This window comes from Folsomia candida, unplaced genomic scaffold (assembly GCF_002217175.1).
Source record: "Folsomia candida strain VU population unplaced genomic scaffold, ASM221717v1 Fcan01_Sc004, whole genome shotgun sequence".
Taxonomy (NCBI): Eukaryota; Metazoa; Arthropoda; class Collembola; order Entomobryomorpha; family Isotomidae; genus Folsomia; species Folsomia candida.
In genome coordinates, this window is record NW_019091196.1 from 10,000,001 (window position 1) to 10,456,799 (window position 456,799).

Below are 456,799 nucleotides of genomic sequence, written 5' to 3' on the forward strand. Positions count from 1 at the left end.
TACGTTACATGCTGAATACTTGTCACTCAACTGGACAGAGTTCTTCTATACATTGGTGAGCTCAAAATGGCGAAATCTCTTCTTACAAAACGCCCTAAATTTCGCAAAATTTATTCCAAGTGGCGCTTCTTGTTAGTGCTGAAGAGTTGAATGTGGGATTAATAAAATCAGTTTCGTGTCGAAATATATCTTGACACTTTTGCTTCCAGTCAGAGCTGCTAATGATGTCCTTGCTACGAGTCCTTTCAACTTCTTAATTAGAGCTGGCCGACATCTAACAGAAATTCGTGTTGGGTAAGAGATCACAGTAAATTTCGGGTTGATGGCTTTCACACGAATTCAACACTACACTCACAAAGTCGGGGATGAAATGATCTTCAATCAAAATATGAAACACGTCTATTTGACAGATATAAGAAAATAGCGGTAAAACTATAATTACAACTTTTCAAAGAAATGCGGGCTGCTTAAATTCAATATTTGATCTTTGATCATCGGGGTCAGAGGAAGGTCACAGACCTCAAGTATTTACCGTCTTGTGGTCATTACCCTGATAATCCTGATTAAAATTTTAGTGACCTCTGTCGTTCAAGGTTATTTCATGTCTCACCCAAGCGTCCGGACGGACACACCGTTCACATAAAGTAGCTATACAGGTTCGTAATAAATAAGAGGATTCACAATCCACCCACTTCCTCATCCCCCCTGAATTTCTACCTGCCTACATATTTCCCTTTTGGCATCTCTATTTACACAGTTCATTTAATTTTAAACTTCTCAACCAAGTAATTGGCCCTCCTTTTCTCGGAGGCCGAGCCATTCAAACCAACAACTTGACATAACACAACCTCAAGTGAATAAACATCAAACAATCGGTTCACTTCCCTTCATCCATCCATCATCATCCTGCTCCTGCTTTCCCTGCATTATAGCCACCTCCTCTCCCTCTCGTACATAAGAAAATACATTCTATATCAACATCAAACAACAATCAACAAAGTAAATAATGTGAGTTAGGAACTGAACAAACAGTCCACACGAATGGATCATAAGTAATTCGAGCTTGAATCATATTACAGTTGAACGTTTCAAGAATTCTGTTCAGTTCTCCGTTCGGATCATTCATTCCTCGTAATAAGTAAGAAGCTACTCCCATTTCACTTTCTCCTCTAAATCAACCCCAGCCAGACTGAGGAGATGTGTTACGTATAAACGTGTGTGTATGTATGCGATACGTATGCCGCCTTGTGAAGCCAACCACTCCTCGTCTTCTTCCTCCGCCGCCGCCGCCGGAGAAATGAAATTTGACACGACCAACCTGAAATCCATTTACAAGAAGTTGCTGCTTGGTTGGTTAGCGGTGTGGGTCGGTATAGGTCTATCCATTTATGTGTGTAGTGCATGTCAAATTTGGTCCAATTTTGGTCCAATGATCAATTCAATTGTCAAATCAAAGCTGAACCGCTAAGATTGAGTGTAGTAAGGGTCAGACCAGAGACCATTTGCTTTCACCACCTGTCCATCCATCCATCCAGCCATCCCACCAGTACAATTTAAGTCAAACTACTTGCACACAAATACTCAGTGTGTATTACCTAAGAAAGTCTAGAACAGCTCTTTAGGGCTTGTTGAAAATCTCTCCAGACATACAACCACTCGGATTTCGAGTGTCTGAAATATATGCAGCTTGAAAATCCGCAAAGATTCCGTGAAAGAAAATGCATTCAGTTTGTTGTACTACGTATGAAAAGAAGAAGTTTTCCATTTCTTCTCTCTGACCTGATTCATCATCAATCTCTTCACTAGATCTTTGCTTGTTGGCAGTGGCGGGTCTTTCTCTATTTGGCTTCAATTTTTCAATCCATTCCCCTGAATTGAATCGCATCCCATCCCAATAACTAACTATTTATCAAGGATCAACATCAAATATAGGCATCCATCCAGCCAGAAAATACCTCCTACTCCCACTCCCCCCACAAATAAAACTACTTCAATCATACAACATACATGGTCAAGTATAAATCTTTTTGAACGGAAATCGATCCGATTTGCGGATGATGCCACCCAATCAATCACACCCCATCAATCGCACCCCGGCTAACGCACCCCACCATTGCCACGCCGAGGATAATACCACCCCCAAGCAATGGTACCCGAGTAATCGCACCCCTGTAGATGCCACCCCTTATCAATCGCACCCCTAGGAGTATCCCACCCCCGATTTTGTAAGATTTTGACTAATTTTCAGGCACAAATAAATGAGTCATGCGATATGTCGCTGAATTTATTGGGGTTGTAAAACAATGCTAGGATTATCTCATGAGTGAGATTTTGAGTTACCCTTATCGTTTTTTAATTATGGACACAATCCTAAGAATTCATGAAGGATTTACACATTAATCCTATTACTAGTAGAAATAAAGCTGATTAATTTGTAGACCTAATTATGTATATTTTGACGATATTTGAATTTTTACTGAGATTTATTTTCATTGATATTGACTTATGTGTTTCAATTTTTACGGAGATTTAATTTTTTTTATAGTTTTTTGTCGAAATATGAAATTAATTTATTAAGCCTGATGATATTTGAATAAATTACAAGCATTAGGGAAGCATTAAGAAAGTCATATGTGCATACATACGTACACGTTTGCTTTATTTTTACTAGTAACAGGATTAATATGTATGTAAGTCCTTCATGAATTCTTAGAATTGTGTCCATTATTTAAAAACGATGACGGTAACTCAAAATCTCACTCGTGAGATAAGCTTAGCATTGTTTTACAACCCCAATAAATTCAGCAACATATCGCATATTCACACTCATTTATTTGTGCCTGAAAATTTGTCAAAATCTCACACCATCGGGGGTGGGATACTCCTAGGGGTGCGATTGATAAGGGGTGGCATCTACAGGGGTGCGATTACTCGGGTGCGATTGCTTGGGGGTGGTATTATCCTCGGGGTGGCAATGGTGGGGTGCGTTAGCCGGGGTGCGATTGATCGGGTGGTATCATCCGCACACCAATCGATCCTTGTATGAATGCGGCACGATTTGAAATTCCAATTTTTTTCACATTTCTCCTTCAACGACGGGAGTTTCCACCAAACAACTTTCACTATTAATAAGAGAAGAGCGTACTGGATTTCTGGGTAGTTTGGCGGATAAGGTTAGATTTTGATATTTTCTGTACAGCCGATAAATAAATCAAATGTCTGTAAAATATTCAACACCGAAATTACTCACTTTATAAATAAACATGATTCAAACTTCAGTATGTATTGCATTTCACAACGATTTGATGAAATTTCGTTGCATAAATGGTTGCCTAAAAGGAACAATATTGTTCAATTCAATGCAGAATAACTCTTTTGTGTCGTGGAAAGTGTCGTAATGACTCCAAATTAATAATCTGGTTGACAATGCGAATCACAAAGTTGAGTACATAATTGCAAAATATGTGGTAATCTGATGAAATCGAATTGAAACTGACACATTTTATGTATGGGTTCACGAATATGTGGCAATTTGTCGATTTCACAACTTACACAACCGACAGAGAAAAGGGAAACTTTGTTATTTTCATTGTCCGTGTAATTAATATTCACCATAAACAAAACAATCAAACATGTTGTGTTATATCAAAGGCTTCTGGGTATTTATTCGTCCTATGAAACTTCCCCACATTAATTCCGTATCATACATAATTCCTCATTTTTAATCAGAGAGAATTCTAATTTTTAACTTTCTCCCCACAATTTTGACTTTCTCTCTTGTCCTCCCTCCCCAAAAATCTAGGTCTGATTTTATCTCTGCGGAACAAGGAAAGTTGGAGTTTGTCCAGATAATCACTTATCAATTTATGCTGGAAACGAGCCCATCTTGTTAGACTAGGAAATGGAGATCATTACCGACCGACCGGCCAGTTTAGATTTGTATTGCGAATCCCTATACTAAAAAAATGTGCACATACCCTCTCCAACTTTCCGTGCATGCATTCATATTACGACAGAAGCAGCAGCCAAGTTCCCATTTCATTTCATTGTTTCGTGCAAATGCATAATTTGTTGGTTTGAATGCTAAGCACGAACCACCAAGTTCATCACTTCGAGACAGCTACATACAAGGCATTCATCTGGTGCATCCCATACGTGAGTTATCATGCATGCATCCATCTCCTTCTATGCTTATCTAGCTTCATGTGTTGTTCCAGTCCAGACGAGATGATGAAGTTTGTAAACTTTGGCATTTCCCTTTTAACGATATCCTCCTCCTCCTCCTAAAAACAGAGGTTAACTAAACCACCAACCAACCAACTTTATACAATAAAATCCCCGGCTAGCCCTCGCACTTTATGTTACCAATTCACAAACCCCTTTTGTAATCTGTCGGGAGGGAGAAAATTGTCTGCTGAGCACTGTTTACCTTGTACTTTCTCTCTCTCTCAAGTGACACCTCAGAGTCCAATGAGAAAAATAATTGCACACCACATTGGTGAACTAAATAGGAAAACTTTTCCCCTCACTCCAATCGGAACGAGGAAAATAAAAGTAAACACGGAGCGAGAGGGAGAAAGCACTTGACCAAAAAATCCCAACTTGCTCCTTGTCCAACAACAACTTCATTTCTCTCTCTCTAAAACAATATCTCATTCATTCATACGACAAAAACCAGGACTGCTCATCTTCTCGTGGCACGTACATCATTGCACCACAGAGCACCTCCTTCCTGGGATATATTTCACCACCACGGACGACGAAGGGAAGGATACGTGCAAATTCAAGGAGAAAGTACAACTTGGGAAAGAAAGTACTCAAACTATCCTCCATATTGAGTTTGTAAACTAAAACCTCACATCGTGACTGAGAAGATGAGCTCGGGATGAAATGTACTGGTCGTGTTCTCTGTTTGTCTGGATTTGTTCTGTCCGTGTCGTTTCTGCAGGACAGCAGCAGCAGGAGAGAAATTTCTGCTATGGTTGGGATGGGATTGATTATTTTATCAGGCCAAGTCACCGCTACGAGCAGTACAGATATTTGTCCAGAATTTTTTGTTTCAAATTGAGACACCGCCGCAACAACAAATATTTTTTACCGGTTTGTATAACCCACAAAAAAGAAGGTAGCATAAAAAAGAATCTCGTTAGCACGAGCCTCCAGGTGTTAGCAAACAGTGGACAAGTAACAAACACGGAAGAAGGAGCAGGTATTTTGGGCATGTGGGAATCGTTCATCACTTGGGAACGAGCATGTCGGCATCTGCTACACCGCACGCGAAGAGTAAGAATTCTTACGTCGAACAAGCCAAAAAAGGTTCACGTCAAGGCAAAGATTCGAGAAGAATTTATTTATCTCGTGGAAAAGGGAGGAAGCGAATTCGATGTGAAAGCTCTGATCGGTTCCATTGTTAAAGGTCAAATACAAATCAGGAGGGCAAACCAGCGTGAATGCGGAAAGGGTAGTGGGACGACGAACCAATAAATAAATGCGTATCCCACGACCATGTTTTGGACAATAAAATAATATGATTTGTCAATTCCGCGAGTCAAATATAATATAATTTGAAAGAGCCAAGGTTGGTGAAAGCGTGGGAGAGGATGCTTTGAGAGTAAAATTTAGGGATCCTGTGAGGCTTCCAATTTGCCAATGGACAAATGTGATACATCATTTATCCATTAGACCAACCTGCCTGTTTCATATCCGCATTAGTCCCACGTGTCCCGCAATGTAGGTACCAGTATCAACATTGGCATAATGTCGCTCTACCTACAAGGTTACAATTTTTCCTGTAAAATCCGCCATGATCACCCCCCATCAAGAATTATTATCTCATTTAACCCGAAAAAAATCCTACCCCGTGGAAAATCAATTCTTCGATCCGTCTAATTTTCCATGCCGCAATGATCACGGCTTGGTCACAAATCCCAGTTTCAATCTGACCTCCTCCTCCTTCTCCTGGACCTTATGTAACTAACCCGTATTGACTTGCACCGCGACGACATAAGTCCAGACTGTGTAAATACTCAGCCCAGTCTAAACGAGCAGAACAACAAATAAATAACAAGATGCTCCCAAATAAGATTTCCTACGTAGTATGCACTACTTTATCCACAAATGTAATATACGGCTCCACACATATCTAAATACGCGTCGATTCCTCGCATGAATCCAATCCATGCTTACTTTATACCCTGCAAGAACTTTCTTCCTGGCCTAATGGCCAGGAGAGCTTTGCTTCATGCCTCAGCATCCTCTCAGTCATGTTATTCCGCTCCGGGCTTAGTTTATGCTTAAAGTCTTACCAAACAGCTATCCAATTGCGGCACAGGATGCTTGGGTGGAAACATCTTTACGTTTCTGGTGGCTACTACTTTCACTTGCAAAATTAATGGCACAGCTCCAATAATAAATATAAAATTGCCTCACTCACTCTTACCCTCTCGCCAACATTAACTTGTTATTAGTTGGTGATGATGATGAAGAAGTGTGATTTGTTATACACGTTTCTCTCCTCTCAGATTTTCTTTGGTCCGACTGCCATGGCCCCTCGGCTAAAGTAAAACGTGATAATTAACATGTACCAGGACCAAATTAAGCCCAGAGGAGAGTGAAAGCTGGAACTTTAGTGGGATGAGTTACCTCTTGATAGTGTGCGGAAGACCTTTCAAAAACAGAAATGGTACGGAGATTGGACAGACAATATATTGCATAACGAAGGAACAAGGAGCTTTATTATTGTTGCTTAGTCATGTGCTTTCTGGGTGGACGGAGGGGCCATTCATAAAGGAGGTGACCGATTTTCGGGGAATTTTTACTCCTACCCCCTGGGGTGACCTATCTACCCACGTTATAATTAACATGGAAAGCTAGGCCTTGACCCCCACTTTCTCCCCTCAAATTGATCACATTCTTTCTGCACATTCCTTTACAGACTGTACTTTTACATATGAACATACATACGTAAATGGAGGAGAAAGTCTCACACGAAAGTCTCTCTCGGAGAGAGAATCCGAAGCCAAAAGTGGATGGGCCACCTTTCAAGAAGAATTTAAAGAGTGTAATCTAGAAGAATGAATGTTTGCTGTGCTGTGCATATAAGGTGCTGAATTTATTAGCGGGTGAGGATTTCTCTGCAAAATGAACCGCCAATGACGACTACATACTTTTCCCACAATCTACTACTCGCTTTTACCTCCACATATTTATGTACACTGGGCGTAGGAGTAATACCGGAGCCCATTGGATAGCAGTAAAAAAAGAGACGAGAAAGAGTGAATGAACGCAATATGCCCGTTGCCAGACAGAGTTCAGAGTCAGCAGTATAGTGTAAAATGTTGCAGGGAAAGTAAAGAAAGACAAATGTGGTGTAACTAAAATGGATAATGGTTAGGCTGCTAGTAGACTTTTTCATACGCCTAAAAAATTGTGGGTTTTGTACTCTTCTTTTTAAATAAAATGCTTCCTTGGCGAATAGCTGGGAAAGAGAAAGTTGTGATGCTCGGTACATATTTGGGCCTGTATTTGTTCACCCTTTTAGTAAACTGGATGTGGGAAGAATTTCATGTATTTATCTACTTGCTGCACTTTTCTCTTATATATCCTCGTGCAATATGCAGTTTGATCTTGTTTCGTCAGCGTGAAGATTTTTTTACACTTTTGCAATCCGTACACTTTTTTCGGTACTTTCTCCTCCTTGGAAATATCAGCCACGATACATCTATTTTGTGCACAGCTCATAATAAACTTTCCTGGCAGGGAGGACCGCACTACGGCAAGCTTTCCAAAGAAATCACTATATTCCTTCTACTCATACGACGTACCTACAACCTTCTGTAGTAATTCTCTCGCCGGAATGGACCTTGCTTCTCCGTGGTAAACTATCGCTTATTGTGGAGCAGTCTCAACTTGAATTTACTTGACTTTTGGGCACCCGTCCAACAACAAGTTTTACATCGGGAGGATGGATGAATGAAAGTGACACGGATAACCAACGAGCAAATCCTCCCAAGAAGGCGATATTGGAGACTCCAGCAATTTTAAGAGACGTTAAGAACTATGGAACAATATTGGTCTATTGCCCAGGCTTGTTACGCAATCATTAATTATCCCTTTTCCCATCATATTTTCCATTCAAACTCATCTTGTTTATTTATCATTGATACTACAAATCCTGAACTCGATACAATAATAAAAAGAAACGAAACCATTAGTGTTTACTCGACTGATTAATTACAACTCTTTGTTATATATCTCATACTTATTATCCTTCTCCTCCTCCTCTTCAGCTTAATCCATTCTGTTCCTCCTGATTGAAGCCGTCGTTCGCAAAATGCCAGCAATTTTGTCAACATCAGGATTTCATTGTGTTCTCGGAACATCTCCACGGACCCAATTCTTCTCCCTCTTTCACGGTTGACTGCTTTATTATTTTATAAGAAAAAGAATAGGAAAAAAGCCTTGAATCACACACCATTCAAACCCCACAATACATTTATTCCTTGTCAACAAGGTTAGAAATTGAGCAGAAAAAGTTGATACAAGCTGGAACGATGAGGAGATTCGTTGCGAAGAAGCGATGATTTTTCTACGACCGACCCCGTTTAAAGAAATCAGAAGAGCAGAAAGAAGATATTTTATTAAGGACAAAGAGAGAAAGCCAGAGTGACAAATGCGTGTGGATGTTTCTTCACGGGGAACGTCTTCCTCTCTTTTTCTCCCATTTTTATTACGCAGCCAAGGAAAAAAGCTCTTTCTTTCCTGCATATCTGCATTGTTTACAGACCTGTCTTGCAATGAAGAATCAAGGCGACATTTGCAACCCATCATCATAAACATGAAAAGTGATGGGGCGGAGGGAACATTTAGTCGAGGCGAAGGAGGACCAAGACATGATTGATTATTACATAAGGGAAGAGAGAGTGATCAACTTTTTCCTTAAAAAAAAGCACCTAAAACCACCACCACCTAAAACCACGGGCAAAGTAGTCGTGACACTTGGCTGAGTGAAAGCAAGAAAGATGAGGAAACTTACTCTGCCTGGTAAAAATTATTATTGAAAAGTTACGGATGAACAAGGAAAGCTGGAAAAGGTCGTGATGGTGGAGCTGCGGTAGGAAACGATCTCATTAGAAATCTTGGGCCCGATAAGTTTTATGCAGGGAAAGAGTCAATCAGTGATGTATAATTCTCGGTATTGACGATATTATACAAGTGAAAGTATTTGTTCCGTTTAGTTAGTCAGTGGTAATTAATTGCCTGTCCTGACTGGTTGAATTTGTGCAATCAATTTCAAACCGAGATATAGTCGTACATATCTTCACCGGATGGTTTGTCTGACTCGGTCACTTATTTAAATATGGGGAGGGAATTCTTCTTTCTGTCGACTTTCTCCCGACATCGAGGTTTTTCCAGTAAAACTTTCACCTTTGATACTTTTTTCAGTTTACATAGTTTTGCACACCTCTTCCAGGCGAGAGAGAGAGAGCTTTGCATAATTTGGCCTCTGAAACTTAAGTTCTCACTTCTGCGGAATGATGAGAGATTGTGAGTCTTGATCTTTGGAAATTCCTCCGTTTGCATAAGTTGGAGGTTACGTACGTAGATAAAACAGGATGCGAGGCTCCTTCTTGGATGATGCAATTCCAGAATTTCTCTCACGGGACGAAGAGCACCGGCCAGACAGGTAGACAGACAGGCGAAGAATTGGTTTGGACGTATCATATCATCGAGCATAAGGCCGTCCTCGCATTTATGAATCTTGTCTTCATGCGGAGAAGAAGACGATGTTATTTCCCAACCTGGATAAAAAGTGCTTTCAAACAATTTCTCCAGCATAACATAAAAAAGAAGGTGGGTGAGTGGGTGAAAGATTTTTGAAAAAAAAGTTTCATACACGTTGAGTCCTTGTCGTGTAAATAATTGATTGCAAACACTTTCTCCGAGAAGATGACGATATCAAATCTCTGCCGTGTGTACCTGTACCTGAGATTACGTAAGGAAGAAGAAAAAGCACCCCCATGATGGTTCACTACCCTTGTAATTTGTGGAAATGACCATCAGCCTCTCTCTCTCTCTTTCTCTTCGTCTCTTTTGAGAGATGATGAGGCATGGAGGAAATTATTTTCAGAATCGCTCCGGATTAATTCACCACGTTACGAATGGATTTTACGGATTACTTTTAACTAACCACCGTTCTCTTTGGTGATGTAGCGAGATTGTGGAATCAGGCTGACTTTCCTTTCCAAAAAGTAATCAGAGTTACTCCTCCTAAACTTAATTAACACTCAAATTCATGAAATACCATCATTCCATTAACGGAATGAGAAATGTCTTTAGTAGAAAAAAGCGAGAGGACTAAGATGAAGATGTATCATCGACAAGATCTCGTCGCTCTCGATGATCTCGGAGTAAGTATGGGTTATAAAAGTGGGGATGACGTCTGCTTTTTCTCTGGTCAAATGATTGACGCCAACGCATTTATTTACCACGTTTGTGTGCCCACCATTCAATAAAGTAAACATGAAGCAGTCATTTTTTCCTCACTATTTACTTACTCGTACTAGGATTCAGCCGTAATAAGCTGTATAATAAAAAAAAATCTCAAAAAATATGCCCCCTTCCACTTTTCCTGGTGGTCAGTCGTTGAGTACTTTCTCGTCAAAAACTCATTACGATAAGTAAATGGGTCCCTTTTGCAGGAGACAAAAGGAGCTCCTATTCAACACTAATTATTTCGTCGCCACGGCCCTAATCTCACTCTCATTATGGCGTCGAGAAGTCATTAAGCATAGGTTTTAGAGTTGCGTAATGATAATGCTTTCACACCCACAACTAGCACCACCACCAGCAGCAAGCGTATTAATGCAGTCTTTTGGTATTTCTTCTGGCGAGAGAGTCAAGAAGGAGAGAAAAGAGCGACATGATTGATTGAGTCATTATAAATCAGCGTTATTTACTACGGTGTATGGCCACACAGCAGCAGCTACAGCTACGCATAAGCAGCCTCCAGCCTGCACCCGAGACCCGACATATTTTACTTTCACTCTGTCCAAGCAAGAGAAAGCAGCTGCTGTCAAAATGAATGAAGTGTATCCTGTATCTGAAGTGGAAAGCGGATCGGCGTCGTCGTCCTACCAAATTCCAAACACCTGGATGCTTACAGATTGGAGTAGGTGGTCGTGTTGGATGGGTGGGTGGGGTCACGGTCTAAATATTCCAGTATAGCCTATTACCCCATGTCCGTAATACGTGAAGACAGGTGGTGGGCAGGGTGTGGCTGTGTCTCTCCTTCTATAAATTTTAGTTACGTAATGGAAATGAATGAAGGTGAAAATAAGCACTCAAATAACAAATCAGCACCGAATTGGAATCCTACATTAGATAATATGCAATGTCTCAAATCCATTTCGAAAATGGGTTCTCCTTTAGCACAGACGAAGTTGCAGATTTCAATGAATATCTGAGCAGTAGCAGGAACAGTACAAATAAACAAATTGCCTCTCGTAGGAGTATTCAATCAAAGTGACAAATTCTTGGCAAGGAGCTGTCCGTCTGTCTGTCCCGTTCTGATAATAATGACATGTTGACTAATTCCCTCCCTCTTAATCCGTGGAGATTAGAAGGATGGAAATCTCTGTAGTTAATGAGCACTAAGTTAATAATGTCGCTAATAAAAAATTTATACCTACACGTCTCGAATTCCCCCGTTAATTAGTGACTCTACAAATCTGCACATTTTGTTTACTCAAGCAGAATGCAAATAGGGATCAAATTCGCTAAAGTATTTAAACAAATTGAAAATTCATGATTTATTCCTACCTCATTATAAAACAGTGTTGACTCCTCTGCTTGTTTAAACTCTGCTAAATAAATAAGTATTTCAAGCCTGGTGAAAGTGAGCATTTCGGGAAGTGAAAGTCACCATAACAGGGTTCGGAAAAACCCAGGGTTTTATTCAAAAAGTAACGACCCAGGGGTTTTAATGGGTTTTAATGGGTTTTTTGGGTTTTAATGGGTTTTATGGGTTTTATTGGGTTTTATTAGGTTTTACATAAGTAACACATTGAACAATAATTTTCACAACTTTTGCAATCTAATTTCAGTTAATATGCAAATCCACCTTGTCCATGTTAGAATATCAGTATGTATCCGTTTCGAAAGGGTCCTATTTAACTGATCATAGTTTAATACTTTATGAGACCATAATTACATATATTACCTTTTTCTCGCATACTTCCTCTCATCATAATGAAATCCAAGTTGTTTAAAGGTTTTTAAAATTTAATGTTTCAATGCGATCTTAACGTGTATTATCAATTCTGGAAAAAATCGAGTACATGAACAACGAAAGCACAAAGTACGCATGTATTACGATCGAGAATATAATAAGGGCTTTTTACAGATATACTATTTTGCTCATAATAAAGTACTTCGTTGTCCATAAGTACTCGATTTTTCAAGAGGTGATAATTAAGATCCCTTTGAAACATTTAAAAAAACTTTATATCTAAATTTAAAAAATACTATAGTATTTTGTTTAATTTATTCGCTGAGATGAGAGGAAGTTTTCTGGAAAAAAGTATTAATTATGATCGCAAAATGTATTAAATTATGTATGATCAGTTAAACATACCTCGTTCCGAAATTAATTTTTTGTATTTTTTGTCACTTGTAGCCTGTAATGGTAAGGGATGTCCCTGATTTATTCCTGGTTGTCAAAACTTACAGTATTAATCAAATAAACTACTTAGCTGCCATCAAACAACTTCGTCTAACGCATGACAGCTGTTTTCAGCTTTTAGAATATAGTTTTAAGCTAAAACACAGTTAAAACCCATTAAAACCCTAATAAAACCCATTAAAACCCAAATAAAACCCATTTAACATGGTAAAACCCGTTGGGTTTTATTCATTAACAACCCATTAAAACCCATTAAAACCCAAAAAACCCAACCCAATAAAACCCTGGGTCGGAATACCCTGCACCATAAAAAGGAAACTGTTTCCCGAAAGTGAAGCCTGTGAGGAGATGAATTCATTCCAAAAAACACGTGCTTTACCAGAACGAGTGATCCTCTTTGAACAAACCGAACTAAAAAATATATGTACTTACTTATGTATCTCATAAATTACAAATATTGAGAAATGGCTCGGGATGTACATCCTCCATCGATTTCTGCTTAAATAAACTGTATCCACTATTTATTGACGTTTCCTTTACACGATTCCAAAAGCGTACTAGACAACATTTGCCCACACCGTACGTACATTTCTCGGAATGAAAGCTGACTTGACTTTTACGTTTCGTTTAGTTTCGTCGAAATGGTTGCTGAGGTGAATGATGAGAGTGTTAAGAGTATTCGATTCGCTTTTCGAGAGGAGAAATAAATTGGGACCGTAATTTTATTCCAGTCATGTCTCACCAGTGGGGGTTCGAGTTACAAGCAGTATTGAATTGGTGTTCACCTATTGACTTCATCATCCATCCAGCGATGCATATGCGCTCGCACTAATTAAGATTAAGGGTGGGAAGGCCTTTTGTTGCTGGGGAATGATGATTTTCATCAGAATTCTAATTCAGTCTGCTTTTGTGAGGCCTTGTGCTGGTTAATGTGCACTCATGGAGAGATTTTTCATCTTTTGTGCCCTCCTCTTGATAAGTACAACACCCACGGTCTCAATAATATGCATGCACGACGCGTGGTGGTGCATGAAAAAAGTTGTATGACCGTGACATAAATATACCTCGATTCACTTATCTCGGAGGGAATTCCATTTATGATTTTAATTCAAAACTTCTCGACTTCAAATTGAAACGACTGAACGAGTTTAGTTCTTGGTCGAGGAGTTTTTTTTTGTGGGGGGATAAGATAGCGGAATAAATCCCATACTTTCACTCTCCATGGGATTTACTAACATACGTCTCTACGATTGAGGAATGGAGAATTGTTGATGTGCATAAAATATGGAAAAAGTTTTTCCTCGAGTGTAATCCAATCTTGTAATCCGTGTTCACCTGTCACCCGCTATTCTCACCTCGTGACCAAAGACTGATGTGGGCCGAGGATCAGAACAAATCGCTGACCATAAACTTTATTTGGGTAAAGTAAAAAAAGCTTTCCAACAAGATTTTCTTGTCTTGAAGTAAAATCACAATATTTAAAAAAAAATGAAAGATGGAAATGTTATGCCATTCAACCGATAATAAATCGCTTCAGAACTGTATAGCTTGTCTCTGGAGGAAGAAAATGTGTGTATTTACATTTGTGTAGGTATTAGAGGGCAAACTACCACCACGAAGAGCAGCAACTTTCTCCATCTAATCCCTCTTTCTCTCTCTTTAAGTCGATAATGGACAGATTTTAGGATTTCCTTTTCCACCGTGTGTGCACTCGTTCAGGGAAGGTTTCACTAACAAGCAGTGACGACGACTATGTAAGCAACCAACTCTTTGAATCTGTGTTTCCTTATTTTTCTCTCTGACCATTTTGGTTGCCCCCTTAAAAAAGAAAGTAAAACAAGGAAATCCAATAAATTCTGTCAGCATCACAACTTCAAATTATTTCTGAATCAGATTAACCCACTCCATTGACTATTTCCTATTCTGTTTGTGTGTGGAATCCTAATGTTTTTTATTGGACCATGCCACACAAGCTACGCTTCCTCTTTTTACTAATTCCGCTAATCTCGCCAACCTCGTTACCACATTTCGAGTGGGCTAATTCTAAACTGTGGCCATTAATTGACCATTGTTTTGTTTTACTTTCTTCTCCCGGTTTGTCCTTCAACTCTCAAACAGTGAAGAGGACAGAGATGTTTAGAGACATTAAATTATCATCACCATTCCAGGAGAGGCATCTCTTGCTACTATTTCCTGGTGGGTTCTTCTTCCACTTGCGGACTTGAAACATTTGACTGTTGAAACAGCATTAAAGTGAGTGAGTGTTGTCGTTCAGTTGAGATACTGAGAGAATTGAGAGCCATTAAGATTGGAATCTTGACTGGAATACTTGAAACTGAATTGTGTGGTGGTTGGTACTAGTCTTGTTAAAAGGGTTTTTGGTGACGACGTTTTTGGAGCTGCTTTATACATAGGTATGAATTGCGTAAAGATCTCTTTCCCATTGTTGGTTCAGGCATCTTAATCTCAAGTAAGTTGATTCAGACCCGACTGGTAGGCTCGACCGGGTTAGAATTTCTATTAGACCGTCCTCACCACCACACCACGAAAGTAGATATTATAATAATATTACGTGGTCTTATATTTTACGAGGAGAAGGTTAGTATACGATAGTAGATTGGGAAATGAGTGACGATTTTCTATCTGATACTTACAGGAGACGTCGGAAAAAACGATTTATCTCGAAAAACTGATAGAACAGAGAGAAAGAGATGTAATAAATCCTAAATAATATCTGAGAAACTCACCGGATGTCGGGCTTTCTTTTGCATGTAATCGTTTATAAGAGGTATAGAATTAAGATGGAAAAGATGCATTTCTTGGAATGGCTTAAATAAACCTAGAATTTTAATATTTTGGCTTTAAAAGTTCACAATAAAACTGTTCCGCTTTCTCTTTTTCAACAAATATTTTTTTTGCAATTAAATCGGAGGGATGGGTTTTTTCATCACTTGTCATAATTTCCGATTTGATATGACTTTATTTAAATTCAGGCCGAATATCAGCCGTTTCCTTTCTTATTTAAATAAATAAATATACTTTTCCGTTCCATGTTTATTGACAATCCGCTTATTTATTGGTTCCCATTTCAACCTGATCCAAGTTAGAAGAAAATACCAAATTGACGAGGTCGACCTCATAAAATTGTATATTTCAGACAAAATAATAGCATATGTGATCCTACGAGGTTTATATGTATTGAGATTGAAGAGAACAAGTCTTCGCGTAGATTTGTTATCACCTCGACGTCTGATCGTCTCACGATTTTTATTGTTTTTTCCTCTCCTTTTCATCCGCCTACTCTCTTTTTCTTCCGTTCCACTCAGGTGCACTCGAAGTCAGAGATAACCTCCATCAGGTAGGAATATTGGTCGTAGAAGAAGTCACAGAGTCTCCACTTTCACCATTATTATCATCTCCACCAGTTACACCAACACTTGGAGATTCACCTCCACCACTGTCCTCTGCGTCCTCCGATACTATTAAAAACTCTTGATACCGACTTCTCAAATCCGTTAAGTGCGCTTTTACGGATTCTAAAAATTTTATCGTCTCCGTTCTGCTCAACTGCAATTTCAGAAAGAAAAACAATATTAAAATCTTATTTACGAGTATTTTTTTTACCAGGAAATAGATAACATGTATTGAAACCAGAGTTGAGTCGGTTATCTGACTTTTGGATAAAGTATCCATCCGATCCGAATCCGAATCATTCAGTTCGGTTTGAAAATTTTTTTTTCAACCGAAAAATTCGAATTCGGTTAGGATGGATTTCGGATTTTCAACCGAAACCTTCGGGTTTGGTTCGGATGGAAAAAAAGTGTTCAACCGACTCAACTCTGATGAACCAAAAAAACACGGGTTACATAATCGACTAAACTGACTGAAAGGGGGTAAATATGAGATACATAATAGAAAATAATGGCCTAAGATGACCCGATACAGGGGACAAATGAAGACATAAACACATCAGTCAACCTCCACCAACTCACCATTAAGCCATCATTGATCAGATCGTTTATCGTTGACGCCACCCCGCGTTCATCTCCCGTAAGAAAAATGTACTCTGCAATTTCCTCGGGAGAGTAGTCTTTATCAAACATGATTCCAATGGAGAAAGTCTCGTCGTCCTCGTCCACGGCGGAATAAGCATCATCGTTAAATTCCATCATCATCATCTGGTCCTCCGAAAATAGATCTTCCATTCCTCCCCCACTACTACCACCAGTTTCAGTTTCTGTGGTTATGATTGCGTTTCCGGTGGAAAATGTTGCGGTTGATATAGTGTTGTCATCCTTTTGAGATCTCTTCGTCGAGAGGAAGTCTCCCATTTTTGTGGATGTTAGCATTTCCGGGGAAGAAAGAGAAGAAGTAGGAGATGTCGTGGTAGAAGTCGTCGTCGCCGCCGCCGCCGTCGTCGTCATCGTGGCGGACAGAATTTCTTTAAAAAAATAGTTTCGATCAAGGCTTAAGGATTTGACTTTACATTATGAAATCTCTTTTGCGTATAAAGTTATAAGCTAAATACCAATTATTTTAACCCAATCTCGTCTAGGGAGATTTCTGTTTAGAGATTTATGCATTCACCTTCAGATAGTCAGTGTCAGTCTAAATCGTGTAATGCAAATCTCTCGAGTATAAAATGCGATCCGACAAATGATATGTTTCTCATTTTATGCATATGTATAGGTATTAAGGCACAGATTTATATGTACACACATAGGCCACAAAATCTAATTTTGATTTTGCTCCAGGCTTTCAAATGGTTCCAACTTGTAAAATAAATTACTTTCTGTGGTAACATCATAAGTAGGTGGTTCCGAGTACGTGCACAAAATTCAGCTTGAAATGAACCTCTTCTCGGTAAACATGCTTCAACAAACTTGCTTAAATCTTAATTTACATATGTAAGACTATGCCTGCCCTCTCATCCCTCATCCTTCCCTTAATGAGATGAAGTAGCAAGAAGAAGAACTAAAATTGAGTTGGCGATTATTATAATCTCGCCCCAATGAAAAACAAATTAAACTAGTTTCAGAATTTAATTATGCAATCTTCTAAATTTTCTTTACAACTTTTCGTTATGTCATCATTTTAATCCATCCCATTAAAAGGGTCGAGACTTGCATTTGAACAATTTGAAGAGTAGGAGGTTATTCAAATAAAGAGGAATTAAGGATTAGACCAAATTAATTCATACCTTCTTCTCCTCCTTCGTGAGATTGTTCCCCATCTGCTGTCTCCAACTTTGATGAGCTTGTTGAATAAGTTACTCGAGGAGAAAGTTCACCCACATAATCGACGAGGACGGAATGAGAAGAAGATGAAGATGAAGATGTAACTCTATAATTCGTCGAAGCACGTTCACTTTCTCCATCACTTGAACGTCCTCGTGTAGCACCAATAATATCACTAACTTCAGAAATCTTAGAAGACTTTACAGCCTCCACAATAATGGGCTGGTCGCTCTTCTTGGAGGAGTGAGGAAGGCGAGAATGGGTGGGTGGTGGTGGTGATGTGGAAAATGGGAGCAAATCTTCAAACTTTTTTGAAAGACTACTAGAAGTTGTGCTCCCCCCGAGGTTTTCTGCAACTCGGCGACTCCTGCCTCCACCCGTGGACGACAGAGATGATGATAAAGTACTGAGCTGTGAACCAAACACATTTATGTACTTCATTAATGATTAAATCATGCATTCAAAACGAGGAGAGAAAGTTTTGTTAGCTACTTTCTCTCCTCTCTCTCTTTACTTAAGGTCTCTATTTATTTAGTTATTTATTAGCGAGGATGAGAGAGGAAGGGGGAAAATTGTTTTCACTTTTAGCTAGCTTTTAGCATGCCTTCTGCTTAACGAACCATATTTTTGAGATTTTCTCTATTTATGTGTGTAAATCAAGGGAAAACTTTTGTAAAGAAGGGAGGAAAAAATTATTAGTGATTATTTTTTACTTGGAGGTAGGTAATCGCTTATTGTCTCCTACTTTGACTTATAATCAGGTTATGGATAGAGTTTACGGGTGTGGGCGAGATTATTACGGGAGAAAGTTGCCCATTATTTCGTCCATGCACTCGGTCAAAGAGGAAAAAGAGAAAGTATAAACCTTGATTGTGGAGAAAGTCGTCGTCGTTGGCTTAATTTCGGAGCTAGGACGACGACCACCTGTCACATTCACATGTGAGGTTGGCGAAGAAACTGTTGTCGAGGATGGTACTCGTAGCGGTGGTGGGGATTCTGCTGCGTACATATAAATAAAAAATGTCAGATGAGGGAAAGACGTTATTCCCTTTAATACTTCATATTTAAGCAACTTTAGAAGAGAAACATGTGCGCAGGGAACGGGATGATACAACCGAAATACGAGTCACGAAGTATGGTAATTAAGCTTAATTAACAATTTCAAAGTTGAATAACTAACTAACCCATGCTTGTCACATCCTTATGTTTCCTTTATTAACATGGGTATAATTTAGAAGAATTACTATGTATCTCCACTCCACTACTTATTTGTTGCCCTTTAATTACTCTACAACTTAACACATATTTTGTCGTCCCTTTCCACTTGACTAGTCTTTACCAAAAGGCCCAACCCCTCATGCATGTCACAATTGTGTGAGAAAAGTGCAACTGACCAGTGCAGTTGAGACCACCAGTTTTTATTTATTTAGTTGCTAGTGTTGGAAAAAAGAGAAAAGATATCAAATGCCAAATAACAATTTTTTCTGTCCTGGGAAACTTTTCAAGTGAAAGTCATCTCAACTTTTCTTCATGAAATAAATGATAAAAAAGTCCATACAGCCGAGAGTGAAAGCAGGAAGGGGAAAGATAAAAACCATCAACAACTCTTCTGTCGCTTGGATGAAATTGTGGAATGCATGTGCTACTGTTTGTTTTTAGTACGGTTTTCTTCCATGCATTAAACTAAATAGAGCAATGGAGAAAGTGGACAACATTTATTTTCCCTGTGCACAAACTTTGACATTTTTACTCCTCTGAGAATTGCTGTGAGGTTGCTTTCGTATCGTTCTGTTTTTAAAGTTTAGGATCCTCCGTGGTGGCAACCACTTTAGATTTAAAGATCCATTTAACTGGATGAGAGGATGGTTGAGTTGAATAAAATAAAAGTAAATGACCATCGAATTAGCTAATAATACATACGCCCGCCCGGGTTGGTAGGATATTTTCAGCCTTGTTCATTCACATTACGGGGGAATGAAATGCCATGATTTTCGAATTAGAGAAAGCCAAACTTTATTTCGGTTGTAATGTCGCGTTATCTTTATCAAACAGGGAAAGCGATCGTCCCTGATTTTGAGAACCATCGCATTAAATGGGGACAAATTATTGCGAAACGACAAGTTTTCATCTATATGCAGGGTCTTGCACCCGACCCAGAATAATAATAATTCCATTGATCCATTTTATTAGCTGGATGAGGAGAAAGTCTCCTCAAATAATAATCCGCCCTCCGTCTGAATGTCATGCGATACAGCATGTTCTCGTTAAATTGACCACAAAAACCCCGGTTTAATTCGGCACAGGAGGAAATGAGTCCGTCAAACTTGGGTTGACTTACTTCTGCTGGCGTAACTGCCAATTGTGGTCGACCATTCTGTCGTTGAGCTGGTTTTGATCGCTGATTCGTCCCCTTGCGGACTTGTTGTTGGGCGCTTGTTGGACGACAATAATGGGGGCGCAGTTCCAGTCGTGAATAAAGAAATGTTCAACACAAACACGACACAGAGTTTAATTAGGGATGCACTTGAGCACGTAATCATCTTGGTCGGCTTGTATCCCTGAAGAAGAAGAAGAAAAATAAGCGGCGGTGTTCGTTTGTTCTCACTGGAAAAATATGTAAATCAGTTTTACTTAAACTCTTATGCATTTTTTATTTTATTTTCCCCAGCGTGGGTGACCAGCCAACCGAGTCTGCTCTTAGAGTCGCTCGGCCCGTATTAAAAAAAATGAGTGTAGTTAACCTTGCTAAAAATTTATGAGATTTAATAAACGTGTCTTATCTTTTTCTGTGCAGCGAATGCTTGACACGTGTTACTTGTCTTGTGACTTGAGAAACTAACAATCCCTCCTGCACGCTCCTCAGTTAAAACGCTTTGTTTAATTTATGATGTAACTTTCTCTATTACTTTCTCCGTTTGGCTGGACGACGCAGACCATCCGCGGAAAATACTTACTATTGTGGCAAATCAAAACTTTTTTTCCTCAATTAAATTACTTTTCTCTCAACTTTGCGGGTTATTTCTATCTACTTATTTCTTTTGTGGGTGTGTTCAACCAAAAAAGCTTCCGGGGTTACTTATCTATCTACCAAAGTCCATATGTATATAAGTTGGGGTTAACTTTTATTAGATATTTTACAACCCAGTGAACGATACTGGGTTGGTGTTGACATTGGTGAATTGACTTTCTCCACTTTATCTACTAACAGTTGGATTGAGTGAAGATGCGGCAAATCGACTCCCTGGCTGCCAGTTCCTTTATTTTATATGCCAAAATCCAGTCCCATTTTCAATTCTGTGTCTATGAACTTGGCTCATAAAATAGATTTAACTCCTCCTCCCGCAATAATTTGCGACATTCGTTCGTCAGTCACTTAGTCAGTTGGATGGAGGATGGGGGCATAAATCGTGATCAGAATGAAGTCGACGAAAGTAAGTGCGCATTCAAATGAATAAAGTCAAAGGGAGTAAATGAATAAATGTGCCGAAGGATATTTTCGTAGTATTATCGCTATTTGCTATAAGGCCGTGTAAATATGCATATGATTCACTTGGATGATTTTATTAGTGCTCTTCTAAGTATTACGTTGGGATGAAACTTAATGAAATTACTCTTCTATACATCTTTCTTTAGCCAATTTCGCGTATATATCCACCAAAACAGAAGACACATCTCATTCTGGTGAGAAATATTCATGTCACTCGTGTCTATATGTCTGCAAGTGAGACCTTGACACTTGTCACCGCCGTCGAGAAAGCAAGTCGACAAAGGAAAGTCTCATTGCGCTCCATATGTACATACAAACCATTGTTTAAACAAAACCTTAATATTGAAACTTTTCCTGCGTAAAACCACAGCAGTTATTTACAAATGAAGCCCTAACCAAATACGGATAAAATATGTACACAGTCGAAACAAAGTGAAAGTGTCGCCTGCAATACTTTCCAATCGTTCATTCACTTCGTCCTGCATAAAATAAATGGTATTGGATTTAGTGAGAATAGATAGGTCTGATTTTGATCCCAACCTTGGAGCAACTTGAAACTTGTACTTATTTAACCCTGCCTGCTCGAGATCTGGCCTGTTCAGTTGGTTGGCCTTTTGGAGGAGAGAGACTGGAAGGCTAGCTAAATCAGCATTAATGAATTGCTCCGCCTATACCACTAGACAGACAGACAATTCAAAGGTCTGGCTGGAGTATATATACTGCTCAATTTATTTATTCTCAACTGGAGCCGTCCGTCCAAAGACCGACTAGTCGACCAAAAACCACTACCACACACATATTTACACACACACACGGGATGAAGTGGAACAAATGAAACCAAATGAATGTGAACAAATTCCACTCAAATTATTCCGTTTGAATGATTGCAGCACACCATTCTAATCTATTCTTTCCACTGTATCGCATATCCAGCCAGGGAGCAAATTGATAGTCGACGAGCAAGGGTTGCGTTCATCACAATATTGTTTTCTTTGAATTTGAATGGTGAATAGAAATTGCTTTATCTTGTAACAACAACAAAACCGAGGATGGATGATGATGAGGATGCTGTAACAGAGTGCTAATTGAGTTTTGATTAATTTAATTACAGTAGCCAGCCGTCAAACCAAATGGATGAAATAGACAACAAATTAGGAATAATTGTGTATTCCTTAAATTACGTAACAAAATTAGACAAATTTCCGATACAGGAATTTAAGGAAACATAAATATATTTACTTACATTTTTCTACACCAATTTTTTTTACTTAAAAATGCGGCAACGTTTGATTTATTTCCGACTTTCTTTTTTTGCTATCTTAACGAATTCTATTGAAATTGTTTTTATATCCTCTCCCTCCACCCCCTCACATTTCACATTCCCGTGACTGACAGATATTCACTTATTTATGATCACTTATACACGCAAACTCTGATTTAATTACAGGTTCGCTTTCAAACTGCCACAATATATTTGCATAATAAAATATAAAATTCAATAAGCAGTAGAACAACGTCGAGAAGATGGGAAATAAAATCACCACGTGTCGTATTCAATGCGATCTCACCAAGGGTGAAATCCTGACTGAATCTTCCCCACTGGCTGCACCGGTAGTTGTAGCTCCAACTTTCTCATTTTCCTCCTCTCTACTTTCACTTTGGTGGAGAAAGCACTGGCGAAACTCCAGGGTTGTAGTGATGGTCGTGGTGGTGCATGATGTTGGTGTTGCTTACTTCTGGTCTGGTCTGGTCGGTGGTGAAAGTTGACTTTTTCTTACAACTTCCTTCCCCGACTTTCCTCGCACTTTCTCCATTTTCACCAGATTCTTCTGTTTCTTCTGCTCGTAAATTAGTAAGTTGAGCAGTCAGACTACATTAGCGTAAGCTCGCCTCAACCAGTCAGATTTGAACCTGCTAAGTGAAGATGACAATGAATTTTCCATCAGTAAAGTTCATTTCTTCCTTATTTTTTCCTTCTTCGCCGACTTCCATTTATTTAATGCACTTACTTCAAGGAGACGACCGGTGTACGAATTATTTTTTTTCTTATATAACAATGCGTGTTCCTCCAAAAGGAAGTAGGAAAATTTAGTGAAAAGAGAGACAAGGAGATTGCCTGTCAGGTTGAGTTCCTTTCCTAAATAAATATATCGTATATACGTCAGCATTTTAGCGTAGAGTGGATTTTTCCCCATTATTCGTGAGCCATGTTCCATTCAGACAAATCGGATTCTCATAATATAATTCCTTCCAAGTAGTAATCATTCCATCTTTTCATACATACGTACAGATTGAGCAAGTGGGTGCCAATCCGTGTATATAGCGCCTACATATTTGTACACCCTGATTGAAGTCGTGTTGGGCAATATCCTGCCAAGAAAAGAAAGAAAGCAATGCAAAATAATAACCTCCTTTTGGCACGACGGATTGCTTAAGTATGCACAATTCCATACATTTTCTTCCCGTAACGTTCAACTTTGTCGACGATGGCGACAACCACGACGACTTTACAGGGAAAAAATTACTTATTCATTTCCCGTTGATCCCCAGCTTCCTGTCCATCGCCTCAGCAGCAGCACATATTTTTTTCCGCAGAACTACACCCCGCTTGAGCTTATGCTTATCCAACGTGGTGAATGCTCGTCCTGAATTTTATGTCAAACTTGATTATTCTTTGATATTCCAGATGTGTGTGCATATTGTCTTCTTGTGACGACGGGAGAGGGAGAGGAAGAGAAAGTTGGATCGTTCCCTACTCAGGAGGAAAGACCCTCTACATGCCCCTCTCAGATCTCGATGCCCTTTGGATATTTTGTAGTGTCCCATGAATGTACAACAACCCTGAAGTGGTTTGATGCCATGGCCACATTTGCGCCCGCCACACCCACTCAAAGGTGCCCAAAAATCGCTTTCACTCTAGCTTTCAACCATTCAAAACCACGCCAAAAATCCAATTTTACTCCGATTTTGAAATTTCTTTCACCATTATGCTCCTAGATAGTTGCTCTCTTATGTCCAACATCAAACTCAACTTGTTCGATGATTATTTCGCAGAAATAATTTGCTTTGTTGATTACTACAACAATGCTCATTCAGAATTTTAAATTTTAAAAATACTAAAAATTTCATAAAGTTGAGTTTGATATTGGACATAAGAGAGAAACTATCTAGGAGCATAATGGTGAAAGAAATTTCAAAATCGGAGTAAAATTGGATTTTTGGCGTGGTTTTAAATGGTTGAAAGCTAGAGTGAAAGCGATTTTTGGGCACCTTTGAGTGGGTGTGGCGGGCGCAAATGTGGCCATGGCATCAAACCACTTCAGGGTTGTTGTACATTCATGGGACACTACAAAATATCCAAAGGGCATCGAGATCTGAGAGGGGCATGTAGAGGGTCTTTCCTCCTCAGAAATTGGACAAGTATCCATATCATTACATTTATGCGTTTCATGTTTAATTCATGACGATAATGTGATGGGATGAAGGCCAATAAAATGAGGAGCACGTATGTAGATACGTACCAGGAAATATATAAGTAAAGTTCCAAGTAAAAATAATAAATGATAAAAGTGGAATAAGTAAAATAAATACGTGCTTTAAAAGGTGAATTAAAATTTCTGGCCAAAAAACTACCAGAGCAGATATTCACGGGTGGAGAGGATGAATTATCATCTGCTTTTTGCAGAATGTAAATATGCTAAGGAAAGATGTAAATATGTAAATATTTATCCTAAGTGTTTCTGGCACTAAAATTAATGCAGTTTCATTTCAGGTTTGCCATTCATTTTATGTGTACCTTATTTTTCCAAATGTAAAATTAACCAGTATATTCATACATATGCATATAAAATTTTGCAATTATTGATCTTCTCCTGAGTTAAAATGAGCCTAGAAATGGTACACAGTGCTGAATAAATAATCCACGTGAAGCCTCGTCTGGTTGAAAGGAATGAAACTAATGTTTCCTGATTCCTCTCAATTTCACGAAAAATTCAATCTTCTCAATTTCTTCTGTTGTGTTCCGTATTGAACGGGTCATTAATTTGAAGGGCGTTGTAATCCATCCATTTTGAAATAAAGTTGAACTTAATTAAACTGTCTTAAACATATTGGGAGTAAAGGGAACTAATTAATTTTCAATAATTACGAGTTTTACGACATGTAATCGATTCTCGTGTACAAGTATACATTCTTTTAGTATAACTAAAACAAATTAAACGTTGAACGTCGTGTAGCACGAGTACTGTTAAATACTTATGTGAAAAAGCACATGAATGCCTATCTAAGGTACATATCTATGTAAAATTGGGAGTCAGAATGGAATCTGTGAATTTTAGATTTTTCTTCGTTGCGTTGCTTAAATAATAAGGATTCTTATATATAATTCGAGAATGATTTTATACTTAATTCGATGATGTGAAGTCATGACGCAAATGTGTATAGAACGTACTGTCTCATAAAGATAATGATTATTGAAGGAAATCATTTTGTAAAGGAATTTAGCCTGATTAAACCCAATCTGAAATTAATGATGAAAAATCCATATTCTTGAGGCGAATGGCAGAGTTTGTTCAGTGTGTACAGAATACATACATAGATATGTGCTGATAATATAACACAAATTTTGTTATATTGATCGTATATAGATCATTTCAATGATTATCCTTAGTTTGCCTTGTATTTGCATGATTGAATATGGTTGATGGTAGGGCGATGTTGTTTAGCTGGTTAAGCGTCGAAATAACAATCAAAATCACATGATCCTATTTAAATTGCATCGATACATTAAAATTACACAAATTGGTGAAAATTAAAATTATGTTTTTATAGAAGTCACTGATTACCAACAAAATATTTTTTATTAAAGTATTCAGGAAATTCAATTTGGATCACAAAAAAGTGGTTATGACTATAAAATGACAAAAATAAAATGGAGAATAAACTTTACAATTTTCAAAATGCAAATTATTTCAGATTTCGAATATCTTTTAAAAGGAAAATATCATTCAAAGCTCATACTGAAATAAGGTCAAAAAATGAGAATACTGCCTACCATAATACTCAATAGAATTTAAAACTATCTGAAATACAATTCTAAATACGTTAACTATGCAAATATATCACATTCACAGCCTTTTCATAACCATTGTAAGTTTATTTTGTGACTTTTCTAATAAGGGAAATCAATGAGAAATTCACTGATGATCCACATCATTCCACATAAATCTGAGTTCCTGTTTTTGTGCAATACTTGCAAAGTCTTGTTATATCAACCAATTTCAATACAGCTATTACAACAATGTAACAATTTAATGGAATGCTAAATCCGTAAATCCGTATTGTAATTTCTCCCAAAAAGTCTTCATATCAATACATATATAATTTTGTGAGGTAATTTTAAATCATTTAAAGATTCTTCATTGTGCTTTCACCTATACCAACATTGTACATACGTATGTAATTTAAACGAATTCATTCAGTTACAGAATTTGGTACATTTAAACTCCTTAACTCTTAAATTATTTTCAGTCAAGAAATTAATAACAACTTGGAGTATATAGAATCAACAACTAATTTACATAAATATGTAACTATATATTTAATAAAAAGAAAATTTATGAAAATTCCAAAATAGTACATATGTAAGATCTTGACACTTTAACAACCTATTGTTTAAGCAAAAATGTATGCACATGAATTAACATAAGAAAGTTCAAACTGGACTTTCCTTATACAAGCTCACAATAAAAATAAATTACCAAAACAATTTTTATTAAACGAACGAATAAAAATCTCAATCTTCACGTAATATTTTAAATGTTTCCATGAATCTTTCCCTGAATCCCACCAGTTGGCGTCACCGACGACGAAGCCAGTTTGTTTGTAACGTGTTTCGGTGGTGAATTTTGTCTGTGTTCTTGAAGCTGATGTTCCAATTCTCCCTGCTGCACCCCACGGTCATCCACCGCGTCCACGAAAGCACCAACCAGCACATCTGTATATAATTTATAGCCACTTATTACTATTAAACATGGCAATAAATAATAAATATGTATCTCCTCTCCTCTCTAGCTTTTCATACCCAAAACATCCTTCTCCAGATCCTTCGGAATCCTTCCACTCGCCGACTGTGTTTCAATGAATTCGGAAAACTTTTGTGTCGACTGTCCAGGTGAGTTCTTGAGACTTTCAGCAAATAGATTCTTGCCAATTTGATAGATAACGTCTTTCAGAGCATATTCTCGCAGCTTGGCATCCACCGTTCTGAGTTTGTCTGCAATCTCGTCATAATCCAATTCTTCCACTGACACGAGATTCGAATTGGGTCCCGACAGACCTCCTCCTCCTCGTCCTGGATATAATTGTAGTGCTTGTGCCTGTCTGTCGTTCATGATTTCCGGCAGAGGAAATTGCGGTGTGCTGTCTCTCTTCGGGTAAAATTGTGATTCCCCTGCTGCGTAACCTTTGTACCCATCCTGCAAATAAATAATATTACATGTGTAACATATGTACGACTTCAGAATAAGTGTCGTTAAGTGGTAAATAAGTAAATAGAAAGCAATTTAAATGGAAAGGTCAACTAATTTGTCATCCTTTGTCAGACGATAACCTTCAAGTTTCTCCAATTTCCTCGCATTTCTTTCTTACCAGATTAAAGTTTGGAAGCATTGGTGGTGAAGCTTGTTGCTCATGAAGTAGTGGTTGAACTTGAGCCAAGGACGTCGTATATCTGGCCCGTATGGCGTTTAATTCGTGTTTGACATCCTCCAAAAATCTGACTGCATCCTCTCGACTCACCTGAGATTTGGAGAAATAAAAGAAGAAAAGAAGGTTTAGAATGTATGTAGAAATAAATATGAGAAGGAATTTTACATGAATAATTTTCAGGAGAAAGCCGACCCGCTTGAGATTATGCAAGCAAACCATTGTACGTAAAAAGCTAACAGTATTTCATTACGAACCAGAAACCGAGATGCATACATAAACCCCACGAGTTTGTGCATGAGAAACTTAAGCAAAACCAGCGATTATACAAGCAAGCAAGCGATGCAATCTCGCCGTGAACTTGTTATTTATGTCGACCTATCCATTTTACATTTACGTCATTCATATCAAAACTGCTTCGCTGGGTTTTGACTGCATACATACATAAACTAACTTTCTAAATATACACTTGTTGTTGGGGAGCCTATAGTGGCCATTACATTACTGCCTGTGTATGTACATACATAGACATTACTCCACTTGCCACTGAAATATGTAGCAGAGCCAGTTTACTTTACTTTGTCCCACTTTATATCTCAAAAGAAAGCCAAAGCTAAGTAAGTACTAAAATGAAAGTACTTTTACTGCGTGGGGATAAAATGTCTTTTTTTTCTTTCTTTACTTTCCTCTCAATTGAGCACACACTCCAAATCGAATCTCCATTATTAAACTAAACTACGACCAAAGTCCGACCAGGCCGGGCATTACTGAGGTTCTGTTTTGCGAGATATGAAGAGAGAATTAGTAATTAGTGTTAAAGGTGACCCTAATCCCTCACTCGGCCTGTCTGGGGATGGCAATTCCATTCCAATCCCATTTCCAGTTGTCCTTCTCCTCTCTACCAAGTTTCGCATTATTTCGCAATTTCAAATATTAATAGTGTTTGTGGTCGTTATTATTCTTGCGAAATTTGGTATGTATGCATTTGTACATAGATAATAACAGAATGTGGACATTGCAATCATAAAAAACTTTTTAGTGGGGATTTTTGCAAATAGTATGCAACCCTTTTCATTCGATGGGTGTATGTACAATAGATAGAATACAAAGTACGACGCAGTTCGGTGCATTTTATTAGCAAAGGAGTATGTATTTTGTAGCGCAATTAGTGGCACGCGTAATGGGAGAAAGTTTATACATATGCATGCATCATATCCTGAGTTGAAGAATACTCTAACGATTTTCTACTTGATAGATCACATGATCAAAATTGCTTAGAGAAATGCTAAAACTACATGTTAACTTAACCAATGACGTAGTTCAACTTGAACGATCGAATTTAATTTCAAAATTAATTAACGAAATTCTGATAAGGTATTAATCTGAGAAGCAGCCTATTTATAAACTGATGGTTTTCGACACCTGCGAGGAAGCAATTCGTCTCAACGGATCGTATCAACTTACGAATCCTTCTTGGAGAAAGTCTCCGATCGCAGCTGCCACCCCGCGTTCATCTCCCGTCCAAAAGATGTACTCTGCAATATTAAATATTTCTATTATTATTAAGATGTTATTATTATTACATGATCTAAAAATATTTTAAGTAATTTAAGTATTTAAGTAATTTAAGTAATTTCTAATTTTAAGTAATTTAGAAATTACCGGCAATGTCCTGCGGTGTGTAATCCGTTTGTTGGAGATTGAAACGATCATGTTCACCACCGGACGTGTCTCCCAAAAGTCTCCCAAGTAGTCGATTTTGATCCGTGATGGGTGAACCTTGAGCCTGATTGTGTCCACTTTTCTTGGCAAAGAGCGACTCGTCAAATCCACCCGGGTTGTGGTGCGGAAACTTTAATGAGTTTGCGTTGTCACTGATGGCCGGTTTTTCCTCGTTTTCTGCAAATAGAAAGTTTGGTCAGGGACAATTTCTTATACGAAAAATGAATCTCTATTTTTATCCCCAATTAACTAATTGTTTGTGATGATGACATAACGCTAAAGACACAAAACCTACGCATTATGCCCGAGTCGGTTTTCAGTTATTTTCATCTGTTCATGATTTCACTTTATACTGTTAAATCCCCTGCTTGTCAAATTTCAGCTTTCTCATTCCGAATATTCTGAACCAACGAATCACACGATGAATATGATCCCGACTGGTCCCCAATATGCATATTCACCTTGGTTCCTAAATATGTGTGCTACAAACATGTCTAAAATTTCAAGTCAATCAGGTAGAGTTGACAGTCGTGAGACATGCGGACATGACAATTGCGTAAGTACATAAGTCTGTTTAATAACTCAATGAAAAGCCAAGAGTCATGCACTCAAAGGCAGAATAGTAAGAATAAAAAGCGACATTTTCCTAACAAAACTTGACACATCTACGCCCACCTGAGCGGCCACCTAGTCCTTTGATGTTTACTTTGTCCATGTCATATTTGCATTTTCTGCATTGCATTTGACATCCATTTGTAAATTGGATAACTCGATCTCTTTTCTATTTTTAGCCACATGTTGCCTCAATATTTCACTCTAAGGACATCCACATACATAACAAAATGTACAGTCAAGCAAGGTAGCATAAAATTTATGCACAAAGTGAATTTTAAAGTTTACCATAGGGTAAAAAATGCATACGTGTACGGATAAAATCTACGTCTCACTTTTCTCCTTGATGACGCAATTTGCAAGATTACGTTTATTCCTGGCAACTTTCTGCAGTACAAAATTGCCAACTTTTAGTCCACCCTATCAATCAATATCATCGTATGCGACATAATAGAAGGCTCGTTTTTCGTGAATGAAAATGTAATTTGGTTAATGGCACCAAAAGAAAGGATGGAATTGAAATGAGATTCTGATGACAGAGGTGAAATTTAGTAGGAGTGTTTTACCTGGCCTTTTCTGGTTCACCGATGCCTGCGTACTTGTCGTTGTCGCGTCTTTAGCAGCGGCCGACACTGCTTTATGACCCTTCAAATTCTCCAACTCCAATTCTTCCTCCTGTTAAATTAACACAAAATTTGACAACATATTTCACCTTATCGTCATACAAATATTTTCACTTTGCTTAATTAAAGGAGTGTGATGTTGGCTGGAATTTTGTCATGAAAGGAATTTGGGTAGGAATGTATGTAAAATACGTAAATTTATGAGTTATGTAATCGTATTGTCAACTGGTTCCATTGAATTGGATCACTGAATAACTGACTCGTTCTTTCTCAACTTTCTTGTGATTGATGATACTCTGCTTTATGTGGGTTCACATTATTACCTTCTCGCTTACATAACGTCAAAGTCTGACTCTTCCAGTATAATACCATTCATCCGTCACGTACTCACCTTTCGAATACGTGAATGCAACAAGTTTTTGTGAGTTTAGAAACATTTCTGAGAGGAAATTGGTCTCATAAATTGCAGAATTCTAAAAGTAATTGAAGAAAAAAAGTGGTGCAAACGGTGAGATTTATTCGCTCGACGTGATTCAGAAAGTCTTACATAGTTTTATGCAATTCCTTATGAATGAATTGCATTTGGGGGATTTGAGACTTGCGATTTAATTTGTTAGATGGATGCAGCAGATAATAGATTACGATTACATGATAGAAAATAAAGTATCATATGAAAAAAAAGCCGCAGTACCAACAAAGCCAACACATCTGGAGAGTTACATATGTGTACTAACTAATAAGTTACCAACTAAATAGCAACTTTCCCCGATAAACCAGCCGCAAGTGTCGTAACACATCAATCAATCATTATCTCGGATAGCAACCCAACGGGGCACTCACCTCTTCATCTGCGTCATTTTCTGCGCCACCATCAGCCGTGATCCTCACATTTTTATTACCTAGAAAAATAATTACAGCGATTACGTTCATATATGCAAACTGCGACATCTTGTGTTCTATTATTATTGCGAATTTGCATACAACTCGTTTTCCAGGAGTCTTATTTAATTACTTTCTCCATTAACGGAGACACTTTCGCGAATTGTTATTATTTTTCCTGTACATATGCGAAAAGTAATTAAAATGCTGGGATGACGTTCATGAATCCTAATTCATCTCTGACGACAAACTTTATTGTTGTTTACTCACTTTTTAGCCATCAGTCTGAAAACAATTCAATGTCGGATCTAATTTAGGTCAGGCGTGTCAGGAGAGCTTATGAGTGAGAGTGTTTTGTGCTATTTATATAAATACAGAAATGTTTGTTGTAAACAATTAGTAAAATAATTGACGCACGTAGCCAATGCCGGTATCAATTCACTTTTGGCTGTTCAGTCAGTCAGCAGACTGACGCAAAGTTGCAATCTGTTTTGGAAATGTGATCTCAATTATTTGTGATACAAATTCTGAGAATGGTGGTCATATTCTGGAGAAATGTTGTTGAATAAATATATTACGATATATTTACGTAAGATTCTTATACCTATATATCATCAAAATTAGCCAACCTTATATTCATAATAGCCATAAAATGCCCATGAGCAATTTCTCCATGGTGGAAATTGAACCATCAAAATTTAACGGTCATTACTACATGGACCACTGTGCAAAGTAAATTAAATCGAAAATGTCTGCACTTTCACCACGCCACTTTGAGACATCATTTTGCCTGAGTGCATTTCTATCTCAAGATTCGAAGTCTCTAAGCAAGCAGCTTCCATTCATAAGTTCAAATTCATCTTTCGGTGGATAAATACACAAATATTGCTATTTTCTGTTCTTATACACCTTTGCTACCTTGTAATAAATATTTAGTTCCTCCCCGTTTGCGTGATTTCGGCCGGAACAACTGGAACAACTGCCTTGCCATGCAACTTTGCCATTAGATGAATTATTATATAACTACATAATCCTACCTGACTCTCTCTAGGCCAATTTACCTACGTTAATTTGCAAAGCAGGGGAGTGCTGATGGTAAATGACCACCTGGTGCAAATGCTCGTTCATGCGAAATTTCGCGAAAATTGCGAAATCACTAACGACATGGGAATAATATAGATTCATTCCTTAATAACACGGAATTACATATTTAGTAAACATTTACTATCGAACGTTCATAGAATATTTTGACAGCAGCTAGGAAATTTCGAGCCTGATGAAAGTGCTGACTAGTTCCCGATAGTTAATGTCACAATTAATTCAATTACTTACTTCCCTCGGCCGACTACAAGTCCTGAGAGCTTAATTACTTAAATAATGAAGGGAGAAAGTGGTGATAAGAGTCTGCTTGAAGTCGATTCTAGTGTCAACTCTTCTCTTTAAAGATGCTCAATAAATAAGGCAGAGTACTTTTTATGTAGTATTTAGCAGAGAATAAAAGCGAATATTTTGTCAAGACACTTGCTCTCCTCGTTGGTTAATGTATTCTGGAAGCATTTTCCGCATCCTTGAACCATTATTCTTGAGAGCAAACATGAACTCCATTGTAAGCAGGGTGGCCTCGGAATACCAGAAGTGAAAGATTGAAAGAAAGTCATTTGAGAAAGTGGGGCTGACTCTCATTCCAAGTGACTCGTAGATAGAGCAGACTGCATAGTTTAGAGCTGATGATTTCTGGCCGGATGTTTTTATAATTTAATTTCTAGAGGTCATACAGGTCAATACTAAATCGATGTGGTAAACTTGATACAAATTTTACCCAAATTTTGCAGAAAAACAGGAAATTCCGACTTATCGTTTTTACGAAATATGGGACGTAAAGCGTAATTTCACGCCAAAAAATAATACTTACTTTCAATTTTTGTATTTCATGTTTTTTATTAACCTTTGAGCGTCAATTTAATGCACGTGGCCTACAAAATAAGTTTGTTTTATTTAGACTTTTATTTGCATGTGGGTTTGTTCACAGGCAAAAAATTTTATGCCTCCTGGGTTTTAGTGAATATATACATAAATAAATTTGAGATGGAAGTCTACCGATAAGAAAGTGGTGGGCAGTTAATAATAATTCACTCCATGACACGAAGGGTACCAAATACATATACGAATGATGTTTGATGTTGAAATTCTAACAGAGCAGGCCCGAATATAAAATATTGGTTTCTCAAATATGTAAATATACATACATATCAACGATTTGGAAGGAGATAAGATTGCCTGGTTTTCTGGAGATGAAACCCAACATATTTATTTATTAAATTTATACATCTTATCTTTTACGACTATATTGTGCATACATACATACACGAGCACTCGTACATGCTCGAAGTCATTTCAGCACACAACTATACACAAATTGCGTCTCATTTCCAAAATTAGAATTGGAACAATCTAAAACACGAAAATAAATATAATAACGTGCTGATTGATAAGCACATTTTTCTTTCTATAACTCTGGACAAAGACCTACCAAGAAATTCTATTTTGAGTGACATGAAGTCAACAAATCAGGTACATCATTCAACAAAAATTACACGTTCTGTTCATTTCTTTTGCTTCCCGTTGGATTGAATTACTCAGAAGTGACATTTTATCAAAAGCTTCTTTATTTCATGTAAGTACCTACATCTAGAAATGAGAGCTGGTCCTTGTACACACAAAAAACATCCCGAATTGATACAGCAATCTTACTATTAACCAATATCGTTGTAGTTCTATTCCAGTTCTTTGAATGTCAGACTTTTGCATGGAATAAGTTAGAGAAACAGAAACCCCTCGAGACCAATTGCATCGGATGAGAAAATGAAATGGAGAATAATCATCCACATCTCGCTTTCTCCGGTCCCCTGCTTTCCCAGCTAAACCAACCCATCCATCTGCATCTTCTCCCAGTGAGACCATTTCGTCTGCCCCTCTTTTTTCCCCGCTTTTCTTTCATGCAAAAAATGAAAGTAACACTTTCTGAATTACTATTAATTCTTTATTTGAATTGGCGTATTGTCAATAATTCAGTCCTAAACTGGACACTGATGGTAACAAATGGTCCAGTTTTTACCATTAATACCCCTTAAATTTTGTCATTTCGGTAAATGATCCAGAATTTGTTTGGTGGTGGTAGTTTCAGAATCATGCATCAAAGTATTAAACTAAACTCCGTAGGCAAGTCAAAACCAGAAAACATACGAGTTCCCAACAAATCAAATCAAATTCAATGTCAAATATTAAGCTTGACGTAATCATAATGATTTTCAAGCTCAACGGGGAATCTGGGGTTGTATTATCTCGGAGGGTTCAATGATTGACGTAATAATTTACATGCTGCTGGTGTCATGATTATTTATGTACAAAGTTTTTCTCTGCTTTTCATTGCAAAAAATCCCTTCAATTTGGTGAGACCATACTTTCACAACTTTTTCATTATCGCACGATTCCATCGGATTTATTACCTTGCGTTTTAAAACTTTATGAAGCAGGATGCTTACTTACACAATACCAAATCTTGACACGAATACGATCCAAGACTTACCAAAAATCCTGGTATGATGCGTTTCTACTGGATTTTCGGCCGGCTGCTGCTGCTGTTTTTGAATTGCCGGAGCTCCCAGCACCACCACGATTGAAAAAGTAAATGCCAAACCAAACGCTAAGAAACGTTGCATCATTAATCGTTATCTGTAACACGAGGAAAACATAAAATTTAATTGGTTGAGAGAAATGAAATTTGTATAGTAAAATATCCTCAGATTTATGAATATACTACTAAATATCTGAGTGAAAGCAATCAGCATCGCAACATGATAAAGTTTCACAACAAACTTTACATGCATATATCGCCCCGTTTGATCTCACTTTTTCCTTTGAGGTCCCTTTCCCTTTGTGTTTACAGTAGACAGAAAATTCGTATGCAGTGAAACAACCCCACCGAAAAAGGATATGTATTTATATACCCTTCAAAGTAAGTACCTACAAAAACCACGAAGGCAACCTTTCCCTTGTTGACTGATGCTTGAAAAAAAAATAATTGCTGAAACGTTTCTTTTTCCTTCTACCGGAATGTTCCTCTACTCGAACCAGAAACCATGCACATACAATTTCGTTCTTTGAAAAATAACCATTTCTTTCCGGGTTACAGGTCCAATATCAAAGATTTTTTGAGCAAAGTGAGACCAGTTATTGCGAAAAGTTAGCAATGCAGAAAGATTCCACTAACCTTGAGAATTGTGATGTCCAAGAAGTATGTAAGTGACCAAAGAGATAAAAGTGGAAATTGTAAAAAAAGTATTAACTTTCTTCCTCGTATCTACTTCTGCTATGTCGTAAAAGCAGCTTGTACTGGAAGCAATATGCAGTTTATCCTCCTCACACGACGACTATGTATTCTATACGTTTTCAGGAGCTTTCTCCTTTCTCTGGTGAAAGTCAAGAGAGAACTAAACCAGCAGCCGACAAGGCTGTGGTCGTAGAGGAATACATGCAATATTCACACCACGACCAGCTACTGGTCCCACTGGCTGCTGCTGTGCCACAATATGTTGCGATCTTTCTGCAGTATGTATTTTTGCACGTTAATAATGAAACAAGTATGTATCGGATTTTGAAAATGACGTAGAGCCCCTTTTAACAAATTCTTCGCACTATTGATCTTGCAAATAAATTTTTCAGCAGAGTTCGGTTTATGAGGGGGGACCATATTTTATTTATTGAATGGGCAGCAGGCACCCACAGTGTTATGTAAGAAGAGTAAGATAAATAGATAATCTCTTGGATAATGTCCTCATAGGGGAAAGCGCAAGATAAGTTTTACAACTATGACCATATTCTTTCTTATCTATGTCCTAATCAATAAAAGTCACCTTGCACAACCTTGTGGGTTGGGTGCTTTCACACGTGGCTGACTTTTCATAATAAGGCCTAAGATGATGAAAAGATTGTCACAATGTGAGAGTACAATTCCATGTATATTGCTATTCACTCACATTGTTCTCTTCCATACATAATGGGAGACCAGAGTTCCAGTCGAATTGGTTTCCTTTGTCCATAATCCTTTAGTTTGTTCTAAGCATAATTACCTACCACCACCACCACCACTATCGTCATCCATAACTACATGCATACATAAACAGGACAATAACAATTTTCAATCAATAGTGGTTTCATTATGCGGCGTATTGTTGGATTTCTACATTTCCGTGAATTTCCATTCAATGCGCATAAGATAATAATATGCATACACCTATTAGTTTTGCATGGTAATAATGAATATGAAGTAAATAACAGCAATAATACATGTGTCGTAAGTATATGCTAAACTTTGCCTTCCTCATGATCACATAATCCCTACTTCCTGAATACAGATACGATACTTTCCCTTAGAAATCCAGCCTAGCTTCATCTTCAACTTTCTCTCTCCTCAGCTTAACACAAATAAGTAGAGTCACTGGCTCTGCCGCAGTCTCTCCTTCTTCCCAAATCTTTAAAGAATGATACCATATTGCAGGAAATTCTCAACTTTGCTGTTTGTTGAATGGATGAAGCGTCTCATTCTCAACTCAAGTAGTAAGTAAGTGAGTTTGCATACTCCGCAATACTCGGGAAGGATAAAGTCAACTAACTCTTCTTGTGCGTCTTTCACCATACATTTCCAGTCTGAGATGGGTAATTCAATTTGTCTCTGCTCTAGAGTGCTTAACCACTTTTTCCACGTCGTATAGTCACCAATATGTACCATTACATGTTATGTATGTATCTCTCTCTAGTGACTTTTGGAATAGGTTATTTGCATTCGGATCATGTAAATGTTTTTTCTTCTGTATTGACTCCGGAATGATAGAGTTGCGAAATTTAGTATAATTTGGTAGGAATGAGTGACTAATTGTACTAGTTGATAAGAGATGAACAGTGAATATTACATGTTCAGTTCAGTCGTGATGATGAATAATTACATGATTTGATCAACAAAAACAACTTTGTGCAGATCGTGTTTAGATATTCACAGAATTTTCTGCCTAGCTTTCTCCATGTATATAATTTCTAACAATTTTCCCCCAACTTGCTTATCGCGTTACATCTTCTGTCAAAGTGTCACTCAATCTCTCCTCCTTTCGCCCACGACGTTTTTTCAACGGGGAGAAAGTATATATATGCAACTTGTTGTTTTTCTGTACGACTTTGACAGTATAGAGAGCTCTTAGATTCTCTCTCCATGTATGTGTCACGTTACAACAACAAAATTGACCCACCAGAGATAGCGTTTCTTTTCACAATTGCATATTGTCCCGAGTCTGCTATCTCTCTCGGGCCTTGTTTATTCTGCTTTGATGGGAAAAGTATTTACTTATTTCTTTCGTATAAGTTCTGTCTATGTGTGACTGACAGTGGCATGAAAAATACCGCCTTGAATAGAAATATATGTATGTACATTGTCACGAAGCCATTGTCCGTCTTGGTTTTCATTCTGAGAAATACATTAGAATTGTTAGTCCACCTACAATGGTTAAGCAAACATGGAAAGTAATGGGATTTTTGAAGTGGTGGGTTAAAGTTTTGAAGTTGAATTGTATTTTGAATGACAAAGAAGACGACCAACTAGATATGTACAGAATTGAGATGAATATCAAATCAATGTGCGTCAATGTATATGTTTGTTTTAACATATTGAATTCATGGGTAAACCTCAACCTTCAAGAAAAGTTGGACAAGATTATAAAATAAAATTTTACCTATAAATTATAAAATTGTCTTAGAATGAGGGGTACACAAAACAGTGCATCAAAAATTTGATATATTTTGTACACATAAGAGAAAGAAGGATCTATTTCCATCTTCACCGAAGCCGTATTAACCTGAATGACTGCCCACCAGCATCACGTTAGTTCATTTCCATTAGCGAAAAAGGCAGAACGCGTGGAGACAAAGGTAGTGAAACAACAGCAAATCTTTTAGTCCTCGAACAACAAATCCCCCTCATGCCCTTTGCCGAAACGAAACGAAACGAGACCAATTGCAACGAGCTTGTTGTGTCCACGATTTAATTTAACTTTCCAATTTTCTCTCTGCTTTCATTCCCGTCTTCTTGATTGACGTCAGTGCTACTGGGAGAAAGCAGGTTTCCGGTCCGGACTGAATGGATGAATGGTATTCATAGAGCGGAAAATGACTTCATTCTCTGCTCTCTATCTCTCTGAAGGGTATTCATTCATTGACGCCATGTGTGTTGTGTGTGTGCATTGTGTAACGTTGTTATAAAGATTCAGTGTCACCGCTAAAGACTAGTTTACTCTTAGTAATAGTGCTAGTTAGAGACGATGAGTTTGAATAGGACAAGGGGCAAGGGCATGAGAAGGTCAGAGCAAGGAAATAGTTCTTTTTCTTGTGTTATACAAAAAGAAAGTGTTTATCTCAAGGATAAATATAACTCTAATTTCTAGGTGCATAATAATGATGTGACTTAATTACTTTTACTACTAATAGTTAGATGAATATGGGAAGAATTTCAATTTTGTATGTATATGCAAAATCAGTATTTCTGAAAATTCTGAAAAATTTCATGGACTAATGCATTTGTAATTAATTCGTAATCATGAGCCCCATTATGAATTCAGTCCTCAAAATTATGTTGAAGGACTGTACATCAACACTTGTAATATTGTAAAATTCATTAACTTTTAACCAATAATCCACAATATAAAGGAAGATTTTCGCTAAAATAAACTGTGGGAGAATTTCACTTTCCCAATCTCAACACCTATACCTGCTTTTACCTGCCTGTTAAATAATTTCCCCAACATAAATTAGCACATATTACTCGCATCAATCAAACACAGCCTTATCTCATCACCCATGCTTATCTAAAAATATCGGTTATCGAAATTTCTACTAAATTCCATCGAATCGAATTTCTGAATCAAATAGCCCCTTTGGCTGCATCGTCATTTGTCACCACCGACTTCACTTGAACTTGAGCCGATAGCGAAGGTCGGTCTAAAAGAGCGAGAGTGATTTGCAAATTATTATTATTCGTTATTTATTTATGCATTTATAAAGTGGAATTTTGATACTCCTTTTCACTGAGCAGTTTTGAATAGTTTTGATAAGGCCAAGAAATACGTATAAGTATCAAGTTCTACTTGTGAATAATAGTTTTGATAATGTTAATGATCCACATTTTCAATCTTGGGAGCTTAACTTGAGCTGTCTTTGGGCAAAGTTACTTCAACCGTCTTCTTATCATTGTTTTTGGGAGTGGCGCATCAGTCAGAGGATAATATACACAGATTTTATAAATAAATATTTATTTTACGACAGGAGGTATAATAGTTAAAGATGATCTCATACCTGTTAATATTTATTGTTGGATTTGACTGCATGACGTCATGTGATGGTGGTAAATAATTGTCATTTTAACTGGAAATTTTAGAACAAATGAATGACTGAGAAATACATTTTGTAATTGCGTAGGAATTGTTGGATCAAAGTCAAAATCTCCACATTTTCGAGGGACGTTATCGACAAATGCAAGTTTATGTGATGCCATGACCTCTGCGACAGGGACAGTGTCGTCAACACTTGGGACAGCATTTGATATTGGAAATAATGTGATTTGTACTGTTCAAAATGAGTGCCGAAGATTAGAGTGTATATCATCAAATGTAAGGGTTTATAATTCAATAATTTAATAGGATATATTTTTAATCAATTATGATTATCGTGATTTTCTTTCAATAGAAAGAAGAGTCATCAGATGATCAATTAAGTCTCAGGTTTCGTATTGAAGTAAACATTTGTCAAATAGAACAACCGTCCGTACAGTTTAGAGCGGATGGGAAATCACTTCTGGGCGAAAATTTCTTTTTGACAATCCCTTTGGTCTCGAGAAAAACTGGTCGACATAAGATCAGTGAAGGTATGAATATGAAACCAATAGTTTGAGCTTAGTTGCTAACTAATTACTAATTCTCTGTTACATTTTGCAGTATCACACAGGAACATAGTTCTGAAAGTGGCCACCTTGTCAAAATCAAAAGATGATGAAAAACCACAATATATTTTTACATCAAGTCTCCAATCATGTGAAACCAAAGACGAAATCTCTTGCTTATTTCTCCCCTTATTAAACTTGCCTTATCATCATATCAACGCCTGTGATCACTCCAAGACCAAGCATCTCTTCTCAAGACATAGATCTAGTCGCAGTACATCTGCAGAAATGCATACTCGACGTTTAGTATATAATAATGACACTACTAATCGATTAGGTAGGGAATTGTAAATACTTATGTATAAAGTCACATTTTTCTAATATCCCCAAATTATGATATGTGTTACAGGCCAGCCTTGTGACTTTAGCATGCTATCTTGTGGGAGTGGTGGGGCCTGTGTCAACAAGGATGGGAAAGGTGTCTGTGAATGCAATGATTTCTATGTGCCTGCGCCCAATGGCACTTGCGTCCATCCAACAATCGCCCCTGTTACTCCTACTCCAGAAACTGGAGGTAATTAAGGAAATTGTTGTAAAAACTAGAAATTTCTATAATTTTGTTACTGATTTTACTGCTCTAACATTAAATTGTAGGCGCCTCCACAGCACTGGATGCCCTTTTGATAATCTGTGTCCTAATCGCCCTTGTAAGTGGAGCTGTGTATCTTGGTAGGAAATATCAAATATTTCAACGTATTCGAAGCCGGCTCCCTTTGTCATTGAGATGCTGGCCATTCCCAATGTTTCGACGCCAACAGACGCAGGATGACAATGTGAGTTTAGCTTATCCAATCGATGAGGATGGGGATGATGAACCTTTATTGCTTTAGCTTATCTTATTGGTGAAGGGCATTATTTGTGATTTAGCTTAATTGTACTAAATTGTTGTGATCTATTTAGCTGGTCATTATTTTTAAGTTTTTGTGTTTTGTAAATTTTTATCAGTTGGCGTTTGCTGTTCCGCTGGATTGAGATCCAAACTAAGGTCGTCGTGTCATTTATATAATTTAGATGTTTTTTTGTGATCTGATGTTTTATTTTTACGGTTTTTTTTATACAAACTTTAACCCTTAGAGTATCTAGCAATAATATCGTAATCACAGTTATTATGATTAGATACTCTAAGCTTTAACCGTAATTATTTTTAAAGAAAATATTATTACGGTATACATAAAGTCCATTTTTAGTCTGAATATTATGCTCATAATTTAAGAACGTTCAGCTCATCATGCCAGTTACCTTTTACACCTCGCATACATAATAAGTAAAATATGCAAGTTTTATGTCAGTTATTGTATTTTATGTGTTTAATCTCAACTTTATTCAAACTTGGTGTCTAATAAAAATTAATTTTGCATTGTATTTACTATCTCGGATTAAAATTTACTTTTACAAATTTTTAGATAACATCATTTCATCATCATCATGAGTTATCATAGTTTAACCAGCCAACTGAAATTCTGGATGATCTTCAATCCCTCCTAATGCATTCTTCCAATCGAATCCCCACGTACCTCCCTCCACTTTGAGATCCAATCCATCCAAATCAGCCATATCTTGACTGTCTAATTCCCACCCAGTGAGGGCGAAATTACTCTTGATTCTATCCGCATTCACACTCTTTGCCAGTGTAATAATGTCAAGTTGTCCAAGAAATCGGAGCAAAACTTGAGCTGGAGTTTTTCCATGTTTTCCAGCAATGCGGGTGACGACAGGATCAGTCAAAAGGGGTGGGATGGGAACGATCCTGAAAATTGGAACAATTTGGAAGTTAGAATTTCTTTGATTATAGTATGTATTTTTTGTAATTTGCACTCACGAATCCGCTCCAGTTGCCGTATATCCCTTGTAAATTTTTCTGCCAGGGGAGCCTAGCGGGGCGAAAGCAGTGACCGTGACGCCGTTAGCGGCACACACTTTTCGCAATTCCTTTCTTGGGTAACTTGCATTAAGTTCTACCTGATGATTAGCTGGCTTAATGGATTTTGCGCATTTGCAAATTCGGATGACCTGTTCTGGGGAGAAATTGCTCAACCCGATCGCTTTACAACGTCCAAGAGTCACTTGTTCCTCCAGTTTCCACCAACTTTGCCTGAATGAATTAACTCAATTTTAGAACTTCACCTTGGCTTAATTATTGAAGGTCCAACTTACTCCAAAGTAGCCGACGTGTCGACAACAATCCTGCCATTCGCATCTCTGACTGGAGTGAATCCATCTGGTTGTGTTTTAATGGTAGCCGGATTGTGGATAAGGTAGAGATCGACATAGTCAAGTTGCAGGGCCTTCAAGGAGTCGAGAAGATAGAGCTCAATGCGGTCAGGGTGGTTTCCAGTGGGTGGGAGCTAAAGGAAATTAAAGACGTTACAAAATTGTTAATACATCCGTACTTAATTAATCCAGGAATTTGTGTCACCTTTGTCACGATGAACAACTCCTCCCTTTTGACCTTGCCCTCAGCAAACCACTTCTTTAATACTCTCCCAAACACGTCTTCATTTCGATAACCCCACGCCGTGTCAAAGTGACGATAACCGACGGCAAGGGCCGTGTTCAGGGCAGATTCAAGTTCTTCAGGAGTGTCAGATTGCCACATTCCATAACCAACCTGCACAACAATCAGTAATTAATTATTAAGCTAATGACGCTAAAATAATGCATGCATTCTAGTTTGACGTGTGGAAAACTTACCATGGGCATTTCACTCCCATTGTTCAGCTTCAATGAGGTCTTCATATTAAAATTGTGCAAAAAGTTGCAATTTTTTGCTGCAAAAAATACGTAGGTTGTGTTGATCTCGGAGAGTGCCGTGTCAAAATCCAGCCAGAGAATCCAACTCGCCGGGTTTAAATACTTTATGTATCTGGATGGTGTGCAAGGTGCACACCATATCGCACATTTCATGCATATTTTATGCCACAATTCATGTTAATGTTAATGACGACATGCAAATAATGGAATTCTACAACCCACTTCAGTCACAAGGGCATGATTAGATGATGGCTTAATGATTAGTGACATATCTCAATGACCTATGACGCAGTTTGCTCTTGAAATCAACATGTAAACGTTTTTATTCCATCCTTTTTTGGTTAATTATTTGCACCTGGGCAGCCATAAATCGAGACACAGACATATGTCACCGATTGATACAATTGATACAAACTACTCAATCACATTAATTACGTAAATTATTTTCATAAATTAAGGAATAGGATTTGGATTGAGAACATGGTTGACATAATAATTTAACCTGACGACAGGTATGAAGAGGCTTCCGACGGCGTAGGACGTTAACGGGATGATGATTGATGGAATGATGACCGGCATGAAGAGAAGTATGAGGCCAATAAAGGTCAAGTCGTTGAGGATTGGGAGATAAAATTCGGGACGACTTATGTCTGATGCCAATTCGTCAAATGGACTCTTCGGTTCTTCTGGTTTCTTAGTTTCTGGTTCTTCTTTCATTTCTGGTTCTTCCTTCATTTTCGAGTCTTCTTTTTCATCCTCAGGTTTCTTGTCGTCTTGTTTGACATTTTCGGGTGGTTTTTCTGTAGTTATTGACACTTGGTGCGTGGGTGGTTTTGGGGGTTCAACTTCATTTTCTCTCCTCCATGATGGTAACAAGATTTCATTTTCTGACCTTGGTGGATTATTAATTATGGAATAATCTTGTGTTCTTGGAATTGTCCATGCTGGATCTAAATAGTTGAATCCTTGATGAGTGTACAAATTTTGACAGAAAGAACTTTTGAAAAGAAAAAATGCAAGAAAATAAGAAGGCATAATTGCTGATTGCAGTAGATTTGAAATTATACTACGTAAATTGCAAGTATGTAAGTATTCCTAAGATGATCTTCTTTAACGACAAATAATTAACTTGTATCATCTAATGAAAAAATAAATTCGGTCCGTTAAATAATTTGACCCGATTCCATGATGAGAAAAGGTGAGAACAAATAACGGGCATTGATTGCATACTGATTTGTATATGTATGGTAATTAGATTACATGTGAAAAATGTGCATTTAAATAATTTAAATTTATTTATCTTATTATTGGAGGTCAGGATTAAACTATGTTTATCAAATCACCAAATTAGTGTTTCACATATTGAACGATATTTGTAAAAATGATATCAAACTGCACGTTTTCTCTCTGCAAGAATTCTTTGGGATGCGAAGACCAGTTGATATTCGTCTCATTAGTGGATGATTAAACTGGTTCGTCATCCTATGAAATTGTCAAAATAAGTGTGAAATTTTGTAACTTTTAGTTATAACTTTTCAGTAATTAGCTTTCTTATGCAAATGCACCTTCCAATTATACTTCGGTAATCAATACTATTTGATGATAATGATGACACCTTGCCGTTTTTACCATCCATTCCGACATGATTTTCCAAGTATTTTTCTCCAACTTCACACACCAATCTTTCAAAACATTCCTCAAAATTTATAAAATTTCTTGCAACATTTGTCAACGTCGGGACAATACGGCTGGGAGAGGTCCAACTCCTCTTAACTGGACCATCACCCACGAAAAGACTTGGTTTCTATAATTAAGCAATTAAGTTCGCTTATTTGAATGAAAATTATACATGCATGCAGTGACTTATCATGAATTTTACGCACCTGGACAGGAATCATGAACATTCCCACGGTGAAGATAAGTATTGGGACGAAAACGAGGGGGATGATAAATGGGGTCACTGCCACGAGAAGTTTCACAAATTGGATAATGCTTAATGGAGGAAGGCCTTGCAATCCGGTGAGACCTGTCAAATTCAATGTCAATCAATGAAATTTAGATAAACTCATTTAGCCTAATGTACATAATAATATCAAGTAAGTAATTTATTAATGAAGTCATATTTATATGTATATACCTCCCAAAGATAGTTCGATTGGTGAGACAGAGGTGATATTTAACCCTGGTCCCTGTTGTCCAGCATCCTGACGTCTAAGGATCGGAGAGCGTGCTTGAGCTAAATTTTAACAAAAAGCTGAAATATTTTACCAATAAATTTAAATTCGTAAATTTTTACATGTTTTTCGCCTTTTCTTTCTTGCCGGTTGTCTCCCTGCTCTTGAAGTTCTATGAACAATTTTATTTTCCAAGTTTGTTTTAAGAAATGAGACTTTTGGCAAAGTTTCAACATCACGTTGTACCGATTCTGCTTGTGTATTTGAAATCATTAAGAATATTGTAAGAAATAAAAATAACAAAATTATGTTGGGGTGCATTTTGAAAGAAATTCTTTGAAACAAATTCAGATGATGTGTGGAATGAACTAAAAAGCGCAACGCAACGGAACAACAAAGTCAAAGAGATCAACGACTACTCAATCCGATTTTAGTACTACAACAGGAAAAATGTGCTAATTAAAATCATCACAAAGATTTAGTAAACCAGGGCAATTTTATTAAATAACCGTTGTTGTGCATATCTCAACTGTACAAAAGTATTTCATTTCCTTTATTCAAAATCGTGCTTAGATTTAGACCTGCTGGATTTTGGGAGTATGATGATGAACTCGTTATTTAAATACCTACAAAAAAACTTTTCAATTTGTGTTCATAATTTCATGACAATTTCTCACAATTTCTTAAACTTGCTGGCAGCAGGATTCCTTGACATTAAATTTTCTCTTAAAATATCTTGTTCCATATCTCTCGGTAATGTCGTAGTTGCAGGAGCTGCTTCTGAAAATCTGAGACGCCGTTTCCCCTCAACTTCAGGATCAGTTCCGGTTTTATACACCCCCGGTTTCAGTACAGAATGGACCTGAGGTTGCTTTTGTTGTGCCGCTGTTGTGGGCGACGGATTTCTTTGACCTGATTTCCCAGCATTCACCTTCAAATTCGAAGGAGTCTCAAAAACGGACGGATTCAGACTCAAATTACTCATCAAACTCCCCGACGGTGACACATTTCCTGATAAAATTGATCTGTACCGCTGTTCCGACCATTCCTCATCGTCACCACGGCGTGGCTCTAAATACCTCACCGATTCTCTGCTATTCCTCCGATAAGTGGCTAAAGTTTTGAGATAAAGCTCAGGACAAAATTCATGCAAATTCGCCTTATGTATGTCTTGAGCTTGTAATGCTTTCCCAAGTTTTAGTTGGACTCGAGTCCTTTGCTGTTTTGATTTTGCTGACATCTTAATAATCCTGATATCCATACGGAGCTGTTTTGTAAAGATGAATACGACGACGAAGAAGTAAGCGTGCAAAAGGAGGAAGAATACGACCTGGTTAATCATATGCGATATTATATTCATTCTTATTATCATGTCGTTAAGTTGCATCATCATATGAAATTCAATCCATATACCTCGATCCCATATATTTCATACAATTCATTCTCACTTCCAATCAGGACATAGCACAGCATGCTAAAGACGAGGGTGAGATAGAGGCGACAAACTAGCCAAATATAACATGCCCGCAACGCCTTTCCCGAAGCCTGTGTATGGTTTATGCAATTTATTTGTACATTTATTTTAATAACAATAACAATCCGTACTAACTTCATTGTTAGGGAAGAAATTGTTGTATTTTGTAAAATAAATAATAATATTCTTCTCACCAACCGCGTCCCGATAAAAAGAGCAATGCCTGAAAATATAGGATATCATCATCGTCAACCTGAAGAAATATTATTAACTCGCAAAATATAGCACCTGAAAATATAGTCAAGCCATAGTTTGCAAATTGGACTTCATCCCGACTTACGACCGTTGACATTAAAGTGGTGTTTAACATTTGAGGATAGAAATCCCTAAATCATGAATTTTATAAGAAAGGTAAACATTTTTGGAGTGATTTTACATACTTATGAAAATACATATTTGTACCGATAAGTCCCAACCATATCTCGTAAGAGGAAGACCTACATATATGATTTAGTTAAAAGTTTCTTATCCAAATCAGGTGAAAAATGCAAGAAATATTTTTTTGCATTGCAAATTTTCTTGACATATTGTTAAATACCCGACCGATATAGCCTGCTCCATAAATCTGCATAAAGTATTTATCTTCGTGTCTTATTACTGACGACCAAGTTGTAAATTTAGTTTGGTTTGGTTATCTTACTACATCAATTATGGAAATTAGAAACGATCCGGTCCGTACGGATCTATGGATAAGAGAAGTATAATACATATATTTACATATATCTAATTGTAAGATATATATATCTTACAAACAGAGACATGGGTTATACGTCGTATCCTCCATATTATTTCTGACAAATAAGTATGAAAGTAAGTAAGCAGCTAGATTCAGTGCTTAGTGTGAAACAAGGCTGAACCTGAACGCTGTCAAGTTTCGTTTGTACAGGTTGTGACTTGGTTTTATTTCCGGCTTCTCAGAAGTATCATGATGACAGAGTTGCAGATAAAGTTTATTTTATTTTACACTCAAAGTTTCTAGGGTGCGGGTGCGTGCTCTTGTAATCTCAACAAAGTTTCAATAATCTCAATAATTAATTTTAATCTCAACCAATTACTACGTTTGCTAGTAAAAGTTTCCGAGTATTTTAAAATAAATTGTTGAGGGGTCAAAGGTCAAAGAATAGGATTTGGTCGCTGATTGATTAGAGGTGTTCTCTCACTGCTGACCTTTCCCCAATGCCTCCGCGACTTTTGCTGGTAGGGTGGCGACGAATGGGGGTTGGCTGGCTGTTCTTTTGGCTTTTGCTGCGACAGGTAAGTAGGATGAAGGTTGTTAGTTATTGTTATTTGTTATGTTATAATTAATTGTCAAATTCATCGTTTATAAGTTTTTTTTTACTGTTTGATTAATTAATCGTGCATAAGTACTATAAACATACCACATTAAGTAGATACTTCCAATGACAAAGATCACAAATGCGCAGCCCATTCCAATCATGCAAAACATCCAAAAGTTTGCTTGGTCGGCTATAAATATGTTTAAACATGTTTAAAACTTTTCTAGTTATTTAACTTTAATTAAATTACTTAGTCGGATTAATAGACTTACGTGGTTGGTAATGCGCTTGGATATGATACTCGGCAGCAGGTCGCTCCAAGGTTTGTTCCAAAATATTATTTGCATTTGTTAGGTCATCCGACTCGTCAAATGTGTCGTCCATTTTCAAATTGGTATTTTAATTATTTTGTAAAAATATCGAATCTCAAGAGATGTACAAGCTGAACTGCGTAACAAAATAGTATCGACATTCCTATGTATATCTTATACGTTTTGTTTGATCTTCACCACCCCGGAAAAAGTCGTCGGGTTATCGATCCATCCAACTTCCGGAAATCGAAATCCCTACTTTCCCCAGAAATGGTGAAAACTGGAAAATGTAAATTCATGCATATTCTCCCTAATCATAATCATAATGCCAGAATAATAATAACCACTATCCAATTTTAAATGACTTTTTTTCTATAACAAATGAATAGTATTAAAATTTTCAATGAAAGTCTGTCTGAAAACGAGAGGAGTTTGAGAGGTGGGTCAAAAGTTAGAATTTTTCATGTTCCTGAATGACCATTATAAATAGTTTATTACTTGCGATTATTAACTAAATCCAAACTGGTTAATTGTAATTACATTATAACTGAAGAATTTTAGTTAAGTCATTAAAAATCATTCATACATGCCATGTCACCATTTTCATGCTTATGTTTGAACATTATAATAAAATTAAATATTTCCTTTTACTAAAAATAAGAAAACTAAAGTTGCAAAAATCGAGTGAAAAGTTTTGAGTTTCATTGACCTCCAGATTTTCTCTCATGGCGTTAAATTATCTAAATACATGTGAGCCATGACTACACTTTTGATACAAATTTATATCTCATCCCTGATTAATTTTTCAAAATTCTCAACAAGTGCATCTAATAATTCAATTTTAAAATTATAAATCTGAAATGTATTTTATCTAAATTCTTAGTTTCTTTCAAACATATTTGGGATTCGGCGTAAAAGAATGGAGAAGAAGCAGCATCAGGAACTACAGCAGCAGCATGAGTCATTTTCCAAGGTGGATGAAGATTCGCCGGAAGCTATGGAGGATTCTGTAATTTCTGATTTTGAAGACATGTCAGACGATGACCAAGAAGAAGAAATGTCGGACCATGACCAAGACCAAGAAATGTTAGACCATGACCAAGAAGAAGAACAATGTGCTGAACCCGTTACTGGGACAGAAGTTGCAGTGGCTGAAAAAACGGATGGAAAAATGCTCAAGGATATATTTGAAATTCTAATTCCAGGCGATGTAGGTTAATTTATTATTACTGGTAGTAGAAAAGTAAGCATAAGAAATATGTAAGACACACAGAAAACATTTTTTGCTTCTGGGTTACAGATTACACGATTGATCTTTAATCGATTGGATACTGAGGAACGCGAGGAGGCACGCCTGGTTTCAAAACGGTAACGTTTTGACCTTTATTATGATTAAAAGTGTGGCAAAATAGACTAGGAAATTAATTTCAATTACAACTTATGGATTTAGATGGGCAGAGCTGATTGATTCAACCTTGAAATGGAAACCTTACCTGTATGACCATGGAATTAAGGAGCTCAAAAGATTTATTCGAAAAGGCTACCCGATCGACGAGCTCAATGTATCCAAACTTCAAGGCTTTGTCTACCCCGAGAGTGGAATGGGATTTGTTAAAGTGAGAGCCATTCATTTTCTCCCGTTTAAAGATAGAGGCGAGAAAAAGTACAGGGGGATTTCGTCAGATAATCTGAGGTATGCAAGTTGGTAATATAAATTATTGTAATAAGAATTGCATCGAAATTTGAACTTTATGTCGGTGTGTGCAGAAATATGATGCTGGAACTGAAGAATGTGGAAGAAATACACTTACACAGCATGGCCTTGAATGAAGCGGACAAACTTTCGTTTCAATCGATGGATTTGCCCATGTTAAAGTCGTTGGAGGTACAGTTTTACCTTATTATTCCTCGCTTTATACTGTTTGCTTGAAATTGCTTTGATTATACAGATCTCGACGCTGGATACTGACGGACCTGGATTCGATGTTTGTCTTAAAGCGATCGACAATACGTATCCCAGCCTCGTGCAGTTGCGAGCGAGCATTTTCTTTGACGTGGACGGCGAACTGATTGAACTTCCTCCATATTACAAAAACATTTTCCAGTTCTGCGTCCGACATAAGGAGACACTGAGGGATTTTCATGTCGATTTTAGTAAGAATTTTACAATAAAGTATTTATTTGACTTCAGTAACACCATTTACGTCATTCGGGCAATGTGTTTGTAGATACTGGAGGATACGTAGAGCCTATGGCGGCTGACCTAACTGAGGACCTCGAAATGTCTGCTGAAGAATTTCTACAGTTGAAGACGGAATTGACATCTGTTCGGCTAGATAAATTTGTAATGGCACCAACCGTCTACGAAGGGCAAAATCGATTCACTTTGGGTATTAATACTTATATCAATCAGTTTAATTAAAATTTATTTCTTACTTTCTACAATATTTGGCTTTATAATCTTTTTTTGCAGCATGCACTCTGCTTGAAAGTCAGAAATATCTCACCGTTTTGAAAATACCGAATCTTCATCGATGTAATAAAACAATGTGGACGCATGTTAAAGCTGCAATTTCACAATGTTCATCCACACTGACAACAATTGTGATTCAAGGATGTTTCTGTCCATCCGACGGTATCATGGAACATTATTCTTGCACTGCTTTGCATTCCTGCCGCAACTTGAAAGATTTGCAATTATCGGTTGGTTTGTTATTTTTAATTCTCCCGAATCAAATCACAGTGTATTTACTCCTTTGTTTCGATATTTATTGGTATGTAGGTGTGTGGACTCATTGTTGGTGACATTCAACACATCCCACGACAATCTTTACAAATTTTGGATTTGAACCTGGATCGAGATCAGCTCGCCTTCGTTGCCGATGGTCATTTTAAAGAATTGCGAAAGCTGATTATCCGTCCCAAGAAGTCTGAAGCCGATTCTCCTATTCCAGCCATGACGTTTACCCAATTTTTGAAAATACTGAAAAATTTACCTGCACTTACGAATCTAGGTAAGTTTTATTCTCAAGTCTATAAGTCAATTACTCAAGTACAGTTAATCATACTTGTGTATTTTTCTGGCTTCTAGTCATGTACACAAAAGCAACAGAGTGGAAGAAAGTTAAGAAGTTTTCCGTACGAAATATTGGACTTGTCGTTACGAAATGTCCAGAGGAAATGGAAATTGGCCCAAAATATCAAATGATCACAATCAATCGAAGCATGTTCCAATATAATTTTGAGTCATAAATTTTCAACTACCGGTTTAACAAATTAATGAACTATTTTCTAATGTTTTACATACAACATTTTTTCGTGAATTTGACTGACTAGTGTGTATCAATTATTTTCCCGTGTGCCTTTTTGCAAGTGGCGTTGAATAAATAACTTGTATGCAAAAACTTCTGATTCACCAATTTGTGGGAGATTTTAACGACATGTTTAGAGACGTACATACATGAGGACCATGTTAGCATATCGGCATTTTCACACAAAAATGGATCACACAGTTGAAAATACGTAAAAAAAATTAATCCAACTGATGAGAAAATGAAATATAATTTACTTGATTAGTAATTGTAGTAGCCCTTAGATACTTAAAAGTCAAAGATATTTCGTTGCATAAAGGGTTTATCACACAAAAAATATATTTAAAATGCAACACTATAGACATGGACAATTCCACACCATCACCCCTACTCGTCATTAATGGAGACCAACATGACGACGACTCCCTTCACTCGGAGGCAGACAGTGAAGAGAACACGGAATCGGAGATGAATCTCAAGTGGTGGAATGGTCAGGATAGTGAAAGCGATCCCCATTTAGAGAATGCTGTCCAGGAACAAAAGTCGCAAGATCTCATCATGTCCGACGACGAGGAAGACGAAGACGATCAACTCTCCCAGATTTTCTACATGCTGATCCCCTCTGAGATAACCTCTCTCATCTTCAAACGACTTGACCTCTCCTCCAAACGGGCATCTCGACTCGTCTGTCGTCGTTGGCTCCAACTCGTCGACCCTCTCGTCGCCTGGTATCCCGAACTTTGTGACGAATCCGTCCAATCAGTTTTAAACTTTACAGAAAAAGGATACACAGCAAATACTTTAGTCGTGACCAAACTCATGGATTTCTGCTATCCGTTGAAAGGAATCGGGCTAATGGCACAAAGTTTGGAGTTCCACAGTCAAAACGTCCCAATCCACATGACAATGATGATGGAAGAAGATCCCACACTAAGAAAAACCTTAGGAATCTCAAACTCCAATTTGAACATGTTGCTCTTTGAATACAGAAACATTGAAGGTGGCCTAATATTAAATTCAGGAGCATTGATGTCTTCAGAATTACCCTCGCTCTTCAATACGACCAACTTCACAAATCTAACTTCTCTAGAGGTTTGTTTATATTGAAAATAATTCAGGAAACTTATTTGCTAATACCTGCATGCAAAAATTAGATCTTTGGCTGCAACGAAGACGGTCGAGGATATTGCATGTGTTTGGAAACGATGGGGAATATGTTTCCAAAATTGAAAAGGCTGAAATTGACTATCGAATACCATCGTGAAACTATCCTCCTCCACCATCCGCCATATTATAAGCAAGTGTTCCAATTTGTAGGAAGACACTGTAAAACTTTGACCAGTTTTGAGCTTGTGTACTCCAACCTGACGGATGAGAACATCATGCCTCCATTCATTTTCGATCTCGACCATTCCATCCCCGTCCACGTGTTTCAAGATACGATGAGTAAGCTGAAGAACGTACAATTGTCCGAATTTACGTTTAAGCCAACTTTTTACGAAGCAAGGTCACGATTTTTATATGGTAAATTATTATCAATTACTTATTAGCTGACTGGTGGATACATGTAAATAATTAAATAATTATTCTGCAGGAGTACAACTTATGAACCATCAAGAACGCCTGACTTGCCTCAAACTTGAAAATTTAAGCAGGTGGGTGTGCATAAAATTGGGATTAAGGACGTGTCTCAATTCAAATTTAAGAAGGAACGCATTAATTACAGATCAAATTTTGGCGTGTGGGAGGCAGGAGTTCAACTCATGCAGAAATGTTCAAAAACATTAAACTCGATTCATTGCGACGGGTGTATTTGTCCTGAAAATAGGCAACTATCAACCATTTGAACATTTATTATTTTACACATTCCTCAATCTTGCGTTTTTATTAGACCACTGGACGAGTTTTCGTGTCGTGTCCTTCAATTCGCTAAAAATTTGAAAGATATCCGAATTACAATTTGTGGGGTGAAAATAGTTGACGTAGAGTTGCTTCCGGTTGCAACGGTGAAAATTTTGCATTTGGGCCATGGTCTGAGTGCAAATCAAATTAAATTCATCGCTACAAATATGACACAATTGGTGGAATGGTACTTGCCCCAAGATAGGGCACAATTTGATCGGACCATTCCAAAGACATCGATCGGGATTTTTAAATCGGCTGTGAAATTGCCTAAACTACAAAAATTGGTTCTCACGAAAAGATGTTCCTCCTGGAAGAGGATTAGGTTAGCCTATTTGCAATAGGCTATTTAATTTTTTGTAATTATTACTGATTGAAATTTAAAATTATTATAGGAAAATCATCTCATACACGCAAGGACTTGATGTTGGCGATCGTGACCCGAGCGACCCCAAAGACGCGTGCTACGTGAAGATCATGATTGAAAGAAGGAGACTAGAATTGGATAGATTGTAGCGGTAAATTACCACTGGTAATTCTGGTGGGGGTGCGGTGTCTCTTGATGATGCAACTAGTTCAAAATTTCAGTTTCATGCAAACTTTTTGTACTAAATAAATTCAAACAAGCTTATTTATTTACGATTTATAAGAATTTTCATTGTAAACAATTATTACCATCGGATGGAAGTGATTATTTCATGAGTAGCGTAAATCTGCATAATTTGTAACTGCAAAATCCTAATCAATTTCGCCTACTGTGTGACAATTTTGGCGCAAGGAGGACCGAAATATTCCGAAAATGAAGGTTTTTGAAATGTCCTAGGAACTGTCGTTACGTTATAATTCGTAAATGTCAAACTTGGGTTTGGTGAAATAATTAATTTAATTTTAATTAACTAAAATTGGCTGTAATTAGTATTACGATTTGTAACTAAATTATTGGATTACATAAAATTCTTTATCTAAAATTAGTATCCAAATAATGAAAACTCAATTTAAAACTTTGATCCACAAATCGCCAGAGACGGTAACAGAATTATTAGTAATATGTGAAATTTGAAACCTTCTCCAGAACTTTATTATTATTATTACTTCAGGTGAGGGACAAAATCTTCACCTTGCTCGACCAATGCACACAATTAAAGCTTCGAACAGTTTGTAAAACTTGGAAACGGATCATTGACCAAGTTCTCCCCCTCAAAGTTATCCTCAACGAGCAAAGTTATCGTTACTTGCAGGCTAGTTAATTATAAGTATCGATTATATAAATCTATAATGCTGTACCTATCGCAAATTCGTTTTGTATTTAGAGATTTATAAGATCTCACAAAGTTGGAGAACTAGTCATCGGCTACTTTTCCCAACCATATCCCCCAAATGGATGGAAAATTGACCCCGAAGCGGTCACACTCCTCTCCGACCATCATCACTGCTCCCCTTCATTTAGCAATATCAAATCCTTCCAACCTCCCACAACCCCATCATTGTCATCTCTGGAAATCTTGCCCGCGGACAAACTGGAGAAATTATTTACTGAATTTTCTTCCATGAAACGACTCACAGTGGCATCGAGTGCACTGGTAGATATCAAGAGAGATAATTCATTTTTGAGAAAGTTGGAATTTTCAAGATTAAAATGTTTGGAGGTGAATGAATTTTTATTAAATTATGGTAATTAAGTAATTAGCATTTAATTAATATGCATAGCTAATTGTGGAAGAAACTCATGGTCTCCCCGCCATTCAAGATATTTTAAGCCAAACGTATCCAAACCTTGGCAAGATTTCCATCTCAATGAAGAATGATGACGATTTGACCTTGTACGCTGACGTGTACTCGTTCGTTGGACGACACCCAATGCTGACTGAGGTCAAGAGAACTATATCTTCCTCATTTTTCATCCCCTCCAATCACTTTGACAGAAAAATTAACAATAATAACAACGAAGAGGATGACGCTTCCCCGATGTTCATGCAAGTTGACCACAGGCTCGACCCTGTCCTCTACGCCGATGTCTTGGAGGGCTTGGGAAAAGTTGACAAGTTGACTCATCTCAATATCGATACTTTGCGTAGTGAAGGGCAAAAGAGGAAAAATTTGGGTATGTTCGGCTTATTTTAACAATTTTGTAAGTTATATGTTCATAATTTTCTAATTATTATTGCATCAGAATTGCAACTCTTTCGGGCACAAGTATCTCTCCACACTTTGGAATTACATAAAATTCGCAGAGAAAATATGCCAGTTTGGAGGACGTACGTATCCTTTGAATTTCCAGTTTAAGCCTCTATGGTATGACGCGTTCCCGCCTCGTCTCATGTTCCCCCTTAAAAAATGTACGTCATGCTTCCTTATGGAGACCTTAAAATCCCTACCTCTCCGTTAATCTCGAATGAAATTTAAATGTGACTACTTTAAAAAATACTATATTTTCAACTTTACAAATCTCAGGCAGCCGATTGTTGAAAAAAAATTTCCTTCCTTCAAAGTTTGCTGCATTTTACAGTTAAGGAATTTTTTTTCAACAATCGGCTGCCTGAGATTTGTAAAGTTGAAAATATAGAATTTTTTAAAGTAGTCACATTTAAATTTCATTCGAGATTAACGGAGAGGTAGGGATTTTAAGGTCTCCATAAGGAAGCATGATGTACATTTTTAAGGGGGAACATGAGACGAGGCGGGAACGCGTCATACCATAGAGGCTTAAGGGCCTGGGGGAAGTTGCTTAGAAATCACGTCAACTTTGACAATAAAATTCAGCAATGCACAAGAGGGCACATTTTTCAAATTATGTTTAATTTGTTAATCATATCTTTAGATTTTACGTACATTTTGTTTGACAATGTGCCCTCTTGTGCAGTGGAGATATTTGGTCATAAAGAGAGCACAAATTGGCTTAGAATTGCAAAATTGATGGCATGAATTGCATTTTGAGTATCCATGGAACAAAAGAAAACAACCTTTTTTCAAAAACTTGAGGGAAAAGTGATCAAACAGAAGCTTTTGGACGTGCCATAGAAACGGTGTCAATTAATCGTGGTCGTAACTTTATAGAGTGATAAATAATCTTAGATTCCTAGCAATTATTGTTGCTAACATAAAATCAATTTTCGAAAGTAAATCTTCCCCCGGGCCCTTAACCTAGTTTAATTATTTAGAAATAAATCTGATACTGATTAACTCCTCAGCGTCCCTGCAATTCTTCGCCAGTGTTCGGCCACTTTGAAATCCGTTCTGCTCGATGGATGTTTCTGCGATTGTAAACAACAAGATCGTCCTGGTCCATTTTGGTGCCACTGGGTGGAACAGTGCAACAATTTGGAGAGACTTGAAGTGTTAGTTTGCGGTATAAAAATCGTCGACGTGTCCGTAATTCCAAAAGATAATCTTAAAGTTTTATGCCTCGGACATGCACTAACGCAACGGCAAATGAAAACAATTTGTGAGACGTTCACCCATCTCGAAGAGCTCAGCTTACCTCAAATGAATTATGCAAAGAGTAGTCCAGACATTTTTGGGACAAATGTGGTTGATAAAATATTGAACAGTGAAGCCTCAAATCGGATGGTAACACTATTTCAATTCAAAAGAGCACTTACACTGCAAAATTTGAAGAAATTGTCACTGTCTACGAAATCATGTAGTCTAAAATCAATTCGAAAATTTGCTGGAGGGCTGATGGGGATATATGAAAGTCCGGTCGTCGATTCTACCTTCAGTTTGGGCAGTGATAATAAGAGGGGGGACTTGGAGTATACGATAGATCGGACACTGTTCTGTTATCCGTAACTGAAATTTTTGCAAAGTCTCATGAAGATTATCAAGTATAATAATTATACAAATTCATGTAATAAATAATTGAACTATTATAGCAAAATTACTGTTAATTGTTAATTTAAGTATTTATGGATTTGAACCGCGATATTGCAAATCTAGAGTTTTACATGCTTAAAATCAATAAGTAAACAAAATTATCATAAAATTGTAAAATTGTACAAATCCATTGTTCCTACCTGTGAAATTTAATTGTTTGCTCAATATTCTAAAAAATGAATTTGACGTTCTGAACTGCAAAATATTTCCACTGGACTCCATAATTTCATTGTTTTATTCATCACATTTAGCATTTTATATCTAAAAATGTTTCGTAAAGCTATTTCTTAAAATAATTTCTCACATTATTTTATAGTTTATTTATTGGTTAAATTCTGAATTAAATATGAGAATATCATTATTCAAAATTCGTAAAAACTTAAGTTAGTGCACAATTGATTAATTATGTTTGACAAGATGTTAACATCATCATCACTTTTCATTTGGTAGGAAAAATTATATAAATCGTGCTAAATGTGTGTGTTGGCATAATAACTCGTCTCTGCTGGAGGGACGTGGAAATGGGTGTGGTCGAGATCGTCGTCGTTAATGATCACGTTGTAATCGGGCGGGTCAGGGTCAGGGGTCATCAGTTCCACGGTGGTTGTACCTTCACCAAACTTGTCTCCTGGAACGGATACACTAATAATGTTCAGCCCAAAATATATGTTATCTCGTTAGTCTCGCTTTCTCAAAATTTGCTTTAAATAAATTGAAATCTGAACAATTTCTTAAATATTGTTTTGCTAATTTTGTAAATTTGAATTTTCTGATGTTCGAGGAAGAACTCAACAATTGAGTTAACAAAAATATGATATTTAATACTTGAAAAATTTTACTGATTCATATCAACTTTGAAAATTGGGTAAATTATGGAAAATTATTGTTTCTCTTTATACTTTGTTGGGTACAATTAAAAAATACGGAATGGTATTCGTAAAATTTGTGAAGTAGTTTTGCAAATAAATTTTATACAGAATTTGACAGAACAGAATTATTTGCACAGTTGACAGTTGCAAATCTTAATGTGAATTTGTGAATTGCCGTGAAATAATTGGCAATGAAAATTTGCGGTACATATTTCATGGTGTAAATAAAAAATCTGAAATATTTCTACAAGTTTCTGTAAAATTAATCCAAATTTTTTGTAATTTCTCACCTCCGCTAAAGCTATAAGGGGGACTCCGTTGCACGATGGAGGCACAGCTTCGCTCATTCCAAATCTCATCCCTTTAAATTCAAATATAAATAGTTATTGTCTGAAGTTAAAAATATACCCCTCCGTCCGTGGCTAATTTGCTACAAGAAGCTGCTTACCTTTGGGCTAACCTAGCTAATTGTCTCCTCCTGGCCGCCATCTTTCTGAGACAACAAATCACAAGGAATACGACAATGGGAAATATTATGATGGACGAGATTATCGGCACGACCACGATCTGGGGGTCGACTGCAAACACATAAACAGGATAATAATTAAATACGAGACAATTATTAATAATATTAATGCTCATCACCAAGCACATTCCTTCAACTTAATTAAAAATTTTGATTATGGGGAAAAATTTGCTGAAAAATATATTTTCAGCTTCCACAAATCTTAGGCGTCTTTTTATCTTGTGGAATTTCAGAGATACGTATAGTTTGGTCAAAACCGAAAATGTGTGTCTCCAATTTTACTCAAAGATGACAATTTTTTAATCAATGTTTGTTGCAAATTATATATTTCTGTATTATAGCGAGAGATTTTCAAAAACAGCCGAAATTCCAAAACTAGAAAGGAAACCTCTCTCTGGAGTCTCTTGTCCTTTGTTCCTGTTATGTGACAATTGAGGATTTCCACGCTATCTTTGAGATTGGAAGAGATTAGCCGTGGAGAAAGTACATGGAGACAGCAGGTTGCGAAACTAACTCCGATGGGAAATCAGGACCAAGATTGGCACCAAAAATATTGGAATTGTTTCAACTCTTTTGCAAGAAGAGTGTGAATTGGTCAGAATTAGGGCACGTAGCAGCGAAATGATAAGACACGGATAAATTGGCACGATAAAATAAACAAATCAGGGAAGAGATGTGACAAAAATGTATAAGCTTGAAACCTTAATCCTGCAAAGAGCAATGGTCAATCGTGTCCTTGTCTGGACGTGACAAAGGTGGGTGAAATTGTTCAATTGTCACGAAATCCAGCCTAGTCACGTATTTATTTAGACGCGAATCTCATCGATGGGATGACAACGACGATGATGATGAGCTTTGCTTTCTAGTTAGCTCAATTTGTGGCGTGAAGGTTGCTTTCCTTTTTTACAGAGACAACGAGATATCGAGGTGTTTGGTAAAATATACAGTAAAGATCAGTACCTAATAAATATCTTTGAATTAGATGACAATGTCCCTACTGATTGGAATTCGTGACCAGATTTAATTTTGGAAAACGAACAAATTTATCTAATTAACCCTTAACGAAACGGTTAATTTAAAAACTTTACTGTTACAGTGTGATTATTATTTTCTGCATAATAATTTATTACATCTAAAATTCTCAGGTTTTTGGCATTTTTGTTCAACTACACATTATGTAGTCATGAATGTTGATTATGTAATCCACTTCATGCCAGCTCCCCCGCTATCTAGCCTGTGTCTGAGATTGGCAGATTATGAAATTTGTACAAGTGGATGCCGACTAATTTGTTTATCAAATAAAACATCTCGTGCCAATTTGTTTCGTTTGATGATCCGAGTGAAATTGGTCCCCTGATTTTACGTAAAATAGATACGGATTCTCTCAATTGTACTTGAATCATGACGTGACGATTATTCAGCCGTCTACAGGAGACTTTTTGAAATACTTTTATCTGTAATTGAAATATATTCAATTTCGTGCCAAACTGCAGAAATATTTTTAAAGCACAAAATCATTTAATTAGCATGTGTTGCTATTTTGACTATCAAATGGCACCCACTATTGTATGCTATGAAAGAAATTAAGTTTACACGAGTTGACCAATGCTTTCTAAGATATTTTTTAACTTAAATTTCACCTCAAGATTTCTGTTTTGTGTGGTTGACGAGTGCAAAAAAATTGGTTTCGCCCACCAGGAGGAATTGAACCTCTAGCTATTTCTAGCTCGATAGATTTGAAGTCTATCCCCCAGACCACTGAGGCTCAGCTGGGCATCGTCTTTAATTTCTTACCTGTACTTATTCCACGGCTAACATTGCATTCAATTTGAAATAATTTGCATAAATGGACAAAATATAAGACAAGGCATTCATTTGCAATTGGCATGCTGCATGAGATTATTTGTGGGCCCACATGTCTCACGCTATATTATTGCATGAATAAATCAAGCCACATACAAAAGTGTTTGGAGTTGGTTACTCTGCAACTCTACTAATCTACACGAAACATGCTCTGCAACTTTACTACAAGCATGATGATCTGTCTGAGCAAATAGTTTAGAGTCAAAAATAACATTTTTAAAAATTCTAGAATCAAAAAATGAAAACTTATATTACTGAAAAATTGCAATATCAACTGTTTAACTAATTATATATGTATGTACTCCGCAGTGCGAGTTATTGATCCAAATTAATTGATTATTTCCAAAATATGTTCACAATTTAAAAAAATGAAAATACAGAAGAATTGAATGCACCTAATATCTCATTCGTTTCTTGTTACGTGACAATTGAGCATTTTAGGTTGGAGACTGGAAGAGATTAGCGCTGGAGAAAGTATGTATGACGAGAAAATAGGCGGTGAAAGTACCTCCGATGGGAAATCAGGACTAAAATTGGCACGGAAAATATTGCAATTGTTTCAACTCTTTTACACAAGAAGATTGTGAATTGGTCAGAATTAGGGCACGTAGCAATAGAATGATAAGACCCTGATAAGACAGAGGAGCACGATAAAATAAACAAATCAGGGAAAAGCTGTGACAAAAATATAGAAGAAACTACGCACAGTTGGAATCGTCCAATGGTCATCTGTACGTGACAAACGAAATCCAGCTTTGTCACGTTTTTATTTAGACCAGAAATCTCAAATCTCTGAAATTACAACGAGGCTGATCATGAGCTTACTTTCCTCTCTTTTTTACAGAGACAACGAGGTGTCAGGTGAAAGCAGAGCTTTCACAGATATTTTTATCCACAGTTAAGAATCAGCTAGTGCTTAATATCTTACACGAAGGAAGATTGGATTGCAATGTGCTTACGGATTGGAATTCGTGACCAGATTTAATTTTTGCGAATGACGAATCCTACGAAATTGGCATTGGCATTGGGTGAAGTTTAACATTGAAAATTTTGATCTGGTTTAGTTACGTAATCCTCTTCATGTTCAATCCCCCCTTCTGGATCTTTCTGAGATTATGAAACGCAGATCTGCACTTTATGCAAGAGGATGCTACCAAATCTACATAATTTGTTTGTCAAACAAACCTCTGTTCATGACACCCACGCCAATTTACTTATTTCGAGTTGATGATCCGAGTGAAAGTAGTCCCATGATTTTAAGTCGTAAATGTATGCACTCGTTTTCAACCTTGACTTTAGCTTCGCCCAATTTCCACCTCATTATTCAAATTAGGTTTCTTCACACAGTCGAAAATCCCATATCAAATCTGATCTAGTTAACGGAGCTGTATTGTATTTTTTCCCTTATTCATAAATATCATCATTAGTTGTGCAGCTGTAACAAAAATTCGTCCTGATAACAAATTGCAATTGTATCAAAACCCAGTGCTTATAAACATTATTGAATGTTTATCATGATACAAGAATAACTTACTTTTGATCAAGTATTTTGCTCGTTGTTGGTTTAATCGTTTAATCCCCCTCATTTTATGAATCCTTTGTAGAAAAACATGATACGTACGTATGTATTAACCAAACCTAGCTGTATTTACATGTCCTTATAATTAATTAGTGATGCCAGAATTAATTAGATCGGCTAATTGACTAACTAAGTCACGACTAATTGGACAATGTAAATACCAGCCCAGTTCTTGTAAAGAGTTATTTTTGTAATGAAAGTATTATATTTGATTTAATTATTCTGTCTCAACGGGGAGGCTTCTGCACAGATTTTGATCAGTGAAAGTGACAAATTGGATGAAAAGTTGGGTATATTTGATACACAATGGCATCCATGCCTTGTAGTATGCACTTCAGGATCGAGATTTCTTTTTCATTTACAACTGAGGAGAAAATGAGGGATCTATTTCGCCTTCTATTCAAATTCGGGCAACGTCTTTTTCCCCTCTTTCAAAACTCAGTTTCGCCTTCATTTTTTTGTGATGTCCATCATCAACCATATTTACGTCCAAGGTGAGGAAACGAGACGGATCCTTGATCGATCGGGATAAATTTGGACGTCTATTGTCGTGTATAGCTTATGCATATCTGGGAGAATAGTTTGGCTGGGAGAAAGTGAGGAGTCGTCAATTATTATGAGCTTTCCATTCAAATTCAGATCAAGTCATTATCTTTTACTCCGACTGATCTGCGTCTTGCTAAGATTTTCATATACAGGGTGGTTTAAATGTCAGGTTACAGTGTCGGACAGATGTCTACGTCCACATAGTCGCGTCAATTTCATTTTCAAATTGTCACTGAACTACTGAACCAATTTTCATCATTGATATATCAAATTCTCACAAATTTAACGTAATTTCATAAAACATATGAGTTATTTCTGAAAATTCTGGGAAAACTGAGAATCATAGTGCAGAGCGAGAGAGGATGAAATTTGCGCGGACAAAAGTCTACGTCCACTTCACTTTAATTGTCAACAACAAAAATCTCTCCAATTTATAAAATCAGGTAACTTAATAAATCTATCAATAACATATGCCGCATTAATTTTTAAATAATTTTCTTCCAGAAAAATATGATGGCGTCGACACGCAAGGAAATTCCTATCGCTATTCGAGATCTTGTCATTCAGGACTGGAAGGGTGGACAAAAAGGGGGCTGTCGCAGAGACAAATATGGACCAAGTATAAATTAGCAAGGACAACCATCCAGACAATCATTAAGAACTTTAAAGCTAATGGTTCAGTCCAAAACAAGGTCAGAAGTGGTCGAAAACCCATTTTGGCTCACCAAGAAGTACGCCACGTGCTCAACAAAGTCAACGTTACACCCTCACTTAGTGCTCCAAAGCTATCTACCGAGATCAAGGAGATGTTCGGCAAACAGGTTAGTCCTATGACCATCCAAAGAACACTGAATAAGGGAAATTTGAAATCCCACAGAGCAGTCCGGAAGCCTCTTATTGTACCGAGGAATGCAACCAAACGAGTGAAGTTTGCCAGAGACCACATTTCCAAGCCACAAACATTCTGGGACATATTTTATGGACTGACGAGTCAAAGTTCAATGTCTTTGGGTCAGATGGGCGTCGTAGAGTGTGGAGATATCCAAAAGAAGCTTTGAATCCAAAAAATCTCAACCTCACAGTTAAGCACGGCGGCGGGTCGGTAATGGTGTGGGGATGCATGGCTTCAAGTGGGGCAGGAAAAATGGAATTTATTGACGGAATTATGGACCAATACAAGTACCAGGGAATACTTGACCGTAATATCCAGGAATCTGTTCGAAAACTTGGACTTGGACGACGATTTGCCTTCCAACAAGACAACGATCCGAAACACTCTGCCAAGTCCACCATGGAATACTTCAAGAAAAAAAAATTCCGAAGCTAGAATGGCCTCCCCAATCTCCAGACTTGAATCCCATTGAGCATCTGTGCGACCACATTGAAAGAGAAATAAGAAAACAATCTTTTTCAGGAATTCCGGGCCTTAAATCCAGAATTCGTGAAGTTTGGGAAACCATTTCTGAAGATGTGACCAAGAATTTGGTAAACTCAATGACTCGACGCCTTGAAGCCGTCCTTAAAGCGAACGGAGGTACAACCAAATATTAAAAATTAATTGTTATAACATTCCTTATAAATTACAGTTTTTTTTGTATGTTTTCTCTGACTGGACGTTGACTTTTGTCCATCCAATTGTTTTCATTTTGAATTAAAATACATCTCTGGCCTAAAATAAATTTTTTAGCGGAAAACTAATAATGTGCTATGAAATTACGTTAAATTTGTGAGAATTTGATATATCAATGATGAAAATTGGTTCAGTAGTTCAGTGACAATTTGAAAATGAAATTGACGCGACTATGTGGACGTAGACATCTGTCCGACACTGTACAATGGAAAATTTTTCAATGGAAAAAATTCGCAAATCTCCATTAGTTACCGAAATTTTGCCTCTGAAATTCAATATTTTAAGAATTTGTCATCAGTGTTTTGATAAAAATTAATAAAAATGTCAATCCCAAATCCGTAACTAATGGAAATTTACGAATTTTTCCCATTGAAAAATTTTCCATTGTAACCTGACATTTAAACCACCCTGTATATTTTAGACTTTTGTATTTTTTGCATGATGTCCAATTTCTGGAAATAGGAATAGTAGATGTAGAAACGCAGGGAATTATATTTCGCAATAGAAAATATCAAAAGTATACATGCAAAAGGTGCTTATGAAAAAAGATATGATTTTTGCTTATGATTTTTTTTCATAGATGACTTCGACCATGAAAGAAAATGCAATTATTTGATCTTTGTGCGTTGTATTATATTCCTAAATAAGTATACGCAGTACAGATAATACGAACAATTGTAAATTTATGAATTGATTTGTGGTAAAAACAGGATTATGTTATACATAATCCTGTACAGAGACATCCAGATTATGAAGAATACCTCAGCACGGCGCAACACATTGTGGTCAACCTTACACACAATCAATCTGAAAGATACGAAAATCATTCACCTGGAAGTCAAATATTTTGCTAGGGAATTCAAGGAAGGACTTAGGATTAGTATTATGAGTCGTCAAATTTTACGTGTTCAGTGTAATTTCTGCAAGTTTATTACTTTATTACCCTCAAGGACGTAAACACAAAATTCCAGTTTTTCCTAAACTCTCCTTCAATGGACATATTGTCGTTGTTGAAAGTGCATTATGTGCTATATCTCACTTTTTGGCCGTTTTATCCCTCTCATGATATAGCGACAAACATACGAAATAGCAAATAAAGCACTTTCTACGACAATATGGGACCCCTATGTATGCATACAGCTTACATAAAATATAGGGACTAGTAAATATGTGCCCTGTCACAACTTAATTTTTCTCCTCTGGTCTGAAATTGACATTAAAATTCTAATTAACCTGCAAATGACATGCAATATGACGTCTGGAAGTGGAAACGAGATATAAAACCTTTTATGTCAATTCATCTAGAGTCAAATTACAGTTTTGATGACACAATAACAACCACAGTAAATCAGAATGACACAATGACACCGTGATTTCAATCAAGCTACATATAATTCGGGTATGCATTTGATTGGAATGATCTCTGCGAGGTCTAAATTACGCATGGAAAGCTCTAAATTAAATTAATAATTACAGCTTTGTTTGCATATCTAGGACGAATTTTACTACCCATTTCGCACATCTTTTATAGATACCTTGGGTTTATTCAAGCTTCATCTGGAAATATACTCATAGTTGTGATTCGTGTCTTTGATAAAAATCACTTTCATTGCATGATTACGTGGTCATTGTGAATTTTAACGAGTTTGACTATCTTGCTTACAATAAGCGGACCAAATAATGTACGCAAGTATTTCATTAACTATAACAAAACAATCGATTTAATTTCTCGAGAAAGTGGTGTAATAAAATTTGATTCGAGAAAGTTTCAGAGCAATATAGTAGTATATTGTACTATAAGGATGAATTATTTGGTCGGTTGCTTCGTAAATTTTGTACCAAAATAAACCCTTCAAAGTGTAGCTAATATTCTTTGAAATTAATAAAATTTTAAATTAAAAACTTTGTAATTGTACTGAAATGCTTAGAATTACTCTGAGCAATTGAAAACTTATTAATAGCGTGTACGAGATTTTGTATTTATGCAAAGTGTTTCAATTTAAGCTTGATCTGTTACCTCACACCAAACCCACATATAAAATATATCAAATTTCTTGATAAGCAATAATTAAAAGAATAAACAATAATAAGAAAGGAGCAACTAAATTTATATCCATATATCTTAATAATTTTCAAAATAAGTTTATACGTTTATAAGTTTCAAAATTTATTTTAATGGCATCTAAAGTTGACATTTATTTTGAAAAAAATACAGCTTGTTTTTTTTCGAAATATAAACACTTAATCTAACGATTGTCTGAGCCATAAATACTGGACAAAGGCTATCGAACCACAAAAGTACGGACGTCTTATATCCTGCATTACACTGGCATTTGTTCATAAATCCATTAGCTGCCAATTAACACGACACTAACGAACAAACAAAACGGCAATAAATTATCTCTGGCAGTTACACTGGACTGAAAGTACCAGAAACAGAGAGCGTAGGAGAAAAAGTTTGTGGGAGAAAGTCCCAAGCTTAAAAAATAATTATGATGTCGTAAATTATTTCGTCGTGTGACCCAGTGTAACTTTCACTTTCTGCTCTCACTCCACTTTCCCCTATCGCCTCGTCCTCTCTCAGAGTTTCGTGCAGAAGGAAACCAAAGTTCTCGAGACAATAAGTGTGGCCTTTATTTGTGGTAAACATTACTCTTAATTAAGTATTATTTGCATTCGCATATGGAAGCTAATTGTACTTTCCCTTGTTGCAAAATTTGGGACATTTCTTAAAAAAATTCTAGAAAATCATGCGATTTTTATCCGCTAATTTGTCACTTATTTCTCAACCACATGGTCATGCTTTTATTTAGAAAGATTATTTGCAGAACGAGTTGCGACGCGAAGTAAGACGTTGACTTAAACATCATCTTGAACCACTTTGAACATTACCATATTGTCCATTTTTTTGCGTAGTACTGCTTTTACGAAGAATAGTGATATACGCAGTTTGCATTGTCAGTTGAAAGTACAAATTAATTGCTGGATTGTTTGTATGGTTTACTTATCTATTTGGTGGTTAGTGACCCAAATTTTATTATCAGTGAATTCGAGGAATGGTTGGAATTGGGAATGTACTTACTAACAAATTGTAATTAATGCTGAGAAAATTAATGGAGCGTTGGAATTGCTGTAAGGAATCCTACTTGACTTTCATTTTGGATCATAATGGTTAAATTTCTCCACGAGAAAGTCTAGACATAATTATGTTGAAATGTTTTATAATACCCCAATTATAACAATCATTTCAAATTATGTCCGTACTTAATTAAGAGCACTCTGTATCTTACATGGACGTCGTTTAAGTCATTGAATGTAAAGATGGCGACATGACGCAAAAGTAGGCGAAACAAGCAAGACTTTTACGAGACAAGAATGATGTCATAAAATTACGAGACTACTTTCTCCTCAACCACGAGCTCTGAACAAGTGAAACTCGGAATGAGGAAAAATCATAAAATTACGCATCAGATATTTTTTACAGCAACAAAAAAAATCAGGAAAGTTGCAACTTTCTCTCTCAAACAGAAAGAAAAAGAGGTTCCTTATTTTCTGCCCGGAATTGAACTATGATGAGAACAAAGAAACAATACAAAATAAAAATGGGGTAAAAATGACGTAAATGTGACATCCCGATTGCGATGATTGATGTTAATGTGACCACGCGGACATGCTTAAGATTATTGATAACTACATTATTTGCGGGAAATAGAGAGAGAAGGGGGCTTACCCGTGGGGTAGATGATGATGACGCGTGTCCTGTTGGGAACTATGCCCACCACGCCGTCCGGCCACGTGTTCATCGCTCCAACTTACACCATCCCTACCACCACGAACAACTTGGCAAATTCTATTATTTTATTAATTACTACACCAGTTAAGTCTACTTTGTGGCATTGTCAATTGTCGTATCGGAGACAATTAAATTAACACGCGAAAACTTTGTTCTTTTAATGTTTGTTGTGCTCAACAAGGTTTTAAAAATTCACAGAAGCCTTGATTTCACCACGGCTGACTGTTTAAGAGTGGAGTGCCACATGTGTGACTAGGAAAATTTCTATTTCTACCGGCAAATTATCCACGGCATTCCTGAAATAAATAAAAAATAAGATTAACTAACATCCACATCAGCGTTAACATACATTTCTGATCACAATTCGAAATTTCCGAAAGACACTCGAGTCAAGTGATCAACAAAAAACGTCGAGTGATGTAATTGAATTGAGGGTCCAGGCATCAATCTCGTTGAAAAATGAAGAAATTGATTGAAAGGGAAAGTTTCAAATAAATACATAGCAATTAACCCGGTTTTGTAGGGATGGATGAAAATAGGAAATTTATGTTCAGTCGTTTAGCTGGTTTGTTTGGGAGGAAAGGCGATAAGTATGTACCGATGCGGGTGAAAGTGTTTTATCACAAATTAAATATTGACGACTTGTGCAGAAAATCCACCGCGATGAGACGTGGGGAGAAAGTGTGGACCGAATTCGGATATTTTCTCCTCCCGTGCTTGCATTATTGACTACACGCCGCCACTCTGGTAATATTTATTTATGGCATCAGTAGAGTGAACTTTATCCGAAATAAATATGTCTGCATGTGGTTGCTTCGTCTAAAATCCTCCCAAGGAAAGATCGGTCTGAATTTAGGTATCGTCATCTTAAATAATTTTGGTCCCATTTTGGCCTATATTTAAGTTTAAAGTTGTTCTAGTAGCAATTCTATGGTGTGAATAGTTCAGTAGAGATTTACATATATTTTTATGTTCGTAAATACTTAAATAAATGTCAATATATTAACTCGAAACATGAACGTGGCCATCTTCACGGCTAGTTTTTAGATAGCAAAATGTTTAAATAAACAAAAATATGGTTCAATTCAAAATAAAAATGAAATCGTACAAAATAAAAATTTGCGAAACATGAGAACTGTTATGAATACCCCTATTGACTTTAATTTGCGTAATTCATATGCATGCAGTCGTCAAACAAAAGTTCTTCATACAACTCCTCAGTAGTTGAAAGCAACCGCAACATATTTATGAATGTATGTATCTTCCTCAAAATGTTTAAAACATGTCGAACAAGAAAACTTTTGGTTTCTGAAATGAACCTTGAGACAGGCTTTTGTCCGTTCGTGTCAAAGAACAAAAGAAGAGTAAATTTACGAATAATCTAGCATTGCATACGTCGTCCCGTGTGCTTTGAAAGCTTATAAACAATACGTACGTACATATTCATGTCAGGAATTAGTTTACATTGTCACGACAAATTTTGCTGATAAGTTCCTTGTCAGTTAGAACTTTCTACTTGGGAAATTGAGCTTGGGGGGTTGGTCTTTAATGTCGAAGACAGAACGAATAACAAAATGTCGGTATACATAAATGTAATACTAAATATGCCACAAGTATTTCGAAATTTGTAAAATATTCGATATCTTGAATATGTCAAGGGAGGCAAACACTATATCATGGACGAAACGCAATTTTTATAACGTCTGTACATTTTCCAATATTATATTTCGATGACATGTTATCAATTTCCCACTGTCGTGTATTTTAAACAAACAAAATAATACTTGCATATCCCTAACGTCAAACTAAATTATTGCTGGATTTACGTAATATTTGTGCAACGCATTAGGTGAGGAAGAGTTCGAACATTAAATAAATCAGTTTCGTCAATGTTTCTGCCGTGATAGGTTGCAGATTGTAATTTTGCCTGATTTATAATTACTAGTCTGCAACATCACCAATTGCTACAATTACGTATTACCTCCAATCCACCGCCCATTTATTCACCAAGCATTGAAACTCCTCCCTGCTAAAAACTTTCTCTTTGCTGAATAACCGACCAGCTCGTCAAATTGTTAAAGTTTTTTTTTACTTTCTCTGATTCGAGTGCAAATCTAAAAAAAAGTGTTTAACCATGCACCGAATTCATTGACGAATGATTACTTGCCGACTTTCTCCTTTCTTTCTCTAAAAACCTCGAGTCGAATCGTAATCTTAAAAAAGTTTGTCTGCAGATTTGCTTAAGCAATCAGTCTGGGAATACATTTTGGGTGCCAGACGAGTTGATCTAATCAAAGTATAAAAATAATTTCGTGACAAAGATATGTAATTCTGACTTTATAATTCAAGTTTGTTATCATTACAAACCATATCAAAATATCGTAAATTTTAGCTAATATGATTCGACGAAGTGCTAATTGAATTTGTTTCCTACCTTGACACTACGTGTTTCGAATACTTCAAAATATTCATACAAATTTTGTCAGATTCCGCATATTTGCATGGCATTTCTCCTTACAATGCAGGTGTCGGGAGCAGAGAAAAAATAGAACGAACAAGAGAAAGTTAATCAATGCCAAACTTTCTCCAACTTAATCCACATGCAGAATCCAGGAGGATTATTTCCTTTACTTGATGTAAATGCGCCTCCTAAAAATCAAGCCTTATCATCTCTTGCATGAATTTCATGAACTTTCTCCTCCTCATTTTCTTCTAAGTGATCCAACTTTCTCAAGTCTATTCACCAATTCACTTGCAAAAGGACAAAAGAGACAAACCTCACGCCATAATTGTTATTACATTATTCATACAAAAGTAATCCAAACTTTTAGTGGTTAGCATATACTCAAGAATCTAAAGACCAAAAAAATATAACTGTATACTTATAAAAAATTAGTTACTTCTAAACAGAAACACGACCGACCCCCTTAAAACCTAGATACGTTGGAATCTAATAATGCATTACTAATTCACAATTCCTAAATTTGCATTAACGCCGTACAAGTATACAATTTTTAAAATGCGCAAGATCTTCGCAAGAAATGAAACAAAATACTATGGTAGTATTTTTTACCGATTACAAATAATGTATTTATACCGATTTTATACAATAACTACATACACAGATATTTATATATATTGTATATTGTATTCAATATACAGATATTTATCGGTGTTTAGCGGTACTGGTAATTCAGCATAACAGTAACACTTATTGGTCGTCGAATACATAATTAGTAAATTACAATTAAATACATACGTACATATATATTAACTAATAAATTTAGCCCATCCATGCATCTAACCCATCGGACGAAAGGCCCTTCACTCACTCGAGTCAATCAAGGATGACTTTCACCACGTCGACACATTTATTAACATTGAGTACTCATCCGACAAGTCGCATTACTTCCGCGTTAAGCAGTAGGCACTGAGATGGAGAAAGAGAGCAATCAAATCACTGAGATTGCTTTCTCTGCCCGACTAGAGAAGAGATAATCACGTTTAGGAACCTCATCAAAGACAACAAGAGGCTGCTAATTAGCGTCAGTCGATCACAAATTCAATTAATACGAAGTTTTCAAAAGACACAGCATCCAATGCCGGGTTTGGAGGAGATATTTGTATCCAAACTGGAGTAAACGTGCCACTAAAGTTGACAAATTTCACACTTTCTAAATTTTCTGAAACTGACTGAATACAGCTACGATCTACATAAATACATTGATTTGATGTAAGAATGAGAGTTGTATTTTTACAATCTTGACGATGAACACATTCAACCCATATATGTAAGTACATAAGCATATTTATAGTCAAATTCTATGATGCAACCTTATAACATCCAAGATTAAATAGATTCCTCCATATAAGTGAGGATATCTTGATAGCCAGCTAATTGCCACGAGTCATACTAATGACCCTTTTATTATCTACTGTATTAAATGTTCCTGGCATTTAGGACACTCATATTGTTCACCCAACGTAATTGTCACCATCATTACTTGCAGCCAGGAAATGTAACCTACTGAATCATGAGAGATACAAAGAAATCCAAGGGGAGAAGGCTATAACAAAATTTCCATTTCTTTCATTATACTTTCCTCTATACATGCATACATCTACAGATTATTTTTCAAACTTCTTCAGCCTACAAATTTTTATTCCGTTCGAAATCTGTTTACCAGTTCAATTCTAAATATTATTTTTCCATTTCGAATCTTTCAGAAATTGTAAAGTTATATAAAATTGCGAACCTTACGCAATTATAAAAGTTCACACTGAGGCAATTCACATCACTTACAAACACCGTTTTGTGACTTATAACTTTGTAAATTATAAATCGTTTGGCGTGACTTGCATTCGCAAATGAATATTTGATTTCAATTTTGGCAAGGTCAAAAGCTTGAAGATAAAATACAAAGTCTACAATGCAATACATTTCGAGTCAATCTGTATCGGAGGTTTTCATGTTTTTTTTTTTACTTTGCCTGGTTTTTTGCAACCTTTCTTGCATCCTGTCCAATTTATGTTACTAATGTGGGGCATAAACATATCGTAACTCTGAATGATGACCTTTGGTCAAGGCATTGGTGTTCGGAAGCTCATATTTACTTTGGCAGAGGAACCAAAGGAAGTCAGATGCCAAAATGAAATCGAAGGCCGGAGGTGAAAGTAATTGCAATTTGTGCATGGATTGGTTTCATCTGCTAAAGAATTGAAGTGAGTGCAAGTATGAATGTATTCCATCTTGTTGATGGGTTCTTTCTAATGAATTAACTGGGTGAAAGTGGAAAAATAGAAAGGCCCAAACTTTGAACTTTACTTTGCGTGAATGGAATACAAGAAAGGGGAAAAGGTGACAAAGGAAATTGCTAAAATTGAGTCAATTTCCCGCTTTGTCATGTTTTATGTATGCTTGACACTCCTTTGAGGAGTGAAATTGGATTAGGAAGCAAATATTTTGGCAAAAATCAGACTCTTCTTCAAACTTATGCAAATTGGATTAGGTTCAGTTTGCTGAAATTTTGATGAATGATAAACATTATTAACTATTGTCGCTAAGTTCTGCAATTGTGTAAAAAACATCTAAATTGATCCAATATGATATTAGGTTGACACATTGGAACGTGCATAGTGCTTAAATTTTGCTTCACATCGACCTGTATGTCGTTATTCACAACGTGATAAAAGGTTACTGAAGGATTTTCAAAAGTTTATGGGTAAGATTGCATATATATATACAATAATTTACACTAAAATTTGGACAACTGGCTTATCACTGATAAAATTAAAAATTTGCTGACGAATAAACAATTTTTTTAGATTGGTTCAAAATGATTTGTGAAAAATTTCATCCAAATCGGTTGAGAAATGGCTGAGATATCGTAAAATGCCACTTTTTTACGATATTAAATGCATACTTATTATTAGCATTTTTTTCGTTGTTAGGAATTTGACTCATTAAGGACAAAGAGAAAGCTAAGCATCGAGGAGTTGTATTCTTTTGTGAACTACTTATTGAAGAGCAATTACCAAATTTCCGGTGAATCAGAATAATCAAAGCAAAATTTCAGAGAAACCTTACAGCTTTCTATTTTTGTCTAAAAGTCGTGCAAAACTGTTCAGGGACTAAGCAATACGCTATAAGTAGAAAGTTGTGAATTGATTTTTAATTCCAAGAGAAAGTTCCTGGTTGTAAAGGTCAAAATTCAAATTATAAAGTCTAAATTTCTAATTCTGTCATGCAATTCCTAAATATTCCCTCAATTCCTCTTGTGCAAATGTCAACTCGACTGACACCCAGAATGCATCCCCAGACTAGATGCTTAATGAAATTTGCTATTGTTGGACACAAACTTTTTTAGACTAGGTTTGGAGTCTAGATTTTAAGAGCATTGTGTAAAAATGGGGAGAAAGTTATCAAGTAATCATTCCTCGGATGCATGCTAAACACTTGTTTTTACTGGATTTGCACTGGAATCAGAGAAAGTGAAAAAACTTTGACACTTTGGCTGACGAATTGGTCGGTCAATCAACCAAGTGAAAGTTTTCAGTGGGGAGGAATTTGTTTACTTAGGAAAGGGTGGGCGATGGATTGAAGGTAACAGTTATCAGAATGATATGAAAATATATTCGTGGTAAAATTCGGGTTCAAGGAAACTTTATAAGTTTATTTGTAGATGAGGATGATGAAGTAACGAAATCAAGTGACGTTATGATTTACTATCTAAGAACAAACGGATCAAAAAATGGTAGGATTCAAGCTATTTTACATCTATTGCTATCGCTTACAAATCTTCTATCGCCTCACATAAATCGGTCACCTGTCAATCAACACGACGAACAAACCCAACGATAATAATTCTTCTTGGGAAAGTACATTGGAGATTAAAGTACTCGAGAGAAAGTTTCTTTGCAAAAGTTACAGGCTTAAAAACTAATTATTTTTTCATAATTTACTTTCTACGTCGTGTGACCAAGGCCAACTTTCACTTTCTAGCAAAGTAAGCTCACTCCACTTTCACCCTTCGTCTGGTCCGTCCTCTGATTTATTTCCGGTTTAGTTTCCGTCCAGCACAAAACAAAAAATGGACAGAAAATAAGCGTGATATTTCTTTCTCATGTGGGTCATAATGATTTATTATTTTCTCTCATTACAAAAAATTATGCTTTCTCTGGTTCTGTTTCTGTAATTAAGAATGCAATCAACTATTATGGAAAAACTATTATAAGTGGTAAACAAGCAATCATCTACGTTTGACAAACTAATTAGTTTGTCACAGTAATAAATAATTGTCCTGATAGGTTGAGATGTTGCTTTTGTTTGCTTTGATTTTTATTACTCTTGCTTGCTTATACAGAAATTGTTGGTAAACAAAACAGAATTGTTTCTCGAAAATCAACATAAATCAAACAATAAATAAATCTGTTGGTTTTATTTTTATTTGATTTTTTCATTTATTTTTTTTGTCTCTAATGTGACAGTAGTTTTCATAAAAAATGGGTACCTAATGCCTTGCATCTTTTATGACGTTGGGTCATATATTTTCCTACAAAGTTATTCGTTCCCCATAAATCTTATAAGACGTTGACTCTAGGGTTTAATACCAAGTGTGGCATACAGCAAAATTGTTTTCTCCGAAAAGAGCGACCAATTTTGTTATGCGGGGTATACTTATATACCAACTTGTAATTGCCTCGAATTATGCCCGTAATTAAAACTTTGTCATGATCTTGACAACATGAAAGTCAGAAACATAACGATCGAGACATGCCACGAAAGTAGGAGAAATAACGTTGACTTTACGGGACAAGAATGGTCTAATAAAATAACGAGACCACTTTCTCCTCAACCACGAACTCTGAGTGAGCGAGTTTCAGAATAAGGAAAAATGTAAGATATACATATTAAGCTACGTATTTTTATTATAGCAAAAAAATACAGAAAACATGTGCAACTTTGTTACTTGAAGAGAAACAGAAAGTTCCGTTTAGTATTGTTCCTCGGATTGATTTATGACTAGTATATGACAATAAAAATGGGTAAATATGACGCAAATGTGGTTGTGATGTTTGACGTTAATGTGACCACGCGGAGATGTTTCAGATTATTGGTAACTGCATTATTTGGTGAAAATACGCTGGGGTGAGGGCTTACCCTTGGGGTTCACGCGTGTCCTGATGGTAGCCACGCCACATGTTCATCGCTTCAACTTATGCCGTCACGAACAATTAATTTTTGGCACAAATTTCTTTAGTCAGTAGTTTTTTTGGTGTAGTCAATTTGCAAATCGGATTGTATATTTGATATTTTTAAACTTGTAGGAGAGTTTATCTGTATAAGAAGTTTCTTGATATTCTCATCATCAATTTTTCAATCCGTCCTGAAATTAAAAGAAGTAAAATTAATGATGTTCCATAATCTCGTAATACATATTAACTCTGTTTTGCGTCTCACATTTTAATTAATCATTTCCATGCACTCATTTACCCCTAGCGTTTCGATATTAATCGGATGGGATACAAATTCGTAAATTTTTTAACCATGTGTGACTAGAATTTGTAAACAGCCCATCGTGTTATAAAAACACGATGATTTTTTCTCATAGTCGCTCCTCACAAATCTACCTGAAATAATTTTTTATATAAAATGCTATAAATTTATTTATTGTGTCGTTGCAAATAGACATGAACACGGATGGTTTTAGAAATATGTAATGTGAGCCGAATTTCGCTAGTTTCTCTTCCGTTATCGATACATTAAACACTATTGACTGTTATTGACACTACTTCCGGTGAAAGTGTCCATAATAAATAAATATGTTCTGTTGAGAGCAGAGAAAGCGAGAATCATAATTTTTTTAAGGGGACGCTTTATCATAAAACTTAGCAAATTGTTGATTGTGTGAATTTTAGAGTAGCTGGAATTCTAGATGGAAAAAAGTAATTTGTTTCAAATAACTGCACGCTCTATATGCATTTATGTAACGCATAGTACTAAAAATTGGAAAAGCCTACCCACCCGCTCATGCCACTAACTAAAGATAAGTGTGCGGTGGTGGATTAAACTGCGAAACACTGTGTAGGGCCACAAGGTTTAATTTGGTATTTCTGCCAACATGCAGCCTAAAAGAATTTAGTGTCTCATGGTGTAAGTAAGTGAAAAATTGGGGTAATCGAAATTGAGCTAAATAGACCCATGTACGTAACAAATGTGTAAACACACCACGAACTAAATAGCTCTGTCCACCAATGATAAACGCCATGATACATAATTGGTTTAGCTTCACTTACTGGATGGGCCGTTTGGGTTACGATTTAGTAGAAAAGTCTGACATGGGAAAAACGTACGATAAAAAAATACGAGAGTGGGAAGGTTTCTGGTGTGTTTTGCTTTCTATGAAAAAAATCAAGTGCAGAAAAGGGAACTACGAGGAAAGTCAATTTGGAAGATTGGCCATTTTGCGGCATGATTGACACCATTTAAGGAAAGAAATGAGCTGCGGTATGAGAGAAGCCGGATTTTGTGGAAAATATATTTCTCCGAGTATTTATTCAACAAGGGATTGAAGGGAATGCAATGCGGAATTCTTAGAAGTTTTGTCACATGTACAATTTTGTTATAACTTATTCAAGGAAGGTATTAAGTGTATTAATTCTAGCAGGTCGGTTTTGATTGGCTTTATTTACTACTTTTTTCGTATATAAGTACTTGTGTAGATAAAGCGACAAAAGTACACTGCAAAAAATATTTTCTAGCACGGGGTGGACACGTGACTTCACCCGTGGTGAAAAAACTTTCACCCAGCGGTGACAATTTAACACCATGCGGATCTGAGCATTTTATATCGAAACTTTTTGCACTGTTTCTTGCAGTAGATCGTTAAAGAAACCATGCAACTTGTTTTAAGTTCATTTAACATCGATCTTGCTATGTTTTTTCTTATATTTTAGTTACAAGTACACAGAGCAATCGTAGCCAAGGAAGGTAACCTAAACATGAAAACAACACCCCCTCTTTGGCTTTCTCCCATTATTGCATATCGTGTAGTTGCATGCACATTCATTCTCATCATATTTATTTTTCTCATCCCATATGAAACAGCGGCTCCAAACAAGAATGAAAATGAAGTAAAAGCAATTTGTCACAAATTTGCTTATTCGAAGGGAAAAAACGTAGTGCTGGTGTCGTGCGTGTGCTGGTGGTATGTCAAAGTCAAACTCGTTGTATGAATATTAGCTTATTTGCTTTTTATTGCTTTTTCGTGAAAATATCACATTTGGTTCTTTGTATATTTTTTATGTTATTGGATTTTTGGAGGCTCTCGCTCTCTTTTATCCTGGTTCTTTTTCAGGTGAATTAGTCGAGTGGGTGGTGGGTGTATTTATGGCGTCTCTACCAGTAGTGATTTAAATGCATTCACTGCATAATGGGTTGTACATGCATACATATATTTATTAAGATAGATATATACAATGAAACAGTGATTTTTTCGCGCTCTAACGATTTTCGAGTTTGATGGCTTAAAAGTTGCGTAATATTGAGTAGATCAGAAATCCGTAATAAAATTGGGGTGGTCGTCCAGCAGTTTTCGAGATCTGAGCTAAAATGTGCGAATTTTTTGCTAATTTTGAGAAATTCAAGTTTTGACCAAACCTTTGCTTTAATATGGCTCCAAATAATTTTAAAAATTATTTTGGACCAGAATTTGGCCGCTGCCTCGATTTCGGACCCCAATTTTCCTATGTATTAAAGTTTTCAAAATAATTGCATTTTCCGTATTATTAAGATAGATATATACAATGAAAGAGTGATTTTTTCGCGCTCTAACGATTTTCAAGTTAGATACCTTAAAAGTTGCGTAAAATTGAGTAGATCAAAAATCCGTAATAAAATTGGGGGGGCCCATTGGTGGATTTTGAGATCTAAGCCAAAATGTGCGAATTTTTTGCTAATTTTGGACTTTCATTCAAACTCGTCCAAATTTTTCTCAAATATCGCGGGAAATAATTTTAAAAATTATTTTACACTCGAATTTGGCCGCTGCCTCGATTTCGGACCCCAATTTTCCTATGTATTAAAGTTTGCAAAATAATTGCATTTTCCGTATTAGTATGCCACGATCGAATTATGGAATTTTGGTAAGCATTTGAAGTTAATCCATACGTCTATTGATCTAGCGGAATCGCTGGATGCAATCAGTTATTTATTCCGAACGTTTAAACCAACTGAGAATTTTGTGAATAGCTGGCTACAGCCGTAAATTTGGGACCGCAGTTGCAACACATTTTGCAACAAAATTTGAACGAAATCTAAATTAGAATATGAGTAAGGAGTTCATGTTAATGTTACGACGGATCTCTGATATGTCCTGTTCCAATTCAGAATTTTGAAATTAACACAAAGTTTTGTTAACCACACAGAATTTTGTTAATGCCGCGTTGACTTGTTTTATTCTACCATGAATGAATGAATCGATCGGTTCGAGTTTAAGTGAAAGTCAAGAACTTGGAACCTTATTTGAATCGAACAGAAGAAAGGAGGATGGGAAAGAAAGCAAATGGGCAAATTTGAGTGAATTGATTTATGTCAAGTTTAATATATTTGACTTCCTCCTGGGAAAGTGCGTGGGAGTAATTGTCATGTGGGACAAATTGGCTGAAATCACATGTGTATATGTAGTAAGATTATAACACGAGGAAAAACTAAATTAGAGCCCTTTATAATGCTGTAAACTTTAAAAATTCTAAAATTATCAAACGTTTGTCAGGTTATAATTCCTTATTGTACAATTAGAACAATTACGTCAAAATAAAATAATAGTTTGACTTAAATACTACACAAATTTTTAAAACAGGACGATATCTCTAAAAATGGGTGAAGTAGGATCTGAGCAATGAGCTGCAGATATATAAAATACGTAAAAGTATGCAAAAACTAGATAATAATTTTCTTTCTTCAGCTTTCTTTCTCTAGTTTTTCTCCATTGTTTCATTAAGCTACATTTTTCCACTGCAAGTAATGATAACGACACGATGATAATTACGCTGGGTGGACGATATGAGTATCCTAATTACCACCATTGCACCAGTACATTTAATCGCGTATATAATAAGGGAACATTAATGTGACTCGTGGAAATTAGCCGGCTATTAAGATATCCTCCCTTGCATGAAGGGAAACTTATCCTGGTCGTTTCTAGGGCTGAATATTTCCAGATCTTAGATCTTCAGTGCTGTAAAATAATTGCAAGTGCAATTCTCACGCAAATATGAAACTGCATGTAAGATTTGCTCAAACTAAATTGAAGTGAAACATATATTTACCTTCCCAAAAATTTGGTAAAAATTCGGTATAGAAATGCATGAAACGTACATTTTCTAGGACTGTACATGATATTTTACTTCAGAAGGTCTTCCAACCCAACCCAATCCCACTACGCTTGTTCTCAATTTTGCATAAAACCATACATAAATAATACAGAAAAACGCATGCCAGTTTGTGACACAAAACCACAGTGTTAAGTTTGCAATCGAATTTCTCCTTGAAAAATAATTGGTGCCAGATAGTTTTGAAGATATAATTCTTCCCGAACTAAAATTTGTACAGCATGCAATTGTCCCCAGAATTGTAGTAAGTTAGAATTTCGCAGAAACTTATTGTATGTAGCCAGATAACGAATCGTGTCAATCTCCCCTAATTATTTTTGTAGCAAGTTGTAGGTAAATTATGCAGCAACAAACAATTTACCCAAGGTTAACAAATTCGAACTGCGAAAGCCTACCATACAAAAACAAAACAACTAGTTTGTCTTTGTGCTTGCAATCCAATAATGTCCATGTCAGGGTCGCTTTCAACTTGATGTCAGTTACGTCTTGAACAACATGAGGAAATAAATTATCAATGATTCTTCAAATACTGAGGTACACTTCTAGAAAAAGGACTTCCTGCCAGTACGATCATTTTCTAAGAATTGTTTCTGCCCATGTCCAGCAAGGCATTTATGTCGTCCCCTAGTTTCCCCGAATTGCACAACTTTCTCATGCAAGAATTAAGAAATTACACTCTGTACATCGGTTGAAAATTTTGCAAATTTCGCCGTCGAAGAACCAGATACAGATAAGTGAAAATCTCAGAAAAGGACAATTCAATGTTACGAAAGGATATGATCGATTTCAAAGGTCTCAAGGGACTCCAAAATATATGAGTTATAGCTATGCTATAACTCATATTGGAATACGACCTATGCGCATAGGTCTTAGTCATGGAAAAGGGTGTGGTCAAACTTCTCCGAAACTGATCACATCATGTCCCTAATTAGCTTGTTTTTGTTTTGATTTCGTTTCTAAACGTGATTATCTCTTCTCCAGTCGGGCAGAGAAAGCAATCTCAGAGTTCTGATTGCACTCTCTCCACGTCAATGCTGACTGCTTAACGCAGAAGTAATGGACTTGTCGGGTGAGTGCTCAATGTCAAATATGTCTACGTAAAGAAAGTCAGTCTGGATTTTGGATTGACTCGGGTGAATGGAATGCTTCAATTGATAGATTTTAATTAGTTTAAAATGTAAGGTTTTCGTATGTTGTCACATATTCAAGCAGAATTTCTTGACAGCGTAAAATTTGTCGGGGGAAAATCAGATCAGCTTACAAACTTTTGTAATTTTGCGAAGATCAAGGGGTGGCCCCATTATTTGTAATTTTACAAAACTCAAAGATCTACAATGTTATTTCTGTAAACTGATTTTCAAACACCATTTTTATTTTTAGTCACATTCTTAACACCTTTGTGTTTAATTTAGTATTTAAAATATGCCAACTTTAGCTAAAATCGTCAAGCATATACAAATTTGTATTTGAAAAATATATATCACTTTTATCTTAAAATTTTGAAGTTTATTTTGATTATATCACTCTTAGGCAACTGGTATTGAATCATTACCGGACGGAGTACATATATGACTCTACCGGTATCGGTAATATCGATCTTTACTGCGTAGTAATGTGGTGGTAATGAAATGATTGCCACTCAGAATCAAACTATAACCAATCCCGTAGGGAATTATTACCAAATCAATACCAGTACGGAACATATATGACTCTACCGGATGCTTTACAGTATACATTTTGTAGCTTTATTTTGCCACCCAAACCGAACATTTCACTGTTCTCGTACACTTATGTCTTTTTATGCAATATATTTTCGTAATTTTCGTAAACTTGTAGAAAAATTTTCGTTTGAGGAGTTTACTAAATTAAAAATGACCACAAATTTCCTTCTTGTTGCAAAAAGAACTGCGTGAATTGTCTCATTGTGTATTTGGCAAGGTTGAAAAAGGATTCTTAAGACTCGATTTCAGTCTAGTAACAATTCTGCCTAGATTTTTATCTCCTCAATTCTTCCCCCATTGAATGTCTGAATTAGTCTTTACAGAGAAATATGACTTTTTATCTGGAGAAAATGAGGAGAGGAAAGTTAATGAAATTCAGACAAGAGAATAAAAGGCTTGATTTTTACAAGTCTCTTCTCATTGTCTATGCATGCACGTGAATAAAATTGGAGAAAGTTTGCTATGCAGTAACCTCAAGGTTATAATAATTCGCATAGATTTTTCTCCCTTTCTCCTCTGCAAGACAAGAATGGGCGAATTAGTCTTCATTGGAGAAAGCTACATTTATCCGGAAAAAAGTGGAGAGAGAAAGTTAATGAAATTCATACAAGAGAATAAAAGACTTGATTTTTAGGAAGCGCATTTGCACTGAATAAAAGGAAACAAGCCTCTCTGTCTCTGCCTGCATGTGGATTAAATTGGAGAAAGTTTGTCATTCAATAACTTTCTCTTGTTCTTACGACTTTCTCTCTCGCTCTGCCACCTGAATATTTTTTGGTGGGGAGAGGTTTCATGCAAATATGGGGAATAAAGTGAAGGTGCAAAGTTTTTAGGAATATTTTTTCTTAGTTTTCAGCAACCACGAGTATAACCAAAATTTAAGTCAGTGAATTTATTTCGGAAATTGAGACCATCCGGTGAGAAATTGGGTCCAGTCTAAAGTTGTACAATGCCCATGGCACGAAAATAAATATCCGAGATGTTTGGTATTCCATGGGTATTTATTAGACGTTAGCCTTATGCAAATTTAAACTCGAGGCAAATAGGTCATGAGATAAGCGTCACTCAAAACAAGTGTGGTACAAATTTTGAATTTTGCAGAAAGAGGTAAATCCGCCTAGCCCCTCTTTTGGGTGGGTCATAAAAACAATGAAGACCTCCAACGATTTTGCTAATTTTTTTATATGGTGTGATACAAGTATCGAAGTGTCATCCCCGTGAATTTCATGAAAGAGGCATGCCTTGAACTCCCGTATTAATTATTAAGTAGCTTCAGCTACTTTATGTGAAGACTTTGTCTGTCTGTCTGTCTGTCTGTCTGTCTGTCTGTCTGTCTGTCTGTCAGCAGGATATCAGGAGAACGGATCGAGATAATCGAAATCGGTTTTCGCCATCATACATAGGACCCCAGGGGGAGGATCCTATCAACTTTTTGGGGCAACCGGACCACACCCCCTTTGGCGACAGGGGGTGTGGTCGGGGCAAAATGAGATTTTTAGTGCAATTTAATCTATAGGTGAAATAGAGTAAAATTATGTGTTCCGGAGTTGTGCCACACCCCCTCGGCGCCAGGGGGTGTGGTTGGGGCAAAATGAGATTTTTAGTGCAATTTAATCTATGGGTAAAATTAGGTGAAATTGAGTGAAATTAAATGAAATTAAGTGAAATTAAGTGAAATTAAGTGCTTCCCCGATTGTGCCACACCCCCTCGGCCCCAGGGGGTGTGGTTGGGGCAAAATGAGATTTTTAGTGCAATTTATTCTATGGGTAAAATTAAGTGAAATTGAGTGAAATTAAATGAAATTAAGTGAAATTAAGTGAAATTGAGTGTTTCCCCGATTTTGCCGCACCCCTTCGGCGCCAGCGGGTGTGGTTGGGGCAAAATGAGATTTTTAGTGCAATTTAATCTATAGGTGAAATAGAGTAAAATTATGTGTTCCGGAGTTGTTCCACACCCCCTCGTCGCCAGGGGGTGTGGTCGGGGCAAAATGAGATTTTTACAAAAAATTAATCTATAGGTGAAATAGAGTGAAATTAAGTGTTCCCGAGTTGTGGTGGGACCGTTTGGGGTGAAGTACGTCTGAAGCTACTTCCGTATGCGCGTTTGCGACGGTTTATTTTAGTGGTGGGGGTTTTTTACATGCATTTAAATGGGAGAAATGCATGTACTAAAATCATGCTAGGATAAAATCGTTGAAGACCTCCAACGATTTTCTTCAAACTTTGCACACTTACTTATTATATAAGTAAGCATGTTTTAGCAAAGTTTGGTGAAAGAGGCATGCCTGGTTCGGGTGCAACATGCGTAAATGCACAAAAAATCATGAAAATCGTCGTCATTTTGATCAAAACTATTAAAGTAAGGTAACCATGTCACCATTTGATGACATGTAAAAAGACTATTCCAAGCAGGGGCTTTTTAAGCTGGCATCTCTTTATGAAAATGTCTTGTCTGTCCGTCTGTCCGTATCCACGATAATTTTAGAACGGATTCGAATTTCGACATGCGGGTTTCGCCAACGTGTTTCTAATTTTTCAAGTAAGGATGAGTTCGAAGATGAGAGTTGCAGGTCATAAGGTCATGGCGCCACGGTGGTGAGATAAATGGTCAAATATATCGATTTTTTTGTTTCGACCGTTCTAGACGTAGTTATTTTGGGGGATTTCAGAAATCGATATAGTTTTGACGTGCCATGACCGTGTGACCGTGTAAACGACGCCAGAACGGAAGTCGAAAATGTGGAATTTTTTGTCTTGATTGTTTTGTTTGACGTAGTTTTGGACGGGGATTTTCTGCATGGTTGTGATGTGCCATGACCGTGTGACCGTGTCGCTTCACCCCTTTCCGCAACGGTTTATTTACTAAAAGCCGGATTCTTAATAAATGATTTCGTGATATGCAAAGAGCATCTGGAGGATGAAATCTTTAAACTGGATGAAGTTTTTATTATTGGTGTCTCATCAACTCAGATTATGAGATGTAACTAGAAGTGCCCATGGCCAGTCTAAGTTTACTCAAACATTGTGAAAGGAATAGCCAGAGTTGAATCGGGTGCCCATTTTTCGGGTTATTCTTGGCCCGATCAGTATAAATCGGATCGGGCTTTTTTTTAGCGTCCAAAAAATAGTCACCATACGACACCTGGATTTGGTTGTGAATTCTTCATCCATAAAGACGTACCGGATTTGATAAGAATGAAGTTGTAAAATCGATTTACCAAACGTCGTTATTACATCGTGTGGATTAAATTCATCCCATGGGGACTCAGACAGGAAGCAATTGTAGGATGGTACTTTCTCTGCAAAAATGGGGCAGGAACCCTTGGTTATTGTGGACATATAGCTGCAGTAATTAATCAACCTTAATTACCATCAGACAATCATCCCAAATAACTACCATCAGACAACCACCCCCAGAAAACTGCCAACAGATATTGGGTGAAGTCTCTTTGGTTTGAACTGAACTTGCACTAGATACACTGATATGGCAGACAGAGACTTCGGTTAGGTTATTTTGGGTCGCAGAGACAGCATCGATGTTATCTGGGCCAAGGTCTCTGCACTTGGGGGGTTGCTTTGGAGATGAATTTGAAGCTACAACAGGTTGTGTCAGTTTATTCGATTTTTAAAAAAATTTTAAAAATCCGGAGTTGGAGAATTCGCAAAATTTACGCTGGATTTTTTTACGTTGTCAAGAGTTACAAATTAAAAATCGAGCGTCAATTTTGCGAATTCCCCAACTCCGGATTTTTAAATTTTTTTTTAAATCGAATAAACTGACACAACCTGTTGTAGCTTCGAATTCATCTCCAAAGCAACCCCCCAAGTGCAGAGACCTTGTATTTGGGCGCACATGCACGCCCCCGTGTGCGCACAAGTTATTAGAGCACCAGTGCTGACTTGACAAAACTCATCGACTCTGTACTGAGCGCACAGAGGGACAATGTCCCCAAGATTATTCGATGTCCCTATCACCTGTCCATGTTATACAAACCCCTCCCTCCCCTATCCTGCAATGTAAATGTCCCCACGGCTTCCGCAGCCACTGATGTAGTGCATGTTCGAACCAAAGCGACTTCACCCAATATCTAACTTCACTTTACTTAAAATTGAAGTGCAAGTCAGTCCCGGGTATGCAGGGTTGGCCACTTTAAAGTAAAGTTAAAGTGAAGTGGAAGCCACTTTCGCTTCCGTTGCGAAACATTTATCTTCATTTCTCATGCCAACAAACATTTCCCATTCCATATATAGCCTATAATATTGATTGATACAATTATAAATTGATTCGGTGGAATTATGCACAGTCCCACTCATTTTCATGAAAATCAAATAAGCTCTCGCCCGGCGGCCGGCGGTAGACGGGCTTATACGCCAGTATTAATATATTGCATCATCAATTTTTCTGCGTAACGACATGACACTGTAAAGTACTTGCATCACAACCAGCATATTTTGCTTGGAAACCCTTCAGAAATTGGTAATTATTCACCACCCAAAAAATGCCCTTAATTTCTGTGGTGAAGTAATTTGCAAGGGAGAAAAATCCACCCAAAACGATCACCATAACAGATACCGTCCTTTTTGTTACTAGTAAATAAAATTTGTGATAATTTAATGCTCTGTGACTTCAGTACTTTAGAAATTCTGATCGCTTTTTAGTGTCATAATAATTTTTTACCATTCGAAATAACTCAATTCGCTTAACACCAAGAAAGCATTCCCAGACAGGATACTTAAACCTTGAGATCTACTAACAATGCGATGACGCCAGCGGTCTCGCTCTGATTTTGACGAAACAACGATAATTATGTAGCTTTCCACAAATAATTGAACACGTGTTTCGGGATTTTTCATAATGCTCAGCTTAAACGAAATTATGACGTGATCCGTGAGCGAGAATTCCCATTTCCACCGTGACATTTTTCTCGTGAGGGAGAAAAATCCAGATTCAGGCTTAGCGATTTAATTTTAATTTTGTTTAAACTTAAAATGCGTGGGCATGAAGTGGTTTTCTACCGATTTCAAATTGCTCGCACAAATTTTGAAAAATTTTGAAAATTTTGAAAATTCAACAAAACAGAAATTTCGAAAATCAAAATTTTTGAAAACCAGATTTTTCTTAAGTTACTCAATGTAATTATGTGCAAAAATCTTTATGCATTTTTGAAACCGGATAAAGATTTGAAAATTTACCGCATTTCGATAAATCCTTAATTTGGCTTAAAATGTATTCCAAAATTCAGCCACAACCGAAATAACCCTACCCGTATTTTTACTTTTTCATGAAGACGCGTGATTTCGGTTGTAGCGGAAATTGAGTGACTTAAGAAAATTCGATTGAGTAACTTAAGAAAAATCTGGTTTTCAAAAAGTTTGATTTTTCGAAATTTCTGGTTTGTTGAATTTTCAAAATTTTCAAAATTTTTCAAAATTTGTGCGAGCAATTTGGAATCGGTAGAGAACCACTTCATGCCCACGCATTTTAGGTTTAAACAAAATTATAATCGCTAAGCGTGAATCTGGATTTTTCTCCCTCACGAGAAAAATGTCACGGTAGAAATTGAAATTCTCGCTCGCGGATCACGTCATAATTTCGTTTAAGCTGAGCATTATGAAAAATCCCGAAACACGTGTTCAATTATTTGTGTAAGGTTACATAATTATCGTTGTTTCGTCAAAATCGGAGCGAGACCGCTGGCGTCATCGCATTGTAAGATTTTTTATAGGGGAAGATTTTACGGTCAGGTTTTTAGCAGAATTGTCTAAAAATGGAACGAAGCGAAAGTTATCAAGTAATCATTCCTCGGCGCATCCGATGCATGCTAAACACTCATTTTTTTTATTGGATTTGCACTGAAATCAGAGAAAGTACAAAAAACTTTGACACTTTGACTGACGAATCGGTTGGCTGCTCAACAAAGTGAAAGTTTTTAGTGGGGAGGAGTTTGTTTATTTAGTGAATGAGTGGGCGATGGATTGGAGGTAACGGTTATCAAAATTGTAGCCCCATCAAAAAATATATTCGTGATAAAATTTATGTTCAGGAAACTTATTGAGTTTTTATTTTGGGATGAATCGTGTAAAGTTGCTTGTCAGTTGATACGTGTTTAAACTCAGAAAGCTCTGATGATTGGTGTACGGAATAAAAGATCCTTATAGTCGTGCTCTTTAAAATCCGATGTTTAGAAACGGTCTTAAAGTTGAACAGTTATTGTGGAAATCGTAAATTTTCATATTAAAATGAGGGTTTGCGCAATTGCGGTATTTATTTGGCGTCCGACATTTGCTCGTGTGGTTATAAAAGTGTTAGTTTTACAGTGTAAAAATTTGGATAAATGTTACAAGCTTTTAGTGATTTTTGAGGAACAACAAAAGTCCAAGTTATGTATATTTAAAGCGCATCTTCCTCCTTTTCACTTGGTGAACGTCAGTCAATGAGCATTATCAGGCTGAAAATGAGATCAAAGTGGGTGGATTGCGGAGGAGAAAGTTGTTGTGAAAGTTGTTTAAATGTCAAACCTTACACAAGTCTGGATCACAATGGAATATTCCCTAGTTTGAGATGAGATAGCAAAGTTTTGTGGAAATGTTATGCGAGCGAAGGATGAAAATATTGACGCAGCGAGGCCCACCTGAGAATACTATAAATAGTGAGTTCAATAGCTTGAGTTTGAGAAAAGAGGCACATTGAGACGATTGATGTGCAGGGCTTGACTGAAGTGGTGCAGAGTTGACCGAGGCAAATTGAGACAAAGATTAACTCAAGTTACTCAACTCATGATGCAAACGATGAGGATGAGTGAGGCAAGTTGAGAAATTGCCTTTACTCCACAAACAATATTTCAATTCTTGTACGGAATTATTTAATTGGCTATGAAAACGTCTGAAATATGTCCACATGAAACACAACAGCAAAACAACGTAACTAATTTCCAGTTCTCGACCCGAAAACCTATACACTATATCTGTATTTTATTGTGCTTAACTAACTAAAATTTTTCGTAATTATCAAACCGACTTTTAATCTTTCCTAATCAAATATAACGGCACAATTTATAAAATCCTATTTATGAATTTATCCTCTCTGGAACTTTTCTTACCCTAAATGACGAACGATTCTCTAAACAGTGGTGACTTTACTAAATTTTGAAGCTACCAAAATTGTATTTTTATAAAATCCTCCGCACCCATAAAAGAAGAAATAAATCTTATTTTCTTCTCCTCCATTGCACACGGAGCCCCCAGTCTAAAAATAAGTCGACACCTCCCCTTCTTCCTCGGCAAGAATTCATTACAATAACATCCCACCCGGGTGGAGGCATGATGAGATGATGGGCGGCTGACGGGTGAAAAATGTGGCCGATTTATCACCGTCGACCAGCCTTATTATTTTTATTGCCAAATTCACTCGGATATATGGACTCCAGTCACCGAAGGAGATAAACTATCGTATTGTCGTCACACTTTCTTCACGTGTCGTCATATTTGTGTGTCCATCGTCACACTTTTGGATACATAGCTGAACGGTTTGTTGGGCCGTGTCATGTCATATGTCACACGGAACCATTATTGGATTTCGGATTTCTTCCCAGTGTTTGGAATACGGAAGATAAATAATATTGTCGTCCGTCCGTCGCTTGGTTGTCGGCACGTTCTTGTCGTGAATCATGTAGAAAGTAGAAGCACGCGTCGTAATATTGGTGTGGCATGTGCTTGTTTCCTTGTCAATTTGGCATGTGGTTTATACATAAAGTGAACGAGTTATGTACTGTGCGGGTGGAGCTTAAACCTACGGCCTCCTGAAGTACCTTGTGCTGAGACTAGGGTTTCTCGTGAGTTTAGCTCCATTCGCACAGCACATAACTAACTCACTTCAAGTTTAGTAGATACAAATACATTGCTTTGTGGCAAAATTAAATTTGCCAATTAATCAATAAGCTTGTTTTTTGAGGCAAATTGAGACACATTACGATTTGTTGTGACGCATTTAGGGGGATAAATACGTAGATAAATTATCGGCTATTTAATAAAAGCACTGGCGTAATTATATATTTTCGGTCTAAATTGGTGCAAGTTTAGCTGTCACTTTTGTCCTTTAAACTCTGCTTTCGTATGCATATAGAAAGAATGTGATGGTCGAATTGACAAGGTATGCTACACATCCTTAATTATAACATGAAGTCAAAATTCCCCGAAAATCAATCACATTCTTTATGCGATCGTTATAAACAAAAATGTGTCAATATTCTTACCTTTCTTTGTCATTGTTAGTCTTCATTTTAATTAAAACCACCTCAACACTGATCTAACAAACTACTTTTCTTAAAATATTGTGTCGAAATGTTATCTTGAATTGCAACTTTAATTTGATACTACATATAAACACATGTACTTTTTGTAAATTTTAGTGTGTTTGTTTTGCAATGTTTTGCAATTTGCTATTTTTCACAAGAGAAAATTAGTATTTAAATGCACAAGTTTCATTTCATCTTAAATTCACAATTCGAATTTACTTAAAGACGCCGTGATGACAAATAAAATCTGGGATCTCGTGTAAAATTTTAACAGAATTACGGAAGGAAAATCGGTCACTGATTGATTACAAAGTGAGACGGAAACCAGGAGCGAGAGTGGGTTAAATACCCGCACACGGCCACGAGCAGACTGCCGGGTTTTCACCCGAATTCTTCATCATATATCCGTGCGGTTAGTTATCGTCATGTTGCGAAGGAGGAATGAATGGTGCACTTTCTTTGAAGAGCAATGTGAATTTCGTGCAAAGAAGTATTATACATTTGTAAACGTCCAAGTGATGATGGAGATGAAGTGCAAAATATTGTGAAAGTGGTTGAAATGTGAAATTTTATGGAAGTGGGGAAAGTTTTCTGGAAGTAATATTTTTATCGAGAGATTGAGAATAATGAGGCAAACTGAGAATGTCGTAAAGGTTTTTGGTCACCTTGTCTCACAACATTGTTGGCCCCTTGAGCATGAATTCACTCTGTGCATGACAGATTGATGAAATAATGTGTACGCTTCTTTGTGTGATGATTACCGACTATAGATTTTATGAACTGGTTAAACGACATTTGTGAACTTTGGAAAATGATTGAACGAAATTAAGTGAATCCTAATTTTATTTTCATGTTTTAAGGTGTATGAAATCAGAAAAAAAATTAGTGAACTTTCCACAAATCATTCAGACGTAATCATTTGAAAGTCTTAAAACCTATTTCCATACAAGATTTTCATTTTTAAACGATTTATTGAATAATTTATAGAATTGATACGATAAATTCCGAATACATAATAATATGATTAATTATACTTGACCAGAGGTTAATTACGACTCCGCATCGTTAATGTTAGTAATAGAACAAGGTTTGCAAGTTCTGTAAAAAAATCTTTATAACTCGCTGGAAAAAAGGTTTGCAAATTTGTGCATTTCTATCTCGTTAGGAACTGTGGCATATAAACAGAATCACGTCAGGGTAGGGGTCAAAATTCTCTGAAAATTGATCACATGCTTTCTGTACGGCCTCATAGTACTCATTGTCAGTTCGCTTGAAAAAAAATTTACAGTGCAGACTTGATATAGCCCGAGTCAGGCCAAGTTATAGATCCGCCAATCCGACTTTTGTGTATGAAATTTTATTGTAAATGCATATCAATAAATTTAATTTTTTTTCCGATTTAAATTCACATTCTTCCATTAGTAACAATTACCATCCTATGTAACAAATTTCAGCTTGATCTGACGATTACAAAAAGTCAGTATGGGTTACCCAATAGGATCCCTCTATATGAAAATCGCTCCTATTTTAATTAATCTTCTTCCATTAAGAGCCATTATCATCTTTACTACCAAATTTCAACTCGATTTGATGAATTTGAAAAATTGGTATGGGTCACCCCATAGGATCTGTCCAGGTGAAAATGTGTCGAATTTCAGTTCATATTCTTCCATTGGTAGTCATTAACAACCTATGCACCAAATTTCAGCTCAATTGGATAAGTTTTAAAAATCGGTATGGGTCACCCCCTAGGGTCCCTCCACATGAAAATTTTTGCAATTTTACTTTGTATTCTTTCATTAGAAACCATTATCAACCCCTGCGCCAAATTTCAGCAATCTCCGGTAATTTTGAAATTTTGATGCATAATACCCCACCCACCTATATGACCCCCACCGGTCAACCACTTGACCGATTTCGCCCATCTTCGAACTTAACTCCTCATTTGACCCATACTACATTTGTGCAAAATCTCAAGTCGATCGGATTAGTTTAACGGCAGTTATCGCAAACCAGACAGACAGACGGACAGACAGACAGACGGACATGACGGGTACATAAGCCCTGACTCGGGCTAAAAACTGATGAATATCCTCGCCTTGCATTAACCTGAATTTACATAATTCATGTGTATGCATTTTATTATGTAATCCACTTCCCACGCTGTACGTGTTTCTGAGATTATGAAACGCAGATCTGCACTTTGTGCAAGATGATGCTGAGAAATCTGCATAATTTGTTTGTCAAACAAACCACTTCACCCCACGTCAATTTGTTTCGTGTCGGCGATCCGAGTAAAAGTAGTCCCCTGATTATTTTAAACTTTCACTCTATTTTCGTCCAATTTTCTCCTCATTATTTAAATCGGATTTGTTCACGAAGTCGATAATCCCAGAATATGCTAATTTCTCTAACAAGTAAGTTTACAAGGGAGGCATTGTGAGATATGGAAAGAGACGAACTGCATAATGCAAATGTGTAGGGTTCCAAAACCAGCAATTTTATATTGACTGTTGAAAATATTTGGTATTGTCAATTACATACATCATTGTATACAATTTTGTCCTGTCCTGTACATGTAGGGGACAATGGCCAGTCTGCGAAGTAAGGGATTTCTGCTTTCACTCGAATTATTTAAAAATAGTTATTGTTTATTTATTGTTTTCATTAGATAAATATTTGTTTCACGCTTCTAAAAATAAATTGCTTAAAAACTCTTAAAAAGAGAAAAGAGTGAGCTTATTTATTTCACAGAAAAAGACAAATGAAGTTTTTTTTGGCTCACTTTTTATCTCGACTTTCAGCTCCTTCAGCTTTCTCCTTACACTTATCCACTTTACTTTCCGATCTAAAAATAAGTTCTCAAAGAAATCACTTGGCGTAGAAGATAGAATAAATTAATCAAATTCGGGGGATTAGATTAATATTTTGTAAAAATGATGAAAGTAAATTTTATATTTACTTTCTTGTGTAATGCGACAAGGAGTGAAGTTTAAGCACAGTTTAATATGAACAGTGTGTTTGTAAATAAAATTTGGGTTGATATCATTCAATGGCTTTCTCTCCTATCTTATTCTGACAAATTGACATGAAAATGACACATTTATGTGCTCCTATTATTGCAATATTATTGCCATTGCAATTATGTATTATTACAGACACATTCATTTTCACCATATTTTCCCATCCTACACAAAATAGAGGCTCAATGCTAGAACGGAAATGAAGTGAAAACAATTAGTCAACCATTGGCTTATGTACGTATTCCAGTGGAGAAAGTGTCGTTGTCGTGTCGTTGATGGCATGTCAAAGTCAAACTGGTGCATGATTTTAGTTCGTTTTTGTTTTATTGCATTTTCGTGAGAATATCACCTTTAGTTCTTTTTATACTCCTGACATAATTGGATCTTTGAAAGCTTCCTTTCATCTTGGCTCACTTCCAGGTCAGTTAGTTGGGTGAGTGGGTACTATCCATTAGTCATATGTAAAAGTGCATTGCATGATGTGTTGTACACGTATTTATTTTAGTTTGCTATGCATATGAGTTACTGGATCGATTCAAGAGAAGGTGAAAGCAACGGAGAAAGTCATGAAGGTGGAACTTCGTTTATTGAATATGACAAAATAAAGGAGGAACAAAGAATATGAGTAAATTTTAATGAATTTAGTTATTTATGAAATGCTTGGAAGTGCGTTGCAAAAATTAGTATGTGGGAGAAGTCAGGTGAAATCAAACAATTCAAGTTATCTCTCAAATAATAGTCATATAAAGATTAAAAGATATTTATAATTCCAACTAAACCTGTAACGACTAAAATTTAAAAAAATGTGTATGCCAATTTGAAACAGAATTCTACATTGAAACCATTCGTAAACTAAGGAGGAAATAAAATGAAGAAAAGTATAGAAAAAAGTAGAGAAAGCGGGCAATTTTTGTAATCGCTTTCTCCTTCATTGCTTTCTTTATCTGCTTTATCTCCTTCTGCCATAAAGCGTCCCATTCGGCTTGAAATAATGATAATGACGCCATAATAATTATGGAATGCGGACGATTCTTGACATGATAAGAAGTTCAAGGTTAATCACGTTAATAATAAGGGGAAATTAACTCCAGAGTGCATTTTTTTGTGCAATCGTAAGGAGTTCTCAGTCCTAAGATAAAGAATTAGGTACAGTAAAAGTTTACAAAAAAGTGCAAACAATAATTTGTTTTAACTTAAAGTTATCAAGGAACAATTATTTCATGAGAGGTAATTTAAAGTAATTATCATAGTGTTAATTAGTGTTAATGTTAATATATGCTTCGGTAACGTCTACTCTATATGAGTTAAAAATCAGCTTCAATTGGAGTCAAGCGAGTTGTATTCGTATATATATCATTTCATAATTTTGTGTTTTAGGTTAATGCTGACGTCGAATTTTATATTTTAGAGAATTTTTCTATATTGCATTACAAATAGATATGATTGACCCAAATTTATAATTTTTTAGTTCTTTCAATTTTACAGATAATTTTGCCTTAAATTAGTGGACAATTGATATCCAATACTGAGCGGCATGTAATTTATTTGAAATACAAAATTCTATAAGTTACTTTTTTTGCCAAATAAAAAAAACTGTTTCGACAAAAAATATGCGCATATGAATTAAAATTGCACAAACACCACGAATAAACATCACTTTGCTTTTATTGAGACAACAGAATATCGAATAACTAAGGAAGGAAGAAAGAAAATTATAACAACTTGTGACCAAATATAATTGAACTGTAGTGGGAAGATGTAGTTATAATGTATAGATTTATGATGCATGCAATAAACAGAATGAGGCAGACTATTGTAAGGGTCGCGAAAAGGGTAAAGCTTTCTTCTGACTAGATTTAACTTTCATTCATCAAACTTTCCATGTCATTTCCTGTCGACGTCAAGATAGCAGAGCGATGGATCCTCGCACCTACTGCTGGTTGGCACGCGCCACAGATTCGCCACGCGCCTTAGCTCGCATCTTTTGCAGCATTTGCTCAGCTGCAAGAGAATAATGTGGTGTTAAATTTATAGTAAATTAATAATTGATAACCATTTTTATATTACCGGTGTCCACGCGAGCTTCAGATTCCTCAAGTTCACTACAATGAATAAAATATGTTAGTTAAATAGGATCCCAAATTGATTGTCATGATTCACTTACCCCTGAGTCTTGCGGAACTTGGCGACTGTAACGATACAAATTAAAAGTTAATGGCTGAAAAACTATTAAAAAATAAATTATGGCAATAGTTTTAAAAAACTTGCGATTAATGGCTGCGATTTCTTCCTGTAATTTTTATGATACATGAGAAAAACCATCTTATCCGATTGTACTTATGTGACAAAATTTCTTACCGCTTCTTCAATCTGTCTCTGGTATGAACGGATCTTTTGCTGCAATTTGTCCACAAGGTCTTGCATTCTTTCGTGGTTTTTGCGGTCCTCTTCGGCAGTGAAGGTCAATTCCTTGATGCGTCTCTCACCCTTTCGCAAGTTCTTCTGAGCCTCCGAATGACGTCGTTGTTCAACGTCCAATTCTTGTTCCATGACTCGAATGCGTTCTGCATAGCCAAGATAAGCGGTTAGTAAATATTTTTGGTCAGCTGAATTATTTGTTTTTCTCGAGTATTACATACCTTCCAATTTGGCGATAGTTTTCTTTCCTCCTTTCAAAGCATTCGCCTGTATAAAAATAAATTAATTCGACAAATTAAGTTACGATTGTTTAACAAAAACATTTCTTTTTTATAAAATAAAAAGTATAACCTCAGCTTCGTTCAAACGAGCTTGCAAATCTTTCATGGCGATTTCCATCGTTTTCCTCTCTTTCTCTGCGGCTTGAGCGTGTTCTTGTTCAGCTCGAAGTTCGTCCGCGAGACGAGCTACCATTAAACGAAACAATGTTAATCTTAAAAACTTAAAAATGTTAAAAACCAAATTGTCGGGGCACAATGCATCTCGTCGCACCAGTTAATGATATGCAGGTGGGGAGATAAATAACAATCAATAACAATATTTAACATTCACCACCATTTATCTTTGTCAAAACAGTATTGTTTGCTTATTTCATGGTATATTCTTTGCTTACCTGCGTCCACCATGGCACGTTTTGCTTTCTCTTCAGAATTCTTGGCTTCGTTCAAGATTTCTTCCAAGTCAGACTACAAACAAGATTTTATTATTTTCTAAATTAGTAAATACTTGGAAAAATTGAACAGTTTTAAATCATCAATTTGATTTTATGTACATGCAAAGTCTGCAGCTCAGCTTCCAGTTTCCTCTTGTTTGAAGAGAGACTTTCAGCCTGGGCGCTGAGGTCATTGATTTGTTCGTGACCTTCAGAAAGTTCTTGTTCTGCTGCACGACGGGCTCGATCGGCTTGTTCTAGCAGAGTTCGAGACTCGTCCAACTCGTTTGCTAGAGCATTTGCGCGACGTTCGGCTTGTTGATGGGCTGTAGTTAAGAGTTAAATACAATGATAAGTGGAAGGGTAATTAGGAAAACTGTATGATTTTATATGTACCTTCTCTGGTTTCGTCTCGAGCACGTTGCTCTTCTTCCAAAGCTTGCTGGATCTCTTTCAATTGCTGTTGGAATTTTGAAGTTTATTGATTTTTGTTACACTTGGAAATTGTAAGATACAAAAATTTCACTTACATTGACGTATCGCTTGATAGTTTTTTGGGCCTCAGCGTTAGTTTTGTTCGAATTTTCGACGGCATGTTCCAATTCATTGATGTCAGCTTCGAGTTTCTTTTTCATTCGAAGTGCCTGCAAAAAGCAATAAGAAAAAAAATATAAGAAATACATATGAATGAAAATTGAAGAATTGGGACCTACTTCAGCCTTGGCTTTAGCCTCTTCTTCGAGACGTCCTTGCAAAGCATCCAATGTTCGGATATGATTTTTGCGTGTGTTTTCAAACTCATCTTCTTTCTCTTGAATACGGCGATCAATTTCTTGACGGACTGAGAAAGTGGCAAATAATTTGTGATTAGTTTTGATCTCTGATAAAAAATTCATGGACATTTTAATGTTTTTATTATTGTACAATTTACCTTGGGTAAGTTCCAATTGTCCACGAAGAACTAAAATTAAAGGAACAATGATCCCAATTCTTATGACACAAAATTTTACAATTCCAAAGAACTAACCTTTGCTTTCCTCTTGTTCCAATGCGGCTTCGGCTTCTTCAAGGGCGGCTAAAGTGTTGAAATAATTGTAAAAATCGAGCAATTATGGTATTTTATTATAATTTGTGTTACCCGTGAGTTCCTCTTTTTCAGCTTCAATTCGCCTCTTTGCCTTATCCATTTCATGAATGGCCCTACCACCTTTTCAGTAAAAACATGAGTTAAGACTGAGCAGTTAAGACTCACACCGTAAGATTTGTGTACCTTCGCCAATTTGATCCATGAGATCCTTAATGTCCTCTGAGAGAGATTTATTCTCACGCTTAACGACATCCAACGATTCCGTGCTCTCTTCAAAGACGGCTTTCAGCCTGGAATTTGAATTTATTTTGTGGTATTATTCATCTACCAAAGGTGTCACATGATGTAAAAGTGTTACCTGAAAAGCTCTGTCGAATAATTGCGACACTCTTTCTGTGAAGAATCCAACTCTGCTGATAATCCGTCAACTTTGACTTTCCATTCCTCCACCGTTTTGTCAAAGTATTTCTGCTTCTTCTCCAATGAATTGGCCATTGATTTCATGCGCTCAGCCTCCAATTGTAAATCTTCCAATTCAGTCGCCAACCTTTGTTTGCTCTTTTCCAACGCTACCACTTTTTGGTTGAGAGATTCAATCGTCTCCTCTGCCTCGGTTAGACGGGCTTGCAATTTTCGTCTGAGGAATTAATTACGTAAGTTAATGTGTAATTTTATGAACAAATTTTGAGATTTACTTTGATTCTTCCAACTCTTCTGCCCTAGCGACACCCTCTGACTCGTATTTTGCTCTCCACAACTGGGCTTCCGCACTTGCCTTGGAAAGAATTCGGAACAAGTTGGCTTTGCTCTCAGCCTCTTCGTCAATTTGCTGTCTTTGACCGTCCCTGAAGGTAAAGAATAGAATTGAAGGAGATTATTTCCACAAAATAATTATTAAAACTTACAATTCATGCTCCACATTTCTAAATTTGTTGAGAAGTAGTGCCCTTTCTCGAGATTCTTCATCCGCAACGCGTTTTGTTTCCTCCAGTTGGGTGGCAAGTGAAAGTTTCAATTTGTTGAGCTGATGATTTAGAAGAACATGCATTTAATTACTAAGAAGTTAAGTGACAGTTAGCGCAATTAATAATTTAATCACCTCTGCAATCTGCGTGGTTGCATCTTCCATTTGTTTGCTCAAATCGCTATTTTCAATTCCCAACTTTTTCTTGCTAACTTCCATCTCCTGCAAGGTCCTGACAGCGTCTTCATATTTATAGTTGAGTTCAGACAATTGTGTTGACCACTGTTTGTTAAGTTTCTCTTGGGCTGCATGTTCATTCGTGATTTGGTCCATGGCTGTTCGAATTTCGTTGATTTCATTCGCCATTCCTGACCGCTCCTTCTCCGCGCGGACCTTCATCTTGCCAAGGGCGTCGATCTGTTCAGCTAATTCTGTCACTGCGTCATTCTGCTTTTTGCGAATGGCTTGAAGAGATGCTTCATGTTGAATGTTGGATTCTTCAATGTCACGACGTAATTTTCCCAGCTCAGATTCGCGTTTCTTATTCAACTCGATTTGAGCAGCGGTTGCTCCCCCTGAAGAAAATGGTGTATTTTAAAATTGAATTTTTAATGTAAAATTTTTCATGAAATTTATTTTGAAATTGTTAAAGTATAATTTGGACTAGTTTAAAATACTAGTTTATTGTACCAGCTTCATCTAGGCGCTCGGTCAGTTCTTCCAATTCTCGTGAAAGATCAGCTCGTTGTTTCTCAGCCTTTTGCATAAGAATAAATTAGTTGAAAATAGCTACAATTAATTGAAATTACTATCATTGTTAATAATTTGTTAGCAAAGATACCTTGGCCCTGGCTTGTCTCTGAAAATAAGAATAATTTAAAATTATTAATTTCCTGTTTTTACTAAAAATTTTACTAAAATTTATTTATTTGAAAAAGTTACCTCCGATTCCAACTCTTCTTCTAACTCTTCAATCCTTGATTGCAGTTCCTTAATTTGTTTCTGTAATTTGGCCACGATAGATTGGAAATCTTCTAATTTCAGCGTTTGTGCTTGAATTTCTTTATCTTTTCGTTGGATGGTTTGTTCCAATTCTTTTTTGTTTCGTTCCAAATCATTGACAGCTTCTTGCGTAAGTTTGAGATCGCCTTCAATCTTTCGCTTCTGTTTATCAAGGTCAGCCCTGAGTCGTTTTTCCCTTTCGAGTGATTCTTCCAACTCGTCCAAAGTTTGTTCCAATTTGGCCTTGACTTTGTTCAAATGATTGACTTTATCTTCAGCTATTTGCAAATCTTCCCCAGTTTTTCCAGACATTTCTTGATGATGCTTCTTTTCCTTGTTTAGCTTGTTGATAAGATCGTCTTGACGAGCGATTTCATCGTTCAAAGTTCGGATTTGGTGATCTTTCGTGTTGCGGTCTTGCTCGGCTTTGTTCATTCCTGTAAAAAATAAGTCGTACTTTAGTTACTTTTATCAGATTTTAGAATTAGCAGAAATTATAAGGTTTCCTTACGAAGATCCAAATCCTCCATGTCTTTCTTAAATCCTTGCAGTTCTTGCTCCACCTTTTTTCGACAATAATTTATTATATGAAATATGTTAGTTATCCGTATGTGTTTCCTAAGTATGTACCTTCTTCTTGGCGACGGTGAGTGATTGTCGTGCTTCTTCTTCTTGAGCGAGTCGTTCTTGAACGTCCTACAAGAATAAAAATGTATGATAAATCTTAAAATACAGCATATCCGAATTCCATTTACCTCCAATTGAGATTGAAGATCCGCCGTGGCAGCGTTCACTTTTTGAAGTCGGGCAGATAAGTCACCACTTTTTGCTGATTCAGCTTCAAGCTCTTTTTCAATCTCTTCCTTTTCTGCTTTCATACGAATGTTCTTTTCATCCTGGGTCTTGCGAGCTGAAAGGGTTACAATTCATTAGTAAATATCATTAAGTTTTATTTGTGGTGGTATTATCATGTTATTTAATTTAGGTATGTACCCTCCTCCAATTTTTTGAATTGGTCCTCCATCTTGGCCGTTTTCTCTTCCAGTTTCTGAAATCATGGAAAGAAAGTTGATTCAATCGCATCGTTTTTTTGTGATGCAACGTTATATTATTTCAATGCACCTTAAGTTCCCTTGTTTCTTTGTTTCCGGCGCAGAGAGGGATAACTTTTTGCATAACGTTGAACCATGGCCTGTGAAAAAAAAAAAATTGTCCGTGTTATGCATATTTGCTTACGAATGCAATATTATTAAGATATGAAATTAATTTATGTTTACCATTTCTTGTTTCGCATGTCTAAAAAAATTTACATTTTAGTGAGTTTCAACCAAGTGCATGTTTCACTAAAAAAAATTGCAACTTACATGTTCGCAGGGTTCGTTGGATAACTTGGAGTCCAACTCTTTGTTCCTTGAGGGCGGCGTACTGCTTCTTGGTGATGAAGCTACGCACCACGGCTTGCATCCAGGTCAAGATTTTGCTTACCTTGTCATCTAATTATGGATAGAATTAAACCTTATCATTGCAAATTAACTTTGTGACGGGATATGCATGAAATATCCTACCTCTTAATTCTTCAAGGAAACCCAAAGTACCGGCACGGAAGAATACCTAGTTATACAGATCCTAGTATTATTTTACCGTCCTACATATTTTTTACTGTGGATTACTGATGATAAATATAAATTAATTAAAAGTGGAAGATGCAAAAAACATGTTAAACAACACGTCACACACACTCTAGTGGATTATTTAAGTGGAAAAGTCAATCATGTCGCTGAACGAATTTTAACCTTTGTGTGCCCTACACGCCATCGATCCTAGGATTTAATATGAATAATGATTATTATTCTACTGTTATTATGTACTGCTTACCATTTTCACTTTTTATCAATTAGAAAACAACCACTGAATATTCTCCAATTCAGTTTCTTGTTCTCCTTCTCCCTCCTCCTCCTCCAAATTGTCATCAACTTCCTCCTCCCCTTCTTTTGGCAACTCTAATCTTGTTATTTGGTTGTCGTAAATGTGGGCAAGTCCGCGGAACCAAAAGTCCTCGATACCCAAACTATTAAGCACCTCTTCAGAAAGAAAGTGTTCACTTTCACACCCCAAGGTTTTGCAAATAGGATGACGATTTTGAAATACGGTCAAATTGACCATCTGGCTTTCCTCGTTTGTTGATAACTCAGCCAAGGGGTCCTTTGATGAGTTGACCCACGCAGGAATGAATTTTAACCCCTCAGGTTGGTTATGTGCTCCTCTTCTCATCCATAAATAACACTGTAGGGAACTTTCTCTGCGTGCGGCTTGGCTTTCACTGTCACAGTCAATCGTGTACACAGTAAAACAGGCGTGAGTATTGTCAATTAACTTTTTCCCAATACATGAGAACTGGGCCAAAACTGCGTGTGAATGATAACGACTCGCTCTTGATCTATTACACTTTCCGATATACAATAATAACTCTTTCCACTTTCCCTGCGGGTCTTTCTCCTTGTCGAGTTTTGCTATATACTCAGTTATCGAAAAGTTCTCTGTGATGTCTTGTATGGGTATGCACAAGACGAAGTATACGAACCACTTTTTAGGTAACAATCTTGCAGTACGAATAAGGTCAATGTCACTTTTAACTTGCAATACAGCAGGATCTTGGGGAGACTGACTATCTTTCAATAAGAATGTCGCACCACATTTGAGGTGATCAGATAAGTGGTGTTCTAAAGCGTCTTTTCTTTTAAAACAGGCACCACACACTTGACATTCGAACGGTCTGGACTCACTATGAATTAATTTATGTCGCACTAAAGTTCGATTCTGATTAAAGGCTGCTTCACAATTTGGAAAATCGCACACAAAAAGTCTCTCATTATTGTGAACTAGTTTATGGTTGTCTAAATGATGTTTCAAATTAAATTTCGCACCACATTCTTCAAAATCGCACACAAAAAGTCTCTCATTATTGTGAATCAGTTTATGGTGATCTAAATGATGTTGGCGATTAAAGGCTGCTTCACAATTTGGAAAATCACACACAAAAAGTCTTTCATTAGCATGAATTAATTTATGTTTATCTAAACCTACTTTCTGATTAAATGCAGCTGTACAATTAATAAAATCGCACACAAAAAGTCTCTCATTTCTGTGGATAACTTTGTGTCCATTTAAATTGTGTTGCGTTCTAAATGACTGATCACAACCAGGAAAATCACAAATAAAGGTTTTTTCAGCGTGAACTTGCTTATTATGAGCATTTAGTTTCCATAGCTCATCAAAACTACTCTCACAACCAGAAGCTGGGCACTTCAAAACTTTATCCACTCTAGCTTTTTTACTTGAAGACGCCATCAATTAAGTAATTAATATAATAACGACGACACTTGACAAGACTACTACTGTTGACCGGCAGACCAAACGACTGAGCCGAGTTTGAGAGAGGAGAGAGAAGGAGAATTTGGCGGATATGAATCGTACGGCTCAGTGGGCATAATGAGAAAACTTACAGTTCATCCTATGACGACACATAAAACATCATTTATTGAATAAAATTGTTACCGTATCCAATTGAATGACTTCGAAACAGGCCGTCGCCATCTTCTTGTCCTCCTTCTCATTCGCTTTCATTTGCTCCGCAGCCAAAATTATGTACCTTACAATAACAAGGGGAGGATACAAATGGGTGCAAACAAAAGAATAGATTTGGTCTCAATAATTTTCCCGATTGAGAATCTCTGAAATGGAAGAGGGGTCGACAAAAAAGGGGTATTCACACCAAAAAAGTTTCAAAACGGGGTACAAAACAACGATGGATAATTTTTTCAAGGGTGTATAAATAAATAGGAATTTAAATACGTCCTTAGTAGCTCGTTGGAGAATAGGGTTGGTTCAAATCACAGAGATCACCGGGTATAAATAATGCGCAAAATGGATACTTTAAATGATCCCTTGTACAAGGTCGCTTTCCTGAACGCGCAGACATACCTGTGTTTGAAATCCTTGTACACCATTCGGTTGGGGAATCCCTTCCGACAAATACGGATTCCTTCTAGCACACCGTTACAGGTCAACTGGTGCATTACCAAGTGAGAATCGATAAGACCCGGAGTCTTAACTTCATTCGGAATAATGCAACGAATGAAGGACGGATAAGTTGCGCGAAGAGTGGTCATCAAATTGTTTAATTGTTCCTATTTTGGATAAGATTTATGTAATTAATGATCACTGATTAAAATCGGATTAAAATTGCGTCCTAACCCGATAAGATGACGATACGGTGGTGAAACCTCCTCCCTTTTTACGACCACCGCCTACACATTGACAATAAGTAAAATAAGAAGTGGGCCATAAATTATAAGATATCTGGAAATAATTTGTCTACCTTTTCCACCCTTAGCATCCGCAGTTTCCACAGGTGCCGACTGGCCAGGATGATCAGCATACAAGATTGTCACCAAGTGGTTTGCACCCTTCTTGTACTGGTCAACAACGGTGTCATTCAAGGGATCCTTGTTCTTTTCCAGCCATCCACAAATGTTGTACGGCACGGTTCCAGCGTAATGGGCGACTTTGTTTAAGTATTAATAGGATAAGTCTAATTTTTAAGGCATAATTATTAATTGCGTGTTTGAAATTGCACTAACCAGAGAAGTGAGCTTCTCGACATCCAGGTTTTGGGGGTTTGGGTTTCAAGAAACATGGCGATTTCCCCAACAAGTTGGTTTTCAACATGTCGATAAATGTGGCATCTGTGGCCTTAGGGAAGAGAGACTGTTCCTCCAGAATGGCAAATACGCCCATAGGCCTAGAGCATAATATTTAATTAGTAGTTTAATATTTTTTTTTTAGCTAAAATTGGGTTCACGTGATTTACATTTCCATGAGAGAGATGCAAGCTTGCAAGTCCATGCCAAAATCTTCAAAAATCCAATCCAAACCTTCCGTTTTGTATTCTTCTTGTTCCAGAACGAACATGTGATGATTGAAAAACTGTAAAAATTATGCATGATTATTTTGAGTTTACCTAAATTGAAGAATTTAAAAATATGCCCTAATGTTTCTACCTGTTGAAGTTTCTCATTAGTGAAATTGATACAAAGCTGATCGAAACCATTTTCATCGAAAATCTCGAAACCAGCAATGTCCAATACACCAGCGAATGAAGATTTTTTCGCGTTCGTGTCCAAAGTTTCGTTACACTTTCTGATCAAAAATTTGAACAATCTGTCGTAAATGGATTTGGTCATGGCACCCAATGTGTAACCGCACTAATTAAAGAAAGTAATTAATAAATTATACCAACTATTAATCAATCGCAATTAAATTATGTCAACTGACCTGGGCAACGTTCATCCCCTTTGTGACGAATTCCGCACCGACCTTAATTCTTGGCTTGCAAATATTTTTGTACAATTCTTCACCATCAACTCCAAGCAATTTGGCCGTAAAGATCCCAGCCTAACGTTTTAATTAGAAGGAATTTTATTTAAATTTATTCATAAACTATTTAAATGCAATTATTTTTTGTAATTTATGAAGTTACATCCATGCCATCAGGTTCGGCTTGTTCTTCTCGCTGTAATATAATAAGCACTCTTTTAGTAAATATTATCAGAATTTATGCGCATTTTTTGCATATGTACCCCTTTCTGCTTGAACTTCATGGCACCCATCTGCAATTATTATGTGTTGTTTAAAATTTATCCAACATTTGGGTGGCCATCCAAAATTAAAATATTTACTTACGTGCATGCAAGATGCCGTGACTCTGTAAATGTTTGACCTCTCTTCTTCTTCAAACTTTAGGATTTCAAAAGCCTCGTGAGTCATCTTCATTTCCTCAAAGTCATCGATTGAGGGGACAGTGATTTTTCTGCAAGGTGTAATTAATTTATAATTAACTCGAATTAATTATCTCAACTAATTACAATTCTACCCCTGAGAAACGAAAGGATAGACGTAAATGTCATCTCCAAGAAACAGCATGGCCTTCATGCCATCAATGGCACCGGTCATGAGCTGGTAGAAAATATGGTAACATCTTTCCAGCGGCATCTGAGAAATGCAACGAGCTTTCTCCAACAAGTCTAAACAGGAGAGATTATCATTTTAATTAATATGATAATTTAAATTTGGTATTTATTAATTAGTGGACATACAGCTCTCAATATCGCAACCAGCCAATTTTCCAGTTGGTCCGAAATGAATACGGATAAATTTACCAAATCGGGAACTAAGGTATAAATTCATTTAAATTAAATGGATGCTATTAATGAAAGAAATATTAATTTCGTGCTACTTACGAGTTATCATTACGCGTTGTCTTTGCGTTACCAAATGATTCTAAGACGGGATTGGTTTGTACGATTTGATCTTCAAGGGAGACCTAATCAAGAATTTTTTTTGCTATTTAAACAGAATTTGCATACATGCAGGTAACTGATTGCATACCTTTTTCTCTGCAGATTTTGAGGAGGCACCGACCTAAGTAATTAAATGACATTAGAAAAAATATTCTTAATAAGCATAATTGTGATTTTATAATCTCACTTGAGCAAAATAGGCAATAACTTTCTTGGTATTTTCCGTCTTTCCGGCACCAGATTCACCCCTTCATTCAGAAAAAATTATGAGAATCGCCCCGCATTTTTTTATGACTGATAGCTTATCAAGGCAGAAATCTTACGTGATGAGGATGGACTGGTTCTCCTTGGCTGTGAATAATGTTTTTTAGTCAAGTGAAATATTTGGCTGGCATGCATTATGATTTTCTCTGTATGATGGTGGCATTTAATTTTACATGGAACCACGACTCGCGTCTCATCCATCCATACCGACGCAAAATATAATTAGCCAGAGAGCTTAAAATCTTTTTCATTTTCAAAAACTTGGCTGCATTTCAAATTCTAAATGCAAATCCTACTGTTGAGTCAATCATTCTTCTCCCTGGCCCATTTGTTCCTCCTTTTCTGTCCTTAATAACTTGTGCATTTGTTCCTCCATCCACTAGACTGACTTCACCACATAATACTCAGCTAATATAAAACGACTCATAACTCTCCCATCTTCCACACCACCATAAATTCCATGCCTACGTTTTTAAAAGCTTACTTACTTACTACCCGTAGGCTACTTGGTTAAATCTATTTTCGTACAAAAAGAAAAACCTGCACAAAGAACAGAGCGACGAGGACGAGGAACAAGATGGGATGAGATTTCAAATGAGGGAATCATTACGAGAGAAAATGCCGGTATTGCTATATATGGAAGTGATCATGGTAAAATAATGATTACCTGTCACCATGTTTTGATAAGCACCCTCCGCAATGGCGAAAATGTGTGGGGGAACTTCATTCCTTCGCTTATTGTTGTAGATTTTCATGGCTCGGACCGTGTAGATTGGGTACCGTTTGTAGGGGTTGATGGCGATACAGAACAAGCCAGAGTAGGTCTAAAGCATAATTAAGACGAATTTGAGCTAATTAATTAGTAATAATTTTTAGTGTGACCATTGAATTTCTTTACATACGTAGATAAGCTTGGCGTAGTATCGTTGCTTCAAGTTGTGCAAGACGGACGCATCATTTAAGAAAGTGAGATTTGACATGTCCTCCGTTTTCTCGTATTTCGGTGGATTCACTTGACCAACCAAATCTTTCTTGTATGCTTTCTCCTGCGAGGTTTTCAGTATTTTAAAACTAGTTATTAAAAACTGTTTTAATTTTAATTAGGAAATGAAGCCCACCTCCGACTTGGCAAAGACGGTGACCAAATCTCCTTTCGTCCCTTTGATCTCTCCGATGATAAAACCCTCCTCGTCGTTTGGGACCCAGCAAGCCGTTTTGGCATCGTACGGTTTACTTTGATCCTTCATCCTCTGTTTTTTTCCAAGAAAAATTAAATATTTGATACTTGAATTAATTCAGAAATGGGTGTAACCTGCTCCATGCTGATGAAGAGATACTCGGTCGGATCCGGCTCCTCCCCGGCTTTGAATTTCTGCTCAATAACCATTTTAAGGCTTTCTTCTTTACAACACTGACAAATCCGGTGGTAAAGTTGAAATTTGGAAAATGTTTTAAAGAAGGTGTAATATTTTGAAAAGTGAAAATTTGGGAGTGGAAGTGAATCCGATGGAAACGAGAGATGGGTCCCGTCTGAAGCGGTTCAGAGGTTCCAAAAACTTCTTGGAGTCCAACAAGCCTCAAACCCACATACCGTACCGTATTGGAGTGAGTCGCTGGTTGGCTGGTCGGTGTTGCACAAATTTAGCTCATCTGCATAGTTGTAGTCATGTCATTCATTCTTCATTCATAATGGAGAAAATTAAATTAAGCATTTCAAAGGAGTGGGCCACTGCCAAAATGGGTGTTTGGAAAGCAATGGTGGGTAAGATATATGAGATGACTGAGATATCGAATTCCTCCACACTGCATACTTGAGGAGACGTGTGATGGCGACTAATAATAATTTGGAAGGCGTTGTTTCTCCTTTGTTTTCAGGGCTGGGTATGTAGATGTAGTTGCAAAATTATGATGATGGGGGAGGGGGTGTGATGACTACTAAATAACATGGATCAAATACTGCCAATACTAAATATGTTATGATGCTTTATTACATTTTTAACAACTTTTCTCACTGGTTTTCAAAATATTCATCTTCTTTACGACATTCTGATGATTTTCCTAATTAGTGCACAGCTTTTGGTCTCACAGCTACATATTTACATACCTGATGAAAATCCAAATCAGACAGAAATGCGAAAGCATGCATATGAGGTAACCTAATGTCTTACGCAATTAATACTTTTACTCAGGTAAAGTAAATACGTACTTAAGATTAGATAGATACGTACCTATGTACATACGTCTAAACCGCATGATGCGACATATATTCCGTTCGTACTGTCCACATACGTAAGTACGTAACAACTAAATCTTTAAAACTAATGACATGAAGTTTAAAATATTCGACAAGGTTCAAAAGATGTGTATTCACAAAATTGTAAGTCATTCTTCGTTCAGAAGACGATCAGTCAAGTCAAGTGTGAATCTGTCATTGTCTTCTTCTTCTTCTGGACGTATCTCACATTGTCTCACTTTCCCCAACTTTCTCAACATCCTACTGTCCTAAATATCTCAAAAAAGACCATCTCTCATCACTTTTTTTCTCATTGTCCACGTCAAATTGTTACTTATCGTCATCCAGTGGTTGGTGGTGTCAAGTCAAGTCGCGTCTTAATAATTTATCGTCTCTAATTGTCCCCAGTCTTGAGTCGAGTCTAAATTATCACGTAAGTCACATTTCCGTGTTTTTTCGTTTGTTACTTGTTATTTATTCATTCATCCATTTATGTTTCTCTTATCAAATAATTCTCATAAAAGATACACGTACTAAACCACACACAGCGACACAAAAACACACACACAGACTCGTACACATGCTCGAAAGCAGAGCAAATTTTCCCGACAGTGAGATGGATACCAGGAGAGGCCAGGACGACCACACGTCGTTGTTCATCCATCCACTAATGAGCATGTTCATCTATTCTTGGAGACGAGAACAAAAGCAATCAATCACAATTCTGACACTCTTTCCGACACTTTGTTTCCAGTCCCATTTTGTAGCAAAAAAATGACTATAGGAAAAATCACAGCAGAAAAATTTTCTTCTCTCTAAATTATAATACAGTGTAGACTACAAAAACAATGGATGCCAAGATTTTTATCAAAATATTTTAACAACTACTAATAACACGAAATTTCAAATAAATTTGAAAATTTGAAAATTAAAAACATGAGGAAAAGGAAGAAATATGATGACCGGAAATGGAGAATCGATGCCTGATTGTGACGCGATTAAAATGTTTGTGGGGCAAATACCCAAATCCTGGACGGAGAATGATGTTCGAATTCACTTTCAAGAATTTGGACAAATCTTTCTGGTCAACGTGTTGAGGGATAAAATTACCAAGCAGAGTCGGGGTGGGTACTAATTTGCATAATCGTCTAATTCATTTCTCTACTCAAAATTTAGTAAGGATTGAAAATTTTGTGTCCGATTAACTTTTTCAGGCTGCTGCTTCATCACATATTTTAAAAGAAAATCGGCACTGGACGCGCAAAATGCTTGTCATAATTTGAAAACTTTGCCGGGGGTGCGTCTTAAGAGGTCCAAATTTTATCCAATATTCGATCAATTTAATCCCCAATTTTTGCATGTCTCTAGATGAACCACCCACTGCAAATAAAACCAGCGGACAATGAGAATCGTGCCGAGAGGAAGATATTTGTTGGAATGATCTGCAAAAAAGTTACAGAGATGGACCTTCGCACAATGTTTTGCAGATTTGGGCTAATCGAAGAATGTTCAATCCTGAGGGATGGAAACGGCATGAGTCGTGGGTGCGGATTTGTTACTTTCTCTTCAAAAGCATGTGCTCTGAGTGCTATCAAAGGAATGCATCATTCCACCACGATGGATGTAATTTTAACGATTTTCTTTTAAATAATTTACCAAGCTTAAAAATTTATTAAGATTAAATTCCATAGGGTTGTTCCTCTCCGATTGTTGTAAAATTTGCTGATGTTCAACGAGACAAAGTTACAAAAGATGCGATCGCCTTGCTTACAACGTTGTCTGACCAATCCTCGTCGCAGAAATCGCAATATTTGCCAGTGAGATGATCTCTTCTTTAACAGAATTGCATATGCACAAACTATTTTCACTTTCTACTGATATGTAAATTGCATGTACAGGTCCTGCACCTTCTCCAGCAAGGAAGTTGTGCCAATATTTTAGCCCAAGCTAGTTCTCCTTACGGTACAATGTCGTCCTCCGTTGTTGGGTCGGTGGGTGGATCATTTCATCATCAAAGTCCCCCCACAGCGACGGACATGGCCACGTTGACGTATCTCGCCAATCTTGCTTCTGCTTCTTCCACGGCTAGTCAGCAAAATTGTGGAAATAATGGAAATACTAGCCCCACAGGGAGTAGGTCGGGTTCAGGATTCACCTATAATTTTCCGGTGTGCAAATAAATATCTACCTCTTTTTATGTGCCTGGGTGGTTTAATTGATGTAATTTTGTTGATTTAAAATTTCATATGACAGGCTCAATTAGAAGGACCAGTTGATTCGAATCTTTTCGTATATCACTTGCCTCAAGGTAATAATGGAGGAATTTATTAAACATTAAAATATTAAATTTTTCCAAAATTTTGTGTACGCAGAATTCTCCGACAGTGACATGATCCAAGCATTCCTTCCATTTGGGACAATACTTTCAGCAAAAGTTTTCATCGATAAAGCGACCAATTTATCAAAATGTTTTGGCTTCGTTTCATATGATAATCAAATTAGTGCACATTTAGCCATCTCGGCTATGAATGGATTTCAAATTGGACCAAAACGGTGAGATTTTGAGGAAACTATTTTTTGAGATTTCTCCAATTTTTACTCGCTCAATTGTTTATTACAGGTTGAAAGTTCAACTCAAAAGGGCGAAAGATAAACCATATTAAATTCAACGAAGTTAACTGTAGACGAAATATTGACTGATTTAATTATTTTAGTTATGCAAAAGAATTTGTAATGTAAAGATCATATATGAAAACTTTTTAGACTCATATTACTTTATTTATACGTTCGAAAGTCGTTATCATAGCCGGTAATTCATTAAAAGCAATTTATCTAAAGAAAAAAACCTGGTAAAATCTGTACTTCTTGTCAAACCGGAAATGGCACTGATCCAAAAAATCAGAGCGTCTAGAAGAAAAGGTGAAAGCACAGGGTAAAGAAACATTGACACCACCACCACCACCACCACCGGTATTCTTTAAACGGCACACTGATTTGCATAATATTTTGTTTTTATATTTATCATCTCACTCAACCAGTCAACAGCATCAGTCATCAGTCAAACTTTAATTATTTAGTGTTGTAAAATAACAAATTAATCATTGGAGTGTTTTTTTCAAATTGAAACAAAATTAAAGATGGCAAAAACAGGCGTACTTCCGTTTGTGAGAGGAATTGATTTTACGCAAAATGATTTTAACAAGGTAATTAAATTATAAGGTGGATTAGTGGTAACTCGTATTTTAGTTAATTTTTGTTTGGAAATTTTTCAGTCGAAAAAGTTTCCCATCTCTGTCAAAGATATGCACAGTTTGCGATGGTTAAAATTGGACAGGACACATCTTCAGGGTGAATAATTTATTATTTTACTTGTTTTTGTAGTGTTTTTAACTATTTTAAAAAGTAACTGTTTCTTGTTTTCAAAGAAATCCCTAATGAACTTGGAAATCTTCATAAATTGGAACACGTTTCACTACGAAGAAATGAGTATTCAAACAATTTTTAAATGAATATTTTTGGATTATCCATTAGTATAAACTTTCATTTATTCCAGGCTTGAAAACATATTTGGTGAATTGACCACACTTCCGTAAGTACGCAATTGACAAAATTAATTAACTTTATAAGATAATTAATTATAATTATATGGACAGGAGCCTCCGAACGATAAACCTCCGTCACAATAAGCTTAAGAGTTCTGGCGTACCCCCAGAAATATTTGAGTTGGAAGACTTGACGACACTGGATCTCAGTTACAATAATATGAAGGAATTACCGCAAGGAATGGACAAAGCAAAGTCACTCTTAGTTTTGAATTTGAGCAATAATAGGTAAAGGAAAAGTGACATTTTTATTGGAAATTATTAACTGATTGTGTAATTTGTTTTGCAGCATCGACACAATTCAAGGAAATGTACTTATGAATCTGACAGATTTACTCCATCTTGATTTGAGCAATAACAAGCTGGAAACTTTACCCCCACAAACGAGACGATTAATTCATTTGCAAACTATGAATTTAAATGACAATCCATTAGCTCTCTTTCAATTTAGGTATAGTTTAAATATGCATTTTTAATGAAGGTTAGCCAGTGGTTTAATTAAATAATAATTCAATTTAGGCAACTCCCCTCTTTGGTATCCTTGCAAACCCTCTATCTCCGAAATACGCAACGTTGTCTGACCAATATCCCCACAAATCTGGAAGGTCTCATGTGTTTGACTGATATCGATTTAAGTAAAAATGCACTTGTAAAAATACCCGACGGCCTGTTTACTGTACCTACTTTGAAAAGGTTAAATATGAGCGAAAATTTACTCAAAGAGGTCAGTAGTAAACTTATTTACTTGACAGTTAGATATTTTTTTTTGTAATTTATATGTTTCTGTTGAAATGCAGGTGCCAATGTCAATCGACATTTGGCAAAAACTGGAAGTATTAAACTTTAGTCGTAATGAGTTGGTTTCATTGCCATCATCACTTTGCAAACTAAACAATTTGCGGAGATTGAATGTGAACGGGAACAAATTAGATTTTGAAGGGATTCCATCTGGGATTGGAAAATTAGGATACTTGCAAATTTTCTCCGCTGCCAATAATCAATTAGAAATGATTCCAGAGGGATTGTGTCGGTAAAGATATATGATTTTATGATACTTTACATTTTCATGTTAAATTGTATGAAACCCAATATTTTTTGTAGGTGCGGATCCTTAAAGAAATTAATCCTGAGTGGAAATCGACTAATTACATTGCCTGACGCTATTCATTTATTGACCGATTTGGAAGTCCTGGACCTAAAAGATAATCCAGATTTAGTCATCCCTCCAAAGTTAAAACCAGAAACGATGGTGTCTGGAAGGGATGTTCGGTTTTATAATATTGATTTCTCCCTACAAAATCAACTGAGATTGGCTGGGGCCATTATGCCTCCTGCTCCACCTCCAGGTAATCTATATCTGTTTCAAACTACTAGCACTATTTTTATTACAATTGTTATTATTGTTCTCTTCTTATGTTCCTAGTCCCCGTGAAGGATCCTATCGCTCGAAAATTACGTCTTCGTCGCCGGCATGGTGAACAAGCCGAGGCGGACACGGCACAAGCCAAAATATTAAAAGGGATGAAAGACATTGCCAAAGACAAGGACAATAAAAACTATAATGATCTGAAACAAAGTGAGCCATTGAAGCCAAAACGTTGGGATGAAGCCTTAGAAAAACCCCCACTGGATTATTCTGAATTCTTTGATGAAGACATCGGTCAAATCCCTGGGATTGTTATTTGGGAAATTGAAAATTTTCTACCTAATCAAGTGGACGAAACTGTACATGGAAATTTTTACGAAGGAGATTGCTACATTATCCTACAAACATTTTTAGATCCCAATAATTCTTTGGATTATAAAATATACTTTTGGATCGGTTCAAAGGCCACCGTAAGCAATTTTGTTTTTTTAGATTGACAAGTGCTAATTAATATTAAGGTTGCATTCATTGGTTTATGTAATATATTTGCAGTTAGACAAACGAGCCTGTGCAGCGATCCATGCAGTAAATCTCCGAAATTACCTTGGTGCTCAATGTCGTACCGTCCGTGAAGAGCAAAGTGACGAATCTGAGGAATTTTTAGCACTTTTTGAACAAAATTTAACTTATATTGAAGGAGGAAGAACAGCAAGTGGATTTTTCACCGTCGATGAGGCAGAATATATGACGCGACTTTATCGAATTCATGGAAAAGGATCTTCTATACATTTAGAGCCAGTTTTTGTAGAATATGCATCTCTAGATCCTAGATTTGTATTTCTATTGGATGACGGACTTAAGATTTTTGTTTGGATTGGAAGTAAATCCAAGTCTACGCTTAGGCCAAAGGCGAGGTAATTCTACATAACTCTTCGTAATAGATTTGGTTGCCACAATTTTTACTCCAATTTTGTTTTTGTAGACTAATGGCAGAGAAAGTGAACAAGGATGAGCGTAAAAATCTTGGGGAAATATTTGTCTTCAATGAAGGACAAGAAACACCCGATTTCTGGCGTAGCTTAAATATTGAAAGTGGAATTCAACCAGAGGAGCCAATCCAGGTTGGCTCTTTATATTATTATTATTAATTGCAATGCTTCAAGAGTTTGTTGAGTTCATGCAATTTAGCTTCCGTTGATCTAATCGTGTCAGCACACACTGCTGGCGAACACCCTGCGCCACACGCTCGAGTGGATTTATTCCAAGGGGGGCGATGTTCTATTGAATGTTTCACATCAGGTTCAGGGTAAAATAAGCGTCCTGTACAACGTGGTGGTTTATATTCCGCACGATATGTAGATATTGGTCCCGTAGGGGGTGGAACTGGTTCAAATGGGGGACACTCTTTTTCTTGTTCTTGTCCAGTTGTTTCTGTGATGAAAAAATTGCACTGAATTACAATTACAATTTCAGCTTTCTAATTTTAGTATTTTTTTACCATTTTCATTGAAATCGGTAGTATAATTTTCTTCTTTGCAATTTTTAGTTTTGCATGGCTTTTGTCTCACATTATTCTGATTCTTCTGACCATGATCAGTACACTTTGTCCCCTTTGGTCGTTCACTCTGCCTCCAACAGCTCCTATTCTCTCTAGTTTCAGCCCATTGACACGTGCACTTACAACAGTGGGGAAGATTTCTCATGATTTTTATGTGTTGACACCTCCCACAATTTTTAGGAGGTTGGTGGTACCCTTGTTCAAACTCTCTTTTAAACTTGGCCTTCTCGCAATCCCGTTTGCTCGTGTAGCAGGAAGGTTTTTGATAATTGGAACTCATTCCTTGCATGGCGGACAAATAGGCAGAGTAATCCATGGGAGGAATAATGTAGTGGGTGGGGTAATTTTTGTGTGGAATTGTCTTTGTGTACCATTTGTGATAGAGCGGATGACCAAGGTTTTTCTAGATGGATTAGATTTGGTATTTTTGCATACATACATACGATATTTTGTTAAGTTTTATACCTTCTGGATGGACATGCAACAGTCAACATTAGTATTTTGGCACGGATTTGCGTAGGTGGTTTCGAAAGAAATCAAATCCACTGCGGCCAGGGCTGCTGGGTTTTGCATGGCGTGGGATCGGCAATTGGGCCGTTTTGCGACCGACTTGTTTCGATAATTTGAGACGCATGGTTCGCCAATATTAGAAGGCAGTGGGTGAGAAGGACGACAGCAATTTTGTAGGTTCGGCATTTTCCAGTATTTATTTAATGTACATTTAAAAAAATTTTTTGGGGCATTGGAGGGGAAGCTAGGAAATAATGACGACTAAGGAAACTTATGTTTTACTAAAAATTTTGTATTTTTATTCACGATAATTTTGCATACAAGTAACAAGCAGGATTTTGTCATTTGTGACATTTGCACTTACAAGGACGACCTACAATTCTGATGTTGACAGCATTTGGTGGATTCTTTGGAATTTCACATCCCTTTTGATTTGATGGATCAGATTTCTTGTTCACTTTGCATCCCTCGTCCGCATCACCGTTCCGAATGCATGAGGCTTTGTTCCATCCTGGTTTTATTTTAAAAATCAATTTTCAAATAATTTCTTACACAACCAAAAAAATACTCTTACATACCTCCACTATAAGTACCACAACATGTTCGATTCATATTACTGTATTTGTCCAACTTTTTCCCATGACCGTTACAAGCCTTTCCGCAAAAATTACATGCAACTCCGTCCTCCTCATCCTCTTGAAAGCAATGATGATATGGGATTCGAACTTTCTCCCCATTTTTACCAGGAACTGTGCAAAATTTGCAATCTCCATTCAATTCGGTATTCCCTTCGTCCTTATTTGGACAGATTTGTTTCCACCAACTTTTGTCATCTCTTTGGTCTTCATTTTCGCATTCACAATTTTCATCGTTTCCACATGTTCCGTCATCTTTAGCGCAGCTTTGTTTTGGTGTCGTCGCGGTGGCGAGATCTTCTTTGGAATTTGGACATGAACAGTCACAGTTCTCATTTGTGCACTGTTCCTTCTCATCTTTAGTTGCATTGTTGCAGTCAGTTTCTTCTTCATCATTTGTCGTAGCGAATCGAATGTAAATCACTTGCCGACCGTTCTCCATTTTACGTTCGGACTCCATGGGTATTGCTGGGTAGACTTGTTGGTTTCTTGAGGAGGAACAGCATCCGGAAGTGTCATTGTTTCGCTGGGCACCTGAAATTATTGCATTTTGTAATGGAAGAAGTTAGGAGCTTCATTTTTTTACCATTTCTCGGGGGTTTGTTGTAAAGAATTCGATCCTTTTCACCAGAAGAATAATACATTTTGTTTTGAATTTTAATAGTGGGTTGGATTTTTACTATAAATTATGCTAATTTTTTGAAAATGTTAATTGATGGACATATTGCATTTTATCGTCTGATAGTTCCCATGTTGATGATGTTTTTGTGTAACAATATTTTTTATGATCTAGGAACACGTCCCTGATGATTTTGTCGCAATAGTTGGTCGCCTGTATCAAGTTTACCTGGGGATGGGATATTTGGAACTTCCTCAAGTTGAAGTCCCCCACAACAAGCTCCTCCCCAACTTACTCAATACAAAAAATGTTTACATCCTCGACTGTCTGTCGGACGTTTTTGTCTGGATTGGGAAAAAATCTACCCGACTCGTTCGTGCCGCATCTTTAAAATTGTCACAAGAATTATTTCAAATGATTCAACGACCAGAAGGGTACTCTCTGGTGACCAGGGTGCAAGAAGGGTCGGAAAATCAAGGTAGCCAGCAATATACAATTTTTGCCATAATAAATTAATCTATATTTCTGAGTTTTACCTCTCTCCTTTCTGGATTTCTAGTGTTCAAATCGAAATTTTCGAGTTGGGACGACGTAATAGCCGTAGATTTCACCCGCACAGCGGAATCCGTTGCACGAACAGGAGCAGACTTAACAAAATGGGCAGAAAAACAAGAAACTAAAGCAGATTTGTCTGCATTATTTGCACCACGTCAGCCCTCAGTCAGTGAAGTTGAAGCCCAACAACTAATAGAAGAGTGGAATGAAGACTTAGAAGCAATGGTATAAAAACGAAACGGCAATTTTTTGAAACAAATTATTTATTTAATAATTATTCTATCAATAGGAAGCGTTTGTCTTGGAAGGAAAGAAATTCGTCCGTCTACCAGAAAATGAATTGGGATTATTCTATTCATCAGATTGCTACGTATTTCTGTGCCGCTATTGGATCCCTGTCCCGACGGATGGGAGTGACGGGAAGGATGACAATGATGAGAATGACGCTATTGAGGAAGACTTCTCTTGTGTGGTTTACTTTTGGCAGGGAAGAGATGCCGGAAATATGGGATGGCTTACGTTCACTTTTAGTCTGCAGAAAAAGTTTGAAAGTTTATTTGGGAACAAGTTGGAAGTTGTGAGGACACATCAGCAACAAGAGAGCTTTAAATTTTTGTCACATTTTAAACAAAAAATGTTTATCCGATCCGGAAAGCGGAATAATGTTGGTGGAGAGAAAAAAGAAGTGGAATTTTTCCAATTAAGATCAAATGGATTTTCGAGTTTATGCACGAGATGTATTCAAATTCCTGTGGATGCAGGATTGCTTAATTCTGCTTTTTGGTAAGTCTAAATTTTGATATTGAGGTTTCGAAATTTTAGAGTTTGAAAATTTCTAATTTATATTCATAATTTTCTTAATTGCAGCTACATCTTAAAAGTAGCATTTGACAAAGAAGACGAATCAGGATTGGTGTATGTCTGGATTGGAGATAAATCTCAAGATAATGAAGCTCATTTAGCAGAAGAAATAGCTACCACGTACTTTAAACCGGTTAGCAAATCCTAATTTATTTTGTTCATTGACATTTTTTTCTCAGCAATAACAATTAAATAATACTTAATTATTTTTCACAGGAAAAGTATAGCCATCTAATTCTAAATGAAGGCCAAGAACCTGATAATTTCTTTTGGGTTGGACTCGGTGGTAGAAAAGAATATGAAAAAGACGCAGATTTCATGAACTACACTCGACTATTTCGTTGTTCAAATGAAAAGGGTTACTTTGTCATATCAGAAAAATGTTCAGATTTTTGTCAAGATGATTTAGCCGATGACGACATTATGATACTGGACAATGGAGAACAAATATTTTTGTGGTTGGGATCAAGATCTTCAGAAGTGGAGGTTAAACTTGCCTATAAAAGTGCACAAGTCTATATTCAACATTTACGGGCTAAACAGCCTGAAAAACAACGAAAATTATTTGCTTCCATTAAAGGAAGAGAAAGTAAAAAGTTTACGAAATGTTTTCACTCTTGGGGAAGGCATAGGTTGCCCCCAGATTAGGTTATATACTGCAGTTTATTTATGACCAGTGCCATATTTTTGTTTTGTTTTGTTGTGTGTGATTGTGTGCGTGTTTTAAATAAATTAATAATTTACATACTGATACATATTAAGTATTTTTATTTGCATTGCCATTACAATTTCCACTGTACGTTTTCCAGCGTCCACAATTGACTTCTACTCCCACTTAAGCATTCTCTTACTACCAATCCGTCTCCTTTATCAGGCAAATCCAAGCATTTTCCGCTCAGTGAATGCACAACATTTCCATTACTGATTGTCCATTTTTGTCTTTTTAACGTATTGCAAGCCATAATTCTTACTTCGCTTCCATCTTTAAACTCAATCGCATCGAGACAAACGCTGTCGTCCGTTTTGATGTAACCTTCCGGTGTCACGACGAATAATTGGGGTGCATACAATTCCAAAATACAATCCGACATGGTGGCAGGTCCGTACGGTTGCCCAAACGTTTTTGTTCGTGGTGATTGTAAACATTTATTTGATTTCTTATTCCGTATTTTCCCAAAGAATCGATCCTCCATTGGGAAAAAATGGTGTGGCCAAATGTGAGTTAAAAACCAACGGAACGTTTTACAATTCAATTTCGAACGCAATTCTATGCGATCACCGACTGATTGGTTTTTCGAGTAGGCAGCCACTTCAGGGTGGAGTTTGAAATAAAAATTTTTCCATTCGTCCAACCAAACTAAAGCCACGCGAGCCAGGTTCGAGTTTAGCGTGGTCCCCACACCGGACGGAAATGTGTAGGGGGATGATTTTCGGAATAAATGACCCACGTGAGAACATGGAACAATTTCCAAAGTTGCACCGCACATCCAACCTCGAAAAGATAATTCTAGGTTTTCGCCACCCCAAACTTTAAACAAATGAAGAAGAATTAAATTATTTCCTACTCGAGAATTGTCGAAAAAACTCGAAAAATAAAGTTTTTCTATGTACCTTCCATTTTTTCGTCGTATGCCCCCAAATCATAAAAGAATTCTTTTTCAATAGAAAATAGACCTCCGGCCATCACCGGAGTTGTGAATGGTTTCGTACTGTCACCATCCTTTCGGCGTTCCTCGATTACGTCCTAAATGTTCAGAAAATACTATAATTTGTGACCTTAATTTAGTCAATAATAACGAGGGTAACGAACCGAGGGTAACGAAAACCACCGAAAATGCATCTCCCAATTGAACCCTCCTTGGTGGAGTTCGAAACTCCGTATGTATTGGAACGTATCATCATTTATGATGTCTATCACAGGGCTTGCAATTGATCTACTGTTGATTCTTATTCTTTCCAACAATGGTGGTAACCAGCCTTCCGTACATTCGCAATGAGCATCCAGAAAAGTAAGGACTTTCCCCTTTGCCACTTTCGCCCCCAGTAATCTCGCCTTGATCAAGCCCACGCGATCCTCCGAACGGACAACTTTCACCGGAATGGCAAGTTCCGCTACTGCCAACTCCAACTGAGTTTTTAGAAAGACTAGACACATAAAAGTATAAAAAATTATTTTAAGATTTCTGAAATATTTAGATAAATTTCATGCCAAAATTTGACCAACCCCTTTGACTAGCATCATCCACTAGCACGATATCCTCCACTAATTGTTTCGGAGATCTGTTAATAACTGAATGGACCGTTCTGAGAAATCCGTAATCAAGAAATCCGTTAGCTCACCGAGAGAGATAAATTGAACATGATAAATTTTTTACCTTAGCAAAGTCGACCATGCCTCATTATGAAATACGATGATGACTGAGGTCGTGGGGAGATCATGTAATGGATAACTTTTCATTTTGCAGTCTTTCTTTCGCACGTCGGGTAGTGATCTGTTGAGTGGAATTCGATCTGATGCCATGATATTGAAGCGATTAATTTGGAATAGTTTCGACATTTTGGGAGACTCGAAGGACGGAATTATGACGGCTTCCCCATCACGTCCGGCCAAGGGGTCCGTCGATGTAAATGTGGCGGAGTTGAGAATTGCTACAGGCAGGGACATATTTTTGTTTCAAAACATGGATTTAGATAATTTAGTACTGAGACTAACCATCAGTTAAGTTATCCCCTGCGACCCATGGCAAGTTATTTCCTTGGTAGAAACCGATCACGACTAAATTTTAAGAAATTTATTAATATTAACCACATTAGTTAATTAATTAATGCGGTATAAAAGTACCATGAATATCTCTTGGATTATACCGGGATTGCTTGCTACGTCTGAAAAAAATGGTTCATACACAAATTCATACATAAATACTTCACATACCTAACTTTTAAACATTTCAACTTACAAATTTTCATGCTCCAAACCTCCCGTCCCCACGAGAGAGGTAACTTTATAGAAACAAAGAGCACTGAAGGCTGCACAGGATAATAAGAGCAGATACGACTTTCTACGGAATCGGAGCCACATTCTCATCTTATTTTAAGATATCACTCAATCTGGTTTTCTCATTTTTATTAAAATATTTCCTACACATATTCCTTCACATTTTACTTTAAGAGATGCCTTAAAAGGACCTTCCTCCCTAAAAAGAGAGAGGTTTATTATATTGCACACACAAACTCTTAATTATCTCTTAATTCGCCATCAGATCCGTACATCGTTCTCCATCAAGGTAGGAAAAGGTACTGTCAACCGGAAATTATTGCCCGTGTCGTAATGAGAAATGTACACATATATAAAAATGGTTGCAAGTATCTACATGGGATAAAATTTAGGAGAATACACTTGCAGGCACATACGTACAGATTCACATCTGATAATAATCTGATGTGCCAGTTTTATCATCACTACCTTCGTCTTCTTCTACCTGTTTTTATTAACAGCGTATGTATAACAATTACACTGATTGTTTGGCATTGTGATCTCCGTGTGTGGATTGCGTAACATGCTTCGGGCGTTGAGAACTCAGCAGCAGCAGAAACACCACAACGAAATTGAGGATGAGTTCCTCCATCCATTGTTACAAACTCTCGATTCTTTAATAGTTGTATATCTTCCATGTCAATGCCATGCACAGCTAACCAAACCACACAGAGTTTCATTTCATTGTTTAAATGGCAAGTTAAGCCTTTTACTTAGTTGGCTTTTACGATTATGCAGATGGCAAGGTTTTACATACGAGTGGTTTTACCACATTTGAGGAAATTAACAAATCTTTATGTGTACTTTTTAGAAAAAAAAGAGTTTTGCATGTGAAACAATGGGGCAGTGAGGGGTGACTTTCGGATGATAATGGGTGAGCAGAAGGTGTATTATTTGTCGATTTTTAAAAGGGTAACGACTCCCTGAGAATGAATTGATTTTGTTCAAGTGTCATGCACTTTTGGTGGTGGGCTACATATATTTCGAGCAGTTTATTTATTCTGCTTTGTCGGTACAGTTAGTTTAGTTTAGTTTATTTTGTCTCTTCTTTTTTTTGTCACGGATAAAATAGATGTGACAAATTGCGATGTGATGCCATGAGAAATGCCAGACATGTGCATTTCGTTATTATTATTGGGTACAAAATAGATATTTGTGATATTTTAGAAAAACTAGTGGACTGTGAGGATTCTGAATAGGGCTCAATTATAACATCCTGTCCACATTTTGTAAAGACTCATTCTTTGTAAAATTTATAATGAACAGTTGTTTTGAAAAAAAAGTTTTTTGACCGTTTTCCTCGTGGGCAGGATGGCATTGCGTTTGTAATTGCAATTGCAAACGCAATGCCATCATGTTGTGCTCAATGAGGATTGTCACACGAGTGCAAACTTTGTATGTGACAATTCAAATGGAAAAATTGGAAATGTCAATGTCGAGAAAAAATTTAGTTTAATTTTAGATATGAAATTGCTTTACCACCAGTGACGACTTGTATGTAATCATAATTTGATTTTGTCGCTGTTTTTTTTATTTCTTTTTAAATTAGAGTTTTTACACTAAAGTACTTACTTTTTCATTGTTTAAAATTTGTGATTAAACTTTGTTGAATAAGCATAATGATTTTTATATGGATGCGAAATTTACATGCTTGCATTATACAAATAATGCACGTTATTCGTCTCATCTTACATACTAAAAATATATGTGCATAAATACATACATAAATAAACCGATGTAAACGAACGTAAAAAAGTAACATCAGACTGTTTTAAAATGAAATTAATTTATCGTTTGAGGCATTTTATCCTGCTAATGGACGGACAGACAGACAAAACAATCACATAAATAGCTACTAAAGCTATTCAATAATGTTATTTATACGTTGAAATATGAGACATATTTTTACGACCTTTAAACGACTACTATAAAGTTCATACATAACCTCAAGTATGTTTATTAATACGCTTTTATATATACAGCTCTATGATTAATGCACACATAAATCATGCCTGGAAGCAAAGCAGATTAATTTTAACGGCAAATATGCAATAATTGATGAGTCAGCACTTCAGCAGCAGTTATTTCATTCATATAATTTTTACGATAAGATAACAGCAACATCTTATCTACCCAATTAACCCAACAACATTTTACATAGGTTATGGTCACATAAAGGTTATCCCAAACATAACACTAAAACATAACAGATTTAATTGTCTGGTTAGTGGTTAATTAACGTTTAATAAATATTTAGTTTAGTTGAGATTTTTGTCTCACTTTGTATTTCATCTCATGCATTTCTCAAGTTTCAAGACGAAACCAAACTGAGATTTTAAGTTTGGTCGAGGGAAAGGATTCCGTCTGACTCGAATTGTTTTTCCTGCATTCATTCAAGCACACAACGATCGAGCAAGCTTTATTTTTCGTCTAATTATTCCTTTCAGTAGGCTGTCAACAACAGTATTATTTAGCTAATTGTTGGAAAAACGTTGCATTAAACTAAACTCTTTCAAGGTTTTCAATGTAAGATCAAGCATGAGCATGGTTTAGTCGCTATTCAAAAGAACGATTAGGTACAAGAGAAATTGTACATTAATTACCTATTTTTTTCTTGATAATAAGACTATTCGATAAGTGATAAGAGTTTTGCTTTTGTACGTTTATAGATGAAGCTCTCTAATTGATGAACTTCAATCCCTTCATCTCCTATCTTTCTCTAAAAATGAATTCGCCATGACGCCACATGTCACACCGGCAGCGGCACTGCCCGCACTACAGAATGGTAAATAATAACAAGAATCATGTTGTAAATTGCGGATTTAACTAATTAACCTTGATCCTCGTATCTAATAATAATTAATATATAATGTAGATCCGAGTGAGAGCGAAGACGTGTTATTTCATGTTTTCCTCCCCTCCACATTCACCCCCAATACAAAGCATCCGACCGAAATCAATCCTGTCCTCCTCCCATTAATGACCACAGTCTTGTCCAAAGTCTTGCCAAATGAGTCCAAAACATGGCAATCGTTCCAATTGTGGGAGGCACATCAACCAAACTTAGACCCCACACCGACCGCGGCTACGATTGATTCATTAGATGTAGGACAAACGCTTCCGATTTGTGGTCAGTAGTGGAAATTTTATTCAACTTTATAGCAATTTTTGACAAGTTAATATTTTTGCGTTGTATAGTTTTCGAACAAAATGCGGCCATACTGATTACTCAACAAGAGAATGATCGCCTTACTTTTTCTACGTTTCGTCTGTCACTCCCTTCCGAAAAAGTCATGTCCAATTGCTCAACTTTTGCCTCCAGTTATCCTACGAATACAGTAACGACGCCGAAAAGTAAGTTGCTCACATCTAAGGCCTTGGTGAGACAGTTGGCAGATTTAAATGAAGGTCAGTAGATCAATTATAAATTTTCGTTTTGTGTATAATTTCAATTTAAATCCAATTTGTTAACATGCACGTTTTTAAATAGTTGACATGCGTGAAAGTGTGGCAACCGTGAAAAAAGCGAACATGAACGTAATAGAGAAGAGGGACGTCTCTGATCCAATATATATTTCAAAATGGCTCTTGTCCGTCATTTCAAATAGAGATAGTCGAGCTAGTGAATACTCAGAATTTCCGCATGTCTTCAAAAAGGTAATCGACTAAAGTAATCACTTAATTACGTAATAAGTTAAACTGTTATCAAAATTGTATGCATTATATTCAGGTTCGTGATAGCGTTCGAATTAAGGAGGGTATAGTTCATCGACGATCTGGAATGTGGACCTGTGTAAAAGTGACCTTGCATTTACTCCTCCTCAAAGAATATGGGTTGGAAGTTGGAACCTTCCTCTACAAAATTATCCTAATCCAATTTATGGTCCACCTAATAAAAAATCGACTTGAAACTGAAAATATTACTCTTTTGGAATACCTGGCGAAAATAGCCCGGCGTGTCTTTAAATTGGACAAACTATATAAGCGTCAAGAATACCCACCCTGGATAATGGACCTTTACAATGAAACGTTACAATTAACCGCAAACTCTTGTCATGCTCACCACGACAGATTAAAGAAGGCGTCGGCTAAATTTATCGAGGAGAGCAAGAAAGAAGCAAAATTTGATTTATCAGACATAAAACTGTGGTTGAAGCAGACATTGAAATTTAATCATTTTTCAAGTTTATTCAATGCTGGGAGTACTTTTGAAAGGGTTACCAAAGTTTCAAAATTGCAAGGTGGGTCTCATTATTTTGTGGACTAATTGTTTCCAATTAACTTATTTTTAACCTTAAATCTTCCAGCTCCCATCCAAGTCCATGGGATACGTCATCGAGACAATAGAGAATTGTTTAACTACGCCTTTCTGGACGGAATCCTTGTCAATAAAACTCTGACAATGTATGATTTTGAACGAAACGTTGGCTATTGGCAGCACTCAATTGGTAGTGCGGATGGAAGATACGTTTGGGAAGGATTTTTAAAATATTACAAACTTGGGAAAGAATTTTACAAATACGATTGTGTCGGCTACTCACGATTTATCCTCACTCTCCTCAAAATTATCCGCTTATGGGAAGAAGTCGTTTGTGAAAGATATCCACTGTTACTGGAACATCGTGCCGGGGTGGATTTGACTGTTGGAAAAGATTTGTTACTTACGAATCGAATGGATTTAGTAGCACTTGCAAAAATCGAGACATATTTTTTGAGAAGGGATAAAAAAGCTACTTTTCCAAGTTTGATTGAGGAAGTGTCTCCAACAATGGAATCGTTTTCACATCGATTTGTGGATAATCTTGGTTCTGGGCAGAAGTTCCGAGATGTGAGAAATTATATTTTAAATTGGGGACAGAAACAAGTGGAGAAGAAATTGGTTGAAGTGGGAGAAGCGAGGAGAAAGTGTCAAATTTTAGAGGGTAAGTTGTGATTATTAAGTTCATTTGTATTTATTTTTATTACAAATAAAAATTATTTTTAATATAATATAATAATTTATTATTTTTATTGTATTATGCTGAGCTATTTTGATATTCCAGGTAAAGCGCGACAAATTGAGTGTGAGTATGTGGTTGATAACTGGAAAAGGAAACATGTTCCGAGCTGTCAAAAGTGCCAACTTAGTACGTAATTTGAACAATGTTTCCCATGCTATTGATTAAAGTCTGATTATCTGATCTGATTCTTATAGTTACACAAGAAAGGAATATGAGGGTTGGAATATTTGAAAGTCCTCTTCCGGTTGGAGTAAATGTACAAAACAGCGTGGTTTTTGAATTGATGATTCCCGAACAAATTGGCGTCCTTCGTGACTTATTACATATTTTCAATCAAGAAATAACGGGGAATATGAACACGACAGAGTTATATGGTGAGAAAGTGATTAAAATATTCATAGGAGAATTAGTTTTATCAAATAAAAACTTTGAATACATTTTAGGTCCATGGCACGACTATGCTCAAATAAGGACATGCTGTATAAGGGACAAAGCCTTTTATGTTAGCCTGTGGAGTGAAAAGAAAACCTTTCAAGAGACACATTACTCGAAATTACATCCGTCAAACCCTGACGCTGATTTTATTAAGGTACGTGGTGTATAGGTCGACCGCGTATACCACTTTATAAATGATTAATGTAATATTTAATTCCATAGGTGAATGGGTACAATTGTGTGTACGCTAGTCAATTTTTCGACCACCCAACTGACGCTCGAAGTGGACAACTCGTGACTATGAGAGGACCCGGTTTAAAGGCAAAAACTACACTGAGAGTTGAGAAAAGATCGAAATATTCCTTTATGCAGGGTGGGATCAATGGAGATCTGACACAGAATGAAGCAATTGCTAGACAAAATGAATGTCATCCCGATTTGTCATTGGTAATTGGAATATTATTCAAAGGTTTTCGACAAAAATTAATTAACGGATTTCTAGATTCTAATTTTTATTATTTTCTTGCTTATGTACCATCGAAGACCGAATTTGTTGAATTCCAATCGTTACGGAGTGTAAAGAATTTACAATTTCGTGCCTTATTTCGTTGCATAAACGCTGGAACATTGAGCTTAAAAGAAGAGTCAGTATTCAATCTAGTTTGTCAAGTCATGTGGAACGTTGGAGATCGGACGAATAATGAATATTTAAGAAGTAATCAGTTAGATTTCAGTTGCAATGAATTCTGTGAAGAATTTCTGGATTTATTGGATAAATTAAGGGCAAAACATGATCAAAATTGGAAAGATCACTACGTTGTCTTAACCGTGAGTACCTGCCTATTTGTTACTCACTATGAATTATTGAGGATTACTTTAAAAATTTCATTTGCATCGGTCGTATAGATAATATACCTAACCCAAACAATCTGTCAATTGAATCCAGCCGTCGAAAGGAAAGGATTCAAACTGTTAGGAAATTGTAGAAAAGACACGGTTCGCTGGTCCGCAGAGATTCAACGGATTTTATCATCTCTTACGTCCGCTCCTCGAAAAGAAGTCGATTCTCTCAGAATTAAGCTAATTGAAGTCAATTGTTGTATTGCGTTAACATTTCGGGTGGATGAAATATTTTTATATGAAATCATCGCCGATGGAACCTTTATTGAGTGGTTATTGGCAGGTTGGAAACCAAAGAACTTTATTATTATTTGCTAATTCATTTAAGTACTGACTATCAATTTTATTCAATTTCAGTCGCCCGAATCCACGATAACCTAGTTTTGCTTGGTGATTCAGAGTACAAATTGAAATTCAGTCTTAAAAATATGGTCAGTAGGATTGAGGAGCTGGGAGTTGATTTAGAGCCATTCCTACAAGAAGGAGTCAGATGTAGCGACTTGTTAACTTCCTTTGTTGAAAAACACCATAGTGGATCCTGTGTTTGGAAAATGCGAGAGAAACAAAACATGCGATGGAATATGCTGCAAGATGGTCAAGTTTATTATTGCGAGATTCATCCCGTTGACGGTTTTGGTGAAGTATCTCGAATTCAGATGGATTTAATAAAAGGTCAATTTCTCGTGGATGGATGTCCCGTTGGATATTTACCTGTCACAATTGAGAAACATCGCGATTTTCAAAGAGCGTTTGGGGAGGGTAAATCGTTTGAAGTTGAAGCGTTCGCTTTTCAACCTGGCAGAATGGTAATAGCTCTTTCGCTTCAGTTGCATGATATATTATTTCATACGAGAAGAATAATTTGCATGCGGTTTCTTCACAGATAACCAAAGACAAATTCCTCGGATCAAACTACTCATTTTATCTGACGGACAGTAAACTGACGATAATCGAACATCGAGAAAACGACATTCAACTAGAGTTAATCGATGACGGGCGATTCCAAAAAAATATTCCCGACCTACTAATTGAAAACTATACCCACTGGTTTAACTATAAGGCTGGACAGTTTGAGTTCTTCAAAAAAGATTTTAAACTAGCCACCCCACATCCCGAATATATATTAGAATACAAGCAAAAGGAACGTGGCGTGTATCTCTATTGTGTAAAGGATGAGAAAAAAGTCGTCATAGATGTAAACTGTCCTGATTACTCAACCATTTTGAATGTTGTTGAGAGGTTGGAGCAAAGGAGGTTTACGATCGTTTGGTGTCAAATGAACGAGTCGAGTTTCGTTTACACGGTAGACATGCCAAGGATGGGGTTGACTTTTAGTGTAAGAAATGTTGGTGTGGTTCTTGAGGAGACAACGAGGGGAAGAAGGGTGTTTACCAATAGTAACAGGAATAGTGGAGCACAGTCGACTTCTGGGGGAAAAAGAAGATTGGGGGATTTGGTTTCTAAAGAGTATCGAGGAATGAGAGTGAGTACAAATCAACAATCGTTGGAGACCTTGATTGGTCTGAGGAATGGATTATTTTTGGAAGGTTAGTTGGTTTGTTTAGTATTTTTCTATTATTTGTGGGAAAACCAACTATAAATAACTTTTGTAATGCTTCATTTAGATGCCGACGTAAACTCAAATGCAAAAATGAATTCGATCCTCCTAGTCCCCCATGCTCGTCCTTATGTGAGAAACAAACAAGTATTCATAGATACCACGGATATCCGTACCCCAGCATTTTTCGCCTATGAAGTGGACACAAGATTAAAACAATTAAAAGCTGGTGATAGTCGAGCTGGTTGGTTATACCTCGCTTATCTTCACGCCTTGACCAATTCCCATTACGGAATGCAGGATCCTTTTACTGGTGTTACTGGGTACGAAAGGGCCATGCAAATTCTACAATCTGGACTCTGCTTTAGTTCTGAACCATTAGACGAAGAAAGTTTAAAGACGATGAAAATGTTTATGAAGTTGTGTCCAGTTAGAGTCTTCTACCCACCAAATACCCGATGTCATGAACAGATTGATAACAAGCAAGAATTGCCGTTGAGATGTGTAGGGGATGCTTATTATCTCGTCATTGATCAATTAATCGACGATAGTCAACGGTTGGCGTTTCTTTATCCCGAATGGAAAGGATACGATGAAGATATTGAAGATCGAGGCTACTGGGAGGAAGACTTAAATTGGAAGGCTTATTGGAATAAACATTATTATAGCAACGAAGCTGTAAGAGTTTTTTTATTTGATCAACAAAGAAAAATAGTTATTTAGTATTATTTCGTTATATAAAAATTGGAAATTATTTCAGTCCCGGATAAAAGGCGTGTTTCTCCCCGAAGAACCCTCTACGGAACCCTTCACCGAATTTCTCTCCGTGGATGAAACAGTGCAAAGCACGAGCGAATTGGCACAAGCATTACACACTTGGACAGCTTCTAAAACATCCACGGATCCTAAGACTTTGTTGAAATGTCTATTAATGAGCGGTCGTGATCTCAAAGGGATTTTAAAAGAAGAGACATTTCCAATCAAGGAAGGGGTGTATATTTGGGCGAGAGTGGATTTCAGGGATTATTGGCTGGATTTGTATAATCTTGCGAGGAAAATTAAAAAGAGAGATCTCAAATCAGAATGGACATTTTTGCTGACGTATTTCAATTTTAGAAAGGATTTCACTACGGTTGATCAATTAAAATTGTTACAACTTATCGCAGTTAATTGGGAGGAGTGAGTTTTACATGAAATTTTACGTCTATTTTAGCTTGATTTTATTCTCTGTTAGTTAAAAATATTATTATTGTTTCTTTCAAGGTTCGAAAAATTGGACCCACCAGATTATGAAGGTTACACTAACACTTCAGAAGTCACTTTTGATAAGGAGGAAGTTAGAAAAACTTTGCTAAGATATAAAAAGGTACTTTGCATAAGAAGTGAAGTATATATTTCACATGCTACCTGTTAGTTAGACAAAACTTTATAATTGTATTACAACTTTGCAGTCTTGGGAGTCCTACTTGGATCGTAACATACAAGAGATGAAAGAATGGGAGAATGAACTCGACTTTGCTGAAAGGATGAAACCAACCCAATTAGACTTAGTGAACTTACAAATTGAATCAATTTCCAATTTAATAGAGAAACAATGGCCAATTGACAATCTGGAATGGCTACAAGTCGAATATGAAGATCGGACTGAGATTGATCTGGATAGTGCTCTTACTGAACTTGGATTAATGATCAAATCGTGGTTTAGAAACAAAGAATTGAACGAATTCTTGGAGATTGTAGCAGCTACGGTGGAATCATTGAAAGTACAGGCAAAAATTAAAATGCCTGATTTCAAAAAAATATTTAGACAACATCGGAGGGATCATCTTGAAACGTGAGTACTTTAAGATTTGCTACTGTTTTCTAATTAAATTTTTTTTTTTTTTTTTACTGAGAAACTTTTCTGTATGTATATAGATTCTGTTACCGTCCTCGTGTGACGATCGACTTCGCATCACTCTCCTCTATCAAAGAATTCAAACAAGGGGAACAAAGTAAAATTGAATTAGCAAGACAAATTTTCCACGTGACCAATCACTCACCAAAAATGGCAAAATTACTATCGACGGATAACGACGTCCCTGACTTCCCGTTAGAACTCGCAAATGATGATCCCATCTTGTGTGACTATATGCAGGATTTGAAAACCAGTTGGGGTTTACACCATCGGGAATTGAAGCGGTCAAAGTCCTTGGCAAAGAATAAATTGTCTTATAAAGACCAATGGGAATTTTTAGCGAGGGAGCAAAGGAAGCATAAAATGGTTTGGGAAGAATTTTGGGAATTATGTAAACAGAAATTTATTCCCTATGGGCCGATAGGTTCTAAACCCATGGTTGATCAGATATTACTAAGTGCAGAGCTGTGAGTGCTGTCAAATTTATATATGCAAACTAGAGTTGATTTTTTAATTGATTTATCTGTCCTCTGTAGATTCCCTCGAATTGTCCCCTTAACAATGTTAAAAATGTTGCTGGAGACTCCAACTACATCATTTGAAACGGATCTTCGTGACTTAATTGGAGCATATGCTGTGGAGATGACATTTGAGCAAAAATTTTCAAGATGCATTCGATATGCTAAATCTAATAAGGATTTGACTGATTTAGAGTTACAACAAGAATTGGCAAATAATGGGCATGAAAATTGGTAAATCGTTTGATTATATTTGTCGTTGTTATTTATTGTTACTAAAACAATAATAAATTTGATAGGAATCCCTCCGAGAGACCGGACTGGCTTTTATTTGAAATTGAATCGGATCTGCTTATCCGACCCGTCCAGGCCACAGTAGCCGATCGTATGATCAAACCACCAAAAGGAGAAAATTCTGTGATACAATTAAACATGGGAGAGGGAAAGACTTGGGTGATTGTTCCTTTACTTGCGTTGTCTCTAGCAAATGGAAATGACTTGTGCAGGATTACAGTTTTGAAGAGTCTGTTTCAAATTAGTGAGTTACGCTTATCTAAAGCAACTGTATCTACCAGAGAAATTGACAAACTATTTTTTTACAGACAAAACGTATCTAAGTTTCAAGATAGGATCTCAGTTATTAGACCGAAGGATTTATTGTTTTCCAAGTCGACGAGATTTTAAGATCGGCGTCCCCCAGTCAAAGGCTATGATGGATATTTATGAAGAATGTTTAGATCTCAAAGGAATCGTACTGACATTGCCAGAATATCGACTCTCTGCAGATTTAAAAGCTTTCGAAAGATGTGAGGATTTTACTATAGTTTAATGAAATTTAATTATGCTATTTTATATTTCAAATCGGTTTTTCTATTAGTCCATGCAGGAGCATTTGAGGATGGTATGGGTTTATTCCGTCTTCAAAAATGGATAAAAGAAAATGTGCGTGATGTGTTGGATGAGTCGGATGAAATTCTGCATTGCAAATATCAATTGATTTACACCCTTGGGAAACGTAAGTCAAGTTCTTATTTCTTTTGGGCAATTTTTATTTCACCAATTAGTGAGCTATGTATAATTGGTAGAACTCCCCGTTACTGGAGGGACGATCCGATGGACAGTAATTCAAGATATTTTAAGTGTTCTCCCTCAGGAGTTGAGTTTGCTGCATGAGAAAATGGGGCCAGGTTTTGTTGAATTTAAAGAACGCATGAAGGAAAATGCGTATCCATTTTGCAGGATTCTAAAGGTGGAATGTGCAGGAGAGTTGGTATGAATATTTTAAAAACAACAAAGTGAGACTTTTGTACATATTGATTTATTATTAGTAACACAATTAATAATCGTCATACAGATATCCTCCCTAGCGAAGAGGATAATCAGTGGGAAAACGCCCATCCAGATCCCACGCCTCCCACAAAAACTTTTTACGCCCTTATTTGATTTCTTTACGAAAGAGGAACTTTCTAGGGACGGCCTAAATCTTATTTTGGTAAGAAGGAACTGGAACATCTGCCTTCAACAGAATTTAATTAATCCATTTTCTAAATCATGATCTTACTTCCCGATTCTAGAAATCCTTTTCGGAATCCATACAAGAGTTGTTTTTAGTAATTCGTGGCTATTTAGCATGTGGCGTCTTAGTAAATTGCTTAACGAAACGATGGCGTGTGAATTATGGTGTAGCTAAGGTTCCAACTCATTACTATCGTCGTATGGCTGTTCCATTTCGTGCAAAGGATGTTGCCAGTGATAGGATTGAATTTGGCCACCCGGACGTTGCTATTTTGCTAAGCCAACTTTCTTATTATTATTCTGGATTGACCGATGAACAAATGGAACATTGTTTCGGGGGTTAGTACATATCCTGAATTCAAATAGACCATGTATCTTGATTAATTCGAAACTTTAATTTAAAAAATATATTTTTTTCCTGTAGCACTTCTTCATTTGGAACCAAATCCACCCTTGGAATATTCCAAATGGGTTTCATTAATCTCAGAGGAAAAATTTCCGAACAAGAGCAAAATTCGAACGCTTAGTTCAATTAATTTCAATGATTTCTTTCAAAAAACAGAGATTGTCTTTCCACTACTGAGATATAATCGAAACTTGATTAATTTCTACTTGAGCAAAGCCGTATTTCCTCAAGAATCTAAGCAATTTGGGTGGAAAGTAAGTCAATTGTGCAATTGTTTTCTTGCGTCTAAACCCCTATTTCTTATAAACATGTAGATCGGCTGCAGTCCATGGGACCTATGTAACACGTTCACCACGGGTTTCAGTGGAACAAATGATTCAAAAATTCTTCTCCCTTCAACAATCCGTCAACGTGATCTTAACGAACTTAAAGGGACCAATGGAGGAGTTTTAGCATCTCTTCTCTTGCAATCTGAAAATTATGAAGTGTTGGCAAAAGCAACTGCAATTTCCTTGTTGAAAAAACTAGTAGAAGCCAACATTCGAATTTTGCTGGACGTTGGTGCCCTCATGTTGGAATTGGACAATGAACAAGTCAGTCGAAAATGGTTGGAATTGCTACATGATGCAAATGTCAGCGTCGATGCGGCAGTATTCTTTGACACGAACGATAAGTTGATGGTGCTGGACAGAATGAACAATATTATTCCATTTGAACTGAGCACGTTTAGAAGTCGACTGGATAGATGCTGTATCTATTTGGATGATGCACACACGAGGGGCACTGATTTAAAAATACCAAAAGGAAACACTGCAGTGGTCACCTTGGGGAAGGGGGTCGGAAAAGATAAACTTGTTCAAGGTGAGTATTTACGAGTTCGTGAAATTCCCAATGGATCACAATGAGGATTAAACATATCTATATTATTTTATTAATTCCTTACATTAGGCTGTATGCGGATGAGAAAATTAGGAAAAGGGCACAATGTTGTATTTTGGGCATCAAGCGAAGTAGACGAATCTATTAAATCGTTTCATGGAAATGGTCAAATCACTGCAAAGGAGGTTTTGCTTTGGGCCATAAAAAATAATCAGTAAAAAATTTATTACACTAATTATTTTTAAAAAATTAGGCTAGTTTATTTTACATAATTAATTATGAAATTTTTAGACAACAAATTCGAGATGGGTTTGTCCATTGGTCGTCGGCCGGTGTCTACATGGCTCAAAAACTGAGTAGTCTTCAAATCTTTGAAAACACGCTCCAGCTCAACACAGATCTCGTCGTTCTGTCTGAAAGTTGCTCTCAAAAGGAACAAATTGACCTGAAGGCAATGTATGGCGACACTAGGCAAATTGTGGAATTTCCCGTCATTGTGGATCATTTGTTGAAGAGGGTCAAGAGGGAATTGGCCAAGGTTTTAACGAGGAAAAGCAGTTTAAAGCTGGATTGCAGTTCAATTGTCGAAGAATATGGACAGTGTGTTGTAGACCACGTGTAAGTTTTGTTTTAAATCCCATCGTAAGCAAATGCTTTTGTTCCTTCCAATTTGTTTTATTTATGTGTTAATCAAATTTTTTAGTCAAAAATACGTACCAAACATGATGCGAAGTAATCAATTATTAGAGGAAGAACAAGAGCGTGAGTTAGAATTGGAATTAGAAGCTCAATGTCAAAAACAGGTAAACTAAACTACAAGAATTCTTTAAAAATAAAATTCTCTATGATAAGAATAATTAAAAATGTCCTCATATGTGTAGCTCCCACTGCGCGCTCGAGCAATGGAACACAGCACGTGTGTAGAAGTTCAAAACTTTATTCTCTCTGGATCTCTCCATGAAATTGAGAAATGGACTCTAAAACTTCCTCTCGCATTGCAAAATACATCCGTGTGGAAATTTTGTAGTTCAGATCGTTGGGGGAAACATATTTACTGCTCGAAAGACTTCGTATCTGTTGTAAAAACGGACAAGAAGATCAGTGATGATTATCTCCGTCCAGTGGAATTTTTCGCTTCCGTCAAATTTGACGATAAAACGGTCCTTTTACTACTTTCAAACTATGAAGCTGGGAGTTATCTCGATTTGTTTAGATCTTGTAGTACGAAAGCGACGCTACACATGCATTCTGCACTGATTGGTGATGCACAACAGAGTTTACACGACAGGGTTAAACTTTCACTGCCAAAAAGGGTTGTTGGATTTGACAGAAGTTTGAATCCTGCATTGACTTTGTTTTCGGGTGGATTTCATTTTAATGGGGAGGACGAACAAAATGATTATGCTTATTATTTAGGTTATGTCACGGGAGATGTGCCAGATGAAATTTTGGAAGAAAATGGGGTCGTTTGTGGGTGGGTTAAAAAAGAATTCTGGGGGAAATTGGGTACTGGTGCTGGCGTTGAAGTTGCAATGATTTTTGATGAATGTCCAGAATTAATGGTTAAAGAGATATTAAGATTAAGATGGGGAGTTAGGAAAATTGGAAGAGATTGTGGAGTTGGTAAAGTTGTAGGGGGATAGGGTAGGTTTTATAACAGAACGGCGGTACCAAGATTAGCTATAATTAGTTGTATTCATTTTACAGATTAGTTAAGTTCGCTGTTCGCTCAACTAAAATTAGAGCTAAATTATGATTTAAAAAAAATATTGAAACTGAAACATTAGATAATTATTTTTGTCAATGAATTATTTACTTATTCCGTCCAAGAATGAATGATACATACATTCCAAATTTTCAATAATACGAATAAATGCTGAATTTAATTCAAAATAATAATTATTTCCTTCCTTTCTTTTTATTGGACGATTTAGCTGGACTTTCCGACACTGCTGCTTTCTTTCTTCCTCCTGATTTCTTCATTTTGATCATGGCGTCTTTCTCCACTTTATCAGCATCTTCATCCTCCTCAGAAACGATCCCCACTTCCTCTTCTTCTTCGCCGTAACCTTCAACATCCGTAGCAGCCTTTCTCCCTTTCTTGACACCCTTATCACTCGCATATGGCAACACTTCCTTATTCACCATCCGCGTGAAGGCAGCTTTTGTCTTGCTATCAACATGTTCTAAGGGGTTCTTCATTCCTGGCCAGTGACAGAGATCATTCAACGATTCCACGTCATCCCGGAGCAAACTGTATGTCTGAATGGAGAGATACAATTTTTAAAACATTTTAGACCAGAATTTCAAATAGCTGGAGACAAATTCAAAATACATACCTCCATGACTTCCGCAGCGGCAGTAACATCATCACCGCCTAATCTAGTACAAATCTTTCTCCTAAGATAAGGAAGATAATCCATGTTCAACGCTTCCAAACTAGCACTGACTTGAAGATGGACATGAGTGTGCAGTGATTGGAGTAACCGTTGACGCTTGTTTTTGTTGGAATTCTTTCCTAACCAGCTTGGAAATTCTATGTTACCGCCTAATCATAAAAGTATTCAATTTGTTAGTTAATTATTCGAACAGGAGTTAATTAGACATAGTTAACAAAGCGCATACTCAAATTCGATTCCATTAACTCTCCAGGTATATAGCTTGAAAAAATCCCTTGAACAGGTAATAATGACCAATTATTCGTTTTCCGAATCATTGTTTCCGCGACATCACCTAATGAGATGGCAGCAGCGCTGCGTGCAATTAATTCCAATCGACGATGTCGATCAATTGCTTCTGAATATTTTTGCCTAAAATAATTTATCAAATTATTATTTAGTCACTAAATTATGAAAAAAACAGGAAGTAAAAATAACTGACTTTGCTTTGACTGGAATCATTTTAAGATAATTTTCTTGAATGAATAATGATCCGATGGAATAATCTTGAAAGAACAATCCAGTTTTCTCATGAATGTTCATCATTTCATGTTCTGGTTTAAGGAAAACTTTTCTACAAACGTCCCACGGTCCGAATCTTAAATCTTTCTTCGGAGCAGAAACGTTTTCTGCATTGGTATCTTTGTACAATTCCAACGTGTGGATAATTTGTCGAATGTCCATGTCGGTTGAAATGCAGAGCTGGATAACTCGCTGAGGATCAATCTTTAACTTTTCTCGAAATGATATTGTAGCCACCAATGCTTTCAATTCTTGGACAGTTGGCTTGTTAAAACGGAGATCAAAACAGTAATTGGCAAGGGAGCGGATTTTTGGATGATTCCGATCATTACAAATGCATATCACTGGGACACGAGAAGTTTTTATCACTGCGGAAAAAAATTAATTAGTTCAAATTAGTTAATTTATTTAATAATGATTAATTAGTAATTTTGTACTAACAGCCAATTAATTCTTGGATTCCACCCCGATCTTCATTTCCACTCATCCCATCCACTTCATCCATGATAAGAACGTGCTGCTTGGTCAAGTCATTAATCCCTCCGTACATGGTTTTACAGGACAGGGCATCAGACACCGTTTGGTGAAGACCTTTCTTATTTCGCGTATCCGATGCATTCAGCTCGAAGAAATCATAGCCAACTTCTTTGCATGCTAAATGTGCTGTGGTGGTTTTCCCAATACCCGGCGGACCCGAGAGTAAGGCACACTTGTACGTTTTCCCTTCTGGATCACGAAATCCTGGAGGATTAGTTTTCGCTTTATCCTAAACGGTATTAGTTTTATCAGTTCCATTAAAATGTGTATATAATTTATATTACGTTAAATACTTACATTGGCCTTTCCATGATATTTAAACCAGTTATTTAACCATCTAACTAATTTGGTTGCATTTCCCGTTTCTTTTCCATGTGAAACGATTTGCTTCATCGTTTTTGGTTTATACTTATCAACCCACATCAAACTTGGTGGTGGTGGTGGAGGGAGTGCCGGTAGGGACAGCGGGGCGCTACGATCAGTTTTATCTGTATGTTTCTTGGGCCGGTCTTTTGAGGATTTTTCTTTTTCTTCTACTTTTACTTTAGGTGATTTGTTCTTCTCAGGAGTGTGAACAGGTGGTGATTCTTCAGCATCTCCCAAGTCCAACATTTCAATAACTTCTTCATCGTTGTTATTCCCATCAGGGTTAGAAATACGAATCATTTCTAATAATCCATCTTCGCTTATCATTGGAATTCCAAGTTGCTCTGCTTTCGCGATTTTACTTGCACCCGGATCATCACCAACAATCAAGTGGGTCGTTTTCTTACTAACACCTGTAGTTAGACGGGCTGAAAGTACGATAATATGGCATTATATCAAGTATATGACTTTTAGATTTAAGTAACCAAATTTACCTCCATATTTTTCTACCAAAGACTTGCAAGAATCTCGCTCCAAGGAATCCAATACCCCTGTAACTACTAATGTCAAACCGTCCAAACAATCCTTTGTCCCGATGGGAATTCGTTTTTCTCCAAGATGTCGTGGCTTCGCTGTCTGATGAGCTAAAAATTTTGCATAGTTAGATGATTTCTTTTTCTTCTCTTCCTCCGTGGGGGGCGGTTTCTCTTCCTTCTCTTTTTTGGACGTTTTCTTTGCAGGAGTTTTCTTTGATTCTGGAGGATCCTTCTCTTTCTCTTTATCAGATTTCTTAGTGATGGTTAAGTTTGATTTAGACGAAGATCGTGATGTACTTGGCTTTGATTTCTTTTTGGGATTAAAATCTGGTTCAGAATCAGAATCAGAGGAAACTTGAGGTCGAGTCGATGATTTTCGCGGAGAAGAACGGCGACTGCTTGATGATGAAGATTTTGCCGGAGGAGGAGAGCTCACTTTCAATTGTTTCTTGGGGGGTTCATCTTTTATGGGGGATTTTTGTGGAGAAGAGCGGCGACTGCTTGACGAAGGTTGTGCCGGTGGAGGAGTGCTCACTTTCAATTGTTTCTTGGGGGGTTCATCTTTTATGGGGGATTTTTGTGGGGAACTTGAACGTGATGATTTTTTCTGTGGAGATTTATCAACTTTTTTGTCAAGTTCGGAGTCATCCCTCTTTTCTTTCTTGGTAACTGGTGGGATCTCGGCGACGACCGGCTTTTTCTCAATTTTGTCTATAAAGACAAAGATTAATTAATCGACTAATTGTACAATTTAAATAATAAATCTTACCTTGTTTAACTTTTGCTTGACTAAAATAGTCTTTCGGATCCACATTTTTTCTTTCCACTTTCTTCTCAACCACTGGTTTTTTCTCTGGCACAACAATGGTTTTCTTGTCAACTTTTTTGTCTGGTTTCTTCTTTACGAAAGCTTCCTCATCGTCAGAATCGCTCAAAACTCTAGCTTTCCTTTTCTCAGATTTCTTTTTTTCTCTCTCTTTTCGTGGGAGTGGATCCTCATGATCGGACATTTCCTCATCTTCTGGGGGTGGTTCAGGTTTCTTTACCTTTTTCTTTACACGGCGAGAAGGAACTTGGATGGGGGACGTTGCTTGTGGGGAAGAGGTCGACGTGGATGGTTTACCAAAATAACTGCTGATCGGATTCACCTAGAATATTAAGTTCAATATTCATTGAATATGTCAAAACGTTTTAAATACGTCAGACTCATTTTTAGTTGGATTTTTGTAACCAATTTGCTGGGAGTGGTTAGGTTGATAACTTACCTTCATTTTCTAGGTGAGAGTGATCTTAATAATATACAAATTTAAAATGAAACGAGTTTGTCTGGATAAAAAGCCTCTTTCTTTTCGAGGAAAGAAAACAAAGGCGGAAGGGAGCTTTCTCTTCTCCGTCGTTAAATCGTGGCTGCTACCGGGCTCACCACTCCGCGCTCAATCTGGTGAGTATTCATCCCTTGGTCTCACTCCACTACTGTTTCCTAATTCTTATGCAAAAACATATTCATTACGAGTTCGCATCGTTAATTAACAAAACAAATTCATTTGCAAACTTGGGCATCTCCGATTACTTTGTTTCAAAATTGTGTTGCGATGCAAACATGTGTGAACTCGTAATGACTACCTCCAAAAATAATTCGCAAAAAACGCATAATGTTATGTTGATGTAAATATCAATTTTATTTATTAATCGCATAAATGGAAAAAGCAGCGTAAAATAATTATGTGGCTTTTGCTCTGATGGCTGCTCGTTTGCTCGTGACAGCTTGAAACCTGTCATAAACAAACATATATAAATACATACATATATACATATATAAACATATATAAACAAACTATAGCTATGTTTAAAATACCCATGTTTAATACTTGCGACGGAGCATCTGCTCCCACAAGCCTCACATTGCAGAAAAAATATCCGAGAATCCTTTTGGAGGATCGTGTTGGGGGAACGGCACGTGTGACATGTCACGTATTCTAAATATTCAGAATAAAGATAATTTATAGGATGCTTATTATAATATCCAAGAATTCTTTCGTGCATACCTTTAATGTATCGCCTGAGCACATTTTCGATTTGTTTTTGCTGGAACTTTCCTTTAATGATGAGTTGATTGTTACCATCGATGGATCCAGATGTTCCCAACTCGGATAAAAGAAAATCCAACAAATGCTTTTGATGACGATGGAGCCTAAGGTTGAGGAAATTAATTTAGCTCATTGAAATTAAAATATCAACAGTTAATATAAATAAATAGTCATACATTTTGCAAATTTCCATGAAATTGACGAAACTGGTTTTCTTCGTTCCAACTCTTAAAACTTGTGGTGGCCTCATGACGAATTTTTGTTTCGTTCCACTCGCCATTTCTGGATTCTTGGCATGCATGATTTCAAAAACACGCGTTAATAGTTCTTCATACGTGTAGTCACGGTCGGAAGTAAGCCAGGATTTCTCAGAGGTTACGGTACGAATGGTCGGTAAACCCTCCGACGACTGCTCATCATCTGAATTGATTACCATGTCCGGTGCTAAATATTTAGAAATTAATTTTAAAACATTGTATCTTTTGTGGGTTTATTTACACAATAAAAATTACTAACCATCCTCCACGATTTGTTGATCTTCATCGTCTCCAATCAGAACTTTATTTTTCTTCTTCTTCTTCACACCAAAATCCAATCCGATTTCCGAATCTTCATTTTCCTCAGGAATTACGACAATCAGTGGTTCGTCCACTTCAGCGGCCGACGTAGGTTTCTTGGTCTTTTTCTTCTTCTTCAAACCAAAGGATTCTAACGACTCCAGCAACTCAGATTGACCTACATTTCACAAGATTACATCATTAAACGTATGCTATATTATTGCTAATGAATCATCAATCACTACTGATAACGTAGTAAACTAACCCCCTTCTTGTTTTGATTGCGCTTCTTCCGGTTCCAAAAATGAGACACTTCTCTCCACACCTTCTCCACTCGCAGATTGGGAACCACCACCCCCACCGCCAGACAACATGGAATCGATATCAATCTTCTTCTTTTTCTTCTTCTTCAACGAGGGGTCAATCTGCAAATAATAGTTTAAATATAAATCTATATAAACACCACCCCCACAATGAACCGACTCACCCCCAATTCCGTGCTCGGATCCATTTTTTATTCTTCTTTTTCTAATTTCCAACAGATTTTTCTAAAATTTCGGAAATTTATTGCATCAGAAAAGCCGACTTGCCAACTTGCTGTTGCACTTCTGCTTCACTTTTATTTTCCTTTCCATTCACCACTTTTTTCCGATGGCGGATTTTTCAAAAGCAATTGCCACAAACACAAATAAAAAATCACACATACATCACAACACAGAAAATGTGTACAACTTTCACCCTTTGTCACACCCCCCTCACCACCCCCACCAAATGACAAAGATGCACAAAAAACTCACCTCCTCCTCCCCCTCGTCCCCTGCCACCTCCAACACCAACAACAATGACCACTTGCTCCTCTTTCCACCATTGACGTACTCCAGGTTAGTTCATTCGTACAGTTTTTTGGTGGAGACAGATAAGATAACGAGTCCTTTTTGGATTGGAGTGGTGGAATTGACAATTTCACTAACTGTCATTTTTTTATTCACAGGTGGACACAGTGGCTCCTGAAGGTTTGTGAATTGTTGAATTGTTATTCGTTTAAGAAATAACAGGTGTTTGTATTGATTTTTAATTATTATAGGACACCTCAGAAGACTGTATAATTCATCACTCACATCCAACAGCAGGGACGTCGCCCTTAAGAAGTTCGAGTGGTGGTGGGGGTGGGAGCAGTAGCAGTAGCAGATTGTCCCCACCCATTAATCACCAACAACAGCAGCAGCAAACTCATCATAAGAGGAATAACATGGAGCTCATTCAATTGTAAGACTTAATTTGTAATTAAGAAGGTTATGATGACATTGGTATCAACCGATTAAAGAAAAATATATCTAATTTGCAGATTGGCTATTAATGCGTTAGAGTTTACGGCTCCCGTCTACTCATTTCTCAACAAATCCCCCCCTGACTCATCCTCCCCTACAGAAAACCATCACATTGAAGAGAGTAAAAAACAATTGGTGTCCAAAACATCGACAGAATTGAAATTAGAACGTGAATTTATCCAATTGAGTGGTCACCAGGGGACATTTGCGCCCGCGGGGTAATTCATGATGATTAGTTTAATTGGTGGTTAAAATATTAATTGTTGGTTAATGATAATTATAGTCCAAATTCGTTGTGGAAAAAAATGCCCCCGGATTCTCATCAGGAGGCAGATATTTACACCCACCTTAAATCAACGCCTGCCGATCCATTCACTAAACACATTCCACATTTTATCTCACATACCAATTATAATCATACAGACTTCATTGAATTGGAAGGTATATGATTTGAATTGTTAGCATACACAGCCTACTTTCCCATAAACTATACTGAAATATTGGTTATTGTTTTCAGACTTGATAACCTTATTTTCATTGAAATCCTTGAGTATAATGGACATAAAATTGGGTACTCGGACATTTCTAGAGTCGGAAGTTTCCAACACTAAGGTAAGCCAAAAAGTTGTACTTATTTATCGGATACAGTAGTTTAAATATTAATTTAAAATAACTTTTCTTTATTACATATAAGCCAAGATCCGATCTATACGACAAAATGTACAAAATTGACCCTACGGCCTTTACTAGAGAAGAAGACGAGTCAAAGTCCGTCACAAAATTGAGATACATGCAATTTAGAGAGGAATTGTCATCTACGACGGATTTGGGATTTAGAATAGAAGGCGTCAAGCTTAGTGGCGATCAACAGATGAACGTCAACTTTCAGGTAAATGCTTCTACTCTTTGTAACTCTCCCTCTATTTCAACTCTATTATTACAATAGTAGGTTTCACTAATTTATTTATATTTGTAGCGACTAAAAGATGAAACAACGATCAGTTCAATTCTTGCTCGATTTACGGCTGGATTTCGAACAGAATTTAGGAAGAAATTACTAGAATTAAGATCGTGTTTGGAATCGAGTGAATTTTTTAAAACGCATGAGATGATTGGCAGCAGGTAGATATATATATATATATATATATTCACTTGATTGGATCTTTACTATTACATTAAAGCAACCAAGTAAATTAAATCTAATTTGGTATGTGCAGCCTGCTGTTAATCCACGACCAAAATCGGTGTGGGGTTTGGATAATAGATTTTGGTGAGTTATTCACTTTATCCTTTACACCGTTAATGATCTAACCACATATTTTATGTAATGTTGCGATAATCCAATTTGAATGTAATTTGTTCCAGCCAAGACTTTTAAATCTTCAACCCCATTGGACCATCGATCTACGTGGAAAATAGGGAATCGGGCAGACGGCGTACTCACAGGAATCGACAATTTGATAAGATTAACATAAATTTTATATTTATTTTTTCAGAGCAATAAAAAACGATTTTACAAAAAAACTCACAAAACAAAACAACAAAATAACGATAAAATACTGCTGAAATTCCACCATCAACCACAATAATTCATTAATGAGAGAGTGAGCTTAATTATTGCTCTCACAGGAATTGAAGTAATTTTCTTTAGATTCGAAGAAAACTCGGAGGTTGTGTCCTGCCTTCCCAACTGGAGAATCGTCTTCGTTGAATGTTTCACAATTATCAAATATTAGACGAACGTCGGTCAAAAAACAATCACGTGATTTGTAAGTCGTGTGGAGATTCTTCTTTATAGTAGAGAGGTCCATCGGTGTCTTTATTACCTGATAGAAAAATAATTGAGTGTTAACATTATTAGCACGAAATTATGGTTGGTGTGACCTTTAACAAAATTTAATTTAATTTACGTACCTTCCTGTAAGTAGGGAATTGTCTGGTATTTACGGGTTCTAAGAAAGGCCAAGCATCTTCATGACCCATTAGATCATCTAGAATTTTTTCACACCATTCCAATTCTTTCTTCTGTTTTTTAGTTTTCTTTAGTGGGGGTGGCGGGGGGAGGGGTGGAGTTAAAGGGCATTCCTTTTGTGGAGATTCTGGTTGTTGTTGTGGAGTTGTAGGCTCAATTTCCATTGGAATCGTCGCCATTGAAATAATTAGAGGTGGCACAATTTGACTCTGCTGTACGGGAGGTGTGACGGGTCGGTGTGACTCGCTCATTGCTTTTTTACTCTTTTTTGGAGAAGAGGAAGCTGAAGAAGAGTCTGGTTTTTTATTTGCAATCGCAGTAGATGAGAATGAGGTCTGGGATGGTTGATGATCTGGACAATACCAACGACCACGTGGAACTTTTACCACGTTTGGAACAATACAATCCGTATGAAATGCTTTTACACATTTATCGCATGCCAAAAGTTTCTTTCCCTGTGTGATAGAAATAAAAGTTGTTGTATTGGTGTGTAATAATAAGGAAGTTACGCAACTAAAGTAGCTGACCTGTAGATTCCCTTTTCCGCAAACGATGCACCCTCTATTTCCCGTCGCTTTATTGATACATTCCCAGCAGAACCAATCCCCATCAGGTATTTGTTCCAGTGGTGGTTTGAAACAGTACGTGTGATACCCACGGTCACACGCATCACAAAGCAGTAATTTGTCTTCATTATCGCCCCCTTTGCAAAGTTGACAACTTGCCTTCATTACAGATTTATCCCATGCAATTGATGAGTCCAATAAATAAATTGCCATCGATAAAACTGAGGGGGAGGATGTTTTACGCACTGAATCACGCCAATGTGTTAGAAAGCGACTGCAATAAATATCCATGACCCAAATTTAAGTAACATTATACATGGGAAATTAGCAATAAAAAATGTTATTGTTATTTACCTGCAAGAATTTTTGGATTCATTCGCAGCTTGTAATCTTTCTTCTTTTTCTTTCATTTCTTTCATTTTATTATTTTCTTGAATTTGCTGTCCTCTGGTTGAACTGGTAGACCCGCATGGACCGATTAATTGTTCCCCACCCGCTAAAGCGCTTGCATTATCTTCACCAACCAAGTTTGAGAGATTTAGTTCATTAGCTGATTTCCCAAGAGGTGGTTTCAAATAACGTCGTTCAACCGCAGTTTCCAAATCCAATAATCGTTCTTTTACTAAAGACACAATTTCAGATTGTTTTAAAGTCGTGGTAGAGAGATGAAGATTTCTTGGGAGGGGCAACGTCCAATTCTTTACTTGTAAAGATGCACCAGCAACACGCTCCTGCAATTCATTTTAAAATATAATTCCAATTGTTAAATTGTTATAATAGTAATGAAATTATTAAAAAACCAACCTCTAATCCTTCCAAAGTTTCAATTAATCCCAAATGAATCCTGTAAACAAGGTCTGGATCGACTCCGATATCATAAAATTCTTCTCCTTCCATATTTTCCGTATCTTCAAATTTTGGTACTTTTTTCTTAATTTCAACGGATTGTAGGGCAGATTTTAAATCTTTCTCTCTTAATCCATTTTCCACAAGGGTGGCCGAAAAATCGTCAACGTCATCCAAATAGAAGTACCCATTCCAAAGTTGCTTCTTAATTTTTTTAACTAATAATTCATCATCCGTTGGTCCAGGTTTTTTAATTCGATCCGACAGTGGACGTTTCCCACTACACAGGGAATCTTTACCAAAGGAAAATATTTTTATGCAAGGGGGTGGAACTTGTAGTACAAAGGGAGCAACACCAACTGGTGGCGGTGGTAGTAGTGGGTCTCCTTCTCCTTCTACTTTTGCAGTGGGGGGAGGGGGAGGAGCAGGAGGAGCGACATTTTCTTCGTTTTCGTCTTCATCTTCATTATTAAGAGTATTTTTCTCAAATTTTAATTTAACTAATTGTTTCAAGTCTTCAAATTCTGAACTAATTCCACCCTCAACGAAACAACCACCAGAATGAGGTAAATTCCAATATCTTCGTCGATATCGATCTTGTCCAATGCATGGGGTTCGAATATTTTTAAAATTTAACTGCATTTGTTTCTTTAATTTTTCATTCGTGTTTTGCAAATGAGACATTTTTGATTTCAATTCTTCCATTGATAATTTATCTTCTTCTTCTTCAATTAGTGGGGGTGGTGGTGGGGTTTCTTCCGCTGTTGCTGGCTTCTCTTCACCACCTTCACACGCAGAAGCTACGGCACGACGAGCTAAAACCATTCGTAGTTTTCGAATTTTGACATCATTTTGAATGCGTTCCTTTTTACAGTTGTGAATTAATTCGGATGAGTTCTCCAAATGTCGTAATACTGCCTTGTTTTGTAATAAGATGTCACACAGATAGGCCACAATCATCGTTTTTCTCTATAAAAACAATTATTTTTAGTTAATTAATTTTTCATAATTTGTTGTTATTAATTTTAAATAATAAGTTAATATTAACCTTGGGATTGTGACATGTAAACGGAGCCTCTGCAAGCCAGTTGGCATATGTTTCAGATTCTGGCTCTGAATCTGAAATTCCTTCAAGATAAATACGAAGAATTTCTGATAAACTACCAAAATTTACATCCGCTTGTTTCAACGTTTGGTTAAATGTGGTCATATGCTTCGTTGGGTTGGGCATCCCCGGATCTTCTACTGCACACACTAAAGTAGTAGTAGGAACAATATTAGAGATGTTGTAGGGAATCTTAAAGTTTTATAAAAATATGTATTTTTATTATAAATATTTTTTAACTTACCAATTAAATGAATGAGAATTGATTGCAATTCTTCTTCATTTTCTTGTTGATTAATGAACCCTTTAAGTAATGATTCTAAATCTGGTAAAGAATCCATATCGAATCCCAAAGTTTCGCCAAAGGTGTTGAGGAATTCATAAATTTGCAATAAATTACTGAATGCTCCTGGTTCCAAGCATGTTTCCAATTTGTTTAATAATTTCAAATCTATCGTTGAGTTATTAGCCAACTCATCCACAAAATCTAATTTTGCTACTGGTTCCTCTTCCAACTCTTTCAACTTTTTTAATTTTTTCTCTTGTTGTTGCTTAATGCGACGTTTGGATTTCTTTAATATTTCCAAATTTTTTATAACGATTCCATGTTGGCGTTTTCTCTCACGATCAATTTTTTCTTTTTCCTCGTGGAGAAGACGAAGTCGAGTTTGTTCTTTTTTCAAAGATTGCTCTTCCTTGAGACTTGTCAACTTTTTGAGAATATGGCCTTCTTTTAGATCTGAATCCGGCAGAGTTATCTTTTCACCGTCGATGTCAAAAGTATAAGATCCAATTAGGAGATTGGTATTGAATGTGAAATGGCGTGGGGTCAATTCGGCCGTTCGTTGGTTTAAGCACTTCTTTATCTCATTTATCGATTTGCACTGCAGATAATAATTATTATTTTAGTTCAACAATTAATTAATTAGAAATTAAGGATTACTTAGTTTTTAGAAATTAACTAAATATACTGACCTTAACTCCTTGCGGAGTAATGTAAAAGATGTTTCCTTCATAAACGACTTTAAAATCCGTATTTTTGACAATCGTTTCTCTTTTCCATCCCATTCTGAGGGGAAGCGTAAAATCGGGTGGATCTTTTTTACTGTTGTTGACCACACTTGGGATGATTAGTTTGTTGTCTTCTACTAACCATGGTCGGTAGCTAATCTCTTTGACATCCAATACTGGATTCGGTGATCTCGATTGAGCCAACAAACTCGCAACCGTTTTCTTTTTCTTTGTGGAATCTGGTTTTCGTCCAATCAAACCAATTTGAGGGAGCTTTGGGATCATGTGAGTATAATGGACTGGTTTTGCTACTTGATGAGCTGGAGGAGGTTCTTTGTTGGTCGAGGTTAATTTTTGAGTGGATAGATTTATCGGGGTAGAATGTGCTTGGGGGGGTTGGTTGGGTGTACCAGTAGTTGTTGTATTGGACGAACTACTTGACGGAGGATTATTCGTTGGTAATATTGGAGTTGGCATTGATCTGGGCAATTTTTTATTTGATAATATTTTTGACAAGTTGAGAGGATCAGCTATTGACGATGAGGACGATGAAGGGGCGTGATCTTGTGGGTGCGGTTGCTGAGATGTACGGCTCCTTTTACTAGCACTATTAGAACTAGTTGAGGCTCGTTTTGATTCTATTTTCTGTGGTGGAGGTGGCAGAGGGGGTAACGAAGAAGGGAGGTGATGGGATTGCTGTTGATTTTGGTGATGGGAAGAAGCTTGAGCTGCAGGGGGACGTTTCTTCTTTGAAGGTGGAGTTGGATTTGGGGTCGGTGTAGAATCTTCCAAATTTGGAATCATTTGAGCTGCTTGGATTCGACTTAGGTATTCCTAGAATAATAATTTTTAACTTGCATTTTCATACATCAACTTTTACACAGCTTACACACAACTCAACTCACCAAATACCACCAAGCAGCAGCTGGATTATTCGCAAATTGTTGCTGTTGTGGGGACTGCGCCCGTTGTCCACCAGCTCCTCCACCCCCACCTCCTCCCACTCCGGGTTGCTGCTGCATTATGGCATTCATTTGCTGCTGTAACAAAGACAATGGATTTCCACCCCCACTGCTGGATGACTGAGTTAATTGGTGATGCTGTTGTTGAGCGGCTTGGACTTGGGCTGCTTGTTGGTGTGCAGCTAATAACAATTCACAATTTCATTGTTTATCATATTTCAATAAACAATTACAATTACATATAAAAAATACCACAACTGTCAACACTCACCAAACAATTCCGCCAAAGCACCGGCAGCTGCATTATTATTATTATTCCCACCACCACCACCACCCCCACTCTGTTGTTGTTGTTGCTGTCTAGCCAATTCCATTAATCCCCCCAAATTAGCCAAGTTTTGTTGCTGTTGTTGTAATTGGTGGAGGTGATGCAGTTTATTTTTCCTCCCTCGGCTATTACCACCACCACCGCCAGCTTGTTTGTTATTATTGTGATTATCCATTTCCGGTTTAATTATTATTAGTGTTTTTTTTTACTATTTTATGTTCTCTCTCTCTGCTATAGAGATTCTCTGGATACTGTGTGTTTAATAGCCACCCAAAATAAAATGGCAGTACAGTCCATGGAATAAGATATATACAGTCATTCTCATCACACACAACTGCTCTCACCTCTCTACCAAACCAACTCACTGTCTCTCTAGGCTATGCCTAACCACTTTTGTTCCTTTTTTCCCTATAACAGAAGAAGAAGAGCTCACACTAAAATCCAATCCACCATGTCTCTCGTCGTAAATATAAAAAAAAACAAAGAAGATGCTGCTACTGGTTTGGACTGGTGTGCATATGTCATCGTCGTCGTCGGTCGGTCAGTTGGATGGATGGACAGCAGCAGCAGCATCTCAGAGTCCACTTCTTCACGAAGAAGATGACGGATAAGATAAAAGGATAGAAAAATGTCGAATAAAACATAATGAACTTGAAAACTGGATGTAATAATAATAAACCAAAGCCAAGGGCACACTCCACTTGAAAATGGGCAAAAAAAGTCGATCACATCCACACGACGATCCTTTTATTTACACGAAGAGAGAGACATTGCTATCCACTTCCGCTTGATGATAATACAGCGATGAGGAAGATGCGGCTGCTGATGCTGCTGCTGCACCTCTCTCTTATTCTTCTTCTTCTGGTCACAGTTCATAAAGGTCATCACGATCTCCTAATAATCGAGAATAATCGAGTAAAGTAGAAAAAAGTCATATTCAATCCTTGATGAGTAATTAGTAAAGATTCCTCTCCACAAGGTCACACACACACACACTGGCCTGGCACACACACTCATGCACTGCATACCAGGACGACGGCGACGACGACGACGACACAGAAGAGCCTACACAAACTACACAATAAATTAGCCACAGCTATATAAAAAGTTTATCATTTGTTGGACATGTTGTTAGTTTAGTTCTGCATCCAAGGCAAAGAAGATTGGTTGGTGGTCATCTCTTCTTCACACTCCTTCTTATTTCATACACACTCGTCGTCCGTCGAGGAGTTGGGCAATCACTTTCACTTTCTTATTAATATTCACACCACTCACCATTAGATTATTAGATAATAGCACAAAAAATTATGAAAATCCTACTAATCCTCGCCCTTCTCGTGGGAGTGGTGGCCGTGGTGGGGGGGCAGCAGCAGCAGAGAAATCAGCAACAAAGGACCACACCGTCCACCACGAGTAGCAGTAAAAAAGGACAAGATGAAGAACCAAGGTTTCTCGCGTTGCCTGATGCAGGTGAGATTTTTATTTCGAGGATTTTTCTTAGCAGTGATTTTTTCAGTGGCTACGACGATTTTCTTGTGTTTTTTCATCCACAGTGAAATGTTCTCGACGCCCGAAAGAGTTTTTCTACGATGGTCATTGGTATTTCTACTCTGGAAATGTGACCAAATATCGCAACGCTGAGGTTGACTGGCTGGAGGCGAGAAATGCATGCCGAGAATACTGCATGGACACCGTTTCCATAGAGACGGAAGAGGAGAATAATATCATTTTCGATCTGGTCAGGGACAATAGACTCAAATATATTTGGTCCAGCGGAAGATTGTGCGACTTTAAGGGTGAGCTTTTATAAAATCTCATTTTTGTTTGAGCGAGATTTCATCATGGATAAAAAATTTATAGGTTGCGGTGACCGTGAGGATTTGCAACCAATCTCAGTCAATGGATGGTTCTGGTCTGGATCAGGAACCAAAATGGCACCCACAAATGTCAAGCCTAAAAATTGGACTTATCAAGTGGGTCATATTTTTTTTAAAGTGTGTGAACATTTTTGAGTAGTTTGTCATCATTTGATTATTTTCCTCTCAGCCCTGGTCATTCACGGGAAACAATAAGCGTCCCCAACCTGACAATGCTGAACTGGACATCAATGGAACTCCAGAATCTTGCCTTGCCGTTTTGAACAATGTGTACAAGGACGGTCTCCACTGGCACGATGTTGCCTGCTACCATCCAAAAGCCTTCGTTTGTGAGGATTCCGAAGAATTGTTGAGATACGCGAGAGCTACCAATCCTAACCTACCCATCTAATTCATATGCGTGTATATATTACAAGATTGAGGGAGACAAGATGAGAAATATTTTTTGTAACTTATTTTTATTAAATAAATAAAAAAATGGAGACGTGTCAATGATGGAGATACAATTTTAGCACGGGATTACTGACCAAGTTGCATATTTCATTAGAGAGTCATGTCCATATACCAAGCAAAAAGCAGTGCATTTATTTCTCTGACGATGATGATTTAGGCTGTTTACTACCCGGGTGTTTGTCCACCCCATAAAATTCTTCTCCCTCATATGCACCCTCCTGTCTCCATCCTCAGCAAATACTACCCTACTTCTGCTACTACTACCCGATAATAACAATAATGCTGAACCCCTGTCTGCTGGTGAGTTTCATGTTTGGTTGCAGGATATCGATCCAGAATTCCACCCCTCTCCTCTGCTCTCCGGAAAAAGCTTATGCATTGTGGACCACTTGTTTCCAGTGAGTCATCATCATCATCCCCTATTTTATAAACTTTCCTCGCCAGTCTCGTCCAGATTGTTTGTACGTGCGGTGCAGTGTTTCGTCTGTCATTTATTGTTCGTCCATATAGAGAATATTTTTTTAAGCCTAGAACATGTACGACAAGGAGAAACCCATGGAACAGATCAAAGAAGAAGTGACCACACCCCCCGGACCCACCATGATCCCCCCAGCCACACCAAGAATCAAGCTATTCATCGGTCAAATCCCTCGCACCATGAGTGAAATGGATATCAAACCCATGTTTGACCAATTTGGACCCATTTTAGAATTTAGCATTTTAAAAGACAAATTCACTGGGATGCATAAAGGTAATAGAAGAAAAAAATCATTAGCGATCTATCGCAACAAACAATTTGTGCTAATGATGTCTTATTTAGGATGCGCCTTCCTTACCTACGTCCATTCTGGTAATGACTCTTTCATTCTTTTTTTCTCTCTTCTCTTTTTTGGTGACATAAATTACCTCCACAATAATAACACGTTAAAAAATTCTATAGAGTCTGCATTGTTGGCCCAAAAGACGCTCCATGACCAACAAGTCTTACAAGGGGTATGCTAATTCAACATTTATTGTCAACTGGTTATTCTGCATAAAATACGCACGACGATGAGCATATGTAGCTAATGCTATTCTGCTTATTATTATTTTTGTTGTGTAATAATAAACAGTAGCACACTAATTTTTTTTTCTCTAACTTCTCACTAACTCCAACTTCTTCTTGGGAATGTGAGACTCACTAATAATGTGATGACCAAAACAAAACAAAGCTATAGCTTGACCTTCTTTTGCGCATGCGATTTTCAACTGCTTGGTTACTCACTTTGGTGGTGGTGGTGATGGTGATGGTGTGTATCCGGGCGGGTCCCCCCCGGAATATTTCTGCTGGAGAATATCCCGGGGATTGATTTCTCCGAGACTACCCGTTTTTCTTTTCTACGCTGCTGGAAGTTGCTGCTGCTGGCTGGCTACTTGTTTTTGTGGCTCCGCACCACTTTCTCTCTCCCTGCTTTCACTCTCCGTATTCTCCTCTCCGTCGTTTGTGTCGCCTGTTGCACTTTTTACTTTTTTTCCTTATCGCACACACACATTCTCCTCGTCCATGTCATAGTTTAAATAAGTCTTTTTGTGTTGAAAATATTGAAAATTTTGTGTGTGTCGTTGTATTTAAAAAAAAATAAAAGATGAACCGTCCACTCCAAGTGAAACCTGCAGACACGGGATCCGATCCGTTAAACGGTGGGGGCAGCGGTGGCGCAGGGACGAGTCGAGGGGGTGAGAGATTTTTTTATTAGGAAAAAAAAATATGAAATTGTTTTGATATTTTCGTTGGCATGACTTTGGTTTTAATGAGAGGGGAAAATTTCCACATTTTTGCAGAGGATCGCAAATTATTTGTGGGAATGTTAAGCAAGGCGCAGAAGGAGGAAGATATTCGTGGGATTTTCGCACCTTTCGGAGCCATTGAAGAATGCACGATCCTCAGGGGCACGGATGGACAGTCCAAAGGTCAGACTTGCATTTTTTCCCTATATTTTCCCCCGGGCATCTTTCCTGTCAATAATATACAGGTGGTTGTGTATACATTCGTTCTCCTCTCGGGTTACCTTTTCGCATCATATTTCATTAGCCATAAGTTTCCCAAGAGTCTGAATTGATCCACACCCCTCGTTCCTGCTCCACCCCATCGCAGAAAATAATCCCTCCAACCACCTGTGTACACTCCCCTTCTTCTCTCTCCATCCCAAAAGCCCCACGAGCAGCAAGATCCACTCTTATCGATTTTTTCCACTAGTATATTTTGTCGTCTATACTAACTTTCTCTCTCTGTGTGTTTGGCTGGTGGGCAGGTTGTGCCTTTGTGAAATTTGCAAGCCACGCAGAAGCCCAGGGTGCAATCAATGGACTCCACGGATCAACCACAATGCCGGTGAGTATCTGTTGCTCTCACCATAAACTTTCACCACCAAAAACGAGTAAAACTCACTTTTATGCTCTCTCTCTTCGCTTTCTCTTTAGGGAGCCAGCAGCAGCTTGGTCGTCAAATTTGCAGACACCGAGAAAGAACGTCAGCTGAGACGGATGCAACAAATGGCTGCTACTTCGGGAAATATTATGATTCCGTATGGAGGCGTGGTCCCGGTTAATCCACTTTACGGATATTATAGTCAACAACCGCACCCACATCATCAACAAGTCGTTGGAGGCAATGGACAGCAGCAGGTTAGGAAAAGTCTTATGATTTTGTCATTTTTCTCAAATTCCCCCTCATGAAAAGGATCCGATTAACCTAATTGATTGACTAACTATGACCTCTTCTAACAGAACTTTGCCGCTGCATTGGCGGCAGCAGCTTTAGCGGCCTCGGCGACAACGTCACCCCCATCGTCCACCCCTTCCCCCCACCACCACGCCCACCATCATCTCAACCATCTCAACCATCACCACTTGTCTCAACAGCAACATTTGAGCAATGGACTTACAGGGTACATCCTCAACTCGTCCTCAACACAACAAACCCCTACGGGAACGTCCACCCCAAACTCGACAAACTCCCTTCTCAATGGCAACTCTACCTCTTCACTTAATTCGCCAACGGGTGGGGGCGTGGTCAATGGAAATCTCATACATCCAGAGTTGTATAATTATGATGGTAAAAATGGTTTTATTTATTTTATAAGTGTTTGTCTCGTGTGGTTTGTTCACTAATAATTTTGCATGTCAACTAACAAGACTAATTTTAACAAATTAGCGAATCTTCTCATGAATCCAACTGACATGCCATTTCTCTACATGGATGGCAGTGGGGGTGCGTCGTCTAATCCACATCTCGCCGCCGCTGCTGCTGCCGCTATTCAAGGTTAATTAACTTAATTGGGTATGAGGTATTCCCTTTCTTAAATGAGTTAGCTAATCGCCTCGAAACTACAGCCGCCGCAGCAACGAATGGGCTTGGATTGAATGGAAATTCTGCAGCTGCCGCCGCCGCAGCAGCCGCGGCGATGGGTCACCAGGGTGGATTATTATCAGTTGGTGGGGGTGGTGGGTCTAATGGGCATCATCCACACCATCTAAATGGACATCACCATCCACATCATCACCATCATCACGCTTATCTTCATCATCAAAATTCTGCAGCTTTGGCTGCCTTAGCCGCACATCACATTCCTCATCATCCGGTAATAGTATGAAAATGACGACATGGAGTTGTACCCATACCCTTGCAATTTATATGTCACAGGTCAATTTGTCGATGGCTCTTCATGGTTCAGCTGCTGCCACGTCCACGGGAAACACCACTAACGGCACCTCAACCAACCCACGCGAAGGTACCTTTTATTACTGACCTCGAAAGGTTTTCGATTTTACCCGCTTGTGTTCTTTAAAAAAATAAATTGTGTAAATAAGTCAAGTCACAGTCGAACGGGGGTGTGGTCATGTAAATAAGGTAACAAATTTTTTATCAGAAAGTTACCCTGCTGCAAAAATATATATTATTCCCGTATACACCATTCCATAATAATTAATCATAATTAAGGAGATAAAATATTAATAAAAGTGGATGTGGTTGTGGGGTGTGCGTGGGTGGTGAAGGGTGTTCCGTATCTGGGCCGGAGGGGTGTAATTTATTCATCTATCATTTGGTAATTTTTCAATCTGTTTTAAATTTTTGTCAACAAAAAATATTATCTAAAAAAATTATAAAGCTTTTTGTCTTTCTGTAGCCGCAAGAATTTGGTGATACCGAGTTGATGCAAATGTTCCTCTCGTTCGGAAATGTCATTTCGTCCAAAGTTTTCATCGACAGAGCAACAAATCAATCTAAATGTTTTGGTAAGATTTTTACTAATTTTATAGTGCAGTATTAATGCTATTAGTAATGAGGGTGATGACGCCGAAGGATGCATAGTAAAAAACATGAGTATCCAGTAATTAAAACAATATTAATACAGGTTTTGTCTCATTTGACAACCCCACATCCGCCCAAGCTGCGATTCAATCAATGAATGGATTTCAGGTAGTTATATTTAAATTTATAAATTGAAATTTATATCACTTATGTTAATTGCTGAAAATAATAATTGCAGATCGGCATGAAACGATTAAAAGTCCAATTAAAACGGCCAAAAGATGCGTCCAGACCGTACTGAATATCATCACCCCCATATTCTAAATAATTCCCCATAAATCATCACACAATCTCCATATATTAGTAACGTTAAAGTAAGCAGAAAAAAATTAAGTGTGGCCAAAAAGAATTTTTCTATACGAGTATTCATATCAAATGCCAAAAAACTTAAGAGAGAGTCGTCAAATGTGTTTTGTGGGGGTGGTCGTTTTTGTAGTCACCAAAATTATAGAGCTTAAAAGAAGGAAATTTAAAAGTATTTTGTAAATATTTGAAAAGTAAAATGAGCAATTGCCAAAATCAAAATTTTTCTTGAAAATTTTTTTATTTAGTTTAATTTTTCAAAGTAAAAATTCAACAACAAAATTTTACTTTTTCGGGGTGGAGTTTTTCTTTTTTCCGGCCTCGATAGCATTCTTTTTCCTAATTTCCTTCTTCTTTGCCGCACGCTTGTTAAATTTTTCTAGGCGAGCTTTCAATCGACCGTCAGCTTTTTTGGCCTTGTCCGCTAAGGTCTTCTTGGCCTTGTCAACCATCTGCTTACGGCGGGTCAAGGTCAACTAAAATAGATCAGGAGAATTGTTATCATCATGTGGGCTCAAGTTTCTTATTTAATTGTTATATTTTGTATGTAACTGTGCTACTTACCACCCTCTTTTTGTCAGCTTTTTGTTTAACTGCTTCCTCCTTCAACACGGCCGTTCGCTTCGTCACAATTGCGTATGGATTCAACTTGGACATCGCTTTGTGGTTCGTCAAGGGGTTCAGCTTGGTCTTGGACAGGGTGCGGGATTTACTGAAAGTATTTTATAAAGCATATTTTACATACAAATCGTTTACAAAAACATGTATTTTAAATGATTTTTAAAATTCAGAGATTTTGACAATTTTTAAAATCAGTTATAAATTCATAAACACGGAAATTTTGTCATCATTATAACCAAACTAATTTTACCAATTGTCAAAAAAGTCAACTTACATTGGCGCCCTGATAACTCCTTGAATTTCATCCGATCTTAAAAGTCTCGACAAGTCGGTGGAAGCCATTTTTGGCATGGGAAGATTGTATCCCTTCTTGGATTCCGAACCCTTGCGCCAAGTTCCGTACAATTTGTCCAACTCCTTGAACGCAGATTCCGTCCAGATAACAAAGCGACCAACGTGACCTCCAGGAGCAAGTTTCAACAAGTTCAACTTGTTAACGTCAAGAGTTTCAACGCCTGGGATGTTACGGAAAGCGCGGGACAGGCCCTGATGATTTATTAAAAATGAGGATTTAGTTAAATTATATTAAATTTGGTGTGGTCATTAGAATTGGTTGATATTTTTTTTGAAAGAAGTGGGTACATCAGTACTTCGATGGAAATCATAAAATTCATAAACACGGACCGAAGTTTTAACTCATCATGCTCAATTTTGTACAAAAAATCTTGAAAAAAATGAAATTGAAAATAATTGCTACCTGATCTTTCGAGTAGACGATGAGTGGTCCCTTCCTTTGGACACGACGACGATTCCTCATCTTACCAACACCAGCACGATTCCTTCGTGATTTGTAGACCTGTAAAATCACCACCATATTCATTAAACCTCCAAATATTTTTAAAAACTCATTAAAATCCTAAAAATATACCTTCGCGACATCATTCCAGATTTTCAAACGTCTCAAGAAAATGACGGCTTGTTTGGTTTTGTCATATTCTTGAACCTTGTCGCTGACGACCATTGGGAACTCGGCAGTTTCTCCAATCACGTGACCCTTGGACATGACCAGACTTGGGACCCCACTGGCAGCAATAGCTGAGCAGACGGCGTACCTCTTCTGGTTCACGTTGATCTTTCGATGCCATCGACGATAGGTTTTATTCGGAGCAAACATTCGACCACCACGACACATGTTTCCGAACGCTCCTTGACCCGAACGGTGAGTTCCACCACCGCGAACACGCGGAATACGAGCAACAGCACGACCAGTTCCCCATGATTCAGCAGATGTTTGGTGTCCTAAAAAATGAGTAGAACATTAGTTTGACAATTATAATTAATCGCGATTAATTTGTATAATCACCCTGCCCTTTAAATTCGTATTATAAACCAATCAAAGAACGATGAGGTGATTATTGAATTTTTATTTTGCACTTTGCAGAAACGTGGAGCAGGTAGGTTTTAGACCACACCCACGGGACATTAAGTGCCTCATGATAACCAACAACTTATCAACAATCTTATGCAATCTTACCAGCATCCACATTGACGGCGTACGGTTGTCTAGAATTCTTGCTCATATTTTGATGAACAAAATTGACAATGTCGGGTCGGATGGGTGCCTTGAAAACGGCCGGCATTGGAATTGACCCACTTGGAACGTTCTTCTCGTCCAAGATCGTCACAAGGGGACGGGCCAGGGCGGAGGCCTGTAGAAAACATGATAATAATTACTCCTACTCCCACAATTGATACAATTTACTTGGTTGAATAAGATAAATCAGTGAGGGCAAGTTGTCCTCAAAAATACCAAATTTTTGTCTTAAAAAAGAGGTTTATTAAGTATAGCGTATAAAGTCATCACTCTAAGGATTAATAGTTTAGATAACTGGGTAAAGTTCTCACCATTTTTCAAGATGTTTAATAAATTTCCAAAATTTCCAGGAAAGAAAATTCCTTTCGCGATGCGGATGGTAAAATAATCCGATGGGACTGCGGTGACTGTGAGCAGGCGAGGGGATATGAAAGCATGGCATGTGTCCGGTCCGTGTGGCTCGTCGCGTGGTAGGTGGCGTGCAAGTGGGCAAAAATTATGGGCAACCACCACACGCTTTTCTTTACACCGGGGAAATAAATATACAACAAATATAAAAAAAAGTTTCGTAAAATTTTATATTTTATTTTTTGAAAAAAATGGAGGTCGAAAGTGATCCCGAGCAGGCACTCCCAGTGGTCGAATTGGTGGAAGATGAACAACCCAAACCACGTCCAAGTATTATCATCGATGCTTTGCCGTATATAGATACACAATTTGAAGAACCTGGAATGAAGGAGATGGTAATAATAAAAAAGCTTTAAATTGTTTAATTGGTAATTATATTAACTTAATTGCAGGTTACGCATTTAATTGAGGAAGAAAAGCGAAGGTTTAGACCAACTAAAAATTATCTAGAACATTTACCCAAGTTGGAAGTGAAACGATTTGAGGTGAGTTTATAAGGTTTTAATTGATTGGATAATTTTTTAAATCAATGATTAATTTTGGTAGACACCTCTGTTGACATCTACCTACGCTTCACTAGCTGCTCGGAACCCACCAGAAGTTTTATCCATGAAAAGATACGAATTACCACCACCGCCTGCAGGGAAATTGACAGATTTAGCCGCGTGGAGTGAGGTATAATTATTAATTTATTACGTTTAACTGTGAACTCTGTACAACGATTAATGCTTTTTTCAGTGCGTTGATAACTCGTCAGCCCAATTGTTTCATCAACAAGTTCGTCTTTGGAATTTGGAACTCATGCTTGATTACAGCTGTGAAGGATGGAAAAATTATCTGGAAATATTGACAAGAATGGTTGGTGTGGCTGGAGGAGAACTCGCAGAGATTAAGTAAGTTGGACTTTATGATTAATGATTACAAATTAAAAACTATTTCATTCAAAATTTTCCTATGAAACCTGTAGAAAACGCATCCAGTCGACGAACTGGTCCAGAAAGTCAACCCAACTCACGACGGGTGAACAACTAGGTCAATTAGAATCCAGTTGGGTTAGTTTAGTATCAAAAAATTATGAAATTGAGCGTGCCTGCCTACAATTAGAATCAATGATTGAGGAAGGAAAAGTTGAAGTTGCTCGATCACAAGCTATGAATATGGACGAGTGATTTTTGTAAATTTTTTATATTTTTATTGTTTTTATCCTTTTCTTCGAGCACACTTATTTACTTGCAATTATAATATTTTTGTTGCAAAATTAATAAAAAAAGATTATGCAATATACACTTTTAGATCAAAGTTTTTATCAGTCGAAAGTCAGTCTCGAACTTTGACCCCCCAAATCGTACTCCTTCTACTCCCAACTGTAGGTCGAGCAATGGCACTGAGCGGAAATTGATTAATTTCAATCCCTTTGAGCAATTCTTTCGAAAGAGTGGCAATGGACTCGAGTTTAAAGAGGGAAAATACTTCCAAATATCGCAAGGTGGCAATCGTTCCCAGCACGGAGTACCTGTCGTTTGCGATTTTGTTAGTTTCTATATTATCAATGGCTTAAATGTGATTAATTAGCTAACTTACGCCTGTGCTTGAATAGAATAGCACCTGCTCAAGCTCAAATGCTGTAATTTTTTTAGTTTGGTTAAATGCTCGAGAGATGTTCCAGTCAGTTCTTGAGAATCAGAAATGTCTAAATCTATGACGTTCGGGAGACGAGATACCAACAGGGCAGTATCTACAATGGCATTTTAAATAATTAATTCAAATTCAGGGGATTCCTTGTTTTAAAAAATCCGCTTACGACTGTCGAACATAATATGACGAAATCCACTAAAATTAAATCTTTCCAATCCGATGGGAAGTGCATTGATAATTTTGATCAAATCTTCAGACGTCCACTTTTCAATATCTTGCTGCGGGATGCACGAGAGGTTGAACTCGGTCAGTCTTGTGAGATTTATTGTCCATTTAAAATAACCATTTAATAAGTTTCTTTACTGGTTATTATCTTTACCTCTGAAAACGTCCCTTTTCCAACATGTTCCCCACTTGAGGTCCTCCCATTCCATAGCACATGCTGAGATTGAGCACTTTGATCGCCTTCATTTCCCCCACGGCAGCCAAAACAGTGTCGTCCAACGTGCAGTGCTCGAGAGAGAGGTGAGTAATGGACGGTGAGGCGGCAAGGAGGATTTGCATTGTGACTGGGCTTATCAAGGCCATTGTTAAATCGAGATGAGTCAAGGGGAGCTGGGTGGATGGTGGCAAAGGGAGGGCTGAGAAGGGTACCTAAACACAGTTGTATTTAAATTATGTGCTAAAAATATATTCATTTAGATAGTCCGACTGACAAATTACCTCCGCCCTGGCCAATCTCAAATAATCAGGTCTCCTTTCACAAATGACGCCAAGCTGTCCATCCCCCAGAGACAACCCGATACAATCAATCCTTTCCCACAATGACTCGTCAGAAACTAAGCGTGAAAAGCGTTTTGAAACTAGTGCCATCCGACCAAGAGAAGATTTCGGTAGGTTTCGAAGCACCCGAAGGACCTACAATTTTCATTAGTTAATCATTTATTAAAAGTTAAATCCCATTATTAAACTAACAAACCAACCATCTCATCTGGCAGTGAAGAGAACCAATCACACCCCCCGGAAACAGTCTTTCCTTCTTTCTTACGTCTAATTTTTGTATAATTTTGAATGAATGGTAAATATTGAGCCAGATTTTTCCCTTGTCGCTTTTTACTTTTACGACGATTCAAATCTTGAAATGTGACCACTTGTGACGTTGAATAGGACGAAGATGAGGAGGATGAACGATAAACTTGATGCGGGGGTGGGGGATTTGCCGGGGATAAGGGACGGACGCCGAGAAGGTTAGAATTTGTAGAGAGGAGCGTCTGCAATCTCGTCGTGCTGTTGAATGACCAACTGCTACGGGGGAATAATTAACCCGGTTATTTACAAGTTTCAAAGTAATTTACCAAGATTAGTACCTCATTTTCTGCGTCGTTCCAAAAATCTGTGACTCGAGCGGCATCATCATCAGCGAATTATTATTAGACTTTGTCGCACTCTTCATGTCCAATGGAGGGGGGAGCACTTTGGCGGAGATGCGATGAAGGGTGCGACGATGGGAGGTGGTTCTAGTAGTGGAGGGATGCGGGGGGGCCATGCCGAAGTCAAAATAAATTTACTTATCAAGATAAAAATTGTGTAAATTTGGAAGAGAGTCAGTCAAATCAAGAGTCTAGCGAGGGAATGAGTGTGGAAGTGGAGGGGAAAATGTGCTTGGCTGGCAGATAGGAGGGAATTGTTGTGCCTCGTTTTCCCACTCGATTTGCGTTTGAATGACGTGTGCAATGTGAGATTTGGATGGATTTGCGTTGGCATGATAATTTTTATGCAAATTATTTTCGTAATTTCAATTTTATATCAGAAAAACAACTTTTTTATTTATTTAAATTTCCAAAAATTTAAAACTTTTTGAAACTTTTCTTGCTTCCGGGTCCTTTGCTAACTTTCAAAACATTGAATCGCACCGTCTTTGACAATGGGCGGCACTCTCCGATCGTCACAATGTCACCCGTTTGGACGTCCCTGAGGTGGGAATTGTTTATTAAATTTTTGATCAGAATTTTGGAAATGTTTAAAAATCATTACCTGAAAGCTGGGCTGAGGTGAACGGCCATGTTGCGATGTCTCTTTTCGAATCTGTTATATTTTCGAACGTAGTGCAAATAATCCCTGCGAATGATGATGGTTCGCTGCATTTTCATCTTGGTCACCACACCCGTCAGGATCCGACCCCGGATGGAGACGTTCCCTGTGAAGGGACACTTTTTGTCAATGTAGGTTCCATCCGTGGCCTGTGAGGAGGTTTGTAATTTATTTTTTTATACGAATAATTCAATTAAAGTCTAGTTAAAGAAGCGAAAAATAATCAGAATTTATCAAAACAATCCACACAATTATTTCAGAAGACCGTCGTTGTTATCATCATTTTTATAAAAAGATAAGTAGTTAAAATAAATGATAAGTATTTTGCAGTCGAACCTCCCTTGGCGTCTTGAATCCCAATCCGACAGATTTTACGTGACGAAGATAAATCGCTTTCTTGGGGGTTTTCCCGTTCAAAAATATCGTGGGTTGCTTTTGGAAGGCGCGCTCTGTTTGCTGATTTGGTCACGAACGGTCACATCAGGCAGGACGGGTTATCATCACATGTTAGTCACACATCATCAAACGAAAAAGATCGGCACACAAAACGGCAAATAAAAAAAACAAAGAAAATAACAGATTAGAAATTGACCTCTCTGGGTGCTTTGAATCCCAACCCGACGGATCGAGTGTACCGTGAAACGGTCGTAGTCGATTTTTTTAGCCCTAAATTCTTTTTAGAGTTGAGAAATATCGTCGGTTGACGTTGGTAGGAGCGCTCGGCCTAGTTTTTTGTATTTAGTGTAGTTTATAATTAAATTTCCAATTTTAATTCACGAGGGTTGTATAAAAATTAAATTTTAAAAAAATCAGGAAACAATAAGTTCGAGTTTTGTCAACAGTTTCACATCTGAAGACCGTCGTTGTTATCATCATTTTAAAAATAAGAATAGTTCTGGGGGAATATTTTACTACAATATTTTCTAGCTTACCTGATCCGCCATGATGATAACCCGGGGGTGTGGTTGTACAAAAAACTTTACAATTTATCCACTCCGACTGACTGATGGGAACAAGTTAAAAATGTGAAAGAGCATGCATGCCGGATTTTATGCAGTGGAGTTTTAGCGATGGAGTAGAAGCAGTCAAACCTCAGATGGCGTCACGATGCGGAATTTACAAATGCAATTTCTACCCAGAGATTCGGAGGTGAGATGAGAAAAGCGAAAATGAGACGCAATTAACTTTCCGATTAAAAAAAATAACGAGATAAAAACCTAAAGATAACTTCAATACTTCAAACTGCCTGACCTTCTTTTTAGTGATCTCACCAACCCATTGTGTTTGATCACACAATATGAAACCTAAAAAATGCACTATAAAACTACATGATAAAACCCAAACAATAACAAAAGATCACGGTGAAAGCACGTGGACTTTCACTCGACTCGGAGGTGTATGCATTCCGAGATAACATTTTTTTATCCAGCCGTCATCAAATCGTCAGTCTCATCCTCCATTATCTTTTTAATACATCACGAGACTATAATATGTGCCACACAACCAATCGTCACTGGCTACACATACATCGCACCAGCAGAGATTATATACACAGAGATGTTTCAGTGTATATAATGTACGAGTTCCAAAATAAACCTAACCAGAGTTGAAACTTTAGTTAGTAGGAGAGGATTTAATAAAAAAAGATTGCTCCTCTGCTGTTTATTCTCTGAGCAAAGGCTGGCTAACTGCCAGAACATATATAAAAATAAAATATGGATATCAAAACCACACCCATTTCTCCGCCGCAGCCGCCGCCACACCCTTCGTTGTTACAACAGCATTTCCCTACGGCGAAGGTGCACTATTTAATTCAAGACTTGCAGGAATGCATTGATTCGGTGTCGTTTGAAATGCCGAATTATTTCGCTGTCCCTTCACAATTGGACACGAGCGATCCGTTGGTTTCGACTTTTACGGATAGTAGTGCGCCCGGTGGTGGTGGGGGAGGAGGGGGGTTGAGGGTACTGGATAACTCGGTTCAGTTGGATACTTTGGAGGGGAGGGTGCTCGTTCATCAGGAAAATTCACTCGTCGGAGGGGGAGAAGGGTAATTTTTCTGGTTTTACTTTTTTTGTGGATAGATTTTTAATAATTTTGAAATTTTAGGTACCTGCTCCAGCAAGTGACGCCGGATGAGATTCGTATGTGGATAAATCCACCGTCTTCTTCCTCTTCTTCCTCATCATCGACTACACCCACATCTGGATCGATCAGTTGGCCTCCCACCTCGTCACAGATAACGCATGCCACCCTCACACTAACCCACACTGACCCATTAACTAATCAAACGTCAATCAAGCGATTCAACTGCGATTATTCTGGTTGCGAAAGGACGTATTCTACGGTTGGGAACCTTAAAACACACATGAAAACCCACAAGGTCGGTTTTTTCGGTTTATCTTTTTGTGATTATTGCTAATTATTCGTATTTAATCATAAATTACTGAATTTTTAGGGCGACTTCCGCTTCATCTGCACGTCGCCCACGTGTGGAAAGGCATTTTTGACCTCGTACTCTTTAAAAGTTCACGTTCGAATCCATACGAAGCAGAAACCATTTGGTTGTCATAATTGTGGAAGAGCTTTCACCACGTTGTACAGGTGCGTTAATTAATTAGTGGTATAAAATTAGGAAATTAATAATAAATAAATTCCTTAGACTGAAAGCCCATCGCCGCCTTCACGATGGGAATACCTTTAATTGCTCAACGTCTGGGTGCGTGAAGTTCTTTACCACGTTGTCCGACTTGAAGAAACATACCCGTGTTCACACCCATGAAAAACCATACAAATGTGTGGAACAGGAATGCGGAAAAGCCTTCACTGCGCCACACCATCTCAAAACGCACAAGGTAAATTTGCTTTAACTTAACTTTGTAATTACAATTTGCTAATTATTTTAAAATTATTAATTAATTACAGCGGGTCCACACGGGGGAGCGTCCCTTTTCCTGCCCCACCTGTAAAAAGTCCTTTGCGACGAACCATTCGCTAAAAAGTCATAGTAATAAGCGTCACCCACCCATCGTCGCTGCACCACCCGTGACCAACACCCCTTCTCCCCCCGCATCCAACAACCTCGACCTTGGTGGTTACGCCTTGATCCCATTAACTTCCCATCAAATGACATTAATAAATTCCAAAATTTTAACATTGGATGAATTAATTCGTGAAAACAATTCCACTTCAAAAGAAACGACTCTCTCGCAGAGCGAAATTTTAGAATTGGAACAATTTTTTGGGAATTCAGAATCTACTTCACAATTCCATACGCTGTTTAAAACTTTGGATGACACGTGTAAATGTAAACGATGCAATGTGGATGAAAATGATGAAAAATGCTGTGTCAAAGTTTGCTTAAAAACAATCACGAAATTAAAAGGATTGCTCAATAAATCGTGCTGCCATTAAAAGTTTTTTTTCGGTTTTTTCTTATTTATTTATTTAACTATTTTGTGGTTTTATATTAACAGAGAAATGCTATATTTTATTTAAGGAAATTATAATTTAGTTCCTGGGTTTCTACTCCTCACGAAATTAAGTAACTCGTCGGAATCCTCACAGACGAAGGGTTTCAGGTGGTGGCAGGCGACCTATAGGGGATTAAAAAAATATTAGTGGGTATTAAATAAGTAATTAGTTAATTTTATACTTACGTCATGCCATTTGATCCCGTCCTATTTTTTTAATTAAAAAAAGTTATTAATCCGACTAAATCAATTTAAAAAAATTAAAAACTCACATTATAAAAATTATTTAAGATGGATAAACAAGCTTCATCGTTCCCCTGAAATTCCACCCAGAAAAAAACAATTAACAAAAAAAATCACCCCATAAAAACCCATGAAAATCTCCCTACCTGAGCGATTTCCCGATTATCAGGTTGAGCCCTGCCGAACCCACCCGTATGACTCCAATCCCCATTGGCTCTATTATTGCTTGGCCCAATCCTACCCCCGGAACCACTCCAGAACCATCCATTGATAAGATTGGGTTGCAAATCGGGTCGGTTGCACCCGTTGAAATTGCACTTGCGCCCACTCGTCCAAATGTAACGGACGCGACCTCGAGCGATCCTCTGTTTTACAAAGTCATTCTCCGCTGGGGTTTCAACCGAGACGGCGTCCATGCAATGACGACGACAAATATTTCGGGCATCCAACCAATCTACTTCCAAGTTCCGGGTGGGACCGTGCTCCCAGGAAAAGAAATAATTATGGACTACACCACGTGGGTCGCGCCAGGAGGCGTGCTTTACTCCTAGGAATTTTTAGATTAATAATTGTATGCGGATAATAAAATTTAATAAAAAAAACTCACTGTTGGCACAAGATCTGGGGTCGGGAAGGGCGAGTTGTCTTTGTGCATTGGTCACTGCCACCACGAGGAGAAGAATGGCTAGGAAGTACCCCTTCATCGTGAAGAAGTAAGTGAAAAAAAACGGTGAGCGAAGTGGTGGTGCGTCTCTTGCGGAGGACAAGCAGCGTTTAGAGGCGATCACTCGATGGTCAACGTCGTTTTATAGACAAGAGAATGAAGTATCATTCGAGAAGCACAAGAGAGGGGATTTACAGGGGACGAGTGTTGACGATGAGAGGACGACGAAGTTGGGATGCCGCAATTGGGTGGTGATTACAAGAAAAGTAAAATTTAAACAAGAGATTGACCTACTCATGCGGATGACTTCCTACTAACCCAATATTTCGGAAGTCCACTCTTTTTTTGCCATTTTTATTCGCACCCAAGCGAAGTCGTGTAGTCTGTGTTTAAATGGGAAAAGTGGTTTGGATGACTTTTTATCTATTACTGAGAAAAAAATGCATAGAAAAAGAACGCAAGGTTGGATAAGTCGACCTTCACGCGTTAACAAGAGAGGAATTTTAAAAGAAGGGAAAGCCATATAACTTTTAAAAAGTTTCATCATTTAATTATCGATTATTTATTTACACTTTTAAATCTCACATCATCGGACATAAGCCTCATCATCTCATCTCACACATCACATCATTAAATATCGTGTGTATGGCATAAAGGAATCTATAAATATTTTAACAATTTGAATTACACAACATATTTCACTCTCTCTTTCTTTTTCTAGTTGGTCATCCTCTTTCGAGAGTTATTCAAATTGCACACACACTCACACACACTTTCTACGACGATGGACGTCTCAATCCGGTTTTAGCAAAACTGACTGAGATGCGAGAGTTATGAATATTATGATGAGTGTGGTAGTGGCGAGTAGCGTGTGTATAAACCGGTGTTGTGTGTGTGTATTACTGCAAAAAACAAGAGTGCCAAAAAATATGAGACGGCTTGAGTCAGAGTCAAAGCGTTGTAAAGCTGAGAGAGAAATTGAAACTGAGAGTTAAAACTTGTTTGCCTACTTTCTATTGTTGTCGAGATGTGATGAGTGTTGAGATGATGTTATGATCGTGGTGAGGTTTTTGGCAAATTGATTCGCGTTTTTTTTTCTTTCACAAGAGAAATAATTTAATAATAAAATTGTGTCTGGAATTTTTTTTTATTACAACAATTTTTGTATAACTATTCCCTTAATTGGCTCAAAACTTGAACCCATTCCTCCCAAATCTGACCACTTTCCGCTCTAAAGTAATAAACGTGGTTTTTAAATCCTAATTTAAATACATTCTTTTTTCCTCCAATTTCTTTTTCTTCGTTTAAATTTCCTCCTAGGTCTGTAACTTCCCCTTCAACTTTGTATCCCAGTAGTGGAAGTGACGCTAAGGGCAGTTCTCCTTCGTGAGAATCGTGAGATTTATAAAAATAGAGACAAATATTTGCATAAACGACCCACAAACGTTGCCAACCTGGGGCTGATTTGAATTTTCTTAATAAATATGAACAGAGGTGTTTACGGTTGGCAGAGATTAAGAATTGGGAGGAAATTGACAAGTTACGATGATAACAGACGTGTGAGGGGAGGTTTGGACGGGAAAAGAGGATTTGTGAGGGTGGAAGGGGGGCGGGGTGGTCCGCGGGGTCTGTGAAGGAGTCGGAAGAGTGGAACGTGGGGTGGATTTTGGGTGGAGTGGGTTGAGTCGTGTGGGATATGGCGTATTTTATGGCGGCGATCCAGGAGGTTTTTTCCTAGGGGAATTAGATTTTTTGATTAGTACAAATTAATTGTGGATTTGGTAAAATAATTACCTCTTCGCTGAAGGCGGATAAAACTAGAATTTTGCATCCTTGTCCATCTAAATCTTTAACGTTTATTACAAAACTCCATCCTCCGCTGGTGGTGCTGGTTGCTCCGGTGAAATTATTAGAATTCGCCGTGGATGATTCCTCGCCCATTTCCATTTGACTAGTATAAATTAAACCGTGGAGTCGAAATCCAGAGGAGGAGGAGATTCTCGTGCAGTAAATTAACTTGTCGAGGAACTGGAATTTTTAAATAGTTAGTAAATTTACACTATAAAAATATTGTTATTTCCGGCTCACCAAAAACACGGTCCTTCCTTGCAAACCCCTCTTCTTGTTCAACTTTAATAAAACGCCCTGCCTCAAAAACTTGCTGACTGGCCACACCCCTACATTTAGCACGTCCCTCTGCACCTGCTCAGTCATCCCAATGTCCAACAATTCCCCCAGAAATCCATTCCCATAATTGCAAAGTTCATTAACTTCAAGAATTTTGCTAAATTGCTTTGCCCATTTTTCCACCCGTTCAACCCACCACCAGACTTTTAATACTAAAAATTCTAACCCGACATAAAAATCAGTGGCGTCCTTGCAAATGGTGGAATAATTTTGAAACACGAATTCGTAGTAATCTTTATACAATTTATGATTATTATGAAAGTGGGATTTTAATTTGTAATGGATTTCTTTCCCGTGTTTTAATTCCCAGTTGTGCTTTTTCAAGGTGGAAATGTTGTGGGTGAATGCGGGGTCTAGTTTTTGGATGGAGATTAACAGAGGGTGGACCAGGGGGGTCAGGAGCGAGTGCTGGGTGAGGAGATAGAGGTCCGTGAGGTAGCTCCGGTAATGGTTTAACAAGAGTTTCGTGGAGTAGTAGGAGTCTGCAAAACGAAAAATTCGGATTAGTTTTTGGGAATTCATATATTTTTCGATAACCACTTGACCATTTTACCTTACGACTCCCAATAAAAATGCAGCAAGAATTCAAACATTTTTCTTTGTATTTGTATATTTTATTTAGTAAATTTAACAAGAGAGCCCTACCCACGCCAAATAATAATAAAAAGAGAGAGACAAAAATCGCACCCTTCCACCTCCTCCTCCCCCACAGGCCACAAGCCTCCACCCCCCGCGCGAGAGAGAGAAACAAAAGGACAACGGTGAAATAAAGCAGTCTAAAGAGAGTTTTTTTAATAATAGAATTTGCCATACGACGAGGAAGGTCCAGCACCATGATAATTGTTGTAGTATTGTTGATGAGCACTAGTAGGAGGTTGAGAATGGGAGGAGTGGTTGTTGTGGGGGTGGTGGTTGTTCTGATGGTGATGGTGATACTGAGGGGGTGGTGGTGGTGGTGCAATTAGTGGGTGGTGGTGGTGGTGGTGGTGCATCCGATGGTAGACCACTTTGCAAGTTATAATTAAGGAGAGAAAAAAGAAGCGATATATTGAAGAATAGAAGAGAAAAAATATAAAGCCACTAAATTTTTTTTTTACAACTAATTTCAGAGAGAGAATGAGTTTCTTTTTCTTTTGCGAGTAAATTTTTTGGCAACAATTAAGAGTATTTTTTACGTTTAATTTCCCGAAAAATTGTCTTTAAATCTGCACCATTTCCCCACCACCAGCGGAAGTGGGGCTTTTATCATCAACGGTAATCTCCCCTCCAAAAACTCTCAATTCGATACAAACTCTTTTATTAAGCACGGTATTACTTCCGCTGGAATAGCTCAATTCTTCAATTTCCCCAACTTGAGCCACCCCAACCTCATCTAAAACCACACCCTCCACATAAAAGTCACCTTCCTCTGTGGGAATATCCTCCAAATCGTTCAAGGTAGCGGAAGAATCGGCTAATTCACTAGTCAAAGTAACTAAAGGAGCGTCTAAAGTCGACTCATTTTCACCCCTTTGTTTCAACATTAGCAATGATTCCGTAACGGAATTGGAATGACATTCGGAAATGCGTGAAAGGGTTCGGAATCGTGTTTTGTAATGGATTTGTGGTGCAAGGGAAGAGGAGGAGGATTCCATGCTCTGGGAAATTACGGGTATGGAATCGTATAGTGGTTCAGATGCGTCGATGTATTCGAATTCTTCCTCTATCGTTTCTCCGATTAAGGAGGAGGATCGAATTGGGAGGGTTAGTGGGGGTTGGGGTGGTGCGGGTTGTTGTGCGTGGCCGTGAGCGGGTGGAATTGGAGGAGGAGTTGATGGTTCTTCTTCCGAAATGGAGAAACTTCTCATTAAAGCCTTCTTTAAAAGGGACGATGGCATTAAAGGGATTTCCACCGTGGAATCGTAAGAGGAGCGTCGTGATGAGGAGTCGGTGGTTATTGGAGGTGGATATCGTGGGGTTTCTATGTTGTAGTCTATATCTTGAGGTTGGGAAGGGAGTGGTGGTGGGGGTGGTGAAGGAGAGGATTCTCGAGGTGGTGGTGGTGGAGGAGGTTCGGTAATTGGTTCAAGTGGAGTTATTGCATTAGTTATCGGTTCATCAAGATCAGCGGGTGCTGGAGGTGGTGGTGGTTTCTTTGAAGTACTCGGCGTGGGTATGGTTGATGGTGAGTTAGTGTTATCAGGAGATTCTACAATTATTTCTTGGGCACGTTCCTCTAATTCCTCTTCAATTCCGCCCACTTCAACTAAATCCTCGTCATCATCATCGAATCTATTTTCATCATTTTCCTCATCGATGATTTCGTTCATAATTTCCAGCACGGCACCCACGCCGACCCCGACGCTCACCCCCGTCTCATCCAATGGCAATTCTTCAATTCCATCTAAACTTTGCATTTTCTGAAAGGAATCTCTCCTATCCAATTTCCTTTTTTGATTATTTGCATTACAGGCTAATTCTAAAACCTCTTCAACGACCCGCTCCGCCACTTGCGAGAGATAACACTCGCTTGAGGTGGATTCTTCTTTTATATCGGTGAGGTTTTTATCCACTTCAGCGTGGATTAGAGTAATTTCTGGAGGTTTTTCCTCTTTAACCTCTTGAATTTTATCAGAAATCTCTCCACTAATTTTAAACTTCCGATCCGAACTATCAAAATCCCCGACTAACTGCTCAACTGAGTCATCTCTCCAACCAAAACTCCATTTTGTAGGCAAATCACCCAAAGAGCAATACGTAACTAATCTCTTTTCAAACCATTTCCCAGTGGAACTACAGCTTTTACTTTTTCCAAGTAAAATTTTATTACCAGAATCTAAATCTATCCTTCTCCTTAATAAATATGGAATGTCTACTTCTTCAAATTTTAATAATTTCCTACCCGATTCTTCCGCAGTGGGAGCTTCGGGTGATTTATCCAATTCCAATAAATCATAACTCCCTTTTTCTGAATTATTTAAAGGGGAAGTGGTAAATTCCTTCTTTGAACGTTTCGTATTTGACTTTGGTAATGTTTGTGAATCGATTTTGGGTTTGTTTTTCGTTCGTTTACGTACTTTTCTCTTTGTTAAAACTTTCTCCATTTTATCCTTTTTCGTGGTTGTCTTATAACTCGTGACTGGAAACTCATTCTGACTCGAGGATAAAAACATTATTGGTAATTTTGATGAAGAATTATGCGATGAGTTATCATCCGAATTCATCAATTCTGCTAATAAACGTTCTTCCAAATCGGATAGGTTTATGTTATTACCTTCTGTGGACTCCATGGGTTGGGTGGAGTGGGGATGAGGGTGGTTGTTTTGCGGAATTGGCGAGGAGGTTATGGATGAGCCCGTCGGGGATTGTTGCTGCTGGGTTTTTTGTTGGTTTCGAAGGCTGAGGGATTGCTGGGTTGATGGGGGACAGGGTGGAAGTTGTTGGTTGGAGTCGATGTGGTAGTCCTGTTATTTTTTTAGGTATTTTAGTATGGTTTTTTTTATGGATAAAATGAGTTAGGCTTACGCTAAATTCCTCATCGTCATCATCTAATTCATCTCCATCATCATGGGTTAAATTTCTAGAGTCAAAGTCGATATTTCCGGTAGAGCGACGCGTTGGTTGGGCTGAGGTTAGGGGAGATTTTGGGTCGTATTTTTTGAAGGAGGACGATCTATAGGAAGTTATTTTGGCTTTAGTTTTTTGCCAATGTAAAAGAATTAAAAAATGACAAACCTCTGAAACAAATCTCCCTGGAAGTTCCTTCCTCCTTGATGTCCATGTTGTTGTTGATTCTCAAATGTGCTTAAATTTTGTTGACTTAAATATTGTCCCCCGGAAGCGGAAGTTGGGGGTCGTTTTATAAAATTTTCTCGTACAAATTGCACCATTTGTTTCTGAGTTCGACCAGAATAACGAAATGATGAACCTCGCGATGATAAAATTCCTTTCGATCGGTGAATCTGTGGATTTTGTTGATTAGTATTTTTTAACCATGAAAAAGTTATACTAAATTTACCGGATTGGGTGCCTTTTCACATCGAAAAAACGCATGGTGCTCAACGCATCGTTTCCAATATGCTTTGCATTCATTACGAGAATCGAATATAAATTCAACCAGCTCTTTGTAATAGCCCTGAAATTTTGGAATTTCACTTATTATCACGTGATCTTATACGAGGTGATGTTAAAACTAACCTCCTGGAACTAGTTAATTAGTATAGCAGCGTTAGTTAAATAATATTAATTACTATTTTTTTCAGTGCAAAAAGTTAAGCAGGAAAAAAGACTCACATAAGTTTCCGGATGTAATTTGAGTATGAATCTTTTTCTTTTGAAGCTAATTTTCCTAATTTTCGCCCAAGAAAAAGTATTAATTTTCGTATTATTTTGAAACACGAGGACACCCATGTGACACACGCTCAGACTCAAATGCACACCGTCCTCGTCCTGCGCAGGGTATTATTATTAGAAATATGTCAAAATCATTGTATTGCATTTTCCATACCCTCGCAGGATGCAATCGAATTCCATACATTTCCGTACGTCTCGCCGTTTCTAACAAATGGAGGTCGGCTTCCTAAACGGTTTTAAATCCAATTAACAAAAGTTAAATAAACATAAAATAAACACAAACTCACCGCCGGCGACTGTGAAATATGTTTTTTATGACATTCTCTAATTTTCCTCTCCAATTCGTAATTTTGATGCGGTACGAATTTATAGACGGATAAATACGACGCATCCGCGTAATCCTCCTCGGAAAAGTCGCCACATTCAGCTAAACCAACAAACAAACAAAATTAGCACCACAAAAATAATTTCCTTCTTAAATAAAAAAACCTCACCCTGCACGATGAACGACGCCATGAGTGCGGCCGTGTTATCATTACAAACTAAAACCCCCTTCGCTAAATCCCTTTTAATTTGTAACGAGAACAAATATCTTGTAAACTCCTCCTCCAACTGGGAAGGATCGGGTGTGTAAAATTTCACGGAAAATTTAAGAAACGGCTCCGCCAAGTTTAATCCAACTTGTCGACTTAATCTCTTTTCTAAATCCAACCAGTGCGTTATCCCGTCGTTCGAAATCGTGTCCAAATACTCCAAACCGAAATAGTCCGACTCGAGGATGTTCAATTGCTTGCAGATTTGCGTGAATACGAGGCGGCCCAAAGTTTTGGACTGCGGGACACAAAAATTAGTCAAAATTTTATTTTATTTTCAGAAACTTTCCCCTCACCTGCGCCTGAATAATGGTGACGGAGTCGTCAAGCAACAAAACTTTGATCGCGACCATTTTCCCATTCCCATTTTTATTCTGTGCTCCAGCGGAGGAGGAAATCCCAGTCGTGGGTGTGGGTGGAGTTTTGCTCCGGATTAGAAAATCGTCCGGAGACGTGGTGTGTTCATCGGGAGTGGAATAGCTCCGCGTCACCGGTGGGGGACGGGTCGTCGTCGTGGTTGTTGTCATTCTGTGGTGAGATTTCTATATTTATTTATCCAGTTAATTTATTTATTAGTGGTGTTGGTGTGGGTGGGCATGGGGCGTGTTGGGATGAATTGTTATTATAAATCAGTGGTGTTGTTGGTGTATAATATGGAGCCTGCGCTTCTTCTTGCCGTAAAATATGTGTGTAAAGGGATGGGTTTTTGGATGCTGGAGAGTGAGAGGAGAGATCGGATGCTTTCGGAGAAGAGAAGAAGAAGTTGAGACGACTCTGTGTCAAAATCTCAAGAAGATGCGCTTCCGTGATTTTTGGGAGATGAGATTTCTTTTTATAGTTTATTTAAAGTCGCTAAAAACAGTTTAAAAAAAACAAGGAGTTAAAATTTCTGTACAGTTAAGCTAACGATTTTGAGCTCTTGTTGATTGTCATTGTCACCGTTTTCTTCTAACCAACCAGATTTGATGTCCACTTTCGACCAAGAATGTTCACTGTTGAGCAAAACTTTGGCGTTATTTATATTGTTTAATTTTTTATTGTATTGCGGGATTCGGATTTCGATGGGTTTCAAGAAACGTAGGTTTTCAGGGCCGAATTTTATCAAGGGCGACATCAGGGAGACGTTTCCTGGAATTTTTAGGACAGGAATTTAGACAGAGGTTTTTAAAATTTAAAAAATATGGACTCACCATTAATTTCCCCATTGATCGCGGACCCTTGAGTTAAAAACTCTTCATCGACGACATGAAACCAAATGGTTTCACTTTTCCCGAAAGCAATTGCACCTTCAGGGATCCGAACTTGGATTGGGATTTGGCCTTGTTTTACATTTCTTTGAATTAAAACTCCTCCCACGGAAGTGAACGTGCCAAACGTCGTGTTTGGTTGGATTATTGGGAAACCGCTGCCTTTTTCGAGGAGTTTTGGCTCTTGTTGAGGTTGCGGATTGAATTGAACAAATGCGGAATTTTCATTGGATCGATTTTGAAATATTTTAGAATTCATGGGTAAATTTAAGTAGTATCCGTCGTCCCCTCCGTTTCTTTGATGAGTTGAAAAGTGGTGTTGCTGGAGGTGGTGGTTGTTTGAATGGGTGTGATTTTCCATAAGTTTCACCGGTTTTGGTGGTGGGATTGGTTTATTGGATTTATTTGAGATTGTTTTTTGTTTGGAATTTGATGTTGGTTTTTTTGATCGGTCAATATTTGGTGGTGGGGAAACTGGTGGGGAGAAATCTACGGGTGAATGGGCGAGGAGTTGACGAAGGGTTGGAGTGTAGTAATTTGAAGGAGGTGTGGATGTTATTTGAGAAGGGTGAGGTTTTTGGAGATGTTTGGGTTGAGGAGGTTGAGGAATTGTGGGGATTTGAGGCTGTTGGATTAATATTGTGGAATGGGGGGAGGCTGATGTGGGGGTGTGATGGATCGAGTATGGTGGAGGGACGTTGTAGTTTGGAATGTCGTGTTTTTGATGATGGTTTTGTTGGGGTGGTGGGAGCGGGGTCGGTGGTGGCTAAAATAGTTAAGTGTTTTTTAGTGGTAATTTTATGTGTGCAGGAAGTGAGAGAAGAGAGGCAGCAGAGAAAGTAGAGAACAGCTTTAAACCCAACCATCACCATCGGAATGCTATGAAAATTTTTAGGTATTAGTTGAAAGTTAAAAGGAAATAACCACATAAAAAAACTCACCTCTGCAAAATCACCCACCACTCCACTAGTGCCCCACGAATTATTGGAATTCTTAACCCAAGCGACATCCCCTTTCATAACAATTTCCTCCACAGCTCGACCTACAATTTCGCCCAAATTATCATTGCTTCCAACGGTTAAACACTTGTCGATCCATCCACCGCTGCCCAACGCGGACTCCAATTTCTCCAAATCCATTTGCAGTCGGCGACTCGTGCTCGATTTATTGAATGATCTCAGCAAACTTCCCCCGTAACTCCCACCCACTTTTTTACTACTAATTTCCTTATTGCTATATTTCTTGATCAACTTATCCTCACTTTTAACGATTAAAACCACGGGAGCAAATTCCCCTAATTTCTCCAAAGCTTTAACAACCCCATCAATTCCCAAATTAAGATCAACATTTAAACAAGGATGGATTCCGGAATGTCTAAAATTAACTAATTCCTCATCCCCTTTAACGATACAAAATTTCCTCCTTGCTCCGATTTTTTCTAAACATTGATAAATATAATTTGTAATTAAGCTAAAAATAATTACCGGCCGAGTCCAATTAATTTTCACTTTGTAAACTAAATTTTCTAAAGGCAGTGGATTAATTTTAATCTTTTTCCCTAATTCTTTACCATCGTATTTGTTTATTAAAACCCCTTCAAATCCTCCGTTATTGCAAAGTGTGTCGTAAATTAGGACAATTTCACCTCTTTTTACGTAGTCTAAATCTGTGGAGATTCTATAATAAAGGAAATCGTGATACTTTTCGGATGATAAAATTTCACGGTAGTTTTCAATGTTTTTTACAATAAATGAAACTAATTGGTCGGGTTTTAATTGAGATAAGGTTGAGACGGCTTCGGTTCTTGGGATGGAAGTGAAATCGATGTCGTTTACTCGAAGGATGCGATCTCCTGGGAGTAAACCCGATGTTGCTGCAGGGGTTTGGGGATGTAATGCGCCGATGTAGATGCCGATGTTGTTGCCTCCGATTAGTTTTAGGCCGAGAGGGGAAGAGGATTTTTTTAGGAAATTTATAAATCGAGGGGTGGATTTGTGGTGTTGAGAGTTTGGGTGGTTTGGTGGGGGTGGTGGTGGTGGAGGGGGTGTGGGACTCGTGGGGGATTCTAGATTTTTAGAGGAAAATTTAGAAAATTTTAAAATAAAATTGTTAATTAAGAAATACCAACCTTTCGGCAGGGGAGGTCTCACGGGAGGCACCTCCCCTACTCTCCTCGTTGGAGGTTGAACGTACAAATTCCCAGCATTGGAATCATAGCTTTGTTGTTGTTGATGATTGACCCCTCCAACGTGACCATTATCCTGCTGTTGATTTTGTTTGACGACGCCTAAATTTAATAAATTATCCCCACCCGTGGTGCAGACGCCTTTACGAAAATCAAACAATTTCGCCACGTCCAAACCGTTGATTGAAATTATTTCATCTCCTTCGACGAGGTTGGAATTTTTCGACTCTTTAATGTAAACCCGAAGGGTGAGATTTATACCAAAATCGGACGGTTGGATATGTTTAAGTTTCGTCGTTGTTAATTTGTTTAAGGTGATTTTTGTGTGGTGAGCAATTATTCGACGCTTAATTATTAACACGACGGAGGGACCAGAGTCGCGTAAGACTTGGACGGCAGTTCCGTAGTCCACGTTTTCCAGTTTTATCGAGTTGGCCGTGATTATTCGGTCGTTTATTCTGCGGGGAGTTATTTTTTTAGTGTTTTATGACCGAGGAATTTAAGGTGTGTTTAATAAAACTCACTGCAATTTCCCTTCGGCTGGGCCCCCTTTAAGTACGTCGCTGATTGCGATGGCAGGATCTCCATTGGCGAAATGTGGATTATCTGACCCTCCAGAAACGGCGATCCCAAATCCATAACCAGGAACGCGAGTTAAGCTTATCGTCCGGTACTCCCATGAGATGTTGCGGGACTGGAAATTAGGATTTGTTAGTTTGTCATGTAATTTTTACGTGTTTTTTTCTACCTTTTTCTTTGGTAAAACGGGTGTGATTCTTTTGTTATAAACCGTGTTTGCGTTATTCAGACCAATGTATGTGAGTCGTTTTTTTATCAAGTGACGAGGGGGACGGGAAATTGGGGGTGATTGGGGGGTCGTTTTTACTGCGAAATTTACTAGTTTTGACAGCATTTTTTAAGTGACTGACGGATACTGAGAGATAATCAGAGGGGGCGTTTATTTATATACTTTTTTTGGGTGTTGGTTAAAAGGTATCAAATGTCACCCCAGCGAGAAAAAAAGGAGCAACAGGTGCTTTGTATATAAATTTACCATGGCTTGGTTATAAATCCCGTAGTTGGTATCGTACAAATCCTCACTAACGTCCTCGTCTACCGGTTGTTCCAATAGAATCGTTCCTGGACATGGGTGCGGTTCTTCGGATAGTCCTCCAGGTGGTGGGGGATGGTTTTTGGAGTGACCATTATGATGGGTTGAGTAGATGGGGTTGGTAGATGATGTGGAGGGAGTGTGACCGTTCATTTGCGGGGTTTTTATTTTTTATTAGTTAAGGCATTTAGTTTTTAAGTTTTTAAAATTTTCAAGGAAAAACTTATTAAAACGGACAGTCAGAAGATTTTTTAAGGAGTTTGAGGTTTATTATAGGGATGCTGAGATGATGGTGATGGTGGTGCGGTGGTGGATGAGAGGGTGCATCTTTTGTGTATTTGTAAAAGGGTTGAAGCTGCTGCTGGAGAATGGATTTTTGTGAATGGAATTTGTACACCGTTTATACACATTGATGATGATGATGTGGTGGTGGAATTGGGAAACAATGGAAATTTCATGGAAATAAATTTCTTTTAAATCAATTTTTAGCCAATTTTTCCCTCAAAAAATCAATTTATTCCGAAGCAAAAAGCAGAATTTATTAAATAAATTTAAAAAAACTCAATAAACCTCAGCAAACGGCGGAATGTAAATTATTGAAATTATTTCTACAAACATCTTCGCTTCCTAAATGTTGTAAATGGCGAAAATCCATGGGTTGTCCTATGTCTTCACGACGGAGGCGGAGGGGCCGTGGTCTCGAATGGGCGTGTGAGTGGTGGTGGTCGTGGTTGTTGTGGGTGGAGGTCTATATAGGAAATTTAATATTTTAATCAAAATTTATAATCAAAAACGACTAAAAACCCTCACCATTTGAAAACAATTGGAGCAGCAGCCACGGAGCAAAGTTGACAAAATATTTTGTTGTGTCGTTGTCATTTTCTTTCCATTTTATAAAATTTCCTTATAAATTTTAATACAATTTTCCATTTTACACACACACTATTTTCTATTGATGAATTATAAAATCTAGGCTCATCTGTGTGTGTGTAGAGAGATTTGCTCGTATGTAAATATAAGAATTCGGATCCAACGGGATCTTCATCATCAGCCAAAAAGTGGTTATTTATTAGCAAGTGAGTAAAGTGAGTGTGAGTGGGTTTATGCTAATGTGTGTCTGTGTAACCATGACAACATGAATTTAAAAACATTGAGGAAATTCCTATCTCAAAATTCTGTGGAATCAATTTTTTCTTCATATACGTCACAACAAAACGGCATGGATAAATATTTATCAAAATATTATTCATCATCACCCCTTTTCTGAGACGTCCGTCCCACCACTGCACAGCCACCACCACCAATTTCCAGGAAAAGCTCACTCACGTCGTCGTCAATTCCCGATCATCACACGACGAACGAGCAGCAAAGCAAGCACAAGCAGAAAGGTATTCTCGGAATCAAAATTCTCAGAAATCTCACACAGCAGTCTCATCGAGTGCTGGCTTTGCAAAGTGAATGTATTTTAGTGAGCGAGTAGTTCCATATACATTTCTGAACTGACACTGGTTGCATCTCAGAGAGAGAGGAATATTTTTATGTGACTTTTTTTTGGTAATTAAAAAAAATGTCACTCTGGTCAAAAGTGCAGAATTTGTCGGGGCCAGCTGTTCAAAAGGTGGGTTGTTTTTCTCTTTCTAATCTTGTTGGAGGTTAATTTGTTGGAATTATTTTAACGTGAATTATATTTGCATATAGGTGCACTGCCTGTATGGTGACCATTTCCCTATAGAAGTTCGCTATGTGATGGCAGGATGGATAGAGGAGAGGGTCGCGTAAGGCACCACACCCACTTTTTATATTTATTTATGTACATAGCATTTTTAATGGGTGCATTACGTTATATGCAGAAAAATGGACCAGATCGACCCTGACAATCCCAGTCACGAATCCTATATAGCACAATTTGTCCAAGCGTTAATCACAGAATTGGAATCGAAAGCCAATTCAATGGTCACGGAGGATCCGTATCTCATCAGAATCAAACTTGTCAATGCCGCTCAAGGATTTAGGGTGGGTTTTTTAGTTCTTAAAATTATAATAAATTAACTAACTTTGAATTTAAAAAAATTACAGCAACGCTACACCCTGGATCCGCTCTCCTTGTATCGCTACATCCGTCACTGTCTAACAATTGAACAATCACTCGTGGATTCAACGACCACACCCTCCACTGCCGCTGCTGGTGGTGTCACTAGCTCGTCGTCCTTGGCATATCCGCACGAATCCCTCCCTGATCCAAATACAACGCCTGAAATTATGGAGAAATTATCCTTAATTAAACACAAGACGATGGAGACGGGGGATATTTTGCGAAGGATGGAACAAGAACAGGAAGCGTTCGCGTTGAAATGTCACGATAGGCAAAAGCTGGAGGGGATCATTCACCTTCATCGAATGCAACAAGGACAACCACCAACTCAACAAAGTCTAACAATTGAGAAAAATTTCATCGAGCAGAAACAGAGATTAGAATTTGAGTTGAAACAGAGGGTGAGTTTTTTTGGAGTTATTTTAGCGATGCCAAAAATTCTGAGCAATAAATTAATCGACATAATATTTTCCCATCTCCTTCCAGATCACGACCCTGCTCTCCTGCAAATCAGAATTGGAAGAGAAAATTTCCACCACGGTTTCCACGCTGTCCGCTTTGCAGTCCAAAATATTAGACGAGGAACTCACCCGATGGAAACGGGAACAGCAATTGGCAGGAAATGGTGCTCCTTTGACCAACAATTTGGATACTCTACAATCATGGTGCGAGGATTTGGCGGAACTAATTTGGCACAATCGTCACCAATTAAAAGAAGTGGAACGACTTAAGCAAAACATTCCCGTTTTCAATCAACAAGCTGCCCTTGCAAGTGGTGGGACTGGCGGTGGCGATATGATGCCTGCGTTACAGGAGAAAATTACACAATTATTGAGCAGTTTAGTTACTTCGACATTCATCGTGGAAAAACAACCACCGCAAGTTATGAAAACCAACACCAGATTTACTTCGACGGTTGGTTCTTATTTATTTTTGTTATTTTTTTGCCAATTCTAATCTTTACTAAATTCCAGGTCCGCCTGTTGGTCGGAGGTCGTTTGAACGTGCACATGACTCCACCGCAAGTGAAGGTAGCGATTATATCGGAGGCTCAGGCTAACGCACTCCTTCGTCAGGATAAGGGCGACAAGCCTTGCGATACTTCTGGCGAGATTTTGAACAACACTGGGACAATGGAGTACCATCAAGGCACCCGCCATTTGAGCGTCCACTTTCGAAACATGCAGCTCAAACGGATTAAACGAGCAGAGAAAAAAGGAACAGAATCCGTCATGGATGAAAAATTCTGCCTCCATTTCCAGTGCCAATTCACGGTTGGGGAAAAGGAGCTCATTTTTAAGGTGCATTTGGTTTAGTGGGTTTTATTTGGGGTTTTTATGAAATGGGTGTGTTTTATGCAGATCTGGACGTTGTCACTCCCAGTTGTGGTTATTGTACATGGAAATCAAGAACCACACGCGTGGGCTACAGTCACGTGGGACAATGCTTTTGGAGAACCGGGGAGGATGCCCTTTCAGGTGAGTTCATGGGGTTTATTTGATAATTGGAAGGAGTTTTAGGATGCCAATTTTGGCACAGATTTTTTGACGTGTGCGTGCCAATTGACGATAAGTTTAATTCATAATTGTTCAGGTCCCGGAACGCGTGCCCTGGTTTCGTGTGGCTCAAGCCCTGAACGTGAAATTCAAGTCCCTAACTGGTCGTGCACTCACGGATGACAATCTACGATTTTTAGCAGAAAAAGCATTTCGGTAAGAAAAAACTTAAAACTCTCATTAAATCCTGAGTTTAAATTAAAATATTATTTTTTTAGGTGCACGACACCCACTTCCCCGCATCCAGGTATTTAGTAATTTATTAATCTTAAAGCCACGGACTCTAACAATTTTTAACCAATTCCAGACTATCTGACGTGGTCGCAGTTTTGCAAGGAACCGCTGCCGGACCGAAACTTTACATTTTGGGAGTGGTTTTACGCCATAATGAAGTTGACGAGGGAGCATTTGCGTGGACCGTGGGTCGACAGCAGCATTTTGGGTTTTGTGGGGAGGAATCAGGCGGAAGAAATGCTCGGACAATGCAACTCGGGAACTTTCCTTCTTAGATTCTCAGATAGCGAGTTGGGAGGTGTGACTATTGCGTGGGTTCACAGTGGTGAGGATTTTTTTCATTCCGCTAAATTTTGGGGTGCCAATTGAAATGCCAATTTAAAATCTCTAAATTAATTTTTTTTAGACCAAAAAGTGTTCTCTTTGGCTCCCTTCACTTCCAAGGATTTATCAACACGTTCCTTGGCTGACCGTGTGAACGACATTGGTCACCTGATTTATCTCTACCCTGATATTTTGAAGGGTGCGGCATTTGGAAAGTACTACACGCCCCTCCAAGAAACACCTCCCAGCGGAAAAGGCTACGTCAAGCCCCAATTAAAAACACACATTCCGGGGTGAGCTTTTATTTAATTCTCAATACTTGGTTCTTTACTTATAAAAACCAATTTCTTTAGCCTCGGTGACTCCCCCGAGCATCCAGCCCCGACATCCACTCCGACCCCATCATTTGCCCCGCATTCTCAGCAGTTGGGATCTCCCTATTCTCAGGGTTCAATTTCCCATCCTTCCACCCCACTGGGTTACAATTTTAACCCGCATTCTCCTACTCACGGCGGTGGTGGGGCTGGGATGATGAACCCATTCGAATCATCCGACAATTTCGATGGTCAAAATAATTTGGCAAGGTAAATTTTTATCATTAACTTAAAAAAAAACACACTAAAATTGGCTCAAAACTATTGAAATTTTTTGAAATTTTCAAACATTTGTGATCCGAATCCGAATTTTATGCCGAAACAAAAACATTTTACAGCTTTAATTAATTATTATTTTTTTACTAATTAAAAAAAATGTTTATATACCAAAAAAAATTGAGGATAGATTTTTATTGGCTTTATTTCGCATATTTTTTTAATAAGCAGAAAAAAGAAGAACAGAGATTTAGCCGCAATTTTAGAATCACATTTTCTTATTTTAAAAAGTATAAAAATCTATCCTTGAAATTAAACCACTAATTTTTTTAATGGGAAAAAAATCTCTGTTCTTTTTTTGTGTTAAAAGTGATCCCTTCATGGATTTGGAGTCTTTGGAACAATATGCTGGGCTTAATCTTGATGACATTGATTTGACTGTCGCCATTGACTCGTAGGTTTTCATACCATTTTCTCTCTTGGGTTTTTTCATTATTATCAAGGGTTTTCTATCAAAAAGGTACATGAATTCGGTCGCTGGGATGGCCGCCATGGGTGGATTCAAGCAGGAAAAGGAGTAGTTTTTAGTCACTTTGAATTTATTAATTAGAGATATGCCTTAGTGGAGAGTGGAGAGAGAGAGGATTTAATAAAAATGACAACACTCTGTACCTTGCAATTTTCTTTTGAGAGATTTTTATGATTTTTTGGGGAATAAAAAAATTTTGAGAATTTCACTTACGCATTTTGTCGAAATAAAATAAAAATCTCCATGAGAATGAACTTTTTCATATGAATAAACACCGCATCCGTCCACGAACCACACAGCGCCACATACCCCGCACCGCCCAAACTACTCGATTGGCTCCATCCTCTTCTCACTCTCTGGCAAATCAGTCAAAAAACTTGATTGAGCCGCATGCTCCTCGTCTTCTTAATTCCACCATTCCATAAATTCCACACAAGTTTTAATCCACGGTCACGGTCATGGCATCGACAAGTAAGTTTTTCTCTTTCTTCTTTCTCTTCTTCAAATTCACTGTGGGGAAAATTAATCTAATCCCTTCGTATCAAAACAGAAAAGACGAAAAAGTCGAAAGGAGTGACGTTATCGTTTCAAGAATTTTCCGCCCGTGTTGACGGTGACACGACCCCGTCGGGAAATGTTGTTTACGCTCCAGGGAAAAAACCTGCTTCCGGAGGAGGCATGTCCATGTCCAGCTGGGCCGATGAAGTCGAGGAGGATGGTGAGTTTTTAGTTTTCTTTCGTGTGTGGAGAGGATTTTTTAATAAATTGTTGAAACAAACAGATTTCATAACGACGAAGGAGCGGATCGTGTTGCCGACGGCGCCTCGCGCCTCTCGCGGTCCAGCTTATGAAGATGCGCAGATTCCAAAAGTGCCACCTTTTCAAGCAAACATTGGAAACTTACACTACGACATTGAAGAAGAAGATATTTATAAATTTTTTCGTGATTTGGACATTTTGGAACTCAAACTCCCCAGGGATCACGTCACCGGGAGGATCAAAGGTGGGTCTTTTTTTCTGTATAATTTAGAATAATTTACCAATAAATGTTAATTTCCGTAGGATTCGGCTTCGTCGTGTTCTCCACCCGTCAAGACCTGATCGACGCTTTGGTGATGAATGAGCAAATGTTGCGTGGACGTCCGATCCGAGTCGCTCTTTTATCCGGTGATCAACGAGTCGGGGGTGGAGGTGAACGCCGGGAGTACCGTGAACGTCCCCCAGCGGAAGACGAAGGTGTTGATAATTGGAGAAGCATGGCGGGTGCTGTTGTAGATAAAAGCAGTGGTTCTTTTAATCAACGATCCGAGTACCCATCGAGGGGTGGGGATCGTGGAGGTGATTTCAGAGGTGGGAATTTTAATAGAAGGTCAAATTTCCCGATCGGAGGGGATGATCAGGATCAAGAAGAGCAGGCAGAACCGTGGAGGAGGTCGCAGCAGGGGCCGCCGCCCAGCAGGGATAATTATTCTATGCGTGGAGGAAATGATGACTCACGTGATTTCCATAATCACCATCGAGGTGGAGGTGGTGGTGGTCGAGACGATCGAAGAGGAAATGATAACTATGAACCCCGACAACGTTCAAATTCACCCGATTTTGTTCGTGGTCCTACATCCACACGTCCACCTCCTCCAATTCGACAGCAGCAGCAGTACCCTCCACAACAACACCATCCACGTGCTGAACGTGAACGTGTCGAACCACCACCATCACAATCTTCTTCAGATGATGGTGTACCAAAGACTCGGAAGAAGCTCGTCCTTGCACCTCGGACTGCACCCACAGCCGCCACGCCGACAGAGTCTGCAGAGAGGAGCAGTTCCATTTTTGGGGAAGCCAAACCTGTGGACACTTTGAAAAGAGAGCTAGAAATTGAAGAGAAATTGAAACTTGTTCAAGTTAAAAGTGCGAGTGGGAGTGAAGCAGGGGAAGAAAGCGGGGATGGTGGTGGTGGAGGTGGGATTAAAAGGGGGGTGGTCAGGTAAATGGTTTTTTTTCTTTGGAGCTTATATTTTAAGGGGTGGCGTGGCTTTTATAAAAAATATCGCTTTTTTCTTAATTAATTATTAGACTCCGATCCAGAGACGGTTCAGAAAGAGAAATTCCTAGCCAATCCGCACCCAAGTGGAGATCGAGTAGGGGAGACGGGATCCTCGGTGGAGGTGTCATCACGGGGGATATGGTCAGAAGTAATAATACCAGGTGCGACTGGGGGAGTGTGAGGGAGAGAGAGTGGGGACTTTTTAATAATGCGCTTTCGTGGGGCTATTAATATTCTAATTTCCTGATTTTTATTTGATGATGAATTATCAATTTTGACTAAAAAAATGCAGCCGGCGAACCCATTCCCAATCCTCTGGCGAGGCTGGAATAGGTGAAAAAGATCCCCATTCCGATCCTGAAGATGAACGGGACTTCAAACAGCAACAAATGCAAAGGGAACAGAGGGAACAAAGGGGTGCTGCTGCTCAGAGGTGCGTTTATTTCTTGGTTTTTATGGGACCATTTTCTAAAACAATTAATAAATTCCAGAAGAGGTCCACCACCTTCACGTCAACACGATAATTATTATCCACGTGGCGGAGATCGTGGAGGAGATCCTCGTGGGGGTGGTATGGATCGTCATAATAACAGAGGCGGTCCACGTGGAAATAATTCCTCTCATTACTCTTCTCACCACGCCCAAGAATCTAAACGGATCATTGATCAGTAAGTTCTACTCGCGATCAATAAAAATAATTCAATAAATTAACAATAAAAAATTGCAGGGACGGTTTTGAAACATACCAACGCCCTACTGGCGGCCACCCCTCCTCATCATCTCAGCAGACGACTCCCCCCTCGTTAATCTCCCCCTCAGCTGCTGGCCCTCCCCCGGAGAAGCTCGTGCAGAATAAATTCGCAGCGTTGGAAGGTTCCGATGATGATTAAGCGAGCGTATTTAAAAGAAAATGAAAAAATATTTCACTAAAATTGCAACAAAACTTTTAATTTTTTTGTAAATAAATTTATTAAATTATGGCGCGAAAGTTTGAATAATTATTATTTTTTCATAATAATTAAATGAAATAATTTTAAAGATTTTGACAGCAATTTTTGTTTGATTTGTTGGCTTCATTTTCAGCAGAAATTGGTCGAGGCAAAATCACGTGATCAGTTGAGGAATTCGTTGCCGGAGTGGAATTTAATTGCTTTTGACTTACTATGTGGTAGATTTCTGCAAAATTGTAATTTCATCACGGTCAGTTTGGTTTTCATAAATTGATTAATTTGTCTAACCTGTGAGGATATTATGGAACGCGGTTTCGACATTCGTAGAATCCAGAGCACTCGTTTCGATAAAACTTAACCGATGTCGTTCCGCGAATGCTTTTGCCTCGTCCGTTGGCACGGCCCTCAAGTGTCGCAAGTCCGATTTATTACCCACCAACATGATGACAATGTTCTGATCCGCATGGTCTCGCAGCTCACGAAGCCATCGCTCCACGTTTTCATACGTTAAGTGCTTCGCTATGTCGTACACCAACAGGGCTCCCACTGCCCCGCGGTAGTAACTAAAGTGACAATTATTTTATTAGTAAATACGTAAGTTTATAGATTTACAAACTTACGCTGACGTGATTGCCCTGTATCTCTCCTGTCCCGCTGTGTCCCACTGGAAGAACAATTAAAAAATCAGCACATGACGTAACTACTAAGGTTAAAGTGCAATTTATTATACAATTTGGGCTTTGATGGTCTTCCCATCCACTTTGATTGATCTTGTAGCGAATTCAACCCCGATCGTGGATTTTGATTCCAAATTAAATTCATTCCGTGTGAAACGAGAGAGGAGGTTGGACTTCCCAACTCCAGAATCACCAATTAACACCACTGCAATTTTATTTATTAGAAAAATCAATTAAAAAATCCTCCAAAAAAACACCGCCTACAAAGAAAAACCCCTCTCACCTTTGAAGAGATAATCGTACTCATCATCCCGGGACACCATCCTTTCTCTGATTTTATATATTTCCTCCTTAATTTAATTAATACGCTTTCCTACTAAACTATATTTTAAAAATCTTTCACTTGATTCCTCTGCACTGCTGCTGCTGCGATGCGATTGATGATTTATTATTTTTTTTGACTCACCAAAGAACACAGAGAGAGAGAGAGAAGAAAGCTCCGTTATTATGTAGCCATCTACCAGGCAGAGGAATCAAAAGGGATGAAATACGCCCAGTCAGAAGATTCGTCAGTCCTGAGACGAGGTGAGTCACACCAGGCGAGAGGGAGACCACCAGATTTAAACAAACTTCAAGTGGTTTTTGTGTATATAGACACTTTTTGACTGTGACACTGCTGTCAAGGAAGATGGGCAGCAGAGGTGAAGACAGGTGGGTGTGTTGTTATTGTGTGTGTGGGTGGTTAGAAATCTGTGTATTAATTTGACCTCTTTTTTCTCTAGCAAAATTTGACCCTGCTGATGATTTATAAAAAACTAAGCACAAATAACCATGTCACAAGACCCCCTCATCCAATTCCCTGCAGGAACCCCGATCTGGCTCCCTTCGCCAGCCACGGTATGGAAATGTGTGACCCTCCAATCCTACACCCCACAAACATCAACGTTAACTTATACGGACCCGGATTCACCCAACCCAACGGCGATCCTGACGATAAACATCAGTACACCGCCACTCCCTCGGAATCCGACAATTTTAATTGGGCAGAATGACCTCACTTCGCTTTCCTATCTGCACGAACCCGCCGTGCTGCACAATCTTCAACATCGGTTCAATTTGAATACGATTTATACGTATTGTGGAATCGTTTTGGTGGCGATTAATCCGTATGAAGAGTTGGATATTTATAATCGTGAAACTATTTTGGCATATCGGGGAAGTGGGAATGAGTTGGATCCTCATATTTTCGCCGTGGCGGAGCAGGCCTATAATAAAATGGAGCGGTGAGTTAGTTGCTTAATTTTTAGTTGGTTTTTAGTTAATTAAATTGTATTTTTAGTGACTCCCTGAACCAGTCGATAATCGTTTCTGGAGAGTCGGGAGCAGGAAAAACCGTATCAGCGAAATATGCCATGAGATATTTTGCAACGGTTGGTGGTTCAGAAAACGAGACACAAATTGAACAGAAAGTTTTGGCCAGTAGTCCAATCATGGAAGCGATTGGCAATGCGAAAACTACGCGAAATGATAATTCTTCGAGATTTGGTGAGTTGTTTTAATATATTTTCTTAACTGTAAATTAATTAATAAATCCCCACAGGAAAATACGTGGAACTCCACTTTTCCCCCCGTTTCTCCATAACGGGAGCCTCGATGAGAACGTATTTATTGGAAAAATCCCGTGTTGTCTACCAGTCTCCTGGAGAGAGGAATTATCACATATTTTATCAAATGTGTTCCACTAATCATTCAGAATTATCGGAATTATATTTACAACCCGCTTCAAATTTTCACTACACGAACCAAGGATCAACGGACCCAACCCCGTCGGATAATTTTAATGAAACTGTTCAATCCTTAACTCTGTTAGGTTTTGGTTTAGATAATCGTAGGAATTTTTTCAAAGTCCTCGCATCAATTTTACAATTAGGAAACATTCAATTTAATCAAGGTTCCAATGATGAGGCCACAATTTCCAAAGATTCCAAACCGTTGGGGAATTTTATTCAATTGCTGGGGATTGATGGGGATTTGGTTAGAAAAACTTTAACCACAAAATCTTTATTTTCCGGGAATGAAATTATTATTAAGAAATTGTCAACGAAAGAGGCGAATTATTCGAGAGATGCTTTAGCTAAATTAATTTATTCTGAATTGTTTAATTGGGTCGTTAAAATTGTTAATGAAACGCTGCTTAAATATACGATGGATAAAATTCATAAGTTTATTGGGGTGCTGGATATTTATGGGTTCGAGACTTTTGAGATCAACTCGTTTGAACAGTTTTGCATCAATTACGCGAATGAGAAGTTGCAACAGCAGTTTAATCAGGTATTTTTTAACATTCTTTTGTGTTTTTTAGTGGGACTAATTTTTTGATTATTAATTTACAGCACGTGTTCAAACTGGAGCAGGAGGAGTACATTCGCGAAGGGATATCGTGGACAATGATAGATTTTTATGATAATCAACCCTGTATAGATTTAATAGAATCGAAATTAGGAATATTAGATTTGTTGGATGAAGAATGTAAATTGGGTTCGGGTTCGGATTCCTCCTGGGTTTTAAAACTCCATTCAAAATGCATCACTTCCAAACATTATGTGAAACCAAGGATGGATTCGGACAAAGGATTCCTCATCAAACATTTCGCTGACGACGTGGGTTATTCCTGCACGGGATTCATTGAAAAAAATAGGGATCTCGTCGGCGGGGAGTTGGTGGGGGCCATCGGGAAGGTAGTTTTTAATTGGAGTGTGGAAAAATTGATAAAAGATGATGTATATTTTTAAATAAATTCCAGAACCCCTTCCTCCAAATGGTGCTGGCATCACAATTGACGGCTCCAACCGCCACGGCCCAAGCGATAGGAAAGTCAACGGGTGGCAAAAAAGCGACAACGACAACTGTGGGATCATCATTTCGAGATTCACTAACTTTACTAATGGCCTCATTAAACAAAACGACGCCGCATTATGTTCGGTGTATTAAACCAAACGATGAGAAATTACCATTTGTCTTTGATCCTCATCGAGCTGTTCAGCAATTGAGGTGAGTTCTTAAAAAAATAATAATTTAAAACGTGATAACAACTCATCTCTAAAAAATCAGAGCCTGTGGTGTACTGGAAACGATTCGGATCTCCGCCGCTGGCTTCCCCTCGCGATGGACATATGCGGATTTTTACGCCCGCTACCGCATGCTGGACAATAGCAAGAAACGTGAAAAGAATCCAATTCTGAGTTCGAAAAACTTGATAGAAAATTTACTCCCAAACCCAGACACTTATCGATTAGGAAGTAGTAAGATATTTTTCCGCTCTGGGCAAGTAGCTTATCTTGAGCGGATCCGATTAGAGAAATTACAACGAGCAGGGTTGATAATACAGAAAAATATTAAAATGTTTGCTAAGCGAAACGTTTATAAAAAGCTACAAAAATCAATACGACTCTTGCAAAACCAAGCGAGAGGATTCCTTGCAAGGAAACATGCTCTTTTCCTCCGACAAACCAGAGCAGCTATTAAAATCCAATCTTATTATCGAATGTGGAGCACGAGATGTGTTTATGAATCTAAATTGACTTTGATTAACAAGTTACAAACAAGGATTCGTGGATTTTTGGCCAGGAAATATGCAGCAGAGATGAAGGATTTGAAATATGTTACTAAAATCCAATCTTATTTTAGAGGATGTTTAATCAGGAGGAAGGTTTCGGACCACAAAAGACGAATAGTTCTTGCACAATGTTGCATCCGTAGATTTTTGGCCAAGAGGCGTTTGCGTATTTTGAAAACGGAGGCCAGATCACTGGAACATGTTAAGCAAACGAATAAAGGCTTGGAAAATAAGATTATTTCCTTACAACAGAAAATCCAAATTTTAAACAAAGACATTGAAGTGGGGAAATTGTTAAAAATTGAAAATGAAAAGTTTAAAAATGAATTGATCAATTTTAAATCTATTGAAAAAGAAGGGAAAAATCAGAAAATTATGATTAATAATTTAAATTTAGAACTGGATGAAGTTAAAAAAGTTTTAGACACGGAAAAGGCAGAGAAATTTGATTTAGTTATTTTTAGTGAAAAGAAATCAGACGAAATTTTATTATTAAAAAAAGAATTAGAGTTAAAATCAGAGTTAATTAATGATTTAAGAGAGAAAATATTACAATTAGAAAGTGAAGTCAATTTAAAAAATGGTTACGTGGAGAAAAATACTATTTTAGAATTGGAATTAGACGCTGAAAGGAGGAAATACATGGACATTGTTGTTAAATCAGAGGGGGCTGTTATCAGTGGAGGAGTGGTGGGTGGTCAGATTCCCGTAGCTAAAGAGAGGACTAGTTTAGAAAGGGATAGATTAGAGAAGAGGGTTAAAGAGTTGGAAGTTGAGAATTCTATTCTGAGGAAGAGTGGTGGTGGTGGTGGGGGTGTGATGACGATTGATGATGTGGAGGTGAGGTTTTTTTTATTAATTTTAATAGTGGCTAGAATTTAATTATGATAAATATTTCCGCAGATCTCCTCTGCCTTAACGAGTCAACGAGAATTGAACCAAAACTTGGAATCCAAATACAATTCACTCCTCTCATCATTGCAAAATCCATCAATCCAAACTGAACTTGAACGTCTGATTCAAGAGAATTTTTCTCTAAAACAACAATTATCCACCTCAGAACCTACAACTTTGGAAGAATTACCATTCCACGTCGTGAAGAAGAAACATGTTCAATATTTGGGAATGCTCGAGTATAAACAGGACGATTTAGACAGGATCCTCAGGGCTCTCGTGACGGGTAAAATTCTCATTATTTTAAATGGTAAATCAGAAATGATAAGTGTAAAATTTATTTACAGACCTCCCCCCATCCCTGGCGCTGAGTTCCACCCCGATAAAATCATTGCCAGCCTACTTAATCTTCCTAATGATCCGCTACACGGATTACATAAATGATGATGAACGTGTCCGCGTACTACTAACAAAAGCAATCAATTCAATCAAACGATTAATCCGGAAACGTGGATCGGATCATTTGGATTTATTAATTTTATGGATGTGCAATATGACGCGATTATTACACACGTTGAAACAATACTGCGGAGATGCTGGGTTCCAGAAAGATAACACTTTAAAGCAAAATGAACAGTGCTTGAAAAATTTCGACCTCGTGGAGTACAGACAAGTCCTCAGCGATCATGCCGTTTGGGTTTACACCGTGAGTTCTTCATTGGAGGTTTCGTGGGATTGTATTTAAAATTAATTAATTTGCAGCTGCTGATAAAATCCCTGGAGGACAGTCTGCAATCCCTCATCGTGCCTGCAATACTCGAATCGACATGTGATCCCACGGCCGCCTCGATCAGTAAACCATTGGACTCTTTAATCGGACAATTGGATAAAATTTATAACCTCCTCGATGGCTACGGATTAGAATTGAGCGTCACTTTTCAGATTTTTAAACAGTTGTTTTATTATATTTGCGCCGGAGCTTTAAATAATTTATTGCTGAGGAGGGAACTGTGCCATTGGAGTAAAGGGGTCGACATCCGGTTTAACATCTCCGGGTTGCAGGTGGGTTTTTTATGGAGGTTTTTTTGGGGGGTTTTTATTAATTTTTTTGCAAAATTAGGAATGGACTCGTGGGAAACGGATGCCGGACGACATATTGCTACCCACACTGGCGCCCTTAATCCAAGCGAGTCAAATTCTACAGGCTCGGAAAACGGATAAAGATGCGGGGTCCATCGTTGAAATTTGCGATGATTTGTCGGCCCAGCAGGTAACATTTATTTAATGATGAATTTGTGTTTGAACTAATGTATTCCTTTTTAAAAAAGGTCGTAAAACTGCTGAACCTGTACTCCTCAAAAGACGGTTTGGATTCGGACAAGGTGTCGAAACAACTGATTTCCGCCGTGCAAGATAAACTAACAGAATTGCGAAGTAACAAAACCTCTCCGGCTGGGCTCTTGATGGACACAAAATTTAGTTTTTCAGTCAAATTTGACTTTTGTCCTAGTTCTGTTAAACTAGAAGAAATTGTCATTCCAGAAACTTTTGGGATCAGTGCGTTCGTCAAAATGTTGTAGGGAAATTTATATTTTTTTGTAGCCTGTAACTTAATTTATGATAACATTCCCCTTCTGTGATTTCTAATTTATCGTTTTTTCTTCTGTGATGTGAGGTGCTGCTAAAAAAATAAATAACAAAGTAGAAATAGCAATACAAAAAGTAATTTATTGTCCCAATCTGCCAAATTGTTCAACGACATCCCCCACCGCACTGCCCACACTAATTTGAAAATTGATCAATTGACCAAATAAATACCCATCCGGAGTACACATTTGCCAATGCATTTCAATCTTTGAGGGCGTTATCGGGGTTGGAACACAGAGGAATGTCATCTTTAGCGTTGTGCTGGCGAGGGGCTGCAATTTTGGGAATTAATCGTTAGTTAAACTGTTAAATGAGAGTAAAATTAATGAAAAATCGCACCTCCACCGCCTCCAGAACGTTAATTTTATCAATAGTCCACTGATTTCCATTCCCAGAATTCCCTCCTTCATTAGTATCACAATAATCCATCACAACGACGTTGAGGTCACCCTGAACGTATCTCAGACAGCATCCCGGTGGCCACCGGGTTTGACCGTCGTTTTGTAATACGAGTTCGATTTGTTGGGCTTTGTTTTCTGCTAGAGCCACGGAATGAGGGGGCGGTGGGATGGAGGTGCAGGAAAAGGACGGGGTGGAGCCTAAGATGGGTGAGGGTGTTATTATTGTGGAATGGCGTGGGTAGTGGTGGAGATTTTGATGAGTTGGAGGCGATTGGGAGTTTCCAATCAGGTCGAAATAGGAGCCCACGGCGAGTTGGAGGTTCCTTTAAAGGAGAGATTGTTAGTAAATAAATAAATAAATAGAGTAAGAAAATTAATAAATAAGATAATAAATAACTAACCAATTGTTCATGTCGAGAAAGAACGCGGCGGCGTACTCGTTGAGGACGCTCTCCCCCACCATTTTTTGTAATTGTTTAACAAGAACGTCCTTGTCAGTGGTGGCCATGCAGGAAAATTGGTGTTCAATTTGATGCAGTAATGAATTGTCTCCTGCTCCGCCACTAGCACCTAAAATCTGATCTTCATCCTGTTCCATTCTTATATCTGAGTCTCCTGCTGTAGTGGGTGGTGTGCTGTTGAGTGGCGGTGCGGATGGCGGCGGCGGCGGCGGTGGTGAGTCGACAGGGTCCGTGTCCATATTTTTTATTTTATTTTGGTAATTTTATTTTATACAAAAAAGAGAAACGTATTCTGCACACATTTGAAGAGTCACTAAAAATTGTAATATAATTTGAACTGGAGAAGTTCCCTCTGGGTATTGTTTCCATGTGCCCCTGTTTATTCCACCGCGAGAGAGTCGAGAGTGGAGAGCAGGTGTTGAGAGCAAAGGTTGCTTTTTGGATGAATATAAAAGTGTGTGTGAATAGAAAAACAGGTGACGAGTGACGAGTAATAAATAATCAGTGTTTTTTAGGTGGGTGCGGAAAAATGGGTGGCTGTTTAAATGGTTAAATTTAATATAAAAAAATATGGAGGATGGGGACACCGGGATCGATCATCTAGATCAGATGGTGAGCTTTTTCTTAATTTATATTTTAATTGGCAAGTAATTAATTTATAAATTTGTAGCCCACCAATTCCCATTTGATAATGACCTCATTAACGGCTGGTGCCTTTGCTGGTGCACTCGCAAAAACGACAATCGCTCCCTTGGACAGGACGAAAATCTATTTTCAAGTAAGTTTTAAGTTTTTTTAAGTGGTTATATTCGTTGGAAATAACGCTATATGAAATTGCATTAACACTGCATAAATGATTTTTTTGCATAAATGTTAACTTGTAACTTACAAGTGATAAACCACTCTATAAAATTGCAGACCACCCCGACGGCCCCCTTCTCCACCCGCACCGTGCTCTCCTACTTGATTAAAACGTATAAAACCACCGGATTTTTTTCGCTATATCGTGGAAATTCAGCCACAATGGCCAGGATCGTTCCTTACTCTGCCGTAAGATTTTATGATAATAAACTATAACCTCCAAGAATCCATAACTCAATATAATCCAAATTTTGCAGATCCAATTCGCCTCCCACGAACAATACAAACGCCTCCTGACCCCCACCCCCTCAACTTCAACCCACACATCCCGCTTCATCTGCGGCTCCCTCGCCGGGGTCACCGCCCAATCCCTCACCTATCCTCTGGACCTCTGCCGCGCCCGCCTTGCCGTCTCCCCGTCAAACAAGTACAAAAACCTGAGTGATGTTTTCCTCAAGATAATCACCAAGGAAGGACCAATGACTTTATTTCGTGGTTTTATTCCCACGATGATCGGCGTCGTTCCTTATGCGGGGTGCTCTTTTTACACTTATGAGACTTGTAAAAAGTGCTACAGGGAAGAGTTTGGGACAGAGGCGAGTGGGGTGGTGAAGATGGGGTTTGGTGCGGTCAGTGGGGTCATTGGGCAGACCAGCTCGTATCCCTTTGATATCGTGAGGAGGAGGAGGCAGGTGGGGGTGGAGTTAGTGGAGGGGAATTTAGCCAGGGTCATGGTGGAGATTGCGAGGTGAGCTTGATCTTAATTAATTGTTTTAATTGATTTAATGGATTAATAAATTAATTATTTAAAAAAACAGGACGGAAGGGATAATAAAAGGCCTCTACAAGGGACTATCGATGAATTGGATCAAAGGCCCGGTGTCGGCGGGGATCAGTTTTAGCGTGTTTGATTACACGAGCATGCTTTTAAGGAAATATTGGTGATTTTTATTTTATTTTTATTTTAGAAAAATGTGCAATGTGTCTGATAGTCAATTTTATGATATAATATATTTTTTTGTGTGCGATCTACTATTATGAAAAATAAATGCAGAAAAAAACGAGAAATGAATATTACAAGAAAGAACTGCATAATAATAAAAAAATCATGCAGGAAGAAATCCCATCTCTCAACTCAATCGAGAAGATTTTTTGCACGTGCCGACAAGATGTTTTATTCACTCGCCTTTTGTAACCTTCACCGACTTTCCACAAATAATATCACATGCTCACTCTCTGAGATTCTCCACTCTCGACACAACACAACACACAGACGAACTTAATAACATATCAAAACTTTTTCCTTTGCGCTGCCTTAAAAAATACTCTCTTTTTTAAATTATAGTATAAAAAAAATCTTGCCAATTGCCTTTAAAAATAATTTAAAAAATGTCTTCAGAAAACAAACCAGCGACGACTTCGTATAAACAAACGGTGACTTCAACGGCGGATTATCTGGTGAGTTTTTTTAAATCACGCGTGAGATTTTGCAGAATTAACAATTATTTTTTTATAATTTGGTGTTTTATAATTTTGCTCGTGTTTTTTTGTGTTTTTTTATTACTAACCGTTCAGTTATCCGCATTAAAAACCCTGACCCCAACCACCACTGCCCATTGTATGCACCACAGTAAAAAGATGTCCATTTTGAGTGAGCAGGTGTTTTTTTAATTAACCTTAACTCTAACCAAAGAACAATTAAAAATAATAATTATTTAATATCCCTAGGCCCCCGGCTACCTGAAGCGCGCCTCGACCCCTGCCCTCTTCTCCGTCTTCAAAAAATACGCCTCGGTCACCCTAACCGACGAGCTAACCGGGACCCCCACCCCCTACATGACCGCATCGGATTTTATCCAATCCTATCTCGGATTATTCAACGAACCCCCGCACAACGCGAAATCCGTCGCTTTACTCGCCGGGATTATAGACACGTCCAAGGATAATTTAATTAGTTTCCCTGAATTTCAAGCCTTTGAAGGTTTATTATGCCTGCCGGATGCACTTTATCAATTAGCATTTCAATTATTTGACACCAAGGGGACGGGGTTGGTCACGTTTGAAGAGTTTCAAGAAGTTATCAAGCACACGGTGACGTTCAAGAGGATCCCTTTTGATCTGGATGGGGGGTTCGTGAAGTTGGTGGGTTTTTCTTGGTAATTTTTGTTAAAAGTCACTTTCTAAACCAAATTCGTATGACTTTCCAGTACTTCGGCAAGTCAAAAAACCGGATAATAACCTACGCCGAGTTCTCCCAGTTCCTGCACGATTTCCACGAAGAATACGCCGTGGAGGCCTTCCGCCGCTTCGACACGAATGGGACGGGATTCATCTCCGCCCTGGATTTTGCAAATATTATGACGCAGATTAAAAGACATTTACTCACGAAAGAGGTTCAAGAAAATCTGATGGGGATCACACACGCTCAAAAAGTCTCGTTCCCCTTTTTCATGGCGTTTAACTCGCTGCTTAATAATATGGAGTTGGTCAAGAAGATTTATCTCAATGCCACGGCGGGGAGTAGGGGGACTGGTAAAGAATTTTTATTTATCGGTTAGTTAATGGGTGATTAATTAATAAATAAAATCCTTAGAACTAACGAAAGAGGAATTCCTGCACTCTGCTCAAATGATGTCTCAGATAACACCGCTGGAAGTGGATATCTTATTTTTACTCTGTGATTTACTCCACCAAACGGGTCGGATCCAGTACTCCGACCTTCAAGCCATCGCTCCGGAACATTACTTTAAGCAAATTACGAAGAGATTTGCGGATTTTAAGGCGGTGGAGAGGCCGGAGGATCGCGGGGTCGGGATGATGATTCTGGAGAGCGCTTATCGGTTTACCCTGGGGGCACTGGCGGGGGGTGAGATACGATTTTTGGGTGATAATTTAAGAATGGTTGGCTAATTCGTGGTAAAATTGTAGCGGTCGGAGCCACTGCGGTCTACCCGATCGACTTGGTCAAAACCCGTATGCAGAACCAGCGGAGTGGGTCTTATATCGGTGAATTAATGTACCGTTCAAGTGCGGATTGCTTTAGAAAAGTTATTCGGCACGAGGGTTTTGGGGGGTTGTACAGGGGTTTGGTCCCTCAGCTCATGGGCGTCGCCCCGGAGAAGGCCATCAAACTCACGGTGGGTCTTTTTTTGTGTTATTTTGGGCCGTTGTAATGGTAATTTGTATGCTGATTTTATTTTGTAGGTGAACGATCTGGTCCGAGACAAACTGACGAGGAATAACACTATCCCGGTTTGGGGGGAAGTGGTCGCGGGGGCGAGTGCAGGAGCGAGTCAGGTGGTGTTTACGAATCCCTTGGAGATTGTGAAGATCCGGCTGCAGGTGGCGGGGGAGATTGCGAGCCAGGGGAAAATTGGGGGGTGGAGCGTTGTTAAAGAGTTGGGGTTTTTAGGGTTGTACAAGGTGCGTGTGGGTTTTTTTGGCATAAATTAAACGCCCCTCTTAATTGGCTGGAACAGCCCACTAGTTTGATGTCACCTACGATTAGCTGAAATCTCCACTACGTCGATTTTTCAACCCACCTATTTAGCTAGTGGTGGCCATTTATCTGATTCTTAAATTAAAGGGATTATTAAGCACAAAAACCGTTATCTAAATTATACAGAAATTCTTAGGATACTACAAATTTACTTTTAAAAATTTACAATAAGACTAATAAGAGCTTTAGCTCGAGCAACCATTTTCCACTTACGCTTTTGACCTAAAAAGATACGGTTTTGGCTCAAACTTTATCTAACTTTTCTGAAAGTGCTAGTTAAATTACACATGAATCCACTCGTCAATTTTGGATTTTATTATCCATTAGCGGTAAAACTACAGAGGCCGTGTAACTTTCAAACGATTAGGTGGCTCAAAAAACCCATGAAGGGTTCGCATGGTGAGTTCAAAATAAGTGGGAAGGTTCAGCTAAATAAGTGGAAGCCTAAATCTAAGCCAGTTTTTTTAAGAATGTTCGTAACGTGTTTTTTAAATTTCAGGGCGCCAAAGCCTGTTTCCTGCGGGATGTTCCCTTCTCTGCCATGTGAGTTTTTCTCTGTCCGTAACATTCATTAAAATAAAACAATTTTTAAAACCCCCGCGCAGCTACTTCCCAGTCTACGCCCACACAAAAGTCAAATTTCAAGACGACAACGGTTACAACGCCCCCTGGACGCTCTTGGTGTCCGGAGCAATTGCAGGCATTCCCGCCGCGTCTCTCGTTACCCCAGCGGACGTTATTAAAACTAGGTTACAAGTCGTAGCGCGGGCTGGTCAAACGACTTATGATGGAGTTATGGATGCTACTAAGAAGATTTGGAAGGAAGAAGGGGGGAAGGCCTTTTGGAAGGGGGTTAGTTTATTTTTATTAGGGGTTTTTGGGGGTGATTTCAGCAGAAACTGGTCAATCCAGGATTAAGGATTGGGGATTAATTAATCCTTAATCTCAATCTTTAATCCCGGAATTTTAATCCTTAATCCTCAATCCAACTCTGCCAACTTTAATCTAAAAATGGGATTAGAATAGGATTAAATCTGCAATGACTGAAAACTTGAAGAGCAAACTTCTCTTGAGATCGCTCCCTTTTCGAAAATTGATTGCATTTCGTTCATTTTATCAAACATTTAAAAAATACTCACAATCTTTTGCAAAACTACCCGTAACGCGGTATCCTCAATGCACAATTTTCAACATTTGTATGAGCTTTATAAAAGAAATGTGAGTACATACTCTGACCAAACTATGATCAAAAACGTTTGTTAAAATAGTACCGAGGGTAAAATTAGATTTTTTCCTTTAACGCAAAAATATTCAATTGCGAATTAGAAATTGTATTAATGAGCGATCTAATTTTGCATGCAAAATGTTCAAAATATTTCATTTTCAGAAGTTCATAGACATTTGTTTAATTAATTTAAAAGTCTGGCATAATAATGAACATTAAACAATTAATCCACGACTAAATTAATTCCCAATCCAGGAAATCCCTTTAATCCCTTGTCAATCCTAATCCCAGATTAAATTCAATCCTTAATCCCAATCCTTAATCCCAAAATTTTAATAAAAATTAATCTTTAATCCGAATCCCAATATTCTCATATTTAATCCTCAATCCTTAATCCCGATATCTTTAATCCGACAGTTTTTGGTAATTTCTAAATTAGAGTATTAAAATTTCAGGCCGGGGCCCGAGTGTTACGGTCCAGCCCGCAATTTGGGGTGACCCTCGTGACTTATGAGATCCTTCAGAGGCTGTTTTACATCGATTTTGGGGGGAGGTAATTTGTTTTTAGGAGGGTTTTTCAGCGGGAATTTTAAAAATTTTATAAAATCGTTACAGCCGCCCAGCCGGATCCGAGTTGAACCTTCCGGCCACTGGATTGATAGAACAAGGGAGCAAACCGTCGAATCCTGATCATATCGGAGGATTTGAAGTTGCGCTGCCGATTTTGAGTGGGATCGAGTCTAAGTTTGGGTTGCTGTTTCCTAAGTTTAGTCATGGCAGGGGGCTTAATTAATTGGTTTAAGGGGGAATTAGGGTGAAATGGCAATGAACAATGCACGCGTGAAGTGTCGCGTTAATGTATGGGGTCCCGGTGGGGGGAAAGTATTTTGTGTTTTTTAGGTGCTAGTTTTTAGCGGAGGAAAAACGTCCATAATTTATTTTAGTTGAACAAATGACGAGCTTTAAAAAAAGTGGAAATAAATGGTGCAAGGACTTGAAAAATAAAAAAATAGTGTTTTTCATGAGTTATTTAGCAAATCACCATCAAATCCATGATCAAATCATAGTCTACTCGCAGCAGCAGCAGCGCCACCTCTCTCCACCACCACTTCATCTCCTGTCATATAAACACCACCACCAGACCAGTGTAATAAGTCTACTACTCAATTTTCCCAAGGTTTCACACACACACACACAAGGTTTCCCTTTTCCTTCTCTTCTTCTCTTGTTGTTCCTTCTTTTTTGTGAGAAAATAAAAATCCCCACCGATAAAAACACTGCCCCCCTCAGATAACCAACAATGGCCAACAACGCTGCTGGCCCTGCAGCCGCTGGCGCCGCCGGTGGCGCAGCTCCTCCCGCCCCACCCAACAACCCACCCCAACCGAATATAAACAATGCAAATTCGACGAGTGGTTCAGGAAATAATGCAATCAGTCGAAATATTCCGTCCCCTCCGCCCCCGCCTGAAGCCCCCACCCCCGTCGCGGAGAATTGGTGTTACACGCAGGTGGGTTATTAATTAATTAATTGGTTTTACTGAGAAATATTGAAAAACGTTTATTTCCTTCAGGTAAAAGTGGTAAAGTTCAGCTACATGTGGACCATCAACAACTTTTCCTTTTGTCGGGAGGAGATGGGTGAGGTTTTAAAGTCCAGCACGTTCTCGGCAGGGGCCAATGATAAACTCAAATGGTGCTTGAGGTGAGATTTTTAATTAATTATTAGCTAGTTACAAGGTGACTAAATTAAAATAAATTAATTTTAGGGTCAACCCAAAGGGGCTGGATGAAGAATCGAAGGACTACCTGTCGCTCTACCTCCTCCTCGTCTCCTGCAACAAGTCCGAGGTCCGAGCCAAGTTCAAGTTTTCCATTTTGAATGCCAAAAGGGAAGAGACCAAAGCGATGGAGAGCCAAAGAGCGTACAGATTCGTGCAGGGCAAGGACTGGGGGTTCAAAAAGTTTATCAGGCGGTAGGGGATATTTTTTTGTGATTAATTTATCCGTCTGATCAATTAATAAATGCACAAATTAACTAACTAATTCCTCAACAGGGACTTCCTCTTGGACGAAGCGAACGGCCTCCTCCCGGACGACAAACTCACGATATTCTGCGAAGTCTCCGTGGTTGCGGATTCCGTGAACATTTCCGGCCAGTCCAACGCCGTACAATTCAAAGTTCCAGAGTGTAAACTGAGCGAGGATTTAGGAGCACTGTTCGAGAGTCAAAAATTCAGTGATGTCACGCTGGCGGTGATCCCGGGGAAGGAGTATCAAGCTCATAAAGCCGTGTTGGCAGCGAGGAGTCCGGTGTTTGCGGCCATGTTCGAACATGAGATGGAGGAGAGGAAGCAGGTGGGGTAGTTACTTATTGGGTCATTATTAAAGTAGGGGGGAGATTATTAATGGTGATAATTCCATAGAACCGCGTGGAGATAACGGACGTGGACAACGAAGTCCTCAGGGAAATGCTGAGGTTTATCTACACCGGGAAGAGTGGCAACCTCGACAAAATGGCGGATGATCTCTTGGCGGCGGCGGACAAGTGCGTGGATTTACTTTTTTATGGCATTTTTTATGATTTTTGACTAATTTTAGTGTGTGTGCGCAGGTACGCCCTGGACCGCCTCAAAGTGATGTGTGAAGAAGCCCTGTGCACCTCCCTCTCGGTGGAAAATGCGGCGGAAGTTCTGATCCTCGCGGATCTCCACTCGGCGGATCAACTCAAGGCCCAGGCGATTGACTTCATTAACATGTGAGATTTACTGATTTAGTTATTTAATTGCAATTTAATTAAATTAAATTAATTGATAGCCACGCCACCGAGATAATGGAAACCCTTGGTTGGAAATCCATGGTCCACTCCCATCCGCACCTGATCGCGGAGGCATTTCGAGCCCTTGCCACCCAACAAATCCCACCCATCGGACCACCAAGAAAAAGGATTAAACAAAACTAGTTTTATTAACTTTCGGTTATTGTTTTTTTATTGAAAGATTAATTTTTATGCCGTGAAATCAATAAAAAAAAATTCGCAAAAAATATGAAGGAAATTAAGTTTGGAATTATTTATTTAACAGTTTTCTCTTAAATTTTCCTGCTACAATTTTTGATTTTTTATTTTACTTTAATAAACTATTAAACTAATGTTTGACTCGCTGGTTTTTAAATTCGTGGATTATTTAGAAAGCAAAGAGGAGGAGGAAAGCCATCATGAGACAGAACAATCCCATGGCCTCGGACAGGGCGAAACCCAAAATGGCGTAGGAAAAGAGCTGCTGCTTCAGAGAGGGGTTTCTAAATGGATTGAGTTATTTATTGGTTAATTGTAGTGGATTTAGTGAATAAAGTGGTGAAATAATTAGTAAATTACCTGGCATAACCGATGATCAACGAGCCAAAGACGGACCCGATCCCAGCTCCGGACCCGGCGACCCCGACCGTGGCCGCACCAGCACCGATGAACTTGGCGGCGGAATCGATATCGCGAGAGGCGGGGGTCGTGGCGATGGGGCGCTAGTGGAATTATTTTAAGGTGTTAATTGTGGGGAATTAATTATAAAATTAAGAAATAAGAGAAACTCACCACGACAGCGAAATTCTGCACTCCTCCAACTGAGGAGGATCGGAGGATGGTGGAGGATGCGGAGGACCGGGTGCAGAGGGCCGTGGCGAGGCGGAGAGAGTTCATCTAAGGGTTATTATTGAGTGATTAGTGTGGGTATTAAGGGTATGTGAATAGTGGGTGTTTCTTACCTTGGAATTTCCTTTTTTTCCTGACGAGAGAGAAAGAGAAAAAAATTGAATCACCGGAGGATTTTTCGGCTGATGGAAAGAGTGGAGAGAGAGAAATGGCGAGTGACTGACTGACGGTGGTGGTGGCAGTCATGAGCAGAGCAGGGTGGGTGGGTCTGACTTTTAGTTTTGGTAGGGAGTAGTGGAGGCCATCTAGCGGGGGAGATTTTCATATGAGGAGAGAGAGTTCCATGCAAAATTTGTATGGATTTTTGGGGTTTTTTTGTTTAGTGGGGTGGGTTTTCATGGGGGGTTTTAATAGATTTTTGGGATTGACTCAGTGGAAAGGGGGGTGCGCCCACTTATAAATTCCCCATGAAAATCGCCAAATTTCCCCACCATAAACACGCATAAAATTTAACTTCACTTTTATTGAAACCTCGCCAAAAATCCCACACATCCTTCGCAGACCCCTAAAAAAGGCTAAAAATAACCCCTCTCTCGAATCCCAGCCAAAAATTCCTCTTTTCCCGACTTTCGAACCAGCTCGAATTAGTCTTTTCAGTGTGTCTCCAACTTCCAGCGGATCAGGTCTTTTTTTCTCCACACTCGATTTTAAAGACTTTTAAAGACGATGGTGAGATTTTACAATTTTTAATTAATTACAAAGGAGTTCTGTTAATTTATGGTGTTAATAATTAACACCATAAATTATTTCCCGCAGGCGGAACTCTCAGCTCGGGACATTGAACGTGAGATTAAATTTAAACAAAAATTCCCAGGGGACACGCCCTGACCTAAATCCATAAACAAATTCGCAGGTGCCAAGTTCGCCTTTTCCATCTACGACTTTGAGGGTTCGGACACGGTGGACGCTTTCTACATCGGCGACGTCCTCCGCGCATTGAACCTCTCTCCGACGCAAAAACTCTGCGAAAAACTCGGCGGAACGAAGAAGCGGAATGAGAAGAAGTTTAAGGTATGGACTACGTTTTATAATTAGGCGATGGCTTATATCACGTGACTTGATAGGTGGACGAATTCCTTCCCATTTTCGCCACTGCTAAAAAAGACAAGGACGTGGGGAACATTGAGGACTTTACGGAAATCCTGAAACTGTATGATAAATCGGGGGATGGCAAGATGCCGTATGCGGAATTAAATCATATCCTGCAGTCGTTGGGTAGGTCAAGCCTCCACTGTTGGTGGTAGTGGACTAATGGACAAATTTGGACAAATTTGGGGAAAAGAGTATATATTTTTAAAATTTCTTTAATCGGTTGTCCGCTGTTAAGAGAATTTCGTGGTTTTAATTGTCCAGTGTCTCGATTAACGTCCATTAAAGTGATAAAATTGATAATTTTGAGGATAAATTAAAGGTGAGCGCCTGGACAAGGACGAGGCGGAGGCGATTCTGAAGGACTGCTGCGACGCGGAGGATGAGGACGGATTCGTTCCTTACAAACGTATGCTTACTAATTTAATGTGATTTAGAAATTTGGTGATAATAATCCATTAAAAAATTGCAGCCTTCCTGAAGAAGCTGATGGCCGGCCCGTACCCCGACGGAGAATAAATACACCTTTTTCACACAAACACACACTGGACAAAGAAAAACTCTGGAGATATCAAAATTTTAATGGAATTTTTTTGTGAGGATTTTTGTTAAGCTCTTTTTAAAAATTTTGGAAAATAAAATTGGATAAATTGGCAAAAAGCGAGAGAGATTTATTTTCATGAAAATTCGCAATTTAAGAAATCTGCATTTTGCATGGAAAATTTTGCATAGCGCCACCTTTCGTGGAGCGACGAGAAAGAGTCGAGATACACGTAATCATAGAAATCATAGGCGGGGAGTTTGAATCCACTGTCAATACACCGAATAGGTAGAGATTTCGTAAAAGAGTTGGAGAGCATATGCAAGATAACATTTTTAATAGTAAAACACGTAAAATAAAATAAAATAAAATAAAAATGGACTCCCTGTTTGAAGACCTCCGACGTATGAACAAGCGTCAGTTCCTTTATCAAGTTTTGTCCTTTGGGATGATTGTGAGCTCCGCGTTGATGATCTGGAAGGGGTTGATGGTCGTCACGGGGTCGGAGTCTCCGATCGTCGTGGTGTTGAGGTTAGTCCTTGTTATTTATTTGTTTATAATTAACTAATTTATTATCGTAAAATTGCAGCGGGTCGATGGAGCCGGCCTTCCACCGAGGGGATCTACTTTTTCTAACGAATTACGAGCAGGACCCGATCCGCGTGGGGGAAATTGTCGTTTTTAAAGTGGAGGGGAGGGATATTCCTATTGTGCACAGGGTGTTGAAGTTGCATGAGAGGTGAAGAGGTTCTTAGCTTTTTGGGTGGTGATTTTGTGACTAATAAATAATTACCACAGATCCAACGGCACTGTAAAATTCCTCACGAAAGGAGACAACAATTCGGTGGATGATCGTGGCCTGTACGCTCCCGGGCAGCTCTGGTTAACCAAAAAGGATATCGTGGGGAGGGCGAGGGGGTTGCTTCCTTATGGTCAGTTAAGATTCATTCTAGTGTTCTAATTCCAATTAACTAATTAATAAAATTGCAGTGGGGATGGTGACGATCTACATGAACGAGTATCCCAAAGTCAAATACGCACTCCTGGCCGGACTGGCTGGCTATGTTTTAATTCATAGGGAATAATTTATGGTTACTTTTGTAAATAATATTCTCTCTTTAATAAATTTCTCTTTCTCTCGTATTATGAATTATTTAAATCGATTAACAAAGTTTTGAGGTTTTCTATTAGAGTTAGAGTAGGGTTGTTGTTGTGGTGGGAGGATTGGTTGGGGTTGGGGGGTGATGGGGGGAGGGGCTGGGAGTTGGTGAGATTGTGGGATGTGTGGGAGAGGGGTGGGTCCAGAGGGGTAGAAATATTGCTGTTGCTGTTGTTGCTGTTGGTGGAGGATTGTCTGGATTTAGAGAAGGATTTTGTTAGTATTTTAGCATAAAATTTAAGACTATAAACTCACCTGATAATACTGTTGTTGCTGCTGTTGTTGAAGGATTTGTTGGATGAATGACGTGTCCTGCATCATCACTCCCGTCGTCGTCGTCGGACCCATTCCACCACCACCACCATTATTATTGTTATTCAACTGCTGCATCATCTGCTGCTGAGTTATGGGCACGTAATAAATCACATTTTGTCCATTGCCACCTCCACCTAAAGGAAATTGCTGCTGCTGCAAGATTGGGAGATAATTTGCCAGTGGGTACTGGTAATATTGCTGTTGAGGAAGGGTGGGTTGAGGAGATGGGACGTATTGCGGGGGGATGAATTGTGGTGGGGACATCACTTGCGGGGGTGGTGGGGGTTGTTGCATTTGTTGTTGTTGCGGAGGTGGAGGTGGTGAGTAGAACCCAGCAGGATCGACTCTGTTATTATCCACCCCATTATTTTCCTCAAACCCCTGATGAAAGTAGTCCTGACTTGATGAGCAGCTCGTGCTGGTGGACATGATTTGTAGAGATTTGTAGCCGGAGGAGGCCGGGGAGATGGAAGGTTGTTGGTGTGGGTAGGAGTGGTGGGGGTAGGTGCTCAAGTGGTGGTTGGTGTGGTGGGATGACGTGGTTCCTGCAGGGAATTTATTAATTTGTCAGTTAGACACAAAAATGAGGGAAAAATAATAAACCACAGACCATTCTGATAGCCCCCGAAACTCGAGGATTTCAAGCTGACCCAGCTTTTTTGTTTGTTGTTCCACTGGCGACGGACCCTGCTCTCGTCGAAGGACTCGACCTTGGATATGGGGGGGTCTTGAAATATTCTGTTTCGGGCGCGGTGGTAGTCGAGAGTTCGCTGCTCCAGGGTTTTCTTGGCCATCTGGTAGTCATTTTTAGTTAGTTTTTGTCGTAATTTATCAAATTTTCTGGAGATTCTCACCTCACTGGTAGCACCTCCACCGCCCCTCTGCTTATTCACCTCCTCGCTGTTCCCCCTCTCTAAATTCCCTCCCTCCCTTTTCAGCACCACTTTTTCTCCACCACCATCGTCACCACCGCCACTCTCCTTTTCGAGTAATTCCCTAAATCTAAAGTCGAGCAGTTTTTCTCCTCCGTTTTTGGAGACGACGACGCAGTTCCCGATCGGGTCAATGTTGTGATCGAGGTTGAAGAGGGATGAGATACGGTGGACTAGCATTCGATGGTAGGAGGACATCGAGGGGAAGGGGAGGGCCGACCTGGGGAGTTAATTATTGATTAATAAACTAAAGGTTGGATGAGACTATGTGCGATAAAAAGTACGGTGAATGGTATAGAATTTTAATATTTCCAGCAGCATCAGCCTTTCGTCTTTCATTTCATTCACTCAGTCGCCATTGCTGGTCAGTCAGTTAATTAATTAAAAATATCAAAACAGAGTAAAATTACCCATCCCCCTTGACGAATTGGATCAAGTCAGTCTCGATTCTGAGTATAATATTTCGATCTTTTAAACTTTTGAGCATCGTGTCGCGGATGAAGTTCAACAACTGTTCGTCCTCGTCGATCGCGGAGGAGCGAGAGAGGAGCTTCTTTCCTCCACCCGTAGAAGTTGTGGTCACGCTGGTGTTTGTGTTTGTGGAGGTGGTGGTGGGAGGTGTGGAGGATGATAACGTCAGGGTGGAGAGCTGCGATAATTTAATTAGTGAATAGTAATTATTGGATAAATTTGAGTGACTACTACCTGCTCCTCAATCATCTTCGAATTGTTGTTAGCACCACCCCTCGGATCACCTTTATTTTCCATTTTATTCTCTACTTATATAAAAATTATAATATATTTCGATGGCGATTTTGGAGTGAGTAAGTGGAGAGTCAGGCGAGTGAGTGAGTGAGGGAAGAAGTGTGTATAGTGGTATTTTTAGCCTGGTCTCAAATAGCCATGCGCTTCAGGGTTACCGCGCGCCGCGAGAGGAGAGAGGAGAGGGTTGAGATGAGAGTGAGAGAGAAGAGAATCGGCTCTGCTGGAGGAAGAAGTCGGTGTTTGTTTTTTATATAAATTTTTGAGGGGAAATTGGTGAACTAAATTTTTAAGTTGTTTTAATTGAGAGAATAAATTAATGATGAAACCAAAGGTGAATTCTGGGAGTAATAAACCCACGGCGGAGGAGCTCCACAATGAACTGAAGGTGATTTTACTATTAATTTGCAATTATTTACTAATTTCCACTAATAAAATCCTATTTCCAATTTAAAATAGATCGAAATAAAATCCGGCCTCCAGCTGATCGACTCTACAGTGAATTCCCTCGCGAAAACGAAATTTATCCTGCAAAACGTTCTGGAAAAATCTAATCTGTTGTTTTCAATTGCTTCTACTGCTACCGCTACTGCAGCACCACCACCCCCACCATCACGTGACCCCCACTCACGTGACCATAAACCTAGTGTAAAATCCAACGGGAAAAAGAAACGGTCCCGCTCGAGGTCAAAGTCACGTGGGAATAGTCCCGCACCGGTCAAGATTTTGAAGAGGAGGCAGCAGAGTTCGAGCAGTTCGAGTAGTTCCAGCAGTTCCAGTGGGTCGTGTTCCACTTGTAGTGGGGGGAGTGGAGCGAGTGGTGGAGGGCATCGGGGGAGGAAGAAGGGGAAGAAGAGGAAGGTGGGTGGAGGTGTTTTTCCAGGGGTGGTGGTAATTATTTTTAATATTTTCTGTGCATTTCCAGAACACGATATTACTGCCCTCCCCCCGCGGGGCGCCCCTCGTGAAATACAAACCACCAGAAATTAAGAAGAAGCCCGTGGTGGAGAAGAAACCACCAAAACTGGAACCCTGGTCGGACTACGATCGTAATAATTTGGTGGAGAATTATTTGGAGACCCTGCCCTGGAAGTTGGTCAAGGTTTTGAATACGAAGAGGGTGTTGGTGGTGGAGGTGGAGGATTGTAGGAAGAAGGTGAAGACTGAGGGGATTACTGAGTCCAAGAAGGTGGAGGAGGAGAAGGTCAAGACTGAGGAGAGCGTGGAAATCGGGAGAAGAAGGGACAGTTCTGTTTCTACTGAGGGAAAGCCTGCCCACCACCGGAGCGGCTCAGAATTATCGAAAAAGTCTAATCACAGTAATTCCAAACCACCGTCGAAACTGTCCATTTTTGAAGAGTTACTAGAAAAGACCAAGCCCGTTAATCCTGTTATTCTCGGTGGGAATACTAACGGGGGGAAGAGTGACGATGGTAAAAAGGAGGAAGTGGTGAAGAAGGAAGAAGTCAAACCGAGCTACAAACCAGGTCCGAAATCTAAAAAGGCTGATAATAACACTAGTGATTCTGCTCCAAAGGTCGTCGCCGCAGTCGATTCCCCAGCAGCCCCCGTGACCGTCGCCCCGAAACCCAAGTCTAAACCAAAGATCGGTCCAAAATCCCGTGTTACACGTGTCCCCACCCCCCCACCCCCCACACTAACCCCGACATTAATCGAACTACCCAACGCGATGGAAATAAAAGCGAAATTACTCAATTCATTCCGTGAATTTCAACGATTATCCAAAGAGAAACAGGAATCTAATTCCCCTCCAACTTTAGAGATGGAGATCCCCTCGACGGATAACATCTTATCGAAATTGAGACTCGTGGGGAGCGAGGATGGGTCGCTGATCAGGTTCGGGTTGGACATCAATTCTAAAATGGCCAGGTTTTGGGGTATGCTCGTTATTTTGTGATTAGTTTCCATGGAAATAATTTAATTAATTTTTGCAGCCTCCACGGACGACTCTTCGGACCCTGAATCGGACGCAGACTCCGAAAATGGGCCCGCCCCCTCTGGAAACCCACCAGCGGAGCTCAAAAAGCTAAACCCTGCGAATAACGGACAGTTTTTTCTCCTAGCAACAGAAGAGGTAATATATTTATTTCTAATCCACAAATTTCCATGACAACAATAAAAAATATCGAATTGCAGGGCCCCCTCCGCCTTGTCCGTTACGACACCTCCCCCTCGACCACGCCCACATTCAAACCCCTCCCCTTGAAAAAACTAACCCCTGAAGAATTACAAAATTTTGAAAAGTTGTTTAACTAAGTTTTTTTATAATTCGATTTTTTCATTTGTTTCCCGAGTTTCCTCGTCATCGATGGTTGCCTTGACGACGTCGAAAATGGACTCCACGGACACGGAAGAGTCCCAACTTTTTATAAATTGGCCCGTTTTCGAGTATAAATATTTTTGAAAGTTCCACGTGGGGGGGGAGGAGGAGGTTTCTATATTTTTAATTATTTTTTTGTGTGTTATTTCCATGGCAATGAATTGGTAAATAAAATAAAAAATTTTCTATGGAAACCAACCGGCGATCCACTTCCAGAACGGGTGAATTTCCTCGCCTTTCACTATAGTTTTAGGAAAAAGTAAAAATTCGGCTTTGAAATGGCCACGGACGAATTCCTCGATTTCCTTTTCTTCCCAGGGTTCCTGGTCGCCAAAGTCGTTGGAGGGGAAGGCTAATATTTCGAAGGAGGACCCACCATCAGGAGTGGATGGGGAGAAGGAGAGGATGTCGTGGAGGCGCTTGAGGGATTTGTAGTGGGCGTCCTATGGAGGAGTTAATTAATTGGTAGTTAATAATCAAGGGAAAAATGCTGTCGAAAGGACTCGGACATTCTCTGATTATAATAATTAATTTTGGGGTATTAATCCACTCACGGTCTGCCCGCACTGAGAGGCCACATTGACGACGAGGATGGTTTTCCCTTTGAACGTGGAGAAGTCTATTTCCTTTCCCGTGATGTCCGGGAGGGTGAAGGAGTAGAGCGATTGTAGGGTGAGGGAAGGGGGGGTTAGGAGTAAGAGCACAGTGGTGGTTATTAGTGGGTGCATTTTTAGGAATTTTATTATTTTGTGACTATTTTTGAGTAGAAAACTACGTCTCTAAAATCGAAAAGCACGTCTCAATCTCAACTTGAAGACTGATCCACCTGTCAAAGAAGCGAATTTCTTCTAAAGAAAAAGCAGAAGACCTTGAAACCGACCGTCAAACTCCAGCTTTTCTTCACTGAAGTAAATCCGTGAAGATCATTCATTCCTTTGTTCATCCTTGCATGAAAATTTGTGTGCATTTCAACACTGCGCGTTGTATTCAGTGGAGCGTAAAGGTTTTAAAATTTTATATATAAAAGAGATTGAATTAGGATTGATTAGGTTGATGTGATGTGATGAGATTGGTAGTGATGAGATGCTGTGTAAAGTAAAGATGATGAGGATGTAGGTTAAACAAATGTGTGGAGATACAGTGGTGGTGGGAAGTGGTGGGCCGCTCTTTAGTGAGTTTTTTAGGATAATATTATTTTATAATTCATTTTACTTTAGCGATTTTATAAAAGTTTGGAGGTTTTAATCCTAAGTAATTTTTTAGTGGTTTTATTGGGGACATGACTTTTTGGGCTATTTTAAAGCGATTTTAATAAGTCTAGTTGTTTTGCGGGCAGCGTTACTCACTGAAAGCCGGACTAATCAATGATTTGCATTTCGTGGAATATTAATATTGCAGAATTTATCTGGGCACATTTTAAGGCAAAGATCAGCGTGCGTGGTTATTGAGCTGCTAATTTTTGAGTTAAACTAAACGTTCAGTTACAGTGAAATTTCAAGAGTATACCACTGATCCCATGAGGTTGATGCTGCTTAAAATCTTCAATTGTTTTGCTCTAAATTTGCCAGGGTATAATTTTTAAGAATTACGCAAACCGTCGAAAGAATCGAGGGGGGAAACCCTAAGCAAAATTCTTATTCTTATTCTTGTAGCTTAAAAATTCCAAATTACAATTTTCCTAAAAGGTTTTTGATTCATTTAAAATAAATTTCCACATAAAATTACATATTTTCCAACTTATTTTCCTAAAACTCCTGCAGCGGCCTAAATGGGAATAATTAAAAACTTGCTAATGCAGAATTTTCTAAACTCCCTTAAACTTTTTTAACCAATTTTGACAAAAATAATTTTTCTGTACATAAAAAATTACATTTACCAATTTTCCTAAACCCCTGGCAGCGGCAATCCTACCAAAACCCTACACACCAAAAGAGACCCACCACTTCTCCTCACCCACTGTATCTCTCTCTCTCTCTCTCTCATTCTAAAAAGTCCCACTGACAGACTTTGCCTTTTAATACCACTGCACTACCCCCTTTATTACAATTTTAAAAATCTCTAGAGTCTCTCCCCAAGTCTCCTTCTTCTTCCTCTCCTCCGCATCCCCACTACACTTCTTAAACCCTTCTTCTTCTTCTCATCATAAGAAGAGATGAGAGGAGCTTGAACAATGTGTCCCTCTTAACAAAAACTCTCACTTATAAGTTTATAAAACTCTCTCTTTTAAAATCTTTAAGACTGAATTTTTCACTTCTTTTTTAAGCTTTTCTTTAAGGATTTTTTAAGGATTTTTATTTTAGGATGAAATTAGGAGTTCTTGTTTTTGTACTTTTCATTCATATTTCGAGAGGAGGTGGAGGTGGAGTTGGAGGGTTCGAGTTTAATGGTGAGCTTGATATTTAAAATTGATGTTTTTGGTCCAGTTTAATCGTAAATTAACACAATTCTCTATAATCCCCAGGCTCCTACAAGATCTCACCCAAGCCCTGCACCGCAATCCTGAACTCGACCCCCGAGCACGGGATCTGCATGTTCGTCTGGGAGTGCTTGAAGTCGGATGGGAAGCACCTCGGGATGTGCGTGGACGGGTTCATGTTCGGGAGCTGCTGTGGGCATGACAATTTGGTTAATTCCATTGCGACGGCGGTGGTGGGAGATCAAGGGGTTGTGGGAGCGTCGGAAAAAGAGCCGCCGGATGGGGGGGGTGGGGGTGGGATGAGTAGTAATTTGGAGGATGAGGTGGTGGTCCCGTTTTTGACGAGGACTTCGACCAGTACGACGACCACGGAGCGTCCTACTACCACAACGACCACCGTGAGAAGTACCACAACCACTCCACCAACCACGACAACAACCACCACCCGCCTCCCAACCACCCTGCACTACATAAACCCCGCCTCGCCACCCCCCACTGAACCCCCCAACCTCTTCTCCAACATCACCTATCCCCATACTCTAAGTTCTCCCGGTCAGTGCGGCATCGCTCCCCTCTCCTCCCGCCCCGCCTCCCGGATCGTGGGAGGGAACGAGGCGAAATATGGCCAATTCCCCTGGCAAGTCAGTGTTCGTAGAACGAGCTTTTTCGGGTTCTCCTCGACCCATCGGTGCGGAGGGGCGCTGATCAGTGATGAGTGGGTCGCCACGGCGGGGGTGAGTATGACTCATTAACTAATTATTAGTTAGTATGGTGAATAATAAATCGTGTGATCCGCAGCACTGCGTGGACGACCTGATGACCTCCCAGATCAGGGTTCGCCTGGGGGAGTACGATTTTAGCGTGTCAGATGAGAAGTATCCCCACACGGAGAGGGGAGTTGTTAAGAAGGTAGTCACGTCATTAATTTCCTAATTAACTAATTGAAACTAATGAATCAAATCCCTCAGGTGGTCCACCCGAGCTACAACTTTTTCACCTACGAGAACGACCTCGCTCTATTAAAGTTATCCACCCCGATCCCACTAAACTCAACCCCGCACATCGTTCCTATTTGTCTTCCGGCGAATGATGATTTGTTAATTGGGGAAAATGCCACGGTCACGGGGTGGGGGAGGTTGTCCGAGGGTAACTATTCATTGTTTAGTTATTAGTGGAGGGTGGTTTAATAATTTTAATAAATAAACAGGAGGCCAACTCCCCTCCAAACTCCAGCACGTCTCGGTCCCCATAATCTCCAACGCTAAATGCAGGGACATGTTTCTGAAATCGGGGAGGATGGAGTACATTCCAGAGATTTTTTTGTGTGCCGGGTATGAAGAGGGGGGAAGGGATAGTTGTCAGGTGAGGTCTTACTATTTAGCATTTTTATCCACAATTTAATAAATAACTACCTCCTCAGGGCGACTCCGGTGGCCCGCTGCAAGTCCTCGGCCGTGACAACCGTTACTTCCTCGCAGGGATAATCTCTTGGGGGATTGGTTGCGCGGAGCACAACATGCCCGGGGTTTGTACCAGGATTTCCAGGTACAGGGACTTTGTGCTGCAGAATGTGAGGGGTGGTGGTGGAACTAGTCATTGATGAATAAATAACAATTTTATAGAGAAAAATGTGTGAATTTTTGCATGTAATTTCCATCAGCGCATGCGCACTCTCGCGATATCGATTATTTACACACGCCCTTTGTCACTTTCTCCACTTTCTCTCTCTTTCTCTCTCAACCACTCTCGTTTTCACCATCCCCGCAGTTTGGAGAGAGTGGAGTCCCCAAATTCCTTCACTAAATTCCCAGAGAAATTCCCACATAAATAAAATGGCTGACCCCGGGCAGAACCCTTATAGCTCCCCCACGATCCTGAACAACCCAAACTACCGCCCTTATCAGGACCCTAACAACCCCGACGTAGATCTAACAAAATACCCCGAACCGAAGGATTCGACTAAAAAAATCCGAGGCACTAACGAGTTATTAGAAACGGTGGTGGGGGGGTTGGAGCCGGAGCTCGTCGTGGCCAAGGTAAATTAATTAATTGGTTGTATTTCAAATAGTAAAATAAATTATTATCGTAGGGCTTCTACTTCTTCTTCTACGCCTCCTTTGGTTCCTTATTCCCTCTGATGGGCGTTTATTTCAAGCAACTTGGGCTCAATGGGGCTCAGGCCGGGGTGCTCAGCGGGATCAGGCCCCTCGTGGAGTACTTTGCAGCCCCGTTCTGGGTCGGCTGGGCTGAGAGGTGAGGATTCTTTATTTATTCAGCGGGGATTTGAGCGGTCGACTGGAGTTTGTGGAGGAATTATAGGAAATTGGTTTTGATTTAAAGTCTAATATTTGCTAGCGGGAAATTGCCGTGAGGTAGATTTTTGTAGAAAAATTCCCAGAGTATTTCCCGGTGAAATCCTGCTAGCAAATATTTTTAACTAGCGGGGATTCCTGCGGTCGACTTTATGGGGAAATTATAGGAAATTGATTTCCATTTAAAGTCTGTTTTTTAGCGAGCGGTGATTTCCCGCGAGGTCGATTTTTTTAGAGAAATTCCAATAATTTCACAACCGGTGAAATCCCGCTCGCTCTCTAATAAATTTAAAAAAATCATCCTAATAAATCCCTTCATTCCAGGAACGCCCGTCTAAAAACCCTCCTCCTGACCTCCCTCTTCTGCTGGATCCTCTTCACCTTCCCCCTCGGCTCCATTTCCCCCGAGCCCGTGGGCTGCATCTTCAAGCACAACAATACTCATGCAAAAATCGACCCTCCCGAACCCGTGCAGGTCGCTTTCAACGCGAGGAAGAGGAGGGACGCTGCCCAGCAAGAATTCGAATCCATCGACCCAATGGACTCTAGCTCGCTGATCATCGACGATCCTCCCGAACCCCCTCTCACTAGACAGCGCCGCGCCCTGCCCAACCCAAAACTCAAACCCGGGATCTCCCCCCTCAAAGTAAACTACGCCATGAACTACGACCCCGTGAAGAACGCGAACTGGGTTTCCCCCTCATTTTCCTCGCAAATATTCAAGAAAGACGACGTAACAAAGGTCTTTTTCCTCCTCTTGATGCTGGTGATTTTCGGGGAGGCCCTGGCTTCGCCGGCGATAGTCATAGCTGACTCCGCGGTCCTCGCCTATCTCGGGGACGAGGCGGGGAAGAGGTACGGCCACCAGAGGATGTTTGGGAGTTGTGGGTGGGCGATTGCCATGTTCGTCGTGGGGATCGCGCTGGATCACTCGACTTTTCCGCTGAGGAAGTGTGAGCCGTTGCCACAGGTTTGTTACGGTTTTTGGGTTTTGGATTTATTAGTTTCACGTATGATTCCAATTTTTTTCGTGTAAATCAAGGAAAAAAACTACACGGTCTGCTTCGCCATCTTCGTCGTATTGATGGGCCTGGCCATGCTGATGGCGTGGCGGATGAAGATGCCGGAGGTCCAACTCCCAGAGATTCAACTTGATAACGGCTTGGGTCAAGCGGGTGGTGGCTTTGAAAACGTGGAGATCGGAGAGGTGCAGCCGCTGAAAGAGCAGGTCAGTTAATTACATTAAAATTAGTATAAAAAAACTAATAAGTGACTCCCTTAGGCGCACCACACGGACGTCACCACCGGGATCCCCCACACCACGGTCTTTGCCCAGCAGAACAAAAAGAACCCCGAGTGGTTCATCGTGCTGAAACATTACAAGAACTCTCCCAACTGCATGGCTTTTCTTTTTATCGCCTGGCTCATGGGCATCGGGATTGGACTCATTTTCACGTTTTTGTTCTGGCATTTGCAGGTAATTAATTCTTAATTTGTCGCTGATTTTTACTGACAAATTAACTAATTTTTAATTCCACAGGACTTCGGCGGGAGCCCGACCCTCTTCGGCTTGGCCTCCGTGATAAACCACGTCTCTGAGATTTTCGCCTACTTCTTCTCCTCCCAGTTCATAACTCAGTTGGGGCACGTCAAAGTCCTGTGTGTAGGACTGCTCTGTAATGTTTTGAGGTTTCTCTATATTTCTGTCTTGAAGAATCCCTGGTGGGTGCTGCCCTTTGAGTTTGTCCAAGGTAGCGTTGCTTAAAGTGGCGTTTTTTTAAAGGGAAATGTGATAATAAATTAAAATCCATAGGAATAACGCACGCCGCTGTGTGGGCCGCCTGTTGTTCATACCTGGCTCATAACACGCCTCCAGAGTTACGTGGGGCGGCGCAGAGCGTGCTCCAGGGGCTGCATCACGGGCTCGGGAGGGGGTTTGGGGCGGTGGTAATTAACACTATAATTTTTTATTAATTTCCCTGGGAAATCCACTAATAAATGTAACTGCAGGTCGGCGGAATCCTCGTGACGGGGATGGGCACAAAGTCCACATTCACCTTGTACGGCGTGATCTGCGCCGTGACGCTGGCCGGGTTTTGGTTTCTCAACTTTTACAAGAAGGATACTGGATTCATCACGGAGTTGCCGCAGGAGGAGGATCCACACAATATCGCGATGGATGGGGGGGATGGGAGTCATCTCGCGCCGCATGGGGTGGGCCATGGGATGACCAGGTAATCGTAGTTATTCGTTAATTCCACTACTTTTTCCGTGTTGATTAAAGGATTAATTAATAAATCATGGGTGTGTAATTCCTCAGGGTCCACAGCGCCACCCGCCTCCAACAACAACAACCGGCGGATTATTACCAGCAGCCCCCACAACAACAATCTCAACAACCGACGACGACGAATCCCTTTGCGAATAATCAGCAGCAACAGCAGGAGGATGGTTACTACATGCGATAATTTTTAAGGATTATGAAAATATATAGAGGGAAAAAATCATATCAAAATATGGACAAAAAAATTAGTGACAAACAAAAGAGAGATGAGATGAAGTAGTGTTTTTGTTATTTTTCTCTGTGAATGTCTGTGTAATAATTATGGGCAATAAAAATTAATTAAATTGGTGTGTGGTAAAGATTTAGTTGGGTGTTGGGGTGGGTGAGTCATTTTTGGTTGATGAAACGCATTTACATACGAAGCATTTGTGTACACAAGATCTGCCCACACGTTGGGTTGAGGATTTTGGAGTGGAGAGAGAGAGAGAGGAAAAGTCAAGAGCATATTATTCTCTCGTGTTATATACACGTTTTATACCCAAAGTGTGTACATCCACACTTTCATCGAATGTACATAAAATATCCCTAAAAAACCGTAAAAATTAACTAAAAATGGACCCATCCGCCCCCACTCCGACGACGACCCTGATAAAATCCAAACTGGACGAGGTCACCTCCTTTTTCCACAACCCTTACTCCACCCAGATCGGGGGATGATTGGTATGTTCTTTATTCAGATTTTTTACCTTTAATATTCCTTATAAATTACACATTAATTAATTAATTTCCTAGACGCCGCCACCACTCCATCCACCGCAACCCACGTGACCACCACCCCCAACTACCCCCAGATCCTCCCCATCTGCGACCTCCTCAATTCCTCCCCTTCGTCCCCCACTCTCCACACCCACTACATAAAAGCTGTGAAGAAAAAACTCTCCACCAAATCCACCCCGACGATAAACCTCACCTTGGATTTGATAGAAATCACGGTGAAGAATTGTGCAGAGAAGTCGGAGTTGTTTCAGAAATCGGTGATGAACAGGGGTTTCCTCGAAGAGTTGGTTCGGGTGATGGGTAAATTTTTTGGACACTAACAGGGTCCTTTGACTGTTTCCTTGGAGGATTTCTAGACAGGGTCATGTCAGTTCAAAAATTCTCCAAAATTTTTTTTGCAGATTTTAAAGTTTGAGAATATGGACTATTTTTGCTGGGAGAACTTGGTTGTCAAGAAAAATAAAATATTCTATAAAACGTCATAAATGCATGCGAAAAATTTTTACGTACCGTTTTTGATACCGATCCTAGTTCAATTATTTTATAATTATTTTAATTTGCAATTAAATTAAATCGTTATCATTTTACGACGGTTTATAGAATATTAAATTTTTCTTGACAACCAAACTCTCCCAGCAAAAATAGCGCATATTCCCAAACTTTAAAAAATTTGTCTAGAAATCTTGTCTAGAAATCCTCCAAGGAAACAGTCAAAGGACCCTGGACACTAATTTTCTAATTGACTTCTCAATAACTCTCTAAATTAATTAGGAACCTCGCCGATCCCGACGCAGGACAAAATCCTCTCCCTCATCCAATCTTTCTATGACAATTTCAAAACCGATCACCCCGACGTTGGGGAGGTTTATCACGATTTGAAGGATAAGGGAGTGGAATTTCCAGGGGTGGATTTCGATGGGGGATTGGTCCCAATGGTCATGAAAGTATGGATTTTTTATGGGATTTTAGTAAACTGGTGGGATTAATTTTATTTAATTTTTGCAGCCCCACATTAATAACCACGTGCCAATCGTCCTTCCTGTGGATCACGCTGAGGAGGAAACCCCCATCCTGCACCCCGTCCGGTTCAACAATATTAAACCTATTCAACCTACTCCAGAGCAGAAAGGGAAGATTTTAAAAGACTTGGACATCGTTCGGATGAATTTGCAAGTGTTGAACGAGGTTGTGAGTGAGGATTTAGAGGGGGATGAAGAGTGGGGGGAGGTAATTTTGCTACTAATTTTGGGTGGAAATTTACTAATTATTTGCGTGTAATTCTTAGTCGCTCTACAGCACGACCCTCAAAATGCAGTCCCGCTTGACAACTCTCCTGAGTCAGTTGGACGACGGGGAGGACGCTTTTTTGAGCGAATTACTTCAAGTCAACGATGAAATGAACAATGCTTTTTTGAGGTGATTTTAATAGTTATTTATTTTATTATTCAAAATAATGTAAAAAAAAATGATGAAAAAAAGGTACACGCGCTGGATGAAAAACCATCAAAAGAAAAAGCAGGAGTCGACGACGTCGCTGATTGATTTTAACACGGAGAGCACGGCGGTGGAGGGGGCGATACCGAAATTTAGGGTAATTTACCGTATTTTTAGTGTTTTTTGTAGTGTTTTCTGTGTCCATTTTTTATTGTTTTTCTCTTATCGTTTAACGTCCCCAGCGGTTGTCCGATGAGATTCTGAAGGTGTGTTTTTTATCTGTTACGTACTCGTCACGTGCTTTATTTTATATATATTATCTATTTTATTATAAAAAAGACCCACACGGAAGCGGAATTTAACGAAATGGAGGCGTGGTTGGAGTGCTTTGTAATTGTTTCATTATCGCTTGGTTAAATTATTTTACTAAAATTTTATCTCTCTTTTTACAGCCAGCACCACCCGTCCCAGCCACGCCGCCTCAATCCACGCAATTAACACCCTCGGAGTTTGACAAGTTCTTGGAGGAGCGGTTGAAGAAATAAATAAATTATAAAAAATAACTACTTCCTCGCCGACGTGCACCTACTCCCACCACCGACAAACCTGGGGATTTTACTTCCCGTCGACCCCGTGGGACTCGTTATCTTATTACTCCCACCACTATTAACACTGATCATCTCCCACTGCAACTGCAACTTTTTAAACTTGCCAATTTTATCAATCCCCCCATGCGTTTTACTCTTGGCTAATCTCCCTCCCTCTTCCTTCACCTTATTTAAATCATCCGAAAAACTCCTCTTCATCCTATTGTTCGAATTAGAGTTGATTCTGCAATAAAGTAACTTTGTTTCGTAGAAAATGTCCAAATCATAGCGGATCCGGTTGAAGGGCTTCATTTGGGTGAGTAAAGAGTCGAAGGGGGGTTTATTGGTGGTGTTTATCGTGTAGAGGAAGGCGGTCGGGGTGTAGTGGGTCCGGATCAGACGGTCCTTTGTGTGGAGCAGGGAGAGATAAGAGGGGAGCGTTCCGAGGCTAAATAGGGGAAGATTTGTTAGTTTAAGTGGTCTTATTTATGGTGTGAGTTTTTTAAACTAATTACTTGAGCAACCCAGCGATGAACGCGTTGAACTTCAGTGGCCCGTCGTCGCCCATGAGTTCGGATTCTGAGTTTATCCGGAGGACCAGTTCCGAGAGGATTTGCGTCGTGGGTGCTGAGGATACAATGAATTATTAAAATTACCATCGTGTCACTAAAATTAAGCTTTATTAATAATTAACTCACCCCCACTGACGGACCCCTCCACGACCCTCCAAACCCCATTGGTAACCTTCCCAAACAGGGTCTCAATCCAGGGGGCGAGTCCATCGGAAAAGAGAGAGTAGAGAGCGGGGCAGAACGTGGCGTGGAGCTGTTTGGCGTGCGGGGAGTTGGAGTAAATTTTGCAGCGGGGGAGGTGCCGGGTTAGGGTGGTGATCGAGTTTTGGAGGGTGGACAGGAGGTCGGATTCTGCAAGGGGTTTAAAATTAGCATTATTTTATGGTGATTATTGTGATTTAAAACGTACCTTTGTTGTCTTTGACACGGGAGATTGTCGGAGCCGACACCGGTTTCTTCTTAACTCCACCTTTAGATTTCCTACAGTCCTCCTTCTCCCCCTCGATCTCACTACCGCACTCCCCCAGCACCCTCAGCGTCTCCTCGATCCCCTTGCAAACCACCCCAACCTCTTCAATCTCCTGCAGGGAAAACCGTTTAAACCGATTCCCACCTACTTCAACACCGCCGAAACTCTGCCTTTTCTTCAAATTTCTCCTTAATTTCACGAAATTCTCATCCGCCTCGTCCTTTTCTTTCTCCTCAACATCCTTTTCCACGAGGTAGCCCGGTTTTTCCGACAGTTTCTCTTTATTACGAAGCAGTTCTTGGTAATTCAATGGTAGTAATATTTTCAAACTCTCCCAATCGGCTATTTTCAAGTTTTTCACGGCGTTTTTTCCTGTGGCGTTAGTGGGTCGTTCGAAAGTAGTGTGCTGTTGGTTTAGTATTCCCTGTTTTAAAAAGGTCAAATCTGGTAACGGAAACTTTGCCGTTGGTGTTGTGACTGTGTCCTCGAAGGCGATCGTGTAGTTGGGTTTTTTCAGGGAAAATAACGATTTATCGAGGGAGTCGGTTGAGAAGTTGGTGAGGTTATCGATGGGGGGTTGTGGGGAGGAGAGGGAGGGGGCCGAGGTTGGGGTGGTTTGGTGGTTGGAGGGGGAGTTTGTGGGGAGGGAGGTGGAGGAAAAGGAGAACTCGGTGGAGAAGGTGCAGGAGAGCTGGTCGAGGATAGAGTTTGTTATAGAGGAGAGGTGAGTGGAGAGGTTGTTTGGGGAGTGGGTGGAGGGGCTGGAGTGGTTGTTGTTTGTGGAGGTGAGGGTGAGGTGCCTGGAAATAGATAAATAGACAATTATGAGATGAAATTAGTGAATTATTCAATGGTAATTTAGATAAATTAGTGGACTGACCCCATGGCCTCTCCGATGATCCGATCCTCATTGAGCATCAGGCCGAGTTCATCATCCAAATAGCTGGCCGTGTCGAGGATGGGTTCGGTCAGGTGGTGGTTTTGGTGAGAGTAGTTGGAATTTTGGTTGTCCATTTTGCGGTCACTGGGCAGTAGGCAATTTTTATGCGGTGGATTTTAGGAATGATTTGTGGAGGAAGTCGCGATGGAAACCATTTGGAATCAGCGAAATCGGACGACGAGAGAGAAGAGAGAGAAAGATTGGGCTAAAAATAGCTCAACACTTTCCCTCTTGCTAAAATCCGAGTTTTATATTAGCAAAACCTCAGGATCAGGACAAACAAGAGGAAGCCCACGATGAAGGCCGTGCTCATGCTTAGAGTGCCCATTTTTATTTACAGATTTCCAGGAAATTTTTTAGCTAAAATTTTAGGTAAATTTCCATAGAAACCAAGGGAAAAAGATGGCTGGAGTCTGGAGGAGAAAGTGGAGAGAGGAGAAAGTGTATCGATCTGGGGAGGTGAGTGGTGCGCAGGCGCAGGGGGGATTTTTGCGCAATTTTTTTTTCTTTGCTAATTTGTTTGCATGGAAATTAGGATTTTTTTGTAATTTTTATGACATTAATTTCCATGGAAATTCATGTAAATTTATGGGATTTATGTAATTTTTTAGAATTTTAAAATTTTAAAAACCCCACTAATAAAACCACACCCCCTGGGAAATTACCATAAAAAATTCATCCTCAAATAATTTCCCATCCAAAAAAACCCACCCTCTCCTGCACGCCCCCCACCTCTAACCCCTCGCAACGCCTGCGCGTTACCAAGGCAACCCACTTTCTCCACACACACACACACACGAATTCACGTCACTTTCACCAACTTCCTCTCCCATTTCCATAGTAATATAAAATGAAAATATTAATATTTCTACTTTTTGGTAAGTTTATTTATTTTAATAATCACCATGGAAACTAACCACTCACTTTCTCTGTTTCCATAGCAACCCCCCCACTGACCTCCTCCCAGAATAACACCTCCCCAACGACCACACCCCCTCCACCACCTCACCCACCCCCACCACCTGCATCCTACCCCCACTCTTACCTAAACCCGCACCCCCCACTCTTCGAACCTCAGTTGGAAACTAATTTAACGGCCCAGGTCGGATCCACAGTGTTTTTGGCCTGTCGGGTCAAGAATTTGGGGAACAAGTCGGTAGGTTTTTATATTTCTATGGAAACTCTTAATTATTTCCATGGCAACTAAATTACCAAATTTCCATGACAACTAAAATCCAGGTAACCTGGCTCCGCTCACGCGACGCCCACATCCTGACCGTGGACCGATTTTTGTTCATTTCCGACTCCCGATTTACGCTGCATCATCCGACCCCCAGCAGTTTCACCTTGGCCATCCGGCACGTGCAGCCGAGGGGTAGGGGATTTTTTTTTTTTAAAGTGGGGTTGTTGCCATGGTTACTAATTCTGTTTCCATATAGACACGGGTCGCTACGAGTGCCAGGTGACGACGAGCCCGAAATCCAGTTTGCTCTTTGAGCTGGACGTCGTGACGCCGTGAGTGGTTTTGAGTGGAGTATAAATTGGGAGTTAAATTGAGGGGGCGTCCATTAATTATGTGACATATGTTCAGAGGGGAGGGAAAATCGCGATTTTTCTACCTCACGTAATTTATGGACGTCCCCAAAAAAATCCCCCCAAAAAACTATAAATTAATCTTTTAAAAAAACTAAAAAAATAGGCAAACCCGGATCCTGGGCGAGCCCGACGTGTTCGTCCTCGGGGGCTCCCTGCTCAGTTTAAAATGCGTGATTTACGATGCTCTGGAGGAGCCCGAGTACGTTTTCTGGTTTCACGATGGGTATGGCCTCACCTAAGAATTTCCACTTTTTTTAATGACTCACCTAAGAATTACTTACCGCAGGGCCCGGGTGATCTCCTTTTCTCAAAATTCCTACACTACCCAAACGGTGGAGCGGTTGAGTCCGGACACGACGCTGGCTACTCTGACGGTGAAGGAAATGGGGAGGGAGGATGGGGGAATTACTCGTGTGCGCCGAGGAACTTGGAGGTTGCGAGTGTCACGGTGCATGTCATGGGGGGTGAGGTTTTTCCTTAGGTGAGAGGGGTGAGTTGCCATGACAACATTTTTTTGTGTTTTTTTGTAGATGAGCACCCCGCGGCGATGCAGCAGAAGGAGACCACGTCGTCAACAGGGAAGAATAAGGTGGTGGGTGGGGGTGGGGCGGTTAAGTTCGAGGTGATGTGGGGGTGGGTGGGGTTGGTGATGGGAGGGATGTTGGTGCTTTATATGTAAATTAGTTGAGAGAAAGTTATTTTAAGAATAAAAATAAAAGAGTTTGGAGTGGATTTTAATTGGAGGTTAATTGGCATTAAAGCATGGAATTGGCATACGCCAAAAAATTGGCACAAAAAAAATGCCAAAATATTGACAAGTTTGTCATGGAGACCCCCGTGGTCGTGCTGGATAATCTCTCGTCCATAAAATATTTCCTCTAATAAGAAATTCCTACGACAATATCTCCAATTTCTTTTAATTTTGCAGCGTAAGTGCAAAATTGAAAAAGCGTTACTTGATTTGATGCTTCACTGTTTAATATTTTATCAACCGCATTTGTCCCAAAAATGTCTGGACTAATACTCAATTTGCATAATTCACTTGAGGCTTCTTCGCTCTCCTCGAAGGACTCACGTCTCACAAATTGTCTTCAAATTTGTCGCGCTGTCCATGTCCTCCCATAAAACTTTGAGATTATCTTTTGGAATGACGGACACATGGACGATTTTTATACCGCAAACTAACACGAGTCTCGCCAAATTGTTGCACTGTTCCAGTCGCACCAAAATGGACCAAGGAGACGATCTTGTTGTTTACGCAATCGCAGAAACATCCGCATCGAGCGGAAGGGATTTCAAAGTGGCCGAACTGACTGGCGAAGAATTGCTGAAGGGACGCTGAGGAGGAGTTCATCAGTATCAGATTTATTTGTGGTATTAATCAAGGTTAAACTGGAAATTCAAATCACACGCACGTCCTCCGGCATATTTTCTCTGCGAATTTTACGTAATTTTGTAAAGTGTGTGGAGAGATATTTGTGCCCGAAAAAGAGTTGCAATTCTGGTGCAATAATAATCAGAAAATTACGAAGATATAGTTTGCAAAATTGTTAAAATAAGCCGTCTCCATGTACTTTCTCCACGGCTAATCTCTTCCAATCTCAAAGATAGCGTGGAAATCCTCAATTGTCACATAACAGGAAACAAAGGACAAGAGACTCTATAGAGAGGTTTTCGGTAGTTTTGGAATGTTTTTGGAAATCTCTCGCTATAATACAGAAATATATAATTTGCAACAAACATTGATTAAAAAGTTGCCATCAAATTGAGTAAAATTGGAGACACACATTTTCGGCTTTGACCAAACTATACGTATCTCTGAAATTCCACAATACGAAAAAACGCACAAGATTTGTGGAAGCTTGCAATAGATTTGACAGCGAGTTTTTCCGTCACGGTGGGGTATATTTTTAACTTGACAATAACTATTTACAAATATGTTGAATTTAAAGGGATGAGATTTGGAATGAGCGAAGCTGTGCCTCCATCGTGCAACGGAGTCCCCCTTATAGCTTTAGCGGAGGTGAGAAATTACAAAAAATTTGGATTAATTTTACAGAAACTTTTGGAAATTTTTCAGATTTTTTTACACCATCAAATGTGTACCACAAATTTTCATAGCCAATTATTTCATGGCAATTCACATTAACTTCACAAATTTTACGAATACCAGTCCGTATTTTTTAATTCTACACCTAACAAAGTATAAAAAGAAACAATAATTTTCCATAATTTACCCAATTTTCAAAGTTGACATCAATTAGTAAGATTTTTCAAGTATTTAATGTCATATTTTTATTAACTCAATTGTTGAGTTCTTACTCGAACATCAGAAAATTCAAATTTACAAAATTAGCAAAACAATATTTTTCAGGTTTCAATTTATTTAAAAAGAAAATTTTGAAAAAGCGAGACTAACGAGATGACATATATTTTGGGCTGAACATTATTAGTGTATCCGTTCCAGGAGACAAGTTTGGTGAAGGTACAACCACCGTGGAACTGATGACCCCTGACCCACCCGATTACAACGTGATCATTAACGACGACGATCTCGACCACACCCATTTCCACGTCGTCCCTCCAGCAGAGACGAATTATTATGCCAACACACACATTTAGCACGATTTATATAATTTTTCCTACCAAATGAAAAGTGATGATGATGTTAACATCTTGTCAAACATAAGTAATCAATTGTGCACTAATTTTTAAGTTATAATCTATCCAATTCTATAGTCTCCTTCTTTCAATCATGATCTTCACGTAGTGCGATCGCCATTGTCAAGTCCTTGCGTGTATGAAATGATTTTCCTATAATAATTTTTATTTTCAATCAGTACTAATAAATAATTACAAAAAAATAAGAATAGTCTGACCTAATCCTCTTCCAGGAGAGGAACATCTTTTCGTGAGAACCAATTTTTGTAGTTTAGGTAATTTCCCTATACCGATTTAGAAAAATCCCTGGATCGATGGAATGGTCCGATCAAATTGTGCTCTATCTTGGGGCAAGTACCGCATTCCACCAATTGTGTCATATTTCTAGCGATGAATTTAATCTAATTTCCACTCAAAACCATGACCTGCAAAATTTCCACCGTTGCGAAACCGGAAGCAACTCTACGTTCTTCAGCTTACTCATCGTATCTTGAAACACGTCGACGGGGATGGAATGGTCGAGATCGAAAATAAATGGAGGCATAATGTTCTCATCCGTCAGGTTGGAGTACAAAAATGGTCAAAACTGGTCAAAGTTTTACGGTGTCTTCAGGAACGCTTGCTTAAAATATGGCGGATGGTGGAGGAGGATAAATCACGATAATATCGGATAGTCAATTTCAGCCTTTTCAAATTTGGAAACATATTCCCCATCGTTTCCAAACAAATATCCTCGACCGTCTTCGTTGCAGCCAAAGATCTAATTTGTGCATGCAGGCATTAGCAAATAAGTTTCCTGAATTATTTTCAATATAAACAAACCTCTAGAGAAGTTAGATTTGCCAAGTTTTAGTCGTATTGAAGAGCGAGGGTAATTCTGAAGACATCAATGCTCCTGAATTTAATATTAGGCCACCTTCAATGTTTCTGTATTCGAAGAGCAACATGTTCAAATTGGAGTTTGAGATTCCTAGAAGGTTTTTCTTAGTGTGGGATCTTCTTCCATCATCATTGTCATGTGTGGATTGGGACGTTTTGACTGTGGAACTCCAAACTTTGTGCCATCAGCCCGATTCAACGGATAGGATAAATCCATGAGTCACGACTAAGTGTTTGCTGCGTATCCTTTTTCTGTAAAGTTTAAAACTGATTGATTCGTCACAAAGTTCGGGATACCAGGCGAGGAGAGGGTCGACGAGTTGGCGACAGACGAGTCGGGATGCCCGTTTGTGGAGGAGAGGTCAAGTCGTTTGAAGATGAGAGAAGTTTCGTAACGACAAGTCCAATATTTCGTATGGAAAACTTTCTTCCACTCTGTTGCTTTTGTGTACATGACTAGAAGCCGCCGAAAATTTGTCGGCGTCGACCTCTGTCTTTCAGGTTCCGGCAGGAATTCAAAGCAGTGCAAGAATAATGTTCCTATGATCTGTTTTGTCACACTCCAGGGATCCAATGGATTATCAAATTCACCAAATTTTAATGCCAATTTCACCGTGTGCCAATTTCAATGCCAATTTTATCATGCCAAAATTCCATGCCAATTCGTGCTAAATTTCTACGCTAATTTCCATGACAATTTCTATGCCAATTTTTGTGCTAAATTTTGGCATGCCAATTTTACTCTCAATTTTCAGGGTGCTAATTTTTATGCTAATTTTTGGCGTGCCAATTTCCATGCCAATTTTCCACCAATAAATATTTATTAAAAAACCCTCTTTAAAACTCCTACAAATCCACCACCCTCCCCACCCCCACCACACCCCCCTCAGTCACCTCCTCCTCCATCAAAACCCACACGAACCCACGGTCCACCGTTAATTGACGATATCTCTTTGGAGACGATTTCTTCCCTATGGAAACATAAAAATTTTGTAACCATGGCAACAATTCCGTAACCATGACACCAATTTCGCAAAAACTCACCCCTCCTCTCGATGGGAACCAAGTCCAGAACATTCTTCTTCTTGGCAACCTTCTCAAAGCCGACATCCAACCCGGTTTTGTCCCCCCGTAACCATGGCAACCTCAGCCTCACCGTGATGTCCCTCAATTGACACTTCAAACTCGAAATGGGCGTCGTTTCCAGGGTTTCCTCGATCCGCCCCAATCCAGAACGTTCATTCGGGTAGAAAATGTACAGCGAGTGGGTGGGGTTCTAAAAAAAATTATTAATTTTTAATAATAAATTTCCATGGCAACCAAAAAAAACCTACCCTCAAAACCACGACCTTCCCGTCAAACAGCTCCCCAAACGAGGCATATTTCACCTTGGCAACCGTTTCCCCCATGGAAACGTTCTTAAAATCCACCTCATTTATGAAAAACTTTTTCTCCACTAAATCCCGCTCCACGGTGAGATTAAAACCCCGCCCACCAATCGAGCTATTTAAAATTTCCGAGTAATTGAAATTATCACTATGACAACGGATATTAATATTTTCGTAAATGTCCAAAATCTTCCTGTTTCTATGGAAACTCTCCAAACAATTAAAATTCGTCGTTTCCTTGGCGATTTTTAATTCGTGTGGAAACTCGGGCCTCGCGAGGTCCATTTCCGAGGGGGCGTGGTTCGAAGTGGGGTTTAGAATGAGTCCGGAGAGCAAAAACCCACTGAACCCGTCGTCATAGAGATGGAATAAAAACGGGGTGTTGAGTTGGAATTTGACGTCGTCAGGGCGACGGCGGAGGCGGGTGAAGCGGATCGGGGTGTGGCTCCGGGTGTGCGAGTGGGGGTGGTGGAAGTGGTTGTAGAGACCAGTGTAGGAAATTAAGAGGGAGGAGATGTGCAGGGTGGAGAGGGTGGAATTATTTTGGGGGGTGGGTGGGGGCAGGGGGATGGGGAACTTTAGAGAGAATAAAATTATTAGTTTCCATGGCGATTATTTAATTTAAAAAATTAGTTTCCATGGCAACCACCTGCGAGTCAATGTCCACCCTTGGCAACCCAACCTGGACCCTTTTGGTCTTGAATTTCTGATTAAAAATGTCGGTAAAATTGTCCAAATTTTCAAATTTCTCATTCAGACTCTCCAAATTATCGGGATTATTCGGTTTTATGAAAATTCCATAGATTCGCGGGGACTGCAATTAAAAATTAGCAATTAAATTAATATAATTTTTTCATTGCCATGGCAACTTTTAAAAAATTTCCATGGCAACCAATTAAAAAATATAAATTATGGCAACCCTACATTCCGCATCCCCATGGCAACGGCCGTGGCGTCGAGTTCCTCCAACTCGGCGTACTTATAAAACCCGATATTGTTCATGAATTTCGTCTTGACAACGTGGGTTGAATTTAAATAAAATTTGGATTTTTTAGCATATCTGGGGTGAAAGGGGGTTGCCCACAAGGACTCCACCCCCAGACCCGTCAGCAAAATCGTGTCCGTCGTGTTGAGCGTCGTGGAGGATTTTTTTTCTTCAGTTTCCATGGCAACCGAATGGTTGTTACCGAAATTGGTAACGTTTAAAAAGGCTTCCTGTAGCAACTGGTTGATTGACTGGTTTTCGGATTTCGATGGAAACGGGGAGAGTTTGAGGTGGGTGTGGTTCCTGGAGAGGAATTCCGGGTTGTGGGTGTAACCAAGGGAGATTTGGGTGGAGTTTAGCGGGTTTTCGTGGGTCTATTAATTTTTAGGAAATTTTGGATTAGTTTCCATGGAAATAAATTCGTAAATTCGTAAATTACCAAATATTTCCATGCCGACTCGAAGCCGTTGATTAATTCGGGGTCGTCGTTGCTTAGCAACGCCAACGCGTTGACGACGATGAATGGCGACCAGATAACTTTGTTGTCATGGATAATTAGGTTTTTCGAAATGTTTGATGCTATGGAGTGGACGCGGTTTATGAAATAGTCCTTTTTATTATTTGGTGAGGAGGTTTCCATGGAAATTTCGGGTGGTGATTCCGTGGATTCTTCGGAGGACTCGGAGGATTCGGAGGAGCCACTCCCATTTTCGAAGGAGGGGTGGTCCGGGGGAGGGTCTTGTGCTGTGGGGGTTAATTTTTGTAATTTCCATGGTAACTGAGTTTAAATATTTCCATGTCAAAATTAAATGCTAATTTTTCAACGTGCTAATTTTTATGCCAATTTTTGTGTTAATTTTTGTACTACATTTTGGCATGCCAATTTTTATGCCAATTTTTGTGTTAATTTTGTGTCATTTTTTGGCATGCTAAATTTCTATGCTAATTTCCATGCTAAATTTTGGCATACCAAGTTAAATAAAATTTCAATAATTTCCATAGTAACTGATTTGTAAAATTTTTAAAAATGTCCATGGAAATAAATTAACAAAATTTTAAATAATTTCCATGGAAAAAATGAACGAAATTTCAATAATTTCCATGACAACAAATTTTTATAAAAAAACATACCCAAAACGACGGCAAAAAACAAAACCAAAATTTTAAACTCCATATTAAGACTTGTTTCTATGGAAGTCAAACCCCAACTGCCATGGCAACGCTCCGCATAACCAAAAGTTCAATAAATCCTTATGGAAACCGGTTTTAAAAACATTTTTTTTATTATTAAAAAATTCACGTATCCACGGTGATGTCATTGACATTTAATATTTACAAATTAACGATTAGTAACGACGATTTACAAAAAAAATTATAAACTAAAATTCCATGGAAACGTTAAATTTGTTTCCGTTGGTAATGACAACGTCGATCGTTTCGGATATTTGAACGAAATTTTGGGAGCTGTTTCTGGGATGATAGTTTTCGAACGGGTTTTTTGTTCGCCAAGGCAACGGTGGGTGGGGTTGAGATTTTTTTCTGATGAGGGTAGTGGGGTGGGTTGAGAAGCCAGTGGGAAAGGGGGTGCGGTTTTTTGGAGGACAGGTTTTTAGTTTCCATGGGTTGTTCTTGGGGTCGCTCCTGGGTGCTGTGGATTTTTAAAAATAATTTTTATTTCCATGGTTACTTTTTTTTAACGCAATAAATACTTAAATTTCCATGACAACAAAAATTAACGCTCATACCTAATGTAAACGCTCATCGAGGGATGTTCGATGAGTAAATTTTCCCAAATAAGTAGCTCCTCAGTTTCCAAGGAGATTTTTTCTCCATCGTCGAGTTCCACCCCCTCGAGATCCTGTTTTTCACTGTTATTGGTCGTCTTGACAACGACCCAGTCGAGTTCCAAATCTTCATCCTCGAGGAGTTCTTCCTCCACGGTGTAATTTTCCTGGTCGTCGTCGTCGTTGCCATAGAAAATTGTCGTTATGTAGCGGAGCATTTTTTAGTTTATTAAAAATAGGATTTTGTTGTGATTTTTGGGTTGAAAAATTAAAGCCCTAGCAACAACACGCAGCGAGCGAGTGTAAAAGAGGGGAGTGGGCTCTTCTTCTCTGTGTGTTGACGTGGTGTCAGCTGTGTTTTGGTTCAACGACAGCCAGAGAGAGAGAGGATGTAGAATAGAGTGGAATTGTTGTGGGTTGGGTTCATGTGTACTTTGTCGGGGCGTGTGTTTTGGGATGAACGGAATTCAACGGAATGGGGAAAATGTCTATATACGAATGGTGAATGTGCAATATGCTACTTAACGAAATGCAGAGCTCGGCGGATATCATGGATATTGGAGGTTGGAGGGCGAGATTTTGGCCCTGATATGGATATATATCCGGATATTTGGAGGTTTTCGCCCAATATCCGCCGAGCTCTGACGAAATGACAAAAATCTTAAAATTTTCCTGGCAGATTATCTCGTAATATTTTCAAAAAAAAACCTGATAACCTCTTAGAAAATTTCCAAACAGTTGAGAACCTACTTCAAGTAACTTTGCGGGGCCTTTTAAGACGGGATTATTGGTTTAAATATAACTAAATTTGAGTATGAGTATGAGTTGTATGTGATCCAATAACAGAAACTGTACAAATACTTACAATACTGTTAGTACAGCATCCTATTTTTAGCACTTCTTGTCATACTAGGGAATCATTTAAACATGACAAGTTTGTTGAAATTGGTTAGAATTATAAAGAAATACATACAATAAGTGAATGACGAGGAACATTTTACAGATTTGTTATAAGATTATTAGTCAAATAGGCTGACATGGGCTAAAATACATGGATAAATCACACAGAACATCACAAATGCGTTTCATAAGATATAGAGTTTGATCAAGATATTTTCTATCGAATTGTTAGCCAAATCGACTTCACTGAATCGCTGAACCAATTGACTGGAATAATTATGGGCTAACGGTAACTGAATGAGTGACGTAGCTCGGCTACGTCAGATTAATCAATTGATTAATTAATGTTTGATTTTTAAATGTATGTAATGTAATTAGTTTTCTTATCGAATTTCTTTGCAAGTAAATAAGCAATGATGTGAGTGTATTATTTCGATAAATTCCGAGTTCCCCAAACTGTTAAACAGTTTAATTTTTCAAAAAAATAATGTCACCTGGTATACTTCTCTCGATAACTACAATAATTGTTCACCGCCTTGATTATAATCATCGAAATTGGTTGAAAAATGGACAAGTTTTCCCTTTGACGAAAGTTGCAACGTTGGGTTCAGGGCTGGATCTAACGGTAACTGAATGAGTGACGTGGTCTAGCTGTGCTCACTCTTGGTCTTGTCGCTCATTATTATCTGACTGACGTAGAGCATCCCCTTTGATTTCCTCGCTTGTGGAAACGTTAATTCAGCAATCTTCAAATTTGCAAGTAGTTCTAAATGTAATTGATATTGAACATGTTTTGGAAATTAAGTAAAAATCAAAACGCCTTTGAGATTGTGCAGAATTTCCTTGGTTTAATATTTGACATTTGAGACAAGAACCGAGTCGAAAATTGAGTACGAAATGATTTTGAATTTTAGCATGGTGAATAGTGTAGGAAAAATTTCCCACATAAACGACTTTTAATAAGAAAAACCCGTCCCACGATTTATGGCCCGACTGGGTAGATGATCGACACAGGGTTTAGTCGCTCCATGGTTTTATGTAAATTATGTAAATTTCAGTTTATGCCCCACCATTATGCTATTTACACTCTTTACACAATTTAAAATAAATATCACACCCCTAAAAAAAATCACTTTTCCATACAAAAAAACATAAAATTTATTAACCCGAATTAAAAAAAACCAAAAATAAATTATCAACTATTGACATTAAGATCATCGCTCCCTGCTAATCCGCTACCACTCCCACCACCGGCACCGCTCCCACTACTCCCACCACTTTTATTAAACTTCCCCTTCCTCAACCGCAACTGCTCCCTCAAGGCCTCCATTTTCACTCTTAATGCTTCATTTTCCAGGGCGCGCTCCTCCTCCGTCGGCTCCGAGGTTATCGTCGAGGATGGGGTCGTGGTCGAGGTGGAGTGGTGCTTCTTCTTCTTTTTCGATGAGGAGGAGGTGGTTGCTATGGGAACGGAGGATTGTTATTTCCATGGAAACCAGTTATGGAAACAGTTAATTTAAAAAAAACTCACCCCCCGCCTGAACCCCGCCGAGCAAGTCGTTTAAAATGTGAACGATGGTGGACACGTGTTTTTTTGGTTTTCCGAGGCCGTCCTGCAGGGCGGGGTTCAACGTTCCTGTGGGATTTTAGGAAGAAAAAAATTATTATTTCCATGGCAACTTAAATATTTAGAAATTTTCCATGGAAACTATAAAATCATAGAAAAAATAATAATTTCCATGGAGACTGGATTTAACGAAGAAAATAATTTCCATGGAAACAAAAACCACGTGACCTCACCGCTAAAAGTCCCCGAGTAAACCCCCTTTCCGTGATGCTGCATGTGATTGGTGATTGGTAATTTTTCCTCTTTATTATTTGGAGCTTTTTGATTGGTCGACTCCTCGCTCCGCCTCCGCTTCCGATTGGTCTTTTTCTTATCCGAAGTGGTCACGTGACTGCTCAGCTTTTTCAAAGTGTTTGTCAGGTTTCGGGAGGCTTCCACGAGGGACGACGAGGAGGGTTGGGGGGTGGGGAGTGATTGGGTGGGTGGGGTGGGTTGTGTAGGGGGTGGAGTTGGTGGTGGGGGTGGGGGAGGAGGATCCGAAGGGGGAGGAGGAGTCACGGTGGGCGGGGTTATCGTGGTGGGTGTGGCGGTTTCACTGGGAGGAGGAGTTTCCGAAGATTTGTCATGATTTATTGAGGAAGTCGTCGCGTGGTGGTGTTGCCCTGGTGATTTTTAAAAATTAAGACTTTCTTTTAAAAATAAATTAGTAACCATGGAAACAGACCTTTAGATAACTGAAGCTGAATCAACATCACGTGATCGCCCAACCGCATTGTTAAATTCAGGGGGGATTTTCCGCTGAGGAAATCCCCAACCTGCGACTCGTTCAGACCTTCCAGCGCTTCCAACACGGATTGCTCCGGGCGCTGCGTCTGTGATTCAGTCACCATGGCGATTAAGTAACCATGGAAACTAAATAAAAAAATAAAAAACCCACCACCAATCCGGTCTCGATGCTCGGAACTAGGGAAACTCTCGAACCATCCGCTAGGCCATAGTCCTTCACCGTTTTGCAGTTTTCCAAGAGCCTATCATATTTATAGACTCAGTTTCCATGGCAACCGAAAAATACTAAAAAACACTAAAAAAACGTTTTACCTATCCCTGTGAAGCAAACAAATCTGTTCCTTGCCCACTTTTAACTTTTTAGCGATGCATTTTTTAATGAAATCAATCGAGTCCTCGGGATCGACGAGGAAATCAAAGGCGCCCCCCGTCGTGGGGGCAATTTCTATCGAGAGTTTATTCAATTCTTTATTCGTTTCCATGGTTTTTTAAAAATTTATTAAGAAATGTTTATATAAAATATAACAGAAAAGAAGGGCAGCAGTGGTACGTCCCGTTATTTAGTAAAACGGTGGTGGTGGTGGTGGATTTGAGGGTGAAGTTGTGTTGGGAATGGCAATGGAAGTGGCATCTGGTGGTTGGTGAGGTTAATTTGTGTGGTTGGTTATCATTCGGAGGATGTCTGTGAAATAGAGGCCCGAGGCGGTTGTGGGGGTGTCAAATTCGTCGTCGTCGAGGTAACGGGTCCCGTCCAGGGAGCGGCGGCGGCGACCGGAGGCTATTATAAAAATTAGAGGTTTTTTTTAGGTGTTTCCATGGTTTTTTTCATGGTGATAGTATTTTTTAAAATTATTATTTATAGTATTTTTCTAACTGTTTTTAGTATTTTTAAAAATAGGCGGAAGGATTATAGGCGTTTTTCTAGATGCGTTTCCATAGAGTTTTTTATAGACTTTTTTTCATAGACGCATTTTCTATACGTTTTCATCTTTTTCATAGCATTTTCACAGACCCATTCATAGTCTAAACTCCTATAAAAAACACTATTTCCAGCTTACTATTCCTCCTGGCTAAAAACACGATGGTGGCCCCGAGCAACGACGCGAAGCTCAGCCCCCCCAGGAGCGAATAAAGGTCTAAATTTTGATCATTCCCATGATGCCCCCACCCATGCGAAGGCCACCCCCAACCCCACCCACCACCGCCCCCTCCACCCCCGCCGCCAGACCGAGCCATCAGGGGGTAGCTATAGAGAAATATTTTTAAATTAATCACCATGGAAATATTCATATATGAAAATATCACCATGGAAATATTCATACGAATCACCATGGAAATAAAACTCACCTCCCCACCCCACCACCCCCACCCCCACTACCAATCGAAACATGTTTATTAGGAAAGAAACTCTCCACCCCGCCCCCACCCCACAGCGAAAAACTCATAAAACTGACCACACCCCCAAAGAATAAATTCAATAAATATCCCATCTTTATTCAACTACTCAAAAACTAACAAACGACTAATCGCCATGGCAACTCACACAACCCTTTTTATCCTTTTCCATAACCTCTCCATTTACGCTCCATTTGTTCTAAAAATTAGCCAAAAATAAGATGTCACAAATTTCACGGTTCATTTAATTTTTCTGCTCCACGAGGCATTCAGGTGGTGCTCATGCTCATGCGCTTTTTACGATCGCTATGGATCTTCTTTAGTAAAGTGTGTAGAGTGTGAAAAGTGTGTCGTGAATGTGTGTTTTTTTTATAAATAAAAATTGGTTGTCATAGTTACCGAATTAAAAAAAAATTATGGGATCCTCCGAGTTGACGTTGGAGTTTGTCGTGGAGCTGCATAAATTTTATAATGTGGACCTGTTTTTGAGGGGGTAAGGGTTGCTATGGTTACGGAATTTCTCCATGGTTACTAATTTGGAGTTTTAAAATTTTAGGTACTATCAATTGGAATTGGCTCTGAGGGTGCTTAATACTAAATTACCCGTGAGGGTGGAGATTTCAAGTGCGGGGACGGGGAAGAAGGGTGAGGTTTTAGTGGTTTTTTGTTGTTGCCATGGAAATAGAAAGACTATATTTTTAGTATTTTATAGTTGTACTATTTTATAGTATTCTCAAAATTAATTTATAAGTCGCCATGGAAATAAAGACTATAAATTTTTTACTATTCCAGACCCCTCGCCGAACCCCACCCACCACACAACTAGTCACTCGCAACTCCCCCCACTGCCCACCCCCTCCAACAACCCACCACCTCAACAACCACCACAGCCACACCCCCTTTACCAACCCTAACAACGGACTCCACCATAACAACCACACGCCCATTTCGTATCCTATTCCGTAACGAAGAACTCGAATTAAAGGAAATATTCCTCTTCCGAATCCATTTCCAACAAGAATTAACGTCCTCGGTAACCATGGCAAAAATCGTCGAGGAACTGAACAAAGTGGAATATTTTCTAGATTTAAATCTGAAATTTAACGATGCCATAGTTTCCACGAGAGTTTGCCAAATCCATTATTATTTAAACTCTAGTTCGGTGCATTATTATCGGAATGTGTTTTTCGACTATTTTCATCTGTGTGCTGTGAGTTTTAGTATCCACGGGGGGGTCATTGCGGTGCATATGTGAGTTTTTTTTACGGTTGTCATGGGGATTTTTTTTTAAATTTTAATTTGTTTCTATAGATCCAAGGGGACGTTGTTAAACTGCTCCAGCGCCAAGCCGGATTTGATTGTGGGTTGTTTTTTAATTTTTAATTTATTTCCATGGAAATAATTTTTAAAATATCTCCATGGAAATAATTTAGAATTTTATCCCCATGGAAATAATTTAAAAAAAAAGTAACCATGGAAATAAATCTTTAAAAAAATCCAAATTTCAGCCCCCCGGGAGCCACCCCTCCACACCCACCACGTGTTCCACCCCCTCATCCTCCACGAGCTGTATTCCTTCGTCATCCTCGCAACTGATCTCCTCGACGCGTTTCCTTAGCAACGCGAAAACCACGCACGAATTAATTATGCAGATTTTGCTCGAGTCTAATTCGAGTTTGAAGACGAAATTAATCGAGTTTTTACAAGTGCTCGGAAGACACGATTTGGTCGAAGGGTTCAAATCCGGGTTCGTGTTTTGTGGGGGGAATTTCGTCAATTTTGAGGCGTTTCTTAAGGAGAAGGTATGGAGTTTTTTTTAATTTCTATGGGAACTAATTTTTGTATATATTGGCATGGAGATTTGATTGTTTCCATAGAAACTATCCTTTAAATATTCAAGTCGCCATGGAAATATTTCCATGGAAACCAAATTTATAAATATTAAGTAACCATGGAAATTAATTCCATAGAAACCCCCTGAGGAAGTGGAGGAGTTCCTTCTCAAGGCCCACAAGCAAATCGCGTATCTCTGCGCGGAGAACATTTTACTCTGGCACCGGTTTCTCGACCTCATCGTCAGCAAGGACCCCGTCCGAGTTTATTTAGCGAATTTACATCATCAGTTGAGGGTCAAGAGGTGGAGTGAGGGTCAGTTGTCATGGTTACCATGTTAATATAATAATGCCAAAATTTAGCACAAAAATTGGCGTGCTAAAATTTGGCATAAAAATTGGCACAAAAATTGGCGTGCTAAAATTTGGCACAAAATTTCGCACGCTAAAAATTCGCGTGCCAAAATTAGCACGAATTGGCACAAAAATTGGCGTGCCAAAATTAGCACAAAAATTTGGCACACTAAAAAAAATCAAAATAATAAAACCCCTAAAACCCACAGGCTTCTACATCACCTCGAACCCCCTGAAATCCGCCTACACCTCCAAAGACTACACCCCCATCGTCGAACTCCTAAAAAAGTCCATAAACTACACTCCACTCCCGATCGAGTGCACGGAAATCGACGGGGACGGAGGCACAATCCCCATCGTATTCGAAGACCAGTTTATATCCCAAGAAAACAACCCCATGGAAACCAAAATGGAATGCAACTGTGGAGTCCTCAAAGATAATCACGAACCTTCCTCCTCCTCCTCCACCATGGAAACTACAAAACAAGTCCAACCCGCCGAACTCTCTGCAAAATTAACCTTGTTACTAAACCCCCCGGTAACCATGGCAACGAAGAAAAAGAAAAAAATAAAAAAAACCTCCACGTTGCCAAGGCGACACAGTCAGAATTCCGAGTTTGAAAAGAAGAAACTAAGGAAATTCTTGAGTACCCCGTTTCTCAACGATTTCGAATCCTCGGAAGAGGAAATTGTTGAATCTTCAGAGTCCTCAGAATCCGGGTGGGAATCCTCCGATGACAATTCTTCATCTCCATCGCAACCGATATTTCTCCCTCCTCCGCCACAATTCCAGGATAAAATCAACCCTCCCGAGGGATTCGCTGACTCCGTTGCCATAGCAACCGTGGATACGTTGAAAACCATGGAAAAATCAATAAAACTCACGCCAAAAATCACCTCACCTAAGAAAAAACCAGACCCACCCCAAAACAACCTCACGATTCCCTATTTCCTGATCCCCGACGAACTCCGGATATTCCACCCGAAAGGCCTCCACTTGATAATCTGCGTCCACGGGCTGGACGGCTCCTGTCACGATTTACGATTGTTCAAAATCTATTTACAAGTGTCGCTGCCAGGCCACAATTTGCAGTTTCTCATGTCCCAGGAGAACCAGGACGGGACGACTTTTACGGACTTTGACAACATGACTGAGAAGTTGGTCACGGAGATTTTGACCCATTTGGAGGTTAATAAACTGAATCCGGTGAGGGTCTCTTTCGTGGGGCATTCCCTGGGGAATATCATCATTCGGAGTGCGTTGACTAAGAAAAAGCTGGAGTTTCTTCTGCCTAAGTTGCACACTTTTTTGAGTCTGAGTGGGCCTCATTTGGGGACCTTGTACAACACGGGGTTGGTCACCATGGGTGAGTTTTATTGGGGGTATTCATTGAATTTTAAAATAATTTTTTCCATTAGGGGTATTCACCATGGGTCTTTTCGATTTTTTCCTGGTTAATTTAAGTGGTTTTAGGCTACGGTGAATACCCCTAATGTAAATTTTTCTTAGGCAAAAACTAAAAAAAATCTATCTTAGGCATGTGGCTGATGCAGAAGTGGAAGAAATCCTCGTCGCTGCTCCAACTCCAGCTGAAGGACGCCCCCCAAATCCGCTCCACGTTCATGTACAAACTCTCGGAAAAGTCCAATTTGCACAAGTTCAAGTACGTCCTGCTCTGCGGGTCGAGCCAGGACCGCTACGTCCCCGTCCACTCCGCCCACGTCATCAACTGCAAGGCCAGCCTCAAGGATGGGTCGGCGCAGGGTAATTTTTTTTCAATTTTTCGAGGGGGCCGTTCATAAATTACGTGGCGTGAGAAATCGGGAAAAATCGTGAAAAAATCGCAATTTTTTGTGTTACGTAATTTATGGACGGCCCCTATGCGAGTCTATTTTTTCGAATTTTCCCAACGTGCTCACCTAAGAATTTCCGATTTTTCTAAATTTCCCCTTAGGTGAAGCCTACCGAGAAATGGTGATGAACATTCTGAACCCGATTTTGACCAATCCGGGGACGAAATTGATCCGCTACGATGTTCACCACGCGATTAATCCTCACACCGCGAATTCGTTGATCGGGAGGGCGGCGCACATCGCGGTGCTGGATTCGGAGATTTTTATTGAGAAATTTTTAAGCGTTAGTGGGGTCAGGTATTTTCAGTAGGTGTGTGGGTGTCATGGTGATTAATAAAGAAGTGGTTGTCATGGTTATTCTCTGTGTTTATTTATTTTTATAATTCATAGCGTTGTCATGGTTGTCACGGAAATAAAGCTGAGGTATTGGTTCATGAACAATTTCCTTGGAGTATTAAAAGCATTTTTGAAATCTATTTTAAGGAAAGCTGTAGTAATTCATGGGAAATTTGCTCCATTTTCAACGTTGGAACCTTCTTGGACTGGAATGATAATCGTAGTGAGGGGCTATCGCTTGGTGGCTCCACTTTTTGACGTTACTTTCACTATTTCGTAATTGATCCCAGTGGAAATCATTCTGTATATTCTTTCCAAGCTTTCGCCATAACTCTTGAATTATTACACCAGAGGTTAAAAGTATTGTATGTCGGTCAATTTGGAGAAAAATTTAAAACCGGCTAGGACTCACCGAGTCAGACTCCCTGACTCGGGCTAAATGGAGTAGGTTTTAACGCTGGAACCTTCTTGGACTGGTGGAAAAATTACCAGGGGCCTAATAACTCCGTATGCAGTTTTTGACTCAAAACATGATCGAGCTCGTCATCGGCAAAACCAACTTCAAACGATGGAATGAAAATGACTTGTCTGCAGCAATTAGCATTTTTAGTGCGTCTTCATCATGCTATGCATTTTTGAGGGACACGATCGGATATCCATTTCCATCCAGATCCTGTATCCTGGGACACCTGCAACGGATAAAGGTTCAACCTGGTTTTATTTGACCCGTGTTTCAAGTCATGAAGAACGAATTCTTAGAATTCGCACGCCCCTACAAAGAGCTGCCATGATCTCGTTTGATGAAATGTACATTGACGGAAGGGTATTGTACGACCAGAAAAATGAGAAGATCCTGGGACCACATAAAAACTTACTTGTAGTCACCGTGAGAAGTTTGGCGTACCAGTGGAAACAGGTCATTTACTTTGGATGCTCGTCTCACGAAGGGAATCATCAACCAAATAATAAGCGAATTGTTCAACGTTGGCGTCCAGGTGTACGGGCTTGTGTCGGACATGTCAACCATAAATAGAACAGTGTGGAAGGAATTGCAAATCAACATCGATCTGAGAAATGAAGCTAAATCTCAATATTCATTTTGCCATCCAGTCAAAAAAAAGAATGTATGGGTATTCGCCGCTTATCCCCACGCACTGAGGCTTCTTCGCAGTCACTTCTTGGATACGGATATCAAACTGAAGGTTTTAACGTTGGAACCTTCTTGGACTGGTGGAATAATTACCAGGGGCCATAACTCCAGAATTATACGGTATACGACTTGGTCTTTCTTCGGTTTAGGAAATTTCCAGGCAGGTTTGATCTCACTGCTCCGGAATGCTTCTTCATTTAGCAATTTCCGAGCTATTGCAGGACTCGTATTAAGTAGTTATCAGCATAGGTAAAGTGATTATCTTGGAAATACGGACCAAATTCAATTCCATGACAACGAAGGGATCACGCTCGATTTTCATTTCTTCGAATGCACTACACCTACAAAACGTAGGTTACGTTAATCCAATGATGGACGTTCGTCAACCTCATTTTTTCTGGAAGCTATATCAAATCTGCTTCCTCCATCCTGATGAGGTTGATGAGCTTTCTTCCCAGTGCTTTTTGACTGGTCATCAATTTCCTCACTTGGCTGGAATTATTGGCGGCGTCGCTCGTTATTAGCGGTATTTATTGGGGTGGTGGATAGTTCCAGGAAGATACGGGATTGAAAATTGGAATTTCCCAGGATGATTGAAAAGAAGTAATTGTACTGCGAGGTAATTCATCACAACTAATTGATAAATTAGTATAAATATATAAATCCACAAGTCTTGCGCCTCGGTCACAAGTGAATCGGACAAAGCAGTGACATACGAGGGCAAAATTAAAGAAATCACGTCAGTGGTGGCAAATGAAGATGCTCATTAGGAAACATGGAGTTGCTAATGTTTTCGATTGTCTAATTCCTAAAACCACCTAATTTAATTGCTAATGCAATTTCTTCTAGAGATAGAGGATTAATTTGGCAGTTTGTAATTTGCTCTAAAGCGGAGCAAATAAATTTTAAATAATATATGTCATGGAAATAAAAATTGCCACACAGTTGCCATGGTTTTACTCTTTCTCTGTTTATTTAATTATCCATAATTTAAATGACATCGAAATAACTCCCCCCTACAACCCCCTCATCAACCCCCCCACTACTCCCAACCCCATTACCCCCACCTGCCCCCCACTACTCCCACCCCCACTAATCAACTCATCCCTCTCATCCATCTCTAATAATTCCCCCCTTTCATCCACAATTAAATCAAAAACCGAGTCAAACAACACCCCCCCTTCATCCCCACTGTCCCCACTCGCACCCCCACCCCCACTGGTATTCCCCTCCATCAAAACACTGGATAATAAAGGATTCCCCCCTAGAAACTCATCCCTATTAAAATCCGTAGCAACGGTCGTTAACGGAGTGTTGCTATGGACTGAGTCATACCCGGAATCTGCGGATCTCGAACTTGACAAAATATATCTCGAACTTGAGGACTGTTCGAAAATGGGTACGGAAGCGGATCGGTTGTTATGTTCGAAAGTCTCGACAATCTTCGTTGTCATGACAACATTATTTGAACAGTGTCTTTTTTTACTGTTGTCAAGGAGATTTCGCAAATGTGGCCAATCGTCGTCATCGTTTTTGAAATATTTGGAGATTTCCAAGTCCTCCGCTTTTTGATTTCCGAATTTCTTAGTAACCATGGAAACTGAGGAGTTTCTTCGTTTCCTTGGATTTTTGAAATTATTACATTTTAAATAATAAAGCAGAGTTTCTAAATTGTCAAATTCCATGGAGAAATTAGCCTTGGCCCAATTTAAATAGTCGTCATGGAGACTGATTTTAATTTCTGTGAGGGTGGGTTTATCCACGTCGTTGGGGGATTTTTTGCGGATGTTGGCATAGCAATATTTCGATGCGCCGCGTTGTCCGAGGCGACGCGCTTTTACTTCTGGGAAGACTTGGCGCATTAGTTTTCCGAAATCCGCCGTGGAGATTGGTTTCCATGGAAACGTTTGTGTGTAAAAATCGTAAACTTCTTCCTTTGGGAGGGCCGTGAGGGGGTCGGAGGTGAAGTTTGTTAGGAGCCAGGAGGTGGTGGAGGAGAGGCGGGAGAGGGAGGGGGTGGGGGTGGGGGGAGGGGGGATTGGGGGTGTGGTTGGGGGGATGGGGGTGGGGAGATTGGTGGGTGTGGCGGTGGTGGGGTCGCCGTTTACTGGGTTGATTGGTGGTGTGGTGGAGCTGTGGGGAGGAGAGAGAAATTAGTTAGTTGTCATGGAATTTTTGTTTAATTGCTATGAAAATATTGATTTTATAGCCATGGAAATGTGAATTAAAAAACCATGGAAACAAAAAAAGTTAAAAGTAGTAACCATGGAAATATTTTTTTAAAACTATGGAAACGGTAACCATTGAATTTAAAACAAAAATGTAACCATGGAAATATATACACGAAAAACAGTAACCACGGAAACATTTAAAAATAAAAAAATAACCATAGAAACACTTATAAAAAAACCCACCCAACAACGACATCCTTATTCTGATTCCCACCCCCCTGCTGTTGCTGAATCCCAATGAGAAACAATAACTTTTCATTCTGATTCAATTTCCAGAACCCTTCGACTAAATTTTGTACATTTTGTTTATTAATTTTCAAAGGTTTGTTATTTTCGAGCACTGTTTCCACCCCGTTATTCGAATTCGAATTCAACCCATTGCCGTAACTGCTCGAGAGCAATTTGGACAAAGTCAGTGATCTGAGATGATTCGTATCCATGGTTTCATTTATTTTTTTTTATTTTATTTTAATTTAGAGATCTTTTGATTGAGATTTTTTTTAAAGAGTTAAAAGTGAAGAAAATGGTCTTTTGTTTGAGGAAAAGTGCGGGGTTGCGACGCGAGGTGGCGCTGGTGCGGAGATTTTCCATGGAAACGGTGTGTGGAATTTTTTTATTATTTTTTTATTTGTACCCCTCTGGATTTATTTATTTATATAAATTTTTGTATAAAATTAATTAGAAATTGATATTATTTGATTTATCCAACCGATGAATGAACTGATTTTTACGTACACACCGGGGACGTCCTTTCTGTATTTTTTTTATAATAAAATGGTGGTTAGTTTCCATGGAAATTGAAATTTTAAATAAAAATTTTACCTGCCACACCCAAAACCCCAGCTGACCAAACCCGTTAATTCGTAGTAATCGTCTTCTCGACAGACCAAAGGGCCGCCCCCGTCGCCTAGGATAAAAATTATTTATTTCCGTGGTAACGATGAGAAAAGTAAAATTTCCATGGCAACCACATAGAAAATTTAATTATTAAAATTCCATGGCAACCAAAAAAAAACAAAAAATCCATGACAATACCTTGACATGCATCATTTTTGAACTCTCCCCCGGCGCAGAAACTGGAAATCGGCAGGACAAAAGGCTTCTCCGTAACGGCATTTACTTTCCTAATGCATTCCCCATCGGAAACTATGGGGAGCTCCGCTTGCCGAACGCGGAGGGGGATCGGGCCGCCTAGTTGAACACATATTTTTAATTATTTTCAGTTTCCATTTTATATTTTATTAATTTTTATTAATAATTTCCATGGCAACCAAAAAAAAACTACTCACTCTCCCCCATGTATCCATAGCCCGTGACGGTGCACCTCCTCCCGGGGAGTAAATTCCCACCTGCCCCACTCCGCGAGGGGAGGCAGATGAGGCACACCCCTTCTTTTAGTGATACTTGGCCTTGGAGTTTGAGCAGGGCGATGTCGTTGTCTAAAGTTTGTGAGTTGTGGTTGTGATGGATGTAGGTCGTGGCCACGCGGAGGGTTTGCGCCCCTGGGGAGCCGTATTTTGATGTTAAATCGTGGTCACCCACGCGGACGTAGATCGAGTCTCCAGAGCGGACGATGCTAAGGGGGGTTGTCATGGTGATTAGTTTATTTCCATGGTAACGGGTTTTTTATTTTTCCATGGAAACTTGGATTTTTTTAAGAATATAACCATGGAAATTGTTATATTTTTTTAGCAAAATTAATTTCCATGGTTTTTCATAAAAATAATTTCCATGGCAACTCTCATAAAAAATTCCATAGCAACTCAATTTTCCATGGAAACGTTGATTTAAATTATAACCATGGAAATTAATATAATTTTAAAAATCAATTTCCATGGCAACTTCCAAAATTCAAAATCCCCATGGCAACTCACTTGGTAACGCAATGAGCCGCAGTCAGAACCCACTCGACCCCGATCAGTGCCCCCCCGCATAAATACTGATTCATGGAGTTGATCAGCGCCACCTGCCAGCACCACTCCCCCGGCGCCGCGTCGCTCCCGCCCACCACGCGCTTCCGCCGCGACAATAACCCCTCGGGTAGCATTTGCAGCGCTGATGTCGCGGGCGCGCCTTTCACGCCGCAGATGTAACGGGATGTTTGGGTGAAGGTGCGGTCAGGTTTGGGGTGGAGAAGGGGTGGGGGTGGTGGGGGTTGTTGTTGGGGGGGTGGTGGGAATTGTGGTTGCTGTGGAAACTGCTGGGGGAACGGTTGCTGTGGAAACGGTTGCTGTTGTTGCTGTGGGGGTGGCGGGAACTTATTATAAGTTCCCACGGAAACGACATTATTCCCTTGAGGCACACCCCCCGGTTGGACCACACCCCCTCCTTGGACCACACCCCCTTGCGTCGAATTCCCTGGCAAATTCTTCTTCGGCGCACAGCACTTCATCTTGGGATCCTCGCACCGAAACCCATCCGTCATCTCCGCATTGAGAAAACAGGTAAACGACATGATCGGTCTTATACACTGCCCAGGACACGTTTCCATGGCAACCACCGCCGCCGAGGGCGTTTCCATGGAGTCGTAATCCGATTCTGTGGAGGGGGGCGTGGTCGTGGAGGTGGTTGTCGTGGCAACGGGGCGGAGGACGGGCTGCAAATCGTGACCACAGCAGCCCGCGTTGATCCCGCAGGTTCCGGGGAGGGGGGAGCGGCAGTAGGGGAGGGCTGCCAGGGCGACGCAGTAGGCGTGGCACACGGGGGGTGGGGGTGGGGGGGATTGGGGGGAGGAGGAGGGTGGGGTTGTTGTGGGTGTGGCTGATGTGGGCGCGGTGGTGGGTGTGACGGCGACTGGGGCGCGGATGGAGGTGGGCGCGGTTGAGTGGGTGGTGGAGAATCCTCTTCAGATTCTTGAGGTTGTGGGTGTGGCTGAGTTGTTGGGCGCGCCCCCTGCGGTGGGTGTGGTCTATTTTGTGGGTGCGCCCCTTGTGGGTGTCCCACCCCCTGCGGTGGGCGTGCCTGCTGCGGCCTCTCTTTCATAACACAACACGCCTGATGGCTCTCCCCGCACTCCGCCTCTGAATCGATTTCATCACAAAGAAACAGCCCAAAAATCATGGACCTGCACGTCCCCTCGCATTTCTTCTTTATTTTCTCAGTGGGTGTGCCCGTTGCCATGGTAGAATTCAGACTCCTCCCACAGCAGACACTCCCCTTGGGGCACGCCCCCCCATCCTCCCTGACTTCTTCACAGACCTCCCCCGCCAGCTCCTTCCCGATGCAAACACCGTCGCATAATTTCACACTTTCCACACTTTCCTGCTCTTCTTCTTCCTCGTCGTCGTCATCTAAAATTTCCGAGGGGGTGATTTTTTTAGTGTCCGAGGGGTGTGCCGTTGGTGGGTCGTCATGGCAACAGACCTGGTTACCCTGGCAACTGAATAATTCCGTGGTCTTGTCACACATGAAAACGGATGCCAGGGGGGAGACGCACCGCCCGGGGCAGGGATTCTGAGGGGGGTGCGGTTTCTGTGGGGTCGTTGAGTTTTGCGGTGGGTGTGGCGAAGGTGGGTGTGGCTTTGGATTAGAAAACGACTCCAGTAATCCTAATTTTTTAAAAAATTATTAAATTGTTGCCATGGAAATAAAATCTTTAAAAAAAAATACCATTCAGCAACCCCCCAAAACTTGGCCCCTCATCTTCCTCTTCTTCCTCAGCCTCCTCCCCCTGAGGGGCACTCCCCTTAAAATTCTTCTCCACCCCCACTTGTTGATTAATTAAATCACTTTTATTCCCCGTTTCCATGGAATTAACAAAAATCATAACTAAATTAAACACTAATATATATTTTTTCCACATTTTTTAAAATTAAAAAAAAACTAAATCCCCATGACAACTTATTTTCCACTCGAAAAAAAAACTACCGGCAACAACAATCTCTCCTAAACAACAATGAAACACCTTTTTTACAATTTCTTTGTTTCCAAGGTTACTCTATGGAAACTGTCTGTTTCTAAGGAAACGCAATTTCTCTATGGAAACGAAAATTAAGTTTCCATGGAAATATTCGTTACGTCCGTATTAAAAAACCCGTTTTTTCTCAAAGTCAGTTCAATGAACCGTGAACTAACTTCTTCTTCTTCTTGAGACTTCTTGGTGTGAATAGAATTTTTACTGTAAAGCCAGCGTTGCCAGAGTAACGGGATATGCAAATTTTTTTACACACACTCGTCGTCGTCGCGTTACCATCGCAATTGTCTTTTGTTTAATAAAGGAGAGGAGATTCGGTTGTTATTATCTTTGGTGGTTGCCAAGGTGATTTATTCTCTCTGTGATTTTTGTTTTAAGTGAGTTGCCATGGATTTATTAATATTATTATTTTCCGTGGTTGCGGTGGTCAAGGGGTTGCCCGTCGTTGATAAGGGTCAGTTATATTGGCATTGTTGTCATGGAAATGTATTTTTTCTGTTGTCATGGAAAATTAATATGTTTGTTTCCTACAGGCGTGTTTGTGATAACGGGGGTCAAGACTTGTGGGGGGATGGGGGGTTACTGTATTTTAGGGGGGGATTGCACGGGTGAGAATTTACGGATTTATTTCCATGGCAACATAAATTATAAATTTACAAAAAATAAACAGTTGACAAGGAGTTTGTTGCTGACGAGGACGGGCATTGCGACGGGCTGAGAAAAGCATTCACCCCACGTGCATTTTTCGTCTGCTGTAAATTGTTGGGGGGTGTGACAGGTTAGTGGTTTCCATGGTTACTTGTTGTTTCCATAGAAATTGATTTTTTCCGCATGGTTACCATTTCCATGGAAATAGATTTTATTTATTTTAAAAAACTTCCATGGAAACAATCAAAATTTCAATAAAAAAATCCCCATGACAACTAAAAATCCATCCCCACCACAGACAACACCACATCCACGACCACCCCCATTTCCACCCCCACGACCACGCCCACCTCCAGCATCTCAATCGAAAGCGTGGAAGAGGATGAGAGCAAGTCCGTTGAGGAACCCGGATCAAACTCCATCGAAGATTTAGTAACCATGACAACCGTGGAGGATAATATCATGACGACCACCACGGAAATTAGCACAAAGTTACCGGAGTTGGTTACCATGACAACGAAATTATTGGATGTTACGACTCTTACACAGGAAACCACGGCAGCTATGACAACGACGACCAGCACACCCCCTGGAAATAATAACAAAACGGAAACCATGGAAACCACGGTCGTTGTCACGGAAACGAGTGTAAACACCCACACGCATTACAGCTCGTGTCTGAACAATCGGATTAATCGGCTGGCTGCCAAGGTGATTTTTAAAAATTAATTATTCATTTGGTTGCCATGGAAACTAAAAAAAATTATAAATCCACAGTCCACCACCCAGCAAATCTGCTGGACTGGGGCCCTAACCCGCACCCCCCTGAACAACCACACCCACCAGAACCACACCCCCTCAACCACGACCTACTCCGACCCGGGAACATTCCTCTGCTCCGGCGCACTGATCTCCTCCACGATTTTGGTAACCACGGCAACGTGCGTGTCACGATTATTCGGGCAGGATCTAAAACAGTTTAAAGTGGTGCTCGGAAGTCGGAGGTTGATTCACCCGATGAATGGGTGGTCCCAGGGCTGGTACAGGGATGTGGAAGAATTAGTCATTCATGAGGAATATGGGGTCTATGGGGGGGTGGTCAGGGTCAATGATGTTGGTAGGTTGCCATGGTTACTAAAATTAATGTTTCCATGGTTACTGGATTTTTATTGGTTGCCATGGTTACTTAAATTTAATGTTTCCATAGCGATCGTGAAGTTGTCACCACCCTCATCGCCGGGGGAGTCTTTCTGCACCGTTTGCTTGGAGGACACGCCCAACTCGGATCACTCCGGGGAGGGGTGCATCGGTAGGGGGTTTTTTATTCGGTTGCCATGGTTACCATGCTAAAATTTATTTATTTTCAGTGTCCGGATTCAGCCACCCGACGAGCTCCGCGGCGGTCGTGGGGGGTAATTTTTACTAATTTATTTAATCCTGTTGCCATGGAAACTAAAAATAAGAAAAAAATAAAATCCAGAACCCTCCGACCTCCACGAAGCAGAGCAGCTCCTCGAGTCCCCTGAAACCTGTTCCGCGGCGCTCGGAAATTACTCGAAAAACATTTCCCCCCATTTTCGCCATGATTTCAAAGAGGACGGGCTTTTGTGCGCGAGCGGGAAGCCTCAGGCGGAGGCTTGTTTTGTGAGTTGCCATGGAATTTTTTTTTCAGAGTTGCCATGGAAACAATTTAATAAAATACGTGTTTGTAGTCTCCTCGCGACGCAGGATCTCCGCTGGCGTGTCCGGATTCGGGTGGGTATCGCCTCGTTGGGCTGTTTTCAAGCGGGTTCCACTGCGGGACGAAGAGCATGCCGGTTTTATACACGAATGTGGGCAGTGGGGGGTTACTCCGGTGGGTCAGGAGGTTTTTGTAATAAATTTGTGATTTTAGTGTGGGGATTTTTTTTGTGTAACGCGATTTTTGTTCATGGAGCACCTAAGATTTTTTTTTCGTAACGCACCTAAGAATTTTTTGGCACCTTTTTTCTGCGCACCTAAGAATATTTTTTTTGCATGTTTGGAGCTTTTTCTTAGGTGGGAGTGGGACTATTTCCGTTCATAAGCGTTAGTAGTATAAGAGTATACGATTTCACCCACGGCATTGGGCAGGTTATGATTTTATTTTTATGGCATAACGCCTTATTTAGAGTAACGCATTAATGTCGTTTTAATTTCTGTTTAATTTATTTTTCACCACGACATCAATTTATAGTATATTCTTTTCATTTTGGTTTCGTTTAAAATTAATGTCATGTCAACATTTTCTTTTCACTTTCTTTTCGCTAATTTAGAGTGCAATTCGTGTCATTTTCTCTTCTGTTTCGCTTCATTTTGCAAAGTTGACATCCAGTCAACTTTTTTCGAGTGAAAATAAAACAAAACACCAGATTTTGATATAAAGCGGAAATGGGTCCCAAAAAAATAGCCCTGAAAAGCGCATTCTCGCCAGAGGATGACAAACTGGCGCTCGAATCCAAGTTGGTGACCCTAGTGGAGCCCCACCGCCACATCTGGGACATCAAAGACAAGGACTACAAGGTCAACACGATGCGACAAAATACTTTTACTAGTATTGGAGAGCAGCTTGGAAAACCTGGTAGGTTGAATTTATCATAAAGTTTCTGATAATTATTAACTGCACCTCAACACAGGTGACGTGTGTATGGCACTTTGGCAAAGTTTGAGGACCCAGTACTTGGCCGCGAGACGAGCTCTTCCAACGGGAAGTGGGGCTAAAGCACGAAGTTCCTTCCGACTGTTTGATGCAATGTCCTTTATTTCAGGAGGACAAGATCAGTCTCAGTGAGATGTTTGTTGCTTATGATTCTCTTAGAATTTTTATTGATATTATACTTTCATTTAGGACCATTTGTAATCTTGATGGTGATGAGGACGAGACAGAGCATGCAGATGACGAATTCTCAACAATAAACTTTGCTGACTTGAACGATGACAACATTGACACTTCCGTTGTCCCAATTCAAACTCAAAACTCGGTGCCAGAGTCTAATCCTCGCCCGAGATCCCATGCTAAATTCGGAGGGGTGCGTATATTACTTCTATTACGTGGTTTTTATGCATGTAAACTTATATTTTTCTTGTGCTGTGTCTAGAAGAGGAAGCTGGACAGTCTGGAGGAACAAATGCTTAATTTTGTCAAGGGAGGTGACTCGAAGGATGACGAATTTGAGCGATTTGGGAAGACCTTGGCTGCAAAACTTCGCAAAATTCATGAAAAGGATCCCAAGGCTGCTGCGACCTGCGAATATGAGCTGCATGGGGTTTTGTACAAAACAGAACTCGATATTTTGTAATTACAGTTACTATACAATACATATAACTATATTTAATAGGCGTTGAGTTTATGTTGCATATCCAAAATTTGTATTTGTAGTTTATTTCAAGATGTGGTGAAATAAAAACTGCTCAAAATAATTTACAAATCAATGCACTCAAAAAGATTATAACAATATAATACAACATAATAGAAAATCATCTACCCCCCGCGTCAACATGATGATCTTGCCAGCTCAGTGGTCCATCCTCACTATTAAAATAGTCTCGAAAGTGGTTCCTGACCTGAGCTGAATACTGGGTGTAGTTGTTGGTGCCTTGCCTTGGTATTTGTATCATCCCGTTATCATTCTGAACAGTATCACGCCAGTTCCCATGCTGAACTCTTCCATCCTCAAATCGATCAGGAGTAATATTGTTGAAGTCTTTCTTATTCATTAGATAATTGTGTAAAATTACGGCCGACAACGTAATTTGCTTCACGAGGTCCACATCCGCTTCAATCACCGAATGGAAAATCCTCCATCGTGCAGCCATTATTCCAAAGGAATTTTCAACGGTCATTCGAGCTCTTGAAAGCCTATAGTTGAAGACTCGGTCCGTCTTTTGCAGGAAGTTTCCTTTGTATGGTTTCAGCAAGTTGTGCCGCCGCGGAAAAGCGTCATCTCCTAGAAAAACATAGGGCAGAGGAGTACCAGTATTGGATAGTGGTTGTGGCGATGGAAGGTTGAAAGTGTCGCTGGAAATCTTGCGTCCAATGTGGGATTTTGCCAGAATTCCTCCATCTGACTCAGATCCGTACGACCCAATATCTACGGCTGTAAACTTGAAATCTGCATCTGACAGGGCCATCAAGACGATTGAAAAATAAGTCTTGTAATTGAAATACAGGGACCCCGATGCCGAAGGACACTTGATTCGGATGTGTTTGCCATCCAATGATCCACAAGGATGAGGAAAATTCCACTTTGTTCTGAATTGGTTTTCATTATTTATCCAAGTAGATGCGGTGGGGGTGGGCAAATAATCTGACTTCAATGCTTGATTAATTGCTGCAAGAGTTTCTCTAATAATTCCGCACACAGAAGAAGGCGATACACGGAAGCTCATTGCAAGAGAAATTTGAGAGTTTCCTGTGGCGAGGTACCTGCACGAAAATCATGTTTGTTTTGTCATACGACACTACCCGAAATTGGGATATTTTCAGTACCTCAATGTTATTGCCAATCCAATCTTTGAAGAGGTGATATAGGACGAATGTGATTAGCCGGATGCGAGATCATTGGGGTCACCAAGTCCAAAATGGTATCGAAATTTTCTTTGCTCATCCTATTTTTATAATGCGAAAGTATGGGTAACGGTGGTGGTAATATAATATGCATATTATCAAGTTTACCTAAAGTATCGGAAATTATAGTAGGGGTCATCTCGAAGATCCATGACCAACTGCTGTTCGCCGTCATTGTCACGCTTCAGAAATATGGGACGAATGTAAACTGATCTCTGCTTTCTCTTCAGTCGCCGTCGCAGACGTTGAACAATAAGAATTTTGATAATGGTAGTTCGATCCAGGATTAGCAGGATGAATTAGATGGAAATATGTAGAGTAATTTGCAATTTTTCATGTTTGGCCGGGATTATTTTTTTGTCAATTTATAGTGTTTGGTTTTACGTTGTCGTGAAAATTAAAAGAAAGAGATGAAAATTTTTTAAATATTCATCTTGTACTATAAATTAGCATGATGAAAAATAAATCAAAACAAAAATAAAATGTTAAAAAACATAAACAGAAAATAATACTCTAAATAAGGCGTAAACAATGGATTTTTAAGCAAGGTATCAATTGCGGCGGATGACCATGTCTCAAAAAACCCCACAAATCTCATCGACATTTGCGGATTCACTGAACTCAAATGAAATTAACCCACTAAATTCAAGCTCAGATGTATTTTCATCCATTTTATCGCAGAATCCACAACTGTAGACTAGATCAAGGCTAATCAAGTTACGACGTGTAACAAGCTCTAGCAGAGTCCTTTAAGAGGCGCCCCTCTGTGGATAATCAATTAAAATGTTTGGGTAGATTTTTGCGGCAAAGCCAAACATTTTAATTGATTATCCACAGAGGGGCGCCTCTTAAAGGACTCTGCTAGAGCTTGTTACACGTCGTAACTTGATTAGCCTTGATCTAGTCTACAGTTGTGGATTCTGCGATAAAATGGATGAAAATACATCTGAGCTTGAATTTAGTGGGTTAATTTCATTTGTACCCCAAGGAGGAGCAGGGAGGTCTGAGCTGTGCTGCTTTGCTCCTGCGATCCCTCAATGGTGATGCAAGTGTCGACTATGCAGAACTCGTATGCAGAACTCATTATCAAATCAAACGTTAAAACCTATAGTACAGCTTTGCTTAGCCCGGACCAGGGTTAAATAATTAACCCATATTTATCACTAGTTGATTGATTGATTTATTACCTTAATAAAACCCTTTCGGGCAAAATCTGCCCATAGAGTACATAGAATTCATAATTATAAAGAATTTAATTAAGTTATTGAGCTGGTTTTGTTAGTGCCATAATTAGTTAGTGAAAGCAATATAATATATATTTAATATTAAAAATCTTGTGAAACTGTTTAAAATTATTTAAAATTACATTAAATTATTTAATTAACAATCCATCTATACCGATGCTAATGCAACTACGTCCTTTTTCTTAAAGGATTCAAAATTAACCCGATTCTGAGCTGTTGCATTTCACTCACGGAGCTAGTGAAGTAAAGAACCTCTCTCGGCCAGACCCAAAACTCAACTCCTATTTATCACTAGTTCTCGATAAAATGATGTGCTAGCTAATTTTTCATTATGAAGCATTCAAGCAAGTTATACCAATTCTTGATATTACTTGGCTTCAAATTCTAAAAATATTTACTATCCCTTCCCCTTGACTACTTCCCATGAGGTCATCTCTATAAAAATTTAGAAATTTAAACCTCCAAAATGATAATCGTAAGTTAGTTTTCGACTCCATACTAAATTTCAGCTGGTTATATCAATTTTTGGAAATCGGTGTGGGCCACCCCGTAATTATATCATAAGACGGCAGTAAGGATCTCGGGTCCTAATTTCAGCTTTCCATGTTAATTCCTGAAAATTGGTGGGGGTCGCCCCATAGGGTCCTTCCAGATGAAAATTTTTCAAATTCCATACTCTTCCATGAAGAGCCATAAGAAAACTAAATGCCAAATCTAAGCACGATATGACGATTTTGAAAAATCAGTATGGGTCACCCAATCGGACCCTTCCAGATGAAAATTTTTCCAATTTGAGTTCATATGCTTCCTTTAGGACCCACTTACTACCTCTGTGCCAAATTTCAGCTTTCCACGACAATTTCAAAATTTTGGTGCATAATACCCCGCCCATCTTCGAACTCGTTTCCTAACTTTGTCCAGTATGCATCTGGTAAAAATTTTAAGTCAATCGGCCCACTCGTTCCAGAGTTATCGAAAGACAGACGGATGGACGGGCATGACAATTACATAAGCCCTGGTTCGGGCTAAAAAGTAATATGCGAAATTAAATTTCATAATAGAAAAGAAGCGTGGGCATTGTCGCCAAAAGTATTCAGACTTTGTAACTTTCACTGATAAATTGTCAAAATTTTTATTAAATTAATTAGGATTATTAAGCGAGTACGCCAAACTTGACGTTAATCTATGCAAGGCGGCTTCGGATGACCATGGAAACGTTGAATTTCTTTGAACCTTGGAGGTACGAATAATTTCCGAGATGGCCGGGTCGTGATGATTGAAAAACTGTGTTCATTAACTTTCGCGGTGGGAGCGTCCGAATTCTTTGATTTGAGGAGTCAAAGTCCCACCTGGACGACATTCTCCTCAAATAATAACTTTACACAAATTGCATAAAAATTATAACTCTAATGTTCTAAATAAAACATCGGATTCAGCATGTTTACTAAATAAATATATTAAACAAAATATGGTTCATGAGGTGACTCCACAACATTCCAAGTTATTGAAAAATTGGATGAGATTTTAAATAGGAAAAATTTTAAGGACAAAATTGATGGGATAAAAGAAAAAATTCTGGAAATGATCGACTGGTAGAACAAGAAAAATTAAATGAAACGACAAAGAGGAAAAGGAAAAGGAGCGATGGCAGAAATTGAATTTAATTAAAAGAAGGGTGTTAATCTCGGAAGAAAATCATCATCTGGTTCGGTACGCATTATTCCTAATTCTGCAAACATATCTTGGGACATATCGTTCATTTCAGAGTCGCTGTCGCCACTTTAGGCCAATTCTTTAGTTGACAAATCTGGTCCTTCACTTGCCAAGGCTAAAATTAAATTTTAGATTGAAACGATAATACATAAGCTAATATCAAACTTGTCAGTCCAGCTGGTTTAGCAGCATTAAAGCGGAATGGCCAGGATCCGTTCACCATAGCCGGATATTACGAAATTCTGGACTCATTTGACAAGAAGGGATTCCCTGACACAATTTTTCCCGGTGATTCTGCAAAACATGCCAACATCCAACATGCCAACTCATATATGCCAACATCCAAATTCAATTCGAGCAAATTACCGCCGTCCAAGTCAAAAGGAGGCAAGTTCAACGAGTGGAACGATTCGATTTCGATCAATTTGGTCTTCAAATGTTCAGAAGGAATTGGTTTAACCTTTTCCAATAATTTGGGACGCAGATCTGAATAGTTGCAGTTTTGGGTCGGTTGGAGTCAAAAGGCACAAAATTGTGAGATTGTGCGAGAAAAAGAGTCGCAATTGCTATACCTGCAATTTGTGCGCAATTTTCTCTCTCAACGATTTCATATTTATTATAATATCCAGTGAAACCACCGAAAAATATCAGGTTCACAAACTAAAATGTCAGCCCTGGTGTTTCCATAACTACCCCTTTCATAAATAGGGCAAATTGTTTTATTTTAAAAATGTGAGACATTTGGGGTGCTGTTAGACATGCTCAAATGGTGCTTTACCTCTTGAAACCACTTGCATGAAATTCGCCAACCGTAGTTTGATTCGGAGGAGAAGAGAAAGAATGTATCCTTCGGAGAAAAGATTCGCAGGTGAAAAGCTAGAGCCGAAGATCAAAGATCAAGATATCATCACATTTTTGTTGTTCTCTTTCTGATGAGCATAAACAAAATAATAATGGTCAAAAAAATCCGTGCAAATTGCAGTCCATCTTAGAAAGAGGCAAGTTCAAGGAGTAGGATCAAAGTCAATTTGCAGCGACCTTCCAACGCAACCCCTCAAAAATATCAGCTTCACAAACTCTTTAAAAGCTCAATTTAAGAAAATTTGCTACACTCCAAACACTAAATTTATATCCCTTCGAGGCTAAATTGCCGTATTGGGAACGTCCATATATTACGTCATCATTTTAGAAAGTGGATTATTTGGGTTTTTCTATCATTTCCAAGTTTTTCTATCCCCTAATGTCTACGTTGGGTGAGCCGGAAAATCGAGAATTTTTGATGACGTAATATATGGATGGCCCCATTTTACAAATATTTTCACACTCAATCGGCACTTCTTCCACGCTGGAGGAAAAACCTTTCGCTCCTAAACTACTAGCAAAATCCCAATCCCACTTTCTCAAAACACCCCCCGCGCCATCTACCCCCAAATTTACACAACTTTTTGACATTAAATATTACAAACAAAATCAGCTTTTCATCAGTGTTTTTTAAATTAAAAATAAAAACCCAAGTTTCCACGCCCAAAAACCTCCCCAAAATTCCCCTAATTCCCCAAAAAAACGCCCCAAAAATGAAGCCCACCACCAGCACCACAACCACTTCCACCACCTCAAAAAACCTCTATTTCGTCCGCCTGGAATCCAAAACATTTTGGCCCGGAGAGCTCGTCGATCCTTCGAAATACACGCAGGAAATGCTCGAAATTGTCGAGAAAAAGGCCAAACGGAAGGAATCTTTTCTCAAGTTTGTCACCTTTCCCTCGGACGAGGATTAGTAAGTGGAGTTTTATTTTATTGCCATGGTTACCGTTTCCATAGGAACGGATTTGTTTTTATTTTTATTGTAATTTAATAAATTTAATAATAATTTTAATAAATAATTTAAAAAAATAGTCACCAGGTAACCAAGGAAACGGACCTGATCCCCTACGATTCCGATAAAAAGAGGAATTAATCAAGATCACCACGGGTAATTTACAATTTCTTAATAATTCCGTAACCATGGCAACCGAATAATAAATTAAAATCCACAGTAAAACTCCTAAAACTCCACCCCTCGCAACTCCCCAACTACAAATCCGACGTGGTTGCCATGGAAACGATCTTAGCAACGCGATCCCCGGCCTTATCCTCTGTTTGGTTCGATAAGATCACGGCTGACGAAGCCAAACCAGAGGTTGCTACGCCCACTAAAAAAATAATCGTTTCCAGGGTGACCACCACACCCACTAAAACCACCACACCCCCTGTTACACCCACAAAAACCACACCCACCACATCCCCCTCGGAAAAGAAGCGGTTCAGCTGTGAAAAATGTAAAATATCCTTTGACCGGATCAACACTTATAATTTGCACAAGTCGAGTTGTAAAGTGTCAGTTTCCATGGCAACCAAGAGAAAATCTGCGATAGTAAAGAAGATTTCCCCCGTTTTGAAGAAGGAAAACTTGAAAAAGAAGAGGTTAGAAGAGATGAAGAACATTTTGAGGGATTGGGATGAGGAGGGGGAGGGGGGGACCCTCAGGGGGGAGGGGGGGCAGGGGGTGGGGGGACGGGGGGGTGGGATGAAGAAGAGGAGGAGGAGAAGATGCCGGAATTGAGGATTTTTGATACTAAAACGGTGGAGACGGGGGAGATTGAGAGGTTTGATTTGGGGGGGGAAAGTGGGGGGAGTGGGGGTGGGGGGGCGGGGGGGAAGAAGGAGAGTTCGGGGGATTTGTTTGATCGGTTACTTAAGAGGAGTGTTGTGGGGGTAGAGGGGGAGGGGACTGAGGAAGTGGGGGATGAGGGGGACGAGGGGGGTGAAGAACATGAGAAAACCCCCCCTGAAACGGGGGACGAAGGGGGTGTGCCTGACGACCCTCCAGAAGAAGAACCAGTAACCATGGAAACCGAGTCGGTCGCCATGGAAACCCCAGAAACGACTGAAAACACGGAAGAAATCGACACGGAAGCGTTGCTATTGGCAACCATGCCCCCTGTTTTGCCGCCCCCTTTGACGGACCACGCCCACCAAAATTACAGTGAAACGTTAGAAGAAGAAGAAATGATGGAGGAAGAAACCGCACCCCCTTCTGTGACCACACCCCCAACACCCGAAGAAACCACACCCACTTCTCCACCCTCCCCACCCACACCCCCACCTCCCCCACAAACCCCCCTAGCAACCATCCCGCAAAAACCCACGGCAACGATAAAACCGCAGCAAATCACCATGGAAACGGTTTTAGAATCTCAAGATTCCTCGAAAATCCTCGAACTGACCACGCCCCTCATCGAAACGGACAATGTCGTTCACGTAGGTTTTTTCGTAATTTCGTAAATTTAGTAACCATGGCAACTAATTAAAAATAAAATAAACAGTTGGTCCCTGTGGAGAACGCGGACGGGAGCATAACTTACATGCTTCTGAGTTTAAATGGGGGGAACGAGCTGAGGGTCAATGTGGGGGCGGGTGATTCAGAAGCCACCCCCACCGGGAGAGGTACGTACTTCGCGTGGCCCCAGTTGGTGTCTTAGATTTTTTATAAATGGATAAAGACGAAAGACAGACACGCTGGTTACATAATCCCAAAAATCTCAACCTGCCCCCTAAAATAATATCAAAAAATTGCAGATCTCTCCACCCTGGAAGCGATAATCCTCGATAAGCCGATGGACATGGGGAGCATTTTATCGATGGTGGGTGTGCCTTAAACTAAAATTAAAATTAAATTAATTAACCATAACTAAAATAAACCAGGAACAAGGAAGTGTTGCTGCTGACGAACAAGTTGAAGGCTTTTCCACTGCAACCATCACCACGGCAACAACACCATCATCAAGCGAAGGTCGTCATGGTGATTCTTGGTCTAATCCACTATAAATATGTGTATAAATAAAAATTTTTAGAAAGTTTACACACAATGGAAGTTTCACTTTCTATCCTGGTTGCCATGGTTACCTATTTATAAATGCACATGACGACTCTCACTTTCCATGGTTACTACTCTCACTTTTTTTTTTCTTAAAAATTTCGTTTTTATTATTATTTTTAAAAATATATTATTTAATTTATTAGAAATCCGTCACCATAGAAATACAGAATAATTTTATATAAGATCATAACCACGCCCCCAAAAAATATAATTTTTTAAAATAATATAAAATAGTTGCCATAGAGAAATAAGTTATTAAAAATTCCAAAAAACGGGGAGTCTATTAGAGAAATTTTGCTGAGGTTGCGAAGTGGGAAGTTGTTGTTGTGACGACGAGGGGGAGGAGCCTCCCGAGGAGGATGACATTGAGGAGGAGGAGGACGTGTCGAGGATGTAGAGTGGGGGGGCCGGGGGTGTGGGCAGTGGGGGTGTGGTGAGATTTGGGGGGGTGGTGCCAGGGGTGGTCCAGAGCTGTAGGGGAGAGATTTTTTAATTTTTTATGGTTTCCATGGAATTAAAATGTAGTTTCCATGGAAAAAATACCTGTCTCTGTTGTTGAAGGGCTTGGATTAAAACCTGTTGTTGTTGCAGCGTTGCCAAGAGGTTTTGGTCGCCAAGTAATAATTTATTTATGTCGTGGATCTCCTCGTGGACAAAGTGGCAGCGGTGGCCTAGGTTTCCCCAGGGGGATATTTTAAAAATTAATATATTTCCATGGAAACATTGAAAATAAATTTAAAATTTCCATGGAAACATTGAAAAAAAAGTTAAAATTCCCATGGCAACAAAAAATAAAAAGTATCCCTGGCAACTGACCATAGGGACACAATCCAAGGGTGTGAAACGTCCTGCAGAGTTCCGTCTTGTATTTCGGATGCCTGTTTAAACTCCGCAATTCCTTCAACCCATGTGCAAACTGGCACTTGTCCCCGTACTTGCACACGCTGAACTCCTCGAAGGGTCTGTGAATTTATTTTCAGAGTGGTTTCCATGGCGTTAGTTTCATTATATTTTTTAGAAATAGGAAATTTCCATGGAAATGCTAAATTTCAAGACCCAAATTTAATGGTCTGCACATTAAAATTAGACTTCTTTTTGCATGCATTTTTCTTATGAGAAAAAAGTGAAAATTTTAAAATTCAGACCATTATCGGATTTTTAAAAATTTCCATGGAAATAAAACCCAAAAATCCGGGGGCATCATATAGTCTCTCACCTGCACAACTCTGTCTTGTACCGACTGGACTGGGACGAGGATGAATTTTGCTGTTGGTTCACCAAGAGTTGTTGCAAATTCTTCTCCTACAAAGAATTTTGTGTGAGAAAAAACGTTGTCAAGGTTACTGGATAAAACTACGTATATAATTTTTTTTTAGCCAGAGAGACGAGAACAGGATTGGCAAGTGCGAGTTAGTGTGCAGAGAGTGAGGATTGGGTTAGTAGTTAAGAGTAGCATGACCTTGAGAAAGTTTCGCTAAATAATCGCATTGGTTGCCATGGTGATGTTTTTTTTGGAAATTAGAATTATAAATTATATACCTTATCAACGCAGTTTCCATAGAAATTGAGTAAATTAATTTCGTCCAGCGTGTGTTGGGATGGAGGAGATTGGGACGAGTTGTTGGTTGGCATGGTTGCGATGAAAAATACTATTTATTTATTTATTTTTATAATCCATTTATAACCACAGCGTATAGGTTGCTATGGAAATAATGAAATTTTAAAAAACTAAAAAGAAAGAAACAAAGGATAGAGACGATGAGACGACTACCGACGGGCTTCCTCGACGTCTCACGTGCGACTGGCAAACTCATGCAAGTCTCTAAAACGATGCTGTAGAGTAGAGAGTGTGAGCCATGCGATGGGGGGCCGTCCATATATTACGTCATCAAACATTTGTGTTTTTACACCAACCTAACATATACATATGGAATTTTAATATAGTGAATTTTGACACGGAAAAAAATTTCATAATTGTCATAATTTTCCACCCACTCACTAAAAAGATGACGTAATATATGGACGTCCCCTAAGCTGCATTCTCTTTGTTAGAGTGAGAGTTTTTTCTCTCTGGTTGCCATGGGGATTTAGAGAGAGAGAAGAATAAGAGAGAGTTTTGTGGAGTTGTTATATTATGCCATTCAGTTAAGTAATAATGAGAGTTATGAAAGTTTTGATGATTTTTTTTGTGATTGACGAGTGGTTATTTTTTGAGTTTTTTAAAAAGTTTTGCCATTTTTGCTCAGAACAAGTGGTGATTTGCCAAATTTATCCGAGGCGGTTCTGATGAATTACTCGGGGTGGTATTATCCATCTCCATTTTTTCCCGGAAAAATGTAAAATTATGACATTATACATGGTCAAAAAGGGGGGGGGGCGTAGCTTGGACTCAGTAAACAGGGGTCTCAAATGGCTATCCAGAGTGGGCAGCCGACGTCTATGAACTAGGACGTCGATTAGATTAGACCGTGAATGGCTAGAGTTTAAAGGCATTTTTAAGTTTGAATTCTATCAGGTTTGTCCAAGTCTGTTGGGATCCCTGATGGAAGTCTCATATAGTGGAGGCTGTAGTGCCCAGATGACCCCGGGACCATCACACAGCCATGGATACCATGGGTGACCTCCCGCTCTCTCCGTCCGGGATGCGGTCGCGTTTCTTCCTCAAATACCTGATTCAGCCCGAGTCCTGATTTTCTCAGATGAGCCAAATTTTTGCCAAATAAAAATATTTTTACAGAACCCCAAATAATAAAAGGTCCATCACGTTTTAGCATTTTCGACGTTTTTTTCATCACCGATCCCCAACAGACGGACAACTACGAGACAACACAAGCCCCGAGTCGGCTTAACTAATTTATTTTTTTAGATTCCTTGATTTTTTTTATATTTTTAAATTGATTGACAAAATCATGCCAACCTCAAAGTTCTCGACCTGGGCTAAAAATCAATTTTTATAAAATCCCAATTTCTAAAATCCAACGCTAAAGCCTACACGCTCCAAACGTGTTACAAACGCTATTGACTAAAGACTACTGCCCCGTGAAATCGCTATAGTAACCTATCACCTCCCAAGATTAGTTGGGTTCAATAAAACCATGAGCAATAGATCACTTAATGCCAAGAATTGCAACAAAGAAATGACTCCATGACCAGAGTCAAACGTGGGTAGCCGCAAACGCTCCAATTGAAAGGCCACAGAAGGGTAATAACGTTGAGCACCTGATCTGCAACCACTCGTTGGTCACCATGTCTCTTTCCAGGAAAGTTCTCTTAACATCGTATGAGAAATCCACTATATATAAACTGCCAATAGTTCCTATAAATTAATCCTTCAACTTTCTTCATTTAGCCCGAGTCAGAATCACTATTTTACAATTATTGTAAAATTGTAAAATAATTATTATTCTCCACGATTTCCTTGCATGGTGGATGGCCGGGGACCACGTGTTTTTAGCTCATTGATCGACCAGTACCGGTGGCAACGCTTCTTGACCCGTGACCACACACAGCCATCGAGGTTTTCTCCACGAAGAGTGGGACCGTAGGGATCCGCTGAGATGCGATGCGGTCGTCAAATTTTTCCATACAAATCTTGTCCGACTACCGCGAAGGTAATTCCCAAATGCTTCCTTCACTTAGCCCGAGTCAGGGTCAGAGCCAATTTTTTAAAAAAAAATTTGGCCGATTTAATATCAATTTATATAAACACGAGGTCCCAAAAGGTGGCTCCATTACTGAGATAGGGAAATTTGCGTTAGACCCACATGATCGACCAGAACCAGTCGTTGGTCACCGTCTCCACGAAAGCTATCTCTTTCGATTACCACGAAGGGTCGCTAATTTCTATAAGTTTCAATCCTTAACGACTTCCTTCACTTAGCCCGAGTAAGGCTCGAAGCCAAATTTTTTTTCCAAAAAATCATAATTTTTACAATCCCCCAAATATTCATGATTTCCTAAATAAAATTCATCATCTTGCTCCACATTTTTCATACAAAAAAACCGCACCAAAACCATTTATTCCCTCTAATCCTCCTGTGTAACATTTTTAAACAGAAAACTCATGCTCTCCGAGTGATGGATCCTTCTAATCGCCTCCGCCAGCAAAATCGAAATATCCACCGTTTTGATCTTGACACACTGTAATTTTTGAGTATCGTGGGGAACCGTGTTCGTGACGACGACTTGGTCCACGGGGGAGGATTCTAGTAAAGAAGGGGCGTCAGAGGACATCAGACCGTGGGTGCCTGCAAATTATTTTAATTTATAGGGTCGTATAAATAAAGAATAGGATAATCGCCATGGTAAATTTAGGAATTTCCATAAAATCATTATTAATAAAACCCTAAAAACTCACACAAAATGACGACTTTCTTGGCTCCCTGTTCTTTTAAGACTTCCGCCGCGGAGATGAACGTCCTCGCGTCGTCAATCATGTCATCGACCATGATCGCGATCTTGTCACGGACGTCGCCCACGACTGGTGGATAAGGATTTTTTTTTATTTCGCGTGGCCCGATGGGTTAAATAATTTTGAACTTCGACTAGCCCGACACAAAGAAAAACTCACCAGTTAAAGGGGGCTTCTCTTTCCTGATCCCGCTGGGCATCCCAACCACGACGGACTCGTTAATGTCCATAATTCTGGATTTCATACTTGTGGATTGTCTTCGGAGGGGTTCAGAGGGGGGATCGGATCCACTAACACTACCACCAGAGGGGAGGGGCAATGGGGGGGAGTAGCGACCTGTAAATTTATTTAAAAATTAATTACCAAAATTAAATAAATTTGGGGGTATTCATTTGTAATTTTTTTTAATGCCATGAATACCCCAAATACAAAAACTCACCATCCACCTCATCCGCCTCTGATTCTTTAACCTCCCCATGAATAACAGCTATCCCGACCCTTAACCTCTCCGCGTAGGACGTCGCCTTTTTAGCACTGCCCGGATTCCTCGCGACTACAATCACGTCCGTCCTATATTCCGGAATATTATCCTGAATATACTTTAGCAAAAACGGCGAGGCCCTCAAATTATCGACGGGAATGTCGAAAAATCCTTGGATTTCCTTAGAATGCAGGTCCATCGTGATGATGTGGGTGAACCCCGCACGGCACATCATTTTTGCGAGGAGTTTCGTCACGATGCAGCCCCGCTTGCGCATTTTGCCTGGAAATTAGAGATTTTTTTAGGCAATGGGGAGGTTAATTTAGGTTAAAATTAAGAATTTACACTGTTTGGAGTAAGGGAGATAAGGAACGACTCCGACGATTTTCTTGGCCGAGCTGGTTTTGCAGGCGTAGGCGAGGATCAGCATTTCCATTATTGAATTGTTGTCTAGTCCGGTTTGGATTATGTAGACGTCTTTTGCGCGGACCGAGGAGTGGATCGAGACCATCGTTTCTGTGGATACGTGTGAAAAGGTTAATTTTGTGTTTTTTTTGGAATTTATAGAGAACTTGTAGACCGTGTCGAGGGGTTAATATTTTTAAAAAATTTAAAAAAAACACATACCCCTATTGGACTTATGATAAACATCGCAGTTCCCGAGGCGCATGGAGAGGTGGCTAAAGAAACACGTTGGAAAGGGTTAATTAATATCGGTGATAAGTGTTAAAAGAGAAATTATACCCCGCGACGGAGTTGGCGAGTTCCGGGTGGGAGTTTCCCGAGAGGATTATGAATTCCGAGGAGGAGGAGTCCATCTTTTTCACTTTTATTATTTTGCGAGTAAGATTGTGGGTGAGATTTTGGAATAAATTTGAAATTCCCGCGGAGCTGGCCAAACCGCTGCTGCTGGAGAAACACCAACACCCGATCAGTCAGTCAGTAGAGAAATCATAACAAAATGAGTCATTTTTAGTGCGAATTGTGATTTAGTGAAAAATTAATAAAATGAGGGTGATTTTGATTTTGCTCCTTTTTGGAACCACGACGCAGGGGTTTTTTTACAGCGAAGGTACGATAATAATTCCAACGTCGCCATTGTAAACAAATAATTAATTCAGTCGTCATGGCAACTAAACACTACTTAAATCCGTAGACTACTGCAGCTGGCCGCTGATTCAGGACCAGGACGTGACCTTGTCAGCCACGTCAAAACTACCCGGCCGGGGCCCGGAACATGCCAAGTTTGACTGTAATTTTTTAATTTTTATTAATTTTTCCGTTGATTTTTTGTTAATTTTAAGTAAATTACAATTCCCATAAATTTAACTTAAAAAAAGCGACGATAAGCTGGACCAGCGGCTCCTCCGACTTTTCGCAATACCTCCAAATCGACCTCCGATCGATAAAGAACATCACGGCGATCGCGACCAAGGGGAGGCCCTCGATCTCAGAGTTTATCAAAGAATACACCATTTCTTTTTCTACGAATCTCTATGACTACTCGGTTTACAAGGAGAACGATGGGAGCAATAAGGTTTTTTTTATGGTTTTTATTTGCGGGGAGGAGGTTATGCTTTTGGGGCTATAATTTGTTTAGGATTTATTAGGGATATTCACGTTGCGTAGGAGATAATTGGTGTACAAGCTTTATTTTTTAATGGGACCGCTCTAAAACTCTTGCTGTATTAGGGGTATTCACGGTTCTGCAGAGTAATTAAATTTCTATGTATATAAAATGCTTATTTCGGGGTGGTCACGTCACTTTTTTTAAAAAAAATATATACCAAGGTGACGTGACTACCCCTAAAATAAAACTTTCATTACCCTGCTTAACTCTTTAACCCACTCAGCCGTCACGACCACCCGCCCTTTGGCCTGGACGCCCTCCACCTCCAACTACAACCAGTGGCTCATAATTAATCTGAAAAAACCCAAGAAAATCCACCGCATCGCCACCCTCGGGTCGGGCCCGAATTTCGTTCAGGAATATTCCTTAGAGACCTCTCAAGACGGGGACAACTGGAGTGCGATTAGAAACTCCGCTGTGGGCGTGGGCAGTGGGGACTCCAGGGAGGTTGGGGCTTGGCTTTTTGCTTGGGTTTTTGAATTTTTTGTTGTCATGGAAACTAATATTTTGTAAAAATTCTAGTTATTCACGGGGAACACGGAATCCGACGCCCCGTTTACGAACGAGTTCCAGACCCCGATCATCGCGCAGTATTTGAGGATTAACCCGACGCGGTGGCATGAGCGGATCTCTTTGAGGGTGGAGCTCTATGGGTGTGATTATGGTGAGTGTGCTAAAAATTGGCAGGGAATTGGCACAACTAACCACACACTTTTCTCTAAATCCACACAGCCCCCTCCACCATCTCGTTCAACTCCTCTTCGCTAATCTACCGAAACCTAACCCACTACCCGATCGCCTCTCGAAAGGACACGATAAAATTCCGCTTCAAAACCACCTCCCCTGATGGAACATTAATCTACTCCAAAGGCACACAGTCCGACTACTTCGCTTTGCAACTCCTCGACAACCGGCTAATCCTCAACATAAACCTCGGGGGTGGTCAGATGACCTCGATAACAGCCGGCTCCCTGCTGGACGACAACCTCTGGCACGACGTCATCATCGATCGTTATTTAAACCAACTCTCTTTTACGGTGGACCGCGTGGAGGTAAAAGCCGTGATCAAGGGCGATTTCTATCAGTTGGACTTGGATAAAATTTTGTATATTGGAGGGGTCCCCTTTTCCGACACGGGCCTTGTTACTGGTCAAAATTTCACCGGCTGTATGGAAAACTTCTATTTAAACGACACGAATGTTATTGATAAGTTGAAGAACCCCCCGGACAATTACTATGGTGACACGGAGGAGAGTTTCTACAAGAATAATACTTTTTTTAATTGTCCGGAGAGTTCCGTGGTTCCGGTGAGTTTCCTGGAGACGAATGTTAAGAATTTTATAAAGCTCAAGGGGTATGAGGGGATTGGAACTTTAAATGTCACTTTTGAGATGCGGACCTGGGTGGACTTTGGGGTGGTTTTCTATCATAAATTTACCTCGAGGGGGTTTTGCAAGGTGAGCAACTCGGTTTTATTTTTTGGGAATTATTTTTTAATATTTTATTGTAATTTTCTAGTTATACTTTGAAAAGTCAAAATTCCTGATCGAAGTGCAACAGCCGGACACGTCCCCTCGACTGGTTTTGGATAATTTCCCTAACGAATTATTTAACGAGGGACTTTGGCATCGGGTCATTTTTAGCATCACGACGAATTCTATCGTGCTGAGTGTGGATGAGCGGGTCGTGAGGACGTCGAGGCTTATTAAGATCCACACCGGGGGGTTGTACCATTTTGGGGGTATGGATTTTAAATTTTACTAGTGAAAAGCCCGTGGATTTTAATTATTTTTAAATCCACAGGCACCCCGGAGTCCTCCCTTGACTCCTCCCTGATCCAGATCGACACGAATGCCCACTCCCAACTGACCAAGAACGCCTTATCGACCTCAACTGGGATCCAAGCTCCTACTACATCGACTTTGCAATCTACTACAATAAACTACGTGGGTTGTCTGCGGCAGATCTCGATTGATGGGAATTTCCAGAATCCACAAGATTTCGATAAGCCCACGGCGGCGATCGTGTTGGACTCTTGTCAGATGTTGGACAGGTGTAATCCCAATCCGTGAGTTTTTTTTTAATTTTAAGTCGGGCCACGCGAAGTAGTTACCATGTAAAAAGCACGTAAAACCGGAAAAAAACCTTATCCACAGGTGTGAACATGGTTCCGTTTGTCGTCAAACCTCCCAAGAGTTTGAGTGTATTTGCGATGAGAATTACACCGGAGCGACGTGTCACATGCCGTTGTACCCTCTGAGCTGCGAGTCTTATCGGCAAACGGGGTATGGGAACATTGGGGATATCAAGAGGGAGGTCACCATAGATATCGATGGCAGCGGGCCGTTGGAGCCTTTTCCCGTAAGGAACTATTAATTTAGTTTAATTTTACTTACTCTAAATGAATAAATCCAAAGGTCACCTGCCAATTCTACCATGACAACACGGTGGAAACTATCCTCCATCACCACTCGGAAACCCCTGTTTTAGTCGACGGTTACGAAGGAAACGGGGCATTCAACCAAGAAATCGAGTACGACGCTGGCTGGGGCCAGATCGAAGTTTTGCTCAATCGGAGCCTCACTTGTAGGCAGTGGTTACGTCATGAATGTCGGAATTCGAGATTATTTAACTCGCCTAGTTTGATGGAGTCGTTTTCTCCGAGCACTTGGTGGGTTTCCAGGCAAAACACGCCCATGGATTACTGGGCTGGGGGGTTGCTGGGGAGCATGAAATGGTAGGTCTTACGTAACCGGGTGGATGTGCGTCTAATTTTGTTTTTAAATAAATAGTGACTGCGGAATCCTCGGGCAATGCGAAGTCCCTGAGAAATGGTGTAATTGCGATTCAGGACTGGACACGTGGTTATCGGATGAGGGGTGGTTGACGGATATGACTTATCTTCCTGTTAGGGCGATCAGGGTGGGGGACACGGGGACGGTTTCGGATGATAAGCAGGCTAAATTTACCCTGGGCCCGTTGGTCTGCACCGGAGATGGTGAGTCGGGCCAGCCGAAGTTAAAATATTTTTCCAAAAACCATAACTCGGGCTAAGCGAACTCTTAATTCCCTAGCCCTCTTCTCCACCCCAATAACCTTCCGCCTTGCCGACGCGACCCTCCAGTTCCCCCTCGACCAGTACGGCACGAACATTTTGTCCACCCACTCCTGGGACATTTACCTCGAGTTCAAAACGACGACCCAGAACGCCGTCCTCCTCCACGCAAAGGGGCCCACGGATTTTCTCAAACTAGAAATCATCAATGGGAATTTAGTGAAATTTCAGGTGGAGGCGGGGAGCGGGCCTTTGGGAGTCAATGTTGTGGTCACGGGGAGTCTGGCGGACGACCAGTGGCACTCGGTGCAGGTGGAGAAGAATAGGTCAGTTTTTAAGTCAATTATTTTGACGTAGTGTGTGGACGGCCCCCTTTTGCTAATTTTTGTGGGTTTTATGAGGGGACCTTCACACATTACGTCGTTAGAAAAGTGAGTGCCCCGCTCGAGTTTAGACGATGGGACCACATTTTCCCACGTAATCTCTGAACGCCCCCCTATCCTTAAATTTATCTAAGGACCCCCCACACACTACGTCACAATATTATTAATTTCCCAAATAAATTCCCCTAGAAAACAACTCCGCATCGTCCTTGACGGCTCCCAAACCTCTTCGATCCTCCAGCCCCCCGGACCCCAGCGGAACATTTACCTCACCTCTGACCTATATCTCGGCGCCACCATCGAATCACGTGACGGCTACGTTGGATGCATCCGGTCCCTCCTGGTCAACGGGTTAATGTTCGACTTGAAACAGGCCGGAGAGCTGCAACCTTACGGGGTTGGACTGGGATGTTTCGGAAAATGCGGCAGTGGACCGTGTTTGAACAATGGGACCTGTGAAGAAGGTTACGATAAGTACACCTGCGATTGTCGGTTCACTGCTTTTAAGGGGCCGATATGCGCGGATGGTGCGGGTTTTTTAAATTTATTTAACCCTTTGCCGTGGAGTTCCTATTTTATTTTTGTTACTATAGAAATCGGGATAAACCTGGCTTCCAACTCTTATGTAAAAATGGAATTCCGAGGGAGTTACAAGTCCACGATTGCGGAGAAATTGAGGGTCGGGTTTACAACCACGGAGCCAAAGGGGTTTCTCGTGGGGCTCTCGAGTAACAAGACGGGGGAGTATTTGACGTTGATGGTGTCCAATTCTGGTTAGTAATTTTGATATTGGGGGTATTCACGAGGGAGTTTATAATTTTTTTTGGGTGGAAATTACGGGAATTTTTTTTTTAATTTTTCGTGAGTACCCCTAATGTAAAAAAATATTTTTCTTGAACACCCCTAATGAAATAAAACATAGGCCACCTCCGCCTGGTCTTCGACTTTGGCTTCGAACGCCAAGAACTGATCTTCCCGGACCAGAACTTCGCCACGGGTCAGTACCACGACGTGCAAATCACCCGCTTGGATTCTGGAACGAAGCTAATAATGAAAGTGGACAATCTCGAGCCAAAAATTTACCATTTTGACGTCAAGAACTCGGCGGATGCGCAGTTTAACAATATCGAATATTTGTACATCGGGAAGAACGAGTCCATGCGGGAGGGCTTCATTGGGTGCATCTCGAGGGTGGAGTTTGATGATCAGTATCCGCTGAAATACTATTTTCAGGAGGATCGGCCGAGTACTATTTATAGTTATCCAGGTATTAATTAGTGGGTGGGGGGGGGCGTTCATGTGGCGTGTCGGAAATAGAGAAAAAATTGGGAGTTTTGTGTGTAGATTCGTTGACGTAACGTGTGAACAAATTTTTAAAAAACGCCTAAAAATTGGAAAAGGGGGGCGTTCACTTGTTACGTGAGTGGGAAATGGTAGTAAAATTGGCGGTGGAATAGCTAAATCCGTTGACGTAGTGTGTGAACGCCCCCTAAAATTATAAAATTGTTTTTTGCGGGGAACGTTCACACACTGCGTCAGAAAATGGATAAAAATTGCAAATTTACCACGTAAATTCTCTGACACACCGCCTGAACGCCCCCCCTAAAAAATCACTAAAATAATCATGAATACCCCTAATAACAATTCCTTATTCCGCAGCCACCCTAATCGAAGACTTCTGCTCCGTGGAACCCGTGACGCACCCCCCTGAAATCCCCGAGTCCCGGCCCCTCCCGAAGCTCGACGAGGACAAGCTCCGTGCCATTTACAACTCTTCCACGATCCAATCCGCGATTTTAGGGGGAATTTTAGCATTGCTGTTCTTGTTAATAATTTTGATCGTGATTTTAATAGGAAGGCAGGTGGGGTTGTATAAAGGACAATATTTGACCCAGGAGGATGAGGGGGCCTTGGGCAGTGATGGGGCGGATGAGGCCGTTGTGAGGGGCGTGGCGGGGGTGAAGGTGGGGGTCAAGAGGGAGTGGTTTATTTAGGGGTATTCACGTGGGTGGGATTTTTTTAGAGATTTTATATACGCTTGTGGATATGGAGAATTTTAATCAATAGGGGTATTCACCAAGAATCTTTGCAGCCATGACTTTAGTATTTAAATGAATCTCCTTTTTATATTTATTAAACTTTTGTATACCCTTTTTAGACTCGATGTGTGTACTTAATTGTTGAGTGAAATCACGTACTTAACTAGTGTGTAATAGGGGTGCTCACCTGTGGCACCTCCTAAATGAATCTCCCTATTATAAGTCAAATTCTATATATATAAATATTTAAATACCACGAAAATAACCATAGAAACGTAGAAAAAAGTGCTTTATTAATCAATCAAACATTAACATTTTAGAGCTTTAATTATAAATACAAAAATTTTGTATCCCGGTATTAGGGGTATTCACGCCTCCTCTCTCTAATAGTGATAAATGGCCACTATAAATCTATTTAAGTGTTTTTTGTACACCCCTTTTAGAAAATTTTTAATAAATGACAAAATTTTTATAGTAAATGAATACCCCCTTTGGAAATTATTTATAATAAATGCCTACCCCCAATAGAAAGCATGGATAACGTTGTTATCAAAATACCCACTGGCGATTTTTAATCTTTTATCTTCGATTCGCACATCCAATCCATACGCCAAAAAACCCTCGTATTTCATCTCCTCGGAAATTAGACTTAGCGATTTGGAGTCTAAATCATATTCCAAAAATTTAATCCCCTTCCTCGCCGTGGAAACGACGAAGGTCCAAGCGTTGCCATGGAAACTGGGCAGGATAAAAGTCCGCCAAACTGCGCCCTGGAGGTTTAGAGAGGTCAGTGGGGTGAGGGTGGGTTTGGGGGTGTTTGAGAGTTTGTAGAGGCGCAAGGTGTCGTCGTACCTATGGTTACAGAGTTAATTTTTGTTGTCATGGTTACTAATTTAATGGTTGCTATGAAAACTCACCCCCCAATTGAGACAATATCTTCCCTGGTCGCTATGCTCGTCACGCCCACCTCAAACTTCTTGACCCAGTGCAACTCCTCCTTTGATAAATTCTCCAATTTCACCGCATTAAATTTCCCATCGTCGCAGCCCGCATAGAGCACATCCTGTTCGTTGCTATAGTGACAAATCCAGGTTAATGCTTCGTGGAGCTTTTTTCTTTTTCTTAGGTGCATTGGAGTTTCTGTGGTGAGTTCGGTGTCAAGGAGATTGATGCAGCCGTCCCCGTCGGAGAAAATTAGCGACACGGGAGAGATCCACTGGAGATAGAGGCACATTGCCGTGGTTTCCATGGTTATTAGCGGGGTGAGGGTGAAGGTTGGGGTTATTTGGAGGGTGAAGGTGTAGAGGCCAGTGGAGGTGGCGAGGGCCAAAGGGGTGGGGGAGTGGGGAGTGGGGGTGGGGTAGGGGCTGAATTTAAAGTCCAGGACCCCGCCGGGGGTTTCGTATTCTGTGGAATTTTAGGAATTGGCATGGAAATTGGCAGAAAAAATTGGCGTGCTAAAATTTTGGCAGAGGAAATTGGCACGCCAAAAAATTTACGTAGAATTGGCACAAAAAATTGGCATAAAAATTGGCACGCCAAAAATTAGCACAAAATCAGCACAGCCCAAAAACCCACTCACCCAACACGACGGAAAACCCCCCTGGAACATTCGGAGTTAGTTGAATAACATAAAGCCGCCCGATCCTCGTGTCCGTCGTCGTTGGAGAGAGTTGATCTAGAGTTGCCATGGTTACTCTTTAGAATTAATTACTCAAAAAAATAAATAATAAAAAACTCACACGCCCCCACGGCCATGATTTCGTCGGAGGTGGGGTGCCATTGGATGCAGTCCACCTGCATCGGGAGGTCTTCTTCTATTATCGTTTCCATGGTGATTTTTATTTTTTTTATAGAAACTATGGAAACTCGCAGAGGGAATATCGTGGAATTTTAAAACTAGAAACTATGGAAACTTTTTTAAAAACTATGGAAACTGCTAAAAATTTAGAAAACTGAAACGTTTTTTAGAGAAAACTGAAAGAAAGTTTTTCACTGCCTCCCGGATCGCTCAGTTTCCATGAGGCACTCTCGAACCAAAATCCTCGCGTGAACAATTGAGCGCTTTAAACGTTCCTGGCTCGACTTGGAACCGGCGTAGGTGGGGCGGACGTCGCGGCCTAGGGATTAGTTTCCATGGGGATTTATTTATTAGTTTCCATGGCAACAAATTTATAATCCAGTTACCATGACAACCAAAAAATAAAAATAAAAACTCACCCATCTCCTCAATAACCGCGAGTAACTGAGCATATTTGCTCGTTTGCTGTTGAGAATTGGCGATTTTTGACAATTGCTGGAACTCTTCAACATCCAGGAATTGTTGATATTGTTGCCTTGACGATGAAGGAGCGCTAGGTGTAAGAAACGTGGGTGCGCCGGATGGTGGGAGCAGAGTTGGAAGGCGGTCGTCCATTTTGTTCTCAATTGGGCATTGTTTTTTAATTTCTATTGTTTTTGGTTTTATTGTTTCCGTGACGACCCAATCGGAGTGGGACACGCACAGCCAACAGTGAAGTGAAAAAGAGAGAAAAGTTTGGTGAGTTTTCAGGGTGGGAATCCGGGGATTTGAATTTTTGGACTCAGAGTCGGGAAAGCTGTCAAAATTTCGTTTCCATAGGGATTTTTTAATTTATAATTTATAAATTTCCATGGAAATTTTCCAGCTCCCTTAGAAACAAAAAAAATTGGATAAGCTTTCTAGGAAAATTTCCATAGAAATTAAAATTGAGTTTCCATAGAAATTAAACCTTAGTTTCCATAGATTCTTAAAAATCCAAAATTTCCATAGCAACATGACGTTCGACCTCCGCCGGCTGGACATTTACCGAAAAGTCCCCAAGGACCTGACTCAACCCACCCTCGCCGGCGCCATAATTTCCATCGCCTGCGTCGTCGTCATTTTCGTCCTTTTCTGCTCCGAGCTGGCCGGGTTCCTCAGGGTGGAGATGTAATGAGCGTTTCCATGGTTACTTTTTTTATTTCCATAGCAACTAATTATTAATTTTAATTTTCAATTTTTTTAGCATATCGCAAGTCTACGTTGACAACCCGACCACGGCGGAGACGACGGACCGGATCCCCGTTTCCATAGACATTGAGTTGCCCAATCTTAAGTGTGAATGTGAGTCTTTTTAAAGTTTTCGTTGCCATAGAAATTAATTTTTAGTAACCATGACAACTAAAATTATAGACCTCGGCGTGGACATCCAAGACGACCTGGGCCGTCACGAGGTCGGTTTCGTTGACAACACGGAAAAAACTCCGCTAAATTCTGGGAATGGATGCAGATTCCACTCAACTTTTCAAATAAACAAGGTTCCAGGTGGGTTGCTCGTTGCCATGGCAACTAATTTAATCACCATGGTAACCATAAAAAATAAAAATTCCGTAACCAACAGGCAACTTCCACATTTCGACCCACTCCGCTGCTAGGCAACCCTCGAACCCAGATTTTTCCCACAAAATCCGGCAGGTCCGGTTCGGGGACCGGATTTTGGTGGACACGCCCGGGACTTTTAACCCCTTGGAAAACGTGGGGAGGAGCATCGACGGGGAGGATGATGAGCATAAATTAATGGGTTAGGTTAGGTTACGAATTGTTTCCATGGAAATAATTTTAATTTCTGTAAAAATAGGTCTCAGTTCCCATGACTACATCATGAAAATAGTGCCCACGATTTACGAGGCGGGGTCGAAAAGGACAATCTCTTATCAATACACGTATGCTTATCGGTCGTTTTTGGGGAGGGGGTCGAGTCCCGCGATTTGGGTGAGTCGGAGGTTTCCATGGGGATTTATTTTTATTTCTATGGATACTAAATTTAATTTCCATGGAAACAAAAAATAAAATTTCCATGGAAATAAGCGTTCAAGTTGTCATGGAAACTAAAAAATTAAATTAATTCCACAGTTCCGCTACGACGTCTCCCCCTTGACAGTGAAATACACCCCCAAGACGACGAACCCCTACCACTTCACGACGCTGCTCTGCGCGATAATCGGCGGCGTCTTCACCATCGCCTCGATGATTGACGGGATTTTATTCTCAATGACTGAATTTTATAAGAAATTCGAACTCAACAAGTTGTCATGACAATTTTGAAATAAAATAAAAACTCCATCTACTCCGTTTCCATGGAACTTTCACCACTTTCACACTTTTCACTCCGTGGCGCATGCGCATTTTATAATTTTAGAAAAAATAATAAAAGAAAAACTATAGAAACTGTTTGAAAAGCAATAAATAATGTTTATAAAAAATGTGTAAGTTATTAAATAAGGGTTTCCATAGCAACCAGTACCATAAAATGAGCAGCAATAAAATACGAAATAAATCATGTCAGACTCGAGAGAAATTAGAGTTGCTAAGGGAATTGGATAACGTCGGGGTGAGGGATTTTCTTGTGCTCGGAAATTGTGACTTGATCGTTACGAGCCAGGTCCTCGTGGGGAATTTGGTCAAGCGGTTCTGCTCCGATATTTGTTATGTACGTGGTGGATTTATTTTTTTTTGGTTGCCATGGTTACTGAATTAAATTCTAAATTGAATTTTTTTGATAGACTTCCATAGGTCGAAATCTGCTCTTATTTGTGAATCCGAACAAGCCGTTGGCGATTTACTCGACCGTTGTCAAGGAGATTTATGCGAAATTATTCCATGGAAACGAGGAACTCACCACACCTCCGCCGCACATGTAAATTTTTTTTTAATTTTAATTGTTGCCATGTGGAAAATTAAAAACCTCGTTGCCATAGTTACAGCACAATAAACTGCGCAATCCACGATGGCCTTTCTAGTCTCTGCAAATCACAGGTCTCACATCAGAGTTAATTACAATTTAATTGTAATTAAACTAATTAAATTGAAATTATAGACGCTCCTCTTCAGTGGGGAATCCGGCTCCGGAAAGTCGACAAATTATTTCCACGCCTTGGATTATTTGCGTTTCCTTGGCAACCACAATGAAAAAATTGAACAAATATTTAATCACAATTTGGTGCTAAATTATTTCGGGGGTGCCATGGAAACGGACTCCACGAGATTTGTCAAGCTGATTAATTTGGAATTTGACTTTCGAGGGGAGGTTCAGGGGGCGGGGTTCGAGTGCTGTAAGTAGTTTCCATGGGAACGGTTTTTAAAAATTAATTTCCATGGAAACTGTATTTGCAGACCACCTGGAGAAGTGGCGTCTCTGTGGAAACTACAATACTTCCAATGAAGCAATAAACTGTCAAAATTTTCACATTTTTTACATTCTCGTCGGGGGCTGTGAAGGGGGTGTGCTCAGTGAGTCGTCGTCATGGTTGCCATGGGAACGGAAAATAATTTTTGTTATGATTTTATAGAATCCCTCAACCTCCTTCGTAACCCGGACAACTATAAATTACTCAAACTCGTCAATAAAAACTATGGAAATTTATATCCCTATAGCAACGGGTTGCTTAGTAACCAGGAACAGGCCTTTCAGTTTTTGAAAGTAATTAATCACTAATTAAAATTAATCACTAATTAAAATATTAATCACCAATTAATTAATCACCAATTCCCCCCACAGAAAACCCTCCCCCTGACCCCCCTTGAATTCACCTCCCTGCTCCAAATCCTCTCCTCGATCCTCCACCTAGGCAACACCACCATCACCATGACAACGAATCTCGACGGCTCGGAAGCCACCACGATAAATTACGGCCCACAAAACTCCTCCGAAATAATCTCGAACCTTTTGCAAGTCACTCAAAACATAATTCCGAACATCACATCGCTTCCGAACCCTTCGAGGATTTTAATCGCGCTGATGCAGAACATTTACACGAGATTATTTTCGTGGTTGTCAAGGAAACTGGGAATTGTTTCCAAAGGGGATAAGTCATTTTCTTTGAAATTATTGGATTTCACGGGATTCACGGATTTCCATGGAAACACGAATTTTGAGAATTTCATCGTGAATTATGTGAATGAAAAGGTGCAAATGTGTTTGGTGGATGTGAGGTTGAGGTTGCATCAGGAGGAGTGGGTCAGGGATGGGCTGGAGTGGATTTGGATTGATACCTCAGGGGGTGGGGCCGTGGGGGAGTGGTTGGATTGGGTGGAGGGGCCGCTGATTGAAAATAGTGGGGGGTGGGGTCACAAGGGGGATGGGGATGATGGGGAGTTGAGTTTTATCAGGTAATTGTGGGTTTTAATTGGTATTAATTGGTAATTTTTAATTGGTGGGTTTTAATCCCTAATTTTTATTTGGTTTTAATTTGCATTTTTTAATCCCTAATTTTTAATCGCTAATTTTTAATTGGTATTAATCGCGAATTTTATTTTTTATTTTTGAGTTGAGTTTTATCAGGTAATTGGTGGGTTTTAATTGGTGGGTTTTTGTGGATTCTAATTGGGGTTTCTTAATTGACAATAATCCCCAATTTCTAACCCCAATTTTTTGTATTAATTGGTAATTTTAATCCATAATTTTAATCACTAATAATCCCATAGTAATGGGTTTTAAGTGATATTTTTTGTGAGTTTTAATTGGTATTAATTTGCAATTTTCATTTGGTATTTTTTAATCGCTAATTTTTAATTGATATTAATTGGTAATTTGTAATTACAGACTCCCACCACGTCACCATGGCAACAACACCCCCACCACATCCCCCCATAAGTCACAGCACCCCAAAAAAATAACAAATTTCTACACCCACAACCCCCCCGACACCCTGCCCCCTCTCTCCTCCAGATCCTCTCAACCTCCACGAACCCCCTGCTCTCCTCCCTCTACTCCTCCCCCAACCCCACCCCCTCCACAACCCCCTCCCCCAAACTACTCCCGAACCTCCCCCAAGTGAAACTCCAATTAAACCACCTTCTCACCCAACTGACCCGAACCCACTTGAAATACGTCCGCTGCATAAAACCCTCCACGAATTTAACAATTATCGAACCCTCTTTTGTCAAATACCAATTAAATTACCATAGAATCCTAGATTATTACAAAGTTTACAAGTTTTGCCACGTGAAGAGATTTAATTTTAATCAGTTTCTAAGGAGATATAAATTGTTAAGTTTAAAAACTTGGCCAAATTGTGCTGGTTGCCATGACGACAAATTTAATGTTTGCACGTTGATGGGGGATTTGTGCTTCGTGGGGGGAGGGATTTCGTCGTGGGGAGGGGGGGCATTTTTTTGAAAAGGGAGGAGATTGTAAGTTTTTTTTATAAAAATTGTTGCCATGACGATAATTTTTTTAATCCCTAATTTTTAATCCCCAGTTAATCTCCCTGGAAACGTACCGCACCGAGCGCCTTGACGACCTGGCCTTGCTAATCCAAAAAACATTCCGTTGCTATAGAATCCGGAAAAAATTCGTTGCCATGACAACGGCGCAGATTTTAATCGCTAAGTTTTGGCGGAAATATTTGAAATCGAGAAAAGTGCGGAAAATTAGGGAATTAAAATTGATGCGGAAATCTGTAAATGCGATCCAAAGGTGTTACATTCAGTGGAAGGTATAGGAATTATTTTATGATTAGTTTCCATGGAAATTAATTGAAAAAATCTCCATAGCGACTCTTGTACCTCCGCCAATTAACCACAGAGGTTACGCGATTAACGTCACCAGTGAGGTAATTTAATAAGTTATTAAATTACGAAAATAAATTAATTCGTTTCCATGGAAATAGCAAAAGCTGGCCGCACGTGCCCTCGTATTTGCAAGAGACCAACTCGCTCCTTAAGATTCTCTTTCATCGGTGGAGGGTGAGTTTTAAAAATTTCGAAATTGTTTCCATGGCAACTAAATTAATTTAAAAATGCAGTGCCGCCAGTACCGCCGTTGCCTTGACAACCACCCGTCGGACCGGCTCCGGCTCAATGAAAAATCCACGGCGAGCGAGATTTTCAAGGGTGAAAAGGAGTCCTATGAGAGGAGGTTTGATTTCTAAATTCTGTTTCCATGGCAACCTAATAATAAGTTTAGTTTCCATGGCAACCAAATAATAAAATAAAATAAATTGCAGCATAACGCACCCCTTCCTCGGGGACTACATCCGCCTGCGTCAAAATTCTCAATGGCGTCGGATGGACTCGAGCCCCATCGTGTTTGCCGATTTAATAAACAAAGTCGCCAGGAGCAGTGGGAAGGTATTTTCTTAGTAAATTCCGTTGCCATGGCAACCAAATTTAATTATTTCATAAACCCCACAGCTCATCCCCACAGTCCTCGTAACCACGACAACCGCCATCCTCCTTCTGGACCCCCGCACGCTCTCGATAAAATACAAAATCCACCCAAATTCCTTAAAACAAATCACCATGTCAACGCTGAACGACGATTTCTGCGTGTTTCAAATCGATCATAGTGACGAGGAGGTTGCCATGGAAACCATGCCGAGAAATAGCTGCATTTGTTCGAATAATTTAAATTCAGGAGATAAAGTTGATTACGATGGAAACAACACGGGAGGGGATCTGATTTTTCATACGTGCCATTTAATCGAAATGGTCACGAAGATTGTGCTCGTTTGTGGGAATTTTTGCAGGAATTTCGGGAATCATTCGTTGAATAATTGCCATGGAGAGAAGTTGGGGGCCGAGATGTTGAGGGTCGTTTTTTCCAATGAGTAAGTGTTTCCATGGTTACTTGGTTTTTTTAAAATTATTTCCATGACAACTAATTTTTACAAAATAATTTCCATGACAACCAATAATTCACTAATTTTTTTTGCAGGTTCCTCGCCACCTTCCACTCCACCCCCACAACGATAAAGTTCATCCCCCAGACAATAAAAACCCTGGAATTAATCCCCCCCAATCAAGTAAAAATAAAGAAGAAAATAAATAAAATGGAATTTTGGTTGTAACCATGGAAAAAAATTCAAAGTCAAAATAAAACACTTCCATAAATTTTAGAAAGTTTACAAACCAGTTTTTGCAAATTATTTCATATGTGTTGAATAATCGCTATGGCAACGCGCATCACTTTTTTTGTGAAAGTGTATTATGCAAATTTCGCATCTCTATAGAGAGAGAGAAAAGTTATGTCATCATCATCATCATCTCCTTTGGTTGTCATGGCAACGAAATTAATAAGGAAGAAGAGGAAGACGATTCTTGCTTTCAAATTTTTACTGATGCGACGATTCAGTTGAATTAAAGTCGTTGTCAAGCGAGGTTATTATGCTGCTGTGGGTTTTGTTTGTTGTCATGGTGGGGGTCGTCAGTTGCCAGGGGGTAAGTTGCGATTTTTTGAAGTTGTCATGGAAATTGGTTTTTGGTTGTCATGGAAATTATAATTTATTTTTGGATAATATAGCCCCCCGTAAAGCACAATCTCCCCCCTGGGGTGGAACTCGTGGATCCGAAATCCTTGGGGTTTGACGAATCTCAATTAGATTTGAGCAGTTTGCTGGGGAACGTTAAGCTGACGCCGATTAATAGGTGATTATTTTATGATTTTTTAATTGGTGATTAAATTTCCATAGTGATTAATTTCCATGATTTTTTAAATTCTTGATTAATTCCCATGAAATTTAGTCCCCAATTAAATCCCCAGATTTTTTAATTGGTGATTAATTCCCATGGAAATTAAGTTGCATGACAATTTTTAATTGCTAATTAATTAATTCCATGAAATTTAATCTAATTTAAATCCATATATATCATTAATTTTAATTGGTGATTATTTCCACAATTTTTTTAAATCTAAATTAAATCAATCCCACAGCAACATCGACCCAAAGACCGGTCTGAAAACCCAAGTCCTCACCGTGGGTTTCGACGGGGAGGAAAACATAAACCTTGACGATTTCGAGTTGCCACAGCAACCGGGGGGGAACAACTCGGAATTAGTTCAAACAGCTTTTAACAGTTTTAAAGAGTATTTTAATAAAAATAAAGGATCGACGGTTGTCACGGAAACCAAACCTCAGCAACCACAACCACAGCAGCAGAGACGTAGAAAAATCGTAAAGAATAAATTGCCACAGCAACCAAAAGTGGTTGAATTAGAATCGGATCAGATTGAGAAATTACTGGCAACGGGGAAGTTGAAGAGTAAAAAAATTGGGGATTCGCAGGTGATTGAAATCACGCAGGATCAGTTGAATGAACTTTATGCGATGGAAAATGGGGGGGAGTTTAAGGTGTTGTTGGGGGGGGAGCAACAGGAAGTTGTGCAGCAACCACAGCAACAACAACCGGAAATTGTGCAACAACAGGAAATTGTGAGGCAGCCACCACGGCAACAAGTTGTGCAACAACAACAACCACAAACCACACCCAGTGTTGCTCCAACCACACCCAGCACCCCCCAAACCGCCGCCCCCACCGCACCCCCTGCCACCACCCCACAAAAACCCACCCCACCCCCAATAATTTACCAATTCAACACTAACGATTTCGAAACGCAACAACAAAACTACCAACAACAACAACAACAAAACTACCAATTAACCTCATCACGCCCACAGCAACAACAGTTTCCAAGGCAACAAATCTATACAATTCCCTCCCCCCATCAACATCAGCAAATCCCCTCCCACATAAAAACCCCCACTTTCGAGTTTATCTCCGTGCCCCCCGTTTCCTACTCAACGGCCGTTCAACAACAAGAAAAAAGATCTCAAGATCCGTTGCCATCGTCACGAGGAAAGGTTTATTTTCCAAATACGCAAATTAACGGTGGGGGAGGGGCCCGATTTAACAGGGGGCTGACTCCCGAGCAGTTGAACACTTTTTATGAGGATGACGGGTTAAATTATAAGGATAATTCGGATAGTAATAATGGGGACAAGGATGTGGAGAGGTTAAGGGGGGTTTAATAAAGCGTTGCCATGGAGATTAAGTGTGCCATTTAATTTAGTAAATTTATGAATAAATTTTGTGTATTTTGTTGAAATTTTTCGATTGTTGATTTTGCATACTACTTCGCGTGGCCCGAGACAGGGTTTTTTTACCCGATGCGGGGCTTATGCTGTATGCAGTCGTCGTGTCTGTCCGTCTTTCATTATTTTTTTAAATCGCTAATTTTTAATCACTAATTAAATCCATGGAAACGAAATAATTAATCCATGGAAACACCTTCCAAAAACAATTTATTTCCTATAAAAAAATACAAAAAAAAACCATAACAACAATTTAAACACTAGTTCCAAGGTAACTATTATTCATCACAATTTCCTCCTCCCCCTCACCACTCCCACTCTCCCCCTCACTCTCACTCCCACTCCCCTCACTCCCAAACCCCACCTCAATCACCTCCCCCCTGCCCAAAACCCTAGCCGGCCCGGCCTCCTCCATCACCGCGACCACGGCCCTCACGGCGACATCCCCCAAATCCACAAGATCCTCCTCCCGATTTAAAATCAGCGTTGCTATGACGACAGGATGTAACAATGGCAACGGATTTAATAACAAATCTCTATGGTGATAATCGGGATGGACGAAGGGCGAAAAGGTTTCCATGGTGACGTACGGCGGGTGCAACTCGTACTCGGTGCGGGTTAAGCTAAATTGCTTTGTCAGGGGGTGGATTAGGTCTGAAGAGGGTATCCATGGCGATGGGATCTGTTTAATTTAATTTTTTAATTGGTAACCATGGATATTTAGTAATAAAAATTGGTAACCATGGAAATTATTTTATTTTTAAAATTGGTAACCATGGAAATAAAATTCCCCGTACCTGCTGATCCATCTTGACCAGGATAAAATCTTCATCCCCCCACAATCCCCCCCACTATTCCCAAACAGCACCCGCATCCCGAACACTTCCCCCACGAGATTCAAAAACAGCCCCTCCCAATCATTAAATTCCAACCCCTTCCCCCCGAAAAATCCCCCCCGATCCAACTTGTACTCCCCAATTAAATCCTTATAAAACCTGGTAACCATGGCAACGCCCTGGCAACAGAAATTATCAAAATTCGTAATTTTTATAAAATCACGCGGTAAAATCAGCGAATTTAATTTAGATTTTTCCTGATCAATTAAAAAATCTAATTTCTCCTTAATTAAAAACGTTTCCCGAACTAAATCTCTATAGAAACCGTTTAAATTTGAGTTTAAATTACAAGAAAACGGGCTTAGAAACTGTTCGAAAAAGGTTTCGTACTCGAAAATGGGTTGGTTTAATTTTTTGAGGGTCGAGTTTTGAAAATGTGTGAGTTTTTCGAGCTCTAATTTTGTGAGTAAAATTAACAAGGCTTGTTTTTCCGTAATTTTATAAAGTTTACGCTGTTTTGGGAGGATCTCGAGGAGCGAGGTGGTTTCCATGGGAACGCGGGCGTGCTTTTTTATCAGGAGGTTGTAGATTAGCGAGTCGTAGCCAAGGCGGATTAAGTAGGTCGTCAGGGAGACTGTGGAATTAGTAATTAATACCAATTAAAAATAGGGATTAAAAAATTACCAATTAAAATTATCGATTAAAAAACCATGGAAACTCACCCAAAAACACGACCACACCCCCCAGGGGGCACCCCACCAGTAAAACCACACCCCTCCCGCAATCTTAACCCCACTAACCCCCACGACCCATAGAAACTTCCCCACCGGAAAATACCCATAATACTCATCCCCATCCAAATCTTTAACTAAAACACAAAAACCATGGTAACCCAGGCAATAAACCATCGGCCACAAAACGCACGTAACCACGACAACCAAACACGATAAATTAATCACTAAAATTGCAAAACTATAAATCACAGTCCAAAATATCGTCATGGCAACGCCGTAGAAATACCATTTAAACAAGTTTCCCAAGTTTTCTAATCTTTGTAAAATTGTGAAATTAATAAAGTTTCCATGACGACTGTTTATTTTTTTTGTGTGTAAACTTGATAAATATTTTGATCTCTCCTTGGAAACGAGGCGCCAGGTGCGGAAGAGTTCGCTGTGGAGGGTCCGGTGGGGTTTTGACGTGGGGGAGGAGTGGGTTTTTTTATACAGGACTTGGTAGGAATAGGGGGAGTCCAGGGGGATTTTTTGGAGGGAGTAGTAAAGGAGGGTGAGTAAGGTTGCTAGGTAACGGTAAATTAAAGTGGAGAATAATCGGTGGAAGATTGTTGAGCTGGTGGTGGTGAAGAGTGGCTAGGGGGATTTTAATTGGTATTTTTTAATTGGTAATTTTTTAATTGGTAATTTTTTTAATTGGTAATTTTTTAATTGGTAATATTTTTAATTGGTAATTTCACCTCATCTTTATAGGCAACTTTCCACTCGTAAACTTTACACGGTTGCCGTTGGCGACTTAATTCCTTTTCCAGAATTGGGGCGGTCTAATAATTTTTATAAATTAAGTTTCCATGGCAACAATTAAAAAAAAATCTCCATGGAAACAGTGAAAAAAATACCTCTCTCAAAAAGTACAAATCCCTGGAGACGAAATAACTCGCTTGAAACAGGGATTTTTTCCTCAATTCTTCCAACGCGATTTCGTGAGCGGTGAATTTATTTCTTTCGTAAAATTCCATGACAACGCGTTTTTCCTGTTCGCGTAACCACACCTCGTCACGTGACAACAGGGGGGAGGAGTTTTTTATTTTCTTGAGCTCTTGCTGGATGTGGGCGGGGAGGTGCGAATTGTGAAGCGCGTCGAGGCAGCTGTGGGGGTTAATAAATAAGGATTTTTTTAGTTTCCATGGGGATTTTAAATAGAATTTTACATATTTTTTGACATATTTTTTTCACACATACTCTGCGATACACCTTATGCTAAGATTTAATAGAATTTTCAATTGCCATGGACATTAGAGTTTCCATGGAGATTTTTAAAAAATTTCCATGGCAACAAAAAGAATCCCCAATTTCCATGGCAACTACTTCTCACCATCTCAAACAGCTCCAAACGCCCACTTGCTCCACTAGCAAGTGATCTAAATTGTCCAGCTCCTGACCGTGTTTGAAGATCTCGTTGACGAGTCGTGTCATGTATTCCTGGTGGATTTGCTGATTGGCTTCGAATTCGAAGGATTTGTCCGTGCCGAGGGAACACACGATCCGCTCGCGTTGCTATGGGAACAGTTTTAATTTTTTTTTAGGTGGCGAATTTACAGAAAATTAGCATGCCAAAATGCATGCGAAAATTGGAATGTGAAAAATTGGCACAAAGATTGGCGTGCCAAAATTTAGCACAAAAATTTAGCACAAATTTAGCACGTGAAAAATCAGCACGCCAAAAATGGCACAGATTTAACACAAAAATTGACACAAAAATTGGCGTGCTAAAAAATTGGCGTAGAATTGGCACAAATTTAGCACAAAATTTAGCACGCCAAAATTCATCACAAAATCCCACCCACCTGCAAAAACCAAGAGTCCGTCTTATTAGTCTTTTCCAATATTTTCCCCAAAATCGGCGTGATCCTCGTGAACAGCGACCTACCAAAAAAAAACCAATAATCACCTGGTTCCCATGGCAACAAATATTCTTTAATCCAACCTGTCAAACAAGGACAAATCCACCTCCAAGCCCTTTGGCGTAAAAAACTTGTACGGAATCGGCGGCGGCTTCTGATTATTCAGCAGTAAAATCCGCTCCTTTTTGCTCTTGGCGATCTGGTGCTGGATGTAGCGCGCCAGGGGGTGCAGCGTCGTCTGCAAGTATTTATTTTTTTATTATTCGTCGCCATGGCAACCACCTTAAAAATCCTAACCTTCCCACCCCCCACCCGCAACTCTGCCACTAAAAATTTGCATCTTTCAAAGTGGATTTTCTTCTCCAGATCCGTCACCTTCGTGGTTTTTAACCCGATCAAAATGTTTATAAAGTGGAATCCAGCTAAGCCCAATTCTTTTAGAGATTTCCATAGAAACGTTAAAATTCGAGGGACGTAGATGAACAAAATCCGACCGAGAAAGGCGATCGAGTCGAGGAACTCTTCGTAGGCGATTTCCGAGCCTTTTTGGAGCAGTGGGGAGAGCTTGTAGGTTGTGGGTTTGGATGTCGTGGATTGGAGGGTGAAGGTGCTGGAAATTATTTTTTTTAATTATCGGTTGTCATGGAAACAGAAATAGTAAATTTAACAAGCGGTTGCCATGGCAACAGAACTGACCCCCTCCTCTTAACGCTCTCCAGCTGATTGTGATTCAGATGTTTGACTTGGTTTTTTTGTGGAAATTCTTCATCCTCCTCGGAATCGACTTGGAATAAATTTTGAACGTTGGATAATTGGGAAAAGTGCGATTTTGGGAGATTTATGGGGAAATTGGAGTAGGAATAAAGCTGGTGGGAGGGGGGAGGGCTGTGGTCAGGAGGAGATGGGGGTTATGGGGGGAGGAGGGGAGTGGTGGGTGTGGGTGGGGTCCGATGGTGATGATGAGAGTTCCAGGGGGTGTTTCTATGGAGATTTAAAGTTAGTAATTTATTTTTTTTAGAGTTTCTATGGTGATATTACCTCCATTTGGTTTTACATCGTGTGTGATTACTGTGTGTGGTTTTTTGTGCCCAGCCCTGGGTTGTGTTTGTGCAGCTGCAGTTGTGTCTAAGAGAGACTGCAGTGGTTTGGGTTTTTTTCATGCCAAGATTTTTTTATTTCCATGGGAACTCACCTAAGGATTTTTTTATTTTTTAAATAATTTTTCCTCACCTAAGAAACGATTTTTTTTAATAATTAAAAATTTAATTAAGAATTTCTCACATTAAAAAAAAAATCTCAACTTCCCCAGAAAAAATTTCCATGGAAACATAAAAATCCCCCCCCCCAAAAAAAAATCCCCACCCCCAGAGAAACCTGATCCCCATGGCAACAACATAAACGATTTAAAAAACCAGCCGGTCCACTTTTTCTCTATCCAAATCCTAATCACCAAGGAAACTCTCACTCTCTCACTCCACGCGCACCTGCATCTCTTTTCGCATTCATTCATTAGAGTCGATGATCACCATCGTCACTAAATAATCTCCCAGACGACGAAAAGAAAAAGTTTCTAAATTGTGAATCTCCTCGTCGTTGTGTGAATGGCGCAGTAGGTGCATGGCAATCAATCACGCAGGTCCTTTCTGATTTATTTTTTAGTAACCATGGAAACCATGAACGAAATTTCCAAGAACATCGATGGGGTTTATAAGGTGGGTTTTTTTATTTCCATGGTAATTTTTTATGTAAATAATTTAAATTCCCATGGAAACGCTAATTTCAGAACCTGTTCCAAAACTACCACCCCCAAACCACGGCGATCCTCCAATCTGCAAAAGCCTATTTAAAATCACTGCACGGCTCCACGGCCGCATTTTCAATCTACGCCGAAACCATGGCAACGTTTTCAAAATCCATTTCTAAATCGAATCAGGAACATGGGAAAGAGTTTGAAACCATAGCAACGCGTTTGAATAATTTGCACACGCAGCAGTTGGCTTTCGTGAGTTTTTTTAGATTTCCATGACAACTCTTAACTTAACTTTTAAAAACAATTTCCATGACAACTAAAATTTATTTTAATTAAAAAACCGTTCCCATAGCTAAAACAATTCTACATTGACTTTATCCTCCCCCTGGAAAACAACAATCTCGAACGGGACCTCAAAGTCATGCAGGTAAATTATGTAAAAAAAAATGTTTCCATGGCAACAAATAATTATTTTTGTGCCAATTTTGTGCCAATTTCTCTGCCAATTGTATAGCATGCTAAAAGTTGTGCTAAAATTTATGCCAATTTCTTTGTTAAATTAAAAATCCCCATAGCAACACTACCGCTCCTACACCTCGAAGCGGAACCTGACTTTGGAATCCTTTAAAAAAGCGTTGTCCACGGTGAAGAAGATAAAAAAGAAAAGGATGAAAAACCATGGAAACCTGGATAAAGAAATTAGAGGGCTGCAGGCTTATCAAGAAGAGTGCGTGAGGGTGGAAGAGTTTTTCGAACAGAGCTTGAGGGAAGTCCTCGGGGAGGAGTTGAAAAGGTTCGGGTGGGTCTGGGGCAAACAGGTCGAGTTGTTTGGAGGGGGGATGGAAACCATGGAAACGAAATTGGGGAATAAATTGGAGAGTAGTAGGTCGTCAAGTGAAGCCACCCTTGAAGAGGAGGTGGAGGATCTGGGTCGGGCCATGGGGGTGAGTTTTTTGGGCTTATGTAACCATCGTGTCATTTGTCTGTATGTCTTTTTTTAATTTTTTTAAAATTCCGTTTCCATAGCAACCACCCCCGGCTCCACCACCACTCCCACCACCGGTGACCACGCCCCCTCTAGTGGCACCCCCACCACCACCCCCTCTAGCTCCTCTGACCCCACCCACGACCACACCCCCTCCCAAAATCCTCCCCGCCCTCCACACCTACAAAAACGATGAGGAAGACGATGGATTTCACCAATTATTAAATTTCGAGCAGGGCGATTTGGTTGCCATGACGGGTAATTTATTAAAAAATTTAAATTATTTACATAAAAACAACTAAAAAAAATCCACCTTAGGCACGCCCTCCCCGTTCGGCTGGCAATTTGGAGAAAATTTACGGACGAAAAGGTCTGGGTGGTTTCCAATCAGTTTTATTCAGAGTTCGTCGTTGCCTGGCAACCACTATTCCACCCTGGAAAATATTCCCCTCCCTGAAATTGACTACGAAATTGAGGATGACGACGAGGATGAAATGTTTTTCGAAAAATTCGGGAGCTATGGCGACATTTGGTGAGTTTAGTTAATCACCATGGAAACCGGGGAATTAATTTTTAAAATCCCCATAGCAACGCCCCGGAAATAAACACGCGATTATCCCGCTCGGCAAGTTTTGCCTCGACGATGACCTCGTCGGTAACCATGGAAACCAAACCGAGACCAAAATTGTTCCAGATGATTAAAAGAACATTTTCTTATATTTCCATGGGAAACACGACGGTGGGGAAGAGCGATGCGGGGTGTTTGGAGGGGAATCGACAGTTGCCATGGGAACAGGAGGGGGAGGGGGAGTTTAGGTTTAAGAGTTTGAACGGCAGGAATTTAGGGGGAGGAGCGAGGACGTTTGGGGGGGAAAACATCAGCGGGAGGAGGAGGGCCAAGTGGTGAGTAGGAAATTGGGATTTTTTTTAAATCCACCGTTTCCATGTGAACAATTTATTAAAATCCACCGTTTCCATAGGGACGACTTGTGGGGGGACGAGGATTATTTTTTCAGCGGAGGTGGGAGGAGTGTTAAGAGCAAAGCGAGATGATTTATTTTTTTTGTTATTAAATAAAATTTTTTCCATGGAAACTCTGCATTTTTTCTTAGGTGAAGGAAAAGTAACCATAAGGTGATCATGTTAAAAGATCACCATGGTTACGGCGAAGCCTAGGTATGCAATCAGCTGCAACTTTGAAAAGGTCGCCTGTATTTGCATTAGGCAACCTATTTACGTGTTAAGTTACTGGTTGCTAACGTGCGGTGATAGTTTATTCAGCATCGCTATTCAATACTCAACATATCCAATGTTGCTAGACAATCGAATTACGTTATTATTAGATCGCTAAGTGTCAAGGCATCCTTGACAGAACAGAACAATCCTTAAAATTTTGAAACTGGGGGATTAAATTGGCATGCCACGCATCCACACCCACTGCAGAATTAAATTGGTATGCCAAGCGTCCACAAACAGGAGAATTAACAACGTTTAAGATTTTATAATTGCATATGATTTTATGCATATAAGTTCACAAATCACTAAAAATAATTAAATAAATCACCGGGGGCTCCCGGTGAAGTAAAAGTTAGTAAATATTAAACGATTTATGACATTTTGTAATGCTTCTTGTTTTAATATTTTAAGCGCGTCCTTCACCTAAGTTTGTTTTTTTTAAATTTATTTATTTTATTAAACTGCATATGAGTCATCCCACTACCCGCATGCCCGGAAAGAAAGAAAGAAAACCATGGCAACCGGTTCATTCCCCTCTTTTCACCACCCTCGAAAGCAGGGGGGCGTTCATATGTTGTGTCAATGGAATTTTGAGGGTTTTTACACATCCCATATTTTAATTGCACCCCCCACAACCACGATACCACGATTCATTTCATATCACAATAACCCCCCACACCCACCGACGTCCCACCTGCACGCCCCCTCCCCCTAAACTACCCACTTTCACTTTCCCTTTTTCCACATCAACAACTAAACCCGGCTCTTACCATCACCGAACTTTCTACGTCTTTTTCCTCATCACTCACTATTTTCCACTCACTCCACAGCAAAGCCATGAAACCGCACCCCCCTGAAAACCACACCCACCACTCACACCCACCCCCCACAAAACCCTCCACCCCCTCCCCCTCCCGCTCCTCCCCCCTCTCCCACCTGGGCACCCTAACAACGCTATTTTCCTTGGTAACGCTGTACTCATCGTTACTCACGCCGGATTGGCTGACTTTGCAAGAGCCGATCCTGGACCCCACGGAGGTCGAGAAGCTGGGGCCATATGATGATGACCCTAAGGTTAGTAGTGGGGTTGCCATGGGGATTTTGTTTCCATGGTTACTGAATTTTCATTTCCATGGCAACATAATTATTATTTCCATGGTTACCCTATAATTATTTCCATGGTTACCCTATAATTATTTCCATGGTTACCCTATAATTGTTTCCATGACACCCAATAATTTAATTTTCCTAAACCCACAGCCGCACCTCCTAAAATCCAAGCTGGGCCTGTTCCGAACGTGTACGAGTTTCAAGCAGGAAACCTCCTGCGTGGGTCTGGATTTCAAAAAAATTCTGGACACGTGGGAACTGTTCGAAAATTTCGGGGGCAAGAATTACGGGGACTCGGAACTCGTTTTAGGCTGCGTCAACCGCGTGAGGTCGTTTCTATGGAAACTTTTTTTTTTATTTCCATGGAAACTGAAAATATTTTTTGTATCCAACAGATTAACGCTCCCGTTCATCCTGAGCTCCGTGTTTTTCACGACTTTGGCGTTTTTCACGTTGATTTTTGGAACGTTTTGTACGAAAAATAGGAAAATCATCGAGGCGTCGCTGCTGATTTTGGCGGGTAATTTTAAATTTTAAAATTTTTTAAAATTAATTTCCATGGCAACTTTTAAAAATATAAAAAAATTCCTACAGGACTCTGCCAAGCGACGGCCCTCTTGACGTTCGTCTCCCAGATCGGCTCAGAATTTGAATCCAATAATTTTTACCACACCCACTCGGACTCCTCCCCTTTGCACACCCCCCCTCAAATCCTCCCCCCCAAACTCTCCTCCCACTACCGCTACAAGTATGGTTACTCATTTTACCTATTTTTACTCTCTTTCTCCTTATCCGAGCTCGCCGCGCTGTTCGACATGGCCGCGTATTTCCGGAAACAGCGCGCTTCTGCCGCGCCCCCGCTAACCCACGTGACTCATGACGAAAACTACGGGATGGACCGGCTCGGGCAATGCGAAGTTTATACAAAAAACCCGGACATTTGCGAGAATTTCCATGGAGATTATATAATTCCACAAAATGAGAGTTATTTCATAAATCCGGAGGTTGTCATAGTGCGGCAGGAACAGAGGGATTTTTATGGAACCACGGGGGGGAGGGGGAAGGGGGGGAATAAATTAAATAGTTTAGAGTCTTTTGCTACCATGGGGAGAGGGGGGAATTTTAGAGGGGGTAATAATTCCGAGGGGATGAATAGATTGTAAAACCATGGTGATGTTTGTTTATTTTTGGGATAATAAAAAAAGTGTCTGTTTTTCTCGTGTGCGTTTTTTATTGTCTTTTGGCTTCCGAGCTATTTTTAGCGAGAGACTCGAGCAGTGGTTCCGGAGTTAAGAAATCTGTTATTCCTTTTTATCATCTCATCATGGAAACGGTTGAGAATAATAAAAAAGTGGTGATAACAAAAAAAGCGCCCACCGCCGCGCAAATAGCGCGCGCGAAATCCCGTCGCGACCACGTTTTGCGCCAAATGCGGAAAGAAAAGCGCTTCATGTTGCTCAGCGCGGTGGTCGCGGGGGGCGCGATTTTCATCTGGATCGTTGCCATAGCGACGGATTGGTGGTATTTTACGGAGGGGGTGGGGCATAGTGGGTTGTGGAGGAGTTGTTTTGTTCAGAACAGTGGGGGTGGGGGGGAGGGTAGGTTTTTATTTTTTATTTTTCCATGGAAACTGAAATAAAATTTCCATATAGAGATTTGCAAATACCACAAATTATTCCCGAGTCGGGAGGAGTTGAAAAGGAGTGCGGAGCTGGATCAGCATGTCCTTGGTAACTATTTAGGGATTTTAAATTAATTGCCATGGTTACACCCTCTTTTTTTAAATTAAAATTTTAGACTACCGCCGCACCCAGTTGACCTTCGCCTTGTTGTCGCTCTTTCTCATGCTCTTGGCGATTTTGGGTGATTTTAAAATAATTGTTTCCATGGAAATGTAAAAAAAATATTATTATTACTGCGCAGCCGCATTCTACACTTTTAAAAACGGTCGCTACGTCTACAAGCGCCTCGCCTCCGGGTTGTTTTTCATCACGGGTGATTTTTTTTCTAAATTTCCATGGAAACTTATGGAATAATTAAAATAATTCCGCGCAGCCGCCACGACGCTGGTGACCATGGAAGCGGTGATCACGTGTTTGAGGTATGAGTTGGAGAATTTTCCCGCGGTCACCATGAGGGACACCCCCACGGAGGACACGCCCACCGTAGGCACACCCCCTGGGGACTCTTCCCGCTACGCCTACAGCTTTTATCTCGGGTGGTTCGTTTTTGCGACGTATTTGTGGAACGGATGCGTGTTTTTGATGTACTCGAGGAAGAAAAAGTGGGTCATCGATGAGGGGGAGTAGTTGTCATGGGAACGGGAAATAATTTAAATATTTGGGGATATTTTTTGTACTAATAAAGTTGCCATGGAAATATATTTTTTAAAAAAAGAGACGTTTCCATGGAAAAATTAGCTGTGTGACCATGGAAAATGGGTTTGCATGGGGATAATAAATCTATATTTTTTTGTACGCTCTCTGAAAGTTGCCATGGAAATCATGAAGGTGTGAATTTTGGAGAAACCATGGAAAATTACAGAGTTGTCATGGAATCAATAAAATTTGAATCACGTGACTACCACTGACATTCTCATTATGCGGTCGCTATAATTCACATATTTCTTCGCATATCCTATTTCCTCTACGTTGCGATGGAAACATAAATTTCCTCTTCAATCGAAAATGTTGCCATGGGAACGAAATGACTTACGTTTCCCGATGAACCTCGAAAAATGCTCTTTCACATAAACAACCCACCTCCGAAATAAATCCCCATGGAAACGCAAAATTACTCCTCATAAAAAATATATTTTTCTCTCCATTCAGTAAAAAAGTTACAAATGCGCCAGGACAACTTGCTGTTGCTGCGCCTGCTGCTGCTGGCAATAACACAAGTCTCCCCCTCCCTCACAGTTCCCACAGGCCCAGGAACCCCCACCCACCGATCCCACACTCGTCCCACCACCATTATTCACCGTGACGATAACAGAGCTCCCCTGTTGACAGTTGACCTGGCTCGAGTCGCTCGTCTGGACTATAGTAATTAAATTGTTGTCCTTTTTTTCCGTGGTGGGGTCGGAGTGGGTGTGCAAAACGGTGACCACCGTCGTTGTCGTGCTCCCTCCTGGCTCGGTGGAGAGCAAAGAGGAGGACCTGGCATGGTGCGTCGTCGCCATGGTGCTGTTTCCCGCTGGCTGTTGAGTCAGCGGAGGAGTGAGAGGAGGTGGCGGGTCCTCCTCTAAATTAGACGACCTCGACCGGTAACTCGGGGGTCGGGAGGTTGCTGGGGGGAGGGGTGGTGGTAAAGGATGGTGTAGTAGGGGTGGGGGTGGGTACTGATACAGGGGGTAGGGGGGATGAAGTGGTGGGGGATGGGGTGGTGGTGGTGCGGGATGTGGTGGATTATTCTGTGGAATAAATAAATATATAATCACCATGGAAACAAGTCAAAAAGTGACCTAACCTCCTATTCTGCTGCTGCGCCACTTGCTGCGCTTGGTGCATGAGATAGTAAGGCGGCGGAGGATTGTTAAAATAGGGCAGGAACCCCGTGGGATTTGACCTCTCGTAGAGGAGCAGTCTCAGTCTGTACTCCTGCATGGAGGCCGCGTAGGAGGGTGGGGGTTCTCTGTTTGGGAGGAGGGAGGGTGGTGGGGGTGGGGGAAAAGTTGAGGTGGAGAAGGCTGCGTGGACAATTTAATTAGTTGTTTGCCATGGAAATGAATAAAGTGAAACCAACCCGCATAGTTCTCTTGAGCTTGTTGGTGACGATGATGGTCACTGGGGTTGGTGAGGAAACGGGTGAAAATGGCACAACAGCGGTCGGACGTCGTGGGAGTGGGTGCTGGGGAGGTCATCTTCCAAGCGATGGCGGAGACCGTGAGGAGGACGATGCCGACGCCTGTAGAGATTTTTAATGGGTTTTTAAATTGTATTCCCAAGGAAACAGTTATAAATCCAACTCACCAATCATCAACAAACTGAGTGTGAATCCCTCCCTGGACCCTGTCCCACCATTCCCACCACCACTACTTGACCCCGCCCCCACCACCCCCCGCTCACACTGCACCCTACACCGATTAAAAAAATAACCACAATGAACCACCTAATCCCACCGGAGGAACCATCGCAACAGGTTTTTAGGAAGACCCTTTCTCGAGAGTGGGTCTCTATTTGTGGGGAATTGTTATAAGGCGGTGGGGTCATCCTTCGATTAGGACGGTGACGATGGTGCCGTTTTCGACGGTTGGTTGATAAGGGTGGTGGTGGTGCGGGAGGAGGAGGGGGCTCTTCCAGAACGGGGCTTATCTCGTCCATTTATTTGGTTTCTTCATCGTGAGGAGAGACGACGTTTTCAGTGTGGAAAATTCGAAGAAAATCCAAGGAAAAAAGTAGAGTAAATGTGAATGTGCAGTAGTGTGTTAGTGGTGCTGGTGGTGGCATACTTTTGAAAGATGGATTTGAAAAATATAGTAAGTGTGTAGGGGAGACTCTACTCTACTAATAAAAAATATCGCTCTTCTAAAGGGGTAGATGCAGTGATGCTCAAGTTTTTCTTCTCTCCACTTCGAGGAGCCCTCGCCCCCGGCCCACAACACACACACGCACACACAACAAACACTCCTCGTGTATTTCTCTCACTCATATGAAAAACCAGTTTTTATTCAACCCAGTGATACACTTTTTTATTAAAAATTAGTAGGTTATTATAGCGATATATAAAATTTACAATAGAAAACATTAACCCTCGCGACATAATTTAATAATAAAAATTAAAACTATCCGGAGCACCCCCTGCACCCGCAGTGGATGCACTCCACCACCCGGCCCTGCAATTTATCAAATTGTCCATTAGTAATTCATCTAATTGCGAATTAATTTATGCAATAAGCCATAAAATCCATACCTCCTCCAACTTGGACTTGGGCACCCTGCAGATACAGTTCGTCCCAAAGTTCGTGTCCCTGGTCTGGATGCATCGGAGACAGCATAAATTTTCATAGCCTTGCTTTTTCCACTTGGCGATCAGGTTCGGGTCAGCGATGCCTTCCTTGCAGCAGTACTCGTACAGCTCTGTGGATTAGAATAGAGTTATGAATGAGTGGGATTATGTAACCGGAGTGTCGGTGTGTCTGAATATTGTTAATTTATTTTTTTAATCGTTAGGAAATAAATTTTTAATATACGGGACCGCTTTTCCCTCACTCCTGCATAACTCTTAAAAATCCCCCCCCCCCACAGGTAACGACAAATTAATAAACAAATCAACCCACCCACACCCCATCTTAACTCGGGCAAAGCGAAGTAATTACTCACCCCTGGATATAGCCTTCCTCCTGTAATACAAATCAAAGACGTATCTGGATCTCTGGTGATGAATTTTGAAAATTGGCCAGAGCGCCTCGACCTTTCGCTTCCCCTCGTGCGGCTCCGCTTCGGCTTCACGCATTTTGCCTTCCAATTCGTCAAGGGTGGGCTCCAGGAGTTCGTACCTGCAAATTTAGTTTATTTTTAATGAACTTTATTGGAATTTACTGTTTAAACCAAGGGTGTTCGCTGCTATGTCTCTCCGCTGCGAAACGCAGCCAGGTTGCCGTACCGGAACTATGAACTTGGACCCTTGCCGGGCCAAAATTCATAATTTTGGCTGTAGGCACCTGTCTCTGGCTTAATTGACAATTCTTAATAAAATAATACAATTTTGTAGTGTTTAAAAAGTATAAACTTCGAATTTAAGAACAATTTTTTTAATTCGAAAAAAATATTTTTTTTTAAATAGCAGTTAGTGTTTAAAAATATGTTTTAAAAATATGAGAGACATACCAGCGTACCACCCTTGGTTTAAACACTGAATTTTTGTATTAAAATAAAATACTCACCCATCCGGCGGCGGCTTCCTGCTCCTCTTCACCTTTGGCATGGTTTTTATTGAGGATTTATCTATTTAATTTTCAATTCACTAATATTTCAATTTAAAAAATCTATCCAAACCGCACGACTTTTTCTTCTCCTTCAAAACGAAAACTCGTAAAGAATTCAAACCTCCCACCCTCCCAAAAATCTCACCCCACCCCAAACCCCTCCGCGGGAAGGGATTCCAACGTAGGAGACATAAACATTAGAAAAATGTGACAATTCACAATTCACTAAAAATTGAATAGAGAAAAAAATGACGACCCCTTTTGCGACGGATGCCCCGAGGGAGACGACCCCTCCTAAAGAGCCACTTCCAAGTCGTGGTAGTCGCCGGCGCCGCCGTGGTCGTCATAGATCCTCGAAGAACTTGAGGCGGAGGCAGAGAAGACATTCGAGCAGTAGTGAGAGTGATAGTAGTGAAGAGGAGGATTTGTCGCCGCCATCGTCGCGAGTGTTGCCGGTGCTCAATTTCGCTACTTATTCTCACCACTGCAGTGTCCAGCAAAGAACGTCCATCCTGAGTCCGAGGAGGTCCTCGAGGTTGTTGGCAAAGGTGATGGATTTTCAAGCAGAGGCGACGGCGGAGGCGGAGGTGACGACGTCGGATTATGGGTCGTTGTCGGTGGGGTTTTATTCAATTATTTTATTTCACCCGATTAACTAATTAACTTTCACCCATTTCCAGGTCACCACCTCCTTGGCCACCACGACCACAACAACAACCCAGAACCTCACCTCCTCCTCGATCCTCTCCGACGAGCTCTCGATCCTCTCCATCGACGATATCCTCACCACGACAGACTCTTCCCAACCCTCCTCCTCATCCACTCACCCTCCTCCATACACCACCATCTCCCTCCACCAGCACTCCTCCATCTACCTCCTCATCCCCCAGAAAACCTACAACCTCCGCTCCTCCCAGAACCTCCTCACCATCACTCTGACCCCGCTCCCACCTCCGGAACTAACCCGAGTCCAGGACACCCTCCAGATCCACTCACCACTCATCCAACTATTGGAAATAAATCATCCAACTTACGATTTTAAACTCACCCCACTAATTTCCATGCCAACACCAGAAGACCTCCTCGCCACTGAAAAAACCCACCTCTACACCTACCCAGCCCTAACCCACCTGGACACCCTCACCCCCCGCAACTCCTACACCACATTTTTCATCACTTCTCCCGGATCTTACCTCCTCATCCCCAAACCACCCCCGATAAAACTCCGAAAAACACTCAAGCCAGGGGAGGAATTAGAGTTAAAAATCACGAATCCGATTTTTATCTCGGTGAAATTCCCTCCTAACTCAACGACCTACGAACTCACGACTGAACTAAAAATTTACCAGGACAACTACCAAGAGAACACTCCACTCCCCGATTCCACCCCCGCCGCCCCCGTGATCTACCTCCGTCCTCACTCTGTCTCCTTCCTCAAACCAGTGGAAATCACCGTGGAGATTTTGAACTACAGGGAAATTGTCTCCTTGGGAGCAGAGTTGAAAGTTTTCCAGTGCAGTGAGTCCTCTGTCCTAGAAATTCCCTTCAAAATAATAGAAACCCAAGAAAAAACCCTGATCCATTTCACCGTCCTGGGCTTCTCCTACTTCCGCCTCTTGTGGACCTGCCTCACCTCGACTTTGATCACCGCAAAACTCGGCCTCTCCTCGTTATTCACGCAAAACCCGGGGACGTGGATGAAGTGCCAGGCGACGATGGATCAGTTCAACAACAATCAGTTTGGTCTAGAAATATCTATTTATAAATCAGACTATCCGGAGGTGAGAGCCTACTCGCATATCGTTGGCGTCTCCACGAGTAAATTAGTGAAATTCGGGAAATTCCTGGTAAACGTGAAGAGCGAGTTGTTTGAGGCGAATTTGGAGGCCGGGGAGGAGGCGGGCTTGGTTAAGGAAGAGGAGTTTTGGGGGCAGGAGATGAACTTTCAGTTTTCCCTAAGGTGAGTAAATTTATGGGTTTTTTCTATGGATATATGGACTAAATTGGTAATTCTGCAGGTTCAAACAAGCGAAATCCATCGACCGCGGCCCCATCGGAAAAGTCCTGGTGAAGCACAAAAACAGCACAATATTCGAGTTTAACATCCAGAAACAAGGGAACGAGGGGGAGCAGCAGGACAAGTCCAACGAGTTTCTGTCAGATGATGGGAATCCCAACAGGTAATTATTAATCTATTATTATTTATCGTAACCACTAATAATCTAACTAATCTCACTAATAACTAATAGTCGCTGGTCCACCATGGCCCTCCAAGAACTGGGAACAAATCTCTTCATCACGGACTCTGACAACTGGAAAACCTTTGCAAAATACCTCAAATTCACGAAACACGAGATAAAAACCAAGTTCAAAACGCAGGCGGACCCTTTTCGAGCCATTTTAGATTGTTACAGAGCTCGGGGAGGGACGCCGGAGGAGTTTATCAAATCGCTATACGAGGTCCATCGGAGTATCAAGTTTTCTGGTGGAGCGAGTGGTGGTGAGACGAAGAGTCCGGCGGGGTCCCTTTCTAGCAGGAAGTCGAATAAATCCAGTGGGTTTGGGTCGATGGAGGTGGTGGGAATTGTAGCTGGACCCAGGAAGGAGTTGGACACCGAGGAGGGGAGTAGTAGTAGTAGTAGTGATGATGGGGAAAGACCGGAGAGAAATGACGTCACCAAGTCGTCGCCAGTGGCTGCAGGGTCGAAGAAAACGAAGAGTTCGATAAAAGTGAAGAAAAGTGAAAAGCCACCGGCGAAGAAGAAGAGGAAAAAGAGTAAGAAGAAATCGGAGGAGGATGAAGAGGATGAAGAAGAGTCCAGTGATGAGCACAACTCGAGCAAGAGCTCGCAGAATTTGCGGTGAGTAACCTAACTCTCCATCTCTCTAATTATTAATAATTCCTCTTAAATCCATAGAACCTCCACCACCCTCTTGGACTCAACCACCTCGCTCTGGGACTTCTCTCTCCACCTCAATTCCTCCTCCTGGAAAGCCCTCGGCCGATCCCTCCAACTCGAAGAATCCACCTTAGTCAACATCGAACAAACCCACCGCCACGCAGGGAATCGTGAATGTTTCTACCAAGTCCTTCTCCAGTGGAGAGAGAGTTACCCGAAACAGTGCACGTGTGGAACGCTGTATTCCGCGCTGGTGAAAGAAGGGATGGTCGCCCAGGCCAAGAAAATGAAGTTGTACTTTAGTCTTTGATTTGTCTCTTAGGATAGTTTATAGCTTATAAATTTTATATTTTTTTACACACACACTTCGTAGACGATGGAGAATAATATAAAAAAATTGAAATTTTACACATAGAAAAAGATTACTTTTTCCCGAGCGCCTTGGCCGTTTCGGTTTGTTTAGTTTGTTTCAAGGCTTCTTTTTGGGTGGCTTCCTCCGCGCGTTTTGCAGCGGCTTCCTCGCGTTGTTTCTGTGGATTTGGAAGTAGTAATTTGTTAGTTTATTAGTTGGCCACTTAAAAATAAACTAAAAATAAGCTCACCCTAATGATCGCCAACCTGGCCAAATCCTTCCTGGCCTCTTCCGTCTTCCCCTCCGCATGTAATTTCTGATATCTTTCCTTCGCCTTCTGCTTCTCGATCGCTTCCCTTTCCCTTCGACTCAGTTCTGGGGCGGATGACGTAGCTCCTCCCGCCGCGGAAGGTGTAGAAGAGGATGGACCCCCACTCGTGTCTTCCAACTGGCTCAATTTCTTCTGCTTAACGACGCGACGGTTCGGGTTTTCTATTTCTATCAGGCCCTCAACGCCTTTGCTTTTTCTCTAAGGATCGTGTTTTCATTAGTTAATTAATTAATTTAAAGTGTGACTACCTACATTCTCATCTTCCGAGGACTCCTCACTCTCACTCCCTCCGCCACCTTCTCCACCACCTTCAGGGATGACCTTTGGCTGTGTTGTGGTAGTAGTATCCACGTCCGAGGAGTCGCTCTCTTCTTCAGAGTCCGACTCCTCGCCCTCGGCTTTCTTGGGGCGCTGCGGAGAGATTTATTTTAGTAATTGGAAATCACCATAGAAACCGGTGGACTCACCCTGGCCTTGGCATTCTTCTTGTTCTGCATGTCTTTCTGTTCCCTGGCGAGTTCCTCGGCGGAGGTGAAACTCCTCCCGCGACCCTTGTGGTTCACGTACTTTCCTGTCGATTGATTTAGGTTAAGTATTTTATGGGGATTTACAAAGAAATTCAATAAACTCCTCACCTCGCGGCATTTTGCTGCTGATCACAAGTAGTGGATGGATAAATTAGTGAAATTTGTAGAGAAATTTTAAAAATCTGTTGGAACCACGACGAGTGTTGAGAGAGAGAGAAACCACTACTCTGGGTGTTTGTTCCAAGCGGGGTTTCGTCAAGAGGCTAGGTGAGATTTTCCTTTGTATTTTTAAGAAAATCGTCGTGAAAATGCCATGAATGGAATGAATTCCTTTTACTAAACAACCGACTAATTTTATTATCCGATAATTTATACAATTTAACAAACAACAACTCCTCTTCAACTCGCACCCCATTCGTCAATTACTGAAAAACCTCCCATGTCCTTCCGCGATTGCCTGTCTCTGCGCCCTTGTAGGATAGCTCCTTAATTTAACCTCTTCCCCCGTGTGAGTCACCGCCACCTCCGTGAATCTCTCCCCTTTCGTCGACACGATCTGACCGCCACGATATCGAACGAGTTTTTTAGGCTCCGCTTTTGGTAAAATTGGCCGGAACTCTCGACCGTCCTCGGATTTGTCGATGAAGCCGTATCTGAAAATTTACTGTTTTAGTATTTCCACCCAAAAAAATAAATAAATAACCGCACCTCGCCATCAACCTCTCCTTGAGTCCTTTCTTGTCGTCAATTTTATCCTCACCACCGGGACTGGATTTCTTCGCTTGACCCCCCGGTTTGACCAACCCCTTGACGATCTCCTGCTCCCCATTGTCAAGAAGCAGGATTTGCACAGCCCTCTGGAGATCATGATTGACGAGATTCAACACCATTCCGAGATCAGATTGAGAATAGTTTGGGAACATTTCGCCCAAGGTTTCCATTTGAGATGAGGAATCGTCGGATTGACTCGTGGTTCGTGGTCGATGAGATTCTGATTCTTCTTCCTGATTTAGGTTCAAAATGGAGGATAACTTTGAGGAGATTTCTTCAGATTCGGAGAGGGATTTTGAGAGTGTAGTGGTGGATGGTAGAGGGTCGTCTGCAATCCAGGCGGTGTCCATTTCCAGGGTGCGGGGTTGTTTGGGGGCTATGGAAATTCACCAGGGAATTTAGTAAAAAAACGACTGAAATAGAAATTAAGGTCAGACGCACCCCCCATCAACCCATTGACCAACTCCTCCACCCACTGGATGACCACGTGATTGGGAATGTTTCCAAAGAGTGGAAAATAGCCAGAGAGCATTTCGGAAAACTCCAGAACGTCGAAATCCTCGGTTTTGTTGCGCTTTTTGAGGTCCAAAACGTCTTCGAGGACCCCAACGACGTAGTTTAGGATTATCTCGTCCAGCGTTCTATTTAGATTAATTATTACGAGACAATTAAGATAATTTTAAGATTAGCAAAACTCACCCCACAACGGCCTCCCGATCGCCCCCGCAATGTTTGCAAATGAAATCAATCAGTCCGGATTTTATCGTTTCCTTCATGTTTTTATTATTTTCAAAAGTTTCCGAGACGGTCCAGAAAATAAATTCAACACCAACTTGTTGTCATGTCAACGTAAAAATAGCGAGATGTGTATGTGCGAGAGTGAGGATGAGAAAGTAAACAAAATCGATAAAAAGATATGGAAAATTTTGGGAAAGGTGAGACTCTGTTCTTTGTTTTGTTAGTTTATTTCCGAACATGTAAAATTTACATATAAAAAAAACCTAACCCCCACCCAAAGCACCTTGCTTATCTTCCTCTCGTCCCTTAACCCTCATTCTCTTACACCTCTTCACCTCCATCTCCTCCACATCCTCGCTCCAGCCCGCCCCCAAAACCCTCCCCATCCCTCCCAACATCCCGACACTCTCCACCCCAACGACCAACCCATCAAAGGCTAGACCCACATTCCCCCCAACATCCCCTTCAATCAGTGGAATTTTACTGTATCTCTGAGAAAAATGGGTAAGAATAGTGAATTTAGCACCCATTTGCTTGCCAACCTCCACGGCCTGGCCGCAAGTCGAGTGTTGCTTCATCACGGCTTCCTTTTCCAGCCCGTCCTCCATCGTGGCTTCATGAACAAGAATGTCGGAGTTTAGACCCAATTGGATCAACTCTGACGAAGGCATCGTGTCCCCGGAGTAGGTGATTTTTTTCAATGTTTTCTCCATCACGACCGTCACTCCAAAAGCGTTCGGGCAATGTTTCACTAAACAGGTTCGGAGGGATTTCAACCCGAAGTTAGTTAAATTAGGAGAATTCTCTAGAAATAAATCGCAAGGTAACAGATCGTAGTGTAAATTTTGGAAGTTCTCCGAGTAAGAACTCAACCAAGAGGAAATCTGCACCGGTGCGATCACAGTGATTTTGTGGGATAATTTTTTGCTCAAAAAAGAAAAAAGTCCCAAGTGGTGATCCGCGTGGAGGTGGGAGATGTAGATTATTTTGAGTTTTGAAACTAGATTTTGTGAATCAGGAAACCGTTCTAACTGTTGAAAAGTTCCTTCTCCGCAGTCAAACAGCATCCCGTTTGAGGAATCAATTTCGAGATAAAATGAAGAAACATTCCGGGTTTTATTAGGGATTGAGGAGCCCGTGCCGAGGAAGATTAGTTTCGATTCGGAGGTGGGTAATTTCGGCTGGGTGGATTTGAATAAGGCGAGTTCTCGGGTGAAGTCTTCTTTTGAGGTGAATTCCGTGCGGTATTTTTCTGGATTTATCGACCAGGTGGGGCTGCAATTTAGGGTTTTCCATGTAAAATAGGCTTAAAATAAAGAAATAAATAAAAAGCTCACCCCTCCACGCCCAACTTCCCCCTCAGCCCAATCTTCATCCCGGTCTCCCCAATAATAGTATTCACAGGAAGTTTAACCTTAATTTTCTCCTTAATTTCAAACAACGGGAACAACTCTTCATCGATTAAATTGAGTTTAGTCTGCATTCGATGGACGGCCTCGTTCGCGTCGGTCAATAATCCATCGTTTATTAGTAAATGCTGGGTGGAAATGTGGAATTTTGTGAGGAACTCTGTGTACTCGGGGGATTGGAGGATCTCCAAAGGGGTGAAGTGGACGACGGTGTGGGTGTATTTTTCTGGGGAGGAGTAGTATTCGGAGAGTTGGGGGGAGGTCGTGAAGTTTTTCAGGTGGGTGGAGGTGGGGCAGTCAAGCACTAATAATAATAAGAGAATTTTTAGTCAATAATCACCACAAATAATTTAATAACTCACCCAACACCACCGCCCCCACGCAATCCCCCGCCCTGACCTCCTCCGCCTTGACAACCCTCCCATCCCCTAACGTCACATCCTCCCCCGCCTTCAACCTCCCCAGCAACGGCCCCGGAGGAACCCCCTTCTCCACACACTTATCAATGAGCAGAGTCCCCTCCTTCTTCTCGAAATGGATCCCGTACTGAACGGCCACGTTTTTACGAAGAACAGCCTCGTCGGATTTGACGCTGATCATCTTTTCGCCGTGGGATGCTCTGTAAGAAGAGTAATAATCCGTGGTGTCGTCCTCTTTTTCTGCGGTGATTTCCGTGTCAGTTCCATCATCGATGTTGATGTAGTTGATTTTCAGGATGTGGTCAGAGTAGGGGGGAGAGTGGCACGTGTTCACCGTGGAGACCTCGAGGTCTTTCAGGATTATGAAGCGGCGGGCAGTGGTGAACAGCCGGGACTGTAATTTAATCGGTATTTTCATTAAAATCCCCAAAAAAACCCATAAAATAATAGTAATTCTTACCACCCCCGGTGGTCCATGAACCCACACCCGCTCCACCCCGATATCCTGCACTGTCAGGGCCACCCCTGGCAACCCTCCGACCCTCTCCCACCTCCCGCTCGTCAAAAACACATGGTTTAACTTCGCCAACTTCTGTTTATGTTCATGAGCGAGGCGTTGAGTTCCTTCGGAGCAGTTGAACAAGTACCGGGACTGGTCCGTGAAGAGGTACAGGCTGTTCCCAAGGACTTGGAGGTTTATCGTGCCAGGGGCGTACTTCGTCATCTCCGTGGTTTTTTGCTTGCGGATGGCTTTCAGTTTGGGGAGGTGCGGTTTCTCCGTGGGCATCGTCAGCAGGAGGGAGCGGAGTTTGGCTTTGGAGTAGAGCAGTGAGTGGGTGAGGCGCATCGATCTGTTTTTATAGAGTTTATTTTAAAATTTGTAGAATTATTTAGAGCAGAAGAGGACCTCCCCGTGCGGGGATAACTCGAGGGGGATGATTGTAGAGTAGATTTCGGGAGAGTAGTTTTGCTCTCGTAGGTATTGGGCACGGTCCAGGAGGAGGATTAGTTCGCAGAGGCGTTGGAGGGACGAGTGGGCCGTGAGCAGCGTGCGGATCAGTGGTTTCAAGTGGGAGTTCTGCAATTTTTAATAGAAAATTAAGATTTTTTGATGATTTTTCGGTGATTTATTAAGAAAATCACCTGTCTCTCCACCTCCATCAAATCCTCTCCATCCCTCCCCTTGACCACCTCCTCCACCCCCCTCTTCCAAACCCTCTCCACCTCCTCATCCCCCCACCCCAACCCCCTCCTCTCACTGGCCAACCTGAGAAACCCTAACCTAAACTCAACCCTCTGAAACATTTCACTCATCGGTTTACGATCCACCATTTTATGGTAACAACAGGAAACTATGGCCAATTTCTGGAATCTCCCACCCTCCACAAACCCACGGATAACGTTGGGCGTCAAATCTCCACAGGAATGGAGTCCAATAAGGGCTGCTTTCTCTTCTGTAACGTAATTTCCCAACACCTCCCCCGCATTCCCACCCAATTTAACATTCAAAACCTCAACTGACGAAGGATACCCCCTGACAAAAGCCAACTCCTGCTCAACGGAATACACCCTTTCAAAATCCCTCGACAAACTTCTTGATAAATGGCCCACCCCGCTCCCCACGTCCACGATGGCGTGCTCCTTTGGAATCATTTCTTTAATAAAACGATGGAAATACAAAATTTGACCGTGTTTTTTTAGAGTCCGTTTTTTGGGGGGTTTCTCCGTGGACAGGGGGGTCACAGGGGTGAAGGTGGTCAGGAGGGAGGTGCCCAGGTGAGTGAGGTGGCTGGCGGTGGTCAAGAGGCGGTGCTGCAATTTAGCAATAATTAGTTATTAATTCACTATTTTTTTACTAAACACTCACCATGGCCTCTTCTCTTGTAAACACCTCCTCCATGAACAACCCACTTTGTTTCAAAACATCCACCATTCTGAAGTCAAAGAGGTAATTCAACTGGTTTATTAACTTTTCACTCTCCTCCGCGAAGGTCTCCATTGAGCTACCAGAGATGAATTTTAGCTGTAATTTTGTGTGTGTGTGTGTGAGGAGGGGAGGGGAGGTCCTTTTATTAAATTTATTAATTTAAATTCAATCTCACCTCGTGTCGGTTATTTTGATAATTTATCCGACACCGAAAAAAACGTGACAATGGTTTAAACCTTTGCAATCCCGGGGTGGATTCTCATGTGCAAAATGATGAAACACATCTCACATATTACATCTCTCAACTCAGATTTATTAACGAACGTTCAAAATTACTTTAAGTATTTAAGTATTTTACGTCAAATTTCACATCCACGATAAATAACTTTACAAAAAAATATTAAATTAGTCCATTGAAAAAGTCCCTAAAAATAAACCTCTATTTATCCATGCGTAGTATCATCCTCCACGAAATCATAGGCCTTCTCCCTGGTGACGCACTCCACGTGAGAAACTTTATTCCGAAACACGACCCCATAAAATTTATTAGCCTTCTCCAATAACTCTGGTCTAAAAGTGGTCGTGATGAACTGGGCATCACCGGCTAACTCATGGATCATATCCGCCACGGCTTTCCTGTGCTGGGCGTCCAGGGCCTACACCATAAATAAATTAGACAAAACACACCTTCCAATTTAAGTAACGAACCCACCTGATCAATCTCATCAAAGAGATAAAAAGGAGCCGGATCGCACTTCTGAATGGCAAAGATCAAGGCCAACGCCACCAACGACTTCTGCCCACCGCTCAACTGATTCATCTCCTTCATCTCTGCACTAACATTCCCACTGAAACTGACTCTGATCCCCACTCCAGTAAAATAATCCGAATTAAACCCCTGGATCTGTGAACTTCCCTCCTCCGGCAGTAACTCAACGAGTTCTTCACTCCCACGATTCCCAGTCTGCATCACCAACTGACCATGTCCACCCGGGACGAGTTTCTTGAAAACTTCAGAGAAATATTTAGTTACTTGGCGGAAAGTGAATAAAATCGCCTCGGTTTTTCGCTGTTCCAAGTGGTCCATCAACTCGGAGATTTTCTGGTAGCCGACGTCAAGTTCTTCTTTTCGTTGGACGAGTTTTTCCTATTGGATTTTTAATCATTGGAAAATTGCTCTAAAATTTTATTAAATAAATTCTCACTTTCTGCTCCGAAAAGGACATGAACTGATCCAGCGCCTTCTTGTTAACATGCGCATATTGTTTGAGTTGATGATTAGCTTTCTCCAATTCAGAATAAAGCTGCTTCAAGTTCTTATTGTGATACTTGTCAAAGGCTTCGGAGGGGATGGAGCCCAATTCTCGGATCTTTTTAACACACTCCTGAACCTTTTGTTGGAAGGTGTTTTGCTTCGTGGCGAGTTTTTCTAAATCTTTCGAGTCCTCGTTTAACCGCTCTTGACACTCGCGTTCCTCGCCTTTGTAGCGTTCGAGTTGGTCCTGGAGGCCTTTTAGCTAGGGAATTTTACACAGTTTATAAATAATTCCACTGGAAACACAATTTCTTTAAACCCCACCTTCCCCTGCAGGTCTAAAAACTTCTTCTCCGCTCCCCCCGTACTTTTATCCAGCGATTTAATCTTCCCCTCCACCGTTTTCAATTCACTCTTACAATTATCCAGCTCCCGTTTCCGATCCTCAACGCTGATTTCCTGCAAGGCTTGGGTCAATTCATCCCTCCTCCGAATGAGATTATTATTCAGCGTGTTCTCCAACTTGTTTTTCTCTGCTTCTTTCTGCATCCGACGGGTGAAGGTCTCTTTATTTTCTTTAGTTAATTGACGGATTTGGTCCGTGAGGATGTCCACCTCTTTCTGGTCAGAGACGGAGAGGGAAGAGAGCAAATCCTGGTGGAGTTCCGCTTCAAAGCCTTCTTTTGTGGATTGTAAAGCTTCTAAGTTGGATTTTAACTGGTTCAGGGAGCGTTCTTTTGAGGAGCGGGAGCGCTGGAGTGGATTAAATTAAATTAATTATCGACATAACTAAATAAATAGTGTTACGCACTTCGATCGAGCTGCTCTTTTCTTTACTCAACCGAATGTCCGTCTTCACTTTGTCGAAGGTGTCCCTAGAGAAATAAAACAATTAGCAAAACCTCCACCATAAAACCCAATTCAAAACCCACTTAATCTTCGAATTCTTGGTCTCATTCTTCTGCAGCTCCGCCCCAATTTCCTTGATTTTCTCCTCCACCGCATACAACTCCCCCTTCAACTCGCTCATTTCAACCTCCAAATCTTTTTTATCCTGTTGAAGCGCTCCCCTTCTTTTCTGAATCTCCAAACTAGATCTCGAAGTGTTGTAATACCCTCCGGTGAGAACCCCCCGCGAGGCCACCTTGTCCCCGTCCAAAGTAACACAATCAAAACGATGAGATCTCGCCGTCTTCACGGCCGCCTCCAGTTCTCGACAGATCAGAGTTTTGCCAAAAATGTGACGGACGGCTTTGTCGTATTTCTCGTCGTACTTTATCACGCGGACCATTTCGATGACGTTCTATTGATTTTTTAAAAATTGTAAAACCCATTATTTAATTTATAGAGAGTCCAAAAAACCCACCGGGTCCTTGGGATACTGCACATTCCCCACCATCAACCTATTCAAAGGCATGAAATTGACCTCCCCTGGGAGTTTTTGTCGATTAAACTCTTTTAAAATCATCGATCCCAACTCGTCCGTTTCCACAATGTGGTAGTACAACCTACAGAAAAATTAATTAATTAAAACCCCCAATAAAAACCCACTCAAAATCCCACCACACCTCTTCCCCGCGGTGACCTCCACGGCCGTTTCCGTCCCCTCATCCGCCCTGATATTCTCCAACACGAGTCCATGATAACCTTGAACAATGTGATCTTGTCCTTTGGTTTTTAACGATTCCAACACTTGTAAAATGCTGTTTCTTCCATTGAATATTTCCCTCCCGGCCATGGATCGGAATTCACCCTCGCATTTTGTTAACTCTTCATTTTTAAGAGACAGACGTTGCTGGAGGTTCGATTCCTTTCGCCAGAGTTCGCTAAATAGATTCTTAATCTTAAAATTATATTCTTTAAAAAATCGTATTCAAAATGCTCACTTCCTCTCCGAGTGAAACTGATCCCTCTGCTTTTTCAATTCGTAATATCTCTTGTTGAAATCATCGATATTAGTTTTATAACTTTCAATCTCTGACGACATCCGCTCCACGGTTTCCTCCAGCTCAATCTTTTTCTTGGCATCGGAATCCAACTCTTTCGATAAACGGTCAATGTCATCAACTTTGTCCTTTATTCGCTTGTTTAACATTCTAGAAAATTATCAATTTTTTAGTCATTAATCCAATAAAAAAATTAAAAAATCCTCACTTCAACTCCGACGTGATCCACTTATCCCTCTCATCCTTCGTGGTAAACTGCGAACCTCTCCCCTGTTTTGCATACAACTCTTTCCTTTTCTGCTCCTTGAGTGCCAATTCTTTGGTGATGGTCTCTTCCCTCTTTTTCAACTCTTCATACTCTGGTTTCACCCTTCGCAACTCCTCCTCTTTCTGCTTTATCGTGGAATTTAACTTTTCTAATTCGCCTTCTGCTCTTTTCTTGGAGTTCTTATCCCCGCTCATTTCCTCGTCAAGGTCTCGCTCTCGGTTCTCCAATTTTGTCTGATTTAGAATTATTTATTAAATTAAGCACTAAATTAAATATTTCTATAAAGCAAACCTTCTCCATCTGCAACTGTTGCAACTCCACCCCGATCCCCTGTTTCTCCTCCTTCGCCTGATTAACACAAGCCCTCATCTCCTTCAATTCCCTGCTCGCATTCTTCGCATTTTTCTCCGCCTCCCTCAATTTCGATCGTAAACCTTCACTTCCTTCCCCACTTTTCTTCCTTTTTGCCTCCAAATCTTCCAATTTCTTCCTCGTATCATTCAACTCGCGGTCGTAAATCGTGTACTCCAACGCTCGACGCTTCTTATCCCATTTTTGGTACTCTTTTAACTCTTCTTTTTCTTCTTCCAAGGTTTTGAGACGATCTTCTATGGTTTTTAGAAACTCTTCGATCTTTTCCTTTTTTCCCTCGGTCTCTGCAATTAATTAATTAATTTAATTGCAATTACCCACGTGTAAAAAGAGAATAAATTACCCTTCAAAATATTCTTGGACTCCTCCTTCCTCTCATCGTACACCCTCGTCCCGGCCACTTCTCTCAACAATTTCAACCGATGACTATCCGGAGCGGTTGCCATTTGGTTAATTTTCCCTTGTTTAACAATGTAATAAGGATTTGATCTTGAAAACCCGGCCGACTCGAGTAAATTAACCACATCGTTTCGTGGAACCATTTTTTTGTTGAGGAAATATTGATCTTTCTTTGCGCCAATCACGCGTCGAAGGAAGACTTCTTCCTTGTCGATGGGGAAACGGCCGTCGCAGTTGTCAAAGATTATCTCGACGTAGCCCGTTAGCTGTGAGTGCAAAGAGGAGGGTTAGTTAATTGTGGTAATTAATTATAAAACAGTTAAATAAACTCACCACACGGGGCCCGGTTCCTTCGTGTAAAAGAGATTGGCGTTGTTCCGGTCGGAGGTGGGAGAACTCGTCGGACAACACAAATTGGATGGCTGTTTTGGAATAATTAATTATTTATTTAAACCAACAACTTCTTCACTCTTTCTTACCATAAAAGAAATTGCTCTTTCCCGATCCATTTCTCCCCACTGCGAAAGAAATTAAAAATAAAATACAAACACAAATTCCCACAAATCAAAGCTCCAAAAAACACTTACCAACAACATTGTGTCCTTTATGAAAGGGTTCCACCACGGTCTGCTCCCTGTAACTTTTGAACCCTTGGATAATCACTTGCTTTATGTGCATCGTGACTCCCAAATCGCATGCTCTCGTCTTAATTACTATATTTAAATGTTTAATAATTTAAAAACTAATGTTATTGTTGATGATGTTCAGCTCTGCCTGGAAGCCGCTGAAATTCTGGAGAAAGCGCTATATTTGAAATTTTAGAGGATCACTCCACCCCGTTTGTTGACATATCAGTGTGACGTCTCTGGAAATGTGTCATCACTGCTGCTCGAGAGAGAGAAGATGAGCAGCAGAAACATTCCACGAGGTTTTTATATTCAGAATTTTAGAGATTTGGTCTGGATAATTAATAAAATGTAAATAACAAATTAATAAAACTAAAGGTCTTCCTGACAATAACTCGACAGATTTAAAGACAATAATATGAGATTATCTAAACAATAAAAACTCCCGACAATAATAATCGAAATTTTTAGCCAAAAAAAATGCCGTTGATATCATCGCCCACTCATCCGAGCAGTGCTCAGTACTCCGCCATGGTAAATTCACATTTTTTACATGATTTTTATAACCCACCGAGTTTTCTCTAATCATAATTTTTCAGACTGGATTGATCTACGTCTTCAATGTGATCGTGGGGACGGGGGCGTTGGCGGTGAGTGTTTTTATATATTAATTGACTGGACTTGGTTTTGATAAGTGGTAAAATTTTAAAAATTTCAGATCCCAGGTGAGGAATTTACGGATGTTTTCGAGTGGTTTTTTTCTGGATCCTCCGTAATTTTACCATTAAAATATTTCCAGGTGTGGTCCACTCCTCAGGATATCTTCTCTCCTCCCTCGTCCTCGTCGCTCTCGCTCTAGTCTGTAAGTTGAACTCACAGAAATCCACCCTCAAAACCCATAATAACTCCACTATTTAATAAAAATCCCCCTAGCCTACATCACCGTGACCTTCGTCATCGAATCCATGGCCATTTCCAACGCCATAATCCTGACCTCCCCACCCACACCCCCATCACTCCCCCCAGACGACGCGGATTCCCTCGACCCAGGAGAAACCGACGAGGACGACCCACTAATCTCCACCTCGATAAACCAACAGCAAATCCTGAGCCGAGCCTGTTTCGACATCAGCCGAACCGTGGAAATGGGCCACATGGCGAGGTTATACTTTCCAAAATATGGCGTTGTTTTATTCTACACAACACTCGTAGTCTATCTCTACGGGGACTTGGCCATCTACATCACAGTGGTCAGTTTTTATTCACAATTTAATTTCCCATAATTATAAATCAAGGAATTAAACCCTCTTTTACCTCTCAGGTCTCAAAATCCCTGCGCGACGTGACCTGTTCAAAAAACCTGACCCTCAACGAACTAAACTCCACTTGCACAGAGTTCTTTTCCCCAAAAATCGACCGTTTTGGAGCATATCGGCTTTTTTGCATCCTTTTCATCCTCACCATCGGACCCTTTGCGTTCCTCAACATCTCAAAAACCAAATATCTTCAAGTCGCCACCACCCTTTTGAGGTAATTTCTCAATAAAATAAATAAATCGCTACTAAAAAAATTCCTAACCACAGGTGGACAGCCTTTACAACGATGATCACCCTGGCAATCCAGCGAATCACCACCACCTCCCCTCCCATCTCCCCCGAAATCTCCAACATCCGCCAACTCCCCACTTTATTCGGGGTCTCGATCTACTCCTTCATGTGTCACCACTCGCTCCCTTCGCTAGTCACTCCCATCCGGAGCAAAAAGTCAATTAATTTACTCTTCGCGATGGATTATTGTCTCATCGCCACGTTCTACATCCTCCTCTCCGTCACGGGCGTTTTCGCTTTCAAGGAGGTTCGATTAACCATTAATTTTAATTAAAAAAACACTAATCTAACCTATTCCCTATAGGTCCAAGATCTCTACACGCTAAACTTCATCCGGGACGGGGACGGTGGGTTCATCAACTATCTCCTCGCCCTCTTCCCCGTTTTCACCCTGTCCACAAATTTCCCAATAATTTCCATCACCTTAAAGAACAATCTGAGGACATTGTTTGACTATGAGTCGGAGTTTTCCAACGTGATTTACACCCTGCTCGCCATCGTCCCTCCGTTTCTGGTCTCGGTCTTTGTGCAAGACGTGCAGCTGCTAGTCAATTTCACGGGGAGCTTTGCGGGTGGGTTTTTGAAGTTATGGTTTTATTTTGGTTAATTAAAATGACGTTTTGTTCTTTAATAAAAAAGGCGCCGGGATCCAGTACGTCATCCCCTCGGTGATTTTGTACCAGGCGAGGAGAAGGGTGGGTCTGGGGAGTAGCAATCCGTATTCCAGTCCTTTCCGGGGAGATGGGTGGATTTATGGGGTGCTTGTTTGGTGCGGGGTCAGCGTGGGGCTCGTGTTGGTGCATATGTTTGGGTAGGGTTTTTTTACTTTTGTGAGGTGATAATTATATTCAGATGTTTATGTGAATAAATGTTTTGTTCAGAAGAGAAAAATGTGTTTTTTTGCAGAGGCGAAAGTGGAATTAGTAGGAGAAAGTAGGCAAAAGTTGAAAGTGGAAGCTGGAAATTTGGAGGTGAAAGTTGAGAATAATTTCAAATCGGCGCTGCTTTCTCCACCTTTTCACAATTACCTCGATTTCTTAAATAAAATCTCGTTTTCATCGAAATTTACCACACTTTCACCAAGCGATGAGCAAGAGAAAGCCCCGCTTTCACTTTCCCTATCCTCGTTTCGACATGCTTTCACCCATCCCTCTCATTTTTGTTGAAGAGAAAGTCGGTTAATTTTTTAGGAAAACGTGGTGAAATCTCATGAGAAATAGAAAGTTAACTAGTTAGAAAGTAGCTGCTTTCTCCACCTTTTCACAATTTAATTGATTCCTATTTTTCTCCTTCGAGAATGGATGGAATTTTTGCCCACTTTCTCCAAGGGATGCACAGGAATAAGCATGGCGACGAGCTTTCACTCTTCCTACTTTTTTCCATGGGGCATGCTTTCACCCATCTCTCTACTCCATTCGAAAGTTATTTACTGAAGTTTACTTTCTACGATGCAAAGATGCAAACGAGAAGAAAGCATGACGAGCTTTCACTCGAGAAAATATGATTTCTCTTGCCTCACCTCCACTCCTAATAAGAAAGCCCATGCCTCCAATTATTATGAAAATTATTAGAATAACAATTCATCTTAATTGATTTCTATTTTCTTCCTTCGAAAATGGATGGAATTTTTCCCTACTTTCACCAAGCGATATAATAATAATACAATAACACCACCAACAATAATTCCTCATCTACAACATTTTACTTCTCTCTCCACTCTCCCCTCAATTTCTAAGCACCACAAAAAAAATCCAATATAAAAATCGTAATAAAATCGTACAAAATTTCTTATATATAAATATATCAACTTAGAAAAAAGCACAATAATTCAGCCTTCTCATAATCCTTATATAAATAAATTAATAAATTTCATAAATTAACGACCCCCACACAAAATTCTCTCCCAATTTCTCTCTCAAAATTGTTCAAAACTCCCACAGCGTCGGCTCCGAACTCGCTCCAACTTTAAACATTCCATTCTTCTCGGCGTTAAGATAAAGTCCATTTCCAGTTTTGATACAGATCCGATTGGGTTCTTTTAACTCGATATAAAAATCCGTGGGGGTGTCCGAATCCGCTGCGATCTCGTCACCTGCGAGGGACCAGTACTTTCCCTTTTGCCCTGAATTTTAGTTAAAAAATTAGCACTAGATACAGTAAATTACTAGAAAACCTTACCCTTAAAATGAACAACCCCACTCTCCTTCCGCTCAACCCCGATAGTTTCATAGGACGCCTTGTTGCATTCCAGGCGGAAAAGACCGTTGCTCTTGTAGCCCACGTAGCCTTGCTCGCATTTCAACACCAAAATCGGCCTAAAGTTACACTCAAAATTAGGCACAAAATTGACCTAAATTACTAATAATGCGATATTACCGGTTGATGAGGTAAAAGTGAAACTGGGCCGACTCATCCTCCTCTGGCGACTCCACATTTGCATACAAGTGACCAGACCGTTTCGCCCCCACGTACTTCCCATTGCAGCCCATGAAGTAGAGCGTCCCCCCGGGCGACCATTTCAACGTGAACAGCGATGATGTCGTTCTACAGAATTTGCATTTAATTTAATGAATCTATTACTAACAGCGCTTATTAAAAAACCTACCGCTTGTCCCCCCCGGCCTGGATACCCCCCGTGGCCTCGACGACTGTCCAGTATTTATCCTGCATGGTTCGGACGTACCACTTTTTACTCTTGGGCTCAAACTCGAGCTGGAATGTCTCAAAGGAGGAAATCTCGTCCTGGTTCGCCGTCACGTCCACGCCTGCATTTATTAATATTTAATATTTTTTCTTTAAAAACTAGTCAAATTAAAATTACCCTGCTTGGTGGAGACATATCTCCCGTTGAGTTTAGCCACGAACGCCCCTTGCGGAACAGAGTCTTCCAGCACTGCAAAAAATAAATTATTATTTCCACCCTCAAATAATAAATTACTAGAAAAACCCACCAAATAGCTCATCCTTGGTCACGGTGTGGCTCCTCGTTTTGAGAACCGCCTTGGACCCGATCGGAGCCAAATAGAGCCCGGAACTGTCCCGCAAAGCCATTTGACCGTGGTGGTACTCGATCGAGAAGAGGCAGCTCGGGTCGCAGGCGTCCTTTTTTTTAATCATTTGTTATTTATTTTTACTCCACTCTATTTTAATAATAAAAACCCACCTGCAGCTTCCCATCGGATCTAAGATATTTATTGTTGCAAGTGTGCAACGCATAAAAACACGAGTCCCCAAAGCGGAATTCCAGCGTGAACAGGGTGTCCGCCTAAATTTCACAAAATTTACAAAAAATCTCCAAAACACTAAAGTAAAAGTCCTCACCCCCCACGGCACATTGGAGTCCACGTGGATTTCCTCCTCATTCTCGGCCAAGTGTGCGTATCTCTTCCTCCCCACGGACTTTAGCGTCACTTGCGGCCTTGCAGCGAGGTGGATGAACCATTTCTCACCTAAAGTGGAGGCGATTTTAGAGGTGCAAATCAGTTTGTCAGACTCTGCGCCGAGATAGTAGCCCCGGGAGGTGTTTCGGAGCGTCCAGGTTCCTGGAGGAATTTTAGAGAGAGATTATTCACCCATTTTAGAAAAAATTTTAGTTTTATCGTCAACCCACCCTCCTTGCCACTCGCCACCACTTCGAAAAACGCCCCATGTTCCTTCTCCTCCTGATCACACGTGACATTTCCATACTGATCCACGGCCAAGTAGCGATCCAAATGGGACTTGAGGCAAATCCCGTCTGCTCCGGCGGGTTCCAATCTCCAGGTCTGCTTCTTCTTTAGTGAAGTCCCGTTCGCGTTGATTTTATAGCCAAAGGTTTCAGCGGTGAGGTAACGCTTGTTTTTTGCGTTGATCACACCGACGGACCAGATCCCGAGGTTCCAGTTGGACTCGGTGCAGTTGTTGTTGGTGGTAGTGTGGCCGTTGGTGGGGGTCAGGGTGGTCCCGTTCCCGTTAGTGTGGTGGCCGTTCATTTCTAGGCACAAGTTTTTACGCGTGGTTAAATTATTGGCAACTTTCTCCAATGTTAAAATGTTCATAAAATGCGTCAAACTTTCTCCAAATATCTTAAAGGAACGTGCGGTGAAAGTCTCATTATAAAATTAGTTTTCTTTACAAAAACTAACGAAAATAGAGAAAATGCGATAAAATGAGAATCGTAGGTGAAAGTCTCATTATTTTTCTCTCCCAAATATACGCGAACCTTTTATTAACAAACAAATTCACACCCGGTGAAAGTCTAAATTCACGGTGTTTAAGCTCATTTTTAAGCATGGTGAAATTATAGGCAAATTACTTTCTCCAATGTTAAAATATCATATCTTTCACTACTCCCCTGGTGAAAGTCTCATTTTCTTTTACCATAAATTACATTTACCCATACAAACCTTATTACAAAAATTCACACCTCCCATCAAAAACCCTAAAACACCCCCGCTTACCATTCGTCCTATGATGTTTAATCCAACTCATTTTTATTTTTATCCTATTTTCCACTTTCCAATTCTTTTTTTCTAAACACACAGAAAAAGTCACCAACTTTCACCTGATTTCCACCACTCTCTAGACACACAAACTCTGCAATAATGCGCCTGTGTCAAGGTCTTCTTTTTTCTTATTCCGAATTTCCATCCCCTCCTTTCCACCACCACTTAAAACCGAATCTACCCTCCTCTTCCTCCTCCCCCCTCCTTCCATCCACACCACAAACACTACCCGAAAATTCCCTAATAACCCACACAACACACACTCCACAACTCTCTTAGGATTAGAGCAACAGAGTGCAGAGGAATTGTATAAACCCAAAACCAAACAAAGGAAATTTTGTATGTGCATCTGTCACACACGCAAACTTTTCCCCTTTATATTAAACCGAGTGCAATAACCAACCGACACGCTATTTATATAACAAAAATCATACCTTTTTTTATAAATTTCTCAGTCTTCAGTCAAAAATAAACTTTTGTAAATATATATCACACTTGCAAATTTACCATATTTATTCTCACTTTTCCTCTAAGTTTTTTTATCAAATTTCCAAAAAAAATACTTAAGATTTATTTAAAGAGAGACGATCTCCCAGCCTTTGCCTTGTCAGACTGCAACTGTTTCCAAATGGCTGCAGGGGTGGATTGTTGGATGAAACATCACAGAATAGAACGGAAATGACTCTTCTTCTTCGTCTTAAACTTAAAACTTAATACGAAGCCGAGTAGAACCCATGTAGGCATAATTTAAGCACAAGCAGCGAGTAAATCTAGGTAGTAGGAGGAAGATCATTTTTATGCCCTTATAAACATATGAAAAACTGTTATCTTTCATAAGGCAGGAGCCGTGTGTACTCATTCATTCCGTTTTTATCTCGGCTGCAGCTACTACTTCTTCATTAATGAATCAGATTGAGAATGAAGCAAATAGCTAAAACTAAAGTAATTTTGGGTGTATAGATATCTTTGGATGAGAGAGTTTTTTGGCACAAATAATTCCCAGAGAGCCCTATGCCAGAGATAGTGCACCTCTCGGTGTGTCTGAAAGTAAGACGCCAACAAGTTTAATGGTTGATGAAGATTCGAGTTTTTGATTTCATTTAACTAAAAATAAAGTTCATCCAACTTGAAACACTTGATACAGTTATTTCTTTTGCTTTTGGTGGAAAATAGTTACAATTTATAAAAATTGATTAAGAGATATCGGAATCGGGGTTAATAATTTAACTCTCGTAAAATTTTTCTTAATTAGTCAATTAAGACGAGTGTAGTTATTATTGATATCTTTTTTTAGGGTCACTTTTTTAGGGTCGTTTTTAGGTGCTTTATTGTTTTATATTTTAGAGTTGTGTGTGTGTTTTTGAGTTAAAAAGCATGACAAAAATAATTACGCAATTTATAAAAAAATAGTTAATTATTAACGGAAATGCGTGTCTGGATTAAATTGCACCTTTTTAAAATGTCATTTACTGCTCCGTATCACATTATCATACGCTCCTTGATCTCTTTTGCACCAATTTAACAGCAAAGGCTGTGTGATTTATGTAAAATGTTTCACTGTTATTAAATACGCTGAAATTTACAGTCATTTAAGATCGCAGGGTAGCATGTCAAATATTTTAGTAGCAGGAGCAGGTGGAAATAAAGTTTTGAAAGAGAGAAAAAAATTGAGATAAAATTAGAACAGAGTTTTAAGCAAAAATTTTGTTTAAGAGGAAATTTAGACAAATTTGAGGAATGTGTTTTTGTATGAAATTTTAAGAAGTAATCGGATGAATGAACAGGGCTGATTAGGGAAATATTTCTTATGAAAATCATTGATTGTGGGCATGATCAAATTGACTCATTTGTATCGGTTGAAAGCCTCTCTTGAAATTAAGGAATTAGCAGAAATCCTTAATTTTGACTAAATTTAATCAATTTATTATCTCAAAAGCAGAGATAAATATCAGAAATGAGTAGCAATTCTAATTAAAAGATAAGAATTTATCCATCTTAAATCGTCTGCTCAGACGACCATGCACATTGTATGAACTATGGCATTTCCTGTTTCGATTAAAAATGGGTGGTTTTCCTGTGTAACCAAGATATCAAATTGTGATTTAAAAGTGGGATGACCGTCGTTTTTTTGGATTGAAAATTTCTATATTTTCCGTGATATTTGTTACAAATTTTCATTATAGATCATCCTTTTATTATCATTACAGAATCATCATTGAAATGAGTTTGGGAGAGCGGGCGTGTTTTCTCTGTAACCAAAAGATGTACAAAAATAAAGATAAAACTGAACAACTGCGACGCCAATATTTGCCTTCTTTTCTTTTTTACGTTGAATTTGTAATTATTTATTAACGGAATTTTATAATAATTATTAGCGATTTTAAAATAAGCTGAAAAAAATGAAAACCAATTAAAACAAGTGCAATTACAAGTGGTGGATACTTTTGCCAAAGGTGAGTTGGATTTTTGTGGTTGTTTCGTAGTTATTATTTAGTTGTAATTTTCTTAAGAAAGGTATTTATTAGAAAATGCTAAAAGAAAGCAGCGTAGTTTAACGGTGAAAGTATAATTTCTTTCCTAAAAATTATATTTCCCGAAATAAACTTCCCCAAGTAATTTAAAAAAAATAGTACAATCACATCAAAAATTGAACAAAACTCTGTTTTACTTTCCGTTTCCAAAAACGAACCTCCCAAAAAAATGTAATTCAATAAATTGTGTGATTTTCCGATTAATCCACTTCAACGAGACACTAGTATTCATTCATGTAAACACCAATAATTTTTATAATTTAAAGAAAAGTATTTATTAGAAAATGCAAAAGAAAGCATCGTTTAAATGCGAAAGTATTATTTCTCGCATTAATTTTCTTTCCTAATTTATTTCCTTTAAAAATTATATTTCTCGAAATAGACTTCCCCAACCAATTTATTAAAAAAAACATCATAATCACATCAAATTGACACTATTTTAATCTCCGTTTCCAAACGGTACTCCCAAAAAAAGTGCAATCAAATAACTTGCGTGATTTGAAGAATTTTCTGTTTTAATAGTATTCATATAAACACCTCAAAATTGACTTTATAAATGGAAAAATTTGTCATGATCCACATAATAATTCCATTTATTTATACAAATAGTTTACTACTTTAACCACACCCCCACCCTCCCCCAAAAAATACCTCACAACACACATATCCCCACTCTCTCAACTTCCCCAATAAATTATTCCATATTACCCAAAACTCCAAAGATCATTCCCGACGAAGAATCCTAAATTTCTATGAATAAAACATTTAAAAACCCAGCACGAGTCCCATCGTTTTGATCTCTCAATTTTTCTCTTCTTCTTTCTCAACATTTCTTTGTTATTTTGTATTTACTTTAAAGCAGCAACACACAACTAAACGATTGAGCAACAACTTTTTAACAAAATCATAACCCTTCTTCTTCCAACACACCTCATTGAACATCGACGAACCTTTTTCCTATATATTTAACCGTTTCACATGATCTTTCTTCTTTCTCTCTTTTCCATTCCATTAGACCAACAAACACATAATAATCATCGTTCATCGTGTCGTGTGTGGATAAAAAGAGTCGAGTCGACTCAAAATCTGTCTCAGTCTCAATTCTCAACTGGGGCTGGAGAGTGAGTCGGATTCAACAAGTGTTTTTCTAACTAGTTTTAAGAGTGAGACAAAAAGAGTGCGACTTAAAAAAAGGTACATAAATTTCTTGAAATTATTTTAACTACCAAAATTTAAGGTCCCATTTACAAAATGTGATTTTTAAAATCTCTCTCTACATCAAAACGTGTATAACTGTTTTTAAGTGTGGTTTATTATATTTCTTCCAATCTTGCAATCCTTATATAACTATTCAATAACTCGTCTCTCTCTACATCTCTCCCATTTAGCAACCATCCAACCATCTTAAACTTCACATTTCTCTCTCTTGAAGATAAGAAAGGTTATCAGGAAAGGTTATCTCTCTCTCTCTCGTTCGACTTCTTTTCCTTTATACACACAGCAGCAGCAGCTTCCATTTCTTTTTATCACATTTTACACTGACCGAGCTGTGTCCACATTTTCCCATCCACTCACAATAAAAATCGCGTAACAGCAACACGACAAAATCCCCACAATCACCCAATTTTTTCTAAAATAATCCAACGATAATTCCTAAAATCCCCCACCCCTTACAAAAAAACCACCCCTCTCCTCTCCAATATCTCCGCAAGATTATGTCACCAGATTATTTACCATACACAATGGTCCATTGTTCCATCTCTGCGATATTTGAGATCTGAATGGGAAATACTCTACTCGATCGTAACACTACTGACTCACGTCAAATTCTCCAAAGGAAACGATTAATCTTTTTTAAACATTAAATTTATTACGCGATACTTGACGAAAAGGAAACGGGATTTCTCTCAACAGCACATCTTTAGCGAGTAAATAAATTCAGGCTCTCGATAATTGTTTTAATGATACAGAAAATGAAGGAAGATGATGAAAAAGAGTGAGTGAGAAGAGTAGTGTGAGGAGTCGAGTGGAAAAATGCTTGACCATTTAGCAAGAGAGAGAAAAAAAGAGATAATTCGATTTTTATACTAAAAGCGGATGAAATTGTGGTGCACTGGAAATCGGTACTTTAAAATGGAAACACTACAAAAACAAACTTTTTCATCTTTACAAAAAAAATGAGACAAGACTTTTAAAAGAAATCTCTAATGACTAAAATCCCAACTTCCTACAAAAACTCCACCACTTTTGCTGACCTTTTTTTCTTCTTAAAAAAACAATATTTCCCGATCATCATTATTGCTTTACGATCTTCTTCTTCAGCCGGGGGATAAATCTCCGCCTTCTTTTTCGATACACATAAACGACGGCTGCCTGCTTACGTAACGTCGATGATCGTTTCTACGATGATGATGATGATTGTTATTTCCACGGCACACACACGGTTTTGAGACTTTACAGATCTGAGAGAAAAAAGTTGCCCGACTGGTTTTTTTTCTCTCTCCGTTTTCGTGTATATGTACTTGATTTTTGATTATTTGGAATTTGGACAAGAGATAAAAGTTTGTGTGTAGTCGGTGGTGGTGGTCGACGTCTTTTGCACTTCCGGTATTTTCAGCTGAGCGAAAAAGAGAGATTTTGTCGTGTGATTATCATCCGTTAATAAATCCAATAAATAAAATTAATAATTTCCAGATCCGACTATCAAAAAATGGTCCTGCTGATCGGCGGCGTGAAAGTGGACGAGATCCCCACGGATTCTCGGAGCCTGTACCACATGTACCCCCATTTAAAAGAAACGGCATCTCAAGTGGCGTCCACACCTCCCAAACAAATCGGCCCCGTCGGTCTTCTCTACGTCTCACAAAGGGAATTCGGCGTCTGTTCTCCTCATGACAGTGAGTTTTTTGTCTTTCTTCCTTGTTCAACGATACTAATTTTTTAATCCCCAGAAAACATCGCCATCATGGGCACGGATGACTGCACGACCTGTTTGGCCGTCGTTCTACGCCATCCAACAACCGGAGCAGTGGCGGTCGGTCATTTCGAAGCCATTTGCGTTGGTTAGTCCATTGATAAAAACGCCTTTTGTGCATAAATTAACGAATAAAAAACCTTCCAGACGGGATAACCTCCATGTTGAGCAGAATCCAGGATTTGTCGCTGGGATATTTTGAGCAGGGTCCAGTCCACATGCATTTGGTCGGATCCTTCGGTGACTCGAGAGGATACAGCGAAGACGTCATCTTTTCATTACTCCGTTAGTTTTTTATAACACTAATTTTATTGGTAATTTCATGACACGATTTAAATTGCAGAATACGTAAGCAAGGAACCCTGCGAAGTGGAGCTCGTCACTGCCTGTGAGTCAATAACGCGTTTTTTTGCAATTTATAATATTTATCTCCAAATTGCAGGCATCGGCCAGCTGAACACGATAATCCGGGGCGACACCCCTTGGCCGATATTGTACGGCGTGGGGATAAATATAAAAACTGGTGAAATATTCCCAGCGACGTTTCCAGATAAAGGACCCGATCTCCCTTTGAGACATTCCAGAATTTTCTCGGGCTCACCCGCGGTGAGTTTTTTGTGCTAACTTATTTGGTAATTTTAGAAATTTTGCTAATAATTTTTCCAATGCAGTTACTAGAAATCTACGACTACCAATCCTGCCTCCTCCGCATCGGTCCATTTCACTACGAACCACTTCGATGTGCAAACATTATGCTGCAAGAGTCGGATGAGTTCATTCTTCAACATTTAACGACGTCACCGGGTGAGGGAAACTATTATAAAATTAATAATCGTAAAATGTATTAACTTATTGAAATTAATAAATTTCCAGAAGTGGAGCCCGCCCACATCGTCAACGAAGTAAGATTTTTTTTTAAATCATTAACAAAATGGAACCATTCTAAAAAATACATAATTTCCCTCAGATAAAAAACACGCTCCGCCACATCCAGGAGCACCCATTTCCAGAAATCACCATATTCACGGACAATCGACCTCGCTACTACCGCAAAGAAGAGACGGGGCAGTGGACTCTGGTTAGATTAGATCCATTCAGATACGAGTCAACCAATTAATTTATTATATATGATGCCATATTTATCGATATATATTTCTCGACGGGTGACAATCACCACCGCCACGCTTTTTGCAATACTATCGAAGAGGAAATTTTGTGAGATAAAAGAGAGAGGAAAATTATTTATTTATTGGAATTTGTTGGATATTTTTGGGGGTGGAAATGATGAAATAAAAAAAGAAATTTTGGTGAGAAATTTAGGGAGTTTTTTGTGAGTGTTAAATACGGGAGACTTTCATGATAAAACAACATCACAAAGCAAATTCACTTTCTTTTTAAACGGAAACCTGAGAAAATCTCAAATTCCCCTTAAATGATTTATTTTCACAGAGAAAGTGAAACAAACTTTCTCTTATCAAAAACCGGAAAAAACTTATTACAAATCCCAAAACAAATTATCGGAAATCAGTCCCCGCATTCACTTTTTGACCACCCTGATGACATCTTCATCCGCCATAACATGATTCGCACCGACTCTTTGCGGGGAGTATTTAGTACTCGTCCCTGCAAAATAAAACCACGATTAATCTCTGCAAAAACTCTTAATAATTAAAAAAAATGCTCACCCCAAACGAGCGCATATTTAAAATCTGCGGCTAACGTCCTATTAAAAAAACATTTATCATACAAAACTTTAATAACCTTGAAAAATAACACTGACCTGTGAATTGTGTGGCACACGTGGCTAACGGTACAACCACGACGTAAAATTAAGCCATCACTGAAATCTGGAGGTTCACCAGGTTTCTTGGTGTAGACCCTGAAAAAAACAAATTATTAGCCTACAACACTCCACTGCCATTAAAAAATCATGAAAAAAACCTGATGAGCGAAAGGTACTCCCACAAAACTTCCAAAAGGTAATCCAAATTCAATTTCATGTTACAGCTGACGACGACGGTGTTTGGCAGGTGAGCAATCCGATCCACTTCTTCAATGCTGATTTGATCAATTTTATTATAAACGTAAAGACACGGCATGTAGACACGATTCGCACAAATGACGTCAATCAATTCATCTGCAGTACTGCAATTAATAAATTAGTACAGAAAAAAACCATAAAATTCCAATACTCCCACCCACCAATCCTCTCTGAAAAGCACTTCCGCATTGAACATTTTATACTCATGAAGAATTAGTTGAACTAATTTCTCATCGCATTTCGTTAACGGCACCATCGAATTGAAAGATAATCCTCCGGCTTTCTTAATTTTGAAGTAAATATTTGGCTTTCGTTTATTAAGTCGAATTCCAACGGATTCCAATTCTGCTTCCAATAATTTCCTCTGCACGTCTCCTTTCGTGGCGTCCAACATCATCAAAACCACGTCGGCGGTGCGGGCAACGGCTGGGAATTAAAATTCATGGGAATTTTGTACTAAATTTTAAATTTTAGACAAGTGAATTTTTTTAAATTGTACCAATGACTTGTCTCCCTCTTCCTTTTCCTTGGGAGGCACCTTCAATGATTCCTGGCAAATCCAGCAGCTACACAAAAATGTCAAATGAAAATACAGGGTGGTTAAAATGTCACGCAACAATGGAAAATTTTTCGATGGGAAAAATTTGTAAATTTCCATTAGTCACCGAAATTTTGTCTCTAAAATGCAACATTTTAAGAATTTTGTCATCAGTTTTGATAATAATTTATAAAAATCTCAATCCGAAATCTTGTAACTAATGGAGATTTAGGGACTTTTCCCATTGAAAAATTTTCCATTGTGGCGTGACATTTTAACCACCCTGTACATTAAACGGGGTAAAAATACCTTAATCGACGACTAACTGAAAACTCACCTGAATGTTCGCCCCTTTATATTCAATAACTCCCGGAATGCAGGTCAAGGTCGTGAATTCATAAGCAGCACATTCGCTCTCCGTTTTAGTCACCGTACTCAAAAGCGTTGACTTTCCAACTGATGGAAATCCTACGAGGGCGACACGGGCGTCCCCACTTTTCAGAACATCAAACCCTTCCCCTTTCTCCCCTTTTTTACCCGTAGGTTCCAAAAGCTGGGAGCGATATTTTGCCAATTTCTGCAGGATTTGATTTAATTAAATTTTATTAATTTTATTTTAATCGGATCGATTTTAAGGGAAAAACGACGAAAACCCGCACCGCTTTCAAAAGTCCCAAATGATACTCGGTGGCCTTATTTTTCTGAGTTCGGGCAATTTCCCTTTCAATTTCGGCAATCTTTTCTAAAATTCCCATCTTTGATCACCTTGAAAAAAATAAAATAAAATATTTCTAATTTACATTTATCATGAACGTTCATTAAAAATATGGATAAGTACTTATCAATTAAACTTACCGAGAAAATAGCAATTTTCTATTTTAAAAAATAGCTCGAAAAGCCGGAAATATTGAAAATTGAGAATCCAATCCAGCCACGATTATTCTCAAAACTCGATTCAAACTTGCCGACAAAAGGCGCAAATCCAAAAGTCTGCTCAATTCGTCAATTATTCAACAAAACTCAACTAAAAATTCTAATATTTTAAAATAAATAAATCTTACAATCTTACAATTTTTCTTGTTACTTTTTACATTATAAAATTTCTAGTAGTAAAAACAATTAGTTATTCATTGTGTTTATTTGTTGATTCAAAACTTCTGTAGTTTTTTCTTCCCACTGCCGTAACTTTTCTATCTGATTAATAAAACAAACTCATCAAAAATGGAAGCACTAGTGGCGAGTGTGGATAAGGAGAATTTCAAGTTTGATATTGAAGTTGCACTTGAACAACAATTGGGGGCCGTGAGCCTCCCCTTCCCGCAGATGGACAGTGAGTTTATTTAATTATTTCAGCAACTTATATACAAATACGTGATTAAATAATTGCAATTTACAGAATCCACATCGGCAATTTGTGAATTTTATCTGGTTGGAACATGTGAGTGACATTTCCTTTTTACATAAAAAATAACGGCGTATTTGATACAAATTGACATTTGCAGGTCAAAAAGGGAATCTCTGTCCATTTCGTCACATTCGTGAAAATAGAACGGTCGTGTGCAAACATTGGTTGAGGTGAGTGGTTCCGAGTTAATAATAATTTGATAAATTAATTATTATATGTATTTCAGAGGATTGTGTAAGAAAGGAGACCAATGTGAATTTCTTCACGAGTTTGACATGACAAAAATGCCGGAATGTTATTTTTACACGAGGTTCAATGCTTGTCATAACAAGGTAGACACGAAACGATACTAATTCTATAACATAGTAATAATATAAATTTCATGCAATTTCAGGAATGTCCGTTCCTTCACATTGATCCTGAAGCAAAATTGCGTGAATGTCCGTGGTATCAGCGTGGATTTTGTCGACATGGTCCCAACTGTAGACATAAACACGTTCGTAAAGTGCTGTGTCTTAATTATCTGGCTGGTTTTTGTCCCGATGGACCCAACTGCAAATTCGTCCAGTAAGTAATCTTTCTGATCAGACAAATAGTTTTTTTAAAACAATACATGCTGTTAATTTTCCACATCTCGTGCAGTGCGACATTTGAGCTTCCCCAAGCGGATGAGATAGCAAAGAAAAAGGCCGGAATAATATGTCACATGTGTCAAGAGATGGGTCACAAATCGTTCCAATGTCCCAAAAATCCAGAAGTTCAAGAACAATTGGCTCGAGCTGGATTGAATCATCATGAATCTCGATCCGCTGGCGGCGCCGCAGACAATGAACAAGAGAATCAAAAACCACCAGAATTTCATGGACGATTTGGTGGAAGTGGTGGTCCCAGATTTTCCAACGATCATCAACAACAAGGTGGATTTCAACCATATCAATTTCATCCAAGACCACAATTCTACCAGAGAAGAAATAATGACAGGCCGGAAGGAGAACAGCAGCAACCCAGGAGGGCGTTGGAGGACGTTGTGTGTTATAAGGTGAGTGTGAAATATATAATTTTCTGGAGATAATTTTTATGGTTATTTAACTCTACTGGGTATTTTTCAGTGCGGATATAAAGGACATTATGCCAACAAATGTAACAAGGGTCATCTTGCCTTCCTTTCACACAAGGCGGGTGCGAATAGAGACCAGATGCCTAGAAATTAACGATTTAATAGTAATTTATTATTTTTTGGACTAACTTTTTGAACACGTTATTAAAAATTTAATTGTAAGAGAAGATTTATTGATAGAAATTATTGCTACCAAAAAAACGACAACCCCATTTTTACCAATATTTGATTCCTACTGAATTTTTTTATAGTATTTAAAATTGTGAGTAGAAATTTGTAGTATAACAAAGAACTGATCCTGAGTAGCAAAAAACCTAATTCTCATAGAAAAACAAGTCAAGTTAAATAATCTTCTTCTGGAGGTGTGACTGCGCCTCTTTTGCCTCCACTCCTCCTCCCACTACAACAACATCTACATAGGCAGACACAAATTAAGCAGATGAACAATGCTCCTGCTCCACCGACTAAAGAGGCAGTAATCCAACTGATGTTTAAATGGTGGTTCAAGAGGACGAAATGACTATCACTTAATTTACATTGATCTTCCGATTCATCATGAATTCCAGTCGTGTTTGGACAATTTTGAATCCCATTGCAAACTAAATTCCTCTCGATACAAATCCCTTGTTGACCTGGGCATAAAAATCCACAATCTTCTTTACCTTCGAGTTTAGAAGTTTTTAACGTTCCATCGGGATTTTTAGGAAGCTGGTGAAGTTCTGTCCACGATATTATGAAATTTAATTTTGAAGCGGCTGGAAATCAAGTATTAAAAATTTTATAACCATCAGACAATTAATTAATCGTTAATTATTGTGTTAATACCGCTGGCTTCTAATTTAATGGTGAAAGGTCCTCCCTGTTGTAATTTTTCTGACGAGAGGATTGGTAATTGTGACGAGATCTCTGTTTTCCGATCACCTTCTTTTGAATCGCCACATAAAGTCAAAAGTGGATGGTGCTGTTGTGCTGATTGTTGTTTTATTCCGTGTGAAGAATGGAATGAGCCACTCCCGGATGAAGGTGGGTTAGGATTCGTTGGGAGATAAAATTCCAATTTGGCATCAGAACAGGATTTACTTGTGACGGTGAAGACTAGTTTTTCCAAATTTATCCATAAATCTTTGTCCGGATGTACCCTCAATTCCCAGAGGCAGGAGACGGGAAGCTGCGTATTACAAAAATATTAAAAGTGATTATTATTAAAAGAGACATTCAACAAGGTCTACTCACATCCCTTAATGCAGGATTGAAATAGAAAGGGAATCTCAATTTGCCATCTGCACTGGGTCCTATCATCGTTGGTCCACATAATGGTCCATGAATGAATTTGTAACTCCCCTCAAATATTGGCACGTTCGATTTGAAATAGTTTGATAACGAGTGACGCGGGTCGATCTGTGCATATACAATAAATCATTATCATTTTTCTATAACGAATAAATTACTATACCTTCATGACGACTTCGGCCTCTTCCCCCTGAGACGTGAGCGTGACTGGAAAGTTGAAATGTCCACTGTTTTCTTTGCAAATGCAAATCCTTGAGCTTGTAACATTGGTTTTGAATCTTTTTAAATTAGTGAGACCGCTGTGTTGTTGCGGCGTTTGTTGAGCAAGAGGATCAATAACTAGGATTTTGTCTACTCTGTCCGCCCAACAATTGAGACAATTATCTTGATTATACTTGAAATTGACGTTATCAATTTTGACGACGATTCTTGCAAACAATCGTTTCATGCTAATGAATCGATATTTACAATTAATTAGTTTCATATCGTCGTTTTTATACATTAGCGTATTCAGTGGTGAAGCGAATTTCCCTTCCGATTTGTGCCAAGACGCAAATACTTCGTCACAGGTCCCAGGAACGGGTTCCCCAAAATGAGCGTTGCTGAAAAAGTCGTAGGTGGACCAATAGTAGAGCGAAGAACCGGAATAACTTCCAGTTTTACTTTCAAACAATACGTAGAGGGCATTGGACGTGGAAACAAAATCATATTTTTCTGGTGGTCGAGATGTATCGCAAAATGTTTTAATTATTTTTGAATCGTCGGCGTAGTGAGAGTCATAAATTGTCAAGGATTCAGCACAATCACCCTCCCATTTTCGAACCTGTACAGTAACCAGTAACCTTTATCAAATAGGTAGATTTTTAGGCGATGGAGAGAAGCACTGTGCGGTGACTTACGGGGGCATCAATCTTTTCTATGCGGAATGACGGAAAGAGCAATCGGACGATTTCATCCTTTTCGCCCAACATCAAATACGAGCAGCGTGTGTTTTGAGGGTACCAGTGGGAGACGGACCTAATAAATAAAGACACACCATTATTTCAGAAACTAATGTTTTTTACAGTTGAAAATCAGTGCATACCAAAAAAGTCCTTGTTTATCCCCAGAATCTGCTAACGCTTTACTAGTAAATATCCAATCGCAAGTGCCATTACTTTTCCCGGAAGTTTCCACATGTCCAGGCCAATGTCCAACGTTGAAATGGAATCCAGTATTCATCAATGGACCAGCCGCAGAGGTTACAAATTCAACAAATAGGTCGGACCCAGTCCCGATTATGGAGAAGGGGAACTGTAGTTTAAAAAAGTTACTTAATTCATTGCATAATTAACCCATGGAGAAATATTTCTAAAAGTATATAACCTTTCCCACGCCACAAAAGGTCCCAATAAGTTGGCTTTTTTCATCTTTGCCATCATAGATTTTGATGTAGTCATTTGGACAATCCGTCCCAATTGCCTTCATTGGACACATGATTAAATTTTCACATCTTTGTCCATCCACGTTGAATTCTTCATTTTCAATGTGCAATTTTATGAATGGGAGACGCGTGTTTATGGCGTACTTGCAGTGCAAGTTTCTTGGGTAGAGACCAGGATACCCCGGGGATTGGACGTAGCAGGTTTGCATCCTAATAACAACGACAAATATGATGTAATAAATTATTAAATACGACAATTTTAGGAAAATTAATAACAAGACCCACCTGCAATCCCTGAAAACCCGTTCACAATAAGTATTTGGGACGACTTCTCCTCTTCGATTAGGAAATAATTCCGGATGTTGTCCATATCTGAGATACACTTCATACTGTTGTTCCGCCCGTGAATCGAAGCGGAAGTATGTTTGTTCTGTGAAATTGTCCACATAGAACACGAGTCGGACTACGCTGGTTTCAGAGATGAAAGTCGACGGTTGTTCTATTTCACCACAAAATTTCCCTGGTTCACGACGATTGCTTAATCCGCCTTTACCATTCCCATCGATTATCTATGAAAAATAAGTGATTAATGGATCCGAATTGTGTAGCCATTTCTCTAAATAAAATACCTGAATGTAGCCAGTTTCACAGGCTGACTCGTTGTAGATCCTTCCCACTTTAAACTTGGTAAACCTTATCCTGAGAACCCAGTCACGAAGATTTGTACGAAACGGTCTAAACCTGTAATGGCATAGGATTGGTTTCCCATAGTTTTCTGCTGTAACGGGTGGCGAGGTGACTTCCTCATAGATTCCAACAGTTTTGTTGCATTGATCAGTGGAACTCGTGGTTAGTGGGGACACTCCTCCTCCCACTAATAATTATGAACATATTTAATTATTTACTCAACTTTTTAATAAATCCCAACACCAACTTTACCTCTTTGTGAATCCACTCTGCTACTGCAAACGGTCAGGACCAGCAGGATCCATGAATATGAATTGTGCATCATTCTGAAAGCATAACTTTTTTCTTTATTTCTTTCAAAACGGGTAGAAAAAATTTACCCGTTTCTTAACTTTCACTTACTTTCACCATATCCTTTTCACAACAACACCAACAACACTGTTTTTGGCTAGTGTTTTTGCGTGAGTATGGAATTCACAGAGATCGATGAAAGATTTGGTGGACCAAAAAGTGAAAGTGAAACGAAACGAACTTTCTCCTCGGATAATTCCGACCATCTCTTTTTCACTCTCACACTGCTTTCTCCTCCACTTACTCGACAACTTTCATGAAATGCACACCAAAGAAAATTATTTTCTTTAATCATGCGACGAATTTTGTGTTCAATTTTAAAACATCTCCAAATATTTATTTCATTTCTCATTTTATAAGATTTTTCAAGAAAAATGAGAACTGACTAAATCTTATCAACTACTTTTTCCTCGTCTACTTCCCGACCCTTCATTTCTTATACGTCTCCGCCTTCCCTAAATTCCTGCTAAATTTAACACACAAATTATTTCATCACATTTATTGTTTAATGATCATCCATTTTAAAACTCTCATACCACACCTATTATCATTTCGATTACTACTTTATACTCTTTGCTCTTTCTCTCTGTATTATCGATCGTCTGTACAATTATCAAATATCTGCAGAAATTTGTAACAATTAATTTTAAATACGATTAATAAATTTAGAATTATTCACAGTTGATTCTTTTAAAAACCGTCCGTCGTCTTTAAACTCAGTCACACCTACTCTTCTTCTGCTCATCAATAGTAGTAAAAATTACATTTATCATAAAGATCTGACTTGATAAAAACCAGAATATCAAAGTCATCGTCTCGTCGTCGCTATCCATGCTGCAATATCACCGAATTAATAATTAATTTAGTTAATAATTAAAATATTTATCCAGCCCACACAACAGGAAAAGTGGTATACCAGTTACCAACCACTCTATACATACTCTCTCCATACACTAGTATTTAGAATAGTTGTACTTACATTTATATTCCTACTTTACAGTTTTTAAACTTTCTAAAAATAATCCAAACTACGCTCGTCCCTCCAACTCAACTAATAGATAAATCTAATAAATCCATCCTAAATCTTGACCCTTTTATTTTGTTGTTGTGAATTTTGTTCGTTTTGTTCATCCTCCTGTTCACCATCTGCTCGTTTTTGTCCCTTTTGTTGCTCACCTCCACTTCCTCCAACTCCTCCCACATCATTTGCCGTAATACTAGAACTACCAGTACGATTATTACATCCAACATTACTTCGTTCTAATGCTTCTGTAATGATTTGCTGCATTGTGTAAGTTTGGTAGTCGTTTGTATTTCCGGAAAGGAGAGTGTTCCCACTACGTCCATTACCGTTAGTCATCCCATCCTTTGAAGATATCGAGTCCTCAGTTTTCACTTGCGCCTCGGAAGATGACAAAGAAGAGATTGGTGTTGAGTAGGGTGGATGTTGTTGTTGTTGGTTTGATGAACCGGTGGTTGTAGTTGATGATGAGAAATTTGTGGTGGGTGGAGTCCTGAAATATTACATTTCATTTGCGCATTACATTAATATTCATTGGTAGAGTATTTATAAAGATACAAATTATGTTAACTCACCCCAGATTAGGAGTACGGACAATAATAGTTTGACCTTGATTATGATTTGCACCAAGTTCTTCATCTTGACGCAAAACTACAATTGTACTTGGACCACCTAGAATTAAGTTTAATTATAATATCAGCAAATTAAATCCAACAAACTCCACATTTACAAACAACTCACTTGACACTGCATTATGCAGAATGACGGATTTGCTTCCATCCGTCCCATTTAAAGTGATGCTACTCGCATTCGGCGATGTCGATGGTGCATACGTTGGCGATGGAAGCAAGTGCTGTTGCACAGCCATCTTTTGTTGACTTCCGAGTAACACTGTGCTCAGGGAGCTTCCACCTACAAATTAAATTGACAATTTTTATTAATATTAGTGTTAAACTACCACTCATAAATGTATCATAAGCAAGTGAAAGTTTTTTCTTACCACTTTTGGGGGACCCGGGAGCGGATTGACTGATTTGTTTGTTATTATTAGAATGATGTTGTTGATTGATGGGCATTGTCATCGAGTGCATACTATCCGAATAGTCAGATGGTGCGGGGGACCCTTCTCGTGATAAACAATCTGGAGTTGCCAGCCCTCCCATGTGCGTAGGTGAGGCAGGAGCGCTCCTATCACAATCACAAATCATTTGCTGTTAAACAATTCCGCGAATAAATAACGCCAAAGAGACCAAAATACCTGGAGGACAGGGCGAATGGAGCTCTAAAACAAGGGACTCCACGTTGCCTACGTCGGCGAAATGCTTGATCAATAAGTTTCGCCTCGCTTTGTGGATCGATTCGCCAAAATGAACCCTTGCCTGGCTCCTCTTGAGAACGAGGCACTTTTATAAAATAACGATTCAACGACAAGTTATGCCGGATGGAATTCTAAATTAACCAAAAAGTCATTGTTATATTTGAGTTTTGAGAGATGGCTGAAATAGAATCGAATACCTGCCACCCTTTGTCTGCAGTGCGATAATAAGGGTAATGTTTCGTAATGTAAGAATAAATTCCGCTCAACGTCAACTGATGATCCGACGTGGATGCAATTGCCTGAACAATCAACTGGGCGTACGAGAAGGGTGGCTTCCCATCGTCCTAAAGAAGAGTAAATTGTAACAATAATAAAGTTTACCTACTGATTAGCACGAAATGTTTATAACAACCAAGTTGCAAACCTCTTGTTTATCATCCGACATTCCTTGCGATCTAGATGCAGCAGCTTTAAATGCCATATGTATATCTGCCCCAATGTTTCGACGGGTTCCACCCCCACCAGGACTTGCGGGACAAGAGTTGGGCACACTGGAAATTTTGCACAAATAAATTTGATTGATTTTATAACACAGTACAATGCATACAGTTTTAGAAATTGCAGGATAAATTACCTGATCGTCCCTGTTGGACTTGGGAACGGAGATGAGAAGTTTGTTTCACTGGGATCAGGAATATTGATTTTGAGTGGTGTTTGACTTTTATTTGGTGAAATTCTTTGATGGTGATGTTGATTATATGGATTTGTTGGAGAGCGAGAACGACTGCTAACTGGATAGGATGGTCTATTATAAATTACATTTGGGAAAGGATGGTGTGGAAGTGGTGGAGAATCCGAGGATGACAATTCTGACTTGATTTTCAATGCACCACCACCACTCCCACTCGGCATAGAGAACCCTGATTTCGAAGATGATGAACCTTCTACGAATCCGCCTGTTCTGGAAAAATCGATTCCTTTGTTTTCTTGGTACATATCTTCATCTGTATCCTCGGGAGGGATCACCAACGAGTCGAAATGTACACGGAAATTTGTACTAGGGAATCTACACGGATAAATTTTCATATTAAAAAAAAGTAGAAAAAGTATGAAAATTGTCACATAATTATTAAAACTCACCTAAAAGTGCATTTTGGCGCAAGGGGTGTCATGAGCGGGCCTTTTCGATAAAAAATCCCATCAATAAACACGCCATTCTTCCCGTGGCAGCTCATGAAAAAATGAGGTGGTTCGTAGCGGACTTCAATATGCTTTCGCGATATAAATGAAGAGTTTCCCATGCTCCTGGATATTCAAAAACGAAACCCATTATTTAGTTACCAAATCAATCATATTTTAGGAACCTATCTGCTCATCACTCACACGTCCACGGTCCCCGATGAGGAATTCCTTCCAATCGTTACTTTTTTGGTTCTGACCAGGTACTCAAAGTCTCGAGTTTCCAACCGTGCAATCGGTTGTTTCATCATCATATCGGATGACCAACTGACCTTTCTTGGCCGTGGAGATACTGTAATTGGTTGGTGTTGAGAGAGATGGTGATGGAGATGACTGCTAGACTGTTGCAGGGTGGGATCCTTCAATGAGAGGAGTGCCAATGCATCGTTCTCTACACCGCGACTTTCTTCGGAGGAGGACATCATGATATTTAACTATTTATTCAAAGAAAAATTCACATTATTATCAATTATTCATTAACATATAATTCTGTAGTAAGACTCACCTAAATACTCGTCGGATACTTATAAAAACACCAGCAGCGCCAGCGCCCAAGATTCAATTGATATTATTTCGTCTTTTTTTGATACAAATTTAATCTCTTTTTCAAGTTTCTCGAGAGAGTCTACACCAGGATACAAATAAAATTCACAAGAAATGTTAAATGTTATTAATTACACACATTTTGTTTACATTAGAACGACGAATTGTTTACTAAACTGTGCATGTCATTAAAAACTCAAACGCGTAATATGAACCTTTTTTTGTAGGATCTAAATTTCAACAATTTCTCGTTTCAACTACCACCTCCTCGCCAGCCTAACCTCAAAAAAGCACAACCTGAGAACGTGACTGAATTGCAACTATAAACTTATTTTTCCATTTTGAAATATATTTTTTATGAATAATTGCATAACGTGCGTTAACCTTCACTCCATTCAACAATGCCTAAATAAAACTTCACTTTTATTATGAAACCTCTGAATGAAATTAATTGATCGAATTTGACAAAAAGCAATTAAACTCAGACTATGTGACGACAATAAAAAACATGAACTTGCCATGAATGGAACAAAAAAGACCTTGCTGCATACCTACAACGCCACCAACTACAAACTAATCTTATCCTAAAAACTCCACTAAAATAAATACCTAATAAGAACAACAAATCACCTCTTATCCTCCTTTTTTTGCTTATCCAAAAAAATATAAATATTATTACCCTCCTCACACAATACACACTAATAGTAAAAGATCCACGGAGAAAAATCAACTTGTGTGTTATCTTATCACCTTCACAGACTCGTGTCGTCCTTCTAGCACTAAATAAATTCCTCTTGATAACTACAAATAACGATAATCACCCCGTCTTTTCACCAATTTATTGAAGGACGACTCTAGAAGAAGTTTAGCAAAACAGCGTCGTCGCGAAATTGTAGAGTAGTGCGAAACAAATGATTTCCGAGTGTGGATGGAGAATTTTTGGTGTGTGATGATGAAGAAGAAGAAGAAAAACGACGGAACGAGGAGACTCGAGAATTGATGATGCTCTGTGTGTGTGTGACCATGCTGCTCTTCTTCTGCTGCTGCCGAGAATGCTGCTAGCTAAAAATCTGTAAATACACTCGAAAAGAGGGCCACCAAACGAGCATACTTTTCAACATGCCGAGCAAAAAGTAAAACAACAACAACACGACGACGACGATGATGAGATCGGCTCTGAGAAATTCCGCTCGTGGCAAAAATGATGAAACAAAAATTCTTGTACTTACCAGAGGACCACCCCCACTCAATCCCCCCTCCTCGCTCCCCACACACGCCGAGAAAGGATGGAAGGAAAAACTATAATAATGTTTGTAGTAAACAGGAAAAAGAAGAAGATTGAAAGTGAGTGGTGGATGGAGGAAAGGGATTAGTTTTTAGTTCTTAGTTCTATATAGGTGGAAAAAGAAGCAGGTAGTTTTCCTCGCTGCTGCTGCATCACGTTCTGTTGGTGGTGGTGATGTTAGAAATGCTCGTTAGGGGCCTTTCCAGACAACCACAACAACATCTCCTCCATCTCTCATCCTGCCCAGACCCAATAACACAGAGAAGACCTAGCTAACAATGGCAGGGGACGACCACGAGGGGCACGTGGGGGGAACTGGACACTTTGAGGTCAAGGGAAATCTACCCGGTCCAAGTTTTCACCCGGAGGATGTCGACCAACTCGATGGAATGGGTGGATGCACCCCCTGTTTGTTTTGTGTTGTGTAAGCACGAAGGTGCCGTAGAACTTTCTCTTGACACTTTCACTCTTTGATTTTTGGCAGATTTTGATACATTATTTGTTAATTTGTTAATTCCTACTGGTCAGAATTGGTGTGCAATTTTTATAAAAAAGCAGCAGTGGCTACCCTGCTTTTCCTCGTATTTCTCGTAGGTAGACGAGGTTTGTGTATGTTCGTTATCAAAACAAATATCCACAGAGAGAGATCATGTAAAAGGACCAAAAGGACAGAAGGTTGTTTCCTCGTTTGTTGTTGGTTGGCGATAGAGCGAAAGAGGATAAAGAAATGAGTAGGTGATTACTACGTTCGAAATATGTTAATGGCTCGGCTGTAAGTAATTTTAGTTATGGATGGGTATTTATTATTAAGCTGAAATAGAGAGATGCCAATACTTTGATAGAAAAGGAACTGTCTGTACAGTCGTAAAATTGGATTGGTTGGAAACGGTGTGTGTGTGGAGCAGTGAATTATATGAGTAGAATTTCATTATTTTTTTAACGCTACTTATTAATTATGGGGGTCACACCATTTTGTAAACCATGCTACTTTGGATATGCAAAAGTAAATAGGATCCGATAAGAATATGGATGGTGTACTCTGTTAAAGAAGTGTAGCAGGAGGAGGAGGAGGGCTAATACTTATTGGAGATATTATTATGATGGTGATGGCCTTGCTGCTGTATGTGCTATTCATTCCTCGCATAATTTTTGCAATCCTATTACAAGAGAGTTGTAATGTTTACGTTGAAGAAGATGCAATGGCATTTTGCATGGAAAGTATCACCGTGCTTTTTCATATATACAAAAGTCTGATATGCGGGTCCGTCGGATGAAGAATGTGTGCGAGTGAGTGAGGAGAGAAGGTGTTGAATTTTCAGCTATTCCATTTTTCATGGAATTGAATAAACTGTAGTCAGCGTCGTCGTTGTTTAAACACGTCATTTATAACATTTCCCTTATCTAAATGGCCAACAGGAGCAGGAGAGATTAGAAAAATAAATTCGCAAAAAAAATTAATGACATATTTTGCGAATTGAGATGCACTCTTGTTTTTTATGACGTCGCCGCACGTATCATGCTTTTACATGTCGTCTTTTCTTTACAAAGAAAAACCTTCATAATTAAATTAAAGTCAGTCAATTGTATTTATTTTTATTAATAATAAATTGGTTATGTTATGGATAACAGAAGTTCACAAAAAAGCACCCCCAACCACACCCACAAATGCACCCACACAAACAATATATGGAAAGAGAATGAAAGATTTTTGTAAAACGAGAAATTTTTTTAAAAATTAAAGTCCCACAAATCTCCGACATTAATATTAAGATTTTGTTCATCCAAAGTATTTGTAGATTTTTTAATTTTTCCTACAAACTCGCTCCCATCATTCACATCAACGTCCATACAATTTGGAGTATGGGTAGGAAAATTGTTATCCAAAATATTGGAAGTTTCACAACTCTTTGTTGAAGATAAGAGTGGATCCCCTCTCGAGTCCTCTTTATCCAATTGATTATTAAATTGTTGATGGAAATTGTTATCCGCAGAGAAACTTTCTAACCAATCCGAGTACTCAGTGTCCATTGGGAATTCCAAGGCTTCTGTTAACAATTCGTCAATTACTATTGAATCCCCTCCACCGTTGAGCAAGGAGGATTTGTTAGATTTTAGTTCCATGTTTAATAATCCGGCGGTGTCCAAGTCCATGTATTCTTCACCACCATCTTTGTTTAGATTAAGTGTACATGATGGTGGTTCGATTGGATTTGATTCGCCAATTTTTAAAATTTCCTCTGCTTCTTTAGTTAGTGAATTGATTCCCAGGGATCCTTTTCTTTCCAAGGGTTTCTCTTCCCTAAAAGGTTGTTGCTGCGCCAGGCGACGGAAACTGATTTCTGTTGGTAAAGTTACAGCGAATGTTGTGGGAGGAAGGGGAGGTGCGGGGGGTGGTTGGAAGTTGTTTCCTCCATCAGAACGATGAGGTTGTTGGGTTGATGAGGAGGATGGGTGCATGTGGTGTGTGGAGGCGGCGCTGGGAGGAAGTTCTGCGTGGATTACAAAAAAAAATATTAGAAAATAATGCAAAAAACAAGTGAGTGTAAGACTAACCTCCATGTCGGATGAGTATTTCAAGCACATCATCAACCATTTGACTTTTGACGTGTTGTTGTTGCTGTTGGGTTAACGGGGAGCCCTATGTGAAATAATTTGTTAATGAAACAAGATGCTATCACAATATTCACCATTATGTAAGAAAGCTTACCTGGTTAACGATCAAGGGCGTTGATGTGGGCTGACTAGTAGCCTCTGATAATAAATCAGCCAAACAATTTTCAAAGGATGCTGGTGGTGGTGGGGTTTCCCTGATCTTCAAAACCCATGAATTTTCTCCTCCTCCTCCAGAAATAGTGTTAGCGTTGGATGCATCCACTGCATTTTCCACTTGCTGTTTTTGTGAATAAAGAGAACGTTTAAGCAAGTGCAGTTTTATGGAAATTTTAAATGTATCACTTTAATTACCTCCACCGGTTGCTGTGCCGCGTTCCCATTACAACTCGGCATCCACGTCCTAAGCTCATTGACCACGGTCACAGCGGGCGTGGATTCATTTTTGTTAATTAATTCTGATTGTGTTTTTGCCTGTTGTTGCTGCATTTTTTGTTGTATTTTCTGCTGAAGTACAGATCTCGAACTGGGTGAGACCTGCAAGGAGATTGAGCAATTAAATAAAAATCAACAAAGATAAAGATCAGTGATCGTACCCCATTGGTCGGGACTGAAATTATTCCAGCCGTGTCCTTCCCTTCACCACGAGGTTTAAGAATTCCAGATTTATGTAAAAATTCTAAAGTTCCCGAATTTAATAAAGTTGGTGTTGAATTGTTATTTGTTATAAAAAATTTGACATCCTGCGATGGCGTCATTGTTAGCACATTGTTATTGTCGATTCCGTTTTCTTTGACTTCTTCAATTTTTTTAACCGTCTGTTGTCCACATTTCGAACCCTTTTCTTTCTCCTTGTCTATTTTCGCCTGTAGTCTTTCAACTAATTGAGATTTCGATCCACTAACTGGTAAATTTCTCTTCTTCAACTCAGCTTTAAGCTCATTCACTTTCCAGTCGTTTAACTTTATTGACTGAGATAAAGTACTGCTGGTGGTCGTCGTGGTAGTTGCAGCGGTAGAGGTGGTGGGAACCTTTGGTACTTCGTTTGTCGGTTTATTTTCCACCTTAACTACTGAAGAAGTCGTCACTGCGGGCATTACTGAATTATTCTGATTAACCGAACTCTGAGGTAGTGGACTCGTGATGACCAATGTAGTTGTAGTCGCCACCGCCCCCGTCGTTGTCGTCGTCGCCGCAGGTTGTGGCGTTATTTGTTGTGGTTGCTGCACGTAGCTAACCGAGTGAGTATTATTGTTATTAATATTAATATTATTATTTGTCGAAATTGGTGGTTCCGCAGTTGAGCTAAGTATCAAAACTGAATTCGTTGGGTTAGACGAGAGTATTGAGACTGGAAGACAGTTTTTGTCCGAAGATGATACCACGGGATGAAGATTATGATGATGAGATAGGGCGGAGGATGGGAAGGTGGAGGACTGGAGTGTGGAACAAAATGCCTTTTTCTCCTCGGCAGACATTTTCGAAACGGCAGGGAGAAGGATTTTGGGAAACTATAAGAAAACAAAATGAAATTAATTTAGTTTAATATTATTTATATTATTAATTATTTGCTCACCCTGTGTTGCCACTCTAATTGCCATTGTAGAAATAATTGTTGTTGTTGAAGTAATAATTCATATGAGCTTTCCGCAGGACGTTTATTTTGTTCAGAAATATTTGTTGATGATTTTTGAGCACTTGGTGGTCCGCGGTATTCATGAAATTTGATCGTTTTTGGTTTCGATTGGGATTTTGATTTACTAATTTTTTTAGAGCGACTTTTGAAACTGCTGCTAGTACTCGGAGTAGTGGAAGTTATGTTGGAAGGAGTACTTTGAAAAATTGGTTGTTGTTGTATTGATTGTGATGCGTTTGCAAATATTGGTACAGCAAATATTCCAATGTTTTGTTGTGTCGATGATGTAGTGGATTCAGGGATAGTAAATGAATAAGGTGGTGGCGGTGGCGGGGTTGGGATCGGTACAGCTTCCACAATTTTAACAGGCGTCACTGTTGCAACCGCTTGGAGCACTTTATTTTGCACCTCCAAAACGGTTTCTGGAAGGGATAGATCAGGGGCAGAGGGAGGTGCGGATGGGGTTGGAACGTTTTCTTCGGCAGAAACACTGTCGAGATTCACACTTGGTGAGGAGACATCAGAACTTGAATCATCCTCTTGACAAATATATTTCGTTGGTAGAGGTGGACCTGGCGTGGCTCCTTCGCACGTGGCTTTAAAGGGGACGATACCCTCTGCAAAAATCATTGGTCAGTATATTTTTTAAATTAATTAAAAAAAACAGGAAAGAAAAGAACAACTACCTTTAATGGCTTTCTCGATGGATTCATCAGGTGCATGCAGAATGTTTTTCTAGAAAAATAGTAATTATTTTAGTGTCTGCATATGAGGAATAATGTGGTTTCACAAGGAGTAATAAAAAACCTGGACTAATTCTAAAGGACCGGGTCGGTGTATTAAATGATCATTTAAAGAATCGGCAAGACGAGCTCGTTTCAGCATTCTTTGCTTTTCTGCGAGTAAGGGAGCCACCCTTGGATCGGTTTCTGTGAATTTACACAAGAATTACATTTTGTTCATTTTAAAGATCGTAAGTAAAGAAGCATACCCTCCAAAATGTGCTGTCGGACAAGTTCTTGTCTGCTCGGCCTCTGTTGAATCTTTGCTTTAAGTAGATCGCCCATCCTCGCACGTTCCAGTTTCACTCGTTGGCAAGCATACGCCGGAGGAGTGTTGGGGGCTGTGAAAGCAAATGAAAATTAGGAAATTGGTTAAAAGAAAATACCGAAAAAAATATCAACTTACACGGCAGAATCCCCTGCTCAACAAGTTGGTTGATTGGTCTCCTCATTTGCAATTTCAACTTTAATGCTAAGAGAACCAAAACAATTCATTAAACAAAAAATTAGCCTTTGAATCCCCGTAATGATATTACTTACACTCTTTATTCCTATTAATGGATGGTTTTAGCGGTGACTCGTCCACTTCGACGTTTCCGGTCAGCATGGAACCCCCAGCTCCCCCGGAAAACCCACTCAATTGCAAACTTTCTTCTGATCGTCGTCTCAAAAATTCCTCAAAACTAATCTCAACACAATTCGCCATCATGGTCCCAGCCGTATTTTCTCCAGTTGCAGTCGTCTCTTCTTCCATGGCGTTGCTATTATTACTTCCAGACGTCCCAGAGGATGAGGCAGCCATTGTTTTAATTTAATTGGTAACTTTAAACTATTGTGTAATTGGTCAAATTAGTCTTTCTTTGTTTTTGAACATTTGTAGAGTTACAATTATCCAAAATCCACCCTTGTCCTTATCTGAATATCGTATACATTTCTCACAATTTGCAGTAGTTTAATTGGAAATAGATAAATACTGTGAATTATTAAAATCTCTTATATATTTCACATTTATACCGGCGAAAAAACGAAACTATCAACTTTACAACCACTCTCGTACCCCCCATTTTACTCCCCAACTGCTCCCCACAATGTAACAATTGAACATTGTAATAATCTCCAATTAATTAAACCTTCGCAAAGTATTTACTTTGTTATGTGTAAAATTAACCTAAATCCACTCTAGACGTCGTAGTAGATTTATCTAACTTTTGATTATCCAATCTCCAAGGAAAACGGTCCCCCATGAGGCAGAAGGATGAGGCTTATCTTCCGTTGACTAGTAGTTTGTGGAGAATTATAAACTTTAATTATCCACGTATTTATTTATCATCTATTTATTTATTTTTGTAAATCTTCTCCAACCTGAATCAGTTCAAAGTGAGCGGAAAGGAGTGGGTGGATGATGATGGGCTGCTAAGCTGGGATCATTTTAGCCACACTCGCTCTTTGTCTCCTATCTCTAACTCACCTACTAATAGTTGTCTGTGTACCACATAAGTTAACGCAATAATTATGCAAAAAAATGGGACAAAAAAGGAAACTAGAAAGAGGGGAATCAAGCTATTTCTGTTCTGCAGCAGCAGCGAGATTCCAGCAGAAATGTCAAAATACTTGCATGAAATAATATTCCATGAATGAAAAGATACGAGTTTTTGTTTTGTTTTAAGTCTCCACCCCTCATCTCATAATTTCATTTATTTTTTACCACATTCCACAAAAGTAGTTGTACCACAACAATTAAATAAGTAAGTAAATATATGGATATATTTTGTAACACGAGTATATAAAAAAAGACTTGATTTCAATTTTTATATAGAAAGTAATAACTTTTAAATTTTTCGTTTTGTTTGGTGCGAAGAGGGAATTTTTTAACAACGCAAGCTAAAAACGTTGCGTTCATTTAAGAATTAATTCGATCATGGAATTTACTAAACAAGAATTTGAATTGTGGGAAACCATTTTATAATTCATCCTTAGTTGGTGAATCGTCATCTTCATCGGCCTCTTCTGCTTGATCGGGGGCAGCTTGTCCGTAAGATCCGTCCGTTTCCAAGAATTTAGTTAATCCCTCCAGCGTTCGTTCTCCATTGTACTCGATAATTTTATTGTCGCCCTTCTTGTACAACTTGATTGTGGGGAAACTGTTGATTTTGGTGTGTTCCAATTCATTGATGGTGGAGTCCATCTTGGCCACGACGACGGTGGAATCGGAGGCAAATTTCTCACCGAGCTATATTTAATCGAGTGAACAATTTAGTTAGATTTTCACGAGAATGAAATGAAACATTATTATTTTAAGAGTTTTAAACGAACTCACTTTATCATAAATTGGAGCAAGCTGTTTGCAATGTCCGCACCACGGGGCGTAAAATTCGACCAAAACATTCTTTTCAGCATCCAAAGCGACTTCATCAAAGTTCGAGGCAACCAAAATTTTCACGGGGTTTTTGTCCCAATCTTCTGGTAATTCTTGAGATAGAAGGTGTTGCTAAAATTGATACAAAGATCACATTAGTAAACTTTACATAGAAAAAAATACAAAAAATATTATCAAGTATGCGCACCTTCAACTTTCCGTCCAAGAAACTCTCGACCCAGGTCTTCATGTCATCAGCACTGTCCAAAACTTGAGTTGCTGGTTTGTATTTTGCCATTTCATCGGCCAATTTGATGAGTCGAGCAGCAGGGACTTCCTCCTTTTTCATCCCAAAGAATTCAAGGATTCTGCCATGATCTTCATCGTCCGTGTTGATGCTGACGAACAAAACTCGGTCCTTGTAAGTTTTAGCATTTTCCTTCTGACTGTCGAGATACTTTTCATAATGACCGGCTTCCTTGGACAAAAACATGAGGACGTGGGACTTGATTTCACCACCAAACACTTTCTGAGCCGTCTCGTGGTTGAAATCGACAATCAATGGAAGACTTTCACCCTTGACGAATTTGGAAATGTTCTCCTCCGTCAAATCTTTGGATAATTCGGCACGACCGTCATCGAACTGTGAAAAGTTATAATTCGTTGATTAAATTATTAACAAGTGAATCATAATTTAGTTGAATTTACCTTCTTAAAGACCACGACTGCATCACCATCAACCTTGTTCTCAGAAATGAGTGAAGAATCAGTGACGATAGCGAAGGGATAATCGTCCACACCATCGGCGACCTTCAAAAATTCTTTAGCCGCATCGGATGTCTCGCTCTAATCACAATTAAATAAATAATTAGAACAACGCCCTTTAATTAACCTTTAATTAAATAGTCATCTCATAAAATTACCTTAAAGAAACCCACAACAGCTACTTCACCATCCTCCGTGAACTTCTTGAGATCCTCAGCCGATGAAATGGTCTTAGCAGCTGGTCCCGTCTTCTTCTCCAACCAAAGAACAATCTCATCCGCTGTCCTACCCCCAGAGTAGTCGATGGCCTTTCCGTTCCTATAAAATTTGAGGGTGGGATATCCTCGGACAGAGTTTTCCTCTGCTAATTCCGACTCTTCCGTGGCGTCAACTTTGCCCAATTTGATGGCTGAACCGGATTCTTCTAATTTCTTGGCTGCTTTGGCATATTCTGGGGCTAAGGCTTTACAATGTCCGCACCATGGGGCATCTGGAATGCACAAAAAAATGATACAAAGTTCATTAATAAATGTTCAAATTGATGTTATGTAAATGTAGTAATACTATAAGAGTGGAGCTACTAGAGAATAGTGACATCATATAAATTTATCTCAAGTTCCATAAAATACGTGTCAACTGCCACGAGACGTGTCCTTATCTACATTCTTCTTCCAGTCCGGCTGCTTAAAAAACCAACCTGCTTTCTTGCATAGGCAAAAGTTGCAAGATATATTGCACACTAATCAATCTGACTAATCAAGATACTGTTTCTGCCCCACCCTAAAAATTGTTCCCACTAACAAGTTGCTAAAAACAACCCATACAAATTCTGACCTGCCTAAAAAATAAATATGAAAATAGTTTTTTTCCAAAAAAAAACACCCAAAAACTTACAAAATTCGACGAGGACATGCTGATTGTCTTCCAACACCTTGGCATAATTCCCCTTGGTGAGAACAATAACTCCTTCGTCAGTCTTGATTTCTTCGTCGGCTCGCACCACCCCCACGGCAACCAACACCACGGCCAAAATCGTCCTAATCTTCATCTTCTTTTCTACCTCCTAGTAATCTCACGTCTAAAAAATTCCCTTCTGCCACACCACACCCACTCTGACGTCTGACGAGTAAGTTTCCGAGTACAAAATTTCTTTTCAAAATTTCAATTTCGACAGCTAGCGAAGGAGAAGAAGACGAGTGCTCGTGGTGGCTGTTGGCTGTCAAGTGTGTAGTTTTGAGTTAGCAGCCGGATGATGAACTCGCAGAGTAGTCGGAGTGGAGGTTCCATCGTGGAATCGTGGAATTGGCTTAGCCGACAGCCGATGGCCCGATCCCATTCGACGACGCCACTCGTCTACGCCCTCCCAAATCGAGAGGTGCCGCATGAGAGACGTGGTCACGGCTTGGCGTGGCGTGGGAGGTTGTGGTGCGAGGCTTCGTGTGGGCGCAGGGTACGTGGACGAGGATGGAAAAATTCATGCTTCATAGTGATGATGCTAAATGACTTGTTAGTTTTTTAAGAAAACAACATAAAGTTAGATTGCTCGAGGGCATCTGGCTTCTTGGACATGGTCATCCTTGAAGATGGTAAAACGGGAAGATGCAAAAAAACTAAAGATCAGTAATAAAAATTACTGGTTACAGATGAGATTTTCTTATTTAAAATTCTGGTATTGGAAATGGAAATTTTTATTTAATAGTCATTTTATAAATCGTTTCATAACGATTTATTTCCCTGATGATGATGAGTGTTGTGCTGATATCTCTGAAATTGTAATACATACGTGGCACAGTTTTCATATGCAGATGAGTAAATTTACATAGCCCTGTTTAATACGTGACATTTGTGTATGATTTGAGGTAGTAATCGTATAATAATATCACCATTCATCGGTTATCATAATCATCCAGCCATCAATTTCACTGGATAATAAACATGATGATGATGATGATAATGATGCATATCCTTTAATCCACCACAAACATTTTACCGATGAATGAGGAAATGCATACACATCATTTTTTAATTCGTATGCCATAAGTAAATCTTGCACAATTTTTTTGTGTATAGTGCTTTACACTATTTTTTGTACGTTAGACTTAAAAGAATTGTGGGTTTATCAATTTCATAAAAAAAACTTTCTCTGGATTTCTACTTTCCATGCATTGTTTAAATGTAAACAATAATGCGGAGAAATGTTTTTATACGCTTTTATCGTGTCCAAACTTTCATGTTTTGTTATCTGATTGTTTAACAACTTTTTGTAGGAAGTAGAAATGGAAAGTGTAAAATAACTATTTATCCAGTAGTTCCGAGAAAATGTAAATATTTATAAAAACTAAAAAGCTAATATTATTAAAAATACGTGTAATAGTGAAAGATGACGTGTAGTAACATTTTTCCCGTTAATGTTTATTTAAAGAGGTGTAAATAAATTCATGTGAAAAATATGACCACTTATTGACACAGCAGCAGGTGCATTACAAAATAGTTGAATGCTTTGTGCAGATCTCTTCGGTTCGCCAATAATTTATTACTTTTTTCCATGAAATTGCGTAGATTACATAAATCTCTCTATATCTCTGTTTTTATTTAAAGCACTTTTTTGTAATTTAAATAAAATATCACAAGTTTATACTATTAAACCACCATAAATCGACTTTTCATAATATATTATATGGCCAACAAACTACAATCAATCTCTCATGCACTTTGCTTCATTCTTAAAATCGTGTTACATAAGTGCTTGAAATGAATAATAGAAGACAAGAGAATCTACACCACACTTGTAACTTTGTGGATCGCGATCCGAACCGGATCGTAAATTGCGATCCGATCCACGAGCCGATCCGATCCGATCCAGGCGTGGACCGGATCGTGGATCGGCTCGCGGTACTTTCCATCTGCTTGGATCGGATCGTGGATCGGCTCGCGGTACTTTCCATCTGCTTGGATCGGATCGTGGATCGGCTCGCGGTACTTTCCATCTGCTTGGATCGGATCGTGGATCGGCTCGCGGTACTTTCCATCTGCTTGGATCGGATCGTGGATCGGCTCGCGGTACTTTCCATCTGCTTGGATCGGATCGTGGATCGGCTCGCGGTACTTTCCATCTGCTTGGATCGGATCGTGGATCGGCTCGCGATACAAAATGAGTCTGCCACCAGCGATAAATACACTTGTAACTATGTGTATCGCGAACCGATGGATCGTAAAACGCGTGCCGAGCCGATCCGATCCAATCCTGGATCGGATCGTGGATCGGATCGCGATACTTTCCATCCGCTTGGATCGGATCGTGGATCGGATCGCGGTACCTTCCATCGAGGTGGATCGGATCGTGGATCGGATCGCGGTAATTTCCGTTCAGGTGGATCGGATCGTGGATCGGATCGCGAAGCAAAAGTTACATGTGTGATCTACACACATAGTTTTTAGATGCTCGAATATCTTTTAACGACGTTCTCTTACTAAATTTAATTAATTAAAAGTCATTTAGGCCCTGTTTAGACCGAGGTGGGTTTTAACAATAACTTTTTTCTTACTTTCCTTCCTGATAAATAGTTAAAGCTTGTAAAATAATAAGTTATTATCAATAACAATGATGAGTATTGAGTATCCATGCGGGTTAATCTTTGCACGATTCCTTTTTCTTTTTTAATAATTTCTCTTTCTGCAAAATTGAAGTGCATTTTAGAATTTTGAAGTAAAATACAAAAGTTACAAATCAAACTCACCAGTCCCATACTAGCTCTCGGCTTTTTGACGATGATATTCGAGAGAAGACTGCGCTTTTGCTTGACAATTTTCTCTGCCTCTTTTAACTTTTCTTTTAACAGCCTTTGTTGTTCATTCCTCCAAATGGTCTTAAAGTCATTACAGAACGGGGTCCAGGTGGAGAAGAATTCTTGAACTGGGCCGTCTTTCTTGGTCGGAATAAAGTCAAAGAATATCATGGTATTTGTAAACTTCAATTTCGTGTCGTGAAACGTCTCCTCGACCTCCTTCGACTTGTGTTTAGCTGTACATTATTATTATTTTTTTATTAGACTGCAATTAATTTTCGAGCTTTTATTTCATGATTGATATAATTAGACTACCTTGTTCGACAAACGAGGTCATTTTAGCCTTAAAGGGTTCCAAATGTTCAGGCGTTGAGGTATCGATCACAGTTTGCATCCTACGCTCACACACTGCATACAAATTTTATTTCCAATTAAAAACATGCTAAAGGATTATATTATGTAGATATAATTAATTAATTACGTTCCAATTCCGTCGTCAAGCTTTTAATTTCTCTCTCAATTTCGTCAAAGTTTGAGCATGATGCCTTTTCAATGTCAGAAGGCTCGGGAACTGGGAGCTTGGCATCCTCTGGATTCTCCCTGCTTAATACACCTTCGACCTGAAAATAATAGCAATTTAAATTACAATTATGTAAATATTACTCAAAATCGGTTCACACATAATTAAAACTTAAAACATTTTCTACCTCAATGTACTTCATCACGATGAAATGGAGAAAGGTGAAATTATTTTCATTGGCCTTGGTCTCTTTCAATTTAGGCAAGATTTCTAGCTTGAATCCATCGGCCTGACCTCGCTCCCAATTCCCACCATTCATATAATTTCCATAAGTTAGGATTAAGGCGAGTAATTTTTGGAGGTCTTTGGACGCCGTGAGTTGTTCACAGACGAGTGCTAAATTGCTTAATTTGCCCTCAACAGCCGAGAGAGATTCGAAATATGAACATTGAAAGGTCAAAGATTTAATGCGCGTCTCATAATTTGGGATGGAAAGGAGGTCGAAAAGGAATCTGCGAAGGAAAAATAATTTTTAAGTTAAGGTTTTGAATTGAATAAAAATATGAAATCTTACTGGTCCGGTTTGTCTAGAGGTACATCAGGGCATGATTCGACGGAACCCTTTAGAGCTTCAGATTCATCGGGAGTGGCTCTCTAAACCAAATTAAACGAATAATAATTAGTAAATGTTTTGAAAAATTTTACAAAATTAGAATTGCTGTTGAATTACAATTTCTAGAATTTTTTCCAAAACTTCCGAATTAATGACAGACAAATCAAATTCGAAAATAGCTTGTTTAACATGTTCAATATCCAGGTTGAGACTCTTGATTAGAATTCCCACATTTTGTGACCGTTTGCTGTCCAGAATTTTTATTGACTGCAATTTCGCCGGTTTAACTTCAACTTTTTTAGTAATTTTCTTTTCTACAACTTGGCGTGAGAACAGTTTGTGGAAATCGTCCCAGCTTGGAACGGGAACTTCGTCAAGTTTCTCCCAAACTTTGGATGGTTTGGCTGTGTCGAGCACGTCAGCAATGTTTCCACTAAATAAATTGTTATAAAAAGAACAAAATCATTACCAAAAGTTTATGACATGAACTATTGCAATGATTGATTTAATACCCGTAAATCCTATTCAGTTAAGACATAATTGCGTTCAAATGTATTAGAAAATTTGTAATTAGTAAAATTTGAAGTCACCACATACCTCGAGATTTCAGGCGTGGGTACAACTGTGATTGGGAACGGGGTCGCCTCCTTGATTTGGATTCGCTTCCAGTAGAGAGGTTTCATTGGAACTGAAGGTGTGATCGGTTTTTTTCTCACTTCTACAAATATGTACAAAATTAATGCATGTCATTATCGTTATTTCAATTGCATATAAAGTAAAATGCAAATTTTGCAACAAGCAGGGACCATGACCAAAGGGCAAAGCAAAGCGAATCAAGACATATTAAGACATAACCGACCTTGTTTAACGACCATTGGGGGCGGTGGCAAAGGGCAAGGACCTGTGGAACTACTACCACCACCGGGAAGTGGGGGTGGTGGTGGTCCACCAGGCAGAGGGGGAGGAGGAGGGCCTCCAAACGAACCTGACATTGGTGGAGGAGGGCCAGGAGGAGGAGGAGGTGGAGGAACGTAAGGAGGAGGTTGCCCACCCGAACTCGGGGGGAGTGGAGGTGGGGGTGGACCGCATGAAGCTGGCGGAAGTGGGGGTGGAGGAGGAGGAGGTGGGCCACAGGAAGCCGGTGGGGGTGGAGGAGGCGGCGGGGGTGGCGGTGCAGGAGCGGAAGTCGGCTTAAAATCCTGGTCAAGTTGTTGATTAAGGTTCTGAAAATTAAAAAGTAATTAGTTAAACTGCATTACATAAAAACTTTAAACTATTTAATTTGTACCTGAATATCCTGCAAGGTTTTTAATTTGTCCACTTCTTGTTCAAGCTCCTCGATCCGCTTCGCATATTTCTCCAAAAGTTGTGCAGTTTCTCCTCGAACGGAGAACAAATTTATTTCATGAGCGTTTTCCTTCTTTTCCAGTACCTCTTTGTGCTCGCGTTTCAGACCAGACAGTGCACTTTGAAATTCTACAGGTCGACATTAAAATCATTATTGATCATTCATTCGTACCCCATAAATTAAAATCATTAAGCATTTTCTACAAGAGTACATACAACAACGACAAGCAGATTTAGTTGGTTATTTATATAGCAAAACACACACCTTTGGAATCTTGGTCATCTCTCGTGAGATCAATTTCGCTCTCGAAATGAGAGACCGTTTCGGGTACGATTCCCGGTTTAGGTAAATGTTCTGGAGATAACGTTCTATTCGCACCACCACCAACATAGTTAGTCGTAGAATCACCACCCTCTGTTCCATCCCCTCCTGATGGCGAGGCAGCAGATGGGGAAATTGAAAATGTTAATACTTTCACCAAACGTACAAGCATTACGCCCAATCAATTAATTGCATATTTTATAGTTAGTTAATAGAAAAGTTATCAGTTTTTAAGCATAAAAAAATCTACCCATCTACAAAAAATTCCTCTACCTGCTTCCGTATATTTTGCCCCTGCTTTCGATGGTGGCGTCGTCCCTACTGAAGCTGAATTATTACTAGGGGGCCATTGGACTGGGGGCAATTTTCCAGGTATTTGTCCGCCTGATACTGCCTCCGAGTGGGCCCAAACGTACATTAAATCCGTTCTGAAAATAGGATCCAGGGATGTCGAAGAATCCTCGATCTGCTTCACCACCCCCGCAGCGAGCAACATTGTGCAAAAATTGTTTGCCAGCAGTCTGAGATCCGACGATGCGGATGAAGTGGTGTCCTTGTTACCCTCGTGACTCGACGGCGATGACGACATGAACCAATTGATGAGCATAATGCCTTCGAACTTTTCGTACGATTTAAAATCCAGTTTCTCTGGAATATATTTTGGTCTGGAAGCATTTTTTTGGAGGTGTTGTTGTTCCGCGAGGGTGAGACTTGCGACTTTTCGGAGAACATTCGACTCTGGAGGAGGAACATCTGAGACGGATGCGTATCGCCGTGGTGGGACACAATTGATTCCAACGCCGACAAGTTCGTGCTCATTTCCTGTAATTTAAAGCAACAGTCGCACTTGAGTAATTAGTAATTCCGGAAATATATAAATTGAAATTTTCGTATAACTTCAAAACTAATTATTGGACAACCTCCTAAATCACCACTTCCACCTTCATGTACTTTATGCACCAAAGAATTTTCCCTACTTTCACTTTCACTCTCTCCACAATCGACTTCCACATACGAAATGACGGGATGATAATTAAGATCAAGGTCAGTGTTCGTCCCACGCTCCACAAATCTCCGTGTCCTCCACATGCAGACAAATTGATAGATTATTTCCAACGATCTGAGAAAGAGAAGGGTGACGACCAGGATCATCCCGAGATACATGAGCGTGTTTTGCATCGTCTGCTTGAATTGCCCGTCCTCATGATCAAAATGGTCATCCTCTAGTTCAGTAACAACTTGATTTTGCACTTTGGGTTGCACTTTGGCCCGTTGTATATTGATCCTGATTCGTTCTTCCTCGAAATTGTCGTGCAGTCCATTCCCTTCACCCGTGTCGTGGTATTGTTGATTCAGTTTGTACAGATAAGAATTGACGTAGCGACGAGACAACTCCCTCATCTTGAGGGTCTTGTTGTCATTATCTTTCCAAAAGTGGTTCATTTCGATTTCTTTCTACTCGGATTTTCAATTTTGGAAGACGTAAAATACAAAAGTGAATTGGAGAAAGGTGTTTTTTGAGTGATTACATTTTTCTATTTACTATTTTCTTGCAGCGAAATTATTCAGACGACTGCGACGACGACAAACCCCGACGAAAAAGTGGTTGCCATACCAATACTTTATTTTATAAAAGAACCCCCACCCACCTGTCAAACACTGCTCGCTAACGGTGGAATCTTTCCTCCCCCCGAAACCGGAAGTGGGTGGCAATTCATCCTCCGGAGATGAAATCGAGGACAGTTCGACCTTTCTCTTCCTTGTCAACGTAAACGAAGTGGTCATCCCTCGTTGAGGTCTTTGTGGACTGTAAATTTATGCCAAATCGTCAGTATGACTCTTATTATACAAAAAATGGTGTGCATTTAAAAAAATGTCTTACATAATCTCCGGTAGTGCACCGAACGCTCTGCTCGCATCGTCCTCCTCGTCAAACACGAGATTTCCATTACTCTCAGCCGTAGGCATTGTCAACTATTTAAATAGTGTTAAGTATATAAGAGAAGATTTGTAACACGATATTTCGAAAAATATATGTATGCAACTTCTCGAGTCACAAATATGCAAAAGTTCTCAACTTTCGTGTCTGTTGAAATGTATAAAAAAAAATCAGGAAAAATGTTCGTCAAGAAAAATATCTGGAGGTGAGGAGAGCAAATGTTCAGACTCAAACTTTAAGACATGTTTACAACATTCCGGTGTCAGGTTTTCAACTAAAGTTGAAGAAAAAAGTTTGGTTATTAAGTAAGAAGGTGACTGTAGAGATTTAGCAGCTGAATGTATATGCATCATAAACTGCACACACCGATGATTATAATGCTTAACCACTGTTAAGAAAAAGAAGGAGTTACTGGTTGGTTAAATTTTACGGCATGTCTTGAATTGACATCCTTTTAACGGTGCGAGTGAGACTATTTGAGAAGGATTGTGTGTATGCATACGTTATCTTTTTATCTGTAATCTTGCCTAATTAATGATTTTCTCTGTATTTACATACCTCGAAGGAATCTATGCTGAGTTGATCACTTTGGTTTCTGAGCGTGTCATCATCATCGTCGTAATTCCATACCCCGAGTCCCAACGCGGTGTGGTAACTCTCAGTTCCAGTGATTCCTGGGACAAAGTCAAAACTGGTGTTAAATATGAAAACCATAATTTTCCCGAATTAATTAAATATATTATTATTTAAATGACATAATGTCCTGATGACAGATACACAATGATGTGGATGAGATTTAAATACGACTAACTGACAATCTACCTGTGTCAGGCGTTGTTATTGTTGTTGCAAAACCATCACTTTACTAAGTATGTTGGGATAAAAAAAGCCTTGTAATTATTGAGCAAGTTTGGAATCACTCCACCAAATCCTTGCATTTTGTACCCAACAGAACACTAAACGTTAAGGAAAAATATACAAAATATTGGAATCCTTTGTAGTTAAAAATTACAAACGCTATAGTCAAAAACTCGCTGTTAATAATAATGCGCAGAGAGAGACAACGGATGTGAATTATTTAACTTTTGAACGGAAATGTAATTTGTCACGCTGTAAAAAACTTGTGACTGATAATTATTTGGCACGGTTTTGCACAATGTGCACAACTTTGCGTTAAACAAAATCTTGTAAAATGAAGCTCTTTAAGGCTCACCGTCAGTGGCAGCGGTTCGATAAGTGTCGGCTACTGTGAGGGAAGAATCCGCTTCGGATAAGTCTTGGTCGAATTCGTCGTCGCCGAAATTTCGATGATTTTTTTCATCCTCACAACAATCATCGTCATCATTGACTATGCTCAGATGGACTTCTGGTACCACTCCGGAAGGTGTTTTCCCTTCGGGCACTCCTGCTGCAACAGGGAAGAAGATGATGACAAAAAAGTGTAAATAATAATAATATAGATTTTCCTACATGGTAAATGGAACAACAATGCAATCTGCATTAATAGCAAAGTTCTACTTGTGCAGGCAGAAATGGTGATGACGAGTGCAACATATTGCATATGGACATACATGCTCATTCATTTTGCGAGTTTGCTATTTATTACTCCCCGTATTTGCACTGGTTTCTATTGTTTTATTGTCATGCATGTGTTACGGAGAAATTATTAGTGACCATTGATATGACATTATTATAGGAAAGATATTTAGTTCCTGAACATATACATGGACCTGTAACATAATAAACTATGGTATTTTTGACCATTTTTCTCATCGTCTTGTACGCACATCTTACATCTTATGGGTGTAAAATGTCTCGAATTTCAAAATTATTAAAACAGTTCCTAAAATTTGATCACTTCTGATCCGAAATTAAAGTAATGCACTATGCAATATTGGTTAAATAGGAAACAGACTGTGCATGTGCATATAACGCCCACGCGTTCATTTCCTCTGTAGAGAGAAGAATAGAATCTATGAGAGATTGAGAGAATAGAAAAGTGAGTGTGGATGCCAATTTATGTACATGCAAGTTCTATACGTATGAGTCATCATGCTCTCTCAATTGGTGATGACTCACTAATTGAAATTTTAGTGCAAATTTTTCTGTAACGATATATTCTAAAATTTAAAAAAATACGTAAATAGCATACCCTTTCCCACCGGTGGGGCTGGTGCTGGCCTATTTTTTAAACTTTTTCCAGGCGTCGGCCCCGTTCCCGTCGTCGTTGTTGTAATCACGGATTGCTGAGTTTTCTTCTCCTTATCAGACTTTCCCTTGATGCTTGGCTTATCTTTTCCCTTCCCCTTGTCCTTGCCCTCTTTCCCAGCCTGATTCCCCATGATTAATCTTGGAAAAAGCGAGACCAGCTCAGTCTCACTATTATTCTCACTATTATTCGTAAGAAAGGTGTTAAACACGTGTTCCCTCGTCGTTCTCGCCAAAGTTCTCCGATGACCGCAGAATGAGGGGTGATTTTCTTGCACGGTGATTATGGAAGGATTCCTCTTTTTGACCCATGCTTTACCACCAGTACCGTCTGAGTGATTGGCTACCGTGGTCAAAATCTCTCTCGCTTTTACACACTCGACGCATGGGATGAGGTAGTAATAGTGCCCATCGTGCCTGCCACTCTGTCTGCTAGAACTCGTTATTGATTGCGACTGCACCACTTGATTCTTGTCGACACATTTGTTATTTTTTTGATGTGGTTTATCACAATTTAGAATATTTCCATTCACATCAGTCGTTTGAATATCTAGAAACTCATTCCTCCAGAATTGCCAATCATTAAATTCGTCTTTTACTTCAGGCGTCGTATTTCTGCTCGAGGGACGATCTGATATTGACGAAGTCGACAAAGCAAACGATGGCAATTGACAAATTTCAAGTTTATGCCTGAATTTAGGCCTTGTTTCAGAAGATGAATCTTGCGACGTGGGTGGGGTTGATGAACCACGTGACGTTGCAGACGATAATAATTCCGGTGGAGACGCGACGTGTCCCAAATTTAGAGAATTATCAGGAAGAAATACGGAATCTTCAAACGTTGAATTTTTACAATCTTCGTCCCGTAACCGATAAACTTTAAGATTTATGGAACCACTTTCACCACTGCTGCACGAGCACAACTCACTTTCTCCTAGCTCGTCGTCCTCGTCTTCAATTAAAGTTTTGTTGTGCGCATAATTAAGCGGAGTTAATTCGACGAGGTTACATTTTGTACCAGTTTCTCCCTTTGCTGCTGAGGAGGAAGTGGTAATAGGTGGAGTTTCTACTACATGACGATCAGATGGGTGAAAGTCATATTGTTGATGTTTCCCAATAACATTTTCTGGTAGGCAGGGAAATGTTGAGATTGGTGAAAGTGAGTCAACTACTTTCTCTCGATCTGCGCACTGAGCTGCTGCTGCTGCTTTCTCCGTGGTGTCGATAATGACCATGTCGGGGTCATCTCCTTCCATGGGGGCGCGTTCATGGAGACTGTTGGGGTCCAAGGACTCTTCGGATGAAAAGTACCGTTCAGTTTCGGATGAAATGGTTAATAGCTTGTCCATCTTTCTAGCTTTCTTTTTATTCCTTTTGGCTGTGGGGTCTTGGAGAAAGTATGGCTTTCCTCCTTCTTCTTCTGGAAGGTTGTTGTTAGTCTCATTGTTGAGAAGATCAGTCTCTGCGGTGGAGGGGGTGACGACGCCATCGTTTACGGCAAAGATGTCCGACTCATGACCGGGAGAAAGTGACGTGGACGACGAGGAGGAAGAATTTAGACTTGTACTACTGCTAGGGTTGGATTTGAATAGCCGACGGAACATTTTGGTGGGTGGGGCTGTGGAGTGGGAGGAGGTTTCAACTAGGTGGGATAGAATAATAGAAAAATTAGAATTTAGATTTACTTTCTCCAATAAAATTATACATAAAATAAAATAAAATCTCAGTCAAATGGTAATCGCGATTTTAAAATTCTATGGAAAGTGTCCAGTTGAAAATTAAGTTATAGATACGTGTTTTCAAGCACTTACCCAAACTGTGTAGTACTTTCTTTTCTTTACAATTTACGCTTTAACATTTTGAAATAAAAACAAAAATCCCGAAATGTACATACGTTACCCGTCAAATCGCAAATATTTGACTTTATAAATGCAAAATCCTAGACTCATTCCAAACACACTCACCTTACAACTCAAGAAATTTATGTAATGCAAATATTTAAACGCCACACATGTAACGATTGCAAATTCCAATCTTCTCCAACCAGCAGCAGCGATTTCTCAATCTGCATATTAACCTCTCAGTCCTCAAACTCATCTCATTCTCACAACTTTACATTCTCAGATTTGCATACGGCATATCGTAATAGCAATAACGAGAAGACAAAGATTTTCATTATTTCACTACTACCACCAAACAAACAACTTGATTCAATCTAAAAACTTGCTCACGACTTATTTATATGATCCCAAACACAATGCAACAATTTAATCTGAACATCATTTATTAGACGTCGAGTGACTTATTGAATTAACAGAAATACAATCGCACCTCTTCTTCTCAACGAGCAAAAATAAAACACCTTTTGTTTCACAGTCCGAGACTATCTCGGACTATCGCATTATTCACCGTAACTTTACACACTTGCTGTCACTGACTGAAAATGCAAATAATAAAAATATCGAGAAATTCCTTACCATGACTGTACTACATTATTTGACGTATATTTACGTATGCAGACTGGGAGCACATCACATCACACACTAATGAAGATAAAATGTCAACATAACCAACCCTCATTATTACATACATTTGTGCGAAATGTAAATGTTTTCAGAGTTGATTTAAGATAACGTGACCGAGGATGGAGGAATGTACAGATTTGTGAATGCAACCACTCTTAATAATAATAACAATCGGTAAGATAAGTGAATTAGAGATGTTGTTTTATTTGCAGAGAATTTGCCTATTAAAAGGAGGAACCTTGTTGTGGATTGTGAAGGCAAATTCATAGTGAATTTTAGGAGTGCATATATAAATAAATGTATATATGTACATATGAGAGTAAATAGCGTAATGTTTTTGGGAGTGAGTCAGTGCATACGCGTCGCAATTGCTGGTCAATTAACAATAGAAATCTCTGAGCTATGAGGGTGTTGTTGACCACTTAAGAGAGTTAAAGGATATGAATTTATATATGTAGTTTTGTCGTAGGTGTCACCTTTTTGGCAAGATCTAGTTTGGTTGCATTTCTGCTATCAGCCGTAGATAGACAGGATTTGATGGGTGGCTGACGGATTGTCAGGTAGGGTCAAGAATGTGCTTACTTTACTCGTTATACGCCAAAGATAGACGATGAGTTGTAGTCTATCCACTTATTAGTGGGTGATGGATGGATGGATGGATGAGTTGCATAAATAATTGTTTAAAGGTATGATTTGTAGTTTGCATAAGAATTTGGTCTTTATTATTTTAAGAAAAGTACTCAAAGGGAAATTCTCAATTTGTGTAGAAAAAAATGAGAGCAGTTTGATTGGAAATAAAAAATTGTACTTTGACAAGTGTGAAAATATCTTAAAGGTTTGAAATCGAAAATTTTGTACTCGAATTAATTTAAATTGCGGTATTAACTAATTCAAAATTAAATTCAAAATCAAATTAAATTACAAGGTTACAATCGTAGTTTTCCTATTCTAATTAATTGCATATATATATTTGAGCGGCTTAAAAATCACAAGTAGTGTTCAAAAATTTAAAGCGATCGAAAGGAACTAAATTTAGGTTGTTTTTAAATGGCATCAGCTTCAACGGCGAGAGCGAGAAGATGATGAGTTCTTCTCACTCATTGCAGTAAAAGAAGTGCGACGAGGCCGTGGTCCTGGTCCTTTTCGATTTGTAATGGGTGATGAACGTGGGGCTGGATCCACATTCTCTGATTCGTTATCTGGCGACATGCTGGTTTTCTTATCGGGACGAGCAGGTTGTAAGCTATGATTTTATGAAAACAAAAAAATAGTAATACAATTATGACCAAGTGTAAATAAGAAATATAACACCGTACCGAATGACAGTGGCTTCGTCTTGAGAAGGAATTTCTACTAGGTCCAACGGTGAAAAGAGAAAGAATTGACGCGTAGGTTGATTTTTTGCATGAGTAATCAATGCTTGTTGGCTGGTTTTACGATTAAATGCGTCCATAAAGACGTCAAATTCATCCAACATGTAGAATGGACATTCCATAACTTGCCAAAGTGAAATGATGAAGCAGATTGTAGAAAAGGAGCGTTCACCGCCAGATAACCCGAGTGAATACTCGATCAGTGATTTCCTATACATTTTATAGAAAATCATTAAATCATGTTAACAATTTAGTTGGTGTAATTTATTTTTATATATATTTCAATGAACCATGTCCGACTAACTTTGTCTGCTTATCGTTTTCACCGATGGCTTCATTCGTTCGGTTGGATGACGATTGGTCAGGACAAATGTAATAGTGAAGTTCTTTTGTGTCATGGTCTATTTTCATTTGTCCTTTGTATCCTCGCTGATGGACTAGTCCTTCATACATGAAAGTGAGGCCGTTCGTTATGCCCATTCTTTTACGGAATAAAAATGTGACTTGTGAATTGATCAAATCTTTCAGCATCTAGATTAATCAAGGAAAACAGGAAAAAATAATTAGAACTATCAAATTCCATGTGCATAATATGACACAACTTACCGTGAAACATCTCCAAATAGGCTGAAATTCCTTAGTTTTTACACGGAATTCAGTTTTCTTCTTATGATGATCATTCTTAATCTTTTCGGCGTCGCCAATATGCTTCTCCATTGCAGTTATACGAATACGGAGGGCTTCCACCTCTCTCTTGACGTCCATAGCGGATCTGCAATAGAAGAAATGTTTAAATTAAATTAAAAGTTCCAATTTCTTCCTAATGGAGACTAAAAACTCACCTCTTGCACTGAACTTGCGGTCCTGCCTCTTGAGCTTGCTGTAATTTCCTTTCGTATTCAGATTTGGATTTCTCAAAATTTTCCATCGTGGGTTCTTTCGCTCGTCGGAGATCTGCAATTTTCCCATCGAGTCGATCGACAAACTAACAAAAACAAACAGGAATCCCGTTCTCACAACAAAACGTAACCATTAAAATGAATTAAAATCTTGTTATTAATAACTAACCCGTTCGATGCTGTGTATTTCTTCTTGTTTCTTTTGACGTTCAGTCACACTATTGTCAATATGTTTTTGTAATTTATTCATAGAAAACTGCAATTCTTCTTTCTGATTTTGGAGAGCCTCAAGTTTCCTGTTCGTCGCTTCAATGAGCTGTTCATGTTCCTGATTTTCCTGTTCTACTTGTTCAATTTGCCCCCTCAATTCGTGGACCTCTTCTTCCTACAAATGAAAATAAATCATAACCATCTTTGCTCCTCAATAACTTTATACCAAGTTTATAATGTTCGCCCACTCACATGAGAAGCCAAATCTGGCTCTTTGTACTTCTTGGTTTCATTTTCTTTAAGACTACGTTCCGTTCTACTAAGGACTTGACGCTTGTTTTCTTGCTGAGCAATCATGAGCCCGTGTCGCCTCTTGAGTTCTGCTTCCTCCTTACGTTTATTGTCCAAGAGTGGTTTTAGTACGTTAATCTTTTCTTTGAGTTCCAGTAGGGCAACCTTTAAGTCACTGTGAATTTGAAGTAGCATGTCAGACAATATACAAATAATTATTGCAAAATTAATTAATTAATTTATAACTCACTCAATCTGTGCTTTGGCACTTGATTTTAGATATTGAGCTCTAGCAACTTGCGCATTTTGGAAATGAGCAGCATAATTTGGATACGGCAAAAATCTGTACCCTTCCAATGTGTATCCATGCTTAGTGTTTTTTGCGAACCTAGAATGTAAAAATGTAGTTTTATTATGAAGAAATTTGTTTCGAAACTACAAAATATCACGGAAGGTAACTCACTTTGAAGGATCCTTCATTGTCGTTGCAGCTTTCTGGTTATTTTCAAACATTAGAGTAGACTCGGCGTCGACATAGTCAATCAAACCATTCACAATAACACAATCATTTTCATCCACTTCCAAAAGATCCAGCAAATTGGGAGCTTCACTAGAACGAGCTGATGTTGATGCACGTCGTCCAAGGTCATACATCTTAAAGAACAATGCTTTGTTACTTTCTCACGTTTCAACAGTTTGACCAATTTGAAGACAAAATGTTTCTACACAAATGTACTCACCCTATCCGAAAAGGTATTGACTTTAATAGCCGGCATTGCATTAGAAATGCTAGGTCTTCCATAGTCATTTCTGGCTCCGTTGTAGGATTCTTGGATTAATTTTTTTAGCAAAAGTAGGTCATCGCTATTATTAACCATAAAAGTAACAAGGAAATTCTTTGATTTTAAAACATGTTCAGCAAGTCCTGTAAATTTGGGATCCTTGACAGTTAAATGAGCCCCAATTGGGCCACGTGGAGGTTTAGAAAACTTTCTGATATTTGAATTGATCTTTCCCATCAATATTTCCATATTTCGTCCAAAGATAGCATATTTATTGGATCCCTTGGATTGAAGAGCATCCAGTTGTCTCTTTTTAGACTCTACAACAAATCCACACAAAAATTTTAAGTCTGGTAACTAAGTTTAATAAATCAGATAAATGTCTTCACTAGCTATGGGGGTAAACTTACCATAACTATTGTTATAATTGCGCAATTCATCCATCATATTATTTACATGATCTCCGGCAGAAGAAACTCCATTATAGAATTGTTCACAATCTCTTTTTAACGAAAGTAATTCTTCATTAACTTTTAACTTTTCAGCTAAAAGTTTCGTCTTATTTTCTTCATATTCCCGAATGGCCCGTTCCTTATCTGCTTCGGTATTCGACTTGATTTTTTCCAACATGTCGCTTACATCCTTCAACATTCGTTGTCTCTTCCGAACCGTGTCTCGATTCAATTTCAGTCCAGCGTTGCATTTTTGAATCACTTTTTGAGCATCGGTGAGCTCTCTTCGTGAAATTTCGAGTGCAGCTTCTTTCTCTTTGATTTTCTTCTTAATTTCAGCCGTCCCATCTTGCCCGGGATCCATTTCTTGGAGTAAGGTTCGTTTTTTCTCCTTGGCTGCATCCAAATTACTAACAAGTTTTCTAATGGCTTCTTCATGTCCTTCCACGTCTTTATGAAATTTTTCCTTTTGTTTCTCTTCGTCTTTTACAACAGCCCATAGATATTCGATGCCGAGTTCTTTGTTCTTCATGCGAATGTTTGATAAATTCGCCACTTCTTTTAATTTTGCTTCCAGTTCACGAATCTCAGTTCGTAGGTCGTAGAGCATCTGCATGAAAATATTTTGTTACCATCATTTCTGCGATCACACATTAAAAGATTCCTCCACTTACGTTCTTTTGACACATGAGATTTTTACGACTCACTTCGATCGCATTTTTACTATCAGACATCAACTCAAACAATTTTGAGAGAAGTGTTCCTTGGTAGAACAATTTATACCTGCAATAATAGATATGAAATGTAAAAAAAAAAACATACCCAAATATTTTAATAATTTATAAGTGCTACAATACTTACTTGTCCTTTGGATCTTTAGTTCTCAAAAAGTTTTTGGCCACTTCTTGATTAAGAATAGCCACCGGGTTGTCAAGCTGTATATTAAGCGAGAGGAGAATGAAATCCAACTCGTGCCTCTTCAGTTTATGAAACGTTCCATGGGTTTTCAACCGATAAGTGGATGATCCATTCTTCGACAGAGTACGTTCAATCATCACTTCATCTCCGTATTTTTCATATGGCAGTGCTCCATTGTTTAAAAGCGTAATTTCAGTTCGGGCAGAGTCTTTTCCTTTTTGAATGAGGCCTGCAATCGAATTGGAATTGTGATAAATTGAAAAGTTGCAGAATAAATTAAAATGAATAAAATGACCACTGACTCGTTGTTGATCTTGTTCTTGATGTGAGTGTAGCCTTAGCTCCAAGTCCGATGAGCAAGCCGGTAAGAAGCGCACTTTTCCCAGAACCATTTTCACCAGTGATAAAGTTGAGGTTCGGGTGCCATTCTTGGAAAAATCCTTTGTGACACATAAAATTGTACATTTTTATACTTTTGAGAATTCCGGAACATGAAGTAGTGGCTCCCTGTTAGCGAAAAAGAAGTAAAAATAAAGACCAAATTAGTTTATTTATTTTACCAATTTTATTTTGCATTATAATAATTTTAAGTAACTAACCTCTTCTTCCGACACCCTTCTCCTGGTGCGAGTTCTAAGTCTTGACGCAGGCTTTGGCTTAGTCGAACCGACCTCACTGCCATGTCCTCCTCGTCGTTTTTTCTTACTGGGAGGTGTGGGTGGAGCCAAAAAATCGTCATCGTCATTCAAAGTATCGTCTTCATCAGTGTCCTCAAAGGTGAGTGGTGGGGTCATAGTTTGTTTTCTTTTTCGTCCATTGCCGGCCCTCTTCCCACTATCAAGATCCGCAGAAGATGACAGATTTCCATTGGTCATCGATGAATTCAATCCATTATTTTGTTCCGCAGAAGAATCCGTCGAAAGATTCGAGGCACGTCTCCGCCTTTTACTTTTCTTATTTCCGTTGTTGTTGTTGTCGTCGAAAATGGGCGACATCAAAGGGGCGTCGTAATCTGCACTATGCCCGTTGGCAGTTTCAAGTAGCAAATCTTCACCAGTGTCCACCCATTGTTCTGTATCCATCATGGTCACATCGAGCTCTTGAGTTTTCTCCAACTGATCACTAGACACTTGCGAGGGTGTAACTGGGGGTGTCTCCATCTCTTCCTTGACCCTGCTGTGATGATCCCGTTTCAACTTTTTTGTACTTGACGTCTCTCCATTTTCCCTCCCGGCCCTTGATTCAGACCTTACTGCAGAAGGCATCTTTTGCTGGCAGCAAGTTACACGCACAAACGGACGGAGACGTCTACTAAATATCAATTAAGCTATTAATAATACTTAGAAAATTAAAGATAATTGCTGCAATTTTGAATTTGGGAGCAGCAGAGCAGATAGCGAACAGAGAGGAGCTCTGTCTGACTGCTTTTGCCTCCCTGTTTTACTGGCAAATGAAAAAAAGTCAGGTTTGATCTTGTAAAATTTCTCACCCGCTCGCTCGTCCTGAGAATCCCGCTCAGAAAAAAGAAATGAATGAAATGATGACACAAAATGATGTCACTTGCAAAATTTTTAGTTTGCAAATAAATATGAAATTTTGAAACCGGTTGCTTCATAAAATGAACTTTACTTGACACACGTCACTACCAATGTCCACAATTCACTCCACTATAAATATTTAATTCCAGCAGTTTATGCCAACAAAAATAATCAATATTATTCAAGTGAGGTATTGACTTGCATAAAAACATATTATGTATGAGATGAGAAGGAAATGATATGAATATATGCTCTCAACGTGAATAAACCATCCCATTATTAATTAGCAATAAGGTATTCGTATTCATATCATATCGCAATCATATTATCTGAACTTTTATCTTAACGAGATTTATAGTAGGCTAACTACAAAGGCGATAAGGAAGTATATCAATATTATTTGATACTTTATCATTCTACGGGGCACTGCCAATTAATCGTGGTATGCCTTTTATGATTGCATGCATTACATATCACGATTACTTGAGTTTTGGCTTGGGTCTCTTAAAACAGTGATAAAGTGTCAAACAGTTTTGGGATTGCGCATATTGCATAATACATAAAAAAATCTTAGGCTCCCAAACTCCTAAAAAAATATATTTTTTTAATTTGTCGTTTAAGTAAAGCAACCGGCTTGCTACCAACATTTTTCCTACAAAATATATACTGTTTTTATTTATTCCAGTTTTAATACGTGTTTATTAACACAAGTAAAATTGGATAACTACGATGCGTGGCGATCACACGGTCTCTAGTTTATTACAATGTTTTTGTATGTTTTTGCTAGTTGGACCTGCCAGTTATTAGATGGCTTTCATACTCGAAGTTGTTTGATCTTACAATAATTTGTTGAGGAGGAACTATGAGCTCAAATTAAAATTGTTTAACAATTTACATTACAACTTGATGAGGAGGGTGGAAAATTATGCTGGTCACAATAATTTTGGTTTTGAATTTTCCTAGTTTGCGAATTTGAGGGTGTTTAAATAAACTAAAAAAATTAATAGACATTATTCGATGCTGCATATGTCATTAAGGTGAAAAGTGTCTGATTGGTTTCTAAAACGGCTCTGGCATCATCCAGCCAATCTTTAGCGATTTGACGGGGCAGACCTGTCACAAAGTTACATGTCAATTAATTAATTACTTGGCATATTATAAATTGGTGTATTATACCAGTTAGTGAATTTAAAGTGATAGCAGCTTCGAGCAAGTCTCCTCTTTTTAAATGGAATCCAGCTCGATCGAGAATTTCATAAGTTTTCTTGGCAGTTTTACGTTCTCCTTCTGCAGAAATATTTTTTTTGTAATTTACGAATATTTATAACAGATAACACTACAAATCGCGATTAACTCACCACATCTGGCAATCATTAATGACTCTAATGAACCCAATGCATATTTCCACAAGCTTAATTTTTCTCCTTCTTTTAAAATCATAGTTTTTCGGCATGTTGGTTCCAGCTTATCAAAAAACCGCTGTTTCAAATCTTCAAAACTTGTTACTTTTTCCGGCAAACTTTTTATGAGCTGGGAAGCAAATGCATCTTCTTTGAAATCTTTTACCATATCCGCTGCATAGAGATATTAAATAATTAACACCTACAACATTAAGCATCGCATTCAACTCTGTAATTAGTACCTGAATTGATGGTAGCATAGCTTAAAGCAGCATCTTGTCCTGCATAATACTGCGCATAGTTAACCCTGCTGAACAAAGTATTGCAGGTTGACCACAATTTCCTCAACTTTTGAGACTTGGCGTTCATTTCTTGTCGGGCTGCAAGTAATAACAATTCGTAATCACATTACTTGTCCAGTTACATAAACTAGAAATCTCTCCATATTTCTCGATACCTTCAATTCCTTTCTCAATCGCAGCCAACGCGGCGGACGCTTGATTATACTTTGCTTGTAATTCGACAACACGTTCCGCTTCAAATATCTTATCCTGCTGTTGGATCCTTCGCTCGTATTCCGACTTCAAAACGTTGATTTGGTTATCAAAGTTTTCTTGATAGGCGAGTGCCTGTCTCTTGAGGGCTTCAACAATATCACGTTCAAATGACTCTCGCAATTCAGTTGCCATCTGAAAATTTAAAAGTTATATACATATTATATCGGACCATGAAGGTGGGAACCAGGCTCTGTTCATGTTTCCTAACTTTGTTATTCGGTAGTGCTTATGTACCTTGTCACGCTGGATAAGTTGGTTACTATTAGACGCAACACTCGAACTGGACGTTAACATCTAATGATTAACACACAAATGATTAACAAAAACAAAACACAATTGACTTTCCATTACAGAATATTCTTAGGTTTTAAGATTAATATATAAAACTATTACAAGGCATAAGCGCAAAATATAATTATGTTTGCATTATTTGGTAATTAATACAGGGTAATAAATAAGTAGGGGTTAATAAGCATAGATTTTATTGTGGTCATACAAGATACAGATTGTGTCAATGAACTCCAGTGAAGGGTTGCAATTTGAATTTAGTACAATAGCTTGACTTTAAGAGGTTATAACTTTGAGATATTGAAGCATTTAGAATATTGATGTAAGCAAAGAATTAGAGGTAGTCAGAATTTTTAGCATGTGTTGCAGCCACCGCCGTCGCCAGAATTTCCACATTTATCACCGCCAGTACCCTGGAATAAAAGGTCACGCTAATATACAAAACAAGCAAAGCCAATAAGGTTAAGAAAACATGCAGTAAGGTGGGAGGGAGGGGATTGTACAAAATGATTAAGAAAAAAATATGGGCATTATTGCATTTAACTACTACAAAAATGAAATTGTAGGGACGTGAAAATATTAGCGTGATGTATGCAGGAAAATAGGAAAATGGTTGATACGGGTTATAGCTAAGCGGATCACCTTGCAAGCAATTTAGCATAAAGTCGATTGAAGTCTTTGGGGCACCTGCCCAGTACACACCTGAAAAGTTGGGTCAACAGAGCTGAGTATATATATATATTTAACTAATTAATCAAATTATATATATCTACCCAGCTCTGGTAGTTTCATGGTTTTGCTTACCTGAACTTGAGCGAGCTCTTTCTGAATTCGGAGCACTTTTTTGTACGCGTGAGTGATGACCATGGTGCACTCGTTACCGGTCAGCGTCTGTTTACACTCGTCGGATGTGATCATTGAATCGACTTCAGCCTGAAAAAGTGAAGCAATTAAGGTTTCGTAAATATATTTGCTGTTGAAGTCTAAAAGTTGTTTTTATAAAAAAGTTTTAAACAATAAACAGTTACATTTAAAAATAAAAACAAAAACAAACTTGTTACCTTGAGATCACGTCGGAAGTCCTCGACCACATTTCTGTACTGCTCCACCAATCTGGATTCGCTCTGAATGCATTCCATTTTTGATTTTGCGTTCAAAAGCTCTCGCTCAGCTGAAAAGTAAGACAGAGATCAGGGCAACGAATAGCATGCATTTTATAACTGCTAAATAAAATCTAGGGTTTTACCACACAAAAGGCTTTCCTCGGCAGTGATGAGGAGAGGATTGCAGGAAGTGTACTTGCAGGCCTTTCCGTTTTCGATCACTTCCCGGAGACGGCACAACAATTCCCATGCACATTGACCTTTTTGCACAGCATCTTTGACCTTAAATAAGAATAGATTGAGTTATTTTGAATTTGAACCTGTGAAAGTAACTGAAATTAAATTATTTTTTTTATCACCTTTTCGCATCGTTTCAAAGCAGTGTCGTACACATCGCACCAGACTTCTTCGAAACGGGGAGACTCCAAATTGTCTTCCTCAATGGCACAGTAAACTTTGTCCATGAACAACTTGATAAGATCTGTTGTTTCACAATAGGCCTGCAATAAATAAGTTTGAAAATGATACTTGTTCAGAGTCTTGTTCAAAAATTAAATTCCGAACGAAATTCGTACCTTTAAGGCAGACTCGGTGTACTACAAAATTTTCAATAAACAACATTATTTAATAAATTAGAATATTATAAGTCATTAATATTATGCAAGCTACCTCGACGGCTTTAGGCTTAACGTCTTTCAATGCTTTTTCCAATTCTGAGTTAGCCTTAGCAATCAGTTCTTCTTCCTTGTCCATCTTTCGGAGGCAATCACTGTCACCGCCTGAGTTTAAGAGATAAATATTAATTAATTGATTGATTTAGTCAGTCTAACATTGAACCCAATAAATTATGATATTTAGTTACATTTCTTCTCGACACAATCCTCTCCAGCACATTTTACTCTGAAATTCAAATGTTGCAGAGTTAATAAAATAATCACAATCTATTTTTGAGCGTAAAGTATTAATGAGCAGAAACCCAAAGGAAGTAAAAAGCTATGAATTATTATGCTATTAATCAGAGTTATTATTATGAAGAGCCCGAAGAGGTTAAAGTTAATCAGAGTTTAATTAAATTTGCAAGGAAGGATGGATGAATAGATGAAGAGAATAGCAAAGAAGCAAAAGCAAATTCATTCAATCATTAAAAGACTCCAATTAATTACTCATTAGGACGACCACCAGAAGAGACTAGAGATTTTTCATCAGTTTTGTTATGTTTAACAGAACTAGACGACCCAATTCCTTTGGTTTCTACTTTTGCCGTGATTTTGGAAGGGACTGGTGTTGGAGCCAGTCCCAACGTATCTTCCACCCACTTGAAAGCCTGGTCACCCATGATTCGACCATCCTCTGTTTGCAGATAAGCATAGGCTGCACCACCAATACCCAGAACGGCTGCTCCCATCGCCATCAACCAATTTTTTCCTTTGCCCGACCTAATTTTTAAGTAAAATAGTAGACTAATTAGTCGATCTGATCTAATTTGGTTTCAAATTAATAACCAATTCGTAAATAAAATACCCCGATGGTCCTTGACTTGAGGCAAATCCACGATTAAAACCATCAAGGGGCTTTAGAATACATCCTCGAAATCCATGTCTGATAATAAAAATGCAAAATTATGATCAAATTATTTGTCTGCTAATTTTCATTTGTATCCATGTCTATGTCAATCCCTCCCTTACCCAGTATTTTCCTGATTTTTCCGCTGGTTGAAGGAATTTTGGAATCGAGTTCCGGAAATCATACGAACTGCACTTGCCTTGAATTACAAAACACAAAATATTATCTTTATTTTTGACATTCAACCATATTTAAAATCTCAGACAGATTATTCCCCTTCCCCAGTCTATCCCCCCACCCAAAATTACTACACCTCTTTACAAATACATTGATTATCCCTTGTCAACATCCTTTAACTTGCTAATTCCCCAAATTCAAATCGTTCAATCACACAATAAATACCTGGAAATGTCTGAATGGCATCACAGCTGCCGTCCGAGCACCAAACATTCGAAGGGCAACCATCTTGTCAGTTTCAAATTATTTCTTAAGTCAAAACTGGTTCTATTTGAATTTGAGCTGCAAAGGCAGGAAGGGTCCACACGGATTCGACAAGGGTCAGACGGTCGGATGAGTAGGGTCAGTCAAGCTGTCGACAGGCGCCTCGTCGAAATCTTTTCACACAAAAAGCAAAAATAATTTTAGGTCACGACTTTTTCGGCGAATTATCAGACCAAGTTCGTTGTCCTAGCTACGCTGGGTCTGGCTGGGTGTGCCGGTAATGGTAATACGAATAAAATATGAACAATTTTATATATTTTCTTGCCTGGCTTATCACCCCCTTTTTGGTTGGAAGGATTGCTGAGGCTTATCCTTTCTCGGATAAGCAACCAATCCGCCAGAATGAAATGAATAAATTTCCCTGACTGAAGAAATGTTGACGAAATGTGGTTTTATTAAATTTTCCTATTTTTTGGTTGAACTGGACCGGGTAGGAATTTGAACGGAGGAGCAGAAAGGCAACTTGCGATGCCAAAGTCTGGCTCCAATTGTGACTTTTTCTACCATGCGATTTCCATTTGAACGTAGACAAAGCATGCTCTCACGCTAATAGACCAGACGGACGTTAAAGTCGTGCAGGGAAAATAGCGATTAAAATAATAATAAAAATAAGTTTCCTAAAAAAATACGTCTACAAAATTTCCATTGTATGTTGGAAGGGTTGCGTTGCGTTGAATAAAATTGGTCTTTGTGATCTAATAAATTTCATAACATACGGCTTGAAAACGTTTCATTACATTGTGTGATTCACACAAGAATTAAAATTGAAATGGTAATGTCTACGAAATCGACGGTCATTATTATTTGTTAAATAGTCACCCTACATCATCAGTTAAATGCATCAGTATCATCTCCGCCATAGGAAATTTGCTGAAGTGATAAGATTGAAAATTAGTGACTATCCAGTAACAATAACGACTTGTAGTGGGACACAGACTTATCTAAAATTTATATATCTTTGTTTATCATCGTTAAAGTTAAAGTTTCAAGTAAGTTAAGGAAAGATGCTGCCCCGGATGAAAGCCAAGCAGTTGGCGTCGCAATCGTCATCCAGGGATGATGGGAGTGGAGGATATCCCAGTAATAAGAATAATGTCGCCAAGGGAGGGATGTCGACATCGTCATCGTCGCCAAACCTGTTTGCCTCTGGATTAGCCATAAAGAGGGAGGAGAAGGACAATGGGGTTGTTGGGAAGAAGAGGAGACCACCCACCACGGTCACGTCGATTAAAACGGAACTAATTCTTCCGCAACAACCTAGCCAAGTTCTGGATGGGATGCTCCCGGCGATGAAAGGCGGCCTCTTCGCACCGGAAGTCAGCAATCTGCAAAAGACGAGAGAACTAAAGAAATTGCTCAACTGTTTGAGTGATTGGGGGTCGATTAATGTGAGTAATTAATAATTTTTCATTAGAGTATTACTTGAGATTGAATATGATTAATTAATTGACCTAATCTGTTTATTTATCGATGTAGGACCAAACGATGTTAAAGCTTGTGGACAATTTGAAACAGAATGTGGAATGTTTAGACGAAAAAATGACGCCTTTAGTTTGCAAAACTTTGGATGCAGATTGGTGTTCGAGATCTCCTAAAGTTGTCACTGCTTTTGAAGACTTTATCTCCGAGCTGTTAATCATCAGACCGTGTTACTCAGGGAATATACTGCAGGCACTGATTCGAAAATTTTTACCTCAAAGTTTGGAAGACACTCAGAATCCCGACCGTATTAAAGAAGAAGACCAAAAAATGTTTGATGTGGTTCATCGGAATTTAGCTAAATTGTTGGAAGCCTTCCCGATTCCGAGGTACGGATAATCTAACTAGCAAAGTAATACATAGAATGTGAGATACAATTTGTGCATCGCTTATTGTTTAACAGAATGAAGGAAAGCTGCGTTAAAACGATGGGGGCCTTGTATCCATACATGGGAAGACCGCCGTACATGCATTTCTGCTATGTGACTAATCTTATCAAAGTTATGGAATATGCTCCACAAATTACTTGCCAAATCTTGCACTTGTGCATTCATAAGTAAGGTTTATAGACTAATTTTAATAAACTATATTTCAATTTAAAATGCAATTCCTAATTATTATTATTTATTATTTCCAGAATCTGTCGAATAGATGTCAACGTTCCACGCGACCATTCTGAACTACTTAGCGAAATGATAAATGAAACGATATTAACGCGCCGAATGATAAAATCTGAAAGTGGTCAACGTCTTTCAATCGAACTAGATTCTCGTCAAGTTATTAATTCTATAATCGCTCAATCCACCGCCCAATTAAACCCTCTGGTGAACACTGTCGACTTGTGTTTAACTCTCGTGTTTCAATGCATCGAGACGATTTTGAATGCTGAGGAATCGACGGACGAGGACGTTTATTCACTTTTCGATGCACTACTTGCAACCTTCGAGTCTGAAATACTGCCCACATTTGGAATTCATAACGTTCAGTTCATTTATTTTTACTTGGCTGGTTCGCAGCCCGTTTTTATGCGAAAGTTTTTAGAATTTTTGTGGAAAAGGGTGACAAATGTGAATACCCCGGCTGTGATAAGGATGCAATGTATGGTTTATATTAGTGGGCTCCTGACGAGATCTACCGCCGTTTCTGTCAAGTGAGTCCTTAAACTTGAACAATTATTTTCATTTGATTTAACTGATATTTAAACAGTTTTGGTCTTGATTTGTTTCAGAACTTTAAAACGCTGGCTGAGTACGATGGCCGACTGGGCGAATGCATATGTTGATCAGCGCGTGAAAAGTTCGCATTGGTCAAGTGTTAATGTTCAAACGCATGGACCGTTTTATGCCGTCTGTCAAACCATTTTTTACTGCTTCGCATTTCGAAATAAGGACCTCGTTGGTAGTCGGAAGTGTAAGTGATTAATTGTAAAATTATAATCGTAGTGTGTGGAGACTTTGACTTTATGAGAATTGTTTTCTTTAGGCACCGCCTTCACAGGAACATTGAATCTTGGTCGACTTGTAACGTGCGATTTGAATCCCCTCAAAGCGGTGATTCCCCCCGTTGCCGTTGCCTTTGTGAAAGCTGCTCATGTTCACCAGATATCTTACTGTCAAACCGTTTTGGAACGTAACCAGCGTTGCACAATTCCCACCTCGGTTCGGGAATCAATCAGTGTGTCCGCGATGGATAGTATTATTGCAGCGAATTCAAACATTTTGGAATCGTTTTTCCCGTTTGATCCTTTCCTCTTACCAAGGTATGCTGGTGAATCATTGTAACTATTGAACCATGCATACTAACAAAAAAATGGTGCAAATTTGTGTTTCACAGATCTAAAAAATGGGTTGATCCAATCTACCGAATTTATGACCCATATCTTCCAGAAGTAAAAATGGAAAAATGCGAAAGCCCTGCTCGACCGGATCGATTTTCAGATGAAAATGAGGACTCGATAGAAATGGAATTAGGCTCAAGTTATAAGGATTCTCAGTTTATGACTATGGCTCGATTCATGAACATTAAGGATGAACAAGGCGAATTCATGGAGGCTGAGTGAATTTTGGTAAATTATTATTTTTTGTTTCGCTATTTTTTACATCAAGAACCAGATATGTATACATACTTTCACCACTCGTCAGTCAATAACATACTTGTGTGAGGACTATTGTTCAAACCAAACCATGTACTTGAGCGACAACACAGTGAAAGTATGTATAAATCTGAAGATTATCTTAAACATTGAAGTTCATACTGACGCGTAGCTATTGACTTGAATGTTTATGATTAATTATTTATTCAACAAAGAATAACTTTAAGTGTTAAGGTTGGATTATACATTTACATAGTTTAGTTGTTACCGTATTAATATTTTACGACGTTTCTCGTAATAAAACCTAACGTTCCATGACGTAACAGAATATTAAGGTTTGATATGGTCATTGTGAGACTGCTTTATTTATTGTGAAATTCATGATTCATAGAACTTTTGTGCATTGTACATATTACATACATTAATTTGACCACCATCATTCTATTCCTAAACACAATACGACATGTCATAAAATTTGTGTGAAAAGCGATCGTGAATACCTGACAGCGAGAGAGTATTTCTATGCAATCGGATACAATAACTTGGCTAATTTTTGGACATGAATTCCCTTCACCCACTTTCTCCTCCACTTTCATATCATCTGGTCACACTCTATTTCATTATTTCTCCATGTCAAGTTGAGGGGACAAGTATAATATATTACACACATATTATGTCGCTGAAGATGGAAAAAGACCAACCGGATTTGTTGCCGTTATAGCTTCAACATGGACAAAAACTGGCCCTTTATGCATCTTCAACGACGATATGGAATTCCACTCAATCCATTCATTGTGGTTCTCATACGTGACATTACTCTGTGATATGCAGTTACCACCACCAAGTGAAAGTACGACACAATTTATGTGGCTGCATTTCCACTCTTTTTCCAGCTTTCTCTCTTCTCACATGAGGCATTTGCGACACGTCCCTCCTCATGAATGGCATGACAGCCCAAGGACCCTGACTCATAGCACGGTCCATGCCATCAAATATCATCGGATGGTCACCACCAACATGTTTTCTCTATCTCGTTCACGGACATTAAATTACTGCTGCAGTAAATTTATGGTGACAGGGCAATATTAGTGGGTAAAGTGGTATTCTATTTATTTTGGGTGTCAGTTTAATCCATTTTACCTGACATTCGATCCGCCCCATCCTCTCCGCCGGCTAATGGTGTCATGTACGGATAAAAGCCAATCGGAAATTGACACAAATTCCTCGCGACGATATTAACGTTAAAATATTAATGATTTGGGTAATGTATATAGTAAATTTGTGCACTTTGTACTGTAAATCGCAAATATATTCAGAGTGTATACAAGAACTATTTATAAGTACATGTGACATTTTACGAAAGTGATAAAAATTGCAGCTATAAATTGAAATGCCAACGTGATGCTCTTGACAAATTCTAAGAACTATGAGCAGTGAAAGTAACGTCATCAATTTTCCTTACGTTTCCTCAACTTATTTACGCACATGCACATCAAAGGAATGTGTTTTTGTAGGATGGTTTTCTCTAAAGTGAAAGTGGCAAAAGTGCCGTCATCAACTATGACACGACATCAAACCAATGAAACTCAACACTATTACATAAATCAAATCAGATCTAAAGCAAACCAAGATTTGTCCGGTGAAGGCCTTTCGAATATAAGATAACATAAATAGGCACCACATTTTTATATTTCATTAACTATTCAATTGAACTTAACCATTGGTCCACCCTGCCCCCCATTGTTGACGACTTCGTATTTTTTCTCGCACCCACAAATCCCACACCTTGTCCCATTTCCCGTCTCGTCTTCGTCATCCTCGTAGTCACTGCTGCAGCTGCTCCCCTCCTCGTAGTTCTTCCCCCCGTCCACACTCTCGTCATCGTCGTCCTCAGTTTCTAACCAGTTGGCATCCTTATTGACCATGTTCTCCGTGATATTGGTCGTGGCAGCCGCATTTCGGCGCTGTTTTTCTCTATCCTCCTCCTCCTGATAGCTCGGAACTCGGTTCGGAAAAACAAACTTTTTCGTCTTGAGATTAAAGTCCACCGTCCTTCCACCCTTGTTGAAGATTGAGCCGAATCGGGACGTAGGGGGCGGTGGGATTGAGGACGAGGAGGAGGACGCGATCGAAGAGATTGATGGCGTCGTGTTTGACGATGTTAGGGATGATTTGGCCACAGGTTTTGTGGAATTGGCATTGGAGGATGCAGGATGGAGGTCATCGTCACCACCAGGATCCACCAGATCGTCCTCTTTTCCCACAATGTCGAGAAGATTTGGGTTCGACGAGGAGAGAAAGTCCGTCTTGTCAGAGGCTCCGATCCGATCGTATGAAATGTGCTTTCTGGCACTTCCTACAAAAAAATACTCGCATTTCAAATAAAAATCATACCAAAAATCCAGTAACTCACCTCGTTTATCGTTCCCATTTACAAAATCCGGTATTGAAAACTTGTTTGAAAAGTTTTTCAAAAACATCCACATTGCGCCGTGTTGTTGTTCCCCCATAATTTTAAAAATTTCCTGCCCCACTAAATATTCCGGTCGGGTGAAAGTCCGAACAACTAATGAATATTCCAGTAGAGTCGAGTTTTCAATTCCAAGATAGCCAACTAACCAACCAAACCACCAACTCTATCGACTCGAGTTACTGAGCTTGTGACAACATTTTTTTCAATCCGAAATTCAAAATGGTCGATGTCGCCTATCTCCGAATAACAAATTATACACTAGCAGAAAAGCCAAACAAGTGGTAAGTAGCAGCAGCAGTAGTAGTACGTTCAATTCATAGTTAGCGATTAGCAAACCCCCGTTTCGTGTCTGCTCGGAGAAAGGTGGTTAAATTTACTTTACAATGCTCCAGGACGAGAGTGGGATATGTGTAAAAAGCATGAAAAGAGAAAAGGTATGGCATGATTGGCCATAATTTAATGCTTTCCCCTACGCACCTACATACATACAAATGTACATTCGCCCTGCCCTTGATAAGTAATAGAACAGGCACATGTGTGCCGTATAGCCATATGCAGGAGAAAGTAATACAATTCCTATAACGGTAATGGTCACCTCGCCGTCTCACAACAAAACCTAGGAGAGAAAGTTGCCCTGGGTTTAGAAATGGATGGATGATGGATACATACAACACGTAAGGTAAGCTAATGGATTCACCACTACCAGGTTTCCACGAGGCTTAAATTAGAGAGTTCCGCTACCCGTTTAGTTTGCCGTGGTCGTAGCGTCTCCTGTTCCGTAGGAGTGGGATTATTTGCTCTTGCGTGGCCTTAGAACGTTTTGAATATCGACTGACACCAGGGAAGAATGGGAGTTCGTATGTGTATAGTTTGGCTGTGAGAGTGTAATGGGTGCTAATAATGCGGAATTTATGATTATGATTCCGTTCCCTGGAGGTTTTTTGTAGTGTGAGCGAAGGTGGGTTGGACAACTCTGTCACATTTTCACTGTCAAGTTTGGTTAGTTATTATTATGTAGTTTATCGAGTTCTCTCTCACTCTCTCGGAGGATCGATACTTTAGAAAAATTGTGGAATATGCATGTAAGAGAAAATTGGGCTGCATATACACATAAATGGATGTGGATCTGCTATAATGGGATGAATAATGTCGAAGGTCACAGTTTTTTTGTTGATACAGATGCACCTGGTATGTGCACCATATGTGGGGGCAAGTTACACAACGAATTGAATGTGTGGTTATGAATACGTAATACTGGTTTGAGCTGCATTTTTTGCATGGAAATGACGAAAAAGACTGACAGCTCACCCACCAATCAATTAGCTAGCTAGCCCACTCCGGAAATGACTTTTACTTCGTAATGGAGTTAATTCTTATCGGGGGCTTATCGCCATTCTGAGATCAATGAGACGAGTAAACACATAAATCCCAAGAAGACTAATAATAGTTCATATATTATTAAGAAATAATCCATTGTTTGTATAACTGGCTAATTTGTTGGGTAAATAGATATCTCATCTCTGTATGAAGATTCATAAACAGAGGATGAGTGATGGAGCATGATAACACCGTGGATCTGCAGGCTTAAAGGACAATGATCCAACGTTACAGGACTTTTTTTACGTTGATCACGTTCAACCAACCACAACACAGAACAAATGACAACGACGCAGTGCATTCTCTCCGAAATTTCACCATGCAGAAGCAGCAAAAGAGAACAAATGGCTTTCCTCATTATTTGAGGTGTGAGGATGATGATGATAATGCCACAAAAGGTTGTTTAATGTAGTAAACCTGCTTTTTATGGCATTGTCTGCGTTAATTTACTATAACTTTCACTAATGTGGTCACCCTTGCGAGAGATTTTATGGAACACATTGCATAAAACTACTGCGTTTTAGCTGGAAAATGGAAATATAAATATAAATACTTGAAATTACTTGAAATTTGGATACGGTTTAATAAGTTTTCGATTGTATTTTTTTGTTTTTTTTAACAAAATATTTCCCCAAAATTCCATACATGACAAAATCACACCGCAAAGTTTTTACAAAATCCAAACACGTCCGTTTTCGGTCATGTTTCGGTTCATTGGATTTTTTTAGACATATGTACATTGCACATTGTCTTCTTCTTTTCGCAATATGGGTTGAGATGAGAATGCATAAAAATTGGGGATTAGATGTCACCCAATTTATTCCTAAAAGTACTTTCACCACTAAATCCTACTCTTCTGACTCGTTTTTTATATGCATAACCAACCAACAAAGTTATAAAACCAACCAAGAGAGCTTGGTACACATGTGACGCCTAGTTTTTCCTGGTATGTTGTTGTTGCAAATCCGAGTTTATTTATTACACGGCCGATTTTCTCCACGTTTTCTCCTCAATTTTGTACAACCAAGGCCACGCACGAGACATCCATGACGGCACTATTTTCTGTAAAAGCATCATCATCATCAGTTAAATGAAATGTGAAATGACTTTCTCTCAACGTATTCACTCATCTGTCTTTGAGCTGCGACTCACATGTGGAGAAAACGTTATTATTCATTGGCCCGATCATGATCCTGACATTCTTTGAGTGGGAGTACACTTCTATTGAACCCAACCGATATCCAATTTGAATTTCGTCCTAGGCAAAGCACAACATTCACTGTTATTATTATTAAGTAGCGTCAGCTACTTATTGTGATCGTTTTGTCCGTCCGTCTGTCCGTCCGTCCGTCCATCTGTCCGTCCGTCCGTCCGTCTGTCCGTCCGTAAGCAGGATATCTCCAGAAAGAGTCGACATAATCAAATGCCGTTTTCGACATTGTGTTTCTAATTTTTAGTTCTCGGTCGAGTTCGATAATGGGGTCAATCGGACCACACCCCACTGCGCCAGGGGGTGTGGTCAAAATTAAATTTAACCTTAATTTTCATGTGGGGTGTCATTTTAAAGGAAATTCCACCGCGAATTCAATGATGTTAATATTTTTGACCTTATGACCTTGAGAACGAGGTCAAAGGTCAAAAGATACATAATTGGGGTGTTATTTTAAAGGAAATTTGACTGTGATTTCAAGGGCGTTAATATTTTTGACCTCATGACCGTTAGGACGGGGTCATATACGGAGAAACGTTAAAGGAAACTAGAATCGCTCTGACGCTACTTATTTACATTCGTTTGGAGGGTTTATTGCAATGTTTTGATGATAAACAAATTCAAGTGACGCAAATCCAGGTAGCAAATTCAGGTAAATTCAGGTTTTTTGAAGTCATGCATGCTACATTTGCTCAAAATCATCAAGAAGGAAGATATGTGGTGCTCAAGGTTTCCCATCCACGTGGGTTGTGTTACATACATAAAAACATGTCGTTAACAGAAATCTTCCTTCCTTCCATCATTATGAGTTCTTGGGAGGATATAATGAAAAGAAAAGGTGAGCGAATGAAGGAGAAATTCACAAAGTGGAATGTTGTTGATGAGTTTCTTTAATTATCTTGTTCCGCGTTCGCAGAATCCTCTCCACAACAAAGGTCTCTTTCCTCGAATCGCATTATTGTGTCACAGATGAGCGTGTGTATGGCTTTGTTTTAATCACCCAATCCACCATCGAGAATCGTAAACAATCGGAAAATAACGATAGGTATATTTATATGGACTTGTTTTTGGTAATAAAATCACCCTTATCTATCTTCAAGATAAGCAACGACCTATCGACCTGTAGTTAAGATGGTGAGACTAATTTCCTACTTTCTAATGGAGACACTGACCTCCCAACGGAAACCCGAGAGACGTCTCGTCGTGAAATTTTAAGATGGCGGAAATAGGATTTCATTCCCAGGAAGTGGATAAGAGAGAGATAAGCTGGTGGTGGTGGTGCTGGTGGTGAATTTGATTCCCAAGAGGGTCCACTGCTCCTCAGGAGAAGATGTATTCTCGTTTTACCACAAAAGACATCAATCTAACGCTACATACTACAATGGAGACAGAGGATCGACACTGGATGTTTCGAGTGCATAACGTTACCCTCAGTGAGTGACGACACTAGAAGAAACCTGCTGGCGAAGAAATGACAACACGGAAATGGGATTTCTCCACCACAAAACCAAATCCAAGGCCAAACTTTACGTATGTATTGGGTGGCAAGTTGCTAAAAAAATTAGTGAGTGAAAGTTCGTAAAAACTGGGAAAGTTTTGTTAAATAAATTCCCTGAAAAGTTTGCCCTTCGTCATTGTTGTTTCCTCCTCGGCCGCCACAGATTGTTATCTTGAGAAGTATTCACTCCTGTCCTTCTGGCAAAAACATCATCACTGAAGTGCAGAAAGTGCCATTTTTTGCACTTATGAACCATCTGACACGTTTCTATCTCTCAAAAGCACAATAATCAGTGATACACCACCACCAAAGAGATGGAAAGAAAGAGTAGCAACTGCATTGCTGAAACCCCCTCCTGGAGCAAAGTTTTCATTCCTTTCACGCCGTAAAAATGTAAATCGCCTCCACATTTGCATAAGTTTATGTGAGAAATGCACAACCCTTCCTCCCACGTCGGGATAGATTCTCGTCACATCATCAAAACCCCTTTCAAGCGTCCAAAATGACGACTCTTCCACCTGCAGAATTCATAAAATATTTGAAATCATGTCACAAACCAACCAGTCAAGGCTGTACTTATGAAGGGGTGACCTTCACAATAACCAAGAAAATATGTACATGGCGCTATCCTCCACGTAGCCCTGAAAATGGGACGATGGACTATCTTTTTTCCGTCCTTGTTGTACTTTTAAAGGTTCGAAAAAGCATCAAAAGTCCATTAAAATAAAAGGAAAGCCTGAGGTACACAAGATGTGGATGGATTTTTATGCTGCATTTAAGCATTTATTGAGTGGTGACATTTTGAAGGCATCAATAATTTATGACAGGTTTTCCTCCGTCGTCCCAACTTTTTTTGGGCTGCTGCTACCTCGCAAATTAAATATCCATTGTCGTTTTCAGCACGAAAATATGTTATTTTTTAGTAGAAAGAGGAGGAGAGAGAACGTAGATTGACGTTGACTCGGGACGAATTTTTTTTCATCTCCTCCCGTTTAACGTGTCATAATAGGTTTTCAATCTTCATAAATTTTTTAGCGCAAGTTTAATATCCGGCCGTTATTTTTTAATATTAGCGACACGATTGGATTTTCATGGGAAAGAGAAAATCAACTCTTTTTAGTGAGAGTGAAAGTTTTTTTCTCATATAATCAAACTCGAGTCCTGCTAATGGTGTGTTAACATCAATTTAGCACAAATTTCATTTTTTTATGGAGACAAGTTTTCTAATTAGGCATACTTTCAAGGGCACCATGTTACCAGAGAAAAGGGTAGGATAACAATTTCAGGGTTAAATGACGCACGCGATTAGAGGATCCTTTCCCTAAATCCGTTCAAACTACGAAAATCTAATTAATCCTCATTTCCCCACGAAACATAATGGATTTTTACAAAGTCTGTTAATATCTTAAATCTGAGCATCTGAAATTAAACTGTGATCCGTAATGGCAGCAGTTTACACGTTCCTCTTGCTTGATTAGTCTCTTGACAGCCCCATTTTTCCACAATCACGAAAAGCAAATATGTACAGAATTTAGATTACAATCGAGCCCAAGAAGACTTGAGCTTCACTTTATCTCTTTCTTTCTTTCTTTCCTAGGTCAAAAGAAGAATGACGTTTTCCTAAGAAAATGTGAATTTGTGTGTTTTCGGCGGTTGAGAAAGCAGACTTTCCCCAGGAACCAATTACCCCCCTCCGCACATTCTCACTCTCTAATTTCATTTCACGGAAATAAATTCTGCTCAGGGCACGTCTCTCTCGCTCACCCCTTCTAATCTGCAGGGATTAAGTTTAACCCGAGCTACATATACGGAAGATTTTCCTATTTCTTCGTCAAGATATTTCTCGAAATCGATTCGACTCCTTGGGAAAAGATCATAAACCACTCATCCTCTTGATTTATGTCTCACTTTCTTTTAACCCCTTTTAAATTTAATGATACAGTTAAGTAACTCGCTTTTTCTCATCGTTTTCATCTTTCTCCTCATAAAGGAGGAGGACGAGGATTTAAACCGAAAACGGGCACGTAACCCTTGTAACGAGCAACATGTTGAGGTTGAAAGAGAGAGACCGATTTTCTTCCAACTTTCTCCTCCTACTTAAGGAATAGTAATGAGTTCCATGTTCAATTTTCGGAGAAATGGTTTCAAATTACGATCATTTTGCGAGGAGAGAAGAAGAAGATTTGTCTGGAATCCTGTAATTTTAACTCATCCTCGTAAATCTTTCGGTAGGAAAGTTGGTTGGTGGGTCTAGAAAAATGCTGAAATTGACGAAAAAATGAGAACATTTTATGAGAGAAAGAAAGACCTTCTTGGGTGATTGATCAGGGATTGAATGCGATTGAGGGATTTTACTTCCTGGAATTTCGTTTGAATCTTCTATTCAATTCAGAAAGGATGACGATTTTGAGTTTTTGCTCAAGGGAGGAATTCAAGTGGAACAAATAAAGAGATACCTATTTGTTAGCGGTGGTGGTGCCTATTTGTCATTCGTCTCATACGATTTACAGTTATTATACGAATGAAATGAGGGAATCTTGGTCGTTTTATGGTATAAAATTCATGTGCACATTGCTTAGGCAAGCAAGAGCTTTGGTGCGTGGGTGGATGTAAGAACGTGTAAATATAGCAGATTGAAACACTTTCTTAAAGTTCACAGCCTTGATTTTAACTCTTTATGACCTTACATAACATTGCATACGTGTTATATTCAAGTTTTGAGTCGCATAACGGGGTATAAAATCTAATAAAGGTTTTAGGGAACGAGTTAATTAATTCGAGTTGTGTGTTTCATAATGTATGCATATTTGCGAGATTATATAAGAGCTATTTTAGTAGAGTCAACTGACCATAATTAGTTTATATTGCGTAACATTTACCTTTTAATTCTGCATATTACTTGGAATCTGGTATTCAAGTCACGTAGCGAAATAAGTATTCTCAGAAATAAAAACTTCTATTTGGATAATCTGATAAATAATGCAGGGCCATGAGCATGGTATGATTCATGATGGTTGTCATACGTAGAAATGCGGTATAAAAAGGCTTCGCCATCCAATATCTGATTCAGGAAGATTGAATATCAATGTTTATCCATAATTATTACATAATTACTTTCTACATGTTTTGCTATAATAAGATGAACTTATCAGGAGTACTCGTTTTGTTCGTATTTTTCATACTAAATGAAGAAATGCAACAAGTATCTGGTGCAAATTGTGCAACAGCGGTCCCTTCCTCACTGACCGCTGGTCAATTTTGTAAGTATAAATTTAAAATAGTTATTTAAGTAACTTTACATACTTTGAGCACTACAAAAAATTGCCATAGACGTCCGGAACACGGGATGCACTACTATCAAGGATTCAAAGACTTTGGTCCACCCACCAACCCCACGGTCCGGTGTCACTGTTGGAGCTTTTGCGGCTATATTTGCAACAAACACATGAGTAAGTGGTAGACATACGTACGCAATTCTCATATGTAACTGTTTGCATAAATAGGTAATGAACTGGTTTTTATGCACTTTATACATTTTCTTTCTCATAGATTACGTGGGTAACTAAATTGGCTACTTATTTATTTTGAGTGCTTACATAAGAAGTAAGTGAAGAACGTATAAGATTGCAAACCAAATGGATGGACTAATCTTGTCTAATATGGATTTAAATCTAACCAGATAGTAAATATGACAAGTAATAAAGTTAATGTCATAAACATAACTGCGTACAAAGTATATACTTATTCCACTCCTACGTACATACATAATCTCGGTAATAAATATTTCCCCTTCTCTCAGCCCAAAAACTATTTTATATAACAGAGAACAGTGATCTATTTCTCTGTCATTTGTTCCCATTTCTGCACTTCCAAGAAGTTCAATCATGAATATTTCATGGGAAATTAAATCAATACAATCCCATCAAGAGAAATCAGTGATTCTGGTCTTGATTACGGAGACCCAGTCAATATTGAGAACTGACATTATTGAGATCACACGACGCCTCTCATCTCTCCAGCAACTTTTACTACAACGATATCATTTTCAAGATTAGATGCTGGTGCATAATGAGATTCGTTGCTGGAATTGGATCAAATGAAAAATACGACTCCATTTCGGGTGGCTTGCTAATAAAATAGTAATGAAAAGGGAACGTATTTCAAAGATATGCTCTCATCAAATCATGCCTTGTTACGACTTTTGATACGTAAAATGATCTCTATTTTGCTTTTCTTAGTCATCCTGAAAGAGACAATTTGGGGTGGTGAATAGTTAGTGTCTCAATTTATCGTGATCCCATTGAAAGGTGACTTTCTCCATGTTTGCTATACGATCCCCATTGTTTCGAGTTAATGATCCATACATAAAAGGAGGGGGATGAAATATACGACATTCATTTCACACGTACCATTGTCTAAATAAATGAAACTGGTTTATATTACTGCGACTTCATTTCGTGAGGTTAATGAACACTGGTGGGAGTGTCGTTAACTCTTTATTGCAGTGAAAGTAATGAAGATGAGATAAATTGGAAGGGTAAAATTTTATATATTTGTGCACCTAAATAATATCTGGATTCGTCTTCTTCTGTCAAATTATTCTGTTTAGTGGGACAAATGTTTCAAATTTTTAAGAATTTTCGGAGATGTATGTCAAAGTAAATCCTGGAATAAGAAGATCGATCGTGCAGGAAACTAAAATGGCAGCAGCATTTATTTTTCTTGTGTTAAATGCAATTCGCATGATTTGCTGACGGTGGGTGGTCGGATATAGTTTAGAGAAAACTGGGTCATGTTCTGCTTGTCTTGTCAGATATCTGAAATAATAATCTTCTTCAGGGTGACATTTCTTGGAAGATATTCGCTCAAATTTATCCAAAAGTGGGACTTTTTTTATAGAGGACGGTATAAAATATTCACTAAATCCTTAAGGACACGATGTTTCCGAGAATGCAGTATATAATTCCATACATATGTGAACAACTTGGAGGAAAAACTAATAGCAGTTTTTTTACCAAGTAAACTCCACCTGGGCTGAGCTGCATAAGTTTTAGGTGAGCATGGAATTAAGATTAAGTTTGTTTTTTATCACACTGCTTTTATTACACCGGAAGTCGTCTTCTTGTGTGGGACTAGATCCACGCAAGGAGCGAATGAATTAATCCGTTTTCTTTGAGCTTGATTAATTTCAATTTGGCCATTCCGCGAATGACGACTCTTTAGATCTTTAATTACGATTAATCCCTTCCGACAAATTCCAGTAAGTAAAGTTGTATCATCAATTTAATTTCGGTGACTTGCTTTCCAAGATCTCTGATTATAATTGCAATTATTATTTACTTACTTATTCAAGTGGGGTTTGAAACTCGATAAGATTCATAAATCTGGAAATATCTATGATAACGGGCAAATTGGTAAGGCGTGTGTGCGTAGGCGTATGTATGTACATCATTAAGAATTTCACTTGTGAGTGATTCAATAACAGAATTATTGGGTTTGCATCATATCAGAATGAATATATGTACATATGTAGCAACTCTTCGTCATTAACAATCCTAGATTGCGAGATTGATCTCCATTCAAATTCTGAATTGAAGGTTAACTTTATTTTCTTTTGATTAAATATGTATCGTCCTTGTGGTTAACAAAACTCGAATAAGTGATTTAGTTGGAGAAACGGCCCAAATAATCATCTCTACCCACCTTCTAATCAGGATGGATTAAATTATCAATCCTCACTTCAAAGAAAGCTTCACCGGATTTCGTAGACGAGCAATAATAACTTCCGTTTCGTCGAAATATTATATCCAATTTCCTAATTTAAATGTGTTGAATATAGTCGTTCTTGAACTTGTAGAGCAGCAATATGCACATAAATTAGCAAGTTGTTCGTTACGAAATTACGCCGAATTTGCCTAGATGCACACTTTTCACATTATTAAAGTTCGTTTATTCAGATGTACACGAGCAGAATGATGATGAAAGTTACACACCATCAAGAGGGGAAAAGTAGTTTGGCTTGTTTGTTCATGTAAATAAGCGATATTTGTGGAAATGGTGAAAGGATTGACAAATAGGCTGGCCTCTCAGCAATTTATTCAGTTTACATTCAAGGAAATACATACATACAAAGTCTTCCTTAGGATTAAGCTAATTTCGATGTTATACAATTTGTAAATAGAATGTGTAGTTAACGAATATGCATTAGATTGTGGAGGCGGCGCAATTTGTAAGGCTTGGCACTTAAATTTGTATTCACTTATTGACCATAGAGTTGGATAGCATACTTTCAGAGATGAAAAACAGTATCTGTACTGCATTTTGTCCGATACATTTGATAAACTCAATAATATACAAATTTATGCTAGGTTGCAACACATATTTGTTCTCCATAAGTTGCAATCAGTTATACAATCTGATTTTTATTTCGACATTTCCAAAATTGAGCAAACTTTCACTTTATACTCCCCATAAAAAAGTATGTACATATGCCCAAAAATTATAAAGTTGGCAAGCAGACTTTCGAAGCAGATGCTCAATTCTATATTACTTATTCATGAGGAGGAAATTTATTAAGCACATTATGTACTTATTGCTCTTACATATTTAGTCCGATCAAAACAATCCTCCCCACGAGGATGGATGAGTCTTCCTGTTCCCCTGCCCACTCATCATCAACCATTTCGCTGTTTTGCCATACATCTGTACAATACTTTGCAACAAGGTATAAATATATGATCCGGCAGTAAATATCATTTCATCCCGAAAATTGAACAAACCCACGCCGCGTTCAGGCAGGAAGAAGGACTGGATTTGACCAAGTGGCTTCATCTCGATAAAAGATTATACTCGGGGAGAAAGCAAATGAAAATCACAACCAACCAACTTTCTCTCCCATCCCTTCATTTTCCGCCGAGCGACAAGTGAAGTGAAGATAAGGAAGGAAAACAAAAGAGAAAGTCAAGTGTGTGCTTGGCCACGCAATTTGTATTTGTTAAGAGTCAAGTGTTCCCAACTTTGCCAACTGCTATGTCTCATCCAGTCTGAGAAGAAGAAGCTCCTAATCTGTCATTTGGACAGAAGTATAAGGAAGAACCTGATATAGTGTGTGACTCAAGAAAGTCTCATTATTTCCAACCAGACGTCAAGCACCATCGTCACAAATACAACAAAAACAATTGTCCATTTGTCCCTCCGTCCCCTCTCGGCATGTGAACTCAAAACACGGCAAAGATAATCATAACCCCTGAAACTACTGGTGCTTTTGGGGTGAAAGGGAAATGGTGGAAATCTAAATATGTAGAGAAATGGCTTCATTCCTCATGACAAAGTATTGATCATAAACTGGTTGATATGCAATTTAATTAAATAATCGCATTATAATTAATGGCTCACCAGGCCAAACCAGACTCTGATTGTTCCCCATATTTCTAAAGGACTGCGTGGGATTCGAAAACTATGTACGTGTTACGTGAATTGAAACGGTAACTTGAGAAAGTTGATCAAACATGGGATTCATTTCATTTATTTAGTTTTGGTCTAAATTACGAATCCACTCTTTGTCTCATTCTGCATGTGTGTGTATAGTGACGCAGGTATGGTTCAAGGTTTGATGGTTAAGTCAAAAAGCAGCACTATTTGCACTCCCACAATAAATTATATAACAGCGACTGATTTCACAGGGAGAGCAATACAATAATTTTTTTCACTACAGATTCTCTTGGAGGGACGATTTGTAAGAGATGAGTCGTGATAAACGTCGTGATGTCAAGAAAAACATTTATCTATTTACTTGGACAAATTGCACACGTTGCTCGATAAATCTAATATCTATTTCTTGTAAGAAGAAATAATCACCACGTAGAATATTAGGTTCATAATTTCAGTAGGAACTAGCTTATCATGTAATACTGCATTTATTAATATCGTATCATAAACATAGCACGAATCCAGTCTGAGAAGTCGTCCATTAAAATAAAATACATTAAAAGTCAGTCGAAATACAGTAAATCCAATATCTCCAATTCTCATATATGTTCCCTGAAAGACGGGGAGAAAGCAATTAGCTCTTTATTGCTTCTGTTCCACGTGCAACCAATTGTTCTTGTTTCTTGAGCCGAGGAACGGATCCGCAAATTGGATTCCAGAGTGAATTGACCGTTGAATTCGACCGTTGAATCCAATGAAAACTTAGAAGTGTTGAATACTAATACGAAATGGCTGGAAAATTGATATTCCAAATACCAAGGTATGATTGTTAGCAAGTTTTTGGAAATTATTCACGCGGAAGGAGATGAACAGCACGTGACGTATCATATTTTATGTCAAATTGTATCATTTTCATACGAATGGCTTCCAAAGAACATTATATGATGATCCGATAAAAACTTTGATTCAATGTTTCAAGCTCTTTATCCATTTTATACATTGGGTGGAAATTTTTGTTTTGCATTAAAGCTACCTTTTTCACCTTGTTTATTCCAATATAAAAAAATATTTCCACTATTAGTTTCGAATATTGATAAATATTCGAAAATTAATGAATCTCTACAATTCACCTTCATCACTGCATCAACCATGCAAATCATGCAGATATGTTTGTCATTTAAATACGTATTTACGAAACGAAATGCATTTTAACCAAGAATCTCCACACCAGAGAAATTTTGCAACCACCAGAAAATGAAAACTGACACTCTTGACGGGGAAAGTTGACCAGCCAGCAGTAACGTCAAATTTCTTCAAAACCATGACAGAATTATGTCCCATACGATCTCCCACGGGTGACCGGTCAAATTCTCGTGACGTGTAAAGTTGAATAACGAAAGTCCATTTGTTCAACTGGTCAACTGGTGCCGTGTCAAGTTTCATCAGCGTATTTACTGCCCAGACTAAACAACTCGAGTGAGGCGAGCCACAACAAAACTTTACCCTCGCCCATTTACCAACCAACCAAACTTTACTTGATCGACGTTACAAAGTTTCTCTAAAACCTTCCGAAATGCATCTAATCGGACATAATAAACTTTCCCAACAAATCATATCCTCAGAGATGTACAACTTTCAAGTCTAAAATTCCACTTGGTCGAGAGACGATATGTTTTAAAGCTTAATCCAGAGTCTTATTCTCCTCCTTAAACTTGCTCCGAATTCGTCGAAATAATTCTTCTTTATGAGGACCAAGAGATAAAGAGCGAGAGGACTTTTAGTTCCTTCCGTGGCCCATGTGTCATCCCACCCACGGAAGATTATAGAACGCGAAAGCTTTCAGTATAATAAAGTAAGAAAAGTCCGAGCTGGAGACGTCCAACGGATCTCAAAGGATTTTTAAGGGGTCAATTATTTTCTCGTTACCAACCCAGTTCAATTCACTTTCTCCTCTAAATATTCAGTTTTCTTAAATGTCAAAGCAAATAATGGTGCGCGTCCTCATTTTATATGTTCATACGAAAATACTTATTTTCCAAGTTGTCAATCCATCCACCTTTATGAATATTTCAAAAAGGGTGGATTCAAATGGATGGAGACTGACAACAACCCTGTCGTTTTTTTTATACTCGGAATGGAAAGTGACGTTTTCAAGGTTAAAAAGAAAAAATAAAGTCCCACGTGTCAATTTTGTCAGAGAAAATTTAAATAAACTTGAAAGTAAAAATCTTTGAGACCAAAGGAGACTTTCTCTAAAATGATGAAGAAGATTAAAGACAACGTTTACGCGAAGAAGAAAAATGTTTAGCTCCAGGTTAAAGAATTATTAAGATACTGATTCAAGTTGAATTTAATTTAGTATGGAAATTTGAAATGTGTCAAAGTATGTTTATTTTAAAAATCTTCATACAAAAATTAACATAATATCAAAAGAAATCAAGTACTTTGAGTATGCTAAAGATACAATTAGATTTTTAGGCCTGAGGGATATGTCGAAACTGATTACACAATTGATTAACCCAAAATACCAACAAGTCTGATACGAATTTTTTCAATATTGAAGAAACTATTTTCATATTTTTTCTCAATTACACAATCGAATGATGTCAAGCACCTCTTACAAAACTTTATTGCACAATAATTCATTCACCTCATTCCATGTACTGCATCTGTAACTGTGCATAATAAATCGTAAACTTTATGCTATCTAATACCACCACCCACTCGATTCCCTCATTTTTTCCAAGACTTTCCCAATTTTTCTCCTCCACTGAGCACAATCTTTTAAGAAGAGAAAGAAGAAAAGGAGAAAGTTTAAAGATGGTATTTCTCATTTCCAACGAAAGAATTTAGAGTTAAACACATTTCGATTTTCGAGCAGACTAAACTTGTAAAAAGTTTTATACGAAAATCATCCCTCTCCTCGAGAAATACTTGACTTTCTAAAAAGAAGGAATGCGTATGTACCTCTCAGAGTTCAAAGGTATTGGTGGGTTGGTTGGTTGCGTGGAAAAGTTTAAGATACGAACCAAGCAAACACCAAAAATATCTTTGTTCTACCTGAAATTAGAGCCGCCCAAGTCTAAAAATCTGTACAACCTCATCCCGCTTAAGTGGTGGGAAGAATCGAGGAAAAACTTGATACGGATTTTCCCTCGTTATGCAACAACAGCGGAAGTGAAAGTTACGGGAATGGTATAAAAATCACGCGAAAGGAGAAAGTTCTTTCTACGTAATAACTAACCAAGAAAAAGTAGGTTCGATATACTTTTAAGAGCAGAAACACATTTCTCAGAAATCACCAGGCTTGTTTCGCAATGCAAACTCTTGATTTATAGAGCGCACAACACAATTTCGCAATCTGGTTTACTCGATATTTGCGAATCTTGTCTTGTATATTGCAAATTCATGAAATCCATCCTCCATTTTATAGGAATCGTAATAATTTTTTACGTGGGAATTGGATTCTTGTTACCTGCACACAATCCCTCCGTGATTGTGCAAGAACTTTTTTTTACAAGAAATTCGGATACAGTAGTAATTTTGATGTTTACTGAATCGTCGACTGCGCATTTTACTGTTTGTTATTTCGCTGGTTCCTTCTCCTTTGGATTTTGCGAATTGGATTGTATTCTTCTATGTACATACATACATCGAAACAGGTACACACACACAGTGCATGTCGTATTATTTGCTTGTCTGTCTGTGAAATGGAATAAAGTGGAAGGTTCACTGGTTTCCTATTTCCTTCCTCACAACAGACATGGCTTGAGTGGATAAAGAGGAGAGAGAGATAAATAAACAGAAAGGCATCGACGGACGAATAAGGGAATTTTCGAAGGCACGAACAACATGAACATCTTTCCGACGAAGACCATCTTAGTCCCAAAGGTATGTCGGAAAGGAAGGAAGGAAGGAGGCGATGACGACGACGACGATAGTTTGCCATTTGAAATATGTACGTGTATGTAATAAATCCGGCCCAATTTCTGCGAAATTGAGACGAGATGTAAAATCAGAAAAATATTTACATTTCCAAAATTCATACCCGTGCAAAATTATGAATCGTTACTAATGACTCGTGGAATGGAATGAACATAGAATCCACACCATTTCTTCCCCAACATGAACGCATCTGGAGGCAAAGAAGTGATCTTATTATTCATCCTGGAAATCTAGTTGCTCGAATGGACACCTATTCAAGCATTGCGTCCTCATTCGTGTGTTCGTGCCTATTATAGTCGCTCAAATCATCTGGGAAATTAAACCCTTTACAATTTCTGCCACCACTACCGCGTAGTCATTCACTTTCACCTAGAACTTGGCAGCAGGAGTAAGGAAATAGGATATCCCACTAACTTTACTTGACTCCACTTGCATTATTGTACGAGATGCAAATGTCTGGCCATGCTTTCACTCAATTAGAATGCCTCCCTCTGCATGGAACAATACGTTGGGCATGGATAGGTAGGAAATTGTATGAAAATTTAGACAATTCACAAGGTGGATAAATGATGAAGCGTTTTACTACACATTTCTCTCTCGAGAGACACGGCGACATTTTCGGGTTATTCAATCCAATCCACCGTTTTGTCCATAAAATTAATCAATCAACCAGATCCGTTAACCAACCTTGAAATTTTACCGTGGAAGAAATCGGATTGGAAGAATTTTAATTTATGAGCTGAATCACGAAATGCGTCTCAACTCAACAATCCACCACCACCAGTGCAAGCAGATAACTTAATTTAGTTTCAAGGGAAATTTAGGAAAACTTTCTAATACTTTCACCGTGTCTCACTGCATTAAATTTGATCCTTCGCTTGGCTACACATCACGCCGGGATCTGGCTGGTGATACAGTTTTATGTGTAACTTTACTGAATAAACTTGAACTTTATTGAGGTTTGGTTACTCTTAAAAGTTTATATTCGGTTCCAATTATCAGCTTAAAGTTGCCAAATTCCAGCCGAATTTTACACATCGACGAGTTTTACCCTCCATGTATGATGACGTTGCTGCCTGTTTTGATTCATTTTTCTGCCGAACACGTACTACTACCAACTGGTTAACCTAGTAAAAAAAATCCTTTAAGTGGATGCGAAAGGTAAACATGTTGACAATTTCGGATAACCCAACTGTTTTTGACAACTACCTAGGAACAAAAACACCATATTGTGTGTCACATTTCTTCCTAATTAATACATCCCCTCATGTTCCAGATGACTTGAAAGTCTTCATCAAGCAAACTCAACGGCCGAAATTAAATTAACAGGCCGAACATAAAATAAACTTTGCAAAAAGGAAAAGGTAACATGACGCAGGGTGAAGTTGGACCTGCATGCAAATAAAGTTGTCTTCAGTGAATTCTTCACTGAATTTTGAGCAATTGTTTGTTTTGCCCGTGTGGCTTGGTTGGTTTTACTACCATGAAAACTTTAGTAGTGTGGATGTCCAGTCTCTTGAGAGATGACGACGATGACAACGGACGACGACGACGAACAAACCAAAATAAATAGAGCGTGTTCGGCAAGAAGTCTGGAGGGATTTCAAAATTTAATGTCTAATGGAATGTAATCATCATCATGACGAACGAAACGAAGGTTGCACACTGGTGGCTTCTCACTCATGCATACCTTTTACGCTGAATGTGACCTTGTGAGAAATTCTCCACGTGGAGGAGAGATCTCCCCTTTGAAATACATACATATGTAATGGGATAGGAATTCATAAAATGGACGTTCAAAATATTTGTTCAGAAATTAATTCTCTCTTTTTGAATTTTAATCCTAAAGCAGACCAGGCAGGAAGGAGGGAAAGGTAGAGATCTGAGGCAACATGTTGTTCGTGGCCACTTTCTCCCAAGGGAGAAAGCTCACTACACCACCGACCAGCCAACCAACCAACCACCACCACCGTTATTTGGAGTGGTTCGAATCGGATAGATACAAAGTTGGAAGGGTTGCCCCTTGAAGAAAACGGCTGTTCGGAAGACTAATAAAATTCAAAGAGGAAGAAGAATAGTTTGAGTTGGAATTTCAATTTTATTCTGGGTGACTTCAAGAGAATGCTTTTTTCCTAATAAAACTTGATTCCTAGACGAAAACAAGTGATAAATATGTCGTGGTGGCTTAAAATAGACGAAATGTATGTCATATTGGGGAAGTATTGGTAAAATTGAGTAGGTGAACAGGTGGTTGAAAAGAGAAAGCGAGAGTGGAAGGGACGTAATTGGAAAGTTATAAGAAGAAGTTGGGGAAGAGAGAGAAAGTTTTCAGACTGAAAATCAAATAAAATAAAATAACCATGAAGAAAAAGTTAAAGTTAGAAATAAGAATGTCGCAGGTTTACTTATGCAATAGGAATAATTTTTATTAGTGCTACATTGGAAATTGTGAATATTACAGATATAGATCGTGACCTTTCATTGTCTGAGCTTTTTATTAATTGTGCACTAAAGTTCTTCAGAGGAGACGACAATTATTTTTGGTTTTGCCAGAATTAGAATATGTTCGTCTCGCCATGTCTAAAATAATAAATACACAACCGAAACAATGTTGGTTTTTGTGATGGTACGAATTCATATTGTAACTAATCTTGTCTACAAATTGAACTAATATGAAATTTGTAACAATCGCTTTTAAACGTCAAACAGGTGGTCAAAATCACACGAGAATTAGAGAGATTTGTCGCATATTCCACAATAACATACAAATTTATGACTATGGTTAGAAAAACAGGTGTATTATCATAGCCAAACCATCGAATTTTGATCAAGGTAACATCCTAGATACCTCACACCCCTCTCTCCTAACCTACCTACGTCAGTCAGCCCCTCGGTTACTGTTGATTTAACAAAATAATTCGCAACCTGATCATAACAAAGATTTATAAACTTACTTATTCTTGAAAGCATTTTAAGCCAAAGTAAATTTGGTTTCGCTTCACACGACAAATTCAATATTTACCGAAGCTGTTGTGGTGTGGTGAAATATCCAAAAGAGCATCCAGTAGCCATCCAGCAACAACTGCCAACCTGGATTTGATCACGTTTTCCACTAGTTGAAAGTTGTTTTCATCATGTCGGTTAAATTTCGATGGTGGGCGTTTATTCCTGTACAAGGTCGCGGATTTCATTCGCGGACGTCATTCCTGTTTTTGAATTTGGATACTCCAAAGCTGTTAAGTAATCGGGGATTGTACGTGATACAAAAAATTGTGAAATTGCAATTCGAGATGATCTGGCGGCGTCATTCAACCCATTTTTTTCTACTTTTGCCTTGAACTTATCCATCATTGTCATTCCGAGGGTGTCAATTATTCTGCGAGAGGAAGACTGAACACCGCTGCTGTAATCCATCAGCGAAGTCGCCATTTAATTTCAAATGTATCTCGAGAGAAAGGGAGAAAGTAGGAGAAAACATGAAAATCAATTAAGATGAATTTCTTTAAAGGAATGGCTGCTCCACAAGTATTTTTTTCAGGATATTGCATAACTCGGTGAATTTTCCAGCGAACAAGTTTTTTTTTGGCTAAAATATCGTTCGTTCCGTTAGTTTGGAAAAGGTTAAAAGTTTTTTAATTATCTTTTTACTTTCACCGGCATCATCGGCCGTTCTTCCGTTTTTGTTTCAAAAGGAAATGTGTTACGTTCGAGGAGAGCGCACCTGCTCCTCCAGCAACTTGTAAAGACAAGACGGCTAACGGAAAAGGGTTGCGCTTTCTTTCTTAATAAAACTGCTAATAAATATTGCAAACTTTGATGAAAACTATAAACAATATTTGGTCTGAAAACAAACAAGCGCAAACATCCGCACTCATATTTGTTCTGAAAAAAAGGAGAAAGTTCAAAGTTATTAAGAAAGCGGGGAAGGAAATTCAGGAAAAATAGAAATCGGAAATTAACAAAGAGAAAGAAAGAACTGAAAATTGAGACATTTCTAAAAACCTGGAATTGAAGAGATTTATACAGTCTAAAAATAATCCGGTAACAATAGCATTACCAGGCGGTGATTTTATGCGACTTGACAGCCATGGTAGTAATTTGTTACCGAGTAGTAGTAATTTTTGTAATCAGTCCAACCGAGGAGTGAAAAAATTTTACAACAGTGGGAACAAATTTACTATATGTCGGTAATAAATTTATTACCATAGCGGAAGCGTCACATATGTACAGTCACCACCTGGTAATAACTGTTACCGGATTATTTAGAGTGACTGTAGAGTCAACACCTCGAATGAAACTCATATTTCATTTCTTCGACACCAAACTGCAGAAATCTTCCGATCCCATGAAAAACATATATTCCGACCTTTAAATAAATGTCGTACTAAATTGTATCCTCGTATTTATTTAGTTCGAGGAAAGAGGAAACCGTCCGACGCTTCACCCGAGATTACTCTGTCACATCCAATGATGGAAGGAGAGGATATGAATTGAACCAGAAATGTTGAAATACACACACACACATTCTCCCACCATTTCTGGAGAGCTAATCTACGAATTCAGCTGTCACCTCTCTCTGGTGAAAGCGAGAGGAGGAGGACGACGACAAGAAACGTGAAACAAGGAAATGCCATTACATTTTCACTCCAAACTCGCAGCATCAATTCTTTCTGACTCGTGTATAGCTTCTGCGGATGTGTCGAAAGATCTGTCATATTAATGAGATATATTTCCACGTGTGCCGTATATGTATGTTTCCATTCATATTTATACATATATAAATATCTGTTACTCATCATTCTGTCAAATAATGTGTCATAAAACAGAGGAATAATTTTTGTGTGTGTATATTGTTCGCCCCATTTCTCTGGCATTACCCCAACATTGAGGATTGACCAAGAGAAAGTGATATGCATATTATTACGTATGTATGGCATGGAGAGAAAGTTTTTGTAGGCCGAGGACATTCATAGTGAAAAAAAACACAATTTCTCCATCTCTAAAATTTCTCTGTATTCTTCTATTTTCTACTTCTTGTCGTCCTTATCCACTTTGAAATTCTGCTTTTGTTCTCTCTCTCACTTACTTCAAAGTTGTGTCGAGTCGAGAACGAGGATCAAGTAGCAATCGGGATGAGAAAAGAATAAGAAGTCTGGACAATATCGTGTCGGTAAAATTTGTGGTGCACAAATTGTATGAATCATCCTCATACTTTTTGCTTCATGCCCCCACCACCAAATATCTGTATCTATATCTATTTACTCCTGGCTGGCAACCCCCACCTTGAAGCTGGCAGAGTTAGAGACGAAGAAAGTGGTGGTGGTGGAAATATGTATGTGTATCCCTCCAGGAGGAGTTTTAGTTTAGTGTCACTTTCTCCCATTGATCCGGCAGGAATCAAATAGGATTTCCTCTACCCGTGTATGTATGTAGCCTTCTTTGTTTGATGCTACTTTTCCATGAAGTTTTATCACTGAGCATCCTCCTCTATTGCCCATTCCACTTTCCTCTCATTGTGTTCCAGCCTTGTTCATATGGATGTGGACACTTCTTACCTATTTCCTAGGACAGGGCTCCTCCGAGTTTAGAAGTGCAAAGGCAACCCACCAAGCAACATCAGAGGGAATAAGATAGCAAAGACGGAGAAGAAAGGAAGCAGTGTCCTTTCATCGAGTACAATAATAGGAGAGAAAGAAATGTGTAATGTTATGTATGTGTGTCGCCGCGGGCTGGAGAAAGTAAGTGGGAAGCCGTGTGCACTTCTTGGTGAACTTCTTCCTCACCAACCAGCACCAGCACCAGCAAAGAATGGATGATAATTGAGTGGACATTTTTTATACTTCTTCTTCCGCCCTCTTGTGTTATAGAAATTACGCAGCGAGGTATTAAATTTGGGATCATATTTCATTTATGGCTGAGTGGTTTTCAGAAAAAGAAGGCAGAAAGCAGAGTAAAAACTGTTGCTGGTACTGATGATGAGACATCAATGAATGAATCTCGGAAACGATAAAAAAATTGGAATCAGAGCAGGTTTTGATTTTTGGTATTTTTAAATGCACTACTGCAAAGACAATAAAACAGAAATCGAATTCGCGCATGCAATTACTAAGAGATTTTTTATAGTGAAAACGACACTTTCACTTCCGTCTTATCATGCAAAAATAAAATGATTTGCAAAAAGTGAGACATTCAAGGCAGCCAATTTGGTTGAACCAAATTTGTCGAGACATTTCGAATTTACGACGATATGAATACTTTACTTAAAATTCGTCTCATTCTTCAGGGATATAAACCCAAAGGAAAATTAAGATTGACGTCTTCAGATTTACGAGCACCACACAAGCACCACGAACCATATGCATATTCATTTCATTTCATTTCATCCTAGCAAGTTAAGTTGGTCTGATATGGTAATTAAATTAAAATGAAGTCAGCCTTTCCGTCTGGGAATACATACTAATTTCTCTCGGGTGTGGTTTCGACATTAGTTATGCATATCAATTTGGGACATCTTCTTCCCTCCATTCGTCCCCGAAATATCACGCTAAGCCACAAGTGACTCTGTACAAATTGAAGCGTGAAAGGGAAGCAGCTGGTTGTCGGGAAGGAGTAACTTTAAAGCCAATTATTAAAATTTTTAGTCCTTTCAGACAGTTTCCTTTGTACACTTGGAAATGATTGAATACGAATTCAGCCATGAATAAGTAATCGAATTTACTTTCTCTCCTTGAAACGATTTTTACCACCATCATCATTTTTTGATAAAGTGAAAGCATTCCAAACAAGGAATTATTCAAAAGGAAGGAAATCCTCAATCTGCAATCAATTTAATGGAAATTTGAAAGCTGCTTATTTTAGTGAAATCAACTTACGATGCAGATTTAAACAAATATTCCAATCAGTTGAAATACGAACAAAGTGGAAGAAGGAAAATCTAACCCGTCGTTTTTTTCTTTTTCTTCTTTTTTATGCATAGTAAGTAAATCGAACTTCCATAAAATCATTTCTGATGATGACTCATCATAATGTAGATTAAATAAATCACTCCGTTTGTGATGAAAAATTGGAATAATGAGTTCTTTCCGACATTATGTAAATCCTTGATCTGTAGAAAATTCGATAAACTTTCAATTTATTTCAGTCCCCACCCGCGCAGTGCGGATTCGTCCTCATTCAATATTTTAGTTGGTTACATCAAAGAAATTTCGTACCCTGAAGTATTTAAACGTCACCGAAATGGTCAAGTTTTCCTTTTGAACAATCCAGTCTGCTCCAATATTGAATTTGTTGGACCCTGCAGTCTATTTCTGTTAAGTCTACATGCATACCTCGTTTGACATACCTCAAATTAATCATGGATGTACTGCGAAATTGTGAAATTGGGACCAATTGGCAGCTGGAAACAAAGTTGTTTGGCTTCAACGTGGTTTTACATGTATGCCAATAATCTGGAAGTCTTTGATCTCACTTGCCCACCAAAATTTTAAACATGTCTACAACCATGTCCAAATTACTGACAAATCATGAAATGTGTGTCAATTATTCCATCAAATTTTTATCTTCAATTTATGTGAAATCATCAATTTGTTACATATTCGACAAAGTGAACATTCCAGAGAAGAAAGGACTCAAATTTTACAAACTTTCTAGCGTACGCTTTAATTTGATTAGCCAGCCTGGTTTATATTCCGCCCTCACAACCTAGTTAATTCCGTTGTTTGTTAGAAAATATACATTTGTGACACTTTGTTAAGTGGGATCAAACAATTTCTATCCTAAATTCCGGGTAAGTAAAATTGAAATCCTCCCGAAATTTGTGGTGGTAGAGAAAAGAAAGTTGTGAACTCTTAAGTAAAGAAGGCTACCCACGACTGAACCACTTGGCAAAAGTTTAACTAAAGTTGCAAATTAAAAGTTTTTAAGTTGCGAGGGGAGGAGGATACACATTGTGGTTGGTGGTGTGGTGGTGCCCAATTATTACTCACTTTCTCCGCCTGGGAAGATGATCAGCCTCTAAAAGTTTTAATTGGCGAGACTTCTCAGTTTAATAATATCACGAAAAGCTCGTCCTTCCTCCGATCCGTACCCTTCAACTCTTTGGAAATGAATGAGCTAGAAAAACACGGTTAGACCCACAGTTTTGTTTTCAGTTTCATTCAACTGTAAGCTACGACGTGACTCGTAGAGGTCAAACGTAGAATAGAATGGTGCAGCTATAAAAAGCCTAAATAACCAACAGCTTAATTACATATGTACGTGGGATGCTACCATTATTACTTTTTAAACTGTTGCGTAATAATAAAAGTGTTTAATTTTGATAAATCTTGAGTGCACTTATGTACGTACTTATAACAAGATTATAAAAATATGTGCTTCAATTATTAAATAAACACATGATCCATCCAACAAGGAAAAAGTTTTGTAATAGGATTGAAATTAGCTCCTCTGATGGAGTGGGATGGCAAAAAGTCTGTAATTGATTTTCCAAATTGAGTGATTTAAAAAAAAGTCTAATTGGCACTAGGAAAAATATTCGTTAACCTATTGTTCACCAAATAACAAGCAGAGAGCATCAAACGGAGCAATGTTTTGCTGCACGTGGAGGAGGGCATGATAAAAATATGTGGTTGACAGGAAGACAGCCTGACGATGACACTTGACCGTGGGGAAAGTGGTCTGTTGTTCCATCTCCATAACTTTTTCGACCTCTCCATCTCCACCAACCAACCAAGTTCTGACGTAAATCAGTTTTAGTTTTACTGGAGGTGGACGAGAGGGATGATGATGACGATGCTTTTCCTAGTGCTTCATCACTATCTGAGGAAGAAGAGATGTCATTCATTCTTCCAATTTCCAGGGAATTATTCCCACAAACGAGCAGGGCAGCGACTTGTATGAGGAAAATGAGTAGTACTTACACAGAGCGTAATTATGAGAGGAGAAAGTCCCAGCATTTCTATAATTTCACTGAATACCGTGTAATGTCATTCGTTCGTCCAGTCAATTCTGTTCTCTATTTGGGGTTCTTCTCCATTTGTGGAAGTGATTTCTAATAAAGGGTTGTCATCCCTCGGCTGCGTGATCCATCCTCCGACCTCGTAGCTGACAATACCATTGTGCACGTAAATTAGTTAACTAACGTGACTTGTAATTAGTGTAATTCGACACTTGTAATTAATCTAATAAGTGACCTTGTCCCGAGTCGGACTACTGACTGCCTGGCATTACTTGACATTCAAATTCATTCCATGGAATGGGAAATGTCTGGCTTAGTGGCAAAGTCAAACTTTGACGTGGCACGCAAGCCGTATTTTTCTTACGTTGCTTTCCTACTCTTCCAAGCGCAGCATCGAATAAATTCAGAGCACTTTCACTTTGAGAAATATTTTAATAAAAATATGTACAGCAAATGTTGTCTTTTCATATGTTGTAAAAGCTTTATGCGAAATATTTATACATTTTTTTCCCAGCAGATGTTTACCGTCGAGATCTGCTTAGAGAGATATGATTTCTCTCTCTTTCTCGGAAAGTAAACCAAGTACAAACATGAATGAATATTAGATGCCTTAAAAAAAATATTGCGAGACGCTGTTTGCCAAATTCGTACGGAACGTGAAAGTTTTTATAAGCTCATCTCCTAAACCTAGTCGGCATACATGCATAATTGAGACCATCCATCTAGCAGAATTTTTGGTCTTTGTCGCTATTACCGTCTATATTTATTTGTCTGAGACGGTGCTGAATGGATGGGCAACAACTGCACGTGCTAAGTCTGGCTTAATGGATTCCTGGTACATATGTCGGTTTATTTCCGACTAGAGTAACATTGTTTACGGTTATTTGCGATTCGGTGAGTCGAAAGAGAAAATCCTGCTTACTTTCTCCCCGATTATTCGACCCCAAACCAACCATTGATGCCCTTACTTTCACTTACCTTCTTCGTACGGGAGCACTTTGGTGAATGAAATGGGAAAGCAAATAATGCTTTAAGGAATGTTAAAATTTAGGGAAGGCTTTTTAATAACAATTTGTGACCAGGTCTGAAAACCTGGATCTAAGCTTTTATTTATTGCCTCCTGTCACTCGTACAATCCTTCTTTCTCTCACGCGAAGCTAATCCTTCGTCGTCATTGTGTTTGTGTGTGGACTTTCTCCGCTCGGATCTGGTCTGGAGATACGTTGCACCCGGTGGGAGAGGAAGGAAAAAGAGCATTTCTTGCCCTATTGTCTCACAAGGACGACGACGTGTTTAGGATATATGGAGACGGGGAGAGACAGAGGAATGATGATCGTCAATATTCCTTACATGTCGTCATTCTTTGTGAGGAAGGTATATTTCATTAGGGTAAAAAGAGGAGGATGAAATATTTGCAAGGGGGAAATATATAGCGAGGTGGAGGTAGAATACAGTAAGGGACATCCTCTAATATATTGGTTTACTGGAGAAAGTAGGAATTTTAGTGTCTCTGCCAAGCATCAAAGTAAATGTATGGATGGATGTAGCAGAGTATATCCTTCTTGGAATACATCAAGACCTCAAAAAAGTTAGGGAAAAGGTGAACGTTATTGTTTTAAAGGAGAAAAAGAGATTTCGAGGAATTTGACCATTTGAACTTTTAAACTTTGAGAAGATATTTTTGGTCTGTATTGGCACATAGCAAGTTTCATTTCTTTGTCTTGTCTGATTTTTTCACAAACGCGTATCACTAACTTCGACATGTTTCTAGAACGCCAGGATGGATTGTTTCACTAAAAGTGAAGTGAAATCAAATAAATAAATAACTTTCAATAAGCTCCAACTAAAGTAATTTGTCTTAATTTTCACATTCATTAGAACGTATGTATGTATTAAACGTATGTATTCCAACAAGTAATATCATACCAAAAGCATTGATTGTATTTGTTAAATGGAGAAGTTGTCAGCTAATTGCGTTAAACAATAATTTCGGAGAAAGCCTCCATCAGAGCAATTTATCTTCCACTTTAGTTTAGCCTTGTTCCAGGTATGTTATGATTAATTGTTGTTTTCAGAAGTGGATGTGACTTGATTTTTATTAAGAGAGAATTTCGAATTATCTACTGGACTTGAGTCCATCACTTACTTTCTCCAAATGGATGGATGGATGGATGGCTTACTTGCTTCAAACACAATTTTTCTTCCTTAATCATTAATCCTGTAATGCCTTCCTGTAATGCCTTTCAGTAATGCCTTCCTTCAAAGAACAGGACACAAAATTAGGGCAAAGTGCTAACCCACTGCAACTACGACGTGTAAAGAAAGAGCATAAAAAATGCAACCTTTATGCTAAAAGAAAGTCATAAACTTGTATTGACTTTCTCCCCTTTCTCCTTTACCAAGTACTTAAGATGGTCGCAAAACCCTGTAAACATTCAATTTAATTATGCATCGTGTAAACAGACGTGACTTGGCAAGAATGAGACCCAAAAACTAGCTCAACTCTTTTGAAATAGGGTCATCTCACATTTTGGCAATTTACCAAAAGTTCAATGGAGCTGTACTTCAAAAAGTGGACGTTAAATAGTTGTCCATGAAATAAATAAAGCATGAAAACCTACCCTAACCAAACTGGGCGAGTAGGAGGGGAAAAATTTGGCATCGGTCAGAATAAAGTGAATAAAGTACATACTTTGGATCAAAGAGTATGTCAGTTTTCAAAATGCCTTCAGAAACTTTCAAATTTTATTTACGATATCAAAATTGTTTTTTTCCTGATCTTGGTCAAGTGAAAGTATATCAATCTCACTCAGTGATTGACAGCTAAAGCAACTGTTGATTCCTTCCCTGATGTCCCTGATGTTCCTTGGGCCGAGATGATAAATGGACCAGATCCTCGGAAGCAGATTTTATGATCAATATATGACGAATTAAGAGCCATGCCTTTATATTGTATCCGCTGGTGACAGTTGTGACAATGTGAGATTTGAGGATATGTAGGAAGAAAAGAGGTTCGAGACGTCGATTTTTTTAGGGGACACAAAGAATAGTAAGTCTCCATCATTAATCAAACACTCGACGTGACAAATTGCGCAAGATGAAATAATTTCTAGGGAACGATCTGATTTCGATAAAAAGTAAATATACTTTATTTTCAATTTATATATGTAAGTACGAGTAAGTAAATTATCCCACGATTACATACCTGATACATAGTTGTAAAGAGGTGATTTGTTTGATATACTTGTTCTTGTAGGTAATTCTAAATCACAAAGTGGTACAACCAGATAGACAATTTCATAAATATGTGTGCTATATCGATTCTGCCCGTGGTGAATATTAGGTAAAATTACAGGTCCATATACTTTTAGGTGCTATAATAGGATAAGGATATAATTGATATATAAGTATATACATACATAAGTATCTACATAAATATGTAGATCAAACTTCAAAAATTACAGTCAACTTTAACTCTATAATAATCTTTAATGGATAAGTAGATACTTTAATTCCATATTTTTTTTTTAATTTTACTTTAATTCTTGTTCTGATAGAACTATATATTTATAATCTATGCATTTTGTTTTGTTCGTCAAGACCCAATTACTAACTACAATTTCTCTAATAAACTATGTTCTCTGGTTTGACACTTAATGTCAGGTACACAAATATTACGCAGTAAATGTGATAATAAACTTTTATATTTAGCAACGCAACAAAGTTCTTGTGATGATGGAGGCAGGCTCAATTTTTACACAGCAAGATCCCAAGTAATTTAGGACCTTGTAAATACCCTTCACTTTAATAAACTATAAAAGGGAGGATTAGGGGAAAAGAGGAATTTTAGAAGAGCCTGCCTCTTCAGTACTTTGTGATCTTAAAACATTGATACTGTATGTACATTGTAAAATCCACTCCATCCTTACAAATATGTCAATCAGTGGTGACACTACTCACTAAGGTACTCAAGAATTAATCCTAAGTACTGAATATAATATAATATAATATGGTTATACTTCACTCTTTCACAACTTGCGCCAACGTTATTCCTTAACTATGGCGCAAGTTACAAAGGAATGAAGCATAAATACAGCCTAGAATAAAAGGTATGCAAGTCCTCAAATTCTTACCCTATTAAATATCTCATCACAATCACAACAACTCTCAACTTACACAAAATTATGATATCTCTCGCACAAATAAATCAACTCAATTTTCTACAAATTAATAAAGTGTGCATTTCACACCAAAATCGTCAATTAAGTGTGATGATACATGGTTTTGTTTACTTACACCCAAGTGCTACACCCACGCCCGAACCTCCGAAGTTGAATAATGTGACGGTGGGGTTTCACATTATTTGGTGGTAGCGTAGACAACTTATCTACGACGCCACCACCGGTAAAATTAGCGTTAAAACTAGTCGAACAATTAGCCAGATTCAGACTCGTAGGTTGATTTTGGTTGTGTGAAGATACGGATTGTTTTTTGGGTGAAAGTGGGTGCGGAGGTTCGGTTAGTGTGCACTTGGATGAATTACAATGTCACAGGAGACGTTCCCGTTCTTCTTCGTCCTCAAATCCTTCTTCATCAGATTCGAAGGATGTCGTGTCAGAGCCGTAGTCGGAGACAAAGTCGTAATGATCCATCTGCTCCCTGAAAATTTTAGAGTTACAGTAGTACAAAAACAACAATCCATCCCTGTCGATGTTATACAATCGGCAATGCTAGGTTATGCATGCAGATGTCATTTTTTAAGCATTTTTAACAGATATTATGCAGATTGAGATAATAATATTCCCACAAAAATACGTACCTGTGGTGACTGAGGGCCTGAGAACTCGGAAATATCGAATCGCACTGCAGACATCTGCAAAAATAGTAAAAACGAGTTTAAGGAGAAAGTTGACACAAAAATGGAAATTTCGTAGGCAATGTTCTGCTGACGTATGTAGCTGGATGCATTCATGTTATAAAAGTCAATCTAAATTGAAATCCAATACTGATTTTGAACTCGTATTACATTTATCCAATTTCGTGGGAGGGAATTGCATACATTTTCACTGGTTTGAGTCTGACTTTGAATTTAGATTTGAGGCACATCGTCTTCCTCCAACTGGTTGAAAGTAATCGGTTCGGACATGATAAGACAGTTGGGAGTATAAAACCGAATACCAAATGAAATGACAGGTTATACAGAGAGAAAAGAGGGAACGATAAGATAAGTAAACTTCAAGGATTTCTCTCCACCACCAATCCGACCGATTTTACCAAACCAAAACTGTCCAATTTCTATTCCTGAGTTGACAGCTAATCCAAAATGTATGTGATTGATTACTTTACTCTGTTTTGATTTTGGTTTTGCTTGCCAAGTTGATTGTCAGTCGGGTCAAGCAATTTAATACATGGTTTCTAGGATGGATGGAAAGTATGTAATGCATTTACATATATACACTCAGGTGGTGGAGTTCTAAATTTCTGACAGTTCCTGAAAACGGTACTGCTATGCACACATAGCATCCAATATTTGAAATGCTCTGACAAAGCAAATATCTCCGAGGAGAGGAAAATCAGGACCAGAAGACTTCTCCACTTTCACATCCTGCCTCAGAAAATGGTTTGAACAAACATACGAACGAACGAGTTAGTCATAATCATTTCGAAATTAATTTCCGGCTCACAAATTTTTTCTCCTCGAGATAAATGAGAATCAAGTCAAACTCGGAATTTATGGATTTAAAGAGAAAGGTTACATAGATTATTGAGGAGAATAAGTGATGAAAATCCATCCATTTATGCACATATTTAAATCGTCTTTGAATTTGCTTTCTCCTTTTAAATCCTATTTCAGCAGAGAATCATTTAGATCTCATTCTATTTACTAATAATGTAACGACTTAAACAGCATGAAATTGAGTCCAAAGTCGTTGTAAGCTCTTCGAGAATCTGCCAACCCAAGATAACACATCACCCCCGGCAAGATTCTCGGTCAATTCAAACCACAAACATATTTACAAATTTCAACTAGGACAAATTAACTCAAAATTTTCCATACTATTTAACAAGCCAACCTCCCACTCAAATAGATTTCTCCAATTACGTTGAAATGCATAAATCATAAAAAAATACGATCCCATTACCCCCAACCCACCCACTTTCTCCCATTTCCACTAAAACAACAAATTACTCTCGATTGGAGAAAGCTAACTGTGCAAGCAAACAGTGGTTTCACGATCTTCATCAATATTTCAAAATGCAGCTCCCAATTAAGGAGCACTTTCACCACCCGACGAACCATGTCAAGTCAACAGTGTCCTCCTGCTCGAGTGCTCTGCGATGTTTGGAATTGTTTAAGACTAAAATCCATTTTAGCCCTCTCTCTCCTAGACTTGTATAAAATATGAATTTCGTAATCTGGTTAGATAGAGAGAGGCCACCTTTCTACGTTGGTTGCATTGAATATTGATTCAAGTTTGGTGGCGGTGGTGCCTTTTGCTCTTATCTATCGTCCTATTTACTCTCCTTTCTGTCGAGATGAACTCTGTACTGATTTAATAATTTATTACTCGAGCTAAGGTGACGACGACGACGACGGCATCGCATAAGCCAAGGAATCCGGCTGCCTGCCTGCTTCCGGTCGGTAAACAAACAAACAGGCTGAGGTTTTGGTTATTGTGGTTTTATTCTGATTCTCTGCCTTGAACAACTGACTACGGACTACGGACGGATTGCTTACATATCTCGAGAGTGAAATACTGCTCGCCTCCTCTCTCACTAAATATTTGCATTTCTGGGGAAAGCTTGAAATGAACTTGTGGTGGATGGATGGATGGATGCAGAGAATGATGAAGTGTTTGTTTGCATTATGCTTTTATTAAACTGGGAGAATCGGCGGCGGTGGGGATGAAAGTCAACATTATTTTCTCTGGATCAGTTATTCTCTCCTCGTCACCCAAGCATCCATCGACAACCTTTCACCTTTTCTCTGCGCTCAATTTATATATGAGCTACAGGCAGGACATTCCGTGTGGTAATCTGCTTTTAGACAATGCCATCGAAAACCTAATCCGTTTATGGATGGGCGCAAGGGGTGATGTTTTCTTTGAAAATGTTTACATTCACGGGGAAGAAGGCGTAATTTGGAACGAGTGAAGTGAGGGGATGACGGAAGTGTGTCGATGGTGGTTGATTTGTTCGAGTATTTGAACATATTTGTAATGAGATTATGTAACAAAACGACAAAGATTATGTTCAAAAGGGAGTCTAAAGTGGGTGACATTTGAAATTCGCCAATTTTTTTGAAAAAATACTGGAGAGAAAGTAAAAGTTTTTCAAAAGGAGGAGTAATTAGTGAAATTATATAATTTGTGTTGGATTTTCTTTTCGCCATCCCCCACGGGATGGATCAATCTAGTTCTATAGCACTTCTTTCCCCTAACACGTTTCTGCACATTCATTAATTAACAAAGGGAACAAAGTTCGATCCTATTTTTGTTCCACATTTGTTTTAATTTTCTTTAAAAAATAGAACAGAGAGCTGCTGTCTACTCCATTATGGATTGAAGTGGTGGGTGAGTCTGTTCTGGAATTAAAGAATCACTCGACTTTTTTCCCCTTTCGTCCTCCAAAAAGTGTATTTACGTTAAAGGTCTGCTCTCACTAATTTGAGATCAATCCCAAGCTTTGGAATGTACAAATAATTTACGGTATAGGCAGGTGCATGTATGCGTCTCAGTTCCATATTCCTCTTTATAATTAATGAGTTTCCCGTTGAAAAATTCCACTCTGTTCTCTTTATAAAATGTTTAAGTGGGAGGAAAGCAGCGAGTTTTTGAAGTTGGTTTGTACGTCCTCCACTAATTGCGAGACGAGATGGCTTTCTTTCCGCTCGACTTTTTGGCTCTCTCTTTATGCGTCTGATGTTTGCTTAGCTTATGCCATCTCATTTTATTACCAGATACGACGAGTAGGAGTAGTGGTGGAGAGTTGTTCTCTGCATTTGGCAGTGCCAACCAACCGGCGTCCTATTTTTAGCAGGGTTTTTGGTCCTTCTTGCCTTGGTGGAGAAAGCGGAGAAAGCTGGGAGGGACTGGAGCAGCTCGTAGTAATGGAACTTTTGGGCCTGATCCCACAAAATTAGAGCTGACCTAGCCAAAGTTGATCCTAGATTGTACACAATTTGGCTAAGACTTTCATTCGGGTGGGGGAAATAAAAGTATGACCGTGGAAAGATTACGTTCTATAAGCTTTCCCAGTCGGAAGTAGGAACGTGACGCTTAATATTCTTGGCTAGGATGTACTGCAGTGAGTGTGAAGGTGTCGTTAAGAAGGTGAAAAACTTACCCGAAATGTCGCTTTTTCTGTTGATGATCTGCTAATTTTCGGGAAGTGGGGAAAGCTCTGTCGCACACATCACAGGTCAATCCCTCGTCTTCGTCGTCTGAAATTGATAAATAAATAATTTCAGAGATAAAATACAAATTTTACACAATTTTGATTCCATGATTTTCTAAAATTTCTAAATACTCAAATCCTACTAATTAGACCGATAAATTTTCCTCTAAAGTTTTTATCAATTTATTTTTATTAAGTGAAACCGTGCTAAAGTATTTTCAGCCCTCTTCCATATTTTTACCCGAATGGAAATAGATCGAGTTAGTTTTCACTGGAGAAAGTGGAGCATGGGCAATAAAACACTGGTTTAATCAAGCGATAAATTACTCTGGGTGGGTGCGCATACATACATAATGATACAGAATGTGATCCATCCAGTTTGCACTGGTATTTTCTGTGTGGCCATAAATTACGGAAAATCATCCCACAATCCAAGGCAGATGAGTCCGCGCGGAGTAATAAGGCAAATGCGGAATGAATAATCGCTTTCTCTATCTCGCATTCCATCTTGTTGCAAAATTGAATTAAATTTGCTCCTCCTGCTCGTCCTCGTGGGTGCTGAAGTGAGACTAAAATTTGCACTTTGGATCATCTAATCTGCCCTGCCGGACGTGATGATGAGGGAGAAAGATAAATTTTATTTTTTTTGCCCATGCAAAAAAAAAATAATAGGTCAGCAATTTCCTGTCCTAATGGTGAATGGACAGTAGTAGGCAAATTGCGAGGATATGAATGCAGTGATGATGCATTAAACCGAAGCATATATTATGTTAGACCCGATCTAATATCACTTTCATCCCGTAAAACTAGCCCTGTTTCAGTTTCAGCTCCTGCCAGAGAAACGAAGTACGTGCCGCAGTACACCGCGTGGGCTGGATGTACACATAATACTAAACCGATTAGTGAGAGAGAGAGAGAGGGAGATGTCTCATAAATTACTTTTATAACGCTATTAGTTGGTAAAATGATGGAGAAAGTGGAGGTGGGGATTCCAAGTGAAAATGAGCAAGTAAGCTGAGAATGATGATAACTAAGGATGAGGTATACATACCCAGATATACACGACTGATAATAATAATGTGATCTTTTTCTACACATTTACTGCGACTATAATATTTATTTAGCCGATGAAATGAGATATAGGCAACTGCGGTTTCTAATTTGGTATTTGGTTTTTAAAGGGTTCGGGTGGTGGAAGTAATACCTTTCGTTCGACTAACACCATCACCACCACCACCTTTGGAACACTCAATATTTATTGGGGAACTGAATTTGATATCCTTTCAGACTAGCACCATCCATAAAATGGCAGACGTTGTAACCTGCATCTCTTGCTCTTTTGCGGTTGAGGAGAGAAAGTAAGTCGGGAAATCTGTCGTTTCCTCCAGAGATAAGCTCAACCTGGGTTTAACTGAACGAACAATGATGTACATTTTTTTATAGTGTGAGGAGGAGGACGATACCGTCGTCGTCTTTGGCGTGATCTATTTCTTCCCTCGTGCATTCAGGATATTAAATTCCATCAATTTAATTTCTCGGTTTTTTTACGGCGTAGTAGTGCAGACCTCTTAGTTTTTTCCCCATCTTGTCTTCAACCGAGGTTGTTGAATTGTAAGAAATTAATTTCAATAGAACACAAATGATTACCCAACCTTGGCGAAGGGCAACCTGCTCCAGACAAGAAAATAGTACACCGAGACGACGAAGCTAAATACAATGCTATGCAGACTTTGATTACGTCTCTTTACAAAGGGCATCCTCACCCAACCAACCAACCACACAACCAAAATTGTGGCATCACCACCAGACCAGAGGCAAAGACAAGAAATGATGAAAAGAGAAATTATTATGGCATGAATTTTCGCGACGAGCTTTGTGTGAAACGAGGTCGGAACGGAATTCTACTGAATACGTCATTTGATCCACAATTCCCATCATTTCATGAGCGAAGAGGAGGAGATGGATGGATGATGGCAGAGTATATTTGAAGTTATGTTGATGACGGAGAAACCGAATACTTTCTTGGGTGTCACGGAAAAATAAGGTGTTTAGTAGTTGGAGGAATCTCCACTTTTCTCCGCGCTTGGGAGAGTAGATTTCTTCCAAGTTAAACAATGGGGCTCGTAATGAAGGGAGACATGTCATGACGGATAAGTAGGAGAGAAAGTTTGGTCCAACACAGGAAAATATGATGGTGAGAAGAACGAGGGGAAAATACGGGAGAAAGTTTAGTTGTCCATTCGTCCGTCGTCCTCCTCCTCCTCTTCAACTATGTTGGTACTAACCAAGGAGGCAAACAAACTTTTTTTTCTGTGGTGGTGGGTGGGAGGATGAACAATTTGGCCCTGTTTAGCAGTTCAATGTTCAGTTGTTCGCCTCAAATTCCGGGAACATCGAGGAAAACTCTGACAATTTCATCCAGCAGAAACCCCACTTTCCTAGAGTCAGAGATACCGAGAGAGAAAGCAAATATAGAGGGCATTTTTTATCACTGGGGCTTTTTCAAAATTTTTAAGTCTCGGAAAAATTAAAAAGTTGGGTACAATTTTTTGGGAAACTTCTATTTACAAAAAGTTTTGATAAGATATTTTTCCCCTCTTCTTTTTCATCCAAGTCTCTATTGACTTGTTCATATGTTGCCAGTTTGGACTGGACTTTCTATTCTACTTTCTACCGATGCTGCTGCACTTCTTCCTTTTGTGTGCACTTCAAAGCCAGCCAGCTTTTCTTTTACGATCCCCTCTCCTCGGGCTTAGAGTACTTAGCTTTTGGCTGATGTGATGTCAATTGCAGTGACGTTTTGGAAGTGGTCAGCAGACCGGATCAGACAACAACAACACAACAACAAATGGACGAAAACTATCTGAAAGAACGGATCAAAACTTGAGAAATCTTCCGTTTCTCTGTTACCTTTACAATACTTTTTTCTCATTTCATTTTTCAACGATGTGTAATCAATTGACCCATCAATTGCAGGAAGGAGCCGATAAGTCTCCGTTTTTTTGTGAAAAAAAATTCTACGTTGTTGGTTTTGTAATAAGAATTGGCCAATATTTGGTCCGTCTCCTGCTTTACAACGATGTGGTTAATCGTGCTAATTAACTCGTTCGTAGTGAAGGTTAACACGCAGCAAACGGTCACATTTAATGAGACCAATTACGAGAATGGGTTGATACGCAGAAGGAAGTGAATTTGGTGGCGAGACCGATTTTATGTAAGTTATAAACATCAAAGTAATTAAGTAGATCCATGTCCAGTTATGTAGCCAAGTGCGATCGAGGCACTAACTTTAGCCCGATTGTACTGCAAATATTTGCTCGTTTAATAATAGTTTTAGTTGATGTATGTACGTAACATGGGAGGGAACGACATGCATAAAAGAGGTTGAACGAGACCAACTAAAAGTGAGACGCACAGATTTTCGTTTACAAACATAAATTCCACATGGAAAGAATTTGCAACCCGTTTGCATTTAATTATTCTTTCTCTTTGCCACAGCAGCTTAACTGTCTCAAAAGAATTTCTAAATTTAATTTGAAGCCTATGACCGTGTAAAAGACGTGCTAAAACCTAAACCAACGGACAGGATGGTGCTATAATAAACGTGGAAAATTGAATGACGCTGCTCTGCCCTCCCGCATATTTTGCATACTTCCACGAGATGAATGTGTTCAAAATGAATGCAATTTAATTTAACAAAGCGACGACGAATCCCTCGAAAAGAGCAGCAGCGTTGATTTGATTGCGAAATTCCACAGTTTCACAAAGAAGAAGAAACTGCCCATGAACTTGTTTTGCCCCATTTGCTAATTTATTATGTACTGTATTTAACAGAAATGGGTTTCGAGTTCATACCCCGTTTTAGTTTGAACTGAAATACGGATATTACTAAAGTAGGGTAAGACCTAGAAAAACATGATAATTAAATATTACGTCGGGAAAAACAAATTTGTATTTAATTGGTCACTTAAATATTGACATTTTACAAAGTGTGCGAATGAAAATTTCGCAATGAATGAAACTAAAATGACCCAGTTCTACATAAACTTGTGATGCAATACTTTACTACGAAAACATAATAATTCCTGCGAACTCGTTAGTTAAACTACTGGTGCAAAATAATTCTTCACATTGAATATCGCAGTAGCACTTCCTTTTAATCGGTATAAAGTCCAGCCTTGCGCGAGTTGAGTGAGGAAATTGTTTTCACTTTGCTTGCCAAACTGTGAACACGATGTATTAAATTAAATTTTGCTGTCGAGTAAGGTGAAAGTTGAACGTCCAATCAGTCGAGTAGCATATTTTGTCATGCATGAATCACCCCACGTGGATGGAAACTTGATAAATAAACAAGACAGGGTTTCCCTCTGGATAAGTCAAGCTGTAATCCCCGAAAACTAGACCCCATCCCAAGGCACAGGTCACTCTTATTTACGTACCTAATCCACGCTTGTGCTGACAAAAGCTATCCTATTAAAAGTCAACCGGTCGGAAAATTCCGAGAGTATAATCCCATCAACTTTTGTGTCAAGTTATTTACATAAATTCGTGCACAAATTTGAAAAGTTTGAGGAAAAGTTTGTAATTAACAAGCATTCCCAATTTGACAAATATGTAAGAATGAAATAGAAAACTGACATTATTAAATATTTGACTTGTGTGAGTGGATAATTGACACGGAAAAGCCGTGTAGAAACACAAGTTTGAAGGAGACTGACCCAAATCCCAAACTGAATTAAATAAGTTGCACTACTAAACTAAAATTTATTCTAATTAATATTGAAATTGGCCGAAATTATTATTTATGACGTGAAATTTATGAAATTGGGCTAATAACATAATTTTCATAACCATATTTGTAATGAACCTTGACATTCCTTCCCGTCTAATTGGCACATTCCGACCAGCCAGAAATTAAATCAGGTTCAAACAAGAGCTCATAAAACTTTACGATGCTTCTTCATGCCTCCTGCTGCTGCTGCTGAGGACTGCGGAAAAGTTGAAAAGTTCGGATTTTGAAGCCATCCAAGGCTGGTTTGGTTTGGATGGTTCACTCGAAGTGAATCTGCTACCAATCCGAACAAAGAGTGAAATGAGATTGGCACATGAGACGGGTGTACGGGTACAAGTGGATTAAAGAGAATTTACCTAATTTGAAAGTCAAATTGGGGGAGAAAGTGGCTATAAAAATGCCATGCAGCCGAGAAGACTACACAACTTTAGGCACACACATGTCCACTCTTTTTAAAATCCTATCTTTCCACTTCTTGGACAGGTTTGGATAAAAGAAAAAGTGGGATAAAAGGTATGAATATCCTACGGCTGTTGTAACAGTTTGCGAAGGATATATAAAATTACACTGACGGAGAGAATATGAGATTATGTGCTTCTGAACAGTCGCAAGTGGGATAAACCTCTCAATTTTGAGTGAATTCATCCCGGATTAAAATTTAAGAAGGCAGAAGCGAGAGAAAGCTTTCATAAAATTTATATCAGCATCAGCATAACATTTTTCCGAGTGCATTTATTTGTCTGGCTTTAAAATTCAATTTAATTTCGATGATTACGCGATTTTCATGAGAGACGAAACTACTCGGACAAAAATGTTTTACTAAATCTCACTTATTTAATTAGTATCCAAATTCTGTACGTCAGCCGGGCAAGAGTCCGTAGTAGTAATTGTTGTCGTAGTAGGTAAATCCGTCGCTTTGTTTTTCACTAACTCGTGTACGTACGTAGAATGCCGGGCTTAATCCAATCAAGGGAAGTTATCACGAGGGGAAAAGCAAACTATGCAGTATTTTGAGGATATAAAAGCAAGTGAACTTTCTCCTCTTATTTCGCTGCTGTTCGAGACATGCATGTGAGCAAATCAACCAAATTACCACTTTCTCTCGCCCCAACCCAACCCTGTCCAGTTAAATGGACAAGTTTGCGGTGTTTTTGTGCTAGGAAATGCGATGTAAAATGCAAGTCAGGAGACCAGACCAGTCGACATTTTCACTAATTACAGACTTGGTTACTTACCAAAATCGGATGATTCATCCCCACTGTCAACTGCCTGCTGTGGGGTCGCAGCATCATCGTCGTCCTCATAGTCCGAGTCCGAATCGAAGTCGTACCTCCATCCAGTCTCAATTTCCCCTCCGTCCGACCCTGGTGTTGCTGGTGTGGAGGAGGAAGAAGACGATGAAGCGGATGATCCCGGCAATTTGTTCCCATTGGTGTCATACGATGCCGAAGTGGTCAATCCTCCAGAGCTACTCCCACCTCTTGTCGAAGTCTGATTGACATCTTTTTTGCAATTCGAGCTGAGGTTCGCGGGGTGGGAACGACTCTTGTTTTGAGGTCGGAGTCGGTTATATCGGACACGTTTTTGGTCGGCTGAACCTGAAAATAGATGAATGACATCAAAGAGTGTAAAAGAACTGGAGGTTTTTGAGAGTAGGTGGATGGATGCCATACTTTTGAGCTTTAAGTTATTTACTACGGTTGAGTCGGTATCAAATTCTATTTTTATTTATACATGGCATGGAAAGAGTCCAGTGTTTGACCAGCATTATTGCACAATTAGCAGCCCAGTTGACCAAAAGTGTGCAGTTTACAGTCACAAATAGAAAGAGTACAACAACCGGACAGAATACGATATGAGGATGCGGATGCAATTTTGACATTTTGTTACTTAACATGCGGGACACACCGAGTGCAACTCTTTCATTCTGCATGATTCCCATCTCTAATTGAGAATTGTAGATTGTGGGGAGAACAATTGGATGGAGAAAGTGGTGTCGTTTTGTTAGAAGGACGGACACTCTGTATTCATTCCCTGTGTTGTAAGACTCAATTCCCAACACACCCACAGGACGAGAATGACGGGTTATTGGCTTATCACCATTTCCACATCTTCTCCGAGGAGAAGTCTTCTGTCAAAGATGTGAAGTAGAAGAAAAAACAAATGGGAATTGAGAAAGAATGAGTAAATATTGGATGATACTGACTGACCCGTCGGGTTCTGTTGTGTATGAGACGGCCCAAGGTTATAGCTACATAAATACTTCCATGGTTCTTGATAAGATGATTGCGACGAGTTTGTTTTGTCTGGGTGTAATTTTGAGAAACGTACGATTACTTCCCTACCCACTTTCTCTGACAGTTTACTGAATCAATTTCCATTGGATTATGTAGGACTGGTGAAGTATGGAGTTAACGGTTTTAGGGTATAAGATCGCCTTCCCCTATTTAACTAAACAGAGCATATATTTACGTAACAACTATGCAACCTAAAGTATGCATATGTAACCCAAAACTTGTGCTTTTATACACGAGTAAAGCGAACATTATTACGAGGGGATTGCACAAGATGTGAAATTTTATTAAATTTACCTCCACCAACAACCTCTCCTCTCTTCGGAAGAGAATGGCCTGCAGCACCTTTTTTAACTTTTTTATGCACATAGCGGACTGTTCCCCAACCGACCACCCTAGAGAAATCCTCTCAAGTTTCGTCCCACACAAATAAAAATGTCGCAATTTATTAATCAAATTGTGCTTTCTTTTCCTTTACACCGCTATTATAATATTTAGCTCCACTTTCCATTTTATTTTCTTTCTAGCCCTCCAGACTAAAATGTAAATTATGACGGGGAAAGAAAAAAGTTGGGATTTGACAAAGTTAAGTAACAGAGGGAAAGTCAAAATAACTTTCTCCTCCCTAAATTATGCGTGTTTTGCGGTTTCCTAGTTTTTTCATGTCATACTTTCTCTCTATATCTTAGCCTTGTGTAATGCAATCCCTCCAGGGACAGATTTTGTCATTTTCTCCAACATAATTCTGTTCTGTCCTTTGTGTCCTCGGTAAAATATTGCGGAGTTATATGCACGTCCATAGGTATATAGTAGAATGTTGTTTTAATCATGGAGTAAGTACGTTGTCCATGTACTAGAGAAAATTAACTGTTTACTTATTTCGTCCATAGTTTTTTTGGAGAATTTTTTTGGGCAAAAAAACTCTTGTACTACATCCATATTTTAGAGGAGGGCTTAGTTTTGATGGAAATTACGTATAAATTACGTCGCAAGTTATGCAATCTGCCAGCCTGATGAATGAAAATCTTCCATTGCAGTGAGCCGTGAGACTATTATGCAGTATTTCATCCCTCATTGAGGGACCACTACTGGGCCAAGAAAGAAAGGACTCATAAAGTATCGGAAATGTCCCTTAAATGCAGTCTGTTCAGGGACAATAAAACGATTCTCTGAACATCCCGTTTCAATTGGGGGACTCCGAACGGAGGAACCTTATTTCACGAGGACAAGAAGAGGAGATAAAAGCAGTTAAAATAAATCATGTCCTCTTTATCTCCTGCCACTTTTTGTGAGGATGTGTCCAACTGCAAGTACGGACTCGTATTGGTTTTGGTGGTGGTGGTGGTGGAGGTTAGTTGATCTTGCTGGGTGAAGCGAATAATTTAGAAATTTGGGATGCTCGATATCATCACATGGTGTAACCTTTCCATTGTTTTGGCACAACATTCTCAAGGTTTATTTTACTTTCACTCGTTCCTTCCCAGGCACCCTTCCTTCTGGGGTGCAAGTAATGGGTTCTTTGCAAATGGGGAATCTCAGATGAACAATCCATAACGTAACGTACCCCATCATCTCATGGGCACGTCGGCTCGAGACATAAAAAGGAAATAAACAAGGGCACCACGACCTTTGCTGAGATAAAATCAGAGCAACTACTTTCACCCGTGCTGCTGGTATGGGGGCGAGATGAGACTTACATAAGTTTGACATGTCCATGATTAATGTGAAGATTACGTCACCTTGTGTAATAAGAAAGGGACGGTTTGTCGCGAGAGATGAACAATTGATTTGATTTCGTAACATTAAACTCGTGAGATGTTTTTTTTATATTTGAAATCGAATCGTTCTGAAATTGTTAACAATGCTAATTCGTACTAAACGAAGGGCAATATCGTTTGTCGTAAAGAGGGTTTCACTACGTCTTAAAATTTTAATGGTGCGCATTTAAAGTGATGGGCGGACAAACATCTACGCTGTTGCCATTAAACTCTTAAACACTACGGTAAAGACGTTATTGATTGATGGAGGAGGGTAAAGAGGGAGGTTTGTGAGACTTATGGCTTCGTCTAGGACATAGTTTGCTGGCACAAGAGCGGAATTTAATCAATACGTGTATTTCTACCGCGATATACATATCTCACGAGGGATCAATCACCTATAATCAACGTATTTGTATGTACCTCTTGAGAAGGATTTGTTCGCAAGAAACCGCAAGAGAGACGTGGTCATAATGTGCATGAGCTAAATTCATGTATTTAGAACCGGCTGCTTTTTGGATCCCACTTTCTCCCACTTTTTTGATCCTAGCATCTCGTTCCTTGAAGGAAGGTGGTCGACCGAGCAGCGTGTGTTGAACTTGTACAAAAGAAGGCAACCTTTTTTGGATGCCTACCAGCCATCCATTATTATTTGTGTTGTGCAATTGATGTCGATTTTGCCATTTGTAGCTGGCTGGATATATATCCCGCCCAGACTTCAGCCATGCATGAATGAATGTATACATGTACATATACCATGATGAATATATATATATTTACAGCCGCAGGGACGTAATTTGTTTGTGGTGGTGCTTTCTTGCAGCCCAAACTCGTGGTTGGGCCGAATAAAAAGCAAGTGAGAAGAAAGTAGATGAAGGAAAACCTTGGTCTTGACAATCGTTAGCTGACTCTGCAACCCTAACTTTCTCATGAAATATTCAAATGAAAAAAAAAATGAAGAAGTTGAGAAGCCCAGTAATTTTCGAGTTGCATCAGATAACAATAATTTGATATTATACCAATAAATTGTAGAAGAAGAGTACTTATCATCCCGATTTTTTAACGGGAATATTACGCCTCTCCCCGTAATAGATTTCTCTTATCGGGCACACTCATCTCTGGCCGTACTTCTTGCCAGATTGGAGATAGTAGTAAGGATTCTCCACATTTTTTCTGGGGGAAAATGCACCATTTTTACCCGTTGTTATTATAAATGAGGAAAAGAAGAAGAACGGTGTGCACACAAAAAAAGTTAACAAGGAAAGAAAGAAAGTCGAGGTGAAGGTTGCTGAGTGCGACTCGTGGCCACTTTTCCATATTCGTGTAATGGGACCATTAATAGGAAATGATGGTTGATGGTAATAGCAATCGTGTGCCAAAGGTTTTGCAAACATGTATTTGGCGAAACTTGTGATTTATACGATTTATACGCGGAAGTGAGTGGGTACCCAAAAATTCAATCATGATCAGACTTTGATGAGTTGAGCGCCTTTCGAAAACAGATTTTGGTTCGTAAGTACATACACAACAAGGAATCCATGTGTGGATAGATTTTGTTATTTACAGCTCCCCCATAATAAATAGTAATGATGGAGGGAAAGGCGAGAGAAAAAACGAGAAAAACTTACCATTTCCATTGGAGAAGGAAAAGTTGGTCGAAAAGTTTTTCCAAAGGACCCACAGCATTTTCACAGCTACCATTTTCCCACTTTTTTTAATTTGATACTACCCGGCCGACCTTGGCGAAGACTTTTACTTTCTTCGAGACGAAGGAGAGAAGTGTGTAAACGGAAGTGATGTAGTTCGTGGTTTGGTCTTCAATACGCTGCGAAGCACATGGGCTGGTGTGCAACGTGTGATGTAATGCAATACGACTTTTTTTGCTCCCTACAAAAAAAGAAGTTAGATACGTTGAATTTCGATAAAAGAAAAGTTTGTTCGATTAGTCCTTGACTTACAATATTGGTGAATAAATGATCCAGAAAGTGAGAGGGTTGACTTCTTCTTCACTAGTAAATTGTAAAGCTCAAATCAGCTCTTTTGTCAAGATATGCTAGTGAGACAGCTATTTATTTCTGATATGATTTCCTAATAAATAACGAGTTTCAATAATTCTCTCTACAACAAAGTTTGCAGGTCAATTTCCGATGGGAAACTTGTCAAGGAAATTATAAAGTTTTGGTAGATATCTAATTTGTGGTTGGTCGCTGGTAAATCTGGTAAATTTTCTCAAGTTTTGCCGATAGATAGACCCACAAAATCAAAGGAGACTCAGTGGTTGGTAACAATTGGAGGATAAGAAAGCAGCAGCAACGGAGCGCTCCAGTCTGCAAAGCGGAATGATCCGGGTGGTGTTGCAATCTCACATTTTATACGAAAAAGGGGAGAAAGCAGTCGTGGCATGGCGTAGATATTTGGCAGAAACTTCTCGCTTGGTCGGTTGGGCTGACTTGAAGGGAACTCGTGTCCGTTGCTTTAGTAGCGTCGTGATGATCTCGTAGAGAAAGCAGGGAAACGAAATACCCGACTCGGGTATCAAAGCTGGTGGGGCTGGTGGCTGGCGTACAAAATCTGCCTGTACGGGACGTGGTGGAGTGAATTAGGAGACAGAGATTCAGTGGGAAAAGAAACCATGGCCAACCAACACAGCGTCGGGCGAGATGACAATGACATGAGTGACGGTTCCTGAAGTCTTCAAGGAGAAGGAAGAAAAGCATGTGTGGTGTGGTTTTGGGGCTAGATGTAAGTAATGAAATTGAAGAAAGAAGTCGGTAATAAAGTTGAAGTTGCAGATATGTACATACGCCACCCGACTCCTGTTGAACATTCGATAAATCGTTCATCATGCATATGTCGAGAGAATGGATGAATGGCGGAATAATAAAATGGAGAGTTGAACAGGAAGTTGATTTCTTATTCGGTATGAAGCAGAACGGATATAAAATGTGAGGACAATTTTGTTTTTGCGGGTTTCTTTTTATTTTCAGGTTATGCGTAGTATTTTGTGGACGAAACTTTTTGTAAATTTCCTGAAATTATGCTTCTTAGCTTCCAAAGAAAAACACTATTATTAAAACCAGGAAAGGACTTTAATCATCATTTTTTAGTATTTCTCGTAAAAAGAAACATTCCTAATTTTAGCCGACTCCTGCTGCTCCGTTATTTCGCTACTTGTCATGAAATGAGATTATGTCACTGGAGACCACATGTGTTTGAGAAGAAGGAAAATAAAAATAAAAATAACTGCGCATATCTGATGACACGGAAAAAATGTGTCAACGCGCTGTCAATTCAAATTGGATAGTGATAACCTTTCCACTTCCTCGAAGTGGCTTTCTCCCCGTACAAAAAAAGTAGTGAGAACCTGGTAACGACATGTTTCTCAAACTTATCTCTCTCACACTTCTTCTTTTACTTGAGAGACTCAACTTTAGTCTGAATTTTATTCCATATGTGAATGAGATCCGAGAGGTGAGAGCCAGGTGAAGTTCGAGGGCAAGAAAGGTGAAATGTCCAAGGTTGCAAAAAACGGAATGAAATTATAAATGTTGCATGTGCGTGCCCAACACATCATCACATCACACACGACACCATGAATACAGTGCTTTCTTCTCCTCCTAACAAGCTGTATCATCATCATCATCATCAACATCTTCTTCACCACACACACTACTAAATCAGGGATGAAGAAAACTCAGTCAGAATTAGATGAGTACAGATAAACCTTGTTCCTCTACCAACCCGGTTCCGCAAAGATCACAAAGTGATCCAATCAAATTCGAGGATGTCGGAGAGGTAGGGAGGCGTGGGGTTAGATAAAAGTTAATGTTGGAGACTTCAAGTAGTCAAAAAGTTTGAGATATATGTGTACAGCTCCCTTGACGCCAATCCACCTCTCGAGAAGGAGGGAAGGGAACTGTCATTTCCTTTCCTTATTTTCGATGATCTCTGGGTTGAAATACCTCAAGTGTTTCCAGGTATTTCGCAGGAAGAAAAAAACTATTTCCCAATTTCGGTCAACTCGGGGGATTTTTTTGACAAGTACAGCACGTGGGTTTGACATATGGGGAGAAAAGGTCACTTGAATTAGCATTCGTTCGTTGCTAGAGATGGGTCAACACTCCAATTAAGCATTTCTCAACATGGAATAAATTATTTCAACTCTGATCAATAAATATGTACCAAAGTCATGAAACCCTAACTTATAAATTTATTACGCTTGTGTGAACAAAATGGAAATTCCAATTTATTTTGATTGCCTTTGTTATCATTTGTTGTGGTCCAAATTGCAGTCGGACGGACCTTTTAGGTTTTATTTTATTTTCGCAAAACAATAGCTTTCTTTTTTTCGCTTGGATGATCCGCCTTCTCCGTTTTATGGATGGCCTAGAGGCAACCAGAAAAATAAGGCCGACTTTCGCTACATACAGTCACTCGTGGTATGTATACTTTGTGACTGCGATGATTTTCTGGTTTAAAGTTTAAAGCAATCAAAAGTCAAATCAAACCTGACGAGGAAAAAAAAAGTCTGAGAGAAAGGAAAAACCACGCAAGTGCATTCACTCATATATGGCATTTGTGTACGTATGTACTTTCACTGAGGCAGAGTTACTGACGGATTCCAAATAAATGGTCTCAAATCTCTCACAAGTCAGGTCTTTCATGTCTCTGGGGAAATTTACATGACGAACGGATTTTGTTTGTGGGGAAATTGTTCTCATCCAAAAACGGGAATGACTATACTCACGTAATTGCGTACAAAGGAGCCGTTAAAGTAGTACGGCGGCAATGTGGTATTTTTTAGTAGAAAATTTCTAGCCTTGTTTCTTGCCGTGTAAAATGTGTATCCATCAGCATCTTTTTTCTCCAAGATTTCAGATGACGTGGTGCTGGAACGGCCCCAAAGTCCAAATGAAGTCGTGATTTCGCTTTGTGTCGATGCTTTAAATGCATATAACGCGTAGAAAAGAGTTTGTAGGACAAATGATCGATTTATGGATGCATTTGTAGGTGGATTGTGTGCACGGGTGGAAAGAAGTATGAATATTTTCTAGGTTTTCGTGATTATTTAAACTGCGGATGAACCTACGAAAAATTTTTCAGTTTAACGAACCGACGTTAATGATTTGGTTAGCTGTCTAATCGCAAACTATGAAATATTGAGCGATGCATTTTTTTCTAAAAAGTTTTCAGAACTTGCACTTTGATAATGTAGTAACGTGTCACACTGATTATTTAGTACGTGTATCTACTTACTCCGAAAAGCTCCAAAGGGGACCAATAATTGTACGTAACAAGTTCTAGCTTCAACTTACTCTACGTAAATTTATGTAATGCAGCCTGGGGAAAGGAATAGGATTCATATTCATATGAAATGAAGATATCCTAAATTGAAACCAGCAGACCCAGTTGCATATGAGTATCACCAGAGTGATTTATCCTGGGCAATCCATTAGAGTTAGATTAGTGTGATGCATCGTGACGGAATTAGTGTTGACGAAATTTTTCCAGAGAGAATATACCTAATTTTACCTTCTCGAAGGACCTATATATGTATGCAGAGAAGGATTTTCTTTTCTCGTGGACATCGCACGGATTCACCACTACATATAAAATGACACTTTCCTTGTTTCTTATATTTCCCCTCCTCAAAGTCGATCAGATCAGACGGTTGAAGGAAGTAGGTCGAAATGTCCTTTCTCCATCCGAGCGATAATTATCAAAAACGTGATGCAGTGTCCAGTGGTGATTTGTAAATGGGTCAAATAGTGTTCTTCAAAATTTAAAATTAGACAAGGTAACCGGTCGTGGATGAGCATCATCTAAAATAAGAATGGGGGCAGTGATGTATGGTTTGGACCACTAAGCAGGTTTAAATTTCTTACTCTTATTTAAACCACTTGACATTTCTGGAAATGAGGATGCTAAGTATAAAGTTGAAATTAGGTGAGGGGCAAATAATCCGTAGGGATATAGACATGGGGTTTAATGTGGTTTTGAGTGTGGTTTCCTATCGAAATAGGTAATATCGACTTCGGCTTCAAGTTTACAGTATAAACGGAAAAAAAACCTGAAAATGATAAATGTTCCACCCGCAAATTCTAATAATATTTCAAAAAATAAAGTAGCTTGAAGTCTATTTCTCGACATTTATATAAGGAGGAAAATAAGTAGCAATTTCCTGTCGGTGGGTCGTGCTCATGAAACCCACAACAGACACATAACACCACCTCGTCACGTCGCGTGTGTGACAGTCGGAAATTAAGTTAATCAGGAAGGAAGGATTATTACTTGATTGAACAATACATACACGTAACCAATCGTTTTCCTCTGCTTTTTATGAAGGTCAAGTTCGCTCACACGGTGCAAATTGCCAAAGGACAAGTGCAAAACACGACACGAGTGACTTTATTGAATTGCTTATCCTTTCACTCGAATTAAACAATCCAACCAGCGGCAAAGGTTTATTGAGGATTTCGCTTTCTGCACAAATTTCCTTTACACGAAGCATTTTGGAAACTTCGTGATTCCCACTCTTGCGTTATTTTGGAGGAATTATGACCTGGAGAAAGGCCCCAAGTTGAAAATCCTTACACAAAGTTGTCAATCCTTCACAAATCCTCTCGAAAAACATCCACCAACCAACCATCCGGTTTTAGAAACGTCAAAGCAGGAGGAGGCGACTGGTGAAAGCAGATATATTTCATACCACCCCGACTTAAATTGAATGTGCAATGAAACGTTCTTCATCCAATCACTCCGTCGTGTGAAAAATTGCACTCTTCTTCTAATCCGGATTTATTTGAATGGAATCCTCTCTCCTCTCAATGATTCGACTGAGAAGCTGTTATATTGGTTCAAAATTTTATTGCTTTCTGACGCCCCATGAAATCATTGTGTGACATATTAGTTCGAGACATCGAAGGAGAACTCGCCGAGTTGTGAAGAACACGTATAATTTGAGAACTCAAAGAAACACGAAGGATTTTTTTTTCGGAGAAAGCGGAACAAATCAATGTTGAATTCGAGAGGAGAGAGTGGTGTGTAGCCAAAAATGTGAGGTGTTTGGGGTCCTTTTCAAAGAAAATGCGAGGTAGGACGGCCTTGTAACGAGTCGATGAAATTTGCAGCCACAAAGAAAGAAAGTCAAACGTTACTTGTCGCAAGATTCGTCATTCATGTACAAATAGAATTGTACGACCCGGTTTTACTCTATTTTTTACGAGCGTAAAGATTTTTGACACCGGTTTTGAGAAATATAATTTTGCAACGAGACAAACAATGCACGTTCGACGTGTCATGTACTCATAAATATTTTACTGATGAAAGTACATGATTTTAACTTGATGACAAAAATTTGTCAACATATTGTGCAACAAGAACATATTTACAGTAATTGGGCAACAAATTATAGTGTGTCTCCTGCGCATGCCGTAATTACGAAGAGCTCACAGATCAAAAAGTAGTCTAATTTGCCTCAGCGACTTTAATGAACATCTTTCCCTCTTTGATCATCAACTACAATGACGACTTAAATTAAAGCGTTTCTCATTGACACGAACTTCATATACAATTTATTTACTTGAGAATTAAATAAGTTTAAGTTGGAAGCAATATTTCGTAACAATTCTGCTCAAAGTTTGTTGTGTGCTTGCACATCTTGAGCCACTTGACGGATCATGAATATAATATGAACTCACTCGTACAAAAGAAATTTGATCAATCATCCTGCAAGAAACGAGGATTGGAATCGATACGTCTTTTCTTTTTCTTTGCACTGTTATGCAAACTTTTATACTTCAATCAAACCAATCGTTCAAGCAGAAGTCTGGTTCAACCAACCAGTCGTCCAGTAGGTGAAGGCTATACGTTGGTTGTCGTGAAAGTCAAACATATTCATAACTTTGGGCATGAAACTATATTTGATTTTCATTGTTACTGCTCAAATGTCGGTTAAATAATAATGACGATATCGTGGTTTTACAAGTCCAAGTTTAAAAGGTTGAAGGATTTCGTAATAGAATTTATTTTACATAAAAGTTATAGATTTCAACTTATACAATTCAAGTTTTAAAGAATGATGTCTGAGTGAGAGAGACAAGTTCATGGCCAAGTAGGAAAAGTGAACAAAGGGAGTTTTCCTCTCAACCAAGCAACCAACATCACCGTCAGGCTCGAAAAGCTAATCTGAATTTATGTCCGTTCTTATGTACTCGTACGTAAGTTATACGTATTTAAGTAAGTTGTGATTCATCTGGTAAAGAAGTCAAGTCTGGAAGTCAGACAGACATTGTAGATCTCTAAAGGAAAGTTGGTTCCCACTTTTTTCTCTCATTTTTCCTCTTCCACCTCGATTTTTGTTCTTTCATTAGAACCACCACGTCTTAAAATAGGATGGAGTAATTAACATGTTTATGACAGTTTTCTGTTGACGTCTACACCACTCTTGAGAGAGACATGCTTCGTGATTTTTGCAATTTGCTGGAATAATAACGGCGACGAAATTGCCAAGATGCATATCTGACGTACAGTAATATGTGAAGTACTGAAAGAGTATGTAAAACTATTTAAATTCGCACAAGGGAATTTTTTACGATGACATTTCCTCTCTTGATAAGGACCATTTTAGATATGCACATATATAAATCGGAGCGTTCCAAGTAAGTAACAACTTGTTTTCCAAGGGGTTTCACAGCTTGTCCCATAAAATGCCCCATGACTTGCAGGGTTGTCCTCACAGCTTTAAGTGGATTGCAAAACTTGAAGTTTTCTTATGGAAAGTAAATTGAGCGTGGCTGTGTTTGTTTCTTCATAATGTTCTATTTCATCCTCACTTTTCGGGATATGTGTTCCGTGTTGAAAATGCGAATCACTTCTCGCCAACAGTATATCCTTTTTCACCACAAGAATAGGAGTCGGCTCCCTTTAAACAAAGGCACGTTCCGTATCATAAACTCTTTTTAACTCTGCCTATACATGTGCATTTCAGGGTTCTTGGGATATGCGTATAGTCCGCTTTTCTCTGCTCTTGTCGTCTCAAGGGCGAAAGATTTATCTTCTTTTGGAAGAAAGCAACAAGCAAAAGGCTGGAAAACATTTGGTAGAAAATGGGAGTAATCAATTTGTCAAATGTTTCTGCTAAGAGGGGAGCAGTTCATCCTGCTTAAATTTAATTCCAACCGAGAAGGAGGGTTGGCTGGCATAATTAATTAGCCTGATGAAAGTTTACACTTCAATAATGCCGTATTTATAACTGGAGTAAACAACTTGAAAGCTCGTGATGCATACAAAAATTTGGCAGGGTCGTAAATAATTTCGTATTTACTAGAATCCGGTCCAATTACCGCACATCATAATTAAACCCAACCACAATTCCGCCTTAAAAATTTTATAAACTTCAAACGGAACAAGGACAATTCCGGTCCGCTTCATAAAATATTTTCATTTCAGTAATTGCATAAAATAAAATAATTAGCAATAAGCAAAACCCTACGAAAATCAGCATGTATGCAGCATCCAATTTGGTACATAGATTTATTTATATCAAAAGCTGAGCAAACTGTTTTTTTTGTCGGTGAAAGCAACTAATTCAAGCACTCTAATTCAATCCGACTTCCTTCCTTCGTTAGTCACTGTGTTGCATTAACAATGTTCAAATGGTGCCTTGATTTCGTCCATTTGTTAAATTTAATTTATGAACTTTCACCATCCGGTTTTCCATTCATTTACAAATTATGAGAGGTCTCATGTACGTACGTCAGCGAAACGGAAGGTCTGCGTATGAACCAAGACTTGACAATTGTTCGTATTTTTATTTATTTTTGGTGTAAAATCTTGTCGTTTTTTTACGTAAAAAAACTTCACAGATTCACCACCACGGTTTTATTTGAATATATGTTGAAAATCTCGTTAAAACAAAGTATCCCTACTTACATACTTTCTCTTTCGAGAAAGCCAGTCAATCTCAACAAACAGTGTTGCATCAACGTTGGAGAAAACGTGTCCGTGGGCGGTGGATAAATTGCACCAAGTTAAAAAAAAAGAAACAATAAAGGGAATAAAAGTTTACAAAGCTCGTCGTCGTCGTCCTCTTTTATTTACTCTTTTCTTTTCGATTCTCTTTACTTGCAGCAAAGTTGAAGTGGATGATTGGATAAGATCGTTTTATTGCGTCGTTGATTGTTCAACAAGTATTGAAACACAATTGAGCAAACTTTGCTGGGAATATGGAGTGGTTTCTCTAGGTTAGTCGTTTGAGTGGTTGTGTGTTGCTGGTTAGATTGAGGAATTTGTCGTTTTGCTTGCCGTCGTCTCGACCAAATGAAATCCGAGATGTCATTTGATTGAAAAAAATTCAAGGTCTTCTTCAGTTTCACATCACAAAGTGCAGGTTGGCACTTGAATGATCCATCCATAATTGAGGATCAAATATTGGCGTCGGTGCTTTTGTAGGATGTAAAATAAAATAATGCAGCTTATTTGTTTATTCTTCGCATTTTCAAAGTATTTATTTCGTCATTAGATCAAAATTGCAGTTTAAAATTACAAACTACTTACACACAGTTATTATGCATTCACAACAATTAGACATTCTCACTTTCAATAAGTTCAGTTATTGATCTAAATTCATGATAATTCATTGTAAACATGATTTTCTTAATGATTAATTAATTTGATTAGTTAATTTTCACTCTTTCAATTATCCTACTACAATTTCGATTTAAATTTCAGACACTGCGAAACGAGATATTTATATGTATGGTTCCAGCCATTCGATATTATACATAATATTCTCTCGATACATATATTTTTTAATTTCGAGCTTGATTTGCATATTTGGATAAATTTTTCATATATTTATTCCGATTCCGAATCATTCTTTCATATATCGCATTTCTCAGGATAAATACTTTCTCGATTGGATTACAATACAACAGCCAGGTAATTGTAATATCAACATGGTAGCAAGATTTTAAAGGTAAATTGTCTTATGATACATACATAAATCACTCTGAATAGGTTGTTATAATTATCTCGTCGATTACAGATCGGTTGCTGGAAGATTTGCTAAGAAATATTTTTTAGAAATATGTTTAGATATCACATTCACACACTTTTTTTGTGGCGCATTATACTTTTTTTTGTTACTGCATACATACATACCATTATTACGTACGGATTATTTGAGGCTGTGAATAAATGCTTTACAAATAAAAACGCGGATATCATATTTGTCATGTCAGTACGATCAATGAATGAATGAATATTATAGAACACAAAAGTTACAATGGGGGTAAATACATTTAAAATAAATGTAATGAATACAGGTTTACCGGATCATTATGTAAATAAAGCAATAATAAGCATACATATCCATTTATATGTATGTAATTAATCTCTGACAAGATTGTGACACGTTAAAATGCATGTAGGCAAGTACAGGTTACTGGCAATATTACTTACATATTTTTCATTAAATAGTAAATAAATCATTGTACTCGACTTAAAATAAATAAGCATTAATTGAGACCAATTTGTTGTGACATGTTAAAAAAAGGTAACTGAATATGAACATCAGTTGTTGAACAATCACGTTTCATAATGTCAATTCGATAATAAGTTTAAACATTGTTCTTTCTGAATCAGACCATGAAATGCGAACAACTTCACACATCTGCGACTATAATGAGAACCAAACGAAATTACTTCCGTGCTTAACTAACAGTACAAACTTAAGCGTATGAATAGTCGTATTTATAAAAAAAGATCCACAAACTTGTACAAATGAATGGCAAAGGTAAGTTTTTTTTTCTTTTCAGTCAAACAAACAGGCAAGAAAAATGACGACCCTTTCGACACACAAATTCCATTTCTTGGACTGATCTGCATTGCTAAAGTTTCGCCGGGGACTAGACGGGTTGCTATTTGAGGGAGATGAGAGTTGACTGTTCGAACGACTGCCCCTGTTATTCCGACGACTTCGACAACACCTGCGATGATTCCACCTCTCAATTAAGCTGAGACCACCACCGCGTTTCGACTTTTTTGCCGGAGATGGGTGACCAATTGTTCGAATGGGACATCGTGGTCGAGCCAAGTTGCGATAATAGGGCCGCAAAGTGGTCGGAATCCCGAGCGGATTGTTTGGTGGGGACGAGAGTTCATTCTGGATTTCCGCTCGGCTACCATTCTTTAAGATTCTGGTTAAACATGAGATCTCCTCGGGGGTGAAAAGGCCGGATTTTGCGGGTCCAAGTTCGCACAAGAAGGAGGCGAGGCTCATGGTCAGATAGCGTGGGAGGAAGAGAGATTCGCCCAACACGGTGCGTTTTGACTCGGTCGTCAGAGGCAGTTGTTTTCGTTTGCACTCTTTGTCCGTCCACCTAAAAAAATAAGAGTTTGATTAGAAATGTGTTTCGTAACGGAATGTTTCGTAACGTCGGAAGGAAGGAGGTATTTGTGTGACAAGAACTCACTTGAGGATCGCATTGAAAGCGAGATTTTCATCAGAAATATCAAGCGTGTCTCTGTGTAAATAGAAAATAATGACAAAATAAGTTTCAATTTCGCAAAGAGCAAATAAAATAAATTTATTTCGCAATGGAAACCTGGAGAGGATTAAGCGGAACGTGTCCACGTCCAGATCTTCCATCTCGTCCAAAAGTAGGACACTGTTTGCCTCCTTGTCCACAAAATTGAGACATTTCTGCAGCAATCGAGAACAATCAGTTTCAATACAGTCCAAGTACTCGGACTCTGGATTCTGAGCTGCTGCAAGCTGGGAGAAGTTTAAGGGATTGTCGTCTGTCGCAGACATGTGCACTTCCTGACCCCCTGGGAAGGAGGAGCTGGTAAGAAACATCTCTTGCATCATTTGCCTCTCACGTCCCCAGTTCTGCAATAAATAGGAAAATACTTCTTACTAAAGTGTCATTCACAAATGTCGCATTGTTTATTGTCACTTTAAATACCTCAAGATTTTGAACATTTCCACAAAGGAGAGGAATATTGCTCAGGATGGACAGGATGTTGTTGACATTCAGATTCTGACTGAGATAATCGACACATTTTTGGACCAGTTCGGGACACTGGTATTTGTGAGCTGCGTATAAAGTCCGGAGTGCTGTTTCTACTGATTGAAATGCCATTTCCTGTGCGTACAAGTGTCTGCAATTATTTAGACAAAGAGCGTCAGATTGGAGGATATTGAGTTGTGCGTAATTATAGGACAAAATGGACTAGCAAATGAGATCATATTCAATTCTGGGGGATACACACTGCATATGGGGTTTGTAAGTGAGGGGAATCTTTATATCCTATTTTGGGGTTAATAACGGGGATTATCAGGATTGAAGAGGAACAAGGCGTCTCATTTGCAGATGTCCAGATGACCAATAAAGTAAAGCATAATGACCTCATCCACTTACCGCAAGAGATTGTCGAAAGCTCTCCCATCAACATCAGACACTGTAATTTTGTGCGGTTCGTTGCCACCTTGTTCATTATGTTGTGGGCTAAAATATTCGGAAAACATTGCTCGAAAGACTGGGGTAGAGTTGTAAAGGATGGTTTTGTGAGCAGGGATCCTCCACTGGTCATCATAACCGACGAGGAAGACGACGTCTAGATATGGAGGAAAAATAATCTCACATACATAAATCATGGTGAAATACTCACATTTCCCCGAGTCACTACGGTAGGAATTTACTACATATGTGAAATTACTACTTCTCACACAGCAGCAGCAAGAGCTTAATTTTTTGTGCTACACTTTGTACTTTAGTTTTCTTTTTATAACAATGGAGGAGGACAAATCATTTTCGGACGACGACGATTTCGTCACAACGCAGAAGAGGCGGATGGCGACACCGAAGGTGGTTGAGAAAAAGGCAAAAATAGAGAACGCCGGTCCATCTACGTCTGCTGCGAAATCTAAGCCGTTAGTTTTTAGTTCCTCCTCCTCCTCCCACCACTACTTTGTATTCAATATTTGATCAATATTTCTAATTTATGTTGTTAGTTCCACCGCGAAAACTACTACAGCCGCCCCTCATCCTAGCAAACATTTGGCCGTGGAGACTACGAAAGCCGCAAACTGTGATGAAGGGGAGTTAAATCCCCGTGGAACGAAGGATAAGGAGAAGAGAAAGTCGGAAACCGCTACAAGTCTTGTCCGTAAAGACCAGAATTTCCTACCCGTCCCGTGGTCCTACATTCCTGATGAGGAGGAGATGGAAGTGGAGGAGGAAGAAATGCGACTCAGGGATGGGAGGGGGATTATTTATAGAGATGGGGATTTGGCTGAAGAGTTCCAAATAAGGTACATGGCTTCGTCGAATGCAAGACTTGACAAAACGTTTAAAGGTAACATAATAATTACCACTTGCATGATAATGATTAGTGCACTATTTAATAAGGTTGTCATGCTATATAGGTGAAGGGGTGGATAAAATCAGGATGACGATTCTGCGGTTAGTTGGACTAGCCCCGACTGAAACCGCTTCCCCTGACCTCGATGTTTATGAAGCCTCTCCACAACTTTTTTTGACCCAGGAGGAGCAGGGATTGACCGCTGCACAGAGGGAGGTTCTCTTCCAGGAGATTTTCCGCAGAGGAGGTCGTGTTGACGTTGAAGACAAACCGGGATGGTTTTTAATTATTCACAAGGCCCCCACCACCGGGCTAATTCATTTATGTTTGGAGAGACCTAAAATAGATAGAGGAATACTGATCTATGATGCTACAAGGCTTTGCACGAAACCAAGTAAGCATAATTAAGGTGGATGATTGTTGTATCTTGATATATATTTAAATAATGTGTCATTCTCATTAATCAGAGTGTTACCAATACTACCAAACTCTCTCAAATGATGTCCTCCCCAAGTGTATGAAGCATCAATCCAATCCCATTTATGCCATGATGAAAGTAACTGATTTCAATCGAAGGGACGTGTTGGTGCTTCTTCATATGCAGTCAGCATACTCTGCAGCATCGAATGCATCCGATCGGGATAAAGATGAAAGGATCGAATTGTGTCTTCATCAAATATGTACCAGTTACCCGCAGTGGAAAAATTATTGTGCTACGGAGGGCCTAGCAAGTCGACCGATCCCCAAATCCATATCGCGACACCACTTTAACAACGACGGCGACGCTCTAAGGATGCTGTCATTCGAATCCGTTAGTGAAATTGTCTCGAAACGAATATCTTGAGTAATGAGTTGTGATTTCATCATTATTATTATGCATTTGTAGACCATTGGAATGTTTATTAAACTTGCCCCCGGATCTCAACCCATCATCAATTTGGATGATTTAATCCCCTTGTGTTATGGATTGGAGCGTGAGATTGATGCGCGACTAAAGGAGTTGGGAATGGAACTCAAGATTCGTCGCCACTTGACCAAAGAGGAGAGGTCGGAGGTCAAGTACCCTTTTTGTGGAGAATACTTGTTAGGAACAGCTGCAGCAGCACACCAACAACCGGAGAAAGGGAAAACTTTTTTGTACACCATCATGAGTCGGGACATGTGGTATTTCGGTTGGAGTGCAACCCCCGATTTCAAGAAACGCTTGGACATAAGAGGGGGGACTGATGGTGCAAGGGAGTACAAACGAATCACAGAGAAGAGACAAAAAGAGAGAGAGTTAGAGATAGAGGGACTGCAACAGAGAGATAGAGAATTAGGTAGAGCAGAGGAGTTATCTATCTATCCACCCCCACTTAAGGCTCCTACCCTGACCCCCTACCTTGTCGCCAAATGTGAAGATGATGACAAGAAGATCATCAAGACCAAGACCATCGAAGCAAAAATGATCATTGCAGGCTATATTGCTTATTTGTTGGGATTCCGTAATCCTATTCGTCCTAATTCTGATGTAGGTTATTCTGTTAATAAGTGTGTTTCTATAAGTTTAGTTGATTCTAATTCATGGGGCGAGATATGTGAATTTGTCAAGTTATTCTGGGGGTTTGAACCAATGTTGGCGAAGTATAAGAGAAATTGAATTATGTTTATATGTTTTGTACACGTAACAATGGAGATGCAATAAACATACCACATCCTTGTTCACAGCCATAAATCCCTTGACTAATTATCTCGTCCAGTTTGGGGGCAGTTGGCTTCAGGGGGCGCATATTCGTGGGCCACATCTCACTCTTTTTTAATCAGAGTTGTTAGTGAATTTTCTTGCTATTTGTTTTTCCGTAGGATTCGATTGTCTCTTAGTTTCATTCCAAAATAAAGAATCGTCCTTCTCTTTCCCCACCGCGTCAGTAGTCTTCAGGTAAAAATCGCCACGGTCACAGAACCAGCTGCTACGCGCAGGATACGTTTTTGGCTGCGGGGTGAGAATTCACAAACTGGAAAGAATTGAATACATTAATTTTTTATTAGTAGGTAAATGGCTTGGTTTATGATTTGAGACACTGATCATGGTCCCCATTCTTTGAGTAGGGTTAGGTTTTATTTATTATACGCAAGAACTGAAAGGTCAACCTTTTCATGATCAAAACCTGGATAATGTCACCTTTTTTATGCTCCTATTGCCACACTTTGCCCATGCAATCGACGCGACGAGACAAGAATCAATCACACACACTGCGAGACACTTCCTGTCCCTGTCCAGCCACTCTCTACGTACACATTATTACGACTGACTGAACAAGTCCTCAACATTTTTTATGCCAAGAAAGTCGAGATGAAAGTGAGTGAATAATATGAGATGATGATTGATATCAACTTCGGTCTGGCCAGGCCACCGCATTTCTCTCTCCAGGTCGTTTTTTGGTACCTCGAAAAATAAATTCTATGCATTCCAAAAGTATCGCTTTGCAATGAACCCTGTAAATATTTACATTTCTCACACATTTGTTTTACTACTCTACTACTATTTACTACGTTGGTGGTTTGGTTTGGCACTATAAAATTATGAATCACCACCAAGAATTTCGAGACACTTTGCAATTTGAGACGGTTCATTTTAAACCTTTAATCGACTTCCGACCATGATCGTAAAGTCAAATGTGAGGTGATTACGGCTTGTTTTACTTGCATATATAAGTGCAAAGTTTTATATAGAAATTACATCATGAAATGAAAATAAATCAAGTAGTAGGCCTTAAATTAACCTTTTTGGAAGTAAACGTGACACAATAACCTGTCAAGTTGTTTAACCGGTGGTTTATATGTATGGCGAATTATTAGCAGCACTTCATAAAACATACCACACCCATTCCTCACTCGATGCCATTTCCATAAAAAAATTGTGGCAGGCAGATTAGTTCATATTTATTTAGTTTATGATCGCTTAGCTGGGAGTTCAGACCAATTTTTAGCATTTCACGTCGTCACGGGAAAAATGTGAGACGTGACAATCGATTAGAATCTTGAATTGATAAATATAATTGCATTTGGTAATTGCTTCACATTCTAAAATTTGGTGGTGTTAAGTGGCACTTTATTATTTGGCAGAGTTGTTATAAATAGATCTGTGCCTAAATTAATTCTTTGCTATTAGGCGGTGAAGTATGTGTATAAACAATGCTAATCTAAAGTGGAGACCATTTAGTCATATTTGTTAATAGTTTGGGCATCAAATTTCATGTCTTCCCAACACAACCAAATAAAATTCTTGGTGGTGTGTGGGATCGACGCCACATTCCGACGCCATGCATTCCAAAGAAGTACCCAAAATCGTATTATGATGCTAGCTTGAGATTTATTTACGATATTTTTCTTACCCTGAAAGGACCTAAGGACACGAAACTGAAGCATTAAGAATTTCAGTTCATGTCCCCATTCCAGGTCTTTTACCCGAATTGGTTTCACTTTTAATAGGGCACATTTCATTTTTGGTGAAAAATCGATACCCCCAATTTTACGAGAAATAGTATAAAACCGTTAATTTCATCACGACACGACACCTTTATTTGTTTGCGAAGTAACTACGTTCAACTAAATGCCAAATAAACATATATCCACCCACCTGCTTTAATAGCCTTATCAATTAAGCTTAATAATAAATTGTTTGTGGAAATGAGTGTCGGAACAGAGCGTGAAACAGAGGTAAAAAAGAATAATAATAACTACACGAATGTCAAATGTTAGATAATATTAATACCCATACTACTTATATGACTTGTCATTATTGTTATAATCGCTTTTTTAACCAGAGGAGAGAGGTTTGCTTGGTTCTCCAGAGATAAATAATATGCATGCATGCAAAAGTTATTATTTTCAAAGCGTCTTACCGAATATGAGGCAAGAGCAAATTTATCCTGCTAAGAGTGAGACGTACAAAATCATGGTGACTCTTTTCTGTGTAAACTGCACTGAACAATATATTTATGTAGTTGACAAGGTGCGATATTGGTGGGATTTGATGTGATTCTGGACCAATATTATTTAACCTGGACCAGTTTTACAGACCAGATTTAACAAAACTGAAGGAAGAAATGAGTAAAAATTATTGAAGGACAAGTTGCACAAGGAGCTTGCTTTGTATGCAAGTGCTGAATATGTGTATGTAGGAGGGGTTTATCAATGTATATATATTTTTTGTTATGTAATTGTAATCTGCAACTAATATCCATTAGTCTGCAAAACGCACTGCCAGCACAGTTCTAAAATTTAAAGGCAATGCTCCTACTAATAAATACATAACACAGAGTGCGAAACAACACAAAATAATAAATATGTGACATTTGACAACACCATATCCCGACCATGATAATAACGTTATCTTAATGTGACTCGTCTAGCGGGGGAGCGAGAAAAGTGGAAGATGCGGAAACCACAATAACCACACACTGATATGACAAATGTATGTCTTCGATTTTATGAAATACGCTCATTTTCTACATCTCCTCCAGAAATGACTCAATTACCTATGCGACCAATTTACATATGAATAGGACTGATTCCTTTATGAAATGGATGAAAATTTTCATGTTTAAGTCCTTCAGCCAAACGGATGCCGTCTTTGTCATGAAATGAAACTACGTATAAGGCGAGACTTTAGTCGAGAAAGTCGCCAACTTGATCTTAGAATTTTATAAAATCCGTATTATGGAACATCATTCATCATTTTCCGTGCTTAATTTTGTAATAAAATTACTGAACAGCCTTCAAATTTTCAGTGGAGCCAGGAAAGCAATAATCACAACAGGATTAAAAAGGTGACATTGCATTTATGTATGTCAGAAGGCACAACAGCCATGATTTTATGGACACTGGCTGTTACTCCGTTGTCGATATTAAGCATTATCGCCGATCGGATGTGTTTTTGTTTCTTCCTTAATCAGCAAAAATCAGCGATAAGCATTTATGAACACAACAACAAACGAAAGTTCTCAATGTCGTGGTGGGGGTAAAGTGAAAGAAAAAAACCTGCTGCAGTTTTTATGACCAATAATACAATTTGGCATTGTACCTATAATCTATGTATGCATGTTCTTGTGAGACAAAATATAGTCAAAATATAAATAAATCGGTGTAGTCTCAATTTATGCACCTACTGTCTGGACAGCGTTGAAAATAGGTACGATCGTGTGCCTACTTTACAAAAACCATTCGTTTCTTTGTCAGATGAGCATTATGCTTATGACTCACTTTAATTACGGAATTGAATGAAACTCGAGAAATATAATGTCCTGGGCAGATCCGGAATTTACGAGTAATAATAAAAACATTGCAAAGTCTCAATTTTCCCACAACTCTGAACTACTGCACTGTTTACAATCACAACTTGTTAAGTACATGTTTGTCCAGATATGCATATATCTGTCTTCCAAAACTATTAAAATGGCCATAAAATTTTACACAACCGCATTCTAAAGAATATGTACGTAAGTACGTCTCATGTCATTTCACACCACTAACCAACCACCCTTTGGAAATATCTTGAATATTTCTAATCGGATCGGTTAAAATCTGTGCCTACGTATTCGTGCAGCATTATAGAAAATAAGTATAAATATTTGAGAAAGAATGCTGATCAAGTTACGAATTTTAGCTTTATGTAAGTTCCTAATGGGAGGAAAGTAATGCGCTTTTAACGGCGTAAAAATGAACATGGGCTGACAACTAATGAGCTGCGCATATATAATCTTATCAGTATCACAAGATCTTGTCCAGCGTCTAGTCGGGGCTATGATAATTTAAATCACATGTCGCCGAATTCTTCATTTCCAACTTTGACGAGAGAATGAGATCATAATCACAAGACAAGACAAGTCATGTTGCATGTCATGCATGCAATGCATGACATGCAACATGTCATGTCATGTTGCTTTTGCTAAATTTAAGTACAAATGTATATGCACATGGTGAGAGAACAGTGGTTGTTTGTTTCTCTGTAATCAGGAGACAGTCGCAAAATTGAAGTCATAAATGTGACGATTTCAGGCTGCGATTGTTTTTGCAATGACAAATCACTTGTAGGATCAAGGGTTACCATCATGAAAAATATTAGTCATAAGAAGTAAGAACCTATTGAGACAAACGGAAGTACTCTGTAGCCAGATTCTGAACTTTTTTTACGCCTCTGGATTTTTAAAATTAAAACAACAAAAACATTCTACATTATTATCTGGATCTATAAAAATGCAACACATTTTGGTTATCCAAGAACAATTTGGCAAGACGAGTTTGCAATTTTTTGGAATATTTTTGAACTGAACTTACATCTTGTCTGGAAGGATGCGGAAGTTTTCTTGCGGAAGTGAATGAGCTGAGAAGAATTATTTTCATTCCTTTACTGATAATGTTTACAAAATGCTACAGACTTCATTAGCTACATACTTGAACGTACAAAAAATTAACACGTGCTAATAATTCTGGAAACGCAGCATCAGCTAAAAACACAGATACCTATTTACATCCTGACTTTTTTTTAGAGAGAATCCAATCAGAAGCATTAATCACTCTCTTCAAATTCTATTTTGATGGATTTCAACATTTCTTGTTATCAACATTTTTAGAGGAAACCACAAAACGAAATGCGAAGTATGGGAATAAATACTTACATTTTCATCGCAAAACGAATCAAAATTAATTTAACCAAATTGACCAAAAATACGTAATAATTATTACCTAAATACGGTTTGAGTACTGCACACAAAACGTGGTTAGTCAAATATTCTTAAATATTTCTCTCCATACTGAGAAAATTATGATAAGCGTCATAAACTTGGATTTTGGTTAGAAATGGCGTGACATATTTTTTATCGTCAAAATCAAATCTTTTTATTCTGGTCAATTTTACCTATCCATGTTTATAAAGATTTAGGAAATGCAGTAGTCAGCTCTCGGTTTTGGATAATCCCATGACACACATTGAATTTATGTGCATAAAGATGAAAATAAACGCAACTGAAATATCTACTACATACATATTAACATTTGTGCTTTACGAGTACCTTTTTCCACCAGTCACCCACAGCCACATTTGACATAAGCAAACCAGCCATCACATTCTGGTTAAGTTATTCCCAATCATGTCTTAATTTTGACATTGTGCCAAAACACCATAAAACGAAACAACCAAAAACTACTGCACTGAACTCACAAAAATGTCAATAACTACTTCTTATTATGAGCATCTGCTAATGTTCATGGTGCAAAAAATAGAGGAAGATGTGGAAAATGGGATCATCTTACCTCCGTGATGATTCCAGATATTCCAACAATTTCATTTAAGCAGAGCAATAAATAATTTCACTTTCAAAATATTGCCCTTCCATGCAATATGTTTCCGAAAATATAGCAGACCCTCCATGAAATTTGCTCCAGCACTTCTTTCTTAACAGGATGAACTAATTAAACCGGGCAATTTCATGATACCACAAAAACTACAACCGACCGACAATCCCTCCTCATTTCCCTTTGTTACTAGCTACTTTGTCTCTTAAAACCTCCAGTCCCACCAGGGATGCATATGCTTATTTGCGGTTGCAAATTGTGAGTAAATGCAATAAACAAATGACTTCTTAGCACAGCACTCCCCGCATGACTATCTATCTCTCTGTATGGAAATGGAATACAAATTCGCTCAGCAATGAAACGGTCATTCATCGCATTGTTGACAGCAGGCGGAGGGTTTAGTCGGGACAAATGAGACAAACATGTCAAACAGTCTTCTTATATGACTGACTACAATGTGAGACTCACAAAGTATAATCTTGTACACAAATTTTGACTATCCCCGAAATAGTAAATTGAAAAACATGCATATTCATCAACACCCCGAAGCTGGATTTGTGCTATGTACATACATAATTCTGGGTATGACATAGCAAGGTAAATATTACGGCAGAAATTTCTTGTGATAACAAAAACAACGTACTACAACACTACATCACCAATCAACAACTACATTTATACGTACAGTATACACAAATGTATGAATGTATTTTGCAACCGTAAAATGAGACCGCTTTTCATTACATAATAATAAATTGAATGAAAGAGTGAGTGGGAACCACACTTTTTATAAAAGGCATATAAACTATATGTAAAAGCGCAAAGGGGAGGGCGTAGAAAGGTTGTGAAGGTCAACACTGTTAAAGTTAAAATGTAGCATAAGCAAAAGAGGTTTGAATTCAACGTAAAGTTTGATGATGATGTTCACTGGTATAAATTGAACATGTGAAGTTGTGTATATTGTGTATTTAGTTTAGTACTGGGACATATAAGGGTTCTCCGTTTTTGTGCAAAAAAGTTGCAAAATAATGTGCAACAGGGTAGGCACAGGATGAGCCAGGTGCTCGAGCGGGGTCCCCTTTCCTTCCTTTATGCCATAGTTTTTGTTCATTTCATTGTATCAGAATGCAAAAAAACTCGAGTTTAGACTAAGGAACGTTTTTTTAAGTGGTCTGCTAAACTAATGATACACAAAATAATACACATCCTCTAAATTGCTATAAACAACCGCATAAACACAGTGAAACCAACATAGGTATACCTCATTGTACATACTAGGAAGATGAAATGCTGTGTATTTATGTGTAACATGAGGGGGACTTTGGTTTGCTAATGTATAGAGTTACGTATATATAGAAATCATGTTACTTTACTAACTTCTGATGTATAACTTTCCCCCAAATTCTAAAGTTATGTGGACTCCAATATTTTATTTTACGACCTCATGAAAACAAAGATTCTTCAACACGTTCTTAAATTTCTGGGTGAAATAAGTGCTATCTATGCTTATTGATATTAGAGCATTATACACACTCAGAATTTGGAAAGAAATTGCGTTCTCTGTAAAAGTTAACAAATCTTTGACATTTGCAGACTAAAGTGTCACAGAAAAAGTATTTAACACTGCGTCTACGTCAATTCGGCTGCAATATTGCGAAATTTATGGCGTCCCGTAGTGAAATGAAAAACTGTACCAGCGTCATAATTCTATTAAGAGTTTAAAATGAAAATTGATTTTTACATACCTGTTGTATTCCCGAAATTAAACTTTAATATTGTGCACTCAGGAGTAAAAGTGAAATGATGCTTCAAAAGTAAAAGTAAACCTTGATCACCCAAAAATCCTTATTTTATACCATTACATTTAGCTTACATTTACATATCAGCTCAAATATTAAAAAAAAAACATACATACCGATTATTAACAAATTAATTACTCATTATATTTACATTTTTAACAGAACGTGTTAAAACGTTCAAGTATGTAAACAAACACTAACATAACGTTGAATGCTTCCTGAGCTATATTTTTTTATGAGTTCATCCGTCGTCTGTAGCTCATCTTTGAATCGGTAATGACATTACATGCATAAAAGTGCGTAAAATATTTGCCTCATAATATAATTTGCAAAAGTATGAAATCACTGCTAACAAGTTTCACTATCAATGGAAAGATAACAGTATTGATATGTAAGTACATCGTTATACGACCATGAAATCATCTACTGTTCGATGGCACACAAGTTGTAAATCAGGAGGATTACACCAAACTAAATATTCCTGGTTTGCATTCTACTGTCGATTTTGACCATATTTTTATAGCAAATAACCATAAAATGGATCAAATTAATGTAAATAAAATGAGACAGACAGACTCCTAAATGAAACACATGAATAGTTGTATACTATTATAAACCTTGGTTAAACATACAATTTGACTCTCTTTTCCCATAAAAAATGTGACATCATTAATCAGAGTTCGATCAACTTTACCTTTACGTGAAAGCACCCTATATGAATGTACAATAGTAAATCTGTGGTAAGTAAATAATCGTGTCGTACCTCAAGTGTGGTAACAACGGAATTGTTGTGAGTATTAATTTTCTATGTACTACCTTATCGACGATCTGATAATGAAATTGCCTCTTTTTGAGGCAATTGTACATTTCCATGCTCAAGTTTTGGGATTGATCACGTTTTTGGATTTCCGCACCAACTCAATTATGTAGATATTACCCTCATTTTACATACGAGTATAAATTCAATTAGATAAGAAATACACGCAATAAATAATCGAACCTACCAAATAAATCAAATCCTCTTTACACGCATGGAAATCACGATAGCGCTTTCTCCACACACGATACACTCATGCACTAACTTTGCTTCCTTATTAACGTATCTATGAATCAAAATATATGTAATAGGCACCAGATCCATACGCACAAATGTTTGCCCTGTGCGTGCGTTTCGCAAAAGTATTGATCAGCTTTCTCCGTCGTTCTCCAGCATTTGTCCCACTGCCACCACTTTCACTACTCCCACCTACTTTCTCTCCACTGCCTGCTCTATCACGGGGGAAAAAGTTAGTGGAAAATGGGTCACCCACACGCAACCCTGCTTCTCCCACTTTCTTTTATGTTTTAAAAATGCACACTTTTTCCGAGATGTGACGTACTCGTACTGATGTATGTAAAAATTTAGCAACCACAATTAAGTATTATGCAATGCATGGAAATGCATTAACCCCAAACCAAAAAGAGGTTTAGTTTGATTCCAAATTTTTCCTTATTTCACAAAATTTAAGATTTGTATCAAGTTTCGTTTCAGCCAGTACGGAATAAGAATATGTTTTCCTTACAATTTTAGGATACACATTGACTGAAAAACAAACTTTTAAGGGGTTCTTTTGACACGCATGTTACAAACAATTTGACATTTACACCCTAAAATATGATGTTTCCTTTTCTCTTCCCATCCTAAAAGTTATGACTTTATGTGCAAAGGTATCTATGACATGAAGTGAAGGCAATAAGTAATAGGAATTTCGCAAAATTTTATGAAGGGGTCTTCTTCCCCAAGTGCAGGTGAATGACTCAGGTGCTTGTGATTGTTTCCCTCAACATATACGCTCACACATAAAAAATACACATCTCGCATACTTATTAGCGAGGACTTGTTCCATTTAAATTGTGCTGACTCTTACCTTTTCAGTTGGAGAATAGCAGACCCATGCACTGGAAAAGGCTTTCTGTTACGTAAAACTGATGGGTAAAGAATATCATGAAGAAAGAGAACTTAGGATGACACAAGAAGAGGACGACCAGACCAGGCAGTAAATAAATCCCAACTAAAACCAAGTTTTTGGCTACCCGAATAAGAAGAAAAGAACGCACAAGTTCTCGTTGCATTACACCACAGTCTTTTATCGATTGCTTTCGTTTACTAAGTCAGAAGAGACACACTTCTGCTGCTGCTGCTGAATTCATGCGATCTCTCTACATCATGACGATCAGAGAATGCACACAAGTAAAGTGGCACACGAGAAAATGTGCAAAGTTTTGGCTTACAGAGTCGGGCGGAACTACCCGAATTTCAGTTTTTTGCAGATTCCTTTCTGCAAATTGTTGGCAACTTGCACCAAAATGTACACATGTAGTAAAGAGAAGATCAATGTCTTTTGCTTATCTTGGCAGTACTTCATGTACACACGTTTTTGTAATGGAGAGCTTTTTAGGAGTGAAAGTATTTAGTAAATAAATAAATAAATGTTGGTATGTATCTGTTTTTGCAAATTTATGTATGATAAAAACCGGCGAGTTAAAAATAATTTGATTTTTTTTCTACACTTTTGTTATCCGTTATTGATATTATTTACCTTGCAGTCAAGGCTTGGCTGTTTTGATGCGTAATGTGTCCATCAGTTCATTGAGTTGGCATGTTATATGGTTATCGATAAGGTAAAAGTGAGCGTTATCATGTATGGATGAACTAATATTGTGGTTGTGGCTTTTGAGGCTTGGAATATTATTTGCATGCAACTTTGCGATTGTCATAAAATATGTTGTAAAACTGGGAGCATCACAATTATTCACAATCTCAGTCTTATTAGTCGGTAAAATCCAGCCAAATATGAGAACAACAAACTATTTGACATTAACACTTGGTCATAATAATTAGCAAATAATTGAATGCAATGTTCAGAAAATAGTAAAACATGCAAATGAATGAATTGTTTGTTTGAGCATACATATTTATCAATGCGGAATGAGCTGATTTATTTCCCGTATAATAAAATAGGCGACCAATTAGTAACACAATTTTATATAAAAAGTTGGAAAATTCCTTATTAACTAATTAATTATTGGTATTTGTAAGCCAAATTAATTACAGTGTATTGAACTTTGAACTACGCAGAAATCAAATTTATTTGCCCTCAATCATTAATCTCAGGTAAACTGTTGATTATTATGGTGATCCCTTTAATCAACAAATTGACGACTGCGTTGTTTTATTTTTGTGTCAAACATGAGCAGAAATACGGGAAATCGTGTAACATTAAACACCATGAAATTCTTATCAACTCGATAAACAAATGAAATTACATTTTATAGGATTACATTTGCATACAAGGAAAAAATATAGTATTTTTCTGTTAATTATTTTATTTTCTGTAAACTAATACATTCACTAACACCAATAGTGTTGTTCAATTTACCATTAGATGAAAATATTTGATACATTCGATAAATGTTTAATTGGGTAGTAATTATTATTTAAGGAAAACATTATATTCGCTTTTTTAATAAAATACAAATTTAATTTGTATATTTCAATGCACTAAAAATGAATATCAGAGTTATCAGAGTTATCTCGAATCAGGTAATAAATAACCCTACGCAAAACTGAGAAATCTAAATTACTCTAATAAAATAGAGCATTTCCAGGAAATCCTAAACGGAGGCGAAGCTCGTCAAAATAGAATATTAACAAATTTCATTCTAAAATATACATGATCTAATTCTTGTCATAATAATAATTTATTTTCGTGGCATCACCTATAACTCAATGTATTATGAAACTACCTGCTTATTTTAAAAAAATGGTTTAAATTATTAATCAAAATCAAACCTTCATACATGTATCATTCATGCCCTCAGTAATACTCTTGAATCATCTGAACACTCAAAATATTGCAAGTATCGAGAAGCGAAACACTCAGGAGGGAATACCTCAGAAGGGAATACCTCATTTCTAATAAATAACAGGCTTAAATGTTTCAATTTCAAATGCAATGATATTTCATTCAACTCAAGATTATCATACGAGAACAAAGATCGTCATAAAAACATTCAACTAAATTCAGCCCTCCGAACGAGCCAACTTCAAGCATTGTGTAGTTAGCACACATACACGTCGCACGTGTTGTTTTTTTTTGTTTCGTAAAAATTTTAAGTAAAATTTCCTAAACTAATTAATCGCTTTTAATCACCGCTGAGGAGCTGGGGAAATCCTCCTCCAAGAAGAAGGGGAACAGGCGGCTTCGTCAAAGTGACAAAAAAGATAAGAAGTCCGCCTGTCGCAGTCCGAGTCAGAATAATTTTGTCGTCTGGACTTGGTTATCTCAGATACCTTATCTGAAAAAGTGGTGGTTGTATTTTGTGTGGTGGTGGGTGGTGATTTTATGGAGAAAAATGTTCCGTCTTCTTGATAATGACGAAGAAGAAATCGCCATGCAGATTGAGTCTGCGACGACCAAGAAGGAGAAGAGGGCACAGAAAAAGGCCCAACGGCTAGTGGCTGAGTATCAAGTGACGTTGTCGAATGATGAGGTCAAGAGGGTAAGTGTACGATGAGAATAGTTAGTTGGGCTAATTAACATAAACTAGAAACTAATTGTGGTGGTTTTGCAGCCAGGACAGCTTTTGGACGCTCCTGAGGCGAAGAAGTTACGGATTGACCCTGGAGACAAAAAGACGCTTTCGCCAAGCGAGCTGAAATCCTTGAAAAAGTTGTTGGCTGATAGGAAGAAAGCTTTGACGGTAATAAGTGTTAAACTTTAGTAGTTTTAAGTTGAGTTTAATTGGAATAATTTAATAATGAAATGACCACTGGATGTGGTTTACAGCAATTACCTCGGTTTCTACTTCAAGGGGCAGGAGTAACGTCATCAATGTCAATACAACATGACGTTCGAGAGCCAATCTTTATGACAGATGTTCAAAATCTTCTTTTGTATGCGTTGGGTGGAAATCAACTAATTCAGCCTCCAAATCGGTATGACTAAACTGATCTTACTTGTATACTGCCATTTTTTTGCAAAAATTTGGCATTTATATTTTATTGCTTATTCATGTAGGTGGTGCAATCTTCAGAAGGCGAATCGATTAACGCATGTTCTTACCTTGATTGTGGAAGGTTTGACATCAAGAGATTTTGTCAGTTATGAACATTTATTCCCGAAATTAACTGGGTGAGTACTTGCTAATTTTTTAGGAACCCATAAATTACTTTATACTTACATTCACGTTTAATCAGGAATTTTACGGATCGAGTAGAAGTAATGGCTCCAGCTTACTATGATCGAGAAGTATCTCAGGAGTTGAGTTGCATTCCATTATCTAATGCTCAAAAAGAAGCAATCCTCAAGGGTATGAAGTTGCACATAAATTTCATATATAAGTAGAATAACAGCGCAAGTAACATGATACATACGTGTCTAATTTGCAGAATATGGATCAATGGAGAAAGCTGTTGCAGAGAAAGAGATTGTAAAACAGTTTCGCGCATTGTTTCCAACCAAGATGATGAATAATAGCGATCTCCCCACGAAGATAATATCTGCACCGTTGTTATCGACGAAAGCAGATCTTCCCGAAAATGATATTTTTCCCAGAACTTACTTGCTGATGGGGTTGAGCCAAATGACATACGAAGGTTATCCCATGCCATTTTGGATGAATTTGACGACAAAGTAGGTTTTTAAATCCAAATATATACATTATTGCAATTAATAGAAACAATAATTTATTTTTTTTATGCACAGCAAGTGCGCTGGGTATAAACTGTCAAAGGATGAATACAAGGAAGTCAGTGCATCGTCTCCAATGTTTGCAATAGATTGCGAAATGTGCATAACCGAAACAAATCCCAGCGAATTGACACGAATCGCCGTTATCAATGAGAACCATGAGGTAAGAAACGTTTATTCTCAAGCGAACATTTGAGCAATTTGTGTACTCATGTAAATATCTTGAAATTAGGTGGTTTATGAAAGCTATGTCAAACCAAAGGAGAAAATTATTAACTATCTGACTAAATTTTCCGGAATTACGGAAGAAATCCTTAAGGATGTAACAACCACGTTGGAAGATGTTCAAGAAGCTTTGATTCGTTTACTGCCAGACGATGCAATTTGGGTCGGACAGTCGTTAAACTGTGATCTTCATGCTCTTAAAGTGAGTAGTTATAAAATTATAAAATTATCGCCTTGTAACTTAATACGTTCTTTTGATCTTTAGATTATGCACCCGTACGTCATCGACACGAGTCTGATTTTTAATCTCAGTGGAATTGCTGGTAGAAAGTCTAAACTGTCTCACATGGCGGAAGTATTTCTTAATGAGAATATCCAGTCCGGCAATAAAGGCCATTGTCCAATTGAAGATGCGAAAGCAGCTATGAAACTTGTAAAGCTAAAATTAGCTCAAGGTGGGTGGAATACTGTGACTGACTACTATTGATGGAGCTGGGAATCGTGTGTGTTAAATGATTGTATAGAATTTGATCGGTACTAGTTGCCCATATATTTAGAGTTTTATTTAGTCAGGAAAAATTGTGTACAAATTGAATGTGGGGCAGATGAGACCGACAGTGACTGGTTCACACCAGGTAAAAGAGTGGATAGGAGTGATAATTTTAATTTGGGTTTTATAGTAGGCCAGTCCAGGTAATCAGAGTTCAAGACAAATAGATACATACATATTACATAATTGGATCATTGAATAAGTTATGAAATGAGTTTGCAATACATTGAGTTAAATAGGATTTTTAGAATGGTTCATAATTAAATAGTCTAGAGTTAAAATAAGGTAAATTAGTCAGTAGATCTTTACATAAGTATGATTTAGCATTCTTAACAACTATTAACGGAACAGATTAGATCATGAATGAGTGTTAAACTGGTCTAATTATTCTAGGTTTCCTCTTTGGGGACAGCATAGCTTCTACAGATGACCCTGCCATTCCAGAAGGTGTTCTTACAACATCAATTTTCAATCGAACGTACAAGTCTAATAAAACCGTCGCTGTAATCGGACCTGAGCGCGTCTTACAAGAATATGAGAACGTAACGATGACTCCACCTGATGGGATAGCGGCGTTCACCTCTGTAAGCTATAGAATTTTATAAATAAATGGTCCAAATTGAATACAAATCTCTAGAATTATTTATTTGTCTCCAGTTAAAAACATCAAAAAACAAGGAATCCGTCCAGAAAATTACCGAAGTTGCTGTTTCGCATCAACTCACCATCGCTCATGTCGACTTGTCTGAAAAATTACAAGAGGCAGATCGTGCCGAGAAGGAAAGGTTGTTTAAAAAAGTGGACAAATGGTGTGACAAGGTTTACCAACACGTGTCAATTAACGGAATGTGTGTAATAGTTTTCGCTGGCCCAAAGTCAGTCCCTAAGTCCCCCCCAGACAATGCAGTGACCATAAGTGATAGTTCTTCTTCTACGATGAATAGCAGTGAATCAGATCCATCTTCTTCATCTTCAAGTGTTCTTCCAGTTTTGCCAAATCCAAATCAACCCCCAAAGAAACCCAAGAAACAACGCCCACGAGAAAATGGCGTGTGTTTCGTTCGCATCAACACTCTTAAAATTTAACGGAAGAAAAGTCTAAAAGTTTTATTTGGCAAAATAATATGGAAAACACTTATACCTCGAAGATGGATAAAGAAGAAAACTCGTCGATTAATGAAGATAAAGCTGCTGCAAATCCCCTTCCCACCCTTTCGTCTACTGTAGATATTTCGCAATTAAATGAAATATTCGTTAATAAATGTGAAACAGATAAACTTGTACCAAACGACAATGTAAATACTAGTGACAATAATGGACATGCTATCGCCACAACCGTCTACGTACCAGAAACAAGGACTCCAGAGTTACCAACAGTAGACAGTCCTCCTGCCAGCAAAAAACCAAAACTAAGCTTGGCAAAGTTAAAGAATAAAATTACAATTGAAGCAATTATAAGTGACACATTCATTACTGACATTCCGCTCAGAAATGTAATATCTTGTGTAATCGGTGATAGGAAACAAGCTGCAAAATTGGTCAACTCTTTACCGCCTCTACCACAAAATCTTTTACATTTAAAGCGAATTCGTACTAGAGGTGGTCGTCTTGAAATTATAGTCTGTCCTCCACCAGATACTACCGAACAAGAAATAAATGATCCAATTTCCGCCGTGAGAGAGATGCTACAACTTCAAAATCCTGACTCTTGGCGTGGTCTGGACTTGAGCTTACTCCATCTTTCACCTGTTGCCTCGTCCCTTCCGCTGTGTCGAAAGCAATACGACGCCGTGTTTACCTACTGGCCTTGTAACTTTCACCCAGATCGACCAATCGAAGAAATAATGAGTGAAAATGCTGGATTCTCTGGAGTGGAAATTGAGGAAATTTACAACATCGTGACTACTCAAGTAATGGAACATAGCAGAAGACATGAGAACAGGCAAGTCTGCCTAGTATATGACCCTTCTGGCGACAAAGAAATTCTAGTTTGCACCCTTGGTCAGGGTGGACCAAATCCTCTTAATCACGCAGTAATGGTGGCGGTCGAACAGGTCGGTATTATACATGGTGCACCATCTACGAATTCAAATTCATCATACATTTTGACTTCCAGTTCCAAAGCCAGAAATGGACCAACCGACTATTTATGTACTGGCCTTGACATTTACTTGTCGCACGAGCCTTGTGTAATGTGTGCAATGGCCCTTTTGCATAGCAGAGCAAAGAGAGTATTTTTTGTAAAACCTGAAAGCAGTGGTGGTTCTCTTTCTGTTACAAAACTTCACTGTTTGCCTGGTATAAATCATCGGTACCAGGTCTTTCAAGTTTCATTAAAATAAATATGTACATTAGTATTTAAGTAGTTAATTATAAGTGTTCTATAATTTGTTGATGGAGCGAAGAAGGATGCAGATTTTATGAATTGTTAAAAAATGGTTAATAAATTACTTCTAAGTACTTCACTTTGTGGTTGATACCTGGATTTGTACCTAAATATGCAGTTATAGTTAGAAAAAACCTTGTGCTGCATTAGATATTTTCACCAGCAACTTTTTCCAATAAAAGGTGACGTCCACGTTACTTTATTACATACGTGCGGCTGGCTAGACCGGTTTGAAAATTTGGCTTGGCATGTGTGCCATGCGGTTAAGTTTGTAGCGAATTAGATTGTGTTTAATGGGTTTTGTTAAAAACCGCAAAAGGTAGTGGTTCGAAGCACTCTTCGTTCGTTCGTACCACACATTTCACAGAATCCGTTGTCGTGATCAAAGTCAAAGTCATATTTAGTCAGAGGCATATATTTATCCTCATCTGTACACGACAGGAGCCGTGGAGCCGTATTCAGAGCTTGAGGTAAAAAGTTAAAGTTACTTTTGTTTTCGGGTTACCTGAAAATTTTACCCTCATTCAGAGGATTTTTACCTTACCTAAAATTTTAGGTAAGGTAAAAATGGAGGTTACTCTGAGGGTTATTCGAGCAGTGGAGCTAAAAGCTGCCCTGCGCTCCGCCAAACAACAAAATTTCTTCACATTTATGTCAATAAGCCCAACTACCACAGTTACTCACTACCACCCCCACCCACTACTACCTCCACCCACTACCATTGTAATTGTCAAGGTTGTGCCATTATCTTTTGTATATTTCAAAATTATTCTAATAAATTGGAAATGAGTTATTATTAAACGAAACGAATACATTCATTAAATCACAATTTATTGTCTCTTAATTACTGGCATTGACACAGTTTGGCCGTTACACAGAAATTGACATAATTTAGGATTTAAAATAAAATCATCAACATGTTCTATTTATATCTACTCTAAATTTAATTACTAGTATTAACACAAATTGGCCGTTACACAGAAAATTACGTTAATTTAGATCAGTTGTATTCTTAGACCTCTTAAACTCGACTTGGCTAACCTATTTATGTATTTCTGTCGAAGCGAGCTACAGCAGATTCGTCGCCATTAATTACAACGCCAGTACGATAATCCTGCATTTCGAATGTTCGACTGAAACCTCATGAATGTTGCCTCTCGACATGTCACGGCCTAATGAAACAATGCATTAGTGTCACGGCTGTTGCAACTATAAAAACATTATTGTCCAAATAAATAACCTGGTAGAATGACTCCACCAAATATTCCTATCATCGTAGCAGCCTAGAGGGTCATCTGAACGTTTTGAAACCACATTTCCTCATCATCCCCTCCCCCAGTTTTCATTGTTTCCTACTTTTTGCTAGATGCGTTGGCCTTTTCTCTTCGTCATATTCTTAAATTTTTCTTGCGTCTCCTCCAAGTCCGTGTCACTGCCAAAACCGCATTTCCTGCAGCCAGAGCTTCATCCAATGTTTTGTTTTGTCTCGTCAAGTTCGTTTTCAATTTTTCAAAGAGGCATCATGTCTATCTTTTACAGCTTCGATGAGGGCCATCTTTTCACACTGAGAATATCGTCGCCCATCCTGTTAAAAAGGTCTCTTAAATTTTAAGTACAGTACACCATGTCAAGGCTATAATGTCATGGCTGGTACCTCAAACTTTGGCGTAATTACAAGGAATCTTCGAAGTGGTGGCGTTGTCGTTGAGCTCTCTAACGAGTTTGTGGTGGTGGCAGTGGGTGGTCTTCCAAATTTGGAATCACAATGTTATCCCATGGTGCCCGTCTTCAGTGAGTGGAATTTCTTTATTAGTTGTGCAAAAAAGTCCCACCAGTCCTGAAAATAACAGATTTAGCTTTACTGTTTTGTCCCAATTGGAGCATCACAGGTAGAAAGGTCGTGACACGATAGGCCCTGACACTTGCTAAAGATGCGAACAGAATGATCTTGAAATTGGTAACTTACTTGTCAATTGGTTGACGGAATAAACCTGCTTCAACCCTCGGCGATACTTTGTCTTCTGAATAGATTGGTAAATTAGAGAAGTTGCAGCGTGTCACGGCCACTGGGATTTTAAATTAATATTTACCAATACCAAACTTTCTGAATTTCTAAATCTGTGAAGTATTTTCTAAAAATTTCCTTCGTCCATAAATTTTTTTGCTTCGTAGCCAAAAATAAGCATAAACCTGCCGCACTATTTTCGTTCGTCGTTGTTAATTGGCTTATATTCCTCTAATTGGTCAGATAGTTTCTGCGTAATGCTATACACTTCAATATAGGAAATAGTTAACTTTATTATTAAATAGTATTCCTCTCGATGAATCAATTCCACATCAATTAAAAACTTAACGAAGTGAGAAGATAAGAAATGACTGTTCTGGGATTATTATTCGCTTCGCACAATTTTAATATATTCCATCCGCTGTCAGAATTGCCGAGTCTTGATCAAAATTAGACTCAAACAAGTCGCTAAACTCAATATTATTGCAGTAAAAATTATACTTCCAATATTTATATTGAATTATTCGGCCGTGGCAGCTAACACCTTGACACAAATTTTATTTCAGCTTCACTAAATCTTATATTTGCTTATTACAACACACAAAACCAATTAGTTTGAGTTATAATTAAGTAGATGGACAATTTTATGAAATTTAATGGAGCGAGAAACTATGTTTTGGAGATGGAAAATGAGGTAATATTGATTTTAACCCTGCCTCGGAGCAGGGGAGAAATTTTGCTTACTTTGGGTTACTTTTGAGTGTAACTTATTTTTTACTTTGTGCTCTGAATGAAACCATTCAGAAACCGGGGTAAAATGAAGAAAAAGGTAACTTTTTAGGTTACTTTTTGAGGTAACCTAAATTTGTGAATGGGGTAAGTGAAAATTTGGGTAACTTTCCGGGTTACCCTGTGTTGTGAATACGGCCACTGAAGTGAAGTTTTTAGTTTACAAAAGTCTGTCTCAAACTATACATAGTACATACGCAACATTTATTTATTGTCTTTACGTGTACCGTCTACGTTTACATTGCTACACGTAAAAGTACTTTGACGACGACGTCACTGCTTAATTGGAGTCATTATTCGCATCCAATTCGTTTCATGATAACTTTTATGACAAAACAATACGTACATATCTACTTATAAAAAATTCTTATTGTTCATGACGCGACAGAAATATCGAGTAAATGGCAAACGATCAGAACTTGTTTTTTTTCTATGATTTATCAAAACATGTTTTGAATCTATTATTAGTCGTCTCCCACATCAAAAACAGATTATTTTTTTCCATTCGCTTTCTCCAATCTGCACCGATGGAAAATAGAATTCTGAACGAGACGCAAAGGGGCAAAGTGATAATATGCATGTCAGAGAAAGCAATCTCTCGACGAATCCGAGAAATTCGCTACCCATGACCAAATTACGTATGCACATAGTTATCTACGTCGACAAGGAATTTGAGACACCTCATTATCCGATGGAAATGTAATCGTCTCGAGAATATGGTCTGGTCTGGTCTTCTTAAGAACCCGTGATTTTGCTTTTTCCTTAACTTCATGACTCATCTAGTAGACGTCGTGTCATCTTTTTGCCCAGTTGGCTGTGCTTACACAAGTACAAAAGTACGTGGTTTGAATGCCTCATCATCTTCTTGGTCCAACAAATGGATGACATCTGCAGATCCGTTTTTCACTGTGGAAATAAACATACACTTGACTTGACTTATCTTACACGTACGTCCTGTCTGTGTACCCACCCACCACTAACCAGCACATTAAGCTGGTCAGGTCTGTTTCTTCAATCTTCGCATCTTCTTTGTCTTCTTCCCATCACCACTTCTCCTTTCGTCGTCGACTTGTTATATAATTTTCAGCTAAAGTATGCATGACCATGGCCCACATGTATTTGTATCTGTAAGTATTTTTTAGTGAATGATTCCTCGTCTACTGACGACAACTTGAACGAACTTGTCTGACTGATATGTACCAAAGTATTTATTTATAGATTTCTGCTTCGCCCAACCGACGGAAGTCGTCATTTCTTTCTTTCATGAATGAAATTCATTTCATGGTTGAGTTCATCATCGATCAGAAGAGAGCTCAAAAGGTTCAAATTTAGTTGTTTATTTCAACTCTCTGCCAAAAAATTGTAGGTTTTTGGCCGGTCATCATCTCATCTCATTTGACATCATCATCATTATATCATCATTGTCTCGTTATTATATTTAACTACTGTTATTAAATTAAAAATGTATTCATGCCGTGATTGCGACATTTTATTTATATCGCTTTCTTTCTTTATGTCCTTGTTATTATCGAGATGATGATAAGTACTTAAAATGTTGTTGAAACTTTGCTGATTGCTGAATTTGCAGAGCTAAATTGTATGCAAAATTTGTCTCCTTTGTCCACCACAAAGACGACGAAACAAGTACGTGAATGATTGATAAGAGCCTATACATAATGGAGCGGTTGTTGTTGATGTGACCTCAATCGTTGTCATCTCCTCTTCTCCAAGTAGATAAATCTAAAACGCATTTCTCCCCCCGAGTGAAAAACGACTCGCTATAACCATTTCCAGTCAATGGTGAAATAAGTAGCAGCTTATTTAGTTTGCTCGTCTCCAGTCAAGTAGAAAGTGGAGCATGTCCTGCTTTCTCCGCCGAAATGCCGAATCAAGGTAAACTACGGCTTGTTGAGACAGTTGACGAAATTGGGAGAGAAGAAAGAACACTTCATTTAGCAGA

General features: G+C 39.0%; 94 protein-coding genes, 6 long non-coding RNA genes and 2 other non-coding genes across 161 annotated transcripts; 46 read left to right on the forward strand and 56 right to left on the reverse strand.

Moving 5' to 3' along the window:
- Positions 1-15,735: 15,735 nt before the first annotated feature.
- LOC110849359 (uncharacterized serine-rich protein C215.13) lies at positions 15,736-23,000 on the reverse strand. Of its 2 annotated transcripts, none has more exons than XM_035851561.1 (6): positions 22,650-23,000; positions 20,258-20,523; positions 18,785-18,915; positions 17,883-18,330; positions 16,675-17,123; positions 15,736-16,249 (listed from the first exon to the last, which is right to left on the reverse strand). In XM_035851561.1, exons 2-6 carry the CDS (start codon positions 20,457-20,459, stop codon positions 16,037-16,039), a joined length of 1,443 nt encoding a protein of 480 aa, XP_035707454.1. In that variant the 5' UTR covers positions 20,460-20,523; positions 22,650-23,000; the 3' UTR covers positions 15,736-16,036. The 2 variants fall into 2 exon arrangements, with proteins under 2 accessions (XP_035707454.1, XP_021952457.2); XM_022096765.2 differs by having other exon boundaries at positions 18,785-18,918.
- Positions 23,001-26,246: 3,246 nt separating this feature from the next.
- On the reverse strand, positions 26,247-36,425 carry LOC110849217. The gene is made up of 9 exons (XM_022096593.2): positions 36,218-36,425; positions 35,534-35,679; positions 31,909-31,967; positions 31,012-31,120; positions 29,774-30,010; positions 29,576-29,646; positions 28,055-28,204; positions 27,489-27,882; positions 26,247-27,401 (listed from the first exon to the last, which is right to left on the reverse strand). Exons 2-9 carry the CDS (start codon positions 35,667-35,669, stop codon positions 27,220-27,222), a joined length of 1,338 nt encoding a protein of 445 aa, XP_021952285.1. The 5' UTR covers positions 35,670-35,679; positions 36,218-36,425; the 3' UTR covers positions 26,247-27,219.
- Positions 36,426-39,954: 3,529 nt separating this feature from the next.
- Positions 39,955-42,346, forward strand: LOC110848695. The gene is made up of 7 exons (XM_022095968.2): positions 39,955-40,390; positions 40,465-40,655; positions 40,732-40,909; positions 40,980-41,261; positions 41,334-41,498; positions 41,579-41,757; positions 41,930-42,346. The coding sequence occupies exons 1-7, from the start codon at positions 40,330-40,332 to the stop codon at positions 41,954-41,956; spliced, it is 1,083 nt and encodes a 360-aa protein (XP_021951660.1). The 5' UTR covers positions 39,955-40,329; the 3' UTR covers positions 41,957-42,346.
- Positions 42,282-43,833, reverse strand: LOC110848696 (1,5-anhydro-D-fructose reductase). The gene is made up of 5 exons (XM_022095969.2): positions 43,676-43,833; positions 43,401-43,592; positions 43,139-43,329; positions 42,804-43,076; positions 42,282-42,731 (listed from the first exon to the last, which is right to left on the reverse strand). Exons 1-5 carry the CDS (start codon positions 43,718-43,720, stop codon positions 42,425-42,427), a joined length of 1,008 nt encoding a protein of 335 aa, XP_021951661.1. The 5' UTR covers positions 43,721-43,833; the 3' UTR covers positions 42,282-42,424.
- A 201-nt stretch (positions 43,834-44,034) lies between these two features.
- On the reverse strand, positions 44,035-48,320 carry LOC110849291. Of its 2 annotated transcripts, XM_035850831.1 has the most exons (13): positions 48,193-48,320; positions 48,084-48,126; positions 47,982-48,008; positions 47,846-47,880; positions 47,672-47,769; positions 47,578-47,606; positions 47,323-47,454; positions 46,587-47,239; positions 46,032-46,535; positions 45,873-45,971; positions 45,619-45,761; positions 45,301-45,539; positions 44,035-45,217 (listed from the first exon to the last, which is right to left on the reverse strand). In XM_035850831.1, exons 1-9 carry the CDS (start codon positions 48,225-48,227, stop codon positions 46,463-46,465), a joined length of 1,125 nt encoding a protein of 374 aa, XP_035706724.1. In that variant the 5' UTR covers positions 48,228-48,320; the 3' UTR covers positions 44,035-45,217; positions 45,301-45,539; positions 45,619-45,761; positions 45,873-45,971; positions 46,032-46,462. The 2 variants fall into 2 exon arrangements, with proteins under 2 accessions (XP_035706724.1, XP_021952386.2); XM_022096694.2 differs by having other exon boundaries at positions 47,323-47,606.
- A 238-nt stretch (positions 48,321-48,558) lies between these two features.
- LOC110849198 lies at positions 48,559-52,435 on the forward strand. Its single transcript, XM_022096573.2, has 10 exons — positions 48,559-48,697; positions 49,915-50,241; positions 50,332-50,399; positions 50,482-50,724; positions 50,799-50,916; positions 50,981-51,185; positions 51,260-51,421; positions 51,505-51,734; positions 51,814-52,045; positions 52,123-52,435. Exons 1-10 carry the CDS (start codon positions 48,620-48,622, stop codon positions 52,281-52,283), a joined length of 1,824 nt encoding a protein of 607 aa, XP_021952265.1. The 5' UTR covers positions 48,559-48,619; the 3' UTR covers positions 52,284-52,435.
- Positions 52,436-58,332: 5,897 nt separating this feature from the next.
- On the reverse strand, positions 58,333-91,178 carry LOC118435478. Of its 2 annotated transcripts, none has more exons than XM_035851612.1 (6): positions 90,789-91,178; positions 76,584-76,809; positions 68,861-69,219; positions 59,435-59,564; positions 59,277-59,347; positions 58,333-58,745 (listed from the first exon to the last, which is right to left on the reverse strand). In XM_035851612.1, exons 3-6 carry the CDS (start codon positions 68,931-68,933, stop codon positions 58,588-58,590), a joined length of 432 nt encoding a protein of 143 aa, XP_035707505.1. In that variant the 5' UTR covers positions 68,934-69,219; positions 76,584-76,809; positions 90,789-91,178; the 3' UTR covers positions 58,333-58,587. The 2 variants fall into 2 exon arrangements, with proteins under 2 accessions (XP_035707505.1, XP_035707506.1); XM_035851613.1 differs by having other exon boundaries at positions 58,333-58,759.
- On the reverse strand, positions 61,201-61,287 carry Trnastop-uca. The gene has a single exon. It is a non-coding gene; the product is annotated as a tRNA-Sec (tRNA).
- A 4,322-nt stretch (positions 91,179-95,500) lies between the features above and the next one.
- Positions 95,501-108,203, reverse strand: LOC110849333 (myosin heavy chain, muscle). The gene is made up of 53 exons (XM_022096736.2): positions 107,972-108,203; positions 107,778-107,909; positions 107,562-107,705; positions 107,327-107,483; positions 106,719-106,746; positions 106,583-106,643; positions 106,484-106,516; positions 106,336-106,418; positions 106,192-106,265; positions 105,969-106,119; positions 105,779-105,905; positions 105,676-105,705; positions 105,576-105,608; positions 105,371-105,490; positions 105,097-105,300; positions 104,907-105,022; positions 104,677-104,837; positions 104,415-104,600; positions 104,291-104,343; positions 104,018-104,223; positions 103,592-103,685; positions 101,830-101,856; positions 101,602-101,647; positions 101,401-101,529; positions 101,314-101,332; positions 101,159-101,228; positions 101,030-101,084; positions 100,792-100,946; positions 100,667-100,732; positions 100,548-100,599; positions 99,977-100,473; positions 99,876-99,893; positions 99,725-99,791; positions 99,170-99,609; positions 98,976-99,094; positions 98,766-98,915; positions 98,429-98,707; positions 98,254-98,360; positions 98,122-98,190; positions 98,011-98,058; positions 97,915-97,944; positions 97,697-97,824; positions 97,514-97,627; positions 97,380-97,443; positions 97,104-97,309; positions 96,945-97,017; positions 96,623-96,738; positions 96,493-96,538; positions 96,212-96,417; positions 96,122-96,143; positions 96,018-96,042; positions 95,921-95,955; positions 95,501-95,854 (listed from the first exon to the last, which is right to left on the reverse strand). The coding sequence occupies exons 1-53, from the start codon at positions 108,044-108,046 to the stop codon at positions 95,784-95,786; spliced, it is 5,817 nt and encodes a 1,938-aa protein (XP_021952428.1). The 5' UTR covers positions 108,047-108,203; the 3' UTR covers positions 95,501-95,783.
- An 830-nt stretch (positions 108,204-109,033) lies between these two features.
- LOC110849345 (CUGBP Elav-like family member 1) lies at positions 109,034-111,729 on the forward strand. Of its 2 annotated transcripts, none has more exons than XM_022096748.2 (9): positions 109,034-109,325; positions 109,834-110,016; positions 110,107-110,189; positions 110,261-110,515; positions 110,584-110,709; positions 110,791-111,060; positions 111,146-111,200; positions 111,265-111,445; positions 111,513-111,729. In XM_022096748.2, exons 2-9 carry the CDS (start codon positions 109,848-109,850, stop codon positions 111,553-111,555), a joined length of 1,182 nt encoding a protein of 393 aa, XP_021952440.1. In that variant the 5' UTR covers positions 109,034-109,325; positions 109,834-109,847; the 3' UTR covers positions 111,556-111,729. The 2 variants fall into 2 exon arrangements, with proteins under 2 accessions (XP_021952440.1, XP_035706938.1); XM_035851045.1 differs by having other exon boundaries at positions 109,840-110,016.
- A 161-nt stretch (positions 111,730-111,890) lies between these two features.
- LOC110849335 (protein flightless-1) lies at positions 111,891-119,351 on the forward strand. Its single transcript, XM_022096738.2, has 17 exons — positions 111,891-112,095; positions 112,165-112,240; positions 112,318-112,378; positions 112,446-112,481; positions 112,546-112,722; positions 112,784-112,945; positions 113,014-113,218; positions 113,292-113,524; positions 113,596-113,840; positions 113,918-114,330; positions 114,413-114,774; positions 114,843-114,981; positions 117,357-117,660; positions 117,742-117,962; positions 118,027-118,520; positions 118,605-118,731; positions 118,815-119,351. The coding sequence occupies exons 1-17, from the start codon at positions 112,030-112,032 to the stop codon at positions 119,244-119,246; spliced, it is 3,753 nt and encodes a 1,250-aa protein (XP_021952430.1). The 5' UTR covers positions 111,891-112,029; the 3' UTR covers positions 119,247-119,351.
- On the reverse strand, positions 119,350-122,144 carry LOC110849340 (polypeptide N-acetylgalactosaminyltransferase 1). Its single transcript, XM_022096743.2, has 8 exons — positions 121,556-122,144; positions 121,441-121,481; positions 121,312-121,374; positions 120,974-121,247; positions 120,823-120,902; positions 120,409-120,743; positions 120,210-120,342; positions 119,350-120,126 (listed from the first exon to the last, which is right to left on the reverse strand). Exons 1-8 carry the CDS (start codon positions 121,681-121,683, stop codon positions 119,381-119,383), a joined length of 1,800 nt encoding a protein of 599 aa, XP_021952435.2. The 5' UTR covers positions 121,684-122,144; the 3' UTR covers positions 119,350-119,380.
- A 1,737-nt stretch (positions 122,145-123,881) lies between these two features.
- On the forward strand, positions 123,882-136,633 carry LOC110849346. Of its 2 annotated transcripts, none has more exons than XM_022096749.2 (33): positions 123,882-124,208; positions 124,302-124,417; positions 124,508-124,762; positions 124,831-125,040; positions 125,123-125,289; positions 125,363-125,873; positions 125,940-126,554; positions 126,675-126,758; positions 126,827-127,006; positions 127,076-127,221; positions 127,290-127,514; positions 127,611-127,895; positions 127,974-128,250; positions 128,325-128,773; positions 128,851-129,514; positions 129,593-130,203; positions 130,286-130,704; positions 130,789-130,891; positions 130,977-131,359; positions 131,443-131,889; positions 131,959-132,174; positions 132,240-132,478; positions 132,543-132,746; positions 132,818-132,955; positions 133,026-133,210; positions 133,295-133,432; positions 133,515-133,794; positions 133,880-134,115; positions 134,176-134,722; positions 134,810-134,954; positions 135,032-135,358; positions 135,444-135,543; positions 135,622-136,633. In XM_022096749.2, the coding sequence occupies exons 2-33, from the start codon at positions 124,369-124,371 to the stop codon at positions 136,381-136,383; spliced, it is 9,597 nt and encodes a 3,198-aa protein (XP_021952441.2). In that variant the 5' UTR covers positions 123,882-124,208; positions 124,302-124,368; the 3' UTR covers positions 136,384-136,633. The 2 variants fall into 2 exon arrangements, with proteins under 2 accessions (XP_021952441.2, XP_035706925.1); XM_035851032.1 differs by having other exon boundaries at positions 123,882-124,158.
- On the reverse strand, positions 136,532-140,565 carry LOC110849337 (replication factor C subunit 1). Its single transcript, XM_022096739.2, has 9 exons — positions 140,405-140,565; positions 139,909-140,287; positions 139,098-139,850; positions 138,535-139,031; positions 138,142-138,466; positions 137,621-138,068; positions 137,366-137,550; positions 137,080-137,288; positions 136,532-137,002 (listed from the first exon to the last, which is right to left on the reverse strand). The coding sequence occupies exons 1-9, from the start codon at positions 140,408-140,410 to the stop codon at positions 136,640-136,642; spliced, it is 3,165 nt and encodes a 1,054-aa protein (XP_021952431.1). The 5' UTR covers positions 140,411-140,565; the 3' UTR covers positions 136,532-136,639.
- A 229-nt stretch (positions 140,566-140,794) lies between these two features.
- On the reverse strand, positions 140,795-142,427 carry LOC110849347 (eukaryotic translation initiation factor 2 subunit 2). The gene is made up of 7 exons (XM_022096751.2): positions 142,271-142,427; positions 142,049-142,208; positions 141,743-141,961; positions 141,403-141,670; positions 141,185-141,330; positions 140,995-141,115; positions 140,795-140,911 (listed from the first exon to the last, which is right to left on the reverse strand). Exons 1-7 carry the CDS (start codon positions 142,292-142,294, stop codon positions 140,860-140,862), a joined length of 990 nt encoding a protein of 329 aa, XP_021952443.1. The 5' UTR covers positions 142,295-142,427; the 3' UTR covers positions 140,795-140,859.
- A 19-nt stretch (positions 142,428-142,446) lies between these two features.
- LOC110849343 (inositol-trisphosphate 3-kinase homolog) lies at positions 142,447-144,649 on the forward strand. Its single transcript, XM_022096746.2, has 10 exons — positions 142,447-142,664; positions 142,775-142,796; positions 142,868-143,049; positions 143,129-143,329; positions 143,395-143,552; positions 143,629-143,723; positions 143,806-144,000; positions 144,088-144,233; positions 144,329-144,381; positions 144,477-144,649. Exons 1-10 carry the CDS (start codon positions 142,555-142,557, stop codon positions 144,584-144,586), a joined length of 1,272 nt encoding a protein of 423 aa, XP_021952438.2. The 5' UTR covers positions 142,447-142,554; the 3' UTR covers positions 144,587-144,649.
- Positions 144,573-150,351, reverse strand: LOC110849334 (bromodomain adjacent to zinc finger domain protein 2B). The gene is made up of 10 exons (XM_022096737.2): positions 149,845-150,351; positions 149,517-149,755; positions 148,576-149,445; positions 147,845-148,484; positions 147,544-147,749; positions 146,454-147,464; positions 146,004-146,380; positions 145,611-145,923; positions 145,026-145,538; positions 144,573-144,937 (listed from the first exon to the last, which is right to left on the reverse strand). Exons 1-10 carry the CDS (start codon positions 150,074-150,076, stop codon positions 144,722-144,724), a joined length of 4,617 nt encoding a protein of 1,538 aa, XP_021952429.1. The 5' UTR covers positions 150,077-150,351; the 3' UTR covers positions 144,573-144,721.
- A 674-nt stretch (positions 150,352-151,025) lies between these two features.
- LOC110849348 lies at positions 151,026-152,277 on the forward strand. The gene is made up of 4 exons (XM_022096752.2): positions 151,026-151,371; positions 151,455-151,697; positions 151,762-151,874; positions 151,948-152,277. Exons 1-4 carry the CDS (start codon positions 151,209-151,211, stop codon positions 152,167-152,169), a joined length of 741 nt encoding a protein of 246 aa, XP_021952444.1. The 5' UTR covers positions 151,026-151,208; the 3' UTR covers positions 152,170-152,277.
- Positions 152,278-152,652: 375 nt separating this feature from the next.
- On the forward strand, positions 152,653-157,101 carry LOC110849339 (CUGBP Elav-like family member 3-B). 3 transcript variants are annotated; one of them, XM_035851038.1, is made up of 15 exons: positions 152,658-152,982; positions 153,052-153,081; positions 153,172-153,224; positions 153,857-153,947; positions 154,053-154,181; positions 154,523-154,602; positions 154,692-154,895; positions 154,998-155,325; positions 155,425-155,532; positions 155,604-155,851; positions 155,914-156,001; positions 156,258-156,316; positions 156,398-156,506; positions 156,626-156,690; positions 156,761-157,101. In XM_035851038.1, exons 1-15 carry the CDS (start codon positions 152,766-152,768, stop codon positions 156,821-156,823), a joined length of 1,872 nt encoding a protein of 623 aa, XP_035706931.1. In that variant the 5' UTR covers positions 152,658-152,765; the 3' UTR covers positions 156,824-157,101. The 3 variants fall into 3 exon arrangements, 2 of the variants coding, with proteins under 2 accessions (XP_035706931.1, XP_021952433.1); XM_022096741.2 differs by having other exon boundaries at positions 156,267-156,316; XR_004834651.1 differs by lacking the exons at positions 156,626-156,690; positions 156,761-157,101 and having other exon boundaries at positions 152,653-152,982; positions 156,081-156,316; positions 156,398-156,487.
- Positions 157,102-157,107: 6 nt separating this feature from the next.
- LOC110849344 (60S ribosomal protein L4) lies at positions 157,108-159,553 on the reverse strand. The gene is made up of 7 exons (XM_022096747.2): positions 159,412-159,553; positions 159,041-159,215; positions 158,435-158,805; positions 158,264-158,362; positions 157,781-158,052; positions 157,450-157,597; positions 157,108-157,361 (listed from the first exon to the last, which is right to left on the reverse strand). Exons 1-7 carry the CDS (start codon positions 159,412-159,414, stop codon positions 157,170-157,172), a joined length of 1,260 nt encoding a protein of 419 aa, XP_021952439.1. The 5' UTR covers positions 159,415-159,553; the 3' UTR covers positions 157,108-157,169.
- LOC118435509 lies at positions 158,146-158,214 on the reverse strand. Its single transcript, XR_004834825.1, has one exon. It is a non-coding gene; the product is annotated as a small nucleolar RNA SNORD18 (small nucleolar RNA).
- Positions 159,554-159,579: 26 nt separating the features above from the next.
- LOC110849349 (pre-mRNA-splicing factor SPF27) lies at positions 159,580-160,794 on the forward strand. Its single transcript, XM_022096753.2, has 5 exons — positions 159,580-159,843; positions 159,901-159,993; positions 160,055-160,183; positions 160,247-160,401; positions 160,476-160,794. The coding sequence occupies exons 1-5, from the start codon at positions 159,700-159,702 to the stop codon at positions 160,675-160,677; spliced, it is 723 nt and encodes a 240-aa protein (XP_021952445.1). The 5' UTR covers positions 159,580-159,699; the 3' UTR covers positions 160,678-160,794.
- LOC110849341 (S-phase kinase-associated protein 2) lies at positions 160,678-162,804 on the reverse strand. Of its 2 annotated transcripts, none has more exons than XM_035851041.1 (7): positions 162,511-162,804; positions 162,127-162,445; positions 161,867-162,061; positions 161,523-161,797; positions 161,310-161,455; positions 161,090-161,243; positions 160,678-161,021 (listed from the first exon to the last, which is right to left on the reverse strand). In XM_035851041.1, exons 1-7 carry the CDS (start codon positions 162,687-162,689, stop codon positions 160,826-160,828), a joined length of 1,464 nt encoding a protein of 487 aa, XP_035706934.1. In that variant the 5' UTR covers positions 162,690-162,804; the 3' UTR covers positions 160,678-160,825. The 2 variants fall into 2 exon arrangements, with proteins under 2 accessions (XP_035706934.1, XP_021952436.1); XM_022096744.2 differs by having other exon boundaries at positions 162,127-162,448; positions 162,511-162,803.
- Positions 162,805-162,942: 138 nt separating this feature from the next.
- LOC110849351 (40S ribosomal protein S11) lies at positions 162,943-164,321 on the reverse strand. 3 transcript variants are annotated; one of them, XM_022096757.2, is made up of 5 exons: positions 164,167-164,312; positions 163,827-163,958; positions 163,571-163,690; positions 163,178-163,383; positions 162,943-163,114 (listed from the first exon to the last, which is right to left on the reverse strand). In XM_022096757.2, the coding sequence occupies exons 1-5, from the start codon at positions 164,176-164,178 to the stop codon at positions 162,991-162,993; spliced, it is 594 nt and encodes a 197-aa protein (XP_021952449.1). In that variant the 5' UTR covers positions 164,179-164,312; the 3' UTR covers positions 162,943-162,990. The 3 variants fall into 3 exon arrangements, with proteins under 3 accessions (XP_021952449.1, XP_021952447.1, XP_021952448.1); XM_022096755.2 differs by lacking the exon at positions 163,571-163,690 and having other exon boundaries at positions 164,167-164,313; XM_022096756.2 differs by lacking the exon at positions 163,827-163,958 and having other exon boundaries at positions 162,948-163,114; positions 164,167-164,321.
- A 524-nt stretch (positions 164,322-164,845) lies between these two features.
- On the forward strand, positions 164,846-166,653 carry LOC110849342 (metal regulatory transcription factor 1). Its single transcript, XM_022096745.2, has 5 exons — positions 164,846-165,284; positions 165,344-165,617; positions 165,693-165,838; positions 165,897-166,089; positions 166,160-166,653. Exons 1-5 carry the CDS (start codon positions 164,950-164,952, stop codon positions 166,646-166,648), a joined length of 1,437 nt encoding a protein of 478 aa, XP_021952437.1. The 5' UTR covers positions 164,846-164,949; the 3' UTR covers positions 166,649-166,653.
- LOC110849350 lies at positions 166,651-167,745 on the reverse strand. The gene is made up of 5 exons (XM_022096754.2): positions 167,558-167,745; positions 167,097-167,497; positions 166,980-167,024; positions 166,894-166,914; positions 166,651-166,830 (listed from the first exon to the last, which is right to left on the reverse strand). Exons 1-5 carry the CDS (start codon positions 167,652-167,654, stop codon positions 166,738-166,740), a joined length of 657 nt encoding a protein of 218 aa, XP_021952446.1. The 5' UTR covers positions 167,655-167,745; the 3' UTR covers positions 166,651-166,737.
- A 984-nt stretch (positions 167,746-168,729) lies between these two features.
- On the reverse strand, positions 168,730-175,435 carry LOC110849338 (FERM, ARHGEF and pleckstrin domain-containing protein 1). 2 transcript variants are annotated; one of them, XM_035851035.1, is made up of 13 exons: positions 175,023-175,435; positions 174,628-174,964; positions 174,421-174,560; positions 174,288-174,359; positions 174,074-174,229; positions 173,978-173,986; positions 173,799-173,915; positions 173,516-173,742; positions 173,306-173,453; positions 173,055-173,244; positions 169,703-170,283; positions 169,409-169,642; positions 168,730-169,348 (listed from the first exon to the last, which is right to left on the reverse strand). In XM_035851035.1, exons 1-13 carry the CDS (start codon positions 175,251-175,253, stop codon positions 168,785-168,787), a joined length of 3,006 nt encoding a protein of 1,001 aa, XP_035706928.1. In that variant the 5' UTR covers positions 175,254-175,435; the 3' UTR covers positions 168,730-168,784. The 2 variants fall into 2 exon arrangements, with proteins under 2 accessions (XP_035706928.1, XP_021952432.1); XM_022096740.2 differs by lacking the exon at positions 173,978-173,986.
- A 100-nt stretch (positions 175,436-175,535) lies between these two features.
- Positions 175,536-179,583, reverse strand: LOC118435281 (tight junction protein ZO-1-like). Its single transcript, XM_035851034.1, has 6 exons — positions 179,213-179,583; positions 178,683-178,852; positions 178,102-178,616; positions 176,915-178,038; positions 175,917-176,739; positions 175,536-175,854 (listed from the first exon to the last, which is right to left on the reverse strand). The coding sequence occupies exons 1-6, from the start codon at positions 179,420-179,422 to the stop codon at positions 175,607-175,609; spliced, it is 3,090 nt and encodes a 1,029-aa protein (XP_035706927.1). The 5' UTR covers positions 179,423-179,583; the 3' UTR covers positions 175,536-175,606.
- A 179-nt stretch (positions 179,584-179,762) lies between these two features.
- On the reverse strand, positions 179,763-180,519 carry LOC110849473. Its single transcript, XR_002547823.2, has 2 exons — positions 180,080-180,519; positions 179,763-180,017 (listed from the first exon to the last, which is right to left on the reverse strand). It is a non-coding gene; the product is annotated as an uncharacterized LOC110849473 (long non-coding RNA).
- Positions 180,520-180,550: 31 nt separating this feature from the next.
- LOC110849442 (signal transducer and activator of transcription 5B) lies at positions 180,551-184,802 on the forward strand. The gene is made up of 14 exons (XM_022096846.2): positions 180,551-180,887; positions 180,968-181,044; positions 181,120-181,282; positions 181,346-181,762; positions 181,848-182,276; positions 182,336-182,662; positions 182,723-182,839; positions 182,955-183,073; positions 183,136-183,164; positions 183,225-183,476; positions 183,558-183,768; positions 183,829-184,059; positions 184,436-184,519; positions 184,586-184,802. Exons 1-14 carry the CDS (start codon positions 180,837-180,839, stop codon positions 184,644-184,646), a joined length of 2,568 nt encoding a protein of 855 aa, XP_021952538.1. The 5' UTR covers positions 180,551-180,836; the 3' UTR covers positions 184,647-184,802.
- Positions 184,803-184,921: 119 nt separating this feature from the next.
- On the forward strand, positions 184,922-187,626 carry LOC110849445 (eukaryotic translation initiation factor 4B). Of its 3 annotated transcripts, none has more exons than XM_022096851.2 (8): positions 184,922-185,065; positions 185,145-185,312; positions 185,376-185,597; positions 185,657-186,578; positions 186,668-186,799; positions 186,931-187,071; positions 187,130-187,306; positions 187,366-187,626. In XM_022096851.2, the coding sequence occupies exons 1-8, from the start codon at positions 185,053-185,055 to the stop codon at positions 187,526-187,528; spliced, it is 1,938 nt and encodes a 645-aa protein (XP_021952543.1). In that variant the 5' UTR covers positions 184,922-185,052; the 3' UTR covers positions 187,529-187,626. The 3 variants fall into 3 exon arrangements, with proteins under 3 accessions (XP_021952543.1, XP_021952544.1, XP_021952545.1); XM_022096852.2 differs by having other exon boundaries at positions 187,133-187,306; XM_022096853.2 differs by lacking the exon at positions 186,668-186,799.
- Positions 187,605-188,724, reverse strand: LOC110849463 (ras-related protein Rab-11B). Its single transcript, XM_022096875.2, has 5 exons — positions 188,549-188,724; positions 188,319-188,470; positions 188,209-188,252; positions 187,877-188,151; positions 187,605-187,814 (listed from the first exon to the last, which is right to left on the reverse strand). Exons 1-5 carry the CDS (start codon positions 188,586-188,588, stop codon positions 187,672-187,674), a joined length of 654 nt encoding a protein of 217 aa, XP_021952567.1. The 5' UTR covers positions 188,589-188,724; the 3' UTR covers positions 187,605-187,671.
- Positions 188,725-188,856: 132 nt separating this feature from the next.
- LOC110849439 (unconventional myosin-Va) lies at positions 188,857-194,491 on the forward strand. Its single transcript, XM_022096843.2, has 12 exons — positions 188,857-188,976; positions 189,048-189,548; positions 189,605-189,810; positions 189,866-190,596; positions 190,659-191,003; positions 191,069-191,316; positions 191,377-192,721; positions 192,785-193,061; positions 193,123-193,481; positions 193,538-193,837; positions 193,896-194,045; positions 194,104-194,491. Exons 2-12 carry the CDS (start codon positions 189,097-189,099, stop codon positions 194,353-194,355), a joined length of 4,665 nt encoding a protein of 1,554 aa, XP_021952535.1. The 5' UTR covers positions 188,857-188,976; positions 189,048-189,096; the 3' UTR covers positions 194,356-194,491.
- LOC110849460 (protein ILRUN) lies at positions 194,484-195,624 on the reverse strand. The gene is made up of 3 exons (XM_022096871.2): positions 195,225-195,624; positions 194,762-195,146; positions 194,484-194,694 (listed from the first exon to the last, which is right to left on the reverse strand). The coding sequence occupies exons 1-3, from the start codon at positions 195,521-195,523 to the stop codon at positions 194,503-194,505; spliced, it is 876 nt and encodes a 291-aa protein (XP_021952563.1). The 5' UTR covers positions 195,524-195,624; the 3' UTR covers positions 194,484-194,502.
- Positions 195,625-195,709: 85 nt separating this feature from the next.
- Positions 195,710-197,217, forward strand: LOC110849457 (mitochondrial coenzyme A transporter SLC25A42). The gene is made up of 5 exons (XM_022096869.2): positions 195,710-195,896; positions 195,955-196,062; positions 196,203-196,334; positions 196,403-196,893; positions 196,964-197,217. Exons 1-5 carry the CDS (start codon positions 195,855-195,857, stop codon positions 197,088-197,090), a joined length of 900 nt encoding a protein of 299 aa, XP_021952561.1. The 5' UTR covers positions 195,710-195,854; the 3' UTR covers positions 197,091-197,217.
- Positions 197,218-197,340: 123 nt separating this feature from the next.
- Positions 197,341-201,880, forward strand: LOC110849443 (calcium-binding mitochondrial carrier protein Aralar1). Of its 2 annotated transcripts, XM_022096847.2 has the most exons (11): positions 197,341-197,603; positions 197,721-197,804; positions 197,874-198,287; positions 198,353-198,677; positions 198,739-199,011; positions 199,074-199,282; positions 199,350-199,568; positions 200,144-200,187; positions 200,250-200,496; positions 201,325-201,422; positions 201,485-201,880. In XM_022096847.2, the coding sequence occupies exons 1-11, from the start codon at positions 197,535-197,537 to the stop codon at positions 201,660-201,662; spliced, it is 2,160 nt and encodes a 719-aa protein (XP_021952539.1). In that variant the 5' UTR covers positions 197,341-197,534; the 3' UTR covers positions 201,663-201,880. The 2 variants fall into 2 exon arrangements, with proteins under 2 accessions (XP_021952539.1, XP_021952540.1); XM_022096848.2 differs by lacking the exon at positions 197,721-197,804.
- A 156-nt stretch (positions 201,881-202,036) lies between these two features.
- On the forward strand, positions 202,037-203,919 carry LOC110849452 (speckle-type POZ protein). The gene is made up of 7 exons (XM_022096859.2): positions 202,037-202,379; positions 202,443-202,573; positions 202,638-202,844; positions 202,926-203,226; positions 203,295-203,416; positions 203,483-203,626; positions 203,686-203,919. The coding sequence occupies exons 1-7, from the start codon at positions 202,170-202,172 to the stop codon at positions 203,828-203,830; spliced, it is 1,260 nt and encodes a 419-aa protein (XP_021952551.1). The 5' UTR covers positions 202,037-202,169; the 3' UTR covers positions 203,831-203,919.
- On the reverse strand, positions 203,916-204,765 carry LOC110849468 (ATP synthase lipid-binding protein, mitochondrial). The gene is made up of 4 exons (XM_022096880.2): positions 204,628-204,765; positions 204,458-204,562; positions 204,245-204,387; positions 203,916-204,168 (listed from the first exon to the last, which is right to left on the reverse strand). Exons 2-4 carry the CDS (start codon positions 204,560-204,562, stop codon positions 204,054-204,056), a joined length of 363 nt encoding a protein of 120 aa, XP_021952572.1. The 5' UTR covers positions 204,628-204,765; the 3' UTR covers positions 203,916-204,053.
- A 341-nt stretch (positions 204,766-205,106) lies between these two features.
- LOC110849467 (myosin light chain alkali) lies at positions 205,107-206,323 on the forward strand. Its single transcript, XM_022096879.2, has 6 exons — positions 205,107-205,243; positions 205,331-205,358; positions 205,428-205,585; positions 205,639-205,789; positions 205,986-206,072; positions 206,136-206,323. Exons 1-6 carry the CDS (start codon positions 205,241-205,243, stop codon positions 206,180-206,182), a joined length of 474 nt encoding a protein of 157 aa, XP_021952571.1. The 5' UTR covers positions 205,107-205,240; the 3' UTR covers positions 206,183-206,323.
- A 148-nt stretch (positions 206,324-206,471) lies between these two features.
- On the forward strand, positions 206,472-207,363 carry LOC110849465 (signal peptidase complex catalytic subunit SEC11C). Its single transcript, XM_022096877.2, has 4 exons — positions 206,472-206,735; positions 206,794-206,943; positions 207,003-207,136; positions 207,195-207,363. Exons 1-4 carry the CDS (start codon positions 206,581-206,583, stop codon positions 207,287-207,289), a joined length of 534 nt encoding a protein of 177 aa, XP_021952569.1. The 5' UTR covers positions 206,472-206,580; the 3' UTR covers positions 207,290-207,363.
- On the reverse strand, positions 207,297-209,513 carry LOC110849448 (R3H domain-containing protein 2). The gene is made up of 6 exons (XM_022096856.2): positions 209,316-209,513; positions 209,021-209,259; positions 208,533-208,830; positions 208,289-208,472; positions 207,619-208,223; positions 207,297-207,558 (listed from the first exon to the last, which is right to left on the reverse strand). Exons 1-6 carry the CDS (start codon positions 209,376-209,378, stop codon positions 207,355-207,357), a joined length of 1,593 nt encoding a protein of 530 aa, XP_021952548.1. The 5' UTR covers positions 209,379-209,513; the 3' UTR covers positions 207,297-207,354.
- Positions 209,514-210,993: 1,480 nt separating this feature from the next.
- On the forward strand, positions 210,994-211,671 carry LOC110849447. Its single transcript, XM_035851051.1, has 3 exons — positions 210,994-211,270; positions 211,328-211,467; positions 211,530-211,671. Exons 1-3 carry the CDS (start codon positions 211,063-211,065, stop codon positions 211,647-211,649), a joined length of 468 nt encoding a protein of 155 aa, XP_035706944.1. The 5' UTR covers positions 210,994-211,062; the 3' UTR covers positions 211,650-211,671.
- On the reverse strand, positions 211,646-212,598 carry LOC110849464 (glutathione peroxidase 7). Its single transcript, XM_022096876.2, has 3 exons — positions 212,268-212,598; positions 211,913-212,156; positions 211,646-211,828 (listed from the first exon to the last, which is right to left on the reverse strand). Exons 1-3 carry the CDS (start codon positions 212,439-212,441, stop codon positions 211,656-211,658), a joined length of 591 nt encoding a protein of 196 aa, XP_021952568.1. The 5' UTR covers positions 212,442-212,598; the 3' UTR covers positions 211,646-211,655.
- Positions 212,599-212,699: 101 nt separating this feature from the next.
- Positions 212,700-215,758, forward strand: LOC110849451 (serine proteinase stubble). The gene is made up of 6 exons (XM_022096858.2): positions 212,700-214,099; positions 214,175-214,863; positions 214,928-215,038; positions 215,098-215,275; positions 215,337-215,491; positions 215,550-215,758. Exons 1-6 carry the CDS (start codon positions 214,015-214,017, stop codon positions 215,727-215,729), a joined length of 1,398 nt encoding a protein of 465 aa, XP_021952550.1. The 5' UTR covers positions 212,700-214,014; the 3' UTR covers positions 215,730-215,758.
- Positions 215,759-215,819: 61 nt separating this feature from the next.
- LOC110849444 (major facilitator superfamily domain-containing protein 6) lies at positions 215,820-219,090 on the forward strand. The gene is made up of 9 exons (XM_022096849.2): positions 215,820-216,165; positions 216,219-216,382; positions 216,766-217,411; positions 217,484-217,669; positions 217,724-217,918; positions 217,982-218,192; positions 218,255-218,388; positions 218,452-218,675; positions 218,762-219,090. Exons 1-9 carry the CDS (start codon positions 215,962-215,964, stop codon positions 218,907-218,909), a joined length of 2,112 nt encoding a protein of 703 aa, XP_021952541.1. The 5' UTR covers positions 215,820-215,961; the 3' UTR covers positions 218,910-219,090.
- A 103-nt stretch (positions 219,091-219,193) lies between these two features.
- On the forward strand, positions 219,194-221,499 carry LOC110849455 (TOM1-like protein 1). 3 transcript variants are annotated; one of them, XM_022096864.2, is made up of 9 exons: positions 219,195-219,445; positions 219,518-219,802; positions 220,274-220,446; positions 220,508-220,729; positions 220,788-220,918; positions 220,982-221,093; positions 221,179-221,202; positions 221,276-221,326; positions 221,389-221,499. In XM_022096864.2, exons 1-9 carry the CDS (start codon positions 219,439-219,441, stop codon positions 221,479-221,481), a joined length of 1,098 nt encoding a protein of 365 aa, XP_021952556.1. In that variant the 5' UTR covers positions 219,195-219,438; the 3' UTR covers positions 221,482-221,499. The 3 variants fall into 3 exon arrangements, with proteins under 3 accessions (XP_021952557.1, XP_021952556.1, XP_021952559.1); XM_022096865.2 differs by lacking the exon at positions 221,276-221,326 and having other exon boundaries at positions 219,194-219,445; XM_022096867.2 differs by lacking the exons at positions 221,179-221,202; positions 221,276-221,326 and having other exon boundaries at positions 219,196-219,445.
- LOC110849446 lies at positions 221,396-223,626 on the reverse strand. The gene is made up of 5 exons (XM_022096854.2): positions 223,445-223,626; positions 222,505-223,364; positions 222,222-222,446; positions 222,039-222,150; positions 221,396-221,971 (listed from the first exon to the last, which is right to left on the reverse strand). The coding sequence occupies exons 1-5, from the start codon at positions 223,576-223,578 to the stop codon at positions 221,500-221,502; spliced, it is 1,803 nt and encodes a 600-aa protein (XP_021952546.1). The 5' UTR covers positions 223,579-223,626; the 3' UTR covers positions 221,396-221,499.
- Positions 223,627-224,257: 631 nt separating this feature from the next.
- Positions 224,258-225,832, forward strand: LOC110849461 (muscle M-line assembly protein unc-89-like). The gene is made up of 7 exons (XM_022096872.2): positions 224,258-224,382; positions 224,446-224,660; positions 224,744-224,879; positions 224,944-225,019; positions 225,204-225,323; positions 225,387-225,564; positions 225,631-225,832. The coding sequence occupies exons 1-7, from the start codon at positions 224,355-224,357 to the stop codon at positions 225,724-225,726; spliced, it is 849 nt and encodes a 282-aa protein (XP_021952564.1). The 5' UTR covers positions 224,258-224,354; the 3' UTR covers positions 225,727-225,832.
- Positions 225,833-227,787: 1,955 nt separating this feature from the next.
- LOC118435285 lies at positions 227,788-229,488 on the reverse strand. The gene is made up of 3 exons (XR_004834653.1): positions 228,584-229,488; positions 227,980-228,521; positions 227,788-227,914 (listed from the first exon to the last, which is right to left on the reverse strand). It is a non-coding gene; the product is annotated as an uncharacterized LOC118435285 (long non-coding RNA).
- LOC118435396 lies at positions 229,487-232,220 on the reverse strand. Its single transcript, XM_035851407.1, has 7 exons — positions 232,145-232,220; positions 231,453-231,757; positions 230,953-231,387; positions 230,678-230,842; positions 229,975-230,604; positions 229,685-229,916; positions 229,487-229,611 (listed from the first exon to the last, which is right to left on the reverse strand). Exons 1-7 carry the CDS (start codon positions 232,185-232,187, stop codon positions 229,487-229,489), a joined length of 1,935 nt encoding a protein of 644 aa, XP_035707300.1. The 5' UTR covers positions 232,188-232,220.
- Positions 232,221-232,277: 57 nt separating this feature from the next.
- On the reverse strand, positions 232,278-233,182 carry LOC110849466. The gene is made up of 2 exons (XM_022096878.2): positions 232,759-233,182; positions 232,278-232,661 (listed from the first exon to the last, which is right to left on the reverse strand). The coding sequence occupies exons 1-2, from the start codon at positions 233,013-233,015 to the stop codon at positions 232,412-232,414; spliced, it is 507 nt and encodes a 168-aa protein (XP_021952570.1). The 5' UTR covers positions 233,016-233,182; the 3' UTR covers positions 232,278-232,411.
- A 1,644-nt stretch (positions 233,183-234,826) lies between these two features.
- LOC110849120 (midnolin homolog) lies at positions 234,827-237,251 on the reverse strand. Its single transcript, XM_035851043.1, has 7 exons — positions 237,109-237,251; positions 236,363-236,828; positions 236,202-236,292; positions 235,989-236,136; positions 235,498-235,926; positions 235,229-235,333; positions 234,827-235,158 (listed from the first exon to the last, which is right to left on the reverse strand). Exons 2-7 carry the CDS (start codon positions 236,530-236,532, stop codon positions 234,893-234,895), a joined length of 1,209 nt encoding a protein of 402 aa, XP_035706936.1. The 5' UTR covers positions 236,533-236,828; positions 237,109-237,251; the 3' UTR covers positions 234,827-234,892.
- A 235-nt stretch (positions 237,252-237,486) lies between these two features.
- LOC110849471 (protein FAM135A-like) lies at positions 237,487-241,842 on the forward strand. The gene is given in 10 exon segments (XM_022096882.2): positions 237,487-237,938; positions 238,002-238,090; positions 238,238-238,346; positions 238,349-238,696; positions 238,757-238,805; positions 238,954-239,247; positions 239,416-239,593; positions 239,841-240,998; positions 241,169-241,396; positions 241,587-241,842. Coding segments are annotated over 10 exon segments (2,739 nt in total). The 5' UTR covers positions 237,487-237,861; the 3' UTR covers positions 241,796-241,842.
- A 2,904-nt stretch (positions 241,843-244,746) lies between these two features.
- Positions 244,747-249,270, reverse strand: LOC110849453 (protein masquerade). Its single transcript, XM_022096860.2, is given in 8 exon segments — positions 244,747-245,104; positions 245,386-245,955; positions 246,025-246,109; positions 246,238-246,393; positions 246,492-246,778; positions 247,077-248,001; positions 248,004-248,750; positions 248,812-249,270. Coding segments are annotated over 7 exon segments (2,418 nt in total). The 5' UTR covers positions 248,951-249,270; the 3' UTR covers positions 244,747-245,104; positions 245,386-245,876.
- A 108-nt stretch (positions 249,271-249,378) lies between these two features.
- Positions 249,379-251,665, forward strand: LOC110849449 (transmembrane protease serine 11B-like protein). The gene is made up of 9 exons (XM_022096857.2): positions 249,379-249,569; positions 249,649-249,723; positions 249,786-249,893; positions 250,062-250,474; positions 250,541-250,880; positions 250,971-251,072; positions 251,131-251,175; positions 251,244-251,407; positions 251,476-251,665. Exons 1-9 carry the CDS (start codon positions 249,503-249,505, stop codon positions 251,638-251,640), a joined length of 1,479 nt encoding a protein of 492 aa, XP_021952549.1. The 5' UTR covers positions 249,379-249,502; the 3' UTR covers positions 251,641-251,665.
- Positions 251,666-251,814: 149 nt separating this feature from the next.
- On the forward strand, positions 251,815-253,581 carry LOC118435282. The gene is made up of 4 exons (XM_035851050.1): positions 251,815-252,362; positions 252,418-252,568; positions 252,630-252,810; positions 252,880-253,581. Exons 1-4 carry the CDS (start codon positions 252,173-252,175, stop codon positions 253,078-253,080), a joined length of 723 nt encoding a protein of 240 aa, XP_035706943.1. The 5' UTR covers positions 251,815-252,172; the 3' UTR covers positions 253,081-253,581.
- Positions 253,130-255,041, reverse strand: LOC110849121 (protein ALP1-like). Its single transcript, XM_035851048.1, has 3 exons — positions 254,457-255,041; positions 254,271-254,389; positions 253,130-254,207 (listed from the first exon to the last, which is right to left on the reverse strand). Exon 3 carries the CDS (start codon positions 254,168-254,170, stop codon positions 253,259-253,261), a length of 912 nt encoding a protein of 303 aa, XP_035706941.1. The 5' UTR covers positions 254,171-254,207; positions 254,271-254,389; positions 254,457-255,041; the 3' UTR covers positions 253,130-253,258.
- A 3,549-nt stretch (positions 255,042-258,590) lies between these two features.
- Positions 258,591-259,786, forward strand: LOC110849472. Its single transcript, XR_002547822.2, has 3 exons — positions 258,591-259,082; positions 259,202-259,277; positions 259,342-259,786. It is a non-coding gene; the product is annotated as an uncharacterized LOC110849472 (long non-coding RNA).
- A 99-nt stretch (positions 259,787-259,885) lies between these two features.
- Positions 259,886-261,210, forward strand: LOC110849122 (cell surface glycoprotein 1). The gene is made up of 4 exons (XM_022096498.2): positions 259,886-260,605; positions 260,671-260,791; positions 260,924-260,988; positions 261,050-261,210. Exons 1-4 carry the CDS (start codon positions 259,895-259,897, stop codon positions 261,170-261,172), a joined length of 1,020 nt encoding a protein of 339 aa, XP_021952190.1. The 5' UTR covers positions 259,886-259,894; the 3' UTR covers positions 261,173-261,210.
- A 214-nt stretch (positions 261,211-261,424) lies between these two features.
- LOC110849462 (mRNA decay activator protein ZFP36L1) lies at positions 261,425-263,011 on the reverse strand. Its single transcript, XM_022096873.2, has 5 exons — positions 262,764-263,011; positions 262,441-262,526; positions 262,041-262,186; positions 261,768-261,895; positions 261,425-261,695 (listed from the first exon to the last, which is right to left on the reverse strand). Exons 1-5 carry the CDS (start codon positions 262,854-262,856, stop codon positions 261,480-261,482), a joined length of 669 nt encoding a protein of 222 aa, XP_021952565.1. The 5' UTR covers positions 262,857-263,011; the 3' UTR covers positions 261,425-261,479.
- A 14-nt stretch (positions 263,012-263,025) lies between these two features.
- On the forward strand, positions 263,026-265,471 carry LOC118435284. The gene is made up of 2 exons (XR_004834652.1): positions 263,026-264,835; positions 265,281-265,471. It is a non-coding gene; the product is annotated as an uncharacterized LOC118435284 (long non-coding RNA).
- Positions 265,210-267,076, reverse strand: LOC110849454 (phosphoribosyl pyrophosphate synthase-associated protein 2). The gene is made up of 7 exons (XM_022096863.2): positions 266,861-267,076; positions 266,744-266,796; positions 266,462-266,632; positions 266,075-266,398; positions 265,795-265,971; positions 265,582-265,704; positions 265,210-265,471 (listed from the first exon to the last, which is right to left on the reverse strand). The coding sequence occupies exons 1-7, from the start codon at positions 266,932-266,934 to the stop codon at positions 265,251-265,253; spliced, it is 1,143 nt and encodes a 380-aa protein (XP_021952555.1). The 5' UTR covers positions 266,935-267,076; the 3' UTR covers positions 265,210-265,250.
- On the forward strand, positions 267,047-273,706 carry LOC110849440 (neurexin-4). Of its 2 annotated transcripts, none has more exons than XM_022096845.2 (15): positions 267,047-267,188; positions 267,273-267,368; positions 267,457-267,653; positions 268,269-268,410; positions 268,479-269,203; positions 269,265-269,487; positions 269,550-269,814; positions 269,903-270,107; positions 270,164-270,483; positions 270,539-270,744; positions 270,821-271,127; positions 271,374-271,711; positions 271,778-271,957; positions 272,107-272,451; positions 272,844-273,706. In XM_022096845.2, the coding sequence occupies exons 1-15, from the start codon at positions 267,125-267,127 to the stop codon at positions 273,176-273,178; spliced, it is 3,948 nt and encodes a 1,315-aa protein (XP_021952537.1). In that variant the 5' UTR covers positions 267,047-267,124; the 3' UTR covers positions 273,179-273,706. The 2 variants fall into 2 exon arrangements, with proteins under 2 accessions (XP_021952537.1, XP_021952536.1); XM_022096844.2 differs by lacking the exon at positions 267,457-267,653 and adding an exon at positions 267,970-268,193.
- Positions 273,496-275,755, reverse strand: LOC110849456. The gene is made up of 5 exons (XM_022096868.2): positions 275,444-275,755; positions 274,966-275,343; positions 274,806-274,901; positions 274,141-274,630; positions 273,496-274,075 (listed from the first exon to the last, which is right to left on the reverse strand). Exons 2-5 carry the CDS (start codon positions 275,054-275,056, stop codon positions 273,739-273,741), a joined length of 1,014 nt encoding a protein of 337 aa, XP_021952560.1. The 5' UTR covers positions 275,057-275,343; positions 275,444-275,755; the 3' UTR covers positions 273,496-273,738.
- LOC110849469 (cyclin-dependent kinase 2-associated protein 1) lies at positions 275,216-275,639 on the reverse strand. The gene is made up of 2 exons (XM_022096881.2): positions 275,444-275,639; positions 275,216-275,343 (listed from the first exon to the last, which is right to left on the reverse strand). The coding sequence occupies exons 1-2, from the start codon at positions 275,637-275,639 to the stop codon at positions 275,216-275,218; spliced, it is 324 nt and encodes a 107-aa protein (XP_021952573.1).
- Positions 275,756-275,769: 14 nt separating the features above from the next.
- LOC110849458 (endoplasmic reticulum-Golgi intermediate compartment protein 1) lies at positions 275,770-277,357 on the forward strand. The gene is made up of 7 exons (XM_035851049.1): positions 275,770-275,810; positions 276,015-276,173; positions 276,250-276,347; positions 276,417-276,548; positions 276,625-276,804; positions 276,862-276,995; positions 277,137-277,357. Exons 2-7 carry the CDS (start codon positions 276,019-276,021, stop codon positions 277,317-277,319), a joined length of 882 nt encoding a protein of 293 aa, XP_035706942.1. The 5' UTR covers positions 275,770-275,810; positions 276,015-276,018; the 3' UTR covers positions 277,320-277,357.
- Positions 277,358-277,450: 93 nt separating this feature from the next.
- On the forward strand, positions 277,451-280,353 carry LOC110849474 (unconventional myosin IC-like). Its single transcript, XM_035851039.1, has 8 exons — positions 277,451-277,713; positions 277,787-277,920; positions 277,982-278,039; positions 278,101-278,335; positions 278,397-278,513; positions 278,573-278,703; positions 278,782-279,392; positions 279,826-280,353. Exons 1-8 carry the CDS (start codon positions 277,486-277,488, stop codon positions 280,058-280,060), a joined length of 1,749 nt encoding a protein of 582 aa, XP_035706932.1. The 5' UTR covers positions 277,451-277,485; the 3' UTR covers positions 280,061-280,353.
- On the forward strand, positions 280,349-282,121 carry LOC110849123 (unconventional myosin-Ib). The gene is made up of 8 exons (XM_022096499.2): positions 280,349-280,415; positions 280,484-280,720; positions 280,779-280,837; positions 280,895-280,970; positions 281,030-281,142; positions 281,231-281,354; positions 281,418-281,833; positions 281,941-282,121. Exons 2-8 carry the CDS (start codon positions 280,586-280,588, stop codon positions 282,071-282,073), a joined length of 1,056 nt encoding a protein of 351 aa, XP_021952191.1. The 5' UTR covers positions 280,349-280,415; positions 280,484-280,585; the 3' UTR covers positions 282,074-282,121.
- Positions 282,122-282,313: 192 nt separating this feature from the next.
- Positions 282,314-284,109, forward strand: LOC110848708 (mediator of RNA polymerase II transcription subunit 15). The gene is made up of 3 exons (XM_022095986.2): positions 282,314-282,443; positions 282,526-282,650; positions 282,937-284,109. Exons 1-3 carry the CDS (start codon positions 282,390-282,392, stop codon positions 284,030-284,032), a joined length of 1,275 nt encoding a protein of 424 aa, XP_021951678.1. The 5' UTR covers positions 282,314-282,389; the 3' UTR covers positions 284,033-284,109.
- A 162-nt stretch (positions 284,110-284,271) lies between these two features.
- Positions 284,272-285,114, reverse strand: LOC118435283. Its single transcript, XM_035851052.1, has 2 exons — positions 284,893-285,114; positions 284,272-284,777 (listed from the first exon to the last, which is right to left on the reverse strand). The coding sequence occupies exons 1-2, from the start codon at positions 284,902-284,904 to the stop codon at positions 284,349-284,351; spliced, it is 441 nt and encodes a 146-aa protein (XP_035706945.1). The 5' UTR covers positions 284,905-285,114; the 3' UTR covers positions 284,272-284,348.
- Positions 285,115-285,269: 155 nt separating this feature from the next.
- LOC110849124 lies at positions 285,270-288,755 on the reverse strand. Its single transcript, XM_035851047.1, has 10 exons — positions 288,605-288,755; positions 288,263-288,547; positions 287,864-288,176; positions 287,650-287,804; positions 287,510-287,588; positions 287,038-287,219; positions 286,562-286,811; positions 286,403-286,486; positions 285,654-286,298; positions 285,270-285,565 (listed from the first exon to the last, which is right to left on the reverse strand). The coding sequence occupies exons 6-10, from the start codon at positions 287,136-287,138 to the stop codon at positions 285,557-285,559; spliced, it is 1,089 nt and encodes a 362-aa protein (XP_035706940.1). The 5' UTR covers positions 287,139-287,219; positions 287,510-287,588; positions 287,650-287,804; positions 287,864-288,176; positions 288,263-288,547; positions 288,605-288,755; the 3' UTR covers positions 285,270-285,556.
- Positions 288,756-288,927: 172 nt separating this feature from the next.
- LOC110848884 lies at positions 288,928-291,395 on the forward strand. The gene is made up of 8 exons (XM_022096226.2): positions 288,928-289,278; positions 289,350-289,568; positions 289,669-289,743; positions 289,892-290,260; positions 290,343-290,559; positions 290,620-290,833; positions 290,890-291,204; positions 291,282-291,395. Exons 1-8 carry the CDS (start codon positions 289,231-289,233, stop codon positions 291,352-291,354), a joined length of 1,530 nt encoding a protein of 509 aa, XP_021951918.1. The 5' UTR covers positions 288,928-289,230; the 3' UTR covers positions 291,355-291,395.
- Positions 291,396-291,916: 521 nt separating this feature from the next.
- Positions 291,917-293,863, forward strand: LOC110849126. The gene is made up of 4 exons (XM_022096501.2): positions 291,917-292,611; positions 292,798-292,976; positions 293,043-293,167; positions 293,242-293,863. Exons 1-4 carry the CDS (start codon positions 292,375-292,377, stop codon positions 293,808-293,810), a joined length of 1,110 nt encoding a protein of 369 aa, XP_021952193.1. The 5' UTR covers positions 291,917-292,374; the 3' UTR covers positions 293,811-293,863.
- LOC110849298 (voltage-dependent calcium channel gamma-2 subunit) lies at positions 293,839-295,237 on the forward strand. Its single transcript, XM_022096701.2, has 5 exons — positions 293,839-294,245; positions 294,300-294,377; positions 294,445-294,510; positions 294,571-294,642; positions 294,703-295,237. Exons 1-5 carry the CDS (start codon positions 293,972-293,974, stop codon positions 294,954-294,956), a joined length of 744 nt encoding a protein of 247 aa, XP_021952393.1. The 5' UTR covers positions 293,839-293,971; the 3' UTR covers positions 294,957-295,237.
- Positions 295,238-295,440: 203 nt separating this feature from the next.
- Positions 295,441-297,173, reverse strand: LOC110849127 (inactive histone-lysine N-methyltransferase 2E). Its single transcript, XM_022096502.2, has 4 exons — positions 296,619-297,173; positions 296,392-296,553; positions 296,116-296,335; positions 295,441-296,059 (listed from the first exon to the last, which is right to left on the reverse strand). The coding sequence occupies exons 1-4, from the start codon at positions 296,623-296,625 to the stop codon at positions 295,891-295,893; spliced, it is 558 nt and encodes a 185-aa protein (XP_021952194.1). The 5' UTR covers positions 296,626-297,173; the 3' UTR covers positions 295,441-295,890.
- Positions 297,174-297,292: 119 nt separating this feature from the next.
- On the reverse strand, positions 297,293-298,674 carry LOC110848766 (protein BUD31 homolog). The gene is made up of 4 exons (XM_022096074.2): positions 298,532-298,674; positions 297,969-298,144; positions 297,559-297,725; positions 297,293-297,481 (listed from the first exon to the last, which is right to left on the reverse strand). Exons 1-4 carry the CDS (start codon positions 298,570-298,572, stop codon positions 297,431-297,433), a joined length of 435 nt encoding a protein of 144 aa, XP_021951766.1. The 5' UTR covers positions 298,573-298,674; the 3' UTR covers positions 297,293-297,430.
- Positions 298,675-298,774: 100 nt separating this feature from the next.
- LOC110848076 lies at positions 298,775-301,881 on the forward strand. Its single transcript, XM_022095184.2, has 5 exons — positions 298,775-299,190; positions 299,254-300,533; positions 300,592-300,753; positions 300,823-301,434; positions 301,492-301,881. The coding sequence occupies exons 1-5, from the start codon at positions 298,822-298,824 to the stop codon at positions 301,781-301,783; spliced, it is 2,715 nt and encodes a 904-aa protein (XP_021950876.1). The 5' UTR covers positions 298,775-298,821; the 3' UTR covers positions 301,784-301,881.
- LOC110848077 (28 kDa heat- and acid-stable phosphoprotein) lies at positions 301,779-302,938 on the reverse strand. The gene is made up of 5 exons (XM_022095185.2): positions 302,792-302,938; positions 302,624-302,727; positions 302,409-302,567; positions 302,076-302,354; positions 301,779-302,003 (listed from the first exon to the last, which is right to left on the reverse strand). Exons 1-5 carry the CDS (start codon positions 302,799-302,801, stop codon positions 301,896-301,898), a joined length of 660 nt encoding a protein of 219 aa, XP_021950877.1. The 5' UTR covers positions 302,802-302,938; the 3' UTR covers positions 301,779-301,895.
- Positions 302,939-303,012: 74 nt separating this feature from the next.
- LOC110848079 (CUE domain-containing protein 2-A) lies at positions 303,013-304,352 on the reverse strand. Its single transcript, XM_022095189.2, has 4 exons — positions 304,154-304,352; positions 303,896-304,095; positions 303,392-303,830; positions 303,013-303,336 (listed from the first exon to the last, which is right to left on the reverse strand). The coding sequence occupies exons 1-4, from the start codon at positions 304,228-304,230 to the stop codon at positions 303,102-303,104; spliced, it is 951 nt and encodes a 316-aa protein (XP_021950881.1). The 5' UTR covers positions 304,231-304,352; the 3' UTR covers positions 303,013-303,101.
- A 26-nt stretch (positions 304,353-304,378) lies between these two features.
- Positions 304,379-308,203, reverse strand: LOC110848078 (ribonuclease Z, mitochondrial). The gene is made up of 8 exons (XM_035851033.1): positions 308,123-308,203; positions 307,888-308,023; positions 307,164-307,832; positions 306,947-307,098; positions 306,481-306,871; positions 305,964-306,414; positions 305,530-305,905; positions 304,379-305,467 (listed from the first exon to the last, which is right to left on the reverse strand). Exons 2-8 carry the CDS (start codon positions 308,017-308,019, stop codon positions 304,456-304,458), a joined length of 3,183 nt encoding a protein of 1,060 aa, XP_035706926.1. The 5' UTR covers positions 308,020-308,023; positions 308,123-308,203; the 3' UTR covers positions 304,379-304,455.
- Positions 308,204-308,239: 36 nt separating this feature from the next.
- On the reverse strand, positions 308,240-312,976 carry LOC110848304 (structural maintenance of chromosomes protein 3). Its single transcript, XM_022095485.2, has 15 exons — positions 312,775-312,976; positions 312,667-312,705; positions 312,521-312,609; positions 312,132-312,453; positions 311,708-312,072; positions 311,357-311,649; positions 311,089-311,298; positions 310,771-311,028; positions 310,569-310,710; positions 310,135-310,505; positions 310,014-310,077; positions 309,527-309,955; positions 309,153-309,464; positions 308,660-309,094; positions 308,240-308,603 (listed from the first exon to the last, which is right to left on the reverse strand). Exons 1-15 carry the CDS (start codon positions 312,863-312,865, stop codon positions 308,391-308,393), a joined length of 3,633 nt encoding a protein of 1,210 aa, XP_021951177.1. The 5' UTR covers positions 312,866-312,976; the 3' UTR covers positions 308,240-308,390.
- A 53-nt stretch (positions 312,977-313,029) lies between these two features.
- On the forward strand, positions 313,030-316,220 carry LOC110848134 (transmembrane protein 104 homolog). The gene is made up of 11 exons (XM_022095270.2): positions 313,030-313,164; positions 313,285-313,347; positions 313,413-313,463; positions 313,532-313,538; positions 313,613-313,675; positions 313,747-314,063; positions 314,135-314,343; positions 314,397-314,667; positions 314,725-314,992; positions 315,060-315,231; positions 315,327-316,220. The coding sequence occupies exons 2-11, from the start codon at positions 313,294-313,296 to the stop codon at positions 315,355-315,357; spliced, it is 1,443 nt and encodes a 480-aa protein (XP_021950962.1). The 5' UTR covers positions 313,030-313,164; positions 313,285-313,293; the 3' UTR covers positions 315,358-316,220.
- LOC110848133 (protein singed) lies at positions 316,104-319,546 on the reverse strand. 2 transcript variants are annotated; one of them, XM_022095268.2, is made up of 10 exons: positions 319,339-319,546; positions 318,031-318,393; positions 317,742-317,962; positions 317,584-317,685; positions 317,372-317,522; positions 317,242-317,313; positions 317,026-317,185; positions 316,797-316,964; positions 316,599-316,735; positions 316,104-316,542 (listed from the first exon to the last, which is right to left on the reverse strand). In XM_022095268.2, exons 2-10 carry the CDS (start codon positions 318,389-318,391, stop codon positions 316,346-316,348), a joined length of 1,569 nt encoding a protein of 522 aa, XP_021950960.1. In that variant the 5' UTR covers positions 318,392-318,393; positions 319,339-319,546; the 3' UTR covers positions 316,104-316,345. The 2 variants fall into 2 exon arrangements, with proteins under 2 accessions (XP_021950960.1, XP_021950959.1); XM_022095267.2 differs by lacking the exon at positions 319,339-319,546 and adding an exon at positions 318,860-319,280.
- A 1,617-nt stretch (positions 319,547-321,163) lies between these two features.
- On the forward strand, positions 321,164-325,724 carry LOC110848081 (protein N-terminal asparagine amidohydrolase). Of its 4 annotated transcripts, none has more exons than XM_022095190.2 (9): positions 321,164-321,357; positions 324,130-324,332; positions 324,387-324,497; positions 324,557-324,694; positions 324,753-324,797; positions 324,852-325,015; positions 325,081-325,213; positions 325,283-325,311; positions 325,377-325,724. In XM_022095190.2, the coding sequence occupies exons 2-9, from the start codon at positions 324,146-324,148 to the stop codon at positions 325,524-325,526; spliced, it is 957 nt and encodes a 318-aa protein (XP_021950882.1). In that variant the 5' UTR covers positions 321,164-321,357; positions 324,130-324,145; the 3' UTR covers positions 325,527-325,724. The 4 variants fall into 4 exon arrangements, with proteins under 4 accessions (XP_021950882.1, XP_021950883.1, XP_021950884.1 ...); XM_022095191.2 differs by lacking the exon at positions 321,164-321,357 and adding an exon at positions 322,474-322,629; XM_022095192.2 differs by lacking the exon at positions 321,164-321,357 and adding an exon at positions 323,018-323,363.
- Positions 325,725-325,796: 72 nt separating this feature from the next.
- LOC110848085 (developmentally-regulated GTP-binding protein 2) lies at positions 325,797-327,982 on the reverse strand. Its single transcript, XM_022095200.2, has 9 exons — positions 327,844-327,982; positions 327,648-327,753; positions 327,326-327,565; positions 326,950-327,016; positions 326,612-326,876; positions 326,351-326,554; positions 326,190-326,288; positions 326,095-326,132; positions 325,797-326,032 (listed from the first exon to the last, which is right to left on the reverse strand). The coding sequence occupies exons 2-9, from the start codon at positions 327,741-327,743 to the stop codon at positions 325,947-325,949; spliced, it is 1,095 nt and encodes a 364-aa protein (XP_021950892.1). The 5' UTR covers positions 327,744-327,753; positions 327,844-327,982; the 3' UTR covers positions 325,797-325,946.
- Positions 327,983-327,999: 17 nt separating this feature from the next.
- On the forward strand, positions 328,000-329,677 carry LOC110848086 (cleavage and polyadenylation specificity factor subunit 4). Its single transcript, XM_022095201.2, has 7 exons — positions 328,000-328,318; positions 328,385-328,426; positions 328,491-328,563; positions 328,620-328,725; positions 328,788-328,960; positions 329,036-329,432; positions 329,503-329,677. Exons 1-7 carry the CDS (start codon positions 328,210-328,212, stop codon positions 329,602-329,604), a joined length of 1,002 nt encoding a protein of 333 aa, XP_021950893.1. The 5' UTR covers positions 328,000-328,209; the 3' UTR covers positions 329,605-329,677.
- On the reverse strand, positions 329,601-333,442 carry LOC110848082. Its single transcript, XM_022095195.2, has 11 exons — positions 333,313-333,442; positions 333,163-333,236; positions 332,853-333,097; positions 332,509-332,792; positions 332,166-332,433; positions 331,885-332,093; positions 331,700-331,817; positions 330,964-331,623; positions 330,744-330,908; positions 330,336-330,678; positions 329,601-330,265 (listed from the first exon to the last, which is right to left on the reverse strand). Exons 2-11 carry the CDS (start codon positions 333,233-333,235, stop codon positions 329,847-329,849), a joined length of 2,784 nt encoding a protein of 927 aa, XP_021950887.1. The 5' UTR covers position 333,236; positions 333,313-333,442; the 3' UTR covers positions 329,601-329,846.
- A 129-nt stretch (positions 333,443-333,571) lies between these two features.
- LOC110848083 (forkhead box protein K1) lies at positions 333,572-339,571 on the reverse strand. Of its 5 annotated transcripts, none has more exons than XM_022095197.2 (12): positions 338,612-339,571; positions 337,345-337,464; positions 336,984-337,273; positions 336,741-336,905; positions 336,235-336,666; positions 336,025-336,151; positions 335,798-335,944; positions 335,541-335,731; positions 335,283-335,470; positions 335,024-335,194; positions 334,858-334,954; positions 333,572-334,775 (listed from the first exon to the last, which is right to left on the reverse strand). In XM_022095197.2, the coding sequence occupies exons 3-12, from the start codon at positions 337,262-337,264 to the stop codon at positions 334,340-334,342; spliced, it is 2,235 nt and encodes a 744-aa protein (XP_021950889.1). In that variant the 5' UTR covers positions 337,265-337,273; positions 337,345-337,464; positions 338,612-339,571; the 3' UTR covers positions 333,572-334,339. The 5 variants fall into 5 exon arrangements, with proteins under 5 accessions (XP_021950889.1, XP_021950890.1, XP_021950888.1 ...); XM_022095198.2 differs by lacking the exon at positions 338,612-339,571 and adding an exon at positions 338,133-338,591; XM_022095196.2 differs by lacking the exon at positions 338,612-339,571 and adding an exon at positions 338,062-338,591.
- A 658-nt stretch (positions 339,572-340,229) lies between these two features.
- LOC110848087 (myocardin-related transcription factor A) lies at positions 340,230-345,094 on the reverse strand. Its single transcript, XM_022095203.2, has 11 exons — positions 344,236-345,094; positions 344,102-344,167; positions 343,905-344,036; positions 343,721-343,842; positions 343,600-343,648; positions 342,854-343,530; positions 341,874-342,788; positions 341,632-341,814; positions 341,375-341,557; positions 341,221-341,305; positions 340,230-341,156 (listed from the first exon to the last, which is right to left on the reverse strand). Exons 1-11 carry the CDS (start codon positions 344,495-344,497, stop codon positions 340,396-340,398), a joined length of 3,435 nt encoding a protein of 1,144 aa, XP_021950895.1. The 5' UTR covers positions 344,498-345,094; the 3' UTR covers positions 340,230-340,395.
- A 250-nt stretch (positions 345,095-345,344) lies between these two features.
- On the reverse strand, positions 345,345-348,052 carry LOC110848084 (protein disulfide-isomerase). The gene is made up of 6 exons (XM_022095199.2): positions 347,711-348,052; positions 346,975-347,306; positions 346,760-346,897; positions 346,260-346,694; positions 346,013-346,183; positions 345,345-345,925 (listed from the first exon to the last, which is right to left on the reverse strand). Exons 1-6 carry the CDS (start codon positions 347,862-347,864, stop codon positions 345,656-345,658), a joined length of 1,500 nt encoding a protein of 499 aa, XP_021950891.1. The 5' UTR covers positions 347,865-348,052; the 3' UTR covers positions 345,345-345,655.
- Positions 348,053-349,327: 1,275 nt separating this feature from the next.
- LOC110848536 (protein cappuccino) lies at positions 349,328-360,175 on the reverse strand. Of its 27 annotated transcripts, none has more exons than XM_035850875.1 (21): positions 359,362-359,508; positions 357,495-359,192; positions 356,556-356,750; positions 355,901-356,016; positions 355,286-355,377; positions 355,053-355,210; positions 353,677-354,225; positions 353,347-353,511; positions 353,023-353,210; positions 352,594-352,957; positions 352,332-352,452; positions 352,247-352,255; positions 351,852-352,167; positions 351,696-351,775; positions 351,309-351,633; positions 351,083-351,221; positions 350,917-351,009; positions 350,554-350,837; positions 350,362-350,489; positions 350,244-350,286; positions 349,328-349,561 (listed from the first exon to the last, which is right to left on the reverse strand). In XM_035850875.1, the coding sequence occupies exons 2-19, from the start codon at positions 359,152-359,154 to the stop codon at positions 350,445-350,447; spliced, it is 4,899 nt and encodes a 1,632-aa protein (XP_035706768.1). In that variant the 5' UTR covers positions 359,155-359,192; positions 359,362-359,508; the 3' UTR covers positions 349,328-349,561; positions 350,244-350,286; positions 350,362-350,444. The 27 variants fall into 27 exon arrangements, with proteins under 27 accessions (XP_035706768.1, XP_021951474.1, XP_035706769.1 ...); XM_022095782.2 differs by having other exon boundaries at positions 349,328-349,591; XM_035850876.1 differs by having other exon boundaries at positions 350,227-350,286.
- A 596-nt stretch (positions 360,176-360,771) lies between these two features.
- Positions 360,772-366,674, reverse strand: LOC110848505 (structural maintenance of chromosomes protein 6). Of its 3 annotated transcripts, none has more exons than XM_022095737.2 (16): positions 366,490-366,674; positions 365,600-366,308; positions 365,303-365,507; positions 364,944-365,229; positions 364,757-364,865; positions 364,041-364,692; positions 363,589-363,950; positions 363,312-363,502; positions 363,099-363,236; positions 362,810-363,023; positions 362,517-362,732; positions 362,291-362,433; positions 362,055-362,220; positions 361,753-361,979; positions 361,392-361,658; positions 360,772-361,318 (listed from the first exon to the last, which is right to left on the reverse strand). In XM_022095737.2, exons 2-16 carry the CDS (start codon positions 366,263-366,265, stop codon positions 361,135-361,137), a joined length of 4,026 nt encoding a protein of 1,341 aa, XP_021951429.1. In that variant the 5' UTR covers positions 366,266-366,308; positions 366,490-366,674; the 3' UTR covers positions 360,772-361,134. The 3 variants fall into 3 exon arrangements, with proteins under 3 accessions (XP_021951429.1, XP_021951428.1, XP_035707481.1); XM_022095736.2 differs by having other exon boundaries at positions 365,600-366,311; XM_035851588.1 differs by lacking the exon at positions 366,490-366,674 and having other exon boundaries at positions 365,600-366,452.
- Positions 366,675-367,184: 510 nt separating this feature from the next.
- Positions 367,185-372,062, reverse strand: LOC110848932 (MICOS complex subunit MIC60). Of its 2 annotated transcripts, XM_022096294.2 has the most exons (17): positions 371,852-372,062; positions 371,572-371,648; positions 371,408-371,485; positions 371,050-371,322; positions 370,749-370,786; positions 370,556-370,665; positions 370,462-370,482; positions 370,246-370,386; positions 370,030-370,168; positions 369,845-369,954; positions 369,588-369,716; positions 368,730-368,789; positions 368,396-368,627; positions 368,181-368,318; positions 367,897-368,112; positions 367,715-367,825; positions 367,185-367,651 (listed from the first exon to the last, which is right to left on the reverse strand). In XM_022096294.2, the coding sequence occupies exons 1-17, from the start codon at positions 371,912-371,914 to the stop codon at positions 367,539-367,541; spliced, it is 2,049 nt and encodes a 682-aa protein (XP_021951986.1). In that variant the 5' UTR covers positions 371,915-372,062; the 3' UTR covers positions 367,185-367,538. The 2 variants fall into 2 exon arrangements, with proteins under 2 accessions (XP_021951986.1, XP_021951987.1); XM_022096295.2 differs by lacking the exon at positions 368,730-368,789.
- A 406-nt stretch (positions 372,063-372,468) lies between these two features.
- On the forward strand, positions 372,469-375,851 carry LOC110848522 (RNA polymerase I-specific transcription initiation factor RRN3). The gene is made up of 7 exons (XM_022095759.2): positions 372,469-373,338; positions 373,427-373,758; positions 373,833-373,985; positions 374,067-374,579; positions 374,658-374,839; positions 374,912-375,188; positions 375,263-375,851. Exons 1-7 carry the CDS (start codon positions 372,955-372,957, stop codon positions 375,486-375,488), a joined length of 2,067 nt encoding a protein of 688 aa, XP_021951451.1. The 5' UTR covers positions 372,469-372,954; the 3' UTR covers positions 375,489-375,851.
- Positions 375,713-379,076, reverse strand: LOC110848523. Of its 3 annotated transcripts, none has more exons than XR_004834777.1 (3): positions 377,935-379,076; positions 376,662-377,877; positions 375,713-376,576 (listed from the first exon to the last, which is right to left on the reverse strand). XR_004834777.1 is itself a non-coding variant. In XM_035851589.1 (3 exons), exons 2-3 carry the CDS (start codon positions 378,029-378,031, stop codon positions 377,225-377,227), a joined length of 750 nt encoding a protein of 249 aa, XP_035707482.1. In that variant the 5' UTR covers positions 378,032-378,610; positions 378,698-379,076; the 3' UTR covers positions 375,713-377,224. The 3 variants fall into 3 exon arrangements, 2 of the variants coding, with proteins under 2 accessions (XP_035707482.1, XP_021951452.1); XM_035851589.1 differs by having other exon boundaries at positions 375,713-377,877; positions 377,935-378,610; positions 378,698-379,076; XM_022095760.2 differs by having other exon boundaries at positions 375,713-377,877.
- Positions 379,077-385,137: 6,061 nt separating this feature from the next.
- On the forward strand, positions 385,138-385,801 carry LOC110849327. Its single transcript, XR_002547799.2, has 3 exons — positions 385,138-385,339; positions 385,410-385,528; positions 385,629-385,801. It is a non-coding gene; the product is annotated as an uncharacterized LOC110849327 (long non-coding RNA).
- Positions 385,802-405,533: 19,732 nt separating this feature from the next.
- On the reverse strand, positions 405,534-421,996 carry LOC110848862. The gene is made up of 6 exons (XM_022096199.2): positions 421,607-421,996; positions 421,277-421,535; positions 416,833-417,195; positions 410,755-410,851; positions 407,228-407,281; positions 405,534-407,067 (listed from the first exon to the last, which is right to left on the reverse strand). Exons 2-6 carry the CDS (start codon positions 421,347-421,349, stop codon positions 406,956-406,958), a joined length of 699 nt encoding a protein of 232 aa, XP_021951891.1. The 5' UTR covers positions 421,350-421,535; positions 421,607-421,996; the 3' UTR covers positions 405,534-406,955.
- Positions 421,997-430,126: 8,130 nt separating this feature from the next.
- LOC110848430 (BTB/POZ domain-containing protein 6) lies at positions 430,127-445,368 on the reverse strand. Of its 4 annotated transcripts, none has more exons than XM_022095649.2 (7): positions 445,060-445,368; positions 435,709-436,012; positions 433,076-433,271; positions 432,620-432,815; positions 432,257-432,543; positions 432,125-432,175; positions 430,127-432,031 (listed from the first exon to the last, which is right to left on the reverse strand). In XM_022095649.2, exons 2-7 carry the CDS (start codon positions 435,800-435,802, stop codon positions 431,464-431,466), a joined length of 1,392 nt encoding a protein of 463 aa, XP_021951341.1. In that variant the 5' UTR covers positions 435,803-436,012; positions 445,060-445,368; the 3' UTR covers positions 430,127-431,463. The 4 variants fall into 4 exon arrangements, with proteins under 4 accessions (XP_021951341.1, XP_021951342.1, XP_021951340.1 ...); XM_022095650.2 differs by lacking the exon at positions 445,060-445,368 and adding an exon at positions 443,099-443,146; XM_022095648.2 differs by lacking the exon at positions 445,060-445,368 and adding an exon at positions 441,312-441,557.
- Positions 433,396-435,728, forward strand: LOC110848429. Its single transcript, XM_022095647.2, has 5 exons — positions 433,396-433,587; positions 433,669-434,012; positions 434,083-434,412; positions 434,486-434,829; positions 434,905-435,728. Exons 1-5 carry the CDS (start codon positions 433,448-433,450, stop codon positions 435,655-435,657), a joined length of 1,911 nt encoding a protein of 636 aa, XP_021951339.1. The 5' UTR covers positions 433,396-433,447; the 3' UTR covers positions 435,658-435,728.
- A 1,850-nt stretch (positions 445,369-447,218) lies between the features above and the next one.
- On the forward strand, positions 447,219-450,947 carry LOC110848846 (small RNA degrading nuclease 5). The gene is made up of 11 exons (XM_022096179.2): positions 447,219-447,694; positions 447,767-447,895; positions 447,982-448,130; positions 448,213-448,326; positions 448,392-448,504; positions 448,584-448,827; positions 448,900-449,047; positions 449,117-449,311; positions 449,375-449,564; positions 450,053-450,243; positions 450,317-450,947. Exons 1-11 carry the CDS (start codon positions 447,548-447,550, stop codon positions 450,743-450,745), a joined length of 2,049 nt encoding a protein of 682 aa, XP_021951871.1. The 5' UTR covers positions 447,219-447,547; the 3' UTR covers positions 450,746-450,947.
- On the forward strand, positions 450,750-451,957 carry LOC110848847. Its single transcript, XM_022096180.2, has 2 exons — positions 450,750-451,713; positions 451,776-451,957. The coding sequence occupies exons 1-2, from the start codon at positions 450,784-450,786 to the stop codon at positions 451,821-451,823; spliced, it is 978 nt and encodes a 325-aa protein (XP_021951872.1). The 5' UTR covers positions 450,750-450,783; the 3' UTR covers positions 451,824-451,957.
- Positions 451,958-452,855: 898 nt separating this feature from the next.
- LOC110848796 lies at positions 452,856-455,065 on the reverse strand. The gene is made up of 4 exons (XR_002547768.2): positions 454,012-455,065; positions 453,700-453,882; positions 453,286-453,630; positions 452,856-453,217 (listed from the first exon to the last, which is right to left on the reverse strand). It is a non-coding gene; the product is annotated as an uncharacterized LOC110848796 (long non-coding RNA).
- Between the last annotated feature and the right edge of the window lie 1,734 nt (positions 455,066-456,799).

Excerpts from the sequence above, each read along its gene's own strand:
- LOC110849359 (XM_022096765.2), bottom strand. The coding sequence starts at position 20,459 with ATGATTACGTGCTCAAGTGCATCCCTAATTAAACTCTGTGTCGTGTTT. Across the intron at positions 18,919-20,257 it reads TGGCAGTTACGCCAGCAGAA|CAGAATCCCCACCACCGCTA; the intron begins GTAAGTCAACCC and ends ATATGTACGCAG. Across the intron at positions 16,250-16,674 it reads TGATCAATGATGGCTTAATG|TTGAGCAGAACGGAGACGAT; the intron begins GTGAGTTGGTGG and ends CTGAAATTGCAG.
- LOC110849217 (XM_022096593.2), bottom strand. The coding sequence starts at position 35,669 with ATGATGCAACGTTTCTTAGCGTTTGGTTTGGCATTTACTTTTTCAATC. Across the intron at positions 29,647-29,773 it reads CACACCGCAGGACATTGCCG|AGTACATCTTTTGGACGGGA; the intron begins GTAATTTCTAAA and ends TTAATATTGCAG. Across the intron at positions 28,205-29,575 it reads ACTTTCTCCAAGAAGGATTC|GTGAGTCGAGAGGATGCAGT; the intron begins GTAAGTTGATAC and ends TCCAAATCTCAG.
- LOC110848695 (XM_022095968.2), top strand. The coding sequence starts at position 40,330 with ATGATCTCATACCTGTTAATATTTATTGTTGGATTTGACTGCATGACG. Across the intron at positions 40,391-40,464 it reads CATGACGTCATGTGATGGTG|GAATTGTTGGATCAAAGTCA; the intron begins GTAAATAATTGT and ends GTAATTGCGTAG. Across the intron at positions 41,758-41,929 it reads AACAGACGCAGGATGACAAT|TTGGCGTTTGCTGTTCCGCT; the intron begins GTGAGTTTAGCT and ends AATTTTTATCAG.
- LOC110848696 (XM_022095969.2), bottom strand. The coding sequence starts at position 43,720 with ATGAAGACCTCATTGAAGCTGAACAATGGGAGTGAAATGCCCATG. Across the intron at positions 43,077-43,138 it reads GACACGTCGGCTACTTTGGA|GCAAAGTTGGTGGAAACTGG; the intron begins GTAAGTTGGACC and ends TAATTCATTCAG. Across the intron at positions 42,732-42,803 it reads ACGGCAACTGGAGCGGATTC|GATCGTTCCCATCCCACCCC; the intron begins GTGAGTGCAAAT and ends TCCAATTTTCAG.
- LOC110849291 (XM_022096694.2), bottom strand. The coding sequence starts at position 48,227 with ATGGAGGATACGACGTATAACCCATGTCTCTGTTT. Across the intron at positions 47,240-47,322 it reads ATGAAATATATGGGATCGAG|GTCGTATTCTTCCTCCTTTT; the intron begins GTATATGGATTG and ends ATGATTAACCAG. Across the intron at positions 46,536-46,586 it reads GCCAGCAAGTTTAAGAAATT|GTATTTAAATAACGAGTTCA; the intron begins GTGAGAAATTGT and ends GTTTTTTTGTAG.
- LOC110849198 (XM_022096573.2), top strand. The coding sequence starts at position 48,620 with ATGCCTCCGCGACTTTTGCTGGTAGGGTGGCGACGAATGGGGGTTGGC. Across the intron at positions 50,400-50,481 it reads GCACGCCTGGTTTCAAAACG|ATGGGCAGAGCTGATTGATT; the intron begins GTAACGTTTTGA and ends TTATGGATTTAG. Across the intron at positions 51,422-51,504 it reads GCAAAATCGATTCACTTTGG|CATGCACTCTGCTTGAAAGT; the intron begins GTATTAATACTT and ends CTTTTTTTGCAG.
- LOC118435478 (XM_035851612.1), bottom strand. The coding sequence starts at position 68,933 with ATGAACACGTGGCCGGACGGCGTGGTGGGCATAGTTCCCAACAGGACA. Across the intron at positions 59,348-59,434 it reads TTAGCTAGGTTAGCCCAAAG|GGATGAGATTTGGAATGAGC; the intron begins GTAAGCAGCTTC and ends TTGAATTTAAAG. Across the intron at positions 58,746-59,276 it reads CCCTTATAGCTTTAGCGGAG|GAGACAAGTTTGGTGAAGGT; the intron begins GTGAGAAATTAC and ends TATCCGTTCCAG.
- LOC110849333 (XM_022096736.2), bottom strand. The coding sequence starts at position 108,046 with ATGGTTATTGAGCAGAAATTCAAAGCCGGGGAGGAGCCGGATCCGACC. Across the intron at positions 105,609-105,675 it reads TGAAGTTCAAGCAGAAAGGG|CGAGAAGAACAAGCCGAACC; the intron begins GTACATATGCAA and ends ATTATATTACAG. Across the intron at positions 99,095-99,169 it reads CAACCACGCAGATTGCAGAG|CTCAACAAATTGAAACTTTC; the intron begins GTGATTAAATTA and ends CTAAATCATCAG.
- LOC110849345 (XM_022096748.2), top strand. The coding sequence starts at position 109,848 with ATGATGACCGGAAATGGAGAATCGATGCCTGATTGTGACGCGATTAAA. Across the intron at positions 110,190-110,260 it reads ATTTGAAAACTTTGCCGGGG|ATGAACCACCCACTGCAAAT; the intron begins GTGCGTCTTAAG and ends GCATGTCTCTAG. Across the intron at positions 111,446-111,512 it reads TTTCAAATTGGACCAAAACG|GTTGAAAGTTCAACTCAAAA; the intron begins GTGAGATTTTGA and ends TGTTTATTACAG.
- LOC110849335 (XM_022096738.2), top strand. The coding sequence starts at position 112,030 with ATGGCAAAAACAGGCGTACTTCCGTTTGTGAGAGGAATTGATTTTACG. Across the intron at positions 112,946-113,013 it reads TTAGCTCTCTTTCAATTTAG|GCAACTCCCCTCTTTGGTAT; the intron begins GTATAGTTTAAA and ends AATTCAATTTAG. Across the intron at positions 114,775-114,842 it reads ACGCTTAGGCCAAAGGCGAG|ACTAATGGCAGAGAAAGTGA; the intron begins GTAATTCTACAT and ends TTGTTTTTGTAG.
- LOC110849340 (XM_022096743.2), bottom strand. The coding sequence starts at position 121,683 with ATGAGAATGTGGCTCCGATTCCGTAGAAAGTCGTATCTGCTCTTATTA. Across the intron at positions 121,375-121,440 it reads TAATCCAAGAGATATTCATG|TCGTGATCGGTTTCTACCAA; the intron begins GTACTTTTATAC and ends CTTAAAATTTAG. Across the intron at positions 121,248-121,311 it reads AGGGGATAACTTAACTGATG|CAATTCTCAACTCCGCCACA; the intron begins GTTAGTCTCAGT and ends CCCTGCCTGTAG.
- LOC110849346 (XM_022096749.2), top strand. The coding sequence starts at position 124,369 with ATGACGCCACATGTCACACCGGCAGCGGCACTGCCCGCACTACAGAAT. Across the intron at positions 131,890-131,958 it reads ATATTACTAAGTGCAGAGCT|ATTCCCTCGAATTGTCCCCT; the intron begins GTGAGTGCTGTC and ends TGTCCTCTGTAG. Across the intron at positions 132,479-132,542 it reads GAAGAGTCTGTTTCAAATTA|ACAAAACGTATCTAAGTTTC; the intron begins GTGAGTTACGCT and ends ATTTTTTTACAG.
- LOC110849337 (XM_022096739.2), bottom strand. Across the intron at positions 138,467-138,534 it reads AATATCATGGAAAGGCCAAT|GATAAAGCGAAAACTAATCC; the intron begins GTAAGTATTTAA and ends AATACCGTTTAG. Across the intron at positions 137,289-137,365 it reads GTTAATGGAATCGAATTTGA|GCGGTAACATAGAATTTCCA; the intron begins GTATGCGCTTTG and ends TTTTATGATTAG.
- LOC110849347 (XM_022096751.2), bottom strand. The coding sequence starts at position 142,294 with ATGGATCCGAGCACGGAATTGGGG. Across the intron at positions 141,331-141,402 it reads TTCATGGAAATTTGCAAAAT|GCTCCATCGTCATCAAAAGC; the intron begins GTATGACTATTT and ends CCTCAACCTTAG. Across the intron at positions 141,116-141,184 it reads GCTCAGGCGATACATTAAAG|AATACGTGACATGTCACACG; the intron begins GTATGCACGAAA and ends CTGAATATTTAG.
- LOC110849343 (XM_022096746.2), top strand. The coding sequence starts at position 142,555 with ATGACAAAGATGCACAAAAAACTCACCTCCTCCTCCCCCTCGTCCCCT. Across the intron at positions 142,797-142,867 it reads GGACACAGTGGCTCCTGAAG|GACACCTCAGAAGACTGTAT; the intron begins GTTTGTGAATTG and ends TAATTATTATAG. Across the intron at positions 143,050-143,128 it reads AACATGGAGCTCATTCAATT|ATTGGCTATTAATGCGTTAG; the intron begins GTAAGACTTAAT and ends TCTAATTTGCAG.
- LOC110849334 (XM_022096737.2), bottom strand. The coding sequence starts at position 150,076 with ATGGATAATCACAATAATAACAAACAAGCTGGCGGTGGTGGTGGTAAT. Across the intron at positions 145,924-146,003 it reads GAATCCAAAAATTCTTGCAG|TCGCTTTCTAACACATTGGC; the intron begins GTAAATAACAAT and ends TATTTATTGCAG. Across the intron at positions 145,539-145,610 it reads GCGGAAAAGGGAATCTACAG|GGAAAGAAACTTTTGGCATG; the intron begins GTCAGCTACTTT and ends TCTATCACACAG.
- LOC110849348 (XM_022096752.2), top strand. The coding sequence starts at position 151,209 with ATGAAAATCCTACTAATCCTCGCCCTTCTCGTGGGAGTGGTGGCCGTG. Across the intron at positions 151,698-151,761 it reads AAGATTGTGCGACTTTAAGG|GTTGCGGTGACCGTGAGGAT; the intron begins GTGAGCTTTTAT and ends AAAAATTTATAG. Across the intron at positions 151,875-151,947 it reads CTAAAAATTGGACTTATCAA|CCCTGGTCATTCACGGGAAA; the intron begins GTGGGTCATATT and ends TTTTCCTCTCAG.
- LOC110849339 (XM_035851038.1), top strand. The coding sequence starts at position 152,766 with ATGTACGACAAGGAGAAACCCATGGAACAGATCAAAGAAGAAGTGACC. Across the intron at positions 153,082-153,171 it reads CCTTACCTACGTCCATTCTG|AGTCTGCATTGTTGGCCCAA; the intron begins GTAATGACTCTT and ends AAAATTCTATAG. Across the intron at positions 156,691-156,760 it reads AATCAATGAATGGATTTCAG|ATCGGCATGAAACGATTAAA; the intron begins GTAGTTATATTT and ends TAATAATTGCAG.
- LOC110849344 (XM_022096747.2), bottom strand. Across the intron at positions 158,363-158,434 it reads TCTGGAATGATGTCGCGAAG|GTCTACAAATCACGAAGGAA; the intron begins GTATATTTTTAG and ends GTGATTTTACAG. Across the intron at positions 157,598-157,780 it reads GGAGTTATCAGGGCGCCAAT|TAAATCCCGCACCCTGTCCA; the intron begins GTAAGTTGACTT and ends AAATACTTTCAG.
- LOC110849349 (XM_022096753.2), top strand. The coding sequence starts at position 159,700 with ATGGAGGTCGAAAGTGATCCCGAGCAGGCACTCCCAGTGGTCGAATTG. Across the intron at positions 159,844-159,900 it reads AACCTGGAATGAAGGAGATG|GTTACGCATTTAATTGAGGA; the intron begins GTAATAATAAAA and ends ACTTAATTGCAG. Across the intron at positions 159,994-160,054 it reads TGGAAGTGAAACGATTTGAG|ACACCTCTGTTGACATCTAC; the intron begins GTGAGTTTATAA and ends TAATTTTGGTAG.
- LOC110849341 (XM_022096744.2), bottom strand. The coding sequence starts at position 162,689 with ATGGCCCCCCCGCATCCCTCCACTACTAGAACCACCTCCCATCGTCGC. Across the intron at positions 161,798-161,866 it reads TGAGATTGGCCAGGGCGGAG|GTACCCTTCTCAGCCCTCCC; the intron begins GTAATTTGTCAG and ends AACTGTGTTTAG. Across the intron at positions 161,022-161,089 it reads TATTCTATTCAAGCACAGGC|GTACTCCGTGCTGGGAACGA; the intron begins GTAAGTTAGCTA and ends CGCAAACGACAG.
- LOC110849351 (XM_022096757.2), bottom strand. Across the intron at positions 163,691-163,826 it reads GATTCAAAGCACCCAGAGAG|CAAACAGAGCGCGCCTTCCA; the intron begins GTCAATTTCTAA and ends TGACCAAATCAG. Across the intron at positions 163,384-163,570 it reads GATTCAAGACGCCAAGGGAG|GCCACGGATGGAACCTACAT; the intron begins GTTCGACTGCAA and ends ACCTCCTCACAG.
- LOC110849342 (XM_022096745.2), top strand. The coding sequence starts at position 164,950 with ATGGATATCAAAACCACACCCATTTCTCCGCCGCAGCCGCCGCCACAC. Across the intron at positions 165,618-165,692 it reads CACACATGAAAACCCACAAG|GGCGACTTCCGCTTCATCTG; the intron begins GTCGGTTTTTTC and ends CTGAATTTTTAG. Across the intron at positions 165,839-165,896 it reads GCTTTCACCACGTTGTACAG|ACTGAAAGCCCATCGCCGCC; the intron begins GTGCGTTAATTA and ends TAAATTCCTTAG.
- LOC110849350 (XM_022096754.2), bottom strand. The coding sequence starts at position 167,654 with ATGAAGGGGTACTTCCTAGCCATTCTTCTCCTCGTGGTGGCAGTGACC. Across the intron at positions 167,498-167,557 it reads CCCCAGATCTTGTGCCAACA|GAGTAAAGCACGCCTCCTGG; the intron begins GTGAGTTTTTTT and ends AAAAATTCCTAG. Across the intron at positions 166,915-166,979 it reads TCTTAAATAATTTTTATAAT|GACGGGATCAAATGGCATGA; the intron begins GTGAGTTTTTAA and ends TTAAAAAAATAG.
- LOC110849338 (XM_035851035.1), bottom strand. The coding sequence starts at position 175,253 with ATGACAACAACCACGACGACGACCCGTCCCCCACCGGTGACGCGGAGC. Across the intron at positions 174,965-175,022 it reads TCACCATTATTCAGGCGCAG|TCCAAAACTTTGGGCCGCCT; the intron begins GTGAGGGGAAAG and ends TGTGTCCCGCAG. Across the intron at positions 170,284-173,054 it reads ACCCATGGAGTCCACAGAAG|ACTCCTACTACTCCACGAAA; the intron begins GTAATAACATAA and ends TTCGTTTTGCAG.
- LOC118435281 (XM_035851034.1), bottom strand. The coding sequence starts at position 179,422 with ATGAACGGTCACACTCCCTCCACATCATCTACCAACCCCATCTACTCA. Across the intron at positions 178,617-178,682 it reads CCAGCCGAAGGGAAATTGCA|AATAAACGACCGAATAATCA; the intron begins GTGAGTTTTATT and ends AACTCCCCGCAG. Across the intron at positions 178,039-178,101 it reads GAGACCTCCCCTGCCGAAAG|AATCCCCCACGAGTCCCACA; the intron begins GTTGGTATTTCT and ends CTAAAAATCTAG.
- LOC110849442 (XM_022096846.2), top strand. The coding sequence starts at position 180,837 with ATGTCACTCTGGTCAAAAGTGCAGAATTTGTCGGGGCCAGCTGTTCAA. Across the intron at positions 181,763-181,847 it reads AATTTGAGTTGAAACAGAGG|ATCACGACCCTGCTCTCCTG; the intron begins GTGAGTTTTTTT and ends ATCTCCTTCCAG. Across the intron at positions 184,520-184,585 it reads TTGACTGTCGCCATTGACTC|GTACATGAATTCGGTCGCTG; the intron begins GTAGGTTTTCAT and ends TCTATCAAAAAG.
- LOC110849445 (XM_022096851.2), top strand. Across the intron at positions 185,598-185,656 it reads CGTCACCGGGAGGATCAAAG|GATTCGGCTTCGTCGTGTTC; the intron begins GTGGGTCTTTTT and ends TAATTTCCGTAG. Across the intron at positions 186,800-186,930 it reads GTCAGAAGTAATAATACCAG|CCGGCGAACCCATTCCCAAT; the intron begins GTGCGACTGGGG and ends AAAAAAATGCAG.
- LOC110849463 (XM_022096875.2), bottom strand. The coding sequence starts at position 188,588 with ATGGTGTCCCGGGATGATGAGTACGATTATCTCTTCAAAG. Across the intron at positions 188,253-188,318 it reads AGACCATCAAAGCCCAAATT|TGGGACACAGCGGGACAGGA; the intron begins GTATAATAAATT and ends TTGTTCTTCCAG. Across the intron at positions 188,152-188,208 it reads TACAGGGCAATCACGTCAGC|TTACTACCGCGGGGCAGTGG; the intron begins GTAAGTTTGTAA and ends TTGTCACTTTAG.
- LOC110849439 (XM_022096843.2), top strand. The coding sequence starts at position 189,097 with ATGTCACAAGACCCCCTCATCCAATTCCCTGCAGGAACCCCGATCTGG. Across the intron at positions 193,062-193,122 it reads CCTCAGGGCTCTCGTGACGG|ACCTCCCCCCATCCCTGGCG; the intron begins GTAAAATTCTCA and ends ATTTATTTACAG. Across the intron at positions 193,838-193,895 it reads TTAACATCTCCGGGTTGCAG|GAATGGACTCGTGGGAAACG; the intron begins GTGGGTTTTTTA and ends TTGCAAAATTAG.
- LOC110849460 (XM_022096871.2), bottom strand. The coding sequence starts at position 195,523 with ATGGACACGGACCCTGTCGACTCACCACCGCCGCCGCCGCCGCCATCC. Across the intron at positions 195,147-195,224 it reads TTTCTCGACATGAACAATTG|GAACCTCCAACTCGCCGTGG; the intron begins GTTAGTTATTTA and ends TCTCCTTTAAAG. Across the intron at positions 194,695-194,761 it reads ACGTTCTGGAGGCGGTGGAG|CCCCTCGCCAGCACAACGCT; the intron begins GTGCGATTTTTC and ends CCAAAATTGCAG.
- LOC110849457 (XM_022096869.2), top strand. The coding sequence starts at position 195,855 with ATGGAGGATGGGGACACCGGGATCGATCATCTAGATCAGATG. Across the intron at positions 195,897-195,954 it reads TCGATCATCTAGATCAGATG|CCCACCAATTCCCATTTGAT; the intron begins GTGAGCTTTTTC and ends ATAAATTTGTAG. Across the intron at positions 196,063-196,202 it reads GGACGAAAATCTATTTTCAA|ACCACCCCGACGGCCCCCTT; the intron begins GTAAGTTTTAAG and ends ATAAAATTGCAG.
- LOC110849443 (XM_022096847.2), top strand. The coding sequence starts at position 197,535 with ATGTCTTCAGAAAACAAACCAGCGACGACTTCGTATAAACAAACGGTG. Across the intron at positions 199,283-199,349 it reads AGAAGGCCATCAAACTCACG|GTGAACGATCTGGTCCGAGA; the intron begins GTGGGTCTTTTT and ends TTTATTTTGTAG. Across the intron at positions 199,569-200,143 it reads GGTTTTTAGGGTTGTACAAG|GGCGCCAAAGCCTGTTTCCT; the intron begins GTGCGTGTGGGT and ends TTTAAATTTCAG.
- LOC110849452 (XM_022096859.2), top strand. The coding sequence starts at position 202,170 with ATGGCCAACAACGCTGCTGGCCCTGCAGCCGCTGGCGCCGCCGGTGGC. Across the intron at positions 202,380-202,442 it reads AGAATTGGTGTTACACGCAG|GTAAAAGTGGTAAAGTTCAG; the intron begins GTGGGTTATTAA and ends TATTTCCTTCAG. Across the intron at positions 203,417-203,482 it reads CTCTTGGCGGCGGCGGACAA|GTACGCCCTGGACCGCCTCA; the intron begins GTGCGTGGATTT and ends GTGTGTGCGCAG.
- LOC110849468 (XM_022096880.2), bottom strand. The coding sequence starts at position 204,562 with ATGAACTCTCTCCGCCTCGCCACGGCCCTCTGCACCCGGTCCTCCGCA. Across the intron at positions 204,388-204,457 it reads TGCAGAATTTCGCTGTCGTG|CGCCCCATCGCCACGACCCC; the intron begins GTGAGTTTCTCT and ends TAATTCCACTAG. Across the intron at positions 204,169-204,244 it reads TTGATCATCGGTTATGCCAG|AAACCCCTCTCTGAAGCAGC; the intron begins GTAATTTACTAA and ends CAATCCATTTAG.
- LOC110849467 (XM_022096879.2), top strand. Across the intron at positions 205,359-205,427 it reads CTCAGCTCGGGACATTGAAC|GTGCCAAGTTCGCCTTTTCC; the intron begins GTGAGATTAAAT and ends ACAAATTCGCAG. Across the intron at positions 205,586-205,638 it reads GGAATGAGAAGAAGTTTAAG|GTGGACGAATTCCTTCCCAT; the intron begins GTATGGACTACG and ends GTGACTTGATAG.
- LOC110849465 (XM_022096877.2), top strand. The coding sequence starts at position 206,581 with ATGGACTCCCTGTTTGAAGACCTCCGACGTATGAACAAGCGTCAGTTC. Across the intron at positions 206,736-206,793 it reads CCGATCGTCGTGGTGTTGAG|CGGGTCGATGGAGCCGGCCT; the intron begins GTTAGTCCTTGT and ends GTAAAATTGCAG. Across the intron at positions 207,137-207,194 it reads GAGGGGGTTGCTTCCTTATG|TGGGGATGGTGACGATCTAC; the intron begins GTCAGTTAAGAT and ends ATAAAATTGCAG.
- LOC110849448 (XM_022096856.2), bottom strand. The coding sequence starts at position 209,378 with ATGGAAAATAAAGGTGATCCGAGGGGTGGTGCTAACAACAATTCGAAG. Across the intron at positions 209,260-209,315 it reads CGAAGATGATTGAGGAGCAG|CTCTCCACCCTGACGTTATC; the intron begins GTAGTAGTCACT and ends AAATTATCGCAG. Across the intron at positions 208,473-208,532 it reads GTGGAGGTGCTACCAGTGAG|ATGGCCAAGAAAACCCTGGA; the intron begins GTGAGAATCTCC and ends AATGACTACCAG.
- LOC110849447 (XM_035851051.1), top strand. The coding sequence starts at position 211,063 with ATGGAAATAAAAGCGAAATTACTCAATTCATTCCGTGAATTTCAACGA. Across the intron at positions 211,271-211,327 it reads TAAAATGGCCAGGTTTTGGG|CCTCCACGGACGACTCTTCG; the intron begins GTATGCTCGTTA and ends TAATTTTTGCAG. Across the intron at positions 211,468-211,529 it reads TTCTCCTAGCAACAGAAGAG|GGCCCCCTCCGCCTTGTCCG; the intron begins GTAATATATTTA and ends ATCGAATTGCAG.
- LOC110849464 (XM_022096876.2), bottom strand. The coding sequence starts at position 212,441 with ATGCACCCACTAATAACCACCACTGTGCTCTTACTCCTAACCCCCCCT. Across the intron at positions 212,157-212,267 it reads CCTCTCAGTGCGGGCAGACC|GACGCCCACTACAAATCCCT; the intron begins GTGAGTGGATTA and ends ACTCCTCCATAG. Across the intron at positions 211,829-211,912 it reads GTTCTGGAAGTGGATCGCCG|AAACCTCCTCCTCCCCCCCC; the intron begins GTTGGTTTCCAT and ends TTAAAAATATAG.
- LOC110849451 (XM_022096858.2), top strand. The coding sequence starts at position 214,015 with ATGAAATTAGGAGTTCTTGTTTTTGTACTTTTCATTCATATTTCGAGA. Across the intron at positions 214,100-214,174 it reads TGGAGGGTTCGAGTTTAATG|GCTCCTACAAGATCTCACCC; the intron begins GTGAGCTTGATA and ends TATAATCCCCAG. Across the intron at positions 215,039-215,097 it reads AGAGGGGAGTTGTTAAGAAG|GTGGTCCACCCGAGCTACAA; the intron begins GTAGTCACGTCA and ends CAAATCCCTCAG.
- LOC110849444 (XM_022096849.2), top strand. The coding sequence starts at position 215,962 with ATGGCTGACCCCGGGCAGAACCCTTATAGCTCCCCCACGATCCTGAAC. Across the intron at positions 216,166-216,218 it reads CGGAGCTCGTCGTGGCCAAG|GGCTTCTACTTCTTCTTCTA; the intron begins GTAAATTAATTA and ends TTATTATCGTAG. Across the intron at positions 218,676-218,761 it reads GTGGGCCATGGGATGACCAG|GGTCCACAGCGCCACCCGCC; the intron begins GTAATCGTAGTT and ends GTAATTCCTCAG.
- LOC110849455 (XM_022096864.2), top strand. Across the intron at positions 219,803-220,273 it reads AGAGTTGGTTCGGGTGATGG|GAACCTCGCCGATCCCGACG; the intron begins GTAAATTTTTTG and ends TAAATTAATTAG. Across the intron at positions 220,447-220,507 it reads TGGTCCCAATGGTCATGAAA|CCCCACATTAATAACCACGT; the intron begins GTATGGATTTTT and ends TAATTTTTGCAG.
- LOC110849446 (XM_022096854.2), bottom strand. The coding sequence starts at position 223,578 with ATGGACAACCAAAATTCCAACTACTCTCACCAAAACCACCACCTGACC. Across the intron at positions 222,151-222,221 it reads GGAGGGGTCCGTCAGTGGGG|CACCCACGACGCAAATCCTC; the intron begins GTGAGTTAATTA and ends TTGTATCCTCAG. Across the intron at positions 221,972-222,038 it reads TTCATCGCTGGGTTGCTCAA|CCTCGGAACGCTCCCCTCTT; the intron begins GTAATTAGTTTA and ends TCCCCTATTTAG.
- LOC110849461 (XM_022096872.2), top strand. The coding sequence starts at position 224,355 with ATGAAAATATTAATATTTCTACTTTTTG. Across the intron at positions 224,661-224,743 it reads AGAATTTGGGGAACAAGTCG|GTAACCTGGCTCCGCTCACG; the intron begins GTAGGTTTTTAT and ends ACTAAAATCCAG. Across the intron at positions 224,880-224,943 it reads CCGGCACGTGCAGCCGAGGG|ACACGGGTCGCTACGAGTGC; the intron begins GTAGGGGATTTT and ends GTTTCCATATAG.
- LOC118435396 (XM_035851407.1), bottom strand. The coding sequence starts at position 232,187 with ATGGAGTTTAAAATTTTGGTTTTGTTTTTTGCCGTCGTTTTGG. Across the intron at positions 231,388-231,452 it reads AGTCGGCATGGAAATATTTG|ACCCACGAAAACCCGCTAAA; the intron begins GTAATTTACGAA and ends AAAAATTAATAG. Across the intron at positions 229,612-229,684 it reads GGTTCCCATCGAGAGGAGGG|GGAAGAAATCGTCTCCAAAG; the intron begins GTGAGTTTTTGC and ends ATGTTTCCATAG.
- LOC110849466 (XM_022096878.2), bottom strand. The coding sequence starts at position 233,015 with ATGCTCCGCTACATAACGACAATTTTCTATGGCAACGACGACGACGAC. Across the intron at positions 232,662-232,758 it reads TCGATGAGCGTTTACATTAG|CACCCAGGAGCGACCCCAAG; the intron begins GTATGAGCGTTA and ends AAAAATCCACAG.
- LOC110849120 (XM_035851043.1), bottom strand. The coding sequence starts at position 236,532 with ATGGAAACGAATAAAGAATTGAATAAACTCTCGATAGAAATTGCCCCC. Across the intron at positions 236,293-236,362 it reads TGTTTGCTTCACAGGGATAG|GCTCTTGGAAAACTGCAAAA; the intron begins GTAAAACGTTTT and ends TAAATATGATAG. Across the intron at positions 236,137-236,201 it reads GCATCGAGACCGGATTGGTG|ACGCAGCGCCCGGAGCAATC; the intron begins GTGGGTTTTTTA and ends ACTGAATCACAG.
- LOC110849449 (XM_022096857.2), top strand. The coding sequence starts at position 249,503 with ATGGATTTATTAATATTATTATTTTCCGTGGTTGCGGTGGTCAAGGGG. Across the intron at positions 249,724-249,785 it reads TTTAGGGGGGGATTGCACGG|TTGACAAGGAGTTTGTTGCT; the intron begins GTGAGAATTTAC and ends AAAAATAAACAG. Across the intron at positions 250,475-250,540 it reads TTAATCGGCTGGCTGCCAAG|TCCACCACCCAGCAAATCTG; the intron begins GTGATTTTTAAA and ends ATAAATCCACAG.
- LOC118435282 (XM_035851050.1), top strand. The coding sequence starts at position 252,173 with ATGGGTCCCAAAAAAATAGCCCTGAAAAGCGCATTCTCGCCAGAGGAT. Across the intron at positions 252,569-252,629 it reads GGAGGACAAGATCAGTCTCA|GACCATTTGTAATCTTGATG; the intron begins GTGAGATGTTTG and ends ACTTTCATTTAG. Across the intron at positions 252,811-252,879 it reads CCCATGCTAAATTCGGAGGG|AAGAGGAAGCTGGACAGTCT; the intron begins GTGCGTATATTA and ends TGCTGTGTCTAG.
- LOC110849121 (XM_035851048.1), bottom strand. The coding sequence starts at position 254,170 with ATGAGCTTCCGTGTATCGCCTTCTTCTGTGTGCGGAATTATTAGAGAA.
- LOC110849122 (XM_022096498.2), top strand. The coding sequence starts at position 259,895 with ATGCCGGAATTGAGGATTTTTGATACTAAAACGGTGGAGACGGGGGAG. Across the intron at positions 260,792-260,923 it reads AGCCACCCCCACCGGGAGAG|ATCTCTCCACCCTGGAAGCG; the intron begins GTACGTACTTCG and ends AAAAAATTGCAG. Across the intron at positions 260,989-261,049 it reads TGGGGAGCATTTTATCGATG|GAACAAGGAAGTGTTGCTGC; the intron begins GTGGGTGTGCCT and ends AAAATAAACCAG.
- LOC110849462 (XM_022096873.2), bottom strand. The coding sequence starts at position 262,856 with ATGCCAACCAACAACTCGTCCCAATCTCCTCCATCCCAACACACGCTG. Across the intron at positions 262,187-262,440 it reads TACAAGACAGAGTTGTGCAG|ACCCTTCGAGGAGTTCAGCG; the intron begins GTGAGAGACTAT and ends ATAAATTCACAG. Across the intron at positions 261,696-261,767 it reads CCCTTCAACAACAGAGACAG|CTCTGGACCACCCCTGGCAC; the intron begins GTATTTTTTCCA and ends TCTCCCCTACAG.
- LOC110849454 (XM_022096863.2), bottom strand. The coding sequence starts at position 266,934 with ATGGACTCCTCCTCCTCGGAATTCATAATCCTCTCGGGAAACTCCCAC. Across the intron at positions 266,797-266,860 it reads CTCGCCAACTCCGTCGCGGG|CCACCTCTCCATGCGCCTCG; the intron begins GTATAATTTCTC and ends GTGTTTCTTTAG. Across the intron at positions 265,972-266,074 it reads AGAGGCGGATGAGGTGGATG|GTCGCTACTCCCCCCCATTG; the intron begins GTGAGTTTTTGT and ends ATAAATTTACAG.
- LOC110849440 (XM_022096844.2), top strand. The coding sequence starts at position 267,125 with ATGAGGGTGATTTTGATTTTGCTCCTTTTTGGAACCACGACGCAGGGG. Across the intron at positions 268,411-268,478 it reads GCTCTATGGGTGTGATTATG|CCCCCTCCACCATCTCGTTC; the intron begins GTGAGTGTGCTA and ends AAATCCACACAG. Across the intron at positions 271,712-271,777 it reads GGGGCCGATATGCGCGGATG|AAATCGGGATAAACCTGGCT; the intron begins GTGCGGGTTTTT and ends TTGTTACTATAG.
- LOC110849456 (XM_022096868.2), bottom strand. The coding sequence starts at position 275,056 with ATGGAAACGATAATAGAAGAAGACCTCCCGATGCAGGTGGACTGCATC. Across the intron at positions 274,902-274,965 it reads AATCATGGCCGTGGGGGCGT|ATCAACTCTCTCCAACGACG; the intron begins GTGAGTTTTTTA and ends TGGCAACTCTAG. Across the intron at positions 274,076-274,140 it reads GATATTGTCTCAATTGGGGG|GTACGACGACACCTTGCGCC; the intron begins GTGAGTTTTCAT and ends CTGTAACCATAG.
- LOC110849469 (XM_022096881.2), bottom strand. The coding sequence starts at position 275,639 with ATGGACGACCGCCTTCCAACTCTGCTCCCACCATCCGGCGCACCCACG. Across the intron at positions 275,344-275,443 it reads CGCGGTTATTGAGGAGATGG|GCCGCGACGTCCGCCCCACC; the intron begins GTGAGTTTTTAT and ends ACTAATCCCTAG.
- LOC110849458 (XM_035851049.1), top strand. The coding sequence starts at position 276,019 with ATGACGTTCGACCTCCGCCGGCTGGACATTTACCGAAAAGTCCCCAAG. Across the intron at positions 276,805-276,861 it reads TGATGAGCATAAATTAATGG|GTCTCAGTTCCCATGACTAC; the intron begins GTTAGGTTAGGT and ends CTGTAAAAATAG. Across the intron at positions 276,996-277,136 it reads GGTCGAGTCCCGCGATTTGG|TTCCGCTACGACGTCTCCCC; the intron begins GTGAGTCGGAGG and ends TTAATTCCACAG.
- LOC110849474 (XM_035851039.1), top strand. The coding sequence starts at position 277,486 with ATGTGTAAGTTATTAAATAAGGGTTTCCATAGCAACCAGTACCATAAA. Across the intron at positions 277,921-277,981 it reads ACCACACCTCCGCCGCACAT|TTACAGCACAATAAACTGCG; the intron begins GTAAATTTTTTT and ends TCGTTGCCATAG. Across the intron at positions 279,393-279,825 it reads GGGGAGTTGAGTTTTATCAG|ACTCCCACCACGTCACCATG; the intron begins GTAATTGTGGGT and ends TTGTAATTACAG.
- LOC110849123 (XM_022096499.2), top strand. The coding sequence starts at position 280,586 with ATGACAACGGCGCAGATTTTAATCGCTAAGTTTTGGCGGAAATATTTG. Across the intron at positions 280,838-280,894 it reads CGATTAACGTCACCAGTGAG|CAAAAGCTGGCCGCACGTGC; the intron begins GTAATTTAATAA and ends CCATGGAAATAG. Across the intron at positions 281,355-281,417 it reads TCGCCAGGAGCAGTGGGAAG|CTCATCCCCACAGTCCTCGT; the intron begins GTATTTTCTTAG and ends TAAACCCCACAG.
- LOC110848708 (XM_022095986.2), top strand. The coding sequence starts at position 282,390 with ATGCTGCTGTGGGTTTTGTTTGTTGTCATGGTGGGGGTCGTCAGTTGC. Across the intron at positions 282,444-282,525 it reads GGGTCGTCAGTTGCCAGGGG|CCCCCCGTAAAGCACAATCT; the intron begins GTAAGTTGCGAT and ends TGGATAATATAG. Across the intron at positions 282,651-282,936 it reads AAGCTGACGCCGATTAATAG|CAACATCGACCCAAAGACCG; the intron begins GTGATTATTTTA and ends TCAATCCCACAG.
- LOC110849124 (XM_035851047.1), bottom strand. The coding sequence starts at position 287,138 with ATGACACGACTCGTCAACGAGATCTTCAAACACGGTCAGGAGCTGGAC. Across the intron at positions 286,812-287,037 it reads GTTTGGAGCTGTTTGAGATG|CTGCCTCGACGCGCTTCACA; the intron begins GTGAGAAGTAGT and ends TAACCCCCACAG. Across the intron at positions 286,487-286,561 it reads ATTTGTACTTTTTGAGAGAG|ACCGCCCCAATTCTGGAAAA; the intron begins GTATTTTTTTCA and ends AAAAATTATTAG.
- LOC110848884 (XM_022096226.2), top strand. The coding sequence starts at position 289,231 with ATGGAAACCATGAACGAAATTTCCAAGAACATCGATGGGGTTTATAAG. Across the intron at positions 289,744-289,891 it reads GGGACCTCAAAGTCATGCAG|CAACACTACCGCTCCTACAC; the intron begins GTAAATTATGTA and ends AAATCCCCATAG. Across the intron at positions 290,560-290,619 it reads CGATTTGGTTGCCATGACGG|GCACGCCCTCCCCGTTCGGC; the intron begins GTAATTTATTAA and ends AATCCACCTTAG.
- LOC110849126 (XM_022096501.2), top strand. The coding sequence starts at position 292,375 with ATGAAACCGCACCCCCCTGAAAACCACACCCACCACTCACACCCACCC. Across the intron at positions 292,612-292,797 it reads CATATGATGATGACCCTAAG|CCGCACCTCCTAAAATCCAA; the intron begins GTTAGTAGTGGG and ends CTAAACCCACAG. Across the intron at positions 292,977-293,042 it reads GGCTGCGTCAACCGCGTGAG|ATTAACGCTCCCGTTCATCC; the intron begins GTCGTTTCTATG and ends TGTATCCAACAG.
- LOC110849298 (XM_022096701.2), top strand. The coding sequence starts at position 293,972 with ATGGAAACGGTTGAGAATAATAAAAAAGTGGTGATAACAAAAAAAGCG. Across the intron at positions 294,378-294,444 it reads GCTGGATCAGCATGTCCTTG|ACTACCGCCGCACCCAGTTG; the intron begins GTAACTATTTAG and ends TTAAAATTTTAG. Across the intron at positions 294,511-294,570 it reads CATGCTCTTGGCGATTTTGG|CCGCATTCTACACTTTTAAA; the intron begins GTGATTTTAAAA and ends ATTACTGCGCAG.
- LOC110849127 (XM_022096502.2), bottom strand. Across the intron at positions 296,336-296,391 it reads AGCTCAAGAGAACTATGCGG|CCTTCTCCACCTCAACTTTT; the intron begins GTTGGTTTCACT and ends TTGTCCACGCAG. Across the intron at positions 296,060-296,115 it reads GCGCAGCAGCAGAATAGGAG|AATAATCCACCACATCCCGC; the intron begins GTTAGGTCACTT and ends TTTATTCCACAG.
- LOC110848766 (XM_022096074.2), bottom strand. The coding sequence starts at position 298,572 with ATGCCAAAGGTGAAGAGGAGCAGGAAGCCGCCGCCGGATGG. Across the intron at positions 298,145-298,531 it reads AGGAAGCCGCCGCCGGATGG|GTACGAACTCCTGGAGCCCA; the intron begins GTGAGTATTTTA and ends CTAAATTTGCAG. Across the intron at positions 297,482-297,558 it reads CCAAGTCCAAGTTGGAGGAG|GGCCGGGTGGTGGAGTGCAT; the intron begins GTATGGATTTTA and ends GATAAATTGCAG.
- LOC110848076 (XM_022095184.2), top strand. The coding sequence starts at position 298,822 with ATGACGACCCCTTTTGCGACGGATGCCCCGAGGGAGACGACCCCTCCT. Across the intron at positions 299,191-299,253 it reads CGGATTATGGGTCGTTGTCG|GTCACCACCTCCTTGGCCAC; the intron begins GTGGGGTTTTAT and ends ACCCATTTCCAG. Across the intron at positions 300,754-300,822 it reads GATGATGGGAATCCCAACAG|TCGCTGGTCCACCATGGCCC; the intron begins GTAATTATTAAT and ends AATAACTAATAG.
- LOC110848077 (XM_022095185.2), bottom strand. Across the intron at positions 302,568-302,623 it reads AGAAGAATGCCAAGGCCAGG|CGCCCCAAGAAAGCCGAGGG; the intron begins GTGAGTCCACCG and ends ATCTCTCCGCAG. Across the intron at positions 302,355-302,408 it reads AGTCCTCGGAAGATGAGAAT|AGAAAAAGCAAAGGCGTTGA; the intron begins GTAGGTAGTCAC and ends CACGATCCTTAG.
- LOC110848079 (XM_022095189.2), bottom strand. The coding sequence starts at position 304,230 with ATGAAGGAAACGATAAAATCCGGACTGATTGATTTCATTTGCAAACAT. Across the intron at positions 304,096-304,153 it reads GATCGGGAGGCCGTTGTGGG|AACGCTGGACGAGATAATCC; the intron begins GTGAGTTTTGCT and ends TAATCTAAATAG. Across the intron at positions 303,337-303,391 it reads AAGGAGAGGTTGATGGCGAG|ATACGGCTTCATCGACAAAT; the intron begins GTGCGGTTATTT and ends GTAAATTTTCAG.
- LOC110848078 (XM_035851033.1), bottom strand. The coding sequence starts at position 308,019 with ATGGAGACCTTCGCGGAGGAGAGTGAAAAGTTAATAAACCAGTTGAAT. Across the intron at positions 307,833-307,887 it reads TTACAAGAGAAGAGGCCATG|CACCGCCTCTTGACCACCGC; the intron begins GTGAGTGTTTAG and ends GCTAAATTGCAG. Across the intron at positions 305,906-305,963 it reads CGTGGGGGCGGTGGTGTTGG|TGCTTGACTGCCCCACCTCC; the intron begins GTGAGTTATTAA and ends TATTATTATTAG.
- LOC110848304 (XM_022095485.2), bottom strand. The coding sequence starts at position 312,865 with ATGCACATAAAGCAAGTGATTATCCAAGGGTTCAAAAGTTACAGGGAG. Across the intron at positions 312,454-312,520 it reads AAGGAACCGGGCCCCGTGTG|CTAACGGGCTACGTCGAGAT; the intron begins GTGAGTTTATTT and ends TTGCACTCACAG. Across the intron at positions 309,956-310,013 it reads AAAAGAGCAGCTCGATCGAA|CGCTCCCGCTCCTCAAAAGA; the intron begins GTGCGTAACACT and ends AATCCACTCCAG.
- LOC110848134 (XM_022095270.2), top strand. The coding sequence starts at position 313,294 with ATGCCGTTGATATCATCGCCCACTCATCCGAGCAGTGCTCAGTACTCC. Across the intron at positions 313,676-313,746 it reads CGTCGCTCTCGCTCTAGTCT|CCTACATCACCGTGACCTTC; the intron begins GTAAGTTGAACT and ends AAATCCCCCTAG. Across the intron at positions 314,993-315,059 it reads TTTCACGGGGAGCTTTGCGG|GCGCCGGGATCCAGTACGTC; the intron begins GTGGGTTTTTGA and ends TTAATAAAAAAG.
- LOC110848133 (XM_022095267.2), bottom strand. The coding sequence starts at position 318,890 with ATGAGTTGGATTAAACATCATAGGACGAATG. Across the intron at positions 317,523-317,583 it reads GATCCGATGGGAAGCTGCAG|GACGCCTGCGACCCGAGCTG; the intron begins GTGGGTTTTTAT and ends ATTAAAAAAAAG. Across the intron at positions 316,736-316,796 it reads CACTTTTACCTCATCAACCG|GCCGATTTTGGTGTTGAAAT; the intron begins GTAATATCGCAT and ends GTGTAACTTTAG.
- LOC110848081 (XM_022095190.2), top strand. The coding sequence starts at position 324,146 with ATGGTCCTGCTGATCGGCGGCGTGAAAGTGGACGAGATCCCCACGGAT. Across the intron at positions 324,798-324,851 it reads AGTGGAGCTCGTCACTGCCT|GCATCGGCCAGCTGAACACG; the intron begins GTGAGTCAATAA and ends TCCAAATTGCAG. Across the intron at positions 325,016-325,080 it reads TTTTCTCGGGCTCACCCGCG|TTACTAGAAATCTACGACTA; the intron begins GTGAGTTTTTTG and ends TTTCCAATGCAG.
- LOC110848085 (XM_022095200.2), bottom strand. The coding sequence starts at position 327,743 with ATGGGAATTTTAGAAAAGATTGCCGAAATTGAAAGGGAAATTGCCCGA. Across the intron at positions 327,017-327,325 it reads ATAAAGGGGCGAACATTCAG|CTGCTGGATTTGCCAGGAAT; the intron begins GTGAGTTTTCAG and ends ATTTTTGTGTAG. Across the intron at positions 326,289-326,350 it reads GAGTACCTTTCGCTCATCAG|GGTCTACACCAAGAAACCTG; the intron begins GTTTTTTTCATG and ends TGTTTTTTTCAG.
- LOC110848086 (XM_022095201.2), top strand. The coding sequence starts at position 328,210 with ATGGAAGCACTAGTGGCGAGTGTGGATAAGGAGAATTTCAAGTTTGAT. Across the intron at positions 328,427-328,490 it reads ATTTTATCTGGTTGGAACAT|GTCAAAAAGGGAATCTCTGT; the intron begins GTGAGTGACATT and ends TGACATTTGCAG. Across the intron at positions 329,433-329,502 it reads AGGACGTTGTGTGTTATAAG|TGCGGATATAAAGGACATTA; the intron begins GTGAGTGTGAAA and ends GGTATTTTTCAG.
- LOC110848082 (XM_022095195.2), bottom strand. The coding sequence starts at position 333,235 with ATGATGCACAATTCATATTCATGGATCCTGCTGGTCCTGACCGTTTGC. Across the intron at positions 331,818-331,884 it reads GATAAACAAGGACTTTTTTG|GTCCGTCTCCCACTGGTACC; the intron begins GTATGCACTGAT and ends TTTATTTATTAG. Across the intron at positions 331,624-331,699 it reads TAGAAAAGATTGATGCCCCC|GTTCGAAAATGGGAGGGTGA; the intron begins GTAAGTCACCGC and ends GTTACTGTACAG.
- LOC110848083 (XM_022095197.2), bottom strand. The coding sequence starts at position 337,264 with ATGATGTCCTCCTCCGAAGAAAGTCGCGGTGTAGAGAACGATGCATTG. Across the intron at positions 336,152-336,234 it reads AGTCCAACAGGGACGATCAG|TGTGCCCAACTCTTGTCCCG; the intron begins GTAATTTATCCT and ends CAAAATTTCCAG. Across the intron at positions 335,471-335,540 it reads CCATTCGCCCTGTCCTCCAG|GAGCGCTCCTGCCTCACCTA; the intron begins GTATTTTGGTCT and ends TGATTGTGATAG.
- LOC110848087 (XM_022095203.2), bottom strand. The coding sequence starts at position 344,497 with ATGGCTGCCTCATCCTCTGGGACGTCTGGAAGTAATAATAGCAACGCC. Across the intron at positions 344,037-344,101 it reads TGAGCAGGGGATTCTGCCGT|CCCCCAACACTCCTCCGGCG; the intron begins GTAAGTTGATAT and ends TTGCTTTCACAG. Across the intron at positions 343,843-343,904 it reads CCGACAGCACATTTTGGAGG|AAACCGATCCAAGGGTGGCT; the intron begins GTATGCTTCTTT and ends GTAAATTCACAG.
- LOC110848084 (XM_022095199.2), bottom strand. The coding sequence starts at position 347,864 with ATGAAGATTAGGACGATTTTGGCCGTGGTGTTGGTTGCCGTGGGGGTG. Across the intron at positions 347,307-347,710 it reads GCATGTCCTCGTCGAATTTT|ATGCCCCATGGTGCGGACAT; the intron begins GTAAGTTTTTGG and ends TGTGCATTCCAG. Across the intron at positions 346,695-346,759 it reads CAGTCGTGGTCTTTAAGAAG|TTCGATGACGGTCGTGCCGA; the intron begins GTAAATTCAACT and ends AACTTTTCACAG.
- LOC110848536 (XM_035850859.1), bottom strand. The coding sequence starts at position 359,154 with ATGTTCCGTCGGCTATTCAAATCCAACCCTAGCAGTAGTACAAGTCTA. Across the intron at positions 356,751-357,494 it reads AGCCCCACCGGTGGGAAAGG|CAGGAGTGCCCGAAGGGAAA; the intron begins GTATGCTATTTA and ends TCCCTGTTGCAG. Across the intron at positions 351,634-351,695 it reads CCTCTAGACAAACCGGACCA|ATTCCTTTTCGACCTCCTTT; the intron begins GTAAGATTTCAT and ends TTTCCTTCGCAG.
- LOC110848505 (XM_022095737.2), bottom strand. The coding sequence starts at position 366,265 with ATGCCTTCTGCAGTAAGGTCTGAATCAAGGGCCGGGAGGGAAAATGGA. Across the intron at positions 365,230-365,302 it reads AAGAACAAGATCAACAACGA|GCCTCATTCAAAAAGGAAAA; the intron begins GTCAGTGGTCAT and ends ATTCGATTGCAG. Across the intron at positions 363,503-363,588 it reads TCAATACCTTTTCGGATAGG|ATGTATGACCTTGGACGACG; the intron begins GTGAGTACATTT and ends TTGTTCTTTAAG.
- LOC110848932 (XM_022096294.2), bottom strand. The coding sequence starts at position 371,914 with ATGGTTGCCCTTCGAATGTTTGGTGCTCGGACGGCAGCTGTGATGCCA. Across the intron at positions 369,717-369,844 it reads ACTTCCGACGTGATCTCAAG|GCTGAAGTCGATTCAATGAT; the intron begins GTAACAAGTTTG and ends TCACTTTTTCAG. Across the intron at positions 368,113-368,180 it reads CTATGCTACCATCAATTCAG|CGGATATGGTAAAAGATTTC; the intron begins GTACTAATTACA and ends ATCTCTATGCAG.
- LOC110848522 (XM_022095759.2), top strand. The coding sequence starts at position 372,955 with ATGCTGCCCCGGATGAAAGCCAAGCAGTTGGCGTCGCAATCGTCATCC. Across the intron at positions 373,986-374,066 it reads TTGCACTTGTGCATTCATAA|AATCTGTCGAATAGATGTCA; the intron begins GTAAGGTTTATA and ends TATTATTTCCAG. Across the intron at positions 374,580-374,657 it reads TCTACCGCCGTTTCTGTCAA|AACTTTAAAACGCTGGCTGA; the intron begins GTGAGTCCTTAA and ends GATTTGTTTCAG.
- LOC110848523 (XM_035851589.1), bottom strand. The coding sequence starts at position 378,031 with ATGGGGGAACAACAACACGGCGCAATGTGGATGTTTTTGAAAAACTTT. Across the intron at positions 377,878-377,934 it reads AAATGGGAACGATAAACGAG|GAAGTGCCAGAAAGCACATT; the intron begins GTGAGTTACTGG and ends ATTTTTTTGTAG.
- LOC110848862 (XM_022096199.2), bottom strand. The coding sequence starts at position 421,349 with ATGGTAGCTGTGAAAATGCTGTGGGTCCTTTGGAAAAACTTTTCGACC. Across the intron at positions 417,196-421,276 it reads TTCCTTCTCCAATGGAAATG|GTTCAGCCGACCAAAAACGT; the intron begins GTAAGTTTTTCT and ends ATCTATTTTCAG. Across the intron at positions 410,852-416,832 it reads GGATGAATCATCCGATTTTG|ACGACGAAGACGAGGGATTG; the intron begins GTAAGTAACCAA and ends TATCAATTTCAG.
- LOC110848429 (XM_022095647.2), top strand. The coding sequence starts at position 433,448 with ATGGAGGAGGACAAATCATTTTCGGACGACGACGATTTCGTCACAACG. Across the intron at positions 433,588-433,668 it reads TCTGCTGCGAAATCTAAGCC|TTCCACCGCGAAAACTACTA; the intron begins GTTAGTTTTTAG and ends TTATGTTGTTAG. Across the intron at positions 434,013-434,082 it reads ACTTGACAAAACGTTTAAAG|GTGAAGGGGTGGATAAAATC; the intron begins GTAACATAATAA and ends CATGCTATATAG.
- LOC110848430 (XM_022095649.2), bottom strand. The coding sequence starts at position 435,802 with ATGTGGCCCACGAATATGCGCCCCCTGAAGCCAACTGCCCCCAAACTG. Across the intron at positions 432,816-433,075 it reads GCTTTCGACAATCTCTTGCG|ACACTTGTACGCACAGGAAA; the intron begins GTAAGTGGATGA and ends AAATAATTGCAG. Across the intron at positions 432,176-432,256 it reads TTCCGCTTAATCCTCTCCAG|AGACACGCTTGATATTTCTG; the intron begins GTTTCCATTGCG and ends CTATTTACACAG.
- LOC110848846 (XM_022096179.2), top strand. The coding sequence starts at position 447,548 with ATGTTCCGTCTTCTTGATAATGACGAAGAAGAAATCGCCATGCAGATT. Across the intron at positions 448,505-448,583 it reads AAAAGAAGCAATCCTCAAGG|AATATGGATCAATGGAGAAA; the intron begins GTATGAAGTTGC and ends TCTAATTTGCAG. Across the intron at positions 450,244-450,316 it reads GGATAGCGGCGTTCACCTCT|TTAAAAACATCAAAAAACAA; the intron begins GTAAGCTATAGA and ends ATTTGTCTCCAG.
- LOC110848847 (XM_022096180.2), top strand. The coding sequence starts at position 450,784 with ATGGAAAACACTTATACCTCGAAGATGGATAAAGAAGAAAACTCGTCG. Across the intron at positions 451,714-451,775 it reads TAATGGTGGCGGTCGAACAG|TTCCAAAGCCAGAAATGGAC; the intron begins GTCGGTATTATA and ends TTTGACTTCCAG.